General features: G+C 43.0%; 11 protein-coding genes and 2 long non-coding RNA genes across 24 annotated transcripts; 8 read left to right on the top strand and 5 right to left on the bottom strand.

The window, feature by feature from the left end:
- Positions 1–9084: 9084 nt before the first annotated feature.
- SECISBP2L (SECIS binding protein 2 like) lies at positions 9085–45541 on the bottom strand. The gene is given in 19 exon segments (XM_079953189.1): positions 9085–11511; positions 12903–13119; positions 14676–14830; positions 16051–16271; positions 18663–18825; positions 19860–19986; positions 22443–22510; positions 22513–22611; positions 24328–24469; positions 25025–25192; positions 25911–25994; positions 27032–27163; positions 27447–27562; positions 28979–29003; positions 29092–29315; positions 30152–30287; positions 32750–33074; positions 33997–34175; positions 45281–45541. Coding segments are annotated over 19 exon segments (3273 nt in total). The 5' UTR covers positions 45305–45541; the 3' UTR covers positions 9085–10843.
- Positions 45542–45657: 116 nt separating this feature from the next.
- LOC307203026 lies at positions 45658–68864 on the top strand. Its single transcript, XR_013833073.1, has 3 exons — positions 45658–45981; positions 56962–57208; positions 67470–68864. It is a non-coding gene; the product is annotated as an uncharacterized lncRNA (long non-coding RNA).
- Positions 65046–85285, bottom strand: COPS2 (COP9 signalosome subunit 2). 2 transcript variants are annotated; one of them, XM_079953397.1, is made up of 13 exons: positions 85161–85285; positions 78135–78248; positions 76890–76967; positions 74688–74813; positions 73054–73143; positions 72877–72954; positions 71825–71999; positions 71043–71221; positions 70892–70944; positions 70189–70286; positions 68871–68953; positions 66847–66905; positions 65046–65810 (listed from the first exon to the last, which is right to left on the bottom strand). In XM_079953397.1, the coding sequence occupies exons 1-13, from the start codon at positions 85212–85214 to the stop codon at positions 65666–65668; spliced, it is 1332 nt and encodes a 443-aa protein (XP_079809523.1). In that variant the 5' UTR covers positions 85215–85285; the 3' UTR covers positions 65046–65665. The 2 variants fall into 2 exon arrangements, with proteins under 2 accessions (XP_079809523.1, XP_079809522.1); XM_079953396.1 differs by having other exon boundaries at positions 73054–73164.
- On the top strand, positions 68962–71818 carry LOC307203037. The gene is made up of 3 exons (XR_013833091.1): positions 68962–69942; positions 70632–70729; positions 71403–71818. It is a non-coding gene; the product is annotated as an uncharacterized lncRNA (long non-coding RNA).
- A 1545-nt stretch (positions 85286–86830) lies between the features above and the next one.
- On the top strand, positions 86831–164592 carry GALK2 (galactokinase 2). Of its 5 annotated transcripts, none has more exons than XR_013833054.1 (11): positions 90914–91313; positions 93090–93178; positions 94702–94825; positions 100330–100420; positions 110780–110926; positions 129520–129618; positions 130829–130981; positions 139134–139344; positions 153682–153883; positions 155926–156061; positions 164225–164362. XR_013833054.1 is itself a non-coding variant. In XM_079953381.1 (10 exons), exons 2-10 carry the CDS (start codon positions 93109–93111, stop codon positions 164430–164432), a joined length of 1305 nt encoding a protein of 434 aa, XP_079809507.1. In that variant the 5' UTR covers positions 86831–87014; positions 93090–93108; the 3' UTR covers positions 164433–164592. The 5 variants fall into 5 exon arrangements, 3 of the variants coding, with proteins under 3 accessions (XP_079809507.1, XP_079809508.1, XP_079809506.1); XR_013833055.1 differs by lacking the exon at positions 164225–164362 and adding an exon at positions 156485–156779 and having other exon boundaries at positions 155926–156079; XM_079953381.1 differs by lacking the exons at positions 90914–91313; positions 155926–156061 and adding an exon at positions 86831–87014 and having other exon boundaries at positions 164225–164592.
- A 139-nt stretch (positions 164593–164731) lies between these two features.
- On the bottom strand, positions 164732–281116 carry FAM227B (family with sequence similarity 227 member B). Of its 2 annotated transcripts, none has more exons than XM_079953338.1 (17): positions 281004–281116; positions 278598–278651; positions 275542–275800; positions 273618–273682; positions 272278–272322; positions 270731–270835; positions 261608–261706; positions 260881–260982; positions 259545–259671; positions 257705–257857; positions 179631–179663; positions 177325–177389; positions 176456–176617; positions 169524–169600; positions 168864–168938; positions 166071–166140; positions 164732–164943 (listed from the first exon to the last, which is right to left on the bottom strand). In XM_079953338.1, exons 1-17 carry the CDS (start codon positions 281037–281039, stop codon positions 164851–164853), a joined length of 1620 nt encoding a protein of 539 aa, XP_079809464.1. In that variant the 5' UTR covers positions 281040–281116; the 3' UTR covers positions 164732–164850. The 2 variants fall into 2 exon arrangements, with proteins under 2 accessions (XP_079809464.1, XP_079809465.1); XM_079953339.1 differs by having other exon boundaries at positions 280889–281028.
- FGF7 (fibroblast growth factor 7) lies at positions 193600–252482 on the top strand. 3 transcript variants are annotated; one of them, XM_079953522.1, is made up of 4 exons: positions 193600–193823; positions 206213–206808; positions 249937–250040; positions 251366–252482. In XM_079953522.1, the coding sequence occupies exons 2-4, from the start codon at positions 206523–206525 to the stop codon at positions 251558–251560; spliced, it is 585 nt and encodes a 194-aa protein (XP_079809648.1). In that variant the 5' UTR covers positions 193600–193823; positions 206213–206522; the 3' UTR covers positions 251561–252482. The 3 variants fall into 3 exon arrangements, with proteins under 3 accessions (XP_079809648.1, XP_079809646.1, XP_079809647.1); XM_079953520.1 differs by lacking the exon at positions 193600–193823 and adding an exon at positions 205326–205717; XM_079953521.1 differs by lacking the exon at positions 193600–193823 and adding an exon at positions 205326–205717 and having other exon boundaries at positions 206228–206808.
- Positions 280937–296955, top strand: DTWD1 (DTW domain containing 1; the record flags this gene model as incomplete). 2 transcript variants are annotated; one of them, XM_079953425.1, is made up of 6 exons in its annotated part: positions 280937–281219; positions 287800–288107; positions 288740–288883; positions 290993–291269; positions 293003–295466; positions 295497–296955. In XM_079953425.1, the coding sequence occupies 5 exons, from the start codon at positions 280937–280939 to the stop codon at positions 293227–293229; spliced, it is 1239 nt and encodes a 412-aa protein (XP_079809551.1). In that variant the 3' UTR covers positions 293230–295466; positions 295497–296955. The 2 variants fall into 2 exon arrangements, with proteins under 2 accessions (XP_079809551.1, XP_079809552.1); XM_079953426.1 differs by lacking the exon at positions 280937–281219 and adding an exon at positions 281227–281421.
- A 2149-nt stretch (positions 296956–299104) lies between these two features.
- On the bottom strand, positions 299105–374285 carry LOC307202869 (NAD(P) transhydrogenase, mitochondrial-like). Of its 2 annotated transcripts, XM_079953202.1 has the most exons (22): positions 374159–374285; positions 370740–370930; positions 354901–355130; positions 352893–353110; positions 344738–344825; positions 343284–343372; positions 340874–341061; positions 338561–338694; positions 334058–334249; positions 333257–333410; positions 331107–331268; positions 329377–329487; positions 327766–327911; positions 322590–322785; positions 317818–318051; positions 316976–317136; positions 313375–313554; positions 310977–311136; positions 306172–306253; positions 303496–303614; positions 300122–300237; positions 299105–299324 (listed from the first exon to the last, which is right to left on the bottom strand). In XM_079953202.1, exons 2-22 carry the CDS (start codon positions 370876–370878, stop codon positions 299172–299174), a joined length of 3252 nt encoding a protein of 1083 aa, XP_079809328.1. In that variant the 5' UTR covers positions 370879–370930; positions 374159–374285; the 3' UTR covers positions 299105–299171. The 2 variants fall into 2 exon arrangements, with proteins under 2 accessions (XP_079809328.1, XP_079809329.1); XM_079953203.1 differs by lacking the exon at positions 374159–374285 and having other exon boundaries at positions 370740–370934.
- Positions 374286–381964: 7679 nt separating this feature from the next.
- ATP8B4 (ATPase phospholipid transporting 8B4 (putative)) lies at positions 381965–506636 on the bottom strand. Its single transcript, XM_079953175.1, has 29 exons — positions 506496–506636; positions 501124–501228; positions 498242–498310; positions 495414–495472; positions 489624–489737; positions 486927–487025; positions 480356–480417; positions 467847–467919; positions 466075–466145; positions 462805–462887; positions 451120–451278; positions 449720–449808; positions 441894–442090; positions 439912–440120; positions 439025–439056; positions 429006–429171; positions 421972–422160; positions 419416–419531; positions 409635–409799; positions 408092–408203; positions 404621–404726; positions 402054–402195; positions 397461–397644; positions 393247–393470; positions 388896–388979; positions 386949–387194; positions 386640–386778; positions 383715–383845; positions 381965–382908 (listed from the first exon to the last, which is right to left on the bottom strand). The coding sequence occupies exons 3-29, from the start codon at positions 498267–498269 to the stop codon at positions 382630–382632; spliced, it is 3558 nt and encodes a 1185-aa protein (XP_079809301.1). The 5' UTR covers positions 498270–498310; positions 501124–501228; positions 506496–506636; the 3' UTR covers positions 381965–382629.
- Positions 506637–524648: 18012 nt separating this feature from the next.
- On the top strand, positions 524649–543992 carry AFG2B (AFG2 AAA ATPase homolog B). The gene is made up of 9 exons (XM_079953243.1): positions 524649–524672; positions 526734–527854; positions 529157–529342; positions 532527–532682; positions 534457–534666; positions 536666–536893; positions 539551–539685; positions 540538–540663; positions 542778–543992. Exons 2-9 carry the CDS (start codon positions 526781–526783, stop codon positions 542922–542924), a joined length of 2262 nt encoding a protein of 753 aa, XP_079809369.1. The 5' UTR covers positions 524649–524672; positions 526734–526780; the 3' UTR covers positions 542925–543992.
- Positions 543993–550759: 6767 nt separating this feature from the next.
- On the top strand, positions 550760–555334 carry LOC307203013 (normal mucosa of esophagus-specific gene 1 protein-like). The gene is made up of 5 exons (XM_079953538.1): positions 550760–550913; positions 553138–553202; positions 554114–554199; positions 554413–554473; positions 555127–555334. The coding sequence occupies exons 2-5, from the start codon at positions 553158–553160 to the stop codon at positions 555196–555198; spliced, it is 264 nt and encodes an 87-aa protein (XP_079809664.1). The 5' UTR covers positions 550760–550913; positions 553138–553157; the 3' UTR covers positions 555199–555334.
- A 5981-nt stretch (positions 555335–561315) lies between these two features.
- On the top strand, positions 561316–563807 carry LOC307203077 (normal mucosa of esophagus-specific gene 1 protein-like). 2 transcript variants are annotated; one of them, XM_079953568.1, is made up of 5 exons: positions 561316–561400; positions 561533–561597; positions 561898–561983; positions 562172–562229; positions 563672–563807. In XM_079953568.1, exons 2-5 carry the CDS (start codon positions 561553–561555, stop codon positions 563741–563743), a joined length of 261 nt encoding a protein of 86 aa, XP_079809694.1. In that variant the 5' UTR covers positions 561316–561400; positions 561533–561552; the 3' UTR covers positions 563744–563807. The 2 variants fall into 2 exon arrangements, with proteins under 2 accessions (XP_079809694.1, XP_079809693.1); XM_079953567.1 differs by lacking the exon at positions 561316–561400 and having other exon boundaries at positions 561423–561597.
- Positions 563808–576716: the final 12909 nt, after the last annotated feature.

The following is a 576716-nucleotide window of genomic DNA, read 5'->3' on the forward strand; positions in this document are numbered from 1 at the left end:
CCCCACGTTCCAATCGTAATCGTTCTCAGCCTTACCTGTGGTTCTCTGATTGTTTCAGATTGCTTTTCCATCGTTTCCCCAACTGTGCTTCTCTCTGGAAAAGCAGGGACGTGGCATCTGATGCAGAAAAACCATAACAGGAGCATCTCCCAGGACCAGGGCCTGGCAGGGAAGGGGCCATCGATTTAATCCCTCTGTTTCTGAATGTGCAATACTGGCAGGGTGGATAAAGGTTTGCAATCAGAGAGAGAGAGCTGTTGTGGCAGAGCACATGCGCAGATCCCAACAAAGCCACCGTTTCCCACTAGGGCTGAAGTTCCTCCGAAGCACATTCTTCCAGAACCTTCTTCATACAAACTCCTCCTGTGTCATATTATGAGATGGAGCCTGAACAAAACATGGGGGGAGGGTGGGATGGAAAAGGCAGATAAACCGCTGAGGCTTTAAGACAGGCTTCCTCAACCTCGGCCCTCCAGATGTTTTGAGACTACAATTCCCATCATCCCTGACCACTAGTCCTGCTAGCTAGGAATCATGGGAGTTGTAGGCCAAAAACATCTGGAGGGCCGAGGTTGAGGAAGCCTGCTTTAAGACAATACCTGCGTATTTTCTGTGGACTCCCCCTGCCCTGCCCCCGCTGTCATCAGCAACACTTAACGCTACTCCTGGCCTGCTCCGGGTTACCAAAATTATTAAAGTCCATACACCTGATGCTGTTCTGTAGTTACACTAAAAAATAGAAGATAACCACCTTTAAGATCGCCCCGAAACCATATAACAAGCCATTTCTGTGGAGATAATTTTGTTTACATAGTGTTCTTGCCTTGCTAGCAATGGTGCATAAGCCCTGCCAGTCACAGATACCACACAGCGTATGTCAAGGTTGGAGAAACTTTTCCAGCCTGAGGGCCACATTCCCTCGTGGTTAATATTCTAGGGGCCACTTTAATCAGTGGTGGGTGGAGCCAGAGGCAAAATTGGGAGGGGAAAATGGATGCAACTCTTTTGAGCAGTAAGCTACGTTTAAGCCAGACATACATCAGTTTTCTGCACAAACAGAACACTGCCTGTGAGTGGAGACAGAGCATAGGAGGCCCGTGCAGAGCTTTTCTGAGGCCCAGGGAGGGGAATCTTGCCAGAATAAAGTTATAAACTCAAAACAAAAAGGCAGCTGGTCTCTGGTTGGACAGCCTGGCCCTCCAAGGCCTGGGGCAAGTGTACCCAGCTGCCCATGTGTGGGCACGATAGTCTCCCCTCTTCTGCCACCTCAGAATCAGGCTAGCATTCATTTGCTGGTACAAAGTTTAGGTTGCGTCAAGCGACTGTTAGTCCACACTTTCCATTGCATTTTCCTATCACTTTTCGCACTGCAAAAAGTCCGGGTGTGTGTGATCTCTTAAGAGATGGCCACAGAGGTTTGTGTCCTACTCAAGAGTTGACCAACTGATCTGACAAACCCAAAAGTATAATGCACCACATGAGGTAATGCTGTGCTGTTTTTTTAAAAAAAACCTGTCAAATTAATAATTCAAATAAGAGTAGATCTATTTAAATTAATGGACCTGTTAGCGGTGCCCATTGATTTCAATGGGTCTACTTTGAGTAGGACTATCATTAGTTATAACTCCAGGTATATAAGAAGATTATGATTACTTTAGCTGTTGTCTTTTGCATATTTCAGTTGCAGTGATGTCGGAGTGAATTTTATCATGCACAGTATATACCGTATTTTTTGCACTATAACACTCACTTTTTTCCTCCTAGAAAGCAAGGGGAAATGTCTGTGCGTGTTATGGAGCAAATGCCTATGGATGGCGGGGGGATCTGCTGCAGTCGTGAGCAGAGGATCCATGGTTCCCCTTCCTTCCCTCCTCTGTGGCTTGCTTTGAAACAGCAAAGCGGGAGAAGAGCCGCTGAGTGGGGAGGAGAGAGGGACAGAGAGCCTGCTTGCTTTAAAGGAGCAAAGCGGGAGAGGAGGAGCCTTTTCTTATACCCCTCTTCTGCATTATTAACAGCATCCTTCTCCACCCACCCCACGCGTGTTCCTTGTCCCTTGAGTGCTTTTCCTTCCCTCCCCACTTAAAGCGTGGTTACAAAGCACAGATCCACATGGATCCTCAGGACTTTTGCATTGAGCTACCCCAAACTCACCGTCAGATCACATGTCTGTGGCCACAGCATGAACCACAAAAATCATACATCCGCTGTTTCATTTAGAATATTTTTTTTTCTTGTTTTCCTTCTCTAAAAACTATGTGCATGTTATGGTTGGGTGCGTGTTATAGAGCGAAAAATACGGTACTATATGGTTTGTTTTTATGCAATGGAACAATAGAGGTTTGAATTTGCATGTCATTTCTTCAGTAGAATTTCATACTTGTTGTTACACACTTTCCCCCCCCCTTAGCATCATAGGAGTTTGCAACTTTAAGAGTGTGGAAGGTGAACTTTGAAGGAATTAGGCTGTACTTGCTGAGCAGAAGGAAGGTTTGAAAAGTGGGGACCTAAAAGGCAAGTATCAGATTTCACTGAAGTGGGCAGACTCTCTTTGCTAGCTATTGTTTGGAACCTCTCCTTCCTGCAAACAGATTTCTACCAAAATACCACAAGATTGCAACTTGCTTGTCTAAAAGAGAGGGAATAAATCCTCTCCCTTCTCCATAAGGCTTTTTTAAAAAATAAAAATATTCCCACCAACAGGGAAGCGAGCAACAATAGGCTTTATTGACCTCTTCCACAGGAGAGCTTTAAACTGCAATGGATGCTTCCTGTCACATGCACTCCCTCATGTTAATTCTCAGTGTGTGGGTGAGACAGACCGCAGTCACATTTACTGCCTTGTGAGTGAGGGGCGGAGAGGGAAGCGAGAGGCATGTGCCGGTGCCAGTGCTGGTATCGCTCGATGCAGAAGTCCAGAATCACGTTAGATCCCTGTTCATATAAAATGTATCACTTGTGGAAGAAAAGAAAAAAGAAAGGAAAAGGATTTCAAAGGGAAGCAATCGTGATTGGAATTACACGTGCCATCACCCCTGCTAAGGAGATGGGGACTTTCTTTTCTCTTTTTTTTTTAGTGCAAAAAGGCATCTGTTCTTGCTTTTCAGGCACAAATAGCATCGGTTTCTACCAAAGCCCAGCTTTTCGCTAGCATAAACAGCAATTTTTATTGTCACCAGAAGACCTCCTGCCCAGCACTTAGCCTTCTTGGTGGCCATGTGCATCTACCTCCCCTCTCCCAGCTTCCCTTCCTCCAGAATAAACTCACAAAACCATCCATCTTTCTAATCACAAGCTGCTCTTAATTTCTGCACCTGCTTCCAGCCCAGCTTTTTTCCTATCTTCCCCCGATTCCTCTTAACCAGGGGTCAGTAAACTTTTTCAGCAGGGGGCCGGTCCACTGTCCCTCAGACCTTGTGGGGGGCCAGACTATATTTTTTTGGGGGGGGGGGATGAACGAATTCCTATGCCCCACAAATAACCCAGAGATGCATTTTAAATAAAAGGACACATTCTACTCATGTAAAAACACGCTGATTCCCGGACCGTCCTCGGGCCGGATTTAGAAGGCGATTGGGCCAGATCCGGCCCCCGGACCCTAGTTTGCCTACCCATGCACTTAACAATGCTTTTCAACTGACACACCAGAAATCCCCAAGTGAGGACCAGTCTGACCTAAGGCAGGTCACCTGAGTAATGCAGCCGCCATTCCCCCCCCCCTTTGCTGCTCATTGTTGGGGCAGGGTGGGGGTGGGGTGGAGCAAGGTTGCAAATATATTATATATACTTAAAAAATGGGGCAAGTAAACCCCAAATGGCTGGAACTTATGCCAAAAGGCCTGTCTAGGCTACGTGTGGTAGCGAGGAAGAGAAACATGCACAATTAAAATAGTTAACTGGTTGGCATTAAAGGTAGGCCCTGGCTTGGAGACACTGAAAACTACACTGAACATAAAAAGCGGCCTAATACGAAGCGAGACCATTTGTCCATCTAGCCCAATATTGTCTGTTCTGACTGGCAGCTGCTCTCCAGGGACTAAGGTAGAGGTCTACTTGTTCTTTCTAACTGGAGACAGTAGGGATGGAACCTGAGACCGTCTGCAAGTAAAGGATGCACTCTACTGCCAGCTTTCGCCCAAGACATTTTGCTGCCTGAGGCAAAGGACAAGATGGCGCCCTACCCCATTCCAGATACAGGAGCTGCCTGGGCTAACGACTGAAGCTCACTTCAACACTGAAGATAACATCCTCCGTTGCACCTGAGGGTGTGGGGCAGGCACAACTCTCGTCTAACAGAGGGGAATGTGCAGGGGGCTGAGGGGGTGAAACAACCAAGGGGCTGCTACTGCTGCCGCCGCCACCCTTCATCACTCCCAGCATCCATCACCAATAGGTGCCAACTCCTTGGGGACCAGCTCTTCTGGAGCCCCCAATATCCCCCCATGTTTAGAACCATCGGGGGGCAGACGAGGCCAATCGCAGAGCAGCTTCCATGGCCAACACCTCCTCCTGCTGAAGAGGGCCAGGAGGGAAGAAGCTGCCCCCAGCAGCAGAGGAAGGAAGAGGTGGTTGATTTTGGAGCCATGTGCGGCACAGCTTCAGTGGCCAGCGGCACCTCCTTCCCCCTATTAAGGGGAAGACAGGGGAAGCAGCCCTCAGCCAGTGGCAGTAGGTGGCCCAGAGAGGAGCCGCCAATGGCCATTGAAGCTGTGCTTGCATATTTGGCTTTACCCCTTTGCTCCTCCCAATGTCACGCATGCATCATCAACATTCCCCCAAATCTTGTGCACAAGTTGGCGCCTCTGGCTATGCCTAATGGTAGGGCTGGCCCTGTCTCCTGCTGCTCCAAACCATTTTCCAATTCTCTACACACATGGATGGGACATGGGTGGCACTGGTTAAACCACAGAGCCTAGGATTTGCCGATCAGAAGGTTGGCGGTTCGAATCCCCGCGACGGGGTGAGCTCCCATTGCTCGGTCCCTGCTCCTGCCAACCTAGCAGTTCAAAAGCACATCAAAGTGCAAGTAGATAAATAGGTACCACTCCGGCAGGAAGGTAAATGGCGTTTCCATGCACTGCTCTGGTTCACCAGAAGCAGCTTAGTCATGCTGGCCAGATGACCCGGAAGCTGTACGCCGGCCAATAAAGCGATATGAGCACCACAACCCCAGAGTTGGCCACAACTGGACCTAATGGTCAGGGGTCCCTTTACCTTTACCTTACACACATGGATAGAGGGAGTGAAGTCTAAAAGACAATTTTACACACCGATAGGAAATTATGTACCTGTGCTGTAGGAGCCTGTTGTCTTTGTCCATGGAGTTTTTCCCATTAGTGATGTATGGAAGTGAGAGCTGGACCATAAAGGCGGCTGATTGCTGAAGAATTGATGCTTTTGAATTATGGTGCTGGAGGAGACTCTTGAGAGTCCCACGGACTGCAAGAAGATCAAACCTATCCATTCTGAAGGAAATCAGCCCTGAGTGGTTACTGGAAGGACAGATCCTGAAGCTGAGGCTCCAATACTTTGGCCACCTCATGAGAAGAGAAGACTCCCTGGAAAAGACCCTGATGTTGGGAAAGAATGAGGGCACAAGGAGAAGGGGACAAGAGAGGACGAGATGGTTGGACAGTGTTCTCGAAGCTACCAGCATGAATTTGACCAAACTGCGGGAGGCAGTGGAAGACAGGAGTGCCTGGCATGCTCTGGTCCATGGGGTCACAAAGAGTCGGACACGACTAAACAAGCTGTGGGAGCAGGGAAGCAAATGGACCTCAGCATATGTGGTGCCTATGCCCCCATCCCCCTTTCAAGGGGGCAGTGGTAATCTGAGATATACATGTTGATCTCTCATTGATGCATTGAAAACCTTGTTGAAAACTTTCAATTCAGCAATCTCATATCCTCTTATCACATGGATAAGGACTCTGCAACTTTGTAGATGGGACTCCAATCCTTATTGTGCCCAGTGAGCATGAACTCCCCTTATTGTGGTATTAGGACCTGTGCTTATAAACTTGTACATGAACTATCTAGAATTGTGGAGTGGGGAAAAGCAACCAAATAGCCATGTTTGCTGAGGATACTAAACTGTTCGGGGTTGTTGAAGAAAAAAAAGGATTCTGAAGAGCTCCAAAAGGACCTCTCCAATCTGAACGAATGGGCAGTAAAATAGCAAATATAGTATAATAAGTGTAAAGTATTGCAGAAAGGGGCATAAAATATTAATTTCACATATATGCGCATGAAGTCTAGTGACTGACAAGGAGCAAGACCTTGGGGTCACAACAGATAGCTAAAAAATTGAAAATGTCAGCTATGTGAAAAAGGCAAATGCTGAATATTAAATTGCTTCATTCCACATCTTCCAGTTTGTAATACTTCAGTGGGCCAATCCACCCAGGCAAAGCCTTCACTGCTGAGTGCAGATAATTAAAAATAAAAATAAAAATAAAAATAAAAATAAAAATAAAAATAAAAATAAAAATAAAAATAAAAATAAAAATAAATTAATTATTATTATTATTATTATTATTAATAATAATAATAATAATATTATTTATACCCCGCCCTCCCCAGCCAGGGCCGGGCTCAGGGCGTCTAACAAGCAATAATAAAAATAAGTTGAATGAATACAACTTAAAAACAAAAGTAAAATACAACATTAAAATATTGAAACAATATAATATTAAAATGTAGCCTCATTGCAGGAGGAGAAAGGAAAATAAAAAAGAAAGAGGGGGAGGGAATCAAATTGGCTCCAAGCCAAAGGCCAGGCGGAACAACTCTGTCTTACATGCCCTGTAAAAGATAGCACTTTCCTGATGCCCAGTGTCACCACAGATGGAACACTTTTCAATAAAAGTTGGCCTACACGCTCTCGCTGCAATAATAGAAAAATGTAGGGTAACCAAGAGCAGAAAAATCAAAGTGGTGCATATATATGTGCAAATCAGCCCAATGATACACAACAAGCAGTATTTCATCAGGCCCGAGGCAGTTTTTCATCCAGAGGAAGCGGAATAGTTCTTGCATTCATGCAATAACTTCATAAGCTTAATTTGTTTATTCACTTAAGTAAAAATTAAAAACTTGAGTGGCTTACAAATTTCCTCACAGGAAGCTTGGCTGCAGGCCCTTCAGTTAATGACCTGAAGAGAGTATGACTTTGCAGCATTTGAACTTGAATACGCTGTACATTCAGTAACCTACAACTACCTATCCACTCCTTGCTAACATCCTTTCAGTTTATGGCTAAAAGAGAGGCTATTTCTAACTCATGAGCAGGCAACCTACAACACAGATATTGCATATGGAGGACATTTGTAGTACAGCAAGAAGAAACAAGTGCTAGGATGATAATTTCTGCATGACTCTTCCATGCCTATGTTAACTCCTTTCTAGCTTAGTAGACTAGTGAAAACTGAGGGCAGAGGCAGTACGTACTATACACAAAAATATTTTGGAGTTGTGCCACACTGGCCAGCACAGCCCATTTTAGCCACCACAGTTGAATATAGGGAGCTGGGAAAACCAATTTCCCTTCAAAAATGAGTTTTTACACAATAATGTTGACACAGAGAATTGAGAGCAACCATTAACAGCTTGGTGAAAAAAAGCACACCACACCATTACTTTTTATAATCATTTTTATTCATTATGGAAGAACCCCCACTAGTATTTACATAGTGCAAAAAGCTGTTATTACTCAAAAAGGTATGGTAGACAGAACAATTATCCTTCGTAAAAGAAAAAACAGACAGAACCTGTTCATGAAGTAATTTCATAATGATTTTCTATTTTAAACCCACGTTCTGTTACTACAAATGTAAAGGTATCAAAGATTAACAGACATTACTTTATTATAGTCTTTTAAAAATACATTAACCATATATTAACATTAATTGGGCTGTGCCATTAAGTTGATTTTTTAAAAGTGTTAATTGTTTTAAGTTTAGACATTTTCTTACTGTTTCTGCTGGGCAGGTCTGGGTATATAAAGCTGTACAATTTCCATTTATGGCTTTGCAACTTTTTAAAAAAGTCTTCCTATTGAATTAGTGATTAAAATCTGGTAACTTGACTGAATATCTTGATTAGTTGGCACATCACACACACAAAATATTATGACAATTTCAGCAAATAGCAGCTTTTCAAACAATACTTTTTGCTCCATGCTATTAAAATTTAACAACTTCCAGTTGAAGAACTGGACTCAACTATACTGTGTACATCCACCCACCCAATTAACATTCCAAGGCATCTCTCCCCGTGTTGTACTGAGTTCAAAATTCACACAAGTGCATTAATCAAAAGGACCTTTTCTTCCATGTTAAAAATAGCAGAACGCCACACCACACCAGTCACTGATCAAGCTTCTAGTCTGTAAATACAGTTTGAAATTTAATCCAGAGGAGAGAGGGAATAAGTTAAATGGGGTTTACTGGCTACCATAAACTCGAAAGAATTAAGCATTGCATTGGCAGCCTACAACCCCCAAAATCTTGTTTGGCCTGCCAAAGGCTCAAGTGCAATAGCTCACCAGGCATTCCATTTTCCAGGGTAAGCTAATTTTTATCCAAATACTGGAGTGTTTAATACTTCATCACATAGTCACTTCAAACAAAGGAAGATCTAGCCCATTGTGCACTCCCCCCCCCCCCGGCAACCCTCATCTCCTTCCACAAATTCTGGTAAAATTTGCTAACCAAGTTTTTAAAAGAGCACAGATATTTGCTGAACATGTCCTAAATTTGAACCTACTTACGAAAGCAGAAACACCATTTGACCGTGCGTCAGAACCTACTTTTTATGCCAGTATAGAAATTGTGCTACTTAAAAAACCCAAACAAACAGGAACTATCGTGGCAGTGAAAGATAAGGTAACTCATCAAAAGGAACAGAATGTGGATGCTCATTACAGAAGATGACAGAATCACATACACCTCATTATACTACACACCAGAAAAAACCTTATTAAATACAAGCTAACATAACCTCACAAGCATACAAACACAGAGATATTCCGTTTCCACCTGGAGGCTTAGCTGCCACTTTTCAGGATGAACATTTTTTTTTAAAAAAAAAGGCTGGCTTCCTTACACTCATGTCTTGTTTGCACTGAGATTTGTTGCAATTTTTGGACAGGCAATTTCGCAAACTGGGAAGAATGCCTTGACTGAATTTGAAACCAACAGCTGAAAAAGTGGATATACTTAATTAATGTACTTTACTTTTATGTATATTGCCACAGGATTAAGCAGGTTCTGAAAAAAAGACAAACCTTTTTAAAAAGGTACCTAATATGAGTTACTAGCACTTAGAGAGGTCGGGGGGGGGCGGGGCTACTCGCATCCTGTGACAGCCAAACTCCAATACTTTTTCTGTCTAACATGTGCTGAGCCATATATTCCAAAGAGCTTCTTGCACAAATACTCAAACTGGCTTATTCTGCTACATTCCATGAAGGACAATATGAGATTTTAAGACACTGTATCAGATTTTTGTCTGTACAATATAATAAGCTAGTTATGAAGATGCTGAAACTATTGGTCCCAATAATTAAGTGAACAACCTAACTGTGAAATACTTCAATAATCGCTGGAAGTCCATGTTTTCATAAAGCATATCTTTTTGCACTACCAATGAGTATACAACCCTTCTACATTCACCATTAATGGATTTCTTTTTTCCATGCAGCTTATCTGGGTACAATTCGATGTTCTGCAATGGACAAAAGTTTGATGCAGAGCATGCAGAAGTTAAGACAAGCCTTTTGATTTTTTTATGTTAATAGCAAAGCAGCCTGACTTTCTCCCACTAAACCAACTGATTTCCCACCAAATAAATTCTGCCTGCTCACTATTATGAACTCCTGCTGTTACAGAAGAGCTCACCTCATCAACAAGAACCAACTTTTATGACTGACCCCAAGCTAAAAACATAAGAGGTGATCAGGAGCATCGCATGCACAAATTTCCCCTCTTTTACCCGAATAAATCGAGCCTCAATGGCCCACCTTACTTTCTGCTGAATGATCAATATCCAATTCAGTGTCTGCATTTACATAGCATTTATAAATTTATATTAGCATTCCTGAGATAAGTGAAAACCACAAACAGTAAAGTTAACAAAACCCAACAAGGAAAAGTTGCTGTGATTAATGGGTCCCCTTGTGACAGTCCTCTAGGCACAGTGACAATGATAGTGAATCAAAATGGAAATAAGAATTCTCTTTCCGAAGGTGCCTTGCCAAATTGTTTTAGATGGTTATAACCAGCATTTCAAGAGTATATTTCTGAGACGAATATCCTGAGGCCAGTAAGAAGAGGTTTGAAGTTAAGTTACTGACTAATATGCATCTTTCTAACTCTTATCAGCAAGGATAAAAGCCCCTGGAAAGATTAATTCTGGCCCAAATTCTGGTACACGAAGATGTGGTCAAATAATTTCAAGATAATAGAATGACAAAGCAAATATTGGTCACTACTGCCAGGCTAGAAAGTGTAAGAACTTTTAAGTTATAGTTGGAGAATAATTTTGCATAAAAATGGTCATTTGCAAATAGTTTTCTCATACAAAAAGATGCCTACTGACAGTTTCAACACACATAATCTGTTCTGAGGAAGATATAAATAGTCATTACACACATGCACATACACTCTAGCTCTTAATGGAAAAAGTAATAAAGACAGCTACAAAAAATATTTATGTTGTGAATTAAATATGCATATTAAACGTTACACAGTGCAAAATGCTGAGATGAAGCACACAAAGCAATGGCTGAAATCCTTACAACAGTTAGTTTTTAAAATATTAATGTTTCCTGAGTTTGTGCTCGAGTTTATGGTATATAGTTTGAGTCCGTAAGCTTCGTCTCCAGGGAACTGCAGACTGAAGGCTTCTGCTGGGCTTTACTTGCATGCTTATCCATTGTCCATTCCTCGCTGTCGACGACTGAATCCACTTGCTCGGGAGTTTCGGCTTCTTCCTCCTCACCACTTTGCTCAACATTCTCATCCTCTGCACTGCTAAGGCTCTTCCCAAGCTGAAGCGTTTCCATAGTCCGCTGAGTCTCTGAGACCCAAGATTCAATTCTGCTGTTGAGTTGAACTTCTTCAGATATAGGTTCGTGGGTGTAGTCATCGTCCTCTTCCTCATCCTCATCCTCCTCTTCTTCAAGCATTCCTGGGACAAGGGTACTGGTTGTACTGGTCATGGAGGAGTTCAAAATATCCCTGCAACTGCCATCCAACGATCCTGTATCTGTGCTTTGCTGCGAGGCCCATTCCAGGTTGTCATCTGGTTTGGGTTCTTCCTTGCCACCACCAAGTGCTTTCCCATGAATTGTGACTGCAACAACCCCAACAGATGCTAGAGACAGCTGCTTATTAGCAACAGCCTTACTGCTGTCGGGCTTTTCTGGAGCAGCAACCTTACAAGAGGCCTCTCTTTCGTTTTCAGAAGTTTCCAATCCATCTGATGTTTCCACCATGTTCCTCCAATTTGTTTCTGGGGAGGGGAAGAAATGCAGAAAAGATTGGGAATGGTTGACACGCAGAAAGAGGTGTGGTTTTGTTCTTTTTTAAAACAGTTGATACACATACACGTTCCACTCACCCTCACACAAAAACAAAGTGCAATTTTAGAACTTTTCTCAGGGGGTATCAGAGAAAAGGTTTCCCCTCTCCAATTCAGTTATATCAATCTTGGGGTAGGGTAAGGTGGGGAAGAGAGAATGGCAAAAAACAGAAATTGCAGTCAGATGTGTTGCCATGAGAAGGAAGTACAGAACACAGGTTAGGTTCTATGCACCACTGCAAGCTGTCTAACATTAACAGTGTAGAATATTGGGATGTGTGCAGGCTTCCATTTAAATGCTTTAAAGTTGTTTAATAATCAATTAAATGGAAAACAGCTCTCCGTAGAAAACCAAGCTTTGGTGTTGTCTCTGTCTGTCTGTCTGTCTGTCTGTCTGTCTGTCTGTCTGTCTGTCTGTCTCTCTCTGTGTGTGTGTGTGTGTGTGTGTGAGAGAGAGAGAGAGAGAGAGAGAGAGAGAGAGAGAGAGAGAGAGAAATGAAAGAGCCATTCTAAGTAGTGTTCCAGTGAACAGAACTGTGTCTGGGAGTTCCCAGGTTTGATCCTCGTATCTGCAGGAAGGATTGGGAGAGAATTCTGCTGGAAATCCTGACGAGCTGCTGCCAGTGTAGACAATACTGAGTTGGAGGGACCAATTATCTGATCCAATATGAGGCAGCTTCCTATGTTCCTAATTTTATTTAAACCCAGGTGGGCTTTACCACTCGATTCGATGCATTTTGCTCGCGACAACTAGTAAGGAGCTTCTAGAGAAGAACATACGTTCGGGAAATGAGTTGAGGCCTATTTCACAGGGCTGCATTACTTTGGAATAAGGGGTTTTTCTTTTCAGTCAGTCACATCAAACAAACTTACATTTACAGGAATATCCACATCTATGGCTGGGTTGAGTGTAGAGACCATCTAGTTTATCATCCTGCTTGCAAGGTGTCATCCCGCACATGTTGATTCACTTCCACATCAAAAAATAAAACCCCTACACACAAATCTTGTCATCCAAACCAGTGTGCCGCAAGAAGAGTGGAGGAGCAAATCGAGCATCTCACACCAAAAGGCAACTCCTGTTTAGTCAGACAATCCAGGTGCCTCAATTCGGAGTGTGAGGCTACAAAAAACGAGGCAAAACTCCCCCAAAGCCACTAGCCAATCTGCCACAGGGGCAGAAAACCCCCCAAAATTTGCTTCGTGATCATAAAATAAGCAGATCATCAACATTAAAGGAAGGGGAAAAGGAAAGAAGTTGACAGCTAGCTCACTCTCAGTACGATTCTGCTACATAAGCATTGTTTTGAAAATGCACTCACCGTACTCTTTCTCATTCACTTCTGAAATGGGCTCTGAAATAACACTGCAGAATGAAATTGCACTTGCTGCAGAAGGATTCCGAGAATGCCCCATGTGGTGGGGCACCTTCTTAATGTTCTTCAAGGCCTCCTCCTGCTCCTGCTCCATTGCTGCAACCATGTCCCGATAGGCTTTCCTAGCCTCCTCTGTCAGTGACACCAATTTGTTGAAGAGGTTCTAAAAGAAAAAGACCCCAGCAAAAGATAAAAGCTACCCCAAGAGACCACCCTGTTATCTGCATCTCTTTATTGGAAGGTCCCCTGCTTTCAAGGCAGGACACTCTAGTGTCACAAGTTGTCTTGAAACAAGGCAATGCATTATACTACAGGTGCCTAAGCAATCTGAGGAGGGAAACCAATGAGCCTCTCATTCTGTGACCCAAAAACTGTACCATGGTAGTTCAGAAGGAGATAGCTGAAACAGTAGTAACCTTATCTACTGATAGCCTCAAGTTTATAGATCCACAGGGAAAGAACTGAACACTGGCTAGAGGCATAGACACTGGTCTTTGAGGGATGTTTGAGGAATCTGATTTCTTGGAATGCTAATACAAACCGACACTAACATGTGGAATGGAACAGAATTATAGTCTGGATTTTGCTCTTTTGTATGCCAAGATTTGGGGTTGTCAGTCACCCAAAATGTAATAAAATGCAAATGTAATTTAGAAGTTAAGTGGGAGGTATTCAGGTAAGGTTTACTCAGAGTAGAACCAATGAAATTAATGGACCTAAACTTAGGTCAGGTTCATTAAATGGGTCTGAGTAAGCTGAATACCACCCATATTTAGACATGCATATGCTGAGATAAACTAAGTTTACACTCTCTCTCTCACTCTCTCAAATTGCAGCTTAATGCAGAAACAGAATGAAACTGGCTTGTAAACACTTGTTAAATTACCACGGACTGGAATTCATCCCTAGATCCTAGCCACATAAGGGTATCACTTGGCTGAAGAAATTCATTATAGTGATAGCAAAAAAGCATTCTAGTTCTGCACCAGCTAAAATTCTACATGCCAACTAAAATTAGGCATGGCAATAAAATGTAGATCAAATAAGATCCCTTTATTACATCTGAATTATAACGGCTAGTTTGAAATTTGAGGGGGGGAGCAGGGGTATGTGTGTTCCGCTGCATGGTGTAGCTTAGTGCAAAATGGAAGCATCATTTTACTTAACAGAGCACTCCCTAGTGAATATGACACTTACGTTTTGTAAAAACATTGTGAGCCACTTTCCTTAATATTTAATGAAGATGAGATTTCTGGCTCTCACTCCAATTTCTCTTCCAATTAAGAGAAAAAAAGACACACATTTAATATCGGATATGGCCCATATTCACGTGTCACAAATGGGTAAGTGCTTTTAGTGTATTTTTAGCCTGCTCCTTTTCCAAGCTCATTTCCTGTCATTCTTCGAAATTCTGTGAAGGAACCAATCAGATTTCTGTAAGAGTGCTCATTTGAAAGCAGGAGCCTGACTCTACTCTCATGGTTCTTGTCTATCACATTTGATGGGCAGGCAGTCCTCTTCACATTTTGGGATGCATGGACATGTGCGAAGAGGAGGATTTGATCTGGGTTACTTCAAAGATGTGGAGAACGCAACACATACAAAGCTCAGTAATGGGGTATGTGGCACAGGTCAGGCACCATTATGAATAATCTTAGGAACTCAGTGAAACAGAAAGAATTCACACCATAGTGGCAGAGTTGATTTATATGCTCTTACCTCAGCACCTGAATAATTGAAGATTCCGACCACACTAACAGGAACTAGCTTGTTCACACAGCGACCAAGAGCTTTACGACCCAGGGCGAAGACAAAGGGGATTTCTTGTTCCCGTGCCATGGCTATTACGTTGTACAGAGCTTCATCCAGTCCACCTTGGTACATGCCGGGAGAAGAACAGAAGATTAAAATGTGAAGAACTTCCTCATAACTAGTTTAAAGTCTGCTAACTTTACATCAATAATCAAATGCTTAAGTCCAACTACACATTTCCAACCAATGAAAACTGTACCAATGCAGCACATGCAGCACAGGATGATGAACTATAAAAACCTTTTACACATTCTGCATTTTAGGCAAAGAGCTAAGATTTAAGAGCACACCAAAAAAACACACAAAATGTGGATGTCACAAAAACCTGCAGCACACAGGCACATGAGTCAGGAAGTTGGTATTGGCTGCAGCTCAAAATTCAGTCATATAATTAAATATAATTTGCCAGTTTTAAGATGCTACATACGTAAGGATAAAATGATGGCTAAATTGCTACTTTAAGCCAACTTATTTTTATCAGTAAGACAAGGTTCTAAAGAAAAAATCTAAAGGCCTTAGACAGGAAGTTCAATTAAAATATAAAGCCCTTGTTAGGGCAGTGCCAAGCCAAATCGCGAATGAGCAGATGTGTGGTCTTCCACAGAGATCATGACTGCTGTGCTGCACTGAACTTGTACTGGCTTAACGTATTGTCTGAACCAGGCCTGTGGTTTCAGTGCTCCCAGAAAATCCACAAGCTGTAAGCCAAAAGACCAACTTTGGTTACAGCTTGCGGTTTTGTCTGGAGTGCGCTAAACCATGAGCCCAAGTTCAAACAACATGCTAAGGCGGACTATGCCTTAGTGCAGCAGCAGAACAACTGGAGGAGAGAAGCGAAGCAGCCATGATCTCCTCTCCGGAAGCCCACACATGTACTTATTTTGTGCTAAGCCAGTTTTGGCTTCACGCTATGTGTGAGCCAGGTTGCAATCCCTCCTCCTGTGCAAGTAGAAAGTGCATAAAAAGTGTGTGCATGTCATGACATCTGCTCATGTCTTCTCCCCACAACCCCTGCCCCATCGGCAGGCTCTGTGCCACACAAAATCATTCTGCATTCCTCTGCAGGGGCTTTTCGAGGGGTGAAAGGACCTGCAGGAGGAAAGGGAGACAGAAAAGCCCCAGGGTGCACATGGTACTCTGCACACAGCTCTTTGAAAGCCCCTCAGTGCCCTGCATAATAAAAAACGGCATAGGCAAAAAGAAAAAAATGATTCCGTGTTGAAGCAGAGAATCAGACCAAAGCTGTAAGAGAAGGTGGTCCACCAGAGATAATCATTAATACCTTTTGACTGGATTTTCTCACAGTTTGGAGAAATGATAACACACTTGATCTTGTTTAACTTCATGTGTTTTGTAACCTCGCGTAAACCCATCACAAGCCTCCTCTTTGCTTTTGCTCTCATGGGGTCCTTTTGGTAAATTCGTTCTTGGAAGCTGACAAGCTCTTGTAACAGGAGGGTCACACACTCATCTATTTCTTTGCTTAGAACTTGATTACAGTACCTGTAAAGTCAGAAGGGATACAATAAGACAAAGTTCAAGAAGGCCAAACTGCTTTCACTATCCTTTCCTCAAGGGTTTTTATACTTTTCTGAAGTCCTTTAGCTCATCCCTCTATACCTGGGTATTTTAACATGAGCTCCTCTCTCATATAGAAGGATGAGCTAAAGGACTTCAGAAAAGTGTAAAATACATATTTAGGTTTATCTTGATATTTTGTGGCACATTTGCCATCTTTAATATTTATGGCTACAACTTTGTGTAATTTTAGAATCATTGTTTTTATTTTGTCAGTTATTCTGAATCTCAAACTAGCAGAGAATGTGGCACAGAAGTTTCTGATACAAGCTTCCTAAACTAAAAGATATCCCAAAAAATCTCTCCTAAAATCATTTAGAGAAGAAGCCAAGAATTCAATTTAAGCTACTAACTGATGCAAAAGAAAGAGGAGGCTTCGCCTTGCCAGACTTGAAATTGTACTATGAAGCCTCATGCCTCTGTTGGTGAAAGGAATGGATAAAGTTAGAAAATACAGAGTTGTTAGATTTAGAAGGATTTGATAACAGATTTGGATGGCACGCATATCTATGGGCTGAAAAGAAGAAAATCCATAAAGGCTTTGAGAACCACATTTTCCGAAGATCGTTGATAGAAATATGGGATAGGTATAAAAACCTACTTGAACCAAAAACTCCACACTGGTTGTCTCCTTTAGAGGTTATGAGTGTAAAAAAAATTAATATGAGAAAGAATTGGATTACATATGGAAATTTGATTGTTAAAGAAGGGGGGAAATGGAAAATGAAACCCTATGAAGAAGTAAAAGAGTTGGTATATGATTGGTTGCATTATTTTCAAATAAATGAAATGTTTAAAAAAAGATCTCAAAGAATATGGATATGTAGAGAAAGATTCCAAATTTCAATTAGAAATAATAAATAATGAATATAAAATTTTATCTAAAATTTATAAGATATTGTTGGAATGGCATACAAAGGATGAAGAAGTTAAATCAGTTATGATACAATGGGCCAGAGATATTGGTCATAATATACAATTTAATGATTGGATAAAACTATGGAATGAAAGTATTAAATTCACTGCATGTACTGCATTAAAGGAAAATGTTATGAAAATGATATATAGATGGTATATTACACCAGTAAAACTTGCAAAAATTGTATAAAACATGTAAGAAGTGTTGGAAATGTAAAGAAAAGGATGGTACATTTTATCATATGTGGTGGGAATGTAAGAAAGTGAAAAGCTTCTGGGAGTTGATATATAATGAACTGAAAAAAATGTTGAAATATACATTTGCTAAGAAACCAGAGGACTTTCTCTTAGGAATCGTTGGAAATGAAATAAATAGAAAGGATCATAAACTTTTCCAATATGCAGTAACAGCGGCAAGAATATTACTGGCCCAGAAACAGAAACAAGAACAAATACCAACACTGGAGGAGTGGAGAATGAAGCTGATGGACTATGCAGAACTTGATAAACTGACTGGGAAGATCAGATATCTACGAGATCAAAAGTTCATCGGGGCTGGGGAAAGTTAGTTGAGTATTGGGAATGTATAAGTGATAGTGAAATAACGTTAGTGGCATTTAAAGAAGCTCTGTAATAACATAAGAAATATTACAAAAAAGGAAAATAGAAGTGGGGGATAGGGATAAAGGTAATAGCAAAATCTGGAAATGTGTAATTAAAGAAAATTTAATTCGGATGATTGGCAGAGAGGCTGAAGGAAGTCTAAAAATGAGGAGAATTTGTAGAAGTTGCAATGTGATTTGTGTTTTCTTTTGATGGAAAATTAATAATATATATATATATATATTTAAAAAGAACCAAATATTGGTATCTAGAATACCAAAACCTAGTATCGCTCAAAGTGACCCCAGGCACTCAAAGCGAAAGGTAAAGCAAAGACACATGGTCTGTCAACAAGGGGTAATTGACAAAATCCTCTCTCATCAGGATTGGCTAAGAATACCTATTTTGTCGTCTCTTCCAGTTATGACTTGACTGAGCTATCCAAATATATTTGGGGTGCAGATACCTTCTCTCTGGTCTATGATACACTATGCATAGCATAGCTGGAATTTATTTAAGTGCAAGTGATGCTTTGCAGCATGGGCTGAACTTGGGTTTTTTTGGTCCATTATAAACTAAACTCTGTGGGATAGCTCAGTTGGTACAGCATGAGGCTCTTACTCTGAAGGTCATGGGTTTGAGCCCCACACTGGGCAAAAAGATTCCTGCATTGCAAGGGGCTAGACTAGATGAACCTCATGATCCCTTCCAACGCTACAATTCCATCATTCTACTTACACTGTAATACACATTTTATTGGACAAGTGAAGGTTAGTTTTTAAAAACAGCTCTTACTCTCGGAATCTCTTGCTATGAATCTTCGTGATGGTTGAAGAAGCCATTGGGCTACCTATTCCTGAACTGGCAGGTGAGCCTTGGGATACTGGAGTCATGCAGTAAGGAGAATTTTGACTTGCCGGAGAGAGTGAGGTGTCACTCGGCACACTCAAGCCGGTTTCTGTAACAGGAAAATGATAAAAGTCAGAAACAGCATCTGTGTGGATCACTGGAACATATCGTTCCTTCATGCCACCATGACACTTTCAAAAGAACCCAACACTGTAAACCAGACTAGTCAATAGTATGATCCGACAGATCCAGCTTTTGTGCAACAAAACAATGGTGCACTGACACCATGTGGTTGCTGTGCTAGATTTCTTGTTTTGTTTTCAGTTGGGGGAAAAATATTAAACTACAGCTAGCAATTACCGTATTTTTCGCTCTATAAGACACACCAGACCACAAGACGCACCTAGTTTTTGGAGGAGGAAAACAAGAAAAAAAATATTCTGAATCTCAGAAGCCAGAACAGCAAGAGGGATCGCTGCACAGTGAAAGCAGCAATCCCTCTTGCTGCTCTGGCTTCTGGGATAGCTGCGCAGCCTGCATTCGCTCCATAAGACGCACACACATTTCCCCTTACTTTTTAGGAGGGAAAAAGTGAGTCTTATAGAGCAAAAAATACGGTAACTATCAAGGCAATTTAAAAAACTTATAGGCTGAGATGTTGAGGCTGCCAAGTCATGGACTATGTTACTATAGAGCAGGCTTCCTCAACCTTGGCTCTCCAGATGTTTTTGGCCTACAACTCCCATGATTCCTAGCTAGCAGGACCAGTGGTCAGGGATGGTGGGAATTGTAGTCTCAAAAATATCTGGAGGGCCGAGGTTGAGGAAGCCTGCTGTAGAGGCTCTTCAGCTGCCCATCCACAGACTCCTACTGCTCTTGAAAGGCTAAAATAGCTTCTGGAGTGACATTATATTTACAATTTAGATTAAAAACATGCACAAAGCTTACTCCTTCTGGTCCAAATTCCTAAGTAAAACAATACTTGTCATAGATAAGACACAGAGCTCCTGATTTAGTAACTCTACTTAAAATTACAAAAAAAACACAACAATGTTCAAGGGCACACACATGCACACAGGAAATACTGTAAAGCATATTACTGTATCTAGACAGATATTTCAGTTCAATCTTTAGAGTTCTGACCTTCTTGAGATGCTACGTCTTCTGACTGATTTGGAGTCAGATTCACCTCTTGTTCTTCATCAGCTCCCAGAAGGGTATGATCTACAGATAAGCGCCCCTTTTTTTCTTCTCTTTCCTTCAAGATAATCTGGGGGGTGGGGTGGAGAGACAGTTTAGGATAATGTGAGCAATGCTAATTTCTTCTACAAATTAACAAGCTTGCTGCTTTGTAGAAAAAGGGATAGCAAATTTAATGTGGATCTTTTGTTCCTAAATGCAAGTCATTTTTCAGAAGTGGGTGGATGTTCTGAACAACGAAGGGACAGCAGGAAAAAACTGTATTTTTTATAAACACCATGAGAAAGGAAAATTACCCGTGTCAAAAGAAAATTAGGAAACAATGTAAAAGTTGGGAATATATTATAATATACAATACGTTACTAAGATTAGTATCATATACATAATCAAATATTCTAAAACAATATAGTTCTTTAAAAGAAAAGATTAACCACATTATTTATAAAATTATATCCTTATTGCAAACCAGAGTATAATAAATCTAAATGCCAATATTTAGGGCAAATAGTGATTTCAATTGCCAGATGATTTTAAATCTTGCTGTCTTCCTCAGTGGCACATGCAATCTTTTATTTCAAGAACGTGATACTTGATGATTGCAAATTTGAATTTCCTTCTCTTTGGAGTGGAGAATCCATTAGTTGTCATTTTTATGTATGTGCAATAGCAAACTTAGCCTCCTCACAACTGTATTATTTTGTTTCATATTGGGTAGGATCTGAGAGATGGGGAGAGAAAATCTTGTTGTACAAGCTAGACACCACCCTGTCATTCAAAGCTAGTCTGGATTATCAATGGATCCCCAGAACAGTGTGGAACAGGGCCCTGGAGGTTGTAGCAAGACTGAGAAGAGTTGGGATAATTCAGTGGTGCTGTCTTGCATAAGCAGAGGTGCCTTTCTGCTAACACAGGACATCACTGGATCCAAGCCCTTGTTATGCCTGACTTTTGCATGTTTTCTTTTTAAAAAGAAAACACAGCGACATATGAAAATAATTCAGAATTGAAAAACATTTTTCTCCCCCCAGAATCCTTTGCTCACACACCTGCAAATAAAACCATGCAACAATAATCAAGGACAGTGGTACCTCCGGTTGCAAATGGGATCCATTCCAGAGGTCCGGCCATATCCCAAAGTTTTCGCAACCTGAGAGACCACTTCTGTGCATGCACACACGGCGGTAGAACACTTCTGTGCATGCGCAAGTGGTTTGCTGTTTTTGCAACCCAAAATTTACGTTACCCGAGGGTAACTTAACCCAAGATTCCACTGTATTTAAATTGATACGGCTATTATTTAGAAGTGGTGCAAAACAGTATTTATGATTAACTGATTCAACAATTTGAAAGTACCTGGGACATGGCAAAAATCTTTGAAAAAGGAGGGCCTAGTTTCTAGGATCCCAAAATAAGAATAAAGGAAAGCCATTTAGGCTGTGTTGTTCATTAAATGCGTGTTGCCTCTTTTATTGGCCATATCCTACATGGTTAACAACAGGATAGTGATTACCAGTTTTAGGCTCTCTGGTACAGATAAGGTATTTGGTTAGTCTGTAACCCAGATATCATAACTGGGGCATAACCCCAGGCACATTTTTTGGAAGGGGCGCAACCAGGCACCCCCATGACATGCTCCCTCATTGAAGCCTGGCTCTGGCACGCAAGGGAGCTACTGAGGCAGCATTCGTACACCCAGCTGCAGCAGCTGCACTCCCAGGTCAAGCCTGACCCGTAAGTGGAGTGCAGGAGAGTCAGAGGCAGCGTTGTTGCTGTGCGAGCAAAGGGAGCTGCCAAAAAGAAACAAGCAAATATAACCTTTTAGCTTTTTGTGGTGTAAAATGTCCACTTTTCATCTGCTAGAAATAACACAACTGGTCTTAAGGGCATACAGTATCAGCCTTTGCAGAGAGGCCACTGAATGAGAAAGATGACCTTAAATATAGGCAGTGGCGTAGCATGGGTTGTCAGCACCCGGGGCAAGGCAAGTAATTTGCGCCCCCTAACCCGTGGATTTGTGCCCCCTAACCCGTGGATTTGCGCCCCCTAACCCTAACCCCCAGATGTTGCGCCCGGTGCGGCCGGCCCCCCCTGCACCCCCTACGCTACGCCACTGAATATAGGCAACCCTTAGATCAGCAAGCTAGGCCCACAGCACAAGTCAGTGTGGGCAAACCCTGGGAATTAACACAGAAATAGATGCCGCGGGGCAAAGAGAAGAACAGCTCATCAAGAGAACTGTGTTTTTGTGAGCAAGGAGACCATTTTTTGAATCAATCACTTTTACTGAGGCAGTTTGGATCTGTTGGGGATGAAATAAGTGACATCAAGGTATCGATTGGCCGGTTGGCTTCCTTGGTGCTCTGCTTGTTCCCATCATCGGGGTGGGAGGGGAATCATACGTCATGATCATGAATGGAAGCTTATCCTGTCTCCTGCTTTCAAATAAAATAAAATAAAATAAAATAAGCTGGACCATTAGGATTCATGATCACCATGTCCACAGGCAACATTCTAAAAACTGCTTACTTTTTTAAGTGCTGTTGGACGCTTCAGCTTTGAGAGCTCCCTTTCTTTTCCTCGTTTCACTTTTGGGCAGTGGAGTCCAAAGGATTGAGACAACCCACTGACAGCTGTCCTTTAGTTAAGGATTTTCGGCTGGCAGGTTCTTTGGCATGAAAAGGTGCGGCACTGCCAACTGAATGAAATCAAGACAACCATTATTCTAACCCCTACTACTGAAAGAAAACCAAAATTAGCAAACAACCCCCCCCCCATCAGCTCTTGTTACAAAAGCCTTTTCCTCTCATTGGAAACAAAAACAGACAACAATGACAGGAAAGTTACACAATGGAACGATTCTGCTTCCAGATGGCTTTAAACTAGTATTCGGTTTAGTCTACTGTTTTGCAGGAACACTTTAGCTCAGCAAGGAAACAGAAACATGGTACGTCCCTTAAAATTAATAGTATGTTATTTCAACTGTTAGCAGAAAGGAACCTTCCTTTGGCTGGCTTTCAAAGAACTGCACAGCCAGCCTCAGACACTCAAGGAGGATTGCCACACAGAAACCATTTTTGAAATTGTGGAGGCTTGCATTTTATCCTTGCAACAACACTGTTAGCCAGATTAGGCTGAGTGGAGATTTGAACCATAGCTCTCTCCCCCCCCCCCCCCCCGATCTTAATAGTGCAGTATTATTATGCACTCTACATGGAGCTACCCTTTTAGGGGATTCAGAAGTGTAAACTAGTGCAGAAAGTAGCTGACAGACTGCCAAAGTGGTGTAGCTTATTGAAGCCATATGACATCAGTTTTATGAGAGTGTTGCACTGACTGAATTGGGCTCAGAAGCATCCAAAGTGTTGCTGTTGACATATAAAGCCCTGAACAACTTGAAATCCAAACACCTGTAGGTGTCTAGCTCCTGAGATCTGAAGAAGAAGCCCTTCTGGAAGTCCTGCCATTTACTGTAGTGCATCAGGCAGTGATTCAATATAAGGCATTTTCTGTGGTAGCACCCTGGCTATGGGACTTACTCCCAGCAGAAATATGATTGTAGTCTATATTGTATGAGTTTCCACACCAGTTGAAAACGTCTCTGTTCATCAAAGCATTTAAGGGCAGCTGGTCACTTGTAACAGGGCATTGCTTTCTGCTGCTGGCTTGGCAAGACCTACATTGGCTCCCAGTATGTTTCAGAGCACAATTCAAAGTGTTGGTGCTGACCTTTAAAGCCTTAAACAGCCTCGGCCCAGTATACCTGAAGGAGCGTCTGCACCCCCATCGTTCTGCCCAGACACTGAGGTCCAGCGCTGAGAGGCTTCTGGCGGTTCCCTCCACTGTGAGAAGCGAAGTTGCAGGAAACCAGGCAGAGGGCCTTCTTGATAGTGGCGCCAGCCCTGTGGAATGCCCTCCCACCAGATGTCAAGGAAATAAAGAACTATCTAATGTTCTTTATTAGGACATCTGAAGCCAGCCCTGTTTGGGGAAGTTTTTAATGTATGATGTTTTAATGTATTTTTAATCTTTTGTTGGAAGCCACCCAGAATGGCTGGGGAAACCCAGCCAGATGGGCGGGATATAAATAATAAATTGTTGTTGTTGTTATTTTGTTGTTGTACTGGTTTTAATGCATTATTGTATTCTATACTTTTTTATAGCTATAATAAGCCACCCTGACATATAATATTACATACGCAAGCCAACCTGACTTTATTCATCACACATGAATGGTATGAACATTTACTGAATAACAAAAACGTACTCCAATCATCCACAACCATTTGGCACACTGGTTGGGACCGAGTGCCACTGCAGTCCAACAGATTTTGGAGGGCCACAGGTTAGCCTTAGGTGGAAAATGGCTGAGAAACGAGTGGCTATAAAAACCATCCAAGTGAGATGTACCAACCTGTGTAAGAAAGGGGCCTGGTATTTGTGATCTGGCGAGCTTTCATAGCTTGCTGCTGTTTTTCAAGAGCGGCTAGCATATCCCCCAAGTCCAACTGCACAGGTGTTTTGCTCTTCTTTCCAGCTGCTTTTGAAACTGCTTCCTATAATCAGAATAAAAGTGGTACAGTTCACCTCCAGTGACCAGAGGCATAACTTAACCAGACATTATAAACTTCCCATGATCTTGGTCAGGCATCCCCAACCTGCAGCCCTCCAGATGTTTTGGCCTACAACTCCCATGATCCCTAGCTAACAAGACAAGTGGTCAGGGATGATGGGAATTGTAGTCCAAAATATCTGGAGGGCTGAAGGTTGGGGATGCCCGATCTTGGTGTTTAATTTGTTTTCCTGAGGGTGCGGTGCTAGAAGATACCGTTGGTTCAATATAGCAATAATGTTTTTGTGCTTACAAACAACAAAGGCATAGCCAAGGCAGTACTTACAAAACCTAGAAGGAGAGATGTAATTCTAGGAAATATTACAACTTGAACATTCTTCTTGCAAGTGAAGCTGTATGAACTTTTTGGTAGGTTCACCAGGGCTCCTTTGGTGATTATGATTGCTTTGGGGATTGTACCCAGGCTGGAGGCTTCCAGCTGGCTGTCCCTGATTTAAATATGCAGCCAATCATGATTATAAAATAAAAAAGAACAGACCTGGAGTTTTCTCTGCTCCATGCTAATTTCTGAATACTCTTGAGCTGTAGCCAGTGCTGCTGCTAGGGCTTTCTTCTTTTGACTTTTTGCCCGTTTAGGAACAGATGTGGTGATTGGAATTGGAGTCTGCACAATATTGATTGGAGAATTTTCAGGTAAACCATCCAACTAGAGTGAACAAGGAGAGAGAGCACAGCTTTAAAGGTGTTACAACAGAAAGCATAGCTCATCACAAACTTGCCCAAGTTGACCTTGTTTCCCAAACTACCTCAACTGTATCAGCACACAACCTAGTACACTCATATAGGACTCCCTAAGTGGTCAGAGTGCTTTATTTAAACAGTATCTCAGTTAAGTCTGAGCAATTATTTGATTTGGCAGATGCAGTCCTCTACCAATGGCTTTTAGGTCACATGAAAAAGGCAACTCATAAATAATCTAGAGACTCAAAATATTACTAGCATGAATGATTTACTCCAGAAAGGCTGGAACTTTTTACTTGCTGCTGGTATAAGCACATGGAGGGGGAAAAACAGTACTGTTCTATTTTGCGTTAGTTATTCCAGTCATGACTAGAATAACGAGCTATGCAAGGTGTTGAAGCTCCCTCCACACCTCTGGCTTTTGAGATTTCAGCAGACATTGCTCACACTTTCGGGCATATAATCCAAGCCATAAAGGGCTAGAAACATGCTTCCTTCTTTAAAAGCAAATATTCTTATGAAACTGAATTCTGCACCTTGTTCCACCACATTCTCTTTTTCTCCACTCCCACAGAATAGAAGCATTCACTGCTGCTGCATTATCAATAGTCAATCACAATATCTAGCGAAGAAAACCAGCTAATTTAAATCAAAATACTATTTACATTATAAAAGCCTCTTACCACTTTAGGGGCATGTTTCAGCTGCATATTACCACCCTTAGAATTTCCATTTTCACTGTTTAACTCTGGAAATTCGTCTTCATCCTGAATAAAAATATTGGGAAGATTTGAAATGAATTAAGTCTGCATGGCTCTATCTCTACTAGGCACCAAGGCCTCACTCAAGCCAATAGCAGAAGTTAGCAGATGCCACTCTGCAATGCTTAAAAAGAATAACTTGCCCAATCATGAGACACTCATTATGCAACAATTAGAGAAGGGAAGATGCTGGCAGCAAAATGCTGGGACACACTAAAAAGTAACAACGAAAGGCAAGTTTATATGCTTTAAAAATGAGCATGCCTATTATGTAGGACACAAAAACAGCCTTCTTTCCACATAATAATCATCCTGGTGTTGGGAACAAGAGGGCCACAGGTCCTCCTGGGCAATCTTTCAGGGGCCGCCTGATAGTAGAGGGTAGTGCCAGAAGCAGAAATGGGAAGAGGAACAGATGTCATTTGTACCTTTGTACAATAATTTCCACACTCACACTCCCCAATCCCTCTTTGTTCGGCATCCAAGCAAGCAAGAAGCTTAATGAGTCCAGTGACACAAGCGAGCCAGGCAAAAATGCTCAAGGAGGAAGCAAGGCCAAAGCAGGAGATAGAGAGACCTGAAGGGTGGCATTCTGCCTTGGGCCCCAAGGTTCCCCATACAGTGCAATAACCCATGGTCAAAAATAAAACCAAGGCTCACTCTGAACGAACAGTGTGCTGGTGCATGGAGCTCAGGTTCATGGGTTCAGCTCTGCCTGCCTCCAGGAGAAACAAACCATGAAACTTGGCTTAGGATCGTGTGTGAACCAGTAACCACAGGTTGCTTCTTCCAAACAAACTGCAAATGGCAAGCAAAGAACAAATCTTGGCTTCTACTCATTGTTTGTTTAGAAAGAAAGAAACCACAAGATTTGCAAGTAACACTGAGCAAATCCTTATGGTTGGCTTCTTCCAGAGGCAGACAGGGTGGAGTGGAACTGACAAAACAGGATAAGCCGATTACAAGGCCGCCATCGTCCACTCAAAAATTTCAGTGAGGGTTTTGTGTGACAATTACTATGAATGAAAGAATAATAAAGTTACCTCAAAATAGAGGGGCTCAGGACTTGGCTCTGTTCTGTTTGACTGGTTTATGGTTATAGGCTTCTCGTGTTTCTTCTGCAAGTTCTGTCTTCTCTCTGAAGATGTGCTATGTCCCCTACATCTAAAGGCAGGCTACACGTGCATTAAAAAAACACAACCCAAAACATATTATGGACTGGTACTTTTCCCAACTATCATGAAATAACTCTTATCATGACTAAATGGTTATAAATCTCATGTGCCCTTTAATGATATCCCCAAATGCTCTCTATAGCTCTGAATCAATGCATGGTACAAGTCTGCCAGTTTTACATGCTTTCTACAGTAGTTTTCATCTTTTAAAGAAACTGATGTACAGCCCTGCTTAACCTGCAAAACTTACACTAAGTTTAGTGTTTTCATGGGAAAAGGTTACCTGTGAGTTACTACACTGCTCAGGTTGCCGTCCACTTCTTGAGAAAACAGGTGTTCTCTCTATCCAAGGCTTTTTCTGAGTTGCTTGGGAACTGACACTTGCCCAACTGACAGCTCCTGAAATAAACACCGCAGACATTTAAGGAAATACTCCATGTATGAAAAACAAAGTGTAAAAAAATATATCCATTCTCCAACAGTACTGAAAGTTATATATATAGGGAGAGACAGGTAGGTGCAAAATCTAGCTCTGTGTATACCATATTTTTCGTCCCATAGGACGCTCCATCCCATAGGACGCACATACTTTTTTGGGGGGGAAATAAAGGAAATTTTTTCCCCTTTATTTCCCCCCCAAAACCAGGTCGGGGAACAGTGGGATGGCGGTGCTGCGCCTCCCCGCTGTCCCCTGAGCTTGTGGGGCTGGCCGATGTCTGCCTGGTGCGAGGGGCGCTCTGCTTCAGGGCCCCCCACGCGCTCCCCCGGTGCGCAAGGCTTGCCGACACCTGCGCGAAGCACGGGGCGTCCTCGGGAGGGCACCCCATGCTCCGCACTGCAGGCTGCCGCCCGCAAGCCTTGCCCGGGGGAGATCCCCCCGGTGTGCAAGGCTTGCCGACACCTGCACGAAGCACGGGGCGTCCTCCGGAGGGCGCCCCGTGCTCCGCGCTGCAGGCTGCTGCCCGCAAGCCTTGCGCTCCCGGGGGGAGATCCCCCGGGTGCGCAAGGCTTGCTGACACCTGCGCGGAGCACGGGGCGTCCTCCAGAGGGCGCCCCGTGCTCCGTGGTGCCGGCTGCCGCCTGCAAGCCTTGCGCTTCTGGGGGGAGATCCCCCGGGTGCGCAAGGCTTGCCGACACCTGCGCGGAGCACGGGGCGTCCTCCTAAGGGCGCCCCGTGCTCCGTGCTGCCGGCTGCCGCCCGCAAGCCTTGCGCGCCCGGGGGAACTCCCCCCGGGCGCGCAAGGCTTGCGGATAGCTTCCTGGAGCCTGGAGAGCGAGAGACGTCAGTGCGCACCGATGCCTCTCGCTCTCCAGGCTTCAGCGAAAGCCTGCATTCGCCCCATAGGACGCACACACATTTCCCCTTCATTTTTGGAGGGGAAAAAGTGCGTCCTATAGGGCGAAAAATACGGTATATACCCTGTAAAATTAGTTCCTGTTTTCAGTAGTTTTACCTGTTCTAATGGTTCACATCAGATAATTTTGAATGAAAGTGGCTTGCTATAGCTATTACTCCCATGTGTATTGTCTGCCAAGTACAACATGTTTTCTTTCTAAACGAACATTTTTTTGTTCCTTTACTCTAAGTTACTTGCATTGTGTTAACATAAGAAGGAATGCACAATTAAAAATGAAGCCTTATATGCATTTCTTATGGAGCTTAATTTTCACCTCAGGCCTGGCGTATTTATCAGACGGAAGGACAATAGAAAAAAAGGTGGTTTATTGATGCTGTTAGGAAGAGAATGTTGGCAAAAACAGCAAAGCTTGAGTGCTTGAGATTTTTTGATCTCTCTCTCTATATATGAAAGTTACCTGGATGTATTGATGGTTCCATCATCTGAAAAATTTAAAAAAGAAGAGATTTTAAGATTTTGCTTATTTTGTGCCATCTTCATCCCTTTTAAGCACTTCAGGCGTTTACCTACATTTGATGCAGCAGATTCTGTGCTCCTTGAGGTCACACCAGCAGCCTGGTTGCTGTGTTTAGGACTGCAATAACCACTGTCACTATCAATGTCTGCTTCGCTAGCCCCTTGCTCACTAGAGGATTCCGCAGGATGGGAAGTTCGCCGCCGCCTGCTTTTTGGTTTCCAGTGCATGGCGCTCACACTCTCAGACAGTGATTTGCTTGCGATCTCCGATGGAAAGTCTGCAATGCAAGGCAAGTGGGATTACTAAGAACTAACAGTTCTTTGGAGCAACCTAGTCTTCTTCCACAAACATACAAGCAGTTAAGAAGAGCTGTCACAATAGTAATGGAATTATCAGGCATTCTAGATAGCTATCTAGAACAACCCATTGCCAGAGAGTTTTGTTACAAGTACAGATGGCAATAATTTCCGCTTCCTTCTACAACCTTGGTGCTTGAGTTTCTAAAGTGCAAAATAGGCAATGGATGGTACCTATTTTTATTTCATTTATAGCCCACTTTCCCCCCCACAATGGGACTCAAGGAGTGTTACACAAATTAAAACAGCACAGATAAAATACAAAATGCTAAAAACAAGTAAGAACAGTTGTTGCTATGTTGTGTGGGAAATGTCCCAGATTCTAGTTAATTATGCTCGTTTTTAATAAACGATTCCTTCTTCCCCATATTCCATTCCCACTCTGCCCTGGTCAGCATTCTGTGACCATTCAGCACAGCTAGCCCTCACTGGACCAATTTCGGACTTGGGCAGCTAGACTGAAAGGAATAATATATTGTCAGTTGTGATTATGTTCATAAGACTATGTTCTGAGAAAAGAACTGAATAAAATTTAACTTAAAAAGACAGAAATATTAGTGGCAAAAGGGAGATACACCATGTGAATGATGCCTAATAGCCAATGTAAACTTACCCAGGAGCCAAGGCAGATTAAGCATATCATCCCAGAATGGGAGGAACACCCAATACTTCCATCACAGATATTCCTATATAAGCTTTGTACAAGGACCTTTTCAGGTACAAGGAAATTTCACTTAAGCACAGAATATTACTGTACCTGTTTGCTGACAAGCATCCACCAAGAGTACAATTTTAGGTCTGCTCTCAGGGCCCGACGCACTGGTCTCTTTCTGGATAGCAACACTTTTCACTGGAGGTCTTTTGCTTTTTATGTGTATCTGTGGAGGCTGTTGCTGTTTAAAATGATTAGCCAAGGAAAGAGATTTATTTGGTAAGCCAATGGACTTGGTTTAGGAAAGACAATTTCCACAGAAAATAACCACAGATTATTTAATATTATCTGCAAACATTTGGAAACTAACCTTAGATCAATCAGCACTTTAACAAAAAATCAACGTATGTTACATACGAAACAAAGAATAAATAATGAGTACCAAGTACAGTCCATTGTTTAAAGATCTTTCATATTTTGCTAAGCAGCTTTCATCTATCTGTACTGATAACTAATAAACTACGATTTCTACATTAGGTACATTAACACTTCTGATGTTCCAGCTACTGCAACGTGTTTGGAACCCAAGCCTAGCATGTCTAGCTGCTGAAATTCTTACATTTCAGTAACAGTGCTTTACTGAAGTATAACTGTTAAGTGTGATTTTTTAAAATGTATTGAGAAGCTTTTGGTAGGTGTCCAAGTATGATAATTAAGAATTGGAAATGGTCCAGAATTCTATCAGTCTTGAAATTATGGAAGACAGTATTAAGGGTAACTCAAATGGATAAATTAACTGCTTTTAATACATCTTAAGCAGAGGTTAGGCAGCACTTAAACACTATTAATTCATTTTGGAATTAATTTGCCAAAAGCAGCAATTTACTATTATGGTGGCTTTTAAGAGTTTTTAAAAATATTACATCCGTATGGCTGCCTGTGTTTTTTTAAGAACTGTCATTTAACCATTTTAAAAATAAAATTTCAAAAGCAAGTACAGTGGTACCTCTGGATATGCACACCTCTGGTTGTGTATCCTTCAGGTTACGCACGCAGCAAACCCAGAAGTATTTTTCTGGGTTTCATTGCGTGTGCATGCGCAGAAGCGCTCTACCGTGTTGTGCGCATGTGCAGAACAGGTACCTCCAGTTGCAAATTCCTCGGGATCTGACCGGAGCTCCGGAATGGATCCCATGCGCAACCAGAGGTACCACTGCACATAAATATGATACCTATTCATGTTTGCATGGATGTGAGCTAGATGTATTCATGATTTTCAAGAAGGAAGGGTAAAGGTTTTTAAAATGTATCGAGTTCAACACTACAATCTTACTACAGCACTTCAGAAACACCAAAAAATGAAATTAGGCTGATACTGCACCACTTTTTAAAAAATAAAACAGTGAACGTTACATTACTCTAGACAACAGACGTGTACAGACACTGTGGTTACAATCTTGCCTCCAACTGCACATGTGTAAAACATACTGAATTCAACAGGACCTGTGTGCACTAGATATAGCAAAATATATTGGAAGGCTATTTTTTAGACAGCTCAGTGACCATCATATTCTGCTGGCAAAATAAACTTATTTTTTTCAAACTTCTTTATCCTCAAATCCTAAGCAGGTAACAATAAAAAAGAATTATTTTATCTTTCAGAAAGGTGCATTTTATATGGAGTACTTGTTTTAACTTTTGTTAGTTTTGATACCTGTATCAGATAAAAACTATCATATATGTGTGTCTACATGTGAAAAAGTCTTGAATCACACAACACCTAGGCTTGGGCTTTTGTGCATGCCCAATTGCATAAACCAGGCATGGCCAAACCTGGCCCTCCAGCTGTTTTGGGACTACAACTCCCATCATCCCTAGCTAACAGGACCAGTGGTCAGGGATTATGGGAATTGTAGTCCCAAAACAACTGGAGGTCCAAGTTTGGCCATGCCTGGCCTAAGCAGACCGAGGAAGGGAACAAGTGAGAGGTTGTGCTCTATGCTGCCCCGATAATGCATGCAGAATTCAAAAAGTTTATTCTCTGTACAAAAATATTTTCTAGATTCTTCCATTTCTGGTGTAAAACATTTTTTTAAAGGATTTTTATTTCCAGCATAATGTTTTACAACAATGATACGGATACAGTCAAACCCTGGTTGTTGAAGGTACAGTGGTGCCCCGCAAGACGAATGCCTCGCAAGACGAAAAACTCGCTAGACGAAAGAGTTTTCTGTCTTTTGAGGTGCTTCGCAAGACGAATTTCCCTATGGGCTTGCTTCGCAAGACGAAAACGTCTTGCGGTATTTTTTCCTTTTTTTTTTCCTTTTTCTAAGCCGCTAAGCCACTAATAGCGCTAATCCGCTAATAGCCGTGCTTCGCAAGACGAAAAATCCGCAAGACGAAGAGACTCGCGGAACGAATTAATTTCGTCTTGCGAGGCACCACTGTAATCCATTCCAGAAGCCTGTTCAGCTTCCGAAATGTTCGACAACCAAGGGGAAGCTGCGTCGGACGTTCGGCTTCAGAAAAACGTTTGCAAACCGGAGCATTTACTTCCGGGTTTTTGGCATTCGGGAGCCAAAATGTTCCAAACGGAGGCGTTCGAGAACCGAGGTTGGACTGTATTGACAAACATATACTTCACCGATATATTCCAAACTAGCCATTCATCCTTTGATTATGTTGCTTGCTAAATGGACTTACTTTTTGCACAGCTGGTCCCCTGTTGGAGCTTCTACTCTGCTGGCTACATAATGAAAAGACCTGGTTGGGCTGGGTTGGGCGATCCGTGCATTCTGCCGTGACTGTATTTATGGCACTTGTTGTCTGGAAGGGTGCTGAGTAAGGGGCTGGAAAAGGATGATAGAAGCCCATGACCTGGGCACATGGTGCTGGCATCAATTGGTAATACGTGTATTCAGCAGACACAGGTGGCTGGGCAGAAATAATGGGATAAGCAAGGTATGGACCAGCAGGGTTTGGGTTAGGCTGCTGCCATCTGATATCATTGTTATACAGCGGAAGTTGCCTGTGGAGAGGAAGAGAATAATTCACTTTCTGAATGGTTAAGTGCGCAACGGTCCACCAGCACCACTTATTTCCTTTAAAACCAAAAAGAAAGATTCTGCAAGTGCTAAGTGCTGTCCATCCCACATACATTTCCCCACTGTGTCCATATGGCTGTCCAGTTTGAGGTATGAGGAACTAGTTGCACCAAACTGTACTGCACAAGCTAAGTATTACACTATTGTGAGATATCAAGTGCTATACTAGCATGGCAGTCCTATGTTTTTACATGTAGAATTATAGCCAAGTCCTCACAATGTCCATTCAGAATTAAATTCTGCTGAATTAATGGTGCTTACTTCCATGTAAATGGGGTTACAATTGCAGCCTTAAACATCAAAGGGAGACCTGAATTACATGATGTTTCCAGAGGTTTCATCATAGTCCTATGCTCGGTGAAAATATGAACAGTTTTCTGCCTTTCATCTATTCTCAGCAACTATGCAAAGAAGGCAGCAAATGGAGGCCACTGCCTCGTTTTGGAAGTGGCATGAAGCTAATTTCGCTGCTCTAACAGATAGCAAATTTAAGAGGTGGATTGAAGGTCTGAGCCTCACCACCTTTCATTCAGGAGACACAAAAAATAGATGATTTTTCTGAATGGTTTAAAAAAAAAAAAAAAAACTAGAGAGAAAGCAAATAAGTTCCTTCTACAACCATATTATTCAACTAACATGCAATCTAATCCTCACATGTCTACCCAGAAGCAAGTGCCACTAAGTTTGGAACAGCTTACACCCAAGAAAACATGCAGAAAATTTCAGCTTTAAGTGCTGAAGTTTAGTGTGAAAGCTTCCAAGTATTTTAGGGAACAGAGAAAACTAAATGGCAGGTGCAGAAAATGTTTACATTCATTTATTTAGTCACAGAATATATTTAATTACCTATTGGACTGGTTTTCTTGAACAAATGGGTAGCAAGTAATCAGGTAGCTAGGAATAGGAGCTGGTTCCACGCCATTAACTCCTCCACTGTCAGTAGGTAACGCCATAGACATCATAAGTGAATCCGGACCCTTCTTCTGAGGAATGAATGGTTCTACTTCAGCAGAGAGTTTCACATTCTTAAGGGAAGGGAAAGAAACATGTTAAAATGTTAGGGAACATAAACTAGAGTATTTTCTGGGCTGTCAGTACTTAAGTATGTCATAGCCACTAGGGCTGTATTTTCAGTAGGTTTACCATGTTACATTTCCCCAGTCAAAATTATTCAAGCAAAATTAATTGCATTTAAGATCAGCAATTCCAAAGCTGGTAGAATACTACATGGACTGTTACACACTGACACAATTTATTCTAGTTCCATGTGCAGGAAATATATCCCTTATGTAAAGCACCAGAGCAGTAACCAGAGAGGAGGTGACAACTACGCAAACAATTATCTCACACAAGGAAATATGCACAACAGACCTAAGTTCAGTCTTCTGAAGAATGCACATTACAAAATAGGAAAACAATTAAAGACAGTCATGTTTTGTGCCACACATTTATCTGCAGTAAAGACATGAAATTTTATGATGGAAGGAAGCATAGGAGATACTGTTTAGAGCAGTGATGGCCAAACTTGGCCCTCCAGCTGTTTTTGCACTACAATTCCCATCATCCCTGACCACTGGTCCTGTTAGCTACGGATGATGGGAGTTGTAGTCCAAAAACAGCTGGAGGGCCAAGTTTGGCCATCACTCATTTAGAGCATTGCACATGATCAATCTAAATGAGGATGGAATGAGTTACACTCCCAAGAAAACTGTTACTTTAAGTTTATTGCTTTCGGTGGGTCTATTTAAGGATGAATAATCACTTATTGTTGATAGGTGAAGCTTCAGTCTTATGCACCCTTTTCTAAACAAAAAAAAACAAAAACAAGTTCCACTTAACAAAATATAACTTACTTCCAAACACATTTGCAAAAGACTGAGCTGTAACAAGTGTCCCACACTTCCTAGAATCAGGGGATAACTGTTGGGCAAAGTAGTGTATTTCAAAGAAATAGAAAACTGATTTCCAATGTTATGCACTTCAATCAAGAGTCAAGAGTCTGGGTTTTTTGTTTTTCAAGAGAAGGAAGTGTACTAGTGGAAATATACTAGTAAGAAACAAATCTGACAAAGTATTTATTTAATTTTTTAAAAACCTGCAGAAGAAAAGTTACCCTCCCAAAGGAAAGCTATTCAGCTATGATACCCGATGCAGCAATAATACTCTCAACAAGTCAGGCCCACTTTCCTCTTCTGGCACAACTGCAATGAGTTTGAGAGCTTTTGCTTCTGTTTTAGATTCACTGCAACTGGTCATGACACTCACACCTTAATCGTAATTATGGTTAATTGAGACAAACCTATAACCTATGGTTTGAAGCAGTGTTCGAAATTAGCCAGGCACATTTTGCACCTGCCTATTGGCCACTTGCAACCAAGTGAAAATACCTGGGTGCCAGGATGGCAGCACCTGACATCTCCACCATCTGGAGGTGCATGCCTGGGGATAATTGAATCTTGACTGTTTTCACACACTAATACCACATCCTGCAGAATTCTATCAGTTATATTTTATCTGCAGAATTAGAATGAATTTCAGGAACCAAAATGCTTTTTCTGTGCAGCCTAAACAGGAGCAGTGAACTACATTACAGTTAATCGTTGTAGTTTGCCTTCACTTACCCTACCCCACTGCCCTGCTCACAGTAATGTAAGAATATTCTTACATTATGAATGGTCTGTGTCATCATTAAGAAGAGGGAGGAATAGGCTGATATATATGTGTGTGTGTGTGTGTGGACTGTCCCTGGATCAAGTGACTTTTCTTTTTTAAGTTCACAAAGTTCTTAACCTAGCTCTATGTCAGTGATGGCCAAACTTGGCCCTCCAGCTGTTTTGCGACAACTCCCATCATCCCTAGCTAACAGGACCAGTGGTCAAGGATGACGGGAATTGTAGTCCCAAAACAGCTGAAGGGCCAAGTTTGGCCATCACTGCCCTATGTTGTCATCTGAACTAGCCAGATGTTTAACAGATAATCAATCATAGACAGTCATTAAAAAAATAAAACTTTACATATGTCTTGCCCCAAAATGGCAACTAGATATTCTGTTTTGGCAACTGTAACCTTGGTTTAAGGAGCCATTTGTTGCCGTGTGTGTGCTCGCACAAACACACACCCGCCTTATTTCAACAAACCATAGTTCAGATAACCTAGTGGTTAAACTAAAAGGGAAGAGAAAGCTTTACGGCCACTTGTGTCCATACCAGAGGAGAGGAGGAGTGCTTAAACTCAAGGCCTCCTTCAATTCTTTCCTGCAAAAATAATCTAGTCCCAATTTAAAGTACCAATTGCTTTATCCTGCATATGCCAACCTGAAGCTTAATATTGTTTTGGAGGCCTTCCTATAGGTAGCTTCAGCAGGCAAAGCAAATCAGGGGGGAACCAAGGAAAGGGACTTTTCATTAGTGGCATCTCAGCTGTGGAACAGCCTCCCCAGAGATGGTCAAACAGAGACTTTATGGTATTTTCAGTACCACCTGAAGTCCCTTTTGTTCACCCAAACTTTTAAACTGTTTTAGAACTGGGAAGTTTTTTGAGGTTTCTTGTTTTATTGGTTATTGTATACAGTGGTACCTTGGTTTACAACCATAATCTGTTCCGGAGGTCCGTTTGTAAACCAAAACAGGTTGTAACCCAAGGCATGCTTTTGCCAATCGGGTCTCCAAAAAAATTTTGTTCCTAATCCAAATAAAATGGGTTGTAATCCAAAAAAAGGTTGCAAACAGGGACACGCACTTCCGGGTTTGACGTGTTTGTAATCCAAAACATATGCAAACCAAGACATATGCAAACCAAGGTACCACTGTATTATGTGTTTAGTATTTTGTTGCAAGTTACACAAGAAATATTTATTGAATGGTGACTACACAAATATATTTAATAATAATTCATAATCCAAACCCACCTTTGAGCAAAACAGCAGGATATAAGATTAATTAGTGTAGTGTTTTCTTATTCAGGTTTAGTTTGAATTAAGTTTGGCTTTTGATTTCAGAGCCTCTACATTAAGCCATTTGCAAATAACAATCTGTCTATTGTTTCCACTTCTATCAGAGTATGGATTACACAGGAACCTCTTTTTCCTCTAAAGGAACATGCACACTGGTGACACTATATAAATACAACAATCAGTACTTACATATTCTATTGTTTATGTTAGCGATTTTCTTTCAAAGCACAGGATTTTAAGACTTGCCCAGTTTTCAGTTTAATTTTACAGAATGTATGCAATAGCTCATTATATATGTTTCCCACTGACCATTACATTTCTTCCAAGATATTTAACATAAAGCCACCTTTGTTTTCAATATAAAGGCTACTGTATTATTTAGCAGCTGCAGCGACAGAAGATGACACTAGCAGGAACAGACTGGTAAACTTTGTCTTATAGTTACAGCACTGTGTTTAATCTTTAGACTACAATATACAAAAAACCTGTAACAGACGTTCAATATTACCCATTAAAACAGAACCCATGCTGTCCTTCTAAGCAGAATAGTGCTGTCGGCTGAAGGCACTTTGTGTAATTAACACAAGGCAGATGCCTACATATTATGTTTCAAATTCAAAATAATGTTGGGTTTTATACTGGCTAACAGCTGGAAAAAGAAGCAGCCTAGTTATAATAGTGACCTTTTATCTTTCGGCAATTTGAAAAAAAATATTTTGGTCAGTTTTAAAATTGAGAATATGCAGCAACAAGCATATTAAGAACTTACACTTTGCCTATTTTAAGAGTCGCTTTGTAAACACAAAAACAGATGTGGCTATAGTTAGATTATTTAATGCAATTTTAAGGAACTGGAAATATGGTGGTTGACTAGAAGATAGCAGGAGCATTTTATGCAAAGTTCTGTCTGAAAAATCTTACTTTTTAATCAATGATGGGGTAGTAATTTCTCCACTTTTAGGACTGCTCTGTGCATTAATGTAATACAAGTTACATTAGGCAAATGGAACCAATATAGTAGTAGTAATGTTTAAAAGCAAACTTTTATTTTTCAGGAGACTCTCACTAGAAAGCAAACACTTATGCAAGCAGCAGTCCAGGCATGCTAAAATTAGTATATGTTAATTTTCAGCATCTTCCTTTTTCTCCCTTAGGCTGGAATCCTAAACAGACTTACTACGGAGTTAGCACTCTAGAACTCAATGTGGCTTACTTCTGAGTAAATTAATAGTAATGTGTTATTAAGAACTAAATAGCTTAAGGGGAATGTATGCTATTGAGCTATGTCTTAACATTTTCATTGGAGTATTTCTAAAAATTAATTTCTAAGTAATGCTTTGAATATGACATTTAAAACAACTTGATTGTTTTGACATTTTTCTCATATATGTTTCAGTCAAACTACTTTTGGTTACTGGGAGGGGATCAGATATTGTTTACTAAATGCAAGTCAAATATACATGCTAAATCAGATCTCCATTTAAAGCAGAACAAAATGTTCCTATTACATTTTGTCTGGAAAACTCACACCACTTTTTATTATCTGTTCCAGCTTAACTGCCAAACAGAACATCTTACAGATTCAGATTAACATGCATCATTTATCTGTTTTAAAAAGGATCATACAAACTGTTTCATTTGCTTGCATGTTAGACTAATGAATGGCTGTTTTTTTAAAGATACACAAGAAAGACAAAGCAAATTCCGATCAGGAAATGGGTATACTAAGGCATGCAACCCTTAGTTGGGAATACTGTATCTACAAACCAATATTCAATGAACACATTGGGTGAAATGCTTTTACAAACTCAATACTGCCAGTATGAAATCTTTGATAGGTGGAGACACAAGCAATGGAAGCTCTAAGATTGCACATGACATGTCATATCATATCATATAATATACATTATATGACATGTCATGTGCAATCTTAGAGCTTCCATTGTTTGTGTCTTAGCTTTATTCAAACAGATAAGCTATAAAACAAGGTAACATGAGTGGGCAGTAGCACTACCATTTTATAAATGCTAAGTACTTTCATTAAGTACTGAACAACCTGTTCACATGAACACCTCCTCATAACTTTCATATTTAATTCCTTACTCCTACACTGTGTTTACAGAATCACAGAATTGCAGAGTTGGAAGGAGCCATAAGGGTCATCTAGTCCAACCCCTTGCAATGCAGGAATCATTTTTCCCAACGTGGGACTTGAACCCATGACCATGAAATTAAGAGTCTCATGCTCTACTGACTGTGCTTAATTAACACAACTTCCAAGAGGTCTCCCTATAAACTACATGAGGGTACAAGTAATACATGAAGCTCATATAAAGTAATCTATTACTTAGCTTCTAAACAAGGCCAAACATCATTAGGTTAGGATGCAATCCTATGTACAATTAACAGGAACAATTCCTACTGACCACAGGGATTTGCATCTGTATAAAAATGCATTATGTTTGGATTGTAAGGTTTCATTCCTAACATTACTTGGGCATGAACCTACCAGGTAACAAGGATCCAATACGGGAAGACTTTTAATGATCAATCCTATTTCATTACTGTATTCATAAAAATATTTTTTTATAAATCATGTGTTTTATTTTTAATGATACAACTATGATGTTTAGTAACTGAATCTATATCTGGATTACATTTGGATTAACAAAATGCAACTCCTCCTTCCCTATCACAATCCAAGTCCATTTTAAAGAGTTTAAAACTTACTACTAGAAACAACTGCATTATAAAACTGTAAGAGCCTATCTTATCCAACCTTGATTTGTACCTCCATGACTTCATAAAGGCCAAGGCTGACTCTACATTAGAGCAGATACTTCCCAAGAAAAGGAGCTACTAAGATTAGACACTGGCCTAGTTCACAAATCAGTGCAGTAGCAGAGTGACTAGGGAGGAGCAAAATGGCCCCAATCTACTCTCTTAGAGACCCTGCATTCATGCCAAGTCATAACTTGTCTTAATGTGATGCCTTTAAATCAACGTGGCAGCATAAGGAACATATCGTGCCATTTGTTCAATCACAGAACAAGTTGTTTTAAAGTGATGCATGATACAAGGTAGGATACCAACCTTCCTTTTTGCAATCTGTTTCCTAATTTAGTTATTTGGCAACTGTAAACCTGGTTTAAGGAGCCATTTGGCACCTAGCTTATACCATATTTTTCGCCCTATAGGACGCACTTTTTCACCTCCAAAAATGAAGGGGAAATGTGTGTGCATCCTATGGGGTGAATGCAGGCTTTCGCTGAAACCTGGAGAGCGAGAGGCGTCGGTGCGCACCGACCCCTCTCGCTCTCCAGGCTTCAGGAAGCTATCCGCAAGCCTTGGGAGCCCGCGGTAGTGCCCGCCGGGCTCCCAAGGCTTGCGGGCGGCAGCCTGCAGACTGAAGCACGGGGCGCGCTCCGGAGCACGCCCCGTGCTTCGGGCAGATGTCCGCAAGCCTTGCGCGCCCGGCGGGAGGTCCTGTGGGCTCGCAAGGCTTGCGGGCGGCAGCCTGTTCTGGGGGCTGGGGTCGGGGGAAGCTCGGGCTTCCCCCGCCCCAGCCCCGTGGCTGGTGGCGGGGAAATAATTTTTTTTAACCCCCCCCCCAAAAAAAACTAGGTGCGTCCTATGGGCCGGTGCGCCCTATAGGACGAAAAATACGGTATATCTGAGTTTCTAACACTGATATCTTGTGAAGGCATGTGCCTGCTGCCTGGCACAATACTATGCAACATACGACTTTAAGAGGACTAAAACCAACAATGCCCACCCACACCCTTTCGTCCCCTAAAGAAAAATGTCAGGCAAATGTTACAGGAACACAGAAAAACTGCCTTTAACCAAGTCAGACCACTGGTCTATCTAGCTTACTACAGTGGTGCCCCGCAAGACGAACGCCTCGCAAGACGGAAAACCCGCTAGACGAAAGGGTTTTCCGTTTTGGAGGCGCTTTGCAAAACGAATTTCCCTATGGGCTTGCTTCGCAAGACGAAAATGTCTTGCGAGTTCCTGCGGGTTTTTTTCCCTCCCCCCCCTTTTTCTAAACTGGTAAGCCGCTTATCAGCTGATCCGATAAGCCAATAAGCCGCTAAAAGCCGCTAATAGCGCTAATCCGCTAAGCCGTCAATGGGCTTGCTTCGCAAGATGAAAAAACCGCTAGACGAAGAGACTGGCGGAACGGATTAATTTCGTCTTGTGAGGCACCACTGTACTGTCTATGCTGACTGGCAATAACACCTCGGGGTTTTAAAGAAGCCTTTCTATGTCTTGTCTAGAAATACTGGGGAGTGAAGCTGAGGCCTTTTGCAAGCAAGTGGCTCTACCACTCCTGTGAATGAGACCTTCTCCTTGAACCTAATCATCATTATTATTTTATCTTGGAGTCATCTTGAGCTTCTCCCTCTTCTACAGCTATCCATGCCTAGTTACTAAAATCCAGATAATGGCTGGCTGCAAAGAACTGAAGACACAGGAAGATACAGTGGTACCTCGGGTTACATATGCTTCAGGTTACATACTCCACTAACCCAGAAATAGTGCTTCAGGTTAAGAACTTTGCTTCAGGATGAGAACAGAAATCGTGCTCCGGCGGCGTGGCAGCAGCAGGAGGCCCCATTAGCTAAAGTGGTGCTTAAGGTTAAGAACAGTTTCAGGTTAAGTACGGACCTCCAGAACGAATTAAGTACTTAACCTGAGGTACCACTGTACTGGAAGAATGCAACAAGGAAGTAACCATTTCATGAAGTCACCTGAAGGCTAATTACAATTCCTACTAATTAATCCACAACATATTGCTCAACAAGAGTGATGTCTGTGGTTTAGTAACCATTCTGCCTTCAGAAACAATTTTTAAAAATATTCATGGAAACTACAGGCAACACAAAAGACCTGTTAAAAATAAAAACAAATGGTATGTAACCCCAAACAACCATGATCAGACCAAACATTGTAGATTTGGGTAGAAATTTACATTTAGGAACATATGCTGCTGCCTAATATTAGGTCAGATCATAGATCTGTGGTCTGAAATCTAGGCTGGCTGCATTGTGTATGGGTCATGCAGTGTAGAGTTGGAAGAGACCCCAAGGATCATCTAGCTCAACCCCCTACAATGCAGGAATCTTTTTGCCCAGTGTGGGGCTCAAAACCATGACCTTGAGAGTAAGAGTCTCATGCTGTACCAACTGAGCTATCCCAGGTCAGATTGGATGATTGCAATGTGCTTTAGGTGGGGCTGCCCTTGAAGACTCAGAAACTTCAGCTGGCCCAAAATGCAGCAACCAAATTCCTAGCTGGGGTTCTGGACTTAGATCTCACCAAACCAATTTTAAAATAGCTGCACTAGTTACCAGTTTGTTTCTGAAGCCAATTACAAGTGTTTAAAGCCCCAATTGACTCAGCCCCCACCCCCCAATACCTGAAATACTGTATCTTTCCTACAGACCTCCACCAGTTTTAAGATCAGCGGAGGGAGCCCTCTTGATTGTTCCACAGGAGCTCAAGGGAGGTGGTTTAAGAGAGGGCTTTCTCTGTAGTAGGCCCTAGGTTTTGGAACTTCTTCCCCACAGAGATTCATCCGGCATCTTCATTACACAATTTTGGTGAACGCTGAAGACACACCTCTTTATCCTGGTTTTTGGTACATGAAATCTGTATTTTTAGGACCCACCTTATTTTTCTGATTATGTTTTAAACTGATTTTAGCACTGTGTTTTTTTATAACTTGTCCTGTGACCTTAGGGTGAAGTGCAGGTAATTAAAAATGATAGTGATAATAAACTGAAGAGATTGATATTAGTCAGTCAACTTTATAAAGAGGATACCTTCTGTGGACTAAAGTTTAAACTCTTGTCTTGCAAGTGTCAGTGGTCTGCTTCAGCTTATCTTGGCTAAATATGCTGCAGTATGTACAAACCATGCCCACTTAGAAAGCCTCTTCATTGCATGGCTGATAAACTAGGAAATCTCTAACCATGGTTTCCAGTTCATTTTCCTAGTACAGGTGAAATGGGAAACTATGGTTGTGTACAGATTACTAGCTTAAAAATGCAACTAGGTTGTTCTTATAAAGGCAAAATGTTTAATATCTTAATTTTAAAAGCTGTCTGAATGCATCCACAATGTGTTTAACCTCTGCCAATGGGTCAAATTAAACATTACAAACAAAACAAGTAAGTGTGTGCAATGAAGCCCCAATGGTGGTGGTGTTTTAAATCAAGCAACTTTAAGAGGCACCAATTTTAAGCAAGGGATGTTTAACTCTTGTCCTTCCAACTGTTTTTCTACTCTACCAGCTGTTCTCCCTGCAAAGAATTCCAGACATATGTTGATACTTTGGAACCCCGAGGAGGGGAAGGGATGGGGCTGGAGGAGAGAAGCACAATACTGATATAAGAATCAACTGGTAAGGAAAGGTTTAAGTAGACACTCCCTCAACTCAAAATCAAAGCCTTTCGCTTTTAATCAAGTGTGTTGGTGCTTTATTTACATTTAAATGTGAGTTACATATAGTTTGCCCTCTAAGAAGTACAGTAATACCTGAAATTCTCAGGGACAAATCTCTCTCGCTCTAAAAGCCATCTGACTTCCCCACTTGCCTCAAACTGGAAAGAGGTGTGTGAAAAGTGAGGCGAAGAAATGCCCATTGCTGATAGCAGTCCAGCTTTATTGGAAAATTTAGTCTACTTTAAGAGGAGGTGAAGGATATTCAACCCTCAAGTCAGTCACTGACAATGATTTTAGCCTCAAAGAAGAACCTGGGGAGAGATGCACTTTCTGTCCCATTCCTCCTTCTGACCTCATTCCTTTTCGCATTGCAAGACTATAGCCAAGTACTACTATATTTGCTAATCCAGGTCTTTCCTGCCAAGACTGGAAATTTGATAATTTGTCAGCATTATCATCCTTTCCTTCCCACCAATAAAGCACAGAAAATAAGTTCCCAGTTCAAAATTCACTAGGTGGCATTAGACAAGCCACTATATTCTTCCATCCTTGTGGCTAGCCTCCCCAATACTTTGCAATAAGAAAAATACTGGAGTGTCATGCAGATGTGTTTTAGAAGTCACTGAAACAATGCATAGCAAAAGTGTCTTGAAGCCCTGAAATTTCTATCCATGGAGCTACTTTTATCCTCACAAATTCCCCATGAGGTGAGTTAGGCTGAGAGAGGCAGTGGCCCCAAGGTCACAAAGGGAGTTTCAAGCTGAGTGGGGTTTTGAACTCTTAAGTCTCAGAGGTCGCAGTTCGACACTAACCACAATACCATACAGAAGCATACTTTAATGTATTACTGCTACGGAAACCAGCATCATTCAGCTAGCAATAGCTGGCGATTTAATCTTCAACACCCCCCACACCCATAACACCAGTGGCCCATGTTCAACGCCTGCTAGCTTTGCCTTTGCTTTCTTACTCCAGAATTCAGATTCCTTGCTGCAGAATTTAGATTGCGGGGTGGGGGGTGGGGAGAGAGAGAGGGGGGGGAACAATCTACATATATCCTTTGCTTATTAAAACTTATAAAGACCACCCTACGGATGTCAAGAGTGAGAGCGTTGTATAAACAGCTCCTTCTCCCAGAGCTTCAACAAATCCCTTTAAATCCCTCACCGCCCTGGCAACCTCGCCTAATTCCCCTCGGGCCCGATCCCACCCGCGGTAGGGACCGGGTATAGGACTCAAGCCCCATAACTCCCATTGCCGCTCCCCCCCCCCGCCGCCCACGATTATTATTATTATTACTACCGCGACACGAAGCACCCTCTCGGTTTGTTTACGTGTCGGTGGCATTTGTACGCCGCCTCCACAGCAGACGAGTTCTTCGGGCGACTCCCCGTAAGCAAGTACTACAAGTCATTTCACGCCCCCGGAGTTAAAAAGCCCAGGTTGAGAAACCAAAACAAAAGCACAGGAGGCGCAGAGGGGACGCCTGAGATTTAGAAGGCCGGGGCGTTATTTAAGCCCCTCACCATTTCAGCCGCCGCCCCCTCCTCTTTACTTAGGCACCCCTCAGCCACTAACCCCTAGGCACAGCTGCCTCAAGGGTCTTCCGCCCAGGATTTTGGGGGAGGGGTTGGTTTGCGGGCCAGCCCTCCCCCCCCGTTGCCTAGCAACCCCTCAGCCGGGGGTCGGTCGCTGCACGGCGGGCTCCTTCGCCGGACTCCTCCCTACCTGGCCGCCGACGGCTTTGTCCATGGCTCCAGCAGCCAGAGCAGAGCGGGCCCGGGCGCCTCTCTCAGCGGCGACGGCGGGACGCTTCTCCCCCCATGGCTCTCTCTCTCTCTCTTTCTCCCTTCCCCTCCCCTCACGGACCGGCTTCCCGCTCCCCACCCGGCGCGGCGAGCAGCTAGGCGACTCCGCGGCGGCTGACGCGGCTCCCGAACAAGACCCGGCTACGCCACTAGCGACGGCTTGAGATGGAGGCGACGGAGGGGAGGGGCGGGGGAGGAGGAGGGAGCATCTGGGACGGAAGCCGACGGGAGACACGCTGCGCTTAAAAGCGTTGGTTTAAAAGCGGCCTCCTCCTCCTCCTCCTCCTCCGCGCTCGGAACTCCCCCCTCCCATCTTCTCAGCCGTTGCCCAGCAACGCCGGGCCTGTAAGGCTTGTTTGGAGCCCAGCTGGAGTTCATCAGGGGGAGGGCCTCGCCTTCTTCTTAGGCTTTTCTTTATTTATCTATTTATATGTCCATCTATCTAGGTGTGTTATGTCTTTGTCTGCAGTCCTATAGGCGCTCCTCGCTGTGGGAGTGAGGCCCACAGTGGGGCTTTACTTTACATGACAGGGTGAGAGCTTTCCTTGAGCTGTGTGTCAGTTCAGTCCGACCGTATGCATGCTTACTCACGAGTAAGGCCCACAATGGGATTTAAGCCCGGTGAGTATGTAATAAGATTGCAGCCTAGCTGCCTAGTAAAAGAGTGTTGAGAGTGGCTGGGGAGACCCAGCCAGGTGGGCGGGGTATAAAGGATTATTTATTTATTTATTTAGGTGTGTGTTTTTTAACTATAAATGTGCAGGGTTTTGTTTTAGGATGGGTGTCTACTGTTCTTAAACGCTTGCCTTTTGTGCTTTAGCTTAGCACTACATTTTTTAGGTCACGCTTTGCTTGCTTATCTGTGTATGTATGTTTTCAGTTCTGTGAAACTTATTTTATATTCTTTATTGAAAAAATTTAAAGTACATCATCACAAGGGCGCAGAGTAAGAGAAGACACACACAAAAAGAATATTAAAAAAATAGTGGAAAAGAGAACAGGACAAAAGAAATAACTTGTATACATGACCCCCCCCCCAATATTAAAAAAAAAACCAAAAAAAAACCTATGGCAGACCAACACAGCTACCTATCTGTAACCCCCCCAAATATGTTATTGTAGTTAACCAGAACTTAACCTAATGCCGTATTTATAAAATATCTCTGTGAAACTTGGGGGAGGTTGAATTTTACCCCTTTCTCAGTTTCTTCCATAAACAGGTGTTTTTCCTTCATGCCAGTTGTTGTGTATATATAAAATTACAAAAATTGATTAAATGATTGAAGCTCATATACCGTATTTTTCCATCTATAAGACGCCCCCATGTATAAGACGCCTCCTATTTTGGGGGGACTCAGATTTAAGAAAATGGGGGGAGGTGGCCCAGAGTATAAGATGCCCCCTAATTTTTGAAAATATTTTTAGGGGAAAAGCCTAGTCTTATACACGGAAAAATACGGTAATTAGTTGCTCAACTCACAGCACAAACCTAGCCATGCCTACTTGGAAGTAAGTCCTACTGAAGCAACAAGGCTGCAATCCTATACCTAGTTTCCTTGGAGTAATTCCCATTGAACTCAGTGGGCTTACTTCTAAGTAGATGTGTATAGGATTGCACTTTAAGATGTCTTTATCCAAGTGAATAATCTAGTTTTAATGTTTTATATGTTCATGTCCAGTGCGATTGGACAAGTTATTGCAGCCATAATGGTATCTAGTGTTATTTTAACTATAAAATGTGGCGTTGGCAAATGGGTCATTCATTCCTAATGGTCATTAGAGTCATAATTTTTTTCCAGTTTTCACATTGGATGATAAAATGTCACTAAGCATTGTATTCCTACAAAATAATTTACAGTGGTACCTCCGGTTGTGCACGGGATCCGTTCTGGAGCTCCGGTCAGATCCCGAGGAATTTGCAACCGGAGGTGCCTGTTCTGCGCATGCGCGCGGCACGATAGAACGCTTCTGCGCATGCATGCAGAGTGAAACCTGGAAAAATACTTCTGGGTTTGCTGCATGCATAACCCGGAGGATACGCAACAATAGGTGTGCGTATCCAGAGGCACCACTGTACTACTATCCTCCTCCTCCTGCTGCATTTACCTGTCTCCAGAAATCTCTCTATCTAAATCAGGAGTCAGCAAACTTTTTCAGCGGGGGCTGGTTCACTGTCCCTCAGGCCTTGTGTGGGGCCGGTCTATATATATATACCGTATTTTTCCTTCTATAACACGCAGATTTTTTCTCCTAAAAAGGAAGGGGAAATGTCTGTGCGTGTTATTGAGCGAATGTGTGGTCCCTGGAGCCAATTGGTGCAAAAAAAGCAGGCAAAAATCAAATTGCGCGTCTCCTAGAAGGGAAACTTGAAAAGAGGAAGCGCCTGCTTTCCGGCATTCTGCCTCAGGGTCTTACTGCCCACCCACTTCTGTTTCCTTGCTGTGTTTGCTCAAACGGAACAAAGAGCAGGGAAAGCCCCTCCCCTCCAGGCAAGCAGAGGGGAAAGCTGAAAACATGCAGGAGGGAGAGAGAGAGAGAGAGCGCGAGCTGGCTGGCTTGGGTGGGTAGGTGAGGGAAAACTTTTGCCTTCCTTTCCTCCCTACCCCTCTCCTGCATTCTTAGCCAGCTGCTTCTCTGCACACCCCTCTCCTGCTCCTTGTCCCTTCTGTGTTTTTCCTTCCCTCCCCACTTAAAATGTGGTTAAAAAGCATGGATCCACATGGATCCTCAGGATCTTTGCATTGGGTCAGCCCAAATTCACCATCAGATCACATAGCATGTCCATGGCTACAGCCCGCCCCCCAAAAATCACGCACCCACTGTTGCCTGGGGCTGCAATGGTGCAAAAATGTGGTTAAAAAGCATGGATCCACATGGATCCTAAGGATCTTTGCATTGGGTCAGCCCAAATTCACCATCAGATCACATAGCATGTCCATGGCTACAGCCTGCCCCCCAAAAATCACGCACCCACTGTTGCCTGGGGCTGCAATGGTGCAAAAACGTGGTTACAAAACATGGATCTACATGGATCCTCAGGATCTTTGCATTGGGTCAGCCCAAATTCACCATCAGATCACATAACATGTCCATGGCTACAGCCTGCCCCCCAAAAACCACACACCCACTGTTGCCTGGGGCTGCAATGGTGCAAAAACGTGGTTAAAAAGCATTGATCTACATGGATCCTCAGGATCTTTGCATTGGGTCAGCCCAAATTCACCATCAGAGCACATAGCATGTCCATGGCTACAGCCTGCCCCCCAAAAATCACGCACCCATTGTTGCCTGGGGCTGCAATGGTGCAAAAACGTGGTTACAAAACATGGATCCACATGGATCCTCAGGATCTTTGCATTGGGTCAGCCCAAATTCACCATCAGAGCACATAGCATGTCCATGGCTACAGCCTGCCCCCCCAAAATCACGCACCCACTGTTGCCTGGGGCTGCAATGGTGCAAAAACGTGGTTACAAAGCATGGATCCACAGGGATTCTCAGGATTTTTGCATTGGGTCACCCCAAATTCACCATCAGATCACATGTCTGTGGCCACAGCATGAAGCACAAAAATGATACATCCACTGTTGCATTCAGAATGTTTTTTCCCTTGTTTTCCTCCTCTAAAAACGATGTGCGTGTTATGGTCAGGTGCGTGTTATAGAGCGAAAAATACGGTATTTTTTGGGGGGAAGAACAGATTCCTATGTCTCACAAATAACCCAGAAATGAATTTTAAATAAAAGGACACATTCTACTCATGTAAAAACACCCTGATTCCCGGACTGTCTGCTGGCTGGATTTAGAAGGTGATTGGGCCTTAGTTTGCCTCCCCCTGACCTAAATGCTTCCTTAATGCTGGAGGAAAGTTTAACTGAAGTTCATGCAGACAAATACACTAATAATTTCAGAGATAAAATCCGAGCAGAGGCAACCCTAATCAAAATGGTTGCTGGTTGTTCACCCAGGGCCATGGGGTCAAGACAACAAACCCTGTTTTTATAGGATTATAAACCCTATGTTTATAGACACACATCTTTTCAGGTTGTATTAAGGATGGTATGGAATGATCTAGATCACTTATTTGAATTCACTCTCAGTAATGGGCTTGTTATTCAAAAGCAAAGTCACATACGCGTGATCAAGCTTTGCATGAAAAACCAACAGCCTATCAATTTATATCATGTTTAGTGACAGTGACTAAATACTTCATTGGAAGTATACATGAACATACATAGCAATTATAAAGTGTGTCACCTCCTGTTGATCATGTCTCTCAATTAGAGGTTGCATTTTTGATCCTATATAGATAATGTTGACACAGAGAGTGAGGATGCTACATGCTGACCTAGATATAACCACTGGTTGTTCTAGTCAACATTATTTCCAACACACTTTTTTTTAAAAAAGGCTGATTTTACTGCGTACCTTTAGATGTTTCCACAAAAATGGATTATGGATGCTTGTAAATATGTAGAATGTTTTTCAGGTGGGAAATCAAGTCTAAAGAAAACAAGAATAGTCAAAACCATCTGTTGAAGCTGGAATTTGAACTCAGGATTCTATGCTTTTAACACCAGAATGTTCCCTATTAGATTAATGGTTCACAACCAAATTGAAGACTTGGAAAACAAGTTAGAAAACATCATAGCTAGTAAAAGTGCTTTTCTTAGCTGCTGATTAAATGTTGGAACAGACAAACTGAAACCATCTATTTTTACTATCACTTTGGGTAGAATATATATATTATAAAATAAAGTCTGAAATATTAAATATCTATATTTTCTTTGCCTTGGGAACTAGCACAAGGCAGTCCAAAGCCCACTGGTTGTATACTAACAGTGCACCAGTTTAACAATCCTAAATGTTTACCATTTATAATAATAGTATTTTAACATTCTTTTAGAAATTATTACATCTTGTGCTGTTGCACTTGTGTCCTCATGGGCTTCCCATAGACATCAGGTTGGTCAATGTGATAGCAGAATGTGGGACTAGATTTGGTCTGATCCAGGAGGGTTCTTATTATTTTCTAAGAGGCACCTCTCTTTTTCTGGTGGGGAGCACTCAGAGACCAGGGGCGGCAGCAGCAGTTGCCCAGAGGAGCAGAGGCTGAAAGAAAGGCGGCTGCTTAAGGCCACCTCTGGAATTTATGACAGGCAGAATTTGAACCAAGGGCTTACTTTCTCACTTGGAGCACCACACTGCACCAGCTCTTTCAGAGTGTTGTATTTCTGGTTACAAACTTTAGCCCACTCCCAGGATGCGGGGCATAGTTAGTCCCTGAAGTTTCCTTCACCCCCTCTTTGTGACTGCTTCCCTTCTGTGAGGGAACAAGCAGAGAGAGAGGTATGAGAATGAGTAGCAATCTCCACGCAACTTGTTCTCCCTCTCAGAAGGTGGTATGTATTAAGCCATGGGTAGGCAAACTAAGGCCCAGGGGCCGGATCTGGCCCAATCTTCTAAATCTGGCCCATGGATGGTCCGGGAATTAGCGTGTTTTGACATGAGTAGAATGTGTCCTTTTATTTAAAATGCATCTCTGGGTTATTTGTGGGACATAGGAATTCGTTCATTAACACCCCCCCCCCCAAAAAAAAATAGTCCGGCCCCCCACAAGGTCTAAGGGACAGTGGATCGGCCCCCTGCTGAAAACGTTTGTTGACCCGTGTAAGCTATTGTGCTCAGTTCCTTCTTGCAGCCATCCCAGAAACGTCTGGTTGGTCACTGTGAAAAGGATGCCGAACTAGATGGGCTGCCAGGATTGGGGCACAGAGGAAAGTTGAAAGGGTGGCTAGATCCAGAAAAAGGAAGGGAAGGGAAGGGCAGGGCAGGACAGGATAGGCATCAGCAGGGGGTCCTGACAAGGCACTGATATCTTGACAGCTTCCCCAAGGTGCCAGGTGCTGATGCTGGTTTAGACTGAGATCACGTTGTCTAAGGGCCTCCCCAAACCTGGCACTGAACACTTGTTAAGGTTAGAAAGCACTTCTAATGTGAATCTATACTATCTTCCCCCAACCTGACCAAGAGCCAGTGTAGTGTAGTGGTTAAGAACTGTAGACTCGTAATCTGGTGAACCGGGTTCGCGTCTCCGCTCCTCCACATGCAGCTGCTGGGTGACCTGGGGCCAGTCACACTTCTCTGAAGTCTCTCAGCCCCACTCACCTCACAGAGTGTTTGCTATGGGGGAGGAAGGGAAAGGAGAATGTTAGCCGCTTTGAGACTCCTTCGGGTAGCGATAAAGCGGGATATCAAATCCAAACTACTACTACTACTACTACTACTACTCCTCCTCCTCCTCCTCCTCCTCCTCCTCCTCCTCCTCCTCCTCCTCCTCCTCCTCTTCTTCTTCTTCTTCTTCTTCTTCTTCTTCTCCCCAATGTTTTGGACTACAGTTCCCATCAGCCCAAGTCAGTACAGTGGTACCTCAGGTTAAGTACTTCATTCGTTCCGGAGGTCCGTTCTTAACCTGAAACTGTACTTAACCTGATGCACCACTTTAGCTAATGGGGCCTCCTGCTGCTGCTGCGCCGCCGGAGGACAATTTCTGTTCTCATCCTGAAGCAAAGTTCTTAACCTGAAGCACTCTTTCTGGGTTAGTGGAGTCTTTAACCTGAAGCGTATGTAACCTGCAGCGTATGTAACCCGAGGTAGCACTGCATGACCATTAGTGAAGTATAGTAAGAATTGTGGTCCAAAACACTGGAGGGCACATCGTTGGGGAAGGCTGATCTACACCATGAAGTCAAATTGCCATACCAGAAGGAAAGAATGTTATTGCAGAAATACCCTTTACTATCCGTGATCATTTCCTCATGGCAGTTCATTTATTCAGTTCTATTGGCATAACTACAGCTGGGAAAAGCCAGTGTTCTAAATACAGCACATGGAGTGACTGCCTATTCAAGAATTGGGCAATTTAATTAACTTTGCTTGCAATGCTAAACACAAGATAGTAGGGGTTACTTCTTAAGAAACATGTAGGAGTGCTGTTATTGCAGACATATGTATGTTTGTTACTTTTTGAGATGAGATATTCTCACGTCAATAGGATTGTGAGATGACCTTACTTGATTTGGATGCAAGTTCAAACTTAATAATTCGTTATGCTTGCAACACAACTGTGAAATTCACAGTGGTTGCATTTCCCTTCCTCGCTAGGAAAACACTGCTGGTGATCAGAAGTCCAGAAGAAGGACGCAGTTGCCTTTTGAAGGTCTCTATTTTTAAAATAGTTTTACTGTTTTCACAGAACAAAGAACACAATGAAGGGAGAACACATAAGGAAATAAATAAACCCCCATACCTTAACACACCCACCCCTGGTCAGATCAGTCATTAAAGCAAGAACAAATAAAACCAACCTAGGGTGCTATTCCACATGCAACCATGAGAGCTAGGTGGACAAAAATATTTCTTCCTTAGTGGCAACAGAATAAAGCCTGACCAAGTTGCACAAAGTGGGCCATGTCGATAACTTTATAATAATTATCAGTGTCAAGAAAAGAGAGAATAGTTGTTCCCATATCCACTAGTGCAGGAGTGGGGATTTTGTGGTCCTCCATGTTGCTGGACTACAGTTCCCATCATCCCTGATGGTTTAACTGTGCTACCTTAGGTTGATGGGAGTTGGAGTCCAGAACATTTGAAGGATAAGGGGTTCCCTGTTTCTGCACAAATGAGAAAATAAACAATGAGTTTTAACTTAGAGGTAGATTTCTCTCAAACAGTGAAGCTGTAATTTGTGTCCATTTCCCTGGGAATAAACCCCACTGATCACAGTGAGATTTACCTTCAAGTAACCATGCACAGGATAGGGCTGCATGAACATTTTCTTAATTTAGCCAAAAAACAAGCTGACTGAGGCTCTTGCTTACTTGGGGACAACTTTCATTGAACTTAATGCATAGGATCAGTCCACAATGAAGCCCCAGACTCGGGCACCTTCCTTGGAGAAGTCTAAACAGGTCTAGTACATTTTGTAGTGCTTCAAAACCTGTTTGACCAGAGCCCATGGCAGGATAAGGGGAAGTGACATATATACAACAGGCAACATATCACTGCAACGTTTCTGAAAACTATCACCTGCAAATGGAACAGGACAGTTTAAGCAGGGCTGCAAATTGATAATGCAACCAGACATAGCGCATTGCACATTTTCTGTGTCCAATTGGACCCAAATCTCAATATCAAATCTACAACAGAGAGAGATATCTAAACATATTGTTGAGATCTGTGGAAGTATCACAGTGATGTCAGTGCTGGGCTGAACAGCACCACACTACCTCTGGGTTTGGCAGGGGGCTAGGGACGCGGGTGGCACTGTGGGTAAATCCTCAGCGCCTAGGGATTGCAGTCGGCGGTTCAAATCCCCACGGCGGGGTGAGCTCCCGTCTGCGGTCCCAGCTCCTGCCCACCTAGCAGTTCGAAAGCACCCTAAAAAGTGCAAGTAGATAAATAGGTACCGCTTTCTAGCGGGAAGGTAAACGGCGTTTCCGTGCGCTGCGCTGGTGCCGGCTCGCCAAAGCAGCTTCATCATGCTGGCCACGTGACCCGGAAGTGTCTCCGGACAGCGCTGGCCCCCGGCCTCTTAAGTGAGATGGGCGCACAACCCTAGAGTTGGACACGACTGTCCGTATGGGCAGGGGTACCTTTACCTTTTTAGGGAAGATTAGGAACAAGAGAAAGCACAATTCTTCCTGTTGACAGCTGAAAGTGGAAATAAATGTGCGTATAAATGAAGTAAAGTATCAGTTGAGCCTCTTCTTCAGTATTTAGTTTAATGTTTGATCATTGTTACCAATGTCTATTTCATCTTTTATGTTAATACAAATCAGCATTCTGCCCAATAGGGTTTTGTATTTATGTTGAGGAACTATTGAAGCCAAGGGCATGTGTGTCACACAGCTCAATCCCAAATACTCATGTCACTTCCTCCAATAGTATGTACTTTCTAGTAGTTAGGACTGCAATCTATGATTCTACAATAATTTTAATGTTTTGCCCCTTCATATCTTTTCCAGCATCTGCATTAAAGGAGTGCATCCAAAATATGGTTTTATACAGATCAGATCAAGCGTGCTTAAAACCCTGCAATTTAAAAGGAGAGTTTCATGATTCATTAATAAATGCAGGAGGGTAAGATATCATCAAGAAGATAAACAGTGTGTAAAGGTTTCATTACTTTTGAAAGTAAACAACTAAATCCCTCTGCAATCCACCTTTCAGTTCTTCGTAACATAGTGTTATGAGTGGGTGTTGAAATCTGATCAAGCCTTCTAATCCCTAGATTCAGCAAGGGTTAAAATATAATCCAGGCTACCTTCTTTCATTGAGGTGATCGCCTGGGTGAAAGCTAATAAGAGAGCAAAGGAAAGGTGGCTCTGTGCCAGATAATGAAAGGGTGGGTCCCATCCTCTAGCTTTTTGATAATTAGAAGAACAAAGATTGAGTTTGAGAGCAGAGTTTGCTGTGATGTGACCTAGAGGGGAAAAGCTGCAGGCTGAAAAGATGGAGAGTGAGCTATGGCTGATTTCTGCTTGAATTCAAGGCTGCAGCTATGGGAGTTAATGCTGTGAACCCCTCCATCATAGGCTCAGGTTGTATGTATGCATAAATAAACCACATATCCTAAAGACACCACAGTCTCTGCTGTGCCTCATTTCCGATAGGGACCCCTGGAATCTCGCACCACTTTGAGATTGCAGTGGCATGCAACAATATGTTTGTGCGTGTTCTACTTCTGTTGAGAAACAACTTATTTAAAAACCCAGTCACTGCACTCCTTCTGAGAAATGTGGGAGAACCCGTCTGCCCAGAGAATCCAGTGAAAAATGCCCATTACAAGCAGGACCTGAAACAACTGCCTTCTTTGTAATGGCCATCAGGATTGTAAATCTGGAATGCAGTTCAGCTTGTTAGGAATCCTACTCCAAATGGTGTTGACTGTCAAGTTATAGCCTGTGACATTTTTCTTAAGATATTTGCTTGATCGTATTTAAAATAAATGTATTGCTACAATGAAAATGGCCATTGTACAGTTCTCTTTTATGCTCCAGCAATACATGCCCACATAAAGGTCACTTTTTTTTTTTTTTTTGGTAAAGGCTGTTATTCAGGCTTTGTTAACAATGCAGTTCTTCAGAGCTAATCTGGGTAGTGCTTTCTGGTTCTGTTTTTATTATATGGCAGCAAAATGTCTGTCATTATGATGGGCAGATGGTGTGCACAGAGAAGGGCTTCAGTGGTGCTGTCAGGGCAGAAATCTAGAGCCCCACTCGGCTGAATGAGCAGGAGGGTCCCCCAAATGCAACAGGGATGTCTTGACACAGTTTGGACTAGGCAAAGTAATGCATATTTTCATCTGTTATTATTTATTGGATTTCCTGTCCTTGACCACAAAAAGATCCCTGTGCAGGGTTACAACAGTATAAAAATACAACATTAAAATCAATTTTAAAAAACCATCAGAAGAATAGAATGGATCCTGACAAAATGCCAAAGGCTAGGGTAAAGAGGTACCATATTTTTTGCTCTATAAAATGCACCAGACCACAAGATGCACCTAGTTTTTGGAGGAGGAAAACAAGGAAAAAAATATTATGAATCTCAGAAGCCAGAACAGCAGGAGGGATCGCTGCGCAGTGAAAGCAGCAATCCCTCTTGCTGTTCTGGCTTCTGGGATAGCTGCGCAGCCTGCATCCGCTCCATAAGACGCACACACATTTCCCCTTACTTTTTAGGAGGGAAAAAGTGTGTCTTATAGAGCAAAAAATACGGTATCTATGTGTACGAAGTCATTAAGTCAAGAATCTAAAACTGCATAACTGCACTGCTGGATGGCTTTCACATTGCAAGGACCCTTAGAGAGTGCTGTGGAATATGTTCATGGGCACACTGTACCCCCTTATTCAGGATCCTGAATAAGGTAGGAAACTGCCCACACCCCTCTCCATGACTGGAACAGAAAGTAGTTTTTGCACTTGCTTCAATGTGTCCCAAAGTGGAGCACTTTACCTTTCTCCATAGGAAACTTCACTTATATGGGAGAGGTTAAGAGTGTGCACTGGAACTATGCCAGATATCAGCATCCAGCACCTTGCAGCAACTGTTGATGCCCCAGAAAATCAGCAGATCTCACCTGTACTGATGTATTCTTGTCCTCCCGTATTAGGATTTCAGAACTGCTGTTTCAGTTTTCTACAAGGTCCCCAACATAGTATTGTTCCAGAGCACTCTGGGGAAATTTAAATGGTGATTCTAGTACAGCCTGGGGAAACTGGTCTGAAATAACCTATTCACGTGCATGTTTCCACATTAGAGCCTGTCTCTATGGTATAGTGTCAAAGCAGAATGGATTGGGTAATGTTCACGTGTGACAAAGTTACCATTGTACTCAGATTACAAATGCAGCTGGCTGGTATGTTGGAAATAGAATGCTAGATAAGATTAACCTTTGGTCAGATCCAGCAAGACACTTCTTATGTACTGACGCCAACTGCACCACATCCCATAAATAATTTCTTCACCACAATCTATTCCTGAAGAAAGCACCAGCATGAACTGGCTATTCAACCACACTTTCTCAATTCTTAACAGAAGCAAGGGGAAGGAATACAGTCCAATCCCGCTGGACAAGAGAAGAAAGAGACATTGTCCAATCCATCACACATCCTTGTCAGCCTATTGCATGCGTGAAGAATGAGAATGAGGGCTATGGTGGTACTCCAAAACGTCTTCTCAAAGACCCTCCTGGGGCATAGAAAGGACTCTCTGATTCTGTTGTGGCTGTGCAACAGTCTCCAGCAGCTATACAGATTGCGAGGGAGGAGAGTCTGGCATAAAGGTTTGTGATGTATTCCCACTCATTTAAGGATCTCCTAGTACACATGGTACTCCCCTCCTCAGTTTATCCTCGAAACCAGCCTGCAAGGTAGCTTAGGCAAGGAGATAGTGACTTGGCCAACCAAGGTCATTCTAACCACTGCTCTCACCAATGTAGCCGGAAGTGTGTTGAACACGTGCTTGCCTTCTAGTGGTACCCATTTAGCCTTTATAGTCCCAAACAGCGGGACATTTGCGGCGCTCCCAGACAGAAGCAAGACCGATGGCAGGGCAGGTTGTGGCAATGCAACTCTACTCTCTTTTCCAACTCTCTGAATGCTGTGACCTACAGTTGCTCTCTGGACTCACACTGAGAATCGCCTCCTATTCCAGCTGGGTGTTGAAGGAGCACCTTCACCTCTATTGCCCTATTTGCTTGTTATGTTTGGTGGACAATGCATTCTTGGTAGTCAGCAAATTTGGTGAGGGGTAGAGCCTTTTCTAGGGTGGCAAGATTTTATCGAAAACCTCTCTTCAGCTCAGGCAAAGACTCTCCTCCCTGAAAGAGAGGGGAGTGGTTGTGGGCGGGAGCCCGAGCACCGCCCAGCAGGGGGGCATTTGCCCCCTGCCTCCAGCTCACCTGGCTGGTGCTCACGCCCCCCCTCCTGTGGCCATCCAACCAGGTGCCACGGAGGGGGCGTGTTCAGCAGCCTTTTGCTGCAGCACTAGCCTCTCCCTGGCCTCATTCCTCATCGTCGTCCCGTGGCGAGTCACCCACCCTCCACTCCCTTTTAGTTAGGGCCTAGGTCATTGGCCTTGCTATGGACCTTAGGTTGGTCGCCCTGGTTGTCCGGGGGGCCTGGTAGGAGTTTTTCCATTTGGCATTAGGCTTTTTGGTTTTTTCGCCTACCTCGTAGCAATCGTCACAACTTTTGTGGTATTGGTGGGTAGGTTAGGCATTGGAATAATGTGTTGTGGTGTGTCGAAGTGCTAGGTGTGGCCATCGCCTATGCCTTCAATGTTTAGGGGTATTCCGTTAAAGGAATCTGGCGGTCGTGTATTCTGTCCGATGCCTGCTTGGCGGGAGGCCATGGCACGACCCTCGGTGACAGCAGGAGGTGAGCCTATAGTTGGATCAGCATCAACAGGCTCCACCTACTGGTGAATAAACCCACTTGTTTCGATCCAATGCCTAAGCCAATACCTTTTCATTGCTGTAATCAATAAAGTTGTGGCCTTTTCTAGCCCATTAACCTTATATCACGTGTCCCTGTGTCTTCATTTCACTTCGCGGGGTCGGGTCCTCAAACCACAAGTGCTATCATTGTTGACTCACTAAAACAAGGCTGGGGAACCTTTGACCCTCCAGATGTTGCCAAACTACAACTCCCACCAGACCCAATAAACATGGCATATAGGAGCAATATTGGGAGCAACAAAGATTCCCCATACCTGTGCTAAAGTAAGTACCTATGTTTGTAGACCTTTCCTCAACTTTTCCCAGCAGGCTGTCACGTTTCAACTCTGTCCTGTATTACCAGCTTTATTATCATTTTTATCTGTATTGATTTAAAGGTGGATGCCAGTATGTTAAACAATTGGCTGTGCATTGCTTCCAGACTGATGTGCTCGGGGCAGTATAGAAATGTTTTAATAAATAAAAATGTTTCCAGGTGAATGTGCAAAACGTTCTTTTCCGAATAGAAGCAAGTAGGTAAAACACTGGGCCTTATTAGCTCAGCTCTTTCGTACTTGAGGAAATTAAAAATGGTGATAGTGGCAAGCCCAATTCCATGGGCCTTGGGGGGGATAAAGGGAGGTCCAGACCACACCTGAGCCCCATCTTCACTATACATTTAAAGCAGAACCGTCTTAAACAGTCTTGACTCCCCCACTTCAAGAATCCTGGGAACTGTAGTTCGTTCAGCGCGCTGAGAGTTATTAGGAGACACTCACATGTTGCCCATTCCTCTCACAGAGCGACAGCTTTCAGAGTTCCCCAAGAAGGGAACCACTTTGAAAACTGTAGCTCTGTGGGAGAATGTAGGCCTCCTAATAGCTGCCACAACATTTTTTTAAAATTAATTTTTATTATTAAAATAATTCAGCATTAATACACACATTACGAATATACAAACATACATTTCATACAATCCTTAAAAATATTCATACATACCCACACTCAATCCCACAGATACTTCTTTTTCCCACCACCATCCCTTACCCCTCACCCCACCCTTGTGTTGAACTTCCAGTCTACTCAATTGCAATTTCTTTCCACTTCTATTACTTTCTTTCACACACTTTTAAACCAATTTTCTGCTTCTTCTTCTGTTACACATTGTTATCCATCTTATTTAGTATTTCAGTATTTATAACGGAACTTGTTTATTCTAACAGGAGTTCTGATTTTTCCAATATAGTTTTGCAAATATCCTTTAAACACCTTCCAGTCCTTGTCTATCTTCTCTTTTGAGATCCTTCCAATTTCTCCCATTGTTTTGGATATATTGTAATACTCCAATAATTTGGCAAGCCACTCTCTTTTTGTTGGTATAATACCACTTTTCCAATTTGTCGCAATCAATAGCCTTGCGGCTACTGTTGCATATAAATATAATGTCTTGTTTTCTTCCTTTAGACTTCCTGGTACTATTCCCAATAGAAAAGCTTCTGGTGTTTTCCTAAATGAATATCTGCCACAACATTAACAGATGATGCTTCCCAGGATTCTTTGGTGTAAGCTTTGACTATTTAACGTGGAAAGACACTGCTTTAATATTATAGGGCAGGTGGGGCTCTGGTACCAGTGGCGGTGGGCCTTGTCCTTTGGCAAAGGATGCTATGTGCTGGCACCAGCCCTGCTTGTCTACTTCTGATATCACAGTTGTGGGTCTAGGAAGGTTTATACTTGGAGGGGTGATGCAGTAGACCATCATGCACAGTGCAACATTTTTATGGACACGTTTTAGAGACAACACTTTGCACTAGGGATCAGGCAAGGCAGAAATGTCAGCTGTACTGCTACATAAGCAGGACCTAACCCTTCAGTGGGGTTTGCCTTCCAGTTTCTGATCCCTGTTTGTTATCTCACTTCATCTACGACAACTTGGTCTCTATTACAGTGCTGCAGTTCCTCTGCCAGAAAGTGTAGGAGGACTGCATAGATTCCTACTTGGCAGGGTCAGATTCCAGACAAGCCTCTGAATGCTGTTTAGTAGCTCACAGCAGCAGCTATGGAATGGGGATGAAGGCAGCAAAGGACAATGTGAAGATTAGAGTTGCAACCCTTAACACACTTAATAGCGAGTCAGTCCCATCAAGTTCCATGGGACTTTGTTGTTGTTTAGTCGTGTCCGACTCTTCGTGACCCCATGGACCAGAGCACGCCAGGCACTCCTGTCTTCCACTGCCTCCCGCAGTTTGGTCAGACTCATGTTTGTAGCTTCGAGAACACTGTCCAACCATCTCGTCCTCTGTCGTCCCCTTCTCCTTGTGTCCTCCATCTTTCCCAACATCAGGGTCTTTTCCAGGGAGTCTTCTCTTCTCATGAGGTGACCAAAGTATTGGAGCCTCAGCTTCATTATCTGTCCTTTCAGTGAGCACTCAGGGCTGATTTCCTTAAGAATGGATACGTTTGATCTTCTTGCAGTCCATGGGACTCTCAAGAGTCTCCTCCAGCACCATAATTCAAAAGCATAAATTATTTGGCGATCAGCCTTCTTGATGGTCCAGCTCTCACTTCCATACATCACTACAGTACTGGGAAAACCATGGCTTTAACTATACGGACCTTTGTTGGCAAGGTGATGTCTCTGCTTTTTAAGACGCTGTCTAGGTTTGCCATCGCCTTTCTCCCAAGGAGCAGGCGTCTTTTAATTTTGTGACTGCTGTCACCATCTGCAGTGATCATGGAGCCCAAGAAAGTAAAATCTCTCACTGCCTCCATTTCTTCCCCTTCTATTTGCCAGGAGGTGATGGGCCCAGTGGCCATGATCTTCGTTTTTTTGATGTTGAGCTTCAGACCATATTTTGTGCTCTCCTCTTTCACCCTCATTAAAAGGTTCTTTAATTCCTCCTCACTTTCTGCCATCAAGGTTGTGTCATCTGCATATCTGAGGTTGTTGATATTTCTTCTGGCTTTGGCCTAAACAAACTTGAGGAAATTGCACAACAGGTAGGGCAGGATAGCAAACTGATGGCATAGAGGCTCAACCAAGTCACCAAGAAAAATTTGCCTGGGTCCTGGCACCCTTGCCAGATTTTTAAGTACCAGTATGTCATATTCATCCAGGGCAATGATATCATTGTTTATGGCATCATAGGGTTCTTTGGGAACAACGTAACATACATAAATTGCCCATGGACTGTCTTGGTGTTCATGTATGCATTCTGCTCATCAAGCTTATTATATACTACATGGTAAAATAGGCCAACACATGCTTTTTAAAAAGCTTCAAAGCCAAAAAGTATTGCAGCTTTTTGCCTATGGAATACTGCTTTATATGAATGCCCAGCTACATCAGTGCTATGTTGCTAACCAAAGGACATCATAAGGCATGCTGCTCCTCTGCAGCCAATCCATTTGTTGGGTGTTATATTGGAGTGGATGAAGTGAATATTGTTTACCGTATTTTTCACTCTATAACATGCACCCAACCATAACACGCACGTAGTTTTTAGAGGAGAAAAATCCGTAGGCATGCCACCCGTAGGCATTCCCTCCATAACACGCACAGACATTTCCCCTTACTTTCTAGGAGGAAAAAAGTGAGTGTTATAGTGCAAAAAATACAGTAATTATAGTGGACAGACAAAGAATGAGAAGTCCCTTACCTTCTGAATGTTATTTCTCCCTCTCTCTTTTTAACCCCTATACTATTTCTTATTTTTCTCTCTCTCTCTCTCTCTCTCTCTCTCTCTTTCTCTCTCTCTCTCCTCCTTTGTTTCCATTGCATTTAGAACCAAGTCATAGTTAGTTTGGGCAAAAACCAACAATATTTGATATTAAGTTTTGTATTTTTCTCTGTAAGCCCTAATAAAATGTATTCAAAACACAGCCAATCCATTTGTCACACTCCAGAAAGATGTTCAGTTTTGCCCTGCCCCTTCAATGAGAGCACATCTTTGGAAATTATAGTAAAAGCCACAAAATGTACAGTCTGTAGCTAGAGCTGTTGAGCTGCCACAACTCTATTGAAGTTGGGGAGTAGGGAGAAACCAATAGACCTAATTTGGCTATATCAATTACTTTCAATAGGTCTACTCTGAGTAACTTTGTGGAATGCCACCTTGCAGTGGAAAATGTAAAAATTGAAGAATTTTGCAAATTATGGACATTGGTTGCACAATTTATAAAAAGGCACATAATTTGGACTGCACTAGCGCTGAATTCTTATCCTGTAATTTACCATGAACCCTGGCTATAGAATGGGTAGGACAGCTGCCACACCCACCCACCTCTCTTTATACATACATACATACATACATACATACATACATGAGACTATAGTTCCCATCATGGATGCCATGGTGACAAAGGCTGATACAGGAGATACCGGCATCTTAGGGAGCTGCCTTATACAAGACTAGACCATTATTCCATCTAACTTGATATTAGCAATACATCACCACAATTTTCAGATGGGTCTTTCTCAGTCCTTTAGAGAGATGAACTTGGGACCTTTTACATGCTAGATAATGTTTCAAAGGATGTCGGTGTTCCTTATTTTTTGTATAGAAAGCTCCTTGCTAACAGCTATGAAAGAAAACTAACCATCTGATTTCAGACATCTATTTTGGCTCCTACCTTAAAATGACAAGCCATTTCCCAGATTTGCGTAATGTTTAATGGAAGGAGGTGGGGAATCCATTTGGATACACAGTACATTAATTCAGCCCTGGACAATAAAATTTTCATTGTCTATATCTCAAGTAAAAAACAAACAAACAACCCCACAGTTACCTATGTGGGCTTTTTTAAGAGTGGGGAGGAGACACTCACATCGCGATTGTGTTCCAGGTACCATTGTCTGAAACCTGTGCTGTGCTGCATAGCACACAAGGGATTGTTAAGGCATCTTCTAGAATGTACTTTCAGTTCATGTGGAGCAACAATACCTCTTGAGAGCTTGATGTGCACTAGAACGTATTTCAGAATGCTCTGCAACATGCAGGATTTCCATGGCAGAAGTTTGAAAGCTATTGGCCTAGGGATTGAATGCACTACTATATAGTGTGTTATACAAGCAGTAAGAAATTATTTGGTCCTGCTCACATACCCGATAGCACGTGAAGGCACCAGTGAGCTGCTAGCCAGCATCATGCGGAGGCAACACTCAAACACAACAGTGCCTCTACATGGCAGCTGTACACATGGCCACTGCAATTTTCAAGACTGCGGTGGCTCAAAAAAACAAAACCAACAAGGGACATCATTGCAAAAAAATTTAAAAAATTTTGGTAGGCATATCACCTGTAGCACTCCTCCTCTCAGAGACATCAGGTTATAAAACAGTACTTTGCTTGATCCAGTATGTTCTCAAAAGGGATGCCATGTGAGGGTGGAAGGGAAAATTTACAAGACATCTAAAATGTATGAACCAGGATTATCCTTTCACCAGTGCTGCCAGTACAAAGGGAAGACATAAGGATACAGAATGAGAAGCAGCTGCAGGACATGGGAGAGGATGAGAATCATGGGCAGGCAGGACAAAAACTCCATCTTTGGACACACCCTGCAGGCTTTCAGAAATATTCCCACAACCACATCCCCTCAATTCTAGGAATTTACTATGAAAAGAACAAAAAGCCGACCAACACTCATTTTCAAAGTTTTACTTCTGTTAACCATATTCTATCAGATTCCATATGGAAACCTAACAGTCTCAGCTGCAATAATGCTTTGAAATGCCCTCTACTGCTTCCTATTGGCAGACAAAGAACTGTCTATAGTTCACCTGCCACTTCAGAAATCCTTATATGAAAAGACCAATTCTGACTCCATAGCCATCAGGTATGACTCCTGAATGCTGGTCTTAAGTTTCTTACAGTTTTTATTTATAGTTTCTCCCCCTTTTCTTTTAAAAAGAGTAAAACCACAAACTTCCATTTGGCACCACTCGTCTGAGCAATCCCATCAACCACAGCCCATGTTTATCTAAATCCAAGATTTAAAAATCCAGTTCTGCGATGTGCCAAAACAACAGTGGCTAGGACACTCTTAAGAAAGGGTTGTACATTAGCAAACAGTTAAATTGGTAATGCTTGATCAGTAGCGTTTGCATATAAATACCAAAGAGTAATACTTAAACACACGTGCAAAATTTAAGTTAATAGGTGCAGCCTGCTAAACTGTTGCACAATTAGCTAATCACATTAGATAATTAAGTGCATCCCACAGGTTCGCAACCCAATGTGGACATTTCCCACCTCCCTTTCAGTTTCAGAGCTAATATGGTTAAGATTACATCTGCACTTGTATTTTCATTAACTAAATTTAGTTCAGCCAGTCTACAAACCCATTTTAACTCCAGCTGCAAAATGTGGTTTGACGCTAACTATGGTTAGCAAGAACATTCTTCTTTGAAACTGAAAGGGAAGATTCCAGTGGAGTGCTCTTGACTGACTAGCCACGGAGCAGGCAGTAATAGGTTTGTACTAATAAAATGTGGCATGTGTGGAAGTTTCACATAAGCCCCTTTGACAGATTGCAGTTGTTTAGCAGCAGAGCTTTGTAGATGGTGCCCCTGACCTTCAGAGTGCTTTCAAAATACAGGCAGAAGGCAACAACGCTCTCCCTGAATCTCTTAAACACAAGCCAGCCACATAATGAAAAACACATCAAGAAACAATAACTCTACAATTTCTGAACTGCACTGTTTATTTTTGCTGCTTGAAACCTAAGTGACAGTATGCCACCATAATTACGGGGTTTCTTCTAAATCTTTACTACACTGCAGGTACAGAAATATACGGACACATTTTTGGAGAATTGACATTTTGCAAAATGCAGCAAACATTTTGATTTATACATGAGAAAAAGGAAGTGTTCAAAAGGGTATGCATTTCAAGTTATTGCAGGTTATTTTTTTGTGAGATTTCTTTTTTCTGCAGGTAAAATATGTTTAAATTTAAACCAACAGGAACGTGTCAGTGTATTTAAAATCATGACAAACAAAACCTTCGCTCTGGTCATTAGTTGCCCCTTGACAAATTATTAGGGTGTTGCATGGTGAGGGCAAGATGTCAACACAGCATAAATCCCGTGGCATTTGGTTTTCTTCTGGAGATTAAAGCTGTTTTTCTTGGGATAAATGCAGCAGCAAAACACAAACCAGCTGATCAAAAAAGCACTTCTGCCATTAACTCCAATAATTTCAGGGCACACCAACCGACAGTAGTTTTGCCATTCCCAGTTTTTAAGGTTTACATCACTGCGCTGTTGCCTTAAGTACATTTTGTAATTGCCTGTTGTTGGTTAAGCCAGCTTGCTGACTACAGCCTGATTGAGAGAATTTAGTTGGTTGGTCCATTTATCTAATGCAGTATACCGTGCTCCACCCCTCTTCTGATGATCCAGCTCAAGGAGTTGATTAACTTGATCAATTCGGCCATGAATAGTGCTAAAACAAGAGACAAAACAAGAAATATTAAAGTGTGTCCTACAACATAGGTAATATAGGTAGGAGCAATGTTATGAATGTTCCAGACAACACAAGCTGATACAAATTATGAGTGTTTCCACTCATGGCCAGGAGGTCAAGAGCACAACAAGGGGCTCATAGCGTCCTTCCCCTCCCTCCTGACATCTCGAGTTCCCTCAACTCCTCTTTCTGTAGACGAATTATATGAATGCTACAAACTAAAGTTTGCAGACTAACTAACTCTGGTGAGGGTCAAAAAGAGAAGGGTGGGATTAACAAGGCATGTGCAAGTCCATGGGACACTCCTGATTTGCTGAATATGAGGATATTTTTATTATTTATTTCATAAAATTTATACACTGATTATTATTTTTAAAAAACAAAAACCTCAAAGCTGTTTCCTAAAACATAAAAAAATTACAGCAGTACTTTAAAACATGCAAAAGTTAAAATACTTAAACAGATTATAATTACCTCAACTACCTAAGCATCTGAATACGCTTGTCTAAATAAAAATGTTTTTAAAGGTAAAGGTACCCCTGACCATTAGGTCCAGTCGCGGACGACTCTGGGGTTGTGGTGCTCATCTCACTTTATAGGCCGAGGCAGTCGGGGTTTGTCCGCAGAAAGCTTCCGGGTCATGTGGCCAGCATGACTAAGCCGCTTCTGGTGAACCAGAGCAGCGCATGGAAACGCCATTTACCTTCCTGCTGGAGCAGTACCTATTTATCTACTTGCACTTGACATGCTTTTGAACTGCTAGCTGGGCAGGAGCTGGGACCAAACAACGGAAGCTCACCCTGTTGCAGGGATTCAAACCGCCAGCCTTCTGATCGGCAAGCCCTAGGCTCTGTGGTTTAGACCACAGCACCACCCGCCTCCCTAAAAATGTTTTTAGCAGGCACCAAAAAGAGGGGGAGGTAAGGATCTGGCCCAATCCAGTTCCCCACCCCTGCTATAAATAAACATTTAAAAAACATTCAGTACTCAAAAAGGAAAAGAAAAAAATACTCACTTATCCAGTATACACTGCACAAGCAAGCTCTCCACATCAGCTACATCTATGTTTAACTCCTAAGGGAGAAAAGAGGTATCAAATATCAACGTAGCTTTGGGTAGTAAGCAATTGTTTTCTTTATCTAGGAAAGCAAGGGTGAAGTTAAACATATAACGTCAATACCAGTATGATCACTGGGAAAGGAAGGATTAGCAGATGAAAGCCTTTAGAGTCAGCCTTGCGGGTTGTTGCTGGCAGTGCACTTATAGCTCAATACTATAAACCAGTCTTCCCAACCTTGTGACCTCAAGAAGTTTGGACTATTGTAGTGTAACTTTTGAATAAATGTTTTTTTAAAAAAAGATGCTTGGATTATAATTCCAGCACCCTGACATCTGGCCGTGCTATCTGGGGTTTAAATCTAGCAACATTTGGAGCACACCAGGTTGAGGAAAAATGCAAGTTGCAGTGGGTATATATGACGGTCAAGGAAAGGGTAGGAAAGTTTTAACACAAACAGCAGAATCAGTTATGGTTATCTTGACTTTACTTGCAGTAGTAAAACCTAAGTACAGGTAAGGCTGTTGAGAGGGACAGGGGCCGGGTTCAGATGTAATGCAAAATCATGTTTTATTTTTTAGCTATACATTTTAAAATGTATCTAAGCCAAAGAGTTTGAAGCTGAACTGCAAACCATGGTTTTCACAAACTACTGACACCAATTAAGACCAAGAGGCTGCTGCACCATGGAGTGAAACCAATGAAGCTGAATTCTGAGCAGAAAGAAAGAAGGAAAGCCACTCTATACAGTTACACCTTGGTTCTCGAACGCCTTGGTACTCATACTTTTTGGGCTCCCGAACGCTGAAAACCCAGAAGTGTTCCGGTTTTCGAACATTTTTCAGAAGCCGAATATCCGACACGGCTTCCACTTGAATGCAGGAAGCTCCTGCAGCCAATTGGAAGCCGCGCCTTGGCTTTTGAACGTTTTGGAAGTCGAACGGACTTCTGGAACAGATTACGTTTGAGAACGAAGGTACAACTGTACCGTTGTTTTTCTTGTTGCACATCTGGAAGTACCAATAATGGCACAGACTTTTAACTAGCTAGCATAAACCATGGCTTTGCCTTTCACATTTTAAAAAAAGCCAATGAAAACTGAATTCTGTAATAAATTGTGCAAATAACCATATCTGCCTAATTAATTTTGATTTTGCCAGCTCTGCTGAAGAACAAGTGGCTGTGCAGGCCTCTGTACCTACTGCAATTCCACTTCAGCCTCCTGTCTGGCTTTTGAGAAGGCACTGACCACAGCTTTTCAAACTTATCTTTCACAGATGTAGCTTCACAGGTTTGTGAGGAAGATGAATGTGCATCCAATAGCAGTGTTGATCTCAAATTTGCCTCTCTCCCCCTCCATTTAAGAGTAGCAAATACAGAAAATAATTTGAGTTGGCAGTAGTCGACTGTTATTCACCAGACCCTCCCACTTTGATTTCTGTTCCTTTGAAAACTCTAGTTTGCTCCTGCTGCAAGTAACAACCATAATATCGGCACCCATTTCACTTCAGAATGCCCTATTGAAAGAAGTGCACATCATGATGTAGCAAGAGGGCAGTTGCTAGAGGTGGGATCTACTAGAAAATCTGCTGCCACTGACATTTGTAGCAGTGGCAAGCCAAGAAAAGAACAAATGGTGTGTGTGGGGGGGGGATCACTAACTGTAAGCCCTGCTGCCACAAATTAACATAATTTTCTTCCCACAGAAAACTGCAATTGGTTTTTGAGCTGCTCATTTTGCTGAGCCCCGACCATAACATTTGAGCCAAAACATCATCTCATCTCAATCCAATATCACAGCCTAAACTTATGCTGTGCTCCTCTGGGATTTACAGCATCTCTCACAACCCTGGCATCTGGAAGGGAAGTAGCAAACAACAAGTTGGCCAGCTGTTAAAACCTCCAAGAGAAAAAAATATCAAGATGCAGTTTTTGTAAGCAGATTTTAGGTGTAATCCTCTGGAGACAGTGTGTTCAAATACCTTAGAAATAAAAGGAATATGTATTCTTGTGTAAGGCTTAATTAATTTTATAAGCACTTGTGTTCGGATGTTTCGCAAAAGTTCTGGAAAAGAACAAAAGCAAAGTAATTACAGTATGAATACAATGAAAGCACTTTAGATAAAAGCAAATGCATAGGTCTAATTTTATATCTAGCGATCACCACACTTTTACAGATGCATTAGACTATATATCAAACCCTAAGAATTTACTCTCAAATGACGTTTCCAGCTGGGAATTCGTGTGAAATTTAAATCAAACTAACAAATTATTCAACTGTATTTAAATGCTCCTAAGGCTTTTCCTCTAACTCAAATGGTAGCTCAGTTTGGAAACAAACTGGGCATCAACCTGTAGAAAGTGAAAGTTTCCCAAGTAAATGTCACCAGGTTCAATTCCTGGCATATTTAGTTAACAGCTACTCAAGACACACTGAGCTGAAAAGGATACTGATTGTTAGTATAGTTCATTAGAGGTCAGGGCTCCAATAGCAGAGGAATATAACACAAAGGTTGCCCTACACCTTCGGCTGCCCCATGATATATTGGATCAGAGGCGAGGAGGTTAGTCACACTTTATTTCCTCCCTGGGCCACCCCTCCCACTCATCCTTGAAAGCAGCCTTTCTCAAGTTTGGGTCCCCAGATGCTGTTGAACTACAACTCCCATCAGTCCTGACCACTGGTGCTGCTAGCTAGGGATGATGGGAGTTATAGTCCAACAACATCTGGGGACTCAAGGTTGAGAAAGGCTACTCTAAAGCTTCAGTGATGGATTATGTATGCTCCCTCTGCTCCATTCCAGCCAAGACTGCCCCCCTGCCCCAATCTTGTTTCTCTTGGCAACTGGGCAGATGTCTCCTGGATTGCCCATGTTGGTGGTTAGGATCAGAGTATGTCCTGGTTTCCCTGGCAACCAGGTCCAATACACTCCAGCCCACCAGCAAACAGCTGTGTGGGACAGTGCGCTAGTCTCACAGATAATCAGGGAGACTCTTTCTGATGTACCATCATGAAGCTGCAACGTATGGTTCTTTCTCCCAACCCCAACACAGGTAAGCTACTCAGCGGCCAGTACAAATTATTAATACTTAAAATCTATTTTTTTCTTCTTCCAGTCAAACTCCTGCCAATTTTTGTTTTGCAAAATCATTTTATTCAGCCTTATCTAGCACAAATTATTATTTCGGTTACATTTTTATCATGCTTTCGCTACAAAAGAAGGCATTTTTTTTATACACTGTGGACATGGATGAGGAGCTCAGGCTGGCTAAAATCACAAGACTTCTTCACAGCTATACCTTCAATGTGTTCCCTTATGAAGGGATCGTCCATGATGTTACTGTGATTTGTCTTCAGAATCTTCTCAAATTCAGTGATGTCGTTATTCTGATAGGCACTTCAAGTGAGAAAGAGAGCATGTGCACTGTATTACAATTTAGTCAATTAGGAAAGAAAACAGATAACAGAATTTGATTGCTATGATCCAAACAGAGGTGAACACATTATCTATAGTGAGCTTTACCCCCAGTTTCCGAAGATCAACAGAAACTGAAGGTGAGTATTCAAATTGCAAAGTATGACCGAGGGCTTGGGCAAAGTGAGTGTACTTCTCTTTCAGCAGACCTCCATACCACTATAATAGAAACTACTTTTGGAAGTCCCCTGTTTCAAGAATGGCTTGCCATGTGGTATTAGGGGAGGATAGGGGTTTGACAAACACACATTTTTTATTCTTTCATAGGGCCTGGGGTTAGATGAATGGTTCTGTGGCTACTGGCCTGTATGCAGAGAATAAGGATTTTAATATTCAGTGCAATCTCATTTACAGTAAAACGGAATGTGAGCATGCCTTCAGCACATTTTGAAAATCTGAGATTTGGTAAACTTTCTTCTGTTAAGGGTAATTTTGACACCAACTTTTGAGTTTGTTTCTACAGCTCACTAGATTATTTAGATTAAAATTTGCTTCTAGCTTTGCCCTTAAGGGAAACTAGCTCTTACCTTACTAAATTTGTCATTGCTAGAATCTCTGGATCATTTTTGTATGGTTTTGCCTGAACAGGACAGAAACAACAATAAGCATATTTAGATACCAACTAAAAGGTTTATGCTAATTGCCTTCATACAAGCAGTAAGAAACGGACAACTGTACCTCCTGAGAGTCAAATGGGTTTATTCCAGACTTCATCAGCATGTTTGCTAGGACCAAATATTTTAAGCAAGTGGTTCTTCTTGGACTCCCTGATTCATCATAATTCTTGAATGCTTCAAAGAAATCAGTATGTGCCTTTTCAAATTCACCTTCTCTTAGGTGCATTTTACCACCACATTCTGAAAGAAAAACAAGTAGAGATCAATATTGTTGTCTTACAATTACCAGACATATTCCATCTAGCATGCTATGTTTTTTCAATATGGATACCAGCAGGTCTTCTAGAAATGACCTTTTATTTTCTAATTCTGACAATGGGCAAACACACCAAATAAGAGAACTTCATTTGTGAGCTTCCAGATTGTACAACCTACTCCAAGCACGCATTCAAAAGAGAACTAAAGAAGGACACTGCCACCCTGGGGCAAAGATTCAACGGTTACACTAAAAAAAAACCAAAAACCTACTATAAATACATTTGTTCAGATGGAATTATTCCAAATAGAAAACTTCAAATCACGGAAACATTATGTTGTGGAATATGCCTTGAGCAAACAATATGCTAGGATTTGCATCTACACACAAGGAAGTGATGCATTCCTACACAAACATTATTTCCTGCAACATGTACAATCCAATAAAATCCTTTGCAATAAAAGCAGACAAAAGATGCTCAGATTTTAACTACCTGACTTTATGCAATAGGAAAATACAGGATAAATGCAGTGAACTAACTAGACAAATGCTATGTGATCTAATAACGAAATGTAAACAGCACTTGCCTCTAATGACCCCCATGATCAGTGGATGGGGGATGGCAGACTTGATGTGCAACGACTGTTCATATAGTGCTTTAAGTTTTTTATTATTTTTCTGTGCTGTATACATTTGAATTTCCAAAGCATATATTTCCAATAGCTGGGTACCCTTCTTAAGGTCGTCTTCTCCATCATCAGTCTAACAAAAAGGAAGAAAGATGTGCACTGTAAATTGGGAAAGAAATTACGACTCTCTTCTCCATAAAAATCTTAACCTGCACTCTTAAATATAATCAGAAATTAAAGCATAATATTATTTCACATTCCATATAAGCAACAGAAAATTGAAGTAGTGTCTTGCATGGTTTAAAAAATCAGCACACATTTAAAAAAAAAACCCTAATCTTACTAAAAGGACAGAAAATAATAGTCACCATTTGTTACTGATCACATTAGTTGAATGTAGATGCATAAAGCAAAAAAACTAGCGCAATATGTAGCCTGTTACTGTTTTGCCAAACCATAACAATTAGAAAACTAATTTCTATTTCCGTGTAAGCTGATATAGTGACTCAGGCTATTTAGGGCTTCTTTGATGAGCTCCAAAAACACACTGGCAACCAACGCAAATGAATAATTTATCAGAGTCCTGACATCGCCAGCAACAGAATTCGGAACTTGTAAATGCTTCTGGATCACCTTCAAGGGCACTGCATACAGTGCATCTGAAAAACTAACTTGGTACACATCTCTGTAGCGGATTCTTCTTCTATGCAACATTCACCAGAGACGGAAAGGGGATGATGCCTTGTATTGGGTACGGTCTTAATAGGACTTTAGATTTGTAGTGCTGAATATAGGACCTTAGTAGTGATACAATCACTGTGAAACATTTCTCCAGAGGTGCTTGCCACACCACCTCATTATCAAGTTTTGGGTGTTTTATTTAGTATTGAAAAGCTGCCTTTTAGGGTTGTCCCAAGGCAACTCAAAACATAATAAACACATTATAAAATATAAAATCCCTCCTGTAATAAGTACATTTATTACAGTTTAGAAAATAGATTGTAACATACCTGGCATGACTGATGGAGCTGGCGCAAAATCTTCTGTAGTTTCCCATACTCTTCTCGTTCTAAATATAGTTTGCCAAGCTGTAAACAACAAGTTGCTTTTTAAAAACACACTGTGAGTTCTAAACACACACTTTTAAAAAAAATGCTTTTAAACAAAATCCCCATTGCCCATTATACCTTTGTGTTTGTCTTAAACCACAATCTATCATTCTTAGCATCTTTCAGAGCTTCAAGTGTTGTCTCATAAAATTCCTGAAGCAAATCCATCTGGCATAAAAAATCAGAATTCTATAATTGTAAACAGCAAATTTGTGTCTGTTAATAAAGTCAACATGAACATACGCAAAGAGCAAGATTAAACTACAGTATGTAATACATCAGATGAAGAAATCAACAACTTATACATTGTAACATCTATTTAAGGCATACATACTTTTGTTATTGAGAAAAACCTAACAAAGAATAACTTCCAATATCTTTCCCAAGGAGTTCTGCTTAATAGTTAAGATGTGCCACCATTTCTTGGGCATAATTATGTACCCTCACCTGGGCTCTCAATTTCTCTGAAAGCTGTAGATTCTACTCCCCCTTTATGGGAATAAAGCTGCGGCAACGTCCCCTCTCCCCATCTTTTGGTCCTCACTGAACTGAGTCAACTGTTCATGTTGGAACCTAATTGGCTGCTTTCTTTAGGCACCAGGGATGACAGAGCAGCCATAGTAGTGAAAGGAGGATAATGTAGAGTCCAGGCATAGGCAAACTCCAGCGCTCCAGATGTTTGGAACTACAATTCCCAACATCCCTAGCTAACAGGACCAGTGATCAGGGGTGATGGGAATTGTAGTCCCAAACATCTGGAGGGCCAGAGTTTGCCTATGCCTGGTCATTCATTTGGATGGGAGATTTATTAGCATTCATAACTGCTCAAGCTATTCTCTAGCTGCAAAAGTAGAAATAGTGATTTCTCAAAAGGCTCTGGGTTTCTGCCAAGAGCTCTTGTGTCATGCTATTTATCACTCACAACTCTAGGCAACGGCTCTTCAAAGTGTCTTGGAAAGGCACAGGCCAGGGTAGCTCTTCCTGGCCCCAGAAAACTCAGCCCATGAAAGCAAGTCACAAAGAGCTCATGGCAGAACCAAAATACTTCTGCAATCCAACTTTTAGAAGCAAACCCAATCAGGCAGGGATTTGAAAACCTAGTACATGGAGATGCAAACTGTTTTAAAACTGAGATAGTGTTTTGGAACTGTCCTGTTGAAGTATAGCTGACAGAGCAACAACAATAAAGCTGGAAGGCTCAAGCGTTTCATGGCCTTCTGCAGAACCCCTCCAAGAACATTCTTCAGCATTTTTTAAATAGCCTGCACGTTTCTAATGGGCGGAGAGAAGAGCACTGCATTGTTACATATTAGATTAGGGTGGGTTTTTTTTTGCTGAGTTCTGTTATGGAATCAATGAGTGCTGACAGGGCTCTGTTGAAATCCCCATATTCTCTCTCTCATCCTGAGCATAGTCTAAAACAGATACACCAATATCAGTTCAGTACAGTTCATACAACATCCTGAGAAACACTAGATGACATTAAATTGCACACAGGGGGTCAGTCCATGAAAATTCACAACAAAAACATTCTCTATGATTGAGAAGTGCAAATCTGCAGTTCTAGATTATAAATCTAACTCAGTGCTCTCCCTACCTATTTTACTGATAGCGAGAGAGAGACTAGCAAGCGGCAACAGTGCAATTATTCTCAAAGTTCATTTTTTTAAAAACGTGCAAAACCTAGAATTTGGAAGGAAGGATAATCTAACCTGCTTGGAAGTGGAGATATAATCAAGAATAGAATTGATGGATTTTTCGGAATAATTCCTTGTAACAGCACTCCGTATGTATGTCAATAGTTGTTTATATCTGTTCATCATTTCAGGAAAGTTAGTCTGCAAGGGAGAAAAAAAACCTAAGCATTTAGGACTAGAAGCAGAGTCTAACTAGTGGCAAAGATAATCACACAAAAGTGTATATTTTTGGTACACTGCATGTGCAACTAGAGTGTGCATACATTTGGAATGAGCACATTACTCACAGCTGGAAAAGTGGGAGTGATTCAGTTTAGATGTTTTAGAAGAAATGACCTTACCTAATATAAATACTATATAGGAGGATTACCACTGAGGCATCTGCAGGTGCAACAGTACTATTGAACTTCCCCTGGTACCCGCAAATGAGGCAGTGGCATAGCGTGGGGGGTGCAGGGGGGGCCGGCCGCACCGGGCGCAACATCTGGGGGTTAGGGTTAGGGGGCGCAAATCCACGGGTTAGGGGGCGCAAATTACTTGCCTTGCCCCGGGTTAGGGGGCGCAAATTACTTGCCTTGCCCCAGGTGCTGACAACCCACGCTACGTCGCTGAAATGAGGTGAGGATGGCTACCCTTTTCCTCGAAAAGACATGAAGTTGGAGGAGGAATCTTGTAAAAGCAATACTCTTTAAATTCTATGTGCTTTTGAAACTTAGTACAGCAGCTAAACAGAAAGAGGAGTGAACAAGTGGGGAGGAAGAAAAGGGCAGCAATCTGAGAGGAGTGACCAGGGGTAGACAGTGGAGTGCTACAAGTGTCAACAGAGAGAAAAAGGCATATGCACACAGTAAAATGGATCGTTTTGAAACTGCAATTTTCAATGGTCTCCCTCTCCCTGCATGAACATAATCAAATCACAGATGACATGTTTCCATTGAACAGAACTATGAAAATTACAGATCTGATGCTGTCCAGTGCTACCATATTGCAAAAACTTGAACCAAAGGTAGATCTTTTTCAGCATCAACATTTTTTACAAGAGATTCCCAGAAAAACACCATCCAATCATAGGTCACCTGCGTGTTCTGTGATTTGTTAATGATTTTGTCATCGTCATCCTATGTAAAAAACTTGAAGATCTAGAAGGGTCCATATGGAAACTCATATAGAACCAAGCAAACTAATTCTGCTGGACCCAACTTTTGCCAAGACCCCATGGAATGGCATTGTGTGTGTGTGTGTGTGTGTGTGTGTGTGTGTGTGTGTTTCTGTCTGTTGGGTATGTGTGACCTGGTGGAGAGAAGCAACTAGAGCATGTGGTCCTTATGTCATTCCCTCAAAGTTCTAAATGTGAGCACCACACTATGAAAGTTTCAATCTAACATTAAACTTCAGTTTAGTATTACATGCACAAGCCTTGGGCTCATGCAATCCTCACCCACTCACCTTCTATAGTTGTGAGAACAGCATAGGAGTTCATTTCCATTTACCACAATGTTACATCTGAACACTAAACTGTGATTAATCTTAACCACAGATTATTGAAACAAGATAATTAAAAACCATTATTTATGAAGTTGGCTTTTTCAGTAAAACCATTCTTAAGCATTCTGACATAAGCTAAATTGCAGTTAAAATGGGAAGCAAAAGTTTATAATCTAATTCTTGCTGCCAAGCAGGAGAGGGGAAGAAGGCTCGGGTCTCATTCACGTAAGGCTAAATCAAGCATTAGTGTTACGCAGTCTTCAAGATATTTCTCCCTACAGGATATTAATAGATACTTAAGGAAGATGGAAACAGGTTCTATGTGCGTTTAATACATTAAGACCCACAGGTATAAAGCTTCATTATTTTTTTTACAATGATAAGGTTCTCTGTTATAGGCAGTAATGCCAGTATATATGAAAACTAGTTTATTACTAGTTTGAAGAGGGCATCAACTTTTTTACTTAAAAAAAAAAGAAATACAGACACTTGTACAAGAAATACACTGGTTTGGGGAATCTCTCATATGCATTTATTAATTTATTCATTATAGAGCAATCTTGTGGCAACTGCAGCAATGCTGAGTTATATCAGCAATGAAGTGCCTTTTGGGTACATGTAAGCAAATGAAAGCAGGAAGACTGCCATTTGATAAAAGCGGCTTGCTGCCCTACTTATATGGTTTAATTTCAAATACAGAAAAATAGCAAGGAAAAACAGTATACAGCTTACCAATTTGAAATTTATTTTTATCATCTGTTTTAATGCTTTGAATCCCCATTCTCCCTTTTCACCTTCAAGCTCCAAAACCTATAAAAAAACCACATAAATCAAAGATAATTGTTTTTCTAGATATTTGTAAATTTCATTAAAAGTTACGCTGAAGCCTATTTAACAATCTACCAAGGCAGTCCGGAAATGCTTTTGCAATGTTGTCATTCTACTAACTCCCACTGCTGTCTAACTTGATAGCTTGGTGATGGTCAAAGACATAGATAAATCTTCATCAAGAACTCACTCCTTCCCCAACTATTTTGCTGATTCTGTGATGTTTCATATTTACCATGTTGTGTAAAAATACCATCCAATGCAACTTTTCAAGCATTATTGGAATTGTCACCGATTCAAGAATTCTGGCCCTATTACTGAGTATTCCAAGTTAGGCTGCACTGGAATTTATATATACTGCAGAACATGAATGGGCCACCCAGAGATCTGCTAGAAGATCCTGATCAACCTTCTGCTACAGAACAAAAATAATTTTAAAAAGACCTTGGGATTTAAAAAAAAATGTATTAGTTTCTCCCTTGCGTTATGTTCTGAGACTAATGTGTCTTTAACAACTTAAAAATTCCTATCACAAGCAAATATAATCAAGAAACCACCAGAGTAGTGCATAAGTGGATGAAACCAGCAGGAGTTTGGCTTGTGGTATTGTCCAAGCAATGAAGAAAACAAACCACAAGCCTGGGTTTGGACAGAATGGTAAGTTAGGCTTATTCTGTCTGTGGCACTGCAGCAGCAGGGGAGGGGTCCTGGAAACTTTTGAGCAGCATGCATGAGTATGCTCCTTGTCTGCATTAAGCCAAACTATGGTTTAACATGACATATGAACCATGCCTATGTCCGCACTGACATTGACGCTAAGAGTGCTTAGCCCAGACCACATTATGCATACCTGCTTCATACTATGGTTTGATAACGTCTAGAGTTAGAAAGCAAAACATTAGCCATAATTGGCTAATGAAGTGAGGACGAATGTCCCAAGACTAATGGGCAGAGTTACAGCTAAATCAGGCCACCATAGATCAGAAAGCTCTTACAAACTTGGAGGAAAACATTTAGCTGGAACATAAGAATAATACTGTTTTTTTATTTGTACCCCGCCCTCCCCAGTTGGAGCCAGGCTCAGGGCGGCTAACATTATAAAACACAGTAACATGTGTACCAATATAAAGAAACAAAAAAATTATAAACCTTCTGAAAACTGCTGAGTGCTGCTTTGGGGTCATCTTCCTTCAGAGCTTTAGAGTTATAGTACTGATTCTCCAAATCCACATTTGGTTCAGAGTTGCTGTCTTCAGAATATTCCTACGTTCAAAGGGTGGAAAGCAATAATGCAGGTTAAAGCATTAAAAATACTAAGCGATTTGTTGATAAGATAAGAACAGGGGGTTGGGGAGTGGGGGACAGACATCAACCTATGTTGCTACAGTTTGACTTAAGAAGAGTTATATTTACGATTTTTTAAAAAAATATTTCAAACAGAATACAAGTACACATAATGCTGAGATGCAAGGGCAGAAGTCCTTACTAGTACACTTTTGATCTACTCAAAAGAAATTCCAGCCAAAAATAGTAACAGCTTTAGCTTAATAAAAGGAAAAAGCCCTACACATGATCCTATAGTTGATGCTGAATCAAAATGCATAGCTACCTTCCACAAATAACTGTTTGAATTGTGGGCAAAATGGTGAAGCAATAAAGACCAGAATGAGTTCTCAGGCATGTTTTCCAGTTCACTTAGACCAGGCATAGGCAAACTCCAGCCCTCCAGATGTTTGGGACTATAATTCCCATCATCCCTAGCTAACAGGACCAGTGGTCAGGGATGATGGGAATTGTAGTCCCAAACATCTGGAGGGCCAGGGTTTGCCTATGCCTGTTTTAGACCCATGGTTGTTAACTGGAAGATGTTAATGGTCTTTGAGAGACTACTGGGGGTTATCTTTTGTTACTACCTCAAAACGGGAATGTGCATCAGCTGTGTACCCTGAATTACGAGGCAAACTGGACTGGTTCAGGGAAGATTCTCACATTTCTGAGTCAGATCTCACCATTAACAAGGCATCTTCAGTCACACCTGGGGCTTCTTGAACTTCCAAGACACTTTGCAGCCTTGGCTGTCTAAAAAATGCATCACAGTTGTTCCACCACATTGTGGAGAAATGAAATCAAGCTGTTTAAGGAAATATCCCTTTAGAAGGGCTGAATATCTTTTATTTTGATGGGCAGGTTTGTTTTTTATTCCCACTTGCAAGTCAATGAAGAAAGCTCCAATGTATCCCCTAAAATCCATGGGAGTGGGGCACAGAAGCCCCATCACCATCATTCAAGCTTAGGATAACAGGGTCCTTGCTATGTGTGTGGCAAGAAGCTGTTTTTCCACCACACCATTTTCCCATGCAAGTCCATGGAGAAATCACTTTCTCCCAGAATTGAAGATATATCCTCAAAAAACTATTTGGGGGGGGGGGGCAAAAGCCCACTGCCCACCAACAATTTCTGAGGTAACAAAGTCCTTACTAGGGGTGAATTCCCCGACCCCAGATGTTCCTGGAGATCCATGCTCTTTTTCCCGCTACCACTCCCTTTCCCGCTACGATTTCTATTGTACCCAACCGGAAAACTACTGCAGCTGTCATTCTGAAACTTAGCTGGCTCCAATCCCTCAAAATAGGTAACCATGCCTGCAAATTGCTTCAAATTCTGGCTGAAAGTATGAAAAGAAGAAGCCAAACTTTAAAGGTGACCTGCATGAAAACCTCTGGATGTATCAGTCTACAAACTGGCTTAACTCACTTTGAAGGGGCTGCTATACCCACAAACTTCATTTGTGAAGAGAGGGGGGGGGGGAAAGCTATAGGCATTTTTAGATTCTGAATCATAGTGACCGAGGACTGAGTGTGAGGTAGGGAGAAACACAGCTTCATTTTTACCAGATCTAATTCAGTTGTACTAGTAAGACACATAGCACCTCTGAAAAAGATCAGGTTAAACCTTGAGGCAAATGCACACACCCCACCTCAAATTTGTGCTTGTGTTCACAAGAGTATTTCTCTCTAGAAGTGTAAGCCTGAGAAGGCAACCTTAAGTTTTATTTCCATGAACATGAAGGCATAGGCACACAAAGACAGTTTGGTGGATTGAGAAGTTTAAAAAGAACAGTAAGTGAAGTTATGGCTCGAAAAAGGCAGACATTCTCAGCATGCAGCGTAGCTCCAAGTCATCAACACATGCACATGGCATTAACCTCAGTTGTTGCTGTGTTGCCAGGGAGATAAACCTGGGCATTTTTTAAATGTCAGCATGCCCCTTGTCCAATCACAACATAAAAGGAATTGCATAAAATATTCAGAGAGCAAAAACGTATTTCATTTCACTGGTAGCAGTTTACTCTGCACATTACGGCATTCTGTTCTTGCACTAGTCAAGTTCATTGGAGACAGGGATACCTGGTGCACATACAATATCCTAAATATTGGGAGTGAACACCCTCACTCTCTTTTCCTTGTTCTCTGGTATAAATTCCCTAATCTATCTTCTCTTGTCAGCTTTCACGTAATTTAGCCATGCATATGCAGAACGTATGGTTATCTTTAACCATTAACCTGCTGTAACCGCCCTGTTGGATCATACCAAAAGCCTTTTAAATCTACCATTTTGCTCTCACAGTGGAAAACCAGATAGAAAGAGGATGAATTCTTAATGGCTACAGTTGTCAGGGGTGGGGAACAGGTTCAGTTCTCACCCTGGTGATTTCTCTGAATGCATCCTTTTACCTTCTGCTATAGTGGCATGATTGACATTCATTTCCTTGGGAAAAGAGTGTCACCTACACAAATGATTACAGAAAGTTAAAATCTTGTCCCTCCATCCTTAGTTGTCTAGATATTGGTGACAAGGATTCTGCAGGAAGGTGTGGTGCACCTCTTTAAATATATAATCCCTCTCTTGAAATGGACACCCCCCACCCACACCTGTAGCGACAAGCATTTCACTAGTTATTAATGTGGAACTATAAGTGTATGTGAACTTTCCAAAGAAACAGAAGCAAAACATAAAGATCCCTGTGAAAAGATTACAAATTTAGATTTCAGCAGTGCGGAAGTTCAGACAACAAAGAGAAAGAGGCATCAAGGTGAGTTTCACACGCTATGGCTGCAATCCTACACCCACACTAAACTCAGTGGGACTTACTTATGAGCAGACACATCTAGGTATTGCGCTATGTTTTGGTTGGGGATGAAGATCAAAGTTGAATGCATGCAGATGGCAAAGTGTAGGTGTTCTGGGAGAGTTACAGGAACAAGGGTTTGAAGTTAGTGCCAATGTGCATTGGCTAAATTTATGCCTATCTATTACATTTCAGAGGAACAAAAGCCATCAACTCATCCCTTTTCTGAAGATAACATTATGCAAAACTGTGCAAGTCATGATTGATACAGACATTAACATTAGAATTTATACTCCTGCTCAATGCTTTTACAAGCTCCTTTATCATTTGTTTAAAGTTTTGTCTTTTCCAATGAATGTCAGTTTGTTTTGGGAAGTACAGTATATTGCTTTTTAAAATCATATATGTAAGATGACTCAAGGTTTGTATAGCTTTGTTTAAAAGCGTCTGCAATGTAGTTTTCCTTAAAGCATGCTCACTGATCTGTGGAAAGCAAAGCTGTTACTATGCAAATTCCACCTTTTAAGGGTAAATACACACATTTGATGTTCAATACTTATTTCAGAATCCAACTGCTGGGATTGAGAAACAGTGTCCTCCTCCTCCATTTCGAAAGGGGAGCATCAAATATCTCTTTGGTACATCACAGCATCACCAGTAAACAGAAATGGATTCTTAACCTGTTGAAGTCCTGTCTTACAAATAATTTTATCTACTATAATGACCCTACAGCAAACATCTACACACCCAAACTATGTCCTCATGTATTGTAACATGGCAAGAAAAGTCAATTGCATGGAAGAAAAATAAATGCCATCCAGCAACATGCTTAGTTCTCCCTATCCAATATACTTTCAGTTCATGCTGTGTTAGGGGGAAAGTGAGGAGGGCTTTTCCACTGCTACTACACCTACCTAACAAGTGACTGGTGCTCTCTTGCCGGTCACTTTTACCTCCAATGCAAGGAGAGAGGGAGGTGACTTTGCAGGAACAAGCATAGCTACCTGTGAACACATTTTCATGGACTAGGTAAAGTTATGAAGAAATGGACAATAGATGAATGTATGGGGGGGAGAGCTACTGGTGCGAAAGAGTGTATCAAGAAACAGTGGTCTGAAGCTTATTTAAAAGTATGGTGTGCTTCTAAATATTATTGCCTTGCTGGATCAGAAGGTCCAGGACTGTTTCCAGCAAGGCAGATGTTTCTGAAAGCTTATAAATAGGACATTAAAGAGACAGTCGTCTCCTGCTTGCCCCAGCACCTGGTTTTCAAGGACAAACTGCTTCTGCACATGAAGGTTCTATTTAGCAATCATGGCAAGTGGCTCTTAACCCTGCATTAACAAGAATAAAAACAAACTGTACCCCCTCCACAAAGCATGCTGTACATAGTTAAATAATGAAACTTGCTCCCATAGGAGACAGTGATGGCCACCAACTTGGATGGCTTTAAAAGAGGATTAGCCAAATGCAGGGAGGAAAAGGCTATCAATGGCTACTAGTCATAACGGCTATGTTCTACCTCCACATTCTGAGGCATTATGTCTCTGAATACCAGTTGCTGGAAATCACAGGTAGGCAGAGTTGTGCTTGCAGACTTCCCACAGGCATCTGGTTGGCCATAGTGAGAACAGGATGGTGGATAAAATGGGCAACAGGACTGATCTAGCATGCTCTTCTTATATTCTTATGTGAGCTTGTGTTCCGGCAACATCTGAAGAGGCACAGGTTTCCTACGCTGATTTATAAAGGGACCTGTATAGTAGACATCTATTGCTTTCTTTGCTTGATTCACAATGTAATAATCCATCCAGCACTCTACAAGTTAGTTTGAATGATTGTTCATTGATCCAACTAAAATTCTGTGCCCAAAACTCTCCTCAACCTGCAAATCTGGGTAGTGAATATGATACTTGTGTCAGCAAAGTATGGACACATGTTTAGATCAAAGATGAGGAACCTGTGGTCAGCAGTCTGGGTTGATGGGAGTTGTAGTCTAGCAATATCTCACAGGTTGCTCAGCTCTCTGAAAAAAAGCACTCGCAAAATTTTGTGTAAGTGGAAAAGTTCAACTACACTGAAACTATGTTAATTTACAGTAGCTCCAGATCTATGCTGATGCACTGCATGGTTGTTGGGTATCTTAATTAATTCCTTAATTCTGTAAGTAAAGGTTATATTGCATTCTAGAGGAGGAAAGGTGTTCCATTCTCATCCAATAATAATAATAATAATAATAATAATAATAATAATTTTTTATTTATACCCCGCCCTCCCCAGCCAAGGCCGGGCTCAGAGCGGCTTACAAGCAATAATAAAAACAAGATGAATGATTACAACTTAAAAACAAAAATAAAATACAACATTAAAATAATGGAACATTATCAAGTCAATATGCATAGAAAAGTTGTGGAGCGGGGAAATATAGCAATTTTAAACACTACATATCTACATATCTGTCAAAAAGTTATAAACTGACAGAATCCTTATTTATAATAATGCTAAACCTGTGACTATCATACATCAAGGTGTACGTAATCTACTGTGGTCTATGCTGACTGACAGCAGTCTTCCAAGGTCGCAGACAAGCACCTTTCCTAGCTGTGCTGCCTGAGATCTTTTTAACTTGACATGCCAGGAGCTGGACCTTGTGAACTATGGGTCTTCATTAAGATAACTGTCACTCTATCCCTCTTGGCGGAACTTGTACAGGATACTATAATATACCCATAACATATCTGTCAGTGTTCTGAAAGGTTTATAGATGTGAGAAGAAATATACACATCAACAATCAAGAGTTTGAGATTAAGACTATGCTTGTAATTTCTTCTCTGTTTGAATGGTTCTTTGGAAAGGCCATAAGAAAACAATAAGTTCACAATGAAATGATATATGGACATGAGGAAGCTGTAGAAACTGACATTACACATAAGCTGTTGCTAAAAGGAAGAAGCATGACTTTTCATTCAATCCTACGCATGGCTTCTTGGAAATCGATTCCCACCAAGCATGCATAGGATGGCAATCTAACAGTATTCCGTGTTTTATATTAAAACAGGAGAACTTCATAGCACAGGCAGCAAATAACTACACAGTTTTATGAAAATTTCAAAACTGTTTTCCTCTGTGTAATCATAAGTACACAAATGATAAGGAATACACAATAGACAATATATCCAGACTCAAATACCTCTAAAAGAGATGCATGGCACATTTCAAAACAATTTTTTTTAAAAAATAACAGCAATATCACATCTATTAAACTTAGCCACTACCTCAAATTTTAAGAGTTCCCTTTCAGCAACACAGACCGATTCCTACTGCAAACACACATGTGTACACACACTCAGAAAAAAAAAATCAGGAGGCGAAGGAGAAAAAACCACATGAAGCAGTAACCAGCGTTATACAGAAAAGGCCTGTTTCCTACTGCAATGTATCCCAGTCGGAGTGTGCTAACCCGTTTCTTACCTCCTCGTCTCTGAGCTGACCCTGGCAGAGACAGCGATCACCCCTGAGCACCCGAAAGGGACTGATTCTGGCTCCCTCCTCTTCGATGTTCAGGTATTTTAAGAGTGTGTGTGTGGGGGGGGGGGGAACAGTACTAGGGCCCTCCTGAGCGCTTTCGTCCCTGACTTTCCAAATCCAAAGAAACGGTTCTTTAACCCACAAGGGGGCCCCGACTTCTGGCTGGGCCTGAGGAGGGGCCTACTTCTGCAGCCTCAGGTTTTGACTGGGCTGGGGGTGGCCGTGGCAGGATGAGACACAGAGAAGGTAGGTGTCCGTCCCCCCCCTCTTCGAACTATCCCCACTCACGAGCTTCCTCTGCCTGCCCCACTTTCCCCCCTCTGAGGCGGGGGGAACAGGCTGGCCTTGTCACTGCACTTGAAAGGAAGGCGAGGGAAAGCACCCCTGAGGGAGTCGAGGGGAGCCTCCGGAGGACCCCCCTCCCGGCCTGGAAGCTCGGCCTCTCCCCGCCGCCGGGCGGGCGCCGGCCTCCCTTTCCCCCGCCGCAGCCCGCCTCCCTCCACCCCCTCAGCCTTACCAGGTCGTAGTCCTCCTCATCATCGCACATGAAATCATCCTCCATGTCAGACATCTTGGCCGGAGGACGCGCGCGCGCGGGGGGGGGGAGGGAGGGGGAGGGGAGGGGAAGAAAGGGGCGGAGGGGAGGGAGGAGAAACAGGCTGCGGCCGGCCCCTCTCCTCTCCCACAATGCCCCGCGGCTGCTCCTCAATGTGACTGTGTTCCCGGGCTGAGCAAGGGAACGGGGGTGGGGGGGGGATGGGGATTTCGGCGGGCCGCGCGTGCGCGCACCCGTCGGCTCCCTTCAGGTGGGGGTGAAGGGGAGGGGTGTTTTTTTTTTTTTAATCGCGCGCGGCGAGGCCGGAGCCTAATCGAGGGTGCACCAGCAGGCCTGTGGTTGGCAACCGGGCCCTTAGCAACCGGCTGGGCCTGACTAGGCCTCAGAGGAGGGAGGCGCTTCGGCCAGCGCTGCTGCGTGGTTGAATCAGCGCAGCTAATGCATCTCGCCCTTTCGTTTCCTTCCCTCTCTTGTCTTTTCAAGGGCGAATGCTGTTGTGGTCTCCTGCCCTTGGCACTACCGGAATAAAAAATAATAATAAAATGAAATAAAAATAATTAAAAAATGAAATATAAAAATAATAATGAAATGAAATACAATAAAGGTAAAGGTAAAAGGACCCCTCACCATTAGGTCTAGTCGTAGCCGACTCTGGGGTTGCGGCGCTCATCTCGCTTTATTGGCCGAGGGAGCCGGCATCCAGCTTCCAGTGGCCAGCATGACTAAGCCGCTTCTGGCGAAGCAGAGCAGCGCACGGAAACGCCGTTTACCTTCCCGCCAGAGCGGTACCTATTTATCTACTTGCACTTTGACGTGCTTTCAAACTGCTAGGTTGGCAGGAGCAGGGACCGTGCAATGGGAGCTCACCCCGTTGCGGGGATTCAAACCGCTAACCTTCTGATTGGCAAGTCCTAGGTTCTGTGGTTTAACCCACAGTGCCACCCGCGTCCCTATATGAAATACAATGCTGTTTTTTAAAAGACAGGGTTTCCCATGCCTCGCCATGAAAGCAGGGCAAGTGTGAACCAAGCAGCTGCAATCACAGACGCTGAAATGCGCCTGCTAAATTTCTGTATGGCAGATGTAGTCAGTGTTTGTTTATTACATGTATATATCCCACTATTCCTCCAAGGAGCTCAAGATGGCTTCCATGGTTCTACCCATTTTATCCTCGCAAGAGCCCTGTGAGGTGGATTACGTTGAGAGACAGTCTTCTTCTTTGCCAATCACTCGTAGCAGAGTAAGATTGTATTCCATGAACCTGGTCTTAACAGTGTGTCCAAGTTCTAGATCCACATGTCCTTCCACAGTGGGGACATAAGTTTCCGGGCAGGAGTTGATCATGGTGAGGGTTTGCCAAGCATGCCTTCCTCTTAGCATGTTTCTCCCTTTCGTCCTGAGTTTGAGTGTCTTTAAAGCCCATGACACCTTTGGAAAAGGCTGTTCTCCAATTGGAGCGCTCGCAGGCCAGTGTTTCCCAGTTGTCAGTGTTCATACTACATTTTTTAAATATTTGCCTTAAGAGCGTCTTTAAACCTCTTTTGTTGACCACTTGCACTACGCTTTCCATTTTTAAGTTTGGAATAGAGTAGTTGCTTTGGAAGACGATGATCAACATGACCAGTCCAACGAAGTTGATGTTGAAGAATGATTGCTTTGACACTGGTGATCTTTGCTTCTTCCAGTACACTGGCATTAGTTCACCTGTCTTGCCAAGTGATGTGCAAAAATTTTCGGAGACACCATTGATGGAATCTTTCGAGGAGTTGGAGGTGGCATTTATAAGTGGTCCACGTTTCACAAGCATACAGTAAGGTTGGTAGTACTATAGCTTTGTAAACAAGCATTTTGGTTTGCCTGTGAATGTCCTCAAACACTCTGCACTCCAGTCGAGAGAAAGCTGCACTCACAGAGCTCAGGCGATGCTGGATTTCGGCATCAGTGTCAGCCCTTGTGGAAAGATAACTGCCCAAGTAGAAGTGATCTACACTTTCCAACGTTAGACCATTGAGTTGGATTTGTGGTGCTGCAGAGGGGTTGTTTTGTGCTTGTTGGTGCAGCACTTTCGTTTTTTGGATGTTGAGTGATAGGCCAAGCTTTTTGTAAGCTTCTGCGAATATATTTAGGATGGTTTGGAGGTCATCCTCCGAGTGTGCACACTGTTGTCATCAGCATACTGAAGCTCTATGACGGAAGTTACAGTAACCTTACTCTTTGCTTTCGGCCTGCTCAAGTTAAAGAGCTTTCCATCAGTTTGATATATGATTTCTACTCCAGTGGGTAGTTTCCCTTAAACCAAGTGTAGGATCATAGCAATGAAAATAATAGAGTTGGGGCGATAACACAACTCTGTTTAACACCTGATCCCACTTTGAATGATTCACTTTGAGAGGCATTGTTACTTGCGATTGTTGCTGTCATATTATCACGGAGGAGCTGAAGGATGCTCACAAATTTATATGAGCAGCCAATTTTCAGAAGGACAGCCCACAGGGCATTACGATTTACAGCGTTGAAGGCCTTAGTCAGGTCAATAAACGCCATATACAGGGGTTGATTTTGCTCTCCGCATTTTTCCTCAAGCTGTTGAGCGGTGAAAATCATGTCCACTGTCCCCGTAGAAGGTCGAAAACCATTTTGGGATTCAGGAAAGGTAGCCTCGGATATTGTTAGGAGACGGTTTGCAAAGATCCTTGCAAAAATTTTGCTGGCTGCAAATTATTGAGATGCCTTGATAATTTCCACAATCTGTTCTATCACCTTTTAAAAAGAGATTGATAATTTTTGCATCCCTAAAGTCTGCTGAGATCTCCCCTCTTTTCCATTTGCTGGTCGCCATGGGACTTTTTGGGGTTTGGGATGGGTTTTTGGAAGATGCCTGTGCGTGAATTTGTTTTATGTGTGTAGATCAATGATAGTCTTCACTGGATCTGAAGAGAGCGTTTGGACAGTTACTGCTTCATATAAACACAAGAGAGAGGGTCCTTTCAGGTTATTCCTGCTCTTCTACATGCACTTAACACAGGGTTTCCCCCCGCAAAGATTACTGATCCATCCCATCCTGCTTTTTCTATGCTTTACCAGCAGGGCCACCTATTCTTACTGGTTATTTACTCCCAGTCTATGTGAGGACAATGGCACACAGCTTTAAGGATTACACATCTTGAACATGAAAAACTTTTTCATTACCCTTACGAAAGGTTTGGAATCGATGCACTGCATCAAAATATGTCTTAAGGACAGTGCTGCTTTTGAATAGATGCTTTTAGATACTGAAGCTCCTTGGAACCATTTCTTCCCGTTTTTTTACAAATCATCTTTGGTATGTGTTTGGTCAAAGCATGACAAATGAAGATCTGAACAGGTACCCTATGCTTATACTGTTTCAGCCTGGTCCTCGTTGGAATTATTTCTAGATTTTAAAATGTCAACATCTTTTGATGTTAGAGTACATCGGACCATCTCAAGCAGTTTTAAGATGTGATTCTAAAATGCTTAATTGGAAGTAAGTTCTACTAAGAGCCTTGCTGGATCAGTCAAAAGATTCACACAGTCCACTTACCGGGTGGCCCAACAGATTTCTCTGGAAAACTCATTAGCAAACCTTGAAGTTTATATCACTTTTCTGCTGTTACTCCCTAGCAACTGATCTAAAGTGGCAGACTGTTTCTGATGCTGGCAGTTCCGTTCAGCTATCACGACTAGGAACATAGGAAGCTGTCTTATCCTGAATCAAGCAATTGGTCCATCTAGCTCAGTATTGTCCACACTGACTGGCAGCAGCTCTCCAGAATTTCAGGCCGGAGACATTAAGTCTCCTGCCTGGAAATGCTGGGGACTGAACCTGGGACAGATGGCTCTACCACTGAGCTATGGCCCTTGCAATAAACTTGTTGTCCGTTACTTTTCTAATCCCTTTTTAGGTAATGGTAAAGGGACCCCTGACCATTAGGTCCAGTCCAGGAGCAGGGACCAAGCAACAGGAGCTCACCCCATTGCGGGGATTCGAACCGCCAACCTTTTGGTCGGCAAGTTCTAGGCTCTGTGGTTTAACCCACAACGCCACCCGCGTCCCATTTTTAATCCCTTTTTGTTGTTGTTGTTTAGTCGTTTAGTCGTGTCCGACTCTTCGTGACCCCATGGACCAGAGCACGCCAGGCACTCCTGTCTTCCACTGCCTCCCGCAGTTTGGTCAGACTCATGTTTGTAGCTTCGAGAACACTGTCCAACCATCTCGTCCTCTGTCGTCCCCTTCTCCTTGTGCCCTCCATCTTTCCCAACATCAGGGTCTTTTCCAGGGAGAATCCCTTTTTTAATGCCACCTAAATTAGTGGTTATCATAAATGTTGAGATATCATTAGTAGTCTAAAATTAACATATGAGATTTAGAGAAGTGTTGTAAATAAAAATATGCCCTTTTCCCTTATCGGGTATCCAAGAGCCCATATAGAGTCCTTACATAAGTTCCCTATTGGTAGGAGAAAATAACAGAGGCCAACCAGAGAATACTGAGAAGCAAAGCAGCTAGTAAGCTTGATCTTTATTGATCTATTGCAACAGGGTGCTCCCCTCACACACAGGAAAGGAGGAGGACCCAGAAAAATGCTGTGCAAGGGCTTATAAAGACTTTTGAAATTCCCATCCTGTAGATCAAGACCACCCCCCAGAAACATCATACATACATCACGTGAGGGGTGTAACCTAAGACCACCCCCCAGATACATCACACCTTCACAGAAAAAAAAGCTGTCTAAAACATAACATTTGCTTGTTGTTTTTCTCCTGTCGCTGATTAGCTCCTGTCTGGCAGGTTACTTGATTGGATTGCCTTGGGAGCCTGGCCATTCTTTTGTAGTGGTAAAATACTTAGTTCCTGGGCCAGGTCACAGGCTCACAGCCTATTCATATCTTAAATGTGTCCTTAAGACAGGATTTGTGAGGAAAGAGACAATGGGGAGACTTTTCCAGTTTGACCTTGCAGAGAAAACATTTGGTCAGTTTAGGAATCAAAATGGTTCCAGGCTGGTCTACCTGTGCTGATCTATGTATGTGCGGTTATGAACATTACCATATATCTAAGACCATAAAATTCCTATCACAGAAGGCAGATTAGAAACAGTTGATAATTTTCCGCTATATATGGACTATAAACATAGAACAAGCTATGATTTTAGATTTCTTTATTTATTAAATTTATACCCTGCCCACCCTCTAAAGGAGTCCAGAGCAACAAACACATCAGTAATAAACCAATACAATTAAAACTTCTAAGTTTTAAAACTTCTTTAAAAAATGAAGAGTATGACGATGCAAACATGAATACAAATTATGAAACTATATATATATATATATATATATATATATATATATATATATATACACACATACATACATACATACACGTATCTAGAAATTGTCTTGGTAAACTATACCATACACATTCACTGCGATTTTAAATATTTTAAGTACGAATACATTTGTTGAAAGCCATTACCACATCTTGTGACACTGAATTCCACACATCATGCGTTGAGACAGTGACATTTACTTCAAAGTAAGCTTATACTGTACAGGATTGTATTGCTGATTGCCTCCCCGCCATCCCCCGTGTGAATAAACCCTATTTGAAGTTAAGGGAAGTCCTTATTTCCATAAGTGGTGCACGTGGGTGCTTATAGACAAGTCTTCCCGATGGGGGAGGCGCCAGAGATCCAGCAACTGGATTCCTCCTTCTCCCCCGCCTGGTTGAGCTAGGATAACGTACTAAATCTGGCTGCAAGAGGATCATAACTTGCTGAGTTTTTATTTGCTCAAGCGAGTTGTTTGCACAAGCGCTGCCTATACGGTGGACCTGGGCGGGGAATACAAAGAGGAAATGCAGCAGCGGCTGGACGTTTGCAGCTGATTTCTCTCTCCCCTCCTCCGCCCCCGTAATGCCGGAAGGAAGCAGCTTACGTACTCCAGGATCTGAGCCTTTGGGCTTTGCAAGCTAGCTAGAAAAGAGAAAACCTCCAGCCGCTTTACTTTGCCCTGGTGCGCGCCAACTCGCAAGGAGCAAACCATGGCCGCGGATCTCCCTCCCACCCTCTCGATCCAGCTGGTAGAGGAACCCAGGTGCGTGATTGTCTTTCCTACAGCCGATCTCCAGATCTTCCATCGGTTTTTTTGTTAACCCTATCCTGTAAGCAGTAGTCGCTGCCATACAGCAAGGAACATCACGTCGGGATTTTTTAAAAAATACAAAACCAAGATATTTATGCTTTAGACACAAAGGATGTTTAAGAAATTGTGTTTCCAAACGCCCATCCTGTTGAATGCCCCACCTTCAACCTTCAGCACTGTTAAGGTTATGTTCCAGATCCATGTTTTCAGACCTGGGACACACGTTTAACATGAACCTGGGGGATTCATTATTTTTTGTCATTCTCATTCATACACCCCATATATATATATATATATATATATATATGCTGCGCAGTGCTGCGCAGTGCCTTTTTCCTGGGGGTACACATAAGGTAAAGGTAAAGGGACCCCTGACCATTAGGTCCAGTCATGACCGACTCTGGGGCTGCGGCGCTCATCTCGCTTTATTGGCCGAGGTAGCCAGCGTACAGCTTCCGGGTCATGTGACCAGCATGACTAAGTCGCTTCTGGCGAACCAGAGAAGCACACGGAAATGCCTATTTATCTACTTGCACTTTGACGTGCTTTCGAACTGCTAGGTTGGCAGGAGCAGGGACTGAGCAACGGAAACTCACCCTGTCACGGGGACCGACCTTATGATCGGCAAGTCCTAGGCTCTGTGATTTAACCCACAGGGCCACCCGTGTCCCTGCTAAACTAGATAGACCAGTGATATAAGGCAGGGGTAGATAATCTGACCATGGAAGCCTAAGAAGCTGCCATATCACACATCAAACTAATCATCCAACTAGGTCACTATTGTCTGTTCTGATTGGTAATGGTTCTTGACAGCCTCAGGAGGCTATCTTTTCACCTCACTTGTTACCTGAGATGCCTTCTCCATTGTACCAGTGGTTGAACCCTAAACTTTCAACATGCAAAGTACCGGTATATGCTCTCTACTATAGCCACCTGGGACACGGGTGGCGCTGTGAGTTAAACCACAGAGCCTAGGACTTGCCGATCAGAAGGTCGGCGGTTCAAATCCCTGTGATGGGGTGAGTTCCCGTTGCTCGGTCCCTGCTCCTGGCAACCTAGCAGTTCGAAAGCATGTCAAAGTGCAAGTAGATAAATAGGTACCGCTCCAGCAGGAAGGTAAACGGCATTTCCGTGCGCTGCTCTGGTTCGCCAGAAGCAGCTTAGTCATGCTGGCCACATGACCCGGAAGCTCTACGCCGGCTCCCTCGGCCAATAAAGCGAGATGAGTGCCGCAACCCCAGAGTCGGCCACGACTGGACCTAATGGTCAGGGGTTTCTTTACCTTTACCTACAGCCTCCTACGACGTGGTTCTTTCCAGATGTTGTGGGATATAACTCCCATTGGCTCCAGCCAGGGATGATGAGAAATTTTCTGAAACGTCTGGAGGGCACCAGGTTGGGGGGAGGCTGCTTCCCCCCTGACATATACATTCCCTCTTGATAATTAACAGAAATGAAAACCCTGTTATGCATAAATGGATAAAACTTCATCAGTGTACAAAAACTGCTGCCCCTTCATGTTAAGCTAGCCTTGGATACCTGTTGGATGTTATTCCTTGAATTTATGTTGGTTCTCTAAAGGTGCTACATCTTTGTTATTCATTCAATTAGTATACTGCATTGTAATACATACCTGTGCGGTGCACAAGATCGCAGTTAAAATCAAAACAACACAACAAATAAAACCAAAGCAAAATTAATCTTCAATGTGCCAACCTGATTTTCCAGATTGCTGAAGCTGAAGAAGATGTTCATCTCTAAATTTAAATCAACTCCCAAGTTTTATGCTCGGGCACCAGGGCGAGTCAACTTAATAGGTAAAAGAATACATACTGGGGTTAATATGAATTCAGTGGCTAATATGCATAAACACATGTGTACATACATGGAAGCACATGCATAGAAGCACGCTTTCAGGTACCACATCTTATTTCCTCTGCTTTTGCAATTTCCACACTGTTACATCTGAAGATGGAACTTGCCAGAGGTGCAGGATGCTCAGCAATTTTGTGCCTTCGTTTTTGAAACTAATCTGTACAGGTTTACCTTTTTCCTCAGATAGCCCAGTGTTGTCTACTCTGACTTGCAGCAGCTGTCAAGCCCACCAGATTCGGACCTTTCCCAGTCCTAATCCAAGCCCTTTTGGTACCAGAGATAGAATCTGGGACCTTCTGCATTGCAAAGCATGGGCTATGTCACTGGATTACAGCCTCTTGATGTAATATATGAAAAGATGAAACTTCCTCATATTGACTACTTCAGTACTGGCCTCATTTCTCAAAGATTACAGGCCGAGGTCTTTCCCAGTCCTGCTACCTATTATGCATTCTTATATCGGGCTGAGGAACCTGTGACACTCCCATTCCCATCATCTCTGACCATTTTCCATGCTCACTAGAGTCCAATAATATCTTAAGGGCCACAAAGTCACCTGTCCTGCTTTAAATGGAGATAAACTACCGTATTTTTCGCTCTATAGGACGCGCTTTCCCCCCGCCAAAAATTAAGGGGAAATGTGTGCGCGTCCTATGGAGCGAATGCAGGCTCCTTGGCTTCAGCAATAGCAACGCGAAGCCTCCGAAGCGCAGAGGGAGCGCTCCCTCTGCGCTCCGGAGGCTTCGTGTTGCTTTCGCTGAAGCCTGGAGAGCGAGAAGGATAGCCGCCTGAAGCCTTTGGAGCGCAGCGCGAGTTCCCTCTGTGCTCCGCAGGCTTCAGGTTCCTTTCGCTGAAGCCAGGAGAGCAAGACTCTCCTGGCTTCAGCAGAGAGGGAGAGCTGTGCAGCGCCCTTTCAGCCAAGCGGGAGGAGAAATGGAAGGGGCTCCGTTTCTCCTGCCGCTTCGCTGAAGGGGCGATGAGCAGAGAGGGGGAGTTTTTTTTTCTTGTTCTCCCCCTCCGCGTCCTATGGAGCGAAAAATACGGTATGTGCTCTGCCACTGAGATGCATTGAGAACGTTTCTTTTTTCATCTGATTTTGGCTTGTTTTCACTAATTGTAGTTTAAATAAACAACCACTGTTTCCTCAGTTAGGGTGTCATGGTGAACTACTGTTTTTTGAACATCAGAAACATACATTTCTGATTTCTTTGAGTGCATGAGGAGTGGGGAGGGGGAGACTGTGTGAGGAGACACTGTGTGCAGTTTGTTAGTGTCATAATAGGAAATAATTGTTTCCCATTACATCTGAACTGGACCAGTATATAAATTATATACCCCAGTATATTTGATAGAATTTCTCTGGCTTGTGTAAAAACTATCCTTCTTCTAAAAGGGATTATTCTGCTGTTGCTGATGCATCCCAGACTATTTTAAAATGTTGTTGATATTCTTTTTTGTTTGGTAGGTGAACATATAGATTATTGTGGATATGCTGTGCTCCCAATGGCCATAGAGCAAGATATACTTATAGCTGCTGAACCTCTAAACACTCCAGCTATCCATCTGGCCAATACAAACCCTTTGTACTCGTAAGTGTTCTTGTTATTTCAATTATTGTTGCTGTTACAATTATACCTAAAGTTTTCTAGGCGCTGTACAATGATTAAAAAGTAAGAAAAGGTACTATGATGCATATATGGTGGAATTGTTTAAACATCAAACAATTTTGGGAAACAATATATAACGAAATGAAAAAAATGTTCAGATATTCATTTAGGAAAACACCAGAAGGTTTTCTATTGGGAATAGTACCAGGAAGTCTAAAGGAAGAGGACAAGATATTATATTTATACGCAACAGTAGCTGCAAGGCTATTGATTGCGAAAAATTGGAAAAGTGGTATTATACTGACAAAAACAGAGTGGCTTGCCAAATTATTGGAGTATTACAATATATCCAAAACAATGGGAGAAATTGGAAGGATCTCAAAAGAGAAGATAGACAGGGACTGGAAGGTGTTTAAAGGATACTTGCAAAACCATATTGAAAAATCGGAACTCCTGTTAGAATAAACAAGTTCCGTTTTAAATACTGAAATACTAAATAAGATGGATAACAATGTGTAACAGAAAAAGAAGCGTGATATTAGGTTAAAGGTGTGTGAAAGAAAGTAATAGAAGTGGAAAGAAATTGCAATTGAGTAGATTGGAAGTCTAACACAAAGGTGAGGTGAGGGGTGGTGGATGGTGATGGGAAAAGGAATTATCTGTGGGATTGAGTGTAGGTATGTTTGAACATTTTTAAGGATTGTATAAAATGTATGCTTGTATGCTTGTATATTCGCAATATATGTGTACAGTGGTGCCTCACAAGACGAAATTAATCTGTTCCATGAGTCTCTTTGTCTAGCGGTTTATTCGTCTTGCGAAGCAAGCCCATTGACAGTTTAGCGGATTAGCGCTATTAGCGGCTTTTAGTGGCTTATCAGCTTAGCGGATCAGCTGATAAGCGGCTTAGCTGCTTAGAAAAAGGGGAAAAAAGGGAGGGGGGAAACCCGCAGGAACTCGCAAGACATTTTCGTCTTGCGAAGCAAGCCCATAGGGAAATTCGTTTTGCGAAGCGCCTCCAAAACGGAAAACCCTTTCGTCTAGCAGGTTTTCCGTCTTGCGAGGCGTTCGTCTTGCGGGGCACCACTGTATTAATGCCGAATTATTTTAATAAAAACTTTTCAAAAAAAAAAAGCAAGATACCCAATGCCTTCAAGCTTGCATTCTGATAGACACAATATAAAGAAAAATGGGATGGGAAAGGAACAGAAAAAGAAGCAAATTTGGACATGCAAATATTTCATGGCAAGGTAGAAGGGCTATTCTGGGAGCAAGTGTCCAAGTTACAGGAGATTGGACATCAGCAAAGTGCTCACCAATGAGGACTGGATTACAGATGCAGCACAGTCCAAACAAACCAAGGTCAAGAACAGAGGATCAGACTAGCCCTGTGGATAGCTCAGTCGGTAGAGCATGGGACTCTTAATCTCAGGGTTGTGGGTTTGAGCCCCACATTGGGCAAATGATTGCAGGGGAATGAATGATCTTCATGCTCCCTGTACTGTACGCTTAAAACAGTATCATACTACTCTAAATGATCATGTCTCCTAACAACTTTTGGCACCCTTAACAAAAGTACACTCTCTTTAGGGGAAGCTATGACTGTTTAAAGTAGGATAATATTGCTTTAAATGTATAATACAGACAAAGACTAGGCCAAGGTCAATATCACAGGGAAGTGATATAGGTATAATTCTGCAAGTCTATAAAACTTGACCCAGGAACTGGGAGCCAGAGAACTCTGGTGTTTCTAGCAACACCAGAGTGAGGTCTTGTATACAGTGGTACCTCGGGTTACAAATGCTTCAGGTTACAGACGCTTCAGGTTACAGACTCCGCTAACCCAGAAATAGTACCTCGGGTTAAGAACTTTGCTTCAGGATGAGAACAGAAATTGTGCGGTGGCGGCGCGGCAGCGGCGGGATGCCCCGTTAGCTAAAGTGGTGCTTCAGGTTAAGAACAGTTTCAGGTTAAGAACGGACCTCCGGAACGAATTAAGTTCTTAACCCGAAGTTCCACTGTACCTCCTAAACACCACCCTAACCACAGCTGCTGGCAGTGAAAGACTAAGATTCTACAATAATTACACAATTATACAATAATAATAATTAGGGATGCATTGTAATGATCAGTGCAGATATCCATGTGGTGCCTTTCAGCTAGATCTGCCAAATTCTGTGTTTGTACGTATATGAGCAAATTATTTGGAGTGCTCTAATACTTTCTTGCAGAGTGATTTGTGTTTTCCTTGTATGTAGCAGAACTTGCACACCTTTCTCTTGAAACAGAAGCACCTTATGTCTTAAGTGTTCCTAAATGGCAGGGGATGTAGTTTGAGGAAAACTGCCTTGTGGGCCAAATTTGGCTCATGGGCTGGAGGTTCCCGACCCTTGTCTTACAGCATAATACAGTACAGAGGACCAAACTACACCTAAGTGAGATCTCCTCTTGGGCTATTTTGATTGTCTGTACAAGTCAAATTATTATTCTAAAAATAAGAATGGAGTCTTTATTCATAACACTGGATTTTAAAATTCTCTGCACCTGAATTGCAGAAAAGTTGCCTCAGACAACTCCATAATAAGATTATTGTGTTGATAATTTCCAGGATAGAATGAAAGTGTCAATTTTATGTTCTTTGCAAAGAGTTTCCCCATTTACTCATTTGTCACAGTTATATTGCATTGTGCCTGGCTGTCTTGTAAGGATGGATGTTTGAATATCATGTGCCAGCATAGATGCCAACATTTCTTTCAGTCTTTTGGTTTGAAAAGGCTGCAAATAATTTCAGTGGTCTGCACACCCAACTTGTAACATTTAATTCCGTGGGGCAGCCAGCGATACCATATAATTATCCCTGTTTTGTTTATTGTTTGGTTTTTGAGCTTTTAAAAGAAAGGCATGCACAGAGGAAACAGGATCCCTGTTTATTTGGAGGGAGGAGAGAAAAGGGGAAGCAGCAGACTGCATATTTATTTTCTAGGGCAAACAATAAGAACTTGTAGCACAAAGAGTGATTTCTACCAACAGTAACTTCTCCTTTTTGTGGTATTATTCATCTGAATTGCCTGATGAATTTTAAGAAAACATGGAAACAAGTCTGGTTTGTAAAATAGACCTTAGGGTCTGCCTGGATGTTCTTTTTTCCTACCTAGAATAGTTATTTTAAAGTCCTTTAAAGCCCTTCACGGCCTAGGACCCTTGTACCTACGGGACCACCTCTCCTGGTATGCACCACGGAGGACCTTAAGGTCCATATATAGCAACACCCTAGAGGTCCCCGCCCTAAGGAAGTTAGATTAGCCTCAGCCAGAGCCAGGGCCTTCTCAACATTGGCTCCGGCCTGGTGGAATGCTCTGTTTCATGAGACCAGGGCCCTGCGGGATCTGATTTCTTTCTGCAGGGCCTGTAAGACAGAGTTGTTCCACCTGGCCTTTGGCTTGGAATCAGTTTGAGTCCCTCCCCCTCTTTCTTTTTCCTTTCTCCTCCTGTGAAGAGATTGCACCCTAATGTTTTAATGTTGTATCTTAATCTTTTAAATTGTATTTTAATCAACTTGTTTTTATTATTGGTTGTTAGCCGCCCTGAGCCTGGTCTTGGCTGGGGAGGGTGGGGTATAGATAAAATTTTATTATTATTATTATTATTATTGTACCATGTCCAGTCCCTACAAAACATTTGTTTGCGGGAAGGTTATACAACAGTGAGCATTCATCCTGATATGCTTGTGCGCTGTTCTGCATCTTCTCGTTAATCATTCCTTTGTCCCACGCTTTTCAGTGCATTTCACCGACACTTTCCAAACCACAGAACCCAATCCTTTTTAAAAAGTGGATTGGTTTTTCAGCCCAAGGGCCACATCCTTTTTTGGAGAACCTTCCAGGGGCCAGCTGCCCCTTGGTGGCATACCGCTCAACCCTCAATTCAGGCAACCAAGAAGCATGATCAGAGTTCTGGGACAGGCATCCCCAAACTCGGCCCTCCAGATGTTTTGGGACTACAACTCCCATCATCCCTAGCTAACAGGACCAGTGGTCAGGGATGATGGGAGTTTTAGTCCCAAAACATCTGGAGGGCCGAGTTTGCCTATGCCTATTCTAGGGCACACTACAGCCAGGCGAGAACAGGCGGATGCAAAGCAGGGCTGGTATATTCTGTTACTAGGGCATTGCCCCTCTCTCAGTCACCCCCCCATCTGTCTACCTTAACCTTAGCTAAAACCAGTCCAAGGGCTGGAACAGCCTGCCAGCATTCTCTTCATTAGCCCTTGTACAGGCAAAGGCAAACTCCGGCCCTCCAGATGTCTGGGGCTACAATTCCCATCATCCCTAGCTAACAGGACCAGTGGTCAGGGATGATGGGAATTGTAGTCCCAAAGCTCTGGAGGGCTGGAGTTTGCCTATGCCTGCCCTTGTAGAACTCAGTAGGAAAGAGGATGGGGGTCAAAGCCAGGATTAGTTGGCTCTTCCTTTCATTGGCTCTGACTCCCCCAATGGCCAGGCTCTCTGCTCTCTGCCCTACCAGCCCTAGTGGGCACTAGTCACCACTGGGTATTGCTCAGGAAAGTGTGTTGGCCAAGGAGACTCCAGACTGACCGACCGACCTAGAGAGCTGCATTTGGCCTCTGGGCCTGAGGGTCTCCATCACCACACTAGGGCAGTTCGGTTGAGCAAAACTATATGTTTTCAACAAAATAATATTCCACAAAACAGAGACAATCTGGAGGTGCCCTCTGTCCCTCTGTTTCTCAGAGTACATGGTGTAAGGTAAAGGTAAAGGGACGCCTGACCATTAGGTCCAGTCGTGACCGACTCTGGGGTTGCGGCGCTCATCTCGCTTTATTGACCGAGGGAGCCGGCGTACAGCTTCTGGGTCATGTGGCCAGCATGACTAAGCCGCTTCTGGTGAAACCAGAGCAGCCAACGGAAACGCTGTTTACCTTCCCGTCGGAGCAGTACCTATTTATCTACTTGCCCTTTGATGTGCTTTCGAACTGCTAGGTTGGCAGGAGTAGGGACCGAGCAACGGGAGCTTACCCCGTTGTGGGGATTCGAACCGCCGACCTTCTGATCGGCAAGTCCTAGGCTCTGTGGTTTAACCGACATTGCTACCCGCATCCCTTATACATGGTGTGGGGCACCCCAAATTGGGAGTCCATGTGATGAACATGAATGCAGATTAGGCATGCTTACCACTCCACCTGGTACCGAGAGCAGGGAGGGTGTTAGAAAGTGAGCTGGCACAAACCTGTGGCCTGCTCCCCATCTCTCTCTGGCCAGCATCTTGAGAGGCAGAGTGGGGCGAGATGAAGAAATAATGTTTGACAGGCCCTTGGCAAAACCTTTGGCAAAAAGAAAAGAAAAGAATGTGTCGCTCCTTAGCCAGCAGATGGCAGCAGCAGGTCGTTTATATTTTTAAAAGCACTAAACCTACGTTGATAGTTTCATGGACTTTTAATGTTTTTCCTGTATGTTTATATTTTCCAGGGATTTTACTACAAATGCCAACAACATTCAAATTAATCAAACGGAACCTTTGTGGCACAACTACTTTCTGTGTGGAGTCAAAGGAATTGAGGTAAAACAAATTCAGTATGCATCATTGTAGTAAGTTTTTTTTTTAATTAAAAATGTATTGGGTATGTGCATCATTTAAAGTGTGTTTTTTTTTAAAAAAATAACACAATACCACAAAGTATTAATTAAATCATTTAAAATGCATTATAGTTAGATTTATTTACACAGATAAAGCACCATGGCTACAAAACTCTTTCAGAATTTATGGTCTCTTGTTTCACGTTTTCAGGCATTAAAATGTTTCTCCTTGCTGTGAGTTTTTGAAAGATTTTTTCAGAGCTCCAAGAACAGAGTAGATTAATAAAAGTGTGACATAGGAATATGATCAACATTTCTCTAATTTTAACTCCACATTGTAACCTGGAAATTCTGGGTTAACCCACTGAAATTAGTGAAATTACAGGTGGGCAGAGTTGGGGAATGGGGCTAATAACCACAGGAACTCTTTTTCGGACTGAGGGTTACATTTCCTCATAGACAAGTATCATTGAGGGACATTCAGCCTGATCCCCAGTTGGATATAAGTGCCTGCTTATAGCTCACCACTTGGTTCTGGCCTTGAAAAATCAATCTTCCTCCTCTACCTTTCCTCTCTACTTGCCATTCCTTGTGTGCCTTGTCGTTTTGGTTGTGAACCTAATGTTAGGGTCTCTCTCTCTCTCTTTTATTGGTGTGAGCTGCTTTGGGAGACAATAATTGTCTAAAATACAGTAGGTAAATGGCATATACTGTACTTGAGTTAAACATCGTTTAGTTAAATGAAGCAGCATGCAACTGTATTCAAGGGCTTGCAAATCAGCCAGTGATTTATTGCAAAACCACATTCTATCAGGTAACCTGTATAGGGGCCCAGAGAGACAGTAAACTCCAGATTGTTTCCTGGCTCCAAGGGGGAAATAAAATTTGGGGGAGATTTGTGCATGCTGAACAGAGTCCCCTATAAAGAAGTTGATGCATTATAAAACGTTAAAAAGAAAGTAAGTGCAAACACAAAACCCCTTAAGCAAAACATTATTCAGCTGGAAGTTGCAAGAGAACCCAAGGACATAAACGTGTTTATATTAAAGTGAACATACTATCCTTTTGGAAGAGGAGTGCTGCAAAGCTTGGTAAAATCCACGTTCAGTTCTGAAACTGGAGTCAGGCACCCTCCTCTTCTCCCCCACCCTCCCAATGTTAAACATTGCGTGATAGGTTTGCAAGTGTGATCCCCTTTCAAGGCAATTCTGCCGATGAGTTCCTAGTTAAATATATGACTTAGATTTCTCCCCTGCCTCTCAGTCTTGTCTTCTGATGTTCTGTGTGGAAGTGGTTGGCAGCGATAGTGCTTGAGCTAATAGTTTGTTTGTGTGTCTAAGAAAGGGGATTTTTATGTGGGTCATTTGTGGTGGTGATTAGGACGTGTTGAACTAGAGCTATTTTCTGTGGGTGCTGCAAGAATTCCGCAAGAACTGTCTAATACTGGAATGATGTCAGGGTGTGGGGGAGGATAACGTTTTAAAATAAATCAGACTTTGCAGAGATCGCAAACTTTCTCTTGGAAATCCTCACCTTTAGTTACAAGTTTATAAGAGCATGTGGATCTTACTTTGCTGGACCACACTACCATTCTATTTCATTCAGGTCTGGGTTTGTTTGTTTTTTCGAAGGGGACAAACAGGCTACCCTTGGTGGGTAGGCCTGGGTGATATACAGTGGTGCCTCGCAAGACGAAAAGAATCCGTTCTGCGATTTTCTTCGTCTAGCGGTTTTTTCGTCTTGCGAAGCAAGCCCATTGACGGCTTAGCGGATTAGCGGTTTAGCGGCTTTTAGCGGCTTTTAGCGGATAAGCGGCTTAGCGGCTTAGAAAAAGGGGGGGAAAGGGGGGGAAAACCCGCAGGAACTCGCAATACATTTTCGTCTTGCGAAGCAAGCCCATAGGAAATTCGTTTTGCGAAGCACCTCCAAAACGGAAAACTCTTTCGTCTAGCGAGTTTTCCGTCTTGCGAGGCATTTGTCTTGCGGGGCACCACTGTATTGATATATCACCCAGGACCAGTATGAGGAGCAGACCGCGATGTCGGCTTCACTCAGCGGTATATCCCTGGTGAAACCACCACAACTCTGAGTCCCTCTGCTATTAGTGTCTGCTAAGAGTTTCTTCCTCCAGCGAGCGTTGCTAGCAGAGGGACTCAGGAGCAGCGGCAGTTTCACCAGCGATATATGGAGAAACAAGCTATATCTTCGAGGCACCGTGAGCCGGTGGCAGGGTGAGGGCTCTGTGAAACTGTGAGGAAACTGGCGCTCTCTGCAGTTAAAGGAGCCCCGATGCTCTGCCCACTCATCTGTGAGCATAACTGTCAACTGTTCCCTTTTTTAAAGGGAAATTCCCTTATTCCGAATAGGATTCCTCACAAGAAAAGAGTAAAGTTGCTCACAGCTATGCCTGTGAATGGCAGGAGCACTGGGGCTGTCTCAGCTGGGGAGCAGAAACAGGCAAGCTCCTCTCGCAATATACTGCTGGGTGAAGGCGCCATTGTGCTCTGGCCCTCAAACCAGTCCTGGACAATGTATTGATACATCGCCCAGGCCGCCTCCTCCTTTTCTTCTTCTTCTTCTTCTTCTTCTTCTTCTTCTTCTTCTTCTTCTTCTTCTTCTTCTTCTTCTTCATTTGTATCTTGCCCATCACTCCAGCCACTCTGGGTGGTTTTCAACATATATAAAAACATAACAGAACATTAAACATTAAAAAAGCTTTGCTATACAGTGGTACCTTGGGTTACATACGCTTCAGGTTACAGACGTTTCAGGTTACAGACTCCGCTAACCCAGAAATAGTACCTCAGGTTAAGAACTTTGCTTCAGGATGAGAACAGAAATTGTGCTCCAGCGGCAGCAGGAGGCCCCATTAGTTAAAGTGGTGCTTCAGGTTAAGAACAGTTTCAGGTTAAGAACGAATTAAGTACTTAATCCGAGGTACCACTGTATATGATTTATATGCCCCTGGTCTGCATCGCAAGTGGTGCAATTCACCGGCCCCACCACCTGGTGAGTGTGGGCTCACAGCTCCCATGAGCGCCACCTCTTGTTTTTGCTGGCCGCTGCATTGGGCAGGCCGCAGCAGTGGTGGTGGTAGTAGTTATGGCAGCGGGCCCAGTGAGAGTGGGCCGTTACAGTTGCTCCATTATATTGCCTGCTGGCTCCAAGCCTGCTAACAGAAGGTGCTGGTAAACAGTTGATGAAGATGGCCGCTATCTCTGTTTTTCCTCAGCATATGAAACTTCTGAGCATGGGGGTTCCACTTAGCTACCATGGTAATAACCACTGCTAGACCTGCCTTCCATTCTTTTCCCCTGTTCCTTTTAGACTGAAACCCTAAACATACTTACTATGGAATGTTGTTGTTGTTTAGTTGTTTAGTCGTGTCCGACTCTTTGTGACCCCCCTGGACCAGAGCACGCCAGGCACTCCTGTCTTCCACTGCCTCCCGCAGTTTGGTCAAACTCATGCTGGTAGCTTCGAGAACACTATCCAACCATCTCGTCCTCTGTCGTCCCCTTCTCCTTGTGCCATCCATCTTTCCCAACATCAGGGTCTTTTCCAGGGAGTCTTCTCTTCTCATGAGGTGGCCAGAGTATTGGAGCCTCAGCTTCAGGATCTGTCCTTCCAGTGAGCACTCAGGGCTGATTTCCTTCATAATGGAGAGGTTTGATCTTCTTGCAGTCCATGGGACTCTCAAGAGTCTCCTCCAGCACCATAATTCAAAAGCATCCATTCTTCGGCGATCAGCCTTCTTTATGGTCCAGCTCTCACTTCCATACATCACTACTGGGAAAACCATAGCTTTAACTATATGGACCTTTGTTGGCAAGGTGATGTCTCTATGGAATAAACCCCTTTAAATGCAACGAGGCTGCAATCCAATGCATTTACTTGGGAGGTAGGCTATGTGTGTGTGAGTGCGCGCGCATGTGCTGCGGCCCTGCCCACTGCCATTGTATACCTCCTCCATTACCCTTGAGAAAATGCACCTGCCCAAGAAAAACTAGTTCTTCACCTCTGCTGAATAGGCTTGGCCACTTTTAGCCAAATGTTCTTGAACAAAGTTTAGGAATGTAGAAAGCTGCATTAGACTTTGTCAGACCCTTTCTCCATCTAGCTCAGTATTGCCATAAAAACTGAAATCAGCAAAACATCTCCCTACATATATATGTAGATGCTGGGGATTGAACTTGGGACCTTCTGCAAAGCAGATGCTCTACCAGTGAGCTATGGTCCATCTGAATGTCATATCATTTACAGTACATTTCCGAGCACAATTCAAAGTGTTGATGCTGACCTTTAAAGCCCTCAACAGCCTCGGCCCACTATACCTGAAGGAGTGTCTCCACCCCCATCGTCAATCCCAGACACTAAGGTACCCCTCCAAGGGCCTTCTGGCAGCTCCCTCACTGCGAGAAGTGAAGCTACAGGGAACCAGGCAGAGGGCCTTCTTGGTAGTGGCACCCACCCTGTCGAACACCCTCCCATCAGATGTCAAGGAAATAAAGAACTATCTGACTTTTAGAAGACATCTGAAGGCAGCCCTGTTTAGGGAAGTTTTTAATGCTTGATTTTTATCCAATTTTTTATATTCTGTTTGGGGCCGCCCAGAGTGGCTGGGGAGGCCTGGCAAGATGGGCGGGGTATAAATAAAATTATTATTGTTGTTATTATTATTATTATTATTACAAAACAGTAAATAATGACCAAAGTCTTCCATTCCTCTCAGTATAGCCAATTTTCATAGCTAATTTCCCCCCGTCTTCCTTAAAGCACCACAATGGACTGCAGTCTTAAGGATGCTAAAGAGTATCTCAGCCTGTGATCCAGGAGAGAAACTAAAATAGTCAGGCCAATTCATCCACTCACTGAAATTTGTAAAACCTTGGGCAAAAGTTAAGTTGTTTAGTACTATATCATTTATCCTTTTCGCCTTTCCAATATGTTTTTCTTAATTTAATATTTCATGTCAGGATAAGCCAGACCACCTACCAAACACAAAGCAAATAGATACATGGAAAAGGAACTCATAGTGTGCTTTAGTAGAACATTTTTCCCCCCAGTCAAGGGCCACATTCCCTCTGGACTAATTTTTTGAGGGCCACATTCTGGTGGAGAACCCGAAGTGGCCACAGCCCCATATTTTACTCTCTTCTTTTCCAACACCTCTTTCTCTCTTCCTGTCTTCCCTGATCCATGGAATGCAAAAAGAGGAGCAGATTTCTGTTGCCAAAAGTCTGAACCGATTGCTCCCAAAACCTCAGGCAACCCAAGCTCCTGGAAATTTGTCTTAAATTGTCAGTAAGGCACCATGCCTGTGTCATATGTGATTGGCCAAAATAATTTCTGTTCCATCTGCAGTGGAAATGTGAAAAAATCTGATGCTCTTTCCTAGGAATCGGAAATATTTCAACCTTCTGCAGAGCAAGTGTTTACGGCTCCCAAAAATGAGAGGCCAGGAATTTAAAAGATTTCTCCGCCAGGTCTTCTTTCATCTCCCAGAAGGAGAGATTCCTAGGAAGCAAGGGGTGGGGGGAGAGAAAATAATAATAATTGGAAAAAATGGAGAAGCGATTGCTTCATTCGCCAGTAGGATTGCAAAACATGGAAAGAAAAAGGCACACAATTGCTAACTGGGATGTTGAAAGTGGTGATGGATGTGTGTTATTTTGCTATTTGCTTTCTGACTGAAGAGCGACATGTACAAAAAAGGAATTTGCATGCTCCTTCAGTCTCTCATTTACTGTAGCCTGGGAAGCAGCTCATTTGATACAGCTGTAATTGATCGCATTACTCCTTTGTAGGGCCACTTAAACTGCTACAGTGGTGCCTCGCAAGACGGAAAACCCGCTAGACGAAAGGGTTTTCCGTTTTGGAGGCGCTTCGCAAAATGAATTTCCCTATGGGCTTGCTTCGCAAGACGAAAATGTCTTGCGAGTTCCTGTGGGGTTTTTCCCCTCCCCCCCCTTTCCTAAGCCCTAAGCCGCTTATCAGCTGATCCGCTGATAAGCCGCTTATCAGCTGATCCGCTAAAAGCCGCTAAACCGCTAATTGCGCTAATCCGCTAAGCTGTCAATGGGCTTGCTTCGCAAGACGAAAAAACCGCTATACGAAGAGCCTCGCGGAATGGATTAATTTCGTCTTGCGAGGCACGACTGTACTTCTCACTGGACCCGATAGTCTCAGCAGGGCTAAATTAACCAAAGAATTTAACTTGGTCAACAGCCCAACTCCATCTACTGTTTGCCATTAACTGCCTCTGAGAGACTGTGCATTCATTGCATCACTGTGCAAATGTACAATTGGCTGCATCATACAGAATGTAGCATCCACAAGTCTGTTTCCATTTCCAAAAAACCCATCATTTTTTTAGTTTTTATTGCCCTGTGGAAGTGCCAGCCACCTCACTTCGGAAGCCCCTGTCAGCAGAACCTTCTTCAAAATAAAAATGGATAAAACTACCCTCAGATCTTCAGATGAAGGGCAGTATACAAACTTAAAAAATAATAATTATAATAATAAAGCCAAGTTGTTAGAAATTAAATGGAAAACATGGACGTTTGTGCCTACCACTGTATGTGTATATATAGCATAACATTGACATAGCATGACATGTAAAAATTTTGATGGAGCAATTCTATGCATAGGTCTGTTTCTTGGTGTAAGATGTTTTGTAGACATCTTATTTTTAAACAACTTGAAAGAGTCTTAACAGTGGAAGAAATATTCAAAACATACCAGTTTGTTCTAAAAACCCTGATTTGCTAGTTGTCATCAAAAGCAAAGCGACTTCAAATAAATTCTGCCAATAATTTTTTTGCTGGGGAAAATCAGATGTACCATTAAAAGTGTTTTTTATGTCAAAGTTAGAAACTGAACTGTTAGAACCCAGCTCTAAGATACTTTCAAGAATGTATAATTTGCTGTTAAAATGGAATACACAGGATGAAATGGTCAAATCAGCCATGATAAAATGGGCACAGGACATAGGGTACAACATCATGTTTGCTGACTGGGAAAAGTTATGGACCACAGGTTTGAGATTTACGGCATGTAATGCCTTGAAAGAAAATATTATGAAAATGATATACAGGTGGTACATGACCCCAGTCAAGCTTGCAAAGATATACCATGTGTCTGATAATAAATGTTGGAAGTGTAAAGAAGCTGAAGGAACATTCTTTCACCTCTGGTGGACTTGCCCTAGAGTGAAGGTTTTCTGGGAAATGATGTATAATGAACTGAAAAAGGTATTTAAGTATACCTTCCTTAAGAAACCAGAGGCCTTTCTCTTGGGCATTGTTGGTCAGAGTGTGCAAAAGAAGGATCGAACCTTTTTTATGTACGCTACAACAGCAGCAAGGATACTCATCGCTAAAAGCTGGAAAACTCAAGAATTACCCACACTGGAAGAATGGCAGATGCAACTGATAGACTATATGGAACTGGCGGAGATGACGGGCAGAATCCGAGACCTGGGAGAAGAACTGGTGGAGGAAGACTGGAAGAAATTCAAGGACTATCTACAAAAATATTGTAAATTGTATGATTGTTAAGAAAGATGTAAGATTAGCAAAAACATGGCTTCAACAAACTAGTTATAAAGAATATAAATTTAAATTCAATCGGAAGATGAAAAGATAAATTTGGGATAATTAATATTTTATGATTAAGCTTCAAGAAGAGTATGTTAAATCCCAAAATTTGAGACATTAAATATTGGAAAATTATATTGTGTGAATTAAATCAAGCTAATAATTTGCTGGTAAAATTTATGTTTAGAAAGCAGGAACAAGAGATGTGAGGAAGTCCAAAGTTGAGAATGAAATGTGGATAATGGAAAATATTATGTTATTATGAATGCCTTTTATTGGTTATACAAAATTTAATAAATATTATTATAATAAAAAAAGTGTTTTTTATGTGCTGTGTTCTGTCCAGTTAGTAGTGAGAATTCTAAATGCTGGCCACAATTCCCTACCTCTGTGATAATATCTGATATTTATTAATACTTTCTCCATCTGTACCAACAAGAATAATATATTTGATATCTATTTGACTTGAAGGCACTGGCATCCCATTTGGCATCTGGTCTAACTCATAAAACTTCCACTTGGCTAAAAGAGGTCTTTGATTGACAATATGTGGACTTTAGGGGAAATTGTTAGCATATTTTAGCTTATGAGGTTGCTGGCCCAGTAGCTCGTCTGCTGATCTTGTACTAGGAGTCTGGGAGTTTAGAATGATTACTTTCTACGGTGAGCCACAGACCACTTAAGATGGCTTTAAGCCACTATAGAAAAATGGAACTGTCTATGTACTACAGTTTCAGTAAAAACCGGCCATCTTTTCAAAGCCCCATATTGAAATTTCTTACTGAAGTAAAAGTGGTTTGCAGAGCATTCTGCGCAAGTCTTCATATAAGCAGCACTTTTTATAGATTTACCCTGGCTGAATACAGTGATACTTTGGGCCTCTAAATAGCTGCTCTATAACTGAAAAAAAAAATGGTGCAAGGAACAGGTGGATGTGGGTTTTCTTTGGATTTTTCCTTAGCTACTTGTAAGTTGTACTGGCAAACACCTGTTAAGTTCCTATTTCTAGTAAGTTATTTGAGGTAGCAGGAAAGAGGGGTAGTTGAGAAACATAGAGGAATATCCTGATGTCCTCGCTTAGCAGTGTTTTGCCAATACTGAGTGAGGACACAGAGATTACATTGGCGCCCTCACTCAGCAATGGCTTGCCTATATTGGGAGTAGGAGATCTGAGCTTTATGGCAGGCAGAAGGCATGGGGCTGGCTCTTTGGGGGGCACTCAGTTCCCAGGAAGATTATAGGTAGTGGTGCAGGTATCCTGGCTCAACTGCCTGCAGCAAAGTTAGGGAATCAGTGTCTGTATTCAGTGAGAGCCGCACCTATAAAACGAGGCGTCCAGAAGGAGTGAACTGGGATGTTTTTGCATCTCAAGGCATAAATGGAGCACTAAAGTGTTTGGAAGAAGAGCGGACACAAGAAACCATGGGTAGCATGGTGTTTGGGAAATAACCTGTGTTTTCAGGAAATATTGAGAGTACAGTGGTACCTTGGGTTACAGACGCTTCAGGTTACAGACTCCACTAACCCAGAAATAGTACCTTGGGTTAAGAACTTTGCTTCAGGATGAGAACAGAAATTGTGCAGCAGCGGCATGGTGGCAGCGGGAGGCCCCGTTAGCTAAAGTGGTGCTTCAGGTTAAGAAGAGTTTCAGGTTAAGAATGGACCTCCAGAACAAATTAAGTTCTTAACCTGAGGTACCACTATACAGTAGTACCTCGGATTACATACGCTTCAGGTTACAGACTCCGCTAACCCAGAAATATTACCTCGGGTTAAGAACTTTGCTTCAGGATGACAACAGAAATCATGCTCCGGCGGCGCGCCAGCAGCAGGAGGCCCCATTAGCTAAAGTGGTGCTTCAGGTTAAGTACGGACCTCTGGAACGAATTAAGTACTTAACCCAAGGTACCACTGTAACTGGTTTATGGAAGGTATACTTTAACATAACAAGAAACACTGCTATAGCAATAGTACCCTTTTAAATGATAAGTTATACAGTGGTGCCCCGCAAGAGGAACGCCTCGCAAGACGGAAAACCCACTAGACGAAAGGGTTTTCCGTTTTGGAGGCACTTCACAAAACAAATTTCCCTATGGGCTTGCTTCGCAAGACGAAATGTCTTGCGAGTTCCTGCGGGTTTTTCCCCCTTTTCCCCCCTTTTCCTAAGCCGCTAAGCCGCTTATCAGCTGATCCGCTGATAAGCCGCTTAAAAGCTGATCGCTAAAAGCTGCTAAACCGCTAATAGCGCTAATCCGCTAAGCTGTCAATGGGCTTGCTTCGCAAGACGAAAAAACCGTTATACGAAGAGCCTCACGGAACGGATTCATTTCGTCTTGCGAGGCACCACTGTAAATGACTGGCAGTGTCAGCCTTAGCTACCAACCTCCTAAGTGGTTGGGAGTGAGGTGGGGTGGGCAAGGGCAAGGGCAAGGCAAAAGCAGACTATTGTAGTCACATCTTTTTGCAGGGATGCTACCTGACCCTCTCAGGCCTGCTGCTGGTCCAGCATGTTATCTCTAGTTCCCTAGAACTAGGTGGTATCTTAAGGGCTCCCGTGCATCATTAAGCCCCTGGTTCTGGATCCGTGGTAGGGTTGGTTCTGGAAATTGCCTTCAATTTCCCTGCGAGAAACTATGCCAGTCCTGCTCCAGTGTTATGTAAGAGCCATTCTTTGCTTATTCTATACTGAAAATGTGTGCCTGAGCTTACTGATTAATTTTAGTAATTTCCCCCTTGCTGTTTAGGATCATTTCAGTCTTGACAGTCCAAGTGGCATGAATTGCCTTGTAGAAGGAACCATCCCTCCAAGTTCTGGCCTCTCCAGTTCCAGTGCCTTGGTCTGCTGTGCAGGACTCGTGACCCTTATGGCAAATGGAAAGACTCTTCCAAAGGTACCGGACGGAAGGCGGGTTGGGGGAGGGGAGTACAATTTGTGAGTGACCATGTTAAAATTCAACATTGCTAAATTTCAGATGTTGTTGGACTGCGACTTCTGTCATCTCTGACCTTTGGCCGTTGTGTTTTAATTTGTTGGAAGCTGCCCGGAGTGACTGGGGTTACCCAGTCAGATGGGGAGAATATTAAGAATAAAAATAAGAATGCAGTGCTGGCTGGGGCTAGTGGGAGGTGTAGTCCAAAACATCAGGAAGGCATCAGTCTGGGGAAGGCTGATTTGTATGAACATTTTAAAAAGAAGCTCAGGATTGTTTTCACAATGCAAAATGGAGCAAGTATTGTTGGCCATCTTCTGTCTAGCACGGAAATGCATGTTAAAGGTGCTGTAGGGGGATATATTTTAGCCTAGCCTAAGCCTCCTTACATGGCCTTGTCTTTTGGTCTACTCTTTATAGTTCTGGTAGTTTGATAACAACTGGACAATATCTGGGGCTGCCTCATGACATGCAGGAAAAGAAAGAAGTCAAGTTCAGCATAGAAAGCTGAATTGCATGCATTGTTCCTAGCAATTGATAGATTCCTAAGTGAAACCTGTTGCCCCAGACCACACCCAACACCAACTGCAGATGCTTGAATCTGCTCTAAGAGTGCCATTACAGTGGTACCTCGGGTTAAGTACTTAATTCGTTCCGGAGCTCCGTTCTTAACCTGAAACTGTTCTTAACCTGAAGCACCACTTTAGCTAATGGGGCCTCCTGCTGCCACTGCGCCGCCGGAGCACGATTTCTGTTCTCATCCTGAAGCAAAGTTCTTAACCCAAGATACTATTTCTGGGTTAGCGGAATCTGTAACCTGAAGTGTATGTAACCCGAGGTACCACTGTACTTGCAAGGAGCCCTTTACTCAGGTGTTGTGCAGCAACATTGGGCTCTCAGGCATGTATTTTGTCAATGACCTGCTGTTTGGGCTTGGACCTTCTGGTGTAGATCCTCTTTAGGGCTGGGGACGACTTGACATTCCCCTCTGACTTAGTTGGCAGTTCCACTGCCAGAGGTTTGTCAGGAGCCCACCTTGATGTACCTCCAGAGTGACCCCTGGAGGCAAGCCCAGGGAGGCCATTCCAGGTTCACCAGGGATTTCAGTGCCAGATTGAGGTGGGGTGTTTGTCTGCTCGCCTGGGGTCATCATTCATCAGGAGGCCTGGGTCAGAGCAAGTCAGAGCCCAGCGTAACAGATTGACATCAGGATTCCAGCAGTAAGGTCACTTGGGTCACTCCCATTCATTGGTCCTGAATATTTTCCCGTTTTCTTTTAAATTAACTATTGGCACCCTTAGGAATTGTTCTTTGGCAATCCCTAGGAGTTGTTGATGGGTTTCCAAGAGGAGGAAAATATATCTGATATATAACCTGCTCCCCATAAAGGTAAAGGTAAAGGTACCCCTGCCCGTACGGGCCAGTCGTGTCCGACTCGGGGGTTGCGCGCCCATCTCGCTTAAGAGGCTGGGGGCCAGCGCTGTCCGCAGACACTTCTGGGTCACGTGGCCAGCGTGACAAGCTGCATCTGGCGAGCCAGCGCAGCACACGGAAATGCCGTTTACCTTCCCGCTAGTAAGCGGTCCCTATTTATCTACTTGCACCCGGGGGTGCCTTCAAACTGCTAGGTTGGCAGGCGCTGGGACCGAGCAACGGGAGCGCACCCCGCCGCGGGGATTCGAACCGCCGACCTGACGATCGGCAAGTCCTAGGTGCTGAGGTTTTACCCACAGTGCCACCCGCGTCCCTAACCTGCTCCCCATACTTTAACATAATGAGATTGTGGACAGGGCTTCAGGGATCAAACCTTGAAAGTGCTGCATATTTAGCTTGGAAGAAGAACCCACACCTTATCAAAATATCCTGATCAGAAAAGTATTTTAACCCAAGCTTAGGGTAAGCATACTTAAGTCCTATGTCAGTGTGTCAATGATGCCGATTCAATACGGTTCTCCCTTTTCTGTACACTAAAGAGAATGAAGGAAGACTAAAAACAAAAAGCATTGTGTAGTTAAAACTCACATGAAACATTGACTCTGTTTTATTTTTAAAACAACATACTTTTGTCTGTTAGAAGTAAATTCAGAAAACAGTTTATGCTGTGTCTGATTAATGTGTTTAGAAATCTGCATTGTCTCCACTTGCCCAGATTTTTTCTTTTTAAAGGTCATCATGCATGCACAGTGGTTTAGAGAAATCTTGGATACTGTCCAACCAGATACACAGTGCTAACCATTTTCAGCATTGAGGCAATATCTAGCTAACGTTGCATAGTGTTTAAGACAAGCGTGGAGAACTCTCTTCAGACAGAGGGCCGTATACCTACCTGAGCAGCCTTCTGAGGGGGCCATGCCAGTGGTGGGCAGTGGCAGAGGCAACTGTGAGCAAAGCAAATAATGTAAATTGTAAAAGGTAAAGGTAAAGGTACCCCTGCCCGTACGGGCCAGTCTTGACAGACTCTGGGGTTGTGCGCCCATCTCACTTAAGAGGCCAAGGGCCAGCGCTGTCCGGAGACACTTCTGGGTCACGTGGCCAGCGTGACAAAGCTGCATCTGGCAAGCCAGAGCCGCACACGGAAACGCCGTTTACCTTCCCGCTGGTAAGCGGTCCCTATTTATCTACTTGCACCCGGAGATGCTTTCGAACTGCTAGGTTGGCAGGCGCTGGGACCGAGCAGCGGGAGCGCACCCCGCCGCAGGGATTCGAACCGCCGACCTTTCGATCGGCAAGTCCTAGGCGCTGAGGCTTTAACCCACAGCGCCACCTGCGTCCCAATGTAAATTGTACCTTTGTGCAAAAGGCTGGTTTCTACGCACATTCACACAACCCTCTCTATACTCCATCCAGGCAGCCAAGATGTGTTGTCAGAGCCAGGCAGAAAAACTCAAGCACTGAATGAAGTAGGGATGATGAGGGGTGTGGCTTGGGAAGAGTGGGTGTGGCTGTGACCTGGCAAGAGTCCCATGGACCGTACAGAGCAGGCATAGGCAAACTCCGCTCCTCCAGATGTTTGGGACGACAATTCCCATCATCCCTGACCACTGGTCCTGTTAGCTAGGGATGATGGGAATTGTAGTCCCAAACATCTGGAGGGCCTGAGTGTGCCTATGCCTGGTATAGAGAATCCTGACTGGCTGCTTTTGCCTCCCAGGCCGAAGGTTTCTCACCCTAGGTTAAGATAGTGAACTGTGAGGTGGGGAAGTTCAACTTTCATCTCTGTTACAAATTTACTGGGTATCCAAGCCAGTAGACCACTTTGGATGTAACCCTAAAATATGATTTAGTCTTCCATGAGTGAGCCTCAGTCTTTTGCATGCTCCTTCATTACCTGTGGGGAGGAATTTGCAAGCATCTGCTTCTTCTTTTCAACTAACCAGAGTTCCCTGTTAGGTTCAACGTTGTTAGTTTAAATCAAAGCATGGCCTTCCAGATGTTGAACTACAGCCCCATCATCCCTGATTACTGGCCATGCTCTCTGGAACTGATGGAAACTGGGGTCGAACAACATCTGAAGGGCTTCAGTTTCCCCATGCATGGTTTAAACTCTGGTTAGTGAGCAAGCAAAGATAATGGGGGACAAATTCATTTGGTTCATCTTTTAAGGCAAACTTCCCAAATTTATATTTTGCACACCAATATGTAAACTAAAACACAGCTGTCATTTGAAATTAGCACTTCTCCAAATTTTGCTTTTCGAATTTCCAACCAAATAATGCGTACAAAAATGTATATATTAGTAAAAGTAATGTACAAAAATGCATTCTGTTAGGGTATTTTGCATTGCAAAAATCACATGCAAAAAATGCAATGCAAAATATATATCACATTTGTCAAAACTGGATAAATAGTGCATATGTTAGGAGATAGATACACAAAAATGCATATGAAGTTCTATGTGGATGCTCTTTAAAATACAGAGAGGGAAGAGAATGGAAATATTCCTACGATACTCAATATCTCTCAACCAGAACTTTGTTCTTTACTATGGAAATGACAATATTTGCCTACTTTTCAAAGCTGCTGAAAGAAATATTATCTGCAATATGCATTTAAAGCAGTGTTGTTCCATTTTAAAGAACCACAGCAAACACACTTCCCAGGATTCTTTGCAGGAAACCATGATTGTTTAAATAGTGGTATCATAGTGCTGATAGATGGATAGATAGATAGATAGATAGATAGATAGATAGATAGATAGATAGATAGATAGATATTTAGTGCAGACAGAGCTTGGGTTGGCTTGCTGGAATAAGAGCCATTAAGCTTGATTCTTGTTAGCTCCTATCAATGGGACAAAGTAAATAGTTTGTAGTAGGGCACACGGTAGAGAAGGGGATCCATTGCTCTTCACCTCAGACACTGGGGATTCCACTGGTGATTCCCTTTACTTTCCTCCAGGTAAGTCTACAGTTGTCAATCACAACAATGCAGGGACACTGTGATGAGAAATCTGCCTTCCACTCCTGACCCCAAATGGCCTAGCCTTAACTGACATGGGTCCTGAAGCAGAGGGTCAGCACCCTGAGTGGCTCCACAATTGAGAGGACCCTCGGCAAAGTGCCCCCCACCAGCACCACAAGCATATTTGTTAGTGGTGATAGCAGCATTCTCACTGACCCAGAAACTCCAGCGGGTGCAGAATGCTGCAGCGAGGCTCCTCACGGGGTCTCTGCCATGGCAGCATATTCACCCAGTGCTTTCCCAGCTGTACTGGCTCCCGGTGGAGTACAGGGTCAGATTTAAGGTGCTGGTTTTGACCTTTAAAGCCTTTCACGGCCTAGGACCCTCGTACCTACGGGACCCCCTCTCCCGGTGTGCCCCACGGAGAGCCTCAAGGTCCATAAATAGCAACACCCTAGTGGTCCTGGGCCCTAAGGAAGTTAGATTAGCTTCAACCAGAGCCAGGGCCTTTTCAACTCTGGCTCCGGCCTGGTGGAACGCTCTGCCTCATGAAACCAGGGCCCTGCAGGATCTGATTTCTTTCCACAGGGCCTGAAAGACAGAGTTGTTCCACCTGGCCTTTGGCTTGGAGCCAATTTGATTCCCTCCCCCTCTTTCTTTTTCCTTTTTCCTTTCTCCTCCTGTGATGAGGCTGCATTTTAATATTTTAATGTTTCAATATTTTAATGTATTTTAATCTTGTTTTTAAGTTGTATTCATTCAACTTGTTTTTATTATTGCTTGTTAGCCGCTCTGAGCCCATCCTTGGCTGGGGAGGGCGGGGTATAAATAATAATAATAATAATAATAATAATAATAATAATAATTTAAAGTTCCCACAATGCTCTAGAGCAGGGATGGCCAACACCATGCCCTCCAGCTGTTGCTAGACTGCATCATCCCTGACCATGCTGGTTGAGGCTGATGGGCATTGTAGCCCAACAACATCTGGAGAGCACAGCATTGACTACCCTTGCCCCACAGCATTGAAGAAAGTTTAAATGGTAGCTTCCAGATCTAACCATTTGGGATGAGGTCAGGGTGCTGGGGTCTTGGGAGCTGCTCAGGAACGCTGTGTGCTGACACTGGGCCTGTGCTTCTGCGAGCAAAGTCTTTGCAATATACAGGTCCTCCTTATTTCCCCCATCAGTTGTTCTAAGGATTGGCATTTTGCTAGCATTTAATAATGCACCCCTAAAGTGCAAGTAGATAAATAGGTACCGCTTTCTAGCGGGAAGGTAAACGGCGTTTCCGTGTGCTGCGCTGGTGCCGGCTCGCCAGAGCAGCTTCGTCACGCTGGCCACGTGACCCGGAAGTGTCTGTGGACGGCACCAGCTCCCGGCCTCTTAAGTGAGATGGGCGCACAGCCCTAGAGTCGGACACGACTGGCCCGTACGGGCAGGGGTACCTTTACCCTTTTAAATAATGGATTGGACAAAAGGTTAGTGAGCAGACATGGAGCAACATTAATTTGAGTGATTGACTTAATGCAGTCAACTGCTTTCTGCTCTGCCTGGCACACACAGTTGGTTTGGTGGTGGTTGCTTTTAATTCACCAGTTGCTACATGATGAAAGACTTACAGGGAAGGTGGCAGGCAAGATTTTTATGTACTATTCTAAGCCTGCTAAATATAGGAGTTCCCATCATTCAGAAATGGTTACTTTTTAAACAGAAAGGAAACCGGAATCCTTAAAAGAAATGTTTTGATTGTTGTACAGGACTGTTGCGAACATTTTCAAACATTTTTATCCCTCAAAAATTTTAAACCATGTTCTCATTTTTCAGTTTTGATTAAAATTATAATTATTTGGCATACTCAGAATAAGGGGGGTTCCTTTATAATTAAAATCATGTGTATGGTTCAGTTTAAGTCACACCAAGTGCTTGATAAATCCATTCTAGAAAATCCAATTGTTCAATATAAAACTCCACCACATTAGGAATCTGTGGGTCTAATTTCTACTAGTCTAGAAAATTCTGCTTTGTACTCAACAGTGTATATGCTACTCAGTTCTCATTGTCAATGTGTGCACATTTTCCAGCATTAGTTGCAAAAGGTGCATGTTGACTGGGCAACATACAAAAAACCCTGTCCATGTTTTCATTGTGCAAACTTTCCATGCATTCCTGAGCATGTGCCCAATCCATCCATATATATGCACATTCTCCACTCAGCTCATGCTAACCACAAACATATATCAGGTTTTTGTGTGCGATAAAGTGCTTGCTGTTTTGAGAATATACCAAGCAATTGCCTGTCTCCCATTCACTCAAATTGTTGTGCTATTTTTAAGAGGTTTTAAGACTTTCATGAGTGTAAAGATTTCTACAAGATTAGAATGTTGGATCTTTCATATGCAATATAGTCTAAATGATATTGTAAACCAGACTGAATTATTAAAGTCTGCGGGCAAATTGTGTAATTCAGAGCTGCTGGTTTTTAGCTTGCAAATGCAGTTTAGCCTTTCACTAATTTTCTAAAGGCCTTTTTGTATGTGAAACCAAAGATAAGCATACCCCCCCCAATGTAACGTTAGCTGGGCTTTAATTGGGTTAAATCCGTCTTCAGAACATGTTTGTGGATAGCTAGACACATTAAGAAGCCAGGCTTGAGTGCAGTTTCCTGTTCTGGGTACACCCAGTTTCAAACCAAGGTTTGCTTTGCATAATGTGTGGAATGGCCCTCTGTACTTTAGATGGCATGTCACAATAAAAACGTGTGAATTTTTGATACCTAAATGCAAACTTGTGTGTGTGTTTGCACTGTCAATTAAATCTATTCTAAAATGTTAACATATCAAAATAGTTCTGGTGGGACATCTTGTCATACTCCAAGTTACTGGCAGATAGCTTGTTTTCTAGGACACCACGATCCTTTTGTTCATCTAATGTAAAATCACATTCCTCTTGTTCTCTGTCAAATGTTAAATATACAGGGCTTTACCCAGTAGTCTAGTGGCTTCTCCTAAGTCTCCTTCCTTCATGGACCCTTTTGGACACTAGCTTGTAAGGAATACTAAGTCATGTGCAGTCTCTCTTTCTGGGCAGGTTTTTTATATGATAATTTGGCAAAAGGTGCTATGATTGGCTTGGAAGGCAGGAGCTTGGAGGAAAGTAGGCCAGTCTGTAGGAAACAAGCCATAAGTATTTTAAGGAGAAACAAGAGTCCTTTACAGGAGGGTTGGGTAGAGAATAGATTAGGATCTACTGGTAGATCTTGTAGCTTGATTTGCATTAGATCAGAAAGGTTTCTGAAGTTTAATTGTTCAACAGTAGCGACTGAAAAAAGGCAACGTCCTCCCTTCTAAATAAGGCTGCTAAATCTTCATTTGAGTTAGTAGATTCTGTCATATATGAAAAGTTTCTCAGCAGGTATGAGCAGTCGGTCTCAGCCTTCCGACCTTCCATTTTGCATGTCCCTCTGGTTCGTGGAATTGAGCGTTTTAGTGAAACAAAAAATAATAATCCCATAAGCCCAAGGTCTGCCTATTGCCTGCTGTGTGGGATTGTACCACATCATAATGCACAAGGAGGATGATAAATAAGAATGCATATGGCAGCAGGGTGAGGGGAGGAACATTGCATGTTAGAATGTACCTACTTACATAGTTGTCAACTTTTCCCTTTTCTTGCGAGGAATTCTATTCGGAATAAGGGAATTTCCCTTTAAAAAAGGGAAAAGTTGACAGCTATGCCTACCATACTTGTCCAAAGCTGTTTTTCACTCTGAAACTGAAAATAGTCAAGGAAGAGCAGGTTATAAATACTTCAAATAAATAATACTAAAGAATTAGAGAAATACTGAGTTTTGGTGTGGAGCATTTGTCCAATTTTTGCACCAAGCCTACAATTAAAGTCAAGAGGCATAGAATCACCAGAAGGTTGTGTGCATGCTTCAGCTTATTCGAAACACCACTATCCTCAATATAGTGTGTGCCTTGTGGGCGGGTTAATGCATTCTTGCAGAATGTGGTGCTGTTCTTGATGATGTTGTTTTTCTCTGTTCTAATTAGATATTTTCTGATTAAATGTTATTTCACTGCATAAACATAAAAAGGCTAAACATGATATGTTGTATAACCCACCACTGATAAACATCCCCTGCTCATATTCTGCCAATCTGGAATTAATACTTGCCAACTGATATGAACATCCGGATTGCATTTTCAAGGAGGGGGTAAGAGTTTGGAGAACCAGCAATTCTGTATAGTGGTTGAAGTACTCTGGGAGCATCTGGGAGTCTACAAGCCCCATGCCACGATTTCTCCACCCATAGCCTTCTAAAACAGGAGCTAAGGGGATGTCACAAAAAGTAACGAGGTTGGGTCCTCTCTAGCCCCATTGTAGTTTGAGCATTACTTCTGCACCCCTGGCAGGGCACTCAGTTATATTTTGTTATTGGTTGTTTTAAGTGGTACCTGGTACCAATTTGGACTGGTAGGGTGGAGGGCAGATAGCCTAGCAGCAGGTGGAGCGAAAACCGAGGCTAGGCAAAGCCAACAATTTTCTAGCTTTGCCCCCGTCCTCCTCCCTGTGGAGTTCTGCAAGGGAAGCATAGAGAGTAAGGAGGAAGAGGAAAAATGTATAAGACAGGTACAAACATCTGCTGGAAATGTAAAGAAAAAGAAGTCACCTTTTATCATATGTGGTGGCCCTGTAAGGTAATAATAGCATTCTGAGAAATGATATATAATGAATTGAAAAAAATGTTTGAAATAGTTTTTATTTAAAATGCCAGAGGCTTTTCTATTAGGAATTGTAGGTGCTGAAATTCCAAGGGAGCAGAAAAGACTTTTTCTGTATGCAACAACAGCTGCATGGATGTTGTTAGCCCACAGATGGAAAGAAGATAAAGTCCCTACCAGAGAAGAATGGCAAATTAAACTGTTGGACTGTGCCAAAATGGCGAAACTAACTGGAAAGCTCAGGAACCAGGAAGACCAAAACTTTAATGAGAAATGGGAAAAATTATAGTTTATCTTGGAGACCACTGTAAGCAGCTGAAAACACTAGGATTGCAATAACACTTGTAATGTAACGAGAGCTGTAGACTTTTACAATGGAGTTGTAAAAAACATGGAATATTGAAAAAAGATGCAGTAGAAAAGGTTTAACAACAGAACCCATGGAGGGGAAGGTGGGAAGTCTAGAGATTCGGAGGAATCTTTTAATTGTGGATGTGTAGTGGTATTATTATAATTTTATACTTGTAAAACCAAATAATTTTTTTTTGTGGGGGGGGGGGAGAGTGAGAGGAGGAAGCTGACAAGAAGCACCACCTCTGGACTGGCTGTAAGTAAGAAGGGAGGGTGGTGGGGCTGGCTAAGGTTGATGGCGCAGTACCCCACTTGCTGCAATGGACTAACCTCCACTGGTTGTTTGGTTTAACACACTTATACAGTGGTGCCTCGCAAGACGAAATTAATCCGTTCTGTTAGGCTCTTCGTATAGCGGTTTTTTCATCTTGCGAAGCAAGCCCATTGACAGCTTAGCGGATTAGCGCTATTAGCGGTTTAGCGGCTTTTAGCGATCAGCTATTAAGCGGCTTATCAGCGGAACAGCTGATAAGCGGCTTAGGGCTTAGGAAAAGGGGGAAAAAAGGGGAAAACCCCCGCAGAAACTCGCAAGACATTTCGTCTTGCGAAGCAAGCCCATAGGGAAATTCGTTTTGCGAAGCGCCTCCAAAACGGAAAACCCTTTCATCTAGCGGGTTTTCCGTCTTGCGAGGCGTTCGTCTTGCGGGGCACCACTGTACCTCACTGCTCAGAACAGGCGACACCACTTTCCCAAGTGGTTTTCCACTCATGCGGTTTATAGGACTAATCCTGCTTAGCTGCAACATGTGCCTTCAGACCATGATCTGGATTTTGTGGGAAGCAGCCTTTAATTAGCAGGGCACTTGCGTTTTTAGACAACAGGAGGTTAAAGATAGACACTGCATTGTTGGGGGCAATGGCTGGACTTGTCTGTTTGTACAGTAGTCTATTATCAGGATGCATGTTCAAAGTGAGCTATATAAGGGGTGTTTGAGCCATTTCTGTTTGCATAATTAAAGAAAAGCAAGTTTGTTTATACTCGTCTCTAAGGCAGCTAATCTTTTCAGGAACATCCACCGAGATCTCTGCTGTACATAACAGACATGATCAGTGCTATTTTTCTAGAAACAGAGGTGCCAGAACTCAACATGAACACCTCCCTTGTTCTCTTATAATGGCAATGGCACCCACCTGAGAGGTGCTGGAACTGAGTTCCGGCAAGTTCCGGCTGGAAAAAAAGCCCTGGACATGATTGAGAAGAAATGTCGAGAAGGCCCAGGGTATTAGAGCCAACAAGCAGACTGGTTGTTACAAGAGAAGTTAAGAGCAAAGAACTGAAAGAAGCCACTAATGTGAAGGCCTTATATCTTTAGTTTAGAATATACTATCACATCTACTGTCTGCCAAAACAGGAGCAGATTGTGGCTGACGGGCATAATACACTCTTCTCATGTGGTATTTTTTTAAAAAAGAAAAGGTCAATTATATGGTGATTTGCTTCTGATAGCAGGCCGGGGGTAGCGGGAATGAGTAGTGTGATAAAAGGATGGTTAAAAAAACCCAAACATGTGCAGGCGGTTACTACATGGTAAAGGAAGTATGTCATATCCCACAGATATTGTCTGAATAGAATACTCTGAGGTAAAGTCATGGTTTAAGAGTGATAATACTGCACAGATGTTATGTTTATCCTTTTGTGGTTGTTAGCGCCACATGGCGAAACAGCATTTAGAAGGCTCCAGAGAGGCCACTTATGAGAAGACATGGTCCATCTCTTTTAACAGTTTTTTTTCAAGGGGTTTCCACATGATGTGTTTTTTTTCCCCACAGGGACCATGGCAGCAGTTGCTACCGTTCTGAGAACATTCCAGATGGGGTTGCCCCAGCGAGTGTTTGCATGTGGGGTGGCGTTGTGGTTTCTCAGCATCCTGACTGTTAAATTGAGCTTCTGGGAAATGGTGATACTTTCCCCCACCTGCCCCCACCTCAGGAAGCACATCCACCATGATGGTTGTGTTATGTGGAGTGTAGCTAAATCCCGACAAGGTGAATTTAGCAAGGAAACCCACAAAGCCCTTTCATGACACCCCTCCCCCAACACACATAATGGAAAAAATATATATATTAATATTGTGTAGTAATCCAGTGTTGTAGTGCACTTCCCATGTGATTTTTTTAAAATTATAAACATAAAATATACAGTCATGGTTATGCATTCTAAAACATCACTTCTTACAGCTAAGACTAAGTGTAATTTGGCTAAATTGGGTTGGTTGTTTAAGGCTTTCTTGTCCCCCACGGCCATTACGCACTCGATTTAGAACTAAAAAAATCCTGACTTGCTTCAAGCCAGAATTCATAGTTACATCTGAACCAAGGAACTGTGGCTTAATGTCAGTTAACAACCAGAAAAATAATTCAGGATGTCTAGCTTGGCTATGAAGGCCTCATCTTAGTCTTCTGAAGCCAGACATTTTACAGCCAGTAGTAACACAGGTTTCAAAAACTGCCGTCTGTGTTTACCTCAGGTGTACACTTTTGTCAATTTTTTTTTTCTCATGAAAATTGATAAAAACTTTTCCCTGCAAATCTGTGCTTTAATTTTCTGTCACCTCTTTAAAGCCATAGTGAATTTTCCCTTTGCCAATGCATAGATTTTCTTCAGAAGTATCAGTGAATCCCTGTTGTTGCACCGTATTCCTGTAAGTATTGCTGTGCTGAGAAAGAGAATCAGCATCAGCTTTTGCAACAAGAATTTTGCTCACTGAGTACATTCACTTATTGGGATATCTCAGTGGGTATGTCTGAGATATGAACCTAATTGCCTCCTGTGTATGTCCAATTCCTTCCACGATAGTCTTCCACTTACTTGAGTGAAAGTTTTGTATTTTTGCACTAGCTGTTTCTTTCTTACTGCATCCATCATTGTTCTGCTGCTATCAGTAGAAAGACTCTGAAGCCATAGGCACAGGTCTGTTCAATTTCAGAGTCTAGCAGTCCATTATATCAAGGGAGACCTTGGGCTGTCTTGTGGCAAAGTTCTCCTGGATCTGCTAGTTCATCCTTGGTGGTCCTGCCAATCCTTCCATTTGTGCAAAAATAATAATAATGAACAAATGCTTGCAGCTCTAATAGAGAATGCACACCCATCACTTGCAGATGGGACTTTTGGCAGACTGGGACCAGCAAGGACCAAAAGCTCATCACAAGAGCAGAGAAAAAGATGGGGAGAATTGCACTGCTAAATGCTAACATGCTAGTTCTTGGGCTGATTCCACTGAATGGGTTCCGTGATGCAAGTTTCGTTTTCTCAAGTGATAGCTGAGTTCAAGTAGCAGTTCCTCGTAGGATGAGAAGTTACATAAGATAGGAAATGCCTGTATTTTGAGTTCTGTTAAGCAGTTTCTAGAAATCAGCAACCAATCTCCAGCTGTTGCTTGAAGCTACTGTGGCAAAGGCTGCAATACACATGAAAGGTTTCCTGCATTGCTTATGCATTGAATGCACAGTATTCAACCTGGTATGGGTACTATGGAAAAGTCATCAAAATTTCAGGGGGAATGTACACATAGAATTCACATGGGATAATCTTGTGGGACTGTACCACTTAAGATTGCCCATAGGCCTGTAGGGAGGGCCTCATATTTCAATATACAGGTACCGTATTTTTCGCTCTATAGGACGCACCCGACCATAGGACGCACCTTGTTTTAGAGGGGGAGAACAAGAAAAAAAAAATCTCCCCCTCTCTGCTCAGCACCCCTTTAGCAAAGCGGCAGGAGAAACGGAGCCCCTTCCATTTCTCCTCCTGCTTCGCTGAAGGGGTGCTGCGCAGCTCTCCCTCTTTGCTGAAGCCAGGAGAGTCTTGCTCTCCCGGCTTCAGCAAAAGGAACCCAAAGCCTTTGGAGCGCAGCACGAGGTCCCGCTGCGCTCCAAAGGCCTCAGGGATAGCCACTGCGCTCCAAAGGCTTTAGGCGGCTATCCCTGAAGCCTAGAGAGCGAGAGGGGTCGGTGCGCACATTGCTATCGCTGAAGCCAAGGAGCCTGCATTCGCTCCATAGGACGCACACACATTTCCCCTTAATTTTTGGAGGGGAAAAAGTGTGTCCTATAGAGCGAAAAATACGGTACCTTTGTTTGCTATGGAAAAGGCGATGTTGGAAATAAGGTAGAACCCTGTTTTGTGTGTCATGCTTTTTTTCTATATGCAGAGATTTAGGGCTTGGGGAGTTAGTTCATTTTACCCGGGGCAATGTTCATGCATATGGACCTTACCAACTGCTGTTTGAAGTGGTGCAGTCCCATGAAGGATTTTATTTTATTTTATTCTGTTTTCAGCCTTTAGCTTTCATTTTGTTTTTTAAAAACAGCTTCAGAAACTTCAGCTGAATGCTACAGCCAGATTATTGATCAGGACTTGGGTTTAGGGAGCATATGACTCCCATTTTACAACTTCATTATCTACTGGTTCTGTTCCGAACCCAAATAAAAGTGGTGGTTATGTCTTGTAAAGCAGTAAATGGTTGGGGGCTGCCTGCCTTCTTGAATATAAACCTGCCCATGTTTTCAACTCTTTCCAAGAGACCTTTCTCTCTACCCAACCAACATCAGAAATGTGTTTGGTGGAAACTTGATAAGTTTTCTCAGTTACTTCATCAAGCTCTGCAGTTCCCTCCCTGTGGAGGCCCAACTAGCCTCCTCTCTGATGTCTTTCCACTGGGAGGTAAAGGCCATTTTTTATAGACAGAATTTTGCCCTGGTAAGCTGCTCTGATTTTTCCGTTGCTGATTTTAGTTAACTTTAACTGCCCACTGCTTAACGTTTCCTAAAAATAAATGAATCATTCCCATAGCTTTCATGTTCATGTCACACAGAAGACCACAAAATTCTGCTCCCCCATCAAGCATTTTCAGAGCAGTCGTTAGCCATTTTACCATATACTCTGCTCACTGTTAACTGTGTCACCCTCAGAACAGAAACTGATATTTTGCTAAGGCCAAAGTTAGCACAAATACTTAACAGCTGAGTAAGCATGGCAATCTTTGCCCCTTGGTTATTCAACATGCAAATAGGTTTGAGACGAGAACTAGGATTGCCATCATGTAGCCCCCCATGCAGCAAGTTTATCTGGGGGAAATGTCCAAATAAATTTGCATATTTAATGGGAAACAAATTTCACTGGGTCTATGCAGCAATGGAGAGGGGAGGGGGGAATCCATTTTTAAAGCATTTAAGTAAGTAAAATGTTGCAACCTTTTATTATTACCTTTAAATATATGTAGAGGTGGATATAGAGCAGAAATCTTGATGCTGAAAATAGTAAAATAATGTGCCACGTCTCTCCAGTTACTAAAAAGGGATTAGAACTATGTAATTCACCATTAGTATTTTGAGTTTACCCCCAAAGAGCATTCAAGTAAGAACAGTCACCTTTGGCTTTTTATTAAAAACATCTGTTTAATCTGGACCACCAATAACGGGCCTCCAGCTCCGCTTGGAAGTCTCCTGGAAGGTTTATTCACATCAAACTCTGTGCATATTTTCAAGTTTGTTAATCCCTTTTTGACAGCTCTGTCCTCTCAACTTGGAGTTTATGAGGGAATTTACATGGCTTAAGGAGCACTGTGAGTCGAGTCTTATCAGTTTTCACTGCATTTGCAAGCTATTCACCCTGATTAGGGTGCTCTGAGCTCACATTTTACAGCTTCGTCTGTTTCCAGTGCCTTTATGGAAACTGAACAAGTGGGCAGTCGTGCCCACATTCTTCGTTTCCAAATGCAATGAGTTACGGGCTTTATCTCACAGCCATGCCCTGGTTAATGTCATTTCTTTGGTAATTATCTAAGCTTAAGGCCCCATGAAGCTGTGTAACCCTGCTGGAAGGAATACACACAAACACACATTCTTCCCTCTCCTTTCTGCGCTCCCCATGCTTGTGCTCCCGTTACCCTATACTTAGAACAGGGTCCCCTCCAGATGTTGTGGGGCTACAACTTCCCAAACGTGGGTCTCCAGCCGTTTTGGACTACAGATTCTATCATCTCTTGCCAGCAGGACCAGTGCTCAGGAATGGTGGGAATTGTAGTCCAAGTTTGGCAAACACTGGGCTACAACTCCCATCATTGCTGACCATGTGTCAGGGACTGGCTGGATGACGAGGATTGGTGGGAGGCACCAGCCAGGGAGCCTCCAAGGGAACCCCAGAGGAGGAAGGCTCAGAGCCAGGGGATTGGTGGTGGGAAACTGAGGAGAGGTCAGAGGGAGAGGGTTGGGAGGAGGGGCTGGATGCTGAATGGGCAACAGGGTTTAGTGAGCAGGGAGAGCCGGTGACAGGGAGCAGTTCAGACTCCGAGGCTGAAGCAGAGGAGTGGGGTCAAGAGGCTACAGAAGAATTCGGGGAGTCTCCCTTTCTTGCTGCAACAAGCTCCCCTCCCCCTGGTCTCCAAGAATGCACATAATAATGAGGGCAGAACAGAGGTCAGAGGTGGGGAGATGCAGTTTGAGACTGCTTAGGAAACATCCAGGAGAGGAGACCTAGAAAGGGTAGAAGAAGGCAGGGACTTTCAGTTCTGGCAACTGCTCGATAGGGGCAATACAGTGGTACCTCAGGTTACAGACGCCTCAGGTTACAGACGCTTCAGGTTACAGACTCTGCTAACCCAGAAACAGTACCTTGGGTTGAGAACTTTGCTTCAGGATGAGAACAGAAATCATGCTCCGCCGGCGGCAGCGGGAGGCCCCATTAGCTAAAGTGGTGCTTCAGGTTAAGAACAGTTTCAGGTTAAGAACAGACCTCTGGAACGAATTAAGTACTTAACCCGAGGTACCACTGTACCTGCTGGGAAGTGTTGCTGAGTTGTATGGCATTTCCTTGAATAAAGAGTTAACTTCACTGACAATGGAGCCCTGCTTCTTTCATGCTGACCTGCAGCGGTGTAGCTAGCGGCTCAGGTGCCTGGTACAGCACACGTGTCCCTCAGCCGGGGGCAGGGTGAGCTGCATGAAGCCTCTCCACTGCTTCCCCCTCAGCTGTGGGGCAGCTGAGGGAGAGGCGGTGGGCAGACGCAAGCCCCACGCTGCTGTTTCAGGCAGCGCAGAGCCTTCAGGTGCCCAAGCCAAAACGTCACTCCCAGGAGAGACACGTGGCTCAGGCACGGTGCAAACTCTGCGGTAAGTGCCAGCCCCTGCACTGTGGCGCCCAGTGCCAGCCGCATTTCATTACGTTTCTTGACTGAACTAAAAAGTTTCATGAGCCCATTAAAAAAAACCACTCCTATTTTTGTCACCCCCCTCAGTGATGACACCCGGGGTGGTCCGCATCCACCGCACTCCCCTTCCTCTGCCACTGCTGACCTGCACCTGTCTCCAGCCCTGACACCATGTTTCTGAGGCTAATACAAGTTTAGCTATGTATATCTGAGTGGCACAAGCATTTCAGTGGCCATTTCAGATTTCCTGGAGATCTGATGTAAGATCAGTAGACTTTGGATATTTGTTGGAGTGTTTAAGCTGGGGTGGGCAATATGGTGCCCTCCAGATGTTGTTGGACAACCACTCCAATCATCCCTGACTATGGCTAACTATGATACAGTTTCAGGGTCCTATATAGGTCCTACATAAGGCACCAAAGAGACAACCTGTTGGATGCCAGCTTATCTCCTCTTGATAGCAGTATCCTTCTGTGTGCTTCCAATGCACTCTCCAAATATTGTTGGAATCCCATTTTGCATCAGCCCCAGCCAGCATGGCCAGTGGTCAGGGATGATGGAAGTTATAATCCAGAAACATCTGTAAGGCCACGGGACCTGCATCTATACTGTAAGGACACCTAATGAAACAATGACACTAGGAATTTATTGGGCTACAGCTGCATCTCATAACCTCCATCCTGCTCTAGAAATATTTGAGGTGGACCTAAAGGTATACCTATATGGATGTCTCATGTACCTAAAGGAAGTGTCTAAAGGAAGTACAGAAATTAGGAGGTGTACCTGGAGATGTGAGGATTTGGTGGGATCAGGAACCTAACCTGGGAATCTTAGGGTGTAAAGCTGGGATCCAGTTTTGTGAACTATTGTGGTCTTCAGGTGCAGACACTTTCAAGGTTGGCAATATTGGCCCTGCGTTTGGCAAGCAGTAATATGCTCTTGGATTGGCCAAGGTTGACATAAATTGACTGCTTCTTTAAAAAACAATTTTTTTATTTGGTTTTTCAGATTAAAGTTTTACAGTCAGTTATCCAAAATACAACATAAAATCAAGATTCCAAAGAATCTCCTGGACTTCCCTGCTCCCCTTTGTGGGTCCTATTGTTAATCATTTCTTCCTGCATCTTTTATAATAATCCAAATCTTTTCATCTCCATTATGCCCAAAATTCAACATTAAACTACAAGTGTTATTCCAATCCTGCTAACGATTTTCGCTGTTTACAATGGTTTTTAAGATAAATTATAAATTTTCCCCACTCCTTATTAACATTTTGGTCTTCCTGATTTCGGATTCTTCCGGTCATTTTTGCCATTTGGCCAAATTGACCACTTTTCTTTGTCTGGTCAGTGAAGCAGACTCTTCTGCTTGCTGCTATCTTCACCCTCAAGTTCCCATGCTACGTCATTGATATCACCTACCCAGAGCTGGGGAATATACTATCCAAGTTGAAAATTGGGTACAGTTACCCAGATAGCTCCAGCCTGGGGATAAGTGAAGAGAAGCAAAAAAGCAGCACCTTTTAAATGCAGGCAGCTTTGAAAATCATACTGTCTTTGTGAGCATGCCAGAGGCAGAGCAATCCTGGCGCATATCAGAGGAGAAGTTTACAATTAGCAGTAAAAAATATGGAACGCTTCATCTGAGGGAAAGCAGGGAGAAGGAGACCTAAGTATAGACTGACTGATACCAATGTAGAGATGGAGTGGCTTGGTATCAAATGTTTAGTCAACTGGTATGGAATGTGTGGGAAACTATAAAGACCTCAAAGGCATATCAACACCCCCTGCCATTAGTTCAATTGTAAAGAATGTATGAGGGAACATCCCCCTGCCTTGGTTTGTGTGCTGAGTTCTGTGTTTCCTCAGGTGGAGCTGGCTGAACTCTGCAGCAAGAGTGAACGCTACATTGGTACAGAAGGAGGAGGCATGGACCAATCCATCTGCTTTCTTGCGGAAAAGGGAACTGTACGTACTGTCTGAGCACGAACTCAGTAGCCATTGTGTTACAACACAAGAAAGGGCTTTTGTTAACTGCGCTGATGAATGACGCACAAATGGTGGATCCAGGGCTAACTCCACAAGTCAGGGATGTATTCACACACACACGCGAGGTAGGGAGGGCAATCAACTTGGATGGCTTTAAAAGAAGTTTAGACAAATTCATGAAGAAGAGGTCCACCTGTGGCTACTAACCCTGATGGCTAACTTTCTGCGTCCATTGTCAGAGGCAATATGCTTCTAAATTCCAGTTGTTGGAAATTGCAGGAGGGGAGAGGGCTGTTGTGTTCAGGCCCTGCTTGCAGACTTCCCATGGGCATCTGACTGGCCACTGTGAGAACAGAATGCTGGACAGAATAGGCCTTTGGCCTGATCCTGCGGGGCTCTTCTTTATGTCATTATGAATACAGTGGTACTTCGGGTTACAGATGCTTCAGGCTACAGACGCTTCAGGTTAAAGACTCCACTAACCCAGAAATAGTACCTCAGGTTAAGAACTTTACTTCAAGATGAGAACAGAAATCTCGTGGCTGCGGCAGCAGGAGGCCCCATTAGCTAAAGTGGTACCTCAGATTAAGAACAGTTTCAGGTTAAGAACAGACCTCCAGAACAAATTAAGTTTTTAACCTGAGGTACCACTGTACATACCTGCACAAGGAAGCATGCTATCAATACAGAGAGATGTAATGTTAAAGTGAGGCACATCTGTTACTTATAACAACATTTGTTGTTTCCTTTCGGAAAAGTAATCATACCTTGGTTAAAAATTAGTGCAGCTGCCAGGGGCAAGGCAAAATTGCTCCCAGGGCCAGGGCTGACCTTTGGTCAGCTAGTTATTAACTCTTTAAAAAAATTGATCTCATTGAAAGATAACTATTAAAAATGCACCTCCAAATTAAAAAGGGGTTCAGGTTTGATAAGAAGGAGGAGGAGGAAGATGAGGAGTTTATTATTTATACCCCACCCCAGCAAAATATAAAAACATAATAAAACGTCAAACATAAAAAATTTGACTTGGTTGTCTTTTTCCTGCTGGTTTATGCCCACTGCTCCAAATGTGGGGGGGGGGGGGGGGAGAGTCTGCAGGTAAATGATGTGTGATTTATTCATCTTAAATGTTGTGCTGCCTACTAGTCAAAATAACTCTCTACTATTTATTTATTTTTTCTTTCCATAGGCCAAGCTGATACAGTTCAATCCTCTTAGGGCAACTGATGTGAGGCTTCCAGAGGGAGTAGCTTTCCTTATTGCCAACAGTTGCGTTGAAATGAACAAGGCAGCGACTTCTCATTTTAATATTAGGGTGATGGAGTGTCGTCTGGCTGCAAAGGTACTGCATGGCTTTCATCAAACCCTAATGAAACCATCATCCAAATATGTGCTGGCTGCAACTCTTTCCACTCTACCAGTTGTTGCTTTATTTTAACACCAGGTCAGGTGCTGCCTCAAAGGGCATGTTTATCTCTTCAGGGTCTGGATTCAGGCCATATATACATGACGGATGGAAGAGGGGGATGGAATTTAGCCCTTAATGTGTGTGTTTCCATTTGGGTAGCATAGCACTAAAAAGGAGTCTGCCCAGGAAGGGCAAAATAAATTATCTTTGTCAAAGCTGATCTCACTTAATGAGAGAGCGCAATCTAATCCCAGGAATATAAAACAAAATGCTTTAATAGCAATGTATTCACTCTTAAAACAAGGAAAGGAAATGGAAATACATACATTTAAATTCATGAAATAACATTCCATTTATTTGTATCTTATTGAAGATTGGATTTTATGAACCTGGTAAGCTGTAGAAAGTAGCACTCTCCTCAAGCTTGGGTTCAAATTATTCCATGAGTTTCATCCAAAGCAACCACTTTACTACATACACAAGTTACAGCAATCCATACTCAGATAATTGGTTACCCCCCCCCCCACACAAACATATTTTCCTGTGATGAAAGGTGGTATACAAATTTAAAAATAAATAAATAAATAAATAAATCTGATACACTCAGTTGATTGTTGAGTGAGTCAGCAAGTTATAAACTTACTTAATGACAAGGTGACCTTCAGAGACTTTGCTCCTTGGTCAAGTTCAGGCATAACACTAAGCCATTGTTTAGAGCAAATCCCACTTTGCTCAGTTCAGGTATCATGGGGAAATGTGGTTTAATTCTAAAGTTAAAGCTTTCAGACTCCTCGTGCTCTCCAAGAAGAATGAGAACAACATTAATTACAATTGGTTAAAACAAAACTGGGATCGAATCTTGGTTTGATATCCTAATTTGTTAACTGGTCACCTTTACAACAGATAAGAGTAGTTCAATCTGGGGAGAAGGGCGGGATATCTAACGGTTGCTTTATAGCAACCTCACCAAACTACAATCCCCAGGATTCTTTTAGGGAAGCCAGAATTGTTTAGCTACGAAAGTGATGTATCCTAGGCCTGTGATTCCCTCTTCCCTTTCTCTCAATCGGCCTGCAGCGTGATTGTGCTAACCAAAGAGAAGAGCCAGAAAAGAAGAGCATATCTTGGCAGCTGAGAATTCGTTGGAAGAGATTGTAGACCATTAACTGCCAGGAAATGCCTTGTGTTAGATTCAGTGTTCTTGACAGCAGTGCAATAGGGAGATTCCCCCCCCCCCGTTTCTTTTTAAAATCCATGTTATATTTTGACATTTCATATGGGTGCATATTTTCCCACTCAAGCTTCCTTTAAGGTTATTGATGAGAGCTACTAGAAGCCCTTTGTGATGCACCCGTTGCTGGGCTGTACCATTTGAGACAGGGGAGGAATTCAAATATCTGAATGCCTCCTCCACACGAAGTAAATCTCAAACATCCTAAATAGCATGTTAGAGAGAAAGTTATAAGCTTGCTAAGTTTTTTTTTTAATGTGTGAGGCACATTTCACGTGGAGCATTCAAACATTCAGTCCCGCATATGCAGCCTAAAATGATGCAGCCCAACAACAGATAACATCACATGTGGCTTTTGCTGATCTATTTTAGCTTTTAGTGGAATGCATTACAATTGGAAATAGCAATGCTGCCCACAGTTTATGGGGAGCAAACTGGTGACTTCCAAAGCTGAAGTCAAGAGTCATTATATAGACCAGATGTTCCAGTGGTTGGGTCTGTCTAGTTTTCCTAGGAAACCCGTCCGTTTACAACCTTCTACAGGAGATGACTGGCACAACATTTGTGTTGGCTTCTGTGGTTCCTTTAAGTTACAAAGTTTAGGATTCTGCATTGTAAGGACATTGCTGTAACTATAATTTATTATTATATATAGGGGTTCCCCCCCCTTAAAAGCTCAGGGTGGTTCTTGTCCTGGCACATGAAAGTACCTGGAACCTGTGTTCATCATGTGTAGTCATTCTTCATGTGCTGAGGGTGGCAACACAACATCAGGTCTTCTCAGTAGTGGCTCCCCAGCTGTGGAAGACTCCCTAGAGTGTTGTGCCTAGTGCCATCACTGTACACCTTTGGGTGCCAGGTGAAGATGCACAGGCAGTTAGCCCTTAGTTGGTGTTCATCTTTTAGTTTATTTTGTGATGTATTTTGAATTTGGCATTACATACTTTTTTAAACAAATTGTAAGTTGCACTCAGGATTCTAACCCCCTTTTACCACATTGGCTGTCAACTTAGCTGCTCTTCAATTTGACATTAAGATCACTAGAGATATTCAGAAACATTGACGCTACATTTAAAAAAACCAAACACATCACTTTAAAAACAACCCTTCATTGCCTCTGCGTTTGCTTGAAAGGGACAATTTTAATAGAATGCTAAACTCTTTAAAATGTTTGGCAAGGATGTGCTGTCTTGGGTCCCTAGAAAAACCAACAGATGTTAGAGAAATATAATCACTGTTACTGGGATGCACAAAAGAATTGTTTTTAGTCTCACTGACAAGATGAGTAAAAACATGGTCCCTTTAATGCTTTGGCATGAATTAATGCCTAAATATGTGTTCACTATAATGTCTGAAAATGACTCTGATTTAAATAGTAGCAGATCCATGTGATAAGAACTATAAACCTTGCAAAGTACACTAGATGGCACCAAAAGTAGTTCATAAAAAACAACAACACCTACATGAAGGGAATTAAAACAGGAAAAAAGGCAAGCTAAAATTGAAAAAAGCAATAGGAGGAAAGCAACAACTTTAACAGAACTTTCCTTCTCAGTAATTTTCTCTTGCAAATGTATAGTTTTATTAAGAGATTTTCAGTACAAGGACTCCTTCTCCTAGTGAAATGAAAGCCAGGTGCAACCACAACATTGAACCCCAATCATGGCCTCTCCCAAAAAACTTCATTCACCCAAGTGTGGTTGTTGTTCCTTCCACTGTTTATTTTATTGGCTGTGGAGTTTAGAGCCCCAAATTGCAAATATGGTTGAGTGTGTGTAGGTAGATCCAGGTAGGGAGAAGTCCTTAAAGTACTGGGGTCTTCTTGAAGGTACATAAGTCTTTATAGGCTAAAAACCAGCACTAGGATTTGGGCCAGTAAACTAATTGGTACCTACTGCAGTTGTGGCAGAATTGGTGTTACATGCTTAGATCGCAGATCCTGAGGAGAGTGGAAAGTAGAGAAGAAGCAGGCACATGGTGGTCGCCTTCAACCCCCCCCCCCCCAAAAAAAATCCTTCCTACACGGTCTTGTGCATTGAAGAGGATTCACGAGAGCTTTTTAGGGCGCATATTCAGTTCATGCAGGGCATTGACTAGGTCTGTTGGGCATCACTGTCAGCCCAGAATGCTAGAATGTGATATGATTAGTAGCTGTGGGCAAAGATGCTCTCCCTTGAAGTCTGTCCGCTATTACTCATCACTGAGGACATTGATGGGAGAGTGCTTTTAACCTCCTGTTCTATTTGTCACCTGTTGTCTTGTTTATCACTGTAGCCTTATGAGGCTTTGCCCTCGGGTGGGAAAAATATTGCATCTGGGAAAGGGAGATGGGAGTCAACAGACACTCAAGGAATAGTTTCGGAGAAAAAGCTTTATTTCTACCATCCATGAACTGGTAGAAGGAGCAAGTGTGATAACTCACAAAAAGCATGCACGGGTTCACAGTCATTTGCACAGAGTATATATTCCGCTTCCAGTTCCCTCCCCTTTCTCCTCCCTCAGGAGTCCTGCCCCATGTGTGTTCCCCTGAGCATGTACAGAAAGCTCCTGTCTTGGGACTCTTCCCAGGAAAGGGGAATGAAAACAGTTCAGCATGTCCAAGATGTTGCAACTGAATGAGATAAAAGTCAGTTCTCAGGCCTGCTCTGACAGAGTCTATTCATTAGCTTTTTGAAGCCTTCTTGTACTGATAAAAGTAACGGTTTGCCCTTGCCACAGCATCTTGTGAGAAAAGCAGAGAAGAGCAGAGAAAAGCTGTTTTGGATTTTTAGACGACAAAAGGAATTTTGGACAGTTTTGAGGCCTGGTTGGGAGGGGTGACTTCGGGCCTAGGTGGGGTCACCTGTCCTCACCTCCTTCAGTCACCACTGTGATAAAGGAATGAACCCTTTTTAGAAACCTCCAACCTTTTTGTTGAAATTATAGGGGTGATTTCTCTTTTCACTCCGCATGTTAAGGAAGGACATTGCCCATCTGAAGCTTTTATATGCATTTCTTCATGGCTTCCTTGTTCTCAACTAGGCTGCACTTGTTCTCAACTAGGCTGAATATATGAAGTGTGACAGCCCAATCGGGCTACTTTAGAGTGGATCTGAATGCACTTTTATCAATGTAATCTAGGACAGGGAGCAGACCGCTTTCTTCGCTTGAAAAAGACTCGAACCTCCTATTAAAATTTGCCCTGACAAAAAAAGCTCCTTCATTTAGACACAGTTGTGGTTGAGAATATGTTTCTTCTTAAGATAAAGTCATAATTAAAAAACCTGAAACAAACAAATAAAGGACCCCTCAGGACATTTGCAATGAAAAGTTTCATCACTGACAATATTTTTGCACCCTTGTCTTCAGGGAAAGTAACCACAGTCACTGCTCCAGTCTAGCAAGCGCTGGACCACAGCCAGAATTTAATACGACCCAGGGCTCACCAAGACTTCACTCCACATCTTGCTTTCAGTGCCAGTAAATGCCTTTGACCATCTACAGTCTTTCATTGCCACTGAATAACCACAATTAACCCCCATACATCTGAAATCTAGGCCAGATGGTCTTCAAGGCAGGCTTGAGGCCTAGTTTTTTTCTTTCCTTCCCCAGATTAGAAACTAAGCCCTGATAATGACCCCTTCACCATATGTATGTTTATGTCATTTCTCATTATTGGAATCCTTATATCATTTATATTTTTATCTCCTCAGTGGTGTGGTGTGCTGGCAAAATGCCCTCTGCTTTTGCACAGGTGTAGAGAGAGTGCTGTGAGATGAGCAAGGGGAGTGGGTCTGGAAATCTGTGGGGATTCATTTTTTTTGGGGGGGGGGTAAAGTTTTTATTATTATTTCATTTTATAATGTATATGAAAAATAACAACAAAAATTTAAAAATGAAGGAAAAAACCTATAAAATAGGCACATAGAATGAGTAGTTGCACATAAAATAACAAAGTCCAAGTGAAGACTATTAATTTTATCAGAATATCAGTATAGTTCCAGATTTGCCAGACTTGTGATGCAGGTTGTCTTGAAAAGGATGGTTCCGTTTTTATGTTATGAAAGAATGTCAGATCATATAAAAAGTGTCTGGAGGTTCTAGTCCTTGTCAAAATCCCAAATTATGTGTGATTTTCTCCATTATAGCTGTATTCCAATGAATGGTACCAAGCGTCAAGTGTAAGATTTTGGACTGTTTTCCACTGAGTTGCAATTACTATTTGCGCTGCCAAGATCATATATAAGACGAATACTTTTGACAATATATTTACATTGCTATTATCAAAAATATTCACTAACATTAATTTTGGACAACAAACAATAGTTTCTTTAGTAATATTTATCATTTCTGTCGTGGGGCTTCATTTAAGCCAGGACTCTGTAGGGGTTAGCTCAATAACATGTTTTCAGTGCTAGGGACTGGTCTGGGAATATGAGAATACTGAAAATGGTGCCTCTGAACATGCCCAGAGTGCATTAAAATTTCCTCATTGTTGAATATTCACCCCTAGGCTAAGATGATATTTCCTCCCTCCACAAATACTTTTCTGTCTCTTTTATGTTAGTATTTGCCTTTGTACGCTTGCTGCCTAAAAATGTTCTAAATATTTGACCTCCCCTATATTTTAGTTGCTATACCCAAAATTGTGCAAAAAGGGGGGGAATTAACAAGCACAATACCTATTCATTTGCTTCATCTGCATAAATTTACATTTTAAGGAAATTGAAGTGATTGATTTAAGTGCTGCTCATTTTCTACAAAAGGAGGCTGTTAGGGCTAAAAATCTGTCTGGGAATGATGCCTCCCTCTGTACATGGAATTCTTCTGAATCTTAGATGAACATATGAAACATCTTTATTCTGCATCAGACCACCAGTCTATCTAGCCTGGTGTCATCTGATCTCCAGGGCTGCTCTCCAAGGTTTCAGGTGGCAGGGAGCAGGGTGCCTTTCCCATCACCTGATCACTTGGGCTGGATGAACCTGCAACCTTATACGTGCAAAGAATGTTATCTGTCACTGAGCTGTGATTCCCTCCCCCTTGGTGCATGAGGTCTTGTTATGATTTTCCACAGTGGTGCACATGCTCAGAGCCACACACATTAGTTCACATATTCTGGGGTGTGGCATTTTCAGTGAAAATACACCCCAGCGATGTGGTCATCAGACCTTTCATCTCTCTTTTCAGAGTGCTTTCCTGTCCCCACTTTTTATGTTGGAAGAGTAATGAAAAAATTTAAGGAATTCAGCTGCACTTTTCTCAAAAGCAGAGCAGAAATTTACACCCCACACATCTTTGGGTGACCAGAACTACCCATGATTCCACAAAAATGTTTTTCAGTCTAGTCAGATTACTTTCGTGCAACAAAGTTGAACACTGGGAAAGATGAGGCTCAGCTGTCAGAACGAGATCAAAGTTAACTAATGCAGAAATACTCTTTCCAGGAATAGCCAGCCATGTTCAGTTCAGTATATATGAGCAGCTGTTTGAATACCAGTTTATGTGTCTTTGAGGGAGTGGTCTGTGCTGAACATCAGGGCTCTTTATGGTGACTGGTCCACTATAATGGCAAGCAAACATCGAAGTTTAACCACAGATCACCACAAGATTGGTCCAAGACATTTTGGTGCATGAGGCAGAAAATCACAAGCAACACCTCCCTCCCACTACTTAACATGGGGCTCAATCCAATGGGAAGATCCTGCTCTGCGGATCTTCTCAATGTCCCAATTAATTATAGTGGCTTTTGAAGAGGAGTTGTTCTTGGTGGACTGTGCCCTAGAGAGTCTAGTCTGGGTGTTTCTGTTGCCCCTAAAACCCATCATTCTTGAAGTGGCTGTTTCACTTATCTTGTGGTAAGTTCACACCATACCCCTTCCCAGTTTAGTTTCCAACTGGACAGCCTAAGAATCAAACCAAGTTTGTTTTAAGCAGAACTTCTGGCTGTTTTTAGGCTTTATGTGCCAGAAAATCTCCAGGACATGGCGATTATGTGGCTTTATAAAAGTCATTTTTTGTGTATGTGCACAGCTTCGGATCTCAGTATGTAAAGGGAAAACATTTCCTGTACAGTGGTACCTCGGGTTAAGAACTTAATTCGTTCCACAGGTCCGTTCTTAACCTGAAACTGTTCTTGACCTGAGGTACCACTTTAGCTAATGGGACCTCCTGCTGCTGCCGCGCTGCCGCCACACAATTTCTGTTCTCATCCTGAAGCAAAGTTCTTAACCCAAGGTACTATTTCTGGGTTAGCGGAGTCTGTAACCTGAAGCATCTGTAACCTGAAGCATCTGTAACCCGAGGTACCACTGTATATGCCTCCCTTAGGATAAGCAGATGAGTCCTTTTATGAGTGTCCTCTCCCTTTGAAGTATGCAGGTTGGCAATGAGAGTTGAGGTATTGTCAGTGCTGGTTCCTGTGATGTAGAACACTCTCCCTAGACATCTGACACCAACACTAACTCCTTTTCAGCACTGTGCAAAGAGCTTCTTTGCCTTTTAGCCTGGTTCCCTGTAACATCACTTCACTTGAGAGAGCTGCCAGAAGACCCTCGGAACTGGACCTCAGTGTCTGGGCTGAACAATGGGGCTTTCTTCACATTTAATCTTTTTCCTTGATATATAAAGTGACTTTATTACATTTTGCAAGGTGCTATGGTTTAACGTACTTATCCCCTCAAGTGAGAAGAGTCTGCTATATTTTCCAATTCTTTAAATTAATCTTGCTGCCAATATCATGTTAAAAATTATGCTGTTCTTTGTGCTTTTCAAAGAGTTTTCTCTTAAAGAAAAAAATAGCTTGTAAGGGTTTTAGGAAATGTTTTGTATTAACTTCAAACTGCTAAGATGTCTATGCATTGTTTGTTGTTGCAGCTTCTAGCAAAATCCAGAGGCCTAGATTGGAAAGCAATGGCAAAGCTCCAGGAAGTGCAGGTCAAACTGAAACTAAGCTTAGAGGAAATGCTGGCTGTGGTTGAGGAGGTGTTTCACCCTGAGCCTTACAGCATAGAGGAAATTGGGAAAAACCTGGGAATTAGCTCCAAAGAGCTACGCACTCAGATCCTCAGCCAGAACACACAAGACGGTGAGTGCATGCCAAATTGGAGGTGGTGGTGATGGTCAGCGAATGTTTCCATTTATGTAAAGGATAATAGGCAATAGATGTGGAAATATTTTACATTTTGTATAACCTCAAGTGGACCTTCTTTTGGAATCTTTGTGGGGAGTAAAAGGGTTGATTGTGTTGTGGCCTTTTTAAAACGAAGTGGAGAAAATGGAACTGAAATGCTATCTGATTAGTCAAGGCAATATACTGATAATGGCTTGGTGATTAAAAATACAGGATTGAATTAATTGCATGCAGCCTTCTAGGTCAGCAGTGGACAACTGGTAGTTTTCAAATGAACTTTAGCTCCTGAGAAATCATAATTCGGCTTACCACTTACTTGTGTGTCAGATAGCCTCTTCCTTCCATGATAGATCTGTGGTACATAATAATCTGGACCTTTTAGTTGGAGGAAGATGTGAGTGTGCTTGTTCTAGATTGGCTCTCTGGCCTGTGTAGTTGCTGACCACTGCTCTGAGTCACTTGGCCCTAAAACATTTCCCACCAAAAGAATATCAGAGGCAAATGAATAGCCTGTTGGGTTTGGACAAAGGATACCCAGTTTGAAACCTCTCCTCATCCATGACACTGAGTAGGTTGGCTTTGGGCAAAGTCCAAATCTGTTTCATAGTTGCTTCACATATTACAACATGCCTACATGCAGATCTATACACATGCATGTTTTCCTTGCACACACATTGGGAAGCCATGATTGGCTGTAACTTAGCAGCACACAAAAACAAACAAACAAACAAACAAACAAACAAACAAACAAACAAACATGTGGACAGTTGTCGTATGTTTCAAGCTACCCACACATTTCCCACAGATTTTGTCACTGATAGGATTAAGGAAGATAACTGTGCAACATAACACCGGCCTTGAAAGACCTACATTGGCTCCCAGTACATTTCCGAGCACAATTCAAAGTGTTGGTGCTGACCTTTAAAAGCCCTAAACGGCCTCGGCCCATTATATCTGAAGGAGCGTCTCCACCCCAATCGTTCTACCTGGACACTGAGGTCCAGCACCAAGGGCCTTCTGGCGGTTCCCTCACTGCGAGAAGCCAAGTTACAGGGAACCAGGCAGAGGGCCTTCTCGGTAGTGGTGCCCTCCCTGTGGAATGCCTTCCCACCAGATGTCAAAGAGAACAACAGAGAACAACAGCTACCAGACTTTAAGAAGACATCTGAAGGCAGCCCTGTTTAGGGAAGTTTTTAATGTTTGATGTATTTTAATATTTTTTTGGAAGCCACCCAGAGTGGCAGGAGAAGCCCAGCCAGATGGGCGGGGTATAAATAATAAATTAAATAAATTAAATTAAATAAAAACAGGTGAAGCAACACTGAGATATGTTCCCATCCCAATCCTTTAGGATGCAGCAGGGACAAACTAAATCGATGAATGCAACTTACGTTCTGCAACTACTTTAAAGGACGGTGCCAATGGGGCAAAAAATTCTGGTTCTGACATGGGAGATATGTGATCAAAGCAACTTGCATGCCTCAGAAAACCAAAGGAGGTCGGAGAACGAGACCGGCTTGTTCTGTAAGATATTTAGCATGTGTTCTAAATTCTCTCTTTTGAACTAAATAGAGGCTATTTTGATTTTGATCATTTGGCGGGGGAGGTAACTTTTGATTTAGGAAGTGAATTTAATCTACTCTTATTTGCTTGGCATATACTCTTAGTATTTCTGCCTATTATTAAATGAGCCGACCACATTTTGCTGTGCACATGGAACATTTTTAGAATGTTGGCTGCATCTATATTTAAAGCCTAAATCTCTCCCCCCCCCCTTTCATGTTAATGGCCTGGTTTCCATGTCACATGGTTAAAAAAAATATCTACAGTAATGTGAATAACCAGTGCACTAGTGCACCATGCCCAAAAGTTCACACTCCTGCTGCACCATGCACCGGGGTTTGGCTTATCATGCTGTCTGAACCTGGGCTTGTGGTTTGTTTTCCCCCCAACCATGAGTGGCAAACAAGGTTTGTTGTTAGCTTACTGCTTGTGGTTTGTGTGGAGGAAACAAATCACAACATGAAGTTCAGACAGCATGGCAAGCCAGACTCTAGTTTGGTTAGTGCATGGCAGCAGCAGGAGCAAGAGAGGAATTTCCCAGGAACTTTTGAGCAACGCTCACTCCATATTTATTATTTCACCAATATTACTATGCATGGTGCTCTTGGAGTAACATAAGCAAAGAACAAACAAACAAACCCAGGCCCCTGTTCCCAGAGAGTTTACCATTTTAAATGTCAGCAGAGAGGGAAGGAATATAAAGGAAGAGCAACAGGTGGCGGCAAATGCACATAGGTACTTAGTTTTGTTTCAGGGTGAGGACTACAGGCTTGTGATAAACTAGGGTGAGATTTTCCTAGGGATTTGAAAATTGTGCCACAGGTGTCTTCTGGGAGTCATAGCAAGGAAGACAGGGCAGAGATGTTTGTAAGGGAACAGGAAAATTTCCAGGCTGATTATCATGGATTGAAGTGAGTTCTAGATTGGGGTGTGTGGCTGTATTTATTAATATCTGCTCCAACAGAAGACAGTTTAGATTCAGTTATTTTCGGCCCCTCTCCCCCCTACTTCCGCTTCTTTGGGCACCTTATTCTTGTAGGAAAGACTTTTCAGTGTGAAAAGTCCAAGGGAAATGTTATCCCATATAGCGTTTGCAGATGTTAGTCGAACAGAATCTGTCTTAGGATGTGGCGTGACTCTGATTCTGTGTGATAAAGCCAACAAAAATGGGTCATAGAGTAAGCCTGTTGTTTTCATTGGTACAAGACAAAACTTGGTTACAGATTCTTGTTTAGTTGCATGGAAGAAATAGGGAAATAAAAATTAGAATTTATTGTTTGTATAACCCTCAGCTTGGTTTTGGAATGTTGAAGTACACAAAACAAAGAGATTTCTGTCTTTTCCCAGTGTATTTAAATTATGCATTACTGCATATTGTTATGGGAACTGAAATAACTGGTTGAAAGGGAACCTTTGTAAAGATTTCAAAAAAATATTTTAGTTCAGTTCCTTTTCTGTTTAACGAACTTGTTAAGCAAACTATATATTATCTTATTTTCCTTTGTAGAAACAGAATTAATATTTTGTTAAAAATTGTCTTTAACGTAGTTAAATTATTTGCTGGACTTGCTGGCTGGAGGCAACGGTACCTTGTAGTAACAAAAGATAGTTGAGATGCCTTGCTCATGTTTCTGTGTAATATTAAAATTTGCAGTTAGTAATTTTTATTATTGCACCCATCCTGCATCCATGGAACTCATTATGGGTATTCGGGAAGGGGTGGTACCTCTGGTGGAGGACATATTATGCTCCTTCCAGAGTAGTTTGTCCACCTTTGGTCCTCACCCTACACTCAGCTCCCACCTGTGGCTGCTAGAAACTGTGAGCAAGCGACAGCGGCCACACCCCAGAAATGGCATTGATTGTCAGGCTAAACCAAGTAAGGATAGCCAATGGGTCTCATACCCTTGGTGAGTTAGGGACTTCCCCTGCATGCAAAGACAGGCTCCGGCAGATTGAACAGACAAGTGGGTCCAACGGTCAAGAAGGCGGTTTCTGCCCATGCTGTAGAGGGAAGGGAAGGGCAGAAAGAACATGTCAACCTGGAAAGGTAGTCCATCTAGGAGAAAGAAAACTCTGGTCCTAAACCCTTGCAGCTTGAGGGATATATCTGGGAGAAGAAAAAGGCTACGGAGTAAACCCTACACAAATCCAGAGTGGAGTCCTTAAGACAGCTGGATGGAGCCTTGTACGCCTCCTTCCGGCAACTCCTGCAGCCAGGATAGTACCAAACATATTGCTCTGCTTTCCTTTGGACCATATCAGTGAGTTGTCTCACCAGTCTTGTTGTCTGGGCAGCCCAGGAGCTCCACACACTGCCCAGGCTTGCGCCCTGGGAAGATCACTTCAGTGCTGCCAACACAGCAGTTCGACTTCACTCCTTGCTGCCAACACAGCAGTTTGACTTGCACACCCCATTGTCTTCTGAGACCAACAGATGCCAACAACAACAACATTATACTGTATCCTGCTCCTACTGTTCCTTTCAGATTCAAGCTGAAAGCCTAGATCAGGGCTCGGCAACATGCGGCCCATGGGCTGGCTGCGGCCCATGAAGACCGTTTTACTGGCCCATGAGCCGCCCCTGAACCAAGCTGCCCGCTCGGTGAGTCTTCCACACACTGTGCTAAACTGGTGCAGCGCGGGGACTCACCGAGCGGTGCCAGAAATTGCATCTCGCGCAGATACTGGAAATCACATTTGCGCATGTCCAGATGCTGGAAATCGCTTCTGCGCAGGTGCGATTTTTGGTGTCTGGGCATGCGCAGAAGCAATTTCTGGCACCGCGGACATGCACAGACGTGATTTCTCGCGTCGTGCTGCGCCAATCTGGCCCACGGATGATCTCCGGCCCATGGCCGGTAAACCTTGCCAACCCCTGGCCTAGATCCTAATTTAGAACAAGAATGGGAATACTTAGTTCCATTTAAAGGATCTTACTTCTTGGTTATTTGCTTACATGGCTAAGGTACACTTTACCACCACCATTTGTTCTGTTTTGCTTCACTCTGCTTGTTATGGGGTACTTGTTGCTGTTTTGAAAAATAAAATACACATTGTATGAGTATGCCCCATCGCAGCAAGGCATTCCACAGTAAAACAGTGCCTTCATTTCCCCTATAAAATGTGGGATTTGTTTCTCTCTAAGTGAAGTATTTTAAAACAGTTTGTTCCCTTTCATAAGAACAACAAACAAAAAAACCCTTGCAGTCTAATTTTGATGTGTAAACCTGGGGGCAGAATTATCTTAAGAGTTAAAAGCATCCAACCAGCTTGTTGTGGTTTTGGCAAAATCTTTTTCTACACACAGCTTTACATCCTGGAAGTAACGACCAGCAAAGTAAATCTCAAGGTACTTTGTACAACTATGGCAAGTCAAGTTACTCAGATTGCAATCCTTACCTATTTTCAGCGGTGCTTACTTCTATGTAGATATATGTATAGAATTGCACTGTCAAAGGCCTGTGATCCAAGAATAACTTTATCAGGATCTCTGCCCATAAAAGTATCTCTGGCGATGGACTTGAAAGGGTTTAGTTTACTTCATTATTCATGTGCTGCTTTGTGCTGAGGCAAAATGGCTTGCATTTTAAAAAGGTAAAACATTAAAACAGAAGAAATGTAAAAGCAATAGATTGATTTCATACAGTGATAAACAGCAGTAGAGTCATACCTCGGGTTGAATTTGCTTCATGTTGAGCGCGTTCGAGTTGCGCTCCGCAGCAACCCGGAAGTAACGGAGCACGTTACTTCTGGGTTTCGCCGCTCACACACGCGCAGATGCTCAAAACGACGTCATGCGCAGAAGCGGCGAAAAGCGACGCGCATGTGCGCAGACGTGCCGTCGCTAGTTACGTTTGCTTCTGGATGTGAACGGGGCTCCGGAACGGATCCCATTCATATCCAGAGGTACCACTGTATGTACAACATTAAAAAGTCAGCAATAACATACCAGAATAATCCAGAAACAGTTTATACATTAACAAATATGGTAACTGGAATTAGAAAGTTTTTCCCATCTGAGAAAAAGGGTGTCTGGCTGTTAGGGAATTCCAGTCTTGGGGTCACCAGGATACCACATGTGGCTGGGGACAGAAAGCAGAACCGCAAGGCTGGTCCTAAAGTCTGGGCAGGTTCATACGATAAACAGAGGATTTTTAGAAATCATATTGTCCTTAGAGAATGCTTAAGGCTGATGTAAATGTTACCTTCATAGCTTTGGTACAGCATCTTGTGGGTAGATGGATTGATGTGGTTACTTTCTTTATTAGGACCATCAGCACACTGGGCAGAGTGACAGTGTTGGGGCAAGTTCCCATGTCATCCTGTCCATGGCCGTGCTTGACATTTGTTAGCAACCTTAGAGTTGACCGCATGAAAACAGCTCCATTCACAAAATCAGTCTTTGCCTCTGTCCTTAAGGTGTGCTAAGCTGTTTTCTTGAGTAGGGCGCTGAGACTTGAGTGCTACTTTGTTAAATAATGAGTACCAACACTTGGATTCAGAAGGACAGATTCATACATAAATAGCAACAGCCAGGCTGCATTGCTTAACCTTAATCCAGAAGTGGAGAAAGCAGTAGCCGGAGAAAAGAGATAAATTGTGCACAGTGACTTCTTGTGCAATGGTCTCTGAGTCAATCCCTTTTGGGGTCTATGTCACCTTTGCTGGTTCTGCTAATCTCCCAGTTTGTCAGCCGGCTGGCAAAGCTCTCAGTTGGAGGCTTGGACTTCATAATCCCAGAGGTTCTTTTTAGTTCTGTGATCCTGCTTTCTGAAAAAAAGTAAAACCGTTTTTTAAAAGGCAGTTTTATCCTATAAAGAATAATAAAAGGCTAGTGTTCCATTTTAAGGAGACTTCATAAAGCAAGGTGCTGTTACCTGAGCTTGAATAAACATTACACTATTAGAATGGAGGGCACTGATAACTTCATATGAGTGTCTGAAAGGATGCCATTTTATTTATTTGCTTGTTGCTCCGTAAGCTCTATGTGCTTTATTTTCAAAAGGTCAGACAGTTCTTTCTGTGTGATGAAGAGCTGCTGTTTGGAATGCGTAGGACGCTCTATGTGAGTCATCTGGTGGCACAGGGCAGTACAAGGATATCTAGAGAGCTTTTGTATGTATGTATTTATTAAACAAACGGTTTTGTATTAGGAGCAGTAGGGGCAAGTGAAGAATCAACCAACAAAGTAACTCCAGGCCCAAATATTTTGGACCTAAAAAACTGGTTATTATGGAAAACAAAACAACAAAAAAATGTTTTAAAAACATTTCAGTTTCTAAACTTAATATTGAATACATCCAAACCAAAGCCTTCGATTTTGCTTTGAACTTTGCTTTATCCATCTAGGTCAAATGGAACCCCTTAATAATAATTTTCAGATTTTGTTCTCCTGAAACCCTTTAGATTAAAAAAAAATGGATTCAAATCTATGGTTTAACCCATACCTTTCATAAAAAGTAAAATATCTGCTCCCATTGCTTTTGTGAATTGTGAAAGTCATACCTAACTAGTGCGGGAAACATGACCTAAAATGGTAACGATAGTGAGTAAGGGACCAGTAGTAAGTTTCAGGTGAAACACACCTGGTCACAGCTGGCCCATGAAGGCAGAAATCAAATTAAAAACTCTTTCAAAGGTTCATTAAGGCCAGTCATACGGATAGCATTTGTAAGACCCAAAGGTATAGTAGCATGTGAAAAAAATGCTTTCAGTATGACAAAATGTTGCAGCTAAATCTTCCCATACCCAGCACAGAAACACATCAGTTGTTTTACTGCCACCATCCATCTCCTCCCTAGCCATCCCTATTATTCACTGCTAGTCTCTGACCTTTCCCTGTCCCCTATCACTTGCTGCTTCTTGCTGACTACAGGTTATGTTTGTCCCATGCAGAACTCAAAAGGAGTTGAGTCTGACACATGGGCATCATACAACTGGTGCATGACAGTAGCACAATTGCCATCTCCACACCAGTACATGTATAATCCCCATGTTTGCTTTGGCACAAACTACTGTTTTCCAGCGCCAATGGAATACTAGGAAGTGGGGCTTACTTAATGGAATAGCTTGCTGGGACACTGTCGTCTGGGTGGATTAGCGATGCCTATCTGGTCCCTCAGGGGAAACAGTGTCTGTTTAGAAAGGGCCTTATTAGAGCAAAACAAAGACGTCTACCTGCTTATATTGCTGTATTTCCAGGTTATTATAGTCTTAATGTTTTTCCTTTTGGCACGCATTAGGTCGAAATTTTCATAGTAAGTAGTAGCAGCCTCTGGCGTTGTTGAGAGGGGAAACAAGCTTGCTGATTTCCTTCTCCACAACCAACTTGGTTTTTGTTTTGTTTTTTGTTTTTACCTTTCTTTTTCCTTTCTTCTCCTGTGATGAGGCTGCATTTTAATGTTCCAATATTTTAATGTTGTATTTAAATCTTCTTTTTAAGTTGTATTCATTCAACTTGTTTTTATTATTGCTTGTTAGCCGCCCTGAGCCTGGCCTTGGCTGGGGAGGGTGGGGTGTAAATTAATAATAATAATAATAATAATAATAATAATAATAATAATAATTTAGTAGAATGTTCAGGAGCTCCTCTGAAAATCACGGTTTGTTTCAGGCATCTATGGCTGGGGGACCCATAATCCTGAAAGGAGAGGGAGGGAGGGAGAGACCTACATTTTGTAGCAGCTAAATCAGCTGAGCTTTTAATGTTTAATAGGTTATTGTATTTTAGTGTTTTGTTGGAAGCCACCCAGCTTATTTGCAGTTTGTCTTTGGAGAATTTGAGCTTCCAGGATGAGAAGCTATCTGCTTGACTTTTTGCAGCATGGACCAGATGTTGATTGATTGTGAAGCTTTTTTTGTGGCCTTCAACACAAGCAGTTTAAGTGCAATCCACTTAATGCATGTGGGAGCTATTGAAGAGGGCATGTGCAGGAATGTGCTAACCTGTGGCCCTCCAGATGTTGCTAGATTACAGCTAACACCACCCCTGACCATGCTTGTTGGGACTGATGGGAGTTAAGGCCAATAGCATCTAGAAGGCCACAGGCTAGTCACCCTGATGTACAACAGGAATCTGGGTGCCAGCTTTGCTTTGCTTTCTTTATGTGAACTTGGGAAACCTGAAGTTCAGCTGCTCAACTGTAAGATGAGAAGCCAATTGTGGTTGCGAATCTGGGCCTCTCCATGGAGGTTTTGTTTCCATTAGTGTATCCTAAGAATAAAAGTACCACCCTCCTGGGTCAATCCAAAGCTCCATATAGTTCACCATCCTATTTCCCATAGTGGCCAGCCAGATATTTCTGGGAAGCCCTCAAGCAGAGCAGGAAGGCAATAGTCTCCCCCATGGTTGACTCTTAGTGTTTTGGTACCCAGTGGTACCAAATGTCTGTGAGCCATATTCCAATGCAGTGCTTGGTGGTGCTTGCTAAGTGATTCCCATTCCATGTATTGAAATGGAGGTGTTGGTGGTTTTGCTGTCCCATTACTTCTTTCTGTTAATGCCTGTGTTCCATTATTCCTCCTTTCATAGCCCAATTAAGGAATCATATTGCTCTGAATTGAAAGATAAATGGCTCTTTCATTCAGGTGACTTTTGTCAAATGTCGAAATAAAAAATAAAAATTGCAGGAGAAGGGTTGGGTGGCTGGAGCTTAATCCAGGACAGTCTTTCATTACTTGCTCCCTAATAAAAGAGCATACTACGAAGGGAGCTCACATCATTTGAAAAGTGGATTCATGATTCTGAGGAGGATACAAGGGCTTAGTCTCTTAAGGTGTATGGTTTGCTGCTTGATCTGACAATGTCAACCTTTGATAACTTTAAGGCTGTATGGGAAATAGATTTAGGAAAGCAAATTGACCCAGCATGCTATATTTTCTTTAGGTTGGCTGATAAAAACAGTCAGAATAATATTGTCCTCTGTTAAGTACAAATATTTAAAGATTATTCACAGGTTAGGCTGTTAGAGACCTACTAGCACCTCTGGTGACAATGCTTAGTAGAAATATTTTAGGAGAATGTCATTGAGGAGATGAGCCAAGTGTCAAGTCACCAAAGATCCACAACTATGCCTTCTATCACTTTTGGGGGATGTCTCAATTTAGACATTGTTGCCAAAGAATTGTTCCAACATATGGTGGTAGTGGCTAGACTAATAATAATAATAATAATAATAAATTTTTATTTATACCCCGCCCTCCCCAGCCAAGACCGGGCTCAGGGCGGCTAACAACCAATAATAAAAACAAGTTGATTAAAATACAATTTAAAAGAATTAAGATACAACATTAAAACAATTAGGGAGCAATCTCTTCATAGGAGGAGAAAGGAAAAGAAAGAGGGGGAGGGAATCAAACGGATTCTGAGCCAAAGGCCAGGTGGAACAACTCTGTCTTACAGGCCCTGCGGAAAGAGATCAGATCCCGCAGGGCGCTGGTCTCAAGAGACAGAGCGTTCCACCAGGCCGGAGCCAGTGTTGAGAAGGCCCTGGCTCTGGTTGAGGCTAATCTAACTTCCTTAGGGCCTGGGACCTCTAGGGTGTTGCTATAAATGGACCTTAAGGTCCTCCGTGGGGCATACCAGGAGAGGCGGTCCTGTAGGTACAAGGGTCCTAGGCCGTGAAGGGCTTTAAAAGTCAAAACCAGCACCTTAAATCTGACCCTGTACTCCACCGGGAGCCAATGCAACTGGAAAAGCACTGGGTGAATATGCTCCCATGGCAGAGACCCTGTGAGGAGCCTCGCTGCAGCATTCTGCACCCGCTGGAGTTTCTGGGACAGTTTCAAGGGCAGCCCCGCGTATACTGTCCTAACATTGGAAAAATGCTAATGGGCTAAACTTGAGAAGCTGGTATAAGACGTTATGGTATTTAGTGGCAATGGAGACACTAACACACTACTTTGAAGTATTAAGGGAGCAAACACAAATTGAATCCTTTCACACAGCTTTAGAAGATTTTGTTTAGTTTGTGAACCAGATAAACACAGAGATGCAATTATCATCACAATATGTCATAATTTGGAACAGTTTGTAAAGCCTAATCCAGAATGAATCCGATTCCAGCCTGTTGTTGGGAATGTACACTGAAAGAAGACGGACACTGATACTCCATCCTGTTTTGGCATTGATGTTTGTATAATCTGCTTGTCCAAGGGAAAGCAGAAACGGTTATTGGATCTTTTTTTGTTACTTGTGGAGTTTGTATATACTATATAAATCACAATAAATTTAAAAATAAAATGGGAGACGTGATGTTAAAACTCTTTAACTATGTAGGTTAGGTGGGGGGAACTAGCCCAAATTATAGTCCTTTCAACTTCTCTGTCTTGCTGGTCGGTGGAGGTGACAGATGTGCACCTCTGCATCTTACAGATGCTGCATGGTAGACCTTTAAGTGGCTGCATGACTCCTCGTTACTAGAATCCATCATGTGTTAGTACTTGTGGCTTTCTCCAAGAATTGGGCTGCTCTACCAGCTAAATACAATAAAAGTGAGGTAAAGGGACCCCTGACCATTAGGTCCAGTTGCGGACGATTCTGGGGTTGCGGTTCTCATCTCGCTTTACTGGCCGAGGGAGTCGTCGTTTGCCTGCTTCTGCAGACAGTTTTTCTGGGTCATGTGTCCAGCATGACTAAGCTGCTTCTGGCGAATCAGAGCAGTGCATGGAAATGCTGTTTACCTTCCCGCCGAAGCGGTACCTATTTATCTACTTGCACTTAACGTGCTTTCGAACTGCTAGGTGAGCAGGAGCAGGGACTGTGCAATGGGAGCTCACCCCGTTGCGGGGATTCGAACCACCGACCTTCTGATTGGCAAGCCCTAGGCTCTGTGGTTTAGACCACAGCGCCACCCACGTCCCACACACAATAGAGCCCCTTAATTAAATACTATCATTCCTCAACTCACATTTGCTTGGCAAACAGTCACTCTAATAAGAAAGTCTAAGAAAACAACAATGCAACCCCGGTTTCTGTCATTTTGGATGTAATAATTGCTTTGAAAGGATTACACTAGATTAGAGGCAAAACCAAATGTGGAGAGGTTATAGAGCCTTCTCTTACATGACAGAATGTTGTTGAGAACATGCCTTTCCAACGTCTGGCTGGCAGGAAGAAGTAAAAAGATGATTCCCATGGCCAGTACGTAACGTGACGAGCTTGAGAGAACCGCGAAGTGCTTTAAGGTAATCTGGCCAGTGAAGCGTTGCTTTACCGAAGGGTGGTCTCTGAATCAATCACAGCCTTTGGCAAGATGTTGGCCTCCAAATTGAAACCAGACATGTTTTCAGTTCATTCTCTGGGTTACTACTGTTCAATGGTGATTTACAAGAGAGTGTGAGCAATGGCAGACTCTCACGCAACTTTCAGATATGCCCTAAACAAATGCACATTTTTAAAACTGCCCCGCTGTAAAATAATGCCTTCAAAAGGAAATAGTCTGGAAAGAGAATTTGTCCAGAGAGGAATGCTCTGTTTTCAACACACACCTCTGTAAACCACCCAGCAGTGATACTGTGCATTGCATGGTGCAAAAGTAGCAGAGACAAATTCATAAACACAGGGACAAAATGTACTCCTGAATGGATTTGGTAAATTGGGAATTGGGAAAACTTCTTCCATTGTTCAGTGACCCATCCCAGGGGGGTCATTTCCATTGGGGTACATAGCTTTTTCCAATTTTGATGGGTTTTAATTTTATTCCAAAACAATGATGTATTTAGGCAACTCTTCCATTGGGTCCATTCTCATTAACAGCAGTTATGTTTCATATCGGGCCAAATAATCCTGGCACCTCTGAAGATGTTGTTTTCTTCATTCATCACTGTAATTCCCCCTCTGCTTCCCATGTCTTTGAGGAGAGACAGGAAACCAATGTCTCTCAAATTTAAACCAGCTAAAGTGGACATTTTACGGTGGCAACGCATGTTGTGAATGATGTGCTATGAAGTGCATTTGAATACCATTTTTTATTCAGCTTTTCCTACAAGAAAAATCTACTGGCGTTTTATATCACTCCCAGAATTCAACATGACCAAAGATCCAAGAACCCAATAGAGAAAATATGTTGGCTGATCTCCACCTGGCACCCAGATTGGGTCCCTGGTGGATGCAATTAAGGCCTTAGCCCTTTGGAGTATTTCTGCATGAAAGGGCCATTCAGTTTTAATGTGAAAATATTTGTATCCCTTGAACTCATATATACATATATGTTACTTTTGCAGCTGCATGTGTCAACCACTTCCACTGCAATTTATTGCCGTGTCGTTTTGAATCTTGAAGATGCCTCAGATGCCTGTGGTCAGGCAAAAAGACAGGATATAAATGTTATAAATAAATAAACAATGGTCAAGAGAGAGAGAGAGAGAGAGAGAAATGTAAACTAGGTGATTGGTAGTTCAACCCTTTGCATGAGTTGAAGGGACTGGTGAAGAGATGTACAAAATAAACTTCAACAAAAATGTTAGTAAAGGTGATAGAGGAAGGGATAGGACAACGCTTGAGATAAAGAGCAGTGAAATACGCTTTCTCAACAACCATTAGCATCATTAGGGCAAGGTTAGTACTTGATAAGGTTGGTAATACTTTTGAGGTTATATATTTCATGCTGGAAGAACGCTACTCACTTGGGGGCTGGCACAAGGCTAAGCATTGACAGTATAAACTACACACCGTATTTGCTGGTCTGGGTTATATGAAATTTACTGGTGGAGATAATCTTATAAAGGTTTTTCATTCACCTGTGGTTAGTCGTTCCCAGTTCCTTAGTTGCATGGAAGTTCGAAACACAGCTCAATCAGAAAACTTCAGAAAGGTATTTATTTGTTGCCACCTGAGAACCAGTGTTAGACTATGACTTGGGAGATCAGGCTTTGAATCCCCACTCAGCCATGAAACTCATAGGGGAACCTTAGACCAGTCACCATCTCTTAGCCTCATAGGGTTGTTGTGAGAATGAAATGGGAAGGAGGAGAGCAATGTACACCACCTTGAGCAACTTGGAAGAAAATAAAGTGGAATATAAATGTAATAAATGAACGAATGCTGAATTTTTGAGCAAACACAATAGGAGAAACATATTGTGGATTTCAAAGGAGACAACCTCCTAGTCATGGCATTTCAGATGCCGACAGGTATAGGAGGTACACATTTATTGGGTTGCATACCAACAGGGGCTCCAGACTCTTGTCTTTCATTTTTTTTTTTAAAAAAAGAAAGTCAATTAGACATTTCTGAAGGAAGTTAAGAAGACCACAAACCATGGAGGTAGCTCTAATGCTTTGACACTTGTCAAGCAGCGCCATTGCTCAGGATACTTAACCAGGGGGAAGGAGTGTTGTCTATTCCTACTTGGAGTGGGGCAGCAAGAAAAGCAGAATGGAGGAAGCTACTGGGGTATGTTTGTTAAAGCACTTTCCTCCTGACCACATTATTTCAACCCCCAAGTTTGCTGCCTTTACAGAATACAACACAGCTGACTGGCATGGTATGTTTTATGTCATGATAACTGCAGTCCCCTATCCCTCTGCATACCATCTTCCTTGCTGTGGATCGGAGCTTACAGTTTTTATACCAATACTGACATGACTGAAAGGAGAAACAAAATAGATAGGAAAATATTGGATCATCTTTCTTACCAGTTTTCTCTGGAAGCCACATGACCACATCTGATAGCAATAAATCATTTGTTCCTGCACTGAATATTTTTTCTTGCTTTTTAAATTTAGTGACCACCTTTAAATTATACCAACGTGCTAAGCATGTGTACAGCGAAGCTGCCAGAGTCCTGGAGTTTAAGAAGATTTGTACAGAGGCACCTGAAGATGCAGTCCAGTTATTGGGGGATTTAATGAACCAGAGCCATGCCAGCTGCAAGGACTTATATGAGTGCAGCTGTCCTGAACTGAATCAGCTGGTGGACATCTGTCTGTAAGTTGCAAAGGCCATGGAAAGTGAACTTTATTTTGAGCATGTGGGTTGTATTGCAGTGAATGTGCACCATAACATTAAGCTGTTTTTAAAAACTCTTACTGGTGCTCTAGGACAAGGGTGGGGAACCCATGACTCGCCAACGTTGCTGAGCTACATCACCCATTATCTTTAACTATGCTGCTAGCTGCGGCTGATGGGAGTTGGAATTCAACGTCTGGAGGGCTGCTGGCTTACCAGCTCTGCCCTCGGGCTTTGGTGCAGCAATAAAACTGCAAGCACATTTGCAAAGCTAAGCAGGATCCAGTATGGTTTCAAATTGGATGGAGAACCACATGTCAGAGTTCACAGAAAGCAGGGACTCTTGCCTCTACTTTTTTAGATATTTGGGGTCTAAAGCACAATTTAAATCTGGACCAGAATGCCAGGGTTTCAGAGAGGAGCCTTTTCCAGCCCTGCATGGCAACCTTTTGCATGCAGAGCATGTGTTCTACCACTGAGCAGTGGCTGTTCCCCAAATACAAGAGAAACATGCTTGCATTTACAGCTCCTGACTTTCCCCACCTAGGAAAAAAGTTTGTTTACTTGTTTATTTTTGCTCCTTCCCTTTATTGTCTGAAGCAAGATCAAAACTCTTTCACATTAGGTGCTACACAAATTCATAGTAGGACAAAGCTCCTTTACTGTGGACCATCCAGTAGCAACCCTCCAGAGAGGTTTTTAAATAGCATTTGCTGAAACCAAAACTAGCTCTCGCAAACAATCAGCTGCTCTTTCCATGATAGAAGAGAAGTGGTTGGTACATTTTGTTAATTTAAGAGAATACAATGAATTTTATGGCATCTGCTGCCCAGCTTCATCTAAGACTTTTTCATGTGTAACTGTGTACAGCTAGTTGGTAATAGTTTGATCTAATATGCCAAGGCTGTCTTGGGCCAGTCTGAAATTCAGCACTCTAGAAAGAATCTAAACTATTTCATTATGGCCATATTGTATGGTTGTCATGCCACAAGTGTTTGGCAGAATGTGCTGGTGGTTTGGTGCACTAAGTAGCTAAGTGAAAGTTATTATCCTTCTTAGGCTATGCTATAAGAGTGTGAGGCCCTGGGGGGTTCCTGACTTGAAGTGCTGGCAAAGTTTGTGGAAGAGACATTATTTCTGTATCCTCAAAGAGTGCAGGGACACTTGATACAGTAATGCAGAGCCTAGATACAGTGATTGCTTTCAAACCAGCTCACCATACAGATTATTCTATAGTTCCCTGCTCTAGGCTGATTTTGTGGCAGTGATGCTAATGGAATGCTACAAGGATTGCAGCCTAGGCATTAAAGCCACAACCTAGCACATTTATAGAACCATATTGTTAGAATGGACCAAACATCAGCGAGACTCAGATATTCATAGCTGTGTACTCGACTGCAGTTTGTGTGTTTTTAAAGTGCAGATGGTTCCCAGAAGTGAGTTTCACTGAAAGACTTCACTTGGCAATCGGTGGCTTGTTTCTTTGCATTTAATAATATAAAAAGCTGACATTGAGCTGAGCAAATATATTTCTATTGTCATACTTATAGCAGTGGCCTGCAGTGGCCTTAAGGATTGTCTCTTAAGGGAAATATTTGCCAAAGTGTTTGTCAGTCAACTGTGTCCTCAAGTGAGATCCAGAGAGCACCTTTTTCTGCCTATTTCTTATATGTGTCTCTCCAGCAACACCCATTCCCTGTCTCCTTTGCCATGTTTATAAGCAGGCTGTTATGCAAGAGAATATAGCTATGTGATTGACTGGGTCAGTAATAAAACATACCAAGGGGAAAAGCTCCATGGTCTAAAGCAGATGCTATATTACTATATAATATAAAATTGGACCAAATGGCTATGAAGTGATCTCTCAGTTTGGCCCGTGGCCACTTTTAGCTCATGTGAGATATTTCAAAAGTCTGGGAATATCAATAGCCTAGATTATTGAGATAAAAAGTTTCCCAACATTTGGCAATTGTGGCCTGTCTCACTGTCAAAAGATGCAAAATCATTTCCTTGTTATTCAGGTCTTGATCCAAATCTACAAACAAATTCAAAAGAGCCAGACAAAGGATGAATTGTTTGTCCAGTTATCAGTGAGATCTCAGAAAATAATTTTGTCTAGAACTGATTTACCTTGGGGCAGCCCAACCACTTATGCAGGTAGGTCCCAATAATCTGGTGCAATCTCTAGGTAAAGGTAAAGGTAAAGGTACCCCTGCCCGTACGGGCCAGTCTTGACAGACTCTGGGGTTGTGCGCCCATCTCACTTAAGAGGCCAGGGGCCAGCGCTGTCCGGAGACACTTCCGGGTCACGTGGCCAGCGTGACATCGCTGCTCTGGCGAGCCAGAGCCGCACACAGAAACGCCGTTTACCTTCCCGCTGGTAAGCGGTCCCTATTTATCTACTTGCACCTGGAGGTGCTTTCGAACTGCTAGGTTGGCAGGCGCTGGGACCGAGCAGCGGGAGCGCACCCCGCCGCAGGGATTCGAACCGCCGACCTTTCGATCGGCAAGTCCTAGGCGCTGAGGCTTTAACCCACAGCGCCACCTGTGTCCCTCCCACAGCGCCACCTGCGTCCCTAGGTGCAATCTCTACCTTCCTTTAAATCCCAGATTTAAGACTTACTCCCTCCTCATCCTTTTAGAATCTCCTTACCCCCTAAACCAGGCTTCCTCAGACTCGGCACTCCAGATGTTTTGAGACTACAGTTCCCATCATCCCTGACCACTGGTCCTGCTAGCTAGGAATCATGGGAGTTGTAGGCCAAAAACATCTGGAGGGCTGAGTTTGAGGAAGCCTGCCCTAAACTAAGGGCACCATAGGGTGCTACATGTCTGCCACTGTGTGCTGAGACTAACCACAGGGATGTTTTAAGCTTTAGAAACCCCAAGTCATAGAAAGCAATTGAATGAACTAAGATTAAGGGAGGCTAACCTAAGACTTAGAGCTGTGCCAGAAAGACAAGGAGAAAATATTAAAGAGAATTTGATTGTAGAATTAGCCCAATGGATGGAAATACCAACAGAAGAGATGGCAAAATCAGTTCAAACGGCATTCAGACTAAAAATAAAAACAACCAGAGCTAAAAAATTTGTAGGAGATTGCCTGATTATATTTAAAGAAAAGGAAATGAGAAATATGATTTTGCAAAGAAATAGAGAAAAACGATTGTGCATTAATGGGAATTATATAATAATTTTCAAAGACTTACCAATTAGAATTCTGAAACGTAGAGAGCCGTATAAAGCATTGGCACAGACGTTGAAGAAAAATAATATAGAGTTTAAATGGGAATATCCGGAGGGCATCTCATTCATGTATAGAAGCAAGAGGCATAGATTGGTTAAACCAGACGAAACTAGCAAATTCCTAAGAAAATATAAAGAACTGAGACTAGAAAAAGAGGAAGACAAAATAAGAGAGGCAGCAGGGGGTGCTGAGGAAGAGATAGAGGAGGTAGCAGAAGAGTTAAGAGGAGAAGAAGAAGAACAGGAGGAAGAAGAATTAGCTGAAATATAAGAAAAGAAGTAATTTAGGTAGGTTCAATCACCATGGTATTAAAGATTTGGAGTTGGAACATTAATGGGATAAACGAGAGAAAAAAAAGGAACAAAATCCAACAAATCTTGAAAAAAGAAAATGTAGACATTATTTGCTTACAGGAGACCCATATAACAAGAAGGCATAAAAGAATTCTGATAAATAAAACACTGGGAAATGAGTTCATATCATCTGATAAAGTCAAAAAAAGAGGTGTGGTTATTTATGTTAAAAACAGATTGAGGCCCAGCAAATCTTTAAAGATGAAAACGGAAGGATAATGATGGTACAAATTAAATGGCATGGACAAAATGTAATTATAGTAGGACTATACGCTCCAAATGATAATAAATCCGAGTTTTATAAAACCTTGGAAGAAAAACTAGCTGAATACGTAGATCAAAAAATGATTATACTCGGCGATATGAATGGGGTGGTCTCATTAGAAATGGACAGACTAAGAGATGGGGGGGGTAAGGAAGGGAAGCTGCCCAGAACCTTTTTCTCATTGGTTAAAAACTGTAACCTAATAGATGCCTGGAGACTCAGACATCCGCTGGAAAAGCAATTTACGTACCACTCTGAGCCTAACCAATCACTGTCCCGAATAGATCAGATCTGGGTCTCGAACGAACTAACACCAAGAATTATAAGGGTAGAGATTCAGGCCAAAATAATATCTGACCACAACCCAATAAAGATGGAACTGAAAGGTCTGGAAGAAGGTACTTTTAGATGGAAACTGAAGGATTATCTCTTAGATGACCAAGATATAGTTGAAAAAGCGCAGAAAAGGATGAAAGAATTTTTTGAGGACAATATGAATAAAGGCACCAAAACTAAAGTGGTATGGGATGCGGGCAAGGCAGTGATGCGGGGCTTTTTTATCCAGCAGAATGCCATTAAAAATAAAGGAAGAGATAAAGGGAAAAAGGACATTCTGAAACAGATAACGGACTTGGAGGGGAAATTAGTTAAAAAACCTAATAATAAGAGAATAAAAGAAAATATTAAAGTACTGCAAGCCCAGTATGCAACAATAATAAATAGGGAAGTAGAGTGGAACATAAAAAAACTAAGACAAAGAACGTTTGAGTTTGCGAACAAGTCAGGGAAGTTTCTGGCATGGCAAACCAAGAAAAGAAAGGAACAAAGCACAATAAATAAAATTGTAGTGAACGGAGAAGAAATAACTAACCCCAAGGAAATAAGGAAAGTTTTTCTGGATTACTACAGAGGATTATATAAAAATAGAGAGAGATTTAACCAGAGAAAAATAGAAAGATTTTTGAAAGATAAGCAGGTTCAGAAGATACCAATAGAGAAAAAAGAGCAATTAAACACCTCAATAGAGATAGAAGAAATAAAATTAGCAATTAAAGATTTAAAAAGAGGAAAAGCCCCGGGACCAGATGGCTTCACGGCAAGCTACTATAAAGAAATGGAAAATACTGTACTGGCACCACTGAGAGAAGTAATGAACAATATCTTGAAAGAAAAAGAAATACCAGATACTTGGAAGGATGCTTTTATTACTTTAATCCCAAAACAAGACTCAGATCTGTCGCAAGTTAAGAATTACAGGCCGATCTCGCTGTTAAATGTTGATTATAAAATTTTTGCAGGAATATTGGCAAGTAGAGTTAAAAACATATGGTCAGAATATATCCATGGAGATCAGGCGGGCTTTCTGCCGGGCAGGCAAATGAAAGATAATATTAGAAATATAATAAATTCTATAGAATACTTGTCTGCCAGGTATGATAAGCAAGCCATAATGATGTTCGTGGATGCAGAGAAAGCATTCGATAATATAGTTTGGGACTTTTTACTAAAACAGCTAGAATATATGGAGGTCGGTATGAACTTCTTCAACGGAATAAAGGCAATCTATACGGAGCAAAAGGCCAAATTGATTATAAACAACGTGGTGTCAGAAGAAATAATGGTAGCGAAGGGTACAAGACAGGGTTGCCCACTCTCCCCGTTGCTATTTATAATAGTACTGGAAGTACTTCTGAACTCAATAAGACAAAATAAGAAAATAAAAGGGATTAGAATTGGTCAAAATGAATATAAAGTTAAGGCGTTCGCAGACGATTTAGTAATAACAACAGAAGACCCGCTGAACTCAATAAAAGAGATATTGGAAGAACTGGATCAATTTGGTAAGGTGGCTGGTTTTAAGTTAAACAAAAGAAAGACTAAAATAATGGTGAAGAATTTAGATTCGAAGGCAATCGAGGAATTACAACAACAAACAGAAATAGAAGTGGCCAAAAAGGTAAAATATTTAGGAATATGGATAACCCCGAAAAATATAGACCTATTTAAGAATAACTATGAGCAGGTATGGAAAGAGATAAAAAAGGACTTGGAGAGGTGGGGGAAGCTGAGATTGTCATTCTGGGGTAGGATAGCTTTAATCAAGATGAACGTTCTCCCGAGAATGTTATTTCTGTTCCAGAACTTACCGATAATCAAGGGCACTAAGATATTTAAAGAGTGGCAAAGAGGAATCTCAAAATATGTCTGGCAGGGCAAAAAACCAAGGATTAAGTTTAAATTGTTAACAGAAGCTAAAGAAAGAGGGGGGTTCGCTCTGCCAGATCTGAAATTATATTATGAGGCATCGTGCCTTTGCTGGGTGAAAACGTGGATAAAATTGGAAAATAAGGAACTATTAGACCTGGAGGGGTTCGACAACAGAGCAGGATGGCATGCGTACCTATGGCAGGGGAAGAGGAAGCACAAGGGTTTCGCAACGCATATTTTTAAAGGCCCCCTAATGGAAGTTTGGGAGAGGAATAGATTTTTACTAGAACCTAAAGTACCACACTGGCTATCCCCATTGGAAGTTATGAGCGTGAAAAAAGTAAACATGAGAGGTGATTGGATAACTTATGAACAATTGTTAACAAAAGTAGGGGGGACATGGAAACTGAAACCATATGACCAGGTTAAAGAAAAAGTCTATGATTGGTTACACTATTTCCAAATAAACGAAATGTTTAGACAAGACGTTAAAGAGAGAGGATTCGCGGATAAAGAATCTAAATTCCAGACTGAAATAATAAACAATGATTATAAAATTCTTTCTAAAACGTATAATATGCTATTAGAGTATAACTTGATAGATGAGGAAGTGAAGTCTGTGATGATTCACTGGGCAAGGGACATCGGCCATAATATATACTACGAAGAATGGGAGAAACTCTGGAAAAAAAATCTTAAATTTACAGCTTGCATAACGTTAAAAGAGAACCTCATGAAGATGTTTTACCGTTGGTATATAACACCTGCAAAATTAGCAAAAATATATAAAACTTGTAATAAATGCTGGAAATGCAGGGAAAAAGAGGGATCCTTCTTCCACATGTGGTGGGACTGCAGAAAGGTCAAAGGCTTTTGGGAAAGTGTATATAATGAAATGAAAAGTATATTAAGATATAACTTTGGGAAAAAGCCGGAGGCTTTTCTGCTAGGCCTAGCAGGAAGTGATATAAAGAACAATGATAGTAAATTCTTCCAATATGCAACAACGGCCGCAAGGGTCCTATTGGCCCAAAATTGGAAACAACAGAACATACCGACGCTTGAGGAATGGAGAGCAAAACTACTAGAATACGCGGAGATGGACAGATTGACGGGGAAAATTAGATATTTAAAAGACCAAAGGTTCATTGAGGATTGGGGGAAATTTGTGGAATATCTGGAAAATATAAGTGAAGGTCAGATAACGCTAGTTGGGTTTAAAAAAGCTCTGTGAAAAGGTTGGAATATTGTCTAAAGAGAAAAAGAAGGAAAGAGAAAATAATGTCAATATAAGCTAGGATTTGTGTGAATTTGTTAAATTAGCATATGGATGATTTCAGGGGAAGCTGAAGGAAGTCTTATAGAAAGAAATCTGTGATAACAAGGCGTAAATTGTTTTATTTTCATGTTTGTTATGATTTAAAAAACAATAAAAAGTATGCAGAAAAAAAAAAAAAAAGAAAGCAATTACTGTATGTATCTAAGCTGTCTTCGCTATAGTCATAGGACAGGGGTGGCCAATCTGTGGTCCTCTAGATGTTTTTGGAATCCCAACTTCCGTCACCTGCAGTCAGCAGTTAGAGATGATGGAAGTTGTAGTCCAACATCTGGAGGACCATAGGTTAGCTACCACTGCTCTACAGAGAGAATCAGTTCAGGCCTTTTGCCAAAGCATGGTTAAGGAAGCCTAACTATGGTTTGGCATATTGTTTCAACTGACAAATGTTTTACAACCAGTCAGGAAACTTCAACCAGAAATGGAGATTGGAGGTAAATTTGTAAATCATGGCTTGTGTCACCTATGGTTTGTGTTACGTCTGGATTGCAGCTGTTGAAGCTGCTTGTGGAAGCTGAGGAACTATAGAAAAGGTGTGCTGAGCAGATAAAAAATGAAAGCAGGAAGATGGTCAAAATCAATGTTTCCATGTACATTTGGTAGCTCAAACTGTGGTATGGTAAGTGTGAATAATAGTTTGGTGTGATGTCTGAACTGAAATGGGATTCTTGCTCTATGACAAACCTGGAAGCTGAATAAAAATGAAGAATGGCCACAACCTTATAAATCCCCTGCTTTATAAGATATACATTAAGCAACACAGAAACTGATGGAGATGAGTAAGTGCCAATATGAACTGTGTGGTTATTAAGATTTCACTGAAGTAAGAGTGATACCAATTTTGGCAGCCACAATTAAACTGGTCTAGGAGATTTATGACAGGAAATGAATTGCATGCAACTAAGAACACGTTGGTTCATTTTGCTCTTGTCTCATTCAGAAGATATTTTATTTAAGTAATTATTTTATTTCATCCTGGATTGTTCCACTGATGACCGATATTTCCCCCCTGGCCTTTTATTGCCTGTCATTGATTTAAAAAACTGACTAACAAAAACATTTGCTTGATATGGTTATGGTAATGGGTAGCAATTGCATATATTAAATGGCTTTTATACACAATCATAGCCAGCTGCTATGCATAGGTTTAAAAATCCTTCCTAAAACCATGTGCCACAGCTTTGCTTGTGTCTATCAGATTTGCATCTCTTACAAGGTTTTGAACTGTGAAGCAAAATCTGCATATACAGATGTTTTTGGGTTTGCCAGCATATTTGGGTTTTCCTAAAGAGTTCCTGCCATATTTTTTTTAAAAAAGATTCATAATGGTGAGGGTTTGGAGTGCCAAAAGGCTTAGCCACTAATTGGTCAGCACTACATTTTTTTAAAATCCACAGAATAGATTTTGAGTTTCATGTTATTTTGCCCATTACTTGGAAAAAAGTTGTAGGAGTTATTAATAAAGGGAGACTTCTTGGAAATACCACCTTAAAAGAAATTTTTCTTCTGAGCTCAACAGCACTGCTCTAAGTCAAGAGGAATTACTTCAAATTACTTCAAATTGCTAGATGGAGGAGACAAAACAGCTCAGTCTCTGGCACTGAGAAGGGGAACTCTCCTGTGAACTCTTACTCTGGTTGGCCAGCCACCTTTGTGGCCTGGTTCAGCCTGGGACTAATGCATGAGTTTCACTTTAACCCAACTCTTAAGTCCCATTATCATTTTCCCTGGTCAAGAATGAAGATGGGAATGGGTTAACAACACCGAGCCTTTGCTTCAAATCACCTTGCTAAACACCAGCTACAAACTGCAATAATACAACTCCCCAGGTTCTGGGGTTCTTTATATAATAATGCAACTATTATTCGAACAAGCGTCATTCCCCTTTTGGAAAATCAGTTTACCATGCTTCACAAAGGCAAGCAGAAACCTTGACTGGTCCAATTTCAGCATTGTTTTAGATAGCAAATACATAGTATGCATTTTTAACAACAACAACAACAACCCCTAATGCTGAGTGATTAAAGTGTTTGGATATTCTCTGAATGACACAACATTCCCTTTTCCTGCCTGTTGCTATAAATGGAAGGAGCAGCTGAATCTTGAAAAGCGTGAGGTGCCTCATCCTGATGAGCAGAACTGTTCGGCATCTGCACTTTACCAGATTTGGAAATTTATATTATGAATACTAACTGGGCATAAACTAAAGGATCTTTGCTGACAAATGCTGGTAAACAAAATGACATCTTTCTTCTGCTTCCCCCTCAGTGCTTACTAATATAAATGCTCTAAAACACTACAAAGGATGGATGTATTTGAAAATGATAAATAAATTAATCCAAAAACTGAGCAGAAAAATAATGCCTGAAAAAAGTGATTGCGAATAACTTTGCCTTCTATGCAGACAGGAACTTTTAAGCATCTGGTCGGCAACAAAGCTTTAACAGGGGTAATAGGTTTAATTTAATAAAGGCCTGTTGGCTGCCCTCACTGTCTTTGATACACCTTTTCTCAGCAACCAGAGAGAGCCCTTCCGGTGCAATATAAGTCATCTGTTCTCCAAGACATAGGCATAGAAGAATGAGCAAATGTGGTTCATTCGTGACCTCTCTTAATATTCACGCTGGAGAGGTTAAAGAGTCCCCTGCCTGTGCATTGGCTTGCCTGGCTGAAGCAGGCATAACAAGTGATTAGGTTGTGGTGGGGACCAGATGGGAAGCCTTTCAGGACTGAATTAAGCACCCCACCACCCTGTTCACAGTTGCCTCTTCCTACTCTCAGCTTCTAAAAATGAGATGAATTCCAAGGCACTTAAACGCACTGTGTTCAAGTGGGCATGTTGCATGCGACACACACTCTCCGTTTGACTTACGGCTTCAAAAATCTGTTTACTTGCTTTTTGTTCTTCTAGGCAATTTGGAGCCATTGGGTCGCGCCTGACGGGAGCAGGATGGGGTGGCTGCACTGTGTCAATGGTTCCTGTGGAGAAGCTGGAGAGTTTCCTAGCACATGTGAAAGAGGCTTACTATAAAAACAATAACCAGAGGTTAGCGCTGGGAGGAAACAGCCTATTTGCTACCAACCCTGGTGGTGGAGCGACAATTTTTCTGGAGTCCTAAAGGATGTCAGTTTTTTAAAGGAATAATCTGGGGCACTGTGAAGTTGGCAGGACTTCCTATGCTACAGTAAACAAATCATTTGTTTTTATTATAATGAGCAATGTCCATTATTAGAATGCATTTTGAAAAATAATTGTAATAAAATTAAGAGTTCTATTAATTGTTGTAATGAATTTTTCCTGCAGAACTTATGCTTCTAAAAGAGATAATCCAAAACACTGATTTCTGTCTGGACTTTACAAAACTTTATTTGCCAAAACCTATTAATGTAAGAGAAAGAAATGAATCAGATTCAAAAATTTTAAATGCTGCTCTGTCTTTCTTTATTGACTTGAAGATAGAGGCGTATTTAATATCAAGTATGTCACTAAGCTTAATACAAGGAATGAATCGGGTAGCTTTTGTTACATGTATCTTACTAAGGGAGGTCTTCAGCTGCTGAACTCACAGTGGATGTGGATGTAGATGTAGATGCGGAGGTGGATGCAGAATGGCATGGCTTTGGAGTTTCCTGTTCAAACAAAACACCAGAATGAACTGTTGAATTAAGTGGAGAAAATAACCTGGCATGTGAAGTGGGGGTTGGGGGGGGGGTTGGGATCTGGCTCAGTGCAATGGACCTTGTACACTTTTTGTGGGATTTATCAGCAGAGCTGAAGCCTCCTCTGGCTCCATCATGCTTCCTTCTCCCACACACTCAGGGCAGAGATTCTCTCACCACTGGGATAAGACATACTCAGCAGCTGCAATGCACAGTTCTCAAGGCGGGCCACCTCTTGATGTCTAGGACTGGCTATCCTAACTAAGAGCAGGTTCTCCTAGCACATAAGAGACCGTCCCCAGTTAGCAAGGGCTGGAGAAAGTGGAATGAGGGCCAGGCAGTTAGTGACATTCTGCCATTTCTAACTTTGCCTTTCCATCTTAAGGGGTACCCTCAAAAAATATTTCCTGCAACAGACACCCACCCCTGGACACAAGTGAAATTCTTCTGGCCTTACAGTTAAATGCCCAGAGAAACCCACAGAAGGGGCTGGTGCCCACCTTCTACAGCCTTCGTGAGTCAGAGGTTGTATGCTCAGTTTCAGTGTGCAAAAGCAGCAGGAGAAGAGAGCTGAGCCTGATCATTCTGGGGTGGGGATCAGTCCGTTGTGGTACTTGTAGGCTAACAACAGCTACCAGCCCAGTGACTGGGACAACTAGAAGCTGACTAGAGGAACCCAGAAAACCAAACCAATGCTGCAGATGGACTTCACATATTGATGCTGCGGGAAATACTAAATTGAGGTTGCTGCATCTCTGGGCAGTTAAAACCTGAATAGATTACTTCAGACATGACTGATCATTTTAAAGTTGGTGGGAAGGAAGAACTCTCATGTCCTTCAGAAATTCAGTGGAGTTGCTAGAGGATGGACCTGAATCCAAAAGTGGGTCAAAGATGCTGAGTGGGCTTTGGAGATGGTGCTTTCACCTTTTGCCTGCCCAGATGAAGAACAGGGAGATTTGAGTGTATGACTGGTATTGAATGGAACAGGTAGGAAAAGCACAATCTTCTGGCCAACTTAAGTAGGTTTTCCACTCTTTATCCAGGCCACAAGATTTACTTAAAAACTGAAAATGGTGATCTCAAAAGTGACATACCCTTTGGCTTATAAAGCTCTCTGTTTGCAGCCTTGATTCAGTACGCTTCTTAGTGATGGTTGCCAACATCCTAAGAAAAGAATAGAGGACATAGTATGATTCAGTAGAATTTAGCTCTGTGTTGCAGGGGCCCCTCTTGTCACTGCTGCACTTTTGTAGAAAACCACAATGTCCCTCCTACTTTAGTCTGGCCAAAGTGACATTCCATTTCATCTGTCTGAATTTCTAGCATATAGGGCAAGCAAACACAATGTACTGCTTTCTTCAAAGTTCATGTGCTACAGGGTGAACTATGTCCCATATATATGCCTGTCTTTATGACTAGAACATAACACTTCTTGAATCTTATAAATCAGGAGAAGTGAATAATCTAACACTTCAACTGTTTTCAACATACCAATAAAAACGAGTCTGCCACCATCTGGAATTTAGGATTCACCTCTGCCAGCTCATGTGTTAAATTCCATTTCTCCTACACTCAACTTTTGGCCCACATTGTTGTTATTTTTATTATTATTTTGGAACATTTTAGAAATTGAATAGGCTATGGAAGCTGGTGCAGAGTTCATATCTCCATTAGCAAACATTTGCACCTTGTAAGGGACATTTCTTTGCTTACTTATTGTTCTTATACCCCAGCCTTCTTCCCGCTGAAGCCCAGGATAGCTAACAATATTAAAACAAAATAAAATCTCACAAAACAATTACAGTTGTCAACCATCCATTAACAGGCCTCAAAGACATTGGGTTGCATACAACATTAGCCCTACTGAGAGTAGACCCATGGAAAATAATGGAAATAGCAATGGAAAATAATGGAAATAACTAACAAATAAATTAATTTAAATGGGTTTACTGTGAGTAGAACTTAGTTGGATGCAACCCAATGGACAAGAAATTATTCCTTTTAATGTGTGTGCAGCTAGCTAACAAAGGCCTGGCAGTTTTAAGCTGATGCCTAATTGTTAACTGTGTGAGGGACAACCGACTCCGATAGGAGGGGATTCCATTAGTGAGGGGGGCACTACAGAGAAAGACTGCCACATGCCATGCCCCCAGGCCTTGACCACTGACACCACCACCGGGGTCTCCCCTAAAGACCTTAGAACTTGGGCTGGAAGGTATTGTTGGAGGTGCTCCTCTAAGTATTTGGCCTCAAATCATATAGGACCTTGTAGACCAGAACTAACGTCTTGAATTGGGCCTGGTGGCTAACAAGGAGCCAGTATAGAGTTCTAAGTATTGGTCTTGGTGCTCCATGTAACAGACTGGCAGTGACATTCTGTACTAGCTGCAGACTCCAGAGGATCTTCAAGGTAGTCTCTCACACAGCACATTGCAGTGTGTTGGTTGGCCCCAGTCTGTCTCAGTAGAAAACAGAAAAGTGCGTATTGGACAAGCGTATTGGCAAGGCAGTGTCAAAAACGGCATTATAATTTGAATCCCTAATGCCAAGTTGTCCCGGTCCAAGAATGGTCAGGGCTGGGTATAAGCACTCCTGAAAGATTCCTGCTTTGCAGGGGGTTGAACTAGACGATCCTCGCGGTCCCTTTCCAACTCTACAATTCTAGGATGCTTATCACAAAGGCCACCAGGGTCTCCAACAACAGCCTGGAATCGAAGGAGTGCTGCTCTATCCTGAATAGGCTTACTACCTAATGGCTGTGCCTGGGAACTACCTGTCCACAGCACTTCCAGCTTGCTAGCATTCAGCTTCAGACCTATTTTGCCTCCAGTCTTAACAACGTCTGTTGTTCACCGCTTAGAGAAATTCTTTTATGAGCGAGCGGTATACAAATTTACTAAATACACATTCATCATCTGGGAGGGGGTGGGTGGGCAAACTGATTTTCCCTATGAAGAAGGATATAGCGTTTGACAACAGAACTCATGCATTTCTAGCTGATGACATTAAGGGGCAACCCTGTCAGATGGGGTACAAATAATAAAATCAATCATCATTATCCCTCAACTGTCTTCACTTTTCAGTAGTGTAGCATGTCCCAAAAGTAAGATATAATGTACAGCACACCTATACATGTCTAACTCAGATGCTAGTCCCATTTAATTCAATGGAACTCACCTCCAGGTTAGAGATCCACTAGTCAGAGCCAAATCATTTGGCCCTGGCCATTATGTTACTTACATTCCTAGAATCATAGAATCATAGAGTTGGAAGAGACCACAAGGGCCATCGAGTCCAACCCCCTGCCAAGCAGGAAACACCATCAGAGCACTCCTGACATATGGTTGTCAAGCCTCTGCTTAAAGATCTCCAAAGAAGGAGACTCCACCACACTCCTTGGCAGTAAATTCCACTGTCAAACAGCTCTTACTGTCAGGAAGTTCTTCCTAATGTTTAGGTGGAATCTTCTTTCTTGTAGTTTGGAACCATTGCTCCGTGTCCGCTTCTCTGGAGCAGCAGAAAACAACCTTTCTCCCTCCTCTATGTGACATCCTTTTATATATTTGAACATGGCTATCATATCACCCCTTAACCTCCTCTTCTCCAGGCTAAACATGCCCAGCTCCCTTAGCCGTTCCTCATAAGGCATCGTTTCCAGGCCTTTGACCATTTTGGTTGCCCTCCTCTGGACACGTTCCAGTTTGTCAGTGTCCTTCTTGAACTGTGGTGCCCAGAACTGGACACAGTACTCCAGGTGAGGTCTGACCAGAGCAGAATACAGTGGCACTATTACTTCCCTTGATCTAGATGCTATACTCCTATTGATGCAGCCCAGATAAGAGAGCCTTAACCTTTTGCTACATAAAAAAATATAGTTAAAAGCAAACCTCTTGTATGTTCTGTTAACTTTTTTTCTCTGGCGTTGTAAATGTGCTAGTTCATCAGCACACTTATGTTCAAAACTGAAAAGCAAAGCCATATGCATGACACACTTGCAATGTTATCCATAAGAACACACACACATTTTTACTCACCCCACTGCTTAAAATAAATAAAAAGCAAATATGGAGTTGTACATGAAATGCAGCAGCTTATCTCTGCTTTTCCAGTAAGTTTGCTTGGAAACCCAGCATTCCTCAAATCATTTGCTGCTGAGTAGCCCTGAAAGAGTGCCATTGAACAAGCGTTTTCTGGAGGGTGATCAGCATTGAGGATTGCAGCTATAGACATCTGCTATTCGTTATATGAAAATGAACAACTTGCACTGCCAAGAGTGACCAAAGTACCTGGGTGTCTGCAAGCTTATTGTGCAAGTTCATTGCTTCTCCTGAATCTGTAGTTTAGCATTAAAACATAGGAACATTAGTGGCAGATAATTCATAGAGCGCATAGTGGGAGTGACTAAGGCAGCGCAATACGCCTTTGCCTTTTTGCTGCTTGGCAAGGAATCTAATTCATGCCATCCTCACGTGAGGTCCCCAAAGTACCCTCCAATTGTACACAGAGCTTTTTTCAAAGTAAAGACAGTTGCTTAATGAATGCAATACTTAAGAAAATCGTTGTGCCGTTTTTCTGCAATTTTTTGACTTTCTGCAATAGCATCTCTGTATGTCGGAGAAGCTGGTGTGCTGTTATTGCAGTCAAGGGAAAAGATGTTTATTTTTCAGGCTTGTCTTTCTTTGTAACATTTATTTATAAGGCCAAGCTACAAAATCTACAACAAGCAAACATACATATGTGAATTAAGCACGAGTTAAGCAGACAGTCAAAGAAGAGAAACCATCAAGAAATTGTGACAGCCTGGTCTTATATACAATAGTTAAAATAAGGATAGAAGTCAAGCATAAAAGTACCAGATTTTCTATAAGGTTGGAGATACTGAGAATACTGAATACTGAAATACTGAATATTGAAAATGCTACATATATTGAGAATGCTAAGAATATTGGGAGTGGTATCTTAAAGCTGGGAGAAGAAGACATATGCTGTTCCAATAATTCATGAATAGAGCTCGTTTTTCAATAAATTTATAATCCTGTTTATTTTGTTTGGCTCTGAAATGGAATGTTAGTTTCCTTTTTCTTTCTTTCCAAAAGCCATTCTGTGACGGAAGGTGGTGTTGACATTTTCCACTGTCACTCTAGAGACAAATACTTCTGGTGTTTTATGAAGCCCAACAGAAGTTGTAAATCAACGTGTTGCATTTATTTCTTTAAATGGCACAATAGTATCATTTTGTGGGGGCTCAGTGAGCTAAGCAAGTATTTCCTCCCAGTGATGACTGGCACCCGCTGGGACTGGTTTGTTGCCACGCTCTCCGCTGCAGAATTCTACAAGGGCAGCACAGAAACTAAGGAGGAAGAAGCTGACAGTACTAATTCCAGGGCTGGTTGCAAGTAAGAAGGCAGGCAGGTGGGGGCTGGATGAGGTTGTTGGGGCAGGGCACCTTGGGCCTAACAGACTAGCCTCCCCTGCTTTGTCTTAATAATCCCGTAAAGGTAAAGGTAAAGGTAAAGGTAAAGGTAAAGGTAAAGGTACCCCTGACCATTAGGTCCAGTCATGGCCGACTCTGGGGTTGCGACACTCATCTCGCTTTATTGGCCAAGGAAGCAGGCGTACAGCTTCTAGGTCATGTGGCCAGCATGACTAAGCCGCTTCTGGCAAACCAGAGCAGCGCACGGAAACGCCGCTTACCTTCCCCCCCGGAGCAGTACCTATTTACCTATTTGCACTGGTGTGCTTTCCAACTGCTAGGTTGGCAGGAGCAGGGACCGAGCAATGGGAGCTCACCCCATCGCGAGGATTCGAACCGCTGACCTTCTGATTGGCAAGTCCTAGGCTCTGTGGTTTAACCCACAGCGCCACCCGCGTCCCATATGATGGTATAAAACCATAAAGTGTGGAAGAGGCCTGCTTTTATTGGATTCCACAGGAACATAAAGAGCTGGTTTATCATCATCATCATCATCATCATCATCATCATCATCATAATTTATTTATACCCCACCCATCTGGCTGGGTTTCCCCAGCCACTCTGGGCGGCTTCCAACAAAACACTAAAATACAATAACCTATTAAACATTAAAAGCTTCCCTAAACAGGGCTGCCTTCAGATGTCTTCTTAAAGTTTGGTAGTTATTTTTCTCTTTGACATCTGGTGGGAGGGCGTTCCACAAGGCGGGTGCCACTACCAAGAAGGCCCTCTGCCTGGTTCCCTGTAACTTGGCTTCTCACAGCGAGGGAACCGCCAGAAGGCCCTCGGCACTGGACCTCAATGTCCGGGCAAAACGATGGAGGTGGAGACATTCCTTCAGGTATACTGAACCGAGGCCGTTTATACCATATACGGAGGTATAAATCAGAGCTGGTAGCATGAATACATTGGCATGAATATGAGCTTAATATTCCTTCCTTCGAGGAAACTAGAGAGAGAAAAATTGCACATGCGTGGGCAGAATTTCTACTAAAGATTATTTTAAAAAAGAGTGGCAATGTAGTATTTCATTACAAATTTACGTTTTCCTTTTAAGAAAAGGAAATATGCCCCATTCTGCAGATTCTCCTAGGAAAGTCCCAATGAAATGCTTGAGGCAATGACTGTGGGGCAGCAGTTCCCATTAACATGGCTGGGGGTGGCCGAAGCAGTGATGTCCAAGCCAGCAGGGCAGGCACCTGCGCATGTTCTGATAGTGCTCTTTCAAAACTCCCATTCATGTCGTGGGTCCAGTGCAGGAAGACTTCTGCGAGATCGGTCTGTTTGTCTTCCCGAAGAATAATATACAAAGCATTATGATGCATTTTTAAGCAAAGCCTCGAGGGGGGGGGACTACAAGCGCCTGCATAAAATTGCTTCAATCTACCTAAATATTATCGTTTCTTTATACCAGTGGTGCATAACGCAAACCACGCCAAGGACCACTTTTACGTTTTTTATTAACCCAAGAGAGATGCACCAGTATGTAAACCACAGAAAAAACATTTTTCTTACAATTTAGTAATTTTCTTTTCAACCCATTCAGTTAACCTCCTTTCCTCTGTGTCCCATAGCATACTCTTTCCTCTCCTCTCCCACCATAGCTCTTTCTGATCTGAGCCGTTCTCCATTAAGTCTCCTTAGCTCTCTCTGGACAGCTGAAGACAGGTCTGCAGTTGCTTCTTTCATGGTTTGGGGTGGCCATTGGGCAAGATGCTCTCAGAAAGACCCACCTCTTCCTCCTTCTCCTCCCCACCACTGCTGCTCACCTTTTCCTCTGGGCTCAACCCACAGTACAGTGGTACCTTGGTTCTCGAACCTAATCCTTTCCACGAGTCTGTTTGACTCCTGAAATGGTTTGAAAACCAAGGGGCGGCTTCCAATTGGCTGCAGGAGCTTCCTGCACTCAATTGGATGCTGTGGAAGCCATGTCAGATGTTCAGTTTCCGAAAAACATTCACAAACCAGAATACTTACTTCCAGGTTTGCGGCATTTGGGAGCCAAGCTGTTTGAGTACCAAGATACCACTGTACAGTGGTACCTCAGGTTAAGAACTTAATTCGTTCCAGAGGTCTGTTCTTAACCTGAAACTGTACTTAACCTGAAGCACCACTTTAGCTAATGGGGCCTCCTGCTGCTGCTGCGCTGCCGGAGCATGATTTCTGTTCTCATTCTGAAGCAAAGTTCTTAACCCGAGGTACTATTTCTGGGTTAGCGGAGTCTGTAACCTGAAGTGTCTGTAACCTGAAGCATATGTAACCCGAGGTACCACTGTACTTTCTCACTACTATTTGGGCATGCACAGTCTGCTCTACCAGGGGCGAAACTAGGTTTTATTTCACCTGGGTCAAAGACCCATTTGGCACCCCCACAAATGCATTTGCCTACACACATACTGTGGATGGGAGCCTCAATGGCATTCCTCTGGAGGCTTCGCCTGGGACAAAAATCCTAGCTACCCACCCCCCAATAGCTACAGGTCCGCTCTACCTGTGTGAAGGCAGCCAGTGGGGGAGAAGGGGACTTGTGTACAGTGTTCAAAACTTCCATTGTTCTAGGCGCATTATGCAACAGAGAGTTCCATTAGCACCAGCAATTTCTGAGCTCTGGGCGCAGCACTGTGCCTAAGATTTCAGAGCGGAAGGAAAGGAGGTCCTTTTTCTGCCTCCCCATTTCCAGCTCCTCTCTGAAGATTGAAGAAGAGACCCTCTTAAGAATATTAGGAGGGTGAGCAGGGGAAGGACTAGACCACATGAAAAATGAACATCATATTTTAGCTGCAATTCATTCATTTTCAGCTTTGTGTTCGTGTGTGTGTGTGTGTGTGTGTGTATATATATATATATATAGCGTGCCTAGACATTCCATTGTTGCACCTATAGCCTAGGCTTAAGGTGCCATTTACCGGTAGTTCCTAGCTTTCATATCTCAGTTTCTAACACTGCTCTTGTATGCGGAGCAATGCGCCAGGGTGAAAGAGTGAAAGAGATGATGGGGAACTGGGTCATCTCCTATGTCATTGGTCTCCTCTGTGAAATCAGTTGGGAATCTGAATTTAAAGCCTGGAGGCATGTGGAACCTTAGTTTTAACGGGAAGCTCTGTAACACAAGTCAAATCTCTCACACCACGTTGCAATAAACCATCATGTACTAGCAAGTATGCCCCTATTCAGTGTTTCAGCCAGCCAGCCATGCCCCTTCCAGCTGACCATTCTACCCCCTTCCCCCATTTCCTATTTTTCTTTTGAAAAATTACATAATTACTAAACAGGCAGTCTTCACTGGAATAGTTATTGGGGTGTGCAACACCCTGCCCTTAAATTTATTTTTTAAAAATACCTCTGCAGGTTTTAGGTGCCTCCAAAGCACACTAATGCCTCCATCTTGTTTTTCATAGGCCTCATTTTGGTTACAGTCCTGTTGTCACCTACCATCTGAGTCAACTATTAGAAGGAAGAACTGGACATATGAAGGCCTACACAATAACTAAGAAATATCTGAAGAAGTGTGCATGTGCACAAAAGCTTATACCCAGAACAAACTTAGTTGGTCTCTAAGGTGCTACTGGACAATTTTTTAATTTGTATTTTATATATTTCGACTGCGTCAGACCAACGTGGCTACCTACCTGAAAATCTAAGAAATATCACAAATGCAAACACACACAGTTCCCAGTGCTAATGTAGCAGCCAAGGGAAATAAATACACTAGGAAATAGTATGTAAAATAAATAAAGGCCCCAAGAAAGGATTTACCAAATTTCCTTAAGATAAATCTAGGGCTGCAGAGAAGAGCCACAAAACAGATTTGATACAGATATGTACTATTATCCAAGAGGAATTTGATCATGGTAGGCTTATGTTAAAACCAAGAAAAGTCACACTACGATTAAACTCATTTTTGAAAAGTCCTGAACTCAGAGAGTTTTTCTTCTCAGGTAATTCCTTGCAAGAAAACCAACAGTGTCAGAATCAGAACAGAAGATTATGTTTACAAAGCCTTTCCTTTAGATACTCCAACAAAAACTTTCCAAAAGAGTTGATTTATATCTTTTCAGCTGGATTTGTTTTTAAAAGCCAGTAGCAATTAGAAGTTGGATTCTGATGAAGATGCTGACATAGGATGATGGTTACTGGCAGTTCAAATACATGTAACTTGAAGATTTGAAGCATAGTAAAATATGCGACCTCAGCTGTCCAGTTCTGAAAATCCAGGAAAGATACAGACACACTGGAAAGTGTTTGGAAGCCAGTAACAATAGTTTTAGATGTAGAAGGCAGAAAGCAGTAACACTCACAGGAGCAGATAAAGAAAAGATGGAAACTTTCTTCTCTGTCTCTCAGGGGCAAACCTATAACCGACCCTCTTCTTTCCCTCCAGACCTATAAAGGGCTTTTTGCCCAGCTCTGAGCTCTGATGAGTGTCCAGCATGAAATTCTGAAGGCTGGCTGAAAACTCACTGGAAAATGGAAGCTACTGTGACTAACAAAGATGAAAGCAAAACTGAAAAGTTGGCGCAAACAATGCAAGCTGGGAGAGGATATCTGAAAACATACACTCACAAAAAAGTCTTGCATTCTAATAATAATAATAATTTTTATTTATACCCCGCCCTCCCCAGCCAAGGCCGGGCTCAGGGCAGCTAACAAGCAATAATAAAAACAAGTTGAAAATTCTAAGCAGATTCTGAAATGAGATGGGTGGTATTCAACCTACAATTACTATAACAAAGTAGCATTCTGATCACAGATCAGTCTCTGAATCAGTCATTCTACAGAACTCATAATAAAGCATATCAGTCTGTTAATGTATGATGCCCTCGAGTCCTAGCATTGTAAGAGATGGAGAAAACCATTTCTCATCCACTTTCTCCAAACTATGACTATTTTATACACTTCTACCATGTTGACTCTCACTTGCCTTTTCTCTAAACTAAGAAGCCCCAAATCCTGTAACATTTCCTCTGAGGGGAAAGGTTGCTCCTGTGGAAACATTTTGGTACACGGGAGAGCAGAGCAATAAGAATTATCATTAAAAAAAATGCTTGAGGGAATCCAGGCATTAATCTTTATTGGGAATGGTTAACTCTGCTAAAACCCAGACTTGTTGGAAAATGGTTATGTGTGTAAGACTGAACAAAAATTAATTAAAATGACCTTCATCTCCAAAAACCCTTCCTAATTTAACCAAAGGAAGCCAACACAATAACTAGGCACTGCACCTTAAAATCATATGAAATGAAAGGGATACAGCCTTCGCCCCGGTACTAGTATTATAGCCAAAACCCAGTGTGTAAACTCTCTTAAAGGTTGGCTAGGTAATAGCAGGGAATTTTCAAGTATTACAATTCATGTTGAAGTTCAGGTTCCTAAATAGCACATTCTTAAGATCCCGGTGTCTAATCCAGATGTAGTATAGGAACACATCGTTTTGGACAACTGGAATGTATTCCACCATAAGCCAGTGGGCAAACTCAGGACCAGAATGCTGCCAGAGGGTTTGCAGCAACAGTTTTTTAAACCTTTTGCCTTCAGGAAACTCATTCCAGACTGATCCATCTGCTCAGGAACACCAAGATCTGCCATAAAACTATTTGTGTATTGCAGCCCCCTCCCCTGCACATTGCAGATCATTTGTGGTGAGCAACATGCCTTTCGGGTAACTAGTCTGCCATTACTAATTGAGAAACTTCCTGATCAAAATCCCAGGGTTCTCTGGAACACAGTTCTAAATCAGTAGATTATAGATGAGAGACACTTGGATCCTAAGATGTGATTTAGCAGCCCAGTTCAAATATTGTCTGGTGCAAGTGGAAAAAGAAGTTGCAGCAACTGATCCCAAACTCCTAGTTTGCCTTGGTGAAAAGGAAAACCAAATCTTCAGAAGTGCAAACTTAAAATTCTTCCATTGTCAGCACTGCACCCACCTAATATCCTTTAAAGAACCGAACTAATCCCAATTTTATAAATACAGCTGAAGTTACATTTTTATTTTTAAAAAGGATATGGTACTTTGCAGATTTCAATGTGATTAATCCTGTAAGCCCGCATGTTTGCTAAGGTGTTAGATATTCCATGCATCTTAAGGTAATATACGACCAGAGGACTTTGACCACCAAGGTTGAACAGTGAACGTTGGAAATCTGGGCCATCTCCAATATAATGTGACTGTAACAAAGGGGAAAAGAATCTTACAAAGCACCTTAACATAGATCACAGTGCACTGTAAATGAATGACAGTACATGGCAATAAAATGGGGAAAAGAATGGACATCCAGAACATTTTTCCTAATAACCTCTAATAAATTTTCAGGTAAAAAGTTCTGCTCCCTGCTCTGGTTGCCGCATAAACCCTGTGGGCAATGGGTTGTATCCAATGTTCCTTGCCTGTTGGAGCAAGTGGATAAGTGAGTTTTAATATTGCATGACAGAGGAATCCAGGGCCACAGCCATTATTATGGAAACTCATAGTGCAACAGTATTGCACTATGCAATCAATCCTGCAACAATGTTACCAGGCCAAACTGGGCCCTCCAGCTGTTTTGGGACTACAATTCCCATCACTCCTGACCACTGGTCCTGTTAGCTAGGGATGATGGGAGTTGTAGTCCCAAAACAGCTGGAGGTCCAAGTTTGGCCATGCCTGGTTATGTGGTGTTTTGTGCAACAATGTTCTTCTGGATGCCAGTGATACAAGTAAACTACTCAGTGACTTCAGAAAAATTTCAGAAGAAAAAGTTTTGGGAACTAATGGGATATAAACTGCTTAACGGCTCAGCCTTCTCCAAACCACCAAACCAAATAACCCTTTCCAGCTCAACAAAGCAACCTTTATTTTATAATGCATATGGCAGATATGAGGATCAGTTGCCTACCTCTGCCTTTTTCTTTGGTGTTACCTCTACTTCCTTCGGTTCTTCTTTTTCAAGCTGAAAGTGCACTGCACAAAAGGCAAACACAAGTCACGAAATCCCTGCACCCACAATGAGCCAGAAGCAGGTGGAGCTGCAGACAAAGCTGAGGAGAACACGTCAACATTGCCTCCCCAAGGATCATTTCACATTACTACTAAGTGTTTGGCTAATTTCCAAGGGCAGTCTGCATTCTGGTGTATATCCCTGATAAGTTCAGCTGAAAATGATTAGATAGCAATTGATTGGCAAGAGCTCTGCAAGTCAGCGTGGACAGTACTGGGCTAGTTAGGCTACTTGGGAAGTGGGTGGTGCTGTGGTCTAAACCACTGAGCCTCTTGGGCTTGCTGATCGGAAGGTCGGTGGTTCAAATCCCTGCGACAGGGTGAGCTCCCGTTGCTCTGTCCCAGCTTCTGCCAACCTGGCAGTTCGAAAGCACACCAGTGCAAGTAGATAAATAGGTACCACTGTGGCAGGAAGGTAAAGGGCATTTCTGTGTGCTCTGGTTTCTGTCACGGTGTTATGTTGCACCAGTAGCGGCTTAGTCATGGTGGCCACATGACTCGGAAAGCTGTCTGTGGACAAAGGCCGGCCCCCTCAGCCTGAAAAGCGAGATCATTACCAGAGTCTGCCCCACCCCAAGCTGGAGTTCACCAGAGCTCAGCTCCAGCAGTTCACAAGTGGGCCCCATTGCTGTTCTAAAAGAACAAGGGAGAGTTTCATGGTGAGCTCTGGCACCTCTTTTTCTAGAAAAATGGCACTGACCATCATCATAACATCAAGCTCAGGAGAAGATCCTTTAGAAAAACTGCTCAGTTGGAAACAGACTTAATAGCCCATCAAATGCCCTCTCAGATATCAGAAGGTGTAAGTTACAAAAGAGATTTCATAAAGAGGCAAGATGTTCTTGCAAGATCAAGTTATCTGCTGTGGCATGCATTCAAGGTTTCAAAAAAGCACAGTGTTTTCACAGCCTTCATTACAGTTGTACCTTGCAAGTCGATCAGAATCTGTTCTGGAAGTCTGTCTGACTTCCAAAACGTTTGGTAACAAAAGTGTGCCTCTGATTGGCTGCAGGAAGATCCTGCAGCCAATCGGAAGCCGTGGAAGCCCCATCGGATGTTTGGGTTCCAAAGAACATTTGCAAACCGGAACACTCACTTCTGGGTTTGCGGCGTTTGGGATCCAAGGTACGACTGTATTATTGTTTTCTAATTTTTTTAATGCCTCATCTTTTAAATTCTGTTTGTCTGACATAGCCTTGCATGTGGAATAAGAACATCTTACAAACAAGGAGGCTCTGGATTTTCACTTCTTAAAATTCTCATTTTTACATTTTCTTCAGTGCCATTATCTAGACCAGCCTCTCCAAAGTGGTGCCCTTGAACTACAACTCTCATCAGCCAGTGAAAAAAAGTAACTTCTTCATATAGTTCGTAGTTCAGCTGTAGAATTTGCTCCCCACAATTGTAGTGATAGCCACCAACTTGGACAGTAAACTAAACAAGCTATAGCTTAGGGCCCCACTCTCTTGGGGGCCCCAAAAATATTTAAAGGAAAAAAACTGGATCTACATTTCCAAAATATAAGATAAAAAACAAATAAAATAAAACCTACATGCAGCAACAGTGTTTTGTGTTGTGTAGGCTCCTATGATGTAAGTAATGGGACCTGCCTGCTAGCCTGCTCCCTCAAATATCACATATAAAGGGCCCCAATTACCTTCAGTAGCTTAGGGCCTCATCAAACCTAAATCCAGCCCAGGCTACCACCCATGATGGCTACATTCTACTTCCATTGTTATGGGTGCTATGCTTCTGAATGCCAGTTGCAAAAGGTTCTGGGGACTAATTAAGCATTTTATTGCTGTTACAGTGGGGAGTTTAATGGGGTTGCACCTAGTATGCAGAGGTTCTTTGGCTGAAATTGCTGAGACGTCACCTGATGGGAGGATATTTATCTTGATCTACTGCAGTTCTCTCATACTTTGCAACAATGGTGCACTGATTGCTCACAACAAAGGCAAAAAATAAACACATGATTCCAGGGCATGTGCAGAGCTCCAGCTGAATCTTATTGGTAACACTAATATGCCGCTGCACTTAATCGCAATTTGTCACCTTACAATGAACGAGCTATAAGTGAATAACGGGCAGTAAGAATATAGCACCCAAACGCACAATATGATTTCTTATAGATGGCGCCCCCTCCCCTCTACTTCATATGATATATCATCACAGTCAGTTTTCATGCCCGCTTTTGGATTTTACCTTGAGGCTGATCTGCAATCGGACTCCGACTCCCTAAAACACAGAAAATAGGTTTCAGTTTTGTATAGAGATGCTTGTCCTTAGTGCATATGTGGTAACTACCGTATTTTTCGCTCTATAACACGCACCTGACCATAACACGCACATCGTTTTCAGAGGAGGAAAACAAGGGAAAAAACATTCTGAATGAAACAGTGGATGTATCATTTTTGTGCTTCATGCTGTGGCCACAGACATGTGATCTGATGGTGAATTTGGGGTGACCCAATGCAAAAATCCTGAGAATCCCTGTGGATCCATGCTTTGTAACCACGTTTTTGCACCATTGCAGCCCCAGGCAACAGTGGGTGCGTGATTTTTTTGGTGCAGGTTGTAGCCATGGACATGCTATGTGCTCTGATGGTGAATTTGGGCTGACCCAATGCAAAGATCCTGAGGATCCATGTGGATCCATGCTTTTTAACCACATTTTTGCACCATTGCAGCCCCAGGCAACAGTGGGTGCGTGATTTTGGGGGGGCAGGCTGTAGCCATGGACATGCTATGTGCTCTGATGGTGAATTTGGGCTGACCCAATGCAAAGATCCTGAGGATCCATGTAGATCCATGCCTTTTAACCATGTTTTTGCACCATTGCAGCCCCAGGCAACAGTGGGTGCGTGATTTTGGGGGGGCAGGCTGTAGCCATGGACATGCTATGTGCTCTGATGGTGAATTTGGGCTGACCCAATGCAAAGATCCTGAGGATCCATGTGGATCCATGCTTTTTAATCACATTTTAAGTGGGGAGGGAAGGAAAAACACAGAAGGGACAAGGAGCAGGAGAGGGGTGTGCAGAGAAGCAGCTGGCTAAGAATGCAGGAGAGGGGTAGGGAGGAAAGGAAGGCAAAAGTTTTCCCTCACCTACCCACCCAAGCCAGCCAGCTCGCGCTTCCTCTCTCTCTCTCCCTTCTGCATGTTTTCAGCTTTCCCCTCTGCTTGCCTGGAGGGGAGGGGCTTTCCCTGCTCTTTGTTCCGTTTGAGCAAACACAGCAAGGAAACAGAGGTGCGTGGGCAGTAAGACCCTGAGGCAGAATGCCGGAAAGCAGCCGCTTCCTCTTTTCAAGTTTCCCTTCTAGGAGACGCGCGATTTGATTTTTGCCTGGTTTTTTTTGCCTCTCCTTGCACCATTTGGCTCCAGGGACCACACATTCGCTCAATAACACGCACAGACATTTCCCCTTCCTTTTTAGGAGAAAAAATCTGCGTGTTATAGAAGGAAAAATACGGTATATTCCAGAAAAGATGGCTGCAAAAGTTGAAAAGATAATGTTAAGGAAGCACGGAGGAGATACTTCCCTGTTATGATACATTAAGACTAATTAAAATACTTCTGGGATTTGTTAAACCAGTCACTTGTAAATCACAGTTTCCTGGTTTGGATGTAACAGGAAACTGTGGTTTAACAAACCCCCCGCCATTTTGCATTATAAACGTGTGAGAGAAGGGAGGAGGGAATAAAGGAATGCACTTGTTCATGTCATGGTTTATTAAGCTGGTACATCTGAACTGGACCATAGAAACACTCCTGTAGTGGATTAAATGTTGATGTGGAATTGCCAAAGATCAACACTGACAGCCCTAGACAACCCAAGCTTCCTCGTCAAGATTTTCCATTATGTGTACTATTTTTTGAGAGGGTTACTGTTTTACAGAAAACAAATGGCATGTTTTAAAGAGATGCTCGTGCAACAGAAGGTTTCAACCCAACTACAGTATCCTCGGCATGTACATAGGTTTCTCATATTGCTGTACATGCAATTGAAAATGACCAGGTATCTTGTGCATATTGATTTTACATAGTTCACCCTATTTACATGCAAGTGGAGCAGCTCTTTGTACTAACACAATTTAAACTTGCATTCATTTGTGATGGGCGTTTGAAGATGAACTGCTTTGCCTGCAGCAAGTTATGATCACTGGAAGAAACAGTCATTACAATAGCTCGACAGTCTTTTGAAAAACCCGTTTAATAAATTCCAGCTTCTTTTCAGCAAGTTTTCCTCTCTCAGTCTACAGTGCTGAGAATGGATACCACTCACATTTACGCCCCTAGCTGTTTTCCAAGGCCGTATTTACCTCTGTTGCACTTTCTACTTCATTAATAATCTTGGCAGATACATAATTTTGACTAGAGAAACACAATCGTTTTTAAAGAGACATTGTTCATTTTGTCCATAAAAGGACTGTCCATATTGAACTTTTGTACCATGAAGAGCTCTGTATTTGAATAGCTGCTGAACAATAAAAAATAATACCGGCCTTGACCCAGTTGTGTGTTTTGCTCAGCAGTTGAGGTTGTAGATACAGAACTCTCTTAAGATGCAGCAATCACAAATCCAGCCCATCCTGGTCTGCTTCCTAACCAGTTCATTGGTGCTACTGCTGATTTCCCTATATTCTGAACAAAATGCTTGTTTAACCTGGAGGTAGGCTGTTTGAATTGTGTATTGCTTTGTAACGATTTGTTGGGTCTCTGGACCGTAATAAAGATTGATGATGATGATTTTCTGAAAGGGTTCTGTATGTGCAGCTGGACTATGTGTGCAGAACCCACCTGCCATACACAGTTTCCCATCAATTAGGGAATATGCACCAAAGCTTCACTCATGCATATATAGTCCCTAGGAGGATCGAGGTATCTTTGAAATAATAGCCAACAAATTACCTATTACTGTTGTAGCTTGGGATGGAGAACCTCTGGCCCACAGGCTAGGCTTAGCCCCCCCATTTTGCCCACCAGGTTGTTTTCAGGAAGGCCCGCCGGCCGGCCGGCCTGCCCTAAACTTGACATTATCCAGGACTGTTTCTCCTTCCCAGCATTGATCTTCGAAGCAGCCCTGCATTTTTCAGTGCTAAGCATCACAGACTTCCTCCTACACCAGCTAATGTAAAGGAAGAACAGTCTAGCTTGATTCAGCTGTTCTACTAGCAGCGTGTTTTTTTGTTTTTTGTTGATACACCAAAAAAGGAAAAATACAAACAAAACAGTGATAAAGACAATATGAATTACAAATCAATAAAGCAAAAAGCGGTTCTTTGACTATAGACCCGACTTTCCACCCAATTCCTTGTTTCAATTATCTATTATTTGTTGCCGCCACACATTTTTATCTTAAATTAACTAATTATTGATTTATCTTAGGTTTCCTATCTTTCTTAAATCTACTACTAAAGTTGTTCAAATGCGGTGACAGAGTTTAAACGACTGTAATTGTTTTTCAAATAAACTTTGAAGACTTCCCATTTTGAGATAATTTCCTGTTTTGGTTTGTTCTTTATTTTTTCTGATAAATTATCTAACTCCGCATAATCTGTTAGCTTTTGGATCCATTCATGGGTAGAGGGGATTTCATCACTTTTCCACTTTGTAGCGATAAGAACTCTTGCTGCTTCTGTGGCGTATGAAAATATACTCTTCCTTTTTTGCAGGATTTTCAAATCTGTGATCCCCAGGAGATAAGCTTCTGGTTTTCTCTTAAAGGAAATCTTTATTATTATTTTTTTGTATTTCTAAGTGGATATTCTCCCCAAAAGCCTGGATTTTTTTGCATAGCCACCACATGTGATAGGAAGTGCCTGATTTATCTCCACACCTCCAGCAATTACTTGGGACATTTTTGTACATCTTTGACACTTTCCAAGGTGTTAGATGCCATAAGTGTTGTTTTCTCTTAAGACATAACGGTTTGTGAATTTCCAATTAATCTTCCACAAATTTTCCCACTGTGGCATGGTTATTGAATACCCAAAGTCTTGTGACCACTTAACCATGGCTGCTGTGACCTCCTCCTCCTTGACTTCCCATTAGGAGCATGTTAATGACCTGATGTCATTTCTGACACAGATTTATTGACAGGTGGGTGGCCCCACCCACTTGTCAAATTTGTTTCGTGATGGAGTTCTTATGACTACCCATGTTGCATCTGATCTAGGCATACAAGCAATGGTGTTTTGATAGTCTGCTGCCAATGTTCTCCTTATTGATGGAGTCTAGCATCAATCCTACCCCCAACCTAGGGTAAAATCCATTTTGCAAGATCTTCTATGGGTTTGAAATCATGCCCATTTTCAGGGTTTATGCAGACACATGCACATTTCCCCCCAGACAGAGATATGTAAGGTAAGAGAAGGGCCATCTCCCTCAAAGAAGGTTTGCTTCTGATGTAAACCACAGTCCCAGCAGAAGTTCTTTTCCTTCTGCAGCAATTAAAACATTTTGCTGCTTTATAACATTGCAATGATGAGAGAGCCATCTGGCAAATTTCCCCCCTCTTCCAATATAATAGTTTATAGCTTTTCAGCTGTGGTAGCAAGCTGTGCCTTCGAACAATTATTGCTGGGGTGATGGTCTCCACTGGGTTTAACAAACTTCCCAAGCTGGTGTGGTTAGATGAAATGTAGGTGTGGTTGTGTGTGTGTGTGTGTGTGTGTGAGAGAGAGAGAGAGAGAGAGAGATGATGCCCTGAATGTCCAGTGCCAACATGTGCAGCTGCAGCTGGTGGTAAGCCTAACGCAATTCTGGAAATGTATAAGCATTTCTATGGGGATTCGCCTTGAGTGAGCTACACATCCGTTGCATTCTTCATCACTGTTTCAATCTTGATGAAAACTCTGCAGATACTTTCAATCAATCAATCATTTGAGAAAGGAGGGGCCATAGCGAAGTGCCAGAGTACATGTTTTGCATGCAGAACTCCACAAGCTCAATCCCTGGTACTTTCTGTTAAAAGGAGGAGGTAGCAGGTGTGACGTTAACATATGAGAGTGCTGGAGGTGAAATAGTTAAACAGGTTACCCAATCAGAACCCAGGGGGGTGGTCAGAGGGACTATAAAACCAGCTCTGGGAGGGGCGAAGGGAGGAGTTCGTTGGGAGGTTGGGTGGAGTGGGAGTGAATTGGAATAGAGTCTGTGGGGAGGTTGAGTTAGCGTAGAGAAATAAGCTGAGTCAGGAACAGTTAGGAGCTAGGAAGACAAATAAATATCTGACAGGTGGTTTAGTGAGTGAGAGCAGGTAGCGGAAGTTATAGGTCTGGATAGGCACCCCATGATTGTAATTGACCGATACCGTTTATGAAACCACACGCTTGTTAAACTGCAATAAATAAACAAGTTTATGTTCCAATTTAACCCTGACTGGACTCAGTATTGTACCAGGTAGGGCCTGGGTGGTGGCAGCGAGAAATCAAGTGGTGGCACAGAGATCAATAGACGGTGAAACGTCCGGGGACCCTGTGTGATCACCAAGGCGGGTGATAGAAAAAACCTCGAGCTGAGACACTGGAGAGCTACAGATACTCAGAATACTGGGCTATATGAACAAATAATCTGGTATAAGGCAGATTCCTACTTTCTTACGAGAAGCAAAATCTCTAAAAGATGCAGGACTTGCTAGGCATTGGGAACACAATAAAGCAAACATGCAAAAGTTTGAAAAAGAAATGAAATAAAACTCAAACCAAAATATTCAGATGGCACTACCTCTATGTACGAGCCCTTGGGTGCCGTCACTCATGTAGAGCAGAGCAGTGGTCTGTACATAGTCCCATAGGTGGAGCTGAATAGACAGGCCAAAAGATAAAGTGATTTAGACTGATGGCAGAGTTTTTTATTGTATGTCTCTAAGGAATGGTACATCATTCCTTAAATAATATTTTTCCAAGTGTCATCATGACCCCAAGTGCCTTCTGTGGAATGACAAAATATTCAGATGGCACTACCTCTATGTACGAGCCCTTGGGTGCCGTCACTCATGTAGAGCAGAGCAGTGGTCTGTACATAGTCCCATAGGTGGAGCTGAATAGACAGGCCAAAAGATAAAGTGATTTAGACTGATGGCAGAGTTTTTTATTGTATGTCTCTAAGGAATGGTACATCATTCCTTAAATAATATTTTTCCAAGTGTCATCATGACCCCAAGTGCCTTCTGTGGAATGACAACTCTGGAGCAAAGATCAGTCAGCAAGAGATGATGGGCAGGCCACCCAGAGAGATTGTGTCGCTGCTGGCCTCCAGAACATTTTTCCAGTATATTCTGTGCTAGGTAATAATTGGATCAGTATCCTCCAACATCTGCTGCTGGTTCAGATCTCTTAACTCTCCTTTTTCCAATCTGACAAGCCTTTTGAATGTAATTAATTCTCTTCAAATTCAGTCTGATAGAGAAAGTGATCTGGTTGTCTTGCTTATCTTGTAGGGCTTGAAGATCAGTTATGGAGAGAAACATATGGGAACAATATTGCTATTTTAACAATAACTTTTCAGAGGAATTTGTAGAACACATTTCGCATAGATGAGAAGCCAGTTCAAAAGAATGCCTCTATAAGGCAATGTTGGTGCTTTAGAAAACACAAAATAGGGAAAGGTTAGCTGAATGATATGTGCATTGAAACTTCGAAAGCGAATTATACTAAATCAGTAACCATGAGAGGTGGGAGTAAAAATGAGAACGATTTTCATGGGGATGTGGTAGTCTAATAATTCCTTCCATTATTGGGATGCAAAAATAAGATTGTCCCATATAGCTGTGTTTACATCCTGGAAAACAGAAGGTGGGCAAAGCTAGGACAATCCCTATTCCTTGCCACCTCAAAAGGTCCCTATCACAGGGAGCCTAAGCAAGCCAGGGATGCTAGGAGTCAGGAACCAATGTTGCTTCCAGCAACTAGAAGGCTCAGGACCTTATAAATTCTGGCCTCTTAAACCACACCCTAAATACAGCTACTGGCAATGAAGGAGTATTGGGGATTGCATATTCCTTACTCACGAGTAGACTGACAACTCTGGGCCCACAAGCGAATACTGTGTTGTCACTCTTTGACCTAGACCTGAAGTGGCACACTTGAGTTTGGGGGCGGAGTGCTCCACCAACTCCTCTTTCACTTCTGGGTTTTTTTCCATCAGGTATCAAATCAGAGAGCCTCTCGGGGCATTCTCCTCATTGGATTCAGGAAGGTCTGCCTGCTCCTCAAGGTCCTCAACCTGTGGGGTGTCTAGTACTTCCTACGAAGACTTAGTGCCTGGAACCGGGTTGGTGATAGGCATGACACTGCCCCACTTTCACTTTCCAAATTGTGGTGATCCTAACCGAACTTTTTCAGTACAGAGGACAAAACTTCAAGCTACAGAGCTTTGTTTTTACTCTTGTTTGTGTAAGTCACTTTGAGTTCCCCTGTCTGAAATAAGACTACTAATAAAATAAATAAATAAATAAATAAATAAATAAATAGTATAGCATCAGTGGAAATAACATCAGGGGTGGGGAGTATATGTGTGTGTGTGTGTGTGTGTGTGTGTATGCAGTGCTTTTTCTAAAAGAATGTTTAGGGGTACTCTCATTTTCCTACTCATATTGAAATACTACCCCCTCAATGAGGCCAAATTTAGATTCACAAAATGTTTAGGGGTATGCGTACCCCTGCACCCCCCCAAAAAAAGCACTGTGTATGTGTATATATGTAAAAGTATTTCTGAGCTGCCAGCTCATAAGAAAAATTCTTGGCAGCATTCAATAAAAGCATTACAATATCATAAAATACAGAACAAATGTCTGTCACTGAATCAAATCAAATCTCTAAAAAGACTTAGCAAAAAGAAGAAGAAGAAGAAGAAGAAGAAGAAGAAGAAGGAGAAGAAGTTGTTTCCAGCAAGCAAAGAAATGTCAAAAATTGTAGGGTCTGTCTGATTTCCATAAAAATAATGTTTCAAACTACTGGTGCCACGATGCTAAACGCCTTACTGTGGACAGAAACCACATGAATATAGGATAACTGTGGGGCAGTCAGGAGAGTTTCTCCAGATGATCACAGTGATCTGACCGGGGTACAAGGGATAAGGCAGTTCTTCTGGGAACCTGGTCCTAGGCCGTTTAGGGCTTTATTCACTAATAGTAATACCTTGAACATGGCTTGGTAATGTATTGGCAGGTAGTGTAGAGCTTTCGGCACCAGTGTAATATGCTGACATGCAGCTGTTCTTGCCAAAAGCTGGGCTGCAGCATTCTATACTACTCACAATTTCTGAACCAACCTCAAGGGTTCCACACAGTGTATTACAGTGGTTTTCCCAGTCGCTCCATCCCCTTGATAATTTTGGTTGATCTTACTGGAACCTTGCAATGACAAACCTAGACAGCATCTTAAAAAGCAGAGACATCACCTTGCCAACTAAGGTCCGTATAGTTAAAGCTATGGTTTTCCAGTAGTGATGTATGGAAGTGAGAGCTGGACCATAAAGAAGGCTGATCGCTGAAGAATTGATGCTTTTGAATTATGGTGCTGGAGGAGACTCTCGAGAGTCCCATGGACTGCAAGAAGATCAAACCTATCCATTCTGAAGGAAATCAGTCCTGAGTAATCACTGGAAGGACAGATCCTGAAGCTGAGACTCCAATGACCTCATGAGAAGAGAAGACTCCCTGGAAAACACCCTGATGTTGGGAAAGATGGAGGGCACAAGGAGAAGGGGATGACAGAGATGATTGGATAGTGTTCTTGAAGCTACCAGCATGAGTTTGGATAAACTGCGGGAGGCAGTGGAAGACAGAAGTGCCTGGTGTGCTCTTGTCCATGGGGTCACGAAGAGTCGGACATGACTAAACAACTAAACAACAACAACAAATTAGATGTTCTCAAGACCTGCACCACTGTGACCAAGTCATCCTTGTCCAGGAACAGCTGAAGCTGGCGAACCAACTAAGCTGGAAGAATGCACTCTTGTATATGACTGAAATTCAATGGTCTTTGCCACAAACAGTTCTCCTTTATTGTATCATTTTAAAAAATTGTTTTTTTGTGACATCTCTGAGCCTTCAAGATACAGCAATAATGACATCTAAATGGAGATGTGGTGTGGTTGGTGTAGCAGTTAAAAGAGTATTGGGCTTGAACTAGGGAGACTGAGTTCAAGTCCCTACTCAACCATGAAGCTCATTCAGGGCCCCTGAGCCAGTCTTGATCTCTCAGCATTACTGAGAGTTCTTGTGAGTCTAAAAGGCAGATGGAGAAGAACTATGTACACTGCTCTGAGCATCTGAGCAGAATAAAGATACTGTCATACCTCGGGTTGAATGTGCTTCGGGTTGAGTGCATTCAAGTTGTGCTCCGCGGCAACCCGGAAGTAACGGAGCGTATTACTTCTGAGTTTCGCTGCTTGCGCCTGTGCAGATGCTTAAAATGACGTCACGCGCATGCGCGGAAGCGGCAAAACGCGACCCGCGCCTGCGCAGTCACGCCGTCGCATCTTACATTGCATTCAGGATGCGAACGGGGCTCCAGAACGGATCCCATTCGCATTTCAAGGTACCACTGTAATTTAATATGAAAATGATCCCATGGACTTTATTTTTGAAGGGACTCATAATCAAATATATTTTGAAAGTCAGTTTGTGAAAGTACTCTGTGCATGGTTAAAATTGCTTTATTTTAATTGCACCACAGATCGAAGAGGCTGCACTCTTAAATTTTCATGCTCCCATCTTCCAAGGTGTGAATGAGCATGAAGTTTTGCTTGTTCTTTTATATTTTCTTAGCAAGCTTCATGGCACCTCTTTCTATGGACTGCGTGATTCTAATTTTCAATAGGAATCACTTGCAGCAACAGCCTCACACAATCTTGGCAGAAGTCACGGAATTGTAGAACTGTTGCCAACCCACCAGTGGCCCATTATTTTAATCTTTTTTCCTCTCTCCAGGAGTGCATCTTTTCAGGCAACTCCCTAAGTATTTGGCTCTTAGGCGATGTGCTAACCCACATTTCTTTGCTGGGAACCATAGTATTAGGAGATGCCGTAGATACAATAATCCCTACCTTTTGCCCTCTGTCATCGAAACAGTGTTGTCATACAAAAGAAGAGGCTTGTCTTTAGCTGTTATTTCAAGTTTTTATAAATTCTCTCCTCCCCTCCCCCTTTCCAGTCAATGATGACTTCTTCCCAAGGGCTAAAAGAAGACATAAATCAAGTTGAATGTGCATAAGTTTCTACTGTTTTTAATTACATAAAATATGCAGTTGCTTTTTAGTAAATAAGAAATTCAGAGCTAATACTATGAACATGGGTAAGAATCTAACCTCTTGGGGCTTGCTCATGCCAAATATCTCATCCATTAACTGACAGTGCTAGGAACAAGCAGAGCACAGAGGTTCCATATACAACACTTTCACAGACTATGATGACCTAAACTTCATAGAATGCCATGAAGAAACAACATTAGAGAGTATCAAGCAGCTAGACAAAATCTGATTAACTACTGAGACCCCAACTTTTATGTATTTAATATTATTCAAGCAGATAGAAGCAAACTTCTTTCAAATTAGATAGAAGCTTACATACTCTGTCACAGTCAAGCAAGAACAGCTCAAATCTCCCAGTGTGTGACCTCAGTTTTTGCATGACACAGTCCCATGAGGGAAGCAAAATATTTTAGCATGTTGGTCCCACTGTTAATCAGTTTCAGCAAGACAGATTTGTGCTGGGTGCACAGAGTTGAAGAATTTCCTCACTGGACTAAGTCTGAGTTGATTCCTACCACCTTAGTTTTATTTCAGTTCTGCAAGTTGCTCTAAGGTTCTGGAGGGCTCCTCTAGACAACCTGTTGATTCAGCATTCACCCTGATTTCCTTGCACAAAGCTTACATGACAGTTAGACAAGCGGCTTGTTTGCTATGAGTATTCATTCTGATTTGTTTGCAGAACAGTTATACACCAATGATTTTATCAACCACGGTATCCTTCTCAATAAGCTGGCTTTGCAGTCGTTCTGGTCCTATTTGGATGGTTGTTTCCAGAAGGTGATGCTTGAGGAGTGGGGTTTTTTTTTGGCCCTGTGGAACATTCAATGTGCAGTTCTTCTGGATTTGATATTATCTCCCATGCTGTTCAACATCTGCATGAAACCGCTAAGTAGGGTCATCCGGAGTTTTGAAGTATGCTGTCAACAATATGCTGATGACACACAGCTCTACTTCTCCTTTACATCTGCAGGTGTGGCAGTGGAGGTGCTGGGCTGTCGTCTTACCTCAGTTATGGACTGGATGAGAGCCAACAAACCGAAGCTCAATTCAGATAAGACTGAATCAATGTTAGTGGGCGGTTCTCTAGACCAGATGGATGGGAGGTTGCCTGGTCTTGATGGTGTTATACTCCCTCTGAAAGAGCAGGCATGTAGCTTTGGGGTACTTCTGAATCCCTTGCTGTTGCTTGAGGCTCAGGTGGCCTCGGTGGCCCGGAGTGCCTTCCATCAGCTTCAGCTGGTGGCCCAGCTGTGCCCCTATCTGGGCAAGGATAGCCTAACTACTGTTGTCTATGATCTAGTAACCTCTAGGTTAGTTTACTGCAATGTGTTATATGTGGGGCTGCCTCTGAAGAGGGTTCAGAAACATCAGCTGGTGCAGAATTCAGTGGCTGTCAGGCTTCAGGGAATCTGACCCCCCCAGTGTCTTTTATTCAATATTCACAGAGAGAGGTTTAGAAATTCTGCCTCTTAGAGTAATGATGTTGCTCCAAGTGAAATCCCACCCCCTCTGTCTCTCCCATTATATGTCATCCCTACGGTGGCTGATTTGTGCCTTCTGCCTCTGAGCTCTTTGCTCTCTTACTTTCCATGCCCGCCGGGTTCTGGGAGCGGGGTCTGGAATGCTTTCTAAAGACACTGAGTCTGTCAGCTGTCTCTCCCCTGGTGGTGCTTTTTCTTCCTGCCAGTGTGGTGTTGTGGTTAGTTCAAAAGCATCCCACTGCAAGTAGATAGAGACCCAGTGTGGTGTAGTGGTTAAGAGCGATAGACTCGTAATCTGGTGAACCGGGTTCGCGTCTCCGCTCCTCCACATGCAGCTGCTGGGTGACCTTGGGCTAGTCACACTTCTCTGAAGTCTCTCAGCCCCACTCACCTCACAGAGTGTTTGTTGTGGGGGAGGAAGGGAAAGGTGAATGTTAGCCGCTTTGAGACTCCTTCAGGTAGTGATAAAGCGGGATATCAAATCCAAACTCCTCTTCTTCTTCTTCCTGCTTCTTTCCCCTTCTTTCCCAGCTTTCCCCCTCATCTGCCTCTGAGCTATGTCCTCCTGTAAACCACTGTTGTCAATCCATGCTGTCCTCCTCTTCTCTGGAAGAGTCAGGCTGGGGAGGCGGTTCCCATCATTCCTCCTCTGTCCAGTCCCTTACAGTGGTCAAGTAAGACAGTTTGAGTATATTACATCAATATCACACCAACGCAAGACAGTTTGGGCATATTACAGCAGTTTCTGTGCCTAATTCAAAATACTGGTTTTGACCTATAAAGCCATAAATGGCTGAGGACCTCAATACCTCAAGGACCACCTCACCCTATATGAACCAACCCAGACCATGCAATCATAATCTGAGGCCCTTCTTCATGTGCCCCCTTCAAAAGGTCCGGAAGGTGGCAACATGAGAAGGGGTCTTTTCTGCAGTGTCTACCAGTTTGTGGAATGCTCTCCTCAGGAAGGCTTGCCTGGTGTCTTCATTACATATCTTTAGGCACCAGGCAAAAACCTTCTTCCAGGCCTTTGGCCTTTTAAACTGGGGTGGGGGGGTATTGATTATTTGCCACTATCTTATGTATTTTTGTGTTTTTATATTTTAACCTCTCCCCCCCCCCCGTGATCCTCAGATGAAGAGTTTAACAAACCACTTAAAAAATTAATTGAAATACTAGCATTATTCAAAACTAAAGTCAAACCATTATAAATAAAAAATTAATTGAAATACTACCATTATTCAAAACTAAAGTCAAACCATTACAGTGGTGCCCCGCAAGACGAACGCCTCGCAAGACGGAAAACCCGCTAGACGAAAGGGTTTTCCATTTTGGAGGTGCTTCGCAAAACGAATTTCCCTGTGGGCTTGCTTCGCAAGACGAAAATGTCTTGCGAGTTCCTGCGGGTTTTCCCCCCTCCCCCCCTTTTCCTAAGCCGCTAAGCCGCTTATCAGCTGATCCGCCGCTTAACAGCTGATCGCTAAAAGCCACTAAACCGCTAATAGCGCTAATCCGCTAAGCTGTCAATGGGCTTGCTTCGCAAGACGAAAAAACCGCTATACGAAGAGCCTCACGGAACGGATTAATTTTGTCTTGCGAGGCACCACTGTATAAATATTACTGCAGTAAAGGTTTAAAAAATGCTTTACATAGTAGCTTCAGCTTAGCATATAAAGGCTGCAGTAATGGCATCCTTTTGACATATTCAGGAGAAATTGGCCAGACTGCCCAGTCTGATTTTCAAGGTCTTTTCAAAGAAAAAAAAAAAAAAGCTTGTGCCAGAGATGTCTTTCAGGACCTCACCCTCCCACCAACCAACTATGGATCTTACTGTTATTTTTTTAAAGTTAAGGAAGGTTGTTCTCCTGACAGAATATTTTATAGTGAGCCAAAAAACCCCAAAACCAAAGTCTAGCAAAAGCCTTCCAAATTTGAGGATCACATGATATTATGAAGACTGTGATTTGTTGGGATAAAGGATTTAGTAGCATAGCTTTATCAGGAAATGCATCTGATCTGTTGCTGTGATCTGAGCAGTAGTGTTTGGAGAAGGTATGTGCTTGAGTTCGAAACAGCTGAGCAGCAGTTTTGGCTGATGAAAAGTATCTCTCAGATTCCATAAGGCTTCTATTTCTCTAAGTTAGTAAGATTTTATTCTTCAGCGGAGAATAATGTATCATTCTGTATCTCACATTTGTTTTTAGTCATCAAATTAGATGCGACACACATGGTCAATAATGGTCAATAATTCTTCAATATTACATATTCAAATATTCTATGCAATAACAAATATTATAAAGACAGCTTTTACTTGAGTCATGGCATCTATTTTTGATTCCAGAGCTCATCCTATAAATATGTGAGTGAGGATATTAATGCATCTATAGAAGACTTGCCTGTTCAAAAGAGACAAGGTCTCAACCACAGCTAGACCCTTTCCTTAAGTTATTCTACTGGAATATACATTCCTACAACTTTATCCTCAGCTAAGTTATTCTGACATTTTACATTTACACGTGGAAGACTGGAGTTGTCAACCATTGCATTTTGGAAAATGGCATAATTCCATAGGATTGCCACATTTTACCACAATACATATTTGGGGTGTATATCATGGGAAGTTTTCTGGAACACTTTGAGAGAGATATTTGAAGAATTAAGGTCTGTAGCATTTTGATTTTTCTTATGCTTGGAGCTCAAAGTATACTTGCTAACATTTGTAGAGATTGGCACATAATTGATGCATACTGTGACCTATCACTTAAAAGATATTATTCATTGCTTTAGTGAGTGACTTTGCTAAACTACTGAAAGATAAGGCAAGCATGTTTTAAAGAGAAAGGTCTCAAATGCCAAAGATCTTTGTGAGATGACTCAAAGGCTTATGTAATCTGAGCTATCTCAATAAATCTCTCCCATTAAACCTGTTAAGATCTCTAAACTGGCTCTTCAGAAACACAGGGGCTTAAGAGTATATTGGAATGTTGTTAGAACTTAATCTGAAGACTGTTGGACAATTCATTTTAAAGTAAGAGGAATGGAAACAGCCTGACAAGACCAGAAGCAACAGAGGTGTTCAACTAGAGTACTAGACTTCCATTTAGAGATAGAGGTGAGGGTTTACACAGAAGCCACTAGAATGACTTGCAATGGGAGGCTGATGAAATCTGTGGGATTTTGGAGAGCCATGTTGACATGGCTGGTAGTCCTGGTGAAATTCTAGTCATTCCATAGGATGTAGAGATGGCTTAAGGTGTTTGACAAGATTGCTCCGTAGATTACTCAGGGTGATCATGGAGGTGGTTCTTACACAACTCCAGGTACTGTTAGATGGAAATTGATTGTATAGATCCATTTTAGTATCATTTGAGACCTGATTTTGGCCATCCTGATGCTACTGTTGTGACTGGAAGCAAAGGGTGGCTGTTCTTCCAGTTACACATAGAGATACAATGGTACCTTGGTTCTCAAACTTAATCCGTTCTGGAAGTCTGTTCCAAAACCAAAGCGTTCCAAAACCAAGGCACGCTTTCCCATAGAAAGTAATGCCAAATGGATTAATCTGTTCAAGCTTTTAAAAACAACCCCTAAAACAGAAATTTAGCATGAATTTTACTATCTAACGAGACAATTGATCCATAAAATGAAAGAAATAAACAATGTACTGTACTGTAAAATCAATAAAACAGTATTGTAGATGATAAAAATGAAAATGTAATTTTTTATTACCTGCACTCAATCAGTAGCTGAACTGGGTTCCACGCAGTCACAAAAACAAACAAACAAAAAGCCACAAAACACAAAATAAATAGCAAAAAAAGACAGACCTCAGCATAGCACTCAGAACAGAAGTGTGGCACTCAAAACAGAGCACGTTCATCTTCGAAAAAAGTTTGCAAACCGGAACACTTACTTCCAGGTTTGTAGCGTTCGGGTTCCAAGTTGTTTGAGAACTAAGCTGTTCGAAAACCCAGGTACCACTGTACGTACAAGTCTACACAGGAACAAACTAGATGTGCTGGTGGCAGACATGCTTGTAAAGTCTATCACATTCACCAATAAAATGGAAGACCAGAATTTTAAAATAAAGTGAGTGTTTTACCACTGCAGAGATGGTGGCAAAAAACGTAGTGAGAATTTGGGTTCAGGTGAGGCAGAGGAAGTGAAGAATTTGTGCCTGGGATTAGTGATGGGCTAGAAGAGAACCAATGAACTGCAACTTAATTATGTCAAGATGGAAATACTGTTGGTAGGAAACTTGTCTGACCACGGATGTAGTGTTCAATCTGTCCAGGATGGGTATGCATAACATATCCCATAAGATTAAGTTTCTGTAATTGCTGATTGATCCAGCTTTGTCACTGGAGATCAAAGTGGCAACGGTGGCATGTTGTGCCTTCTGCCAGCTTAGGTTTGTATGCCAGCTGCTGGCACTCTTGGACAGAGAGAGCCTGGCCAAGCGAACCATGCAATGATAACCTCCAGGCTTGATTACTGCAGTGAATTCCACGTGGGGCTGCCAAGTAGGACCTGAAGGCAACTTCAGTTGGTTTGAAACACAGCTGCCAAACTGCTAACTGGGACTGCCCCAGGAGGCCCGTTTTGAAACAACTTCGGTGGCTGCTAATCAATTTCCAAGATTCAAAGTGCTGGTGCTTATCTTTAAAGCCCTGCACAGCTTAGAATTACTTACCTCCCAGCGACTGTCTCATTTGCTTGTTATTTCTATCTACAAAAGTGTCAGTCGGTATACTTCTAAAAACAGGAGGCAAAACTATTTTATATGAATAGAAGTTGCATCACTATGGATTATTGATTTACCACTGTGAAGTCTGGATTTCATCCAACTAAGGTTTCTTCAGAGCAAACTCACTGAAATTAATGGACGTACAATGTATTTCAGTGGGTCTATGCTGAGTAAAACTTAGTTGGCTGCAACCCTCTCTCTGATATGATGTTGCTCTCAGAGGAGTGCTAATTTAACATGTTTTTGAGCATATGATCTACATTGGATGCGTCTTTCAAGATGCTCCTACCTTCTGAAGTTAAGCGAGTGGTAACTGAGTACTCATGGAAGGACAGGTCGTGAAGCTGAGGCTCCAATACTTTGGCCACCTCATGAGAAGAGAAGACTCCCTGGAAAAGACCCTGATGTTGGGAAAGATTGAGGGCACAAGGAGAAGGGGACAACAGAGGACGAGATAGTTCAACAGTGTTCTCAAAGCTACCAACATGAGTTTGACCAAACTGAGGGAGGTAGTGGAAGGCAGGAGTGCCTGGCGTGCTCTGGTCCATGGGGTCACGAAGAGTCGGACACGACTAAATGACTAAACAACAACAACAACTACAAAGAGGGCCTCTTTGACCATGACAGCACAACTGTAGAAGGGTCTCTTCAGGGAGGATTGCCCAGCAGTTGAACTCATGTTTCCAGTGCATGGCAAATACATTTTGCTCTCCTGGGCCTTTTAAACATCAGCTGGGTTTCTGATATGGTCAGTGCTTTTTTCTGGGGGTTTTCAATGGTATGCAGTACCAGCACCATTTTTCTAGAAGTAATGACCGCTCCCCGCTTAAAACAGGGGTGCCCTTTGCGTGGACGTGCGCAGCCCCTAGATCTGGAGCGGCTCCATCAGCATAGGCTTGGCTTTGCCTTCCCTCAGGTGGGATACCTGGAGGTCTCCGCCTACCTCAGTCAGTTGTCCAGTCCCACCTGGGGGAAGCGTTGCCAAGGAGACCAGGCCAGGTAGGGGAGGGATTACCTGCCCACACAATAGAGGGAGGATCTTACCTGGGAATCCTCACTTGGCTCCAGAGCTTCTCCCACCCTACCCACCCTCAGTTAATGCCTTATTTTGCAGGTTAACTTTTCTTCACAGGTTTTGCAGCTTAACTTTTCTTCACAGGTATGCGGGCGCTGCTACGTTAAGGTCGCTGTTAAAGGGCCGGAAAGGAATTTCCCTGCATTGGCAGGTTTCGCCTTTCCCGTAGCAAAACGTCACAACTTTGGCGGTATCAGGCCTTGGGCGGAGTCCTTTTGTCCATCTTCCTCTTTGCGGCGGCGATACCAGGGTTCCCCGTTAAAGGGGTTTCTGAAGGGAGGCTTTGACTGTACGCCGAAAGGTCGTCATTGCTCCCCCCTGCGGCGGCGGCGGCGTAACGGGGGCGGCTATCTCTGCTTGAACATATGTTCACCAGAGCTGGCCCATCCCCCCCCCCACTGGATAACCCTGATGCTCCCTAGGTCCCCGGCTGGGGACTGGGGAGGGAGAATGCCCAATGCCTGAGCCAAGGTCTACCCACATTTGAAATTTAATAAAGTTGTGGCCAATTTAATCCCATAGCACGTTGTCTTGAGTCGTTATTCCACATGACGGGGGGGGGGGGGCCGCTCGGGATCTGGGGACTCCGCCTGTCCATGCAAAGCACGGGATATGGTGCTTTTTAATCTGATGATTTCATTGTCATTGATATTTTATTGGATGTTTTACAGTTATGTTGATTCTAATTTATCTCTAAGTGCCATGGTGAGAGTACTCTGTACAGAATGTGTGGGATATCATTGTTAATAAGAGATAAATTATAATATGGATGGGATTCTAAATCTCCTCCACGTGCCTTATCTCCACCTGTCTTTTTAGATAAGCTGCTCTACTGAAAGTGAGTTTGGGTAAGAAAAAAGTCCGGGGTGTGTGTGTGTGTGTGTGTGTGAGAGAGAGAGAGAGAGAGAGAGGTAAGCAGTGAACATGAGAAGGGTTTCTGACCCACATACTCCCATTTGCCCTAAAAATTGGAGGCCTTAACTTAATGTGAAGTAGCGGCAGACCTGGATTTAAACAATTTGGTCTATCATATCACATTCTGTCCTCTGTTGTGTCTTGACGCACCATTGTCTGCATCTCTCTAGTAATAGTAATGTAACTTGTAACATATGTGTAAGCTGACTGCATTGTATAGTTCCATACTGTTTAATTTGTCAAATAATACATTTTGAACCGGCTCAGTCTATTAATAACATCCTATAAAAATTTCCACCTTTGCTTTTATAATTACTGCAAATTCAGCCACGAGTCACCATATTTAAAAATTGCCTTCAAATGACTTGAATAATAAAAAATCAGTTCTGTAAGCTTAAAAAGATTTAAGAATCATTTGAATAAATGGGTCTGTGAGCGAATCAGCTCAAACGTTCAGTTATCTTTTTTTATCAAGATATAGAAGTCTGTACTAGACAATGCACATTGTCAAGAAAGTCTATGCTATGTGATCTGTTGGTAAAATAACCCATAGGAATTCCAAAAATTACTCCTCAAACTGGTTTAGTCCCATTAAAGTTAATGGCCTTACAGCAGCAGAAATGGCATCCAGATTCCTTAATCATCCTTAAATACATTACTCAGGAGTAATCCAAACCCAGTGGGACTACTTTGGAGTAAGTGATATGAGACCATAGCCATGAGCTTCAGCAGGACTTAAATATACAATAAGAAGCAGAAACTGCTGATTGCCTTAATTGTTCACTTATGTCAATGCATCCACATATCTGTTATTAAGACCTTTTGTAAGTTTTATCTACAAAGGAGTCAGTTGGCCTACACCATTAGCACACTTCTAAAAACAGTGGATAAAACCGTTTTAGATTTCCAGAAGTTGCATCATTATGGATTATTGTTTTAGCACTGCTAGTTCTCTCTAATATGATGTTGCTCCCAGAGGAATACTGATTAAAACAGGAACCAGATGTGCTTTCTATGACCAGATTGAAAAAAAAGATAAACAACTACACTAGAGAAAATCAATTGAAATAAAAAGAATGCCCCGAGGGCGTTTCTAGAAACATGGACTGGTTTGGGTGGCAGTGGTGACTATGTAAGTATTTCAGAAGAATGGAGCAGGCACTGGAAAGAGCTTAAAATAAAATAATAATAAAAATCCCTCCCAGACTTAAAAGGGGAGGAGGGATTGCTGAGACCACCAAGATTCTCAAAAACATGTTTTGATTGTGCTATAAGAACCAAATCAAGGTTAAATAATACATTTGGCCACGACTAGAATGAAGGCTGGAGGAGAAGCTCCTCTGTGAAATAAAAAATAAAAGTTGCAGGTTTGGAGCGTCAAAAGATGAACATGGAAAGGATTCTAAATATAGCACCTATCCAGACACTGTGTTAGTGGAGCAGCACAATCACTTCTAACCGGCAAAAGACAAATTTATTATGATACATTTCTGTCCTGGGGATCTTCCACAGGGCCTTCAACACTTTCAGGATGGCAGTCCATAGGAAAACCTACAAGCTCCCCCCAGGAGAAGGTGCTGCCCAGCAGTCCTGACCATCCTGGAAAAACAGGCAACCCCTTTCAGTAAACCGGGGTGGGGGGTTAAAAAGACAACCATGCTAAGGGTATGGCAGATCAATCTTGCTGAAAAGACCAATAAAATAAAGTGTAAATCCAGTAAGGTAAGGGATCGGAAGCGGGACTGAATCTAGAACTCCCAATCTACTCTCCCACTTGTATTATTTATTTTGTAAAATTTATATACTGCTTGATTGTAAAAACACACACACAAAAAAACCTAAAGTGGTACTGCTGTGGCTGAAGCTGCTAACAGTTTTAGCAGCTGGCTAGGCAAACATTAAGATCCTCACATTTCTCTTGGACTCTTTGCTCCCTGCTTTATTTGGAGATCTGCCTTCTTTCCATGGAGGGTATATGCTTGGCTCCCTGTTGCAGGAGTGCAGCCACTATTTTGTACTCATCTCAAGCTAGATGGGGCTAGCTCCCTTTTTATGCAGACAAGGCACTGTCTTCAAACAGTGCTTCAAAATGCTAATCTGGCTCAAGGAAATTGAAGGCAAGGAATAGGACCTTTGGGTAATTAGGAACTCTTGCTTCATGACTGTTTCATGAAGCAGGTAAGTAAGTAAGAATATTATAGGATATTTATTAGCTTTGGGATTATCAGTGGCTACTGGCCACATTAGCTATACTCTACCTCCATTGTGGAGGGACGCAGGTGGCGCTGTGGGTTAAAGCCTCAGCGCCTAGGGCTTGCCGATCGAAAGGTCGGCGGTTCGAATCCCTGCGGCGGGGTGCGCTCCCGCTGCTCGGTCCCAGCGCCTGCCAACCTAGCAGTTCGAAAGCACCTCCGGGTGCAAGTAGATAAATAGGGACCGCTTACCAGCGGGAAGGTAAACGGCGTTTCCGTGTGCGGCTCTGGCTCTGGCTCTGGCTCTGGCCAGAGCAGCGATGTCACGCTGGCCACGTGACCCGGAAGTGTCTCCGGACAGCGCTGGCCCCTGGCCTCTTAAGTGAGATGGGCGCACAACCCCAGAGTCTGTCAAGACTGGCCCGTACGGGCAGGGGTACCTTTACCTTTTACCTTACCTCCATTGTAGAAAGGCAGTGGTCATCACAAGTGGGGAGAGTGGTCTGCACTCAGGTCCTCATTGCATTCTTCCCATAGTGAGCTGCTGTGAGGACAGGAAGCTGGAAGAGATGGGCCATTGGCTTCATCTAGCAGGGCTTATCTTCTTGTGGAATTACAAGCCAAAGATTCAGAGTTGGAAGGTATCTTCCAAATGGGTATCTTTTCTCATGAAGGTAAAGGTAAAGGGGCCCCTGACCGTTAGGTCCAGACGCGGTCAACACTCGGGTTGCGGCGCTCATCTCGCTTAATTGGCCGAGGGAGCCGGCATACAGCTTCCAGGTCATGTGGCCCGCATGACTAAGCCGCTTCTGGTGAACCAGAGCAGTGCACGGAAATGCCGTTTACCTTCCTGCCGGAGGGGTACCTATTTATCTACTTGCACTGGCATGCTTTCGAACTCCTAGGTTGGCAGGAGCGGGGACTGAGTAACGGGAGCTCACCCTGTCGCAGGGATTTGAACCACTGACCTTCTGATCGGCAAGCCCTAGGCTCTGTGGTTTAACCCACAGCGCCACCCGTGTCCCCATCTTTTCTCATACCTTGCTGCTAAAGCTAGGATATCTGTTCATCAGTATGCTACATTGAAAAAGCAGAGACATGGACGTAAAGGTAAAGGACCCCTGGATGGTTAAGTCCAGTCAAAGGTGACTATTATAGGGTGCGGTGCTCACAGTGAAACATGTGCAAGGCTTGTGGCCACAGAACCTTTCTTAAATTTTAACTTAATCCACGGGTTGCGCCTCCTGCACTGAATGAAGTACTGTACTATTAATATTGTGGGCACTTTTGCTGCATGCCTAGAATAACCTATGAGCATGTCAGATGGTAAGCAAAAGTCTTATTAGATACCCAGGGATTCCATGCTCATGTAAACACATACTGTTTGAAATGTAATTTTGAATTTAAGAGTCCTCACATTTCTTCTCGAACTTCATCCTACTTGTATTTATGGAGAGGCACTTCTCCATTTACCCCTTAGAATGGATCCAGAAAAAAATATCACAATGGGATTTTCATACCCTTTGCCCACTACGTGGGCATGAAAAGATGATGTGACTGAAATAATTTCAGAGAAAGATCCCAGTCAACTTGTCATAAACGGTGTACCAGTGTATTGATGTCTTTTCCCATGCCAGCTAATGTTAGATGGGAGAAGTTAATTGTCACTGTATAGGTTTTTAAAAACAAGTTAAAGCATGTTAGCCCTCTGACCCACGCCAAAGAACACCATTCAAGACAACTGATAAGACATCAGGCCTATAACTTGGTCTGAAATAGTATGTGAGGTATAGACCTAGTATCTGTGCCAGAAAGAAGAAACTCATAAAAATCCTTCAGGATTCTAAATAAATAAATAAATAAATAAATAAATAAATAAATAAATAAATAAATCCTTCAGGATTCCAAGGACTTAGCATTTTAAACAGCTGAAAATGTCAGGTATTCATGAAAAAGTTGTTTTATTTGACCCTACTCCTACTCGATTCCCACAAATCCATCCTCTTTCCCTGTTACAAAATAAACACACTGAAGATTATTCTATCAGCATTTTTTGTATTAACATTCAGCAAGGAACTATATAAACATTTCCAGAAAATGAGGCTTACTATAAATGAGTTTGCTCACTGGGTAAAATCCCCTTTTTTTGGTTCATGCTTAGGATGCCTTTGCTTAATTGAGACTCTTTGCCAGAACCTTCTTTTCACTGGGCAGGCACCTGCTTGGGGTTGACTTCAAGCTGGAAACTGGACTTCTAAGGGCCAAACTGGACATGATTTTTATCACCTTGTCTGTCCTGACATATTTGATAAACAGGAGACACAGAGGGCTTGAGCCAGATTGGTTCCATGGCATAAAGAATTTTGTAGCTTTATTTCTTTTCCCCTGCCAAGACACAGCTAAAGGAGAAAGTGGAATGATTACTACTTCTAAATGGAAAAAATAAAAGGAAGAGATACCTGATTTTTTTTAAACCAAGATGTAACTTGTCAGGCAGAAGATAATTTTGACCCTTTAACTTAAAAAACAACCCACCAGCAGCAAGAGTTAAAGGGTTAAAGCAAAACTCTCCTAGATGGGCCACAATGAAAACAATGCCAAAATTATTGTTTTTTAGATTTCTTTTTCTTGCAACACTTCAAAAGAAGCAGAATAAATTACTGAATTTCTAACAAACCCTTCCTCCAAGGGACCCCCAAGGCAAACAAGCAAGTAAAAAAAAATGACCAAAAAATTGGTCTTTCATAAACGTTTATGGGGGGGAAGAAAAAGTCTTCCTGCCTGACCAATGGAGCTTATATTACATATCTGAATGCTTTTAGTGGCATAACATTTTTGTCAGTGGTTTAATATTTTTCAGGTATTATTTTTGTTATCTGTCATTTTTTATTTTTAAATATTTTAAAATATATTTCAATAAAATATTGATTCAAAAACATCAAAATCCACAACACTGAATCATGTTGAGTCTCTAATCACCTTTTCTGTATAGCTTGCTGATCACCAAATCTTAGCTGTTGATCACAGTTGCGGGTCACAGGCTGAAGCAAATAATTGTTAATTATACAGGAGCCTAATTTTATTTTAAATACTCCTTTTGCCATTTCACAGTATGCAAATTCATAGATCACCAGCCGGTACAAGTATACACCATCAACAAACCAGAAAAGCAAACAGAGATGAAGATTTTGGCCTCTGCTTTGCAACATTTATTATAAAATGTGTCTTCAAAAAATGTTTTCAAGTACACAGATTTATCCATTGACATCCTAAGAATGTGCTGTTTCGCTGACCCGTATAAGAGACATTTAAGAAATAAACTGCTTTGAACACCTGGGGCACATGCTCGAGAATAATTTTACACAATTTAGCTACCACTCCTACACACACTAAATACCCATTTATACATTCAGCAGAGTATTACAGCAGAGTCAAGTTTAACATTTATAAGAGGTAGGGACATCACAAGTGGGAGTCAGTTGTCCCACACAGTGATATTTATCACAGTCAGCCGGTTTACTGGATTTACACATGGAATGACTGTCAATTAGTAAATTAGAAAAGTATTAGTACTGTTCCAACTTTCAAACACTTACTGAACTCTTCTATTCTGTTAGGCCTATGCAGGCACTAAAGAAAACATATCTCCACACTGGTTTTCTGATTTCGGACTTTTATTATTTTTAATATGGTATTTATTGTACTGTTTTATGTACAGCTGTTAACTGCTTTGATATGTTCTGTATGAATTAGGGCAATATAAATATTTTTATAAATAAATAGCTGGCAAGATGCTACATACTTAAAATGAGGTTGGCTCATTTTATCCCCCTTTTGACTGAAATAATGGGCTTATCCACACTCACCTTTTGCCCCGATCTTTCAGGCAAAGGTTCACGCTTATAAGCTCCGTGACCAAATGTGGGTTTCTTTTTTGCCCTGGAGCTTTCCCCATGAAAAGCTGCTCTTTAGTGCTCACTTGGCACAGACACCAAATCGGGTTTTCTACAGATTGCCCTTTGCTCTGATTAAGCTTTAAAGAACAGGTTTTCATGGGGAAAGCTCTGGAGCAAAAATAAACAAACAAGGTGCTCAGGCATGGAGTTTTAAAGCACAGGCAGTGCATAGAAAGAGTGGAGGAAAGGTAAATGTGGGTGGTGACTTCTTTGCGTGGGGTCAGTTGGAATCTCCTGTGTGGAATTGAGTCAGCAACCACCGGGGCATGTTTATGAATCATAGAATTGTAGAACTGGAACTTTTGAACAAATGTTATTTAATTTTTTTTAAAAAAAATAGTTGGAAAGGGACTGTGAGGGTCATCTAGTCCAACCCTCTGCAATGCAGGAATCTTTTGCCCCATTTTGGGGTTGAACCCATGTCCCTGAGATTAAGAGCTCTACCAACTGAGCAATCTGATTCTTTTGGCTTGCATGCTACTCTGCCATCTTGCTTGGGACTTTTCCTTTGGAGCTAGTGTTTGACAAATATGCTGACTACTGGATGAGCTACTCTCTCTGGGAGACTTTGAAGGTTGCCACTGAGATTTAAAAGTTTTTGCAATGTGTAGAGCGGGTAGAAAGGTTTGTAGGAATCGGTGGAATTAGCTTGTTTAGTTACCATCATTTCATTACTCGAGATAAAGAGGGCTTTCCACTTAAATTTTTACTAGAAAGGTGACTGGAAAATCACCAACATGTGGAAATAGTAGAGGGAATGTTAGCTAAAGCTAGCAAAGCCACTGACAGCCATTGTCCTGTTACTGAGGTCAGCAGCTGGTCCAAGGCTCCCCTTTGCATTGGCTCTGCAGAAGCCCTCATACACAATATAGGAGCAGATTCATACAACACTAGCTAATTCTAAGGTGTATTGCCCTCCATTTATGTTTGTGTTCCCATTATGAGAACCATGTATCTGTAGGTGAAAAAACGCACTTGCAGAAAGCAGAGAACACAGATTAGCTCAGTTTTCAATTGACACTGATATGATTGATTATGCACAGAAGCATTTGTTAGCTTATATATTTTTTTGATTTTCTTCTAACGCCCTCAATCTACCTTGCCTGTAAGAAATAACAATTCTGTGCCATTATCTGTGGGAAACAATGATCGGAGAGGAATCAGCAGGCTTTGGAAAATGATTCAGAAAAGAATTACGCTTCACTAAATAAGGAGGCAATGCGAGCAGTGCATGAACTGGAGTCAGAAAACCCAGTATTTCTAGAAAAGTGGCAGGTTTGAGATCCAGGGAACCAGCCATGTTGATAGCTCCCTCTGATGACCATAGAATTCCACACAACATTTTATTTTTGTTCATGCAGTCAACTGACAGCTGACTGCTTGTGTCCTAATTGCTTCCAAGAGAGGTCAGCAAAGGTTTTCCTTTTAAAAAAAAAGCCTGAACAGACTTAACAGTGCACATACACACACACACACAAGTGTGCACGCACACGCACACATGCTCGCACACACCCTCTTGCGCGCATGTTGATTTATGGAAACAATTATGATTCTGTAGCAGTCTTTCTTGAGCTCCGAAAGTTTGTAGCTACAGTAGAGCGTCTCATGTTGCAAAAGGCAGACAACAGAAATGGAATACTTGTGTGTCCAGCTGTTATCAACAGGAGCAAGTAAGTCATCTGTCTTCTTTAAAACATCTTAAAAGATTTCTTAGCTGCTAACAGCATTTTCCGTTGTCATGATTTTGTAGTATCAGAAGCAATGCTCTCAGTGTCTTATGAAGCAGTGGCAATGGAACTGTATATATACAGACTATGTAAAAAATAGAACTGAGTGTACTTTGTCCTGATAAATCTTAGATACCAGAGCATGCTTTTAGGGAAATTACTACTAAGACAAATAGATGAAGCAATCAAGTGAAAGAGGATGCAATAGCGGTTTTCTCCTGAAGAGTTTGGCAATTTAACTGAATCATCAGACTCACTAGAAAACTACAGAACAAGAGAAACGAGGGCTGCATATCAACATTTAAAATGTCATGTTAATGATAGAAATTCTCGCTCACATACACATGAACCCTTCCCCCTTTATTCCCATAGCATGGAAGATAGTTGCTTTGCTTATGTAATGACCATAAAAATTTATGCATACCACTTTCTTCATAGATCTTTTGCTTTCAGTGCGAACAGAGAATACAAGTAGCAAAGGAAGACGCAGCAGCCGAGGTTATTGCAACCTGTTTCTTTAAAGGATATCCTGGCTGAAAGGATTTTTAAGGGTCAATTCTCTTCGATACCTGCATCTTAAAAATAGTAAGGACTGGAATTCTGGAAGAGGGAACAGTCGCTGGTTAAATTACTTTACAATTCAAGGGAAAGGCAGAGGAGGACAGGTCAATGACCAAGGAAAGACGATCTACTGAAGACGGATTTTTTTCATTATGTTGTTCGTGAGTACCCAGAACACTGCACTATAATGCACAAATGGATATTGACATGGATCCTGCCAACTTTGCTCTACAGATCATACTTTTACATTATCTTCCTCGTGGGCGCTATATCATTAGCTTGCAATGACATGACCCCAGAGCAAATGGCTACAAATGCAAACTGTTCTTCCCCTGAGCGACATACCAGAAGTTATGATTATATGGAAGGGGGGAATGTAAGAGTAAGAAGACTTTTCTGTCGAACTCAGTGGTATATCAAGATTGATAAGAGAGGCAAGATAAAAGGAGTATTGGAGCGTAACAGCAACTACAGTAAGTAATCTCTCTCCTGCAATATGAATGGATAGTTTTGTATCTGTATGTACTGTCAATTTTTTTCTTCTTAGTGTATCGTATGGTGCCCTAGTTCTTTTAAAGCATACTGATTATGCCTTCCTAATAATGTGGCAGGACATTTGGTACTGATTTTGAAATACGTCATTTTCAAGAATACGTTTCCAATATGTTGTAGATCTGCTAATATATTACTGGCAGCTGGCAACTATTAACAGAAAAAGACTATTATAACAAGTGAATTAAGGTTGTTAAGTATTAAAAGTCTCAAACCACAAAGCTCTATGCTCATAAAATTATTATGAAATATTAAAGAATGCCTGTAGTATACACCCAACCTGTAAGTATAATGTCTTAACACCATAGGAAAACTTATCCACACCTCAAATTGAAGCAGAGACAATGATGAATGATACCTTGCAAAAACTAGCCTGCAAAACTAGCCTTGCAAAAAAAAACTTTGCCAAACCTGGAATGAAGACTAATTTCTTTCAGGGTCCTTTTTCACCACAATGATAATAAAATGTAACAGTATTTTCTTCTGTCACTCCATCCATTATTTTTATCTATTTAGCTTAATAGGGAAGGCAACCTATTTTTAAAACCTGCAAGAGATTGTTAAATCCCAATTTTGATGTTGACACACATCTCTTGAAAGATTTTTCATCCGAGAGTACTTTAATAACATTATATATAGATCTTATGATAGTATGTGTTTATTGTGCACAGGTAAGTACTGTATATATATTAAAAACAATTTAACAATAATAAACAATATATTTCAATGCTGATGATAATAGTAAAAAGTAGATCAGCAATTCTTGTACTTAATTGTGGTATAGCACAGTAACACATGGTGTCTTGGGAAATAGAGATTTGATCTACTCAATTCTCTGTCTAAATACTTATGAGAAACAATTCATCATGGTCTGTGATTCACCTTCTTTTAATGTTGATGTCTGTATTAGTCCATTTTAATCTTGCAGGCAGGCAGTTGGAATAGACCAAATATCAATGTAAGGACATAAAAACAAACCTAGAGGTATTTTCTGGACTCCACTACAAGCAGGGACCCACTGATATGCCAAATTCAAGTAAACAAAACAACAAGATATGTTCCATAGAGAACAGAGAATCATTTCTCCCCAATTTCTGCAATGCTGAAAAAGAGAGCTATGCTTGTGTTTTATCTCTACATTTGTTGCCTCCTACATTTCTGGGTGGGTTTCTAGCACCTCACACTGACCAACCGTGATAGAAACAAACTTCTATTAGGTTAGCTAATGGTTCAGTTTATCATATTTAAGATATGTTTTAGGTCTTTGTTTCACACAATCTTGAATTTGGCATATAGGCTAATGCTTTTAAATGAATAAAGCAATCTTGTTGGATGTGGGATTAGAAGTTACAGGAACAAAAAATTGTATATACATTTTGCATAAGTTTGGGAATATAACATGTAACTAAGACTGATTGTCTTAGGTACATTGCACTTAAATGTACTTACATGTACAGCATTGGATTATATCTCCTTCTGAAAACTGCTATACAGTTAACACACAAATAACTGAAAAAAGAAGTCTGAATATTCATCTATGCCTCAACCATATCATGTAGCAGAAGCCTCTATCACACCTAACTTTATGAGTAATACTCAATTAAACTGACTGAATTTACTTTCTTTCAACATGCTGAAACAATCATATTGATTTTAGTATATCCAATCCAGAATTAGTGTTCTGAACTGAGGACCCTCATTTCAGCACTCTGCAGGTGCTCCAGGGATCTGTGTATGGATGATCCCATACAAGCATGCTGTTCACTTTATAAGTTAGGGTATCTCTGTGCATGTATTAATAATAATACTAATGTATAAAGCTGTACCTGTCCACTGAAAAAAAAATGGGGAAGTCCTTACACATGTGGCGGTCTGCATATGAACTGGAATTACTGGATAATCAAATTGCCAATTTATGCGGGTGAGCGTCTTAGGTACATTAATCTGAAACAAACACTTTTGAGAGGACCTCTCCATATGCCAATGTATCTTGTGAAAGCCACAAAATCATGTCACTGAATATTCACACCATCACATTCTATTAAACCCAGATGCCTACATTCTTCCTTCTCTAAAATGAGCAGAAAACAGAAATCATTGAAGAGCAGTTGCATTCTAATTTGTTTCTACGCCGACTCCAAGTAATATAAAACAAAAGAGAGTACTGGAAATATGCATGCATAAGACCAATTTCAAGAGAGAGAGGAGGTAAAATATGTAATGGCTAGAAAATGGATATTACTAAATGGACAATTTTTCCTCTGTTGTAGGTGTTGCAATGAAAAAGAGGCATGTGCCACTATAGCTACAGCCTGGGAGAAACAAATGGGGGCAGAGCTGTTAAATGCTGCTCCACTTCCCTCTATAAACCAACTCCTGTGTCTTTGCTAATCTCACACCATGCAATTGCACTTAGGGACTAAATAGATGTTTGTAAATATGTGCCATGGTGCCCCAGCCCTTGATCATTTAAAAGAAAATCAGATGAAGGAGCGTCTAATCCTTCCCTCGCCCTCTCTTTCTCTACCCAAAATCTCTGCCCATGGCTTTCCCCCTGTAGGGTTGAAAGAACATGTACCCTTCCATTCATTTTTCCTTGTCTGCCATGTCTTTCTAGATTGTGAGCCTCAGGGTTGGGACTGCCTTAGGATATTGTAGTGTTAGAAAAGGTTCCAGTTGTTGTTTAGTCATTTAGTTGTGTCCGACTCTTCGTGACCCCATGGACCAGAGCATGCCAGGCACTCCTGTCTTCCACTGCCTCCCGCAGTTTGTTCAAACTCATGCTGGTAGCTTCGAGAACACTGTCCAACCACCTCATCCTCTGTCGTCCCCATCTCCTTGTCCCCTCCGTCTTTCCCAACATCAGGGTCTTTTCCAGGGAGTCTTCTCTTCTCATGAGGTGGCCAAAGTACTGGAGCCTCCTTCCAGTGAGCACTCAGGGCTGATTTCCTTCAGAATGGATAGGTTTGATCTTCCTGCAGTCCATGGGACTCTCAAGAGTCTCCTCCAGCACCATAATTCAAAAGTATCAATTCTTCAGCAATCAGCCTTCTTTATGGTCCAGCTCTCACTTCCATACATCACTACTGGGAAAACCATAGCTTTAACTATACGGACCTTTGTTGGCAAGGTGATGTCTCTGCTTTTTAAGATGCTGTCTAGGTTTGTCATTGCAAGGTTCCAGAAAGATCAACCAAAATTATCAAGGGGATGGAGCGACTCCCCTATGAAGAAAGGTTGCAGCGTCTAGGTGTTTTTAGTTTAGAGAAAAGGTGAGTAAGTGTGACATGATAGAAGTTCATAGAATTGTGCATGGCATAGAAAAAGTGGATACAGAAAAGTTCTTCTCCCTCTCACCTAAAAATATAACTTGTGGGCATCCTATAAAACTAAATGTTGGGAGGTTTGAGACAGTCAAAAGAAAGCACTTCTTCATGCTGTGCATAGTTAAACTATGAAACTTTCTCCCACAGGAGGCAGTGATGCCCACTAACTCGAAAGTCTTTAAAAGAGGATTAGGCAAACTCACGGAGGAGAGGGTTATTGATGGCTGCTAGCCTGGATGGCTATGCTCTGTCTCCACAGTTAAAGGTGCAACGCTTCTGAATACCAGCTGCCGGAAACCACAGGAGGAGAAAGTGCTCTTGCACTCCAATCCTGTTAACATGGGTCTAAAGGAGCAGGTGGCGCTGTGGTCTAAACCACTGAGCCTCTTGGGCTTGCTGATCAGAAGGTCGGCGGTTTGAATCCCCGCGACGGGGTGAGCTCCCGTTGCTCTGTCCCAGCTCCTGCCAAACTAGCAGTTTGAAAGCACACCAGCGCAAGTAGACAAATAGGTACCACTGCGGTGGGAAGGTAAATGGCATTTCCTTGCGCTCTGGTTTCCGTCACGGTGTTCCGTTGCGCCAGAAGCGGTTTAGTCCTGCTGGTCACATGACCCGGAAAGCTGTCTGTGGACAAACGCCAGCTCCCTCAACCTGAAAGGGAGATGAGCGCCACAACCCTACAGTTGCCTTTGACTGGACTTAACCATCCAGGGGTCCTTTACCTTTACCTTTAACCACATGGACTATAGATGGGCGACTGTGAGAATAGGATGCTGGTTTCCCACAGGCATATAGTTAGCCACTGTGAGACCAGGATGTTAGGTTAGATGATCCAGCAGGCTTTTTTATATTCTTTCTACTGATTCTGTAAGTCACTCTGAGAGGTAAAGGATGGCATAGGACATAAATACCTTAAAGTAGGTGCACATCTGAATTTTCAGGGGTTTCAATGAGAGAGAGAGAGAGAGAGAGAGAGAATATGAATCTATTTGATGACAACAATATGGAGTGGAAAAAACAGTGGGTGGGTAAAGGGCTAGGTAGCCCCTCAATCCACTGCTTCACTGCTCAAAATCCCAACTGCTTTGTTTTTACAAAAGCCAATGGTGGGTCCTTGCACTATGTGCTTGCACAAAAATGGAGTTAGTCCCTTAGTTTGAAAACCATGAAGGTTTCTAGCTACCAAATCTCTAACATTCTACTATTTGATGTAACAGTGAGGGCAAGTAATTTTGCTGGTTTCAATCCAAGCTACACAAACATATACAATTTTATAAGATGGCTCATTATTTATATTCTGGTGAAATATCTATTCCCCGCTCTCCAGCCCACTTCTTCTGAAACAGCTAGAACTGAAGCTTCTTGCCCAATAAGTAAGGTGGATTTCCATCCCAACTTTAAAGAAAAACGACGACGAGTGATTTGTCTCCTATTTCCACTACTGTGGAACTATTTTGCCTGCCCTTCAGTTGTCAGACCTCAACCATCCCCTAGAATTCTGCTGCTAAAATATCTGTGATCCACTTTGTGGACTTTTCTGATTAAAAGCGATACAGAAATACTTGACATGAAACAAAATATTTTGCCAATCTCATCACTCAGAACATGTGGCACTACTTATTAAAACCCTATGGGGGTTTCTTATCCACACCTCTCTTCAGTCCAGGCATGCCTAAGAAGTCCGCATTCTTACACTGAAAACCCTCCTTGGCTTCTCAAATACCCTTGCCCTGACTTTCTATTCTCCACATCTTCTATTGTCAGCTCTCCAAAGGTTCTTTGCATGCCACACACTCTCCTCTGATGCCCCTTATTCTTGTAATTCTCTCTTAAAACACCTAGATCAGGAGTGGTAATTGTGGTGCCTTCCAAATGTTGCTGGACTACAACCCCTATCAGCCCAAACCAGCATGGCAATTTTTAGGGGATGATGGGAGTTGTAGGCAACAATGTCTGCAGGACACTACTTTGGCTAGCTTTGAACTAGATTAAAAAAGGTAAAGAGACTCCTGACCATTAGGTCCAGTCGTGGCCGATTCTGGGGTTGCGGCGCTCATCTCGCTTTATTGGCCGAGGCAGCCGGCGTACAGCTTCCGGGTCATGTGGCCAGCATGACTAAGCCGCTTCTGGCGAACCAGAGCAGTGCACGGAAACGCCGTTTACCTTCCCGCCGGAGTGGTACCTATTTATCTACTTGCACTTTGTCGTGCTTTCGAACTGCTAGGTTGGCAGCAGCAGGGACCAAGCAACGGGAGCTCACCCTGTTACGCGGATTCGAACTGCCGACCTTCTGATCGGCAAGTCATAGGCTCTGTGGTTTAACCCACAGTGCCACCCGCGTCCCTTGAAATCCCTACTACTACTTCAAATCCCTTCTTCAAAACCCATCTCATCCATGAGAATTCTCCTTTGTTCCCAGCGAAACTAAGCCTGAATATATGTAACTAAACTTGTGTATTTATTTCCTGTTCCACCTGTCTCTATGGTCCATGTTCTTCCTCTTCCTTTCCTGTTGCTCCCATTGAAATTTAGATTGTAGGCTCATAGGAACAGAGACCTGTCTTCTTCTTTTTTAATGCACACTGACAGTTATACATTAATAATATGCTAAACAAATTTGAGGACTCTGATAACATTTTCTAGAGAGCTGGTTCCCCCCATTTCCATGTACTATGTAGCTTACTTCCCTGAATCACCTAGAGATTTTTTTATGCTTTGTGTGGTGCTCCTTATATGTTTGCAAAACTCTGTGGTTCATGTGTATTACTCTGTTTAGAGAAACATGCCAAAGGGCAAGGTCTTTTCGCCCTTTCCAACCGTATTAGTCCATGTATGGCAGGCCTGGTAGGAAGTTTAGTGACCACCTTTGGCCTCCCCTCCCCTAAAAAAAGCTCAACAACTCCTGGCAATGACAATGGGTAGATCACAGCTGGTCTTTTTATACTGTGAGTAGATTGCAGTCTCTTGGGAGTTGGACGTGCCTGGTCTATGGAAATTGAATACTGTCTGGAATTAACTAGTTTTATGTCATATCAAAATACAGTCATACCTCGGGTTGAAGGAGCTTCGGGTTAAGCATTTTTGGGTTGCGCTCCGCGGCGACCTGGAAGTAACGGAGCGCGTTACTTCCGGGTTTCGCCGCTTGCGCAAGCGCAGACGCTCAAAATGACGTTGCGCACATGCGCGGAAGCAGTGAATTGTGACCCGGCAGACGTGGGTTGTGTTTGCTTCAGGATGCGAACGGGGCTCTGGAACAGATCCCGTTTGCATCCAGAGGTACCACTGTACTTTCTTAAGTAAATTCTTTACAAACTATATGAAATGTAAAACTGCGTTTAGCTCCGTCCTACTGTGAAGGTCCCAGTGCTAAACACAGTGTCAGCCTGATTCAAAAGACTTATTCTGGTATGTCTGACGTTAGCACTGGCAGAACATCTCTGCAGGTCTAATAAAATATAAACTGTGTGTGTTATGCTGGTGCAGTTGTTGATACACCTTGTTCTATGGGTGTATTTAACATTTGCACCTGACTTCCAGATACTTAAAATAGTAATTTTGAATGTTTCACTAAGTTGCATCAAAACAACCCCTTATATATATATTTTCTATTTTTTTGGTTATGGCTTCAGATAATCTCATTTGCACACTACAAACCCCACTTGTCTTAAAAGAGGCATGAACAGCTTGTGACCCACTAAGCTGGAAAACACCTAGTTGGTCAGGTATGGCAGCTCACGGATGACTCTAATTTTGATTGGTTGCTTGAGCCTGCAGAAGCATGTGGGTTGTGCCTATCAGGATACAGTACATAGCTGGTGGGCTGCATTCATTCAGCTAACAGGCTACAAGTTGTGCAGGCCTAGATGAGAACAGGGCTGATGGCAGCTGCCTCTATTTAACCCCTCCTTAGGGGCAGCCCTGCTCTGATATACAAACCAAATTCATCTGATAGCCAGAAAGTATTACAAGATGTAAGATGAACCTCCTCTTAAAGAGTCAGATTCTGGAGAAGAAGCCAAACATTGACGATTTGTTCTGTCACATATATATATAAAAATCACTATAAATTTCTTAGGCTAATCTGGAGGCTTCTAAGAAGTATCTGCTATTAGAAATTTTGCTAGCTCAAGTCATCTAGGGCAGTTTGTAGAAATCAATTTGCCTGCTTCAACCTTGTATTTTAAACGAATAGGGGGCAAAAGTGTGACATCATCTCTATCAGCATGTCTGGATTTTCTCATGATTAACATTACAGATTTCCAAAGCTGGAACATGTGGGGGATTTCTGTTTCCAGTTAGATCTGTGCTCTATAAAGCAGATTGCAAGAGTACAGAATAGCATGGAATTTACCCATGACAAAGCTATGTATTTTGGATTTCACACCAACATGAAAGCGCATGGTTTAAGCCACTAATATATAAAATGTGCATCAAGAGAGCATCCTTATTCATATTTCATCTAGGTACTATACAAAACAGAAAGTAGGCAAAGTCAACTTTCTCTCAGATTGAATGCCCAAACCATCAATATAAACTGCCGAATAAAGGATGCTTAAAGTTCTTCCCTCTTTTCACATTAGTCAATGTAAGTATGCAACCATCTTAAGAATATAATGAAATAATAAGGAATATGTCATGCAGATGAATAAAGCACTCATATTCTTTATGGGTTTTTATTCAAAACCTTATAAATCACAGAATAATGTAGCCTCCTGAAAAGAAAAGAAGCAAGCGACAATTTCACTCAGCATGTTGATGACGTGCCCTTTGTTTTATTAATCTTATGTGGTTCTAAATTACCACAGTCTTTGGGATCGTGAACAGAAATTTATCAAATATGTTAATGTAACATTCAATACTGGTTTGTGTCTATGAAAACCCCCTATATGTGCCCAACTGATTATTTTGCAGCTCTCTGAAGTCATTGTTTTAAAAATATTTAACTTAAAAAGGCTGGGTGATCCTGGCTAATCAGAGATCACATAGTGAACATTTTGATACCATGTAAAAAGGTAAAGGGACACCTGACCATTAGGTCCAGTCGCGGATGACTCTGGGGTTGCAGTGGTCATCTTGCTTTACTGGCCGAGGGAGCCGGCGTTTGTTCACTTCTGCAGACAGTTTTTCTGGGTCATGTGGCCAGCATGACTAAGCCGCTTCTGGCGAACCAGAGCAGCACACGGAAACACAGTTTACCTTCCCGCCAGAGTGGTACCTATTTATCTACTTGCACTGGCGTGCTTCTGAACTGCTAGGTTGGCAGGAGCAGGGACAGAACAATGGGAGCTCACCCCGTCACAGTGATTCAAACTGCTGACCTTCTGATCAGCAGGCCCCAGGATCTGTGGTTTAGACCACAGTGCCACCCGCGTCCCCTGATACCATGTAACAACGGGCTACACAATTACACCAATGGGGATAAACAAAGCCCCCCACCATTACTTTGTTTGAATGAGGGAGAGGCAAAAGTAGGAGCACACCACCATTTTTCAGGTGACCAGGCCTATGTTTCTGACAGGTCTGTGCTGCATGGAAAGGGGGCATCAGCCCAGATTAATCAGCAAAGGGAACAAAATCCCATTTCCACTCTCACCTGCCCATATCTGAATAAGCTTGCAAAGGGGTATGGGGGGGAGGGTGAAAATGTTTGTGCAATGCAACTTCATTCTGCAACTGGACCTAACGGTCAGGAGTACCTTTACCTTTACTTGATGCCTAAAAACAATCACAAAGAAGCTACCTTGGCAATTAATTGGTAATTAAATAAAAAAGCAAACTGCGACACCCCACTAAGCTATACAAAGCCAGTCAAGTAGACCAACCCCACAGGCACCATACCTAGCTTGCTTTTGCTAGATGCCAAAGAATGCAAAACAAGTAAACTATCAAGCAATTAGCAAATCACATACATGACCAGGTTGCTGCATTCAGCTTATGTGGTGCAAGTCTGGTTTATTTGATATAACCATCTGCCCTACCTATTGTTGTTGTTGCTGTTTAGTCGTTTAGTTGTGTCCGACTCTTTGTGACCCCATGGACGCACATCCTGGGGTTGTGGCACGCCGCCCGCAGGGGCGTGGCATGCATCCTGGGGGCGTGGTGTGCCACCTGCGGGGGCGTGGCGCCCAGCGCTGGCAGGGAGACAGCTGCAATAGCACCCCACTGGGATCGTGCTGCCGGGGGCGGTATGCTCCCCCGCCCCTCTCTTCCTCTGCCAGTGATGCCAGGCACTCTTGTCTTCCACTGTTTGGTCAAACTCATGCTGGTAGCTTCGAGAACACTGTCCAACCAACTTGTCCTCTGTTGTCCCCTTCTCCTTGTGCCCTCAATCTTTCCCAACATCAGGGTCTTTTCAAGGGAGACTTCTCTTCTTATGAGGTGGCCAAAGTATTGGAGCCTCAGCTTCAGGATCTGTTCTTCCAGTGAGCACTCAGGACTGATTTCTTTAAGAATGGATAGGTTTGATCTTTTTGCAGTCCATGGGACTGGACTATATAACAGCCCTACCTATATAACAGCTGATTCTCATAAACCACCACACAGTGACCCAAATTGTGAGAGCTAGCATAAAGATTCAGAGCTTCAGCTGCCTGTTGGTGCTGCGGCACCAATGTGTTTCTCTTGCTGACTTCGCACACGAGATTTGTTGTACTGATTCTAGCCGTGCTCCACATTGCTTGGGTTTTTATTAGGCTACAGGAGCAACATCCTTTATACTGATACTACCCTTGCTGGTGCCTTTCCCGGGAAAATCAGAGGCTCACTATGTCAGGTTCCTACTGGAAGACCGGACAAAAGCTAGAACATTGGCAGTGGCAAAGTTTTTATTGGTGGTTGCAAGAACAAATGAGCCCTATATTCTAAACAAAATGCTTGATTAACCTGGAGGTAGGCTGTATGAACTGTGTACTGATTTGTAATGTTTTGTTGGGTCTCTGGACCGTAATAAAGATTGATGATTTACCTTTATGGGCTACCCTTAAAGATGGTTTGGAAGCTGCAACTAGCACAGAATCCAGCAACTAGGCTACTGGTATATTTGGTTGGACTCATATCATGTGGTCCTAAAGGATCTGCCCTGATTGCTCATTCACTACCAACACCTGTTTAAGGTTCTGATATTGACATATAAAGCCCTAAATGAGGTGGGCCTGAAGTATCTGAAGGGGTAACTCATTTCATATCAACCTGTGGGGATGATTAACAGAGAAGGTCCTATTAACAATACTACACTGAATTGGAAGGGATCCAAATGTCATCTAGTCCAATCTCCTGCAATGCAGGAATTTCAACTAAAGCATACATAACAGGTGACTGTCATCTGCTAATTTAATGAACCATCCCTTCAGTACCTCATCCAAGTTATTCTTAAATAAGTTGAACAACAATGCCCATTTTTTCCAGGATGGTGGGAAACCATTAGTGAGCATTCTTTGGGTTTGGTCAGCCAGCTAGCTACAAATCCACCTAGCAGTTACCTCATCCAGCCCACATTTTACCATCATCTCTGCAAGAATATCATGGAGGACTTTGTCTTGAGATAGTCTGGAGCCCTCTAGCGCCATGCGTGGATAGGCAGGCCTCAAGTTTCAGTACCTTTCTCTTCCAGCAGGGGAACCAGCTGGAACTTGCTGCAGGCTAGTTTTGCATGTTGCCAGGCAGGAAGGCAGACACGGTACAGGTGTTGCAGGTTACTGTGGCAGCGCTCCCTCACCATTCATGTCTTTTGGTCCAATGTACACCATGAGACAGAACTCCAGGCTTCCCCCTCAAACTCCTCTACCAAACTCCCTCAAAAATGCCCCTCTTTAAAGTCCTGGTCACGAGAGCTTTGCCTGTCAGATTTCTTCCTGTAGGGCTCGTATTAAAAGTTCAGCAGCCTTGCCTTCCTTCCCCAACATGGAGGCGTAGTGATGGGAAAATAGAAATACGTAAGCCAAAGCTGGCAAATTGGCTTCTTCTTAGCAATTGTCAGTAATATGGCTGCAGGTTGGCTAGTTGTAGCTACTCAGTTTCCTTTTCACTATTTAGCTTTTGTGATGGAGGAGGGAAATTAAACTTCGCATCCCTTCGCAGAGGAAAATACATTTCTCAGTGTTCATTGCAGGGAATGAGTCAAATGGGTTGAGTCCCAAAGCTTGTCAAGGTTTCAGCTTTCACTGAATTGGTGTCACTGTTGTCGCTGCTCCAACAAACCCATGTTCAGAACAGTTGCCATGCTAAGATGGTGGCACCCATGATTATCAGACCTTGAAAAACTGGTATCACTGGATCATCAGTTGAATTAAGGTGCAATTAATTGTTGCTGTTTTGAATTTTATTGTGATATCATATTCTTTAGCGGGTTGTGCACGCCACTGTTCTGAATAATAGGTTTTTTTTGGGGGGGGGGCAGAGCGCTGAGGGTGTATTTATGGAACCAAAGGGTGGAGGGTGGTCGTCTGTAAAAGTTTAGGAACCACTGGGTTAAGCAAAGCAGAAGGCGTGAGGAAAGAAAATTGCCTTCTTGGAATGCCCACTTTCCCAAAATGCATCTTGCGCCATTGTGGTATAGCTTTTGGCATCAGGTTGAGACAATACCTCTTTAGTCAGCTCTTTTGGTGAATGGATGTTTCTCTGCCCGCTGTATTGCTGCACCATTGTTGTGATTTTGTTTGGTTCTGCAGTTTTTAATCTAATGATTTTTAATGGATTGTATATTGTTTAAATTGTGGTTATTTATCTAACCCGCCCTGGGACCAGTCGGTGAAGGGTGGGCTGTATGTATAAATAATGAATAGATAAATAATGTAGTTCAGCCAAATAGCGTAGTTAAATGATGGGGTTCAATTTTTTTTCTGGCAAGTGCACTCTTTTCCAGTTGCCAAGAATATGATGGATTGCACTCTGATGCTGGCCTTGCCGCAGTTTGATCCATAAGATAGGGGTACCCGTTAACTATATCTTGCATTGGTGGAAAAAATACTAAACCATCTCATGGAATTCAATAACATTTGAAATAAGTCTCTAACTTGTCTTTATGACATGGTTTAGCCTTGGCATATTTGACAACAGGTGTTTTTGAAAATGCAGAGTGCAAATTCTCTTTCCCTCACCTACTGGATAATACCAAACAGTTATCAGAGTAGAAGGCAAGTGTGTAAATAAATATAATAGGAAATGGCTTTCAGGCAAAGAGCCCTGGCAACTCTCATTTAGCACTGGAAGGATTAACGTTTTGTACGTCTCTAAAGTTACATTTCAGCACTGATGTTCCCAGGTGTATATTTAGTGTGCATACATCATTATGCAGCAGATATAAATTAAGCTTTGAAATGATGAGCCCTTTCAATAGCAACGGTGTCCTTGGACTGGCACCAACAGGAATGCCTGCGCTTACTAGCTGAACTTCTTCTTGGACATCAAGTTGGTGACTAGGGAATAAACTTGATGAATAATGGTACAGCAGGCCACCAACAGCCAGAAGAAATCACTCTGCAGCTGACACAAATAACTGTTCTTCAGCTTGGGAACGAAGGGCAGAGTGAGAGCCAAAAAAACACTCCCATGAAAAAAGCGCTGATTGAAACAGATGTGAGACAAAGTCTTGACCTCTCAAACCTATGATTCGTTGCTCTTCTTTGTGCTTTCTCTTCTTTCTACTGGCATGTTTCAGACATAACAATGCCATGCCTTCTGCCCAGATGCTCAGCGCAACCTTCTCCTCCTGTACCTAACTTCAGTGCTTGTTAAACCACAGCTTCCTGTTAAATCTGAAGCATTTATTGGACTACAAGTTCTGATATGAAACCAGGATCAGATCAGGCTGCAGTCCTAACTCCATTTTCCTGGGAGTAAGCCCCACTGAATTAAATAGGGCTCCCAATGGTTAAGACTCTGCTGTAAGATTGTTACATCTGAACCAAGCCAGTGTATTTTACCCACATTCCATTATTTCTCATACAAATCTGAATATTGCACAAGCAATATAATGGGTGTATTGTAATAGCTTGAGTGTGAGCTGTGATTTTGAGGTCCCCTATTCACACATCATTGGCAATGAATTCTGTGTGCAGTAGTGAGACAAGTCACTTTTTCTCAGACTTAGCTCTCCATTTGCAAAACTGGGGTAACAACACTTACAGGGCTGATTTAAGAATTATTGAGAGAATCTATATGGCCCTTTTTGAACACTCAAAAACTTTTACTATCAAATGTAAATATTATTGATAGCAAAGTCATGAGATGAAATGGTTTAAAACGGTTTCTCTACATATCAGTATCAATTTGGTCTCTTTTTATTGCTTACTTTGATTATTTAATTTTCCAGCTTTGTGATTTGCAACACTCCAAATTTTCTACCGTCTGCATCCATAACATAACAACATGTTGATGTGCATTCTAGGATGTATTAAAACAATTTTACTTGACCTGTCATATGGCAGTCTGGACAAATAAAAACAGATTTCATTCAACTGAAGAATTATATGCATTCTTACTTTTAATTATTGTTACCTAGTCCATACCAATAAAATCAATAGAATAAATAAATGGATGGTTGGTAACCAGAAACGGGAGACCTGCTTCATGACTGCAACTAACTGCGAATAACATTTTTTTGTCACGTGCCTGCTCTTTTTGCAGAATTGTCACGCATATATGTCTATTTCTGGCAGTTATAAATGTCAGTATCTCTTTAGACTTTGTTCAGTTTCAGGGGTCCCCTCCTAAAATATTAAAATATATTAAAAAAAACTATCTTAATTTAGGAAAAATTATATGTACCCTACCTAAACCAGCAGGCTGCAATCCACTTGTTTGGGAGTAAGCCCTATTGCACTGTTAAATTAAAAAGAGAACAGAGGCCAGTTTCTATAGCCGCTGTACTATTAGCCTATGAAAGTTTCATAACACATGATATCATTTGTATGCCTGGAAAAACTTCTCTGTATAACGAACGGTGCTGAAAACTTGGAAATGGATATTCACAGCTGTGGCTGACAATTGCACACACAATTCAAGAAAGGCAGTAAAAACAATAATGAAATCAATATGCCTTATTAATTTGTTATGATTCCAAGTTTGAAAGAAAAAAACCCACCCAAGTCAACTTGGTTATAACAGGATTGGTTGATTTACATATAACTCCTATATTATTATTATTATTATTATTATTATTATTATTATACCACCATTAGTTCTACCACCTCCTTTGGGCTGGAATGCAAAAGGCCCCATACTACTTGGAAAAGCTCCACCAGACAGCATATGAAGGATGCGGTTGAAACAGTAAATATACCTTCTTTGCTGCCTTCACAGCCATTGAGCAGGCCCGATTATGAGCCCGTGCTTGATAGCATTTGACTGGAGTTTTCCTCTATTTGAGGTCAAGCTATCTTCTGGCTTACTTCATTGCCCCAAGCTTTGGCTCAATGGCATTAGCTTAATATTTCGCATAGGGTGAGGCCTCTAAATAAAATGCGCCAAGATCTTCAGCTAATGTAATCTGATACAGCTCTATTCAAATCAATGCTCACACGTCAGGTTGTCATGATAGGAGTCTCTAGACTTATTGGGGAAATGACCGAAGCGTAAAAGCCACAAAAATGTCTGAAGTTAAACAGATGGTGCATCTGGGAAAAAGTTAAGCAGGGGTTCTATTTACACTTTTCAAGCTGCCGTTCATGCTTTCTCCTGAGGACAATCAGCCACAGCTCTTACTTCCCTTCCTAAAGTTTGCTAGAAGAGGTTTGATCTGGAGGGAGTGATAGTTGGAACAGATGAAGGGTGACAGTAATAATGGCTGAGCTCTGATCATGCTGGGCACTCTGCAAGATCAGAGACCAGCCGCCCCTAGCACTGATTGTGGGTGTGGCTCTGATACCACACACTCAGTCAACTTCCCATGAGCTGGAAGATTTCAAATGTGGTGTGGTATGGACATAGCCAAGGTTGGGGACAGATGCCCCTCCCCATCAAATAAAACAATAGAAACACTTAACTAACTCACCAATCACATCGGTCCTAAGGCCCCCCCCCCAAGAAAAATCCTGGCTACACCCATGTATTTGGTCATCAGCATTGATTGAGGGTAGGTTTCATTATTATGCTGATGAAATCCAGCTCAATATTTCTTTAACTAAGTTACCAGGGACGCGGGTGATGCTGTGGGTTAAACCATAGAGCCTAGGACTTGCCGATCAGAAGGTCAGCAGTTCGAATCCCCGCGATGGGCTGGGCTCCCGTTGCTCGGTCCCTGCTTCTGCCAACCTAACAGTTCGAAAGCACGTCAAAGTGCAAGTAGATAAATAGGTACCGCTCTGGCGGAAAGGTAAACGGTGTTTCCGTGCGCTGCTCTGGTTTGCCAGAAGCGGCTTAGTCATGCTGGCCGCATGACCCGGAAGCTGTACGCCGGCTCCCTCGGCCAATAAAGTGAGATGAGCGCCACAACCCCAGAGTCGGCCACGACTGGACCTAATGGTCAGGGGTCCCTTTACCTTTACGGGAGTTACCACCTCTTTCCTGAACCACTGTTTGGATGCTTTTAGTCAATAAGATTTGAGGGAATGAAATAAGACTGAATCCAGGCAAGACAGCGATTACACTGGGGTTGGGAGAAGTGCTCAGGTCTTGGACTATGTTAGTATGGTTGTGGTAGATGGGATTGAAGCCCAGGGATGCTCAATGGGCTCATCTTTGCTCCAGGATACACAAAAAATAATGTTTGCCAGTGCTGTATATCACCAATTGCATTTGTTACATAGGCTCTTCCCCTTCTCAGGAAGAGGTGATCCTGCCATGGCAAATCTTGGTTTTGTAGCCTCCATGCCCGACATACCTCTAGTCTATATGTTTCTATTCCCATCATCCCTACGGTGGCGAGAGATGTTGGGAATTTTAGCACAAAACACCTGGAAGTCACAAAGTTGGAGAAGGCTAGGCTATAGTATAATGCACTCTTGGGCTGTTGTCAAAGATGATTGGTTAGTGCAAAATGCTAAAGTACATCTCCTAATAAGCATTTGGAGACATGAGCATATTCAAGTGCTGATTTGCACTGGCTACTAACTATTTGCTCCTGGGCCCAGTTCTGGTTTTAACCCTTATAGCCCCTCATGACATGGGACTTACATACCCTAGGGATTGCTTCTCTGTGTATCAGCTGTTTATGTTCAGCTGATAAGCTGTTTAGGGAAGCTTTTAATGTTTAATAGGTTATTGTATTTTAGTGTTTTGTTGGAAGCCGCCCAGAGTGGCTGGGGAAACCCAGCCAGATGGGTGGGGTATAAATATATTATTATTATTATTATTATTATTATTATTATTATTATTATTATCAGGCCCTGCTCTGTTTACTTCCCGCATAAGGGATTAGACCCGTGGGTCCCCAGATGTTGTTGAACTACAACTCCCATCACCCCTAGCTAGCAAGCCAGAGCTCAGGGATGATGGGAGTTGTAGTCCAACAACATCTGGGGACCCACAGGTTGAGAACCACTGTAGAGAATCTACTGCTAGGAGCAGGGTTTTAACAGCAGAGGCCCCAAGGTCACAGACTGACATCCTTGCTGAGATTAAAGAACATAGAGCTGTTTTCATATTTTGATAAGGCTGCAAGACCTTTTTATTCCCGTGAGCGTCTGATATGTGTCTTGTTGATTTGGCTTTTGCCTAGCTGGAGGTTGCATTTAGTTTAATTTGTTGATAGCTATTGCCTGCTTCAACATTGTTTATTGAAAACATTTATATGCCATGTTTCCTACACTCAAAGCTTACCTAAAATCAACAACTTTAAAACATAATAAAACAACAAACAAGTTTAAGGGAAGAGAACTGTTGGAAGCGATCTCTCTCCCCCAAGAGTGGTTCCCTAGAGTTCATTCACTGCATATGTTCCCATCTTTAAATACACAGTGGGGGCTTTCTCCCACCACAAACCCTTGCATTTCTTTTCGTTACGCCTAGTAATCTGCAGTATTTTGTAATAAAGTGGCCACAAAATGATCTAGCATGGCAGAACATTAAAACACACACTTCCATACTATCTGTAGTGAGATGTACATTGTTAAACCTAAGTTAATAAACAAAATCACCTAATAGTTTACATTTGCTCAGATAATCGGATTTGGCCATTGAAATGAAGACTGATATTTTCTATTCCTGTGCAATACTGAAGGAGGACTTACAACTGAACTCTGGATGGATTGAAACAATAAACCTATAGCAATGTGGCCAGTACAAAAGGTGAGAAAAAAACTGTTGCAGGAGTTTTGCCTACATTGCTGCTGATACCAGTAAAGGATGAAGGTTCTTATTACTGCAATTGTGGGTGAAGCTAAGCAACACCTTGGCTCTTCACTTATGTTCAGCGCTAAATTAAGAACCAATTATTTGGGTAAGGCTGGAGTGAAGAGGGAAGCAAGATTAGAGTTATGTAACTTTGCCTAAACGGACAAATGCCAATTTGGGTTTAGAAACAGCAAATTATTCACAAATGATTTCAACAGTAAGACTGAACATGTTGTTTGTTTGTTTGTGGCTGTTGTTATAAATCAGCACAACAAAACGCAGAGGAACTGGATAAGTGAATTGTAAAATTTGCTGTGCTTTTATAGCGTAGTTAAGAGCAAAGCATTTCACATACATTATTATCACAGCGATCCAGAGAATCAACCTCACACAATGGTTTTAGCAGGGAAATGGGTTTATTGAGCTGCCCATGTGCCTTTTGGGTCATGTTTGACATGGTAGTACGCCTCATGGCTAGAGCTGCCTTGACGTATCCCTTCCTTATTTCCTTTTAGTCCTCAAACTCACATCTTCTAGGAAACCTTTGGATCCCACTAGTCCCTACACCAGGGGTCACCAATGCACCACCCACAGGTGCGCAGAGAGGCCCTTCCTGGTACCCACAAGGTCCCTTTCTCTTACTCTATTCAAACTGGGCTTGAACGAATCATTCAATAGAACAGGTGCAGTGTGTGTGATGCTCAAACAGTTTCTCTAGTTTGCAAATGTGCCCACAGGTCCACAAAAGTTGGCAACCCCCACCCGATGCCACACATTGTAACTGAGTCGAAGTCCATGCAACTGAAATAAGCACACACTGAAATAAGCACACACCATGCAACTGAAATAAGCTGTCTCACTGTGTCTATTTTAGTTTGTCTAAAATGGGGCAGGGAGCTTGCCTTAGGGCAGGGAGATGTAACACATGCTCTTTGCGAACTGCAATCTATATAGACCATTTCAAACAAACAAACAAACATTGCTTAAAGTTATATACTGCCAAAGGAGCACAGAAGCACAAACAAACAAACAAACATTGTTTAAAGTTATATACTGCCAAAGGAGCACAGGTTGGCAAACAAATAATAAAACAATTAAAAAAAATATATAATCCTAGGGAGCACTTTCTCCCGTGTGACATTCCGCCCCCCACCTTATGGTTTTAAGACCTGCCGTTGAGGACCTGCTCCACGTTCCATCCTCTAAAGCAGGGAATTTTCTGTGAATGAGTTATGAAAGGCACTGTTTTGAGAAAATGATTTGTGTCCTTCCCTTTCGAGGCAGCTGATGGCTTTTTTGTGTCACCATGCATTTAGGAATTAGCTAGATTATGATTATGATTATTTCAAAAAATTCTCCTATGTACGTTTTCATTATTGTTTTGACGTGTTCTATTTTATACTTGTATTTTTAAGATTTTGTAAGCCGCCTCCTTCAGTTTTGCTGAAAGGTGGACTAGAAATCTTGTAAATAAAAACTGACAAATTGTGCAGACCTGAATTGACAGTCTACCCTGCCCTCTCCCACCCCCGGCAATCCGCTTCTCCTCATGCTATTTGTTGGCTATTCAACGCATTTCTTTAAAGAGCAAGTTGGGAGTGGTAAATCTCACATATTAATCTTTAATTGTGGGGCTCAGCAACAAGGGCGGGGGGGAGAAGTCTGACTCTTTAATGCAAAGCATTTATATAGATGATTCAGAGAACAGAAATTACTGGCATCTTGGAAGAAATCTACTTCTGTACCACCATAAACCATGATGAGGAATGCAAGAATTCTGTCAGTGGACAGCATCCAAAACCACCCTTCTCCTCTTGATTTAACAGGCAGACAGTAGAATAAAAAATGTGGGTGGTGCTGGCACAAGAGAAGTTGCGGGCAGGGCAGCCAAAGGATGCCGTAATTCAATCCATCCTTCTGCAGCTTCTGCCACAAGTCTTTAACAGAAACCTGAGCTGCACGCACCCTCTGTCAGAAGCTTTGATGCAAAGGAAAACTGCCGGTGATGTGGCGGACCAGGTGTGTTCTGTACCTGCCAAGGTGCTTCCCACTTTTAAGTGCATGTTTCCACCCCCAAAGTACTGCATTCTTTCCAAAACTAGAGTTTACATGAATCAATATTACTACTTACGTGAATCAATATTATCTGAGAGGCAGACATCCATTCCTAATGGAGGAACTGATGTCATCTACTCTAATTTCACAAATCTAATGATGAATGTACATATTGAAGTGGTTTTATCAGTGGGGTTTAACATTTTTTCAGGCTGCTCAAAAAAAATTAATGTTTTGGAGTTTTAAAGCTGGCTCTGTGTACCATTGCTCTTTCCATTCCCCAATGTCCCCTAATGTTTTCCCTACCTTTTAAACTATCCTCCTTCTGCTGCCGCACCAGCTTTTACTGTGGGTTAAACCACAGAGCCTAGGGCTTGCTAATCAGAAGGTCGGCGGTTTGAATCCCCGTGACGGGGTGAGCTCCTGTTGTTTGGTCCCTGGTCCTGCCAACCTAGCAGTTCAAAAGCATGTCAAAGTACAAGTAGATAAATAGGTACCGCTCTGGCGGGAAGGTAAACGGGGTTTCCGTGCGCTGCTCTGGTTCGCCAGAAGCGGCTTAGTCATGCTGGCCACATGATCTGGAAGCTGTATGCCGGCTCCCTCGGCCAATAAAGTGAGATGAGAGCCGCAACCCCAGAGTTGTCCGCAACTGGACCTAATGGTCAGGGGTCCCTTTACCTTTACCCAGTGCCATATAAAGATTTATCTGCATGTTTGTATTGTGTACAATATTCATCTTTCTTTCACAAGCATGCATGACACACCTGTTCAATGAATGGTGACAGTGACAGCAGCTGTCATGGAAGCGGTATGGTGGCAGCAAAGGAGACCAGTATCAGAGGGCAGAGGATTTACGTAGTGGCAGTGAGAAGCAGTAGGGTGTTAATAAAGAAGGAAAGTAATAAGCTAATAAGTTCCCTCCAACCCAATCCCAAATAACTGCACCTGGGGTGAGTCTTCGCTTTTACAGTATCAAATAGTGATTTGTTCTGGTCGATCGTATCCATGATTCTATACTGGCAAATTTTTGCTACTCTGTTTACTACATAGTGTGGAGGTGGATGATTTGGTGTTCTGCCACTGTGTCTAGTTTTCCATAATTAAAGGTCTGGCAGGAGCCTGCAGCTTTCTTGGTAAATAACAAACCCTCACATTTGGAAACTGGTTGTACCATAATAACCATCTTGCTGGGGATAGTGCCTCAAGACATTCAATTAACATAAGGGGCTGCCTTATGCTGTGTCCGGCCACTGCTCCATCTAGGCTAATATTGTCCGCTCTGACTGGCAGCAGCTGAGGTCTTTCCCAGTTCTGCCACCTGAGGTGCTTTAACTGGAGATGCCAGGGACTGAATCCAGAGCCTTCTGAACACAAAACGGGTATTCTGCCACTTTACTATAGGCCCTCCCAATAGTTTCACTAGTGCCACAGAATTTGGACTTAACCAATCTCCTATGTCCAACATCACACCTAATCCTGTCCCACTCTAGTCTCTCGAAATTATCTCCAGAAAATACCCTTACCCACAAAATCAGGCTCAAATCCCTCTTCCCCTTTCTACAGAAATTCCTCACTCAAACCCCTTCACTGTCCTTTCCTTAAAAATGTTTCTTATCTCTGACTCACACCCTTCACCTTCTGCATGATTCACTCTCACACAAATCCTGCAGCTCTTCCCTAAGCCCCTTGCGCTTTCACTTGCCCTGTAACATTCTTCAAAACTAAGAAGAAGAAAAGACTGAATCTAAATTCAGCTCTGCTGTCAGTGATTTATTACGGGCAGTTGGCACTGCGCTGTACCTTATAGAATATCGCTTTCTTCCCCACAAAACAGCTCCAGCTGTTTTCCCATAATTTAGTTACAAAAAAACAAAAAAACCAGTTTGCTTTTTTCAGGCTGAAGAGAAAGCATACTTGGTATTATAAACACCTTTGGATATTTTGCAGGGTGGGGGACTAATGGTTCCTCATCATCCTGGAAAAAAAGTGACAAGTGCTGCAGGGTTCTGTCCTGGGTCCATTGTTGTTCAATGTATTTCTAAATAATTTGGGTGAAGGAATTGAATGGATTTCCTTGGGTAGTGGTAGACTCTCTTTCCTCGGAGGTTTTTAAGCAGAGGTTGGGTGGCTGTCTGTTATACATGATCTAGCGGAGATTCCTGCATTGCAAGGGGTTGGACTAGAAGATCCTTTGGATTCCTTCCAACTCTACAATTCTATGATTTTATGATTCTACATAAGCCCGATTGAACTCATCAGGACTAAGGCTGCAATTCAACGCCCACTTTCCTGGGGTTTCATTCAACAGGACTTCTGAGTAGATATGATTAAGATAATAAAATGCACCACATGAAAGTGGTCTCTCCACCGGTTTGTGTTGCTCTATGTATTTATTTTTGTGCGGAACCTGAATAAAGGGATTTATTGGACTAAGCAGTAAATGTTGGTGGGCTTAGAATTTTCAACATCTCTAACCACTGGCCAAGCTAGCTGGAGCTGATAGAAGTTTGAGTCTAACAAGACTTTAGGTCAGCCACACCTGAAATAAAGGGGTAGGGAAGATTGCTTTTGAAGACTGGGTAAAAGAAATACGCTAGGTTACAGCAGCCAGAACACACATGGAGATCCTTAGCAGAGCAGAGCAGTAAAAATGCTCTCTGTTATTGATATTCAGTTGCCATATTAAAAGAGGCAAAAGGGGGCACACTTACACTGTATGAAGAAACTGGTTCATTTGGTCTGATTGGCCTAAAAAACCATGTGAAATGTCGTTTTTCAAGACTGCTAAACATACTTGACCTAGCTGCTTCATAAAGCTTTGAATTCCTAGGGATGCTTTACATTTGCAGTGCAAAGGATTTGATCAACCTATAAAAGGTAAAGGTAAAGGTACCCCTGCCCGTACGGGCCAGTCTTGACAGACTCTAGGGTTGTGCGCTCATCTCACTCTATAGGCCAGGAGCCAGCGCTGTCCGCAGACACTTCCGGGTCACGTGGCCAGCGTGACAAGCTGCATCTGGCGAGCCAGCGCAGCACACGGAACGCCGTTTACCTTCCCGCTGGTAAGCGGTCCCTATTTATCTACTTGCACCCGGGGGTGCTTTCGAACTGCTAGGTTGGCAGGCGCTGGGACCGAACGACTGGAGCGCACCCCGCCGCGGGGATTCGAACCACCGACCATGTGATCAGCAAGTCCTAGGCGCTGAGATTTTACCCACAGCGCCACCCGCGTCCCATGATCAACCTATACACCAATGCTAATTAAACTAGGGCTTTCATCTCAATCCTAGGGGTGGAAGAATCAGTCAATTTTGGTTCTTTCAGTTTCTCATTTTTCCCAATCTTGCATTTTGTTCTCCACATTTCTGCAGCAATTTACATTTTAAAAAATCCTTATGAAAATTCACCAGCTTTTTAGTGGAAACTTCTCCTAATGAACAAATTTTTGTATGCAGTTTTGACTAATGTACACATTTTAGCTAGCAATTTCCCCAAACGTAATGCATCTCTGCATATCATTTTCTATGATATATGGATTTTTATGTATACTTTCCCCTAATATATCAGGTTTGTAACACTGGTGGGTTGGAGAACTGCATTACAATGTTTGGATAAGTGCAAATGTTAAAGGATGGCTGTGTTTTGGTTCTTATATTGTTTCAGAAAGTGTGGATTTGATAAATTTGGCTTTAAATGAAAACTGAACTGAAATTCTCCCCCATCGCTATGAGTCAATCCCATATGTGCTTACTTTAAAGAAGTTCCACTAAATGTATTTGTGCTCTCTCCAAAGTTTGTCTGCATAGAATTGCAGCCTGGGCACATATACAGTCACCCTCTTAATGTTATGATAAAAATACTGCTGCACAGAGTGCTTGATACACTGGGACCATATAACCAGCTGAGTTCTAGAGGACAGGCTCTAGTGAATACAGGGCAGAAGTCCTAGGAGTTGATTCATAGGGTCCACCCACATTTTCATTTGTCCTGTGCAGTCCTGTGTAGCATTTGTTGTTGTTGTCCCAGGGCTTTCCCCAGGAAAACCCAGTTTACTGCTGAACTGGAAGAAATGTCAATCTGCAGAAAACTAAAAAATAAAAATAAAAAAAAATGTCCCTCTTCTGAGCTAGTCCTAAAATACCTCCTGGATGGGATTATGCATGCTTTCTATCTCCTTTCCTTCTCCTCCAGCAGGGTAACTTTTTCAGTTGTTTCTCCAGCTTCAAGCAGCACACTCCCGGTTTTCTCTGTGCGTTTAATTTTTTAAAATGTATTTTATTTTCCCTGTTTAGCTCACATATAAAAATTATGATTGAATGATGTATGTGCAAAACATACGTGTGTTTCCACTTGTTTCTTTTGACTGTAATAATAATAATAATAATAATAATAATAATTTTTATTTATATCCCGGCCGAAGCCGGGCTCAGGGCGGCTAACAACACTAAAACAGTGCAACATTATAAAAACATTAAAAAAATTAATTAAAATCAAAATTGATGGCAACCATAAACTAAAGTTTTGTAAAGATTGCCAAGGAGGGAGTCAGGCTGCGCCCTGACCAAAGGCCTGGTGGAACAGCTCTGTCTTGCAGGCCCTGCGGAAAGGTGTCAAGTCCTGCAGGGCCCTTGTCTCTTGTGACAGAGCGTTCCACCAGGTTGGAGCCGCAGCCGAAAAAGCCCTGACTCTAGTTGAGGCCAGCCTAACCTCTCTGTGGCCTGGGACCTTCAAGATGTTTTTATTTGAAGACCGTAAGTTCCTCTGTGGGGCATACCAGGAGAGGCGGTCCCGTAGGTATGAGGGTCCTAGGCCGTATAGGGCTTTGAAGGTTAAAACCAGCACCTTAAACGTGATCCTGTACTCCACCGGGAGCCAGTGCAGCTGGTATAGCACTGGATGAATGTGATCTTGCAGTGAAGACCCTGTAAGGAGTCTCGCTGCGGCATTCTGCACCCGCTGGAGTTTCTGGGTCAGTCTCAAGGGCAGCCCCACGTAGAGCGAGTTACAATAATCCAGTCTGGAGGTGACCGTCGCGTGGATCACAGTGGCTAGGTCAGGGCAAGAGAGGTAAGGAGCCAACTGCTTAGCTTGGCGGAGATGAAAAAAATGCTGCCTTTGTTATAGCTGCAATCTGCGCCTCCATGGAGAGGGAGGTATCGAAGATTACACCCAAACTCTTAACGGACGGTGCTGGCACTAATTGCACCCCCACAAGAGATGGGAGTTGCCCCCTCAATCCCATATTGTCCCGTCCCAGCCAGAGGACCTCTGTCTTCGAAGGATTTAACTTCAACCGGCTCCCACGTAACCATCAAGCCACAGCTTCCAAGCATCTGATCAGTGTGTCTGGGGTCAAGTCAGGATGGCCATCCATCAACAGATAGAGTTGGGTGTCATCAGCATACTGATGGCAGCCCAGCCCAAAACTCCAGACAAGCTGGGCGAGGGGGCGCATAAAGATGTTAAAAAGCATCGGGGAGAGTATCGCACCCTGGGGCACTCCACACACCAAGGAGTGGCGGGATGACAATTCCCCCCCAAGCGCCACCCTCTGCCCCGACCAGAGAGAAATGAGCGCAGCCATTGAAGGACTGTGCCCTGGATCCCCACGTTGGCAAGGCAGGGGTCCAGGAGTTCGTGATCGACCATATTGAAGGCTGCTGACAGGTCTAGAAGAATCAGCAGCCCCGACCCGCCTCGATCCAGCTGCCTGCGGAGATCATCTGCTAGGGCGACCAGAGCCGTCTCGGTCCCATGACCAGCGCGGAAGCCGGACTGGAATGGATCCAGAGCCGATGTTTCATCCAGAAACCTAACAAGCTGTTCAGCAACCGCTCTCTCAATCACCTTACCCAGGAATGGAAGATTCGAAACCGGGCGGTAATTGGATAGATCTAAGGGATCTAATGATGTTTTCTTTAAAAGCGGGCGCACCACTGCCTCCTTCAGTTCCCCTGGGAATGTCCCGGTGCCAAGGGACAAATTGATGATATCCCCCAGGGCGGCCCGCACCTCGTCTGGACACGCTCTAATCAGCCAGGACGGGCACGGGTCGAGAGGACAAGTGGTGGGCTTTCCAGCTCGGAGGAGTCTGTCCACATCAGCTGGGGATATCCGGTCAAAGTGGTCCAATACTGGACCCGAGGACAGTCGAGGGGGCTCCAGTTCCTTTACTGTATCCAAATTGGCAGGGAGGTCATGGCGGAGCAACAGGACCCTCTCCGCAAAAAAACTCGCAAATGCCTCACAGCTGTGTGTCAAATTGTTATTTAAATTTGGCTGTCCTTCGAGGGACATTAAAGACCGAATTATACTAAATAATTGCGCCGGGCGAGAGCTAGCGGATGCAATGGAGGCCGAGAAGTAGGACTTCTTAGCGGCCTTCACTGCCATCTCGTAGGTTTTCATAAAAACCCTGTAAGATGTTCTTGAAGCTCCGTCACGGGCACCCTGCCATACTCGCTCTAGCCATTTGAGGTCCCGCTTCATTTTCCGGAGCTCCTCGGTAAACCAGGGAGCCCGGTTTCTGCGGGGTCGCAGAGGGCGCTTAGGTGCGATCTCATTGATGGCTGCCAGGAGATGGGTATTCCAGCCCTCAACAAGCTCAGTCAATCAGTCACCAGGGGGAGAAAGGTCCCGCAAGGATTGACGGAATCTATCAGGGTCCATCAGCCTCTGCGGGCGAGCCCAAATCGGCTCGCCACCTAAGCAGGGTGGGGGTGGAACGTCAATCCTGGCTTTCAGAGCGTAGTGATCAGACCATGGCACCTTCATCGAAGGAAACATGATCACATCTATACCGACGCCAAAGATCAAATCCAGCGTGTGGCCTGCAGTAAGTAATAAATAATATGTCTTGGAAAGGTGGTGGCCCCTTTGGTATATGATGAATTGGTTGGCATCCATCTGTCTTGGGACACAATGGATGAATGTGCTTTTGTGGGTGAACTCAAACTGTTGAAGGTTACAGTGCCTGCTGTGGCTGCAGAGATTGATATGGGAGAGACATGCTTTGTTGCATGTTTTGTTGAATGATTTTCTGATTATCTGAATTTCTAATGATCTAGTTTTCTGATTATCTGAAATTCCGGTTTTTTGATTCTCTGGGTTTTATCCTAAAGTATCTCCGACTATGCTTTATTAACTGTGTTGTGTTCTGATCCATGTGTACGTTGCACTTTTTCTATGCCAATAAAGGCCATTGATTGGTTGATTGGTATTTGTGTCACTGGAATAGCTTAGATGTTTGAATGGCCGAGAAGACGTTTAAAAGTCTGATTCCCCTCAACAATGCACTTAATAAGGCTGGAACTGCACAGGGAATTTGCAATGGTGGGTGCATGACTTTATTATAATTGTAAAGTTTCTTCATAGAATTAAAAAGAAAATGCCTTAGAATCAATGCAAATTATTACACACAACAGTACTGCTGAATAGGAATTCTAGAAAGTATTTTACAGTAAAATGGTAATGGTTAGCAGGTATCAGCAAAATTTTGGTTATCACCAGCCTTCCGTGTTAGGTAGGGCATTCCCATCTCGTAGTGAGCCTCAACCCCAAGCTTTTTGCCAGCACCAGTTTAATTTCTTCCCCAGCCTACCCCACTGGCAAAGGAGGATGTGAAGGCCAGGAAAAAAGAAAGGCTTCCCTCTCACTCTTCCTTCATGCAGAGAGAACACTACTGACATATAACAGGGTATGTAAAACTTAAATTAACAGAAATATCCTTGTGAAAATTAGGAATCAAATGGCTGGCCCGTACCCACTCCAAAGAAATAACAAAGTTAAGGAATAGTGAAGAAGAGGGAGAAGCAGGTATGAAAAGGTGTAATACAAACAAAATGGTTAATGCTATATCTAGGATGTGAAAAATATTAGAGCTGGCTTTTGCCCCTGAAAAAGTCAGTGTTAAGCACTTATCACAAGACAACATAAAAAAAACCAAGTCAAGAAACGGAGTAACAGCACATTATAATGCAACCAAATTCAATCTTTTAGTGAAGCAGAGTGAAGCACAACTGGTGCTGAGAACAATATTCATAACATATTTCCTTTCTCAAACATATAAAAAGCAGGAGAAGGGAGTGTGGCTTTCCTCCTGCTTTCTGACCGCTTGTCAACTTTTGATACCATTGACAGGCTCCTGGGAATGGAACGTGGAGGCACTGTTTTACAGTGGTTGCAATCCTACCTTTGGGATTGGGACCAGAGAATAGTGCAGAGACTTTATGACTTCTTGTGGCTATGTTATGGTATGCTCTAGAGCAGGCATGGCTCCCTGTTTCGGGACTACAACTCCCATCATCCCTAACAGGGGCCAGTCGTCAGGGATGATGGGAATTGTAGTCCCCAAACAACTGGTGGGCCAAGTTTGGCCATGCCTGCTCTAGGGCAACATTTTATCACCAATATCTATATGAAGCCTCTGGGAGTGGTCATTAGTAGGTTTGGGGCATGGCGCCACCAGTATGCCAATGACACTCTGCTCTATTTCTCCTTAACATCTGAATCAGGAGAGATAGTCAGGTCCCTGAGGATACAGTTGTGAGGCAGATGAGGAAAAAGAAGCTGAGCTTGACTACTGGCAAAATGGAGGCACTGTGGGCGAGCAGTTCCCATGTCTAAGCAATTGATCAATTGCCTAGCCCAGACGGGGTGGCACTCCACCTGAAGGCTCAGGTTTGCCGTCTGGGGGTGCTCTGTCATTGAAGGCTCAGGTAGTTTCAGTTGCTAGAATTGCCTTTTACCAACTGCAGTTGGTACAACACCTATGACCATTCCTGGACCAGGAAAGCTTTGCACTGTAGTTCATACCCTGGTTAGTTCAAGACTGGATTACAGTGGTGCCTCGCAAGACGAAATTAATGCGTTCCGTGAGGCTCTTCGTATAGCGGTTTTTTCGTCTTGCGAAGCAAGCCCATTGACAGCTTAGCGGATTAGCGCTATTAGCGGTTTAGCGGCTTTTAGCGATCAGCTGTTAAGCGGCTTATCAGCGGATCAGCTGATAAGCAGCTTAGCGGCTTAGGAAAAGGGGGGAAAAAGGGGAAAAAACCCGCAGGAACTCGCAAGACATTTTCGTCTTGCAAAGCAAGCCCATAGGGAAATTCGTTTTGCGAAGCGCCTCCAAGACGGAAAACCCTTTCGTCTAGCGGGTTTTCCGTCTTGCGAGGCGTTCGTCTTGCGGGGCACCACTGTACTGCACTGCACTCTATGTGGGGTTTCCCTTCCACACTTGAACAGCACCCATCCTACAATAAACATCTATCTTGATACACCCTAACTCTAGCTTATAACAGAAGGAGAGTTAGTGTGGTGAGTGTCAGACTAGGACCTGGAAGATCAGGGTTCAAATCCCAACTCAGCCATGAAAATCAGTGAATGTTCTTGAGGAACAGCAGACGCACTCCCAATCTGTTTTTATACAGAATGGGGAAGAAAAACTAAGGGTGTATGTAGCAATGAGATACATGAGATCCACCCATGAAAGCCAACCCCCCTCACACAATCCTTAGCAGCTATTTGTCCGCAGGTATTGAAATTGAAATGGGACGCAGGTGGCGCTGTGGGTTAAAGCCTCAGCGCCTAGGGCTTGCCGATCGAAAGGTCGGCGGTTCGAATCCCTGCGGCGGGGTGCGTTCCCGCTGCTCGGGCCCAGCGCCTGCCAACCTAGCAGTTCGAAAGCACCTCCGGGTGCAAGTAGATAAATAGGGACCGCTTACCAGCAGGAAGGTAAACGGCGTTTCCGTGTGCGGCTCTGGCTCTGGCTCTGGCCAGAGCAGCGATGTCACGCTGGCCACGTGACCCGGAAGTGTCTCCGGACAGCGCTGGCCCCTGGCCTCTTAAGTGAGATGGGCGCACAACCCCAGAGTCTGTCAAGACTGGCCCGTACGGGCAGGGGTACCTTTACCTTTACCTTTACCTATTGAAATTCACAAACTATAGGAAAGATTTCACAATCAAAGAAAATCAATGGAATGAATCAGGCAGAAAGGAAACAGAAAACAGAAAGAAATCAATGAAACCATCTAAGCATTTTGTCTTGTCTTTTGAGCCAGTAACGTTTTGCACCAATGTGCCATTTAAAAATCTTTCTCCCTTCATTCTACTAACCTGAATGATGTATGAAACTTCTCAAAAATCCTTCCTATATGCATGCACATCTGCCCTTATACATTAGGCCATGTATATTTTGCAAACGGACAGAGCCGGATTTAGGGCGGTGTGGGTGGTTCTGCCACACAGGGTGTAGAGCTGAAGAGGCGCAAAATAGTAGTACTGTAGTAGTAGTAGTAAAAATAAAAATAAAGTCTATATTTATATTGGTACCTACTGAGGGATGCGGGTGGCGCTGTGGGTTAAACCACAGAGCCTAGGGCTTGCTGATCAGAAGGTCGGTGGTTCGAATCCCCGCAATGGGGTGAGTTCCCATTGTTTGATCCCAGCTCCTGCCAACCTAGCAGTTCGAAAGCACAAAGTGCAAGTAGATAAATAGGTATCGTTCCGATGAGAAGCGTTTCCGTGTGCTGCTCTGGTTCGCCAGAAGTGGCTTAGTCATGCTGGCCACATGACCCGGAAATTGTACGCCAGCTCCCTTGGCCAGTAAAGTGAGGTGAGTGCCGCAACCCCAGAGTCGTCCGCGGCTGGACCTAATGGTCAGGGGTCCCTTTACCTTACCTTTACCGAGAGGATCCATAAAAAGCAACCATTTCACAATGAATGATTGTGAAAATAAGAACTATTTAGAAAGCACACCAAATTTTGTCACTGTGTTTTTATATTTTGTTGGAAGCCACCCAACACAGTCAGGTGAGCAGAGTACTCTTCTTCTTCTTTTTCTTCTCACTCCATGCACCATACTACCAAAGTCTACCCCTGAACAAGAGAAGAACCACTCAAGTGTGCTCCCCGACCAGGTTGTTCACATGTCTAGGTATAAAATACTTGTACATACATGTTGCTGTTAGTATTAAATTAAAATGTGAGAACTTGCACAGATGTTTATATGACAGCTCTTTGACCAGCTGGCCACAATGGCTTATGAACGTGTAGATAAGATATGTGATCTGGAGACTCATACAGGTGATGTCCTCAGGTACTTCCACTGGAAATAGAATGGGACATGGCTAAGGTTGTCGTTATTTTCTTTGCCTGGCCATGGTAAGGGTAAAGGTAAAGGACCCCTGGACAGTTAAGGCAGCTATGGGGTTGTGGCACTCATCTTGCTTTTCAGGCCAAGAGACCTGGCATTTGTCCACAGACAGCTTTCTGGGTCATGTGGCCAGAATGACTAAACTGCTACTGGTGCAATGGAACACCATGACATAAGCCAGAGTGCATGGAAACGTCGTTTACCTTCCTGCCGCAGCGGTACCTATTTATCTACTTGCACTGGTGTGCTTTCGAATTGCTAGGTTAGCAGAAGCTGGGACGGAGCAATGGGAGCTCACCCCATTGCATGGATTTGAACCACTGACCTTCCGATCAGCAAGCCCAAGAGGCTCAGTGGTTTAGACCACAGCCTCAGCCGTACAGAGAAGACAACAGATATGTTACAAATGGGACAAATGTTTTATACATGGCTATGATGATCCAGATTTATTGTGGCTACACTGTTTGAGCTATAGTCCTATCAACTTCATGTCCCTGCTTGTGAGTTTCCAAAGCCAGCTGGAAACAGAATGTTGGACTACAAAACCATTGAGTCTGCTAAAGCCCAGAGATCCTAATGTTACATTTGCAGTTTGAGCAGTTTGCTTGTGGCCATATCATAGAAGATGATTGCATTGGCCCCTGCCAATGCAACCCCTACCTCTTAGTTAGCAAAAGGCTGAATTGTGTTCTCCTTAGGCACCCATTTGTCTGTGAACTGTAAAGAAAGATGAAACTTGGAAAGTCTAGTTAGGAAAATGTTGTAATTGCTCAACTGTAACAATTAGTGTTGTTTACTTTCTTTCCTCTGTCTGTATTTTGCTAAGCAATGTGATTAGATACCAAACAAAAAGAAATGATCCTGGAGGAATGAATGATAGAGCCAAAGTAACTTGAAACTTGTTTTTTCTCAGCACTGCAGTCATGCAAACTTACTTATGCAACATTATACTGTGCACAACAAATGCTGCTTCCTTCCCCCACCATCAAATATAATAGATACATTTTAAGACCCCTAGTCCTGCTTTCAGAGCACTTACATTAAATGACTGAAGTATTTTATAGTTGGAACAGTGTTTCAGTTTAAAGACTGGAGTCTGGTGAGCTCAACCCTTCCAAAGAAATCTTCATGTCAAGAATAAAAACCAACTAACAAATCTCTAATCTATTTTACATAGAGAAGGTGGAAGTTACTGTCCGGGGAGGCGGTGGGGGCGGACTACGACTTATCTAATCCAGTAACTCATCTTAAGCAAGATAAGCTAGAACTTCAAAGACCAGGATAATGGTAGAGCAGAGAATGGTATATATCAGATGGGAGAAGTGAAAACTCATAGAAATTATAAATTCTTCTTCTTTAATCCTGTTTTAAAATAATTACCTAATATGGTTGTTGTTGTTTTAAAAAACACCAAGTAGAAGTATGATCACAAAGAAAAGAAAGTTGTTATTTTATTGTAAGAGAAAATTTAAAACTCCCAAGATAAGAAAAGTTAAAATTATGAGATCTGTAACTTACTAGGCACTTAGGATTGCTTCAGATGGGACATTCATTGAATGTACCCCTACCATATAGGCTTTTTATGACACAAGGTACTTACAAACATGTTTGGCACTGATACATGCTATAGGGAGCTCTTGATGGGCTGCAGTTCCCTGCTGCACATACCCATATTGTGAGATTCTTGCTTAAATGTCTTGGCTTATGAACTGCCTGCGCCATCCTAAAAGGTAAAGGTAAAGGACCCCTGACAGTTAAGTCCAGTCATGGATGACTCTGGGATTGCGGCGCTCATCTCGCTTTACTGGCCAAGGAAGCCGACATTTGTCCACAGACAGTTTTTCTGGGTCATGTGGCCAGCATGACTAAGCTCCATCCTAGGCAGCCGCAAAGGTCTGCAATTGCTCCAAGCAATTGGCCAGAGGAAGACATAAGTAAAATAAGACCAAAGTGACCCTTCCTCGGCAAGTAAAAATACGGTAAATAAATCCCTGTACAAATTAGTTACATTGGAATCAGCCACTGGACTTATTGACCTCCAAAATGCCTTTAAGTAAGCAGCTACAGTGCATTAACTAAGTAGTAGATTGCAGCCTGAATCAGCTAACAGAGAAAAGTGAACAAACTTAAGAACCATAACATTATTCACAGACCTAAACACCAACACAAAAATTTGCTGGAGTCACAGTTTAAAGCTTTTTCATTTGAGAAATATAATTTAGTAATGTATTCGGAAGCTTTTTAGCACCTAAAACACTTAGTTGTAGGGCTGTCAATATTTTATTCCGTGCCAGAAGCAGGCTTTACAAGCTGTTTCGGTTTTTATCCCGCCACAGTTCTTTTTAAAGACAAATACAAAAATCAGTGCAAGCCAGAGTGAAGAGAAGCTGCTTAATCCTTTTCCATTATGGAAATTTTTCAGTTCAAAATCTCCCTTTCCATGCTGATTTTTCACCATGCAGGGTAAACTACTTGGACTTCTGTGATATATAAACAAAGGCCCTTTCTACATATTAAGAATACTTTTCTTTAACAGCATTAATTAATATTGATGTAGCAATGTTTAAAAACACACACACACACACACACACACACACAGTACTGTAAAGTGGGGATTTTGGCCCTCATAACCTTTTTTTTAGGATCGTAGAATGTGTGTCATACAGGTGTCTCTGAATGAGTTCTGAATGCCAAATGCTTCTTCAGTGGGAACAGGGATCGAGGGGGTGCAAGAATCATATCCAAAGAATGTTATTTTACATAGTCGCTTTCATAATTTTAAAGCCATGTAAACATACAGTCAGTCGGGACACGGGTGGCGCTGTGGGTTAAACCACAGAGCCTAGGACTTGCCGATCAGAAGGTCAGCGGTTCGAATCCCAGCGACGGGGTGAGATCCGGTGCTCGGTCCCTGCTCCTGCCAACCTAGCAGTTCGAAAGCACATCAAAGTGCAAGTAGATAAATAGGTACCGCTCCGGCGAGAAGGTAAACAGCGTTTCTGCGTGCTGCTCTGGTTCGCCAGAAGCGGCTTAGTCATGCTGGCCACATGACCCGGAAGCTGTATGCCGGTGCCCTCGGCCAATAAACAAGATGAGCGCCGCAACCCCAGAGTCGGTCACGACTGGACCTAATGGTCAGGGGACCCTTTACCTTTTTAAACATACAGTAGCACCTTGGCTTATGTTACCCTCAGGTAATGTAACTTTCGGGTTGCGAAAGCGGCAAACCTGGAAGTGTTTCGCCCCGCACACATGCGCAGAAGCGGTCCCTCTGGTTGCGGAAACCTCGGGATCCGATCGGAGCTCCGGTCTGCAACCGGATGTACCACTGTATTGCCATTCTCGTGTATCCATGTTTCATTTGTGGGCCTAAAAGATAATGTGTGGTGCTCACTGCCCTCCTCCAATAAACTTTGTCTCTTTGCCCCCTACAATATAATCTTCTGGTGCAGGATCAACAGTCATCTAGTATGGCTCTCATAAGGGGTCTTGTGTAGGTGCCATCTTGAAGGTCTTAGCCCCAGCTTGGAGGGGGCAAAATTGTAGGTGGGGCCTTTCTAGAATGGTCCTATGCCAGAATGGGCCCATGATGCCCCTGAACTCATTTTTTATAGTTAAAGCTATGGTTTTCCCAGTAGTGATGTATGGAAGTGAGAGCTGGACCATAAAGAAGGCTGATCGCCGAAGAATTGATGCTTTTGAATTATGGTGCTGGAGGAGACTCTTGAGAGTCCCATGGACTGCAAGAAGATCAAACCTCTCCATTCTGAAGGATATCAGCCCTGAGTGCTCACAGGAAGGACAGATCGTGAAGCTGAGGCTCCAATACTTTGGCCACCTCATGAGAAGAGAAGACTCCCTGGAAAAGACCCTGATGTTGGGAAAGATTGAGGGCACAAGGAGAAGGGGATGGCAGAGGACGAGATGGTTGGACAGTGTTCTCGAAGCTACAAGCATGAGTTTGAACAAACTGTGGGAGGCAGTGGAAGACAGGAGTGCCTGACGTGCTCTGGTCCATGGGATCATGAAGAGTCGGACACAACTAAACGACTAAACAACAACAACAAGCTGGTGGGCTGGAGAGGGAATATTGGCTAGCAGCTGGGCAGCCAAAACACATGATCTTTGCCTTGTGACGTGTCAACCCTTCTTGTGACTCTAATGGCAATTATGTTGCGGCCTTGTCTTCCCCAACACTACCTCTGGTGTGTTATTGGCTCCTGGGCACATAAAGTGCAAAATCATTTTCTGAGGAGAGCTCTGTGGGTGAAAAACTGTTGGGAAAGGTGATTTTTAGGCAAAAAGGAACCTGAAAGGAGAAGGGTTATTGTACTGTCACTCAGCTCATTCTTCCTTTGCTCAAACCAAGCCAATTTTGGTATTTTGTTCCTTAAAAAAAGCAATAAGCATGGAAGACAATGCACACTGCTTCATGGAATATATATCCCAAGCTCCAAAGTCACAGAGTTTAATTTAATGCGACAGAAAATAAAGTCTCTGTTTATGAGGAAATAGTTGTGGAATTCAACATTTGCAATCCACATGTAGTTCTAAAATATATATATTTGAGGGATTTTGACAGCATAATGAAAAGTAATAAAACATAAACTAATGATTGTCCTTGCTGTTTACTTCAGCTGAAAAACACAAAAGCCTCATTCTGTCATGAGAAAACCAAATAGGGCATTTCAAATGCTATTGTTATAAAACAGCTGATATATAAAATACTGTTACATAGCAGGCAGGAATTGTCTCTCCAACTTAAAATGTTAAATATGTCAACAACTGATTAACAGCAAGCACAACCCTTGGCAAATTTTGATCAAGAAATGCATTGACACATTTTATATTTTAAAAACAACTCCACAGCTTCCCATGGAATTTATGGCCTGCCTCGGGGCATATAATAATAATAATAATAATAATAATAATAATAATAATAATAATAATTTTATACCCCGCCCATCTTGCTGGGTTTCCCCAGCTATTCTGGGTGGCTTCCAACAGAATATTAAAATACAATAATCTATTAAACATTAAAAGCTTCCCTAAACAGGGCTGCCTAAGATGTCATCTAAAAGTCTGGTAGTTGTTTTTCTCTTTGACATCTGGTGGGAGGGCGTTCCACAGGGCATGTGCCATTACCGAGAAGGCCCTCTGCCTGGTTCCCTGTAACTTCTATGCTCACTGGGACAGGTAGGGTAACAGGCAGAGAGGTGGAACCAGAAACCAATGTCAGGCAGAGCCAGCTAGTTCTAGTTTTGTCCCCATCCTTCTCCCAGCTGTGTTTTACAAAGGCAAAACAGACTGTGGAGGAGTAAAAGGAATCTAACAGCCAGGTCTACCCTCTAGGCTACTTGTATGTTGGAAGGCAGGCAGGTGGAGGCTAGCTGAGGGCAGACTGAGGTTGGTGGGGCAGTGCCCCACTGGACCAAAAGGACCAGCTTTCACTATTTGTAACTTTGTATAAGGCTGAGATGTACCAGTTCACATTAGCAGCATGCCACTCAAGGATACTGATTTATATAGTACCATAAATGTATGCTCTATAGGGTATCATTAGCAAGGACGTATTTCTGCCTCAAGGAGATTACAATACCACCTAACTTTTGAAGATGTGAGATACAACAGAGACAATAATAGCAAGGGATGAGTGAGGGCAAATGCAGTTATATATACTTTAGTCTGATTTGTTTGGGGAAGCAGACGAAGGGGTTAAACTCTGAGGTCTGATCCAGCTATTTAAAGCAGCCGCATAGAGAGATGGGTACCCCATTTTAAGGACAACGTAGGTGGCGAATAAAATCATTTGCTTTAAATTTTCATCAATATGCCTGATCTATCTCTTACTGCATTCCTGGGCATAATATCTCTGTAGAACATGCTCCCTTTTATCAACATCATATGTCAGACAGGGAAAATGTACCAAGCACTTGCAGGAAAACTAGAAAGGCAGAGTGAACGTTGTGGGTTTTCTAATAGCTTTAAGGTGATGAAAGCTGGTGTTGTCTGAGGTAGCAGCATGTGGTCACCCCTCACCAATTCTATGCCAGTGAAATCAAAGTAGTTAGGAAATGTGAGGCATCGGGAGGTGCCAGATAGCTCCTGACAGCTGGAAGCACGTGTTACCAGGCTGGAGGAAGTTGTTGCTTATGTTCTCAGCATTAATTTACATGTAATTTAACAGACTGCTTTATACTGCTTTTCAGTTTGGAAAGGAACAGATGTTCCCAAACTCTTGCCTCTCAGTGGTTAGTTATGGACTTTTCACGCAAGGGATGTTGGTGCCTGCTTACATGATGAAGAAAAGTTTCCTAATTTCTTTACCTAGATAGTTTCTCTTCCATGTAAACCAGGACCTCTTTTTTAGTTACTGCAAAAAAGTATCATATCTTCACTTCAAGTTTTATTAATTTTTAAAGCTGTATTTCCATTTGTGATGAGATGCCCATTTGAACGGAATGCTAATGTTTCGTTCTGTGCTTGCTATGGTGGTTCTCTGGATTACTTAAGCGTATATTTCTGCCTACCTTTTGACCTGCTCTTTTCCAGGCAGGGATCCATGCTTTAACACTCCGCGCTCGAGCATTGTTTTTCTTTTTTTGCTCTGACTGAACTTTAAAGAGAAGGTTTTCACGAGGAAAACTCTGGAGCAAGAAGGAGGGGGGCGCTCAGACACAGAGTTTTAAATCCCTGCCCATGCCTGGAAAGAGCGGAGGAAACTTAAGAGTGGATAAGCCCTTCATCATCATTACCACTGAATAGTGTTAAACTGAACATCTATTCCCACTATTTTGCATTTTTGGTCCCTCTCTCTCTCTCTCTCTCTCTCTCTCTCTCTCTCTCTCTGATATCATTAAATTTGTTGAGAATACAGTATATCCTACCAGACTAATCAAGTTGCTAGCTTAATGGATTATGGGGATGCTGTGGGCATTTTATCTTGAGTCTGGCACAGCAATTTGGTTAGCAAACTGGTATTTGATTGGCAAACTGGCTAAATGTGGGCTAAATGATGATAATATTTTTCTTATTAATTAAGCTGCCTACACACATGCCCCTAGTTGATGTAGAATAATAAAACAGTTGGGGGGGGGGGAGTTACAAAACAGCACAAACTGTAACTTGTCTATACCATCAGGTGAATTTAGAACTGGTTGGTAAATCATAAAGGGATGTTCATCAATAGCTCCTCAACAAATGGGAGTATGCTTTCAAGTCAGATGCTGCAGGACTCTGTCCTGAGACTGGAACATGATTATGAATGACTTAAATGAAGGGATGGAGGGAAGTCTCATCAAAATTACAGGTTACACCAAACTGTGAGGGTTAACTAACACTTCAGAAGACTGGGTGGGGGTGGAATTAAAAAAAACAACAACACCTTGTGTAATTGTGAAAACTGGGCTGGGAAACTAACAAAATAAAATTCAACGGAGACAAATGCAAAGTACATAATTTAAGAAAAAGAAAGACAAAAGAAAAGCCAAATCCAAAGCACAGGGTGAAGGATACCTGACGTGTCAGTAGTACATGTAAAAAGTGTTACCAAAAAAAAAAAATCAACAAAAAAATCCCAACACTCCCCCAGTCAAATAATAGTAAAAAAACCCAAACAAGTGAAATGACAATAAACATAATAAAATTAGCTCCAAACCTCACATTATTAGAAGCACAAATATGCCCACAGCAATAAATCATTAGCAGGAAAAATTTGCTCAGACTTTTAAAGGTGTCTTCTTTTTTTGGGGGGGGGGGGAGAGATAATGATTTACTTCTATAGAGAATGGATTCCAAAACCTTGGGCAACAGAAAATGAGTCTCTGCTCCTTCCTCAATGCGTTCTGATCTCTGTAACTGACGGAACTTTGACTAGGAAATCTTCTCACCTATAAGTGGAGGGCGGGGAAGGTTCATGCAAAGCTTTTAATAATTGTGTCATTGTTCAGCACCATGAGTGAAGCACCAATCCAGCAACACCTGCATTGGCTGCAAATATTCTTCCTAAATGCTTTTTGTAAACTGCTTTGAGGTTTGTTTCTACAAGCAAGTAGTCTTTCCTTTTTATGAAAGAAATAATAAATAAATAAATAAATAAATAAATAAGCATTGTTTCCTTCACTATCAACCTGCCTGTGTGTTAAGATTGCCAAGGAAGGCCCTTTGTGATGAGATCTGTAGTGTGGTGACATGGAAGAGAGCCTTCTCTGAATTGATGCTCTGTTTGTGGAATATGTCTGGTGATACACTTCTTGGCTTTCATTTCCAGCTGAATGGTTAAGATAAAGGCACTTCTATATTTGCTGGTATTAATTTCTTATCTGATCTTGTTTTACACAAGCACTGTCTGACCAATTTCATTGTTATGGGTTTAAAGCATTTTATTGTACAGCATTTTCAACGAAGGCTGTGCTATAGATATATACATGGGGTAGAAAATTAACAGGTTATTTTTGCTAATATAACACAGAAAGGGTGCTTACAGACGGTTGCTATTTTCAAGTGGAATTCAATCACATACCAGCAAATTCAGGTTATGCAATTACAGATGATTGGGGGGTACATTTCTAGATGATTTGGTGACATATATACAAACACACACACACACACACACACACTTTCAGCTGACAAATGATACTGCATTCTAGTAATTCTTCATATTCAATAAATCAATTAATCAGCACATTCAGCTCATCATTACAACATGCATCTGGTAATGTTAATAAAGCCCTTTGGAAATTATTCATATAGAAAACAACACTGATCTTCATAATGTGTACTTCCTCGATTGCCTATTATTGAATTTTAAAACATGAAAAGCAAACATAAAAAAATGTAGAGATTTGATTTGGCTTGTATCATCTTTAAAGGTCATCTGAACTCAAAAAACAAGCACTCCCAACCTTCATTAATTAGAAACACAAGTTAGCTGTAGCCCATCCAAGTCCTTTCTTTCCCAACTCTAAGATTCACATACTCAAATTCAGAGCAAGAGCCACTGCAATAGTCTGTTTTTTGAACTGTGTGTACATGGACTCCATGTTCCTCACACAACCCTTTATTTTGTCATTGGCAGTTTATAGACCCAGCAGCAAATCTTTTTGGCTCCCTTAAATATTTAATTTCAATAGTCAGATTAAATGCACCTTTGAAAGCACAAATGAATGGGTCTTCACCATATGGTGAAGGGTGTTTGGAGAGTGGTATCACTAGGGTGTCCTTTGTAGTGTTGTTGGCTAGAATATAATTGTCTGTTTATTACTGATTATTAAAAGACACATGAGACCAGTACCCTGCTGAAACTGTGGGTCTGCTCAGCGCCTGGGTGGGTGACTGATTGGGAACCACAATTATGTCACTTTGGGTTCCATGATGGAAAAAAGGTGTTACTGAGTCATTTGAAGTCCAAGAAAACAGTCATGAAGTTGTTATGTGGAGAAGGAACTCAAGTTTCCCTCTGAAAGTGTGAATGTTCTTGGGAACACTACTGTGAGAGATGATCTTGAGCTTGTTAAGAAACATGACAAACAGAGAGAGAACGCGGAGAAATAGCTATTGTATTGCAACAGCAATGCTGCTACCCTCATGTGTCAAGTCATGAGCTGGTCATCTTTTGTAAAGCTGATGCTTGCTAATGGTCAGGGATGTTTTACCAGTGGAAAAACCATGGCAAATATATACACATGCACATTAAAAGGGTCCTGGAAGAGGTAGAACTGTCTGGGTGCCCACTGGTAGGAACATCACACTTCACTCATGTCAAGGGGTGGCCTTCATGTCAGGGCCAACCCATTCTGGGTTCAACCAGCCGGTTGAAGACAGCTGTTTACCGAATGCCTTATGCCAAACCAGCTTACATCTGTAATCAATAAAGTTGTGGCCTAATTTAACCCATCCAATGGCCTCACGTGTCTTATTTTCACTGTCAAACCCCCACTGGCATGTAGCACATCTTATATACCTGGGCCATGCAAGTGATGTCTTTTTACATTTCCTAGCATGACCTAAGCTGTGGAATTCCTTCCACACATTTTCAACTGATAGTTGGCTATTTCCTGAAAATGTCAAGAACCAAAAAGAAATAATTGCTATTTGGATACTTATTTATATGTATTTTAAAACATAATTTAAAACCCTTCCCAATGTGTTTCTGTACTGCTATTTGCACACTGTCAGAACACTTCCACAGAAAACAACACAGGAATAACTAAAGAATAAATAAGATAATGAGGGACTTCTCAGGCTGGGATGCTGAACTAGCTACAAGATGTGGCTTTGGGAAGGTGCCAGCCTACTGCTTGAAACAGCATGCTTGGTCAACTTGGGGCCGGATTTATGAATGAAGAAGTGGCCTGGTCTATTGTTTCAATTGCTAGACCAACATACTTATTTACAAACACATCTACTCATAAGAACGTTCTCCAGCTTTCCTTGCCTCCTCTGACAGCTCTATCTCTGCGAAAGAACTTAAAGAAAATATTGCCAACCTCCCATATGAGCCCCTCACAAGCCTACGCTGGAAAACGTGGTGCAAAAGGAAGTCTACATGTGCCCTAAGTCATGCCATAGTATGATATTTACCATTCAAATGGTGGAAAGTCAATGGCAGTAGCACGTGGCTTCCAGCAGAACAGCAAAAATTGGATAGTGCCAGGAGCTCCCAGTCTTCAAAACCTGAGGTCCCAATCCAACAAGAGCCACTCTACATGTACCCCTGGAGCAGTGGCGTAGCGTGGGGGGTGCAGGGGGGGCCGGCTGCACCGGGCGCAACATATGGGTGTTAGGGTTAGGGATAGGGTTAGGGGGTGCGAATCCAGGGTTAGGGGGCGCAAATTACTTGCCTTGCCCCGGGTGCTGACAACCCACGCTACGCCACTGCCCTGGAGACGTGATACAAGTCCTCCATCCCATTCCTATGCAGCCTCCTTGTATGTACACAAGCCCAATTCAGAAGACGATCTGCACTGTATGTAGAAACCCATTTTTACATGTAGGCTTCCTTAACTAGATCAAGAAATATTTTGTAACCAATAAACCATTAATGCAGGAACAGCTTCCCAATTATACAAGTAAAATGCATCTGAATGAAAAAGCTCCAATAGTAAATTTTACTTGTTTCTTGTTATGTGACACAGATATATTTTCAGTGCCTGTCAGTTTTCAACAGCCACAAGGGTCAGACAGATACTTTATCTTCTGGTAGTTGCCAAGGTCTGTTTTCTATCATTTACAAGTTCTAAAGTTTGTGTGCTTGCACAGAGATGGCACTGGTAAATTTCTTACAAATTTTGTCAATGTAATCTTTGGGGGGGGGGGGAACAATTATCTGAATCCTGATTGAAACTGATCTAAAGCATTCACTTAGAATGAGAAATGCAAATGCTTCAAAGAGCACAAGAAAAAATATAACCAAAGTTCCAAATTTCTTTATAACATAAAAATATTGTGTCAAATGGATAATTTGTAAATACAGTGGTACCTTGGGTTACATACGCTTCAGGTTACAGATGCTTCAGGTTATAGACTCCGCTAACCCAGAAGTAGTACCTCGGGTTAAGAACTTTGCTTCAGGATGAGAACAGAAATCGTGCTCCGGCGGTGCAGCGGCAGCAGGAGGCCCCATTAGCTAAAGCGGTGCTTCAGGTTAAGAACAGTTTCAGTTTAAGAACGGACCTCCAGAACGAATTAAGTTCTTAACCCGAGGTACCACTGTACAGGACTAAGTGGTAGTGTGAAAAGTTTGCATGGTCATATATAATGGATATTAGTGTAATTCATATAAGCATGGGAGTTCTTATGTGAGAGCACACTTCAGTGGAGTTTGTAATGGGTTGTATGTACTCTTTGGGTGGAATCCAATGTTATGATGTGTTGAATTTTCCAACTGCAATGTTGTTCCCCTCACACACACACACACACACACACACCAATCAAATTTCAGGGGGTGCAAGAGCACACAGGAAGGGGGAGGGAAGCCCCATTACATAAGCAGAAGCCCTTATAGAGGGCTTACGCTGATTGGTTAATTAGGAGAAACCTGTCCTTTGTTTTTTAAATGAAGAAATTACTGTAGTTAAGAATACTGACTACATACATGGTTATGTTTAAAGGATTTGATTTTTTTTTCATCCCTGCTTTATCACTTGATCCTATATATTTTTAAAAATACTGTGAAATCAAGAGAAATTGTCTTGTTATGCCACTTCAAAAGCAGATAGCCAAATTACAGACTTCACTGTTATTCCTTGCAGGTATTCTCGAAATAAGAACAGTGGCAATTGGAATAGTGGCAATCAAAGGAGTGGCAAGTGAATACTTTCTAGCCATGAACAAGTCCGGAAAACTCTATGGAAAGGTACTGGCATAATTATTAGCAGCAGATTTTATTTAACAGGCAAATAACATATTTGCTTAGAAAAAAATGTATGTACCGGTTATATTTTACATAATGCCCCCAATATGTGGGAGCACATTAAAAATTGTGAAGCAGGGTTGCTTTCACAGAATGGTGGAAATTGTTTCCGGGTCCTGTTCTGCCTTGGAATGCAAGCTCACCTGAAGTCAGCTGAGCTTCCCTGCTTTGGCTCCAGTCTTCCAAATGACATATAAAAGAAAGCAAGAGGTAACAGGCTGGGCAACATCTCCTGCTTAGAGTGCCTTGCCTATGTCTAGATTCCTTTATCTTTCCCTGCTCTTGCCTGATCTGTTCGCCTATTCCTTGCATATACACTCTTGGCTTTCCCCAGGATAAGCTATGCCACCCACATCTTGACTTACTTCCTGATAATGATTAACAATGGACAAGCATGGAATGGTCGGGATGAAGAAGGCCTGGCTGGGATGGCGAAGTCCTGGCCTGGACGAAGAAGGCTTGGCCGGGACGCCAAAGACCTGGTTGGGAAGAAGCAGCCCTGGCCAGGACAAAGGAGGCCTGGCTGGGACGAAGAAGGACCAAATGCTGACTCCCAATTGGGAGCATTGTGTGCCGCACACCCCAGGCAGTGTGCCACACCCCTATGGGTGGCACGCCACACCCCTGGGACGAGCACCACGGCCCTGGGATGCACGTCACGCCCCTGCAGGATGCGCACCAGGCTCCCTGGGATGAGCGCCGCTCCGGGTACTGGAGCAGGTTGCTTTGCCTCTGCCCGCTGGGGAGCGGGCGGGCTGGTGGGGCCTCCTAGATTTAGAGGCCCTAGGATTCAGCCTACTTAGCCTATACATAAATCCGGCACTGAGGCTTGCATGTTGTGCTCTGCAGCCATCCTTACAACTGTGCAGATATGCAGAGTTATCAAAAGAAATCTGTTTCTAAGATGGGGCACATTTCAGCTTATAACAGATCATTATCTCATGACAGAGACTGGGTCCATGAAATTTTTTAGGGATGTACATAATGCAATGTTAAGACGAGAACTGAATTCCTGAATAGACTCAGTTACAGCTTTCTTTCTTTTTTTACAATGAATCAGGATTTCACCCAAACATGTCTGAGCATTTTTGCATTAATGAAAATCATTCCCCTTCACAACAATGCAAGAGATTTGCAAAAACGGATACATTTTAACAGACATAAATTGTTTAAACTGCACATTTAAAGTTCTGATGGTTTTTTTTACAATACAATGAACAATTTCAGCGTTCATGTGACCTATTGTCTTTTTTTTTTTTTTTTTACAGAAAGTATGCAATGAGGACTGCAACTTCATAGAATGGATTCAAGAAAACCATTATAATACATATGCTTCAGCAAACTGGACACACAAAGGGAAGGAGATGTATATTGCATTGAAACAGAATGGCGCCCCCAAGAGAGGTCAGAAAACAAGTAAAGAAGATATATCTTCCCAATTCCTTCCACGGCCAGCACCCTAATCACAAATCTATGGAGAACCAGTTCCAGCAAAATGTTTAATTTCACAAGGGAACTGTTTGAAAGTGCAAGGAAGAGAAGCTGGAATACTACTGAAAAACTGAACAAGCTGGACTTGCGCATTTATGTTTATTTTTAAGAGACTGCCTTTTAAAAAAAAATGAAGATACACTACATCTGATTTAGTAACTAAAAGTTGTAAAAAATTGTAAAGAGTTGTACAATCCTCATGTTAGTATAAGAGTAGCTTTGCAGATTGTTAAGTTAAATTTACCCTTATGCATTAAGTCATGACTTGATTATCTGATGATATTTTATTTAAAATAAACCTATCTGCTTAATTAAACATGGCTGCTATAATAATAATGATGATAATAAAGCAGATGAAAATGTTATGTAAAATATGTCGGACTTGATGGCTGCTGGAATGCGTCTTCAGATGATCAAGTCAGTACTAAGCATGGAGGTGGAGCAGTATGGAATACTTTCCAGGAAAAATGTGTAAGTTTTAAAGTAATTTGAAATTGGATTTCTGCGGTATTCAGACAATAAAGCTAGTATGGAAGATGAAGGTTGCACCACTGCAATGTATTCATATGTATTAGTAAGAATGCCTAACGCTGCTCTGAAAGATGTTAAAAAAATAGTGTATATGAAATAATATTAATAAGGGAAATGTATTTCATCTCACTTTCCTCAAAATATCCTTTTCTATAACGACGAAGTAAAAATTCAGATATCATATGGGTTTTTATGTAACATAACCTATCTTTTTATATAATTTCTGTTAGGGTATATGGCTTGATATTTTTTTCCACCTATTCATGCTTCTTCTGTTAAAGCATTAAACTTTATTTTAAGTTATAATTGAACTTTATTAAGTTATTTAAGTTGATGTTATTTATAAAAAAACTTATTAAGCTGCGTCTGTTTCATATGCTTTTAATTCTAAAGAAGTAACAAAACAGTCTGTCTGAGCCACCTCCCCGCCCCCCCCCCCACCTTCTATGACCAGACACAATGTCTAGTACATAATACTCTTGCCAATGTGCACTGGATGGCAGACAAAAATGACAGCCTGCAGCCCTTCTTACAATGGAAGTCTCAAATAGAACAGCACCCAAATCCCAAAAAATCTAAAGCCATAGGGCTATGTACACAGGGCTCTATTAAAAGATTGGACAAGGAACTTTTTGGAAAATGCTCTGCTTGCTGACTGACTCCGCCTCAGGCTAAATTAACTAAGTGATATGATTGTTGTTTTACAACTGAGCTTTGGGAGCATAGCTCGGCAGTTGTGCAAAGATGTAATCGAAATAGGGCATAGGGTTGTATCTACAGAGGGAGAAAACGACAACAGTTCCCGTTTTTTGCTACGCTATGATCCAGCTGTTCTTTGAATCCATTTAAATTGCCTCTGTTACAATATGGATATATAATATAATATAATATAATATAATATAATATAATATAATATAATATAATATAATATAATACAATAATTTACCATACTCTTTTCAGGAGAGGACCCCCAAAAACTGACTGAAAAGCACTTCAAATCTAGATCTGAAATAATCTGCAAAAGACCAAATTCTGTTGCATGATATTCTGTTGCAAAATTCCTTTGCTATTCAGCACCACATGAATCACCAACCCCTTTGCTACCAGAGAAGCTGAATTGGCCAAAAGTAGGGGGAGTCAAGAGTTGGGCTTGTGGAAAGGCCTTTCACCTTTCCCTACACTGTTATTCATTGCGTTAAATGAGGGCATTTCGATTTGTAAGTATATGCACACAATAATATTCCCCTTTACACATTTAAATACACACACGTGGATGGGAAAGAACTGAACACTGCATTTGTCAAGACAACATTCATTAGAAAGAAAGGAAAATGTTTCAGCCACTGTGGGTTTCATTAGCTGATCAACTGAAGCTAGCCTTAAAATGCATACCAGAACACTTAAAATTAAACCCACAAGCATAACTAGGTTTTTTAAAACAAAATCCTTATTAAACAATTACATCTAAAAGCTATACAATCCAAAGCCTCTTAAGTCCCGCTGACAGTTCTTTTTGTATTTTTAAATATTTCTTCTACATTTGGTTTGGCAGGCGTAACACTAGGCTCTGTCTATCATCATAAATCAAGGAGAAGAAGAGTTTGTCTCGCTTATGATCCAAAATAAATACCAGGAGAACAGCATTCAATAGAATTCGCTGCAGCAATAGGTAGTGATGGCCACCATTTCAGAGTGATTTAAAGAGACAAATTCATGGGAGAGAAAGTAGTCACAATGTCTAAATACCATATTCAGAATCAGGGTCAGTATGCCTCTAAATACCAGCTGCTGGAGAATAATAGTGGGAACCATACGTTTCTCAGCTCAACGGGACAAATATGTTTTCTCTACAATTTAATAACTATTCTGTTTCACACTATTATTTTTATAGTGGATATCAATATTCTAGTGCATGTTTCATAGCCTTGGGGGATAGCTCAGTTGGTAGAGCATGAGACTCTTAATCTCAGGCTCGTGGGTTGAAGCCCCACGTTGGGCAAAATATCCCTGCAGTGCAGGGAGCTGAACTAGATTATCTCTGTAGTTTCTTCCAATTCTATGATTCTATGATAGTTACTTGACTATTAGAGTGACCATATTTCCCTCCAACATTTCTCTGATGAAAATAGGGACCTAAGGAAAAGTTTGAAGTTTCAGGATCCAATCAGAAACCGGGACAGCTTCTCTAAATCAAGGACGTTCCTGGAAAATTGGGACACTAGGAGGGTCTGGAGTGATATTATACAGAATAAATTTAACAGTACTGGTGTTGCTTAGTAGGATCATATCAAAGCAAGCCCATATGAAAAATCGCTTAATCATACATTTTGAAGGCGTTACATAAAATCTTGGGCATGAGACATCCAGTCATGAAGGCATACACACCGCTTAAGTATTTCTAATGCTTTAAAACATATAAGTCTTAAGCCCCCCCCCCAAATAAAGTCTTAAGCATGCAACAAAATTACCTACATATTAAGAAAGTCAAACATTAAAGCCCTTGGCCCTGTAGTTAATCTAATAATACGCTGGCTAAGGGTTGTTAACTTGCAAATCATAAGGCATTCCAAGTACTGAAATTTTATAACCACTTACATTCCTGTTCTAGAATAGGAGATTCTCTCCAATTTTATTTGGAACGTCAGTATTAACTCCCCACGGTCAGTCTACCCTGATTCACAAACATTCTGCTCAAAATGTTAGAAATGGAAGCGTTGTTTCAATACTCTTGAAAACAAAGAGCTGAGATAACAATGAGAAGAAATTGCTTAGTATTGCAGACCCAATCGAAGTGATTCCCTCCCCCAGGGAACAAAGGCCTAGCCTACGATAACGGTAACAATCTGCACAAGACAACATTCTGGGGTTTAAAATTAGCCACATCTTTTATGAATATACATTGTGTGTATATCAATTCTCAGTCCCGAGCTGATGCTAGAGCAGGGTTGAGCCTGGGATTGAAGAACATCAAAGATGTGGGTCTACATAGGTGGGCTTCTGAGGCTGCTGTCTAAAGCTCTATGGCCCTGTCTGTCCCACACTTGGTTTCTGAACAAAGTCTTGCCACTAGATCCCTCTAATGGGCTACCCTGCAATTGCACCTGTTTTAGGATAGGGGTGCTGCACCACTTTAAGGTAAAGGTAAAGGGACCCCTGGCCATTAGGTCCAGTCGTGACCGACTCTGGGGTTGCGGCGCTCATCTCGCTTTATTAGCCAAGGGAGCCGGTGTACAGCTTCCGGGTCATGTGGCCAGCATGACTAAGCCGCTTCTGGTGAACCAGAGCAGCACACGGAAACACTGTTTACCTTCCCGCCGGAGTGGTACCTATTTTTATACTTGCACTTTGACGTGCTTTTGAACTGCTAGGTTGGCAGGAGCAGGGACCGAGCAACGGGAGCTCACCCCGTTGTGGGGATTCGAACTGCCGACCTTCTGATCGGCAAGTCCTAGGCTCTGAGGTTTAACCCACAGCGCCACCCGCGTCCCCACTTTACCCTGCTGCACCACTTTACCCCGCCCCAATATGTGACTAAGGATTCCATCCAATGCCTTATCCAGAAAAGTTGTGACTATTTGCTATTTGCAAAACCTCCAGACAGGGCCAATCTGTTAGCAGGCAAATTCATTTCCGGCTCGAAATACAGCAACCATTAATGAACCACAGCAAGGTCAATAAGTGGTGCAAGGAAGAAAAGGCCAGCATACAAGATAAATATGGCAGACATTAAAGTACCAAAGTAAGGTCTACTGATTGACCTAACAGCAGGGCCCAGCAGCCACCTGACCTCAACCAGTGGCAGGCTATCCCGGCCCTCGTTGTGGTTGGCTGAGGAATTCCCCCAGTCGCCGGCCTCACAATGGAGAGGCCTTTGTTCTGTGAGGCCAGGGGTCTGGTGTGACAGGCCACAACTACTGCCCACCCAGTGGCCATTTCATAACAGAAAGAGAGAAACAAGCTTTTTATTTTGTGAAGAACATTCAAACTGGGATGCATTTCCTCCATCCAAACTTGAGACAGAAACAATTTATAATTTTTGCCTGGGGCAGAATATTTTGATCCCTGACCTACAGCGTTTGGCATATTACTGTACTCCTACTAAAGTTTTTTCTAGGAATTACCACCCGAGCAACAACATTATCAAGTCTTTTGGAAACAGACAGCTATGGGAGGCACTCTTTATATATCCTTTTTTTTGCACCTTGCAAGATTTGTATTGGCCATGTACATTCTGCTCCAAATTAAGGCGAATATTGCATGCTTTCACTAAGCTACAGCGATTCCTCCTTGTATATAAAGCAAATCTTACATGTGTAGAATACATTATAGCTCCCAACAAATTCTTAAACATGGTATTTCCAGACTCTATGCAAATGTTTGTTGCTTGTCATTATAAAATATCAGACTGAAAAGATTTATTTTAAAAAACCTTCGAAAAAGGGCCAGAAAAGTTGTTGGGAGAAGGGTCTTGTAATTTTTGCGGTGCTTTTTCTTACTATACTTAGAACATGGATAGGATAATTAAGAAAGTGTTCTCAGTACATCTAAAAGATTATGATGTGGCACAGGACAACAATGTCTCCATGGTACAGGGATTGGATTTAGAAATGTCAAAGATGTGTTTCAGTTAAACACGTTGTAAATTTAAACAAGGGAAAACAGGCAGAGGAAAAATGGGACTCCACTGTGCCATCTGGTGGCAAAATGCTATATTGCATGTAAAGGTAAAGGTAAAGGTACCCCTGCCCATACGGGCCAGTCTTGACAGACTCTGGGGTTGTGCGCCCATCTAACTCAAGAGGCCAGGGGCCAGCGCTGTCCGGAGACACTTCCGGGTCACGTGGCCAGCGTGGCATCGCTGCTCTGGCGAGCCAGAGCCGCACACGGAAACGCCGTTTACCTTCCCGCTGGTAAGCGGTCCCTATTTATCTACTTGCACCCGGAGGTGCTTTCGAACTGCTAGGTTGGCAGGCGCTGGGACCGAGCAGCGGGAGCGCACCCCGCCGCAGGGATTCGAACCGCCGACCTTTCGATCGGCAAGTCCTAGGCGCTGAGGCTTTAACCCACAGCGCCACCTGCGTCCCTATATATATATTGCATGTACAACGCATATAAATCACTTTTTCTTTACCAGTCTAGCTGAGTCCAGGGTTTACGTTGTTCATGTTTTTAAAGGTTAAAACCACACTTCGATTTATGTAAAAAAAAAAAAAATGTAATAGGGAATCAGTACAAACACTCATCTATTCACTGTCCCATCTTCTTAAGAAGTGGGGTAACTTGTACCAGGCACCACAAAGTTCCCAGATGTCTTCAACACCAGTCCTAAGCTGAACCCATCACAACAGCCTTGTCTCAACATAAATGATACTCAAAATCATTCCTTGCTGATATTGCATCCTGAACCTCATGGCTGGGGAGTAAGCATTTGACATTTTGTTCTGATTCCAATAAATTACAGGGTTCATATTTATCCTTAAGATTTATAATATTGATCTCTATTTCACTAATACAGTGGCCAATATTATGCCTGTATTCTGAAACAAACATTCAATAACTTTTTAAGTTCTTCGCCTGGTACTTACAAGACTTTCCGATTGACCTTGTCTTAATCACAGAATTTTGGAGTTTCAAACTAGAGAACTTATGTAAGGAATCTGTTTTCTGCATTTGTGTCAGGGGCGCTTCCAACCAGAATAAATTCCATTTCTTCCAAGCAGATTTTTGTGGTTTGAAACCTGCAAAGCATAAATTAATGTGTGTGTGTTTTAAAAAAAGAACCGACAAGAGCTTTTCGGTTCTTTTGTTACCAAAGACAGAAAGAAAGAAAGGCACATGTTTACTTCTTGGTATACACTGTATCTTCAACAGCCTGATGCTTTGTTAGCAAACTGGGGTTTATTCTTCATTCATTTTCTTTCTAACATTCTTCATTCTCTTACTGGAAACTGAGAACTAACATTCGATGGATATTTCTAAAGAAGAGGCATAATGCTTTATGTTGTCCTAGTTTTGTTAATTTTATCACTTTTCGCTGTAGATTATTCAGACATGAAATTAGTTGTCTTTGGTGGTGGATTATTTGAGTTCACAATAGGAACTAGACTGGCTGTCTTGCAAGTGTTATAACCACATAAGAATACATTTGATCACCATGGTTGTATTTGAGGGGGGAATACACACTGAAATGTGGCTGGAGCAGCTCTCTAAAGCCTGCCCACTCTGAGAACTATAAAGCACATTTAGTAGTTCCTATCTGAGGAGTTCTACTTCATTCCATACTTGCAATTATTTTGAATGACAAGCATTATTTCAATGAGGATGTCATCATATCAGTCACTGGGGCGTAAGTTTTAGTTATTCAGTAACACTTGTACCATAAAATTATAAGCACAGCTGAAATTACATTTGGTACTTCCTAAGACAAACCCTTGATACATGTTATACTCATGAAGCGAGAGTTTTAGCTGTGTCACTTTAACAGCATAATTCTAAGCATGTAAATTCCATTGAGCACAGAAGGTTGGTACTCCCCAAGAGGACTGCATTGTGACAAATTCTAAAGAGACAGTTGTGTTAATACAATAATAGCGCCACCACCCCACCATTTACTGCTTTGCCTATTCTTGTGAATGTAATATGTTTCTATTGTATTTAATTCTGATTTCTAAATTGCAATTCGCCCCAAAACCTGCCAGTGAAGGGCAGGTAATAAATTTAGCGATAATGATAATGACAGTGAGAATAGTAATAAATAGTAGTAGTTGCTTGCAACAAAGAGCCCATAAAGCATTGGGACAAAACTACATATATAGCCCTGAAGCTCATCACTTCAAATGTCACCAGAGCATCATAAGTTTCTAGCAAGTAGGAGAGTCCACTTCTCATGAGGATCACAGTATTGGAGAAGGAAGGTTTAAGCATTCCTTCCTCAGCTGTAATCCCACTGAAAATCCTCCCTGCATTAGTGTGTGTGTGTGTGTGTGCGCACGCATGTTGTTTCTCCAGATTTTATTGGAATTGGGGCAGAGGAAGGAACAGTTAACCCCCCCCCCCACACACACATACTTTGTGCTGCTGTTCCAATGAAAATTGGGTAACTCACCCCACTATTATATTTTCTTAAACCTTGATTAAGAGTGATGCATTTAGCATGCTATCTACTTTAGTCCTTAAAGACTGAATTGTTGTGGCATAAGCTCTCGTCGACTTGAAAGTTTTCATTCGCAAAAACATGTATTGCAATAAATTTGAAAGGTGCCACAGGACTCATTGTTTTCATTATTAGAGTGTTAGTGTTATTATTCTTTACTATTCTGCAGTACTGATGTTGACTGGAATAAAATGCTGAATATATAAAGTTATGTAGAAAAGATATTTTTGAAAAGTCCTAATACCATAAATTTCAAAGACAAATTGTGGTACCTCTTATCCACTGAAAAACTAAATCCATTAGTTCCTCTTTAAATTTGTCAGTGAAACGAAGACGGGATTCAGGAAAAGCTTCACAAAAAGTAACATAGATGGCTTGTGACAAGCAGTCAGGGTACATCTGCCAAAATACAAACAAAGCTAAATTTAAAACATTTAAAGTTGGCAGTGAGTAATATAAAGAATAAGCAAAGTATAGTTAATAACAAACCCAGACATTTAAACATAGCTGAATCATTATTTGTGGCGAAATGAATAGTTCTGCCAATGTGCGAAGTAAGTAAGCATGGCAGCTAGCTTAACATCTTGTGAAGCAATGTACAAAGAATACTTTTTAGGTAAAGTAACAAATTGGGGGGTTACTATTGTACTATTTATCATCAAAAACTACGGAGAGCAAAAAAGCTTTATTATGGATATTATGTGATGTTTCCTTGTCTCCACAAGCAGCAGCCAAGGAGACGAAACCTGTGATACATGGTTTGGAAAACAATTCATTTTATTTTATTTTTGTTACAGTATTGTTGCACCATGTCAGAAGTGACACCAATTACCTTAAACATTATTGTAACAAAGAACCAAAAACTTAAAACTGAAATACAAATGGGACAAAATCACATACATCACAATGAAGTACAGAGAAAAGAAACAGAAGTAATGAAAATGCAATAAAGTACATGTAGCCCGAGTACAATACTTCAGGCCCATGCAGAGCAGGGGTGGGCAGCCAGGTATACTTGCCCTTGACCTCAGAGGACTAAACTGGCTGGGGCCCCAAAACCAGGGACCAGTTGCTTCTGTTTGAGTTTATAACTTTATTCTAACAAGACATCCAGCCCAGACCTCAAGACAAGCTCTACAAGAACCTGTGATAATTACACATTATCATGTACGTGCCGTATTTCCCAAGCCTGTATATACTACATTATTTTTCCAGCAACATTACCTGGGGGTAGTGAGGTGACAGTACCCATACATCCCATAAAGTGTAGGTTGGACCTTCGACAATGGCTGAGGATGCACTCACTGGCACCAGTATAGAGAGTGACCATAAAAGGGCTTGAAGGCAAAACATAGGAGCAGCTAAAGGATCTGGGTATCTTCATCTCCGAAAAGAGTTTAAGAGGCAGCATGATAGTGTACAGAATAAGGATATACAGGGCGAGTCCTTTAAAAGAGGCCCTGTGGATACAGAGTACACATGTTCTACGGGGCCTCTTTTAAAAGTATAAGTATATACTTATGCTTTTAAGTATACAGTATAAGGATGCCAAAGGGATGCATTCTGGGGCAACACTCACGATTGAAAAATACCTATTAGTGTCTTTACCTGAAAGAAAGGATCTTTTATGAAACTGGGAGTACTCAAGAGAAGCGCCACAAAGCTGTCTGATATTCTATCAAAAAGGTGGTCCTGTTCAGCTTGATCAGGCTTGAAATAAATCAGGAAAAGGTATTATTAGCATTGATATTTCATTGTTTCACTTAGCACTGATTTTAAGCACAGGTGGTAGAAATAATGTATGAATTAACAGGAACTTCAGAGTGATCATGATTGTGATTTTGGAGCTAAAAAGGTTACATGACATAGGAAACACTCTCTCTCTCTCTCTCTGTGTGTGTGTGTGTGTGTGTGGTGTGTGTGAGAGAGTGAAAGATGAGTGGAATTTTTGTAGTTAATGTTGTATCTACCCCAAGTTGCTTGCTTTCACTCTTTGTTGCACTGATAATCCAAACAATGGCTTACATCTCATATATGAAAAGCCCAGGCATGACATAAGGGTTATAGCATTTGCACACACCTTGGATGTCAGATTTAAGCTCTCTAGTATGGGTTATTTACCCCACAAATGCAACACTCTTTCAGGGTTATTATCACTCTCTGTGGGACTTATTCAGTTTGTCTTTCAATACAAATCAGTCAAAGGGCAGCAGTTATTTAACACAGAAGTCCATGTCTGTGAGCACAGATTCATTCATGATCAAGAAATTTTATATATTCGAATTACGTTTTTTAATTTGGATAAGAATGAAAATAAAGCTCTGTGTCTTCATACCTTGAACTTGTGAAGAAACCACCACCAAAAGCAATCCTGTAAAATTGCAAGGGATGCTTCAGAGATAAACAATTTCTTCAGAATTTTTGTATCCACTCCCTGTTAAAAAAAATGAAAAAACATAATTACAACAAAGTGATGAACAATACCTTTTTTTATGCAGTCCCAAACATATATACTTCAAAGGGATTAAAACATGTTTTTCCAATATGGTGTTGTTGAGCATCAGAGACTTGACTGATAATCAATTTGATATTGTTGTAAGTGTGGGGAGAGGGACAGGGAGAGAGAGAGACCCCTCTAATCCCTGCCCCACTCCCTCAGCAGAAAAAAACAGTGTTGAGAGTAGAGTTTAGAAGTGATGAGAGCCAGAGGAAAAATCAGCAAACTGGAAAGAGTAAGAGTCATGTTTGATTTCTGTCATGTTTGAAGGCTGTGGCTATGGGAGAAACAAGACTCTTTGGTGGTGTTAATGCTGTGAACCCCTCCATTGCAGGCTCAGGTTTTATATATGTGTAAATAAACCATGTATCATAGACACCATAGTCTCTGCTGTACCTCATTCCAAAGGAAACACGAACTCTGGGTAAGTGCCTGGAGCTGACCATAAGCTGAGCATTTCCATTCTACAGATCCTTATTTGTTATCTTGCACCACCTGGAGATTGGGGTGGTGTGCAACAATATATTAAAGATATGAAGTTCAAACTCCTTTTTAAAATGGAAAATGCAACCCCAGGAGGCTACAACTGTGAGAACAGAAGCAAGATCCTTTTGTTATGTACTGCTTTAATCCTTTTGTTATGTACTGAGTTGAATAGGATCCAAAAGGCAGCAGTCTGATTGGTCCTAGAACAATAGGATTCAGAATGCAGCAGTCTGATTGGTCCTAGAACAATAGGGTCCAGAATGCAGCAGTCTGATTGGTCCACAGGAGCCACCCAATCCAGCTCCAGGTGGAAGTGAATCCACAACCAGATTGGCCTACAGGTGAATCCCAGAATTAGCCAATCATGTGGGGCCCATTGTGTAAATAATGTATATAAAGCAGACATTCTGGGGGAACATTCCATTCCTCCTCACCACTATGACCTGAATAAAGAGCATGAAATCCACTCTCGACTCCGAGTATATTTCACCTTTCAACACCAGCCACTTCTCACCCAAACTGAACCCTGAGTTGCTCTTCATAAACATGCATCAGGAACCACGCATGGGGTGGGGTGGTGGTGAACACACTGTGGGGGGGGGGGAAGGACTTTGACAAGAAAAACAGCTGGCAAGAAAGTTGTTAAGAAGCTTCTTCTGCTCCACTCCAAATTGCTGCTCCCTAAAGCTGCTTTTCATTTTGAAAAAGTAGGGGATTTGTAAAATACATCTATATGCTTGCCCAATGCAACTACTGTTATAAACAATTAAGCATACAATCCTATGCATGTCTACCTACGGGACCACCTCTCCCGGTATGCTCCACGGAGGACCTTAAGGTCCATAAATAGCAACACCCCATAGGTCCTGGGCCCTAACGAAGTTAGATTAGCCTCAACCAGAGCCAGGGCTTTTTCAACCCTGGCTCCGGCCTGGTGGAACGCTCTGTCTCATGAGACCAGGGCCCTGCAGGATCTGATTTCTTTCCGCAGGGCCTGAAAGACAGAGCTGTTCCGCCTGGCCTTTGGCTTGGAGTCAATTTGTGGTTTTTTTTTGTTTGGTTTTTTTACATCCCACCAGTTTTTTTTTAAAAATAATATTTTATTGAGATTTTTAAATACCAATGCAAAATTAGTAATCAATGTAACATATTTCATAACAGTTTCATAACTTCTTTGGACTCCCTCACGTCTCCCACTCCCACTTGCATCATTATAAATTTTTGCCAGCAATTTATCAACTTGTTTGCATTCTTATGTCCCGCTCGTTTAAATATAATTAATAATTCTCCAAAAAAATTTATATTTTCCTCAATCTCACTTATCATCCTAATTCCAACTATTTTAGTGGTGCTCAATTGTTTGCAATCTAGCATCCTTATTAACATTCAACCAAATTACAATATTTTTGTAGGTAAATCTTGAATTTCCTCCAATCTTCTTCAACCCTCTCCTCTCCCAGGTCTCGGATTCTGCCGGTCATCTCAGCCAGTTCCATATAGTCTATCAGTTGCATCTGCCATTCTTCCAGTGTGGGTAGATCTTGGGTTTTCCAATATTTAGCGATGAGTATCCTTGCTGCCGTTGTTGCATACAAGAAAAAAGTTCTGTCCTTCTTTATCACCCTCTGGCCGACAATACCCAGAAGAAAGGCCTCTGGTTTCTTAAGGAAGGTATACTTAAATACCTTTTTCAACTCATTATATATCATTTCCCAGAAAGCCTTCACTTTAGGGCACGTCCACCAGAGGTGAAAGAATGTTCCTTCATTTTCTTTACATTTCCAACATTTATTATCAGACAGGTGGTATATTTTGGCAAGTTTAACTGGGGTCATGTACCATCTATATATCATTTTCATTACATTTTCCTTCAAAGCGTTACAAGCAGTGAAGTTCAACCCAGTGGTCCACAACCTTTCCCAGTCATCAAACATGATATTATACCCAATATCCTGTGCCCACTTTATCATAACCGATTTAACCGTTTCGTCTTGTGTGTTCCATTTTAACAGCAAGTTATACATTCTTGAAAGTACCTTAGTCTTAGGTTCTAACAGTTCTGTTTCCAATTTCGATTTCTCCACCTGGAACCCTAACTTTTTGTCATTTTTAAAAACTTCTTTAATCTGAGCATAGTGTAACCAGTCTCGCACTTTATCCTTTAATTTCTCCAAACTCTGCAATTTCCAATTGTCTCCATCTTTTTCTAGTATTTCCCAATATTTTGGCCATTTGGCCTCCATATTGGGTCTTTTTCGGGCCTTAGCTTCCAGAGGTGAAAGCCACCTTGGAGTTTTGTTTTCCAATAAGTCTTTATATTTTGTCCAGACATTAAACACTGCTTTTCTGACAATATGGTTCTTAAAGGCCTTATTGATCTTAACCTTGTCATACCATAAGTATGCATGCCAACCAAAAGCGTTATTGAAACCTTCCAAGTCCAATACGTCAGTGTCTTCGAGAAGTAGCCAATCTTTTAGCCAGCAGAAAGCTGCGGCTTCATAATACAACTTTAGGTCTGGCAGGGCAAAGCCCCCTCTTTCTTTCACATCCGTTAATATCTTAAACTTAATTCTGGGATTTTGGCTGGCTTGGAGTCAATTTGATTCCCTCCCCCTCTTTCTTTTTTCCTTTCTCCTCCTGTGACGAGGCTGCATTTTAATGTTTCAATGTTGTATTTTGATCTTGTTTTTAAGTTGTAGTCATTCAACTTGTTTTTATTAATGCTTGTTAGCCGCCCTGAGCCCGGCCTTGGCTGGGGAGGGGGCAGTATAAATAAAATTTATTATTACTGTTATTATTACTCAGAAGTAAGCACCGCTTACCAAGGGCACTTTTTTAAATTCAAAAAAGGAGTCAAGGTTTGACCTGCGTTGCTACAATTGCTATACATGGTGTGGAGGGCAAGCCCAAAACAGGATGCCTTCCAAACCGCCTGGGGTGGTGGGAGTCTGAAGCATCATCATGCTACAATTAGGTCCCACGATGTAAAAATAAGGAAGTGGTCATGCAAATCAACTGTAACCTTTTGAAAGGATCTTGGTGGACTTGTGATGAAAAACAAGGCATCTGACAGGCCTAGGCAAATGTCACTGCATTATTTATACTCAAGTCATGCTTTGGAAGATTATTTTTACGGCATTGAACTTCAGAAATTATAGTTCATTATGCCCTTTGCTATGCATCTACAAGATTATTTGTCACTCCACAGCTGCAACCTTATATAACCCTTTAAAAACTGACCCCAAATAATTGCTTGGGTCAGTATTCATTTTCTCAATAGCAACCAATCATTTTATGCTCTGCAATCATATAACTTTTTATGGGATTATAAAAATTGGCCTTGATTGTTGGTATTAAATTTAAAACCTTCCATTTGGATTCTTAGATCCTAATTAATTTTTGGCTTCTTAAAGACAGTATTTGCAAATGCAAGTCTGGCACAGATCTATAAGAATATCCGTTAGTTAAACCAAAATAATAATATTAGCTCAAATGGGTTAAAGTCATTACCTCCCCCCCCCCACGCGCCAAAAAATCTGGTTCTTCTCATACTTTATACTACTTGGCCTTGCACAAATGACAAGAAATGAATAATGGCTGCAATAAATAAACCTGACACCTTGTCAAAATGTGTAAATTCAAGGAAAAATGCAAATCCATAAAATGACATTATGCTATAAACATGCTGTAATTATCTTAAACAAACATTTACTGCCTGCTTCAAAAATATTAATAGAGAAAAGAAAAAGGGATGATTTAAAGTAACAGCTGTACAGCAAAAATAATTTAGATATATTCAAATAGTATTAATGTGAAAGTAACAGCCAGGGTAATATATTTCTTTGGACACAAAAAAAATGTCAAAAAGTACCGAGAAAGCTTCAAAATTTTCCATACTTCTTCAGTCTACCCCCCAAAAAAGTGAGAAGCCTAATCTGCAAATTTTAAGGTGGAAGTGCATATATTATGCAGATTTATGATGCAATTCTATTCCCAACATTCCTGGGAGCAGGTATGTATAGAATTGCACTGCAAAATAGGTTTTGCAAACAGATCTCAGATTGTGTTGAACCAAGGATTACTGGGAACAAACAGGAACGTTTGATCCCCTTTGAAAGCACAATTTCTGTTCTGGGTTTGGAGATATAGACTCACAGATCAGTGAGGATGGCAGCCCTCACAACTGCTGAGCCTAAGCAATGGTGCTGATCACCACTCTGGAAACAATGAGCAATGGGGAACAAACATAATGTTGTGGTTCGAGGACCTGATCCCCCCAAAGTGGAATGAATACACAAGGACACGTGATATAAGGTTAATGGGCAAGAAAAGGCCACAACTTTATTGATTACAGCAAGTGAAAAGGCACTGGATTACGTCACCCCCTTAGAGAGAGGTGAGTCTGAAACAAGGGGGGTTTATTCACCAGTAGGTGGAGCCTGTTGATGCTAATCCAACTATAGGCTCTCCCCTGATGTCACCGAGGGTCGTGCCATGGCCTCCCGCCAAGCAGGCATCGGACAGAATACATGACCGCCAGATTCCTTTAACGGAATACCCAAAAAATTGAAGGCATAGGCGATGGCCACACCTAGCTCTTTGACACCACAACACATTATTCCAATGCCTAACCTACCCAGCAATACCACAAAAGTTGTGACGATTGCTACGAGGTAGGCGAAAAAATCAAAAAGCCTAATGCCAAATGGAAAAATTCCTACCAGGCCCCCCCGGACAACCAGGGCGACCAACCTAAGGTCCATAGCAAGGCCAAGGAAAACTAAGACCCTGAGCTAAAAGGGAGTGGAGGGTGGGTGACTCGCGACGGGACGACGAAGAGTGAGGCCGAGGAGGGGCTGGCGCCGCAGCATTTAGGCTGCTGTACACGCCCCCTCGGAGGCACCTGGTTGGGTGCCTGCCGATGGGCATGGGCGCCAGCCAGGTGAGTGGAAGGCAGGGGGCTAATGCCCCCTGCTAGAGGTGGAGCTCGGGGGTCCCGCCCACAACCACTCCCCTCTCTTCCAGGAGGAGAGTCTTTGCCATACCCTTAACAAGTAACTGCTGCTTGAAAGCTGTTTATGGTAGGTGTATGCACAACCCCCAAGCTCCATATATAGTTACAGGTACTGGATAGGGTTGTTTCGTTGTTTGTTTAACATGTTGCAGTATCTTTTTCTTTTGCAGACATAGAGCCCAAATTAAAGGGTGATGATAAAAGTGTTTTATTCCTTTTTTAGCTACTGCTGATTTTAATCATTTTTTCAATATTTTTAAATGCCAGTTTTAACCAGTTTACTGTAAACCACCTAGAGATTTTCTTACAATCAAGCAGTATATATTTTTACAAACAAATGCTTGTAAGCATTGTTCTCCCCTCCCTTATAAAGCTGGAAAACAACCAGGGAGGGGACGACGTTACAATTCTAAAACATTTTCAGATTTACAATGTTAATATGCCTACTGATGAAAAGTTTAAAATACCACATATGAACTTACTAAAAGAACAAAGACATTCCAAGGATGAATTTTTTTTTATAATAATATTTATTCAGATTTTTTAAAGATTACAAAGAAAACATGAGAAAATCAAAAAGCAAAAAAAATATACGCAATACAACACAAAAACAGAAAAACACAAAGAAAAAATGCAATCATCAAAAAAAAAGAAAAAAAAAGAAAAAAGCAGTTTAAATCCTTTACATAACCACTTCCCTTTTACTTATTTTCTTGACCTCCCCACACCTCCCATTTCTGTATTCAAATTCAGATTTTTATTTCAGCAAGTCCTTTCAACCTTATTTTTTAACTCAATAGTTTCTTTCAATATGTTATCATTTCACCTTCTCTCTTTCATCCAACTCAATTCATTTTTGCTTAATCTTCTATATCTAATCATTTTCCCTATATATCCTTCCAACCTTATTTTCATTTAATTTAATTCATTTTAAAAACCACTTTTACTTTATCCAATCTTAACTCTCATCCAAACTTATACTTCAATACTTATTCTTAAACCATTTCTCCAAGGTCGACCAAAATTCCCTTCCACGAATTTCCCAATCATCATACAAATAACAAGACAAAAAAAGAAAAACAAGTTATAATTATATACCCTTTAAGTTCCCAATTTCTATTCCACCCATGCCCCCTTCCCGGTTTCAGTCCCCAACATGTGTCCATCAGTCTCAATATACAATCAGCCTGGAGATCTTAAGTCCGAGGCTCTTAATTCTCTCTCACTTCCTCTCTGCCGGTCTTTTTGATAGTCCTTAATATTGAAAACCAAATCTCGGGGAAGCTCCGGCCCAACAGGATCCACTTTTCTTCCATCCAGGCCTTCATACTTAAGGATAAAGCCTATGAGGTATTCCAGTTTCATACTCCTTTCAAATCCAAATGTCCCCAAAGCTCCATCTTCCACCTTAATCAAATTTGTAATCCTTAGGTCTTCAGATCTCCACATAAGGAGATCTCTCCACTTTTCACTCTCCAATTCAGGCCGGACTTTCCACATCAGGTTTTTATTTTCCTTTGTTGCCATCATGTCAGGCCTCGAACTACAGTTCTCCTTTAACATCTGCAAAATTACGGCTCCCCCTTCCTTTTCTTCAGGGACAACATATATCTCCTTCTCCAAATTCTCAAAGCTCTCAGATTCCTCTATTTGTCCAGTTGAGTGGGCTTCCTGCGTCAAATCCTTGTCCTTATCAAATTCAATGAAGGTACCCACTGTTAAATCCAAAGTTGTAGCATTTGTAGCCAAAACATCAATTTGACCTTGCAACTTTCCCAAGAGAACAAATGCTCTGTTCAGTTCAGCCTGTATTTTTCCTCCACCAGCCATTCTTTGTAATGTCCCAAAGCCCCCTCTAGGGGAGTTTTAGTTCCTTAATGTTCCTTTCAGCACAAATCCAAAAGTCCAGTTAGTTTGTATCAACTCTTCCTTTTTCAGGAGCAGATTGTAACAAAATGTAGCCAGCAGAAGCAACAGAAACAAAGTCCTCTTTTTGCGTCTTGACAGCTAGCTTGACAGCTGTCAAGATCTTCTTTACCTCATCGCCAGACTCTCACGGAACACTCCCGGGTCCGGGGGGGGGGGGTGGCGGCGCTTCAGCTCCCAAATTTAGTTCTTTTTCTGCAGGTTCCCCTGCTTTCAATAAAATTCTTATAATGCCAAACCGTGAAATTAAGGTCTTTTGCAAGAAAAAAGAAAAAAAAATTATCCTCAACCTTAGTTAACAGGTCCTTTGCTTTAAGTTGTTTACAGAGAGGGAAGGCGGACTTCCTGTTTAGACCTTCCCCAATCGTGCCGAATTTAAGAAATTATCTTTAAAGTTCCAATTTCCGTACTACTCACGGGTTGTTGCTTTAGAGTCCATTTGTTCACAAGAAGAAGTCAGCGCTCTCCGACAAACGGCTGTGCGGCTTCACTCCACGGGAGAAGCAATCGACTCTCAGCACCGCGCCGCTCACCCCATCCCGTTCCGGAGCCTTTAAAAAAAGCTCCTTCGCGGCTTGGGGGGAGCAAATGGTGCCCGCCGAGTTCCCACGCTCACAGGCTTCACCCGCCTGTGATTTTTGAGGGTCCCCGCTTTGCCGCAGCGGTAAGACCCAATCCCGTGGAGCCGATCCCTCCGGAGCTCAGAGGGAATCCGCCATTAGTCGTTGGCGCTAACCCGGAAGTCCCAAGGATCAATTCTTATGTTTCATCAAATGCTGCTGCTTCTTTAAACACAGAATAATATATTATCAGAGGCTGGAGAACTTCCATTTCTAATAATACACAAAATGTTACTTGGATTGAAGGCTATGACCTTTCTTTCAAGAAGTCACAAAAGTATCACAGGAACGGTTCCCCAAACTTATATTCTCCAAGCAGGTAGCACACAAAAGAGCATACCAAAAAGTCTAACAGCAGGCCCAAGAGTTTGTGTTCTTTGGGAGGCCAAGGTGGCAAAATACTTATAGCAACTGGGAGATGAATCTGGCAACCAGCCAGCCCAGTCATGTGCTCCTGTTTAACAAGGCTCAATTAACAACAGCTGCTCTGCTGAACAATCAATTCATGACACTTTCCTCACTTGTTAATAAAATGGAGTGAATTAATCACTCTGCATATTATGTTTAATGCTATCTGAAATTTATCATTATTTGCAAAAAGAAAATGGAATACATCTTGCTAAGGGAGGTACAGAAGGATGTATAGCAGGAAAAGACCCAAAATATAATAGTGGGAGACATAAAATGCATTTTATGTGGATTTTAACAGTGGACGATAGGATTTCATATGATGTAATTGACTTCTTACTGACTTGAATGTATAATATGTCTCAAGTATGTCATGCAATCTTAAAAGAACTGTTTTTTCTTGTTTCAGATATAAACCACCTATCAAAATTGATCTATCTTAAGCTCTAAAAATATTTTACATCAGCAAGTTTTGCTACCTAAACTGAAATACAAAGTTTATACCTTGAAGGTTTGGACTTTAAGAACTGAACCCCAGAGTTGTGCGGGTTCTAGATGATTTGGTAGTTTCATGACTTTCATTGGCTTGAAACCAGGGAACTTGTAATTCTAAAATGAAGAAGAAAATCCACATTAATAAGTATGCTTCTAATGGTTTATCTCAGAGAAATGTTCTAGTTCTGATACTTGGTATCAGTAAGTTACATGAAGTGTACATTTAAAAAAAGCAAGCTCAGAACTATCCACTTTTTTTTAGACAAAAGCAGCTATGTTCAGGCTACTGTGTAAAACCTCTTTATTTTAGGTAATGATCAGAGAGAATCTGTTGGTTGTTCTGTGACTTTTTCGGCTATAGCTTCTATGCTGATGATTCCCATTGTATTATAAATGTAAATTTTCTGTAAAATAAAAGAAACAAAAAAGGAGCTATACAGGATCCTGATCAATATTGAGACTCTAGCACCCAACGGTTGAACCCTCTTCTTCCAGTGATAAAGGTAAAGGTAAAGGGACCCCAACCATTAGGTCGAGTTGTGGCCGACTCTGGGGTTGCGGCGCTCATCTCGTTTTATTGGCCGAGGGAGCCAGCATACAGCTTCTGGGTTATGTGGCCAGCATGACTAAGCCGCTTCTGGCGAACCAGAGCAACGCACGGAAATGCCGTTTACCTTCCCGCCAGAGTGGTACCTATTTATCTACTTGCACGTTTACGTGCTTTTGAACTGCTAGGTTGGCAAGAGCAGGGACCAAGCAACGGGAGCTCACCCCGTCACGGGGATTCAAACTGCCGACCTTCTGATCGGCAAGTCCTAGGCTCTGTGGTTTAACCCACAGCACCACCTGCGCCCCTTCTCCAGTGATACTTTCCTGATAAAAATCCTCCCCCAGAAGCAATTTGTCCCAAAGCAGCTAAGGAGTAGGAAACGGAATGGATGCTGCAGAATTAATCCAAATATCAAGTGGTCTGTTTTTGCTGGGGGGGAAAAACAGCAGCAAATTCTAACCATTATTATTTTAAAGGTTATGTGTATGTTTAACATAATGTTAAATTTGACCCCATGTAATAGTTAATAATCAGGAGTGATTTATAAAAGACTGTCTCCTCCTCCACCACCGAAATTATGTGCAAGATCAACTGTCTTATGATAAAGAGCCAGGATAAAGGCAAAAGCACCACCACATGTCTGATCCTGAGTCAGCTCACAGTTGTCCCTTCTACTGCTTCTCTCCCCTAGTTTCAGAGGAATTAAACATTCTCCTTGTGCAAGAAGCTTCATGTTTGTTTATATGCAGTGCCATTTTTCTAGGAAAAGAGGTGTCGGAACGCACAATGAACACTTCGTACCTACGGGACCGCCTCTCCTGGTATGTCCCACGGAGGACCTTACGGTCTTCAATCAAAAACACCTTGGAGGTCCCAGGCCACAGAGAGGCCACCCATGTCAAGGGGGGGGGGCTACATGCTAGGGGGTTAGACTAGATGACCCTTAGGGTCTCTTCCAACTCTACAATCCTATGATTGACTTCTGCAGCATATTTGGTACAATTACCTCAACTCTCTTAGAACTTGTGTGGTCTATGGCATCTGTAGCAATCTGAAATACATTTTAAACAAAAGCATTGTGTCAGTATGCTAAATGCGCTGAGTGGTAAAGGTACATGTTATCTGCTTCACTATCAATATTTTGTTGTTAAAAATAATAATTGCTGAAAATATATGATGAAAAGAAATGCTGTGAAATTTGAAATTATCTGCTATGAAAAAAGGTGGATTCTCTAGGCAGTGTTGTTACCTGTGTGGACATATAAAATTACTCAAGGCCTTTTACTTGGAGCCAGGTAAGAGAATTAGTGATGATCAGAGAAACACACATAACTAGCATCTGGCAGCATCTACACTATAAACATATCAGAGCTGATATTGAACACAGTGCTAATTGTGTTAAAGTTGTACAGTTCTGAATACGAGCAAATTTTCCCACTTCATTTCTTGAGCCACTACAAAAAAAGTATGCATAGGCATACTCGGGTACCTCGGGTTAAGTACTTAATTCGTTCTGGAGGTCCGTTCTTAACCTGAAACTGTTCTTAACCTGAAGCACCACTTTAGCTAATGGGGCCTCCCGCTGCCACCGCGCCGCCACTGCACAATTTCTGTTCTCATCCTGAAGCAAAGTTCTTAACCCGAGGTACTATTTCTGGGTTAGCGGAGTCTGTAACCTGAAGCGTACATAACCCAAGGTACCACTGTACTTTAAGTAAGATGTCTACCTGCTGCAAAGTTACTAGTGTCTGTAAATTAAGAATGAGGAGGCTGTGGCCCTTCAATTGTCCCTGGATTCCAACCAGTGCAACATCTGGTTATACATACCTGCTGCATATGCAGTAGAAGGTGGTAACACGGTGAAAACATACTGGGGTAACAGAATAGAGTGTATCATTGAAGGTGGAGGGTGAGAAAATCACAGTTCTGAATGCACCTCTGTGTAACAAAGCACTTTGCAATCAAGAGCTAGCACAGCAAGAGCAAAAGTCAGTACTTTCTCTGATATGTTCTTTTTTTTTTTAATGTGCAGGAAGCATCAGACCCCCAGTGGAAGTCTGAAATGGGAGTCCATTCTACCACCTCACTATGCTGATATTGTAGCCCAAAATGTTACATCAGTTTTCCGCCAGTTTAACTGTCATGTCCCACAGTGATCCATGGAATTTGTGTTTGGTGAGGTTGCTGAGAATTTTGTTTAAAGAGCCCTCTCTGGCAAATGAAATATAATCATTTCTGCACTTGTTTCAGGGATACTAGTGAGGTGATTCAATTTCAGGAATGTTATCAGCTGGCAGCTCCTAATGAGTAAAATGGGGTGTATGTATTAACCAACGAGTACAATACCTGCACTTTCTTCTTTTTCTTCTTCTGCCTTGGCAAACTGCTTGTTGATTCAGAAAGACAAGTGTCTTGAAAGGAAGAAAGTATGAAGAATTTAGAATGTAGCACTAATTTTCAATTTCATGAAACAAATACAGATTTTGGCCATAACTACATTTTCAAATATGTGTAGTATAGAAATCTTGGTTCACTCAAATGACCAGCCAGTAATCTGGGAACTGAGCTAGATTCCTGACTTATGCTAACTGCCTTACCTATATGTATATAGTAGCTTTTAACAGCTGGACCACAGAACCACTTTCAGTACACAATTGTAGATGACTTCCCACAACCACAAATTCAAATTCTTACATACATTTACTCAGCAGTAAGTTCCACTGAATGAACTTGTTCCGTAGTAAATGTGTTTGTAATGAAGTCTAAATTTCTCCTAAATTGTTTTTAAGGAAAGGTGGGGTACTTCAGGGAGTAATGCTAATTACTAGAGTAAAACACCACTCATATTTTGGGGGGAAATTTTTTTAGATGAGATGTAAATTTGCTTTGAAAACTCACTTTGGCTATTAAGGAAAATATATCTCTATTGGTGTAAGCCAGACTTCACTTCTTGAGCCTAATGTTCTGGGCAGTAAATGTTGTCTAAATATTACCAGAGGATAAGGAGCTTGTGTTAATTAGCTGAGTAATGTCAGGATGTTTGTGTCATCAACAGCAGTTTGGTGAATTACAACAGTTTATTATGTAATGATCCACTGTGTAGTTTTCTGAATTTAATTTCCCTCTGATCTCACTACAGTGGTACCTCGGGTTAAGTACTTAATTCGTTCCGGAGGTCCGTTCTTAACCTGAAACTGTTCTTAACCTGAAGCACCACTTTAGCCGCTGTGCCGCCGGAGCATGATTTCTGTTCTCATCCTGAAGCAAAGTTCTTAACCTGAGGTAATATTTCTGGGTTAGCGGAGTCTGTAACCTGAAGTGAATGTAACCTGAAGCGTATGTAACCCGAGGTACCACTGTATTTACAAATATATCTATACCTATATAATACTTCATGCATCTGTTGAAGTGGACTGAAGTCAATGAAAGCTTATAATAAATTTATTTTAAGGTGCTGCAAGACTCAATTTAGTTGCATTCAATGCAGCACTAAGTGAGTCATTTAGCAGTATACTTGTTCTGCTGGCAAAATTTGCCAGGGGAATGTTGCATGAGAGAATGCATAAGCTGTTTGCTGGTAACTTGGTTGTATAATATGTTGTGTCACTGTCACATTGGATTCCTCTGTTGCACAACATTAAAACTCACCTGTCCACTAGCACTAGACTCCGTACACTACCATAGAGAGAATATTGTGAAACATTCTTTTATTTTGCTGCAAGAGACTGGCACAACTCCCCCTTTGGATATTATTTACATAGCCCCAGTTGAAACGTAACATGAAGCTTAGCATGAACAAATGACCTCCCAGATATAAGGCCATAGCTGCTTTGCTCACCCTCCATTCCTGCTGCTGCTCTGAGCTAAGCCATGGTTTGACTTGGCATTATATCTAAACCTGGGCTGATAATTTAGTTCCCCTATGCAAATAAATAATAAACATTACACAGTTAAAATCTGTTCCTTCAAGCAACTGAACATTAAAAAATAAGGATATGTTTCAAAGTGTGAAACTTATAACGGGGTGGTATGCAGTTGGTGTCTCTTCACGGACAGAAGGCAATGAAGAGGAAGGCAATTTTCAAGAATTTTCACTCACCATTGCAGCCTCCTGCACGCCACCAAAAATCTGCTCCAGAGCGAGTGTGTAGGGAAGTTGCAGGGAGGAAAAGGAATCACTTGAAATTGTCCCCCTCTGTGTGGATGTCTTCAGCAGAAGGACACTAATTGGATATTGGCTGTAACTAATAACTCAATGGATAATTATTACCTTGCTCTATAAAAACACCCTCTTGGTCATCTCTTTCTGATTCTTTAGATTCCAAATAAAGTACGACATCAGCATGTTCATGGACTCTCATTTTGCATTCATCCATTTTCTTTTCCAAATCAGAGATAATTTTAGTGGATATTGGAGCATTGTCATGAAGAAACTTTGTAATAGTCTCCAAGGCATAGTCTTTTTTTAACTTGGCAACCAAAGGCTGAGTATCCATTTCTGGCATGTAGGGAAACCGTGGCCAATCATCCTGCAATAATAACAGTTATTGAAAATCTGACAAACAATAATGTTAAGGAACAAATATTTATGTATACACAGAGACACACCCATACACCTACATGCATACATACACAGAATCATCACGCCAAAATTAAGCACTTGCTTTCTTTATCCAGTTTACCTGAATAGCAGAGGTTAATGTGTGCGCTTAATTCATCCACTAAAATAAATTTTATTCACAAATGCTAATAGATTTTTAGAGTATGGTGATGTTTAACAAGTTTGTAAACATTTTGCTAAATAATGGATTTACTGTTGTTAGCTACCTTGAGTGCAATGTGTAGAAAGGTGGGATAGAAACTAAGGTGGTAAATACCGGTACATAATAAATAAAACAAATGGATCAGATATATTTTTCTAGTATAGTATTGCCTACATCTGTCTTTAGTAAGTTCTCTCATACACCATCCAGAGAACATAATCCCAAAATGAAGTTATACATCTTTTGTATAGGTGATACTTAACACCCACCAAACCAGCAAAGATGTACAAAACGAAAAATAAGAACTGTTGGAAATGCACTGTAAAAGAGGGAAATTTTCTTCACATGTGGTGGTTGCGTGACAAGGTGAAAACTTTTTGGGATAGTGTGTATAATGAGTTAAAAAAGATATTTAGGTACACCTTTATAAAAAACCGGAGGCATTTTTGCTAGGTATGGTCGGATAGGACACTAAAAAGGAAGATCAGAAATTCTTCCTGTATGCCACAACAGCAGGAAGACTACTCCTCACACAGAGATGGAAACAACAGGATATTCCGACAATTGAAGAATGGCAACAGAAAGTATTGGAGTATGCGGAAATAGCAAGGCTAACTGGAAGAATCCGACAGCAGGACGATGAGAAATTCCAAAAAGAATGGTCCAAATTTATGGTATACTTAGAGAAAACTGTACATAAATAAAGATACTCACAGGACTAAAATAAAACTCATAATGTTTACTGTAAACATTTGGTTAGACCACAAGATGTAATGCTGTAATATAATAAGGAATGTACCTGTTTAAAGTATAATACAAAAATTTATTAAGGAATTATAGACATTTATAGAATGTATATACAGTAATCACGCTTAAGTAAGAGCAATGTAGAGAAGCCAGAAGAGGGGTGGAGGGAAGTTAATTCGGATAAGATATAGATTGAAAGGAGAATAATATTGTTAAGCTGTGTTGTGTTTAAGATATTTGGAAAAAATTAATAAAAATTATTGGGGAGGAGGGAGAAGTTATACATCTTTATCTGATCCTTCTGTAGAGCTTAGGTTTACTTAAATGGAATTATCACATTTTATCTTCACAACAAACATAAGAAAAGCACTGGTGCATAGATCAGCCCAAAGACCTGATTAGTTCAACATTCTGTTCCTCAGGGTGGCCAACGAGATGCCTATGGAAAGCACACAAGCAGGACATGAGCACAACTGCCCTCTCCTGCTTTTGATCCCTGGCAACTGGCATTCAGAAGCATACTGCACAAGATTCATTTATTCATTTATTCATCTATTGTGAGCGTTATCCATTGTTCACATTATCTTGCATGAATTTCTTTAAGCCTCTGTCATGGGCCTGGGAGTGGGGGATTGGTCGAGTCAGAGAACAGAGTAGCAGCAAACAGGTAACTGGGTAAGGATCTAGTAGGCTGGGAAGGTCTCTGGCTGGGTCAGGAGAGCCCAAGGAAGAGGATGCTGGAGAGGGTTCTTGTGATGGTGGTGGGGTCTGTTGCCCCATTCCATCTTCCCATTAGTCTCCGCAGTGCAAGATATGGGCTGCCCCTCCAGAGTTGTCAGAGGCTGGTTCCAGCTCATCCACTTTGCCTTTCATGCCACCAATTCTGCCTCTGGAGTTGTCAGAAACCACATCTAATCTTGCCTCTCCAAGGGAGATTACTGCTGCACCTGTCCCATTTGCCTCCAATGAGGCAGTGATGCTTCTTCCATTGCCTAGGTCACAGAGACACCAGTGCCAGCATGAACAGATGAGGCAGCTCGCTGCATCCTTCTTGGAGAAGTGCCACGTCGCTTGCCCAGTCTGAAGACCAGAACTGCTTGCCATGCCAAGTTGTGCTCACACCAGGGGTGTTGTTGTTGGATCAACGTCTTTGCTTGTGTAGTCATGTGTAGCACTAGCTGTGCTTTGGATCATCATTTTGCCTATGTATCACACCGATATGAGTATTCAATATATTGGTAGAAACAACCACCTTACTTCAACACTGAGTGGGAGCCAGGACATCTAAAGTTATCTAAGTAGGCAGCTATCACTTCATCTTGCAGTAGCAAAAAATTTCAAAGTCCCATGGGTTGTGTAATGTAGATTAGGTGAGAGAAAGTGAGTTATCCCAAGCTGCACACTCAATGACCTTTATGGCAGAGAGAGGATTTGAACCCTGGTTCTCCCTTGTTCAGGTCTAGCACTCTATCGAATATATCACAATGGTAAAATCGGACAAAATGTAAGGCAATGAAATCACTAAAGCGTAAGTTCCAAAAAACAAATGGGTAACAACATCTACATTTCTTCCAAAACTTGCATATGAAAAATGTAGAATAACCACAGGAGCGCCTTTCTATGTAAGCTTTTCCAATTCTGCACTGTTCTTACATTCCACTGCCTGAGGGCTTGAAACGCAATCCTCATTTAAACTTGTTTCTCAGGGTATACATTTGTAAGGTCCTTGCTCAAAACTTTGTTCTCCCCAGACCTAACCCCCCTCCCCCCACAACACACATACATACGGGTATTATTATTTTTAAAAACTACCTACCAACTTCTGAGAGACTAAAAATTCTTCAAATGTGCGAGGAGGCTGTGGCACTGCCTAGAAACAAAGATACATTTGTATTACAAAAGAAACCCTCCATAAATGGTGCATGCCAGTAAAAGAAATATTAGGTGCTCAATTTAGCAACAGTAAGTCTGTGATGTCTACTGCTGGGTTTTGATAATTAGTATATGAAAGATGGAGGCATTACACTGAATAGATAACACTGAAAATAAAGGAACACAAGAAATTATGCAGAAGACTAACAAGAAAGGAGAGATACAGGACTGGTTTACACAGCCACCCAAGCTGGGAATCCTTATGCTTATTTGAGGTTCAAATGCATCAACCACTCCCAGAGCTCCACTGCCAATGGTACTATGCCTCACTATACCAGTTGCTGGGAATCACAAAGTATGAATGCACTAATGGGGAATGCCTGGTGCTGCCTAGGAATTTAATTAAAAAAAAACCAAAGAAAATTCTGATTTTTAAAAGGGCTGTGTGAGTTTTGGGGCTGTGTGTGTGTGCGTGCGTGCGCGCACACACAGAGAGGGTTCTGTGCATCCAACAGCATCCAAATATGGCCACAAAACACCATTTCCACCTTGGAAAGCCTTGCTTGTAACCGTCACGCCAAATTGGGTAATCTCATGCCAAAGTCACATTTCAGTCCACCACCTTGTTTCAAAATGATGCCTGGCATCCAAATGTAGACTAAGAGCACTGGCTCCCCCTTGGGAACCATCAGACCAAATTAGGCAACAATACCTTCAGAGCCATCCAACTTGGCGCAGGTTGGGCCCATTACACCAAATCTGGCAATGCCTCATCCAAAAGGGCTGAGGATGTATTCAGAGGTGTCCAAATTAGCAGTTTGGACCCATCGTGCCAAAAACCAGGTGAAGTCATGCCAAAGTCATGTTTCAGCTTGCCACAATATTGCTGTGAGGTGCTTTTGTTTTGTTTTTGAGGTGGGTGGAATCTAATGAAAGATTTCATTGTTCAAGTAGCCAGACAACAGCTGTAATGGCCCTAAGTATGGGTTGTTAGTATAAGAAAAGAAGCTGCTCTGTGCCAGAGGGGAAATGGGTGTATAACATGCTACTGGCCATAAAATATTATACCGAATACAATACATAGATTGAAACATTGCCTTTTACATTCTGAGTGCAGTTCCGATCCATCAAAAGGCATAAAAGCCAAAAGCATCTTGCTGTCGTTTTGCTTTCCATTTAACAGCTAGAGAAGAGATACTCCAAATGCAAAAATGAGCTGGTTTGTACACAATTATTTTGTAAGCCCCTTTGAGTTACTTTCTGTAAACAAATCCAATAGAAATAAAATAAACTGGACTACTGAGATGGTTAAAAAAAGAAGCTGCACACTTACTGGTCTCACAATCTGGTGCACAATACCCCCACCCCACTCCGCGTGTGGCAGATGCTATATGTGTAAAAATTATTTCTAGCAAACAAAACATATCCAAAGTGCTACCACTAAATTGCTCTCGTTTTCACAGCAGGAAATCTGCAACTACCGATCCCAGAATAGCTCTTAGTCATATATATTTCTGCAGGGTTCCCCCCGCCCCGGGGGGTGTGGTTACTCATATTAAAAGGACTGTAACAACTTAATGGCGAGTACCACATTTTTTTCTATTAAAAAAGCACTGTATTTATGGGATGCATTTGTTTTCTAGGCAGCAACCTCCCTCACATGGGAACGGGCATCCATTAGCAGCCCAATACCCTTTTGGTATTGTTATAATGAGGCTAAAATAAAAAATAGGGACACGGTTGGCACTGTGGGTTAAACTACAGAGCCTAGGACTTGCCGATCAGGTCAGAGGTTCAAATCCCCGCGACGGGGTGAGCTCCTGTTGCTTGGTCCCTGCTCCTGCCAACCTAGCAGTTCGAAAGCACGTCAAAGTGCAAGTAGATAAATAGGTACCACTCCGGCGGGAAGGTAAACGGCGTTTCCATGCGCTGCTCTGGTTCGCCAGAAGTGGTTTAGTCATGCTGGCCACATGACCCGGAAGCTGTATGCTGGCTCCCTCGGCCAATAAAGCAAGATGAGCGCAGCAACCCCAGTCGACCACGACTGGACCTAATGGTCAGGGGTCCCTTCACCTTTTACCTTAACTGAAAATTTTTTATTACTATTATTATTATTGAGGATTTAGGGCAGCATCTGCCCCACCTCTTGACTAGGCCCATGGCCCAATCCTAAGCATGTTCCTTCACTATTCTCACTTTCAATGGATGCTTGATCCTAAAGAAGTGCGCATTTACCCGGAGCAAGTCCCATGGAAAAGAGGGAGAGGGGCTTTTTGAGTAAACATGCGCGCTGTTAAGCCTTTCAGGAGGCAACTTCAATTCAAAGGAAGGCTTATATTAACCCCCCGACCTTTGTGGGCGCCGTACTGCTCTCTGAGGCAGCCATGGAGCCCTTTGCGCACGGCCCCCTTTTCCCAGTCAGCGCCTCTTTCCGCCGCCCGTGGCGGAAGTCCGTTCTCGGCGTTGCTAAGGCGCCTTAGCAACCGTCCCCCGTCGCCCTCCGTCCTCCACCTCAAATCCTTCCGGCCTTCCCCGCCGGCCCCGGCACTTGAGTTCCGACCTCGAGGCAGAGGTATCTCGACAAATATATAAATATATCTACGCAAATATATATACACGCACGTTTCCGGGTGTGGGTGTTTGTGCGGCTGCTGCTGCAACGCGGTGGTAGCAGAGGACAGACGCCGTTTTCTACGGTGCAGTGGCTGTGACCGACCCCCCCCCAACCCTCAGGAGGCGGAGGGAAGAACCCCTAGCCTTTGCAAAAAGTAGGTTGGTTTCCCTTTTCTTCGGGAAAGGGGTGATCGTTGTGACGAGATCGAAGTGCTGCTCTCTATTTATTTGGGGATCCGGGGGAGTGGGGGGGGGGGGGTTGGAGGCCCCGAAGATCTCCCATTAAGGATGGGAGGGGAATGGAGGTTTTTCTTGTCCCCCCGAGGTGCTTCCTCGGACCCTCTCCCAAGTTGCTTCTTTGCCCGATCCTGTGCAGGGTTTAACAAAAGCGATAGTAATGTGTGAGATCGTAACAGTTGTTGTTTTGTATTCGCACCAATTTACAACAGGAACGCACAGCAATAAACATCATAATAAAAACGCAGTGCGAGCGATCAGCTTAAGAACTGATAAATTCCAAAGTGTAAACAAGATTTGATGGATGAGTAATGGAATATTGAACGGTATAGTTTTTATAATTATTATTATTATTATTATTATTATTATTTATACCCCACCTATCTGGCTGGGTTTCCCCAGCCACTCTGGGTGGTTCCCAACAGAATATTAAAAACATGATAAACGATGAAACATTAACAACTTCCCTAAACAGGGCTGCCTTCAGATGTCTTCTAAAAGTCAGGTAGTTGTTTATTTCCTTGACATCTGATGGGAGGGCGCAACACAGGGCAGGCGCCACTACTGAGAAGGCCCTCTGCCTGGTTTCCTGTAACCTCACTTCTTGTATGCAGGGATTTAGTATATGTAAAATGAACCATGGAAAGAGAAGAACGGAAGTCATTGATGTCTTAAGGATGTAAAAGGAGTATTTTAAATTGTAAAACAGAAAACTTAATAAAATTATATACCAAAAAAAGAGAGAGCAGTGATGCAAAACATAGAATGCATTCATTCAAAAGTTCTGATGGATCAAATATGGAACTTACTTTCAAACAAGCATGTGTTTACCCATTGTTTTCATTGAGGTTTATTCTAAGGTAAGTATGCATAGGATTGCGGCCTTAAAATTGAAATGGTGCTTTTAGAGCAAGCAGGCCCCAGTAATTTTGGGGAAGAACAATGCACCTCTCCTGGGCTTGCAGGTTTACAGTTTGATTTCAGAGTGTTGATCACCCTGTAGGATTTACCCTCAAGGAAATGCACGTAGGCCTTAGTTCTTAATAAAGTTAAGCAAAGATGTGTTTTGGAGCTTAAAGCAATATGGGCACAGGTTTTCAGACAACTTGACCTTGGCCATCTAGTCGATGTGATGCCTAAACTTTGTTATGAGGCAAAATGAAAACCTGGAGTCTCCTCAACTGCAAGAATATTTGCTTACTATCCAGTCACTTAAGGCTGTGTTTATAACAACAGAGCACACATTGGCTAGATCAACCTTTCTCAACTTCAGGACCTCATCTGTTGTTGGACTACAACTCCCATCATTCCTAGCTAGCAGAACCAGTGATCAGGGATGATTTGAGTAGGCAACAAGATAAGGACTGGGTCACTGGGGGGAAATCAGAGTTCTCCAACTGCTTTGATCTCCTTGGGTTCCAAACAACACCCAGTTATTGTACCACTCCAATGAATTACCAGTGTGGTTCCTGAACATGTGGAAGTCTTCCCCTTCCCGCATTTTCTCAAAATGTTGTAGAATGATCCTCAGTTGTGCTTTCCTAGTTGCTGAACTGTCTGATCTTAGAAAGCAGCAAGTGCTTCCAGCATCTGTGAGAAAGACAAGATCTTATATTTCCTGTGTGTGGTATTAGCGCAATCCACAAGGTGGGCTGGTGTTGAATTGGGGGAGGGAGACTTAGAAGTGGAATCTGTCATTTTAAATATCAGCTAAGAAATCTTAGTAATGATTGTGGGCCTGCATACATAATGCACCTTTAAAACGCATTTGAAGTGCTGAATGTTAGGATGATGTTGAACAGAAATTAAGTGGTTTCCAGCTGTAATGCTTAAGAGATATGAAAAATAAGGTTCAGAAAAAAGTACAAACAAATGGTGAGGATTTGTTGAACTAACAATTTGAATTGGAATACAAGGAAGGGAGGTATGAGGAGCTCTGGAAAATAAGTTAAAAGAAAACGAGTAATGGAAATTTTATGTGTTTTTTAACTACTTTTGTATTTCTGTATTTTTCTTTTTTGTATTTTTGTTATCTTTTTATCTTTTTCTTTTTCATTTTATATTGTATTATTTCTTGAAAACTTTAATAAATATTCTATAAAAAAAAAACGCATTTGAAGTGCATCTCCCTAACCCCCCTCCCCCCAAAAAATGAATTCTGGGCACTGTATTTACCCCTTTTATTGTTACAATTCCCAGCAACCTGTTGACAAACTACAGTGCCAAGAATTATTTGAGGGGAGAAATGTGCTTTAAAGGTATAGTGTCTATGCAGTCCAAGTAACAGTGATCCAGCTTGGCCTTAAGGTTCTTGGCCAGAAATTTGTGACTGTGATCAGCAGTTGGAACGAAGCATTCATTAATACAAGATGTGCTTGAGTTCCACTGACAAAATGTGAAAGATGTAGTTTATTGCTCAACTTTGCAGGTACAGTGGTACCTTGGTACTCAAACTTAATCCATTCCGGAAGTCCGTTCTAATACCAAAGCGTTCCAAAACCAAGGCGCGCTTTCCCATAGAAAGTAATGCAAAACGGATTAATCTGTTCCAGACTTTTAAAAACAACCCCTAAAACAGCAATTTAACATAAATTATCTAACAAGACCATTGATGCATAAAATGAAAGCAATAATCAATGTACTGTACTATAAAGTAAGACAGTATTGTAGATGATAAAAACTACAATTATTTTTTTTCTCTTACCTGCACTGATAATAGTCATTGTTTGGATGGGGGGCTTTTATCCATTCCCACAGTCACACAATCAATCAGTCAGTAGCTGAACTGGGTTCCACACAGTCACAAAAGCAAATGAACCAGAAAAGCCTCAAAAACAAAAACGCAAAATAAATAGCAAAAACAGAAGCACCAGACTTAATCTGTTCCAGAAGTCCGTTTGACTTCCAATATGTTCGAAAACCAAGGCACAGCTTGTGATTGGTGCAGGTGCCCCGGAAACAATAGCTGACAGCCGCATCGGACGTTTGGCTTCCAAAAAACATTCGAAAACTGGAACACTTGCGAGTATTCGGAGTTTGGGAGCCAAGGTGTTTGAGTACCAAGGTGTTTGAGAACCAAGGTACCACTGTACTTTTCCATGAGAACACAGAGGTGTTGCCTTTCCTGTTTTCTGCAGTATCCACTATGGATATACAGTGGTACCTTGGGTTAAGTACTTAATTCGTTCCGGAGGTCCGTTCTTAACCTGAAACTGTTCTTAACCTGAAACACCACTTTAGCTAATAGGGCCTCCTGCTGCCGCTGCACTGCCAGAGCACAATTTCTGTTCTCATCCTGAAGCAAAGTTCTTAACCTGTGGTACTATTTCTGGGTTAGCAGAGTCTGTAACCTGAAGCGTATGTAACCTGAAGCGTATGTAACCCGAGGTACAGTGGTGCCCCGCAAGACGAACGCCTCGCAAGACGAAAAACCCGCTAGACGAAAGGGTTTTCCATTTTGGAGGCGCTTCGCAAAACGAATTTCTCTATGGGCTTGCTTCGCAAGACGAAATGTCTTGCGAGTTTTTCCGACTTTTTTTCCCTCCCCCCCCTTTTTCTAAGCCGCTAAGCCGCTTATCCGCTAAGCCGCTAAAAGCCGCTAAGCCGCTAATAGCGCTAATCCGCTAAGCCGTCAATGGGCTTGCTTCGCAAGACGAAAAAACCGCTAGACGAAGAGAATCGCGGAACGGATTCTTTTCGTCTTGCGAGGCACCACTGTACCACTGTATATGGATATATGTGGCTAATGGAGTACATTAGAATCTGGATGGCTTCAAAAATCCAAAAAGGTTCCTGTACCTTCAGAAGTTAGGTGATGTCCTACATATAACTATTAAAGGTGCAGGAGCCCTGTGTTCTTTTGCATCTGACCACCCTAGGTACAATACAGTGGTACCTCGGGTTACATACGCTTCAGGTTACAAACTCAGCTAACCCAGAAATAGTGCTTCAGGTTGAGAACTTTGCTTCAGGATGAGAACAGAAATTGTGCTTCAGGTTAAGAACAGTTTCAGGTTAAGAACGGACCTCCGGAACGAATTAAGTACTTAACTCGAGGTACCACTGTACATTGTGCCAGAACCTCTGTGCTCTGAGTGAAGAAAGAACTAGCTTGAACACAACTGAGATGGTTCATGGGAAGAAACTTGCCCGGTCCTAGTTTCATACTCCTATTATGCACCTATCCCCCTCCCTCCATGAAATGTGTGGAATAGGCGCTGCATATGTTAACTTGTCTCAAGCAATGTAAATTCAGAGTGACAACTTTGCAGGTACATTTTCAGGAGACCGTGGAAGTTTTTGCCTTTCCTTTGTTAGCAGCGTTCACCCGTATGGTCTCAATGACAGCCCTTTGGGGCTTCAGATTTAAACACCAATCTGCCATGAGACATTATAGTAAAGCGTATCCGTTTGTAGGCTGGGAATGCATAACAAATTAAAATAACTTCCTGCTCTCTCGCTGAGGAATCTGTGTGGTTAGAAGGTTTTAGCCCAAACCTGAGATGCTTACTTCGCGAGCTTTCCAGAGTAAACGGACTCAATTTTCCCCCCTGTTCAGGAGGAGAAAGCACTAAAACTGCAAATTGGAAGTGAGGTTTGTTACATGAAAACAACAAAAACAAATTTAGTACCGTTGCTGTGTTCTTCCACCAAGAAAAGTGACGGTTCCAAGCTTTGTGAAGCTGGAAAGTTATCGCTTTCTTTAAAAAGTACCACTACATAAACAGCCATTACAAATGTTAACTCCAGACGGTTGGCAAAATATCTAAACTAGCAATGTTCCGTGGACAATGTTTACAGAGAAAATGTTATAATTGCTTTGTTTTTGCATTTGTAGGGCTACTTGACTTTTCCAAAGGTTTGGGTTGTGGTACATGCATTTACCTGGAGCTAAGCCACCCCACTGCACTCAGTGGGTCTTATTTCTGAGTAAACATATATAAGATTGCACTGTTATAGGCTAAATAACCTGCTTATCTGTAATTTTGTCTCGGCCATTCAAGATAAGCACTTTAATATATTCATATTTATGCTTATGTGTCTGTCTACCTAGTTACCTATTTGTTTTTAAATGTTTTCCCACACCTGGCCCGCCAAGGCCCTTAAGTGACTTAGGACATAAGAATACAGGAACATAAGAAGCCCAGCAAAATGCATTTAAAAATACAGCTAAATTGGTTTTTACAAAAAAACACATTGTCATATCAGTGTAGGAAATTACTGTGTTGTACTCACGGGTGGCGCTTTGGGTTAAACCACAAAGCCTAGGACTTGCCGATCAGAAGGTCGGCGGTTCGAATCCCCGCGATGGGGTGAGCTCCCGTTGCTCGGTCCCTGCTCCTGCCAACCTAGCAGTTCGAAAGCACGTCAAAGTGCTAGTAGATAAATAGGTACCGCTCCGGCGGGAAGGTAAACGGCGTTTCTGTGTGCTGCTCTGGTTCGCCAGAAGCGGCTTAATCATGCTGGCCACATGACCTGGAAGTTGTACGCTGGCTCCCTCGGCCAATAAAGCAAGATGAATGCCGCAACCCCAGACTCGGCCACAACTGGACCTTTACCTTTTTACTCATCAATTAGGCCATAGAATTAAAACCCTAGAGAAGCAGATATTTAAACTATTGAGAAGCAGATGTTTAAACTATCAAGGCTTAAGCAGGAGATAATTCTCACAATCTGCCTATGAGATATGTGGGACAAAAGGTAGGTCCTGCTTTCCATTAGATTACTTTATGGCCAAATGTAGGGAAGAAGGACTGTAGCTCACTGGTAAGAGCTAAGAAATGCAGACAGTCTCTAGGTAGGGCTGGGAGAGACTCTGCCAATCATTGTAGACAGTACTGAGCTATGGTCCAGTGGCCTGACTCTGTATCAGGCAGCTCCCTATATTCCTCCTAAGCCACTGTCATGCATTGAATTAGGTGTTTTGCACACTCCTCTGCAAACCTACCTAAAAGCAGGCTAGTGGTGTCACATCAGAAGCTGAATCTGTCTTTTTGGCCGGCTCAGTCATGTTTTTCCCCCAAAGATACGTGTATGTGAAACTTGCAGTCATCGGGAAGATATTAAGACTGCAATCTTGTACCCAGTCATCATAAGATATGTCCCACCATAAAGTGTTTCAAAAAAGAAGATCTTCAAAAGCGCCCCTAGTTTTTTGTTTTTGTTTTTTAAAATCAAAATAGCCATTGACTTAAGTTGATCTAAAATCATAAAAGTTTTGCTATGACTGTCAAAATGTTTCTGTGGAAATTGGCCCATGTTGAAAGCCGTTGTGATTTTTATTCTCCCTGTAACAGGTCCAAGGATATTACTTGAAAGTAAGATGTCTTTCAATTCACCTGTGATTTCAGAAGATGACCAAAAGAGCCACCAGGGAATAAAAAGAAATTTGGAAGGCCTGAATAGTTCAGATTCACAGACTACGTCGATGTTGCAGGAAACACCACTTGAAAACCTGCATCTAGCGCCTCAGACTGTTCTTGAAAGAGCCCCAAAACAAGGGAGATCAAAATGTCCCAGATGTAATAGTTCAAGGATGTTCTATTGTTACACATGCTATGTTCCAGTTGAAACTGTTCCCACTGGAGAAATTCCTGTTGTGAAGGTTAGTGCAAGATATATCTTATTTTTGATCTAATTTGTCAATTTTAGCAAGTTTTAGTCACAGTGAATCATTCTAATAAACGAACTGGGGAAGAATGAAGTGAGACTCATGTTTTTGCAATATAGTTTTAAAAACAAGCTGCGGCAACCCAAAACTCTGTTTTTCTTCAGAACTTGCTACAGGCTTGCCAAACTCTAGTGGTACAAGAAGAAGAGGGGGCCCTGATTCCAGATGAAATCCCTAGTACTGCAAATCAGTTGCTATCCAAGGTCCTTTCTAATAGGAAAGATGTCTTTCTGAGACCTTGGAGATGACTTCCAGTTAGAGTAGGTTGGGTGAAAGGCAGTAACATCTTTTATTCACTCAGTCTGCACCCTGCTGCTTTGACCCATAGGGCTCAGAAACAATTTATTTTGGTGGAAGTTGTCCGGTCAATGTGCGTTCCCACTGCTTTAAGCAGATCTGCTGAGGAAAGCAATGACTTTTAATAGGCACTGATGCAGTATGTGTGTATCTTGTACAGTGCTGCCTGTACCCAAATGCAAAATGTTCAGCCAGTTACTTATTTTTCTTATGAAATGGAATGGGGAGTGCCTTTTCTCCAATGTATATACTTGTGCTCTTGGTTTCAGCTCCCATTGAAAATTGACATCATTAAGCATCCCAATGAAACGGATGGCAAAAGCACAGCTGTACATGCCAAGCTCCTGGCGCCCGAAGAAGTTACCATTTACACATATCCTTGTATTCCAGACTACGAAGGAATGAGACACGAAGTAAGGGTTGTCTAGAAGTAGTATGGGGGAGATATTTCCTCGTTTCCTTCCTCTTTCCTTCTTGCTGATGCCTATGAAATCCACAATGCTGCCACAAAGAGAATATCAGGGCTCACCTGGGGTTCAGAATCCCTTCTGCACGTAGAAAAGGGAAAAATAAGTGGCTTGTTGCTCCCCCACTCTCCACTTCTCTAAATTATACACCACAATTTCCCAGTTACCATATTTTATATTGCATTTGCCACTTGTATTGGGTTCCTCCTGATTTGACAGGCAAGAAATTATACTTTTTGCTTTTCTGATGTACGCAATATCTACTCTGGAGATACTTTACCTACAGAGGGAAGGATATGTATTCACCTACGTAGGTCTACACCAGGGACAATTAACCTGTGTCCCTCCATATTTATTTCTTAAAATATTTATATACTGCTATGCAATTATATATATAAAGCTAAAAACAGACATCAGTGAGAGCCATGCTTGCACAGAGTTTGAGAGTCATGTGGAGAAAGATGGTTCTTAGGAGATTTGACATGGTTAGGGTAGCGGGTAGAAGGAAGCATTGGTGGAGGACAAAACTAAGCAGGCCGGGGGCATTGTCCTAAATGCCCTAGTCCATTTGAACAACTTGGGGTCTCCCCAGACTAGGTTCCTGATAGGGACTTGCCCTAGCTAGCTAGATTATAATTAGGCAGGAACTGGATCTAAATCTCTTTCCCACAACCAGGAAGGAGAGAGTGTGCTCTTAGATGATGAGAGAGAGAAGAAAGGCAATGCCTCCACACAAGGCCTTTTTTCTCAAGAGAATTTTTCTGTGACTGGTTAGAAGGCCTGCAAAATTCTTAATACTTCCCTTGGTGGGGGGATAGAATAGAATACCGCACGGGGACTTCTGAGGTGTTCTGAGGCAGCCCGGGAGTCATTTTGGACTCACAGCTGTCCATGGAGGCGCAGGTTAATTCTGTGTCCAGGGCGGCTGTATACCAGCTCCACCTGGTACGCAGGCTGAGACCCTGCCTGCCTGCAGACTGTCTCACCAGAGTGGTGCATTCTCTAGTTATCTCCCGCTTGGATTACTGCAATGCTACCTTTGAAGGTGACCTGGAAACTACAGTTAATCCAGAATGCGGCAGCTAGACTGGTGACTGGGAGAGGCTGCCGGGACCACATAACACCGGTCCTGAGAGATCTGCATTGGCTCCCAGTATGTTTCCGAGCACAATTCAAAGTGTTGGCGCTGACCTTTAAAGCCCTCAACGGCCTCGGTCCTGTATACCTGAAGGAGCGTCTCCACCCTTATCATCCAGCTCAGACACTGAGGTCCAGCGCTGAGGGCCTCCTGGCGGTTCCCTCGCTGCGAGGAGTGAGGTTACAGGGAACCAGGCAGAGGGCCTTCTCGGTAGTGGCGCCCGCCCTGTGGAACGCCCTCACAGCAGATGTCAAGACAATAAACAACTATTTTACTGTTAAAAGACAACTGAAGGCAGCCTTGTTTAGGGAAGTTTTTAATGTCTGACACTGTATTGTTTTTAATATTCTGTTGGGAGCTGCCCAGAGTGGCTGAGGAAACCCAGCCAGATGGGTGGGGTATAAATTAATAATATAATATAATATAATATAATATAATATAATATAATATAATATAATATAATATAATATAATATATAATTAATATAATATAATATAATATAATATAATTAATATAATATAATATAATATATAATTAATATAATATAATATAATAATATAGTAATAATACTGCGACAAGTTCACTTTTTGTAGGGGTGGGTAGGATGTGACACAAACACACACCCACACCCTCCCCACCAGCAGTTTTTGCTTCTGGGTGTCAGAGAAATTGGTTAGTTCAGCTTGTGAGCAGGCAAAGAGTCTGCCCTGCATCTATCCATTCTGTCCTGCATGTTTTATGAGAGGGAGGATCGTGTTACAGCCCTGTCACTGGCTTTTTTGTTGGTTCCTATTGACATTAGTGTTTATGAAGATGCTGTGCTGAGAGGTAGTTCTGTTTTTTTGAGTAGCTGTGGCACCTTGCACGGATCCCTCCCATCCCAAATAACGCCAACATTGTGTCTGTTTTTCTTCTAGATTGCACTTATCTTTCCTGGGCCTAATTCAGTTTCAATAAATGACATTCCCGTCTGTTTGCAAAACAAATCTAAGAAGAAGGTTGACTGTGACGAGGACGAGGACTCATCAGCAGAACCAGTCCTCAAATGTGCGAAAACAGAGTCAGGCAGTGAAAGCGACTTGGGCGAACACCAGTTTAACAGCATGAACAGAAATGCTCCATTGAAGAGAATTGTGTTTATTGATAGCACTTGGAATCAAACGAACAAAATAATCACAGATGAGCGGCTCCAAGGTATGTTAACGCCAGATTCTAAAGCCCAGTGCTGCAGATTAATAAAAGTGCAAATCAAAGGGATGTGCTTGACACATCAGTCTCGTTACTTCGATGCATGAACAAATTGAACAATCCATATAGATGAAGCAATGGATCCCCATAGCTATGCATGGGCATGGTTCTAGTCGCAATTAAATGCCTTGTGGTCCAACACCAGGTACAGTCCCTTGCATCCAGCCCCTAAGTGGACTAGTTTCCTGATTAGAGAAATGAAATTGTTGTTATAGTTACAGATAGGTAGCCGTGTTGGTCTGCCATAGTCAAAACAAAATAAAAAAATTCCTTCCGGTAGCACCTTAAAGACCAACTAAGTTAGTTCTTGGTATGAGCTTTCGTGTCTGATGAAGTGTGCATGCACACGAAAGCTCATACCAAGAACTGACTTAGTTGGTCTTTAAGGTGCTACTGGAAGGAATTGTTGTTATATTTATTTATATCCTGCCCTTTTCCTGTACTGGGACTCAAGGCAGCTTCCACAAATCAAAACAACACAGATAAAACACAAAAGGATAAAAGATTAATGTTAAAAAGTAATTAAACTCTAGTAGAATTTTAAAAACATAAGAAACAAATTTACTGAAATATGGGTAATATAAATAGAACAGCACTATTAAAACCCTTTCCTTAAAAAACAGTCAGTTCTCAAAGGCTGGTTGGAATTAATGATCATCATCAGAGGGCAGAGGGCCTTCTCAGTAGTGGCGCCCGCCCTGTGGAATGCCCTCCCCATCAGATGTCAAGGAAATAAACAACTCTCTGACTCATAGAAGACATCTGAAGGCAGCCCTGGTTAGGGAAGTTTTTAATTTTTGATGTTTTGTTGCTTTTAAAAGTTATTATTAATATTGGGAGCTGCCCAGAGTGGCTGGGGAAACCCATCCAGATGGGTGGGCTATAAAATTGTTGTTGTTGTTGTTGTTGTTGTTGTTGTTGTTGTTGTTGTTTGTACCCGAACCATCTGATTGGGTTGCCCCAGCCACTCTGGACGGTTTCCAACCTATATAAAAACATAATAAAGCATTAAACACTAAAAAGCTTCTACCTGCTAGTGCAGGCATAGGCAAACTCGGCCCTCCAGCTGTTTTGAGACTATAATTCCCATCATCCCTGACCACTGGTCCTGTTAGCTTGGGATGATGGGAGTTGTAGTCCCAAAACATCTGGAGGGCTGAGTTTGCCTGTGCTAGTGGAAAATCAACTAGAAGGGAGCCTGTCTAACTTTTCTAGAAAGGGGGTTTCAAAGTCTGTGAGCAGCCACCAACCGGGTCCTCTTCATGTTCCCACCAACCATGCCTGTGAGGGTGGTGGGACCAAAGATCTTAAAAGCCTGGGCAGGTTCCTTCAGATAGCCTTGGCTATAACCAACACTTGAGATTGCCCGGAAACAGACCAGTAGCCACCAGAGCTGTTGTAACAAGGGAGTTGCATGCTTCCTATAACCAGAGCTCCCCTCTCCCTGAGAGTGTCTGGCAGCGGTTCTCAACCTGTAGGTCCCCAGATGTTGTTGGACTACAACTCCCATCATCCCTGAGCTCTGGCCTTGCTAGCTAGGGATGATGGGAGTTGAAGTCCAACAACATCTGGGGACCCATAGGTTGAGAACCACTATATCATTCTGTTACCAATAGCTGATTTGAGTCATATGTACAATGTAGCGTATACATGTTTTGTTTTGTTACATCTTAATGCAGGATTGCTGCAAATTGAACTGAAATCGCGGAAAACCTGCTTTTGGCGTCATCAGAAAGGAAAGCCAGAGACGTACCTGTCTACCATTGAAGCAATTTATTATTTCCTAGTCGACTATCATAAGGAATTCTTGAAAGAAAAATATGAAGGACAGTATGACAACCTCCTTTTCTTCTTCTCGTTTATGTACAAATTGATAAAAAATGCCAAGTCAGCAGGAAAAGACTAAGGCAATACTGTATATTTTTCATGTGAATAAAAAATATCCGTCCCCTAAAATATTCCTTATGATCCATTGTACTTTATGCTTTTAAACTTATTAGTAACAATTGAATTAATTAAATTGCACAGTTGGCCAGAGCATTTGTTTGTTTGTTTGTTTGTAAGAATGCAAAATGTTCCTGTCCTTTTTAGTTCAATCCTAAATGCAAACCCATGACTTATCATCTGAGGCAAATCTCTCTTATGGTTCCCAAGAGACTCCAAATGGTCTGGGGACTTTACTGCCCTTGCTACATTTGAACATATTTTTATAAGCACCAATTTGGATGTTTGGAGGGTTTATATCAACTTACATATTTTAGAGAGAAGTACTGATGGCTGTTATGTTTTCAATGTGAACTGACAACGTATATTGTTTCGTTGGGGGGATTTTCTGTCTCTTTTATCTTCCCCCACTTCTTTGCTAAATTTGACACTTTAAAAAAAGCTGGACTGTTATGGGAGTGTTGCCTGAAATAAAACTGAGCTCGTTGCCTCTAAATAGAAATGTTTTCAGACCGTAATAAGCAGGGAAAATGCCAACATAGAGTCTCTTTTCTTAAACATAGTAAAACTTAGTTCAGCTGTTTCACTCTATAGGAATGCGCACTTCACCGTCAGGGATGACTTAATCCCGGTGATGTAACTGTTTACTAAAAAAATGATTGGAACAATATTTCAGTAGACCAAAATAAATAAATAACAAAAATCCAGGCTGATGTATTCAGCAGGATGCCAATGGTAAACATGTTTGGGTCTAAATTAAGCTGTAAAATTGCTTTGGTAATATTATAATAGCAGGTTTACTATAATGACTACTTCTATGTCCATTTCAGGTTGACAGCTTTGGTACTGCCAAACAAAAGTTTCCTGCTGCATTCTGAAATAAATTTACCAGGAGAAACATACATTTGCAGAGAAAGGTGCATTTCCTTCCAACTAAAGTTGGAAGGCTTGCAAAGGAATTAAGGGTCCTCTGCCCACAGCTGAGCCCTGCACTTTACATTGCAAATGAAGCAAATTATTAGACAGCCGTACCTTGGTTCTCAAACGCCTTGGTACTTGTATGTTTTGGCTCCCAAACACCACAAATCCAGAAGTAAGTGTTTCAGTTTGCAAATGTTTTTCGGAAGCCGAACGTCTGACGCAGCTTCCGCTTGACTTTAGGAAGCTCCTTCAGCCAATCAGAAGCCAAACATTGGTTTTTGAACCATTCCGGGAGTTGAACGGATTCCCGGAACAGATTCAGTTCGAGAACCAAGGTACCAATGTACTATGTGTAAGCTGTAGAGCCCACCCTAGGGGAAGCTGCAGAAGTCCTTTAAATAAAGATATTAAGTCCTTTAAATGGTTTTTCCCCACTCTGCAACAAACAGTGTATTAAAACTGAAGTACACATGTTACAAGTGCTTCCTAACCTCTATCCAAGGCCCTTGTTTATTAAGAAGCTTGCAGGCTTGATACACAACACATTTTGTACAGGAGATGTTACTATTGGCCTAACAATCTGTTTAAAGGTGATGTGCCAAATTCACAGTTACCAAAGGACCAGCTGTGTTCTCCTCCTCCTCTTTGGAACAACTCATTTAATACAAGTACCAGTTGTGATTTAAAGGCACACACCCTTAACCATATTAACAGCTAGTTACTTCACTCGTTTCAGTAAATATCATTGATCAAATGCCTCAGGGATACAAAAAAATCTGATTTTTCACTAAAAGCAAAATATTCCAGAAGCAATTCCAATGGGTTTGTTCCTGAGGAGTGGTGATGTTTAGAAATATGCCTAAGTTTCATTCAGTGACAGTGCCTAGAATTAGTTCCATTTCCTTTGCCCTTTAAATCTTTTTCTTAAGGTTCACAATGAGATACAGAAACCATAAGCTGGTGGGGAGAGAAACAGAGCAAAGTTTCTAAATTAATATAGTGAAATAAATGAAGTCATTAAACATTTGATTTAACTTACACATTAATTTCTTCTTTTGATTATTTAGGCTGTCTTCTTCTTCTTTGGCGATCACTCATAGCTGAGTAAGATTGACCATATTAGATACTTTCAGGGTTCCTGCTCCTTCAAGAACATAGCTAGGGGAAACTAGAATTGTGCCACTGATCTTCCAAGGAAATAAGTTGGCCCTGGGCAAAATTTCCCCCTCCTTCCCATTGAAACTATTTTGGTCGTATTGATCCATCTAGCACAGTACAGTTTACTTCAGCTGCCAGCTGCTCTCCAAGATCAGAAGTCAGCTGAGATCCTTTTAACTAGAGGTGCCAGGGTTTCATCCTGGCACCTTTGACATGCAAATCAGGCGATGTACCACTGAACTACAGGCCCTTCCCAATGCTTAAGTCATGCTTGCATTTTATGATGGGGTGGGGAACCTGGGGCCTTCCCAATGTTGTTGGACTCCAATTTCCATTATCCTTGAACCTCTCCGTCTTTGGCGATCATTCGTAGCCAAGTAAGATTGTCTTCCATAAACACGGTCTTAACAATGAGTCCGTAAGTGACTACAGAGGCCAATTCTGGATCCGCATGTTCTTCCACAGTGGGGACATAGGTTTCCAGGTGGGAGTTGATCATGGTGAGGGTTTGCCAAGCGTGTCTTCCTCTTAGCACATTTCTCCCTTTTGTCCTGAGTTTGAGCATCTTCAAAGCCCATGACACCTTTGGTAAAGGCTGTTCTCCAATTGGAGCGCTCACAGGCCAGTGTTTCCCAGTTGTCGGTGTTTATACTACATTTTTATAGATTTGCCTTGAGAGATCTTTAAACCTCTTTTGTTGACCACCAGCATTACGCTTTCTATTTTGAAGTTCGGAATAGAATAGTTGCTTTGGAAGACTGTACAAGGCTGTACAAGAATGTCCTAGTTCTTGCTGTGATCTACCATGCACTGATAAGGGCTTGCACTAGAGCCTTATCATTCTGAAAAGGGATAGATTTTTTATGGTATCGGTGTTTGGTAAAAGGAACCCTGTTGAAACAGCAGGTAAGGAGTGGCCTGCTAGATTGGACTAAAGGCCTATCAATGCCAGAGTCCTTTGGCCAAGTCATGTGGCTTCCTATGTGGTTTGGGGAAGTTTAAACACAGTGCCTGGGCTGGGCTCTTCTCCATCTGCCTTCAGATGTCAATGTCTCTAAAATGACATCTCATTTTGGTATCTTAACTGATAGTTGTTCTCCCTGATCAATTAAACCACGTAAGCTAAGTGGCCCTCCTCACACCAATTTATGGTAGTTAGCCTATGAAATTAATTGTGCATGGTGCGAAGAAGTACTTCTATTTATCCTATATGTATCCCCAATCAGTGTTGTAGGGAGAGCCCAAATTTCAGGTGTTTGGGGAGGGCAGAGTAGGAAGGTAGTTTATTTCCCCAGTATGGGCAAAATCTATCATTAGTTTCATTCACACACAGAAAAATGGATGGGTAGAACTGGCCAGCTGGTGTTAACATATTCATCTAATGGTGATATAGCAGAATACAGGCTCAGGGTATGTAGACTAACCCCTATTTAGACATGTAGTCTGCAGTCCAGTACATAGTGAAGAATCATCCTTAAGGCTCACTGGATGGTAGCCTATGTTGCTAAAACCAATATTGTTATACAAAACTGTGTCATGTTTTTACAGCAAGAAATATCTTCAACAGTCATCTCTCTAATAAATTGCAACAGCAAATGCTTTCACCATCCATGTGTTGTTGTTTTTTATTGCTGTCAAAAAAAGGGCATCTTGGCTTTGCGCAATGATTAATACTGTTTCCAGTGAATGACTTTTGATTGTCTCTCTGACATTTTCATCTCTCTGTGTGTTGTTAAACAAAGACTCCTTTGAACTTTTCCCAGGAAAGTCTCTAAAGCAGCTTTGTGGAAGATTACTGGGCTATAATGGAAAGGGAAAGGAATCCGCCCACTGGAAACACACATCAAAGCGACCCCCTGACCCAGTGTATTCTTAACAATCAGTCCGAAGAGGCAAAACATAATTCATTTTCTTCCAAATCACGTTTCTTTGAAAACATTTTAGTGTAAAAGTAGGGACAGATAAAACCTTATATAAACAAGTGTTGGTTTACTTTTAGAGTTTGTTACAATCCAGTTTACTCCTCTGTGAGTTTCAGGAGTCAAAGATCCTCTAGTGGACACTTAAAAGTGCTTCTAAGCAAAAAAAGAGAGATCTAACCATTTTCTCCACCAGCTGCAACCTCTTGCACTGCAACTAATGCTGCTTTAGAGACTTTCCCTGACTTAAGAAGCTGTAGTTTTTTTGTTTCTGTTTTTTAAAAATGAGGCAAATAAGAAGGGAAGGGATCATTGGAACAAACACAGAAGGCATGATTTCCAATATATGAGATGTCCATTTCATCATAGCCAGTCACTTTGAGGAGCAGTTGGTGGGTGGCAAACCAAGCCATTACTCCCTTGAAATGGGCTGCTGCAACAAGGCCTAGAGCCTATCCGTCACTGCTTTCTCTACCCTGTCCTTGGTCTGGCATCTGATGGCACTTCTCCATACCATAGCTGTCAACATTCAGATTTGAAAATAAGGGATCAGCAGCCTCACCTGTCCCGGGGACAGTCTACGGGATATCTAACAATCCGGGATAGCAGCAGAAACGGTGCTGGAATAAGGGAATTTCCCGCAAAAAAGGGGAAGGTTGACAGCTATGCTCCAGACCCAAATTGGCCCATCCCTTTCACCTGCCTCTGATTACTTAAAGTGCCATAACTACAACTGCAAAGTTTGAGAAATAAGCTGCAAATGATGTCATTTGAAGTTTTAATTACAGAGATTTACAGAAGCCAGAAAAATAAAGGTAAAAGGTAAAGGACCCCTGGACAGTTAAGTCCAGTCAAAGGCGACTCATCTTGTTTTTAGGTCGAGGGAGCTGGCGTTTGTCCACAGACAGCTTTCCGATCATGTGGTCAGCAGGATTAAACCACTTCTGGCACACAGTGACGGAAGCCAGAGCACATGGAGACACCGTTTGTCTTCCCATCGCAGTGGTACCTATTTATCTACTTGAAGAAGAAGAGGAGTTTGGATTTGATATCCCGCTTTATCACTACCCTAAGGAGTCTCAAAGCAGCTAACATTCTCCTTTCCCTTCCTTCCTCACAACAAACACTCTGTGAGGTGAGTGGGGCTGAGAGACTTCAAAGAAGTGTGACTGGCCCAAGGTCACCCAGCAGCTGCATGTGGAGGAGCAGAGACGCGAACCTGGTTCCCCAGATTACGAGTCTATCGCTTTTAACCACTACACCACACTGGCTCTCTATCTACTTGCACTGGCATGCTTTTGAACTACTAGGTTGGCAGGAGCTGGGGCAGAGCAATAGGAGCTCACCCCGTCGCATGCACTCTGGCACTTGTCACAGTGTTCCGTTGCACCAAAAGCAGTTTAGTCATGTTGGCCACATGACCCAGAAAGCTGTCTGTGGACAAATGCCCACTCTCTCGACCTAAAAACAAGATGATTGCCACAACCTCATAGTCACCTTTGACTGGACTTAACCGACCAGGGGTCCTTTACCTTTACAGAAGCCGCAAATTACTAACATGATCCAATACCTCAGGTTCTTCTAGCTGTCTGTCGGACACAGCTGTATATATATATAAAAAAGACTGCACCTACCACCAAACCTATTTCCTAAACAATACCAAATTATAGACACAGTCCGGTCAAAGTTGCCCTCTTTTTAGTTCCCTTGATTTCAACTTTCTGTGCTGTCTTATTCCTGATATTTGTAACCTGCTCCAGGAGCCCTTCTGTGGCTGAAGAACCAGATGCAAATAATGTATTAAATAAGTTATAATAAATAAATTCAACCAATGAAATTAATGGTACTAAACAAGGTTTATTGTTGGGTGGCTGGTGCCCTATGTTTTTACACAAAACACAAAATACTAATGGGTAGAAATAGATTCCCTAATTTTGGCTTGTAAAGCATCACAGGTTTTCTTGGCATCACCAAGCAACATTGAGGTATTGGGCTTGTAAAAAATGGGGTTGTCAACTGCAGCATACCCAACTCCCAGGGTGCGCTTCATGACAATGACCTGGTGGAGAAACAAAATGGCGGCATGAATAGAGAGATACTCAAGCAATCACAGCGTACCTACTCTGAAACCATATTATTATCATTATTTCTTAAATTTCTATACCGCCCTTCATCCGAGGATGACAGGATTGTTCACAATACAAAAACACAAAAATACATACCATAATAACAAACAAAAACAACACCACCGCCCCAATTTAAAAGTCTATGGATAGTTTAATTATTATATGGTTGAAACCATCAATTCTACGTGGCTTAACTCCATAAAAGTGAGTATTCAAGCACTTAAAGATATTACCACATACAGCTGTGAATTGAAGTGCCTTAAAGCTTTAGACATGGAAATTTTAAGGAAGATAACTTTGGTAAGGCTGCCAAATGTCTATACAATTCCAAAGGCAGAATTGATGTCTGGGGGGGAACCAAGTCAATTGAAAAATCGTGTTTTTGGGGTTTTCGTTAAAAAAGATCAACAACTTTCAGGGTGTCCTGGTTTTTACTCTTTGAAATATGGCAACCCTAAACTTTAGTGGAAACGTTTCCATTTTTAACTGGGCGTAAGTACCTGTAACTAAGTGAAGTAGACAGAAGAGCCAATTAGGTACACATGCCATAATACAGTCTTACTCTTCCTTTGTTAAAAACATGTTCTTCATGACGTAAGACTAGCCCTGTCAAAACAGGCCAAGGATCCATCAAGAATGAGGAACCTGTGCCCGATTCTCATGGGTTGAGATGTAAAGGGAATTCTGTTGGAGGCTATCACAAAAGAATCAATCCCTTGCCATTACTTACCTGCTTAGATTTCCAGACCTCCAATACAGGCATACCAGCTATTATTGAATTTGGATCTTCTTGCGCTGCAGAGTTCACAGTATCATTGGCACCAATTACCAAAGTCAGATCTGTGTCTGAGAGGCAGAAGAAAACTCATCAACACTTCAGAAACGTGAAAAGCTACTGTCTTTTGTCAGGACTTTCAAACTCGCTGGCAGACAACTGCTTAATTCCCTTGGGATGCAGAGACAGATAAAACATCTAAGCATATAAATCTTAAGAACATATAAATCCGGAGGCCAGAGAGAAAAGAAAAACTGATAAAGAAATTGAACAGAAACAATGAGGAGAAAGGAACAGAGAAGTTTTGTCTTTCTTAGTTCAGGACTTATACATAGGGAGGGAGACATTCAACCAAACATCCGAAGGAAAACTCCCTCAAGCCAACTAGGGCACATGCCACCACATCTAAATGTTCACAGATAGATAGATAGATAATACTTTATTCGGCTATAAGCCCACAAGGTAAAACAAATCAATAGATAAAAATAGCATTTTACAATCTAAAATATCAACTAAAATATTTCAATGCATAATCTCCATCACACTATTCAGATGTACCGTATTATGGCCTTGAAGATACAGATGGTGCATAGAGTTTACTAGATTTTTAGTAGTCATGCAGCATTCCATGAAATGTTCACAATGAACCACCTGAGACTCAAGCAATAACAACAGAAGCACCTCCAATCTGCATATCCACTCCTTCACCGGGAGTGTAACCCCATCAAAAGCAGGAAATCGTGGGGGTGGAGGGTAAAAAAAAAAAAAAAAAAGGAGGAAATCGTTCATGCCTCCAGTCCGAGATACCACCCACTAACACTGCCTCAGTTTTCTCTGGATTGAGCTTCAGTTTATTGCCTCTTATCCAGTCCATTACTGAGGCAAAACAATGGTCCAGCACTTCTACTGCCACACCTGCCACACCTGCAGATGAAATAAATAAAAAAATTGTCCAGTGGCACCTTAAGAAACCGACTAAGTTTGTTCTGGGTATAAGAAGTGTGCATGCACACAAAAGCTTATACCCAGAACAAACTTAGTTGGTCTCTAGGGTGCTACTGGACAATTTTTTATTTTTTTAAATTTATTTCAACTGCATCAGACCAACATGGCTACCTACCTGAATCTAGAACACTTGCAGATGTAAAGGAGAAGTAGAGCTGTGTGTCATCAGCTGTAACAGAAGACTTAGGCACTCCATGCTGATGCTCAATCGCACATGAGTCTTATGTTTGTTATTTCTCTTCCTCAGACAAACAGGAAGGAATTGACACAATTTGTCCCTTCTGCTGAGTGCCTGGGTCATACATTACACCATCTGTATGATGCAGGAGGGATAGTAGTCTCTACCACAGTGGCCTAGCCAATTTCACAGGGTTAAGTCCCTTCACTGAAGGACCAACAATGAACTCTGATTGACAGCTGAAAATTATTACAAAGGAATACTCATGACTTAATGCCATGCCCTCTTCCAAAGAAGCAATGGGCAATCTTCTAAATTAGCTGAACTCAAGAACGGTGTTAAGAAGTGTGAGATTCAATATTTACAACTTGATTCGAAAGGTTACTTTTCATATGATGCCAGTGGCCCAGATGGTTTACCTAGATCAGTTTTGCAATACAAAAGTAGCAGCCTTTTAATGAAATAGGAAGGGTAAGATTAATTTATATAATTTAAATTATAATTTATGAGCATCTGGATTTTGGTGGGGGGACACTTTCATTTCAAAGCACAGATTTTTAAGACAGAGGCTTGAGATTACTTCCGAGCTCCTTTTTGAAATTCATTTTCCGTTCTCTTTTTGGCTGCCTTCTGATTCCCACAAGCGTTCTGCTTCTTTCATTGCTTAAAAAGATTTTACGCAGGAGACTTGCTGGAGCACCAGCTTGACAGCTGTAAGCTGCTGATTCATAGATGCATTGTTAGCTCAATCATTTAATTCTTGTCCAGCAGCATCACGCTATAAAACTTGACCTCCCCAATGAAACATCAAAAGGCTCTTGCATCTCTCGGCTCATTCTAGAAGAGAAAGTCTGGGGAAGCAGACCACCTCTGAAGTCAGCTGAGAAAGTATGCTACACAAGCAGAACCACTTTCCAGAATAGCCCTCTGCAAATCTGATGCTCACAATATGATGGCCCAAAGCCACTGAGAGAGGTTTGAACAAATAGTAGTACACCTAGGGTGTAGGCTTCAGGTGTGTAGCTGGTGCAGATTGCTATGGGGCTCATGTTATGAAAATGATGTATAGATGGTACTTAACCCCTGTTAAATTGGCGAAGATCTACCACAATTGTGATAATTCATGTTGGAAATGTAAAGAAAAAGAAGGTACTTTCTATCATATGTGGTGGACTTGCTCCAAGGTTAAAGACGTCTGGGGAAAAAATTATAATGAATTAAAAAAATTGATGAAATATACTTTTATGAAGAAACCAGAGGCCTTTCTCCTTGGAATAACAGGTTCTGAACTGCCCAAAAAAGATGTTAAAGTATTTTTGTACGCCACAACTGCTGCACGGATTTTACTAGCCAAAAAATGGAAAACACAAGAACTACCAACGGTAGAAGAATGGCAGATAAAGATGAGGGAGTTTATGGAGCTGGCTGATCTCACCGGGAGAATCCATGACCAGAAAGAAGAGGAATACCAAGAAGACTGGAAGAAATTTAAAGACTATTTGAATAAATATTGTAATATTAAAGATATGTAATCACTTGAAATAATCGATTAGGCCTAGGATTAAATTGGGATTAAATAAACAAATAAGAAAATGTACGATAAGAAAAGTTAGGAAATATGATTATGACTGTGATATTGTTTTATGAAATAATGATATTGGAAACTGCTATATATAATTACTAAAAAAACTCAGATGGAAGAGATTTGAGGAAGTCAAGTAATATGTTTATGAAGATGGATTTTGAGTAATTAATTAAGTTTCAGTTTTTGTGGTGATTTGATGTATTTTATATTCTTTTTTTATTTTCCCTTTTTTTCGTTTAATTCTTTTTTCTTTATTATTGTTGGCTTTTTCTTCTGTTATGTTTATGTATGGAAAATTATTATTATTATTATTATTATTATTATTATTATTATTATTATTTAAAAAAGATTGCTATGGGGCTCAGCTAAAGTTGATACCTGGAGAGCTTCTATGGGAGAAGTCAGAGGAGGATAGGAGACAAGGGTAAATAGCATTTGAGACAGCATGATTATTCTTTGGCCTAATTGCAAAAGCACACAATACAACTAACTTTCTCAGCATGGTTTAAATAAAAGATAAGCTGTTATTTATTTCTCTCTCTCTCCACCCTCATTCTTTACCTGGGAAATCTTCATTTATCTCGTCCATTTCCAGCACAACGTCGTAAGGGACACCGGCTTCTGCCAACAGAACGTTCAGCTGCCCTGGCATACGGCCTGCCACCGGATGGATGCCAAACCTGGAAACAAAGAGAGAAAAGGAATGGCCACATTGTGTCCAAGACATGCTGAACTAATAAAAAGAAACTGATAGATGTTAGCAATGCTACGCAGGCGGCAGCAGGCCAGCTCCAGGCTTGCCTACCTCCTGATTGAACCACTAAGGAGAGAGTGATGGGTAGCAAAGGCAGCCAGCATTTGTGAAAGGCAATTTCAATGGGTGAGCACTGTTCTCAGCTTGAAACAGATGGCCGGAAACTATTGTGAGAAGTGCAATAGCAGGGACTATTCAGCGAGAGTCTTAAGGGGTTAGGTCTGTTATTGGTAGGAATGACAGCAAACTCCAATTGTCTGGAGGCTGTAGTTAGTTGGGAGTTAAGTGTCAGTAAGAAAGTGTCAGCTGAGTTTTCACAATTGCAAGTGTAGGAGGGAAAAGTACTTCTTAATCAGTTTTTACCCTATGTGCCATATGAAAGAAAAAAGTTCTCTGTTTATTTATCCTCATATAATGTGCTGCTTTTATTCAGCTCACGTTGAGTAAATTAGGATCAGTTTCTTTTCTCTCTGGACTCTGGTCTGATCTATTTCACTCACTCTGCTAATATCTGTTGAGGTACACTAAGGCAAGAGAGTGTAATTAGTCCCTGGTTCTGAATGGGGCAACTGAAGGACCAGGTGCGCAGCCTGGGAGTCATTTTGGACTCACAGATGTCCATAGAGGCACAGGTCAATTCAGTGTCCAGGGCAGCTGTCTACCAGCTCCACCTGGTACGCAGGCTGAGGCCCTACCTGCCCACGGACTGTCTCGCCAGAGTGGTGCATGCTCTAGTTATATCCTGCTTGGACTACTGCAATGCGCTCTACGTGGGGCTACCTTTGAAGGTGACCTGGAAACTACAACTAATCCAGAATGCGGCAGCTAGGCTGGTGACGGAGTGGCCGCTGAGACCATATCACATCAGTTCTGAAAGACCTACATTGGCTCCCAGTACGTTTCTGAACACAATTCAAAGTGTTGGTACTGACCTTTAAAGCCCTAAACGGCCTTGGCCCAGTATACCTCAAGGAGCATCTCCACCCCCAGGAGACAGGTTACAGGGGACCAGGCAGGGGGCCTTCTTAGTAGTGGCGCCCGCCCTGTGGAATGCCCTCCCCATCAGATGTCAAGGAAATAAACAACTATCGGACTTTTAGAAGACATCTCAAGGCAACCCTGTTTAGGGAAGTTTTTAATGTTTGATGTTTTATCGTGTTTTTAATATTCTGCTGGGAGCCGTCCAGAGTGGCTGGGGAAACCCAGACAGATGGTAGGGGTATAAATAATAAAAAATTATTATTATTATTGGCTAAATTACTCCTACCAAGATTCATACCTAAGCAGAGTTCCATATCCACATGTCCCTCATCCATGTCCAGAACTCAAACAGCCAAACTAGATGTGATAACAATCATGAAACTTGGTTTGACTCTGTTTAAGGCAGCTTCCTGTATTCCTAGGGGAGGAACGGCAGTGTTCTGAGATGGAGGGAAATGTAGACTTCCGGCAGCCTAGGAAGCGTAAAATACCTTGGCAGAAAGGCAGTCTATAAAGGTGATTAATAAATAAATAAATAAATAATGAACAAGGAACATGTTGCTATTTGTTGTGGTGGCAGAGCACAATTGGGTGCAGAGGAGAAAATGGGCAAATGTTGCCACAATTTTTAATGTGTAGATGCTCCATGCCATTCATGGCTGCATGACCAGAGTGGTCCAGTGCAAAAGAAGACAGGAAGACAGGGCTTTCAGTAGATGTAGCTCATCATAAAATTGCTCTCCAAATACACTGGACTGACTCTTTATAACCTTTTGAACTAGCAAAGCAGTTTGTTCTGTTCTGTTAACCAGTGGCCTTTTGTGATGGTACTCACAGAGTACAGTCACTTTTTTTTTATGCCATGGGCAGCCATTTTGTGCTGGCACCCACAACATGAGTACTGTACAGTGGTACTTGGCTTTACGAACTTAATCCGTTCCTGAAGTCTGTTCTTAAACCAAATCCGTTCTGTGCTTTCCCTAATGAGGCCTCCTGCCGCCGGTGCCCTTCCACCACTCGGTTTCCATTTTAGACCGAGGTAAAGTTCGCAAACCGGAAAACTACTTCCAGTTTTGCGGAGTTCGTAAACAGAATCATTCATAAACAGGAGTGTTCTTAAACCGAGGTACCACTGTACAAGCAACTCATTCCCCACCACAAAAAACAACTGCTGCTGTTAGCTATGAGTCCGAGTTTTATGAAGTTTCTCGTTAGCAGGACCCAGTAATTGAGGAGAGAAATGAAAGGAGGGGAATGAAGACAGAAGGAAAAGAAATGGCCAGCCATTTCTCATGGATGAAGGGTAGATACAAACAGGTCTTATGATATGCCTCCACATAGCATGGTCATCTTTTTAAAGAATTATCTCACTCCATAAGAGCGCCATCAAAGCTATTACTGCAGAGTTAATGGTTGCAGATCACAACAGATCTCCGGGGACTAAAGCTAATTTACTTATTAGTAATATAACCTGTTCATACCAGCATATTGATCACACTTGCCTGACTTTCTTCCCTTGTTCATTAAGCATCTTTACCATGTCAGCAATAGGATACTGAGCTTTGGCTGCACAAAGGCCCCAACCTATAATGACGAGAGAAAAGAAATCAGAGCTTAAGCACTTGCTTAATATCTCCCAGGTCTTAATTCCCAATCAAATCTAAGGCGGCATACACACCAACATTCAAAGCATATGGCTTCCCCAAAGAATCCAGGGAACTGTAGTTTAGCCTCCCACAGAGCTGTAGTTCCTAGCACCCTCAATAAACTACAGTTCCCAGGATTCTCTGGGGGAAATAGATGTGCTTTAAATGTATGGTTTGTGTATGCAGCACATCTCAAAGTGCATGTTCACATTTATCCCTTTAACACTCATCTCTCCAATAGCGCCTCTTCATTTGTTCTCTTTTCCTGTGGTGCAACTTTAAAAACTCATGGGACAAAAAAATGGTCCTCCCCTTTTTGTTATTTATGCTATTCTGTCAAAGAGAGTAGCTGGCATGTCTTGCACAGTCTGTGTCATATTCAGGGGCAGTAAATTTAACTGCACACTGTCCCAGTAAGTAGTGGAAAGCTTTAGGTTTGGAACAATTTAGGCAATATAGTTTCAGTGTGTTCCCTCGTCATCTGGCAGGCCAAGCACCAGAACATGCCATCCTGAAGGAGCGTCTCCACCCCCACCATTCTGCCCGGACACTGAGGTCCAGCGCTGAGGGCCTTCTGGTGGTTCCCTCACTGCGAGAAGCCAAGTTACAGGGAACCAGGCAGAGGGCCTTCTCGGTAGTGGCACCCGCCCTGTGGAACGCCCTCCCACCAGATGTCAAAGAGAACAACAACTACCAGACTTTTAGAAGACATCTGAAGGCAGCCCTGTTTAGGGAAGCTTTTAATGTTTAATAGACTATTGTATTTTAATATTCTGTTGGAAGCCGCCCAGAGTGGCTGGGGAAACCCAGCCAGATGGGCAGGGTATAAATAATAAATTACTATCGTTGGGCAAAAGCTGGGCCCACCCCCACTGACACAGGGCCAAGTCTGGGTCCCCCTTTTGGGGGGAAATGGGAAAATGCTACTCCATCTCTAGTTATTCTGGTCGCTGTTTGCATGCTCAGAGAAGACAACTGTGAAAGCCAGCAGCGCTAGGAGGTTCCAGGCCCCCAGCTACTCTGACCACCATCACCAGCCCTAGATTTAAACAAAGATTCTGGGGCCCTTTTATCTGGCTGCAAATATATACCAAGGGTCCACAGTGGCCCATCTATAAGCAAAAAGTCTTACCAGAGTATGTAACAATCATAGAACATCAACCCAACGGTATGAAAATTAAGGCAGACATTTAGGAGCAAATGGAGGTGGGGGTAGCATAAAGAAAACCAATACAACCCACTGCTAAAACCCTACTAGGAAACAACCAGAGGATTCCCAACCCTCCAAACACTCAGCAGTGTTGAATTCAGAACTCAGTCTTTAGTTCCAGATGAAGTTTTCCCCTACAAACTTTCATTGCACAAAGTTCTACCATCTCTTGAGGGAGAGGAATTTTGGTATTATGACCAGGAGGAAATATCTGAGCACTCCAAGCATGTAAAATATATACTTTAAAGTAAGGTTACCAGATTTTTTTCAATGAATCCAGGGACTGATTGATTGATTGATTGATTGGTTGTTTGATTAAATAAATAAATAAATAAATAAACACACGTTCAGGACATTGATGCTGCAGCGATGGCGGTGGCAGACGGGTGGCCGCCACCTTGACCTCAACCGCCACGTTTCCCCTTCCTCTGAGGCGTCTATCTCCTTTCTCCATGAGCCTGGGCAGCCCCTGAGTTGTTGGTTCTTTGGTGGTGGTGGTGGTGGTTGTTAAGTTGTGGGTTGACATAGCAGACGACACAGCGATTTCTCCAAAGCAGCTCTTTATTTTGTAAGCTGGAACAGAACTAACTGAGGAGCTCAGTCAGCCTGCTTATATAGAGCTACAGAACAATTGTAACTGTTGCAACATTCTAAAACTATCCAATCACTGAACGTCACTTTTCGATCCTTCATTTGCATACAAAACTATCCAATCACGGAACGTCACTTTTCGATCCTTCATTTGCATAACTATCTACAGTATCCCCCTGCTGGCCCAGGGTGAGAACTTCAGTACATAACAGTGGTGGTGGGGAAGCGGTGTGCGTTGGGTCAGGCATGGAAGGCGGAGGAGGGCCAACAGCGGCAGCCACGGTGGCGAGGCTCGGGCAGCGTGATGCCTCCCTTCCCATCAGAGCAGCCCCAATCCCATTCCTACTTGTGTGCAAGCAGGAGAGGGCAGGGATCCATCAGCAGGCAAGGGAGGCTTCCCGTTGCCTAACTGAGAGATCCCTGACCCCTCCTGCTTATACGCAAGCTCCGATAGGCAGCATGAAGCCTCCCTTCATAGCTTAGTTGCTGGGGTCAGGGAAGGTGGAGGCAGCCCGGAAGCTGCATCTTAGAGCCCCTGCACCACCATCATATGGGGACTTCTGAGCATCTCCTGAAGCCAGCCAGAGCCAACTGCTCCGGGCTGCTGAGACTGCCACTGATGCGTTTCCCGGGGACATTAGATGAAATCCGGGGACATTCCAGGGACGGAATTTGTCCGGGGACTTATTTGCAAGTCCGGGGACTGTCCCCAGGAAATGAGGACGTCTGGTAACCCTATTTTAAAGCATTACTGAAAAAACATCTCTGAAGTATTAAATTCATTCTCTCTCATCCCACGTCCCTCAAAAGCAGTATGTTTAGATGGGGAATAATGGACTTAGACATGTTCATTTTCTGTTCCTGCAAGAGGTTTGAACTATTAGAGCCCAAGAAGAGATAGGCCTGGCTCAAGCATCCAGGCTGAAGCTGTCCTGCCAAGACCACCAGCTGGTTTAATTGAATGCTCCTGCAAACAACTCAATGCCCCTAGCAGGGGAATTTTCCCTGTCAATGAGATCAGTGACTTGCATCCTCTTTTTGGTTTGTTTCTTTTTTGCTATGAACTCAGGCTCATCCAGTAGGACATATTTTTCTGGTTTCCTATAAAAATAAGAGGAGGAATGCTTTTCTGGAGAATTCAAAGACCACGTGGTACAGTGTCTCATGGTCAAATAATGTAGCTTGGAAATGGACAAAAAACATCAGAATAGCATCAACCCCCCTGGAGTCATTATGCTTCCCAGCCCTGTAATAATGAAGAAGAAGGGCCACAGAAGAGCTATTAGTCTATTCCAGACAGAATGCATGTTCAAGTCACTAAATGATGCAACTCCAGGTGTCATTTATGCCCTTCAAGCTCTGCCACACAGAAAAGAAGCTGGCGTCAGAAGAGTGAAGATGACTTTGGCACCATCCTGATTTTTCCTCACCTGCTCTGTCTTGCCCAGGAGGCCATGGTATATGGGAAAGACAGGAGGACAGATGGCTTCTTGAAGACAAAATAGAAAAACCCATTCTCCTCTTGAAGCTCCTGAACTTGAAGCTCCTGAGAGACTACCCTCCTAAGGACTTGGTAAAGCAGGGCCTTTATTCCTGCTTTTTTTGCTAAGCTGGAGAAAGAAGAGAAGCTCAACTCTGGTTTGCTTCTGAACCCAGTGGTGGAGGAAGCCACTTGGGCGCCTGGTGTGGAGCACCCAGTAGTGGGGCAAGCCACCCATAGGGGCGGGATGGGGCAGGGCCTCCAGAATCTGCCTGCCTTCTCCCAGTCTCCCTACAGCTGGGGGGAAGGCAGCAGGCAGACCGTTGGGCAGTGTGGAGCCTGCACATGCTCAAGCCACTGAGAGACGTGTGGCTTGGGCGCGCTGCAGGCCCCATGGTGAGTGCTGCCCAGCATTTTGTCACCCCCCTCAGTGGTGACACCTGGGGCGGCCTGCACCCAACACACACCCCTTCCTCCACCCCTGTCTGAACCTTCTCCATCTAGAATCTGATAGAACTGTCAGTTAGCTCTAGGGATGCCAGAGAATTCTGACAAAAAACAGAAACGGGAGCAGAAATTGCCAATGTTGGCTTATTTGTCCCCTCTCTGGAACAGAAATCAATCCAGCTAATAACATCGATATATGATGTTGTCGTTTTTAGTCTGCAAACGATACATAATCGATTGCATCCACGTCCCCCAAATTGCATTATTTTTTGTTTGCGGTGGAACGAATACAGTGGAATAATATAATGACAACGTAATTTCTTACGTAAATTACATAAGTTAAATCATTTTGCCGGCGCAGACAGCAAGACAAGTAATGCAGTTTTAGCAGAAGATGAACTCTGGTGGAATGGAAACAGTGCTGCATGCAATGAACAAAGGATAGAAAGGAAAATGAAGCCTTCTTACAACCTGAATCAGCTTTCAGTTTCAGAAATTTCTCCAAGTCTCCTTCCCACTGTTTTAGAAAAGGACATTTCTGGTCAGTGACATTACGCACTTTTCTGAGGTACAGACTCATTCCAGGTCAAATTGTTTGTTTGTCTCAGCACACAACTGAAGTTCAGTTCTCAGCCTTGACCACTAAGTGGCCCAACCAACCTCACCTCATATGGTCTTCTAATCATTTCAGCTGAGGCACAGATGTCAGCAGAGACTGATGTGACTAACAGCATTTGCCTTTACAAGTAGGTAATTAGAGATTGCTTACCTTTGCATTCCATATAGTGAAAAGTTAATTGTTAACTGGGAAAATAAATATGGATATTTGGGAACTGCACAGATAACAGTAGAACAAGAACCTGAATAATAACGTTTTCATAGCCCATGTGCATAACTACTAAACAATTTAATAAAGCATTGTCGAACTCTTACCAGGTGTAATGATGATCGAATTAGCTTCCTTGATCATGTCAACAGTTTGATCGATTCCAACTTCAGTGTGTGTTCCAACTATTTCCATGGGCTTTCCTCCAGCCGTAGATGTTGTACCGTATCCACCCAAAATGACATTTGGCAAAGATCGGTTCATGGCCTGGACAAACCATTAGACATATATTAGCAAATGTCAGGTCTAACCAAAACCACTTGGGATATCTGCTTGCCAACTGGGGTGAATGGAGAGGCAGTAAAACTACATTAACCATTGCTTTACTGAATGCTTAAACATGGTTAATTAAAGCCACTAGATTGTATCCGCATTAGTCATACTCAGAGTATGGACAGGACTAACTGAGGTCTATTAATTTTAATGGGTCTATTCTTGAGTAGAATTTTGTTGGATACAACCCGTTGCTTTCAAACTCATGGTTTCATATCCTGGTTTTTGATCAACTATGGTTAGGTATTTACTCATAATTCTTATTCATAGATAAGGAAAGTAAACCAAACCACTGTTACACACTATAACTGCACACAGCCTGTTTTGTTAACACCTAAACCCAGTGCATTTTTTTCTGGGGGGATGCAGGGGGTACGCATACCCCCTAAACATTTTGTGAATCTAAGTTTGGCCTCATTGGGGGGAAGTATTTCAATAGGAATAGGAAAATGAGAGTTCCCCTAAACATTTTTTTAAATAAAAAAAGCAGTGCCTAAACCTGTTCCTATAATGTAGGGGTGGGAAGCCTGTGTCGTTGGACTCCAATTCCCATCAAGCTCAGCCAGCATGGCCAATTGTGAGGGATGAGGAGAGCTGTAGTACAGCAACATTCAGAGGGCCACATGTTCCCTGTTTTTCCTTTAATGGGTACCGCTGACTGATTGTCTTTGTAGAGCTAGCAAGGCTAGATACATCTTTATCATCCAAGGTGGAGACTGAGACAAGTGTCCTGTCAGGTTGTGTGTGTACAGTGGTACCTCGGGTTACAGACGCTTCAGGTTACAGACTCCAGCAGCAGCAGGAGGCCCCATTAGCTAAAGTGGTGCTTCAGGTTAAGAACAGTTTCAGGTTAAGAACAGACCTCCAGAAAGAATTAAGTTCTTAACCCGAGGTACCACTGTATATGACAGGGAGAGAGGTTGACCTGTTTTCCCTCCTCAACGTGTATATTTGTCAATGATTTTTTAAAGTTGCAAAACAACAGACAAACAAACCCAGCATATATGTCCAGTACTCTTTCCTCACAAGGACATTGATGATGTGGCAGCTGACACCTAGTGACTTAATGATGGTGGCGATGATGATAATTTTATTATTTATACCCTGCCCATATGGCTGGGTTGCTCCAGCTACTAGATAAAGTGGGGTAGTCATGAAATTATTGCCTTGCTAAATGAAAAATGAAAACACACCAACCACAGGGTGCCTATACTCATCTTATACTGGGGATCAGTGAATCTTGTATATTTTGGTTTCTCTCAGTTTTTCGCCTTTCCAATCTTAAGTTCAGTTCTCTGCATTCCCAAATCAGTTTGCATTTTTTTGAAGGAAAACAAATTCTCACATTTATTTTTCATGAAAATTCACTGGCATTCTACTGCAGATTTCTCTTAATATACACATCTGTATGCAGTTTTGCCTAATATACAAAATTTCACAAAGCAAATTCCTCTACTGTAATGCATATATATATATATATATATATATATAATCATGATGTGCATTCTTATGCATTCTTTCACCCTAGTAGATATGCATTTTTGTACTTGGCTGGAGAACTGTGTGGCAAAATTTGGAGAAGTGTGAGTTTCACAGGTTGGCTGTGCTTCAGTTCTCTGGTTGGAAAGCACAAATTAGACACGTTCACCTTCAAAGGAGAACTGATTCAAATTTCTCCCCTGCCTTAACTTTAATGAGAAATAAGATTAAATAAAGTAAAAATGGTTTGTTAATTGGTGAAAGAAGAGAATGTAAAATTACAGTATATTAAGATAAATTATGGTGAAAGAAGAGAGTGTAAAATTACAGTATGTTAAGATAAAGTATTGGGATAAAAACAAAGAGGGAAAGGATTTGCTGAAATATCTAATTGAACTAGAATACAAAAACGGGAGGTGTGAGGAGGTCAAGGAAATAAGCAAATGGAAAATAAGTTATGGGAAGGTTTGATTTGTGTGGTTTTTTTCATTTTCTTTTTTCTTTCTCCCCCCCCCCTTTTCTCTTAATTGCTTGTATTTTTCTGGGTTTCTTATTTTTATTTTTGCTTGTCTGTATTTATGGCCTCATTTTTTCTTGCTTAATCTAGTGTTTTCTTTTGTAATTTTTAAAACCGGAATAAATATTATAGATATAAAAAAACAAAAAACAAATTTCTCCCCTGCCCCTACTTACCACACACATGATGTAAGACAGGATAGCTCCGGAAGAACCAATCAAGGCTCCCACAATGGTCATCAGGTTGTTGTCCAGAAGAAACCCCTCTGCGCACAAGGCCCAGCCAGAGTAGCTGTTGAGTACAGTGATCACCACAGGCATATCCGCTCCACCAATAGCTGCCGTCAGGGTTACTCCCTGCCATTTTCACGTGTCAAAAAGGGAAGGTGAACCCAACGTAGGTCAGGTTTAAGTAACAGCAAGAGTGTATAAGGTCCGCATTAGAAAGAAAAGGAGCGGGGAGGAAAGAAATGGGAGTTTAATCAGCAGTATGTGTGAGGCATAGAGATTAAACAAAGACTGCGGTCATACATGGCCAGCACTTTAAGTAAAATTAATGCCAGAGTATTGGAAGAAGCAAAGATCACCAGTGTTAAAACAATGATTCTTCAACACCAACTTTGTTGGACTGATCAGGTTGTGTGGATGCCAGATGATCGTCTTCCAAAGCAACTACTCTATTCCGAACTTAAAAATGGAAAGCATTAAACAAAAGAGGTTGAAAGACTCTCTCAAGCCAAATCTAAAAAACTGTAGTATAAACACCAACAATTGGGAAAGACTGGCATGTGAGCGCTCCAGTTGGTGAACAGCCTTTACCAAAGGTGTCATGCGCTTTGAAGACACTTGAACTCAGAACGCATGGGAGAAACGTGCTAAGAGGAAGGCATGCTTGGCAAATCCACACAGTGATCAACTCCCACCCGGAAACCTGTGTCTTCAATGGGCTTTGAAGATGCTCAAAATTTGGGCAAAAGGGGGGAATGTGCTAAGAGGAAGGCACACTTGGCAAACTCCTGCCTGGAAACCTATGTCCCCACTGTGGAAGGACGTGTGGATCCAGAACTGGCCTCCACAGTCACTTACAGACTCACTGTTAAGACCGTGTTTATGGAAGACAATCTTACTCGGCTACGAGTGATAGAAGAAGAAGAAGAAGAAGAAGAAGAAGAAGAAGAAGAAGAAGAAGAAGAAGAAGTACTTTAAGTAATTAAAGTAAAGGTTGACTCTGGACAGTCCACTCTACAGGTGCTTTGTTCCATTTCTATGGCAAAAGCCATATATGCCTTGCATTGGCAATTGGAACGGAGGACAGTTCAATTAAATATCTAGAAGTGCCAATAAGGACTCTTCTGATCTGCCCATCTTACTGTCCTTCCCAAAAACCTATTGACTCCTTCACATGACAGTGTTACTACAATGTTCCCTATATTTCCTAGTGTACTACAGCCACAGTAGTCTGAATGGTGCAAAAGAAGGGCATTAATTATTAAACCCCCCCCCAAAAAAAAAGAAAATTGCAAGCATCTACCCAAAGATCTCGGTTACGTCAAACAGACATTTGGGAACCCTACATCAAGCCCGTTCTTGGCTCATACTGTTATCTCTCTCTTTCTCTCTCCAATCTAGGATTACAATAACATCTGACTGATTAAACCAGTAGCTTATTTCACCATAAAGCCCGCAGCTAAGAAGTTTTTGGAACCCTGCAGATGTGGTTTGTGGGATCCTGAAGGGGTTGCTCTGGATTTTTTCATGGAATTTCTATAGAGCTGCACAACTATTTTGAAGAGGGCTCTGCGGAGTCCTCGGAACATCGCCAGCCCCTTCCAGCCGCAGCTGCATCTTGTATTGCTCAGCAGACGCTGGATATTCGTGGGAGAAGTTTGTGCTACCTTGCTTGAAATTCAAAATAGGCAGCACAGCACGGCCTTTGCTGTCAGCCCAACCACCACACTAAAAAAACCAGTCTGACTTATTTTATATTTCTTACACACGCAATAGGGAAAACAATATGATTTATTGGGCTGAACGACAGCAACATCAAAATAGTTGCTTCTCCATCCTACCCCAGGGTCCAGGAGCAATTATACACCCTAAATTATCTTGTTTGTGATCAACAGTACAGACTATGTCACTGCTATTTATTTGTTTACTAAATTTATACCCAGCCTTTTTGTCTGGAATATCTTTGCATGCCAAGGGTAGCTGACGTTCCATGATTGCACTCTGCTAACCAGCTAAACCACATTCTGGCAAGTTAATACGTACTGGGGTCTAAAAACCCAGTATATTTCAGTGCTCGCCTTACTTAAAAACAAAGAAAAAAAACCAACCTACTACCAACCCCATTGTCTGACTCGCCAAGGAGCATGACAAGAGGGTTGCTTTTAAAAGCAGATTTTCCAGCTAAACAAATTCCCCTGTTTGACAACCCACACTATAGAAAGGAGATGGAGGAACATGAACGAATACAAAACATGCTTTGCTCCTTGCTTACATCCCGTACCAGTGGATTCTTCAAAGGAGTCTGTACTTATCTACCTATACGGCAATGATTCATTTATTAATCTGTCTTCGTACTGTTATGTACTGAAGTTTTCACCCTGGGCCAGCAGGGGGATACTGTAGATAGTTATGCAAATAAGGGATCGAAAGTGATGTTCAGTGATTGGATAGCTTTAGAAAATTGTTACTGTTACATTGTACTGGAGCTCTATATAAGCAGGCTGACTGAACCCTTCAGTTCAGTTCAGTTCAGTTCAGTCCTCTGAATAAACAAGAGCTGTTTGAAGAATCACTGTGTCGTCTGATATGTTCACCCACAACTTAACACGTACAGTAACTGTAATAGGCACACACAAAATGGCTACTTTACAAGGATGTTACCTGCCTGAAGATGAAGGTGAAGAGGAGGTGGTTCGAGTCAAAAAGAAGAAGGGCTTTTAAAATATAGTTTGGGCAGTTTGTTTTCAGTACAGAGACTGAGCACATCTTACCCTTGTATAATTTGTGTACATGCCGTCCCTGACATTGCTTCATCTTTAAGTGCTTAATTAATACGCCTATTGTATCTGACCCCCTCTCCCATTTTTCGAACTGCAGATTATCAGTTCACTAGACTTGTGCCAGCCTCACTGCATAATATATCTGTTTCACAGTCCAATGTCCCTGACTCCATCTTCCTACCATTACCAACCTGCTCTAGAAGTTTATGCCCTGACTCACTGTCAGGAGTTCGGCCTACACTCGAGTAGGACCCTGGCAGAGGCACATGCCCGACTGGCATGTTCTCTCCCTCCTGGTCATTCGTTCAGGAACCTCAAAATCTTTCTTCAGCCCGAACATCACAGCGACCGATGCCAACAGACACCGGCACACTTAGGTATCCGCAGAGTTTGCGCATCATGCGTGACAGACCTCAGCAACTCAGCATTTTGGCTAATCTACTTTATTTACATATAAACACACATGGAGCACTGCAATATGGCTCCCTCTCTCTCTAGCATCAGACAGCAAAGAGAAAAAGAACAAAGGACAATAGTCCCACTTCACGGGACACAGTAACACAAACATCCTGTCTCTGTCACTTCCCACTCTGTGGAGTCAAAACTTATACCATCATGTGATAAACAAAAATCCCATGACTGCAATCATGGAACAGGAATTCTAACACTCACCAGGTTCCCTCTTGACCCAATTCTGCCCTCACCCCTGGTTCCTGACTTGCCCCACCTTTTCCCTCCTTCAAACCCAAAGCTTCCATTTCTGTTCATACCATGATCGAGGAGAGTCCTGAAACTCCTATGAGGCAGCCCATGCCGGTCGTATAGCTGGGGCTTAGCATAAAAGGAATCATGCCGCCAACTGAAGCTGCCAACAGCCCAGCGTTCAGGTAATGGCGACCAGGCAGAAGAAGCGGAGCAGAGTTTAATATACCTAGGGAGGGAAAAACCAGTATTGAGGCTTAATCTTTTGGCATGTTAATATTTTATTGCAATTTGGGGTTTTTAATCTGGATGTCGTCCAAAGGGCTCTTTCCAGTCCTGTGATCCTAAATTTTAAGACTGAGGTTTGGTCAACAGAGGGTTAATAGAACTTGCTGGATATGTGTTTGTAGGGTCCACTATCCTGCTTTTTGTCAAGGAGATTTCTTTCAATGGCTGGTCTCTTCTGCAAGGAGAAAGCCGTTTGGAAATCAGAGATTTGAACCCAGGTCTTTTCAAGTCTAAGTGCAGCACTTGGTCTGCTACTCTTTGCTGGTCCTTGTTGTGACTGCATAACTCATGCCAATTTGTAATATTATGACACTACCAATGCCAATTTGTAATATTATGACACTACAGCTACTCTGCAAATAAATTGCTGTGTCCGAAGCAACTATTTACTTGTTCAGCAAATCTTGGGACCAAGCCACAAAATTTTCAAAGGTTTCTTTCTTTCTTTCTTTCTTTCTTTCTTTCTTTCTTTCTTTCTTTCTTTTTAAAAGGCTGGCATCAACCCTTATGGAAATTCAGCATGAACAGCATTCCTAACTCTAAGAGCAGAAGTCTGTACGCCGTAAATTTGGGTGTCTAAACCGCAGGGAATAAAAATAAAAATAAAAATAATTGAGCGTACCTTGTAGTTTTCCATATGCCACTAAAGAACCACTGAATGTTACACCCCCAATATAGGTGCCCAAATAGGCCACTGTTTTGAGAACATTAGCAGAAGGGTGGACATCAAGGTGTGGATATTCGATCATGTACTCTGCAATGCACGTCAGAACTGCTGCCAAACCCACCAGACTGTGAAATGCAGCAACAAGCTGAGGAAGGTCGGAAATTTCAATGCGTTTCGCAATGGTGAGACCTGCAAAAGGAAACAATTTAGATCCAAGATATTTTTGTTGTTGTCGTTAAAGAAAATGTTGTATTGTATTTCATACTGTCTTAGAAACATAAACAGCCAGTTAAGTAACAAAGGCTGTTTAAGTTATTCCCCCTTTTTTTGTGCAAAGACAAAATAATAGGAAATCGCAAGCTTATTTTAAGCCCTCTCTCAAAAGAAGGTGTTGCAAGGACCTCTCTCAAGGCAACAGCATCTAAAGAACTCACAAAAATAGGGTGTCAGAGCCACAACCCCATCAGGGGAAGGAGTGTGGAAGAACGATCTGCAGTTGGCAGACTGTATTAAATAGAAGGATAGCTGGAAGATCAAACTATGGCATAAATTAGTAATTTTCAAGCAATTTCCTGGGGTGTCCTGGGCTACCTTGGAAGCATAACAGGGCATCGTCAGGAGCAGATAAATAACCCTGAGAGACAGTTTGTCCACTATATCCTTGCAATGCTCAGCAATAGAGGGTTGAGTGTGTCTTGGGGCACCCTCAGTCCCAGCAGGGTGATGTGGAGAGCTAACACTCTTAGCCAGAAGTGATCTACAAAGAGAGAGGTTGCCCTGGAAGAACACCCAGAATCCTCTGCAACCTGCCAGGGTTTCTTGGCAGGCATGCCTGCATCGACAGAACTCTCTGGAGGTAGAAATTTTGAAAACCACCGGCATAAATAACCATACCCACTTCCTACCGGTATTGTCTATTTCTACAATGAATGCATGTTCCTACAGGGACTTAGCTATGATTTAAAGTTTGGAATAGACACGGGACACTGTTGTTTGGAAAATGTATCATGGAATCCTGGGATAAAACTGGAGCTCTTCTTACGTAATACTCTGAGACTGAGAACCACAGTGCTGGGTTGATTACTCTTGATCTTCTTGTACTGAAAAAAGTAAGGGTAAAGGACCCCTGGATGGTTAAGTCCAGTCAAAGGTGACTATGGGGTTGTGGCGCTCATCTCGCTTTCAGGCCGAGGGAGCCGGCGTTTGTCCACAGACAGCTTTCTGGGTCATGTGGCCAGCAGGACTAAACTGCTTCTGGCGCAACGGGACACCGTGACAGAAACCAGAGCAGAAGGAAATGCCGCTTACCTTCCCACCACAGTGGTACCTATTTATCTACTTGCACTGGCATGTTTTCGGATTTACTAGGTTGGCTGGAGCTGGGACAGAGCGATGGGAGCTCACTCCGCTGCGGGGATTCAAACTGCTGACCTTCCGATTGGCAAGTCCAAGAGGCTCAGTGGTTTAGACCACAGTGCCACCCGCTTCCCTGACAAAAGGTGTTGATGGCCCATTTAAGAGGAATATTGGGCATGGGCAGACAGAGGTTGCTATGATGATGGGGTGTGTGCTTGAGATGACAGGAAAAGAGTCTTTAGAGCAAGGTGTATTGGGAAGAAGGAGAGAACAAAGGGGGTGATCCATCTTGGGCAGGATGGCTGAAGACTGTGGCTGGGAAAGAGGCCTTGCACTCCAGTGCTGTATAAGTCCCTCTTGAAATGACCATGCTGTAAGATCTGGACTCCCTCCATGCAGACTGAAGGTGTAATCATGTGAATAAATAATGTTTCTTAAAGCTATGACAGTCTCTGCTGCGTCTTCAATTCTCCAAAGGAACACCAACCCTGGGTGAGCACCTGGAACCCCCTGAAATCTTGCTACTGCACAGAGTGGGGGTGGCAGTGAGTTCTGTATGCTCTATATGCTTCTTAAAGGTAAAGGTAAAGGGACCCCTGACCATTAGGTCCAGTCGTGACCGACTCTGGGGTTGCGGCGCTCATCTTGCTTTATTGGCCGAGGGAGCCGGTGTACAGCTTCCGGGTCATGTGGCCAGCATGACTAAGCTGCTTCTGGCGAACCAGAGCAGCGCACGGAAATGCCGTTTACCTTCCCGCCAGAGCGGTACCTATTTACCACTTTGACGTGCTTTTGAACTGCTAGGTTGGCAGGAGCAGGGACTGAGCAACGGAAGCTCACCCTGTCGCGGGGATTCGAACCACCGACCTTCTGATCGGCAAGTCCTAGGCTCTGTGGTTTAACCCACAGTGCCACCCACGTCTCTTATATGCTTCTTAGAGGACTCATAAAAACTGGACTGGGATTCTGCTCTGCCAATTTTTTAAGACTGAGATGGATTTCTAGCCATCCTTTAAAAATGGCACAAGATATATCAATATTTGTTGGAAAGGGATTTCAGTCCTGGTAAAGAGCAAAACACAGAACAAAATTCCACCCAAAAGAATTCTAGAGGACATTTCCAAGAACTTGGGTTTTGTGGGTACAGAATAGATTCTCATTATTTTGTCCTCCATTTATGTTCACTGAGGGATTATTCACAAAACCATTTTTTTTAAAAAACAAAAACATGCAAGCTGATTTTACAATTTAGAATGGATATGCTTGGGGGATGCCTGGCCTTGTGGGGGCCAAACAGACTTTGGGAAAGTAGCATAACAAAAGTTCATAAATACCAGTGTCACAAAAACTACTTTGTTTCATAGCAACTGGCTGCAAATTTGGCTCCAGAGGAAATGCCACCTATGTTTAAAACATACATATCTTGCTTCTCTATTTTGTCATTTTTCCTCTTAGTCAAGACTGCCACCTTTTGGAGTTAAATATACCTCTTAAGTCCCAAAAGATGCTTAACACACTGACTGATGGATCACTGATGCCTTGGCAGTGAGGTCTTCATATTACCTGCAGTAGCAATAGTTCAAATTTTCATAAAGGCATTGTCTTCCGGTACGGCTCCCTCAGCCAGTAAAGCAAGATGAGTGCCACAACTCCAGAGTCGTTCGCGACTGGACCTAACGGTCAGGGGTCCCTTTACCCTTTATCTTTTACAGTAGATCAGAGCAGCATACAGGGGCCCCATAAACCAGTAAGAAGAATCAACTTGTGGATTTTTCTTTGTAAATAATCACACTTAGTCACTTTTTGTCAACTAGTTCAAAAAATACATTGGTACCTCGGGTTAAGTACTTAATTTGTTCTGGAGGTCCGTACTTAACCTGAAACTGTTCTTGACTCGAAGCATCACTTTAGCTAATGGGGCCTCCTGCTGCTGCCGCGCCGCCAGAGCACAATTTCTGCTCTCATCCTGAAGCAAAGTTCTTAACCTGAAGCACTATTTCTGGGTTAGCGGAGTCTGTAACCTGAAGCGTATATAACCCAAGGTACCACTGTATACAGCACTGGACAGTTCATTTGGGGCAATATGAATGCTGCTATAGTGGTGAGAAAGAAACTCTGCAGCTTCAGTCCTGTTCAGATGCGCAGGGCCAAAGATATTGTTCCTTTGCACACAAAGTGTTTTCATGTTTTACCATGCAATCCTGAAGTTAAGTCCCACTGCATTCAGTTGGGCTTACTCCCAACCAGGTGAGCGATGCTGGAATTTCAGCCTTATATTAGGCATTTGTGATATTTAAATTTTGTAAACTGCCCTGTGATGCTTTGATAAAGGGCAATAGAGAAATCCCTGGGACAAATGCTTAAACAAAGTCCCTGAGCCTCCTGGGCAGCTGATGGTTGCAGGGTAAGGAACCACATTCCCAAACTACTTGTTCCATACAGATGTGTGTTATTATGGCAGCCCAACAGCACTTTTAAACAGAATAATGGGTGTGTTCAGAAAGGTGCAGAGGAAAGACCTCTGAAATTTGTGGGGCAGTGTCCAATTCACCCTAATGGACCAACATCTACTTCTTTGTACATAAATTCCAACGGCTGGTGCAATTATCTTTCTACTCCATCCATCCATCCATGAATGATCTAAGAAGCACATAATTAAGGCCAGCCTGTTGGGCCTTGCAAATGCCCTGAATTAAATGAAAACATGTCCTAGAACACTGTGTTGTTGTAGTCTAAATCACTGAGCTTCTTGGGCTTGCTGATTGGAAGGTCAGCAGTTCTGCACCCCATAGTCGCCTTTGACTGGACTTAACCATCCAGGGGTCCTTTACCTTTTACCTTTACCTAGAAAACACAGCAAACAGTAAAACAATATTCCCTTGTATCTGCACATTGGAGGGGAAGAACAGCAGTGGCCAGAAAGCTGTTCTTTGGTAGCTTGTTCACTGCAAATGACTTTCTCATTGCAGGAGTGTTTCCAATAAGCACCAGTTGCTTCCTGCTTAAGTTCAATAGTTTAGTTCAGGGGTCAGCAAACCTTTTCAGCAGGGGGCCGGTCCACTGTCCCTCAGACCTTGTGGGGGGCTGGACTATATTTTTTGGGGGGAAATGAACAAATTCCTATGCCCCACAAATAACCCAGAGATGCATTTTAAATAAAAGCACACATTCTACGCATGTAAAACTACCAGGCAGGCCCCACAAATAACCCAGAGATGCATGTTAAATAAAGGATACATTCTACTCATGTAAAAACACATTGATTCCCTGACCGTCCGCGGGCCGGACTGAGAAGGCGATTGGGCCGCATCCGGCCTCCAGGCCTTAGGTTGCCTACCCATGGTTTAGTTAGTGCAATGGACAGTACTCACCCATGGTTCCACCCATAGCCATGGCCATAGACATCTGGGCCAGCACTTCGGGGGATGGTTTCAGAGCACCAAACGTAGCTGCTATGCCGCCAGCAACCCCAATCATTCCTAGAGCATTGCCAAGTCTAGAGGTGCTCTGACTGGACAACCCGGCTAGCGCACCTACACAGCAAAGACCTGAGCCCAGATACATCATCTGAGGGAGACAAAAACAGAGATCACCCAAAGCAGTGCATGAAAGAAATTCATGATAGTTCTTGAGAGCCAGTGTGGTTTAGTGGTTAAGAGCGGTAGTCTCGTAATCTGGGGAACCGCGTTCGCGTCTCCGCTCCTCCACATGCAGCTGCTGGGTGACCTTGGGCTAGTCACAGTTCTCTGAAGTCTCTCAGCCCCACTCACCTCACAGAGTGTTTGTTGTGGGGGAGGAAGGGAAAGGAGAATGTTAGCCACTTTGAGACTCCTTTGGGTAGTGATAAAGCAGGATATCAAATCCAAACTCTTCTTAAGTATGGGATTGACATCCCACTTGTCACAAAGCCTTCTGCACAGCAAGCTGTAAACGAGTATGTGACTTGTTTGGTGTGAGCAAAAGGAAAGGCAGCTACTTACTTTTTAACTAAATGAGCATCAGGAATGAGGTTGGTACCTACCAGCTCCATCTGGTACACAGGCTGAGACCCTACCTGCCCGCAGACTGTCTCGCCAGAGTGGTGCATGCTCTAGTTATCTCCCGCTTGGACTACTGCAATATGCTCTATGTGGGGCTAGCTTTGAAGGTGACCCGGAAACTGCAATTAATCCAGAATGCGACAGCCAGACTGGTGACTGGGGGTGGCCGCCGAGACCATATGACACCAGTCCTGAAAGACCTACATTGGCTCCCAGTACATTTCCGAGCACAGTTCAAAGTGTTGGTGCTGACCTTTAAAGCCCTAAACGGCCTTGGCTCAGTATACCTGAAGGAGCGTCTCCACCCCCATCATTCTGCACGGACACTGAGGTCCAGCTCCGAGGGCCTTCTGTTGGTTCCCACACTGTGAGAAGTGAGGTTACAGGGAACCAGGCAGAGGGCCTTCTCGGTAGTGACGCCCGCCCTGTGGAACGCCCTCCCATCAGATGCTAAGGAAATCAACAACTCTCTGACTTTTAGAAGACATCTGAAGGCAGCCCTGTTTAGGGAAGTTTTTACTGTATGATGTTTTATCGTGTTTTTAATATTATGTTGGGAGCATCCCAGAGTGGCTGGGGAAACCCAGCCAGATAGGTGGGGTATAAATAATAAATTATGATTTTTTTATTATTACTTCCAGAAAAATGAGAACAAGAGAACTTTGCTAGATAAGGCCAAAAGGCCACGTGGTCTACCATACTCTTCTCAAAGGGTCCAATCTTTGGCAAGTTTGCAAGCAGGACCCTGGCGCGACAGCAATATTGGCCTCTCACAAATCCTACCAACTGAAGACATTCTGCCTCTGACTGTGATAGAAGATAGCCATATTCTCCATGTATTAGCCATGATCATTAACTGTAGTGGCTCTGGGCTGAGTAGGACTGGCACTGAATACAACCCTTAGCTCTTATCACATTCTTCCAGAGGTGTATAACAAGGGAAGAACTGAGTAGCTCAGGTTTATTGGTATAACCATCCTTGCTAGATTTATTCAGTTTCTTCTATGCCAAGTTTTTCTTTTTTTAAGTTTCAGCCATTGTTCTTATGTGTGGAAGAGTTACAGATCACCAGTTCAAACACATTTTAAAGATGCCAGCTTTGTGAGATCATTCCGTCAGATTTTCCTCTCACTTTGATTTTTTAGTGTTTTGATACACCAAAATGCTTTGAAATTCCTGTATGACAATGCATTTATATAGAACATGTGGTGTTCTCCTTATGTTTGAAAAGCATATGCTATTTCCCCCACTGCTAATCACAAATGTTCAATGTAATCTTTAGGGAAGAAAAAAAAATGTGATACTAAATTTCCCCTTCCCCAACAATGTTCATTAAAGTCACACAGCAGAACCCAATTAGAATAATCTAGTCATTCCACCCTTATTTAATCAAGGCTAACACAGACTTCTTTTACTCTGTCTGCATTTTCAGAAATATGAAATGTGTTTTTTGTATCATCATAAAAACAGATGACTAGCTCATAGTGTACAGAATATCCCTTTCTTCTCTCTAAAAGGAAAAGTTAAAATAAATAACCGATGTATATTTTTAAAAAGTTATAATGTATTTATGCTTATGTTTTCAAATGTGCTGTAAGTTGCATTGAGACCTTTGGGTAACAAGCATCTAAGAAGTCTAAGAATAATAATGATAACTATAAACTGTGATTTTTGCAATGCAATGGGTTGACCCTTTTCAATTCTATGATTCTACAACAGGAATAACGTAAATGTTTTATCTTTTGGTATATAGTGATCAAGATTTGATTTTTAAATTTTTGATCAAACTATATAAACTGTATGAAATAAATGGGCCAAAATACAAAACACGACACCTCTGATATCTTTATACTATCCAATGTTAACTTACTTTTGTAACCAACTGTACTTGTAGTTTAATAATATGTTGAATAGAATTATTCATTAATTTAATGCAGTTAAAATCTGCTCTTATTCTATTCTCTCCCATTTGGTTAATTTTGCAGATTTAACTTAATCTTGCAGATTGAGTTTAAGTCCAACATTTTGACTCCCAGTCTCTTACTGTTGGTAAATTCCTCTGTTTTCCAATGCCAGGTCACCAGTACCTTTGCTGCTGTCATTAAAAATATATATTAACTGTTTTTCCTTTTTATGAGAAGAGTATGGTTGGCCATGTGGTCTTTTGGCCTGTTCTAGCAAAGTTCTCCTGTTCTCATTTTTCTGGAAGTAATAATAATAATAATAATAATAATAATAATAATAATAATAATAATAATAATTTGTACCCCGCCTATCTGGCTGGGTTTCCCCAGCCACTCTGGACAGCTCCCCACAGAATATTAAAAACACGATAAAATTTCAAACATTAAAAACTTCCTTATACAGGGCTGCCTTCAGGTGTCTTCTAAAAGTTGGATAATTCTTTATCTCCTTGACATCTGACATTCAAATAGGATCAAACAGTATTTCTATTTCTATTTCCATTCCCTTGATCTTTCCTAGTATTTGTTTTCAAAACATCTTTAAATCTGCTGCAGATACTGCACTGACCTCTTTAGAGGAAGAGCAGGATACATATGAAGTGAGATAATCCATAAGATATACAGTGGTACCTCGGGTTAAGAACTTAATTCGTTCTGGAGGTCCGTTCTTAACCTGAAACTGTTCTTAACCTGAAGCACCACTTTAACTAATGGGGCCTCCCGCTGTTGTTGCGCCGCCGCCGTGCGATTTCTGTTCTTATCCTGAAGCAAAGTTCTTTACCAGAGGTGTTATTTCTGGGTTAGCGGAGTCTGTAACCTGAAGCGTCTGTAACCTGAGGTACCACTGTATATTAATTTGGCAGTAGAAGATTAGTGTAAAGTGTAGATGCAATTATGAACACTTTCCCCCAGTATTTGTTGCACGGTACAATGCACTTTTAGAAGGGGCTGCATGCCAATTCGCTGCTCTGAATCTTGAAAATAAGTTGCCAACATCTGTTCTAGTCTACAATTAAGCTTTGGCTCGGTAGACACTTCTGGAGATTTAATAAAAGAATGGACTGTTTATTGAACAGCTCTGTTTTGTCTTTTATTTGATGGAAAGAACAATGGACCACCCTACATAATCTAAGCAACAGGTATAGGTATTTTCTTAAGCAATATCAAATACTGGATTCCCCCTATACAACTGTTGGTAAAAAAAGCCAATGTTTTATACCTGTTGTGTGACCAATGTTCCAGAGCATTTGTCAGTTTTCTTTTCAAATATGATTTTGCTCACCTGCTTCATTTTGAACGTAAGGCAGTCCAAAAAATAAAACATATCATCCCATTTCCCCCCATTCTTGTCTGAAGTAAATGAAAAGGCAGGCTGAAAACTGACACCATGTTTATTTTTTTCTGTTCTTGTTCCTCTGGGAAATGGCAAACCACATTGTAAAGACAAGGGAGAGGAAAAACCAGGCAGAGGGCCTTCTCGGTGGTGGCACCTGCCCTATGGAACACCCTCCCATCAGACCTCAAGGAAATAGGCAGAGGGCCTTCTCAGTAGTTTTTAATTTTTGATGTTTTATCGTGTTTTTAATATTCTGTTGGGAGCCGCCCATCTGGCTGGGAAAACCCAGTCAGCTGGGTGGGGTATAAATAATAAATTATTATTACTATTATTAATACCCCACCCATCTGGCTGGGTTTCCCCAGCCACTCTGGGCAGCTCCCAACAGAATATTAAAAATAGAATCAAACATTAAAATATTCGCTAAACAGGGCTGCCTTCAGATGTCTTCTAAATGTCAGATAGTTGTTTATTTTCTTGACATCTGATGGGAGGGTGTTCCACAGGGTGGGTGCCACTACTGAGAAGACCCTCTACCTGGTTCCCTGTAACCTCACTTCTCGCAGGGAGGGAACCACCAGAAGGCCCTGGGAGCTGGACCTCGGTGTCCAGGCTGAACAATGGGCGTGGAGACGCTCCTTCAGGTATAATAATAATAATAATATAGTAATAATTTATTATTTCTATCCTGCCCATCTGGCTGGGTTTCCCATCAAAATTGGGCTGAGGCCGTTTAGGGCTTTAAAGGTCAGCACCAGCACTTTGAATTGTGCTTGGAAACGTACTGGGAGCCAATGTAGGCCTTTCAGGACCGGTGTTATATGTTGTTGTTGTTGTTGTTGTTGTTGTTACTACTATTACTATTACTATTGATGCCACCCTGAGCTCCTTAGAGGTAAGACATCATAGATTTCATCACTGTCAAAACCAGAAAACATCTGTTTGAAAAAATGACTGTAGTGAATGATTTGTGTGTGAAGATTTCCCCTTTGATTTCAATGCATTTATTACTTTAATTCTAGTTAATTTTTTTGATGACTTTATGGTATATTTATGTTGCTACAATACGTAGTGCATGCTTCTTATCCCCTTAATCTAGATCTGGCTTTGCTTAAGAGTAGCTCATAAGCACTGATTTTGCTTGCTTACCATCTCTGCTAAGACAATCTAAGCAAATGTATGGTAAAAATTAGAAATGATTTCCGACCTGTTCAATGCTGTGTCCACTGAGAAGAGAAGCACCATATCCTCCAACAAACACCCCTCCAGGGAGGAGATAAAGATAATTATATTCTGGTGGATCTGTTGGTCGTTTAAACATATCCAGCATTCGCTGGGTAATTAAGAAGCCACCTGTTGGGGGGAAAAGGAACATGGATTTTTAGAATGAAAATGAAGAAACAGTTAGAGCCCTATATTTCCTTTTTCTCTGTTTCTCAATTTTCCAGGCTTAAATTCAATTCACTACATTTCCACAACTGTTTTCATAAAAAAAAAAGCTCTCATGAAAATTCATTAGCATCTTAGTGTAAATTTCTCCTAATATACATACGTTTGTATGAATTTTTTTCTAATATACTCACTTTTGCAAAGCAGTTTTTCACAATATAGTGCATTCTTGTATGAAATTTTCATTAATATATGCATTTGGATGCACACTTTACCCTAGTGTGCACATTTTTCTACATCTTACTTGGCTGAAGAACCACATTGCAAAATTCAGGGAAGGGCAAATTTTGAAGGCTGGCTGAGTTTCAGTTCTGATTTCTCCTCCATCTCTAGCTGTGATAAAGTTACCCAGATTAAAGACTAAGACTCCATCAAATTTTAAGTCATTCAACTTATTATTATTACATTTTTACTGCCAAGGAGGGGGGCAGGTCCTTGTGGGATCCTCTGCCTCAGGTGCCAAAATAACTGGGTATTCTGCAGCTTTTTGTGTGGGTAATTTTTTCTGCTTTGCTTCAAGCAGAAAAAAAATTGGGGCAGTCCTGAGAGCTGTTAAATAAGTAGGTAGTGCTCTTCCGCCAACTGCACTGAGGGCGGAAGGTGATTCTGCTTATTATGCCTCATTGGCAGCCAATGTCCTTTTAGCCAGTGAAGCACACCCTACAGAGCAGCCCTCTCATTGGCCAATTTAAAGAGCAGGAGCTGGCGGGAACTCCAGCTAGCTACACAGGGAGCCAGGGGAATCTCCCAAAGTGCATTCCACCTGCCCTGGGAAGGTGACTAAGTTATCTCCTGCTTGGACTACTGCCATGCACTCTACGTTGGGCTACCTTTGAAGGTGACCCGGAAACTACAACTGATCCAGAATGCGGCAGCTAGACTGGTGACTGGGAGTGGCCACCGAGACCACAAAACACCGGTTCTGAAAGACCTACATTGACTCCCAGTATATTTCCGAGCACAATTCAAAGTGTTGGTGCTGACCTTTAAAGCTCTATACGGCTTCGGCCCAGTATACCTGAAGGAGCATTTCCATCCCCATCATTGAGCCCGGACACTGAGATCCAGCGCCGAGGGCCTTCTGGTGGTTCCCTCACTGTGAGAAGAGATGTTACAGGGAACCAGGCAGAGGGCCTTCTCGGTGGTGGCGTCTGCCCTGTGGAATGCCCTCCCATCAGATGTCAAGGAAATAAACAACTATCTGACTTTTAGAAGACATCTGAAGGCACCCTTGGTTAGGGAAGCCTTTTAATGTTTGATGTTTTTAATATTCTGTTGGGAGTCATCCAGAGTGGCTGGGGACACCCAGCCAGATGGGCGGGGTATAAAAAAATTAAAAAATATATTATTTACATTAGTAAATTTGTACCTGCAATATTCACAGATGAAACAAACGCAGCCAGTAAAGCTAATGTCTGTGGTACGCTGGAAGGAAAATATGAGCCCCCCATCAGCACCAAACCGCCAACAGCAGTAAGTCCTAAAGGAAAAACAGAACAGGTTTAGACTTTATAACATAACTAAGGAATGTGTAATTAGTAAACTTTTTTTCAAAATCTTTGAATTATACAGCAGATGTTTCCTGTTGTGGTTGAATATGGTGATTATTCAAAATGTCAACATCATTCTGCTCCTCTTCTGAGCAAGCAGACTAAAAAGAAAAACCACCTCAAGGGCAGGGACAGAAGCTTCTACTGACTGTGCAAGGACGTCAGAGTTTGTCAAGCTACAAAAATTGCTAAATCCATACTGCCCATTGTTAATTATCAGAAATTGCTTATCAAGGGCTGGCTTGAAATAAAACAGCAAAGATTGTAAAGTTACTATCCCAAAGTAGGATCAGCTTCAACAGCACCTGCATTGGCTTCCAGTCCAAGTTCAGTTTGTGGGCCATAAGGAGATTGCTATGCCAAAGTAAAAAGACAAGACTAATATCAAATGGCAGCATTTTTCCATGACCGCTTGCCATAAATCTGCAGGTGAGGGATGATATATTTGAATACTTGACCACAGATGTGAAAAAACCTCCTGCTAGAAAACTAGCTGGAAGAATGGTTCACACGAATCTTTCTGATGTGCTAGTTTTCTCTGTGAAGGGAGTCTTGTTCTTCTTCATTTGGAAAAGGGCATTCAAACCTTTCACTCTGCAAACTGAAATAACACAGTCCAGGGAAAAACTTGCTGGCTATATAAAACTGTCCCTCAGCAATGTCAAAGAACCCTGTGGTTGATATGGATGGATGGATTGTATTTCTAACTCGCCCTTTACCAACTGGACCCAGGTTGAAATACAGCAATTAAACAACAAAGCTGTAAAACAAAAACCGTGTCAAAACATCATAAAACATGATTAAAATACATCCAATCAACTAGCAGCAAGCTGAGTGGTTTTTTTTACAATGGTTCCTTTCCCAATGGCCTAAGCAAAGAGATGCATGATGACAAATGTCAGCAATGTCAGTGCTAGGTGCATTGCCAAGGTGTGGAGGGTCATTCCAGAGATGGGGTGCTACTGCAGAGAAGGCCCTATCACACTCACGAGTAGGGCCTCAGTTGCAGATCTTAAGGCAGAATGGGAGAAAAAATGGTCCAGTATGTGCTGCTATGCGGAACAAGCACGAACTGTTTTCAAAGAGCATTTAGAGCATGTGTACTTCACCTGATGGACATTGCTGGCTTTCCACAGAAATATTAAGCCACACTTGGCCACTTGGATTGACTTAATGCATGGACAATCAAGTCCTATAGCTTCTGATGAAATCCTACATTACAGTGTTCTCAGATGATGATGATATTGATGATGATGATGATGATACATTATTTATACCCCGCCCATCTGGCTGGGTTTCCCCAAATAATGGCTGCATTTGATAACTTCAACCAATGAGCAGTCTTTGGGTATCTTTGCTATTGTATTAAGTAATTTTCCAACAATGAGAGAAAATATGGAAGCCAATCCACCATGCCTGCCACTTATTTTGGGACGGGCTTTCCTCAAATCTGAAAAAGCGCATTCATTCTGAATTTTCTTATAAGTGAGCCTGCTCTATGGTAATCATCACACGAAACAAGGCAAAGTGTACAAGAGTCAAGACTTACCAGAAATTGCATTAGTTACTGACATGAGGGGTGAGTGAAGAGCAGGCGTCACACCCCAAACAGTATGGTAGCCAACGATTCCAGCAAGCCCAAAGGTGGTAACCATTTGCGTAAAAGCAGCATTAGGAGAAATGAGGCCCAGCCCTAAAACCGTTGTTAGGCCTAAACAGAAAGGCATCAAATCAAAAATGCATTTTTCTTTCAAGTAAACCAAGATCATCAGCCCACACCCATATTCATTGGGATTTTGACCTTGACAACAATAAGAACGGGAGCAGGAACAGCCTTCTGAAATAGGGTTTTATAGGCATTTCTTGCATTCTCTGCTTTTGCCAGAAAAGGGAACCTGCCTGGGATAGAGTTCACTTCGCCAAGTTGCCTGTTCCAGAACACTTTGGCATCCAGGAACGGAAATGCCATATTCTGAGATGCTAAGTATTTTGTTTGAACAAATCATCAAATGATAGAGCACCCAGAAGAGCGAAATGAAAAAAAAAACGGCACTAATTTCTCCATTGACTTCTTTTCTCGCTTTGTAAGAGCATCTGAAAATGGTTAAAATATGCAGCAGACCACACAGGCTCTTCAGCATTACCTGACGAGAGAAACTGTGTTGACCTTCTCTGTCTGTTTTATCCTTTGCTGATGGTGGAAACCTGACCTAGCCAACCAGCCAATTGTCTGTTTTCCAATTCTAAGTGAATAGTCTGGTTATTCAGGGCAAAGAAGCACTGGGATTGCGTACCATATTTTTCGCTCTATAAGACACACAAGACCACAAGATGCACCTAGTTTTTGGAGGAGGAAAACAAGAAAGAAAAAATTCTTAATCTCAGAAGCCAGAACAGCAAGAGGGATCGCTGCACAATGAAAGCAGCAATCCCTCTTGCTGTTCTGGCTTCTGGGATAGCTGCGCAGCCTGCATTCGCTCCATAAGACGTACACACATTTCCCCTTACTTTTTAGGAGAGAAAAAGTTGAGTCTTGTAGAGCAAAAAATACGGTAACTTATGACAAAATGGTAAAGCTTTTCGGGGCCTGTAACCACAGAAGCAGTGAGTCGCACATCTGAATGCTGACCATTAAAATAGTCCCTGCATGTCTCAGGAAGAACCAAGAACTCGTCTCCTTAACATATTACTTTTCTATGCTCATCAATGTGTGGGTTTTTTCCTCCCCATGGAGGAAACTGGAAAACGTACAGAGCTGCATATACAGCCTGACAAATCCCAGTCCGAGGAAAACTTTAGTCCCCACACCCGTCCCCATAAAAAGGTAAAGGGACCCCTGACCATTAGGTCCAGTCGTGGCCGACTCTGGGGTTGCGGCGCTCATCTTGCTTTATTGGCCGAGGGAGCCGGTGTACAGCTTCTGGGTCATGTGGCCAGCATGACTAAGCCGCTTCTGGCGAACCAGAGCAGCGCACGGAAACGCCGTTTACCTTCCCGCCGGAGCGGTACCTATTTATCTACTTGCACTTTGACGTGCTTTCGAACTGCTAGGTTGGCAGGAGCAGGGACCGAGCAGGGAGCTCACTCTGTCGCGGGGATTCGAACTGCCGACCTTCTGATCGGCAAGTCCTAGGCTCTGTGGTTTAACCCAAAGCACCACCCGCATCCCTCCTATATATATGGCAGCAAAACTCCGCACTGCTGTCCACCCCAGCTGTTTAGTAAATGCACTCTGGGATTAAGGTGCCTGCCCTGTGCAACTTTTACATAGGCACTACATGTGTAAGTTGCTATCAGGAGGACCAGACGAAGAAATATTGCTGCCTTGTTGGGGAGGGGGGATAGCAAATGGCACCCCACAGTCAAGGTACATACTACCCAATCCCCTCTTCCCCTCCCTGGCACTAAAACAACTAATGATAATAATAAATCAATTAATAATTTGCTGCCGCTGCATGCCAACCAAAGTCAGCTGCCTGAAGCCGGCTGCTACACTCGGCTTAATGGTGAGGCTGGCACACATTAAGATCACATAAAATCTGGGAAATTGCCCTCTGCTTTGGGCCTACAGGTGCAAATCCAGTGCAAATATTATACCCAGTTTCTGAGGTTACAGCTGTACCCACAGTTGGTAGAAAAGGCAGGTGCAAGGCAGGTGTAGGGAATGCGGCTTATACAATTTTTTAAAAGATGAAATACCTGTCGTATAAACTCCTGCTGACGTCATGGTCTTTCTAAATGGCGAGATGGAAGCTTGTTTTTCTGCTTCTAGCTCCAGGACAGTTTTTTGCTTAGCTGGGGCAGCAGGTGGTACGGTTTTGGGCAAAGGAGCAGGAAATATTTTTTTCCCTTCCTGTAGCAGGGAAAGATTCTCATTAGGATACAGTCATAAGATAACAGCTGGAATCTCTGTTGCACAGGTAAGGTAAAGGTAAAGGACCCCTGGATGGTTAAGTCCAGTCAAAGGCGACTATGGGGTTGTGATGCTCATCTTGCTTTCAGGCCGAGGGAGCTGTGGTACCTATTTATCTATTTGCATTGGCGTGCTTTCAAACTGCTAAGTTGGCAGAAGCTGGGACAGAGCAACGGGTGCTCACTCCATCGTGGGGATTTGAACCACCAATCTTCTGATTGGCAAGCCCAAGAGGCTCAGTGGTTTAGACCACAGCACGACCTGCGGCCCTACAGATGTTGTTGAACTACAACTCCCATCATCCTAGACCACTGGTGCTGCAGGCTGGGTCTGATGGGGGCTGTAGCCCAACCACACTTGGAGGGTTCAATATTGGCTGCTCTTGCAGGTGCAAAGCCAGACTCATGCCTCAAGCAAAGAATTAGCAGTGACAACTCTTAAATTATCTTTATCTTGCGTTCCATTAAATGCATTTGGATACTCCCCCTTTATTCCTTAAGAGTCTGGGTTTCACTGGGTTTCTGCATGCATTTGTTAAACTGTTAATTGAAGTATTTTGGGAAGGTGGAGGGCAGGCGGAATCTCACCTTCATTACCATAGTCCCTCTAATTACATGATCAATAGTCCCATAATCAAAATCATCCTTTGGCTCAAAGTAAAAGTATTCTTTGTCGGGAGAAATAGCTTTTAATAACTTCAAGATGTTGTTTGAATAAAGGCTACTGGCCTGAGTAGCCATGCGACTTGGCAAGTCTGTGTAACCAATATGTACCACGCCCTGGGAGAAACGAAATAAACAAACATTATTATTTTTCAAAAAGTGTTTCTCATGCATTGTCTCGAAACTTTCCTCATGCAGTTTGCCCAAACCTGGTGCACCTTTCAGAACCAACAGCAAATTTATTTATTTATCTACCACTTATATGCCCAAATGCCTTCTTGAATGGTTTAAATCAAACCTTGCACATGTCTGTGGATTTTCTGACACTTCATTTTACAAGTTAAGTGGTTTCTCCTTTTTAAAATGAACGGCTTGTGTTGATGCTTAGGGGAAAGGAAAGGCTTTACTTTTGACCGGGAGCCAATGACTGAACAAGCTGGGAGGCCATTCGGGGAATGAGCTATAGAGTCATATGGTGCTTATTTCAAGAATGAAGAAGCAAAATGCATTTTAAAGGTTTGAAAACACCTCTTAGTCGCGGGATGCTATCATGGTTACAAGATGTACTTTGCAGATTAATTGCACTCCAATTAGTCCTGAGAAATTTGTAAGCAAATACATTTAGTGAGAAAATATCATAACTATCGCCTTGCCATTGTTTCAAAAAGAAAAGAAATGAAAAAGAAAACCTGAACATTCTGATTCTTGGTTTTTTAAGGAGTGTACAAGTTTTGAATTTAAGTGCATTGTGAGTTCAGAGCCTTTTATTCACTAGCAAAACACCAGTTATGTTGGGTACGGTACTGTGAAATAAATTACATACATTGTAGGCTGGACTGGGTACATACTTGTGCTGCAGATCCCCCACCTGTGAAATGCCTTGTTTGGTTTGAAAATCTGGATATTGATTGGTATTCCTTAGTCCTTTATGGTTCTGCCTGCCTGGTTTGGATTGGCAGCCAGACATGGAAGTAGGGAATGTATGCCTATTAATTATGGGTCACTGTGAATATGTGGTCCTCTGAAGAGTGTTGTAAACAAAAATTGCCCTTTTCCCTTATGGGGTATCCAAGAGCCCATATAGAGTCCTTACATAGGTTCCCTATTGGTAGGAGAAGATAACAGAGGCCAACCAGAGAATACTGAGAAGCAAAGCAGCTAGTAAGCATGATCTTTATTGATCTGTTGCAACAGGGTGCTCCCCTCACCCGCAGGAGAGGAGGAGGAACCCAGAACAATGGCGCGCAAGGCCTTATGAAATTGCCACCCTGTAGATCAAGACCACCCCCAGAAACATCATACATACATCACAGAAGGGGTGTAACCTAAAACCACCTCCCAGATACATCATACCTACATCACAGAAAAGGCGGTCTAAACAGAAATTTGAATGTTGTTTTACTTCTGTCTGGCAGGTTACTTGATTGGATTGCCTGGGGAGCCTGGCCAGTCTTTTGTAATGATAAATACTTAGTTCCTGGGCCAGGTCACAGGCTCACACCCTATTCATATCTTAAAAATGCCCTTAAGACAGGATATGTGAGGAAAGAGAAAATGACACTTTGACCTTGCAGAGAAAACATTTGCTCAGTTTAGGAATCAAAATGGTTCGAGGTTGGTCTTCCTGTGCTGATCTACGTACGTGCTTGGTTGGTACACTTATGAACATTACCATATATCTAAGACCTCAAAATTCCTATCACAAGAGCAATGCACTCTCATGGATAGGTTGTTTCCAATGCTAGTCCTACTCAGAGTAGACCTATTTAAATTAATGGACATGACTGACTCGGTCCTACTTCTTCAGTGGGTCTGCTCTGAGTGGGACTTAGTTGGATACAACACCACTTTTAAAAAAGGGAGTCCTCATTAAAATCCATCAGCATTTTGGTGCACATTTCTTTTAAAACACACGTTTTATGCAATTTTGTCTAATATTTCTGAAGAGGAATTTTCCTTACTCTATAATATATTATGCATGTTATTTTCATGCATTTTTATGCACAACTTATCCAAGCACATGCATTTTTTGTATACACTGTTTGGCTGGAGAATTGCACTGAAAAAATAAGAAAAATGTGAATTTCAAAGGTTGGTTGTGTTTTAGTTTGCACACTGTTTTGAAAGGGGCAAATTAGGTAAGTTCACTTTTAAACTGAATCAAATTCCCCCACCCTCATCCCTAGACACACCACTGAAGCCTTTTGCTGCACTTAAGTCACTCATTCCATTGTTCACCTTGGCAAATATTACAGAGCTTTAGAACCAACAACGGACTCTATGTTCCTCCCCTATAATGAAGCCCTAGTGACTCCTAGCGGCTCTACACAACACTGGTAAAAGCTTTGGGAAGAGGTAAGTAAGAAATCACTAGAAAACCACTGCCTTTCCTAGGATGGTGGAGACAATATATTTACTTTATTTACACGCACACAGTGGCGGAGCTTCATGCTCCGGCACTGGGGGGTGGAGAGCAGGCAGGGGCAGGGCTGGCACACGTCATGGGGGTGGGGGCGCCGCTCAAAGGGGCATGGCGCACGTCCTGGTGGTGTGGTGTCCCACCCAGAGGCATGGTGCGCGTCCTGTGGGGGCAGGGCGCCCAGCGTGGGTGGGGGAGCAGCCGCAATGGAACCCCAATGGGATCGCACTGCCGGGGGCAGTGCGCTTCCCCCCGCACCCCTCTTCCTCCCCCAGTGTGTGTGTGCGCGCACACACACACACACACACACACACTTGCAAAAACAAAAACCCACCCCACCACTTCTCCACCCAGTTTTTGGAGACTCTACAGTATAAGAAAAGCCATTTAGCTTTACTCTAATAGACAATGGTATGGGAAGCATTTTTTTAAGAACAAAAAAAGAGAGAAGATGCCCTTATAATACTCAAAATGCGATGGAATGGAAAGTGAAAGAAGAAAGTCATATGCCATAGGGGTGGAGCCCCGATAAACCCCAGCCAGCATGGTCATGACTATCCTCTTCCGAAGCAACTACTCTATTCCAAACTTCAAAATGGAAAGTGTGATGCTGGTGGTCAACAAAAGAGGGTCAAAGACTCTCTCTCAAGGCAAATCTTTAAAAATGTAGTATAAACACTGACAAGTGGGAAACACTGGTCTGCGAGTGCTCCAATTGGAGAACAGCCTTTACCAAACCCTCACCATGATCAACTCCCACCTGGAAACCTATGTCCCCACCATGGAAGGACGTGTGGATCCAGAAATGGCCTCCACAGTCACTTACAGACTCACTGTTAAGTCCGTGTTCATGGAAGACAATCTTACTTGGCTACAAATGATCACCAAAAAAAAAGAGGTTCAAGGATAATGGAAGTTGGAGTCCAACAACACTGGAAGGACCCCAAGTTCCCCACCCCATCATAAAATGCAAGCATGACTTAAGCAATGGGCAAGGGCCTGTAGTTCAGTGGTACATCTCCTGATCTGCATGTCAAAGGTGCCAGGATGAATCCCTGTCACCTTCAGTTAAAAGGATCTCAGCTGCCTTCTGATCTTGGAGAGCAGCTGGCAGTTGAAGAAAACTGTACTGTGCTAGATGGATCAATACGACCAAAATAGTTTCAATGGGAAGGAGGGGGAAATTTTTCCCAGGGCCAACTTATTTCCTTGAAAGATCAGTAGTATCAGTCCTGTGTACCTGAAGGAGCGTCTCCACCCCCATCGTTCAGCCTGGACACTGAGATCCAGTGCCGAGGGCCTTCTGGCGGTTCCCTCATTGCGAGAAGTGAGGTTACAGGGAACCAGACAGAGGGCCTTCTCGGTAGTGGCGCCTACCCTGTGGAACACCCTCCCTTCAGATGTGAAGGAAATAAGCAGTTATCCTATCTTTAAAAGACATCTGAAGTCAGCCCTGTTTAGGGAAGTTTTAAATATTTAATGCTGTACTGTTTTTAAAATTTGATGGGGAGCCACCGAGAGTGGCTGGGGAAACCCAGCCAGATTGGGGGGGGGGTTATAAATAAATAATAAATAAAAATATTATTTACATTAGTAAATTTTGTACCTGCAATATTGACAGATGAAACGCAGCCAGTAAAGCTAATGTCTGTGGTACGCTGGAAGGAAAATATGAGTCCCCCATCAGCCCAAGTCTGGGGAGACTCAGCCAGATAGGGTATAAATTAATTTTTTTATTATTATTATTATTATTATTATTATTATTATTATTATTATTATACAAATCTAGTTTTCCCTAGCTATATTCTTGAAAGAGCAGGAACCCTGAAAGTATCTAATATGGTCAAGAAGATCTGGTCTTAGCCTGTATCTGGATGTGGGGCCACCTGAGAACCCAAGGTACAATGCTGTAGAAACCTTGGAAGAAGGGCATGATCCACATGTAACAAAGCAAGGCATCTCATTAATCAAGAGGAGGACAAAGTGCCCCAAAGAGGCCCTCTACAAACCTTGTGAATGTGAAGCTCTCCGGGTTGGGTGGTTTCCACATTGCCACCAGCCTCAGCTGCAAGATCTACAATCACGGAGCCATCCTTCATGGATTCCACCATATTCTTAGTAATCAGGGTAGGAGCTTTTTTACCTGTTGCAATTTGCAAGAAAAGAAACAAAGTTTGGGAATTCTCATCAGTTTTAATACAGCGCATAGCATTTTTTTAAAAGCCTGAGCAGGTACCAACAAAAGCACAGACAATAAAGCAATAATGGAATGGTTTGGTTTGATACCATTTCTGCCTGTTGCTGCATTTTATGGGGGTGGAGTTAGTGTGAAGATCAAGGGAGGGCTCTGTACATTTGCACATGGTTTCTGGGTCACAACTCACATAACCCTCCTGTCTCGAGCCTTAATAGTCTCACACATTCATGAAAAGAGTATTCATCTGTAGTTCTTGCAGCCTGAGTTTTTCCTGGTCCCATATTTTCCTCAGAAGTTTGCTAATGCAGTTAATGTTGCTATGTTTTTATGGACCCTGGGTGAAAACCTAGAGGCTGAGAGGGAGGGTGCGTCAGAAGGAAAACGAATATGGTATTGATCTCTATATATTAGTAAATTTGTATAAATGTAACAGTTTTATACGTATGTAACTATATATTTTTGTAAAATTTTTGTTTAAGTTGTCTGTTGTTGTTTCGTTTTTCTGTACACCACTAAAATATATTTTTAATAAATTAAGCGGTATAGAAATTAAATAATCATCATCACCATCAATGTACCCTCCTCTGAGATATTTTGATTGAGGGCAGGCTGAAAAAAATGAATAATGGTAATAATAAAACATGCATCATTTTTATTGTAAGGCCTAATATTGAAATATTAGGTGCAGGAATTAGGGACCTCTTCTATCATTTTACCTAAGGCTTTGAAATGCCTTTTACTGCTTCCTCTTTCCTCGGTGCCTCTTGTCCCTGTTGTCAATTACCTGGGATAAAGTCAAAGACCAGTACAGTGGTACCTTGGTTCTCAAACGCCTTGTTACTCAAACAACTTGGAACCCAAACACTGCAAACCCAGAAGTAAGTGTTCCAGTTTGCAAACATTTTTCGGAAGCCAAACGTGCTCCATTTTGAGTGTTGCGCTTCTGATTTGGGTGCCACACTTCTGTTTTGAGTGTTATGCTAAGTTCTGTCTGTTTTTGCTATTTATTTTGTGTTTTTGTTTTCACAGCTCTTTTTTCATGACTGTGCGGAACTGAGTTCAGCTACTGATTGATTGATTGATTGATTGATTGATTGATTGATTGTGTGACTGCAGTACATTGTTTATTGCTTTCATTTTATGGATCAATGGTTTCGTTAGATAGTAAAAAATCATGTTAAATTGCTGTTTTAGGGGTTGTTTTTAAAAGTCTGGAATGGGTTAATCCATTTTGCATTACTTTCTTTTTTTCAATAAATGGATTTTATTAGTATTTTCCACACAACAATAACAACACAAAAGATATCAAAAGATAACAATACACAACACACAAAAATCAACATTCGAAAACTAAAAAAGACAACAAAAACAAAACAAACAAACAAATCCATATCTTACAAGTTAATATTATAAACACTAAAACAACAAAAACAAGACACTGACTTCCACCAATCCCGCACCACCTCCTTTATCTCTCATTCTGTCTTCCTGTTTTCCTGTTTTCTTTATCCTCTCTATCCTAACATCTAGATATAAATCCTTCTTTCATATCCTTTCACTTCACAAGGTTATTCCAGACTCAGCCAGATTTCTGCCTTCAAACCTTGACTTTTGAGGTATTCATTTAGGTATTCATTTTGCATTACTTTCTGTGGGAAAGCGCGCCTTTGGTTTTGGAATGGGCTTCCGGAATGGATTAAGTTTGAGAACCAAGGTACCACTGTAAAACACAAACACCCAAGTTCTTCATGCACAATCTGATGGAGTGGAAGCTATTTTGTATCACATGTCCACCCATCAAGTATGATGCAATTCACAAAGAATTCAGAGGAGGAATGTTTGGCATAGGAAGCTGTCTTGAGTCAATCCACTGGTCCATTTAGCTCAATATTGTCTGCACTGATTGGAAGTGGCCCTTCAGGGTTTCAGGCAGGGAGTTCTTCCCAGTCCCCCATGGAGATGCAAAGCGTTGGACCAGGGACCTTCAGCATCCAAACTGGGATGCTCTACCACGGAGCTACAGCCCCTCCTCTTGGCTGCCTCCTTGGTGACCAGATCTGCAAGCTCCTAATTAGCAGCACACTCTGCCAAGGGCATCTGGAATCGTTATAAAGTTGTACAGTACCTGGAATAAGGGCAGTGCTAATAACAATATCCACCTCTTTGCACTGTTTGGCAAATAATGCCAATTCCGCCTCGATGAATTCCTTGGACATCTCTTTCGCATACCCTCCGACGCCTTCTCCCGCTTCAGCAATGCTCACTTCTAACGTTTCCGCGCCAAGAGATTTGAACTGCTCCAGAGCTGGAGGCCTGCAGGCAAAGTGGGGAGAATTTCACAGGCACTGCCGAGTCAGATCTTTTCCCAGCCACAGGTAAAAAGTTAAAGGGACCCCTGACCATTAGGTCCAGTCGTGGCCGACTCTGGGGTTGCGGTGGCCAAGGGAGCCGGCATACAGCTTCCGGGTTGTGTGGCCAGCATGACTAAGCCGCTTCTGGCAAACCAGAGCAGCGCACGGAAACGCTGTTTACCTTCCTGCCGGAGTGGTACCTATTTATCTACTTGCACTTTGTGCTTTCAAACTGCTAGGTTGGCAGGAGCAGGGACCGAGCAACGAGAGCTCACCCCGTAGTGGGGATTTGAACCGCCAGCCTTCTGATCAGCAAGTCCTAGGCTCTGTGGTTTAACCCACAGCGCCACCCGCATCCCAAAGCCACAGGTAGTTAACTTAATACGCACTAAAAACAGGTAGCTGTCCATGCCAATGCAGAGTGTCCATCAAGGAAGAACGCCAAAGTCCATATTTGGGCAATACCAACCAAATGTGGTAAGCTGACAAGTTCTCTAGAACTCACACCCAGGGCCGTCTTAAGCATATCCAGCGCCGTGGTGCAAAGATCTCTCCAGTGCCCTACCCCCGAAGTTGTCCAAGCCTCTGTGGGGATCGCTCTCATGCTGCGGGGGCTTGGGAAGGAAGCTGCATGCCCCCCAGCCATATGGTTGATGGGGCGCATCTGGCTGGCGTGCAGGAGGGAAAGGTGTGCTGGTCCCGTGGGTTACCCGAGAGCAAGGTCCAAGTCCGGTCCGTGGTCAAAGGTGCAATGTGGAGGCAGCCCGTAGTAGCTGAAGCTGGGTGCAGGGCAGGGAGTCGGGCAAAGTCAGCAACAGGCAAGCAAGCAGGGAGCCAGGGCGGGTCAGGAGCTCAAGCAGGAAAGCAGGACAGGGTTCAGGCAGGAACTAGCAACCAGCAATGTTGCTCCTGCAGTTTGGGACTGGGGCTGGCCGGCTTTTATCTGCCCCGAGGCATAGGGCGGCCTCGATCCTCTGGTGACTCGCCTCCCCTGGCCTGGAGGTGAGAACTCTTCCTGCGGGAACTTAGTTCCCTCCGCCTCTCTGCCTTGAGCCTCTGCAGCTCAGGAGAGGCTGGAGAGTTACCAGACCCAGAGGCAACCTCAGCTTCCTCTGATGGGGCTGAGAGTGGAGCACCTGCAGGCAATGGGTCCTCCATCACCTCAGGAGCCAGAGCAGACTCAGGTGATGCCTGCACCTGAGGATCCAGCACAGGTGAGGACCCTTCAGGCTCATGCCCCAGCCCTGGCTCAGCTGGTTCTGGAGGCAGGGAATCCTGTGCAGGCTGGGATCCTTCAGGTTCAGCATCCGAGTCCGAATCCCAGGCCATCACATAAAGGGGAGCCCACCGGCAAAGCTGTGCAGCTCCCCCACTCACTGGGGCGCCCCTGAGAGGCCGGCGCCCTGGCGCAATGCACCGGTAAACCCAATGGGAAAGACGGCTCTGCTCACACCCTGCTTTGTGTAACATCTTGCCAGACGAAGAGTTCTGGAAGATCTCAAAAGCTTGCCACATTTTTGCAACCCAACAGTGGATTTCAGAGTTTCATCTTTGCTTTTTATTCAATCAAGCTCAGTTACTGGTTTATTTGCAAAGAGATGTAGGTACACTGGTAAGACCACAGGCTGCAAGCAGGAAAGGAATATATGCACACTGTAAGCAGTCTTTAAAGACCCTGCATTTCTGTAAGATTCACAACAGCTTATGGTTTGAGGATTTGAGTTACTATAACACCGGTCCTGAAAGACCTACATTCGCTTCCAGTACGTTTCTGAGCGCAATTCAAAGTGTTGTTGCTGGCCTTTAAAGCCCTAAACAGCCACGGCCCAGTATACCTGAAGGAGCATCTCCACTCCCATCGTTCACCCGAAATATTGAGGTTGAGCTCCGAGAGCCACCTGGCGGTTGGTTTCCTCACTGTGAGAAGCCAAGTTTCAGGGAACCAGGCAAAGGGCCTTCTCGGTAGTGGCACCTGCCCTGTGGAACACCCTCCCACCAGATGTCAAGGAAATAAACAACTACATGACATCTGAAGGCAGCCCTGTTTAGGGAAGCTTTCAATGTTTGATGTTTTATTGTGTTTTTAGTATTCTGTTGGGAGCTGCCCAGAGTGGCTGGGGAAACCCAGCCGGATGGGCGGCGTATAAATAGCAATTGTTGTTGTTTTTGTTGTTGTTACTATACCTGGTATCAAATCCCCTAACAATGGCTCCCATGGATTTAGCTGCTCCGGCTGCAGCTAAGCCAGCTACACCACCACCAATGATTAATATCTAGGAAGGAAAACAATAGCAATAAATAGCAACAAAGATACACTATTGGAACAAAGCACGCATCACTTCAGCAGGATAAAATGGTTTAGAATAAAGGAAGAAAGTGATGGCCCAAATCCTCCGCTTTGGAAGATTTAGAAATGAAACCATGAGCAAACATACTGTCTGCTTATTAGTCTCAAGCCTCACTGAAAACTTTTACAAGACAGAAAACCATGGCGTGATAACTAATCCAGGGTTGGCATCAAAGTTCAGCATGGTTGGGTTAGGGTCAAGGGTCCACACTCCACAAGGGGGCCCATTGACAAGGGCCCCCCTGCAGCTGCTTCTCCTCTTCACCACAGCAACCTGCTTATTCATTTTCCTTTTGCTCTGGCTTAGGCAAATGAGCTCGCTCATTGGCCTAGCAAGGAAGCGGCTAGGAATGGAAGGATCTGTCAATTGTGGTCCTCTCAATTTCTCATTAAATTGAGCTATCCACATTTCTGCAGCAATTTGTAATTTTTTATTTTCAAATCCTCATGAAAATTCATCCAGAGAACATCTCACACAGGAAATTTGTAGGATACAAACTCCTCTTGCAGAAATAAAATTTATTAGATATGCAGCCATGAATGAAAGTCAAGTAATCAGTGGCTGTTAAACAAAGGAGCAAGATCAGAACTGTTGTAATTGGATTAATCAAGATTATGGAAGGAGAAAGAAATAAGAACTTTGCACCCTGAAATCCAGCACACAGGAAGTCACCTAAAATTGTTTAATTTGGTATTGGAATAATTTTTAAATTGTATTGTAATAATGTGGCTTTTATTGGATTATTGTAATTGAAAATTAATAAATATTATATATATATAAAGAGAATGCCTCCTAATAAAGACATTCTTTGTACATATTTTTGACAAATGCACCTATTTTTGCAAGCAATTCCCCCCACAATTTAATGCATTTTTGTATGTTATTTCACCAACACATTCATTTTGATGCACGCTGTCCCCTAACATAGGCATTATTGTCAACATTACCTGGTTGGAGCACTGCACCACAAAATTCACATGAGTGTGGGTTTCAAAGGGTGGCCATGGTTCCTTTCTCAAATTGTTTGGGGCAGTGTGAGTTTCATAGATTTGCTTTTAAATGCAAACTGAATTGAATTGAAGTTGAGCGTTTTCAGGTTGCGTCCCGCGGTGACCCGGAAGTACCGGAAAGAGTTACTTCCGGGATTTGCCGCTCGCGCATGCGCACAAAATGACATCACACGCATGCGCAGAAGCGGCGAATCGTGACCCGCAGATGCTGCTCAGGTTGCGAACGGGGCTCTGGAACGGATCCCGTTCGCAACCAGAGGTACCACTGTACTGTTCGCACCTTTGCCGGAGGAACTTTTCCAGCTGCGGTAATTTGACCGGTAAAAAATCTTCCAAAATGATTGGCTGCCAGGACTACAGCCTTGTACCTAGAGAGAAAGAAAGAGAGAGAGAGAGAGAGAGAGAGAGAGAGAGAGAGAGAGAGAAGAAAGAAAATGGTGAAAATATTTCTTGGCTCTTCAGTAGGCTTTGTGAATAAATTGCAAGAGACTTAACAAATATACAGAAAGCAACCAAAAGGAGAATTAATAAAAGCCACCCAAGAAAACAAACAACTGCTTGAGAGCATCTCCAAGATATAAACTGTCTAAGTGAAAAAATACATTTGACTGTCATAACAAATTATATCAGTGCTGGTTACATGCTTTCAAGTGCCCAACAAAGGAATATTGCTGTGGAGGGAACCATGAATACTTTGGGAGAGGCACCTGGTGGAGAGTGAAATGTTTTATTATCACCCCGTATCAGGGCCGGATTTAGGTTTGATGAGGCCCTAAGCTACTGAAGATAATGGGGCCCTTTATATGTCCAGCTGTCCTTTGTCAACAACAAATTGCTGCTGTTTTTTGTGTTGAATATACGCTATATGGTAATTTATACCTCAGGTCTGTACCTCGGATTACAGACGCTTCAGGTTACAGACACTTCAAGTTACAGACTCCGCTAATCCAGAAATAGTACCTCGGGTTAAGAACTTTGCTTCAGGATGAGAACAGGAATTGCGCAGTGGCGGCGCGGCGACAGCGGGAGGCCCCATTAGCTAAAGTGGTGCTTCAGGTTAAGAACAGTTTCAGGTTAAGAACGGACCTCCGGAATGAATTAAGTTCTTAACCTGAGGTACCACAGTACAGTAATGGACAAAAGTACAAAGATTCACGAAATGTTTAGGGGTATGCGTACCCCTGCGTCCCCCCAGAAAAAAAGCGCTGGGCATGTCTAAGGTTCATTAGGGGTGTATAACTTCCAAACAATTGGAGCTATTCTGGGTTCACTCTAGTTCTCTGAAGAAGAAAACAAGAGGTTTAGATTATTTCTTTCTTTTTAAAGCAACGGGGTTTTGTTTTGTTTTTGCAGGGGGGGGGGGTTCATTTTGAAAACATGTTAAGGAAATCCACATCCGTGGATGCTACCCAACTTAATGCTTCCAACATAAACGTTCCTTGGAAAGTCGCAGCAATGTTTGCCTTATTTTTCACTTCACGCAGGGTTTACATTATCGCTGATTAACAAGGGAATCCCTCTGTTGTATATGTAAAGAGGAATAATTGCATCCATGCCTGCATTCACTCTGCCTACAAGATGATCCAACAGGAGGTCGACTCATAGACAGCTGTCAGAGCAACACAGGGACTCCTCAAAATCATTGTGCGTACTTGATCTCCCTTGGTTGTGTGCTAGCTCCGTTGACCCCAAATTAGGATTGTTGGGCTACTGAGATGCTAGCAGGGACGCCTGCATGCTTTATACCATACAACACCAAAGCCATTTTGCAGGTCAAAGGAGCTACTGGCATGATCTCACCTGCACTGTGGTGCCACCACTGATGTTTGAAGGAGGATGGAACAGATAAAGAGGACTCCAGTACACAAATGTTGATGTGTCAATACATCTGTATTTAAGGAAGAGGCGCAGAATTGACTCTGTCCAGCAGGTCGCCATCTTTAGTTATGTCAATAGCAGCAAAAGGGATGCTTGAGCAGCCTCAGGACTGCAGGGCTAGGGAAGGGAAACTTAACGCTTTCTCTCCCATTTCACCCCTCAGAAGCTACGAGTTGCATTTCAAGCATCCCATTAATGCTACGAGGAGTTTTCCTTGAAATGCAGTTCACTCCTTTGGATAGACTATTTTGCAGGGGACTACATCAGTGTTAGGGACGCGGGTGGCGCTGTGGGTTAAACCACAGAGCCTAGGACTTGCTGATCAGAAGGTCGGCGGTTCGAATCCCCGCAACGGGGTGAGCTCCCGTTGCTCGGTCCCTGCTCCTGCCAAACTCGCAGTTCGGAAGCACGCCAAAGTGCAAGTAGATAGATAGGTACCGCTCTGGCGGGAAGGTAAACGGTGTTTCCGTGCGCTGCTCTGGTTCACCAGAAGCGGCTTAGTCATGCTGGCCACATGACCTGGAAGCTGTACGCCGGCTCCCTCGGCCAATAATGCGAGATGAGCGCCGCAAACCCCAGAGTCAGCCACGACTGGGCCTAATGGTCAGGGGTCCCTTTACCTTTACCTTACATCAGTGTTTAATTCTTATTTAAGATATCGGGTTATTCATTTTGTAAGACCAGAGCAAGAGGCTGTTTGTTGATGAACAGGTTAACATACAACTGGACAGGAAAATGAAAGCAACCACTAGGAAAAGCTAAACGGGTCTTAGCTCCAGCCCATAATAACTTTGGGGAGAGCCTTCTCGGTGGCAGCTCCCAGACTTTAGAATTCCCTCCTTAGAGAAGCTAGACTGGCTCTCTCCTTTCTTTCTTTCTTTCTTTCTTTCTTTCTTTCTTTCTTTCTTTCTTTCTTAATAATATTTATTAAGCATTTTCAAATATGACAAAAAAGAAAAATGAAAAAATAGAACATCCATTCTATAATCTTATTTTCATTAACATTTTTCCAGGACTTCCCCACCCCACCCCCTTTTGTATTCCAATTCTTTCAAATAAATTCAACAAGTTCTTACCCCAAGTTTTAAACTTATTACAATTAACCCAATATTAAGAATGTTTTTCCTCCCCTAAAATCGACCTCGCTCCCTTCCACGAGTTCCCCACTTTAGTATGCAGAACAGATTAAAATTTAAAAAAGATAGAAAAACGAATAAAATATAGTTTAACACCCTTTGGATTCCAAATTTCCCTCCCCCCTTTCCCGGTTGCGTTCCCCAATGTCCATCAATGCCTGTTGTCATCCTGGAGATCCCACATCTAGGCCGAAATCCTTCAGAAATCCACTTTGCCGTCTTTTTAAATAGTCTTAGCCATCTTTTAAATCATCTTTGGTTTCAAGCGTCCAGTCTTGGAAGAAATTCTATCTCAAAAAAGTCCATTTTTTTTTTGTCCGATTCTTATTGTTCATGTTGTTCTTGTTGTTCTCTCTCCTCATTTTTCTCTAGTTTCATTTCCTGCTCTCCTGCAAAAATGTTCCAATTCCAAAAGCTTCTCCCGGCGCTCTCGCGGATCGCTCCCGGTCCGGGGGGGGGGGTGTGTGTTGCATTTTAGCTCACATCTACTTTTCTCCTCCAGCCCAATCTTATAGCTTTCCATCGTGAAATTAATAGCTTTATCAAACTTAGGTAGCACTCGATCTTAGTTGTTAAATCCTTTGCTTTAAATCCTCTACAACAGGGGGGAGGCTGACTTCCTTTTTGCACCTCCCCCGCTCGCTCCTAATTTAAAATTTAAAGTTTTTTTCCTTTTTTAAGTCCAGTTTCCAATTACTCACGGGTTGTTCTTTTAATCCGAATTTTCAATTGAAGAAGTCAGCGCTCTCCGCCAAATGGCATGCGGTTTCGCTCGGCAGGGGAAGCGGAGGACTCATAGCACCCCCCCCCGGCACCCGCTCCGCAGCCTTTAAAAAGGCTCCTTCGCGGGCTGGGGGGGGGGCGCAAACGGTGCCCGCCGAGTCACCATGCCCATGGGTTTCAGCGCCCATGGTTTTTGAGGGTCCCCGCGACGCCGACGCGGTAGGACCCAGCCCCTGCCGAGCAGGCTCCCTCCGGAGCTCGGAGGGAGTCCGCCATTTGGCGATGGCGCCAACTGGCTCTCTCCTTTCTTGTTCTGTCAGGCGTTTGGGAACTGACTGCTTTTAACAAAAGGGCTAGTGCCACACTGTTTTCATTCTAATTATTGGTATGCTTTTAATATATGTTCTATATGTATATTGTTTTAATTCTGTCAGTGTTTGATTGTTTTTAATTATTGTATTGTTTTTTTTCCTGTTTTTTCTCTGCAGTTCTTTTATCTGTAAGTTCCCTTGAATCCCGTCAGGGAAAAGGGTGGGTATTAATAAATATATCATAACAGCAATAATAACTGGCCACAGTGTATAACTCTTAGCATTACCCATTACTACAGTCAGGAAGTACAGTTGTACCTCGGGTTAAGTACTTAATTCATTCCGGAGGTCTGTTCTTAACCTGAAACTGTTCTTAACCTGAAGCACCACTTTAGCTAATGTGGCCTCCTGCTGCCACCGCTCCGCCAGAGCACGATTTCTGTTCTCATCCTGAAGCAAAGTTCTTAACCCGAGGTACTATTTCTGGGTTAGCAGAGTCTGTAACCTGAAGCGTATGTAACCTGAAGCGTTGTAACCCGAGGTACCACTGTAGTTAACCTTCTCCTCTCCTCTTCTTAGATTCTGAGGCTACAGAGGCTTTTCTTTGGGCAGCTATTTGCACGACAAAAACCATGCAGGTTACTGGCATTCACACAATTCCTGTCACGTCTAGTTTGGACTCTTTTGCCCTTCTTGGGTGTTTTGTGCAAAGGAGGACAGCACGCAGCCCTGTTCAAGCAATCTTTGGGCTTGGCAAATGGCAAAAGTTGCCATCATATGCCAGAAAAGGAACATCAAACGAGTCGTCCCTGCGGCATGTCGAGCGCCATCATTGCTTTCCAGAAAACCATTGTATAAGCAATACATTGACTACATCAAGGCCCTGTTTTCTCAGGAGATTGCATCCAGGTAAGCAGGTCCAGAATATGCTACTGACACCTAATTTGTCTTCTAGAAGTGCTCAGAAACAAAGCTGTTCTGGAACCAATTGCAGAAACAGCTGCAGCCCCAGAAATATGTGGCAACCCTTACTTTGCTATTAACACAACAAAAGCAGAGCCTGTGAAAGAACAGGCTGATAAACTTCAGCTGATAAACTTGAAAGTCAATCCAAATTGCCTCCAGATCAGATTTTACATCCAAGGTGTTTTTGAATGACCGGGTAGTAGCAGCGACCCAGTCCTAGCCACATTCATTCAGAAGCAAGTCCCATATTTCCAACTAAGTATGCTTGAGTTTGAAGCCCTTCATATCACGTTGACTGTACTATGAGCCAAAACCTTTGGGGCCAGTCATTGCCATTCAGGAATAAACACATTTTGAATCAATTCACGTTTGGAACTGATTTCAAAGCTGCTGGATTTTTTTCTTTCTTTCAACCCAACAAACTGGTTTAAATGCTACACCAATTATGTACACATGCTGCATCTTGAAATGGTTCAGAATTAAAGCCACTTCATCTCAATCGGACTCATTTTGGTCAAGACACCAAGGCAGACTTGCCATTGCTGTATTCAGAGAAAACTCTCGCGTCTTTTAAGAACCGTGCATCTGGGAGATGTTAAGTAAGGTGTAATTTCTCCAGCTACAGGGCTATTACACACACTTTACGCTGTGGTTTAAATCTGACAACACTATTTTTCCAGGCTGTTTTCCTAAACACTTACTTGCTTCCTAAGTGCTGGCATCTAATAACATCCCACATACTTTCCTTCTGCTCAAATGAAGTGTCATAAATGGCCACTGAAGAGGCCCAAAATTATAATGTCTCCCAGAACAGAAGACAGAAAGGTTAAGTGTCATTAGTGTTCCCACACAACACACTTAATATCTCCTAGAAGATTCTACACATCTTCTCTATATTCACGTATAATAGGGCATGTTGGACCTACAACACACAGTTGCTGTATATTCTCCCCATCTAAGACAGGAGTCCTCAAACTTTCTATCACCGGGGCCCATTTGAGAAAGCTGATCATTACTGAAGGCCCACAGTCACCAAACAGTGATCGATAGAAGCCAAGTTTGTCTTAATCAACTAGCGGCTACTGACTTCACTTTCTACTGATACCTAATTCATCTTTGGAATTTGCTAAATTGTTTGCCATAGTACATAGCTCATATTTCCTCAAGACATTTATTCTGGAACTAGTGTGAATCACACTCCACATTTAGGACAAAATTTGCTGATCCAGAAGCCCTAAGAAGGCCTTTTCATTTATGTTTTCTGCTTCTCATGCCAACATTCCTCTCAAAATGTATTTACTCATCCCCTGTAGTTTCTTCTCCCATTATCCTTTCACATGCAACTTATGCTATATTCTCCACTCCCAACTGCTAGTTTCTTTGAACTCACCTTCTTCCCATAACAGCTTTCCTCTCTTATGTGTATTATTATTATTATTATCATCATCATCATTCTATAATAAATACTAAAACCATTGAATTAATTGACTTTTGGTTACTTTAGGCACCTCCTTCCTCTACACAGACATGTTGACTCAATTGCCATCATATTTTGTAACAAGTTCTCGTCAGGCAGTTTTGGGTTTCCTTGTTTTTGTTTTATTTTTTAAAAAGACATTATTTGTTATATATTCTTCTGTGTACCAAGGAAATCCCTTGAGTATGAGGAAACCACTTCCTTATTTTGGTGTGGTCCTGTTTTGCTTCCTAACTCAAGTGCTCAGCCACTTGAATTTGTTATTAAAAGGAACGATGATGGTAATCCCCAGGTTGCAATTTGGAGGTCATCCCTATCCCTTTAAGGAGCACCATTCCCGGTGCAGTTTAATCAACACTTCTGGTATCAAACTGAAACAAAGCCAGGCACAGTTGGTTTACAGCCACCATCGAGTTGTGGGGTAGAATGACTCCTGCTAAGTCAGTCATGGTCTACCATCCAAACATGGCTTTTTAATATACTGAAAACAGTGGTTTCCTTAGTTCTGTAGTTCTGTTTCTCTGCTCCTTCGTGCTCCTCAGCCTCCTGGAGCAAACAGGGCTCTTGGTTTGCCCAGCAGGAGCTAGGAGGAAATAGTTGCGGTGGGTAGAAAAAGCAGTAGCTGCTGCAAAACTATAGTCTCATCTGTAAAGGTAAAGGGACCCCTGACTATTAGGTCCAGTCGTGACTGACTCTGGGGTTGCGGCGCTCATCCCACTTTATTGGCCGAGGGAGCCAGTGTACAGCTTCCGGGTCATGTGGCCAGCATGACTAAGCCGCTTCTGGCGAACCAGAGCAGCCCACGGAAACGCCATTTACCTTCCCGCCGGAGTGGTACCTATTTACCTACTTGCACCTTGGCGTGCTTTCAAACTGCTAGGTTGGCAGGAGCAGGGACCGAGCAATGGGAGCTCATCCCGTTGCGGGGATTCGAACCGCTGACATTTTGATCGGCAAGTCCTAGCCTCTGTAGTTTAACCCACAGCGCAACCCGCATCCGTATAGTCTCATCTGTACTATACATTTAAAGCAGTATCATACCACTTTAAACATTCACGGCTTCTTCCAAAGACTCCTGGAAGCTGTTGTTTGTTAAGGGTGCTGAAAGCTGTGATGAGACCCTTATCGTCATCATAGAGCTGCAATTCCCAAAGCTCCCTCAGAAGAGAGATTGACTGGTAAACCAGTCTGGAGAATTGTAGCTCTGTGAGGGCAGAACAAATGCAATGTAATAGTCTTTTGGTGCCCCAAGCTATGGGTTCTTCCTGTGACAAAAGCCTCCCCCCAGAGACAGGGTTTCCCCACCTTTATGATTTAGGCTGATCTAGGCTCTTCTGGGGATGCAGGTGGCGCTGTGGGTTAAACCACAGAGCCTAGGACTTGCCGATCAGAAGGTCGGTGGTATGAATCCCCGCGACGGGATGAGCTCCCGTTGCTCAGTCCCTGCTCCTGCCCACCTAGCAGTTCGAAAGCACGTCAAAGTGCAAGTAGGTACCGTTCTGGCGGGAAGGTAAACGGCGTTTCTGTGTGCTTCTCTGGTTCGACAGAAGCTGCTTAATCATGCTGGCCACATGACCCGGAAACTGTACGCCGACTTCCTTGCCAATAAAGTGAGATGAGCACCACAACCCCAGAGTCGGCCACGACTGGACCTAATCGTCAGGGGTCCCTTTAGCTTTACCTAGGCTCTTCTGAGCATGCTGACTGTCCTTCTGGCACTAAAGTGGGAGAGGCTGCAAAGATTTGTAGTGGGGCTGAGGCTGGAATTGTTCTGATTAATCTGAAATGGTAGCCCTGGTCCTTCACTATTGCAAAACTGGCCGCAATTGTGAACTGTCCAAGTAAGATAAGTGTAAGAAGCAATGCCATATAAGACACAGCTGAACCAGAAAATTCAGCCCTACAAAAAATAGCATTGGTAGAGAGAATATTGTGGATCCTCACCCTGCAATGTTGGCCATTGAACTTAAGGCATCATATCCTTGAGCGATAGTGACTCGAGGAACTTGGTCCATTGCCAAGACGGTGGCTTTGCGCTGAGCAAGTTTATCCAGCAGATCTGGGTTCTGAGCTGGATAGATGAAGCTGACAAGTGTCGCCTTCTCCTTCAGTAGGGCTGTCTCATGAACTCCCAAAGCTTCATTAAAGACTGGAGCTCTGACCTGAAAGAAAAGAAATGCTTTGTTTAATCCAAAATATTAATCCAAAATATATTTCCATGTACCTAAATTAAAAACCCTCCAGAACACCTTCTCCAACACAGTGTCTGTTATGTATTCAGTGGTTGGTGTTTGCCTGAGCTTAAGTCTGGACTAAGGATTCTGAGCCCCTGTGTTCTGATTCGATACATGATATCCAATCACAGAGCATTTCAGGATTTGGGCCTCTGCCATTGGCCCTTAAACTCTGAGTTGTGATTCGCAGCTTGGAATTTTGGACAGCCAATCACGTTGGGAGTGGCCCTGGCCTTCAGAAATATATATAAGCAGTTGACTTGCCCCTGTTGTCCAATTCTGTCAGTTCAATAAAGGTTCTTGCTGTTTTCACTGTGTCTTGCCTCGTTGGAACCCACCTACACTTCAGTGTCTTCCAGATGTTTTGGGCTACAAGTTTCATGAGGCTCAGCCAACTCAGCTGTGCTGACTAGGATTGATGGGAGTCATAGTCCAATACATCAGGAGGGAACCAAGCTGGTGAAGGCTGACTTATAGAATGCCACCTCTTCAATCAAATCCCTCTCCCAAACTCATCTTTTCCATGAAGCCAGTAACCCTTTAGTTCCTATCCCATAACAACAGAAACAAATCATATTCACACCTTTCCACTTCTCTCCTTGTCTTCCCCTGTGCTGAAATGTAGATTGTAAGCTTCTTGGGCGAAGGCTATGTCTTTTTATACGATCTGAAGAGAAACCAGAGTATATGCTGGTCTTATGCTGGTCTGTGACCCAAATAAAGTTTGATGCTGATACTGATACAATGTCTTTTGGTTGACTTCTGCAAAGTGTTATGAAAATGTATTGCACAATGATGATGTTCAGTTGCAGTCCTACTGGACTTAACTCATCTCTGTTCAAGTTGAAACACTTTTGGGGTGTCCTGGTTTTCACTTTTTGAAATATGAAATATGGCAACCCTAGTGAAGGAGGATTACGGACATAGGTTATGACAATGGCTCCCAGCAAAAGTGCATTGATTGTAAATGTGAATTCAGTCAAAGATGATATTTGTATGTTTCCTTCTTTACTCTTATTATACCTGCATTCTACACCCCCTCCCTACATTGATGACTTATAGCAAATAGCTTCAGAGGGTGTTAGTCCTCTAAACAGTGAGTAAACAAAGGGTGCCTTCTAGACTGTCACTGTTTTGAAGGAGAGTTTCAAGCGCATGATGGAAGTTTCTGTTTGTTCAATTACCGTTCAATTAAAGTGAATTAAAGCACACCCTAAAGTGAATTGTAGCACACCCTAGTGCCACAAATCCACTTTTTAAAAAAGGACTTGTTACAGCTAGTGACAGGGAAATTTCAGTGTAAGATGAAGAAGTTATTAATGGGAAGCCATAAGCACACTATGAGCAAATTTGTATAACCACCCTGTAAACATATCAGAAAGAATGCTCAAGAAAGGCTGGACATCTATAGAAGCTGTGATATATTGCTCAGGGGGGCAGGAGAAGAGAAGAGGAAAGCAAGTCTTCAACCACCAGTTAAGTCTATGACTCATCCAGAAAGTATAGCCAGAGACATTTCGGCAAATTAAAAAAAATCCACCTGGACAGAAATTTTACCCCTGAAGAAGAGGACGTGTCCTGGAAAAAGAGGACACATGGCAACCCTAGGACGCATTGAATAAGGTTGCCCAAGAGATATGGGTTTGGAGATGGATAGATGAAACTGCCATGTCATACTCTCACAAATGTAAGTCTATACATTTCACTAGCAAACTTGCCTTTAACACAAGATCAGATCCAAACACCGTTTTCAAGTCCCCAATTTTTGCTCCAGCATCTTTGTATAGATCATCGGAGAACTTTGCTTCTTCACCAGCTCCATGTTCCACTTGCACATTAAAGCCTTGCTTCACTAAAGCTTGGACACCAGCAGGAGAAAGAGCTACTCTCTTCTCGTTTTTGTATATTTCCTTGGGCACGCCAACAATAAGATCCTTGTAGCGAATTCCTGAATAAAACAAACATAGAAACACAACATACATAAAAGGAAAGTTAAAGAATCAACATTCTTTGACCACCAACAGAAGGACTGTTGTGCTAGTAGTGTAAGGGGCTGTTGTGTGCTAGTGAGAATAATGGTGGTGCAATAGGAAATCCAATGCAACAGTTGTACTAATGGAACCAAGATGCCCACAGGAAGCCCAAAAGCAGGACGCAAACACTCTCCCATCCTGCAGTTTCAAGCAAACGGTATTCGGAAGCATACTATGACACCTCAGAGGTGAGGTACCCAAAAGAGAGTCTTAATGGAGGATCTCAGTGACCAGAGAAATAGCTGAGAAGATGGTAAGTATCAGGGTCCTGAGTTGTTTATGGATTCAGAGGTTGAAACTAGCACTTTGTACTGAGCCAGAAGCTAACTAGAAGGCAATCCAGATGTTTCAAAATAGATATGACTACTTCATACAACAGTTAAACGATGGAATCCAGTACCACAATATGAAGTAGTGCCCACTCACGTAGATGTTCCTCCAATTCATGGAGGATAAGGCTATCAATGATTGCTGCTTACGATGGCTTTGTGTTTCTTCAAGTATCAGAAACACTAAGTCTCTGAATACCAGCTGTATGGAAGCACAAGTGAGAGAGTGCTATTGCAACCATGTTCTGCTTGTGGCCTTCATGTCAGCGTTGTCATGGCTTAAAATTTGCTGCTGTTTCTTTAATACAAAAGGAACGGAGTCAGTGGCCTGCAATGAATCGGCAAAGCCTGCATGACTCTTGCAACCTTTCACCTACATATGTCTGTACAGTGGTACCTCAAGTTAAGTACTTAATTTGTTCCGGTGATCCATTCTTAACCTGAAACTGTTCTTAACCCGAAGCACCACTTTAGCTAATGGGGCCCCCTGCTGCTGCCACGCCGCTGGAGCACAATTTCTGTTCTCATCCTGAAGCAAAGTTCTTAACCCGAGGTCCTATTTCTGGGTTAGCGGAGTCTGTAACCTGAAGCGTATGTAACCTGAGGTACCATTGTATATATAGAGTGGTCATTGACTGTGTGTGTGGTGGGTTGGTTGGATGGTAGAAAGCTGGTTGTTTTTGATATGTATAAAGCTGTCGGTCGCGGTTGGAGAAGACTATTTTAAGAATAAAAGCAGCATTCTGCAAAGTACTCTTTCTCAAGGACTCTTTTGTGCCAACTAGGGTCCAAGGACCAGGCAAAGGAGTCAAAGGAGGTCAGAACCTTTTCCTTTTCAAATACTGACAGGCATCTGGTTAGTCATTCAGAGAATGCTGGAATAGACAGGCCTTTGTTCTGATCCATCAGGTCACTTCTTATGCCCTCTACACAATTTCAAGGGGGGAAAGTTGTGTTTAGTGAGAAGCAGCTGTCTGTCTTACTGTCGCTCTCATACGCACAAGTGAAATGTTACAGTTTTTCCCAGACACAATCGTTTATCTTCTCATCTGTTCCAGATTTCTTACAGCATCTTTCCTTCCCGTGCCAGGAAAACAGTTTCAGGTGGGGACAATGTGGGTGGACAGACAAATTTGCAGAAAGCTAGGACACTGATGTTTGAAATAAAAGGAAAGCCGTGGTTCTAGGTTTATATTTACTGTAACAAGCCCCCCTCATTTCTCTGTTCTCTCTAGCGTACTAGGAAGAAAAAGCTAGAATGACCGCTCCCCACTTAAAACGGGGGGCGCCCTTTGCGGGGACGCGTGCAGCCCTGCATCTGGAGTGGCCCCATCAGCATAGGCTTTGCCTTCCCTCAGGTGGGATACCTGGAGGTCCCCGCCTACCCCAGTGAGTTGTCCAATCCCACCTGGGGGAAGCGTTGCCAGGGAAACCAGGCCAGGTAGGGGGAGGGATTACCTGCCCACACAATAGAGGGTGGATCTTAATTGTTAATCCTCACTTGGCTCCAGAGCTTCTCCCACCCTACCCACCCTCAGTTAATGCCTTCTTTTGCAGGTTATCTTTTCTTCATAGGTTTTGCAGGTTAACCTGTCTCCACAGGTATGCGGGCGCTGCTACGATAAGGTCGCTGTTAAAGGGCCGGAAAGGAATTTCCCTGCATTGGCAGGTTTCGCCTTTCCCGTAGCAAAACGTCACAACTTTGGCGGTATCAGGCCTTGGGCGGAATCCTTTAGTCCATCTTCCTCTTTGCGGCGGCGATACCAGGGTTCCCCGTTAAAGGGGTTTTTGAAGGGAGGCTTTGGCCGTACGCCGAAAGGTCGTCATTGCTCTCCCCTGCGGCGGCGTAACGGGGGCGGCTATCTCTGCTTGAACATATGTTCTGCAGAGCCGGCCCATCCCCCCCCCCACACACTGGATAACCCTGATGCTCCCTAGGTCCCCGGCTGGGGACTAGGGAGGGAGAACGCCCAATGCCTGAGCCAAGGTCTACCCACATTTGAAATTTAATAAAGTTGTGGCCAATTTAATCCCATAGCACGTTGTCTAGAGTCGTTATTCCACATGACGGGGGGGGGGACCACTCAGGATCTGGGGACTCCGCCTGTCCACGCAAAAATATCTTCCCCCTCCATTTCCTATTGCTTTCAGTAACTGTTTATTGTCCCAGTTATAGTGAAAAAACCAAGTGGATCTTTGCCTCTTCCTCCAAAGCTTTACTAATATAAAGTGGCCGACTCTGTAAGACCTTGCTCACAATTGAGACCTCTTTACTCACACCAAACATTTCCACCGATTGCCCTCCATGGGGTTACATGCATATGGTGGGGTTGTGTGTGTTTGGTTAGTGACACAGAGCCACCGCCAAATGAGACATTCCGCCGCTGAAAGATTTTGCAGTGCTCAGTTCCACAGCCAACCCACACAGTCACACGAACACTCTGGTGAATGCCAAAAGAATAACAAATTAAAGTTTAGTTTATAAAAGGCTTGGCTGGGATGCTGCTTACACAAGTTTCCATGCTGTTTACTCCGAGCGGGGAAAAGGTGTGGGAGAGGAGGCCACAAGGAATGACGAGACAACCTACAAGTCTAAGATTCAGACTCCTGAAGAGGGGGAGATTAAATAAATAAATAAAAAGACAGTGGTGTCAAGAAGAGTTTTCCCCACCCTCACCCCCTGGTTTGAGTTAACTGCAATTATTTGTAACGGTTGTCTGCAAAGAAGCGTTGGGAATTTCTTTGCAGACAACCACACCCAACCTTACCCTTCAACATTCCTCCAATGAAAACAGGGATGTCCTGGTCTATTATTGTTGTTGTTGATGATGATGATGATGTTACCCCACCCATCTAATTAGGTTGCCCCAGACACTCTGAGCAGCTTCCAACTTACATAGAAATATAATAGAACATTAAATATTTTTAAAACTTCCCGATACAGGGCTGCCTGCAGATATCCTCAAAAAGTTGTATAGTTACTTATCAGGGGGTCGCATAACTCCATACCCTCCAACGTTTCTCCAGCGAAAATAGGGATGTCCTAAGGGGAAGTGGGACATTCCGGGATCCTATCAGAAACTGGGACGGCTTCTGAAAATCCAGGACCGTCTCTGGAAAATATAGACACTTGGAGAGTCTGCCCGACATGCAGGTTGAAGATGGAAACATAACAGTAGGGGCAGGGTTTAAAGATTAAACACAGCAACAGCCTACCTTTTGAGTAACATATAATTAATAATTAATAATAATAATAACAGCAGCAGCAGCAGCAGCAGCAACAACAACAACAACAACAACAATGTTATTTATTACTCACCAGTGTAAATTTAATTACAATCACAAGAATAGAGTGGGTCCTAAAAATATGGACCTCAAGTGTCAAAGGCCAAGATATGGAGGCTCTTCTTCAGCATACCACAAAAACTTTATTATGAAGGTGTCAGATGCGCCTCTGTGGGGAGGGATTTCCACATTTAGAGGCTGCTATAGAGAATGTTCTCTCCTGGGCCACCCCAGGAATTACCACAAGGGTAAGATCTTAACACCTGAGAGAATCTGTAAAATATCTGGGGCTAAGTCATTTAGGGCTTAGTGTCAAAATTGTATATTGATACCAGTCACTATTAGCTAAATTGCAGGAAAGCAGAATAGGGAGTTTCAGATGCAAATTCATTCGCTAGCCGTAGCATGTTTAAGGATATTTTCAGACCCACTGAAGCTCACTTCAAGAAACACAGCTGTGAACAGCCATTACCAAAGGATGGTTTCCTTGCTAGTTCCCACCTTAGAACTATTTTTCATTATTTATTGAAAACATGCTCTTTGTCTATCAAGACCAAAGTAGGGTGCATAAATATAACAAACAGCCCCTACAGTCCAAAAAAACACCATCCAGCCATAAAACACATAATAAAAATGCAGCAAAACAGAATTAAAGCAGTTAAGATAACAGGGCAAGCTGATGAAACAACAGCTTAAAAGTCTTTAAACACCAAGGTAAGCAGGTATGTTTGGATCTTGCATCAAAATGATAGCAATACCAGCACAGGTCATAAATCTAAGGGGAAGAGATTCTTCAAATGAGGTGCCACTGTGGAGAAGTCTGTTTTGAGTGTCCCCCTTCTTATGGAATGCTTTCACTCGGCGCCATCTTTATCTATTTTTAGGTGCCTGGCAAAAATTTTCTTTTTTTTACTTGGACCTTTAATTTGAAGGGTTTTAAATACTAGTAGCCTCTTTTAGTGGGGCAGGATCTGTAAGACCTATTTTTTATTTGTATAGATGAGGGCTTTTTAAAAAAAGTTTTTTACTGGTGTTGTATTGAGATTTAGTGTGTACATTGTGTTTGTATGTCGCTTTGGGTCATTTTCACAAAGAAAGCAACCAAATAATAATAAGAAGAATTGGGGCTTTTTTAAACTGAGTTCTGATGAGTTCCAGCACATCTGGAACTCAGTTCCGCAATTGGTGGGTGATGATAATAATAATAATAATAATAATAATAATAATAATAATTTATTATTTATACGCCGCCCATCTGGCTGGGCTTCCCCAGCCACTCTGGGCGGCTTCCACCAAATATTAAAATACACTAATGCATCAAACATTAAAAACTTCCCTAAACAGGGTTGCCTTCAGATGTCTTCGAAAAGTCAGATAGTTGTTTATTTCCTTGGCATCTGATGGGGAGGGCGTACCACAGAGTGGGCGCCACTACCGAGAAGGCCCTCTCCCTGGTTCCCTGTAACCTCACTTCTTGAAGTGAGGGAACCGCCAGAAGGCCCTCGGTGCTGGACATCAGTGTCCAGGTAGAACGATGGGGGTGGAGACGCTCCTTCAGAAATCCTGGACTGAGGCCACTTAGGGCTTTAAAGGTCTTTATAAGAGAACATTGCCTTTCTAACAGAACAAGGGAGGCATTCATGGTGAGTTCCAGCACCTCTTTTTCTACAAAAATAGCACTGATGATGATGTTGGCAGCTCTGTAAGGTATAAACTATATTTCTCAGGAATATTTAGGGGAAACAATATGCTTTAAATGCATGATGCGCATTAAGCCCTAGTAAAAAATCAACTCTCAGAGCTTTGGCATATCAACCTCTGCTCTATCACCTCCCCTTACCAACCTGTTTATATTCTTACAACTTTCTCCTTTCTCTGTATAATTACGATGTCAGTGTGACATTTGGGGCAACATTTCCCGCAAGTCTGAAATCAGTTAGTGTATACATAGTGTTGTCCAATATTTCTCCACTACAAAGCCATCACTGCACATTTCCAAACCCTCTTCTTAGTCATTAAACTCTTGTTTTAAATTGACTTTTGCTTTGCTTACTTTATCTCATTGGGAAATCATGTTCTGGAACGTGCTAAAATAAAGCTAAACTACTGTTCTTGTAAGCATAAACTAAAGAACATTTCGTATGCCATTGTTTCTTTATGCTTATCTTTACCCGATTGTAGCAAGTAAATTGCAGAATGAAGCTGAAAGCCAAAGGAAAGGCTATGGTTAAAGCTCTGCACTCTCTATATATTGGCTTCACCCAAAGAATCCTGGGATCCTGTATACAATAAAAAACCAAATAGAAACATTAAAATCGGAAATAATCAACTAACTTTCACAGATATATTTTTTCTTAATTTCTGGCACGAGCTTCCTGGTATAGAAGGCGTTCAGCAGGCATGTCTCCCACTTCTGCTGCAACCAGCTCCCCTCTCCCCTGGTCTTCCAGGACCAGGAGAGGTATGAAGCAAAGGGAGCAAAGACAGGCACACTGGCATAATCTCAGATTGATTGGGAAGGACTTGGGAGAGACTTAGGCAGCTGTGGGCAGGCAAGGACCTTTAGCCTCCACAACTGCCTCACAGGTGTAAGACCTACCCAGGAAAGATGCTGGACTCAGTAAGCCTGGCACACGTGAGTAGACTTTGTTACTTCTAATAAAGAGCTAACTTCCCTTCATCGTCGTTTAGTCGTGCCTGACTCTTTGTGACCCCATGGACCAGAGCATGCCAGGCACTCCTGCCTTCCACTGCCTCTTGCAGTTTGGTCAAACTCATGCTGGTAGCTTCGAGAACACTATCCAACCATCTCGTCCTCTGTCGTCCCCTTCTCCTTGTGCCCTCCATCTTTCCCAACATCAGGGTCTTTTCCAGGGAGTCTTCTCTTCTCATGAGGTGGCCAAAGTATTGGAGCCTCAGCTTCACTATCTGTCCTTCCAGTGAGCACTCAGGGCTGATTTCCTTCAGAATGGAGAGGTTTGATCTTCTTGCAGTCCATGGGACTCTCAAGAGTCTCCTCCACCATCATTCAAAAGCATCAATTCTTTGGCGATCAGCCTTCTTTATGGTCCAACTCTCATTTTGATACATCAATACTGGGAAAACCATAGCTTTTACTATACGGACCTTTGTTGGCAAGGTGATGTCTCTGCTTTTTAAGATGCTATTTAGGTTTGTCATTGCTTTTCTCCCAAGAAGCAGGCGTATTTTAATTTCGTGGCTACTGTCACCAACTTCCCTTACTCCGTGTGATTTATTGCTGGCTGGCTCCTAACAGACCCCTTCATTCTTTCATTACCATAACCCCACTTGAATGAAGTTATGCTTAATAAGCTTTGTGGCCAAGCAGGACTTTGAACCTGGGTCTAAGTCCGACATCTCCAGCACACAGGCCCTCTGGTGTGAAAAACAAGCAAATAGAGTGCAGTCCTAAACTGGACCTGGGAGACCCCCTACAATGAAGAAAGGAATCCTTAAAACACTACCTTGATAACATTATTTTGTTTCACTTTCCCTAGAAGCAAACTGATTTCTTTTGAGACGCAAATATAATTTGAAAAATCTGCAGGCACGTCCTTGGGTCCGACCTTGAAAGGTAATGGCTTCCAGCGCTTGACACAAGATATGTAAACTGGATGCTAATAAGAAACAGAGAAGAGTGACTATAAAAAAGCATTAATCTCTGTAGCAGGGCTACAGGTGAAGAACAATCACTGGACCTTAAAGAAAGGCTCCTTGCAATATTATACGAGCTACCTGAATTGGCAGACAAGCAACTGCGGATTTCTGGCCAAGTGTAGGATAATAATAATGATTTTTTTTTTTAAGTCATAAGCAAAAACCACAGCAAACAAAGTTGCGAGGGGGAATTTTGATTTAGTATGCATTAAAAAACTTTCTGATGCAATATGCAAACCCAAACATAACTATCCTTCAAAAGTCGCACTTCTGCGGATTTAGTGATGCATTTCTTCAGGTAAGCATGTTTACAAAAATGCATATTTTAGGGGAAAGTGTGCATAAAAATGAAGGTATTGGTGAAAACAATTTGACAAATACATTCTACAGTGGTACCTCTGGTTAAGTACTTAATTCGTTCCGGAGGTCCGTACTTAACCTGAAACTGTTCTTAACCTGAAGCACCACTTTAGCTAATGGGGCCTCCTGCTGCCGCTGTGCCACCAGAGCACGATTTCTGTTCTCATCCTGAAGCAAAGTTCTTAACCTGAAGCACTATTTCTGGGTTAGCGGAGGCTGTAACCTGAAGCGTATGTAACCTGAAGCGTATGTAACCTGAGGTACCACTGTATTAGGGGAAGTTGCTTGCAAAAATGTTTACATTAAGGTTTTTTTAAAAAAAATATCTTTCGCAAATCACTGCAAAATGTGGAGAATTGAATTTAAGATGGGGAAAACCGTAAATGACAGATCTTTCCATCCCTGGCATGAGGGAGGAATGAACTGTGAGGCTGAGCTACATCAACTGGCCAAAGACTTGGACCTCTCTGTATGCAATAAGTGCAAAATGTTGTGAGATTTTTGGCTAAGGATAACTTCAGGAAAAGAAAAGCCATTCTTCAAGCCGTTAGTGGATGGTACTGAACTGTATGCAGTATAGGAAATGCAAAGTGACAGGATCCAAAATAATATTGGCGTTACTGTCAATGCTATTGATCTAATTGTGCTGGAAGGCCAGGATGTTGCAAAATTTTCATGTTGCAGAGACCCTTTTATCAAACTGACATACCTTCCAACATTTCACAGAGACATTCTTTTTTTAAAGACGAGCAAGTACTTAGCTCTAAAGCTTGCAAAATATACACCTGAAAGTACGTAAGCAAGGTCTGCTGAAATCTCAGAAGTCAGAATAGGGGCAGATGAACAATGACTGGAAGAAGAGATTTTGATGCCCTGAAAACTGGAATAAGTGATGCAAACTGGGAAAAATTGCATAGTAAATAATGCACACTCAAAAGAGAAATCATGCAAATTTGCCTAATTTTACACTGGTCGCAGAATTCAGCTCTTCTTGGATGTTTAAGGTTTTTTAAAAAAATAAAAAAATCCTAGCGAATACACAGCTTTCACCATAAGAAACAAATATGCCTACTTTTCTACACAACCTGCCCCACACTGAACAGATGAGAGGCCCTCTCTTCCTTCTATAGAAAAAAACACCATTCACATGAGGTTGGTGGATCAGTTGGCAGCAGAACACTCAGAGCACGGCTTTTCAGTAAACCTTATGAATTCTTCCTTTGATGTAAACCTTGGCAATGACTCTCGTCTATGTTTCATTGCACATCATACCATCTGAACAAGATCCAGGGCTGATAACCTGTACAATGTCCAGAGGCGGCTGACTGCTGGCTTCTTTCCTTGCCGATTCAGTTTTATAATGCTAAAAGCAGGGCTTTTTTTTCATCTGGAACTTGCTGGAACTCAGTTCCGGCACCTCTCTGGTAGCCGCTGTTGTCATAATAATAATAATAATAATAATAATAATAATAATAATTTATTATTTATACCCCGCCCATCTGGCTGGGCCTCCCCAGCCACTCTGGGCGGCTTCCAAAAGAATATTAAAATACTATGATACATCAAACATTAAAAGCATCCCTAAACAGGGCTGCCTTCAGATGTCTTCTAAAAGTCTGGTAGTTGTTGTTCTCTTTGACATCTGGTGGGAGGGCATTCCACAGGGAGGGCGCCACTACCGAGAAGGCCCTCTGCCTGGTTCCCTGTAACTTGGCTTCTCGCAGTGAGGGAACCGCCAGAAGGCCCTCGGAGCTGGACCTCAGTGTCCGGGTAGAACAATGGGGGTGGAGACGCTCCTTCAGGTATACTGGACCGAGGCCGTTTAGGGCTTTAAAGGTCAGCACCAACACTTTGAATTGTGCTCGGAAACGTACTGGGAGCCAATGTAGGTCTTTCAAGACCGGTGTTATATGGTCTCGGCGGCCGCTCCCTGTCACCAGTCTGGCTGCTGCGTTCTGGATTAGTTGTAGTTTCCGGGTCACCTTCAAAGGTAGCCCCACGTAGAGTGCATTGCAGTAGTCCAAGCGGGAGATAACCAGAGCATGCACCACTCTGGCGGGGCAGTCAACAGGCAGATAGGGTCTCAACCTGCGTACCAGATGGAGCTGGTACACAGCTGCCCTGGACACGGATTTAACCTGTGCCTCCATGGACAGCTGTGAGTCCAAAATGACTCCCAGGCTGCACACCTGGTCCTTCAGGGGCACAGTTACCCCATTCAGGACCAGGGAGTCCTCCACACCTGCCCGCCTCCTGTCCCCCAGAAACAGTACTTCTGTCTTGTCAGGATTCAATCTCAATCTGTTAGCCGCCATCCATCCTCCAACCGTCATTATAAGAGAACAAGGGAGGTGAGTCCCGGCACCTCTTTTTCTATAAAAATAGTGATTATACCCCAAGTTTTTTGTAACATATCTATTATTTATTTATAAAACTATGCTAAGTAACTTTAAATATGCAGTGGAATCTTGGTTGTCTGACACTTTGGAAGCCGAACAATTCGGAACCCAAACGCTGACAATCTGGAAGTGAATGCTTCTGTTTTTGAATGATTTTCAGAAGTCAAACAGCTTCCATGGCACGTTTTTACATTTTCAACGTTCACTTTGCTGACAGCTCTTTTATTCTCGGTTTTCGAACATTTGTGAAGTCGAACGGACTTGCGGAACAGATTATGTTCGAAAACCGAGGTTCCACTGTATCTATTCCATTGATACCACTTATACTGTTTCGGTGAGAATATGGTCCAGAAGCTCATTCAATGTAAAGGGCTACAGATAATCGGCAGACTTTGAACACATAACAGTTTTACAGATAGCAAGTCTCTAATATCCAGTCAACAATGTCCTAACATTGTTTAGAAGCTACCGGAAGGGGCAGGGGTTCACTGCCAACACTGCCAACAGTGCTTCAGTGACTCTAGTATAAAAAATGAAAACATGGTTGAGCTCTCTAGATTCAGAAATATTGTGGGAGAATTTTGCTGTTCAGTACTATGGACTTATCTAGATTAGAGTACTATGGACTTATCTAGATTAGAGAGGTAAGAATGCATTCGTTTCCATTCCACATTGCATACATCATGTGCAACACTGTTTCTGTTCTGCTACAGTTGGGATTCTGCCAAAAACTACATTATTCATTTTGCTCTGTGCTGTGGTGAAATTACAATGCCACTGTGTTATTCTATCCCATTAACTTAAATGCAAAGGAAACACAATGCAAACTGCAGGGAAGCATAATGACCGCTCCCCGCATAAAACGGGGGGCGCCCTTTGCGTGGACGCGTGCAGCCCCTGAATCTGGAGCGGCTCCATCAGCATAGGCTTGGCTTCACCTTCCCTCAGGTGGGATACCTGGAGGTCTCCGCCTACCTCAGTCAGTTGTCCAATCCCGCCTGGGGGAAGCGTTGCCAAGGAAATCAAGCCAGGTAGGGGAGGGATTACCTGCCCACACAATAGAGGGAGGATCTTACCTGGGAATCCTCACTTGGCTCCAGAGCTTCTCCCACCCTACACACCCTCAGTTAATGCCTTATTTTGCAGGTTAATTTTTCTTCACAGGTTTTGCAGGTTATCTTTTCTTCACAGGTATGCAGGCGCTGCTACATTAAGGTCGCTGTTAAAGCGCTGGAAAGGAATTTCCCTACATTGGCAGGTTTCGCCTTTCCCGTAGCAAAATGTCACAACTTTGGCGGTATCAGGCCTTGGGCGAAATCCTTTAGTCCATCTTCCTCTTTGCGGCAGCGATACCAGGGTTCCCCGTTAAAGGGGTTTTCTGAAGGGAGGCTTTGACCGTACGCCGAAAGGTCATCATTGCTCTCCCCTGCGGCGGCGGCGTAACGGGGGCGGCTATCTCTGCTTGAACATATGTTCTCCAGAGCCGGCCCATCCCCCCCCCACTGGATAACCCTGATGCTCCCTAGGTCCCCGGCTGGGGACTGGGGAGGGAGAACGCCCAACGCCTGAGCCAAGGTCTACCCACATTTGAAATTTAATAAAGTTGTGGCCAATTTAATCCCATAGCACGTTGTCTTGAGTCGTTATTTCACATGACGGGGGGGGGGCGCTCGGGATCTGGGGACTCCGCCTGCCCACGCAATCAATTACATATTGTTTGTGGACTGAAAGCAACAACAGGGAATACGAATTGTATTCGCTGGATTGATTTCCATTCTCGACATGGGGCGAATAAGTGAACATTGGCAATTTCTGCTCCCATTTCTGTTTTCCTCAGAGTTCCTTGACATCCCTAATGCACGCATTGTTGGACTACAACTCCCATCATTCCTGACCATGCTGCTTGGGACTGATGAGTCCAGCAACATCTGGAGAGTCCTCCCAGGATACAGAATGAGGGATACATACTGGTAATAAAAAAACGCTTAAATTTAATATTGGCACTCAGAAAGCAGGTTAGTCTTATAAATAGTGCAACTGTCATAATCTATTAATCACTATTGACCATTGAACTCCATGAAGACTTTCCCCCCTCATTTCTAAAGGATGAGAGTTCCATTCTTAGCCATTAATCAATATCCTCCCTGTCAGAAACCAAATGCCTTATCTGCCATTGCAGAACTGTTTTCATCTGTTTTCTTTTTTTAATTATGACTACCAAGCAAGTAACCACGACCAATAACACAACTTAGGAAGCTATTTGAAAAATGTGGAGTTCAGAAACTAACCTGATGATTATGTTGCAAAGAAACCCAACTCAGATTACACTGGAGAACTGTTAAATGTCATGTGTCTTTGAACAAAGTTTGGCTGAATCACGGAGTAATGTTACTGAAACCCTGATGACTGAGATGTACGTTCTATCCTACATTCCTCAATAAATAATAGGGGGGAAATGCCAGTTGCCTCTCTAATAGCACAGCATGTAATGCAGCTCTTTTTGAACTTTTAAGACCCAGGACCTGTCTTCAACATTCATTTGAGGATCCATTTCTTGCTTTTTAAAACATGTTTTTTTGTGGAGTAGTAGTGCTGGTGTTGTGACCCACCATAGATCAGGCCGCAACCCAGCAGTCTGTCCTGACCTGCCTGCCGAAGACCAATTATTTAATGCATGTTTTGTTTGTGAGGTACAACACAGTGGCTTTGTGTTCTGGGCTTTAGGCCCCAGTTCCACCTTGTTTCTTGAGGAAGTTGCTTGTTCTTTGTAACTAGCAAACAGCAGCCATTTCATAACTAGCCATGGCCCCATGACGGCCATTTTGTGTTGGTGCTACAAAAGTTTTCAGATTTCCAAATGAGCCCCCAAAGGTTAGCAACTCATACTTTATCCAATCCTCAAAGGATCCATTATATCATTCCCGTCTGAATTTTCCAGACATCTCCTTCAGGTTAAAGGCAGTCCTTTCACAAGATAGTACAGACTTGACCTATTTGCCTAGGAAATATTGCTTGTGGTTGGCATTTTGTAGAGGCCATGTTCCCCTCCCAGAGGGAGACCCAAAAAACATGGAGGATGAAAGCTGAAGCTGGATTAAACCCCAGCTGGGCAAATGGACTGAGGTTGTTTCATCTGTGTCAGTTTCAAACTCCTTGAGGAGAGAAGATACAACCAGGCTTAAAGATTGTAGGGGATAGTGGAGGCTAGCACCTCAGGGCTAATGGGTAAAGGACCCCTGGACAGCTAAGTCCAGTCAAAGGTGACTATGGTGTTGCGGCACTCATCTCGCTTTTCAGGCCAAGGGAGTTGGCATTGGTCCACAGACAGCTTTCTGAGTCATGTGGCCAGCAGGACTAAACGGCTTCTGGCGCAACGGAACACCATGACAGAAGCAGGGACACAGGTGGTGCTGTGGTCTAAACCACTGAGCCTCTTGGGCTTGCTGATCAGAAGGTCAGCAGTTTGAATCCCCATGACGGAGTGAGCTCCCATTGCTCTGTCCCAGCTCCTGCCAACCTAGCAGTTCGAAAGCACGCCAGTGCAAGTAGATAAATAGGAACTGCTGTGTGACGGAAGCCAGAGCGCACGGAAACGCCGTTTGCCTATGTCAACTTTTGTGCCTTCCATGTTCCCCAGGCACTCTGGGGCTGCTTCCAGCAAAATATGAAAAATAATAAAATGTCAGGCGTTAAAAACTTTCCTGAACAGGGCTGCCTTCCGATGTTTTCTAAAAGTTGTGTAATTCTTTATCTCCTTGACATCTGGTGGGAGGGGGCTCCACAGGGCAGGTGCCACTGCCAAGAAGGCCCTCTGCCTGGTTCCCTGTAATTTTACTTCTTGCAGTGAGGGAACCGCCAGAAGTCCCTCAGAAGTGGACCTCAGTGTCTGGGCTAAAACCCACTGCTGAATGTCAAATGTTATATTAGGCCCTCAAGTGAAGAATTTTCCAATGCTTTTCATGGTCCCTGTCAATGGACTGTGTGGTGCTATCAGTTTTGGAAATATGGCAAAGACTCTCCTCCCTGGAAGAGAGGGGAGTGGTTGTGGGCGGGAGCCCGAGCACCACCCCTAGCAGGGGGCGTAAGCCCCCTGCCTCCACCTCACCTGGCTGGCGCCCACGCCCCCCCGGTAGGCATCCAACCAGGTGCCTCGGAAGGGGCGTGTTCAGCAGCCTTTTGCTGCAGCGCCAGCCTCTCCCCGGCCTCATTCTTCGCCGTCATCTCGTCGCGAGTCAGGAGTCATCGTAGGGAAGAGCTCAGCCACGAGGTTTGGAGTCGAGGGGTGTTTGTGTGTGTGGAGGCTGTCTGGTTCCTGGCTTGCCTTTTTAAATTTAGGAGGCTTGCGTGCGCTCATTGCTTTACTGCTTTTAAAAACCTAGGCACCCAAGTTTGCCTTGCTGTCTTACTGTGTCCTCTTTTCTGTGTAAAAACCTACATTTAACCTTTTATGTTCCCCCACTCCTTGTGCTGGATTTGTTTGGGCGTTTTAAGTGCGAATTACCTTTCTTAAGCTGCAGCTTGTTCCTTTGCCCAGCACATGATCACTCCACAACCAGCGTGGTCTGAGTGTGAATACCGTCTTACTATCTCCCTTGACTCCTCACTTTCCTTCCCCGGCCTCTGCCCTGGTGGCTGTGCGTTTTAATTTAATTTTGGCCAGTGTGCATGTATGTTTTTTCCCCCTCTATTGCCCTTGCCCGTCCGATTTCCTGGCTGGTCTGGGTGACTGAGTGGGTTTGCCTTACATTTTAATTTGTTGGCCAGGGTGCTTGTACGTTTTCCCCCCTCCCTTGCCCTTGACTGTTCCTCTCTAATTTTAAGTCGTGTGTGTGTGTGCTGGCAGCGTGTGTTTGTGCCTGCCGTTTGTTGATTTATTACTCTTTTAGTGTGGGTTTGATTTACCCTGCCATCCCTTCCATTGGTACCACTTAAATCGGGAGCCCCCTCTGAAATTTTAAATGATGCCGGGGCTTAGAATAGACTGTGCATTTAAACCTCACCCCTCTTACTTTATCTAAGCCAACCCCCCTCTTCGCTTGGCGTTTGGGGGAAGAAATAAGGCAGGGCTTGGGGGGGACAATTCAGGGTTTCTGATCAGGGAACCATTCCTCAGCATTGTACATTTATACGTTTAGAACCTTTGAAGGTGTACCTTTGCCTGGTTCTTGTCATTGGCTTCACTTGCCAGTACAGGGTCCCTAAAGAAAACCGCTTTTAAACAAAACAAAACAAAACAAAACAAAACAAAACAAAACAAAACAAAACAAAACAAAACAAAACAGGTTGCGGCTTATAGAACCTCACTGAAAAGTCCAGGCTAACCCACGGTTTATATTTCCACTTCATTTTGGCTCACTGTAAAGGACAATATTTTTCATTATAGATGCCATCGAAGGAAGAAGAAAAAGAGGCTTTCGTTTTCATATTATCAGTATGAGAAAAGTGTTTTTGGACACTCAAGGACACACTGTACCTTTTGCCGACTGGTCACTCCATAAAGTAGGGAAAGTTTTGAAAGAGTGTTGTCCAGTTGATGGCTGGAACGTCCTTGTGTTTAATGCCAGCAGGAAGGGCAATGAAGAGTTGCTAGCACATCGCACCAAGCCTGCCATCTTGGCAGTTCCAGAGACAAAGCACTCTGCACTTGATGTTGGTCCAGTTGCCCTGCAGGTATACAAGTTTTTAATTACCTTGCACTTAGTTCATGCTATCCCTCAGTGAGGCAGAACTGCAAAGTCGCAAATGCTTGAAAGTCATTCTGGAAATATGTGTATCTGTGAAATTATCAGCTGCTAAACCAGATTTTTTGATTCTAAAAGCAGAGGCTACAGACATGTTGGCAAGCCCAGGAACCTGACATATAATCAACTTGCCTCAAATGTCTACTAGGCTGGGGAAAGATACCCAGGAGTTTCCTACAGCAATTTGCCTGAAAGGAGCAATTAATGCAAAACTACAAGCTAGCAAGTTTCATAGACTCTTCCAGGCCATAGATGCAGCCTGAATTGAGAGATATTCCTAATTACAAACAAATTGGGCACATGGATTACAGTTAAACAGGCCATGATTTAAATTGTAAAGGTCAGCAAAGTTATTGGATTTTCTTTAGGCTAGCAAAATGTGGAAACTCTTACAGAATAAAACCCTAGTATACAAAAGGAATTATCCAATCATACCAAACAAGAGTTTTGTGGCTTATTCTTTCCACTCTTTGCCTGTGCTTTGGACAAATGTCTTAATTCTCAAGCAGATACATGAGTGAAATGAACCCGTGAGTTCCCGTGAAGAGAAATTATTTTTAATAGAAACTTAAACTGTACCGATGTCACAGAAACAGATTACACACAGAGACACATGTTCATCCTCTGCACAATGACATTTCTACAGAGGCCATTTTCAGCTGCTATGAAGAACCTCCATTTTATTTCTCAGGATCTGTCAGGGGGGAAGACACACGCCAGGTGTAGGCCTTTACAACAGAAACGTGTGATTCAAAGAGGTCAGCAAACTTTGCTGAAGAACAGTTGAGCTGGGCAAGAAGCCAGATCTGACAAACTGAAGATCATGCTAGCCTTACATAAATTTTAGAGGAGTTTGTTTTGCTTCAGGTCAAAATGAAAATAAATTGTTGAAATGCCCACTCTGAAGCTCCCTTGCTCCTGTCCTTAATCTTAGATCCAAATTGATTTAGACACGAGATGCATGAACTTAATTATTGCGTGTTCCACAAGGCTCATTCAGGTTGTGCGGCAAGATGCTCTTCTGGCTAAATGTCTGGAGATTAGGGGTTGGGTTGGCTTTGAGTACAGAATCTAGCAATCTCTGAGAGCTTTTTGGGGGGGCGGGGGGAAGCACACCAGAAACATTTTCTCATAGTGTTTTCTGCGAGACCCTGCACATTGTGCAAAGGGTTTTTAAACTCATGTTTGTGTCACAGCTGACTCATAGGAAGCTTCGGAAGGAGACAAAAGCCAGGAGTCAAAGGACCAGACTGAAACTCATCTAGTAATGTAATAGAGGGGGAATGTGGGGAAGCACAGTTTTCAGAACAGGAGCAATGACATCAGACTAACTGACAAAAGCCACATCCACAGCATGCATTTAAGGTGCTGATAAGCCACTTTAAACAGTCATGGATTGCCCTAAAGAATTATGGGAGTTGTAGTTTGTTAAGAGTGCTGAAAGTTGTTAGGAGACACCCCCACCCTACACCCCTCACAGAGCTACAATTTTCAGAGTTCCCTATGAAGGTAAAGGTAAAGGTAAGTTCAGTCAAAAGGGACTATGGGGTTAAAACCGCTTCTGGCGCAAAGGAACACCGTGACAGAAACCAGAGCGCATGGAAAAACCCTTTACCTTCTCACTGCAGTGGTACCTATTTATCTACTTGTGCTGGTGTGCTTTCAAGAGCCAGTGTGGTATAGTGGTTAAGAGCAGTGGACTCGTAATCTGGTGAACCGGGTTCGATTCCCTGCTCCTCCACATGAAGCTGCTGGGTGACCTTGGGCCAGTCTCTCAGCCCCACTCACCTCACAGAGTGTTTGTTGTGGGGGAGGAAGGGAAAGGAGAATGTTAGCCGCTTTGAGACTCCTTTAGGTAGTGATAAAGCGGGATATCAAATCCAAACTCTTCTTCAAACTGCTAGGTTGGCAGGAGCTGGGACAGAGCAACAGGAACTCATTCCATTGTGGGGATTCAAACTGCCAACCTTCGATCAGCAAGCCCAACAGGCTCAGTTGTTTAGACGACTGCGCCACCCATGTCCCTCCCTATGAAGAGGGATTGATTGATTGTTAAACCACTCTGGGAATTGTAGCTCTATGAGGGGAGGGAGGAAAGTGATACCCAGATCAGGACCATATTGGAGACAAGGTTCCAAACTATATCTCACTCACACAGGCAACTTGCCAATTTTTTTTTAATTTTTTTTTAAAAAACAGCAGGTATAGGCACAGATACAAATATTATGTATCGCCTAGTTTGACAAGTCATAAAACAAAAAATCCAGGTGGCTTACGAGCAAGTTGTATGTGATAATCGTACAATTGTCCACACCTTATATACAGAGAGAGAATGTGGCCATGGACCTTTTAAGCACCTGAGAAGTATAGAATAATGTTGCCAAGGTGCCTGAAATTCTGCATCGGGAAAGGTTGAATTCTAAAATAGCTGCAAATAAATTTCCTAATTCCTATTAAATTACTACCATACACGTAACCCTGGGGAATTCAATGGGATTTACTCCCAGGTAAGGAGTATAAGATTGCAAGCTCAGATTGTTTCTGTTAATTATGAGGAACACCAAAAAACTAGGCTCACCTCTCACTAGAAATCCCATTCAGCTGGGTTTTGAAACTTCAAGAGCATTGCCCATTAATGTTCACAACAATAAGGGGTAGGAACTTGCTTTTTCCATAAGAAAGAAAGATGAAATTTCCAGGATGCTGAGCGCACCACACACAAACCTACTGAGAGACTGTCTTTCTGCAAGGCACTTCATTGCAAATACCTGCATATTTCAGAGGTGAGCCTTTCCCTGGCATTACAATCAGGTCCCCAAGTCAAATTAAGCCCGGGTTTCACCTGTAAGGGCAAGAAGGTTTTCTCCTCTTCAATTTCCCCTAGGTAAGAGATTTAGTTCAAAGCTGCTTTAGCTTTCCTCCAAAGTGGGGAAGGGATGTTGTGCTGTGTACTCTGAATGAGAGATGACTTTGGCCTTCGTCTTCCCCCTCTGCTGTGGCCTGCCAGCCTCCTGACCGCAAGGGCAGTGGGAATAAGCCAAGGGAGAAAATTCCTCTGTCTGTACGCTTAAGCCAAGGGGTTTCGGGACTGTTAGAGGGACAGCTAAGGTGCATGGCACACAGGCTGAAGAAAAGCTAGCGAGAGACTAACCTGAAATTATTGGTGTCCTTAGGAGCTCGCTCTGTGCTTGTCCCCCATGGCACACAAAAGGGCAGCCCCGGGGGACTGACTGTTTAGTGACCTTGCTTGCTGAGGAAGGGAGGGCATCTGTGTGGTCTATAAATAGGGGCCATGTGACCCCAAAGGCACATTCCACTTGGCACTGACGGCATGGAGACTCTCAGAGCAACACACACCAGGAGCATGCTGGAAGGTTGCCCACAGGACTTGTATTTCCAAGTCTCCTTGTCACGACCGGGAAGTACAATCTGGGCAAAGTGGGCAGAGCACATGCAGTCAGTGCAGAAGGTCCCAGGTTCAATCCCCGGCATCTCCTGATTCCTGCTTGGCAAGGGGTTGGACTAGATGTAATAATAATAATTTAATAATAATAATTTATTATTTATACCCCGCCCATCTGGCTGAGTTTCCATAGCTGCTCTGGGCGGCTTCCAATCAAGTGTTAAAAACAATACAGCATTAAATATTAAAAACTTCCCTAAACAGGGCTGCCTTCAGATGTCTTTTAAAGAGAAGATAGCTGCTTATTTCCTTCACATCTGAAGGGAGGGTGTTCCACAGGGCGGGCACCACTACTGAGAAGGTCCTCTGTCTGGTTCCCTGTAACCTCACTTCTCGCAATGAGGGAACCACCAGAAGGCCCTCGGCGCTGGACCTCAGTGTCCGGGCTGAACAATGGGGGGTAGAGACACTCCTTCAGGTATACAGGACTGAGGCCGTTTAGGGCTTTAAAGGTCAGCACCAACACTTTGAATTGTGCTCGGAAACGTACTGGAAGCCGATGCAGATCTCTCAGGACCGGTGTTATGTGGTCCCGGCGGTCACTCCCAGTCACCAGTCTAGCTGCCGCATTCTGGATTAATTGTAGTTTCTGGGTCACCTTCAAAGGTTGTCCCATGCATTGCAGTAGTCCAAGTGGGAGATAACTAGAGCATGCACCACTGTGGCAAGACAGTCCGCAGACAGGTAGTGTCTCAGCCTGCGTACCAGATGGAGCTGGTAGACAGCCGCCCTGGACACTGAATTGACCTGCGCCTCCATGGACAGCTGTGAGTCCAAAATGACTCCCAAGCTGCGCACCTGGTCCTTCAGGGGCACAGTTTCCCCATTCAGGACCAGGGAGTCCCCCACACCCACCCGCCCCCTGTCTCCCAAAAACAGTACTTCTGTCTTGTCAGGATTCAACCTCAATCTGTTAGCTGCCATCCATCCTCCAACCGCCTCCAGGCACTCGTTGTCCCTTCCAGCTCTCCAGTTCTATGATTTTATGATTCTATGAAACCCTGGAGAGCTGCTGCCAGCCAGTGCCAATACTGCTGTGGTAGATGGGCCAATGGTCTCACTCAAGAACACAGGGTGGTGCCTTGTGTTGTGTCTCTGTTTTATTTATATTCTTATAAAATTATTATTATTTTTCACTGCAGTGTCATAAAAATATCAAAGTGGTTTACAATGCAATTAAAAAATAGTATTTCCTATGTACTGGTCTCGCCACAACACCAATTCTAACTTAAAATCTCCTGCATCTCTTGATCCCTTATTGCAAACAAACCCCTTTCCTGGTGTTTGGAGAAAGAGGAGGATGAACTCTGGCCACCAAAGGAAATTGAAAGGCTGACCTTTGTGGGTAAAAGACAAACACCAGATTTTTTTATTACGTCTTCTAACATTCTGCCAAAGGGCTTGCTTGCAGGCTTTGCCAAGGACAAATGAATAATCCATTTACTACAACCGCATCCCGAATATAACGCTGTACAAACTCATGGTAGAAATATAATTTTATTTTTATGTGCTTCGAGGATGGAATTTTACAAGATGATTAACTTTATTCTAAAATAACAAGTGGATGAAACCAACATTGTTTGTGTATTAAAAGAACATCTGTAACACACTTAGCAAGACTAGACTTTTCCTTATGGTGATTAATGCTCAGATCAAGTATTTCCTATAACAATTGGCCACAGAAATATTAGTACAAGCAGCCTGAAGGAGGTAGATGGGGATGCCTGTATAATTCTCTTTATTGCAAGGTTTTTCAGTTTAGCCTTCTTTATTTCATAGTAGCTAAAGCAAACAAGCAGTAGATAAATTTGGATGCAAAAATGTTAGCTAAAACCCTGTTATGGACACAAACCTTTTATGCAGATATGCCTTCATAAATACAAAAGATCCATAATCCCTATACTAAATGAACATTACAAGTTCGGGGACTCTCCTCTGGCAGAAGTGGTTCGAGGGTAGTGCTTGGCCGCTGGTGAATTTTCGAGGTAATTTTATTTTCAAAGTAAACTGATGTAGAAATGTGGAGAATTAAAAATTGCTTCACAATGGATTCACATTTGCGTGGACAGGCGGAGTCCCCCCAACCCCAGGCGACTCCCGAGTGGAATAATGACTCAAGACAACATGCTATGGGATTAAAATAGGCCACAACTTTATTACGTTTCGGATGTAGGAAGACCTTGGCTCAGGCATTGGGCGTTTATCCTTCCCAGTCCCCAGCCAGGGATCTGGGGGACATCAGGGTTATCCAGAATGTGTGGGGATTGGGCTGGCTCTGGAGAATGTCTGTTCAAGCAGAGAGCCCGCCCCCCATTTCGCGTTGGAGGGGAGACCAATGACAACCTCTCGGCATATGGCCAATGCCTCCGCTCAAGACCCCTTTAAAGGGGAACCTTGGGATCACCACCGCAAGGGGGGCTTCACGCCCCCCCCATTTAGACTAAAGGATTCCGCCCAAGGCGTGAAACCGCCAAAGTTGTGACGTTTTGCTACAGGAAAGGCAAACCTGCCAATGCTGGCGAATTCCTTTCCGGCCCTACCATGACGTAGCAGCGCCCGCATACCAGTGGAGAAGAGGTTAACCTGCAAAAGAAGACTTAACTGAGGGAGGTCAGAGTGGGAGAAGCTCTGGATGGAGCCGACTGCTGCTTTGCATGTAAGATTCACCTTCTGTTGTGTGGGCAGGGGAGTCCCTCCCCTTACCTGGCCGATTCCCAGGCAGGACTGGGTGATTGGCTGAGGTAGGTGGAGACATCCAGGTATCCAGCCTGGGGAGGGCGGAGCCAGCCTGTACTACCAGGAGCTGCATGGGATCTGGGGGGCTGCGCGCGACCACGCAAACGCACCCCCCCATTTGATGTGGGGAGCAGTCATTATATTTACATAAGAGATTATAATAAAATATAGCGATCAAAATGCATCTTAACATGGTGAAACCTTTCCAGGTACATTCAAAACATCAGTGAACAAAAGGCTAAAGTACAAAAAACATTTGCGGTGCTCTTCTGGAAGTTGTGGTTATTTTGTCTCTGGGATGTTCAGCAATGCAATTCTTGGTTGGCTTTCCTTGCATCGTGGGATTTAATTGCGTAAGTAGTAACACGCTGTACCGCCAGCCTGCATAGAGTGTCCTCAACAGGTTTCAACCTGGCAACTTGCATCCTTTTAACTCGCCTTGATGAGTTGACTGTGAAGTTGTTTATGAATCTCGCCCAGGTTCCAGCTGAACACTTTCACAACATTTATTCCGTAATGTAACATAGATGCTAGCCCAGGGGTCAGCAAACTTTTTCAGCAGGGGGCCGGTCCACTGTCTCTCGGACCTTGTAAGGGGCCGGACTATATTTTGAAAAAATATATGAACCAATTCCTATGCCCCACAAATAACCCAGAGATGCATTTTAAATAAAAGCACGCATTCTACTCATGTAAAAACACCAGACAGTGGGGTCTCTCCCAGCCCTACCTAGAGATGTCTGGATGGAAGCTGGGACTTATCACAATGCAGAACAGATGCTCTACCATTGAGCTATGACTCTTCCCCAAGAAGAGAGAATCATACAATCAAGTTGGAAGGGACCCTGAGGATCATCTAGTCCAGCCCCCTGCAATGCAGGAATATGCAGCTGTCTCATATGGGGATCGAACCTGCAACCTTGGTATTATCAGCACCATGCTCTAGGCAACTGTGCTATCCAGTGAAACATGCCTTCCTTGCCTTGTTAAATGAATCTTTAACAACTCTCGGCTTTCCCAAACTACAGAGATGGTGCACACTCAAAACCATTAATATAATTGTTCACAGAAGAAGAATTTGACCAATTACATGATTTCGGAAGGACAATCATAATGCACGAAAGAAATCAGTTACAAACATGCACTGCAGCAATTCCCCTAGGGAGGGAAGAAACATAACTAAAACAACACAATAAATACAAATGGAATAAAAAAAAAGAAATTCATATGGAGAAAGGCTATCAAAAGGCTTGGCGAAATAAACAGAAAGATGTGGGGTTGCCTGGTTCTGAAAAGGCCACAATGTTGGTGCCAGGCAAATCCTTCTGGGGAGAGTGTTCCACAAATGAGGTGCCACCACTGAGAAGGTCATGGTCTCAGTCACCACCTGTGTGTCTTAGCTGGCAGTAACAGCTGGAGGAGGGTCTCCAAAGGGTCTTCAGATGGGCTGATATGGAGGCAAGTGAGCCTTCAAGTTCTTGAGGACCAAGCCACATAGGGCTTTTAAGGTAAGCTCGGGCAGTTCAAATTGTTTCCTGATCAGTCTTGCAGGCATTATTTATCTGGCAAGATTATTTGCACGTCTTTAAATATGGAAAACAGAAGTGCTAGAGCCTAAAGTTTAGCCAGACTTCAAAGGTCCAGGAGAATCTTTGGATATAATCTACATGGGATAAGATCACAAATGCTTCAGTTAATTTCAACTCCCCGTTGGCAGATAAATAGCATCGTCCTGTCTTCTTGATGTTTGAATTTAGAGAGGGGCTTAGCACCAATCCGTATAGAATGGCAAACTAGGCAGGGATGACTGGCTGTTTGATAATCTTCGGAAGTTAAAATGGAAAATGGTCCTCTTAGAAGTTTTGAAATGGAGTAAAAATCCCCATAAGGAGCTTGGGAGAAAAAACATTGTCAGGAAGCTTGTGAAAGATGTCCACACAACATAATCTTGTGAAAGTGCCAGTTATGTTGTTTTAAGTTGTTTTAAGTGATAACTAGTAAACTTAGAAAATATAAGCACAGACGCCTAATAAGCTGGCAAAAATGTCTAGGACAAGTACAAACACCTGCTGGAAACGTAGTATAAACACCGACAACTGGGAAACACTGGCATGCGAGCACTCCAATTGTCATAGGCTTTGAAGATGCTCGAACTCAGGAAGAAAGGGAGAAACGTGCTAAGAGGAAAGCACATTTGGCAAACCCTCACCATGATCAACCTTCACCCGGAAACCTATGTCCCCACTGTGGAAAGATGTGTGGATCCAGAATTGGCCTCCACAGTCACTTACGGAGTCACTGCTAAAACCCTGTTTATGGAAGACAATTTTACTCGGCTATGAGTGATCACCAAAGAAGAAAGAAGGGGAATGGAGAACTATGCCTTCTTACTTATGGCTCTCCAGAAGTTGTAGGACTCCACCTGGTGTTTCCTATTTGACCTCATCATAGGTACAGGTAAAAGGACCCCTGAACATTAGGTCCAGTCATGACCGACTCTGGGGTTTGCGGCACTCATCTCGCTTTATTGGCCAAGGGAGCCGGCGTATAGCTTCTGGGTCATGTGGCCAGCATGACTAAGCCGCTTCTGGTGAACCAGAGTAGTGCACAGAAACGCCATTTACCTTCCCGCCAGAGCAGTACCTATTTATCTACTTGCACTTTGACATGCTTTCGAACTGCTAGGTGGGCAGGAGCAGGGACCAAGCAACAGGAGCTCACCCCGTCGTGAGGATTCGAGCCCTAGGCTCTGTGGTTTAACCCACAGCGCCACCCATGTCCCTTTTTAGAGCAGTTAGAGAGCCATTAAATCAGTGGTTCCTGGGGGGGGGGGGTTGCTAAAAGGCAAGGGGGTGGCAGGGGGTGTAACAGACTATCAGGACTTTGAGAAGCTGGCATCACTGGGTCAAGTTCATCAACGGTGTAATATTTAAGTGGATTCTGAATAAATGTCCAATTAATTATTACAGTCTTGAAATTTTATTTTATCTTCCTTAGTGGGTCACGCAAACCATGATTCTGAATAACGTTTTTTATAGGGTAGGGAAGGGGGCACTGGAGACAAAGAAGAACACCAAAAGAAACATACATAGATTGCTTGTATATTTAAAATAATTTATTTGTAGAAAATATTGAGTATATACATGACTGCAGTAGAAATATAACAACATATACAAATTCTTCATAGATAAATGTGTTTAGAACAGAGTCAAAGCATGAGCATTTTTTGAACTGTGGAAAGGCAGCATACAAATAAAATTATGTATATTTATGTCTGTAGAAGAGCCTGGGTTCAGTCCCACTGTTCTCCAGATTTAAGTGCCAGGTAGCAGGCTCAAAAAGTAAAATCCATCTTGGGAGAACTGCTGTCACTCAGAACAGACATCACTAGGCTAGATGGAAAAATAGAGGCTGACCAGGCATAATGCAGCTTCCCGAATTTCCTAAAGGCAGTTAATTCTGCCTGTTTCAGTGGAGACAAATCAGATATAATAATAATAATAATAATAATAATAATAATAATAATAATAATATATTTATACCGTGCTCAATCAATTGGCTGGGTTTCCCCAGCCACTCTGGCCAGCTCCCAACAGAATATTAAAAACACGATAAAACATCAAACGTTAAAAACTTCCCTAAACAGGGTTGCCTTCAGAAGTCTTCTAGAAGTCATGTAGTTGTTTATTTCCTTGACATCTGATGGGAGGGCGTTCCACAGGGTGGGTGTCACTACCGAGAAGGCCCTCTCCCTGGTTCCCTGTAACCTCACTTCTCACAGGGAGGGAACCGCCAGAAGGCCCTCGGAGCTGGACCTCAGTGTCTGGGCTGGACGATAGGGGTGGAGACGCTCCTTCAGGTATACTGCGCCGAGGCCATTTAGGGCTTTAAAGGTCAGCACCAACACTTTGAATTGTTCTTGGAAATGTACTGGGAGCAATGTAGGTCTTTCAGGACTGGTGTTATATGGTCTCGGCAGCCGTTCCCAGTCATCAGTCTAGCTGCTGCATTCTGGATTAGTTGTAGTTTCCGGGTCACCTTCAAAGTTAGCCCCACGTAGAGAGCATTGCAGTAGTCCAAGCGGGAGATAACTAGAGCATGCACCACTCTGGCGAGACAGTCTGCGGGCAGGTAGGGTCTCAACCTGCGTACCAGATGGAACTGGTAGACAGCTGCCCTGGACACAGAATTAACCTGTGCCTCCATGGACAGCTGTGAGTCCAAAATGACTCCCAGGCTGCGCACCTGGTCTCTCTGGGGCACAGTTACCCCATTCAGAACCAGAGAGTCCTACACACCTGCTCGCCCCCTGTCCCCCCAAAACAGTACTTCTGTCTTTTCAGGATTCAACCTCAATCTGTTAGCCACCATCCATCCTCAACCGCCTCCAGAAATTCACACAGGACATTCACCGCCTACAATCTGTGGTGTAGCTTGTTTGTGGAATTACAGCCAAGAGTTAGAGACAGAGGGTTGTTTTATAGCAAGTTGAATGTGGTACGGATAGGCAGATGCAACAGCGGAAGAAGGAAAATGTATGTGCATATTGTAGTGGAATAGATTTGGCAGGTTTCTGAAGCATAATGAAAACTTGCAATATCTAGTAATCAGAAGTAATAGGAATATGCGTGTGTTGTTGTTGTTGTTTAGCCGTGTCTGACTCTTTGTGACTCCATGGACCACAGCACGCCAGGCACTCCTGTCTTCCACTGCCTCCTGCAGTTTGGTCAAACTCCTGCTGGTAGCTTCGAGAACACTGTCCAACCATCTCGTCCTCTGCCGTCCCCTTCTCCTTGTGCCCTCAATCTTTCCCAACATCAGGGTCTTTTCCAGGGAGTCTTCTCTTCTCATGAGGTGGCCAAAGTATTGGAGTCTCAGCTTCAGGATCTGTCCTTCCAGTGAGCACTCAGGGCTGATTTCCTTAAGAATGGATAGGTTTGATCTTCTTGTAGTCCATGGGACTCTCAAGAGTCTCCGCCAGCACCATAATTCAAAAGCATCAATTCTTTGGCGATCAGCCTTCTTTATGGTCCAGCTCTCACTTCCATACATCACTACTGGGAAAACCATAGCTTTAACTATACGGACCTTTGTTGGCAAGGTGATGTCTCTGCTTTCTCATATTCCCACCAACCCTCTGAAAAAAACCACACCAAAGTATTAGGTCAGTGGCACAGCACCTTCCTTGCCAGCAGACGGTCCCACCTTCAAATGGGATGCTGGTGACGCTGTGGTCTAAACCACTGAGCCTCTTGGGCTTGCTGATTGGAAGGTCGGCGGTTCGAATCCCCGCAACAGAGTGAGCCCCCGTTGCTCTGTCCCAGCTCCTGTCGACTTAGCAGTTTGAAAGCATGCCAATGCAAGTCGATAAATAGAGTGTAAGTATTCTGTGCAACAATAGCACACTCTTTTGTTCCACATACTCAATGATTTATAGTCTTGGAGTTCTTTCTCAGCTGAATTTCACACTCCGATGTTCTCTTCCGCAAGTTCTCAATCCAGCTATTCTGCATCGTTTTTCCTATCCCAAATACTGAATGTATATTATTGACACGCATATTTTTTCCAGATGTTATAAGTTCCCCAAAGCCTTCTTGGTGAGAAAAGGCGTAAGCCGATCTCCGAGAGCTAGCTCTGTGTGTTTGGTGAATCTGGATCGGTAATGGGCTCTGTTTCTTCTGAGCCCTGTTCAAAATCTGTACCTTTAGGAAGGAGGGGAAAAACAGTTTACATTGATATGGAAAATAATCATCCTTTTGTAAACACTGACTAGTTTTCAGATCTGAATTATATTGGCAAATCCTTGACAGATCAGTTTCCAGAGAAAAGGCCGGCACCCTGTTGTTTGAGGGAAGGCCTAGGAAGCACAACTTCTGATTTCAGCCACACCTTTGCCAAACCACAATCCCTAAATTTAAATGTATGTTGTTGCCGCTACTGCAAGGATTCCTTTCCCCAAATACACTGCTTTCACAACACTTTTGAAATGCGAAAGGATATTTTTATTAAAGCCGTTGGTGTATTCTCTGCAGCATTTTCACCACTCTGTTATATATGTTCTGTATGCTCCAAAATAATACGCAATAGAGGACCTGGTGCACACATAAAATCACCACTGTAATATAATCAGGGTTCTTCTCAAAACTATTTTAGGAACATCCCCAGACTGACATTAAAGGGAGAGCTTGGACGTGCATAATGTGGGAACCACTCCATGCTGGAAAATATGTCCACCATACTGTTGACATGAAAGCAATCTTCTCTTGGGCACCAAGCTCAAAAGGGGCAAGTTCTTCCAGTTTGAATCATAAGGGACTGGGCATCTATGATGTCACAAAGCACTTTTCCTAATCTTCCTGGAAAAGTTTTTCTGATTAAAAATGGTTTGGGACTTAAAAAAAAAGAAAGTACTATGTGATTATTTAATGCAACATCTGCCAACTTGAACCCAAAAGGTGTACATAAAAGGGATTGGAATTGCTTTAAATGTTTCACTGCTGTGGCATACCTGATCACTCAACGTTGGGTTCAAATCCACCTTTAGAAAACGAAACGCTATCACGGGCGCAACGGAAGCCACAGTGGTCAAGAGAATGATGAGCCAAACGTTTATCTGCGCCAAGGAGTTCCAAGCATTTCCTGCATCAGTACAGAAGAAAGAAATATTTTGGTAGGAATACCAGTTGGGTGGTGACAGCTTGCAGTTGTGGGACAATGGGACATGCTAAGCAATCTTTAATTCCTTAGGTTAACACATGATTTTAATTCTGAAGTGCTTAGATTACACGCGCTATACAAAAATGCAGAGAGAGGGAGAGGGAGGGAGAGAGAGGGAGAGAGAGAGAGAGAGAGAGAGAGAGAGAGAGAATGAATAAAAGAACATGTTTTGGCAACATCTAAAAATGTGACATCATACAAAATACCACACATATTCCAGAGGATAATATAGATTTAGAGTTGGCATTGAGAAATATGTAGGACAGGGAAAATGATGTACACTCTGCTCATCAGCTTGCTTGCAATTACTCAGTGCCAGTTCCATTTCTGTAGGAACGGGCAGATTTTCTCTGTGTTTCTTTTAAAACTTATGAAGACACATAGAAGAGGGCTACAAAATTATATCGGGGTGGTGGTGGTGTTTTTGCCAGTTTACCTCTCACAGCTTCCTTCAAGGAATCCCAGGAATTTATGGTGCGGATATTACCGGGCTTAGAATTGTCTCTTAAATTCTCTCTTAAGAAGTCTCCCTCACAGAAATAAATTCCCTGAGTGGTTTAAGAGTCAATCCCTCTTCAAAGGGAACTCTCGGGGTTTTTTTTTTGACTTAATAACAACTCTTACCCTGAAGTAACTACAATTCCGGGATTCTTTGAGGGAAGCCATAACTGTTTAAAATGATAAAATACAGTCATACCTTGGATCCTGAACGCCTTGGTACTCTGACATTTCAGCTTCCGAAAGCTGCAAACCCGGAAGTGAGTGTTGCAGCATGCAAACGTTCTTTGAAACCCAGACATCCGACGGGGCTTCTGATTGGCTGCAGGAGCTTACTGCAGTCAATCAGAAGCCACACTTTGGTTTCCAAATGTTTTGGAAGTCGAACGGACTTCCGGAATGGATTCCGTTTGACTTCCAAGGTACGACTGTATTGCTTTAAATGCAAAGAGCAGGTGTGGCTACTGGGACTCTGGCAGAGGTGCCAACTTGAATTAAATATTGTGATATAACACGCGACGCGGGTGGCACTGTGGGTTAAACCACAGAGCCTAGGACTTGCCGATCAGAAAGTTGGCGGTTTGAATCCCCGCGACGGGGTGAGCTCCCGTTGCTCGGTCCCTGCTCCTGCCAACCTAGCAGTTCAAAAGCACGTGAAAGTGCAAGTAGATAAATAGGTATCGCTCTGGCGGGAAGGTAAACGGCGTTTCTGTGCGCTGCTCTGGTTCGCGAGAAGCGGCTTAGTTATGCTGGCCACATGATCTGGAAGCTGTATGTCGGCTCCCTCGGCGAATAAAGTGAGATGAGCGCAGCAACTACAGAGTCGGTCATGAATGGACCTAATGGTCAGGGGTCCCTTTACCTTTACACATACACCATTTGAATGGGAATGGCCAACAACTTGGGGGGGCTGGCCCCCTCAAATATTTTATTGTGGCGGCCGAAGTGTCCACAGCCCCTAGGAGTTGGCTCCTATAGATTCTGGCATTGCATTCCCTGGCACTGCACTCACCTCTGGGTCTACCTTTGTTTCTGTTGCCCCTCACTTCCCCACCTCTCTTGCCCTGCCTCACCTTGGCTTTGGCCCTCCCGCACCCCCGTTTGACAGAACCGGGTACGCCATCCAACAGTGACCTCTCTCTACCATGGTTTCAGCGCACAATGAAAATAAAGCGTTTGGACACATGTTTGGACCCATCAGCCTATTTATATTTGTGTTGGGATGTGGTAGATACACACTTCCTAGCCTCCTCAGTGATCAAAGTCTAAGGGGAAAGGCAGAACACATAAGCAAAGATGGACTGGAAGTTGTTTAAGGGAGCTTGGTCCAAGGTTTAGATAATGACAGGTATCCCTGTTCTGGAGGGTGTCCAGCAAGCCCCAGCTGTTCTCAGTGACATAAACTTGTTTATCTCAAGGCTTCAAATGGTAGGAGACGGTTCCAGGCATCCTCATTTTAAGGGAAGCATCTTTGCTTCCTGTTGCTCACTTTTGGCTACCAGAGCTACTTTGTGAAGCAACAGAGTCATCCTCTAACATCAGTCTAGTCCATCTGGGGCTTAGCAATTCCTGGCAGTGCCTTTTGCAATAAAGCTTTCGGGTGAATGACATTCTCCAACAGCATGTGGTCCTGACCGCACTTGTTGCAGTCTTATTGGGCCTTTGGAGAAGCCTCCTCAGTGGCTACCTCTCAGTGCTGGAAAAATTACCTTTCCTCGGGGACATGCCAAAATACAAGCCCAGGAATTTATTTATTTAAACAAACCGGTGTCAACATCCAAGGATATGATAGAGACTAAACCACTGAGCCTCTTGGGCTTGCCGATCAGAAGGTCGGCGGTTCACATCCCTGTGACAGAGTGAGCTCCTGTTGCTTTGTCCCAGATCCTGCCAACCTAACGGTTCGAAAGCATGCCAGTGCAAGTAGATAAATAGGTACCACTGTGGCGGGAAGGTAAACGGCATTTCCATGCCCTCTGGTTTCCATCAGTGTTCTGTAGCGCCAGAAGCAGTTTATTCCTGCTGGCCGCATGACCCAGAAAGCTGTCTGTGGACAAACGCCGGCTCCCTTAGCCTGAAAGCAAGATGAGCACTGCAACCCCATAGTCACCTTTGACTGGACTTAGCCATCCAGGAGTCCTTTACCTTTTACCTTTATATGGTTACCTGCATGAGCATTCCCCCCCCCCCCACACACACTCAGTGCTTCTTTACTCACCTACGAAAGGGAAGTGGTTGGGAAATAAATAAAAAATGCCATCACTGTGCATCGCAAACAAAATGGCAAAATACACAGCGATGCTACCCCAGATGAAGAAGTGATTGATTCCTGTCCAATAGCTGGTATCGAGTGCAATCTGCAAAAGAAATAGTATGCATTTAGGCATGGAGGTAACAGTATTAACACATAAGGTTATTAGAGGACATCGGTCGTACATATTTATCTCAGCACTGTAATACCGCATACAAATTTGGAGGGAGGGGGAGTCTCAATAATTAAATGATTATCAGCCTTTTTTCTTTTTACCTGAACACTGACCACTATGATCAAGGAGGTTGCGACTGTGACTGCGAAAGACTGGTAGTCGGCAATATGGTTCCCATCTTCTCCAACTGCATCATAAAAAGCACCATAGGGGATGAAGAAAAGAACGACTGACGTGTAGATTCCATGTGCTATGCAGATGAAGAATCTGCGCTTGTTGAACAGGAGATTTAATTGCCCAGGTTCATACAGCTTTGGAAAATGGAGGCAGCTCTGCTCATTCACATCCTGCAAAATATGCATCGACTTGAGTTTTAACAGCATCATGACGTCCAACGATGAAGGAGAGTCTCTATCCCCATCGTTCTGCCCGGACACTAAGGTCCAGCGCCGAGGGCCTTCTGGTGGTTCCCTCATTGCTAGAAGCAAAGCTACAGGGAACCAGGCAGAGGGCCTTCTCGGTAGTGGCGCCCGCCCTGTGGAACGCCCTCCCACCAGATGTCAAAGAGATAAACAACTACCTGACATTCAGAAGACATCTTAAGGCAGCCCTGTTCAGGGAAGTTTTTAATGCGTGATATTTTAGTGTATTTTTGGTCTTTGTGGAAGCTGCCCAGAGTGGCTGGGGAAACCCAGCTAGATGGGTGGGGTACAAATAATAAATTATTGTTGTTGTTGTTAAATTCAGTTTAAAGGATGGGCTTATCAGAGGCAAAAGGACTTTCATTTTCAGTATGACCCCAGAAGCAAACCCTTTTTATTTAAAATACCTTTTTATTTACTCTTTTTAATATCTGTCTGTCTGTCTGTCTGTCTGTCTACCTATCATCTAGCTATAATTTTTTATTGGATTTACAATTTAATTTTACATTCACACATATAATAGAACAAAAAAAGTGTAGAATTCTCCGAATTCTCGGACTTCCTTCCTCCCCTCCGTGGAGTCTGCTAATAACCATTTTCCACTGCATATCATATCAACCTCTATTTGTCCATAAAATTCTATTTATAGCCATAGTTCTTTTCACACTGCAAGTGTTATTTCAATCCTGCTAATGTTTTTAACTGTTTACAGTGTTCCCTCAAATAAATTACATCCCCTCCCCAGTCCTTGTTAAAGTTTTTATCATCCTGTCTCCTGATTTTTCCCATCATTTTAGCCATCTCAGCATACTCTTTTTAATATCAATGTGCACATCCAATGGTCAAACTAGAGATGACATTAAATGTGTGCGTTATGTACTGAGCCTGGGTCCTAGAACAATACACTAGTAGGATCCTAGAAGGCAGCAACCTGATTGGCCTGCAGGAGCAACCCAATCAGGCCTCAAGAAGAAGTGAATCAGCCTATCACTAGAACAATCGGCAGGGAGGATCTTAGAATGCTGCATCCAATTGGCCTGCAGGAACAGCCCAATCAGGCTCCAGGAGGAGAGCAGAATCAACCAATCACGCGGGACCCATTGTGAAAATAGTGTATATAAAGCCAGAGGTCTTTGGAGGGAAATTCAATCACTGTTCCTATGAGCTGGAATAAAGAGTGAGGGATAGAATCTATGCTACCCAAAGCAGTTGCCATCAGCAGAGACAGATTTAGGGGAGCACAACTGATTTCATAACTGAAAGGAAAGGGAGACTGTGCTATACAGATCTCATGAGGCACGAATTCTTGCAATTAGACTTGCAATTGCCAGGTGCCAAGAACCTTCTGTTCCTCTGGAACCCAGACACCTTTAACAAACTGGCTGCATGCTGTATCCTTAATATCTGAAGCCTTCCACCGCGGCAGATTTTTGTCTTAGTTTGTAATCTCAGCTCTTAAGGTTAGGCATAAACTGGGACTGTAACACCTGAGTGTTGACTCCAGATTCAAATCAAATCTGGCTTCTTCACCTTTTAGAGGGATTGCTATATATATTCCTGGGCAGAGAAGTTGCTGGATGGACTGTGCTGAAGGCAGATTAATCTAGAATATGCCAAAATGTGTACCTGATCAAACAATCCCATCGCTAGTACAGGCAGAGAAGTATATACAATGTTGAAGAGGGTGATAAACCACTGGTCATAAACAGTCTGAAAAGATAACACAAATAGCAAGTTAAAAGTATGCCCAGAGATGTCACCTTTCAAATAAATAAATAGTACTGCCCCTTTCATATTTTATTCTTTTTCTTGTAGGCAGAGAAGCAGAAGGGAGCCCAGATCCCCAGGCTTTGAGTTCTCCTACAAAGTTCAGCATAGACTTAAGCCTAGGTCTTCTTAGCGTTTTGGTAAGCAGGGAGCCTAGCAGATAAAGTTGTACAAATCGCAATTTGTGATATTCTCTACTTTAGACATTCCATTCTGTGAGACGGACCTCCTAGGAACCGGTCTCGTAAAAGTCACAGTTACTCATATCTTTTACATTCCTGAAGTTGTAAGGGGATTTATAAACACATAAGAAGCAGCATTTCCATATAAATGGGAAGTGCCCTAATCATCTGTTTCCCATTTGGACAATTAGCAAAAAAATGCACTGGAGAAATGAACAGAGTTGAACAGCAAGTATTCTTTCTGAAACATTAGCCAGCCACTGCATTAACCAATGGCTTTGGGGAATAACACTGGGTGGGGTAAATGACTATTTCGCAGATAATCAGAATCTAGAAAGTTATCACAAACCTCTGAGAGTAGACAAGAACTCCCATGCTATTAAAATAAATAAAATAAAATAAGCTTTTCACCATGAGTTTTTATACGGTTTGGCTTTATTGCAATTAAACTAAATTAAATTAAAAACATATTCATGGACAGGATAATTGTTTCCACATTTTGTTAAGGAAACTTTTCCTTGAAGCCCTCTTTGACAATGGCATATTGTCGTAAATAAGATAAATAAAGCTAAGAGACAAAATACTTGTAATTGGCTTGAGACCTTACTTTCTGAAGTTGCAGACAAGTGTATGGGACCAGGCAACTGATAAACTCTCGCTGGAATGTGGAGTTAACCAGGGCTATTGACTGTTTGGCTCCGAAGCGCCCTCTCCGATTGCATGGAGCCCGGACAGCCCCGTGGTTTTCCACGGATCTGAGGGCAATGAAACAATCGTTGAGACGGCTAGAGCGCCGGTGGCGGATAACTTTCCGAATCTGACCGGACACAGGTTAGAGCTCAATGTTGAGCCTACCAAGTGGCGATAGTGACGGCGAAGAAGAATTTCTTCACCCCCTCTATTGCATCTGCAGAAAACAGCAGCAGGAGACTTTTTCAGGTGGTTCACAATTTAGTGGAACCACCTGCAACATCGGGGCCCAGTACGGGCCACATGTTCTCCTGCAATGATTTTGCAAAGTTTTTTGCAGATAAAATCGCTCAGATTCGGGAAGAAGTAGACTCCACCGTGGGAGCAGGGCCGGGGCGGGAGAGTGCTAGAGTTCTGTCTAGTCAAGTTGAGTGGGATCAATTCCAATCTGTTACCTCCGAGGATGTGGACAGGCTGCTTGGACGAGTGAAGCCAACCACCTGTCTCCTGGATCCTTGCCCATCCTGGCTTATAAAAGCTAGCCGGGAAGGACTGGGTGATGGGCTTCGTGGGGTGGTGAATGCTTTCCTCCATGAGGGAGCCTTCCCAGACCCGCTGAAAGAGGCGGTTATTAAACCGCTTCTTAAAAAACCATCTTTAGATGCGGCCACGATGGTCAATTATCGCCCAGTCTCAAATCTTCCATTCTTGGGCAAGGTGATTGAGCGAGCAGTGGCCAAACAACTCCAGGCACGCCTGGAAGAAGCAGACCATTTGGATCCCTTCCAGTCGGGATTCAGGCCTCATCATGGGACTGAAACTGCCTTGGTCGCACTGGTTGATGATCTTCGGTGGGCTAGGGACAAAGGTGAGAGCTGTTTCCTAGTTCTGCTGGATCTCTCAGCGGCGTTTGATACCATCGACCGTAACATCCTTCTGGACCGTCTTGAGGGGCTGGAAGCTGGGGGCACTGTCATACAGTGGTTCCGCTCCTTCCTCCTGGGCCGTGTTCAGAAAGTGGTGGTGGGGGATGAGTGTTCAGACCCCTGGGCTCTCACTTGTGGGGTGCCTCAGGGTTCTGTCCTCTCCCCCATGCTTTTCAACATTTACATGCAGCCGCTGGGAGAGATCATCAGGAGGTTTGGGCTGGGTGTTCATCAGTATGTGGATGATACCCAGCTCTACCTCTCTTTTAAATCAGAACCAGTGAAGGCGGTGAAGGTCCTGTGTGAGTGTCTGGAGGCGGTTGGAAGATGGATGGCAGCTAACAGATTGAGGTTGAATCCTGACAAGACAGAAGTACTGTTTTTGGGAGACAGGAGGCGGGCAGGTGTGGAGGATTCCCTGGTCCTGAATGGAGTAACTGTGCCCCTGAAGGACCAGGTGCGCAGCCTAGGAGTCATTTTGGACTCACAGCTGTCCATGGAGGCACAGTTCAAATCTGTGTCCAGGGCAGCTGTTTACCAGCTCCATCTGGTACGTAGGCTGAGACCCTATCTGCCTGCGGACTGTCTCGCCAGAGTGGTGCATGCTCTGGTTATCTCCTGCTTGGACTACTGCAATGCACTCTGCGTGGGGCTACCTTTGAAGGTGACTCGGAAACTACAACTAATCCAGAATGCGGCAGCTAGACTGGTGACTGGGGGAGGCCGCCGAGACCATATAACACCGGTCTTGAAAGACCTACATTGGCTCCCAGTACGTTTCCGAACACAATTCAAAGTGTTGGTGCTGACCTTTAAAGCCCTAAATGGCCTCGGTCCAGTATACCTGAAGGAGCGTCTCCACCCCCATCATTCTGCCCGGACGCTGAGGTCCAGCGCCGAGGGCCTTCTGGAGGTTCCCTCACTGCGAGAAGCAAAGCTACAGGGAACCAGGCAGAGGGCACCCGCCCTGTGGAACTCCCTTCCAGCAGATGTCAAAGCGATAAACAACTACCTGACATTCAGAAGACATATTAAGGCAGCCCTGTTCAGGGAAGTTTTTAACGTGTGATATTTTACTGTATTTTTGGTTTCTATGGAAGCCGCCCAGAGTGGCTGGGGAGGCCCAGCCAGATGGGCGGGGTATAAATAAATTATTATTATTATTATTATTATTATTATTATTATTATTATTATTAGTTTAAGAGCATAGGAGGCAGGCAGGAGCACGTTGACACTACACATGTATACTGGTTTTTGACTGGTTTTAACTCATCATATAGTGATGTATGGAAGTGAGAGCTGGACCATAAAGAAGGCTGATCGCCGAAGAATGGATGCTTTTGAATTATGGTGCTGGAGGAGACTCTTGAGAGTCCCATGGACTGCAAGAAGATCAAACCTATCCATTCTTAAGGAAATCAGCCCTGAGTGCTCACTGGAAAGACAGATCCTGAAGCTGAGGCTCCAATACTTTGGCCACCTCATGAGAAGAGAAGACTCCCTGGAAAAGACCCTGATGTTGGGAAAGATGGAGGGCACAAGGAGAAGGGGACGACAGAGGACAAGATGGTTGGATAGTGTTCTTGAAGCTACCAGCAGGAGTTTGACCAAATTGCGGGAGGCAGTTGAAGACAGGAGTGCCTGGCATGCTCTGGTCTATGGGGTCACAAAGAGTCGGACATGACTAAACAACTAAACAACAACAACTCATCATAGCTTCTTCAGTGAACCAGAGGATTGTAGTTTGACAAGTGTGCTCCCAGCCTCTCTAGGTAAAGCTAGGAGACCCCTGTATGAGAACTGCTGCCAGCCCGTGTAGGCAACACTGAGTGAGATAGGCTAAGGCAGCTTCCTATGTTCCTAGTCTGAGCAACAAGCAGACTCAGATCATTACTATTACAGTGGTACCTTGGTTCTCAAATGCCTTGGTACTCAAACACCTTGGTTCCCAAATGCCAAAAACCCGGAATTAAGTGTTCAAGTTTTGGAACATTTTTCAGATGCTGAATGTCTGATGCAGATGTCAGCTATTGTTTCCTGCACCAATCAGAAGCTGCGCCTTGGTTTTTGAACATTTCAGAAGTCAAGCGGACTTCCAGAACGGATTAAGTTTGGCACTTTTGTTTTTGCTATTTATTTTGAGTTTTTGAGGCTTTTTCAGTTCATTTGTTTTTGTATGGAACCCAGTTCAGCTACTGATTGATTGCAGGGGGGTGTCAACGCATGCAGAATTATTTATCTTAACATTACAATGTTATCTGAGTTTCAACGAAGCAACTGAACAATTAAGTGTGTTTGTTTTCTGTCATCTACTAAAAAACCAAAAACAGGCTTTAAGAAACTAGTGCTATTAAACACATAGGAGGAAACGTTTTGTTTCCTGCTTTGTGAAGCTAAGCACTGAGAACCTACCTGGGCTGAAAAGCCACAGAAGAAGCCAAACCAGAAATGGACCAGAGTGAAGGCAACGTTTTTGTAGAAGAAGTAACACAAGAACTTGCACATCCGTAAGTATGACCACCGGCCATGAACAAGCAAGAGTCTTTGAAGGTATCTGAACTGAGCAAAAGAATAATCACTGTTCAGAATTGCCTGACTGCCTTCCTGGCCGCTGATGCCGACACCTATATGGGCACCTGCAAGCAAACAAACAACCAACAGGGAAATAAATGAAAATGTATAGCAATAAAAAAAACCCCCAACAACCTGATACGCTGTATCTTTCTACTTTTGTCCTTCCAGCCTGTAACGTCTTAAATAGTCAATTCTGTTTTCTTTATTTTTTTTATCTTAGGCTGGCACCTTTTTTGGTTAAAAAAATCAATTTAATTTTTTAAAATAACAAAAAACGAGAAGTTAAACAGCGGCCCCTGAATATATCTCAGGGGGTGGACCAGCACCTGCTTTTCCTGGGGAGGGGGAGAAATGTAATTCAGTTTGAATTTACACGTGCGCCTACCAAATTCATCCTTGCAAACCGAAACACAGCTACCCTTCAGAATTCACTCTCATTTTTGTTTAGCCACTCAACCATTGTTTACAAAAAATGCACATATTAAAAGGAAGTGTGAATAAAAATGAATATATTAGGGAAGATAACTCATCAAAAATGCATTTTATTAGGAGAAATTGCTTGCAAGAAAAGGTGGATATTAATTCGAACATGCATGCAAAAATATGTTTCTTAGGAGAAATTCACGCTACAGTGATTATGAATCTTCATGAGGACTCTGAAATAAGAAAAAAGATTGCTACAAAAATGTGGGGAGCTGAATTTAAGATCAGAAAAACGAGAAACTGACAGATCCTACCATCCTTACCTCCAGGTGGCGTAGGGAAAAGACTTCCTATCTGAAATCATGGAGAATAGTTGCCAGTCAATTTAGGAATCAACACTGAGCTAGCAGTCTGAATAAGTATAATACAGTTTTCTATGTTCCTATCTTTGTACCAGCAGCAAAGTGGAATATTGCAAGCCTGCAATCTTATACCCACTTAGGGAAGGGGGATAAATCCTATTCAGTTCACATTTAAAGGTGAAACTCCCTAATTTGCACTTTCTGAAACAATACAAGGACTGAGACACAGACATCCAAAATTTGCACTTCTCTGAATTTTGCTATGCAATTCTCTAGCCAAGTAATGTGCACGGAAATGTATCCACTGAGAAAAGTGTACATAAAAATGCATGTTTTTAGCGAAAATAACATACAAAATGCCATAAGGAAAATTGCTTTGCAAAAACTGCACACAAATGTGCATATTGGGACAAATTTTGTAGTAAATCGCCTATGGGTTTTCCTGAGGGCTTGCTTTAAAAAACTGCAAAGTGATGTTCTCTTTTTTAGCAAGAGAACAAACCATATTTCAGGAGCATTATCAGTGCTGCATATTAGGGGTTATTCTAATGATGATTACTTCCCATGGTACCTCATTATACTTTGGAATACTTCACCAACTGGAACATTAATCCCGTTTAATTTGGATTGCTTGTGTACAACTAGATGATACTCAAGAGGCTAGAGGTCATATTTGTAATGTTTGAAGTCCTATAGTTCACTAACATTCCTTTAGTTCTTGCCAATGTTGTTTTAGATGCCCAAGGATTTAAAGAACCTCTTTCTGAGCATTCTAACAGGGCAGATAATTCAAAGGAAAGATCACGTAGAAGAAGAATACTCTGTGGCAACCTCTCCATTCAAATCCACGCTGAAATTTAGATTTCAGAGGTTCTTAGTCTTCTCCTTGAGGTGTTAACTTCCCAGATATATAAGACTCATTTGACATGGAGGGACATTCTGAATGGGCACAATCCCAAATCCTATACATCTAACCAAACATATAATAATGAACAGGAAATAATCCTGAGGGTGTCCTACAAATGAGCCCTTTATTTGGCTGTTTGATACCTTTATTTGCACAAAATGGCTATTCATATTTGGTTTCATCAGAATTTCTCAGTTGGCAAACCCCATTAAAATGCACTTTAGGCAAATCCACTTTAGGCAAGAAATAAATAAATGGTCAACTCTAGCAAACTAAAAACATGCACCACTGCTTCCTTCATTCCCTACACAATATGCATCTCAATCTGCCATATCTTCTCTAACACCTGGCACACCAATCCCAAATGCATTTACTTGGAAGTGAGTTCTAGGGCCTAATAGGTAAAGGTAAAGGACCCCTGGATGGTTAAGTCCAGTCAAAGGCGACTATGGGGTTGCGGCGCTCATCTTACTTTTCAGGCTGAGGGAGCCTGCATTTGTCCACGGACAGCTTTCCAAGTCATGTGGCCAGCATGACTACATGGCTTCTGGAGCAACAGAATACCGTGACAAAAACCCAAGCATACGGAAGCGCCGTTTACCTTCCTGCTGCAGCAGTACCTATTTATCTACTTGCGCTGGTGTGCTTTTGAACTGCTAGGCTGGCAGGAGCTGGGACAGAGCAACAGGAGCTCACTCCATCGCAGGGATTTGAACCCCCAACCTTCTGATCGGCAAGCCCAAGAGGCTCAGTGGTTTAGACCACAGCGCCACCCGCATCCCTAATGGATGCATATCGACCCAAGTCCTCCTGTGCTTAGCATCACTCCCTTCAAAAGCAAAGCAGAAGTGATTTTCTCCCCCAGAGTTTCACTATTCTTCACATGAGGGGATACTTAAGAAGTTTGTTGTGATAAATCTGCTCCACTTCCCAGTGGGGAGGAGTTGTGGTAGCCCGCGTGGCCACCCGCTCCCCACCAGGGGTGGGGGACTTTGTCCCCCGTTGCCTGGGGTATCCCGGCCACGTCAGAGCCCGGCCAGCCAATCCGCTGGCCGAGGGGGCGTGGCCAAGGCCGTTTAAATGGAGGAATGAGCCAGGGGACTTCCTCTTTGGCTCGCTTCCTCAATCACCTGCCCTTCCTCCCTATTTTGCAGGTTAGGCAGTGGCCTTGCTATGGACTTTGGTTGGTCGCCTTGGTTGTCCGAGGGGCCTGGTAGGAATTTTTCCACTTGGCAAATTGGCACTGGCCACTTGGTTTTCGCCTACCTCGTAGCAATCGTCACAACTTTGTTAGGGTTGCGGTTAGGCATTGTTTGACCTTGTGTGTGGGGGGGGGAGGTGTGGCCATCACCTGCCCCTCCATACTTAAGGATATTCCATTAAAGGAATCCAGGGGTGTTGATCTAGTCTGAAGCCCGGCTGCAGGGCTAAGGCCTTGACACGACCCCGAAGGGGACACCAGGAGGAGCTTAAGTTGGTTCGCATCAACAGGGCTCTCCCTACCGATGGCTTACCCTTACTGGACTTCCTGCACAATGGGCAGGAGTCAGATATAGTCAGGTCCAATCAATGCCTAAGCTAATACCGCTCACATTCTGTAATTTCAATAAAGTTGTGGCCAAAATTTGCCCAATAACATAAACCTAATATCCGTGTCCTTGTGTGAGTTATTTCCAACGAGGGGGTGGCTGCGGGGTCTCGACACGCAAATAGCTGAACTTTGCGTGGCGAGTTCCCCCCTCCCCCGAGGAAATAAAGACACAGACACAAGAATTCAGGTTAATGGGTCAAATTAGGCCACAACTTTATTGATTACAGGAATTGAGCGGTATTGGCTTAGGACAAGGCCACGCCCCCCGGAATCCTTTACCGGACTACCCTTGCTTGGGGGAAGGTGATGGCGCTCCTTTCCCCTTCATTTGCATAACAATAGAACAGTACCCTACCAATGCCTAACCGCCAATACCGAAGAGTTGTGACGGTTTGCTACGAGGTAAGCGAAAACCAAATGGCTGGAGCCATTTGGGAAAATTCCTACCAGGCCCCTTGATGGCGACCAACCGGAGTTCATAGCAACGTCAGAGAACCTATCCTAAAAAGGGGGTGGGATTGGCGGGAAAACTGGGTCAGCTGGAGCAGTGGAGGAAAAGAGGGGGAGCCTCGGCTGTGGCAGGTTTAAATTGCTGAGGCCCCACCCCCGGAGCCAGCTGATTGGCTGGCCTGGGGTATGACACGGGCAGGGGCTGGAGCCAGCCCCGCGAATGTGGGGAAGGGGCGTGCCGCCCGCAACCCCACCTCCTTGTTTATTGCGGAAGTGGCTTTCTCACCATTCCCAGCCAGGATACAGAATATCATCTTACTTTTTATCATGCCAATATCATTGGCTCCATCTCCTATGGCCAAGGTGATGGCTTTCTTGTGCTTTTTAACCAGCTCCACAACCTGTGCTTTCTGCAAGGGAGTGACTCTGCAGCAGATCACAGTTTTACAAGCACATGCAGCTTCCACGAACTCATTTTCCAGATCAGCCTCAAGTGCATAAGCCTGCGAAAAGAAAGGGTTACCCATAAAACAGCTGCAAATCAAGACCCCAATGAGTGCTGCCACACCATTTATTATTATTATCCGACATCATCATCATCATCATTGACCTGCATCTCCCCCACATATTTCCATGATAATATATAGCAAGAAGAAATGGATGATGTACAATCATTGCAGAAAACATTTCCCTATTTCTGGTCAAAGTCCTTGGCTGCCAATTTGTGCAGACACAGAAATGATGGGTTTGTTGCTGGGCCAGATTAAGACCTTTAGAGGCCCCGCACACGGAAAAGATTATGGCGCCTCTCACATGCATAATTCAAAATACTAAACCCTAAAATTCAAACGAATAAAAATAAAATACAACACATGGCAGGGTTTGATTTCCTTACATTATTTTGATCTACGTTAATAGAACGTTGCCAGGTTCACAAAGGGATAAGTTGCCGTATTGGCCTGAATATAAGCCTCACTTTTTTTTCCAAATTCTGACTATGAGAAGTTAAATTTGCGACCTTACAAAAATTGGCTTTTATGATATCGCTGCTGAAACAGACATATGGTAAAACAGAACAGGTGTGAGTGCCTGCAGAATTTTAAGCAAGCGGCTTATATTCGGGTGCAGCTTATATTCGGGCCAATATGGTATAAAATGAACACATGAAAATAGGGCAAGAGTGTGAAGTGCAGTGAAAGGAAGTTCTGATTTTTTCCATGATGACTATTTGATTTTGATTTTTTTTTAAATACCAAATGTAAATTAAATAGATAGATAGAGTGCCCCTGCTTTGATGGTGCTCTAAGCACACGCTTTGCCTGCTTATTGGGTAATCCAGCACTGGTTCGATGACACTCTGTCCCATAATTTTTTTTGTTGCTTTGGGGTTTTTTTTGCTATATATTGCTGGGGCTATGTGGGGGAGATATAAAAAGGCAAAGGACCTGGATGGTTAAGTCAAGTCAAAGGTGACTATGGGGCTGCAGCGCTCATCTCCCAGGGTTGTCCACAGACAGCTTTCCAGGTCATGTGGCCAGCATGACTAAACCACTTCTGGCACACAGAGTACCGTGACAGAAACCAGAGTGAACGGAAATGCTCTTTACTTTCCAACCGCAGGGGTACCTATTTATCTACTTGCACAGGCATGCTTTCGAAGTGCTAGGTTGGCAAGAGCTGGGACAGAGCAATGGGAGCTCACCCCGTCATGGGGATTTGAACCGCCAACCTTCCAGGACACAGGTGGCACTGTGGTCTAAACCACTGAGCCTCTTGGGGGAGATATAAGCCTCTAACAGGCATACATCAATTGCAATAGGACATTCTCAAAGTGAACATTACAATACAGTAGTGCCCCGCAAGACAAATGCCTCGCAAGACGAAAAACCCGCTAGACGAAAGGGTTTTCCGTTTTGGAGGTGCTTCGCAAGACGAATTTCCCTATGGGCTTGCTTCGCAAGACGAAAATGTCTTGCAAGTTTTTCCGACTCCCCCCCCTTCCCCCCTTTTTCTAAGCCGCTAAGCCACTAAAAGCCGCTAATAGCGCTAAGCCACTAAGCCGCTAATGGGCTTGCTTCGCAAGACGAGAAAACCGCTAGACAAAGAGACTCGCGGAACGGATTCTTTTCGTCTTGCGAGGCACCACTGTAAATCTTCTAAGCAAATGAAGATAGATACTGAGCATATCCATGGAAAAGATGACAACAAAACACAATGTTAAAACACATGCACACAGCGAAGACTTCTCCACTCTAGTCCACACACACCCTGCTTGTCCCTGATAGGGCAAATTCAAACTTCAGTTTGGTGGCCAGCTAGGGAGGCAAAGTCACCACGGTGAAGTCATTTCGCCTCCTGGGTTTATGAGCAACTGCTGCACTGTGCCACAACTGCCACCCACCTCCTGACCAAGTAAGTGGCCATTAGAAACACACACAGAGGAGAAAAATGACAACTCTGTTTGGTTTGTAAAATAGCCAACCTACACATGTTTCAAGCCAATGTTCTTCTTCAGGTAGCAAAATATTGGTAGCAACTGGCCAAGCCACACCTGATGTAGGTGGCTGGTGTGTATTGTACACACTTTTCACTTTTATTTTTATTTTTTGGAAATACTTTTTATTTGATTTTTCAAGTATAAAGTTATAACAATACCAAATACATATCCATATTTAGAGATTTCTCTGAATCTCCAGACTTCCTATTGTCAACCTTTTCAATTGCATATTATTTCATAATGCATATGTTGTATCCATCCATATTGTCCATAGTGTTTGTTACAGGTGTTATTAAAATCCTGCTAATGTTTTCATCTGCTTACAGTGGTACACTTTTCACTTTTAAAAGGCGTGCACAGGCAGGCTTGGGGCAGATTCAGATTGTGGAAATTGCATGAGAGAATGTGCAAATAACACCCCCCCCAAAAAAAATAATCCTTTTTTTAATTTAAAAACAAAACAGGATCTTAAGATACAAATTTCCTTCATCAGGTGTGGTTTGGCCTTCGGTTGTCTACCACAAACACATACCAAACTTCTAAACCAGAGGTAGCCAATGTAACGGCCTCCAGATTTTGGCCATGATGGTTGGGGCTGCTGGGCATAGCTGTCAAGCGTCCCTTATTAGGCGGGAAACTCCCTTATCCCAGCGCCATGTCCCGCTGCTGTCCCTTATTGATGGATGTCCCTTAAATTTCCCGGGTTTCAAAGGAAGCAGCTCCTCTCCCTCCCCCCCTGCCGGCCAGGGAGGAGGGAGGCTCCAACTGTTTTGCTTGGCTGCCCGCCCCGCCCCCCCTCTGGCCTCCTCTCACCAGCCTCGGCCCCCGGGAATCCCTCCCCGCCGGGACTAGTGGAAGCCTCGGGCCCTTCCGCCACCATCCTCCTCGCGGCCGCCAAACTGAGCGTCTCTGCCTGGGGCCTCCCCTCTGCCCTACGCCACCGCGCTCGCTAGGACGTACTGCGGCTGCGCCACCAAAGGACCCGAATGAGATGGGCAGCCTGGCATGGTCTATGATGAGGAGCCTTGAGAGGAGAGCGAGGGCAACCATAGAGAAAGCAGTTCAGAGAGAGGAGGAAGAGGAGGCAGAAGCACAGGCAGGTGTTCCAAGGGCTACAAGGGAAGGACCGCAAATGCTTCTCCCATAGATTTGTAGTGGTAGACTAGCATAGATGGTCTAATCTGCTGGTTTACTTCAGGCGCTATTCCCCCCCCGCCCCACCTGATGGAATTGAGAGCTGCAGATGGAGCACGAGAGAAAAGATACAGAAGTGCAGCAGCATCTTCGTAGCTTGGACTTCGTTTTGCGCGAAAAGTGGTTGCTGCTTATAGTTATTTAATTGCAGTGTTTCATCGGCTGGTGTCTTGAGCAGCAACCTCTGGAAACGAAGGGCTAAAAACTGGCGCTGCTCTCCAAAATTATCTGGTCCCTTTTAAATGGTTGACTAAAATCCCTTATTTTGGCTGCAGGTCCCTTATTTTCAAGGCTGCTGGTCCCTTATTTTCAAATCTGTAAGTTGACAGCTATGCTGCTGGGAGATGGAGTCTAACAACATCTGGGATGCAGAAATGTAAGTTATATTTGGGGCTCCCACCTCCCATGCCTTTGTCATAACTCCTTCTTTTTGGTGCTTCTCGTTGGGTTGAGATATTCTGTTATTCCAAAGTGCTTAAAGAGATGCTTCTTTTATAAGTGTAAAAGGGAGGGCAAAAAGATCAAAGTGCTTGTAGCAAGTCCCCACCCCCGCCCTACAGAACAAGTTACATTCAGAGTTCAACTGCAGCTTTTTATGGTCTTTGCAATTCAGAAGAGCATTTCAGATATTTGTTCCAAGATCTGGAAGCTTACCAGCGTACAAGAACAGCTATAAAAGTAAGCTTTTCTTGTGTTATGACAAGAACCAGGTTTCTTAATCAAAGCCAAGTGTTTTGGTATCCCTGTAAAAGCTGATATTTAGAGAAACCACTTGAGGCATCTTAATGACATTACTTTGGTACAGTAATGACTTTCAGGTCAGTCTGTGCTCTCAAATAGCAGACATCAGGAATATATTCATCCTTACGCCCTTTTGCCTCTGCCTGTTGCTTTTTTAAAAAATGTAATTTGCAATGACTTGTGATATTCCCCTCATAAAAGTACTTAAACAATACCAGTGGGTCAATTTCTAATCAAGACCATTAAAAAAAATTTTTTTAAGCTGCACCAAGTTACTAATTTGATTTCCATTACAAAGCCATCCAAAAGTTAAGATGTCATATCTAATTGGTCCTTACAGCTCAGTCAGCCCTTGTGTTTAACTTTCTTGTGAAATAATTTTGGAGTTCGGGGAGGAATCTGTCATGGTTAGAACACCAAAAGCACATGATTATTAGCAGCGGGAAAGAAAGTGGAAAAGTCCAGAAACGACTCACTTACAAGGCTATGTCCATTTATTACTAAGGCATAATCAGAAGCGACAGTTTCTTCCAAGTTTTGTGTTGGTTCTTGGAGCTTTTCATCATAAGCATGTCCATCAGAAATGTCCTTGCTCAGCCCCAAAATAAGATCTTTTGCTTTCCTTTAAAAAAGAAAAAAAAAACAGCATCTATGAAACACATAGCCAGTGTGGTGTAGTGGTTAAGAGCAGTGGACTCGTAATCTGGTGAACTGGGTTCGCTTCCCTGCTCCTCCACATGCAGCTGCTGGGTGACCTTGGGCTAGTCACACTTCTCTGAAGTCTCTCAGCCCCACTCACCTCACAGAGTGTTTGTTGTGGGGGAGGAAGGGAAAGGAGAATGTTAGCTGCTTTGAGACTCCTTAGGGTAGTGATCAAGCGGGATATCAAATCCAAACAACAAACAGATACTTGGTTGCACGGGAGAATCTTGAAGACAGCCAGAAAGTCGCTTGATATTTTTGTCAAAGCAGTCTCCATCGTGGAAGAGACAAACCTTTGCTCAATTTAAAAATGGCTTGCCTTTTTAGCACTAGGAACTGTGGTGAGAGAAAGAGCTAGCAAACATCTAGATAGACCACTTTCTCCCAAATTCACTTTTTTTTTAAAAAAAGATTCTAGTCAAGGTCAAAGTCCTCAAAGCAAAAACGGTAGAGGAATACATGCAAGTAAGCGCTCTAGTGACATGACTAGATCTACTGAAGGGGGTGGGTTTTGTGTCAAATGGCAGATGGAGGTTCTGCCTGCCAATGGATCTACTCACGAACAACATCCCACAATATTTACACTCATTAGAGTCTTATGTTACTTATATCCTCCATGAGCACATTCACTGTTTGTTCCAATGTCTCTAACACAGGGCTTGAAATGAACTAATTCAGATTAACTAATTCAAATCAATTATATCTCAGTTACACCTGAAAGCAGTTTCCATAATTTCTAGGTGCATTGAACACGAATTAAGTTTCTTTTATGGTGGAACGTTGGGGAATTTGATTCAAATTTAATTTTAATTCATTTATACACACGTACACACAGATTGCATTGTATTTAACTCTGTGTTTGATTTGGCCACTGCTTTTACCATTTTTACTTGTCTGAAAAGTGATGCTGCTGTTTATGCTTCAAGATTATAATGGTTGAGGAAAACAAACAAAACAACTGTTCACCTCACACTGTGGTTCTGTGTGTGCATGTGTTGAGTCCCACCCACCCACCTTCTTAAGTATATTTTATACTTAAAATTTGAAAGGCGGCGGCAGGGGACAAAATGCCAAGGATCATGGGAATGAATCATGAACTAAACTGTCAATTGAACTGAGGGTGAATTGGATCTGGCTCCTTTTGAATATGAACTTCTCAAGCACTGCTATTCTTACACTGTTGTGGATGATTATGAGAAATTGAGTTTGAGTTCCTCTGTTACCAGAAACCCATTTTCGGCAAAAGTGGAAGTGGAACACCAATTAGGGGCACAAACACCTTGCCCAGATGTCCTACTCCACTAGCATTTTTTCTCAAGGCATACACAAAGAAAAATATGGTATGATAAAAAAAATGTTGGCCACAGCCTCAACCTTTGCAGCTATAGCCAACTTCATCAAATATCATAGAATTAGTTTGAAAAATCCACCATTAAACTATTGAAACTCAATATATTGTATAGCAAAATAAAAGCAAAACTAAAATTTTTTCTAGCTTGTAGCCCCAACCAACGGCCACTTAAGTGCCAGCAAGTCAGCAATTGCTGGCACAAGGAGAAGGAAGTTTCAGATACTACAGCACGTGGCAAAAGTTAGATACACACATGGATTCACACTTCCAGTTTCCACCAATGTTGTTCTTTCCAAACAAGGAATTTGTGCATTTTGCACATGGAGAAATGTGTAGGCTCTCTAAATGTTTTAAGCCTGCATATCTCCCCATAAAGGATACATGCAATGATACATTCAATGATCAAGCAATGGTTCTTCAACATCAACTTCATTGGATTGGTCATGTTGTGCGGATGCCTGATTATTATTTTCCAAAGCAACTACTCTATTCTGAACTTAAAAATGGAAGTGTAATGCTGGTGGTCAGCAAAAGAGGTTTAAAGGGTCTCTCAAGGCAAATCTTTAAAATGTACTATAAACACCGACAACTGGGAAACACTGGCCTGCGAGCGCTCCAGTTGGAGAACAGCCTTTACCAAAGGTGTCATGGGCTGTGAAGATGCTCAAACTCAGGACAAAAGGGAGAAATGAGCTAAGAGGAAGACACGCTTGGCAAACCCTCACCGTGATCAACTCCTGCCCAGAAACCTATGCCTCATTGTGGAAGGACGTGTGGATCCAGAATTGGCCTCCACAGTCAGGAGGACAATCTTACTCTGCTACAAGTGATCTCCAAAGAAGAAGACGACATGCATTTTCCCTTTTCAGCTGAAGTTATTGTAACACCTGACACCACCTTGAACATTTAGGATTTTCTAGTGAGGAACAGGAGAATGAAGAAACAAATAAGATATTTTGAGTACAACCCAATAATTGCTTTATAATAGTTTTACCTTAGTTCTTCATATACTTCTGCTTTTGTGTGGCCCTCTACTATGAAAATCTCATCCATGGCATCAGTAAGCATGTTGCAGGAATAACCAATGTTCATAGCCGTTTCTAAAAAAAGCAAGAAAGATGGGCAAGATCTCATGAAGGAAGATGAAAGAAGAACTTGACTTTGGACAACATGAGAACCTGTGCATGTGTTTATCCTGATGCGTGTTATTTCATATATATATAAAATTTCAGTCAATGACCAGTAGAGAAGAAAAGAAGAAAACAAAGTACATAGAACACAACAAAATACGTTGTGTACTATTAAAAGTGGAGTTAAAAACGATGTAAGATATTTTTTTAAAAATGAGAAATATAAAATAATTATATTAAAATGGTTAAAATCAAGGTAAGGTGTTGATAATTCTAAAATTAAGACAAGAGCCTGCACTGACAAGCTATTGCTGCCACACAAAAACTAGTTACCTTGGCAGTGGTCTCTGGAAACTGGTCTGCCAAAAGATAATTGATATAAAACACTTCAGATCTTCCTGACATAGTTTGTAAAATTGGATTAATAAAATGGTGGCGGATATCACAGTAGGAGGAACAATACAATAAGACTTCACTGTCTGACTGACTGGAGGAAATTCTTATTCACCCCCAGGCAAGGCAAAGAGTGTTGATCTGTAGCCTAATAATTTACACAGGATGAACAACCACATTTCTTTTTGTTTTTATGACTTAAACGGAGCAAGGAAAAAATTCCACGAGTTATGTGTGTCAATCTCCCCCCTCTTGTGAACTAATGGAAAGTGTAAATTCTGAGGGAAGTGTAAACCAAAAGGCTGCCAAATGGGACCATTTATGTGGCGGGAATCTGTATGCCAGCCCATAAAAAAATACAATGGAACACACGAGAAGGTTGCAAAGTGAAATTCTAACCGCCAGCCTCTCTCCCTTTCCGCTGTGATGATTAACAGAATGAGACAAGGGAAGGAAGAGGAGCAAGTGTTAGGACAGGTTAAATAATGTCAAAAATAGTTGGCTATCTCAAACCAATCTTAGTCAGTAGTCCCTAATAAATCATGCCTGTGAGTGCCACAATAAATGGTTGAAGGACTGGTTCACATGTTACTTTGGGCTCAAAGATCTCAAATTCTTTTGCCAGAGTGGGCTATGGATGCCCAGATTTACCAAAGATCCTTTCATGTTGTTGTTTGAGCACAGTGCTCACAGAAGGTGATAGTCAACTAAGGTTTACTCAAAGCAGACCCACTGAAATTAATGTACATGACTAACGTCAGTCCATTCATTTTGGTGGGTCTACCTCTGAGTAGAACTAACTAGTTTAAGTTTGCAGTCTAGATACACTTAAAAGAGAAATGGAGAAATGGCGAGAACAGGGTGTTTATTGATTTTTGCAGCTGCTGTTGAAGTTGCAAAACAATCAACCACGGGACGGAGCAATGGAGAACTTTTGAAACAACAATGGGATATTAGCTCTGCCCAAGGCATGATGGATAGCAGCAACAACCAGGAAGAGATAGACATAATATTTTACAAGGACAGGAAGAAACATCATGGACAGAATAATTGCCACACACAGGAAGAACAAGGATATTGTTTGAATGCTTCACCTGTAGTTTTATCAATCATTTAATGTGTCAATACAAATGGAAAGTGTGAATATTTCAGTTGTTGTATAAGGGATTGTTATTTTGACTGGAGTGTAACTGAAATTAATAAGATTTTGGAATGCAGAATTAAAGTAAATCACCAAACCATCAATTCTAGCACCCAGGGGGCCACCTAAATTATATCATTTGGCATCTGAATGATTGGTATTAGTAATTGTAATATAATTTGGCATTGTTATAATGAGGCTATTATTGGATTATTGTAATTGAAAACTAATAAACATTATTACAGTGGATATGTGACTTTCGGGTTGTGAACACGGCAAACTCGGAAGTGTATACTTTCAGGTTTCGCTGTGCGCGTATGTGCACAGAAGCAGCGCTTCCAGTTACAGACTTTTCAGGTTAAGTACTGACCCCTGGAATGGGACGTGGGTGGCGCTGTGGGTTAAACCACAGAGCATAGGACTTGCCGATCAGAAGGTTGGCGGTTTGAATCCCCGTGACAGGGTGAGCTCCCATTGCTCGGTCCCTGCTCCTGCCAACCTAGCAGTTCGAAAGCACACCAGTGCATGTAGATAAATAGGTACCACTCTAGCGTGAAGGTAAACAGAGTTTCCGTGTGCTGCTCTGGTTCGCCAGAAGCGGCTTAGTCATGCTGGCCACATGACCCGGAAGCTGTACGCCGGCTCCCTCGGCCAATAAAGCAAGATGAGCACCGCAACCCCAGAGTCGGCCACAACTGGACCTAATGGTCAGGGGTCCCTTTAACTTACTGACCCCTGGAACGAATTTAATTCGTATCCAGATGGTCCACTGTATTAAAAAGTTACACTTAAAAGAGAAATAGACCCTATTGCTCAAACTCTGCCCTACTCCTCCCTGTATTTTGTTCATATATTGCATTCATAGCATACCCCTGTTTCCACGGAGCTCATGTCCACACACACACAATACCCTGTGTCAGTGGTTTACAACCAGTGCGCCGTGGCACCCGGGGGTGCCTTGAAAGACAGTCATAGATGCAATGCTGGCCTCTGTCCCTCTTTCCTTCCCTCCCTCCCTCCTCTCTCTTTTTGTGTCTTTGCCTTCCAAAGGCTTGCACAGCTGTTTATTGCAGCAGTCCTGGCTATAAGCTCCGCAGGCGAATGATGCCTCTGGAAGGCATCTCTCTTTGGGGCGGGGGGGGGGGCAGCTCAGAGACCAGGCATGGCAGCAGCGGCTGCCCAGGGGACTCCCAAGGAGAGGCGAGAGGAGAGGAGGCTGAGGGAACACTCCACAAGGGAGGGTGTTCAGAAAAGGACAAGACGCTGCCAGCTGCGCAGGCAAGGGGTGTGGGTGACATAACTGGGCTCCTGAGCCCCACAGGGGTGCCGCAGAAAAAATGAAGTTGGTTAAGGGAGCTGTGGACTCAAAAAGGTTGCCCTATGTGGTGGTTTAGGCTAAGAAATAATGAATAGCCTGTCTTCCAGTGAGCTTTATGTCCGAGTGGAGATTTGAATCTCCTTGGTCCTAGTCTGATACTCTAACCCTGTGGTTCCCAATGTGGGGCACCACATTTGATTTTTAAGGGGGGCAATTTGAGAATGAGCTATTCACAGTGAATGGCCTTTTAGGCTTCCTCCACGTGAATAGGAGTTCACTTTTTGAATAATAAGAATTATATGTCAGAGGGTGGGGTGGGACATCAGGATTTTAGAGATTCTTAGGTGGGGCATGGCCAAAAATGGTTGGGAACCACTGCTCTAACCATTGTACCACATTGGAAAATAACCACGTTCACTGAATTGAAGCCCTTCTGGTACCCCTCCACAGAGAATCAGTTGATACATAAAACTGAAAACCTACCTTGTTTGTCTCCCGTTAGTACCCAGATCTTAATGTTTGCCAGCGATAAGCGTTCAATGGTTTCTGAAACTCCTTCTTGCAATTTATCTTCTATAGCTGTGGCTCCCAATAGCTTCGTGAGGAAGCAGAATAGATCAGTTGAAAAAATGTTAACAAACAAGCATGAGGTCTGGGCAACATGTCTTTCATTCCTGATACAATTTCAAACTTCTCAGCATAATGTAAATTCCCATAATAACACCTTGAGTCTTACAGGGATATTTTACCCAGGTCCCTTGTATCTATATGTGGTGGCGTGGGGACTATTCTGGGTGACCAGAGGAGGTGACATCTATGGTACTCACTCAAAAATCCAAATGTGTCGATGGGCCTAAGAAGATTGGCACCTCCTGGTTTAGATAATATTGAGCTAGATGGAGCAAAGGTTCGACTCAGTGCAAGGCAGCTTCCTATACACAGGGACATCCAACTCACAAGAGACTGCGATCTACTCACAGAATAAAAAACTGGCAGTGATCTACCCCTTTTGGGGTGGGGGTGGGGGGTTCAGGTCAAAGTTGTTGAGCTTTTCTTAGTTTTAGGGAGGAAATTCAAACTTGCTGACCTTTTGGGGGGTTCAGGTCAAAGTTGTTGAACTTTTTTTACGGGGGAAAGAAAAAGTTGTTGACTTTTTTTAAGGAGACAGGTCAAATAATGATGAGCTTTCTTTAGGGGGGAAAGGAAAAGGAAGCTCACCAAAAGATCAGTCAGGAAACAAACAGCCTCGCAATGGAGACTCCGTCTTCCGTTCTAGCGATCATGAGCAAATGGAGAGCGGGGCGAGGGGGCGATCACAAAGGAAAAAGAGCCTGCGATCGACAGCGATCGACCCCAACCTCCCGGGGATCAACCAGTAGATCGCAATCTCCACGACAGGGTGAGCTCCCGTTGCTCTGTCCCAGCTCCTGCCAACCTAGCAGTCCAAAAGCATGCCAGTGCAAGTAGATAAATAGGTATCACTGTGGTGGGAAGGTAAATGGCATTTCCGTGCGCTCTGGTTTCCATCACAGTGTTCCGTTGCGCCAGAAGCAGTTTATTCCTGCTGGCCACATGACCTGGAAAGCTGCCTGTGAACAAACACTGGCTCCATCAGCCTGAAAAGTGAGATGAGCACCACAACTTCATAGTCGCCTTTGACTGGACTTAATCGTCCAAGGGTCCTTTACCTTTTTTTTTTTTACCTTTATCTTCTTACATTCTTAACCAAACTTGGAAATAACCTGTGATGCCCTATGTAAATCTGATGTCCTTTTTATTTGTTAAATATTTTCCAGTCCAAGGTTTGCCTAATAGGTCATGCCCATTCTGGACTTTAAAGTGATGATTCAGTGTTTTGGATGTTTATTGTTGTTTTGATTTTTTTTTAATGTATTTTAATTGTTTCATTTATCTAAAAGAAATGTCACCTTGATCAATTTTTCTAATGGAAAAGCATCAGGCGGATAGAATAATTAACTCAAGTAAATACACAAAATATTTCCCCCTGCAAGTTGACTTGCAATACCTTCAGGTCTCTCTCAATGCTTTCATATGCTGAAGCGAGCAGTTCATCCCTATTCTCTTGCAAACTGCTGGCCTTCTGATAAACTTCAAGCCACTCCTGAAATTGCTCTTCATCCACATTTTTGTAAGCCAGAACTAAAGTCCGAAGGCCTTCTCCAGCAAACTCCTATTATTTGTCCAGAACAAAAATACAAACATGTTGTAAGATGTCTGCTAATTAAAACAGCCTTTTATTCCACACTCTGCCCTCCCCTCCTTTTAAGTAATGAAGTCACAAAAGATGCTAAATTTCAAGGCAATATCCTAGTTTAGGTTATTTTGACGTGAAACTGCAAAAACTCGCCCCCTTCCTACACCTACAGTTCCTTCAAAGTGGAACTTCAATGGTTGATTCTCGTTTTCTGTGAAAAACCGCACACGCAAAATTATGGTTAGTTCTGATCTGGGCTGCTAGGATCCAGATTTCAGCAGTCATTTGGGAAAGCTGAAGTCCCAGCAACTTGATTGGTGGAAACTGATTTATGTATTTATTTAATAAATTTCTACCCTACCAGTCTTCCATTCAGGGTTTTCCAGAAGTCAATGGAGACCGACAATGGAGACCGATGACTAGTGAAGCCAACTAACTCAAGGTTTGTCTTCATCTCCCTCCCTACTGAGTTCTACCAGGGCAAAACTGTCTCCTGTTTGTCCCCGTGGACCAAACTCCACTGCTTCAATTAGAGAACAGCCCCAGACCTTCTTAGCTTCAACAAGGGAGCTGCATCACAGGCAATGCCCTAGGTTTGCAAAGTTAGCTATTGCAGAGACTGAACTGTAAATCCGGAAGTCATCGGTTCATATATCACCTCTGCCACAAACTCTCTCAGTGGCTTTGGGCAAGCTACTCTCCTTTAGCCTCTCCCCACATGTGCAATATGAATATAATAATACTGACCTATCTTGCAGGGTGGCTGCAATGACTATGATGAGATAATGTACATGGAGTGCTCTGCACACTGTAAAGTTAGTGATTTCTATCCAAAATATTTTTTATTTTGTTTTATTCATTGAATTTATATACAGTGGTACCTCGGGTTAAGTACTTAATTCATTCCGGAGGTCTGTTCTTAACCTGAAACTGTTCTTAACCTGAAGCACCACTTTAGCTAATGGGGCCTCCCACTGCCACCGCGCCGCCACTGCACGATTTCTGTACTCATCCTGAAGGAAAGTTCTTAACCCGAGGTACTATTTCTGGGTTAGCGGAGTCTGTAACCTGAAGCGTATGTAACCTGAAGCGTATGTAACCTGAGGTACCACTGTACTGCTCTATAACTGGGGGTCTCAGGGAAAATCAAGTTTATCACAGAATAAAATCAAGATAGAAAACCACAAAACACCTAATAAAAATAAAAACAGAAACCCAATAACCATCACCCTGTGAGGAGAACCTGAGCTTACAGGGTTAAACAGCTCAGAATGTACGCACTGCCCACTGTTGGGAGGGGGGAGATTCTACGTCATGTCCGGGAGTCTCCAGCCTTTGTTCTTTTTTTCTCTACTTTCGCTTTTGAGGAGAGAGGACGTGTTTTTCACGATGCTGTTCGCTGTGGACGATAATGGATAGTCTGCTGTAAATAAACTGCTTCTAGCTGCTAATATCCTGAGTGGACTTTATTTTAGCACACTGAAGAAAGCTCTGAAGAAGCTTTTTGCAGCTTTCTCTTGCTGCTGCGTAAACTCTGTGTTTGCTCAGAACCTTTGGAATGTGGCCTTTGAAGTCCAGCAGAGCTGCGTAGCCGAAGCGGGCTGGACGCCAGGACTTATCTGAGCAATAAATCTACTATCTGACAGGTTGTTGTTGTTTAGTCGTTTAGTCGTGTCCGACTCTTCGTGACCCCATGGACCAGAGAACGCCAGGCACTCCTGTCCTCCACTGCCCCCCGCAGCTTGGTCAGACTCATGCTGGTAACCTCGAAAACACTATCCAACCATCTCGTCCTCTGTCGCCCCCTTCTCCTTGTGCCCTCCATCTTTCCCAACATCAGGGTCTTCTCCAGGGAGTCTTCTCTTCTCATGAGGTGGCCAAAGTACTGGAGCCTCAGCTTCACAATCTGTCCTTCCAGTGAGCACTCAGGGCTGATTTCCTTCAGAATGGAGAGGTTTGATCTTCTTGCAGTCCATGGGACTCTCAAGAGTCTCCTCCAGCACCATAATTCAAAAGCATCAATTCTTCGGCGATCAGCCTTCTTGATGGTCCAGCTCTCACTTCCATACATCACTACTGGGCTTTAACTATACGGACCTTTGTTGGCAAGGTGATGTCTCTACTTCTCAAGATGCTGTCTAGGCCTGTCATTGCCCTTCTCCCAAGAAGCAGGCGTCTTTTAATTTCGTGGCTGCTGTCACCATCTGCAGTGATCATGGAGCCCAAGAAAGTAAACTCTCTCACTGCCTCCATTTCTTCCCCTTCTATTTGCCAGGAGGTGATGGGACCAGTAGCCATGATCTTCGTTTTTTTGATGTTGAGCTTCAGACCATATTTTGCACTCTCCTCTTTCACCCTCAATAAAAGGTTCTTTAATTCCTCCTCACTTTCTGCCATCAAGGTTGTATCATCTGCATATCTGAGGTTGTTGATATTTCTTCCGGCAATCTTAATTCCGGCTAGGGATTCATCCAGCCCAGCCTTTCGCATGATGAATTCTGCATATAAGTTAAATAAGCAGGGAGACAAAATGCAGCCTTGTCGTACTCCTTTCCCAATTTTGAACCAGTCAGTTGTTCCATATCCAGTTCTAACTGTAGCTTCTTGTCCCACATAGAGATTTCTCAGGAGACAGATGAGGTGATCAGGCACTCCCATTTCTTTAAGAACTTGCCATAGTTTGCCATGGTCGACACAGTCAAAGGCTTTTGCATAGTCAATGAAGCAGAAGTAAATGTCTTTCTGGAACTCTCTAGCTTTCTCCATAATCCAGCGCATGTTTGCAATTTGGTCTCTGGTTCCTCTGCCTCTTCTAAATCCAGCTTGCACTTCTGGGAGTTCTCGGTCCACATACTGCTTGAGCCTTCCTTGTAGAAGGACAGGTTATGGACGGTAATTGCAATTAGAGGAAGCTGCTTTGATGTCTGGTGGAGAGCTGTGGAGAGCTGTGTGCTGCAAAGGGACGCCAGAAGCCTCCTCGGAGCCGGTTTAGTACGCGTGAGTACTCCACAGCCCCAAGGGGGGACCGGGGGAGGAGATGGCAGAACTCCAGGAGAGTTTCAATGTCCCCTTTGAGAGATTAAATCAGCAAAATTGGGAGGACTGGTCAAGAAGAGTAAGGGGGTGGTTTTTGGCCACAGGGCTCTAGAGCATAGCCCAGAAGGAGCCGGCCCCACCCATGCCACTTGCTTCTGAAGATGAGGCTGCTTTGCTGGAGGATAGACAGCAGAGAATGCAACGGGAGCTCTGCATGTTGAAAGCAAGCGTGAACGCTTCGCTGTTGCCCCACGTGGAGGGCGTTGAGTCGACTCAGGCCGCTTGGCAGTTGCTGAGGAGTCTGTGTGCAAGCTCAGCAGGAGACCAGGGCCAGGAGAAAGCCGAGAGCAGGGAGGAAGCGGAGAGCCCAGAGGGGGCTGCTGGCCATGTTCCTGAAGTTACAGCTGGGAGTAGCTGCTTTGTCTCCGAGGGGCCGTGTGATGTTGAGGCCTACAACCAGAGTGCTGGGGAGCGTGCAGGCCCAGGCTGTGCACCCAAAGGTGGGGGTGCTGGGAACAAAGGAATGGCTGAAGAGGGAGCTGGGAGGGCTGTTGTTTCGCGTCGCCGCTGTTATCGCTGTGGATCCCCCTCCCATCTGGTGAGAGACTGTCCAGTCAAGGCACCGGAACAGCTGAAGGCCGTCTCCCGTAGCAACCAGATAAAGAGCTCTGCTTCAAAGCGTGGGAAAGGCAAGCCGAAGGCAGCTGGCAGAGACACTGAATGTAAACATTTGGCAGCCTCTATGGCTGCAGTCAAGAGTTGTCAACAGGATGCTGTGCTGACTTTTGTGGTAGACAGTGGAGCGTCTCATCACTTAGTGCCATCTGCAGGATTCCTGGAGAACTGCACCTCTGTAACTTCTGGAAAGACTGTGTGTTTAGCAGATGGGACTAAACACTCACGCAGACTGGCTCACTGTTTTGTTCTTTCTTACAGGATTCGATCCAGGCTTTTGTTGTTCCAGGACTGTCTTGCGCGTTGCTGTCTGTCAGCGCCCTTCTTGCTGAGAACTACAAAGTGTGTTTTGAGAACAATAAGTGTTCTATTTCTAAGAATGGACAGCACCTAGTCAGTGTTGAATGTAAAGACAGGTTGTTTGTGATAAATGCTTCTTTTGCAGGTACAGGTGACACGGAGGTGGCTCAAGCACAGTGTGCCAACGTTCCAGTTTATGAGGCGTGTGCTCACTTATGGAACCGACGCATGGCTCACGTGTCCTGGGGGTCAGTGAAGAAGATCCCAGAGTGTACGCAAGGGTGCAAAATGAAACCTTGTGCTATGTTTCTAGATTGCAGAGCGTGCAAGTCTGCAAAGGTAAAAACGTGCACATACCCAAGGTCTGAGAGGGTGACCACTAGGGCTTTTCAATTAATTCATGCAAATTTGTCAGGTCCCATGTCTGTGACCAGTTTGGGCGGAGCCAAATATGCGCTGGTTCTGATTGATGACCATACTCGGAATTCTTGGACCTTCACGATCCAACACAAAAGTGAGGCTGCACCGCTAATCAAAGACTGGATTGCGGCTGTGGAACTGCAGTTTTCCACACGGGTGTAAAGCTTTCAGAGCGATTGCGGTGGGGAGTTCACCGGGTCTGCACTGCAAAGTTTCTTCCGCAAAAAGGGGATTCAACACAGATTGTCCTCTCCGCACTCTCCCCAACAGAATGGGATTGCGGAAAGACGGAACAGGACTCTAGGGGAGATGTCCGCAGCTCTTTTGTTTGATGCCAGGCTCCCACAGCATTTTTGGGGGGAGGCTTGGCGAACGGCCAACTTTATTCTGAACATGTCGTTCAGTTCAGTGGTAGGTGACACCCCGTACTTCTTGTTGCACGGAAAGCAACCGAAAGTTCACTACTTTCGTGTTTTTGGTTGTGAGGCTTGGGTCCTCATACCAAAGGCCAAACGCAAGAAAGGTGAACCCAAGTCCCAAAAGATGATTTTCTGTGGGTATGAGCCAGGGACCAAGGGGTGGAGGTTTGCTTATCCGTCAGGGAATCAGTCCAGGATTCTGCTCAGCAACAGTGCTGAATTCTGTGAGCAGAGTGGTTGGGCTAGGATACATGGGAACCCTGACATCCTGTCAGAGAGTCTGTTTGACTCTGCCGATGAAGGTGAGGAAGAGGTTGAACCTGCAGCCGAGGCTCAGAGTTCAGACCCAGTGCAGGCAGAGGGGAGAACTTCTCCCAAGGCTGTGAAGATTGAGCAACGCAGTGCTCCATCTTCCCCCACAGGTTCGGCTGAGAAGTCCAGAAGGCGCAGTAAGTCAGAGGGGGAGCTCTCTGATGCCAAGGACATTCTGGCTGGCCCCAGTGGGTCAGAGGAGGTTCCTGAAGTGGTGCTGCGCCGTTCTGCTCGGACAACCAAGGGGAAGCCTCCTGAAAGGTTTGCTGTCACTAGCGTGTGGGTCGGAATGGCACAGTGTGAACCTGAGAGTTTTGAAGATGTTCAGAAACTGCCTCAGGAAGAAGCCAGGAAATGGCATGAGGCGATGCAGAAGGAGATGAACTCAATGGAGTCTCTAGGTGTGTTCTCCCTCACGAAGTTGCCGATGGGCGAAAAAGCCGTGGGTAGCTGCTGGGTTTACCGTCTTAAGCCCACAGCGACAGGAGAACAGCAGTATAAGGCCAGATTAGTGGTCAGAGGATTCACGCAGCGCAGGGGGTTGCATTACACGGAAACGTATGCTCCCACCTGTAGGAGTGAATCTCTACGTTTGCTTTTGGCCATAGCTGCACAAAGAGGGTTGCTGGTGCATCATTTTGATGTGGACGTTGCTTACTTGAACTCAGACCTCCAGGAGGATTTGTACATGCTTCCTCCTCCAGGGTTTGAGGGCAATGAACGAGGTACTGTGTGGAAACTTCACAAGTCAATTTACGGCCTGAAACAGTCGGCCAGGAATTGGAACGTGTGCCTGAACGAAGCTTTGGAGAAGCTAGGTTTCAGGAAGAGTCTTGCTGACAGTTGCTTGTTCCTTAGAGGATCAGGAGACACACAGGAACTGGTGTTATTTTTTGTTGATGACATCATCCATATTGGAAAGGCAGACAAACAGGTGCAGACGTTTGCCAAAGAGCTTGGGAAGCGGTTTCAGCTCAAGAACCTGGGTGCAGTAAAGATCTACCTAGGCGTGCAGATAGCGAGAACTGAGGATGGTAGCTTCTTGCTCAGTCAGAAAGGCAAGATTGAACAGTTGCTTGAGAAGTTCAGAATGTCCGATTGTGCAGGAGTTCGGACACCCATGGAGACGAACTTCGTGAAAGATAGCCAGCAAGCAGAAAGTGTCGAGTTTGAGAATGCTGAGCTCTTTCAGTCAGCTCTAGGTAGTCTGTTGTATCAGTCCCAATGGAGCAGACCAGACATTGCCTTTGCTACCAATCTGCTAAGTAGGGAAGCGTCAAAGCCCAGTGTGAGTGCTTGGCAGGGTATCAAGCGGGTACTGCGCTACCTGCAGCATACCAAAGACTTCTGTCTTAAGCTGCCAGCTGAAGGTGACGCGAAGCTCACATGCTATGCGGACAGTGACTGGGCGAATTCGCAGGACCGCAAGTCTGTGTCTGGGTTGGTGGTAAAGTTTGGGAAGTCACTAGTTGGGTGGAAGTCCCGGAAGCAAAGTCTCATTGCGCTGTCTTCTACTGAAGCTGAATTCAGTGCACTGTCAGATTTGTGCCGGGAACTAGAGTTCTATAGATGCTTGGTGCAAGAGATCTATGGGGATTGTAGCTTGCCCATCATGGTTTGGGAAGACAATCAACCTTGTTTGAAATTGGCTGAATCTGCACAATTTAAGGCCCGAACCAAGCATCTGGACATAAGGTTCCAAAATGTGTGTCAGAGTGTTCAGTCAGGTTTGATTCGGCTGAAGTATTGTGCCAGTCACAGTAACCTGGCCGATGGATTCACCAAACCTTTAAGCTTCCAGCGTCATGGGGAGTTTTGTGGTGGTTTGGAGTTGGGGGTAAGTTCTGTACTTACTCCCCCCACAGTGGTGCAGCGCGAGAGGGGGTGTGAGGAGAACCTGAGCTTACAGGGTTAAACAGCTCAGAATGTACGCACTGTCCACTGTTGGGAGGGGGGAGATTCTACGTCATGTCCGAGAGTCTCCAGCCTTTGTTCTTTTTTTCACTACTTTCGCTTTTGAGGAGAGAGGACGTGTTTTTCACGATGCTGTTCGCTGTGGACGATAATGGATAGTCTGCTGTAAATAAACTGCTTCTAGCTGCTAATATCCTGAGTGGACTTTATTTTAGCACACTGAAGAAAGCTCTGAAGAAGCTTTTTGCAGCTTTCTCTTGCTGCTGCGTAAACTCTGTGTTTGCTCAGAACCTTTGGAATGTGGCCTTTGAAGTCCAGCAGAGCTGCGTAGCCGAAGCGGGCTGGACGCCAGGACTTATCTGAGCAATAAATCTACTATCTGACACCCCCCCCCCACACACAAACAAACACATTTTAAAAGGGCATAGGATGTAAATCGGATCAACCGAAGGCCTGGTTAAAGAGGAACTTTTTTGCCTGGCGTCTAAAGGTGTATAATGAAGGGGCCAGGCAAACTTCCCTGGGGAGAGCCTTCCACAGACGGGGAGCCACTACAGAGAAGGCCCCGTTCTTGTGTTGCCACCCTCCGGACCTCTTGAGGAGGGGCACACGAAGAAGGGCCTCAGAAGGTGATCTCAGGGTCTGGGTAGGTTCATATGGAAAGAGGCGGTCCTTGAGGTATTGCAGTCCTGAGCTGTTTAAGGCTTTATAGGTCAAAACCAGCACTTTGAATTGGGAGCAGACACTAATTGGTAGCCAATGCAGTTGGACCAGGATCGGTGTAATATGCTCAAACCGTCTTGTTCCAGTGAGCAACCTGGCCGTTGAATTCTGCTAACTCACACATTCTGTTAGTGCAATGATTTCTGCTTGTGCAACAAAACCTTCCTCCACCTCTCCTCCCTCCATCTGCCCCCTAAATCTGTTTGGGAGGTATCAACAAAGCCTTGGGAGCAGGTTTGGGGAGGGTGCACAGTGCATGCAGGGCAATGAGAGGGAGTTAAATTTCCATTGTGCAAGCATAAACCCTTGTGTTAACAGAATGATGGCATTGGATACCACTTATCATTATCATTATTACTATTAGTATTTCCTAAACATAAGAAGAAACCTAATCTGAACTTGACAAATAATATGTGAAAACTACACGAAGCAAAACACACACACACACAAACACCAAAATCATGCATACAAATGTAAAAATCTGAACATCTGGTGCGTTAAATGCTCAGAGATGCACACCAGCTAATTTAGACCTTCTTCTATTGTATTTCCATTATAAAATTATGAATTCCCATAAACACCCATTCCTTATTTCTCGAAGGCTGAGGTTTATTGTTCTGACAACAGTAATTTCACTTGGAGCCATCTTATAAACTCCAAATAGCAAGTCATTTTGTTTTATTATCTAAAATATATTTTGGCTAATTTAGATATAAACAGTATGAATTTCTTTCAAAACCTAGCAAATTTGGCTTTTGCTATGAAAATTGCAAACACATTGGATTTTGACCTTGCCAAGCTGAAAATGTGAATGGTTTGTAACACTCTATTAACATTTTTAGCATTTCTTCTTGTAATATTCAAAATTAATAATTATAAGAAAAGAGGAATCTGAACAAGGTAAAATATTATGGGCTAGAAAAAAGCCACAGAATCAATTTAGCTGGCTATGAAAACATGAGATGTCTGGAAGAGTTGTTCTGTTTTCACAAAAATCTATTCCATAAACTTTGCTGGGTCAGTGTAAGAAAATTCAAGGTCTCTATATTTTAAATGCAAGATTCAAAATGTTTGTGATTTTAACCTTCATTAAAAAAAAATCCTGGAGAAGATTAAAACAAAGCCAAAAGAGCTCCATTGCAGAGGAAAAAATGGTTCTGTTTGTAACCAATATTACCAAATCCACATATTGTATATTAAATGTCAAAGGCTTATTTTGGTTATAGAATTGTGGAATGGTTCATGTTAAACGTAGACACTTTTTTTAAAAAATAAAATAATCCTTTTTCCTTTAAGAAAATAAGAACTTTTCAGGGGGGTTCTCCTTAAAAGGTCATTTTAGTTCAGAAGAACTGAGCAAAAGGTGCTTTGAGGGGTATACTGAAAAGCAATAATTACAAATAAAAATTCCTACTCCAGAAAATCTTCAAAACTGTGCTTATGGCTTACTCTACTTTACCTGAGAATGCAGCAAAACTAAGTCTGTCTATGCCACTTTAAGCTGAAGGCAAATAATTGTATGATTTAATGTTGTCCCACAAAGGAATCCTGCACCTAGGAAGGATTTCTGGGAGAAGAATTCTAGGCTAGCCTTCTCCATACTATGCTAGGTTTTACAAGCAGGTTGGACTGAAGGGGACAGCATTCAATCAAGTTCCTTCCCACCCCGGTCAGAAGTAATACGACCCAAAGATATTTTACCATCAGTTTGGGTGAAGCATGCCAAAGTCTTTTTCATTTATACTTAATACTTTAGAATCCCTTGCATTGGCTTCTAAACAATATGGACATACCGCAAGATGGTCTGAAGTTAAAGACTTGAGAGATTTGCTAGATGGATGAAGCCTTTCATATAAAATAGTATCTGCTCCCTTTGAGTAAAGAATTATCTGTCCATCGGGGTTTCGAACTGGAAAATGAAGAGAGAACAACAAAAATAACTGTGAAGACTTTATGATTACCGTGGTGTGAGGAATATTGCATTGATCAGTTCATAGGTAAAGGTAACCCCTGACCATTAGGTCCAGTCGTGGCCGACTCTGGGGTTGCGGCGCTCATCTCGCTTTATTGGCCGAAGGAGTCGGCGTACAGCTTCCGGATCATGTGGCCAGCATGACTAAGCCGCTTCTGGTGAACCAGAGCAGCGTACAGAAACGCCATTTACCTTCCCGCCGGAGCGGTACCTATTTATCTACTTGCACTTTGACGTGCTTTCGAACTGCTAGGTTGGCAGGAGCAGGGACCAAGCACGGGATCTCACCCCATAGCGGGAGATTCGAACCACCGACCTTCTGATCAGCAAGTCCTAGGCTCTGTGGTTTAACCCACAGCACCACCTGCATCAGTTCATAAATGTGGCTTAAAAAGTCACCATCTTCTATTCTTAATTTTCCTTCTTAGAACAGTAATTTTAATCAATTCCCACAAGGGGTTACTGTAAGGCAGGGGTGGGTACCCTACTATCTAAAGGAACAACCCGCCCCCCCCAAAAAAACACCATTCAGTTCAGAAACTAAAATTACCTAACTGCACCGTTGCAGTTTGATATGGTGCAAAGTTGTAGTTTTATGTGGTGCTAATTTACTGCTGTTAAGGGAACTTTCTCGATGTCGGGGGAAGAGAGGACACAAAGAAACAAGGGTGGGGTATATTTTGAGCCAGGCCAGTGTACAAAGATGCTTCCCCACTGTCAGGATAAACAAAGCAGCTGTTGGTTTATACAGAAGAGTCAGAGCCTGGCTCAGTATGGCAGTTTTCACTCTATATGCTATTTTTACACTTTGTTCTTTAAACACCACCAGCCATCAATTTGAAAGGAAGATTTCTCAGCCATGACAGTTCGCTTGTATAGTTTATATCCTTAGGATAATTATCCAAACTTTTTCTTTCTTTCTTTTTTAAGGAAACAAGGACAACTGTGAGGGGTTTTATTATGTATTTATTATCCATAAGAGATGCCTGTCACTTCTCTGCTATCACAATTCGGATAGCAGCGGAAAGCTTCCAGCATATTGCTAAAGAAAGTAATATGTCTTATATTATTATTTAACCCATGTGAATGATGTTTGCCCAGCTGATGTTTAAAGGCTTCCAAGATCCCAATGGTGGGATAAGAAACATCTGATGTGTCCCGTTTTTGTAGCCAAAAAGTCATGCTAAATGAAAGTCACTTAATGGTGTACTTGTTCCACCAGCGAACTCTTTGCACCAGCAGAACATTGTTGTGCAAGAGAATCCATAAGCAGGTTTCTGGTAACTTTGCAAAGCCTAGTGTGCAGTTGTGCGGTTAAAGGGAAAGCAGGAAAAATCGATGGCACCTCAAGAGCATCTTTGGGTCCAACTATGGCTTATATTATTAAAATGGATCAAAATATTTAAAATGGAGGTGCATGGCAACTGGCTAGGCTCTCTTCAGAAACAGCAAATACATGGTTTAATTGCTGAGGCTTTATTTTGTATTTTATAAGGTAAAAAAGGTAAAGGACCCCTGGACAGTTAGGTAAAGGTAAAGGGACCCCTGACCATTAGGTCCAGTCGAGGCCAACTCTGGGTTGCGGCGCTCATCTCACTTTATTGGCCGAGGGAGCAGGCGTACATCTTCCGGGTCATGTGGCCAGCATGACTAAGCCGCTTCTGGCGAACCAGAGCAGCACACGTCCAGTCAAAGGTGACTACGGGGTTGCGGCGCTCATCTCGCTTTCAGGCAGAGGGAGCCAGCATTTATCCACAAACGGCTTTCCGGGTCATGTGGCCAGCAGGACTAAACTGCTTCTGGTGCAACGGAACACCGTGACAGAAACCAGAGTGCACAGAAATGCCATTTACCTTCCTGCTGCCACAGTGGTACCTATTTATCTACTTGTGCTGGCGTGCTTTCGAACTGCTAGGTTGGCTGGAGCTGGGACAAAGCAATGGGAACTCACCCTGTTGTGGGGATTCGAACCACCGACCTTCTGATCGGCAAGCCAAAGAGGCTCAGTGGTTTAGACCACAGCACCACCCATGTCCCTATTTTATATTCAAATGCTGAGTACTATGAGCACCCACTTGTTGGAGAGTGATCTACAATAACAACAACACAGCCCTGCCTTGTTCCTGCCACCAAGTAATGCTACTCCAATAATGGCAGCCCCACTCCTTTGTCTCTCGAGACAGACAGATGCCAACAGTTCCCAGCCAAGTCAAGCCCTGCCCAACCTCTTTCATACGAATTAGGATCATGTCCACAGCTCTCATGTCATGCGCTGAGCAGGGAAATCACTCCTGGAGAAGTCAGTGCTCTGTTTCCACCACCATGCTTTCAAAATACAAATATAAAACAAGAGGGAAGGGGGATTTGCATTCGGTACCTATCACAGACATTCTTTTCCTGGTGTTATTGAAATCCAAAATTGCCAACAGCTGGTAAGTGACAACTTTGCCCATTTCTTCCACCGTGATGGTCTTAGGAGTTCGAGACTTGAAGATGAAACCAAAGTTCCTGGCAGCAGTCACCAGAGCGCCTTCGTCTGGCGATTGTGCTTGGTAAATCAATTCATCTAAAAGAAAAAGAAAGAAAACTCAGCCACTGTTAAAGAACACAAAAGACAAATTTTTAGCAAATTATTATTTTAAATTACTTATATACTGCTATCTCATTAAGTATCAACATGGCACCTACTCTATTGCTGTTTCGCTGACATTCCTCTTTCAACCTGCCTTCTAAAAAAATGTATCCCAGTTGGTATCTATCTTGTAACAGAATTGATTTTATGCATGTGCTGTTGTTTTAAACTGTTTTTTTATATCTGGAATTATGCAACTGTTTTTACATGTGCAACGGTTTTAAAATATGTTTAATATAGTGGTACCTTGGGTTACAGGCACTTCAGGTTACTGATGCTTCAGGTTACAGACTCCGCTAACACAGAAATAGTACCTTGGGTTAAGAACTTTGCTTCAAGATGAGAACAGAAATCGCGCGGCGGCGGGAGGCCCCATTAACTAAAATAGTATCTTCAGGTTAAGAACGGACCTCCAGAATGAATTAAGTTCTTAACCTGAGGTACCACTGTAGTGGTATTTATTGATTAAGGGAAAATGCATTCAAGAATAACCATACAGGAAACGAAACATTTTCCCCCCAAAACCAAACTATTTAATAGATAAAAAATGGACTTAAGAACCTACTACTGACAGAGTTATCTGGGGTGAGGGACTGATTATTAAACCACTCTGGGAATTGTAACCCTGCAAGGGGAATAGGGGGTCTCCTCACAACTTTCAGCACCCTTCACAAATCACAGTTCCCAGGATTCCTTGAGGGAAGCTGTGACGGTTTGAAGTGCCACTCTGGGGTCCCTCCAGGAGAAAGGGCAGGATATACATTAAAATAAAAATAGTGTTGATGGAGATGGGGCTTCAGTCGGCTAAAGCCCACCTTTATGGTCACATAAAGTTTGACCAAACTGCGGGAGGCAGTGGAAGACAGGAGTGTCTGGCGTGCTCTGGTCCATGGGGTCACGAAGAGTCGGACAGCACTAAACGCCTAAACACCACCAACAACAAATGGTGGTGTTATGTACTGAAGTTCTCACCCTGGGCCAGCAGGGTAGATAGTTTTCACTCAGGTCCACATATGCAAATAAGGGATTGAAAGTGATGTTCAGTGATTGGATAGTTACAGAAAATGGTTACTGTTGCGTTCTAGTGGAGCTCTATATAAGCAGGCTGGCTGAACCCTTCAGTTCAGTTCTGTTCTGGCCTGTGAATAAACAAGAGCTGTTTCAAGAATTGCTGTGTCGTCTGATATGTTCACCCACAACTTAACAGGTCACATTTCCATATATATGTTACAATCACTTGAAGGGCATGTCACTATAAGAGAACTGCAGTTGCTTCCAGCCAGAGGCTTTGAGGGAAATGACTGGAAATGACCAGAGGACCTGTTCATTAAGCATTCATCCTGATCTGTTTGCACAAAGGTTGGAGGAAGAAATGACTGTTAATGTGTTCTAAATGCATGGTGCATATGTGACCAAAGTCACAGGGTGATTCTCTACCTCTGTTCAATCAAGCTGTGCTGTAATTAATGGGAATTGTAGTTTTTTAAATTTAAATTTAGATGCATAAGAGTACAAAGCACAAAAAACAGTATCTGACTGATATTCAATGTGCAGGAACCAGGACGGTTCCAAACCCCACATGTGGGCGTCTCGCAATGTGGTAAAAAACCAGGCATGTGTTGCTGCAAGACGCAGAGCAAGATTTTTGAAACCACGCACTCTGATTCTACTGAAGTGATTCAGTAAATAAGCATAAAAAGATATCCTTTTATGGCTGAGAAACTGCATCTGTTGAAAGGTCAGGAGATTTCGTCTGAGATCTCGCCAATAAACAGATAAAAATGAGTAATTTCCTCAGTATCAAAGTTTAGTCATTGTAATATAAAATGTCGTTCTCAAGCACATTCATGTGACGGGCTCAGCAGTAGGGATTAATTCAAGCCAGGGCTCAACCCTGAAACTTACTTTGTTGCCAGGGCTTAATTTAACCTCGGTACATGTCAAATGAAATATAAATGAGTTTTTGTTTCGTACAGGGCTTATAATCTGCAGCTCGCCTAGGGTGAGAAGGACACGTCCAGGTGAGCACTCAAGCAGCAAATGGAACCTGTACTCTTCCTGCTAAAAGACAGGGCGAGAGAAGCCATGGAATGTATGGATGCGATGCATGGCAATGCTGGCAGCGCTGAAACAAGGGCATGCACCCACAGCTGGATTTCCCTTTCTTTCCAAGTCTCAGTGGGCTGCTGAAATGGGAGGAGCACTAACAGTAGAAGCAGACAGAGCAGGGAAGGACAACGGCCTCCTGAACTATTACAAAAGGACAATGGGTTATTATGCCCAGTGTATTACTGATTTAGCGCAGGTGGCGCTATGGGTTAAACCACAGAAGCCTAGGACTTGCCGATCAGAAGGTCAGTGGTTTGAATCCCCACGACGGGGTGAGCTCCCATTGCTCGGTCCCTGCTCCTGCCCACCAAGCAGTTCGAAAGCACATCACAGTGCAAGTAGATAAATAGGTACCGCTCCGGCGGGAAGGTAAACGGCGTTTCCGTGCACTGCTCTGGTTCGCCAGAAGCAGCTTAGTCATGCTGGCCACATGACCCAGAAGCTGTATGCCAGCTTCCTCAGCCAGTAAAGCGAGATGAGCGCCGCAACCCCAGAGTCGGCCACGACTGGACCTAATGGTCAGGGGTCCCTTTACCTTTATTACTGATTTAAAGTCACTTAGTGGTATACTTGTTGTGATTGCAGAATGTGGTTTCACAAGAGAAAACAAAAGTGCATTCCCAAAGACTGTTTCACAGCAGATTGCACAAAACAATACGCTGTTGCCCAAGGGGAAAACACAAGTACGTTACGAAAGATTACACAACAGATTGCACAACAAGAATCAGATTGCACAACAGGCTCCCCCAACTCTGTGTTGGATTCTTTTGTTGTGCAATGTTTAAACTCTGTCATCCGCCGGTGCAAGGGCTCTTGCGCTACTGGATAGAGAATGTGGGCTGCAATGCAGCCAGAGGCAGGCATGGTGCACATGCAATTACACAATGTAGGACACAGCACAGCAATTTTGGGATTGGATAAGGCCACAGCTTCATTAACTACAGATGTCAGATGGTTTGGACATAAGCATCAGGTGTGTATCCTGAAATCAATTAGCCTGACTGCTGGTTGTTGGTTGGGGTTGACCAAGGTTAAGGGTCACCTTGTGACATGCACTGCATCCAGATGATTCCCATGATCACCAGGAGAGGGTGATAAATAACAACAACAACAACAACAACAACAACAACAACAACAATTTATACCCCGCCCATCTGATCACAGCGCCACCCATGTCCCCAGAATGCTGAGTAAAATACACTGGAAAATGTAAGACCACACACTTTGACACAACATCATCTAATTTCTGCCAAACAAATAAGAATGAATGCTCACTAAATAGCTGACTTTGCCTATCAAGTTAGGATGAACGATCAACAAACAGGTTGCCTGGAAGCATCCCATGTAAGTACTGTAAAGGTAAATGGACCCCTGACCATTAGGTCCAGTTGTGGCCAACTCTGGGGTTGCGGCACTCATCTCGCTTTATTGGCCGAGGGAGCCGGTGTACAGCTTCCGGGTCATGTGGCCAGCATGACTAAGCCGCTTCTGGTGAACCAGAGCAGCTCACGGAAACGCCGTTTACCTTTCCGCCGGAGCGGTACCTATTTATCTACTTGCATTTTGGCGTGCTTTCGAACTGCTAGGTTGGCAGGAGCAGAGACTGAGCAACGGGAGCTCACCCCGTCACGGGGATTCGAACCGCCGACCTTCTGATCGGCAAGTCCTATGCTCTGTGGTATAACCCACAGCGCCACCGTAAGTACTGTATCTCCTTATAAAGAATAGGTATCTTACTGTTACCAACTGACATGGAGGCTCAATTATTTTTGGTAATTATTACCATTCTTTTGTTACATTTATATCCTGCCTTTGCTCCAAAATGCCCAAGATTGCTTACAGAGAAATGTCTCATTTTAGGCCTATGAGCATCATGAATGTGTAGACATTTGAATCCAGGTTTCCTTGGTCTAAGCCAGGGGTCAGCAAACTTTTTTAGCAGGGGGCCGGTCCACCATCCCTCAGAACATGTGGTGGGCCAGACTATATTTTGAAAAAATATATATGAACGAGTTCCTATGTCCCACAAATAACCCAGAGATGCATTTTAAATAAAAGGACACATTCTACTCATGTAAAAACACGCTGATTCCTGGACCGTCTGCGGGCCAGATTTAGAAGGCGATTGGGCCAGATCCGGCCCCCAGGCTTTAGTTTGCCTACCCATGGTCTAAGCCAGGCATGGCCAAACTTGGCCCTCCAGATGTTTTTGGACTACAACTCCCATCATCCCTAGCTAACAGGCCAGTGGTCAGGGATGATGGGAACTGTAGTCCCAAAACATCTGGAGGGCCAAGTTTGGCCATGCCTGGTTTAAGCGCTACACCATATTGACCATGCTGTATTTTGAAGAGTGAACATAGAGAAGAAATTTGCACCAACCTACCACGGGCAAAAAATATGAGTCTGATCTGCAATGAGTGTTTTTAAAAGAGATATAACACCAAAGCTCTACTAGTAGCCAGCACAGCTCATTTATAATGGCTCAGTTTTTTCAAACTCAAAGACCCTGACTTTTGTTGTAGCCAAACATATTCATCAACTTCAATCAACTTCAAATCGGCAAGAAAGCTTTTAACCATGAATGGAAGACTTTGCGCTGTTTGAAGTTAAAAAATCTGCATCCATACAAACCAAAGCAAGACAATTACACATTATGAGATCATGTCTCAAAACAGATACGGGCAAGGGCAAGCCAAGACGTGTTGTATCTGAGTTAATCACTAGAGTATGGCCCATTTCTTTCTTGTCAAATCTTGTCATAGCAGCGGACTGCACAATACGATCCAGCAAAAGCAAAATATTCCTTTGTAGGCAGGCTTCAATCACCATCGCCAGCAACAATCCCACAATGCATGAGAATATCTCAGCCATATTCAACACCAAATTATGTTAGGGTTTGCATTTAACTAATGTCTTTAGGCACCAGGCAAAAACATTCATCTTGGCTAATGAAACAATCCATGACCTTTTAAACTGGGGTATGTGTGTGTGTTTTCTTTGTTATTATGTTATGCATTTTTTGTGTTTTTATACTGTAAACTGCCCTGTGATCCTCTAACGAAGGTCTATAAATTTAATGATTAATTTATAATTATTAGGAATGCATTGTGTGGGTTCTGAAAAAAATACAAAAATCTGTAACCATCTTATATTACAGTACCCCACTCTTTCGATAGTCTCTTCCTCTTCCCCCTTCTTTCTCTGAAATGCTTTTGGGCCACTTGTACCCAGGGTACAGTTTAAGAACAGATTTGGGGCTTTCATACTGTCTCTTCAACTCCCTTCTCATTTTTCATTTGAGCTCAGAGGTTATCTGGACCTGCTGGAGGAAGCCTACTTTCTAGCAGGGTCGCGAAATATTGTGTTCATTCAAGCATGGGCTTCTCCACATTCACTTGGTACCTTCTCTCCATGATGAACGGAGTAGGAGAGGTATGGAGTAAGCCAAGAAGCCTGAGGGGAACCCACGACAGAAGCCTAGGAGAATCATCTAAGCCAGTGGAGGCTGGGGCCCTTTGAGGCTATTGGAGCAGAAGGCTAGGAGGTGAACATTAGGTGGCGCCAAAGAGCCAACTAATTCTGGTTTCGTTCCATTCTCCTCCTAGCTGAGCTCTACAAAGGTAACACAGAGATATTTATTGGAACAGTGTGTTTTTTGTAGCTGCTGTTGAAGTTGCCAAACAATGAACTATGGGACGGAGCAATGGAGAACTTCTGAAACAACAATGGGATATTAGCTCCGCCCAAGGCATGATGGAGAGCAGCAACGGCTGGGAAAAGATAGACATAACATTTTACAAGGATAGGAAGGAAAACCATGGACAGAATAGTTGTCACACACAAGAGGAATAAAGATATGGTTTGAATGCTTCACCTATAGCTTTATAAACCATTCAATGTGTCAAGACGAATGGATGTCGTGGATATTGCAGTTGTTGTATTGTTTTGTTGTTTAGTCATTTAGTCGTGCCCAACTCTTCGTGACCCCATGGACCAGAGCACGCCAGGCACTCCTGTCTTCCACTGCCTCCCGCAGTTTGGTCAAACTCATGCTGGTAGCTTCAAAAACACTGTCCAACCATCTCGTCCCGTCGTCCCCTTCTCCTTATGCCCTCAATCTTTCCCAACATCAGGGTCTTTTCCAGGGAGTCTTCTCTTCTCATGAGGTGGCCAAAGTATTGGAGCCTCAGCTTCAGGATCTGTCCTTCCAGTGAGCACTCAGGGCTCATGAAAAGGGAAGACAGAGGACGAGATGGTTGGACAGTGTTCTTGAAGCTACCAACATGAGTTTGACCAAACCGCGGGAGGCAGTGGAAGACAGGAGTGCCTGGCGTGCTCTGGTCCATGGGGTCACGAAGAGTCAGACACAACTAAACGACTAAACAACAACAATACCTCTGAAAAGCAGCTGCTGGGGATCAGAAGTGGAATGCTGTTGTGCCCCAGTTCAGATTCCCATGGACATTGCGAGAAGACGTTGCAGAACTTGATGGGTCATTAGCCTGATCCAGCCAACTCTTTTTATGTTCAGATTTTATGATAAATATTTATTGTTTTGTTCCATTTTCTGTGGATTGTCTTTACATAACACCGCTTTGAAATCTGAATCACCAAGAGATATACAAATGTCCCAAATAAATTAAAGCATACATATTTATCTAGGTTACCTGGGGTTTTCTCTTCGGACATGACTGTATGGCAGAGAGAAAGCAGCCTAAAGAATTCATGGACTTCTGGGTCTCCCATTGTAATGGATTCAACTAGGCTGTGGTCATAAAAGCGAAATTTTCTGTCTGCTAGCTGATTGAATGAGAAATCCACAGGCGTTTTCTTCTGCGAAAGAAAAGCACATGGGGAAATGATAAGAAGAAAGTAAGGTTGGAGATCTTTCTTGCAGGAAACTGAAATACCTCAGCATTACAGTGGAACTTGCACAGCAAGATATAAAATAAAATATCTAGGGATGCTGATCAACTAAGTCCTGATCAGAGTGAACCTACCTTTTTGGCAGGTGTCACTGATGGGGCATGCAAGCAAGGAGTCCCAGCAACTGTAAAACACTTTAAGTGGGGCTGCCATTGTATCTGGTCTGGAAGCTGCAATAAGTGCAGAATGCAAAGGCCAGACTGCTCAAAGGAGCGCATTACTAGTAACATGTCACTCCACTGCTGAGAGAGCAGCACTAGTTGTTAAAATTCCTGCTCCATGATTGCAGTCATGGGATTTTTGTCTATTACAGTAATGGAGTGATGGAGACAGGATGTTTGTGTTACTGTGTTCCGTGAAGTGGGACTATTGTCTTTTTTTCTTTTTCTCTTTGCTGTCTGATGCTAGAGAGAGAGGGAGCCATGTTGCAGTGCTCTGTGTGTGTTTATATGTAAATAAAGTAGATTAGCCAAAATGCTGAGTTGCTGAGGTCTGTCACGCAAGCTGTGAAGACTCTGTAGATCCCTAAGTGTGCAGATGTCTGTTGGCATTGGTCACTGTGATGTTCGGGCTGAAGAAAGCTAATGAAGCTCCCGAACGATCGACCAGGAGGGAGAGAACATGCCAGTTGGGCAAGTGTCTCTGCCAGGGTCCTACTAGAGTGTAGGATGAGCTCCTGACACTAGTTGCCCATTTGCTATGAGGTCGGGTTCAATGTTCTCCTGTTAATTCCCAAAGTCCTGTGCACAGAGTAGCTTAAGGAGCACCTGATTCCTTATGCTCCACTTCAATAGGTAAAAAGGTAAAGGTAAAGGACCCCTGGACAGTTAAGTCCAGTCAAAGGTGACTAGGGGGTTGCGGCGCTTAAGTCGCTTTCAGGCCGAGGGAGCCAGTGTTTGTCCACAGACAATTGAGTTGAATTTTGATTTGCCAAGAGTCCTTAGCAATCCTCTAAAGCAGGGGTCAGCAAACTTTTTCAGCAGGGGGCCAGTCCACTGTGCCTCAGACCTTGTGGGGGGGCCAGACTATATTTTTTTTGGGGGGGGATGAACAAATTCCTATGCCCCACAAATAACCCTAAGATGTATTTTAAATAAAAGGACACATTCTACTCATGTAAAAACACGCTGATTCCTGGACAGTCCACAGGCCAGATTTAGAAGGCGATTGGGCCAGATCTGGCCCTGGGCCTTAGTTTGCCTAGCCATGCTCTAGAGTCTAAACTAAAGCAAGGGTGAGGAACCCTTTCGGTTAAGAATCAGCCAAATTGAACACGTTGGGAGGGGCAATTAATTGATACTATAATAACATTAAGGTAAAGGTAAAGGGACCCCTGACCATTAGGTCCAGTCGTGACTGACTGGGGTTGCGGTGCTCATCTCGCTTTATTGGCCGAGGGAGCCGGCGTACAGCTTCTGGGTCATGTGGCCAGCATGACTAAGCCGCTTCTGGCGAACCAGAGCAGAGCACGGAAACACCATTTACCTTCCCGCCGGAGCGGTACCTATTTCTCTACTTGCATTTTGGCGTGCTTTCGAACTGCTAGGTTGGCAGGAGCAGGGACTGAGCAATGACATTAGATGTAGGTAAAAAAAGGTAAAGGACCCCTGGATGGTTGAGTCCAGTCAAAGGCGAGTATGAGGTGCGGTGCTCATCTCGCTTTTCAGGCTGAGGGAGCCAGTGTTTGTCCACAGACAGCTTTCTGGGTCATGTGGCCAGCAGGACTAAACCGCTTCTGGCGCAACAGAACACCGTGACAGAAGCCAGAGCACATGGAAACACTGTTTACCTTCCCGCCACAGCATACCTATTTCTCTGCCTGCACTGGTATGCTTTCAAACTGCTAGGTTGGCAGGAGCTGGGACAGAGCAATGGGAGCTCACTCTATCGCGGGGATTCAAACGGCTGACCTTCCGATCAGCAAGCTCGAGAAGCTCAGTGGTTTAGACCACAGTGCCACCCAAGTCCACCTCAGTAACAGAGATGGGGCATTTATCATGGTTCCCCCACTTGCCCCCGAGATTAATTTGCCTTTCACTGGGTACTTTCATGTGGCAAGCCCTCCCTTCTTCTTTCACGCTTCTCCCTCGCTTCTTTCACGGAGTGAAGCCGCACTGCTGTTGCCGGAGAGCGCTGACTTTTTCTTGTGGACAATTGGATTTTAAATAACCCATGAGTAAAAAGGAAAATTGGATCTTTAAATATCTTAATTTGGCATCGAACGGGGAAGGTTCAAAACAGGAAGTCCGCCTTCCCCTTTTGTAAATAGACTGAAGCAAAGAGCTTACAAGTTAAGGTCTTGGAAAGCCTTATGTAAAGGATTAAACTTCCATCGATTGAAATTATTAGACCCCCCTTGGAAGCAGGAGAAGAGGGGGGAAACTTTGGACTGTGTATCCTGCAGGAGAGAGTGATTAAAATTAAATTACCATTGCTCTGAACCTGGGAACGGGCTCCCAGTGATTGACGTTTCAGGAGAGTTCATTGATAGCGAAGAGAACGGATGTTGACAGTCAGTTAAATAAGAGAAATATATTGTTTCCATTGTCCGCTTCTGCGTTTAAAAGGGAGGAAAAGTATCTGAAAATTGAAACTATCTTTACTTTTTGATCTGTGTTGGAAAAGATTGATACAAGTGGAGACTGTTCCCCTCTAGAGGGAGCTTTTGAAACTGTTACAAGAGTGGAGCTGGGAAATCTCCAGCTGCTTGATAAGAACTGTGAGAACTAGAGATTGACCTTGGATATTCAAGAATGTCAACAGGAGAAGCCTTATGGACTGCATTTTCTAAGATAAGCCACCTGTTGGAACAGCTTCATAAAAAGATGGATGCTATGACTACTAAAATTGACATTTTGGAACCAAAAGTGAGCACCAATACAGAAATTATTCAGGATTTGGCACAGGAATCTATTTCAACAGGACAAATTGCTGAAAAGGAGAAGGAGAAAGTTGCTGTTGTCGAACCTAAAGTAACACAAGGGGGAGCCTTAGCCTTACAGTGGCAAATTGAGGACTACAAGTTGAGGCCCTTTATGATTGAGACTAGAAAAAGTCAGATTTTGAAGATCGGAGCCTGGCCTGGACTAGAAACGGAAAGTTGGAAAGATCCCTCTATGCAGGGATTAACTGACTTTTGGAATATGGACTTGGGTCAGGAGGAGATTGGAGTTCTGGGGGCCTTTGGATTTGGAGGAATTTTGAAACATGCCCTGAAATACTTTATGGATCCTAGCTTTAATTATGGAAATCTGGCTCACCTGTCGAGAAGGAATAAAAGTATCGTTGGATTGGAGTTTCCCTGAGATCTGCTCTTTAGCATCAAAGAATATGAAGAAGACTGGCAGAAGGGACGTGGAAAAGAGTTAAGAGCCTCGGACATAAGATCTCCAGGTTGATGGACTGTATGGAGTTGACGGAAGTGGCTGGCAGAGTCCGAGACTGGGGAGAGGAGATGGTGGAAGAAGACTGGAAATTTAAAGTCTATATATAGAAATATTGTAAAATTAATGAGTGATAGAAAAATGTTGGAAGGAAATTTTATGGCTTTAGCTGAAATGCTATAAGGAGTTAAGCTTAAATAAGTATACTAATTTTAATGGAAATAAGATTAAAAATATGTTAAGACATTTATATGATAGAAAATAGAGAAAGATGGAAAGGAATTGCTGAAACAATTAATGGAAGTGGAATACAAAGAGGGAGGTGAGAGGAGGTCAATGATACAAGGGAATGAAAGATAGAATATGGAAAAGGTATGATGTATGTTTTTAAATTGTTTTTGTTTGGTTTGGTTTAGTTTATTGTGTTAGTTTAATGTGTTAAGGTTGTGTTTTGTATTGTTTATGTATTGTATTGTTTTTTCTCTTTTTTGTTCTTTTTTTTTCTTTTGTCTTCTTTCTTCCTTTTCTTTTTTGTAAGCTTTAAAAGTAATAAATATTATTTTTTTAAAAAAGCCCTCCCTTCTTTCAGAAGTCTTCAGAAAACTGTACTGTTTAAACAGGCCTTCACAAGATGAAATTCTCTGTTTAACCAACCGGTATTTACTGGTGTTTTCAATTATGTTTTATGGATATTTATGGATTGGTTTATTACATTTTTGCAGGTTATAAACCACCTTACTATAATTTATTAAAGTGGTTTTAAAAACCAAAACTAAACATTAAATAAACAAATAAAATAAACGGAGAAAGCGGGTTGTTGCTACTGGGCCTGCACAGAAGAATAACCTGTCCTGGCAGGGGATGATTAGTAGTAGAGCAGGTCAGAAGAGTAAATCAAAGAGAGAACAAAGGCTAGCTATGAAAATGGATTAAAATTAATAGCAGGATGAGAAGGTGATTAAAGAAGAAGAATGAAGTAGCCACATCAGGAAGAGATGGACATATATTTGTAACAGGAGTGGGAAACCTAATTACCTTTTAAAAAATGTATTAAATTTAAATAATTTGGATTGATTTGTTAAAATTTGGGGAATTAATAAAAATTAATAATAAAAAGAACAGTAAATCATACAGAGATGCAGCAGGAAGACTCATACACGTGACTGAGTAACATTGCACACCAGCAGTTCTTTCCCAGCACAGTTTGGAAATGACTGAGTAAGCAACTGAAAAATTACAGTAATTTTGCAAGAAGCAAACAAGACTTGGGAGTTTTTCTTTCCCCTGTGTCTACAAATCCAGGAAAACTAATCATTGGTGATGTGGCCGGCTGCAGAGTCTTGGCATCTGCGTTGTTGCACTTCACTTGATGAAAAAGATCAAGTGTTTGTTATTGTCTTGCCTTTTAACATTTAGCCTGAAAGCCTGTACAAATTGCATCAGCAGTGACAACTTATTCCATTGGCCCTAGAAGTATGCAAGTCTCTTCTACTTGGCAGTTTTCACCCTGGATGTTGAGGGGGAAAGGGTACCCTGGGAGCATATCTTTTACAGTAAGTTTCATCAGAGAAACGAAACTTCCATGGAATTTCTAGTTATTGTTCCCAATAATGTTTCTCACTAGCGATGCATGGAAGTGAGAGCTGGACCATCAAGAAGGCTGATCGCCAAAGAATTGATGCTTTTGAATTATGGTGCTGGAGGAGACTCTTGAGAGTCCCATGGACTGCAAGAAGATCAAACCTATCCATTCTGAAGGAAATCAGCCCTGAGTGGTTACTGGAAGGACAGATCCTGAAGCTGAGGCTCCAATACTTTTGTCACCTCATGAGAAGAGAAGACTCCCTGGAAAAGACCCTGATGTTGGGAAAGATGGAGGGCACAAGGAGAAGGGGATGACAGAGGACGAGATGGTTGGACAGTGTTCTTGAAGCTACCAGCATGAGTTTGACCAAACTGCGGGAGGCAGTGGAAGACAGGAGTGCCTGGCGTGCTCTGGTCCAGGGGGTCATGAAGAGTTGGACACGACTAAACAACTAAACAACAACAATGTTTATCACCTGCTTTCCATCGGCATCTGGTCTGCCACTTTGAGAACAGGATGGTGGGCAAGGCAGGCCATTTGCCTGAGCCAAAACATCTTGTGTTCCCATAAGTGAGCAGGATGCGGGAAAACAGCTTCAAATAGTGGCGACTGGTGGCTTCAGGGAGTTACGTTGGCGGGTTTTACTCCTGTCCTCCACCCTAAATCTATTCACATCAGTTTATTGTTCCCTATTGTGGGGTATAACCAGTGCTTTTTTATGGGGGTACGCAGGGGTACACATACCCCTAAACATTTTGGGAATCTAATGGGAGAAGAAACTAAATTTTTTTTAAAAAATTAGTTTCTTCTCTAGCACAGGGAATCATCAGTTCCGTTGAATAGCACAGTGAATCGTCAGTTCCCCCCGATGGCGGCCTCATTTCCTTTCCCAGTGTTTCCTGAGTCTCAGACAGACACAAGCATTTCAGGGGTCAGCAAACTTTTTCAGCAGGGGGCCAATTCACTGTCCCTCAGACCTTGTGGGGGACCAGACTATATTTTGAAAGAAAAATAAATGAATGAATTCCTATGCCCCAGAAATAATCCAGAGATGCATTTTAAATAAAAAGACACATTCTACTCATGTAAAAACAAGCTGATTCCCGGACCGTCCACGGGCCGGATTTAGAAGGCGATTGGGCCGGATCCGGCCCCTGGGCCTTAGTTTGCTTACCCATGATTTAATGTGTCAAAATGAGAGCACCTCTAAACATTTTTTTAAAGAAAAAGAGCACCGGATGCAACATCACTCAAGCCCAGAGTGGACACACAGGGGAATGTTGCTCCAGCCAAGAGGACTTCCTGTCACACCTGGTTTGGCACATCCTCCCCCTGCATGTAACCAGATAGATGGGCATGACCCTCATAGACCCTATGTCTCACTTTCTTATCTTGATGCCTTTTGCTGTGTGCTGGCTCTCAGCCAGCACCACATGGGCGCGTCCCTCACAAGGGGATGAACCCACACCTTTCTCTTCAACTGTAACTAAAAGTTAAACCTTGCCTTCAGGATCCTATTGTGAACTGAATGCAAGTAAACCTTATCATTACTTTTAAGATTGTTGTGTCATCATTGTTTTTAAGAGGGAACTAAAGGGGATTTAGGGACGCGGGTGGCACTGTGGGTTAAACCACAGAGCCTAGGACTTGCCGATCAGAAGGTCGGCGGTTCGAATCCCCGCGACAGGGTGAGCTCCCGTTGCTTGGTCCCAGCTCCTGCCAACCTAGCAGTTCGAAAGCACGTCAAAGTGCAAGTAGATAAATAGGTACTGCTCCGGCGGGAAGGTAAACAGCGTTTCCATGTGCTGCTCTGGTTCGCCAGAAGCGGCTTAGTCATGCTGGCCACATGACCTGGAAGCTGTACGCCGGCTCCCTCAGCCAATAAAACAAGACGAGCACCGTAACCCCAGAGCCGGCCACGACTGGACCTAATGGTCAGGGGTCCCTTTACCTTTACCTAAGCAGGATTTACCAGGAACAATCCAATCTGGACAAGCCAGACTGGACTGATTAACTCAAATGGTTCTAACGAATCCATCAACTAGCTTCTTGCTATGTACAAGGGAATGTACTCTGCTACTAGCTCACTAGCGTGAGTAAGGAAGGATAATATTTAATCAATATATCCTCTCCTACTATCCTCAACATTCCCACACCTCTGAGGGAAGATTGAATGAACTGCGTATGTTTAACCTGGAAAAAGATAAGGAGATTGATTCAAGCACTCTTCAAGTCCCTGAAGGGGTCATGCATAGAAAAGACCAAATATTTCTTTTCTGTTGGTCCAACTAGATCTAATGGACCTATAAAAAGGTAGATTTCTACTGAACATTAAGAGAAACATTGTGATGGTAAGAGTAGTTTGTCACTGGAACAAATTAGCTGGGAAGGTTCTACCTAGGAATAGGGGAGAAATTTGACCAAGTTCACAATTAAGGGCAATTCTATCTAATTTACTGTTTCTGAAAAAATAGGAGGACCAAAACACAGGCACCATTCGAAATGTGCACTTCTCTGAGTTTTGCAATGCAGTTCTCCAGTCAAGTAATGTGTGCAAAATGCATATAGGGCAAAGTGTCCACAAAAATTGTATTTGTGAAAAGAACATACAAAGATGCATTATTTTAGGGGAATTTTCTGTGCAAAAATGTGTCTATTAAGTGGAAGTGCATACAAAAAGAGAGGGTTTTAAAATCATATTGGGATGCAGCAGGGGCAAGAGGGAGAGAAACAGAAGTTGGTGCTTTAGGAACACAAATTACAAAGCCTTGACATATCTATACTAGGATCCGCCCAAAACAGTCAACAATTAATCATATTCTAATTTTACAGCATCTTGCCTGGAAGTATTCCACCCCAAAGGGGGGCCAACTCTGTGTGGCATTCATTGACCTAAAGGCAGCATTCGACAGTATCCCCAGGAGCATCCTCTGGGGAAAACTCACCCGCTGGGGCATCGACAGAAGGCTTCTCTGGCTAATAATCAAACTCCATGAGAACTCAGCGGCTAGAGTGAGACTCACCCCGGAGGGTGATCTCACCAATTCAATTCCCATTAACAGAGGTGTCCGACAGGGTTGTATATTGGCTCCATTCCTGTTCAATTTGTTCATAAGCGACATGAGGACTCCCCTAATAGAGGCCCAAGAAAGGATTCATGCACCCCGCCTAGCACTTTATCGCTGCCCTTTGTCACTATATGCGGATGACGCAGTCATTCTTTCTTTTTCTAGAGTAGATCTCAGGAGGGCCTTAAATTTTTTTGGATCATATTGTAACGCAAATTCCCTTACAATTAATTATGGAAAATCTAAGATCCTGATTTTCTCAAAGAGCCGGAAACTCCATAATTGGAGAATTGATGGGAGGGTCATCAAACAAGTCTATAGATGCCAATATTTGGGAGTTTGGTTACAACATAACCTTAGATGGAAGGCCCATGTAGCCTATGTTACAAATAGAGCCAAAGCTATCTCCTTGGCGATCTTGCGATTCTTCTTCACCGATGGGGCCCTTCATATCCCATCGGCGTTGAAAGTCTTCAAGGCCAAGGTGATCCCGACAATTGCTTATGCCATCTCAATTTGGGGGACTTTTATCAACCTATCTCACCTGGAGGTTATTCAAAATCAGTTTTTAAGAGGGATATTGAAACTGCCCAACTGTGTAAGTAATACAGCGCTACGCATGGAACTTAATACTGTATCCCTGGAAAATGCTCTGTGGAAGCACATACTTTGTCACTGGTTATCTCTATGGCACAATCTCCCAAACTTGTACTTGATACAATGTATGTGGAGAGATGATTTCCAGAGCCCATGGGTAAAAAATTTACAGCTGAAAATTACGGCAATGGGAATCTCCCCATCCAAATTACTAGAGCAGGACATAGTCCCAGCTAAAAGAACAGTAACATGTAAACTAGAGGAGATGGACCTGCAGCAGAAAATGGTCTTGGGCAATGGTACCTGCTCACCTCTAAATCTTGGTTTATTACCCCTCTTAAGGCTCCCAAACTGTTTGAATTCCTTAACTTCTTCAGCTCATAGATATGCCTTTGTAAAGGCAAGATTCAACACCTTCCCATCGAATGTGCTGAGAAATAGATTCTCCAATGGACAGATATCGCTCTTATGTGATTGTAATTGTGGGGCACCGGAATCGTTGCATCACATAATTCTTGACTGTGCTTTTCACTTACCGGCCAGGAGCAAGTTTCTTGCTCAATATCTAAAGGGAATTGCCGATGATACGATTGAAGCCAAACTGAGATATCTACTAATTGATGATGACCCCCTAAGATCACTCATGGTTGCCAGATTCTTGATCAGCGTCCTATCCCTAAAGAAGAGAAACGGATTCCTGTGTGGCTCGGATAATCCCTTTAAACCATGATCTATGTTTTAGGATGTAATTAGGTGACATCATCATTGATATCCTTGATTAATTTATGAGCAGAGGGCGATGTTTAGGATACAAATTTATTGTAATGTATGATGGTGGTCTTTGTTTTTGTTTTGCTTTGGTTCCTGTTTGTCTTTTGTAAGTTTTGGCGGTTTTAAATTTGGAGGTTTAAGTATATTATGTTGGTATGGGAAACTGTCGTGTGACGGGCCAATGGCCGTAATAAAGATCAATCCAATCTATACTAGGGCAACTGTTTCTGGTGTTGCTCAGATGGAAATGAAAGTTCAGTTTTACCATTTAAGTAACTAGCAAAATAATATTTTACTTGCTCTTTTCACAAATCAGCAAAATACCACAAGCCAAATAAAATATTGTACCACTGTACCTCATCGATTAGTGTTTTCTGGCCCACTTCACCTGGAAAAAAAATTAAATTAGCAAAAGCCAGAGAACATTCAATTTAAGTTCAAAAAGTGTCCCAACTAAAAGCCCAATCCTAGTCACATCTACTGAGAAGTAAGTCTCCTTTAATTCAACAGGGTCTGCTCTCAGGTTAATGAGGTTAGGGTAGCACCTAAGGCTGCAATCCTGTGTGTACTTATTTGGAGGTGAGATCCATTAAACCAAATGGGACTTACTTCTGAGTATACATGTATAGGATTGCACTGTGAATAGCTTTCCTTTGGGGGGTGGGTTTCAGGAGGGTTACTACAAGACAGAATCAAGCACCTCATCACACACACAGAGCTTCAAGATCAAAGTTGCACATTCAAAAAAATTGCACTCAGACTAGTACTAGATTATTGATAAATCCCCAATAAAGTGGCAGCTGCCAATACTTTGATGGTCTTGTCATTAAGCCCCCTTTTGGCAGCTGAAAAAACTGTCCCTGTTGTGAACTACTATATATAAAACAACCCTGCACTGGGTATTAGGACAATTATACAAGCAAGAAGGAGGCATACCAATGATATTTCCCCATTTTTATTTAAAATACACTTTCTTTTCATAAGCCTTTTTCCAATTAAAAGTTTGTCTAGGAATTTTATACTTTAACCTTTAAGTTTCATCAAAACATCATCACTGTCATTGATTACTGTTACACCATATGAACCCTTTGCACAAGTGTTTGTGAAACAGCATTGGTGATTATTTCCCCTTCCATTTGTGGTCTTTGGATCAAACTCAAAGTAATCTCAATAATACGAGCCTGAATTTGATGGAAATGCTATTAAAACGAAAAGTTGCCAGAATCACGAAACAGTAACTTACCATATACTTTCCCATTAATAGAGCACTTATTAAAAGTCATTATGTTTTGAGTGAGGGTCCCTGTTTTGTCTGAAAAAACGTATTCAATCTGCCCCAGTTCTTCGCTGAGAGTTGTGGTCCGAACTTCAGCGGGTGTGTTTTCTTTGGAATAATACATTTTATTATCCCAGTTGACAAAGTAGCTATGTCCAAGCCGAATCACTTCCACACTTTGAAAGCAATGCAGACAGAAAGTGCTGTTCAGGAGGTTACAAAACTTATGCAAACACAAAAACAGGTCAAGCAAGCAGTTGATTTCTATTATCGCTAATATCTGAAGTGAGTTTTTAACTGACAGCTATTTTATCTCTTTGGTTGTTGGACAGATGTTATTTTATTCTGTTTTATTGTAATCCTGTGATTTGTCGCTCGTTTGCGGCCCTGAACATCTAAATAAAAAAGCAGGGTAAAAAGAATCTACTGTGTGTTTTGGAAAGTTGTTTGTCTGCTTATTGTGCGATTTGAACACTTCATTGCTGGGACCTAGCAGCTTTTGCCTATGTTTAGATTCAACGGGGTACCATTTTTAATCAAGTTGGTAGACTGGACCAAAACTGCACTCATTTTAAGCACTTTTTAAAATCTGCACTGACTTTTTTGGATTCTTTTTTAAATTTCCGAGCAACATCAGGTACAGGACTGCAAGCAATTAATAAATAAGCCCTTAAGCACGGCCGAGGTATTACGTTTCAACTAACCAGAAATGGAATAAAATTAGGAGGTTCAGTGTAGCACTTGATATGCCATGTTAACTGGCAACACCCTTCCTTTTGGTCCAGATCCTTCTATATCCACATAGTTGCTTCAAAATAGCCTATTCTTACCACACCCATAGCAATTTGTGGTGGGGATTACTGATGCCAAACACCGTTGCAGGAAGCGGCATTATTCACTGTTTGACATTTTCAGAGTTTGAACAGGCAAAAAAGGGGAGAAACTTATACGGGGTTTATTCTGCCATGCAGCTGATTTTAAAAGTCAAATGTAATATAAAACAAATATAACTTTGCGTTAGATATTATAATCTGGCAGTTCTAACTAACAAGATGCCGTTGCTCATGAGTCAATGTCAGATGAATAAGCAATAATTTCGGTAAACCCATTATCATTGACCTAGTTACACAGACCTCAAGGTAAAACAGAATTCAAACTTCAATGAATTCTGGGGGGGGTGGGAAGGTTCTTACGCCAAATAAGATGGGAAGATGTGCTTCATCACTTATTAAGAACATTCACTGGTATTCCTGGTACCTCGCTGTGTCATCCAGAAGGATTACGCTTTTGGTTAGTATGAGATGCTATAAGTTTTCTTCAAGATTCAGTTCTCTTCTTGATATCTTGAGAAGTTACTGTATTTTTTGCTCTATAAGACTCACTTTTTCCCTCCTAAAAAGTAAGGGGAAATGTGTGTGCGTCTTATGGAGCGAATGCAGGCTGCGCAGCTATCACAGAAGCCAGAACAGCAAGAGGGATTGCTGCTTTCACTGCGCAGCGATCCCTCTTGCTGTTCTGGCTTCTGAAATTCAGAATATATTTTTTCTTGTTTTCCTCCTCCCAAAACTAGGTGCGTCTTGTGGTATGGTGTGTCTTATAGAGCGAAAAATACGGTAAATCTTTTGAACGGGGCATCAATGCATCTTATTTCATCCTTATAAATATACTTGTATGAAGGCAAAACTAAAGGACCCCTGGACAGTTAAGTCCAGTCAAAGGCAACTATGGGGTTGCAGTGCTCATCTCGCTTTCAGGCCAAGGGAACCAGTGTTTGTCCACAGACAGCTTTCTGGGTCATGTGGCCAGCAGGACTAAACCGGTTGTGGCACAACAGAACACCATGATGGAAGCCACAGCACACGGAAATGCCATTTACCTTCCCACCCCTAACAGTCAGGGGTCCCTTTACCTAAAGGTAATACATCATGCAACAGAATCTGACACCTTACCTTACATATAAGGAAATGGGCACAACCGAATTTAGTATGATAACGTATGACCAAAATGTCAGAAATCCTGAAAATATAGGACTTTTCACCACTGCACTCCAAGACAGGTAAATTCTGAAATGGATGCCAATCTGATGCTCCCAAATTGAATTTCCTATTGCCAGAATGATTCCCATGAACACCAATAGTCCAAAGATCTGAAATCAGAGCAATAAAGGAGGTTAGATTAGTCCCCCTTCATCTCTCAACACTACTGTTTTGCCTCGAATGTATATGTGCAGTACTTGGACACAAAATCACCTTTCTACGTTGTGCATGCATGACTATGAATAGAGCTATTGTCTAGGCTTAACAGAGCTTCAGAACAATATGATTGCATTATAAACATTCCTAAAAGCGTTATAAGAAAAAACGGCTCCTTTTCCCTTATGGGGTATTCCAGAGCCCGTATAGAGTTAAGTGAGTTCCCTATCGGTACGAGAAAATAACAGAGGCCAGCCAGAGTATATTGAGAAGCAAAGCGGCTAGTAAGCCTAATCTTTATTCAAGGAACTGTTGCAGGAGGGTTCCCACTCACCACATGCAGGAGGGAGAAGAACCCCAAACAATGGTGCACAAGCCCTTATATAGACTTTTGAAATTGCCCACCCTGTAGCCCAAGACCACTCCCCAAAACATCATACATACATCACAGAAGGAGGCAGTCTACAGCAAAAATCCTGCCTGCCAGGATACCTGATAATGATCACTGATTGCTTTACCTGGGAAGCCTGGCTATTCTTTTGTGATGGTAAAGCCACTCCCCTTCCTCAAGGGGGTGGAGTTGTGGGTGGGTATCCGGGACCTCAGTGTGACCTGGCAGGGGGTGGAGGGATGCCGTGCATGGCATTAGGACTCCCTGCCATGTCACGCCCCCCCCAGCTGACCAATCGGGTTAGCCGGGGTGCAGGACTGATGCTGTTTAAACTGCGGCACGCCTGGGGGGGAGTGACCTCCATTCGCCTTTTTATCGGATTGATATAAATATGTGTAGTAAGAAATAATTAAGGGGAGGATAAGGAAAAAATTATAAATTAGATTTGCAGAGACTTTGTTTTTCTGGCTAAAATGTTGGTAAAAGTTGAAAATTTAAAAAAAAAAAAATTATTGAAAAAAATGGGTGGAATTCGTACAGAGCAAATCCACTTCCCCAAAGGACTGGACTTTAAACGATAAGGAAAGTGACAGAAAAATGCAGTGGAAAGCGTGGGCCAACACTTCATGCAGTGTTCTAACCTCTTTGCAACAAACTGCGAAGAATATTCATTAAATAGCAGCTGCCGTCTAATCTCCCCACAAACTAATCAGGTCTCATTTGCAGCTGTTAAGCCCTCCCCTTGGAAACCTTGTCTTCTGGAGGGATCTTGCAGAGGACAGGGGGAAAGAGAGAAATCTGAAACCCCACACCTCCAACCCAAGGCCAGGTGGGGGGGACAGGTTTGTAAGGATGCTAAGAATAGGTTCTGTGCAAAGAACGACTTCTGATTGGCCGCGGGAAGCTCGTGTGCACTGTGGATATTGGGGGCATTTTATGAATCTTAAATCTTAATGATGATGATGATGATGATGATTATTCCAGTGGTACCTCCACTTTAGCTAATGGGGCCTCCTGCTGCCGCCGCACCGCCGAAGCATGATTTCTGTTCTCATCCTGAAGCAAAGTTCTTAACCTGAAGCACTATTTCTGGCTTAGTGGAGTCTGTAACCTGAAGCGTATTTAACCCAAGGTACCACTGTATTTGTACCCCACCCATCTGACTGGGTTGCCCCAGCCACTCTGGGCGGCTTCCAACATATACAAAAACATAATAAAACACTGCGAAATCAGTAGCTGCTGTCAGGGAACTGCCATCAGCTCAGAGGCGAGAGGTGGAAGGGCAGTTGTGTTATGGGGAACCTCCGAAAATCTTGCGAAGCAGTTCCTCCTCTGGCAAGGAGGAAAGCCCCACCTCCAGTGGAGAGGAGATGCAGGGACCAGGAGATGCTAGGGACAGCCTTAACACTGAGACTGAGCAAATCGGAGGGGAGGGAAGTACCCCTTTGCCAGTGCCCATTCTGCACAGTAGGTTTCGGTGCAGGGAGGGGAGGGGAGGAGAAGGTTGGGGGTCACGGGACTGTTATGCTGGGGGAGGTACAAGGACCGGCCACTCCCAGATTCTGCTAGCGACTGAGCCAGACATGAACTTGTGACGCTCTTCACTTTAAATAGTTTGCACTAAGAATAAAGCCTGGAAAAGACAGGTCAGAGTCTTGCCTGTTTGCTCTCGAGCAACCACACCAGCACCTAACAGCTGCAAAAACCTTATTGGGCCACTATAAATGCATCCCCACTGCCCCTTACCCTAATATATAAAAAGCATTATTCAGAATCATGGTTTGCAGAACCCACTGTGAAATATAACAGTGCAATAAAAAATTAAAACAGTAACTATTTATTTAAGATCCAATTAAAACTATGTACTTTAATTAAGTCAACAACAATTATGAACTCGATCTGGTGATACCAGCTTTTCAATGTCATTTACACCTCCTGTGCCCCCCTGCCTCTTTGTGCCCCCCTAGGTAATCCAACCGCCTGCATTGGGACCCACTGTTCTATAGGTAAAGGTAAAGGGAGGGGTCCCTTTAGGTCCAGTCGTGGCCGACTCTGAGGTTGCGGCGCTCATCTCACTTTATTGGCCAAGGGAGCTGGCGTACAGCTTCCGGGTCATGTGGCCAGCATGACTAAGCCGCTTCTGGCGAACCAGAGCAGTGCACGGAAACGCCGTTTACCTTCCCGCCGGAGCGGTACCTATTTATCTACTTGCACTTTGACGTGCTTTCGAACTGCTAGGTGGGCAGGAGCAGGGACCGAGTACAGTGGTACCTCGCAAGACGAAAAGAATCTGTTCCGCGATTCTCTTCGTCTAGCGGTTTTTTCGTCTTGCGAAGCAAGCCCATTGACGGCTTAGCGGATTAGCGGCTTTTAGCGGCTTTTAGCGGCTTATCGGCTTAGCGGATAAGCGGCTTAGAAAAAGGGGGGGAAGGGAAAAAACCCTGCAGGAACTCGCAATACATTTTCGTCTTGCGAAGCAAGCCCATAGGAAATTCGTTTTGCGAAGCACCTCCAAAACGGAAAACTCTTTTGTCTAGCGAGTTTTCCGTCTTGCGAGGCATTCGTCTTGCGGGGCACCACTGTAACGGGAGCTCACCCCATCGGGGGGATTCGAACCGCCGACCTTCTGATCGGCAAGTCCTAGGCTCTGTGGTTTAACCCACAGCGCCACCCACGTCCCCCTGTTCTATAGATACCTACAAAAGCCTTCACCAACCCAGCACCCTTCAGCTGTGGTCCAAAAGAAGGAGCCTCCCCTCACCATCTTTTGCACAGTGTTCCAAGGCCAGGCAGGAGAATTAAAGTCGCTGAGTTCTCTGCTCCGAATAGAAGCTTTCCCACTCTTTCTGTACTGGTTCCTTATATGGGATTGGCACTACATATTCCCTGTGCTTGCCAGAATGTTCTGGGATACATTCCTAAGACAAACTGTCTCCTTATATTCCCTCTGGGGTGATGCAACGCCTTGCAGCCACCTACTAAAGGCATGGGCCTTGTGGCAGATCTCAGTCCATGGCACAGATTTCAGAATTTGGCCCGACATCTGTGTAATCCTATATTAAGCAAATATGTCAAATGCTGACAAAACAACGACCGCACACCACCCAACTTTCTATTGTTTTAGTAGCTAATTAAAAACCACAGCCGGTACTTATTGCAAATATTCTTACCAATGTCTGGTTCAAGTTGCATTTTTCTAACTTTATTGATTGGACTAATGGTCTGGAAAGTTTGCAGATAGCTCTGAAAATGCAAGTTGAATTTCTTTTTCCCAACCAGGACATATTTTGCTTTCCCTCTCGTTAAGAGCTCTCTCTAGATACAATGCCCTATTTCTCAATTCAATTCGCGTGAAAGATTGCAATGCTCCATGGTCTCGTTTCACCCCACCCCCACCGCCCTGCCCCCGCAAAAGCATGCAAAGGGTGGCTTTCAATTGAAGAGAAGTACAGTGGTACCTTGGTTCTCAAATGGCTTAGTTGTCGAAGAAATTGGCTCCCCAGCGCCGCAAATCCGGAAGTAAATGTTCCGGTTTGCGAATGTTTTTTTGGAAGCCGAACGTCTGACGTGGCTTCTGCCGCTTCCGATTGGCTGCAGGAGGCTCCTGCCGCCAATTGAAAGATGCACCTTGGTTTTCGAACTGTTTTGGGAGTCAAACGGCCTCCCGGAATGGATTAAGTTCGAGAACCAAGGTACCACTGTGCAGTCATACCTCGAGTTAAATATGCTTCAGGTTGAGTGCTTTCAGGTTACGCTCCACGACGACCCAGAAGTAATGGAATGCGTTACTTCCGGAATTTGCTGCTCGTGCATGTGTGGACGCTCAAAATGACGTCACGCGCATGCGCAGATGCGGTGAATCGCGACCCGTGCATGCGCAGACGCGGGTTGCGTTCACTTCGGGATGTGAATGGGGCTCCGGAATGGATCCCGTTTGCATCCAAAGGTACCATTGTACTAGAGCTGCCATTTTGGGGTTACAATTCCTATTTGTTGCAATAGTGCTGCTGCGATTGTGGAAACTATGGCTACAAAGAAGCAATAGTTATTTATGAATATATTCGTTCATACGAAGGTTTTTTTTTGGGGGGGGTATCAGTTGACAACATTAACCCAGCCATATGGGAATCCCTTGCAGATGGTGGTAGCACCTGGAGACAATCCACAGCAGTGATTATAGAAGGAATGACCACTGGGAAGAGAGCAGAGAGAAGATACGCCATGGTGCATCTGCAGCAGCAAAACCACTTGCCTTCACCTGCTCCCCCTGCAATGAAACATGTCTCTCCCATATCAGTCTCTGCAACCACAGCAGGCAAAGTCGCTCTGTGATGGTTTGACTCTGTCTATCTATCTATCTATCTATCTATCTATCTATCTATCTATCATCTATCTATCTATCCATCTACAGTCTATAGATATATATACAGTGTGTGTGTGTGTGTGTGTATGTATACACTCTCTATATAGAGTCTTTCTGCTCAGAAGCCAAAGGCTGCGTGCATAATTATCCTAATCACCAGCATTTTTATCCTCATAACGACCCTGTGAGGTATAGTAGGCTACACCCTAAAGTTTTAAAGCTGAGCAGTAATTTGAATCCAGATCTCCCTGTCCAACATTCTCTGCCATGCTGATTACTTGGGAAGCAGGTCTGAAAATAAGAAATTCTCCCAAGAGGAACAATTAGTTGACTCAAGTTTTTTAAAAACTTAATAAAAACTTCTGAAAATCTATAGTGAATTCTATAGTGAAATCCATGCTGAATGCCAACTTTGGAATAATGTCAGGACTGCTACAGGATTTCTCTAGAGAATCCAGGAAATTGTAGTTCTGTGACCAAGTTCCAAGATCCTCTGAGAAAGCTGTGATATTTAGTCGGGTATAGAACAGATAGATTTTGTAATACAGATAGGAGCCAGCAGGGCCATGACAGGAAACACGCTCATTTCAAGGAAGTTCGGGCATGTGTGTGATTCAGGCTCAGCACCACAACTGAGGGGCCTTTCAGTATAGTTCGGAATAGAGTACAGTGGTGTCAGGGACTCAGCAGGAGTGCAGGGAGGAGAGGAGATGGAGAGCGAGGGGGAGCAATCCGAGTGCAGCGTAGGAGAGGATGACAGCAGCCCAATAGATTCCGTGAGCCTCTCCAGCGAATCGGAAGATTCACAGAAGGGGGCGCTGATGGGCAGGGCAAGGGGGGGACCCAAGGGGGACACCCCAGAAACAAGGGGCCAGCGGGGACTCCCAGAGCAGCAGTTGGAAATCAGGACCAGCTTCCCCACCAGAGCGTAGTGGGGGGGAGGAGTCCCAGGTATCAGAGCCCACATATTCACCACCAGCGAGAGAAGATGAGTCAGGGGTGGCCACGCCTCCATCGGAGAGCGAGGGAACGGTCAAGAGGAAAGTTGCAGGCTGGGCGCGCGCGCCAAGTTCAAATGTACAGGCGAGCGGCACAGAAGGTAGCCCGGATAGGGAACCAGGTCCTAAAGCCCGCCGGAAGGAGGGGGAAGAATCATCAGGGTCAGCGTCAGAGGAGTCCAGAAAGGATGAAACCCTAGCGGGCAGGAGGGCCCAGAGGAGAAAGGAACTTAGGAAGAGGTGGAGCAAAGCGAGAGTCTTAAACTGGTGTGGAAGGGGCGGAGACTCAGACGGGACTTCGCCGGTCTAGGGTTGAGACGTAGAGCTGCGCGCTGCGGCTTTAAAATGGAAACTGAACCTCAATAAAGACTTTTGTACATAACTACAGCCTAGCGTTGGTCCTCTGTGAGCTGGGACCTAGAGGCAGCTTTGACAAGTGGTATCTCGGGTTAAGTACTTAATTTGTTCTGGAGGTCCGTTCTTAACCTGAAACTGTTCTTAACCTGAAGCACCACTTTAGCTAATGGGGCCTCCCACTGCCGCCATGCCACTGGAGCACGATTTCTGTTCTCATCATGAAGCAAAGTTCTTAACCCGAGGTACTATTTCTGGGTTAGCGGAGTCTGTAACCTGAAGCATCTGTAACCTGAAGCGTATGTAACCTGAAGCATATGTGACCCGAGGTACCACTGTACACAGTTCCTCTCCTCCTCATCTTATCCTTACAACAGCCCTATGAGGTAGGTTAGGCTGGGACTAAGTGACTACCCTGAGGCTACCCAGTGTGTTTCATGTCTGAGTGGGGATTCAAACCCTGGTCTCCCAAGTCCTAGTCTAACACTTCAACCACTACACCACATTGCCTCTCAGTTGGCACTGTTGCTGTTCTGCTGCAGTTCAGGTTCCACCAAATACTAAGTTATTTGCTTCACTGCCTGCTGTTTAATGTAGCTGACTTATAACTACTTAGGTAAGACATGAATTTAACATAATTAATAACACAATTATTTCCACTCCTTTGTTCCAGTGCAAGGTAAAGAGGTAAAGGGACCCCTGACCATTAAGTCCAGTCGCGGACGACTCTGGGATTGCGGCGCTCATCTCGCTTTACTGGCCGAGGGAGCCGGCGTTTGTCCACAGACAGCTTCCGGGTCATGTGGCCAGCATGACTAAGCCGCTTCTGGCGAACCAGAGCAGCACACAGAAACCCCATTTACCTTCCCGCCAGAGTGGTACCTATTTATCTACTTGCACTCTGACATGTTTTCAAACTGCTAGGTTGGCAGGAGTAGGGACTGAATAATGGGAGCTCACCCCTTCGTGGGGATTCGAACCACCAACCTTCTGATTGGCAAGCCCTAGGCTCTGTGGTTTAGACCAGTGTTTCCCAACCTTGTGCCTCCAGCTGTTTTTGAACTACAACTCCCATCATCCCTGACTAGCAAGACCAGTGGCAAGGGATGATGGGAATTGTAGTCCAAAAACAGCTGGAGGCACAAGGTTGGGAAACACTGGTTTAGACCATAGCGCCACCCGCGTCCCCTCCAGTGCAAAGGAAACACAATTTAAAGGGGGAGTATTTAATTACGTATTCTTTGCAGACTGAAAAAAGCAATGGATTCAATCCAGACATGGGACAAATAAGTCAACATCAACAACTTCCACTTTCGTTTCCATTTCCATCAGAATTCTCCAACATCCCTACTGATGCTGATGGCAGTACAGGCATCCCTCGTCTTATTTTAAGGAATTATACCTTTATACATAATGTTCAAGGAAACTATATTTAAGATGCCAGATTAAGTTTTGTGGTCCTACTGTAGTCACTTACCCACAATACCAAAGTATTCATCAGGCGATCAATGCTTGTTCGTTTCAATTCAGTTTTGCCACTGTTCTGCATTAACTTAGTGTCAGGGCCTATAAAAAAATGGAATTAATATTCTTTTTTAAACCTCTAGCACATTATCTAAGTAGATTACTTTGAAACTGGTCACCCATCAGGTTCAAACTTTTCTATCCATCAATATATTATTTTTATGCAGTTCTTCTATTTTTAAACATGTTTTAGGCTGTATATTACTTGCAATCTCATACCGAATTACAGGAAACCAAAAAATCAGTGCAGCTTTCAAAAGTTGGCTCCACCCCTCTGGATGCAAGATCCATTCCTTGATCAGAGGAGCCACCATGAAAAATTTGATTACAATATCTTAAGACATCCAAATACATAGCCAACAGACAATTCTCCAAAAATATATAGTAGATTAGCTGTTTTTGTTATTAGCATTCACTATTATTAGGTGATTTTACATACTATCAATATTAGGTAATGACCGCTCCCCGCATAAAACGGGGGGTGCCCTTTGCGTGGACGCGCGCAGCCCCTGGATCTGGAGCGGCTCCATCAGCATAGGCTTGGCTTCGCCTTCCCTCAGGTGGGATACCTGGAGGTCTCCGCCTACCTCAGTCAGTTGTCCAATCCCACCTGGGGGAAGTGTTGCCAAGGAGACCAGGCCAGGTAGGGGAGGGACTACCTGCCCACACAATAGAGGGAGGATCTTACCTGGGAATCCTCACTTGGCTCCAGAGCTTCTCCCACTCTACCCACCCTCAGTTAATGTCTTATTTTGCAGGTTAACTTTTCTTCACAGGTATGCTATATTAAGGTGGTTGTTAAAGGGCCGGAAAGGAATTCCCCTGCATGGCAGGTTTCGCCTTTCCCGTAGCAAAATGTCACAATTTTGGTGGTATCAGGCCTTGGGCGGAATCCTTTAGTCCATCTTCCTCTTTGCGGCGGCGATACCAGGGTTCCCCGTTAAAGGGGTTTCTGAAGGGAGGCTTTGACCGTACGCCGAAAGGTCGTCATTGCTCTCCCCTGCGGCGGCGGCGGCGTAACGGGGGCGGCTATCTCTGCTTGAACATATGTTCTCCAGAGCCAGCCCATCCCCTCCCCCCCCCCACACTGGATAACCCTGATGCTCCCTAGGTCCCCGGCTGGGGACTGGGGAGGGGTAACGCCCAATGCCTGAGCCAAGGCCTACCCACATTTGAAATTTAATAAAGTTGTGGCCAATTTAATCCCATAGCACGTTGTCTTGAGTCATTATTCCACATGACGGGGGGGCCGCTCAGGATCTGGGGGACTCCGCCTGTCCACGCAATGTATATAAGGACTGGGGAAAATGTTTTTGTTGGTAAGATTAGAAATAATTAAAAGTTCATATTTACCTGCAAAAATAACCATTCCAAAGCACCACTCAGTGTTTCTCAACATACAACCTCGTAACAGCAGCATTTCATTATTAAGGCAGTATTTGTTAACATCCCAGGAAAGAACTCCTGTGTATCTATTCAGTTTTCCATTAGGAGGTTCACACTCAACTTCTCCTACAAAATGAAAATCAAACAGGTTGCTTTATTGTGTTATAGATACTATCTGCAAGCATGTGAGGTGTTCCACATTTTAACAAAGATTTCCCAGGGCTGATTCCCTCCCCCCCCCCCCCAGTACTGAAGGGAAAAACACCTCGTACAACAAGCAGCATTAAATGTCTACATACATTAACAGTTCAGTTCAATGTGACACAGTGTCATAAAATGACCTTCTTTTAAAAAACAACATGTTCATCCCTCTAAGCCCAAATATTGCTTAGACCTAATATAGATACTGTCTGAAGCCTGAATTCACTTGGTTGTTCATTGCTGTTTTAATTTGATGTGGTAAAACATGGCTGTGATGCTTGGGCGCAGTACACATGTCACAGCAAACCATAGCTTAAAACAAACTGTGGTTCAATGTGATGATCATTATCAGTAGCCTGCTTGTTCCCATTAAACCATAGCTTGTTTTGAATTATGGTTGCTAGTTCCCACAGGACTCCTCCCCTGCTCCTGCCACACTGCGAAAACAATAAGCAACAATCCAGATTGCCAGGTTGTCTGAAAATAATAGTAATAATATGAGTTATACAGTGGTACCTTGCTTGTTAAACTTAATCTGTTCAGGGAGTCAGTTCTACTCCTGGAACTGTTCGAAAACCAAGGCGTGGCTTCCGATTGGCTGCAGGAGCTTCCTGCACTCAATCAGAAGCCACATCAGATGTTCGGCTTCCGAAAAACGTTCTCAAACCAGAACACTTACTTCCGGGTTTGCGCCGTTCGGGAGCCAATTTGTTCGGCAACTAAGCTGTTCAAGAACCAAGGTCCCACTCAGTGGCGTAGCATGGGTTGTCAGCACCCAGGGCAAGGCAAGTAATTTGACCCCCTAACCCATGGATTTGCGCCCCCTAACCCGTGGATTTGCGCCCCCTAACCCTAACCCCCAGATGTTGTGCCCGGTGCGGCCGGCCCCCCCTGCACCCCCCACGCTAAGCCACTGGTCCCACTGTATGCCCAAATTAATGCTTGGTTACTATTCGTAGTTTGTTTGCCAATTACTAGGCAATGAGGATATACTACAACGTTATCTTGTGAGTCCCAGTTGTAATACCTATTTTTGTTTGTTTTATATAAATAAATATAATTTTTATTAATTTTTCTGTTTTGCAATTTAGAATATTCATTTAAACAACCTTAACATCTCAATGACTTCCCTTCTTCTCCTTCCATGGTTCATTTTGCATAACATAAAGGTAAAGGGACCCCTGACCATTAGGTCCAGTTGTGACCGAGTCTGGGGTTGCGGCGCTCATCCCGCTTTATTGGCTGAGGGAGCCAGCGTACAGCTTCTGGGTCATGTGGCCAGCATGACTAAGCCACTTCTGGCAAACCAGAGCAGTGCACGGAAACACTGTTTACCTTCCCGCCACTTTGACGTGCTTTCGAACTGCTTGGTTGGCAGGAGCAGGGACCGAGCAACGGGAGCTCACTCCTTCGCGGAGATTTGAACCACCGACCTTCTAATCGGCAAGTCCTAGGCTCTGCGGTTTAACCCACAGTGCCACCTGCATCCCTTTGCATAACATAAATCCCTGCGTATTTTACATAAACTAAACCATTCAGTATTCCATTATTACATCCATCAACACTTATTTACACTGTTGAATTTACAGGATCTTAATGCTGCCAACGTTTTCAATTCCACCACCCAATATATTTCAATTCCACCACCCAATATATTCAATAAACATTTTCCAATCTTCTTTAAACGTGTGTTCTTCTTCTTCTCTTCTTCTATATGTTACATCCACAAGCTGTGCATATTCCATCAGTTGAAGTTGCCATTCTTCTTGAGCTGGGACCTAGCTCGCTTTCCATTTTTGTTTGTTGAGAAGGTATTCTGGTATGACTTTTGTTCAAATAAATGCTAGAAATTGTTAAGGAAAAAACTTGGGCATCAAATGGCTCTGCGCTATCTACAACTGTGGGGGGGAGCAAAATGAACTCAGTATATAACGCAGCAAGTTAGAACTGCTTTCTTTATGTGTTCAGCAACCTTAACATTGTCTTGTGGAGTTCAGCTTCTGCAACTCAAGCTCAGCCAAGCTTTCAACCCCGAGGTCATGCAGATTAAGCACAGATGAACTACAGATTTAAAAGGCACGGCCAAAAACCAGGGGTGCGTGTGCTACTTTTGAATATATGTGGCCTCTTCTGTGTCCCTTTGGTGTCTGTGGCTATAGGATGCCATTCCTGTTTTCAATCTAAACACACTGATCTCAGTTGGCTGCAATGGGACTTGTTTTGCTTTATCCCAATGTACGAGAAGCCATTAATAGAGATCACATGTTCAGCGTTGCGCACTATGCATTCAATGCTTTTGTTGGACACACAGAGACCCTTTAAATAGGTGAATTTTCCAAGACCGATCAAACCTATGGGAAGGGGGAGGAATTGCTCCATGTTTACTGATCACTGTTACTGAAGCTGGAATAAACAGAGGCGGCCAGTGCAACCAGTTCCGCCCCACTGAGTGCCAACACTAGAGGGCGCTGCAGGGTTTTGGAACCATAGAGTAGTGAATTGAGCAGAGAGGAAGGCGAGGGACAGGGGGGCACCGAATTTCGCACAGGGCAGCACTGAAATTTTAAAGACCACTGTCACTGGAATAAAGCATAGGATTGCTGAAGATGACCTAGATCAGTGTTTCCCAAAGTGGCCGATACTGCCCCCTAGGGGCGCTGGAACAATCCAGGGGGGGTGGTAATATGCTTGGGCGCAACTGGGAGTGCTGAATAAAAACAAGTCCTTAATACCATATGCACCTTTCCCTGCCGTTTTTAGGTAATTATGTATTTATTAACTTTCAGTAATTGTCAAAATAAGTCAATCAACTTATAGACCTTGATCTTTGCCCCCCTGCCCTACCCCCCAAGAAATGACTGACTCAATTAAAGAGTTTCAGATTTTATATAGGAATTGCTAGGCAAACTAAGGCCCGGGGGCTGAATCTGGCCCAATTGCCTTCTAAATCTGGCCTGCGGACGGTCCGGGAATCATCTTGTTTTCAAATGAGTAGAATGTGTGCTTTTATTTAAAATGCATCTCTGGGTTATTTGTGGGGCATAGAAATTCGTTCATTTCCCCCAAAAAAATATAGTCCGGCCCCCCACAAGGTCTGAGGGACAGTGGGCTGGCCCCCTGCTGAAAAAGTTTGCTGACCCCTGGCTTAACTCCTGCAACTCTATCTTTGCAACCTGTTTAGATTTAGCTTGCAGTTCCTTTGGATTTGTTATTTAGCATTTTTAGACATGAAAAGTGTTTTCCAGAGGGGAATATATATATCAGCCAGGCAACTCAATCAGCTGCCATTCCAATTACAGTCGATGAAAAAATTACAGGCCATTTTTTCATATTTAATACTAGGTTCATTTTTGTTGTCATTGTATCTTCAGTTTTGGACTATATTTCCCAAAGTGGGAGATACTGCCCCCTGGGGGTGAGCTGGAACGATCCAGGGGGGTGATAGGATGCTGGGGTGCATTCGAGAGTGTTGAATAAAAACAAGGGGGTGGTGGAAGCATAAAAAAGAGCATTTTGAAAAACCATTCATACATGTTTCACCGGTTTTTGGCTTACCACCAAGTCAGGCGCTGTTGTGGGACGACAACATTGCCTCCAATGGTGGTTATGATGGAGCTGTGGGTTTTTCCCAAGCTTGGATGAATGCTTTCATCCTCACCCAGACTCAGGAAGTGGGTGACAGCTTGCCTGCCTATTTGGCCAATGACAGGCAGGCTGGGGCAGTGTCACCGCCCCTGGGGTGGATCAGACTACAGTGGTACCTTGGTTCTCAAACGCCATGGTACTCAAATGCCTTGGTTCCCAAACGCCACAAACCCAGAAGTAAGTGTTCCAGTTTTTGAACGTTTTTCAGAAGCCAAACGTCTGATGCGGCTGATGGCTATTGTTTCCGGGGCGCCTGCACCAATCAGAAGTTGCGCCTTGGTTTTCGAATGTTTCAGAAGTCAAACGGACTTCTGGAACGGATTAAGTTTGGCGCTTTTGTTTTTGCTATTTATGTTGCGTCTTTATTTCTGAGGCTTTTTCAGTTCATTTGTTTTTGTGACTGTGTGGAACCCAGTTCAGCTACTGATTGATTGATTGATTGATTGATTGATTGTGTGACTGCGGAAATGGATAAAAGCCTCCATCCAAACAATGACTATTATCAGTGCAGGTAAGAAAAAAAAATTATTTTATTTTTATCATCTACAATACTGTCTTATTTATTTTATAGTACAGTTCATTGATTATTGTTTTAATTTTATGGATCAATGGTCTCATTAGATAGCAAAACTCATGTTAAATTACTGTTTTTAAAAGTCTGGAACAGACTAATCTGTTTTCCAATACTTTCTATGGGAAAGCGCGCCTTGGTTTTGGAATGCTTTGGTTTTGGAACACACTTCTGGAACGGATTAAGTTTGGGAACCAAGGTACCACTGTATTCCTTTGAGTAAACATGCACAGGATTTAGCAGTAGGTAGAAATTGTAGGTAGAAATATAGATACCTAAAAGAATGCAAATTGGTTACTGCATCTCTCTTTCTGTTCACTTAAAGAAAGTAGATTTCCAGAGGGCACTGCATAATTTTTGTTTCTTAAAAGGGAGTGGTAAGCCAAATAATTTTGGAAACCTCTGGCCTAGATATCTGTTGGACCTGACAAAGGGAGCCTTTGAAAAGGGCAGAGAACTATATTACCTGGTCCTAAAGGTAAAGGTAAAGGGACCCCTGGCCATTAGGTTCAGTCGCGGACGACTCTGGGGTTGTGGCGCTCATCTCGCTTTATTGGCCAAGGGAGCCGGCGTACAGCTTCTGGGTCATGTGGCCAGCATGACTAAGCCGCTTCTGGCGAACCAGAGCAGCACACGGAAACGCCGTTTACCTTCCCGCCGTAGCGGTACCTATTTATCTACTTGCACTTCGTGCTTTCGAACTACAGTGGTACCTCAGGTTAAGTACTTAATTCATTCTGGAGGTCCGTACTTAAAGTGAAACTGTTATTAACCTGAAGCACCACTTTAGCTAATGGGACCTCCCGCTGCTGCCACGCCGCTGGAGCATGATTTCTGTTCTCATCCTGAAGCAAAGTTCTTAACCTGAGGTACTATTTATGGGTTAGCGGAGTCTGTAACCTTAAGCGTATGTAACCTGCAGCGTATGTAACCAGAGGTACCACTGTACTAGGTTGGCAGGAGCAGGGACCGAGCAACAGGAGCTCACCCCGTCGTGGGGATTCGAACCGCCAACCTTCTGATCGGCAAGCCCTAGGCTCTGTGGTTTAACCCACAGTGCCACCCGCGTCCCTAATACCTGGTCCTACACACCTGCTAACTCTGGCCTGGCTGTTTAGTCTCTCAGACACAAACTGATTTTGTCCACACCTGTACAAATAAAATACTAACTAACAGGCTTTACCTAGTTGGTATTCCCAGCTGCTACTTGAGAAAATACAAATATTTCTGTTTTTTTGTTACTTTTGTAAAACATTTGACATGCAGAGATCAAATATATCTCTTGGGCTACAAAATGTAACACAGCACTGTTATCGGAAGGCATAAAATAAATACACAACGAAACAGCCCTTTGCCCCCACATTTGCTAACCATTCATGTTTTATATTTCTGCTTTTTCAGTTGCAAAATGTGCTGTCAGGATGACCACAAAATATGGGATGTTTCCTATAAGGACTCCTGTTACTAAACCCTGTGCCACCCTGAGGCTTAACAGTCATGCAAAATATGTAAACTTGTCAGAAGCAGCAAGAACCAGACCACCGCAGCAGTCAAAAACTGAAGATACAACAACAACAAAAATAACCTAGTATTAAATATGAAAAAATAGACTGCAATTTTTTCATCAACTATAATTGGAATTGCAGCTGATTGAGTTGCCTGGCTGATTTATATATATATATATATATATATCCCCTCTGGAAAACATTTTTATGTCTAAAAAGGCTAAATAACAAATTTAAAACAACTGCAAGCTAAATCTAAACAGGTTGCAAATATAGAGTTGCAGGAGTTAAGCAATGCTAGCAATTCCTATATAAAATCTCAAACTCTTTAATCAGGTCAGTCATTTCTTGGGAGGGGCGGGCAGAGATCAAGGCCTATAAGTTGACTTATTTTGACAATTACTGAAAGTTAATAAATACATCATTACTTTAAAATGGCAGGGAAACTTAAAAGGTGCCTATGGTATTAAGAACTTAAGTTGTTATGCTGGAAAATGTTATAATTGCTTGTAAATGTGTGTATTAGTCAAACATAAAATGTGTGGTTTTTTTTGGGGGGGGGAATATGCAGTAAAATGCCAATGAGCAGTTTTTGTGTGTGTGCTTTTTTAAGGCAAATTGCTGCAGAAATGTTGAGAACTGAATGTAAGACTGGAAAAGTAACAAACTGAAATTGACATTAATCCATTCCTAGCGCAAGAAGCTAACGTCTGCAGCTGCAATAAATAAATGCGAGAGACAAGACTCTGTGTCCAAGCTAGCGATGTGTCGTGATGCAACAGAGGAGAAGGCACTGAATGCTATGGCTTTATTCACAAGTAACGCTAAGCCAAACTATGAATGCAAGGAAACACAATGGTAAAACAGCACCCATCAGATTTGAACCCTATCTGCTGACATAATCCAGTGACATCCAGGGTTTGGGGAAAACGGCCTCATGAGCTGAATTGAACCCCCTGGAAAGCCAAGACTGGCCCCATGTTCTTCCCTCCTAACCTAAAAGAAAATAAGAGGCCAGTTGCATCTCAATAGTGAAGGAGTGAAGGAGTTCATCATGCAAGGAGCAACCACTAAAAAGCCCCCACACCTCAAACACAAGGCATCACCTGCTGGTCTAAAAAGCATTTAAATCTCTCTTTTCCTCCATCGGGGGACTCAAGTCTGTATACACAGGTTTCCAAAGGTGGTTTTCTATCCCAGAAAGGTGGTTTTCTATCCCAGCACTGACAAGACCCAGGCCTGCTTAGTTTTATGCTGCATTTTGCGTCTTCAGAAGACAAGGCCCTTTTCCCATTGTATTGAACAATTAAGCAGCTCAGCTTATGTTACCTCCTCATAATGCTGTCTCGTGACCTTTAAAACGAAAGATATCCTGATGAGGAAAGATGTGCAGAATATATTCAAATGCCACAGTGAACTGCAAATAACATCAAAATCCTTTGATGCGTTCTTGTCATTCCATTCTATTACATGTGGAAAATTGGCGCTACAAATATTCCACTCTTTATTTTAAACAAACATGTGCTGGCTTCATATACTATTTACTTACAAACGATAATTTATGAGCTTTTTTATATATATATAAAAAACTACATTGTGTGGAAAAAATGCTGTTTGTTGCAGCCAAACCAAAATATCACTTGGCCCATCCGTTTAAAGTTTCCTTGCTATTCGTTCCGGCCTAAACAATCTAAATCCTTCTCAATCTGGAAGAATTCAATTTCTGAACATGAACGCTAGCTGTATTTAGTATTTCTGTTAACAAAAAGTACCAAAAATATTAGCAGGTTCGAGAAAGATAAATGAAACTAGAGCTATAACATACAAACCTGGTCAGCAACAAAAATTTGCACACCAGTCCAATTGGAATATTGAGAGCAGCCAAGAAAAATTGCTCTTTTTCTTGCGTTGCTGAAGTCTATGCAGTATCCTTGGAGGTTTTAGAAATTTCAGGAGGCATGAAAGCTATGATTCACCTCCAAATGTCAATTCCTATGAATTGCAAGTGGGGAGAGTGCTGTTGTGCTCATGGTCCTACTCTCTTCTTCTTCTTCTTCCTCTTCTTCGGTGATCACTCATAGCCAAGTAAGATTGTCTTCCATGAACACAGTCTTAACAGTAAGTCCGTAAGTTACTGTAGAGGCCAATTCTGGATCCACACATCCTTCCACAGTGGAGACATAGGGTTCCGGGCAGGAGTTGATCACAGTGAGGGTTTGCCAAGTGTGCCTTCCTCTTAGCACGTTTCTCCCTTGTGTTCTGAGTTCGAGCGTCTTCATAACCCATGAGACCTTTGGTAAAGGCTGTTCTCTAATTGGAGCCCTTGCAGGCCAGTGTTTCCCAGTTACCGGTGTTTATACTACATTTTTTTAGATTTGCCCTGAGACAGTCTTTAAACCTCTTTCTGTTTTTAAGTTCGGAATAGAGCAGTTGCTTTGGAAGATGATAATCAGGCATTCGTACAACGTGACCAGTCCAAAGAAGTTGATGCTGAGGAATCATCACTTCGACATAGGTTATCTTTGCTTCTTCCAGTACACTGACATTAGTTCGTCTGTCTTCCCAAGCGATGTGTAAACATTTTTGGAGACACCTTTGATGGGAACTTTTGAGGAGATGGAGATGGTGTTTATAAGTGGTCCAGTTATAAACAGTAGGGTTGGTAGTACAATAGCTTTGTAAACAAGCATTTTGGTTTCCCTGTGAATGTCCCTGTCCTAACAGGATGCTAGACTAGATGAGTCTTTGGCATGATCCAGCAAGGCTCTTCTAATGTTCTTAGGTCCACTGATCAAAAAAATCTCCTGCTTTGACACAAAGGTCTGGCCAAAGGTATCGGAGGGAGGAATTTGGTAAGCATTAAGCATGCACTGGGCAGAAGAGGGAGCAAGTTGCAGATATGTGCCCGATGTAGGGGTGATAGTAGTGATTGTCATCGAAATTCTACTCAATATTGAGCCAGAGCAGAACTCTGATGTATAGTTAGCGGAGTAAAAACTTAAACACGTTGCAGGATTCCCCAAAAATAGACCAGCAGAGCTTTACTGCTACTGAAGGCAAATGAGCATAATGGTCGCAAATCCAATACATTCAGGATTGGCACTGTCCATAAGAAATCCAGTTGCAGCAGACTTAATTGAAACTTACAATAACTTATAATAAGACTAAACCTTAACACAATACAGTGGTACCTCGGGTTACATACACTTCAGGTTACAGAATCCGTTAACCCAGAAATAGTACCTTGGGCTAAGAACTTTGCTTCAGGGTGAGAACAGAAATCGTGCGGCGGCAGTGGGAGGCCACATTAGCTAAAGTGGTGCTTCAGGTTAAGAACAGTTTCAGGTTAAGAACGGACCTCCGGAACAAATTAAGTACTTAACCCGAGGTACCACTGTATACAGAACACCACAACAGAAGGAAGAGAGATAGAAAGAGAAAGTGGTACCCAGGCTCCTTGTGGCCCTACTTTTGTACAGTGGTACCTCCAGTTACGAACTTAATTCATTCCGGAAGTCCGTTCTTAACCCAAAAGTGTTCTTAACATAAGGCGTGCTTTCGCTAATGGGGCCTCCTGCTGCTGCTACACCGCCGACGCACGACTTCCGCTCGCATCCCGGGGCAAAGTTCGCAACCAGGAGCATCTACGTCCGGGTTAGCAGAGCTCATTACCCAAAGCATTCGTAAGGAGGATGGTACGTAACTCGAGGTTCCACTGTAGTCAGCATGACCTTGACAGAAGAGATAACAGACCCCATTTAAGCCAGCTGAACTCAGCTTCTCTTTTGAATTATGGTGCTGGAGGAGACTCTTGAGAGTCCCATGGACTGCAGAAGATCAAACCTATCAATTCTTCAGGAAATCAGCCTTGAGTGCTCACTGGAAGGACAGATCCTGAAGCTGAGACTCCAATACTTTGGCCACCTCATGAGAAGAGAAGACTCCCTGGAAAAAACCCGATGTTGGGAAAGATAGAGGGCACAAGGAGAAGGGGATGACAGAGGACGAGATGGTTGGATAGTGTTCTCGAAGCTACCAGCATGAGTTTGACCAAACTGCAGAAGGCAGTCGAAGACAGGAATGCCTGGCATGCTCTGGTCCATGGGGTCACGAAGAGTCGGACACAACTAAATGACTAAACAACAACAACACTCAGCTTCTCTGAAGGAATAACCCAGGAGTAACTCTGCTTGCTTCTTTCACACAGAGAAGCTTCCAGAACCCTCTTGAATTAAGTAGAATAGGAAAGATCTCTACACATCAGATCAATACTTTCTACACTAAGAAATGCAAACTGACAGGAGGAATTTGACCTCTGCAGATTCCATTACAAACTGACCAGATCAGCACCTCCAAGAACTATCCACTGGGTTTCACACTGAGATGCACTTCTCAGCTGAAACAACATATCAAAAGACAATTATAGAGGCATGGTTTGAAACAAAACACAGTCGTACCTTGGTTTTCGAATAGCTTAGTTCTCCAACGTTTTGGGTCCCGAAAGCCGCAAACCCAGAAGTGACTGTTCCGGTTTGCGAACTATTTTTGGAAGCCGAACGTCCGACGGGGCTTCCGATTGGCTGCAGGAGTTTCCTGCAGCCAATCAGAAGCCACACTTTGGTTTCTGAACATTTTGGAAGTCGAATGGACTTCCGGAATGGATTCTGTTTGACTTCCAAGGTATGACTATACACATAACAATGTATTCAAATTACCGAGCAGATTTTTAAAAAACAGTCTATATATATATATAATGTTTATATACCACTCTCCCACAAAATATCAGGGTGATACACAGCAATTCATTTGAAATAATCTAGCTTTCCTGAATTGGGAAATGGATGCCTCTTGCTCTGTCTTAGGGCTGGGCCTCAAACAGCAGTCTGGAGAGAAACAGGAACCAGGAGCCTTGTTGTTGTTTAGTCGTTCAGTCGTGTCCGACTATTCGTGACCCCATAGACCAGAGCACGCCAGGCACTCCTGTCTTCCACTGCCTCCCACAGTTTAGTCAAACTCATGCTGGTAGCTTCGAGAACACTGTCCAACCACCTCGTCCTCTGTCATCCCCTTCTCCTTGTGCCCTCCACCTTTGCCAACATCAGGGTCTTTTTCAGGGAGTCTTCTCTTCTCATGAGGTGGCCAAAGTATTGGAGCCTCAGCTTCAGGATCCGTCCTTCCAGTGAGCACTCAGGGCTGATTTCCTTCAGAATGGAGAGGTTTGATCTTCTTGCAGTCCATGGGACTCTCAAGAGTCTCTTCCAGCACCATAACTCAAAAGCATCAATTCTTAGGCAATCAGCCTTCTTTATGGTCCAGCTCTCACTACTGGGAAAACCATAGCTTTAACTATACGGACCTTTGTTGTCAAGGTAAATCAGGATCTGAAGGCAACCGAAAGGCAGGATTGGCGATCAAGCCCCAAGTCAAGACCAATGAGCAATTGGGACCAGAGAACAAGCCAAGAATAAGGATCAAAGAGATGTCAGGATCAAACAGTAAACATGACAGCAGCTAATTTTTTGTGATCTAGTCTGGCAGACTAGTCTGGCAATGTATGAAAACATGAATCATATTGCATGGCGACAATAACACGGTTACTTTTCAAGTAATACCTGATTTCATACAGAGGAATTTCCACCGGGAATTTCTGACACAGCAAAACAAACGAACAAAAACTTTAACCAATTAAGTTTCCAAAAATTAACTTTCGCTATTGCTTCAGTGACTTACCATCAAATTCTGCAAGCCTGGTAATGTCATCTCCAAGTTCTGAGGTCACGGGTAAAGCCTGTCGCACTTTTAGGTTGGTTTCGCTGCAAAATTCATAATATACTACTTACACATCTCTCTGGAACTTAATACCATGATCTTGTATATTGACTGGAAGTAGACAATAAGGGTGTGTGTCCCCGCAAGAAACAAAAGAGTGCCAACACAGATATGTATTTCCCTCCATGCTCTGTTGTAACTCCTGGTGAAATTGTTTTTTGCAATAGCAGAGCAAAAAAGTTATAGAACAGCAAAAGAAAATGTGCACATGATGTCTCTAGCTTACCACCTTCAACCACTCTTAAAAATTACAGGAGGTTCCCTAGTTCAAGTCATTCAGGCTTGAACTAGATCAGTGGTGACCGCTGTGAAAATGCTTTAAAAAAAAGTTTTAAAATATATATTGAATTTGCCATTAGCTCACCATCGCCATCTAGTGTCACATTTGTATAATGCATTTAAAACTCTTTTAAAATGTTATATTTGCAGCTGTGTAGCTGAGTCCCTAGACTAGTCAAATTATAGGGACAGAACTACCTAAACTGTATAGAAACTTATTCACATACGCTACTACAGAGGCAAGAATGTTACTCGTTAAAAAATGGAAAGAAGCAGAAGTCCCAGCAAAAGAAGAATGGATACAAAAACTTATAGAATACGCAGAAGTGGCGAAACTTACCGGAAGAATAAAAAATCAAGATAACAAACTTTTCATAAAAGAATGGAAATGGTTTACTGAATATTTATAGATAAACTGTAAACAGATTGGCAGGATTATGGTAATAACCTGCAGTTTTATAAGAGTATATATTTAAAGTAGATGATAAATGAGCAAATTAAGTTAATTTGGATATGCAGAAGATATTAAAAATAAATTTAAGTTACAGCAGAAAGAGGAGGAAGGAAGTCAAGTTTTGAAATGTTAAAATGACTGTAAAATGAGTGAAATGTATAAACCTGAAAAGCATAAATATATTTTTTTAAAAAAATAAACTACTCAAATACCACCCATAATGACATACATCTCTTCCCCTCTTCCCTGGTAATAATCTCTTCCCCTCTTCCCTGGTAATAATCAGCAAAACAGAATGTGATGTCACTGCATGGCATGTCTGTGCAATGCAATGACATCACATCAGACATTTTGGATTGGATTGCTACATCTTACTCTGCAAACTGTGTGCAGCTATGAGGGGCTAAGTGTTCAAACCCTTGAAACGTGGGTTTCTCTGACAATTACTCGGAGTGCTCATTTTAGGAACAATAGCTTGCATCTTAATTTGCTGTTTGTGACCAGAGGCTTCGCTATGGTCTAAACCACTGAGCCTCTTTGGCTTGCCGATCGGAAGGTCGGCGGTTCAAATCCCCATGACAGGGTGAGCTCCCGTTGCTCTGTCCCAGCTCCTGCCAACATAGCAGTTCGAAAGAACACCAGTGCAAGTAGATAAATAGGTACCACTGTGGTGGGAAGGTAAATGGTGTTTCCATGAGCTCTGGCTTCCGTCATGGTGTTCTGTTGCACCAGAAGCGGTTTAGTCATGCTGGGCACATGACCCGGAAAGCTGTCTGCGGACAAATGCCGGCTCCCTTAGCCTGAAAGCGAGATGAGCACCACAACCCCATAGTCGCCTTTGCCCGGACTTAACCGTCCAGGGGTCCTTTACCTTTTTTTTACCTTCTTCACCCACAGGTGGTGCAGAGATCCAACAGATTGTTTAATGTACTAGTAGAACAGTGTTTAAATGTATGCTGTGAGTGGGCCCTTAGTTTCAGACGGAGAAAAACTAATTAACTTATCAGCCCAGGGAGAACTGTGGCCGCTGCTGACCAGTGAAAAGGGGCCAAGTCTGCTGGACGGGCTCCCCTCTCCCAACCCCCCAGGGCAGGACGCAAACTCACTTCCCACCGGACTAACTGGAATTGCACTACAATGAATGATCTTTGGTTTTGTTTCGATTAAAAAGCTGGCATTGTAAAGGTTGAACATCTGCACAGCAATTATTTGTTTTGAGGCTCTGAAGAAAGAAAACAACAAACACGATTTAGTCAGGCTGCATCTAGACATCCCACACACAGGTTACTAAGTATAACAGGGCAAAACCACTGCCATCTGAAAGGAGTTCACACCAAACGCAGATGTTCATGCTGAGGATATTTTTATATTTTTTTGCACTTCAGAGGGAAATTAATATCATTTCACAGTAGCAGCAACCAAACTGTGAAACAGGGAATTTGAAATAGTTATCCCCACCCCACCCCCGAGAGGCCCTTGAAAGAACTCTTTAGGGCCAAATATCAAGTGTCTGTCTTAAACAGTAAGTACATGTTTAGTCCATGTTGCCATGTTTTTTAACATTTGAAAGCATTTGTTTTTCAGATTTCTAGACACAGGGTGCATTCAGACAACAGGGTCCCCCGGTCACTTCATTGCTCTTTAGCAAGAAAAATCAGCGGGCCCACAGACTCTCTCGCCAGAGTGGTGCATGCTCTAGTTATCTCCCACTTGGACTACTGCAATGCTCTCTATGCGGGGCTACCTTTGAAGGTGACTCGGAAACTACAACTAATCCAGAATGCAGCAGCTAGACTGGTGACTGGGAGTGGCTGCTGAGACCATATAACACTGGTCCTGAAAGATCTACATTGGCTCCCACTACGTTTCCGAGCACATTTCAAAGTGTTGGTGCTGACCTTTAAAGCCCTCAACGGCCTCAACCCAGTATACCTGAAGGAGCGTCGCCACCCCCATCGTTCAACCCAGACACTGAGGTCCAGCGCTGAGGGCCTTCTGGCAGTTCCCTCCCTGAGAGAAGCCAAGTTACAGGGAACCAGGCAGAGGGTCTTCTTGGTTGTGGCGCTTGCCCTATGGAACACCCTCCCATCAGATCATAGCTATCAACGTTTCCCTTTTTTTAAGGGAAATTCACTTATTCTGAATAGGATTTCCCTTAAAAAAAGGAAAAAGTTGACAGCTATGCATCAGATGTCAAAGAAATAAACAACTATCTGACTTTTAGAAGACATCTGAAGGCAGCCCTGTTTAGGGAAGTTTTTAATGTCTGATGTTTTGTCGTATTTTTAATATTTTATTGGGAGCTGCCCAGAGTGGCTGGGGAAACCTAGCCAGATGGGCGGGGTATAAATAATAAATTATTATTGTTTTTATAATTACTGCCAGAGGGACCAGCACTTTACGAGGTTAAAGGCAAAATAGATTGAGAGCATGCATACCCATCAAGCTCTGCGGTCTCGATGTAACACAGTCCATGTGGTTCACTGCTGGAAAGGAGTAAAAGATCAGCCTATAAAGGGAAGGAAGATTTTCAGCACTGTTAAAGTAACTGCACAACCGTATTTTATTTGCATATTCCTATCACCTTTGAAATGTTAGCCAACACCTATGATTAGGACATAGGGGGTGGGTTGCAGGTAAGGACAGGGGAGAAACTGGATTTTGTTTGCATTTCTGTGAAAAACCACCTAATCTGTAGTTTTTGAATAAATATATGCACCAAAGCACAGCTGTCCTTCACACTTCTCTGCAATGAAGTTCTCCAACCCAAAGGCGTGTACAAAAACGCATATATTAGCAGGCCAGGTGCATCAGATGCATATATTAGTGACGATAACATACAAAAATGCATTTTGATAGGGGAAATTGCTTCCAGAAATGTATATATTGTACTGCGTTCGATAATGTGTTTGTAAGATGAAATTCACAGTAAAAAAACTGGTGAATTGTCATGTTCTTTAGCCATTGTGGGTTAAACCACAGAGCCTAGGACTTGCCAATCAGAAGGTCGGCGGTTCGAATCCCCACGACGGGGTGAGCTCCCGTTGCTCGGTCCCTGCTCCTGCCAACCTAGCAGTTCAAAAGCACGTCAAAGTGCAAGTAGATAAATAGGTACCACTCCGGTGGGAAGGTAAACGGCATTACCGTGCGCTGCTCTGGTTCACCAGAAGCGGCTTAGTCATGCTGGCCACATGACCCGGAAGCTGTATGCCGGCTCCCTCGGCCAATAGAGCGAGATGAGCGCTGCAAACCCAGAGTCGGTCATGGCTGGACCTAATGGTCAGGGATCCCTTTACCTTTTAAAAAGGAACCATCTATTTCTTCTGTGACTGCTAAGCTTACTCATGAGCTTTTGGTGAAGGAATACAGTGGTACCTCGGGTTACATACGCTTCAGGTTACAGACTCCGCTAACCCGGAAATAGTGCTTCAGGTTAAGAACTTTGCTTCAGGATAAGAACAGAAATTGGGCTCCGGCAGTGCAGCAGCAGCAGGAGGCCCCATTAGCTAAAGTGGTGCTTCAGGTTAAGAACAGTTTCAGGTTAAGAACAGACCTCCAGAACAAATTAAGTACTTAACCTGAGGTACCACTGTATAAAGCTTTCTGAAAGTTCAAGTAAATAATACCTGCTCAGATAAGGCCTATCCACATGCTTGATAAGACTCACAAAGAACTCTTAAAGCTCTGTGAAATCAGACTAACCATCCCAGGAGCCATGCTGTTCCTTCATCAGCAAGATTCATTCTTCTCTATCAAGGGCAGTGTGGTGGTGATGTTTTTGAACTGCAACTCCCATCATCCCTTAACAGGCTATAATGACCAGCAGCGATGGGAGTTGGAGTCCAACAACAACTAGAGGACACCGCTCCCCCCCAAAAAAAACACCCTAGGACACCTATATATGTTCATTTTATTTCTAATAATGCTTTCCACCGATTTATCCAGAGCTGATATTCAGCTAATTAATTATGATAAAGCGTCAATCATCAACGAACCATGTTCACCTTTAGAAGAATAGTCTGAAATCAGGGTAGAAGCTGTTTTGCACACCCTGCTCATCACCCATGCAGACAGAATTACAGCTAACCAAAGGAGAGGCATTTTAGGCAAGAAAGAGGAGTGACCTGCATCCTATTTCCTAACCATGTTTAGGACAAGATATCGTTCTCTGCGATACATATTCTAAAGGAGTAAAGTTATAGGCACTTACCACCACAAACTGGTCATTTTCCAATTTAATGATGTCTCCAGCTCTCACATTCATCCATTTTTCATTCTGCAATCTACAGTGAAGGAGAATACGCATTATACATTTTTAACATTTATGTGTTGTGGGAAAGGGTCTCTCGAAATTCCTTACTGAAACATAATCCTTTATGAATAAGTAGCGGTATCTTATTGACATTGGTGGCTGTGCTCATTTGGGCTGGTGGAGCTGAAGAGTAGAAGAAGAGTTTGGATTTGATATCCTGCTTTATCACTACTCCAAGGAGTCTCAAAGCGGCTAACATTCTCCTTTCCCTTCCTCCCCCACAACAAACACTCTGTGAGGTGAGTGGGGCTGAGAGACTTCAGAGAAGTGTGACTAGCCCAAGGTCACCCAGCAGCTGCATGTGGAGGAGCGGGGAAGCAAACCCAGTTCACCAGATTACGAGTCCACTGCTCTTAACCAACATACCACACTGGTAGAGCCACAGCCAATGAATATTCAGAGCCGCTCCCTGACTGGTTGCAAGAAAGAGGGCAGGCCGAGGATGGGAGGTGGGCAGCAGCCTATTTGCCTTAATGGACCAGCCTCCGCTGATTCTAGATTACAGTGGTACCTCGCAAGACGAATGCCTCGAAAGACAAAAAACTCGCAAACGAAAGAGTTTTTCGTTTTTTGAGTTGCTTTGCAAGATGGATTTCCCTATGGGCTTGCTTCGCAAGACAGAAACGTCTTGCAAGTTTGTTTCCTTTGTCTTGCAAGTTTGTTTCCTTTTTATTGAAACCATGCATTCAGGGGGTGCAGTTGCAACTTGACTTCGAGGAGCAACTCATAGCACGCGGTGTGGTAGCCTTTTTTGAGGTTTTTGAAGACTTTGGTGATTTTTGAAGCTTTTCCAAAGTCCGTGCTTCGCAAGACGAAAAAATTGCAAGACGAAAAAACTCGCGGAACGAATTAATTTCGTCTTGTGAGGCACCGCTGTAATTAGTAGAGAAATTAAATAATGGGGGGAAATAACTGCTCACCGGGTCTGGCGGTGGGCAAGGTTTGAGGCCTGGCATGCTGCCCCATCGCCCTCCAGCAGCCACGCCACTCCACTGACAGTTGGCTCTGCCCAACCCCATTGGTTGCTGCAAAGTTGTTTTGGGTTCCCTGCCAAACCCCCTCATTCAAATCAGCCTATCCGCAGTGGCCTGGGGGGTGGGGCAAGAGGAGAGGACCAGGAATGTGCAGTCTTCACTCTGTTCCGCTCCTAAAGGATAAAAAGGGGCCTGCACTGACGCCAGTGGCGCAGTTGGCCCCAGAGCATGACCCACCCAGCCCTCCCTCTAATTGTATCATCTCCAACTCCTCAAAAGACTCCATCAATGGTGTCTCTGAAAAATGTTGCACATCACTTGGAAAGACAGGCGAACTAATGCCAGTGTACTTTGAAGAAGCAAAGATCACCAGTGTCAAAGCAATGATTCTTCAACATCAACTTTGTTGGACTGGTCATGTTGTGCAGATGTCTGATCATTGTCTTCCAAAGCAATTACAGTGGTACCTCGGGTTACATACGCTTCAGGTTACAGACTCCGCTAACCCAGAAATAGTGCTTCAGGTTACAAACTTTGCTTCAGGATGAGAACAGAAATCGTGTTCCGGCGGCATGGCAGCAGCAGGAGGCCCCACTAGCTAAAGTGGTGCTTCAGGTTAAGAACAGTTTCAGGTTAAGAACGGACCTCCAGAACGAATTAAGTACGTAACCCGAGATACCACTGTACTCTATTCCGAACTTAATGGAAAGCGTAATGCTGGTGGTCAACAAAAGAGGTTTAAAGACTATCTCAAGGCAAATCTAAAAAAAAGTAGAATAAACGCCGACAACTGGGAAACACTGGCCTGCGAGCGCTCCAATTGGAGAACAGCCTTTACCAAAGGTCTCATGGGCTTTGAAGATGCTCAAACTCAGGATGAAAGGGAGAAACATGCTAAGAGGAAGGCACACTTGGCAAACCCTCACCGTGATCAACTCCCGCCTGGAAACCAATGTCCCCACTGTGAAAGGATGTGTGGATCCAGAATTGGCCCCCACAGTCTCTTATGGACTCACTGTTAAAACTGTGTTTATGGAAGACAATCTTACTCGGCTACGAGTGATCGCCAGAGAAGAAGAAGATGTATCATTTCTTCCAGGCCAACCTTTTCCTTTCCAGATTCATGGGCATTGCTAAGGTCAGATGATGGTTGCTATTTTTCACAGCCAGGAAGGAATTTCCCCTGCCCTGCAGGTTTTGCCTTCCCCCTAGCAATTGTCGAAACTTTGGTGGTTTTAGACCTTGGGCAGAATCCTTTAGTCCAACAATCAAGGAAGGGGTGTTGCGGTGACTCACTCCTTTCTGCAGCGGAGATATTAGGGTTTCCCATTAGAGGGGTCCTGAGGGGAGCGCTTGGCAGTGGGCCACAGAGCTTCCCTCTATGTTTTGCAGTGTCCCCATATTCCCGACTGACCCTGTCTTGCCTCAGATTCCCATCTGGGTGCCTAGAGCCCAATGGCTAAGCCAAGGTTTCCTACATTTGACATTTAATAAAGTTGTGGCCATTTTAATCTCAAATAGGTTGTCATGTGTTTTCCTTGATCTGAGGTCTGGCTCCTGGACAGAGGGGGGACTGGCGCTGGGGCACTCAAATAGAAATTGGAAAAGAAAAGGACATAACATTGTTTTATGATATAAGAAATGTTTTATTACTTCAGATGGGAATGAAGGATAAAAATAAGCCAGGGGATAAATATTTATGATGAGGCAAGTGGGCACATTGTTCTGGTATTGCAAGGAAGCTATTTATAAAACAGCTACACAGGCCTAGAAGTTTAGTAGAGGGAAAGTTTGAATAGTAAAGTTATGGCAGAACTGGGACACCATAGAAAGAGATAAATTTGGCTGCAGTGAGGTTAGCAAGGAGGAGGGGTTGGTTTGGCCCATTTTGCTTGTGCCCCTTTCTTCTCATGGCCATAACACCACAACTTTTGAGAAAGCAAAAGGCACACAGCCTTAAGTGCAATGTACAAAACTATAATGGGATCCCGTCAACGCTTCTGAGAGACCTCTCCAAAGCTGTAGATTGGCACAGAAAGATTGGCCCAAACAGCATTGTCGGAGGGCAGGTGGCGAAATCGTTTTGCTAAGCTCAGCTAGTCTGGGTCTGCAAGGCAACCTGGGAGCCCATGAGCTTTGCCCTTGAGGGCAGTCGCTTACTGTCAGAGACCGTGCTGAGGAGGTGTGCTCTGAGGAGGAATGGTGGGAGCCTCCCCCTGCTCCTGATCAGGATGCTGAATCTTCCCAGGAGCAGGGCAGTATAGATTTGGAACAGTGGTTTGCAGAGGGACATAGTTCAGAAGGCAGAAGCTGGGAAATACTGGATGGGGAACAGCTAGGAGAAGAAACACTGGAAGAGAGGGGGTTAACAGACTCCCTTTTGCTGGAAAGCGTCCATCCGCTCAGCCCAAGGTCAAGGAGAGCAGATAAGGTGGCAGAACAGAAAGCCCAGTGGTAGAGAGATCAGGTTGAAAGATGCGGAAGTGACGGGGGTGACTAAGGAGGAAGTGGGTGGAACCCTTAACTGGGAGCACCTTCATTCTGAGGAATGGATTTTTTGTTCTCTTGCTGTGATCATTAACATTTCTAACTGGTAAGAGACTCCTTTTGCTTTGTTATGCTTATCTACTGCTGGGGGCGGGGGCGGGGAGCAAGCTGATTCCCTGAAGCCTGACACTTACTGACTGAGCAGATGTCCCAGTTTCAATCCCCAACATCTCCAGCTAAGGCTGTGAAAGGCCCCTGTCTGAAACCCTGGACAGGTGCAATATTAAGCTAGGTGCACCAGTGTCTGACTTGGTATTAGGGAGCTTCCCATGTTCCTGCGATGGGGGAAAGGCAGGATACAAAAGTACTACATGAACAATTGGTGCCTCGGACACTTTAAAAAAAACTAAGCCATCTTATATCATCAGCCTATCAAATTTTCTTTTTAATTAAGATGATACAGCGTTAAATAGCATGCATCTTGACACTTGTATACAGTGGTACCTCCGGTTGCGGATGGGATCCGTTCCGGAGCTCCGGTCGGATCCTGAGGTTTCCGCAACATGAGGACCACTTCTGCACATGCATGCGTGGCAAAACCCAGTAAACTACTTCCGGGTTTGCAACTTTTGCATCCCAAAGTTTACGTAACCAGAGGGTACTACTGTATTGCTCGTTGTTGTTTAGTCGTTTAGTTGTGTCCGACTCTTCGTGACCCCATGGACCAGAGCACACCAGGCCCCCCTGTCTTCCACTGCCTCCCGCAGTTTGGTCAAACTCATGCTGGTAGCTTCGAGAACACTGTCCAACCATCTTGTCCTCTGTCGTCCCCTTCTCCTTGTGCCCTCCATCTTTCCCAGCATCAGGGTCTTTTCCAGGGAGTCTTTTCTTCTCATGAGGTGGCCAAAGTATTGGAGCCTCAGCTTCAGGATCTGTCCTTCCAGTGAGCACTCAGGGCTGATTTCCTTAAGAATGGATAGGTTTGATCTTCTTGCAGTCCATGGGACTCTCAAGAGTCTCCTCCAGCACCAGAATTCAAAAGCATCAATTCTTCGGCGATCAGCCTTCTTTATATTCCAGCTCTCACTTCCATACATCACTACTGGGAAACCATAGCTTTAACTATACGGACCTTTGTTGGCAAGGTGATGTCTCTGCTTTTTTAGATGCTGTCTAGGTTTAAGGGGTGGGACGCAGGAGGCGCTGTGGGTTAAAGCCTCAGCGCCTAGGGCTTGCCGATCGAAAGGTCGGTGGTTTGAATCCCTGCGGCGGGGTGCGCTCCCGCTGCTCGGTCCCAGCGCCTGCCAACCTAGCAGTTCGAAAGCACCTCCGGGTGCAAGTAGATAAATAGGGACCGCTTACCAGCGGGAAGGTAAACGGCATTTCCGTGTGCGGCTCTGGCTCTGGCTCTGGCCAGAGCAGCTTCGTCACGCTGGCCACGTGACCCGGAAGTGTCTCTGGACAGCGCTGGCCCCTGGCCTCTTAAGTGAGATGGGCGCACAACCCCAGAGTCTGTCAAGACTGGCCCGTACGGGCAGGGGTACCTTTACCTTTACCTTACTAGGTTTAAGGGACTACAGTAAATTTCATGATGTGGGTTACTCTACAACAAGGTGATCAGGGTCATTTATTTTTAGTTAGTTAGTTTTTTTAATCCACTTGTTCTATAGAAAAGCAGCTTACATATTTATAGAACCATGAGAAATGCCCTACACCATCATTTGGCCTGGTCATTTGGCTTATACATTGGACGACTTTCGCTTTAATTTCAATCCAAGTACATGCTGTCCCGGAAAGTTTTCAGCTGCAGCATTTTCATCTAGAGCCAGAATGCCCCTATTCTTCCATGCCTATTCTCTTCTGCATTTTATCTCGCTCGGTGCAGAAAACTGTATTAGTGGTAGCAGACACACAGCCTAGTTCCTGGCATCTAAACAGCTGTGGGTGCAACATGGAGCAAACCGTTTTAAGCAAATAGGCCTCCAGTATTGACTGTGGCTGTGCACACAACATACTTTCAAAGCACATTTAAAGCCCATCTCTGCTCCCCAAACAAATCCTGGAAACAGTAATTTGTGAAGGGCGTTGGAACTGTAGCTCTGTGAGTAGACTACAATTCCCAGGATTCCTGAGGGACTGTGCTTTAAATGTATGGTGTATATGCACTTTAAATATACTATAGATTGTAGAAAGTTCTTTGTTTTCTAATTGCATTTTGACACTTCTTCGGATACTTATTGCAACCAAATTTTGCACGATGGTTTCTGAGATCAAGGAACAGGTTTTCATCTTATGCTTGGATACAAGAAACTGGGCTCTCCGAATACAGCCTATGAAGTAATTTGGTGATAACATCTCTGGTCTGTTACCATAATAAATCAATTCATTCATTCGTTTGGTGATAAGTTTCTTTCTGCTTCTAGGAGGGAAAGCAAATGTATGGAGGAATCAGCTCAAAACATCAATAATCACACCTCCACACATGCCAAAAACATAGGATGCATACCAAGGATGCATACCAAGTGCATAAAAAAATAAATAAAAGTTCAAGTGATGTTTGGAAGTACACTAAATCATCCCTCTTGGGTAAGACTCCTCTCCTTTGAGTTTGTTTTGTAATAACACTCAACATGATGTTGGTGTACTGCAATAGGATTGTTGTTTTTTAGAGACTCAAACAGTATGCTCTCTCTTGACCTTGTCTAGCCCAGGGTGATTGGATAAAAGGCTCACTTGGGACTTCTGAAGGCTAAACTAATGTAGCCTTGTGTATTGGTACCAGGCCTGGTCAGAGAATTCCCTTCCGTAGGGAGTAATATTGTTCTGTGCTAGTGTTTTTGAAGTCCTGGATTCTTGAAAACACATCTTGATAATCTGGTGGAGCTTGTTTTCTAGGCCATGAGTACTTTGAGGTTGTTTATTTATTAGTCTTACTATTACCTGCCAACGATGCTATAATAAGAATATTTCATCCTATTACAATAGAGTGATGATCTCTGCCTATATGGAAAGATTTTTGGCAGAAGGTAACTGAAACTATCAACAGAACTGTACAGAACAACCTTATATTTACAGAGCAAAGTATCCTCTTGAATTATATACCCAGCACATGCAACCTTACAAAAGGACAATATGAGTGGACTCTCCATGCCTTTACAACAGCAAAAAGACTGATCCTGATGAACTGGAAAGATGAAAATGTGTCTCCCTTTCACAATTGGATTGAGGACGTATACAAACTCACAACATATAAACAACTTGCAAATAAATGCAGACTTGCCATGGACAAATTCAATGATATTTGGAATCCATTCTTACAAATACTGTAATAGGTTAAGATCTGGTAAAGTACAATAACAACCTTGTAAAATATACAGTTTTGGGTTTTCCTCCCCCCCCTTTATTTTCCCTTCTACATGGGTTCTGTTTCTCTTTTTCTCTCTTTTATTTACGTCTCACCATGTTTAGTGCACATATAGGTAAAGGTAAAGGGACCCCTGACCATTGGGTCCAGTCGTGACCGACTCTGGGGTTGCGGCGCTCATCTTCCTTTACTGGCTGAGGGAGCCAGCGTACAGCTTCCGGGTCATGTGGCCATCATGACTAAGCCGCTTCTGGCAAACCAGAGCAGCGCACGGAAATGCCATTTACCTTCCCGCTGGAGCAGTACCTATTTATTTACTTGCACTGGCGTGCTTTTGAACTGCTAGGTTGGCAGGAGCTGAGACCAAGCAACGGGAGCTCACCCCGTCACGGGGATTCGAACCGCCGACCTTCCAATCGGCAAGTCCTAGGCTCTGTGGTTTAACCTACAGCGCCACCCGCGTCCCTTAGTGCACATATAGTTGTGTACTTTTTTGAACTTTCAGTAAAGATGTTTAAAGGGGGGATAAAGATCTCTGCCTAATAAAGTGCTGACTACAACCCAGAATATGAAGCGAAAATCACATCCTGGTTTGATTGATATACGGGTTTGTGGTAAGATACTAAACCATGGTTTCCCAGTTCAGATATAGCAGGAAACTGTGGTCTAATGTTATGGCAACAGATAGACAGGGAGCACAGGAACATAATAGTCTAATACAGGGGTCAGCAACCTTTTTCAGCTGTGGGCCGGTCCACCGTCCCTCAGACCATGTGGTGGGCCGGACTATATTTTGGGGGGAAAATGAATGAATGAATTCCTATGTCCCACAAATAACCCAGAGATGCATTTTAAATAAAAGGACACATTCTACCCATGTAAAAACACGCCAATTCCTGGACTGTCCATGGGCTGGACTGAGAAGGCGATTGGGCCGCATCCAGCCCCTGGGCCTTAGGTTGCCTACTCCTGGTCTAATAGAACAAGATTGTTATGTCTGCTTCTTGTTGCTTTTATAATTTTGTGGCTTTTAGCTTATTTTTTTAATAATGATGTTAATTGTTTTATCCATTTTGCAAACCATCTTGAGAATATGATTGAGAGGGTAGTGTCGTAATACATAAATAAAAGAAAATGAATGTCTGAAAAAAATGCCAGTGAGTTAATTCTCCTTGCCATTTACCTTGCTGTGCCAAAAGTGACCGAGAAAACAGGGTCATTTTCTATACCCAGGAAAGCTCCAATACATTCCTTCCTTCCTTCTTTCTTTCTTTCTTTCTTTCTTTCTTTCTTTCTTTTTGGCTTGTGTAATCTGAAAACTTTTCACGTTTCATGGCAGGAATTGCAGATTTGCAGCTGACTTTATAGTTGACAGGGGACTGTAGGCAATCATGGCTGCATTTATTAGCATACATATATGAAATCAGGGATTTCACATTCACACATGACATCTTTAAGTGTACAATCAACATAAAATGAAGTGTACACCTTAAAAAGGCCGCGCCTTAATTCACCCGTACTCTGACGGTCTTTGAAAAACTCTATGCCAAAAAGCATATTAGATATTGCACAATGATGGACAATGGATCATTACAGCCATTAACAGATTCTTCTTTTAAAAAAGAATCTGTGTTTGTTACAGCTGCAGTATGTTAATGCTATATTTACAATCTTAAATCCCATTTCAAACAAATGAAATCTCAGAAAATGATGTTTATTGCTAAACATTCTATTCAAAACAACCTAAAATAGAAGCTTAGAGTTCAGTTTAAATAAAGATCATCTCCGTCATATTCAAAGCTGGGATCAACATTCCTCACTTCTATGTTAGTTTCGCAAAGCACAGAGTTGCAGAAAAAATGTGCAGAAGGTTTGGTGTCACCATCTACAAGCCAACACACTGCAAAGGAGACCCGTTAGCACCTTACAAATGCGCAGAAATTTACACGCCTGTAGATCAGGTGTGGGGAATCTTTAGTCCGCCACAGGTTGCTGAACTACAACTCCCATCAGCCACAGCAAGCATGGCCAGGGATGATGGGAGTTGTAGTTCAACAGCACAGAGAGCCAAGGATACCCCACACCTGGGAGCCAGTGTGGTGTAGTGGTTAAGAGCGGTAGACTCGTAATCTGGTGAACCGGGTTCGCTTCCCCGCTCCTCCACATGCAGCTGCTGGGTGACCTTGGGCCAGTAACACTTCTCTGAAGTCTCTCAGCCCCACTCACCTCACAGAGTGCTTGTTGTGGGGGAGGAAGGGAAAGGAGAATGTTAGCCGCTTTGAGACTCCTTTGGGTAGTGATAAACCGGAATATAAAATCCAAACACTTCCTACTGTGGATGTACAGAACCAGCCAGACTATGCCATGGCTAAGCTGAATAGGAAATAATCCTCATAGCTCACCACAGAATAAAAGTGGGTCGAGCCACTTGGCGTTCACAGATTTCTCAGACTAACAAAGTTGCCCATTGCTCATTAAAAAAAAGTTGTGCATAATGTCATTTGTCAACTTGCAGGGAGATATTTTCTGTTCCAAAAGAAGAAAGGAAAAGTACAAGAAAGAAAATTGTTCATAATGATCTCCCCAGCATGCATCCTATTTACTTCAAATTTCACTTGTATGAGGCATAAGATATAATTGCAGTTATGACAACATTAAAAAGTTACGAACAGACTGCTTCTCATTATTGCTCCATGTGCGACTTGCATGTGTCACTAATAAAAACATGATGATATTTACTGGGGCACCAATTACCAAGGCGTTCTTGAGTAGAGTTCTGAAAGGGAAACTTTGGCCACCCCTCTGTTTGTCATTTACCCACACATTTGGTGTTAATATTCTTTAGGCTGATTAACATGTGTATGTATATCACTCATGATTTCAACACTCAACGTTGTATTCCTACATTCAGCTGAATTGTGAGAATGTGTTGTTTGTTGAAAGCTGCAAGGCTGAAAGTGATGTCACGGTATCACTGGTGTAGAGTCCCATATTAGAATGCTACCATATAGCAAAAGCTCCATGCATGTAGAAAGCTAGCACATCAGGGGAAAAGTTTTCGTATATCCTCCGCAGTGATGTTCTAATTTTTATCTCTGTTTGTAAGCATCTGCATTTTGAACTGGTATAATCCAGTATTCTCTCACTACAGACCATCATCCAATTTTGCAAGGGTGTACAGTCGTACCTTGGTTGACGAACACCAGTCGAATGTTTAGGCTCCCGAACGCTGCAAACCCAGAAGTGAGTGTTCTGGTTTGCGAACTATTTTTGGAAATCAAATGTTCCATGGCTTCTGATTGGCTGCAGGAAGCTCCTGCAGCAAATCGGAAGCTGTGCCCTGGAAGTTGAACGTTTTGGAAGTCGAACAAACTCCCGGAACGGATTCTGTTTGGCTTCCAAGGCACAACTGTAGTAGACTGGCCTATGGCCCTTCTTTCCAGGGGCTTTCCAAACACAGTCAATCTGTACAACAATCCCAAGACTACATTTGGTTTCAGTCTGCTAATTTCTATCCTCCATTCCATCGCTAAAGAGTTCTGACTGATGCCTCCCAAATCTCTACACTCAGGTGGCAATCCTCTTTCTCAGGGTTATATTGAATGAGACAACTCTCCTGATCCAACCCATTACACAGAGGGAAGAGTGTATGTGTCCGGCTGGCTCCTTCTCACCCACCTGGCGTGCACAGGTGGGGACTAAATGCCTGAATACCAGCTACAAATGTACAATACTACATATGCAGGCGAAAAAAGGACATGCTTTTCTTTATTTTATTTAAAAGCACTTTAATACTTTAAAAGGTCTAAGTGGTAGGTAAAAGGTAAAGGTAAAGAACACTTGGATGGTGTCAAAAGCAACTATTGGCTTGTGGCGCTCATCTCGCTTTCAGGCCGAGGAATCCAGCGTTTGTCCACAGACAGCTTTCCAGGTCATGTGGCCAGCAGGACTAAACTGCTTCTGGCACAATGGGACGCCGTAACGGAAGCCAGAGCACACGGAAACGCCGTTTCCCTTTGCACCACAGCGGTACCTATTTATCTACTTTATCTCAAGGGCACATTCCAGCCGGGCAAAAATAGTAACATAGGAAGCTGCTTTATACTGAGTCAGACCATTGGTCCATCTACCCTATCAATTGTTTGTCGCTAACTGGGAGCATCTTTCCAGGGCTTCAGGCAGAAGAGTTCCCCAAGTCCCACCTGGAGATAATGGGGGCTGAACCTGGAACCTCCTGCATGAGCACAGATGCTCTACCATTGAGCTATGGCCCTTCCTCCAGCCCTAAAGGATGGGTTTGCTATAAGAATTTTAAGGTCTCAAATATAGCATAAATATTCATAAATGCACACATATATAAATATATGAACCATGTGTCTGAAATAGTATGGGAGAGCAATCCTGGAGCCATTGTGACTCTCCCAATGACCTCAAATATTCCTCTGCGATAAGGGAGGCAAATGAGGAAAGCCTTCCCACTGTCTTTTTGCTTGCAAATCCTGTCTTAATAATAATAATAAAATCTTGCTTTTTTTAAAAAAAAATTTAAATTTAATTAATTTAAATTTTATTTATCTCCCGCCCTCCCCAGCCGAAGGACGTATTTGTGTATGAATAGGGTGAGCCTGTGACCTGCATTCAGGAACTAAAGTATTTACCATCACAATAGAATGGCCGGACTGCCCTGGTAATGTAATCAGTGACCATTATCAGGTATCCTGGCAGGCAGGATTTTTGCTGTAGACCGCCTCCCTCTGTGATGTATGTATGATGTTTTGGGGTGGTGGTCTTGGGCTACAGGGTAGGCAATTTCAAAAGTCTATATAAGGGCTTGTGCACCATTGTTCGGGGTTCTTCTCCCTCCTGCATGTGGTGAGTGGGGACCCTGTCACAACAGTTCCTTGAATAAAGATCAGGCTTACTAGCCGATTTGCTTCTCAATATACTCTGATTGGCCTCTGTTACTTTCTCCTACCAACAGGGAACCCACTTAAGGACTCTATACGGGCTCTGGGAATACCCCGTAAGGGAAATGGAGCAGTTTTTCTTATAACAGGTTGGTACGTGCCGACCACAGAGCCTAGGGCTTGCCGATCGGAAGGTTGGCAGTTTGAATCCCCATGACGGGGTGAACTCCCGTTGTTCGGTCCCTGCTCCTGCCCATCTAGCAGTTCAAAAGCATGTCAAGTGCAAGTAAGATAAATAGGTACTGCTCCAGCAGGAAGGTAAACGGCGTTTCCGTGCGCTGCTCTGGTTCACCAGAAGCGGCTTAGTCATGCTGGCCACATGACCCAGAAGCTGTCTGTGGACAAACGCCGGCTCCCTCAGCCTATAGAGAGAGATGAGCACACAACCCCAGAGTCGGTCATGACTGGACCTAATGGTCAGGGGTACCTTTACCTTTACCTTTACATGCCTGGGAAAAGAAGCTGCAGCTGAGGGCAGAAGAGACTGGAAGGCATGTGAGACTCCCCACCCCTGTTTTAATACTTTAATGTCAGGATTCTGCATTTTGACAAATGCCTAGTAATTTCCATAACTGTCTACTGGCATGCGGAAAATTATAAAGGCGTGCTTCTTACTTGCCATCAATGAGTACTTGAGCCTGCCGGTTGTTCACCTGGTTGTCACTTTTGTGGCGAAACTGCAAAGGGTTAAAAGGAAGAAGAAAAAACAGGCCCAGTTAAGTGTGGCACACAGTACTCTGCAATTAGGTTCCAGCCAGACTACGTCTTTTAAATGAAGTTGACTTGCAGCAGAATGTAAACAAGTTGCTTGGAACAGGAAAGTAAAATGGACTTAGCTAGGGGTTCCATTTGCAGATATCCACATTGCTGTTTTGGAAGCCAGGAGCAGAAATGTAAGGACAAATATAAATCATTTTCCAGATGTCTCTTTACGGGCTTTCCTGAGCGATGAGCGAGACAGAGAGTTGAAGTGAGGAGGCGACATCAAGGGAAGAATGCCGGAAAAGCCTATAGCTCAGGAGCACAAAATTAGGAGCTGCGTGGGAATGTTCTTTATCAGCTTATTGATCTGCAATATTTCTTATCCACACTTCTCCATAAGATCCCAGAGTCAGATACAGGAAGAGAAAATAGGGTTAAAAACACAGATAACAGCATTACAATTCTAAAATGCGTAAACCCTTTCCAAACAAAGCAGAACAATACCCAAAAAAGGTGCGCCCACAAAACACGTTAAGTGTAAAGAGGTGTGTCATCAGAATATGGCAGAATATGGCAGAAGTTGTACAATGAAGATGGTAGATGCACTTCTGTGGAGAAGGGGTCCCACAATTTAGGGACCATCCTGAAAATTAGAGGCTTTTGCCCTCGTGATATATTGCAGAGCTGCTACTTATTTATTTTTTTTAATAATATTTATTAAAAATTTTCCAGAATAAAAAGGAAAGATAGCAAGAAAAAAAGAAAAAACAAATATGATTTACACTTGGTTTCAGTGGCATCTTTCCCGGACTTCCCCCCCCCTCCCCCTCTTGTATTCCATTTCCCTTAAATTGATTCCACAGATTCTTACCCCAAATTTTAAAACCTTATTTGTAATTTTAAATAACCCATTTATTCCAAATTAATTTATCTTATTTATCTTAATGAACCATTTCTCCTTATATTTTATATAATTCCCTAAGATCGACCCCATTTCCCTTCCACGAATTCCCCTATTTTCAAACAACAAACATGAAAAAAGAAAAGAAAGAAATAATATATAATTTTACAGCCTTTGGATTCCAAATCTCCCCCCCCCCCATTCCCCGGTTCCAATCCCCAAAGTTCATCCATTGTCTACTGCCAGCCTGGTGTATCCACGTCTATATCTCAACTCCACTTTGCCGTCTTTTGATAGCTTTTAATTTCAGAAAGTCCAATCTCGAAAAAACTCTCAGAAAAAGTCATTGTTCTTCCATCCAGACCTCTATGTTTAAGAGTCTAACTTAAATTCTATTTCTTGGTCCTTTTAAAGTCTGGATGTTCCAAATACTCCGGCTTCAAATTTGGTCCAGCTCTTATTCCTCGGGTTGCTTTTTCCTGTTCTGCTGCAGAAACCTTCTAATTCAGAAACTTCTTGTTCTCCACAGAGGCTTTTGTTATTCAGGAACATAAAGGTAAAGGTAAAGGTACCCCTGCCCGTACGGGCCAGTCTTGACAGACTCTGGGGTTGTGCGCCCATCTCACTCAAGAGGCCAGGGGCCAGCGCTGTCCGGAGACACTTCCGGGTCACGTGGCCAGCGTGACATCGCTGCTCTGGCGAGCCAGAGCCGCACACGGAAACACCGTTTACCTTCCCGCCGGTAAGCGGTCCCTATTTATCTACTTGCACCCGGAGGTGCTTTCGAACTGCTAGGTTGGCAGGCGCTGGGACCGAGCAGCGGGAGCGCACCCCGCCGCAGGGATTCGAACCGCCGACCTTTCGATAACTTGCGTCAAGTCCCTTCCTTTCTTCAATAGATAAATCCATTGTCTCCTTTAGTATAGAAACCTCTGTAGACAAAATAATGCTTCGTTTTTGCAGCTTTCCCAAGAGATAACAGATCCTGCTCAAATTCATAGTATTTTTCCACTTGCGCAGAGCTGCTACTTAAAGCTTTAGGAAGTTAAATGTGAAAAGACTGGGGAGAAAATTGCTCCCCAAAGTGCTGTTTACAGAGTGGGCAAACTCTAGCGGCTTCCCTTTTCTAAACTTGAACTTTCAGACACATTTATTTCATCTATGAATCACTTCCCATGAGGCATCCCAAAGCAATTTGCAATATAACAAAAACACATATAAAACACTTACAAATGTTAAAAACAGCTAAAACAATTGCATATACAGCGAGGTCAAACTGGCCAGTTTGTGGTCAACCTTCAGCAACAATAATCCTCAGAGCCAGTTCAAGGCTTTTTGCTGCCTGAGGCCAGGCAAAAATTGGCAGCCTCATCTATTATGGAGCATGGTACCCAAAGCAGGCCAATGTATTTGGGCACCTAATGCAGAAAACAATAATAATCAGGAATCTTTGCTAGCTAAGGAGTAAGGTCTACTCATGAGGGCACTACTCCTCACAAGGGCACCATTCAGCAGGTGGAGACATAAGGTCCCCCAATAAAAATTCAAGGAGGGAGCCGGGACCTCTCAATACCCCAGAGCCACAGCAGGCTCCACTGGACCTACCCACACCTGTGACCGGCCCCATTGGGGGCTCTCCTGTAGCTGTGACAGGCCCACTGGACCTACCCACAGCCACAGCAGACCCCCTCAGGCCTCCCCACAGCTGTGGAGAGTCCCATCGGACCTCCTCCTGCCATGAGATGCCACACACACACACACACAGAGAGAGAGAGAGAGAGAGAGAGAGAGAGAGAGAGAGAGAGAGAGAGAGAGAGTTGGGCAGAACCCAGTGTGTGTGACTCCTCATGTGTAGTTTGTTACTCTGAATGAAGTCTTAGCTTTTGGACAGGCACTCTAGCACCTAACTACAGCCTGATGTTGTTGCTGCTGCTTCGGCGATCCCTCGTAGCCGAGTAAGATTGTCTTCCATAAACATGGTTTTAACAGTGAGTCCGTAAGTGACACTGGAGGCCAATTCTGGATCCACACGTCCTTCCACAGTGGGGACATAGGTTTCCAGGCAGGAGTTGATCATGGTGAGGGTTTGCCAAGTGTGCCTTCCTCTTAGCACGCTTCTCCCTTTTGTCCTGAATTCGAATGTCTTTAAAACCCATGTCACCTTTGGTGTTCTCCAATTAGAGCGCTCGCAGGCCAGTGTTTCCAAGTTTTCAGTGTTTATACTACATTTATTTTAGATTTGCCATGAGAGAGTCTTTAAACCTCTTTTGTTGATCACCAGTATTATGCTTTCTGTATTTTAAGTTCGGAATAGAGTACTTGCTTTAGAAGATGATGATCAGGCATCTGCACAACATGACCAGTCCAACGAAGTTGATGTTGAAGAATCATTGCTTCGACACTCGTGATCTCTGCTTCTTCCAGTACACTGGCATTAGTTCACCTGTCTTCCCAAGTGATGTATAAAAATGTTCAGGGACACTGTTGATGGAATCTTTCGAGGAGTTGCAAATGGTGTTTATAAGTGGTCCATGTTTCACAAGCGTACAGTAAGGTTGGTAGTACAATAGAACCCACGGAAGCCCCGTCAGATGTCTGGCTTCCAAAAGAACATTAGAAAAACAGAACACTCACTTCCGGTTTTCGATCGTTCAGTCAGGAGTCGGAACGTTCGACTCCCAAGGCGTTTGGGAGCCGAGGTACAACTGTACACAGTTTTCTCTTTTATACCCACCTTCCTCAGTTTTAGCTCCACGTTGCTCATCTGCACTAGAACCTTACTAAATATTATCAGAATATGATGAAAGATCTTTTTAAGAAGAAAGGCATTTAAGAATTTTCTTAAAAACCAAACGTGTGTTTCTTCCACTACCCACTGTTGTCTGGAAATGCCCTGGCAAAGAAAAAGACCAAGGATTTTCCCCTGCCTCAATTTTTTTTTTTACTTTTAATGGTTTCTTCTAACTTGCTTCAATTTGATGTATGTTTATTAATGGAATCCTCAAAGCCCTGGGGAGGATTCAGTGAAGAATTCAAGTTTCTTCATCTCCCGCTAAACTGTTTCACAATATCCAAAAACTCCCAGAGAAATCTCCCAATGAAATGCCTGTTTTTGCAGAACTCCTACCCTGGTGCAAAAAACCAGAACACCAAACAAACAAACCAAGAAACTTGCTGAATGACAGCTCCCACCAGCCCCAGCGAGCTTGGTCAATGGCCTAAGAGTTGTAACAACCGGAAGACCAAAGGTTATCCCCACCTGCTATGGACTATGACTCCATCTGAACTTACACACACACACACACACACACACACACACACACACACACACATATATATATATATACACACACATTTGTATTGGTTTTTTTAACATATCATTTCCAACAATCATTTAACGTAACTTCTTATCTTATACAATATTGTGACTTCCGTCAGCAACTTCTGAAGATTTTCCGTTCTTTATCGCTTGTTCTGCATGTCTTAATTTCTCTATTACTTTTAATTGTCCTTAACTAATAATTCTCATCATAGTCTTTCTTGCAATGTTTCAAATAATCCTCCTTACAGAACTTCTTGCAATCCTACTAGCGTAATCTGTTTATTACAATTGCATTTCAAATAGTTCAAATATTTACTCGTCTTCTAAGAATCTCTGACCCTGCAGGTTTCAAATCCTTCCTGTTAATTTGTCTAATTCTGCATAGTCCATTAATTCCATTTGCCATTCTTCTTTCGTCGGTAATTCTTGACTCCATCTGAACTTCATCTGCACTACTGAGTTCCCTGTGAACGCAGTATCCCGGCTGATCCCAGCAGGCTTGCTCTAACCGCCACTCAGCTGATCCGTGGGGAAAGCAAGACTCCTTTGCCAACACACAATCAGAAGCACATTTTAAGGTTCCCAAGGTTTTGCATTGGCAACTGTAGGCCTGTCTCTCCCATGTCTGATTTCACTCGTGGCATCAGGTGCAGGACAGGTGGGTGTGGTTTGGGGAAAACAGCCTCATGGGCCACACTGAAACCCTAAGTAGGTCTATGAGCTGCGGTAACTGTGCCCCTGTAGGACCAGGTGCGCAGCCTGGGAGTCATTTTGGACTCACAGCTGTCCATGGAGGCGCAGGTCAATTCTGTGTCCAGGGCAGCTGTCTGCCAGCTCCATCTGGTATGCAGGCTGAGACCCTACCTACCCGCGGACTGTCTTGCCAGAGTGGTACATGCTCTGGTTATCTCTCGCTTGGACTACTGCAATGTACTTTACGTGGGGCTACCTTTGAAGGTGACCCGGAAACTGCAACTAATCCAGAATGTGGCAGCTAGACTGGTAACTAGGAGTGGCCGCCGAGACCATATCACACTGGTCCTGAAAGACCTACATTGGCTCCCAGTATGTTTCTGAGCACAATTCAAAGTGTTGGTGCTGATCTTTAAAGCCCTAAACGGCCTTGGTCCTGTATACCTGAAGGAGCGTCTCCATCCCCATCATTCAGCTGGACACTGAGGTCCAGCGCTGAGGGCCTTCTGGCAGTTCCCTCCCTGCAAGAAGTGAGGTTACAGGGAACCAGGCAGAAGGCCTTTTACAAAAACTATACCATTCAGTATTCCATTATTACATCCATCAAAACTGTTGAATTTATCTTAACAAGCCCTTACAGACGGCCTTTCTTGAAGTGAGACAATAACCTATTCCACTTTTTTTTAAAAGACCAACACAGCCACCCCCACCCCTGGTAGGGGGTTTGTGTAAAAAGGAAGGAAGAACCAGGCTGGTCTTTCATTGTGGGTGTATTCTGCAACATGTTCTTTACACAACAGTAGTACGTTTGTGGTAGATTTATTCTGCTTTACTTTGTTCTGCAATGCTACCATAGTAGTGTTTTTTGGAGGTGCTATAGCACAAAAAAATCCAGCCAAAAATAAACCACAACATTTACAGCATAAGAAGTTACATTAAATGCTTGTAGTTTAATGGTGATTTTTTGGACATAATGGAGATGTAAAAGATTTGGATTATTATAAGAGATGCAGGAGGAAATGATTAACAATAGGACCCGCAAAGGTTGTATGTTGGATATGTGATTGTAAAACTGTAATTTGAAACACACACACACACACACACACACACACACAGTTACAGGATTTCAGCAGGAAGTTACAAGATACCTACTGACTGAAAGTGAAGCAGTCTGACTGCCCCCAAAACATTTGCAGAAACAATATTGAGGACAGGATCCTGACAGCATCAGGAGCACAAATCATCCCAACTGCCGATTAAAAAAGATGTCAGGAGGGAAACATACTCTATGATATGTCATAACCGTTTTTTATCAGTATCTTTTTTTGTGTGCAAAAGCAGAGCGTTTTTGAGATTTTCACTCTTCTTAAAATAAAAAGATACAGAGGAGAGAAAGACCGCATAACATTGCAAACTAAAACCTTGCTACAAATCCCACTGTCAAAATCAGTATACAATGGTTAGGGTACAGATACAGAGGTGCTATATCTTTTAGGCAGCCATCTTGTGATAGTGCATGCATTACAAAAATGGGGGGAGGGCACCAGTAAATTACTGCAAAGACTTACGTAGTCATCGGTGGCATCTTTGGCAGCTGTAATGGTTAAAACCAGCGCTAAAGGAACAATGGTAGCAAACCATGATAAGGAGGATACATCTGGAATCAACTGTAAGAGAAAGATTAAAGGATTTTTTGTGTGAGGACAAGTAATATTAAAAAAGCCTCCTATAGTTTCAAAGAAATCATAGAATTCTATGAATTCACCAATTCATAGAAATTGGTGAAATGCCAATTTTCACCTAGAGAGTGAGCCTGTGTACATACCGTACATTTAAAGCGCACCGCACACCCAAAAGAATAATGGGTACTGTCGGTCCACTCACCTTTTATCCGGTGGGCGGCATTGCATCCAGTCAGCTGAGCCTCAACAGTTTTCCGGCGTGGGGGGGGGAGGTGCACTGCCTCCCCTTACCCCACATCACAGCTGGCCATGGCATCTGTGCTGAGGACAGCCCCAGCCAATCTGCTACCTGGGTGACTTTGGCCATGGGCCATTTAATGGTGGCACGGCTGGCTGGCACCCTCTTTCTTGCCCCTTCGCCAGATCACGCTACACACCCACCCTCTTTTCATGCTTTGCTCTGATATGACCTTGCTATGGCAATAGTCGGTCGCCATGTTGTTGGGGCCAGGTAGGATTTTTTTCCACTTGGCAAATTGGCACCGGCCATTTGGTTTTTACCTACCTAGGAGCAATCATCACAACTTTTATAATAATAATAATAATAACTTATTATTTGAACCCCGCCCATCTGGCTGTGTTTCCCCAGCCACGCTGGGCGGCTTCCAGCAAAGACCAAAAATACACTAAAATGTCATGCATTAAAAACTTCCCTGAACAGGGCTGCCTTCAGATGTCTTCTGAATTTCAGGTAGTTGTTTATCTCTTTTGAAATCTGGTGGGAGGGCATTCCACAGGGAGGGCGCCACTACCGAGAAGGCCCTTTGCCTGGTTCCCTGTAGCTTTGCTTCTCGCAATGAGGGAACCGCCAGAAGGGCCTCGGCACTGGACCTCAGAGTCTGGGCAGAACGATGGGGGTGGAGGTTAGACTTTTGTGAGGTTAGGCACTGGGTGAGCCTTTGTTTGGTTGGAGGAGAGGTTGTTGCCTCGCCTGCCCCTCCTCAGTAAGGGTATCCTGTTAGAGGCATCTAGGGTGTGAATACTTTCCAAAGCCTGGACATAGGCTAGGGCCATGCCACTACCCCAACGGGGAACCCCTCAGGGTGCCCCTATTTGATGTAACTCATAGGACACCCCCTATTGGTGGTTTACCATTAAGTGGACTCCCTGTAGACGGGCAGGAGTCAAGATATAGCCTGGCTTCACCGCAACACCTAAGCCAAACCACTCAACATCTGTAACCAATGAAGTTGTGGCCTATTTGAACCCACAAACCAAAATACTCTGTGTCAGTGTGATTTATTGTTCTCCTGGGAACTTGGCTTGGGTGCCTTGGCACGCAATTGACCCCCTCACAGAGCTACAATTCCCAGCACCCTTAACAAACTACAATACAGTGGTGCACAGCAAGACAAATGCCTCGCAAGACGAAAAACTCGCTAGACAAAAGAGTTTTCCGTCTTTTGAGGTGCTTCGCAAGACGAATTTCCCTATGGGCTTGCTTCGCAAGACGGAACGTCTTGCGAGTTCTTGCAAGTTTTTTCCCTTTCCCCCCCTTTTTCTAAGCCGCTAAGCTGCTAATAGCCACTAAGCCGCTAATAGCTGCTAAGCCGCTAAACCGCTAATAGCGCTAATCCGCTAATCCGCTAATAGCCGTGCTTCGCAAGACGAAAAAATCGCAAGACGAAGAGACTCGCGGAACGGATTAATTTCGTCTTGCGAGGCACCACTGTACCCGGGTCCTTTGGGGGATCATCAGCATCTAAAAGAGTGAGCTAGGTTGCAATAGCCACAGGTAAGTGATGGAGAGCAATAGGCCAAAGTTTGGCATAGCGAGATGTGGGAGTGGGATGGAAGAGGCAGGCTGGAAGTTGGGGACAGAGAGATATGTCTTGTTCTGTGCTGGATCCTAAGCTGTGACTAACGGAGACACAAGGTCTTTTGGGGTGTTAATGCTGTAAGCCCCTCCACCCTCAGGTTGTAAATAAAACCGTATGTACTGAATACACCAGTCTCCGCTGACCTTCATTCCAAGGAAACTGAACCCTGGATAAGGAATTGGAACCTCTGGAGCAGTGTTTCCCAAACTTGGGTCTCCCACTGTTTTTTTTTTTTAGACTACAATTCCCATCATACCTGACCACTGGTCCTGCTAGCTAGGGATGATGGGAGTTGTAGTCCAAAAACAGAGGGAGACCCAAGTTTGGGGACCCCTGCTCTTCACTCAGAATCTCATCACTCAAAGATCAGGGTGGCACATAATAATATACAGTAGTACCTTGGAAGTTGAACAGAATCCATTAAACTTCCGAAACGTTCGACTTCCAAAGCACAGCTTCTGATTGGCTGCAGGAAGCTCCTGCAGCCAATCAGAACCCACGGAAGCCCCGTCAGATGTCTGGCTTCCAAAAGAACATTAGAAAACCAGAACACTCACTTCCGGTTTTCGATCATTCAGTCAGGAGTCGGAACGTTCGACTCCCAAGGCGTTTGGGAGCCGAGGTACAACTGTACACAGTTTTCTCTTTTATACCCATTGCCATTTAATGTGCCTTTGAAATAAAAACAGATATTGAATATAACCTGTAAAATCAGGAGGAACACGAAGTAGGCATTGGCAACCCGCTTGAACTGCTCAAACAAGTTGATAGGCAAAAAGGTCAGAATGTTGTACTTGGATGTTTGGATGCGATTGTTCTGAAAAATACGCAAGAATGGGGGTGGGGGAGATTGAAAACTTATTAACATGGGAGAGCAAAAAATGTATACATTAAACAGAAAAGTCAGAAAATGTACCCTCATCCAACTCTACAATTTTTATGATTCTGCACCAAAGTTTGGCAACTGGCTAATGGTTATAGACTTAATGATAAACATAATAAAAATGTAATTCTTAATTTATGCATATACTATTTTGCATATAAAAAGCCAAAGCACTGAGCAATACAAAATTTACAAAATATATAATATATAAACTTTAATCATCATCATCATCATCATCATCATCATTTATAAAGTCCCTTAACAGCTAGTGTCAAGACTGCCGCAATATAGGGAAGGGTTAAATGTCCCCCTCCTGCTGTGGTTCTGATAAAAATTGGGGGGGGGGCAGGAACAGTAGCAGAAACTGCTTGTATTCTCTTGTTTGATTTCCATTCCTCAAACATGTGAATTGTGGCAATTTCTGCTTCTGTTTCCCACAGAGCTCTCCAACATCCCTAATTTCCCATCATTTCCCCCAGATACCAGAGGTCAATTGTCAGAAGATCACTAGAACATTCCTTTGCTAAAGCTGCCTCCTTTTCCTCCTGTTGGCAAGCCTCTGCCTTCAGAGAAAGTGCTTGACAACAAGCTGTACGCATATCCTCCAAAATTTCTCCGATGAAAATAGGGGTGTCCTAAGGAAAAACAAACCTAGACAGCATCTTAAAAAGCAGAGACATCACTTTGCCGACCAAGGTCCATATAGTTAAAGCTATGCTTTTCCCAGTAGTGATGTATGGAAGTGAGAGCTGGACCATGAAGAAGGCTGATCACAGAAGAATTGATGCTTTTGAATTATGGTGCTGGAGGAGACTCAAGAGTCCCATGGACTGCAAGAAGATCAAACCTATCCATTCTGAAGGAAATCAGCCCCGAGTGCTCACTGGAAGGACAGATCGTGAAGCTGAGGCTCCAATACTTTGGCCACCTCATGAGAAGAGAAGACTCCCTGGAGAAGACTCCCTGATGTTGGGAAAGATTGAGGGCACAAGGAGAAGGGGACTACAGAGGACGAGATGGTTGGACAGTGTTCTCGAAGCTACCAACATGAGTTTGACCAAACTGTGGGAGGCAGTGGAAGACAGGAGTGCCTGGCGTGCTCTGGTCCATGGGGTCATGAAGAGTCGGACACGACTAAATGACTAAACAACAACAAGGAAAAGCAGGACATCCCAGGATCAAATTAGAAACCGGGGTGGCTTCTGTAAATCTGGGACGTCCCTTTAAAATAGGGACACTTTAGCCCAGAGATGGAAAGAAGAAACTATCCCAACCAAGAAAGAATAGCAAACCAAGTTGATGGACTATGCCAAAATCGCAAAGTTAACTGGAATGCTCAGGAACCAAGAAGACAAGAACTTTAAAAAGAGAATGGGAAAAAATTATAATTTATTTAGGAGACCATTGTAAGCACATGAAAGCATTAGCAGGAATCTAATCCCACTTGCAAGGTAACAAAAATTATGGATAACTCGGATAGATAAAAAAAAACATGGCTAATGGAAAGAAATGCAGTTGTAAATGTTGATATTAGGACCCACAGAAGGGATTGGGGTGGGGGAGTCTTGAGATTCAGAGCAATCTCTTTATATGCATTTGCAGTTGAATTTGTTGTGTATTTATTTCTTTTTAAAATCAAATAAAAATATTTTAAAAAGAAGAAGAAAAGAAAGTAGGGACACTTGGAGGGTTTGTGTGTGTTGAGCCAGCACAGACAGCTTAGACCAGGGGTCAACAACCTTTTTCAGCCGTGCGCCAGTCCCACTGTCCCTCAGACTTTGTGGGGGGCCATACAATTTTTTTGGGGGGGGGAATAAACGAATTCCTATGCCCCACAAATAACCCAGAGATGCATTTTAAATAAAAGCACACATTCTACTCACGTAAAAACACCAGGCAGGTCCCACAAATAACCCAGAGATGCATTTTAAATAAAAGGACACATTCTACTCATGTAAAAACACACTGATTCCTGGACCGTCCGTAGGCTGGATTTAGAAGGCGATTGGGCCACATCCAGCCCCCAGGCCTTAGTTTGCCTACCCCTGACTTAGACTCAAACCCCTTGGAGGAGTGGCTGTTTGTTTGCCCAGTCCAGGGACTCCTCTTGCTTGATGTGATAAAACTGAGCCTGCTCAGCTCTTCAGTCCCAAGGAGGCACATTGCTTGTCACATCAGCGTCTTGGCAATCCTAGCCATACACATTCCACCTGCTGTCACTTTTATCCCTTGCCTAGCCTATGTGCTGCACCTATTTGAGCCACTCTTGTCAAAGATGAAGGGGATCTAAATGTAACCAATAACAGATTTTATCAGGAAAATATATCCCAAAGCCAAATCTAGTCCCCCCCCCGCCCCGCCCCCGTCTACTCCCTGGTAGCTCATAATAAATTCACCCAACCACTACTTTCAGACTATATTATCTTGATGCTGTTTCTCATCTAAATAATCTAAAGCACTTTTAGCAAATTAAAAAGACTATATCCATGATCAACAGTCGGACTTAAGGTTACGCAAAGCTTCTGCAGCTGAAATAAATGTCTAGACCTAGCAAAGTGCACAGATAATTGGCCTTACAGACTCATTTCGGGATTTGTCAGGAACAAACGCGGAAATCTGGCACTGGCTCAAGCGATAGTACAAAGAAATCTGCACATGTTATACGTGCTCAGGGTAGCCCCTGTCTCCAGAGTCGGCATAGTGATTTAATTTCCTTTAGGACATCTGGTCTTTTAATGGGAATGTAGTGATGTTGCATGAACCGGTTTTACAAGCTGCCTAGTACGGTGTGTTGCATAACAGACTTCAGACTCCATGGACTTGGTTCCAGTCCTCACTCAGCGATGAAGCTTACTGGGTACATTGGTGTCTCCCAGTCACAAACTATGTTATGTAGTGGGGCAGGAGGGGGCTGTATATTGGGTTGCTGCAAGCTCGTTAAAGGAAGTTGGGGTGCAAATGTAATGAATAATAGGTAAAGGACCCCTGGACAGTTAAGTCTAGTAAAAGGCAACTATGGGGTGCAGCGCTCATAATAATAATAGAATAATAATTTATTATTTATACCCCGTCCATCTGGCTGAGTTTCCCCAGCCACTCTGCGCGGCTCCCAAACAAGTGTTAAAAACAGTAGAGCATTAAATATTAAAAACTTCCCTGAACGGGGCTGCCTTCAGATGTCTTTTAAAAAGAAGATAGCTGCTTATTTCCCTCACATCTGAAGTGAGGGCATTCCACAGGGTGGGCGCCACTACCGAGAAGACCCTCTGCCTGGTTCCCTGTAACCTCACTTCTCACAATGAGGGAACCGCCAGAAGGCCCTTGGCGCTGGATTTCAGTGTCCGTGCTGAACGATAGGGGTGGAGACGCTCCTTCAGATATACAGGATCATCGTACAATCATCATGCTTTCAGGCCAAGGGAGCTGGCATTTGTCCACAGACAGTTTCCGGGTCATGTGGCCAGCACGACTAAACCGCTTCTGGTGGAACAGAACACTGTGACAGAAGCCAGAGCACATGGAAACGCTATTTACCGTATTTTTCGCTCTATAACACGCACCCGACCATAACACGCACGTAGTTTTTAGAGGAGGAAAATCCGTAGGCATGCCACCCGTAGACATTCCCTCCATAACACGCACAGACATTTCCCCTTACTTTTTAGGAGGAAAAAAGTGAGTGTTATGGTGCAAAAAATACGGTACCTTCCCACCACAGTGGTACCTATTTATCTACTTGCACTGGTGTGCTTTCAAACTGCTAGGTTGGCAGGAGCTGGGACAGAGCAACAGGAGCTCACCCCGTCGCAGGGATTCGAACCACCGACCTTCCAATCAGCAAGCCCAAGAGGCTCAGTGGTTTAGACCGCAGCACCACCCACGTCCCTACATCAGATGTAAAGTGGTTTCAGGCCCCGAAGCAAGGACTTCAGGGCTTGCAAGGTGCTGCTAAGATAAAAGTTCCTTCCACCATCATATTAGCAGGGGATTCCAAGGAAAACTTCTTCCTCTGCATGGAATCCTGATGAGCAGAGCAGGATTTAACTCATCCTCTCACTTCAGTATGACTGCACACCCCTGATGGGAACAGGCACAGGCAGCCAACATGACTTTTAAAGAGAGAAGTGAATAAATAAAATACACTGTGACAGGGAATAGATTCCATTTTCAGGATTCTCGTCTAGAGAATGAACGTCTAAATGAAATAATTTCCGAGAGGCCGGGTTTGTGGTTTTTCCCTGAAGTGTTGTGCACATGTGCCTTACTAAACTTGAAGCAACTTCCGTTTGAAAAGAGGTTGAAAGCACTTGGGACTTCTTAGTTCAGAGAAAAAGTGAGTTAAGAGGTGAGATGACAGAAGTTTATAAATTTATTCAAGGCTTGGAGAAAGTGGTACATGCCCTGGTTATCTCCTGCTGGTTGCAGCTTCAATCCCCGTATGGGACAGCTGCATATTCCTGTTGTTCTAGATCAGTGGTTCCCAACTTTTTTTGGCCATGCCCCACCTAAGCATCTCTAAAATCCTGATGCCCCCCACACCCCATGACATATAATTCTTATTATTCAAAAAGTGAACTCCTAATAATAATAATAATAATAATAATAATAATAATTTATTATTTGTACCCTACCCATCTGGCTGGGTTTCCCCAGCCACTCTGGGCGGCTTCCAACAAAGATTAAAAATACATTAAAATGCCACACATTAAAAACTTCCCTGAACAGGGCTGCCTTCAGATGTCTTCTAAATGTCAGGTAGTTTTTTATCTCTTTGACATCTGATGGGAGGGCGTTCCACAGGGCAGGTGCCACCACCGAGAAGGCCCTCTGCCTGGTTCCCTGTAACCTCACTTCTCGCAATGAGGGAACCCTCAGAAGGCCCTCAGCGCTAGACCTCAGCATCTGGACAGAACGATGAAGGTGGAGATGCTCCTTCATTCTCGAACTGCCCCCCTTAAAAATAAAATTACCCCACGCTGGGAATCACAGTCCTAGATTCTCAGGGTCCCTTCCACCTCTACATTTCTATGATACTTTTGATCAGCAAAAGGAGGGGAGGGTTTTTTCGGGAGAAAAGCTAGCTGACCTTAGCAGTTCACCTTTGGCCTACAAGATTTTCAATCAAATAAGAAACATTAGACTAATTCTAAAAAATGCCTTGACTCTTAAAATGTGTGGCCAGTCCAGGCACAAAACCCAAATAAAAACAGAACCATTAATGCTGCAGTTCCCAACTGGTGCTCCACGGACCCCAGGGGACCTGGGTAACCCTCTCAGAAGTTCCGTGGCACCATGCACATAACCAGTGCTTTTTCCCTTTAAAAAATGTTTACGGGTACTCTCATTTTGACTCAAGAAAATCACCATTTTATAGTTCAAATCAGGGAAAATAAATACAGTAAATGGGCAAAAGTGCAAAGATTCACGAAATGCTTAGTGGTACGCGTACCCCTGCGTACCCCCAGGAAAGAAAGCACCGCACATAACAAAAGCTACCATAGAGATATCAACATTTTCAAAAGTAGCTTGAAAAACAGGGGGTTTGCAATACTTAGCTAATTGGAAACCACTGACTGGTGGGTGTTTCCACTATGAAAACATTGTACTCACTGCGTACTGAAATTTTTCATTATATTCACGATTATTGGCTTTCACTCTCCGCTTCTCCTCTGAAAAATTAAAACCCATGAAAGCATAAGAAGGCAAACCAGAGTACAGTTTCTGTAAAGACCAGTTTTCTTTATTGTTTCCTATTCTTCCTTCCTTCCTTTTAAATAACTTGGTCAGTTGCTGGGCTGCCACTTCCATCAACCTCAACCAGTTCCATGCTGGCTGGCACTGATGGGAGTTGTAGTCCACTGCGACTGAAGGGCACTTGGTTTGGGAAGGTTTGGGAAGGCTAATTTGAAAACTCAAATTGCTCTGCAAAAATAGTTTGAGTTTTCATTTCTCATGTGCACCAGGAGATCTGCAGTAAAGAAGATAAAGGGAAATGTAAAGAAATGAAACCTAAAACTATGAGTGGGAGAAGAAACACACACACACACACACACACACATCTTGCCAAACTTGTGGCAAGAAACATTGTGGTGAAAGGTCGGAAGGACATGGGAGATAATTTCACAAGTTGAAAATGAATGTCTAGATGAAATAACCTCCGAGAGACTGGGTTTGTGGCTGATAATTTCAGCGCAGCCAGAATATATAAATAGTGGTAGTCATATAATTTTTGAAACATTTAATTGCATTGGATGTTATAATAAATATTGAATTTTATAACAAAATGATCACCACTTTTAACCTGTGGCCCTCCAGATGTGATTGGACTTAAACTCCCATCAACTCTGAGCACGACCTTTTCCCATGTTTAAGATGTTCTGGCTTCAACATACTTTGTGGAGCCAGTGTGGTGTAGTGGTTAAGAGCAGTGGACTCGTAATCTGGTGAAGTGGGTTCGCTTCCCCGCTCCTCCACATGCAGCTGCTGGGTGACCTTGGGCTAGTCACACTTCTCTGAAGTCTCTCAGCCCCACTCACCTCACAGAGTGTTTGTTGTGGGGAAGGAAGGGAAAGGAGAATGTTAGCCGCTTTGAGACTCCTTCGGGTAGTGATAAAGCGGGATATCAAATCCAAACTCTTCTTCTTCTTTGAGGCCAAAAGAAAGCATTAGCCTTGGGCTCTAATAGGCTGTTGCTCAAGGGAGCCATGTGGTGCTATCAACCCTGGTCAGAGTTTATTTACTTGTAGTTTTGCCCACCATTCCTGCCTTCCATTGTCACAGAGACAGAAGCGGAGATGGGAACCTGTGGCCCTTTATATTCATCGGACTACAGTTCCTATCAGCCCCAATGCTCAGGACTGATGGTCTCACTAGAAGGCAGGTGCTAACAATGATCTTGCCTCTGTGTTTTTAGTTGGCACTGAGAAAACATCACTGTCAGCACCAGCTTTATTGTGGGATGTGGGAGAACATCCTACAGACTGGGCACCACTACAGAAACGGCCCTTCTCCATAAGTGGGGTTTTGATGGGGTGGAAGGTTCGCAGGCTAGGAAGGACTTGCCCACAAATTTATTGACAGCTGCATGAATTATTACAGTGAGGAAGTGGAAGGGGCAAGCAGAATATAAAATGGAAGAATGGTATAAAGAGGTGTAGGACATAGCTATTAATGATAAATTACAGTGGTACCTCGGGTTAAGTACTTAATTCGTTCCAGAGGTCCATACTTAACCTGAAACTGTTCTTAACCTGAAGCACCACTTTAGCTAATGGGGCTTCCTGCTGCCGCCGTGCCGCTGGAGCATAATTTCTGTTCTCATCCTGAAGCGAAGTTCTTAACCTGAAGCACTATTTCTGGGTTAGCGGAGTCTGTAACCTGAAGCATATGTAACCTGAAACGTATGTAACTTGAGGTACCACTGTAAAGGTAAAGGTAAAGGACCCCTGACAGTTAAGTCCAGTCATGAACGACTCTGGGGTTGCGGCGCTCATCTCGCTTTTCTGGCCAAGGGAGCTGACGTTTGTCCGCAGTTTTTCTGGGTCATGTGGCCAGCATGACTAAGCCACTTCTGGCGAACCAGAGCACCGCATGGAAATGCCGTTTACCTTTCCGCCAGAGCGGTACCTATTTATCTACTTGCACTTTGACATGCTTTCAAACTGCTAGGTTGGCAGGAGCAGGGACCGAGCAACAGGAGCTCACCCCGTCGCGGGAATTCGAACCGCTGACCTTCCGATCGGCAAGCCCTAGGCTCAGTGGTTTAGACCACAGCGCCACCTGATAAATTAACATGTGCTATTAAGGTAAGACAGGGAATACACAAGAGAAATGATTTTGAGGGGAATTTGTAGAATTTGTACTGTTAAAACGGAAAGGGGTCAAGCCATCACAAGAGGTGTTGAAATTTTGAGAGGTTGGATAGTTACAATGGAATGGTCTAGGTGGTGGGGTGCACATTTTTATTCTTATTTATTTACTCTTATTAGTTTGTCAAAATTTTAAAAATGTGTAAAATGTAAATAAATGCATAATAATAATAATAATAATAATAATTTATACCCCGCCCATCGATGGAGTGAGCTCCTGTCGCTCTCTCCCAGCTCCTGCCAACCTGGCGTTCAAAAGCATACCAGTGCAAGTCACAGTCACAGGCCTCTTATTCATGATCTTAGCGATATGCAGTGGGGTTTTTTCTTTCAAAGATGTTTAGGGGTACTCTCATTTTGACTCAAGAAAATCACCATTTTATAGTTCAAATCAGGGAAAATAAATACAGTAAATGGACAAAAGTACAACGATTCAAAAAATGTTTAGGAGTATGCGTACCCCCTAGGAAAAAAAGCACTGGCAATACGTAATTTCAGTCACATTTCTTCTGCTGACAACTATACAGTTTCATATACCACATGCACAAACATATTGAACGGATTACATACCTACGAATTTCTTCTTTCTACAGAGCATTATAACACCAGCTTATTTTCCACAGGGTCCCAGTACCTGCCCTGAAGAAAAACAGTACAATTTCAGAGGCTGGCAATATTCAGGAAGAAAAACTGTTAACGCCCAAGTTCTGTGCAATGAGAGTACCTTGAAAAGTTATTTGCTTCTGAGAATCAAAAGTAGAACATTAGCTACTTTGAATTTTGCTTGTTTTCTTAAATGGGCACCGTTAACTTGGATTCCAAAATCTCCACCTTTTGTTCTTTTAGTGCTGTTATCTTGGCATAACAGCACCGAGGGCCTTCTGGCGGTTCCCTTGCTACAAGAAGCCAAGTTACAGGGAACCAGGCAGAGGGCCTTCTCGGTAGTGGCGCCCACCCTGTGAAACGCCCTCCCACCAGATGTCAAAGAGAAAAATAACTATCAAAGGCAGCCCTGTTGAGGGAAGCTTTTAATTTTTGATGTATTACTGTATTTTAATATTTGGTTTGAAGATGCCCAAGGTGGTTGGGGAAACCCAGCCAGATGGGCGGGGTACAAATAATAAATTATTATTATTATTATTATTAAACATAGCGAAGGAACCGCCAGAAGGCCCTCGGTGCTGGACCTCAGCATCCGGGCAGAATGATGGAGGTGGAGACGCTCCTTCAGGTATACTGGACTGAGGCTGTTTAGGGCTTTAAAGGTCAGCACCAACACTTTGATGTTTTGTCGTGTTTTTAATATTCTGTTGAGAGCCCCCAGCCAGATGGGTGGGGTATAAATAATAAATTATCATCATCATCACCTTGCGTGTTAGGATTGAGGGCAGTGTGGGGCATGTACCTGTGTGTGTGTAAACTAGCCTACTGTACAATGGTAAAATCTGCAGTCATTAGCCTGTTGGGCTAAAGAATGTTCCCTACTATTTATGCTCTGCTTGGCTTGTTTTGTTTTTTGTAGAAAATAACCAGAGATGACCAAAAGTGTTCAGTGTGTGTGTGTGTGTGCACTGAGATCCTTTTAATAGAGCAAGCCAATGTGTTTTCAGGATGGGTCATTCCATCAGAAGATACTCAGAACTGTGGTAAAGAAATGGTCCTGCTCTGCGGGTGACCTCATCCGATTTTTCACAGTTAAGCTTGACTCTTCTTTGAAACATTTTTTTAACAGTTCTTGGTTATTAGTGAGGGTTTTTATTGAGAGTTTTTTCCAACCTTCAACATTTAGGAGTTTAATCATGGTTGGCTAGCATGTAATCAGTTTATTTCTTAGGAAACATTTATAATATAATTTTCTGGCTGCGAGATCAAAGTTAGCTTCTATTCAAACCTCAATTCAGATAATAAGTTCATTTGCTGCAAAGTACTTAGCATTTAGATATACACCAGGCTAACAACCCTTCTCACAACACCACACAAACAGTTACTCCTTCAGGATAGCAAAATATTTTTATATATTGATCATTCCAATTATTCACCAACAACATCTGGTTGGCCACTGTGAGAAAAGGATGTTAGCTAGACTGGGGTGGGCTTTTGTTCTGATCCAACAGAGCTTTTCTTATGTTCCTGAATTCCATAGAGGGAAACTCATTTGCAGCACGCACTCTTTGGATCAAGGCAGAACGCTTCAATTTCTGTGAATATTGCAAGTGTGGCATAATAATTAAGAAGGTTGGATTAGGACCTGGCAAAGCACAGGATTTGAATCCCCTCGCAGCCATGAAACTCACTGGGTGACCTTGGAGCCAGTCACCATCTCTTAGCCTAACCTACCTCACCGGGTTGTTGGGAGGGTGAAATGGGAAGGAGGAGAGCAATGTACAGTGGTACCTCAGGTTAAGTACTTAATTTGTTCCAGAGATCCGTTCTTAACCTGAAACTGTTCTTCTTCTTTTTTATAAATAATATTTATTAAAATTTTAAAGGTTACAAAAAGAAAGAATAAAAACACCATATCAAACAAAAACAAAACAACGCATCACAATAAGGAAGAAGAAGAAGAAAAAGAGGGGGGGGAGAGAAAAAACAAATACAACTAATCTTCCCATAACTTGTCTTTCATTTGCTTGTTTCCTTGACCTCCTCACACCTCCCTTTTTTGTATTCTAGTTCAGTTGACTATTTCAGCAAATCCTTTCCATCTTTTCCACTTTTTGTTCTGTAATTTATCTTAATATAATGTAACTTTACTTTCCCTCCTTTCACCAATTAACAGTCTATTTTTTCCTAAACCCTTATAACATTTCTGCTAAAACCACATAACTTCATTCCAACATCCTTCTAACATTCATTAATTTTACAATGTTTCTGTAGATAGTCTTTAAATTTCTTCCAATCTTCCTCCACCGACTTAACCTGAAACTGTTCTTAACCTGAAGCACCACTTTAGCTAATGGGGCCTCCCGCTGCGCCGCCAGAGCACGATTTCTGTTCTCATCCTGAAGCAAAGTTCTTAACCTGAAGCACTATTTCTGGGTTAGCGGAGGCTGCAACCTGAAGCGTATGTAACCTGAAGCGTATGTAACCTGAGGTACCACTGTACAGTGGACGCTCGGGTTGTGAACGTGATCCATGCAGGAGGCACGTTCGCAACCCACAGCATTCGCAACTCGCAGCGCCACGTCTGCGCACGCGTGGGTTGCGATTTGGTGCTTCTGCGCATGTGCAAAGCACGATTTAGCACTTCTGCGCATGCGCGAGCACCGAAACCCGGAAGTAACCCATTCTGGTACTTCTGAGTTCGGCATGGTGCGTGACCCGAAAACACGCAACGTGAAGCGTCTGTATGACTGTACCAGGTATGACTGTACCTTGAGCTCCTTGGAAGAAAAAAGGTGGCCTATATATATAAAATGAATAAATAAGTAAATAATAAATAAACAGCTTACCACAGCAATCTAGATGGCTCTGTAGAGAAAGCTCTCCAATGCCATGCCATGAGGACAACATCTCCTTCACTTTTCAGAGATCTTCTAGTTTCCAAAAGGTCCACACTAAGCAAGGAAAGGAAAGGAGAGTTATCATCTGTTCAGTAAAAGCCCTGCTTCTACTTCTTACATTTCTGCAGTATAAAAACTGAAAGTGCTACTGGAGAGAGAGAGTGCAAAGTGTGCACTTGAGTCCAAGCATGTTGTGGTGCCCTGCTCCAAAATAAAACATTTCTGAATTGTCCTTCCACAAAATGCACACAAAAAATGGCATAAAGCTTACACACACACACACACAATTCAGCACCTCTATGCCACCTTTCTGGTGTTCCGAACACCATATTATTATCTCAATAATAACCTTTTATATATAGGGTGCCTACATTCTGCATGTGCAAATGGCTTTAGATAGCTATTATGTCCATAAATTACCATATAGCATATATTTAATACATAAAAAACAGTGAAAATTTGTTGTTGACAAAGGACAGCTGGACATATAAAGGGCCCCATTATCTTCAGTAGCTTAGGGCCTCATCAAACCTAAATGCGGCCCTGACAGGATTGCTCTGCACAAGTGCTATCCCATAGACATTTCCCTGGGAGCAAATCTTGCTGAACCTGACAGGGTTTACATGTGACAGATATATAAAGATATATAAAGGTAAAGGTAAAGGGACCCCTGACTATTAGGTCCGGTCATGGCCAACTCTGGGGTCGTGCTGCTCATCTCGCTTTATTGGCCAAGGGAGCCATCATACAGCTTCTGGGTCATGTGACCGGCATGTCTAAGCCGCTTCTGGCGAACCAGAGCAGCGCATGGAAACGCTGTTTACCTTCCCGCTGGAGCATCACCTATTTATCGACTTGCACTTTGACGTGCTTTCTAACTGCTAGGTTGGCAGGAGCAGGGACCGAGCAACGAAAGCTCACCCCGTCGCGGGGATTCGAATCGCCAACCTTCTGATTGGCAAGTCCTAGGCTCTGTGGTTTAACCCACAGCGCCACCCACGTCCCTAGAAGTGGGATATATACCTTTGATGAAATGAGGGTTCCCTGCATTCACACACCTGAGATAACATGTGCTGCATTTTGACTGTGAGACAACTCTCAAACTTTTTCACCTGCTTGGTCCTCCATCAGCTTCACAGACAAGCTCCACCAAGTTCCATTGTTTGTTTGTTTGTTTTAAGTTTTTATTTATACTTTTCAAATTCATGCATTTCATTAATTTTACAATCATTTTAACATTTCCAAGTCTGACTTCCTTCCCCCTCTTTCTGCAGTTCCTTAAATTTATTTTTTAATACCTTCTGCATATCCAAATTCATTCAATTTGCTCATTTAATTATCTACTTTAAATATAAATTCTTATGAAGTTGCAGGTTATTACAGTAATGACCGCTCCCCACTTAAAACGGGGGGCGCCCTTTGCGGGGACGCGTGCAGCCCTGGATCTGGAGTGGCCCCATCAGCATAGGCTTTGCCTTCCCTCAGGTGGGATACCTGGAGGTCCCCGCCTACCCCAGTGAGTTGTCCAATCCCACCTGGGGGAAGCGTTGCCAGGGAAACCAGGCCAGGTAGGGGGAGGGATTACCTGCCCACACAATAGAGGGTGGATCTTAATTGTTAATCCTCACTAATTCTTATGAAGTTGCAGGTTATTACAGTAATCCTGTGATATGCTGAGCTCCGTTGCTGCCCCTTGCAAGAGTTTTCCAACTCCCCATTTTTTGTGTTGTGAATTTCTTACGCCAACAGCCCTGTCTGTGTACAAATGATTCTTTCAATGAAATATGGATTTAATGAAGGAAGGTGAGAAATAAAGCCTTCTGCAGTTTTCTCGCATACATATTTCAAACCACATCTCTTCTGTTTTTCAACAGGTGACTAACAGCGCGACCTTAACCATGCCTACTCATAAGGAAGTCCCACTGAATACATTAGGGATTACTCCCAGGTAAACAGGGCTAGGACTACAGCCTACACCAACAAAGGCAGCCCATTACAATTATAACTCACCGAGAATTAATCAACCCAATCTGGGGGACACAGTCCTGTGCAAATACAGTCAAGTAATTACAGGTGAGAAGGAGCAGCTGTAAGCTAGGCTGACATGGGGATTAGAGGCAGAGCAATTAACTTGAATTGACTACAAGGCAGCAGGTGTTAGACCCAGAGGTCTCATTTCAGGGTTTGGGGAGGGGGGCAACAAAGATTTCAGGAAGTAAGAAACAATTCCAAACAGGGAAGAATGGCAAGGTAAAATGCTAGATTATGCCAAAATGGCAAAACTAACTGGGACCATAGCTGTCAACTTTCAGATTTGAAAACAAGGGATCAGCAGCCTCACCTGTCCAGGGGGCAGTCCACAGGATATCTAACAATCTGGGACAGCAGCGGGAAACGACGCTGGAATAAGGGAATTTCCCGCAAAAAAAGGGAAGGTTGACAGCTATGACTAGGACACGGGTGGCGCTGTGGGTTAAACCACAGAGCCTAGGACTTGCTGATCAGAAGGTCGGCGGTTCGAATCCCAGCAACAGGGTGAGCTCCCATTGCTCGGTCCCTGCTTCTGCCAACCTAGCAGTTCAAAAGCACGAAGTGCAAGGTGATAAATAGGTACAGCTCCGGCAGGAAGGTAAATGGCGTTTCCGTGCACTGCTCTGGTTCGCCAGAAGCGGCTTAGTCATGCTGGCCACTTGACCTGAAAGCTGTACACCAGCTCCCTCGGCCAATACAGCGAGATGAGCACCGCAACCCCAGAGTCATCTGCGACTAGACCTAACAGTCAGGGGTCCCTTTACCTTACCTATGTCACCCAGCCACAGTGGTTTGTTAAGGGTGCTAGGAATTGTAGCTTTGCTAGATCCCAGGATTCGCTGGGGGAAGCTGAATGCTTTAAATGGGATTCAAATGTATGGTGATGATGTGATCATCTACACTAATAATAATAATAATAATAATAATAATAATAATATATTTATTATTCCTATCCCAGTCACTCTGGGTGGCTCCCAACAGAATATTAAAAACACGATAAAACATTAAAAACTTCCCTAAACAGGGCTGCCTTCAGATGTCTTCTAAAAGTCAGATAGTTGTGATGGGAGGGCGCCACCACCGAGAAGGCCCTCTGCCAGGTTCCCTGTAACCTCACTTAGAAGCTTTTATCAGATTCGTTCCACTGTAACATCAGGCCCTTCCTCAAAGGATCTTGGGAATTGTAGTTTAGTCAGCAATAAGCATGTCAAGACCTTTCCATGATTAGACATTTCAAGCACTATTTACAGAAGCGCTGTTCCCATGGTGCCCTGGTAACTATTAAACTGTTTGTGCCTGCAGGGTAGATATACCTACAGATCATGGTTTCTAGAAGAGCTGAAAGAAGTAAACAGAGACGTTGTTGATTGCAGCAAGCACACGGACTTCATTTCTCCCCCATCAAAAAATATTTCATGATGAAAACCAGGTTTGGTAGTGGTTTGTGAATGCATAGGAAACTGCCCCATACACTGAGTTAGACCATCTAGCTCAGTATGGTCTACACAGATTTGCAGCTGCTCTTTAGGGTTTCGAAAAGGTACCCTGCTCATCCCTACTGAGTGCTCCCACTAGGACAATAGCTGTGTACGCACTGTGTCTCTAAAGCACATTCCAAGCACATGTACCCCCTTTAAGAATTCTGGGACAATGCAGTTCACAGAGTTACCATTCCAAGCAAACTACAGTGCCCAGCTCCAGGTTGCAAGTGGCGCTGTGGTCTAAATCACTGAGCCTTTTGGGCTTGCCAGTCAGAAGGTCGGCAGTTTGAATCCCCGCAACGGAGTGAGCTCTGGTTCCTCTGTCCCAGCTTCTGCCAGCCTAGCAGTTCAAAAGCACAGCAGTGCAAGTAGATAAATAGGTACCACTGGGGCAGGAAGGTAAACGGCGTTTCCGTGCACTCTGGTCTCCATCATGGTGTCCTGTTGCACCATAAGTGATTTAGCCATGCTGGCCACATGACCCGGAAAGCTGTCTGTGGACAAACACCGGCTCCCTCGGCCTGAAAAGCGAGATGAGTGCTGCAAGCTCATAATTGCCTTTGACTGGACTTAACTGTCCAGGGGTCCTTTACTTTTTTACCTTTACAGTGCCCAGAACTCTTTGAGGGGTGGGAAGGTGCTTTCAAAGTAAAGTGTGTGCTGCAAATATCTGTTTCTCCACTTTTATTCTTAAAGGTAAAGGTAAAGGGACCCCTGACCATTAGGTCCAGTCGCGGACGACTCTGGGGTTGCAGCGCTCATCTCACTTTACTGGCCGAGGGAGCCGGCGTACAGCTTCCGGGTCATGTGGCCAGCATGACTAAGCTGCTTCTGGCGAACCAGAGCAGCGCACAGAAACACCATTTACCTTTCCGCCGGAGCAGTACCTATTTATCTACTTGCACTTTGACGTGCTTTCGAACTGCTGGGTTGGCAGGAGCAGGGACCGAGCAATGGGAGCTCACCCCGCCGCGGGGATTCGAACCGCCGACCTTCTGATCAGCAAGTCCTAGGCTCTGTGGTTTAACCCACAGAGCCACCCGCGTCCCACTTTTATTCTTAGCCCACCTTAAATTACTTTTCTATACCTTAAAAGAAAATTTAAAAACTGGGAGCATAGGACAAACAAAGGAAGCTGCCTTCTACCACTGGTCCAGCTATTTCAATATTGTCAACTTTGACTGGCAGCTGCTTTCCCTATAGGCCTTTAGACAGGGTTGTCTCCAATCTGTACCTGGAGATGTCAGGGCTGAAACCTGGGATTTTCTACATGTGGAAGCGGTTGCTTTCCCACTGAATTTTGACCCTTCCCCCTTAAACTGTAATCAAAACCAAGCTGGATGGAGGACAATGTAGCAATTCCTCCGGAAACTTAATAAGGGGAGATATTGTAACTTAGTAGGGAAGCTCATGCCTTCGACCCAGAAGGTCCCTGGCATCTCCTGGTCCGTTGAATCTATCCAGGGGAAACCCTGGCATCTCCAATTAAAAAATCGCACCACAAGTTACAAGAAAGACCCTTTGCCTGAGACTGCCGATTGAAGATTACAAGACTGGCCGGATTTGTCCAGAAGATGGACAAATCTGGTATGGAATGAGGCAGTTTCCTACACAATCGGTCTTAATTGCTATCAAGAAATATGGGTGTCAGTTTTAATATATAGATATATAGGCACATCAAAGTAGCTTCATAAAATAAAAATAAAACATGCCTCTCTCTGTCTTTCTGTCTCTCACACACAAATTCTGGGTCTGGAAGGCATAAACTTTAAAATAAGGAGATGCGTGGGTTGTTTTTGCTCAACTTACCACTGGAGAAGCGCGTGCAGGAACCATCCTCACCTATCAACAGACCAAGGGATTTGGTTGCAAGAGAGCAACAACAGGAAAGTACAAGGCTGGATGTGAGATTAGAAAAAGGCAGATGTGCCGAGCGTGGAGGGGCAGCTGTTTCCCACGCAGCTGCGGCTGGCACTCGGCGGTTGCTCGTAGTGCCTCACCTGCTGCTAACAACCCACAGAGTGTTTCAGGAAACATGCCCTGGGAGTTCCTTTTGTTCCGATGCCAAGCGCTCGGTGTATCGCCCGCAGCACAGCTTTTCTGCACAGAGTCCGGCAGAAACTCAGCCAGAAGATAAGAAACCAGGGATGCAGATAGGTGGGGACCTTCAACCTGCTAATTAATTAACTTGTAACGTTTGCTGGAAGACATGTTTTTCCCCCCAACCCCACTTCCTCCCACCCAAAAAAAGTGTTTACCAGAGCAAACGGAGAAATTGCAAGCAGGAACAAAGGCAATAATGGTGTGCAGCAAACTAATTGAATTATGCCAACTCTCTCGCAGAGGGAGGCATTAATCCTTTTCTCTGGCACAGTTTTCAGCAATACTCTCAGACCTGGGTTTATCAGTCCTGTTTATTCTGCTGAAAGCCATTCAATAAGGAGACTGCTCAACTGAAATATTAAGGAATCACTGCCTGCATTGAGTGTAGAAGAGCCGCCCGTCTGGGCCCACCAGGTGGGTGATAACAATAAGCCCTGCTCCTGTCTCCAGCCCGGCTCATTCACTGCTGAAAGATTACTGTGATGTGTTATACGTAGGGCTGCCTCTGATGATGCTTCGGAAACTTCAGCTGGTGCAGAATTCAGCAGGCAGGTTGCTCACTGGAGCAAGACAGTTTGAGCATATTACACTGATCCTGGTCCGACTGCACTGGCTACCAATTAGTTTCCAAGCCCAATTCAAAGTGCTGGATCATCTGCTCTGGTCAGACCTCACCTGGAGTACTGTGTCCAGTTCTGGGCACCACAGTTCAAGAAGGACACTGACAAACTGGAACGTGTCCAGAGGAGTGCAACCAAAATGGTCAAAGGCCTGGAAACGATGCCTTATGAGGAACGGCTAAGGGAGCTGGGCATGTTTAGCCTGGAGAAGAGGAGGTTAAGGGGTGATATGATAGCCATGTTCAAATATATAAAAGGATGTCACATAGAGGAGGGAGAAAGGTTGTTTTCTGCTGCTCCAGAGAAGCGGACACAGAGCAATGGTTCCAAACTACAAGAAAGAAGATTCCACCTAAACATTAGGAAGAACTTCCTGACAGTAAGAGCTGTTCGACAGTGGAATTTGCTGCCAAGGAGTGTGGTGGAGTCTCCTTCTTTGGAGGTCTTTAAGCAGAGGCTTGACAACCATATGTCAGGAGTGCTCTGATGGTGTTTCCTGCTTGGCAGGGGGTTGGACTCGATGGCCCTTGTGGTCTCTTCCAACTCTATGATTCTATGATTCTATGATCTTCTGAGGCCCCCTCCTCAAGAGGTCCGGAGGGTGACAACACGAGAACGGGGCCTTCTCTGCAGTGGCTCCTCGTCTGTGGAATTCTCTCCCCAGGGAAATTCGCTGGGCGCCTTCATTATACACCTTTAGATGCCAGGCAAAAATGTTCCTTTTTAAACAGGTCTTTGGTTGATCCAATTTGCATCCTATGCCCCTTTCAAATGTGGGGGTTTGGGGGGGGGGACTATTGGGTTGTTGTTTTTTTTATTGGGTATTTTGTGGTTTTATAGCATGATTTTATTCTGTGAAGCGCCCTGAGACCCCCGGCTATAGGGCGGTATCTGGAAAGACAGATAGTGAAGCTGAGGCTCCAGTACTTTGGCCACCTCATGAGAAGAGAAGACTCCCTGGAAAAGACCCTGATGTTGGGAAAGATGGAGGGCACAAGGAGAAGGGGACGACAGAGGACGAGATGGTTGGACAGTGTTCTCGAAGCTACCAGCATGACTTTGACCAAACTGCGGGAGGCAGTGGAAGACAGAAGTGCCTGGCGTGCTCTGGTCCATGGGGTCACAAAGAGTCGGACACGACTAAACAACAAGAACAACAACAATAATAATAATGTCCTAGACACAGAGGGAAGGGTGTGGTGCAGTGGTGACGCATAAGTTTTGCATGCAGAAAGTTCCAGATTCAATATCCGGCACATCCAGGTAGGACTTGGAGAGACTTCTACCTCTCACTTGGGTCAGGAAGCATACAAATGACTGGTCTCACCCCGCTCTATAAAAATAGAGCCGGCGCTTGTCCCTCAGCCTGAAAGTTTTCTGGGTCATGTGGCCAGCAGGACTAAACCACTTCTGGTGCAACGGAACACCGTGACAGAAACCTGAGCACATAGAAATGCCATTTACCTTCCCGCCACAGTGGTACCTATTTATCTACTTGCACTGGTATACTTTTGAACGCTAGGTTGGCAGGAGCTGGGAGAGAGCAAGAGGAGCTCACTCCATCGTGGGGATTCGAACCGCCGACCTTCCAATCGGCAAGTCCAAGAGGCTCAGTGGTTAGACCACAGCGCCACCCGCTTTACCTGTAACCTGTATCCTAACGCTTAGGCCATGTGGCAACATTGTCAGTAAAACTTTCAGGTTTCTGCAAGTGGTGAGTCCAGTGTCCAAAGGAGGGAGCCAGGACACTGGGCCAAGATGCATCTGAACCTAACCTCCTGATGTAGGAATATAGGGAGCTGCCTTCTACCAAAACCATTGGTTTGTCTAGCTCCATATTGTAGACACTGATCAGCAGCAACTGTCCAGGGTTTCAGACAGGAGTCTGGAGATGCAGGGAGGTTGAACCTGCAACCTTTTTTCATGTAAAGCAGGTGCTCACCCTCCGAGACACGGTTCTCTCCCTTCCCAAAGGGCAGAGACCATTTGAGCAGCTTGGCTAAACGCTTTCTGAAATTTCCTATTATTAAGATTTAATAATGGCAATATTCTAATGCGACTTTTATGGACTGCAGAAGGAATGAGGCTTTGCCTACGCCAATAGAATGAGGTAATAATCTGAGTATTTACATCTGGCAGCAATTGTACATAGGTCCCAGTTTTGTAGAATAAAGGCCGTACCGAAGAGCAAGACCACTATATGTGCTAGATGGGTGAATGTGAACTGCCTAATGTAAACCACAGATATAGGTTTGTTTCTGAAAAGGATAGAATCCAAAATGTGAAATGAGAAAGCATAACTTCAAACGCAAACACATCCTTGCACTCACAAGAGATGCTCAAGGATTTCGTTCATTACTCATTTTAAGGTTATTTTTCTTGTAAACCAGTGTATACTGGTGAGAGTGTCAGGGATGGACCTGCAAGACCAGTGTCCAAATTCCCATTCAACCATGAAAGAAAATTTCCCAGGATTCTTTGGGGGGAGCCATGACTGCTTATAAGAGTAGTATAAATGTTTGTTGTGGTGTATCTCCAATGTGTCAATGTGACTACAGTGATACCTTGGTTCTCAAATGCCTTGGTACTCAAAACAACTTGGAACCCAAACACTCCAAACACGGAAGTACAGATAAGTGTTCCAGTTTGCAAACTTTTTTGGGAAGCCGAATGTGCTCCATTTTGAGTGTTACACTTCAGATTTGAGTGCCACACTTCTGTTTTGAGTGCCCCGCTTCCGTTTTGAGTGAGGTCTGTTTTTGCTATTTATTTTGTGTTTTTGCGGCTTTTTTGTTTTGTTTTTGTGACTGTGTGGAACCCAGTTCAGCTACTGATCGATCGATTGTGTGACTGCAGTACATTGTTTATTGCTTTCATTTTATAGATCAATGGTCTCGTTAAATAGTAAAATTCATGTTAAATTTCTGTTTTAGGGGTTGTTTTTAAAAGTCTGGGCCGGATTAACCCATTTTGCATTACATTCTATGGGAAAGCGTGCCTTAGTTTTGGAACGCTTTTGTTTTGGAACGGACTTCTGGAACGGATTATGTTTGAGCACCAAGGTACCACCGTACAATGTTCAACTCACCCAGCACGGGGCAATACTTTTCTCTTCCTTCCATTTTTCCCCATTTTGCAGCTGTTACCTGTCAACAAAGCAAAGACTCTCCTCCTGCAAAGAGGGGAGGGGTTGTGGGCGGGATCTGATCTCCGACCCAAGCAGGGGGCATTAGCCCCCTGCCACCCACTCACCTGGCTGGCGCACCACGCCCACGGGCAAGCGGCCAACCAGGTGGCTTGAGGGGGGCATGGACAGCAGCTTAACTTGTTGCTGCGCCAGCCACGCAGTCTCACTTTTCGCCATCCCGTCGCGAGTCACCCACCCTCCACTCCATCAGAGCTCAGGGTTTCAATTTTTCTTTTGGCCTTGCTATGGACCTTAGGTTGGTCGCCCAGGTTGTCCAGGGGGCCTGGTAGGAATTTTTCCATTTGGCATTAGGCTTTGTGGTTTTTTCGCCTACCTCGTAGCAACCGTCACAACTTTCGTGGTATTGGTGGGTAGGTTAGGCATTGGAATGTGTTTGTGGTGGTGGAAGGGCTAGGTGTGGCCATCGCCTACGCCTTCAATTTTGGGTATTCCGTTAAAGGAATCCAGCGGTCGTGGATCCTGTCCGATGCCTGTGTGGCGGGGGGCCATGGCACGACCCTCGGTGACATCAGGGGAGAGCTTATAGTTGGATTAGCATCAACGGGCTCCACCTACTGGTGAATAAACCCCCCTTTTTAGACTCACCCCTCTCCGAGTGGGTGGAGTCAAGTCACGTGATCCAATGCCTAAGCCAATACCTTTTCACTTGCTGTAATCAATAAAGTTGTGGCCTTTTCTTGCCCATTAACCTTATATTACGTGTCCTTGTGTTTTCATTTCACTAAGCGGGGATTGGGTCCTCGAACCACAAACATTATTTTCCTAATAATCTACCCCTCATTTTTTTTAAAAAATGCCTCTACCTATGCAAAATAATACAGGGTTGAGGAAATAATTCAAAGTAGAGGTACTGAAAGGACAGGAGAAAACAAAAAAAAGCTACAGTGCCAAGAATTGTTTGAGGTTAACAGTAGACTGCAAATTAGCTAGGGGTTTCCACAATTGTATTTATTTAGGGCGGCACAAGCTAGTGCAGCTTGGGTTAGTGAACACAAATCTGGGAGGCGGCTGCTTTTGCTGTTAAGAAATACGGTTTTGGCAAGGCCTCGCTGTCAGAAAGCTGCATTGTATTCAGCATCCGAGATGGAAAAACTGGACCCCATTGGGAGAGGAGCAATGGCTTTTGTGGTGAAAGGGAATGATTTATTAGCTGAAGAGAGTCAAATCTGCTAAAATGTATGTTTTGGCTGAGCATCTGTAAGGCGGGGACACAAGTGTTGAAGGGAGAAGTGATACAGGGGACTGTTGTTGTTTTTAGGGGGAGGGAGGGAGGAAGAAGGAGGAGGAGGAGGAGGAGGAGGAGGAGGAAGTTAGCTTTGAAACTCTCCTGCTTTTGGATAATGTTTATGGAATTTGGTGCAAACCAAAGTAACCTAGAAGCAGTTCTGCTTCTCAGTCTTTTGGAAGCTGAGCTATAAAGATAAATAAACCTTTCCCTCTCACTTCCATATATGTAAAACCTATGTATTACAAATAATTGATGCTTTTGAATTATGGTGTTGGAGGAGACTCTTGAGAGTCCCATGGACTGCAAGAAGATCAAACCTCTCCATTCTGAAGGAAATCAGCCCTGAGTGCTCACTGGAAGGACAGATCGTGAAGCTGAGGCTCCAGTACTTTGGCCACCTCATGAGAAGAGAAGACTCCCTGGAAAAGACCCTGATGTTGGGAAAGATGGAGGGCACAAGGAGAAGGGGACGACAGAGGACGAGATGGTTGGACAGTGTTCTCGAAGCTACCAACATGAGTCTGACCAAACTGCGGGAGGCAGTGGAAGACAGGAGTGCCTGGCGTGCTCTGGTCCATGGGGTCACGAAGAGTCGGACACGACTAAACGACTAAACAACAACATTACAAAGGCACTAAGGCAGAGACCCACCAACAAGATGAGGACCCTCTCAGCAGAGACCATCTGAATCCAGAGCATTTTTCCTCAAATTTCTCCTATCAGTAGAAAGACAGCCGTAACAAAATGGTGCTGGGACCTGGGAGTATTCACTAACAGAAGAAATTATATTTCTGGGCTGCCTCTGACTGCATACATCCTTGTATCCTTGTACTTGTCTTTTTCTGCATAGTCCACACACAATCTAGATCTAGTGCATATTTTTTGGCCCAGGAAAGCACTTCTTGAGAAACTGTTTCGTTCCAGAAATAAAAGGTCATTGCTGATTGATACTGCATTACGCCACAGTGTGTCCATTTGAAAATGGGCGAAAATAAATCCAGGCGGTTGGTGGCGGGAGGCTGTATTCACCCCTGCCCAATGACGTTGTGGGTGGGCATATGCCAAGATAGCAACCACCAGTTCCTTCCTCATTCACCCAGGGCATCTACAGGGAGGAAAAGGCGTGGCCAACCTGATCAAGGCGGAGGATTTTCAAATGTGCATCAGGTAATCCAGAATCAATCTAGATTGAGGTGAAAATGACTGGGGAAATCAGAAACCAGGAAGACCAAGACTTTAATAAAGACTGGAGGAAATTTATATTGTATAGTGGTACCTTGGGTTACAGACACTTCAGGTTACAGACTCCGCTAACCCAGAAATAGTACCTCGGGTTAAGAATTTTGCCTCAGGAAGAGAACAGAAATCGAGCGACAGCAGCAGGAGGCCCCATTAGCTCAAGTGGTACCTCAGGTTAAGAACAGTTTCAGGTTAAGAACGGACTTCTGGAACGAATTAAGTTCTTAACCCGAGATACCACTGTACTTAGAAGACCACCGTAAACAATTGAGCTCTTTAAAAGGACTTAAGTAGCGCTTGTGAGTTAACAGAGACTTAAGATATAAATGATAAATGGAATAAATGGAGGACATATGCAACAGAAAGGAATAAACATGGAACCCGTGGAAAGGTGGAGCGAGGTCCAAAGATTCGAAAGAATCTTGTATCTGTTTTTTTCTTCTTCTTTTTCTTATTTATGCTTGATGAGAATGTTAACAAATAATTGGAAAATTAATAAAACTTTTAATTAAAAAAAATGCAATCAATCTAGATTGAAAGCAGCATGTTGAGGATGAGCATGAATGATTCTGGACTGAGGGGGAAACCACATTTTTGTGCCACAAGCGTGCTGCTGGGTTTGCAGCTCCTTTTACAGTTGAAGATTTTCCTGCTGGATTTCTGCATGAATGGAAGGAACCGATAGAATTGGCTTCGGCAGCCGGGTGGAAAGTATAAATTGAGGACAAGATAGGAAGAGAGCCCACTCCAAGAGCAACAGGGTACCCCCCGCGAGAAAACACCAAGGCAACAAGCAAGTTTGGCAAGCTGTGCAAGCAGAGCGTCGAGATGAATATCTCCCAGTTTCGAAAATCAGGCTATTCATTTACCGTTTCTACAGACCAGGAAGGCTTTTTTTTACCCATGCTCCCAGCAGCACCGCCGCCCGGGCGCGCGCAATTTGTGCAAGCACAATACCTACACAAACTATAAAATAATCCAGCCTGGAATTTTTTCACATTGTCCTGATTATTATGATGCTAACCATGCATGCTCATTCTTTGAGTTTAAGTAAATAGGACCACCCCCTCTGCTTTTACAGTAGTGCTTATAGAAACCATGTGTCTGGCACACAGTATAATAAACTACAAAAGGGAGAGAGAGAAAAGCGGTGATTGCTAAGACTGCCACCCTCTTTCCTGGCAAGCATGGTAGTTAAGTCGGTCAACAAGTAAAAAAAAGGGGGGAGTTTGAAGCCCATAGGAGGGAGCCACGCAGAAGGGACACAATTGGGCAAGTGGTCAGACTGCCATTCACATTGCCCTCCCTCTCAGGTCCCTATATGCTGTACAGCAGCGGGCGATGGCATTCAGAAGAGCTCCCATATACAATGGCTACCTCCATTTTAAATCCATAGAACATAATGCCCTGGCCCATAGACCTGTTAAATGTATTGATCCCATAGAGAAACTGCTGCATCACTGCATGTACGATGCACGAACCTGTCCTCGGAACATGTTCCCATCATGGTGAGTTAATTGATTAATAATAATAATAATAATAATAATAATAATAATAATTTATTATTTATACCCCTGGGGTTTCCCCAGCCACTCTGGGCGGCTCCCAACAAAATATTAAAAATACAATAAAACTTCCCTAAACAAAGCTGCCTTCAGATGTCTTCTAAAAGTCAGATAGTTGTTTATTTCCTTGACATCTGATGGGAGGGCATTCCACAGGGCGGGTGCCACCACTAAGAAGGCCCTCTGCCTGGTTCCCTGTAGCTTCACTTCTTGCAGTGAGGGAACCGCCAGAAGGCCCTCAGAACTGGACCTCAGTGTCTAGGCTGAATGATGGGGGTGGAGACGCTCCTTCAGGTATACTGGGCCGAAGCCATTTAGGGCTTTAAAGGTCAGCACCAACACTTTAAATTGTGCTCAGAAACGTACTGGGAGCCGATGTAGGTCTTTCAGGACCGGTGTTATATGGTCTCGATGGCCACTCCCAGTCACAAGTCTAGCTGCCGCGTTCTGGATTAGTTGTAGTTTCCTTCAAAGGTAGCCCCATGTAGAGCGCATTGCAGTAGTCCAAGCGGGAGATAAGCAGAGCATGCACCACTCTGGCGGGACAGTCTGCAGGCAGGTAGGGTCTCAGCCTGCGTACCAGATGGAGCTGGTAACTGTGTGTGGGCAGAATGTGGGCATTCTTGCCAAGTACTCCTGACTGGTGGGTTGTGTTAATTTCCTGGGATCTTGTGGGGATATCTGAAGTGGATCCCCGTTTGTGGACTGCTCTCCCCAGGGAAGTTCGCCTGGTGCCTTCATTATACACCTTCAGGCACCAGGCAAAAACATTCCTCTTCAACCAGGCCTTGGACTGATTGACACCTGATGCCCTTTTAAATGTGTTGTTGGAGGGGGGATTATCAGTTTGTGTTCCTATTTTTATTATGTACCGTATTTTTTGCTCTATAAGACTCACTTTTTCCCTCCTAAAAAGTAAGGGGAAATGTGTGTGCATCTTATGGAGCGAATGCAGGCTGCGCAGCTATCCCAGAAGCCAGAATAGCGAGAGGCATTGCTGCTTTCACTGCGTAGCGATCCCTCTTGCTGTTCTGGCTTCTGGGATTCAGAATATTTTTTTTCTTGTTTTCCTCCTCCCAAAACTAGGTGCGTCTTGTGGTCTGGTGCGTCTTATAGAGCGAAAAATACGGTATATTGTGTTTTTATATTGCCATTTTATGGTGTGAACCATCCTGAGATCTACGCATGAAGGGTGGTATACAAATTTAACAAATAATGATCATAATAAATTTTCTGCAGCTTTTGAATTTTCTACTTGTGCATTTTCCCCTTTCCTTCCCAGGCTGGTTCTGTACCGGATACAGTGGACATTTTGCTGGCATAGTGGTGCTACAGCTCTGCTCTTTTCAAAATATGAGTATAGGATTGGTCTGGAACGGCACTGTATTTTGCAGTATTCTGCTAAAAAAAAAAATCGTTATGAAGAAGCAGAGCTGGTTTAGTGGTGTAGTTCCTGAATACTATCAAAAGATTTGCCAAATTATATAGGTGAATTTGAGGCACAATCTGCTCCAAAGAGAAATACTGGATCATAGTTTGATTATTCTCCCTTTAAAACTACTCCCCTTAAAACCACTCTTCTCTGAGGAGAGGAATAGTCATCACTGATCTTTCTCTGCCATCTAGTGGATATTAAAAACACCAAACTAGATATTTTATTCTTTATGAAAGATAATGCCCACCAGCATAACCACATAATCCTATGCATGTCTACTCAGAAGAAAGGCCCGTTTTGAGTTGCATGAGTCTGCCAGGTAAATGTGTTTAGGATTGCAGCATAAGTACGTGTGACATGTAAATAAATACAAAGAGACAGGCTGGAAAGATCCAGACAGAGGAGTCACTCAGAGAAGAGCAGGAAAAGCAAATCCTTCTGACACACACAAAGCACAGAACGATGTCAACCTTTAATGATGGGATTTTCTTCCTACGGTAGGCTTTCTAATCAAAACAGATATGCAGTATGAAACCTTGTGGCGAATGCGCACAGAAACTTGGGGCTGTATCCAGTGTGAGTCCTACTCAAAGTAGACCCCTTGATCATGACTAACACCCCAAGGTGGAATCTCACAACAGCTCTCGGCACCTAGTGCTTTTGTTCTTTAAAAATATTTAGGGATACTCTCATTTTGACACAAGAGAATCACCATTTTATAGTTCAAATCAGGGAAAATAAATACAGTAAATGGACAAAAGTACGAAGATTCACAAAATGTTTAGGAGTATGCGTACCCCCAGGAAAAAAAGCACTGGCAATACGTAATTTCAGTCACATTTCTTCTGCTGACAACTATACAGTTTCATATACCACACGCACAAACATATTGAATGGATTAAAAGGTAAAGGTAAAGGTACCCCTGCCCGTACGGGCCAGTCTTGACAGACTCTGGGGTTGTGCGCCCATCTCACTTAAGAGGCCAGGGGCCAGCGCTGTCCAGAGACACTTCCGGGTCATGTGGCCAGCGTGACATCGCTGCTCTGGTGAGCCAGAGCCGCACACGGAAACGCCGTTTACCTTCCCGCTGGTAAGCGGTCCCTATTTATCTACTTGCACCTGGAGGTGCTTTCGAACTGCTAGGTTGGCAGGCGCTGGGACCGAGCAGCAGGAGCGCACCCCGCCATACCTACAAATTTATTCTTTCTACAGAGCATTAGAACACCAGCTTATTTTCCAAACTACACTTCCCAGGATTCATTGAGGAAAGCTATGGCTGTTTAAAAGTGGTACAGTACTGCTATAAATATACACTGCAGATTGTGTCTAATGTAGGCCCATTAATTTCATTGCATCTACTCTGAGCAGAGCTTAGGTACATCTCATAATTTCATGCGCCCAGTAACTGAAATCTTTTTGGTAGTCCTCGTGCAGTATTTTGTGCTGTTATTCCAAAGTACACAATTGTTAGGAACATTGGGCATTCAACAATGTTCAATAACAGAGCCCTGAGTGCTCACTGGAAGGACAGATCCTGAAGCTGAGTCTCCAGTACTTCGGCCACCTCATGAGAAGAGAAGACTCCCTGGAAAAGACCCTGATGTTGGGAAAGGTGGAGGGCACAAGGAGAAGGGGACGACAGAGGACGAGATGGTTGGATAGTGTTCTCGAAGCTACCAGCATGAGTTTGACCAAACTGCAGAAGGCAGTCGAATACAGGAATGCCTGGCATGCTCTGGTCCATGGGGTCACGAAGAGTCGGACACGACTAAATGACTAAACAACAACAACACTCAGCTTCTCTGAAGGAGTAACCCAGGAGTAACTCTGCTTGCTTTTTTCACACAGAGAAGCTTCCAGAACCCTCTTGAATTACGTAGAATAGGAAAGATCTCTACACATCAGATCAATACACTAAGAAATGCAAACTGACAGGAGGAATTTGACCTCTGCAGATTCCATTACAAACTGACCAGATCAGCACCTCCAAGAACGAAGCTATCCACTGGGTTTCACATTGAGATGCACTTCTCAGCTGAAACAACATATCAAAAGACAATTATAGAGGCATGGTTTGAAACAAAACACAGTCGTACCTTGGTTTTCAAATAGCTTAGTTCTCCAACGTTTTGGCTCCCAAAAGCCGCAAACTCAGAAGTGACTGTTCAGATTAAGAGCCTCATGCTCTACTGATTGAACAATCCCAGCTACTGGCAAAGACCCAAAGACATCCATGAAGATCGCATAAGCATCTTATTTTACCAGGTGTGGGTGTGGGTGTGTGTATATATATATATATATATATATATATATATATACACACACACACACACTTATAAGGGCTATATTTCCTAATAGGCAATCTCCCAGGGGATACATACCCAGAAGCAAAAGGGCAGACGTGACGACAGAGGACGAGATGGTTGGACAGTGTTCTTGAAAGCCACCAGCATGAGTTTGACCAAACTGCGGGAGGCAGTGGAAGACAGGAGTGCCTGGCGTGCTCTGGTCCATTGGGTCACGAAGAGTCGGACACGACTAAATGGCTAAACAACAACAACATGTATACAAGAGCAGGCTTGCAAATAGCCACTTGCCTGGTAGCATGTGATGAGTAAGAATTGTTTCCAGCTGACCAATTCTGCAAACTGGAAGAGCGCTGGTTCTTCTCTCTCCTCCCCAGATCATTGATATTCCACAAATAATTACTAAGGCATGTGTGGACACACAGATGAGCAAGGATTTCTGTGGGCTAGTAACTTTGATAGCCTTATTTTCAAGGTAGCAGCATGAGAGTATCCCCAATATCATCCAACACAATCACCTACCGGTTCATAGCTTGATCAAAGTAAAACTGCTACCCTATAAATATATGGCAAAGTTAGAAAATAATATGGATAAAATTGAGTAATATAAAATTTAGATGGTGAAATAATATGCAGTTGAAAAGGCTGATAATAGGACCCTTGAAGGGGAAGGTGGGAAGTCTAGAGATTCAGAGAAATCTCTAAATATGGATATGCATTTTGCATTGTCATAACTCTACACTTGTAAAAGCAAATAAAAATTATTTCAGGGGGGGAGACAAATGAATGAATGAATGAATGAATCTTTATTTGCGTCAGCCATCGACCACAGTGATAAAACAACAATACGATGTACAAAGAATAGAAATAAGAAGTCCATTATATAAAATACATTTTAGGGTTTTGATTCAATAGTCAAAATAGTGGATCTTATTCTAATTGCCCCAGCTAAAAACTTTGCAACCTTTGCTGTCACCTGCTCATCTTGATCTGCCAAGAGAAAGGACACTGTGGCAGTGACTTCGTGACCTGGAATGGACAATCAAAGAGGGGTGATAATCTCATTCCTCAAGTCTTTATAGAGAGTGCAAGCCGGAAGGGCATACGCCACTGATTCTGTACTGCTATCTCCACAGGGACATAAGCATTTTTTGTGTGGAATCTGTTGGAATCGTCCCTCAAGGGCAATGCATTCAATCTTGTGAGAGTAAAAGCATGTCTATATTTTAGAATTACTAGGTTATGCAGATAGGGTGCCAGAGAGTCGAAATGGGAAGGTGGAAAATAGTCATGCCATGGGCAAAGTTTCCTTATTGTGGCCAAGTTGTTCTGACGCTTGATATCATTTAGGCGCTGACAAATTAGACTTTGCTTTACTAAAACCCAAAGTGAGTAGCTGTTGTGATAAACCACAAGAGTGAAGTTTCTGAGAGACAGTTTTAGTCCAGGGGCTCTTGTGACAATCTTGCAACACTAGGGATATTAGACCGGGGGGGGGGTGGATTTGAGTTTAGGCGAAGCCAATAGTTAAGTGTCCTATGCCAAATCTGTAATTCTACCAAGGGAAAAACAAATATATGGCAAGGAACTGAGGACCCAATGCATGTTTGGGTTACAGGTGGGTTCCAGATCTGAAAATGTTGAATGTTACTGGTCTAAGAGACAGGAGAGAGAAGGGAGCTGAATTTTGCAATATAAATTCAAGCTTGCTGAGAAGCCAAACTTTGCCTGCTTTTAGAAGCAGCCGACCCCTTTTTAATACCAGTAAAAGGTAAAGGTAAAGGTAAAGGTACCCCTGCCCGTACGGGCCAGTCGTGTCCGACTCTAGGGTTGTGTGCCCATCTCACTTAAGAGGACGGGGGCCAGCGCTGTCCGGAGACACTTCCGGGTCACGTGGCCAGCGTGACGAAGCTGCTCTGGCGAGCCGGCACCAGCGCAGCACATGGAAATGCCGTTTACCTTCCCGCTATAAAGCGGTACCTATTTATCTACTTGCACTTAGGGGTGCTTTCGAACTGCTAGGTGGGCAGGAGCTGGGACCGAAAGACGGGAGCTCACCCCGCCGCGGGGATTCGAACCGCCGACCATGCGATCGGCAGGCCCTAGGCGCTGAGGTTTTACCCACAGCGCCACCTGCGTCCCTCTAAATACCGGTACATATGTGCAAAGGCCTGGCTGTGCCATGCACTCTGCACATGCATGAGACTCTTAAGCTCAGAGTCTTGGGTTCGAGCTTCACATTCGGCAAAAGATTCCTGCATTGCAGGAAGTTGAACTGGATTTATATTCTACAAATATATAAAGCTTTACACTGAGGCTATTGGCCCATTTTGCCTCATGTTGTCTGGTCCGTCTAACAGCGGCACTCCAAGGCCTCACAGTGAGGTCTTTCTCCTTGAAATCCTTTTAAGTGAAAGCCACACCTTGTGCATGCAAATATGTGCCATGTTACTGAAGCTCAGCTCAACGGAAAGATCGCTGCAGAGACTGTCTGCAGCCAGACTTCTACATTTGGAATATGAAGCCAGCTCATGCCTGCCCTCTGGCAGCCAAAGCCAGAAGTTATTCTCACATTTCCCAACTGCAGCACGAGCTGCGGCTCCTAGAACTGTCTTCTCTTTTTCTTTTAGAAAACAATTGTTATTTGGTTTTACAAGCATAAAGTTATAACAATACCAAATAAAGGTCCACACAGTGAAATTTCTCTTAATCTCCCAACTCCCCCCCGCATCCCCTCCTTGGGTCTTATTGCAAACGTTTTCAACTGCATATTGTTTTGTGATCTATGTTTTGCATCTGTCCATATTGTAGTCAAACCTCAGTTGTCCAACGTAATCCATTCCAGAAGCCCATTCGGCTTCCGAAATGTTCAACAACCAAGGTGCGGTTTCCGATTGGCTGCACTCAAGCAGAAACCGTGATGGACATTTGGCTTCCAAAAAACGTTCAAAAACCGGAACACTTACTTCCGGGTTTTCAGCGTTCAGGAGCCGAAACATTCCAAAACGGAGGCATTTGGGAACCAAGGTTTGACTCTAATTGTTACAAGTGTTATTAAAATATTGCTGATGTTTTCATCTGTTTACGGTTGTCTCCTAAGTACAGTGGTACCTTGGTTTTCAAATGACTTGGGAGTCAAACCTTTTGGCTCCTGAACAATCGAAAACCAGAAGTGAGTGTTCCGTTTTTCTAATGTTCTTTGGAACCCAAATGTTCGACGTGGCTTCTGATTGGCTACTGGAGCTTCCTGCAGCCAATCAGAAACCGCGCCTTGGTTCCCAAACATTATGGTAGTCGAATGGACTTCCGGAACAGATTCTGTCTGACTTCCAAGGTACCACTGTATCTTATTTTTTCCCATTCTTTCTTAAGGTTTTTTTCTTCTTGGTTCCTGAGCTTTCCGGTCAGTTTTGACATTTCGGCATAGTCCATCCACTTAGTTTGCCATTCCTCTCTGGTCAGGACCCTAGAAGTGTCTTAAGCAGAACAAAAAAAAAACCCTCCGTGCTCTCTTTTCCTGTACTGTTCCTCACGGATCTAGCCCTGTCATTTTATTCTGCATGAGTGTGAGAGCAAGGTGTGCCTCAAAACCACTACCAGAAAAGCACTGAGGCCAACAGCCACTTTGCTATGCCTCTCCATCCTTAATAATAAAAGTATTGTAGCTGGGATTGCTCTTTTTTTTTTTTTTTTTTGAAATAATTTTTATTTGATTTCACAAGTGTAAGATTATAACAATACCAAATACATTATCCATATTTAGAGATTTCTCTGAATCTCTAGACTTCCCACCTTCCCCTCCACGGGCCCTATTATCAACCTTTTCAACTGAATATTATTTTATCATCCAACAAGTTTTAAGTCTCTCCATTTGGTCCATAGCAGTTTCTACATTTGATTTGAATTAATTTTATAATTAAATGATTTTAGAATGTTGTATTATTTTATTGTTGTTAGCCGCCCTGAGCCTGGCTTCGGCTGGGGAGGGCGGGATATAAATAAACATTTATTATTACTATTATTATTATTATTATTATTATTACATTACCAATGTTATTGCAATCCTGCTAATGTTTTCATCTGCTTACACTGGTCTCTCAAGTAAATTGTAATTTCCCCCCTATTCTTTATTAAATTTCGGTCTTTGGGTCATTGCGAGTAGCTGGGATTGTTCAATCGGTAGAGCATGAGGCTCTTAATCTCATGGTTGTGGGTTCAAGACAAAATATTCCTGCATTGCAGAGGGTTGAACTAGATGTCCCTCTCAGTCCCTTCCATTGTATTCTGTGATAATAATAAATCAGTATAACTTCACTTTATAATCTAAGAGACAGATGAGAGGAAATATTATTAGGATCACCTCTGTGGTATAGTGGTTAGAATGTTAAGACAAGGACCAGGGAGTTTGGGGTTCAAATTACTGGGTGACCTTGGGGCAGTTACTGCCTTTCACCCTAAAATACCTCAGGATTTTTGTGGGGATTAAATGAGAAGGAAGAGAACTGTGTATGTCACCTTGAGCTCCTTGGAAGAAAAGGTGAGTATTTTCTATTTATAAAGCCAAAATTCTAACCAGAGCATACCTGGAGTAAACCCCCAGTGAATTTACTCACTTCTGAACAGGTAAGGTTAGCATTGCACTGTAAAAGAAATTAACTTGTGTGTATAAAAATCCTAATAACATTTATTTAGGAGTCCTACTGAGACCAACAAGACTTGCTCCCTCGATGGGGCGTGTTGAATTTTTCAAATGCCAAAAATGGGGGGTACTTAAACGTTTTAATGTGACTTGGGAATTCAAAAGATATTTGGGTGCAACTTATGTAATTTATTTTGCTTAGTATGTAAAATCTGTGCAAAATTGCATAGAAGTCATTAAAAATGATTGCCAAATACTTGCAGTTTTTTATATTATTATTATTCTACATTTCAGGTTTATACATTTCACTGATTTTACAATCATTTTAACATCTCAAAACATGACTTCCTTCGCACTCTTTCTGCGGTTCCTTAATTTTATTTTTAATACCTTCTGCATATCCAAATTAACTTAATTTGCTCATTTTTTCATCTACTTTAAATATAAACTCTTATATACTATACAGCGGCAAGAATGTCACTAGCCCAAAAATGGAAAGAAGCAGAAGTCCCAGCAAAAGAAGAATGGATACAAAAACTTGTGGAATATGCAGAAATGGCAAAAATTACCGGACGAATAAGAAATCAAGATAATATTTTTTAAAATAAAAGAGTAGAAATGATTTAATATTTACAGATAAATTATAAACAGGTACGAACATTGACAGGATTATTGCAATAACCTGCACTTTCATAAGAGCATATATTATTATTATTAAGCTGTTTTGTACTGAGTCAAATAGGATCCAAACTGCAGCAGTCTGATTGGTCCTAGAACAATAGGATCCAAAAGGCAGCAGTCTGATTGGTCCTAGAACAATAGGATTCAGAATGCAGCAGTCTGATTGGTCCTAGAACAATGCAGCAGTATGATTGGTTGGCAGGAACCACCCAATCATGCTGCAGATAGAAGTGAATCCACAACCTGATTGGCTTACAGTAGAATTCCGGAATTAGCCAATCATGTGCAGCCCATTGTGTAAATAATGTATATAAAGCAGATACTTTGAGGGGACTTTCATTCATTCCTCCTCACCACTATGAGCTGAATAAAGAGCATGAAATCACTTGGCGACTCTGAGTATATTTCATAAGCGTTACCTGACATTTTCAGAAGGTAAAATTAAAATTATTTGGTTTATCAGGGAACAGTTATGTGCTTTTAATACGACCCAGGTTTACCAAACTGAATGCTGTGCAATCTGAAAAATAATAGCACCCAAAAACATATTTTCACTTTATAAAGTTGCAAAAATTAAGCTTTACCCCCCCCCCAAAAAAATAAACCTCACACAGCTTCCTAACACAACTGCCCCAAGCCTCTCTCAATAAAATAGAGATCTCCCTTTTTGCAACTATGCGCCACCCACCGTCCAACCAGAAGCCTGTTCCTCTTTCCTTTGTCCCACCCACTACTACCACCACCCCCGTTCTCTGATTGGAACCTTCCACTCCACATCCGTCTTCCATGGGACCGGAGGAAAAGCGACTCGCTCCAAGGGTTCGTCTGATTGCCTTCTTTTGCGGGGAGAATTGATTGGCAGGCCTATTAGCCAATTAGCGGGCTGCACTGTACCATTTCCTTCCCCCTTTCCCTTTGCTTGCTTGCAAAGGAGAAAATGCCTTTAAGTCGCTGGTGGTTGGTGAGTGTTTAGGCTGCAGTCTTCTTATACCTGTCTACCTGAGATATGCAGGCGCTTTTATCCTTTGTTTCATCAGAAGCTTGCATACCTTTCATCTTTATTTTATTCCTTCTAAAATAATGCTTAATTATTCACATTTCTCAGCCGCATCCATAAATCCCATCAGATAAACGGGGCAGCAAGACAATGGAAAATAATTATCATTAATTCCAATGCTGCCCTAAAATGCCGGGTAGAGCAATGGCCGTATCTTAATTAGGCATTAAATTTGTATACTGCCCTTCAACCGAATAGCCCAGAGCAGCTCACGACAGAAAAAAAAACAAAACAAAATGAGAATATAAAATGCATAATATATATTTTTAGAAAGTCTTAGTTCAGTTACGGGGTAGGTGGATCTCACACCTGAGGAAAAATGTTGCAGACACTCATGCTTTTAGAAATTAAACTGGGAAATGTTGCTTTTTGTGGCTGTATTTCATGTATGGCTTGGGATGCCTGTCTCTGTGAATGGGTTCCTTTGTGTTTATTCCTTTGTGTTTACTGGGTTTTTTAAAAAGCAATAAAGCAGGATATAAAATAATTGCGTACCTATCCTTGCGCATTTTGCTTTCAGAATTGAGTTTGTGTATTGGAAGATAGGTTATAAGAAGCCGCTCAAGCCATTGTCAGGCTATTGCTCCATCTAGGCCAGCATTGCCTACTCGGACTGGCAGCAGCTTCACCTGATGCTTCTCCAGCTACTTGATGCTTTTAGTTGGGATTGAACTTGTAACCTTCTGTATGAAAAGCCTAGGCTCTAGCAATGGGCTTTACGGGCTTCCTATAACTACTGGCTGGGTTGAGAGCTAGTCAACAAAAGGCTTGCTGATGCTCAAGGCTACCTAGAAATTGTGCCCCATATTGCCCCCCCCCCTCATATTGTGGCAGCTGGCTGCCCATAACAATGAAGGGAAGGTCTTCTGCATGTATCCAAGGGCCAGCTTTTCTTGTTTGTGAATTGGTAGTTTAAAAGGGTTTCAGGGCAGAGGACAGATTCACAGTGAGCGCTGCTGCCTCTACGTTGGTTATGTTGGTAGAGGAAAAGTGCAGTATATATAAATAGGCAACATTACATGCATGAAGATCGCATAAGCATCTTATTTTACCAGGTGTATGTGTGTATATATATATATATATATATATATACACACACACACACTTATAAGGGCTATATTTCCTAATAGGCAACCTCCCAGGGGATACATGCCCAGAAGCAAAAGTGGGTGGAACAGTAATTTTTACCTTTGTAAAAGGTAATTTTGGTTCCTCTGTTTCATTTTTGTCAGGTTGGTGTTGGTTAAATGTTTAGTTGGGGTTGGCAGTTACTTTAATTTGGGTATAACTGTAAACTTGTTGTTGGTTTTTATTGGTTTGCATGTTGCTTGTATAGGATACCTTGTTTTTTAATGTTTGATGTTTTGCGTTTTATATGTTGCAAGCCACCTAGAGTGGCTGGGGAGACCCAGCCAGATGGGCGGAATATAAATTAAAATATTATTATTATTACAGTAGGCCTGTTTCTACATACATTCTTAGATCCCTCTTTCTCCTGGGTCTAGGCAAGCAAAAAGTATAATCGGAGTCAAGGGCACATTCTAGCCAGGCAAAAGAACTTGGGGAGGATGTAAAGAAACTGGGGAGAAGGACTGGGGCTAGGAATTATCTGAGGGCTGTATAAAGAGGCTTGGAGGGCCATGTTGGTCCTGTCACTTTGAGTTTCTCCATCCATGTCTTAGATAAACTATTCAGAGAAGGCAGACCCCTTCACATTCTGTGATTCAGAAAAGTATTTCTTTTTCAGGCAAATTTTATGTATGGAATGATAACAGAAAGGCTCTTCAGATGTACGCCTGTCTTGTAATTTATTCTTGAATGCATCCAAGAACTTTGAAACTTTCTATAAAACTTGCACCTCTCCCTGAAATCTATTTTCCTCCTTCCTAAAAGCTGTACACACTATTGTTAAATAAAATCAGCTAATTTTCTTTTCTTTTTTCCTCTTCATTCTAAACTGTTCAGAGAAACATCTGCGTGTATGATTTGCAACCCAGCAGCTCGCCGTGAACATGGCTTTGTTAAAGCTGTTGCCGCAGGTTCCCGAAGATGAAGGCACCCAAAGGTGCAGGCTGGGGCCTGCTGTATTCTCTGCCCTGGGTGCCACACTGGGCTCCCCAGTGAAGATCACCCTCCCTACTGGCAGCTGTCTCTGTACCGCCTGGCCGAGGCACGATTTGGCCGACGGCTACTTGCAGGTCGATCTCAAGTGCAGAACTTTGGGCTTAAAGGAGTGCTGGCCCCAAAATCTCACTGTGAGCATGGACCAATTGATGCTCCTGCCTTATTGCAAGCTCAGGAGAGTGACAGTCAAAGTCATCTTTAAGAACCGTGCCTTGAAAAAATCCACTCCGAAAACCATGGTGCAGGACATGGTCAAGGAACTTCTGAGAAAGGCCTACGTTTCTCCCCATCACATTGTTACCTTTGCGCCAATTCCGGGCAATCCATTGGCATGTGTTGAAATATTGTCCATGGAGCCTGCCACCGCAGAAGAAGCCGGTTTGGTCACCCTCAAAACTGGTGTAACTGTTAAAGAGGCAGTCACACTAGATTGGCACAACAGTTCAACGGAGGATGGTGCCAAAATCCTAGTGGCGGGCATGAACGACGCCAGCACCTCCTTAAAAGAGATGATTGACTTGCCCTTGCGGTTTCCAAAAACCTTCCAGAAGCTGGGCCTTTCTGTCCCTAGAGGAGTGCTTTTGGTCGGGCCTCCAGGAGTGGGCAAAACTCTTCTGGTGAAATCAATCGCCAGGGGAATTGGTGCCAGCTTGCTTTGCATTGATGGCCCTATAATCTACGGTTCAAGGCCCGGCGAAAGCGAGGAGAACTTGCGGCGAGTTTTTGAACAAGCAAGAGAATTGTCCGACGACGGACCGGTTGTTCTTTTTATTGACGAGATTGACTCATTGTGTCCTAAACGGGGAAGTTCAAGTAATGCCCCGGAAAATCGTCTGGTGGCTCAATTGCTAACTCTTCTAGATGGCATTGGGGGAAAAAATTATGTAGTGATCGTGGCAGCGACAAATAGACCCGATGCCCTGGACCCTGCACTTAGGAGGCCAGGCAGACTGGACCGAGAGGTGATTGTCAATTATATCTTATTTGTTACTTCTGATTGCTGCTTACTGCTTCATTTAAGAAGGGGGAGCCCTTTTCATTTTTTATTTTTTGCTACTACTGCAGCCCGTGTTTTCTGAGCCCAAAAATGGAAAACGAGCAAGGTCCCAACTAACATACATTTAAAGAAGATTGGAAAATGTTTATTGATTATATGGAGGGAAATTGTGTACATTTGAAAATGTTGGCAGCATTAGGATAAATTCAGCAGTGAAAATAAGTTTTGATGGATGTAATAATGGAATACTGAATAGTTTAGTTTATGTAAAATATACAGGTATTTATGTTAGGCAAAACAAACCATGGAAAGAGAGGAAGGGAAGTCATTGATTTTTTAAGGTTGTTTAAATGAATACAGTGGTACCTCGGTTTTCGAAAGTAATCCGTTCCAGAAGACTGTTCGACTTCTGAAACGTTTGAAAACCAAGGCGCAAAGGGCTCTCTGCAAATTCAATGGAGAAAGTTGGAGAAAAAACCTCAGCGGAAGCCGTTCGACTTCTGAGGTGCGTTCGAAAACAGAAGCATTGACTTCCGGGTTTTAGGCGTTCAAAAACCCAAACGTTCAGCTTCCGAGATGCTCAAAAACCAAGGTACCACTGTATTCTAAAATGTAAAACAGAAAATTTGATAAAAATTATGGAAAGAAAAGGAAGGGGGAGCCCTCTCAATGACCTTGGGGTGTCATGGCTTTCCTCAAAGGACTGTAGAGTTGTAGTTCCTGTGAGAGAACTCTTTTATCATCTGGCCCATTTTCAGAAGTACATTTCGCAGACTTATTTTGTTCCAAGTGGTAATATTTAGAAATGGGCAGTTCCAGTCCTGCCCCATAGTTGGAATGATGGAAAACGGGATGGTAAATAAATTTATGGTGACGCTTACACATTGGGGTTACTTTGTAGAATTTGTTCATCTTTTAAAGCCATCTGAGTTGGTTGAAGAAGAACATTATAAAGAAACTCAGGACTGGGGTTTAGTTCAGCCCATCTAGCACAGGGTTGCAGAACCGTCAGTCCTCCATATTTTGCTGGACTACAATTCCCATCTGCCCCAGTCAGTCTGTGCAGCAAGGAGGGATGATGGGAGTTGGAGTCCCATGGCACCTGTCGGGCTAGAGATTGCCCATTCCTGATCAAAACCTTTGCACTCGAAATTGGCCTGAGATTTGCTTCGGATAAGCCCTGCGTTGCCTACGGTTAATACAGGTTGTGAATTGCCAGGATACACCAAGATAGCAACACATTTTTTTACATTTGCTCTTTTCTTAGGTTATAATCGGGACGCCAACCGTGAAGCAAAGGAGGTCTATTCTGCAGCTGATTACTGCTGGCATGCCTGTGTCGAACGATGTTAATTTGCTTGAACTTGCAGAAATAACCACTGGTTATGTTGGAGCTGACCTTACGGCGCTCTGCAGAGAGGCTGCAATGCAGGCTGTGTTTCGTGCCTCTTCGGTAAGGAATTATTTCAGATGTCAGCCCAGAATATTTTTGTGCATTGGGGGGGGGGTTCTCCTCCCATGCACTCTTCCCCCTGCCCCCGCTTTTTGCTAAATGCTCAGCAGCTTTATCCTGTGTGACATTGTGGCTTCAAATAGACATAGCTTGGTTTAATAATAATAATAATAATAATTAATAATAATAATAATTAATTATAATAATAATTTATTATTTATACCCCGCCCATCTGGCTGAGTCTCCCCAGCCACTCTGGGCGGCTTATAATCAAGTGTTAAAAACAATACAGCATTAAATATTAAAAACTTCCCTAAACAGGGCTGCCTGTTTTGAGTTGCTGGGCCCGCACAACATCTAGGGTGGGGTGGGGAACCAGCTTGGGGGACTTGTGTCAGTTCTACAGGTGCAATTGAGTGTCTGTGTCACTGTGTAACCCATATTTACTAGATATCAATGATTCACACACCTGGGATGCAGAAGAGACTGAGATGATAACACTGGAAATAACTTGTTTGCCCATCACAGAGTCAGCAACAGTGGTTGAACTCTGCATGCCTGATATGTACCATTCCCTCTATTTCTGATGTTCAGGCAGTGGGTACCATTAACTGACACCACCCAAACTCAGGAAGGGGTTATAACTTGGGTTGCCATATTTCAAAAAGTAACAACCAGCACACACCGAAAGTTGCTGAGCTCTTTTTTTTTGTTGAGCTTTGCAAAAGTACAAGATATCTGGCGAGGAAAACCCTAAGAAGGGGACCCTCCAAATTTTGCACAATGGCCATGGAATACCAACTGACTGTTCGAGGTGGCAGATAAGGGAGCAACTGGGATCATGAGAAGCAATACTCTCCACTGCAATGTTTTGTTGCAGATCCACTCTGTGTGCGGTGGTATATCATATATGTGCCTATTTCTGGAATCTGTGCCTTTCACACCCTGTAATATGGCCAAGGAACGCAACCTAGGCCGAGACATTTACAGTCAAGCTCATTTCTCAGTGATCCCCATTACATTCTAGAGCACAAAGTAAAATGAGCTGCTATCAGGGATTGAGGAATGCTTGCTACATTGAGATTAGTAATGCAGTGGTACCTCGGTTATCAAACGTAACCTGTTCCAGAAGACAGTTTGAGTTCTAAAACAGTTGAAAACTGAGGCACAAAGAACTGTCTGCAAATTCAGTTGAGAAAATTGAAAAACACGTAGCGGAAGCCGTTTGACCTCTGAGGCGCATTCGAAAAAGGAAGCATTTACTTCCAGGTTTTCAGTGTTTGGGTTCCGAAACATTTGTCAATGGAGACGTTCGAGAACCGAGGTACCACTGTATATGGTTATAGGTGCCTACTTTGCTCCAGCCATCTCTATAAACACAGGGTTACAGTGTCAGAGAGAAAATTTGAGCTGGGTGTCCGGGAGAGGCGGTCTTCCTGGCCAATCCCACTGAACAGACCCAGATTCTACAGTTCACTGGACCTTTCTCAGTTTCCCCACTCAACAGTTGGTATTTATGCTCGTAAGGTAAAGGACCCCTGGATGGTTAAGTCCTAACAAAGGTGACTGGGGTTGTGGCGCTCATCTCGCTTTCAGGCCGAGGGAGCCGGCGTTTGTCCACAGACAGCTTTCCAGGTCATGTGGCCAGCATGACTAAACTGCTTCTGGTGCAATAGAACACTGTGACGGAAACCAGAGTGCACGGAAACGCTGTTTACCTTTCCGCTGCATGTGACGTTAACATATGAGAGTGCTGAAGGTGAAATAGTTAAACAGGTTACCCAATCAGAACCCAGGGGGGTGGAGTGAGAGGGACTATAAAACCAGCTCTGGGAGGGGCAAAGGGGAGAGTTGGTTGGCTGGTTGGTTGGGGTGGAAGTGAATTGGGATAGAGTTTGTGGGTAGGTTGAGTTAGTGTAGCGAAATAAGCTGAGTCAGAAACAGTTAGAAGCTAGGAAGACAAGTAAATATCTGAGAGGTGGTTTAGTGAGTGAGAGCAGGTAGCGGAAGTTATAGGTCTGGACCGACACCCCATGATTGTAATTGACTGATACCGTTTATGAAACCACACACTTATTAAACTGCAATAAATAAACAGAAGTTTATGTTCCAGTTTAACCCTGACTGGACTCAGTATTTTTTCCAGGTAGGGCCTGGGTGGTGGCAGCAAGAAATAAAGTGGTGGCACAGGGATCAATAGATGGTGAAACATCTGGAGACCCTGTGTGATCGCTACACCACAGTAGTACCTATTTATCTATCTGCTTACTTGTTTAGCTACTTGCACTGGTATGCTTTTGGGCTGCTAGGTTGCTAGTAATTATTAATATCACATAGCCACAGTTGCTTCCCCTTGGAGGCCTCTGTAGCTATGTTATCACAAGCTCCTGGATAGCATAGCAGAGTTGCACGTCTCTGTAGAATCAGAGTGTTGTAAAACATTATAACTTGAATGTTGTAACAGACACTATCTGCCCTGTGGGAAAGAAGGGAAAAATGAGGCAAACAGGCAAAGACAATATTAGAGACAGCTCCAGTCAAACTGTCCCCTCCCTGCCCAACTGTACAATTAGTAGTGGGGACACAGGTGGCGCTGTGGTCTAAACCACTGAGCCTTTTGGGCTTGCCGATCAGAAGGTCGGCAGTTTGAATCCCCGCGACAGGGTGAGCTCCCGTTGCTCTGTCCCAGCTCCTGCCAACCTAGCAGTTCGAAAGCATGCCAGTTCAAGTAGATAAATAGGTACCACTGCAGTGGGAAGGCAAATGGCATTTCCGTGCGCTCTGGTTTCTGTCACGGTGCTCCGTTGCGCCAGAAGTGGTTTAGTCCTGCTGGCCACATGACCCAAAAAGCTGTCCGTGGACAAACGCCGGCTCCCTCGGCCTGAAAGTGAGTTGAGTGCCGCAACCCCATAGTCACATTTGACTGGACTTAACCTTTCAGGGGTCCTTTACCATTACACCTACAATTTATATCATTTATTTGCTTTAGTATTTTGCCACTGTAAACTGCTCTGGGTGCCATGTCAGAAAGCAGTATATAAATGTAAGTTGTGGACCCAGATATACGGACTGATTGTTCATTGGCAGGGCTGCTAAGACTTCTCATGAGTGAGTGACTTCAGGGTTTGGAGCATTAAAAGCAAACAAACCTTTTTTTTCTCTGCTTGTACATACATTTCTTCAGGATTCAATTGACACAGTGCACATGTCGGACTTCCGTGAGGCATTGAAAAAGATTCGGCCGTCCTCTGTTCGAAGTGGAGTTGGGCTTGCAGACTTCAGACCCGTCGCCTGGGATCAGATTGGTGGCCTTGAAGATGTGAAACTCAAGTTAAAACAGGTAGCGTTACAGAGACAGATTTCAGGGGCGACTGTACTTTCACAGGTCTTGGATTCTGCAATTATTACTTTATTTATCATATTTTCAGCTCTCTTCATGTATGGAGCTTGGGGAGATGTTTATAGCACTACTGATGTAGAGACAAAATAACATGTAAGATTGTAGCCAGATTTAGATGACTTCTTAAACCAGGAATCAGGAAATGGTGGCCCTCCAAAAGGTTGTTAGATCCTGACCATTGTTGATGCTGGTAGAGCCTGGTGGGAGTTTGAATCCACCAGTATCCAGAGGACCACACATTCCTTGTGCTTATTTAGAGGGTTCAAAATGCTTTGTTAGTTTTGTGAGAATTATTTCTGTACATGGCAGAGAGAATGGGGTGGAGGGGGACTTCCCTCTGCAAGCTTGTTTACTGCATTCAGGACCATAACCTGGGACCAGACTAGAAATGTCATAAGGAGCAAATATTATTATTATTTATTTTTGTATACTGCCCTATACGCACAGGTCTCAGGGTGGTTACAACATAAAACTGCAACATAAAAACACAAAATGCATAATAAAAACTAAAACAACCCAATTAACACCCCTCAACACATTTTAAAATATTGGATATCAATCAGCCAAAGGCCTGGTTAAAGAGGAACATTTTTACCTGGCACCTAAAGGTGTATAATGAAGGCACCAGGTGAACTTCCCTGGGGAGAAGTCCACAGATGGGGAGCCACTGCAGAGAAGGCCCCTACGCTCAGTGCAGTTGAGTGCAGAATGCAGAGAGAGTTATCAGCTCAAAGTCTTAAAGAAAACTCAAAACCAGGAAGGATGTTTGTTTAGCAGAAAGCTATTTCCCTCTGGATTGTGGGTCCATCTCTGTTATCAGTGTAGCACAGTGGGATGACAAGTACATTGATCTGAAGTTGTAATAATAATAATAAAAAATTATTATTATTTATACCTCTCCCATCTGACTGGGTTCCCCAGCCACTCTGGGCAGCTCCCAACAGAATATTAAAAACACAATAAAACATCAAATATTAAAAACTTCCCAAAACAGGGTTGCCTTCAGATGTCTTCTAAAAGTCAGATCGTTGTTTCCTTGACATCTGATGGGAGGGCATTCCACACGGCAGGTGCCACTACTGAAAAGGCCCTCTGCCTGGTTGCCCGTAACCTCACTTCTCGCAGGGAGGGAACCACCAGAAGGCCCTCGGAGCTGGACCTCAGTGTCGATGGGGGTGGAGACACTCCTTCAGGTGTAATAATAATATATTATTTCTACCCCACCCCTCTGGCTGGGCTTCCCATCTAAACTGGGCCAAGGCCGTTTAGGGCTTTAAAGGTCAGCACCACACTTTGAATTGTGCTCGGAAACGTACTTGGAGCCAGTATAGGTCTTTCAGGATTGGTGTTAAACTGTCTTGGCGGCCACTCCCAGTCACCAGTCTAGCTGCCGCATTCTGGATTAATTGCAGTTTCTGGGTCACCTTCAGAGGTAGCCCCACATAGAGTGCACTGCAGTAGTCCAAGCGGGAGATAACCAGAGCTCTGGCGAGACAGTCTGTGGCTCTCAGCCTGCATACCAGGTGGAGCTGGTATACAGCCGCCCTGGACACAGAATTAACCTGCGCCTCCATGGACAGCTGTGAGTCCAAAATGACTCCCAGGCTGCACACCTGGTCCTTCAGGGGCACAGTTGCCCCATTCAGTGTTGCCTTGTATGATCTAATGTTATAAGGAATTAATGGAAGTTTCTGCGGCTTTTTTGTATTTGCAGAGCATTGAATGGCCTATAAAATTCCCAGAGGCTTTTGTGAGAATGGGGCTTGCCCGCCCAAAGGGCATCCTTTTGTACGGACCATCAGGTTGTGCCAAAACTATGCTTGTAAAAGCAGCAGCCACAAGCTGTCACTGTTCCTTTCTGTCTGTGAGCGGCGCCGACCTTTTCTCGCCTTACGTTGGAGATTCGGAGAAGATTTTGTCTCAGGTTTGTTTTTTATTCTCCTCGTAGTCTGCAGTCCTTGGGTGAAAATAGACCATGTTAAATAGTTGGCTGGTTCAGACCTAGCCACCCTGCTTTAATAACCCATAGCTAGATTCTAGTTTTATATTGTGGCTGATAGACTGAGATTAAACTTTGGTTTCCTGGTTTGGGTACAAGAAGAAATGGTGGTTTCAGAAATGGTTTTCTGTTACAGTGTGCTAGAGAAGGGAGGAAAGAGCACGCAGGCACGGAACTCATGTTATTATGCCTACTTTATTGCATCTGAGGTGACAGTATCGCCACAGAATAAGATAATTTAAGATAATAAAAAACAGTTAAACATAAAAACCAGGCAGAGGGCCTTCTCGGTAGTGGCGCCCACCATGTGGAACGCCCTCCCATCAGATTTCAAGGAAATAAACAACTGTCTGAATTTTAGAAGATACCTGAAGGCAGCCCTGTTTAGGGAAGTTTTAAATGTTTTATCTTTTATCACTTTTATTATTAATAATGATCTGTCGGGAGCCGCCCAGAGTGACTTGGGAAACCCAGCTGGATGGGTGGGGTATATATAATAAATTATTATTATTATTTATTTTATGTCTACACTTTCATTATTAAGGGCTACCGTCTCACTCTGTATACATTGTAACTTCAGACAAGACATGCTAATTGAAGTACCTTTCAACTTGATGCTAAATTTTTGTATTGAGCCTTTTTTACGGATTTCTATTTATCTCTCGGTGTGGCAGGGCTGACCTTTTATGCCTTTAAAAATTGGTGGTGGTAGTTTATTAATCACCTTCCAAACAACCACCTCAAGGCGATTTGCACGTAAGAGAATTAAAAACAGTTAAACATAATCAGATAAACACATTAGCAGGATTGTTGTAATAACCTGCAGTCTTATAAGAGTATATATTTACAGTAGGTAATTAAATGAGCAAGTCAAATGAATTTGGATATGCAGAAGATATTAAAAAATAAATTTAAGGACCCACAGAAACAGGGGGAAGGAAGTCGAATTTTGAAACGTGAAATTGATTGTAAAACTAATGAAATGTATAAATTTGAAAAGAATAAATAAAAAGCTAAGTAAATAAATAAAACCATAACAAAATAGACACTCATGGTAAATACCTATTTATCCAGCAGGGAAAGCCTGTCAGATATATAAATTCTTCAGTTGTTTCGTGAAAGTGCAGGTTGTGGTTGAAGGTCAACAGAAACACAGAACAGAGACAGCCACAGCAAAAGCCCTGCTTTGAGTTACTGCAGAGCAAGCTTCTGAGATCTTTATATCCTGCAAAAGAAGCTTTTCTACAAATCAGAGTGATCTGCTGGGTATATAGTTGGCTTCAGCAAGTATAGTGCTATCTTGGTTCTCAAACTTAATCCGTTCTGGAAGTCCGTTCCAAAACCAAAGCGTTCCAAAACCAAGGTGCACTTTCCCATAGAAAGTAATGCAAAATGGATTGATCCGTTCCAGACTTATAAAAACAACCCCTGAAACAGAAATTTAACATGAGTTTTACTATCTAACGAGACCATTGAGCCATAAAACGAAAGCAATAAACAATGTACTGCAGTCACACAGTCAATCAGTAGCTGAACTAGGTTCCACACAGTCATGAAAACACAACAAAAAAGCCACAAAATGCAAAATAAATAGCAAAAACAGACAGACCTCAGTGTAACACTCAAAACAGAAGCGTGGCACTCAAATCGGAAGCGTAACACTCAAAACAGAGTATCTTTGGCTTCCGAAAAAAGTTTGTACACCGGAACACTTCCGGATTTGCAGTTTTTGGGTTCCATGTTGTTTGAGTACTAAGGCATTTGAGAACCAAGGTACCACTGTACAAAGAAGAATTTATACTTCATTTGAACATAGGGGAAAAATGCATGTCTCCCCCCCCATTTGACTTAAATTATGCGTTCCGCACAGATATATGATTTCTACCTATCTCCCCCATCCCCCACTTAATTTTACTTATTCAAGGTATTTCGTCAAGCAAGAGCCAATGCGCCTGCAATTGTGTTCCTTGATGAGATCGACTCTATCCTTGGATCTCGGTCAGTCAGTAAAACAGGGCATGGCGTCCAGGAGAGAGTTCTTTCTGTCCTCCTTAATGAATTGGATGGCGTTGGGCTGAAGTTAACGGAGAGAAGAGGAAATAAAGCCGAGCTGGAAAACGACAGTCGAGAACAAACAGAAAATGATAGAGCGGTATCTAATTCTTATAACGAGATGTTTTTCATCCTTTTGCTTTCGTAGATGAACTCATTTCTATCTGCTGAATCTGTTATGGCATAAACACAGAAACCTAGGTTGCAACAACGGACACAGGCCCCTTACGTACTGTACAATTTAAGCAGTTTTATACCACTTTAAACAGTCATGGCTTCCTGCAAGGAATTCTGGGAACTGTAGTTTGTTAAGGGTCCTGAGAGTTGGTAAAGGTAAATGGACCCCTGACCATTAGGTCCAGTCGTGGCCGACTCGGGGGTTGCGGTGCTCATCTCGCTTTATTGGCCGAGGGAGCCAGCATACAGCTTCCGGATCATGTGGCCAGCATGACTAAGCCGCTTCTGGCAAACCGGAGCAGCACACGGAAATGCCATTTACCTTCCCGCCGGAGCGGTACCTGTTTATCTACTTGCACTTTGATGTGCTTTCGAACTGCTAGGTTGGCAGGAGCAGGGACCGAACAACGGGAGCTCACCCTGTCATGGGGATTCGAACCACCGACCTTCTGATCAGCAAGTCCTAGTCTCTGTGGTTTAACCCACAGTGCCACCCGCGCCCACCTGAGAGTTGTTAGGAGATGCTTAATCCTCTCACAGAGATACCATTCCCAGAGTGTTTAATAATCAGTCCATTTCCCCAGTGAACGCCATCAGTAGTAGGTTCTTAAGTTAACAATTATTATTATTATTATTATTATTATTATTATTATTATTATTATTATTACCCCACCCATCTATTAAATCGTTTTGAAAATCATTTTGTTCAGTTTTCTGCACAGTTATCCTTGAATTCATTTCCCCTTAAATTGATAAATACCACCACTGGCAATGTTAGATATAAACAGATAAATAGAAGGACGCACAGAGAAAATATTGCAAATGGGTTTCTTTGAAACCTTTTCCATAAGTTTGCTTACTTTGCATTTTATGTCTACAAAGGTTGTAATAGCTATAAGCTACATACAACAATGATTATCTCAGATTGGGCTTTAATTCTGATAAATCCTGAATAAAGAACTAGTTGGCTTTCTTCTAATACTGCGTAACAGGGATGGGAAACTTATAGCTAGTTCCAGCCAGCTTGGCCCAGCAGTCAAGGGCAATGGGAGTTGTAGTTCAACATCATAAGGCCACAGGATTTCCATCTGTGCCTCATAGTTCTATAACCCTGGACAATCCTGTACATGAAAAGAGTTAGTGAAACTTTTTGTTACTATCAGCACAATCTTTTTTTTTAAAAAAAATATATATTAAAATTTCCATTTTAACAACCCAATAAAAGCCACATTAAAAACATTCCAAATTATAATGCAATCTAACAGTTCAAATGTTATGCCAAATTATAAATCTCCATCAGTACAATCTTATATATGTCTACTCCAGGCTTCCTCAACCTCGGCCCTCCAGATGTTTTTGAGACTACAATTCCCATCACCCCTGACCACTGGTCCTGCTAGCTAGGGATGATGGGAGTTATAGTCTCAAAACATTTGGAGAGCTGAGGTTGAGGAAGCCTGGTCTACTCTGAAGTATGTTCCATTGAGTTCAGTGAGGCTTATTCCTAGTATTTATTTATAGGATTGCAGCCTAATTCTTTTCTTAGTTGACTTGTTGACTAAACAAGTATGTGGGGTAATCTAAAGCAGTGTTTCCCAACCTTGTGCCTCCAGCTGTTTTTGGACTACAATTCCCATCATCCCTTGCCACTGGTCTTGCTAGTCACGGATGATGGGAGTTGTAGTTCAAAAACAGTTGGAGGCACAAGGTTGGGAAACACTGATCTAAAGCCACCTTTAATTTTTGGTGAATAAGCAGGATATACAGTTAATGTGAATTAAATGTTTTTCCCCCAATAATGAATTGGGGGGGGGGGGCGTGTTTAAAAGACCAAGAATCCATCCTGTTGGGGATAATTCAGCCTGAAATTCCCAGGTGTCAAAAAAGGTTATTTATGTATGCCACTACTGTGGCTTGTGTTTTGTTAGCCTCAAAATGTAAAATGAGCGAGGTCCTAACCAAAGACGAATGGCAGCTTAAGTTGACAGAATATGCACAACTTGCAGACTTAACATAAAGAATAAGAGAACAAGAAGAACATATGTTTAAGGAAGATTGGAAAATGTTTATTGAATATATGGGAAATAATTGTGTACAGCTGAAAACGCTGGCAGCATTAAGATAAATTCAACAGTGTAAATAAGTTTTGATGGATGGAATAATGGAATACTGAATGGTATAGTTTTTGTGAAATATGCAGGGATTTATGATATGTAAAATGAAGCACGGAAAGAGAAGGGAAGTCATTGATATCTTAAGGATGTAAAATGAATATTTTAAATTGTAAAACAGGAAATTTAATAAAAAATAGATAGATGATAGATAGATAGATAGAGAGATAGATAGATAGATAGATAGATAGAGAGATAGATAGATAGATAGATAGATAGATAGATAGATAGATAGATAGATAGATAGATAGATGATAGAGACAGACAGATGATAGATAGATAGATAGATAGATAGATAGATAGATAGATAGATAGATAGATAGATAGATATAGACAGACAGACAGACAGACAGACAGTTAATGTGCAAATGCTTTTTCTTCAAGCGTTTAATTTTTACCAACTTTCTAGCTGGAATTTCAGGAGGTTTTTAACAAAGATGTCGTCGTCATCGCTGCAACCAACAGACCAGACATGCTGGATGATGCCTTGTTGCGTCCTGGACGGTTTGATAAGATCATCTATATTCCACCTCCAGATCGGAAGGTAGGGCACAAATCCAGAGGTGAATTTTAAACCGCAGAGATAGGTAATTACGAGCATTCAGTTTTTCACAAAGAAAGGTATATGAAGCCTGTTGAGACTTGGGTTTAAACTTCCAGATATTTAGCAGGCAAGCCCAGGGTTTAGAGCTGATTGTCTGCTTTCATATTCCATCCTCTTAGAACTCGGCTTCCTACGTTGGTGCCATTCTAAAGATGCATCTGCCTTTTGAGACACAGAACAGCAGTTAGCATGCTACTTTGTTAAAAAAACAACACACAATTAAGTGGTGAATAAATTTTGTGAAATAAATAATAAAATAGTAGCTGTGAGTTCCCAGTTTGACAGCCTTTTGCAAACCATAGTAAGTTGACCTAGGTTTAGATATAATGCCAGTCCATGGTTCGGTGCTGTATCTGAATGCAGCAGTGTATATCATAATTGTTCTTTTTTTAAAAAAAGTGTTAAACCTATTTCAGAGTAGAATGGACTTGTACTTCAATGCTGCAGAATACTGGCTTTCAAACTGTGTTCCAGGGAGGTCTGGGGTTCCTTAGAAACTTTTCAGAGGTTTCATGGTGAAAAGATCAGTAACAGGGAATAAATGTCCCTTATAGGTAGTTTGCTTGCTATTGCTCTTTTTGCCACTATAAGGGAATTTGGGAAGCTGTCTAAAATGGGCAAATACTTTATCTGTTTTAGGAGGCTGTATTTATTTTATGCCGTTCCTGAAATCTGATGTGTAGTGATCCATTAAGGAAAACATCATTCCGCTCTCAGCTAGCCTCCCCCAGCTGGCTGCCTTCTAACTTACAAATACGTAACTCTGACCCTTTCTTTTCTGTTTTGTATTAGGGAAAGCTTTCTATTTTGAAAATCTGCACTGAAAAAATTCCAGTTGATCCTGATGTTTCTCTAGAGGATATGGCAGCTCGTGCTAATCTGTTCTCTGGAGCTGACCTTGAAAACCTTTGCAAGGAGGTAAGGCTTTTAATTTTCCTAATTAGTCCTAATTAGTCTTGGGAGAGTTTTCTGAAATGTTCTAATTTTTCCTAGTTAAGGGGGAAAGGCTTCATGTAAGCTTGAGAGAGAAGTAAAATCTCAACCTGAAGTGAAGTTTGTGTTTGTAAGGAAGAGACAAAATCTAGCATTGCAAATAATTAGATGTTATAGTGATTTGACTGTTTTTGCCTTGGAAGATCTCAACTGGGTTATGCAAATGGATTCTTAATTTAATTTAGTATCTGGTACAAATTAAGAAAACAGTATGTCAGCAAACTCAAAAGAGGCAGATATAGTGGTGAAATCCAACTGGATTGTATTTGGAGTAGACCCATTGTGTTGGACTCGTCTACATTTTGATTGTGTTCTTCCAGCAAGAACTTCAGTGTACCTCATGGGTCTCCTTCCCCAACACACACTTTATTCTCACAACAACCTTGTGGAGGTTGGGCAGCTTTGGCATTTCATGGCATTGTGAATAGCATGAGAGTCACTGCTTTCCATGAGGATATACACGGGCAATGTATATTGAAATGGCTCCCAGATCGTGCTAGTGTTCCATTCCTAATCTAAGAAGATCTTACAGGATCATGTCAATGGTTGTTACAGCCCCCGATGGTAAGATTACATAGGACAGGAGTGGGTAAATGGATCCCCCACTTTGCCACCTATCTTATTGACATCAGGATACCATTTTCCCCTTTGCAGCATGGCAAAAAGAGAAAAGTCAAGCAAGGCCTCGAGTTACTACCTAACCAGAGGGATATTCCCTCAGGCAAATAGGTCACACTGCCAATCCAGTAAGCTTGGAGTCATCACCTATCGGCTGATAGGCAGTAATTTCAAACCTGCTGGACTTCTCCATGTCCTGCTATGGACCGAGGTCATTTGCACTACTGAGTTCCCTGTGATCTCAGTATCCTGGCTGATCCCAGCAGGCTTGCTCTGACTGCGACTCAGCTGACCCATGAGGAAAGCAAGACTCCTTTGCCAATGCACAATCGGAAGCACATTTTAAGGCTCCCAAGGTTGTGCATTGGCAACCGTAGGCCTGTCTCTCCCATGTCTGATTTCACCGATGGCAGCAGGTGCAGGGCAGGTGGGTGTGGTTTGGGGAAAACAGCCTCATGGGCCTAAGTAGGACCATGAGCTGGGTAACTGTGCCCCTGAAGGACCAGGTGTGCAGCCTGGGAGTCATTATGGACTCACAGCTGTCCGTGGAGGCACAGGTCAATTCTGTGTCCAGGGCAGCTGTCTACCAGCTCCACTCCGCTTGGACTACTGCAATTTGCTCTACGTGGGGCTACCTTTGAAGGTGACTCGGAAACTGCAATTAATCCAGAATGCGGCAGCTAGACTGGTGACTGCGAGTGGCCGGGGAGACCGTATAACACCAGTCCTGAAAGACTTACACTGGTTCCCAGTACGTTTCCGAGCACAATTCAAAGTGTTGGTGCTTTAAAGCCTCGGCCCAGTATACCTGAAGGAGTGTCTCCACCCCCATCATTCAGCCCGGACACTGAGGTCCAGCTCCGAGGGCCTTCTGGCGGTTTCCTCCCTGTGAAAAGTGAGGTTACAGGGAACCAGGCAGAGGGCCTTCTTGGTAGTGGCGCCGGCCCTGTGGAACGGCCTCCCATCAGATGTCAAGGAAATAAACAACGATCTGACGCTTAGAAGACATCTGAAGGCAGCCCTGTTTAGGGAAATTTTTAATGTTTGATGTTTTATTGTGTTTTTAATATTCTGTTGGGAACCACACAGAGTGGCAGGGGTATAAATATATTATTATTATTATTATTATTATTATTATTATTATTAGCAACCTCAGGTTTGTCTCTCCCACGTCTGATTTCACCCATAGCATCAGGTGCATGGGAGGTGTGTCTGGTTTGGGGAAAACAGCCTATGGACCAAATTGAAACCCTAAGTAGGTCCATGAGCTAGAGGGTATTCCACACCTGGAATAGAAATAATGGATGGTAGTCAGTTAAGTTTTATACTCAGAGTCGGCGTATGGAAATGATTAGCCCTTACTTAGTCGTGTTCATTAACTAAGCTTCGTTCATGTCGGTTTCTCCTCCCCTACCCCTTAGGCTGCTTTATTGGCATTGCAAGAGAACAAAGTTGAAGCAACACCTGTGAAGCAGAAACATTTTGAAAAATCCTTGGAGATCGTCAAACCGTCGCTAACCAACGAAGAGCTGGAATTTTATGAAAAAATGTTTAGAAATCGAGAATGATTCTTGTGAAAACAGTAGGGGAGGGACTATTATCCTATTATCCACATTGACATAACCAACAACTCTTGGCAATGAATCGAACACATCTGTAAAGACAACAGAGGGGATGTGGTTGTTTATTCATTTACTTAGAATGTAAATTTCTCCATCACCTCTTCAGACTTTTTCAAGGCAGCTCATATACATCACAGAGGTTTCTCTTGGGATTACAGTGAAATTTAGATCCTATGGATAGAAGTCCCTACCAGAGAAGACTGGCTGATAAAGATGATGGACTATGCCGAAATGGCGAAAATGACCGGGAGAATTAGAAATCAAGAAGACAAAAGCTTTAATACAGAGTGGGGAAAATTTATAAGCTACTTAGGAGAACACTGCAAAGAATTAAAAACCTTGGCAGGATTGGAAAAACACTTGTGATTTCGTAAGAACTATGGTATAATGAGGATTTTAAGGAAAAATGGAGGATAATATGAGATGCAGGGCAAAACAGATTAATAATGGAACCCATGGAGGGAAGTCCAAGATTTCAGGGAATCCTATATACTTAACATTTACATTTACATTCACATTCAAGTCATAATTTTAATTGTGAAACTGAATTAAAAAATGTTTAGATCCTATGCTGTGGGGAGAGGTTTCTTGGTGACATTATGGACAGCAGCCAAGCAAACTGGCGGGACCAGTTTCCTCTTGTGCATATAAAGAAAATGCTATCTTTTCAGAGTGGACCCAAGATTGTGGGTTTTTTATGTGCCTACCTATGCCTAGTCGATCAGCTTTTCCAGTTCCAATAAAGACTGTCGCCATGGATCTTGGCTTAACACTGAGTTGTGCCCAGAATTTGAAGTGCTGTCAAACTGCTCTGGAATATTTACCACAGTGCTGTTAAATTCTACATATTTATAAAATGAAAAATTCTTCCAAGAGTCAATTACAGTCACATTTCTGCTCTTTTTTTACATAAATAATTTAATCATCTCATAATAAGGTAAAACGTGTTTTTATAACCAAATATAGATGATTTGTATCATAATATTCAATAAAGGTATCCAATTTTGTAATGAAGTCTGGATATTTCCTTTTTTCATTCTTTCAGTGCTTATTGGCATTGCCACTCTGATACGGTCCCCTATCTTAAACCATCAATTAGCCTGTCCCAGCAAAGGAAGAATGGATACGAAACTTACGGAATATGCAGAAATGGTGAAACTCACCGGAAGAATAAGAAATCAATAGAATATTCTTATAAAAGGATGGAAATGGTTTACTGAATATTTACAGATAAATTGCAAACCGATAAAAACATTGGCAGGATTATTTTAATGACCTGCAGTTTCATAAGAGTTTACATTTAAAGTAGATATTTAAATGAGCAAATTACGTAAATGAATTTGGAGATGCAGAAGATATTAAAAAAATAAATTTAAGGAACTGCAGAAAGAGGGGGAAGGAAGTCGAACTTTGAAATGCTAGATCAGTGGGGTCTATGGCGCACTGACTGGCAGCTGCTCTCCAGGGTTTCTGGGGGTTGTCCTACCTAACCCTACCTGGATATGGCTAGGAATAAGCCTGAGGTTTTGTTGGAAGCTGCCCAGAATGGCTGGGGAAGCCCAGCCAGATGGGTGGGGTATAAATAAATTATTATTATTATTATTATTATGTCCCAGGCCACAGGGAGGTTAGGCTGGACTTGTTACAGATAGGTAGCCGTGTTGGTCTGCCATAGTCAAAACAAAATTAAAAAATTCCTTCCAGTAGCACCTTAAAAACCAACTAAGTTTCTTCTTGGTATGAGCTTTCGTTTGCATGCACACTTCTTCAGATACACTGAAACAGAAGTCACCAGACCCTTCTATATAGTGAGAAGGTGGGGAGGGGTATTACTCAGAAGGGTGGTGGGATTGGGTGATTGGCAGATAGCTGTGATGAGCCTGTTGACGACTCTTAACGACTGCAATAGGTCTTACAGGAAAAAGCAAGGGGTGAAAAATGGCTTTGTCATGTATAATGAGATAAGAATCCAATGTCTTTGGTCAGACCAGGTCTCCATGGTTTTAAGTTTGGTAATAAGTTGCAATTCAGCAGCTTCTTTTTCCAGTCTATTTCTGAAATTCCTTTGTAATAGAACAGCTACTTTGAGATCTTGTATAGAATGTCCTGGGAGATTGAAGTGTTCTCCTACTGGTTTCTCTGTCTTGTGGTTCCTGATGTCGGATTTATGTCTGTTTATTCTTTGGCGTAAGGTTTGGCCTGTTTGTCCAATATAGAGAGCTGAAGGACACTGTTGGCATTTGATAGCATACACAATGTTAGACAATGAGCAATTAAATACTCCCGAGATGGTATGTGTGATGTTGTTGGGGCCAGTAATGGTGTTGTCCGGGTGTATGTGGCAGCAAAGTTGGCATCTGGGTTTATTGCAAGCTCTGGTGCCAGTGTCCGTGTTAAGTCTGGTTGTAGTATTATTGTGAGTTAGGAGTTGTTTAAGATTGGGTGGCTGTCTGTAGGCAGTGAAAGGTCTTCCTCCCAGAGCTTGAGAAAGAGAACTGTCATTGTCCAGGAGAGGTTGTAGATCTCTGATGATGCGTTGTACTGTTTTAACTTGGGAGCTGTATGTGATGACTAGAGGTGTTCTGTTATTTTCTTTTTTGGGTCTGTCTTGCAGCAAGTTCTCTCTGGGTATCAGTCTGGCTCTGTTGATCTGTTGTCTAACTTCATCTGCTGGGTATTTTAGTTCTAAAAAGGTTTGCTGTAGATCTCTTAGGTGAGAGTCTCTGTCTGTAGAATTGGAGCAGATGCGGCTGTAACGTAGTGCCTGGCTATATACAATGGACTGTTTGGTATGTTTGGGATGGTAGCTAGAGGCATGTAGATATGTTTGTTGGTCAGTTGGTTTACGGTATAAGGTGGTGTCTATGCGCCCATCCTGTATTTTTATAGTAGTGTCCAAAAAATGTATTTCTTGCATAGATTGATTCATTGTTAGGTTGATTGTGGGGTGAAAATCATTGAATTTCTGGTGGAAGGTGTCCAGGGTCTGTTGACCATGTGTCCAGATGATAAAAATATCGTCAATGTATCGCAGGTACAAGAGAGGTTTGAGTGGGTAGGAGTTTAGGAAACATTGTTCTAAATCCGCCATGAAGATGTTGGCATACTGTGGGGCCATGCGGGTGCCCATTGCTGTGCCGCTGATCTGAAGGAACAGGTCATCACCAAATTTGAAGTTGTTGTGGGTAAGGACAAATTGGCAGAGTTTGGTAGCAAAGTCCGCTGTGGTTTTATCTGAAATGGTGTTCCTTATAGCTTGTAAACCATCGTTGTGTGGGATGTTGGTATACAGAGATTCCACATCCATAGTAGCTAGTATAGTATTGTTGGGAAGATTATTTAAAGATTGTATTTTCCTCAGAAAATCTGTGGTGTCACGTACATAGCTGGGAGCACTGATGGCATATGGTTTCAGAACAGAGTCCATATAACCGGAGACACCCCCTGTAATAGTGCCAATACCTGAAATGATGGGGCGTCCTGGATTTCCTGGTTTGTGTATTTTAGGTAGAAGATAGAAAGTTCCTGGTCGAGGTTCTGTTGGTGTGTTTGTGAGTTTCACCATTTCTGCATATTCCGTAAGTTTCGTATCCATTCTTCCTTTGCTGGGACAGGCTAATTAATGGTTTAAGATAGGGGACCGTATCAGAGTGGCAATGCCAATAAGCAATGAAAGAATGAAAAAAGGAAATATCCAGACTTCATTACAAAATTGGATACCTTTATTGAATATTATGATACAAATCATCTATATTCAGTTATAAAAACACATTTTACCTTATTATGAGATGATTAAATTATTTATGTAAAAAAAGAGCAGAAATGTGACTGTAATTGACTCTTGGAAGAATTTTTCATTTTATAAATATGTAGAATATCTGAAGAAGTGTGCATGCACACGAAAGCTCATACCAAGAACAAACTTAGTTGGTCTTTAAGGTGCTAGTGGAAGGAATTTTTTTATTTTGTTTAGGCTGGACTTGACATTTTTCCGCAGGGCCTGCAAGACAGAGCTGTTCCACCAGGCCTTTGGTCAGGGCACAGCCTGACTCCCTCCTTTGAAAATCTTCACAGAACTTTAGCCTAATGGTTGCCATCAATTTGAGTTGAATTAATTTTATAATGAAATGATTTTAGAATGTTGTACTATTTTATTGTTGTTAGCCGCCCTGAGCCCGGCTTCGGCTGTGGAGGGCGGGATATAAGTAAAATGTATTATTATTATTAAAATGATTGTAAAATTAATGAAATGTATAAATTTGAAAAGTATAAATAAAAACTTGGAAAAAACAACCATGAATTAACCTGATATAATTTCCCCTTGTCTCTGATAACTGTTGAAGATCTATAAGATTATATTGGAGTTTTGTGTAAAGGAGTACAGTATATGATAAGGTGCACTTAGCACATAGGAGAAATAGGACTTTTACCAGTTTGGGGTGGATTTCTGGGGGCGTTCTTCATTTACTCCATTTATTTTGAACAAAGGAAGCAATAATTATAATCCCTGTTGCTGGAAAGGGAGGTTTTGGGTTTGCTTTCATTAGGTATGTATCGGGAAATTTTTAATGTCTGATGATTTACAATTTTTTATATATGCTGTAAGCTGCTCAGCGTGGTTGGCGAAACCCAGCCAGATGGGCGGGGTATAAATAATAAAATTATTATTTTCACTAACAGAGATTTGCGGGTTGGGAATAAAAAGTATATAACGGTACAAATATTGGGTTACAATATTAAGATTGGTGCATTATGCGTACGGACTTTTACCAAGGCCAAAGTGAATTGCAAGGCGCTGGTGCTGGGATACAAAACCCTATACTGCTTGGAGAGACAGAACTGTTGGAACCAAAGACTAAGGTACTTTCGAGAATGTATAACTTGCTGCTTAAATGGAACACACAGGATGAGACTGTTAAATCAGCCATGATAAAATGGGCTCAGGATATTGGGTATAACATTATGTTTGAGGACTGGGAAAGGTTATGGACCACCGGAATAAAATTCACGGCATGTAATGCCTTGAAGGAGAATATTATGAAAATGATATATAGGTGGTACATGACCCCAGTCAAGCTTGCAAAAATATATCACCTGTCTGATAATAAATGTTGGAAATGTAGAGAGGCTGAGGGGACATTCTTTCACCTCTGGTGGACATGCCCAAAAGTGAGGGTCTTCTGGGAAATGATCTATAATGAACTAAAAAAGGTATTTAAATATATCTTTGTTAAGAAACCGGAGGCCTTCCTCTTGGGCATTGTCGGCCAGAAAGTGTCAAAGAAGGACAGAATTTTTTTTATGTATGCGACAACAGCAGCAAGAATACTTATTGCAAAGTATTGGAAGACACAAGACTTGCCCACACTGGAAGAGTGGCAGACGCAATTGTTGGAATACATGGAATTGGCTGAAATGACTGGCAGAATCCGAGACTTGGGAGAAGAAACAACGGAAGAGGACTGGAAGAAGTTTAAGGACTATTTACAAAAACAATATAAGTTGTATGAATGTTAAGTATCTGCACGATTTAGAAAATCTCAGTTCCAGCAAATAGATTTTGTAAAATAGAAAATTAAGTTATAAGTAAGAAAAGGTCGAAATTTAAGGTAACAATATGTTTAAATTTAAGGTATGAGTAAATGATAAAAATTATCTTAAATTTAGAAGTATAATATTTGGAAAGTACAAAATAAGGTATGAAACAAGGTAATAATTTGCTGATATTTTTAAAATAAATAATGCAGGGTAAAGGAGATGTGAGGAAGTCCAGTTAGTTATATTTTAAAAAAAAATTGTATTGAATGGTTGGTTTTTTTTCTTTTTCTTTTTTATCTTTTATTTCCTTTTTTATGGTTTTTTGGTGTATTTGTTTTGGCTTTTTTGTGTAAAATTTAATAAAATATTTTTTTAAAAAAACAAAACCCTACACTGCTTGGGATCAGAATACCAGAAGGATTGTCTTGCTATGTACCCAACTGATTACTGCATCCTGCAGCAGAAGGCATCTTGCAGATAACCATCCTGAGTAAGGTCAGAATTGGGACTTTATTGTGGTGGTGCATACCCTGTGGAACTCCCTTCCATTACATATCAGACAAGCACGTTCTCTCTTGTATTTTCTGTGCCCACTAAAGACAAACCTATATAAACGGATATATTTTTCTCAGCTGGCATCTGTATTGCATTTGAATAATAATAATAGCAACAACAACAATTTATTAACAACAACAATTTATTATTTATGCCCCACCCATCTGCCTGGGTTTCCTCAGCCACTCTGGACAGCTCTCAACAGAATAATAATAATAATAATAATAATAATAATAATAATAAAAGCGATAAAACATCAAACATTAAAAACTTCCCTAAACAGAGCTGTCTTCAGATGTATTCTAAAAGTCAGATAGTTGTTTATTTCCTTGACATCTGATGAAAGGGCCTTCCACAGGGAGGCCGCAATTAGTTTCATGTATGGTCTGCTGCTGTTTAAAACTGTTTTTATTTTTTTGTGGTGGGGGGGAGGTAGTGCATGTATATGTTTATATACAGATGTAAATTGTGTACTGATATATGCCAAAATGTTTTTGTATGTGCAACTGATTTGTATATAAAGCTGCTGTCATTTTAATTTGATCCTGACTTGTTTTTAGGAGGTGATTTAATTCTTGTTTGATTTTATACCAATGTTATATATTTGATGTTAGCCGCCCTGAGCGCGGATTTGGCCGGGGAGGGCGGGATACAAATAAAAGTTTGTTGTTGTTGTTGTTGTTAATATTACTGTATAACAATAATGTATAACAATAATATAACAATAATATAATAATAATAACAATAATTATACTGTAAACTGCTTTTGGACGGGAAGTGAAACGATGATGATGATGATGATGATAAAATTAGAAAAAAATCGTGCTTTTTCTTTTTTTCCTTTTCTTTCTTTTTTCTTTTTTTTGAATTTCCATTTTATTTATTTGTTAACATTCTTATATTACATCGGTAAACGTTGTCATATTACATTACAGGACTTACTATAATATAATTTCCAACATGTGTACAAAAATTATATACAAATTTTATATACCTAGAAAGAAAATGAAACAAAAACAAAACAATTTCCCCCCAAAAAAATCATATACATACCAACACACTAGACTTCCTGTCTTTCCCGTTGTATATTCCTTTTTTACAAATGAATGTACTCTTATTGTTGTATTTTTCTTTGCATATTATCTAATACATTCCTATATCAATATGTGCTCTTAGTCTTATTTCTCAACTCAGTCTCACTCCAATGTCAATCAAATGCTAGCATAGATAGCGAACCTTTATTGTATTTTTGAAAATATGTTTTATATCTATCCCACTTTTCCATAAATTTTTGTTTTGAATTGCCTCTCAGGGTATTTGTTAGCTGCGCCATTTCAGCAAACTCTTGTAGCTTGTAATGCCAGTCCATTCTTGTCGGGGCTTCTTGTTCCTTCCACCCCTTCACCACCAAAGTCCGAGCTGCGGCCGTTGCAAATAAGAATACCTCCCTAAAGGCCTTTGGGATGTCCTTGCCAACAATGCTTAACAGAAATGCCACTGGTCTTTTTAAAAAAGTTATTCCAAACATTTTTTTTCAACTCGTAAATTAAGCCCCAGAACACTTTGATCTTTCAAAGCCACTCGAAAACGGTCACCCCATACTCTGCAGCCCCCATCTCTTAAAATATTATCCTCCCCCTGCAGCAACGGGTTGGCTTCCTTTCAGCCTATGGAACGCTGCCTCTGCAATTCTCTTGCAACATCACCTTGGGACAAGCAGCCTTGCCCACCTTGGTGTATTGCTCTTTGCATTGCAGGCGGAAAAAGAGACGGACCATTCCACTCCATCGCTTTCCACCACTCCTAGCTGTCAAGGGTCTTAAAAATAAACCACCGCTTGCGGTGAGAGAAGTGAAGAGAACAGGGGGCAGAATTGAGCGTGAAATTGAGCCTGGCAGGCCTAGTCCGCTGGGGGCACAGAGTGTAGATGGCGGCTGCAAAATGGGAGGATGGAGACGGGAATAAAACATGGCAACATCTGTTAAGCGCCAACAACAGCCGTGTGTTTAGGGGCTCCTGGCCTAGTCCTATTCAACGGCCCGCCACGCATCCGGGTTCAAAAGCCTGGCATGCCATAATCCAAGTGTAGCTAACGAAGCAAAGAGACACCGGGCGTCGGTTATTTCCAAGCTGCTTTGGGCCTAGCCACCGGCTGTGTAGTTGCCCTGCCCTCCCAGATCTTTGGGGGGTCTGTTTTTATGCCAAGAAACCTTTGTTGAAGAAAGGGGGGGGGGTTACTCATTGTCGTACATTCCCCTTCCTAAAGCAGCCTTTTCTGCAAACCTTTTCATCTCTCTCTCTCTCTCTCTCTCTCTCTCTCTATATATATATATATATATATATATATTTGGGGGGTGTTGTTGAGATTTAAGGGTGTGTATTTTCTCCTTCATTGTGTGAAGAGAGGATTTTAGACCCGTTGATGATGATATTATTATTATTATTATTATTATTATTATTATTATTATTATTATTATATCGCCCTATACCCAGAGGTCTCAGGACGGTTCACAGAAAAGATCAACATAATCCGCAATATATAAAATAAAAATTAAAAGGTGTATAATGAAAGTGTCAGGTGAACTTCCCTGGGGAGAGGATTCCACAGACGGGGAGCCGCTGCAGAAAAGGCCCAATATTGTTTTGGATTAATTGCCTTGGACATAAGAAGAGCGCTGTTGGATCAGGGCCCCCGTCCAGACCCTCCATGTGTCCCTATTTTCCAAGGACAGTCCCGGATTTACAGCAGCCATGTCAGTTTCTGATTTGATCCCCAAATGTCCCATTTTTCCTTAGGACGTCCTTATTTTCATGGGAGAGATGTTGGAGGGTATGCAGTTATGTGACCCCTTAGCCAAGGAGATCAGGGAAAGTGTATAGGGAAGCTTTTTAATGTTCGATGTTTTATTATGCTTTTATATATTTTGGAAGCCACCCAGAGTGGCTGGGGGCAACCCAGTCAGATGGGTGGGGTATAAATATATATATTGGCAGGTTCTGGGTGGAGTTCCTCTACTGCAGGGGTCAGCAAACTTTTTCAGCTGTGGGCCGGTCCACCGTCCCTCAGACCATGTGGTGGGCCTGACTATATTTTGAAAAAAAATAAAAATGAACGAATTCCTATGCCCCACAAATAACCCAGAGATGCATTTTAAATAAAAGCACACATTCTACTCATGTAAAAACACACTGATTCCCAGACCATCCGTGGGCCGGATTGAGAAGGCGATTTGGGCCGCATCCAACCCCTGAACCTGAGGTTGCCTACCCCTGCTCTACTGTGTGTCTCCTCCAGGCTATGTGACTTGGGACACACCCAGCTGTCAGGTGTTGTTGTTGTTGTTTAGTCGTGTCCGACTCTTCGTGGCCCCATGGACCAGAGCACGCCAGGCACTCCTGTCTTCCACTGCCTCCCACAGTTTGGCCAAACTCATGTTGGTATCTTCAAGAACACTGTCCAACCATCTCGTCCTCTGCCGTCCCCTTCTCCTTGTGCCCTCCATCTTTCCCAACATCAGGGTCTTTTCCAGGGAGTCTTCTCTTCTCATGAGGTGGCCAAAGTATTGGAGCCTCAGCTTCAGGATCTGTCCTTCCAGTGAGCACTCAGGGCTGATTTCCTTCAGAATGGAGAGGTTTGATCTTCTTGCAGTCCATGGGACTCTCAAGAGTCTCCTCCAGCACCATAATTCAAAAGCATCAATTCTTCTGTGATCAGCCTTCTTTATGGTCCAGCTCTCACTTCCATACATCACTACTGGGAAAACCTTAGCTTTAACTATATGGACCTTTGTCGGCAAGGTGATGTCTCTGCTTTTTATGATGCTGTCTAGGTTTGTCATCGCTTAGCAGGCTATATAAAGCGGAAACTGCCTCCTGCTGAATTCCGGAGTGGATCCAAACAGCCAGTTTGTCCTTGTGGGGGAAGCACTAGAACTGACTTATTAAATCTTGGGATGGAGAAGTGTATATAAAAAAGCTAAAGGGTCAAGCGGTGCATCCCTCTTCCCTGGGTGGTACCCAAAGATGCTTACTGAAGGTATCTCTGGAATTTGGTTTCCCCCTCCAGGTCTGCCCCTGCTTGTTACCATGGCGAATATGGGATTCTTCGAACTGCTGATGAAGAAGAAGGAGGTAAGTTTTAGAGCAGGTGCAGGACTGATGCCTGAGTCTGGGTTATCATCCGTTCCTCTGCATATAAGCATATATGCATACAGTGGCACCTTGATTCCCAAACGGTGAAAACCCAAAAGTAAGTGTTCTGGTTTGCGAACGTTTTTCAGAAGCTGAAAGTCACGTCCGGCTGTCGACTATTTTTTCTGGAGCGCCTGCACCAATCAGAAGCTGCGCATTGGTATTCGAACATTTCGGAAGTCAAACGGACTTCCAGAATGGATTAAGTTTGGCGCTTTTGTTTTTGCTATTTATTTTGCGTTTTTGTTTTTGAGGCTTTTTTGGTTCATTTGTTTTTGTGACTGTGTGGAACCGAGTTCAACTATTGATTGATTGATTGTGTGACTGTGGAAATGGATAAAAGTCCCCCAACCAAACAATGACTATCATCAGTGCAGGTAAGAAAAAATAATAATTTTAATTTTTATCATCTACAATACTGTCTTATTTATTTTATAGTACAGTACATTGATTATTGCTTTCATTTTATGGATCAATGGTCCCATTAGATAGTAAAATTCATGTTAAATTGCTGTTTTGGGGGTTGTTTTTAAAAGTCTGGGCCGGGTTAACACATTTTGCATTACTTTCTATGGGAAAGCGCGCCTTGGTTTTGGAATGCTTTGGTTTTGGAACGGACTTCCGGAACGGATTAAGTTTGAGAACCAAGGTACCACTGTATAAGGTTCTTCATTGAGCCAAGCAAGGAGAACGGAAGCACTGGGGAGAGAGATTTTCTGAGAGTCATCTCGTCCTCACTTGTCATCCTTTCAAACTCGTCTTTAGAGGAGGGATGGCTCTTAATTTAAGTAAGACCCATACATCACCTTGATGTTGCTAAGAGAAATCCCTCTCTTCCTTCTGTCTTCCAGCTGATTCCTCTGATTGGATTTGTGGGATGTGCTGGATGCTTCGCAATCTATTCCAGCTGGCACTCTCTGAGAAAACCTGATGTAGTGTAAGCAACACAGCCCTTCGTTCATCTTAAATCAGCTACATGATTTTTTTAATGTGGGGTTGGGAGCTTATTTCCAGGTAGGTGTATTTTAAATTGGGCTATAAGGACCAGTTTTGTAAAAGTGATTAAGGGGGGGGGGACACCCTGTAATAATACAGTTAAGTACAAGATGTTATTTCAGCATATCTGATCATCAATACATTTCATTTTTAGTTTTAATAAGTCTGGCAACCAAGAACCATGGCAAGATGTGGATTTTACCAAGCCCCAGAAGGTAATGAAAATGCTTGACCAAGAAACAAATTGTTATAGTTCCTAAGTATATTGTGGGTTTTCATTCAGAAATATTAGCGATTTTTCATGTAGGCTGATGTGTTAATAGTGTGGCTGTACAACTGGTGAACTTTTGCTAAGTAATAGAGATTTGGACAGAATGCCACCTTTAATGTTTGTAAACTGCAGTACGATCTCTCTTGACGAAGGATGGTTTTCGTGTGTTTAGGTGAAGAAGGGCTTGACTTTGGCTATCTCATGGCCAATATTATTTGAATGGTTTACGTAGTAAAGATCTAGTTTATAATGTTTTAATTACTGCATTTGTTGGTCATTATATCTATATAAAAACGTCTCCAAGCGACGTAATAAGAAGGTAAAATGCAAACAGGAAAAATGTACTGTATTAAAAGCCAAATTTATTTATTTTTTTTAAAAATGAACTATACATTAAAAAATTCCTAAATTGCTCAACTATCAATACAGTATGAAGAGCAATGGCTTACTCCATATATAGCTTCCTGTGTAATGAAAATCATGAATGTGCAAATTACCCAATATTTTGGGGGAAATTGCTACTGGATAATTGGGGGGGGGTGTTTGCATTTTTTAATGTGTTGCTCTTTTGTCTCTTTGTCTTGAAATGCCTGGTAGCATATAACATTAAACCAGCAATGGAAGCCCATCGAAGAGCTGGAAAAAGTAAGAAAAATAACAAAGGGATGAGATGTCATTGCTTTGAAGCATGGAGCTCAGTGAACTGTATTCTATCCATTTGTGAACTTTAAAAAGAGTTGGCTTATTTTTCTCTGAAAGAATACTGTAATTTACCTTTTCAATAAACTTGGAGTTTCAGTTTAAAGTTAGGTCAGCAAACAGAATTTCTTTTTTGGTTAACAGGGGCAAAGATCAATCCTACCATGGTTGCAATCTATTATTATTATTATTATTATTATTATTATTATTATTATTATTATTATTCTGTGGAGCAGGGGCTCTTAAATTAGTTCTCTAACTTCAGCTGATTGAGTCTCTTTAATCTTTTCTTTGGAGACATATCTGGGTTTCTTTCTACCTGCCTTTGTGTTGATACACTTTCCTTTTTGGAAAATACTTAAAAAGAACAAATTTCATTCTCCCAGTTTTTTTCCACGTGAGATAAGAAAATGCACAATCACAAAATGCACAAAAATTGATTTACCCCAAAACTGCTTCTAGTCCCTGGAAGGAGCTTTCTATTTCAACCCACGGAACGTTTCCTTGAGGAGTTTAATAAAAGCCACGAGAGATGGGGACAATTTTTGTCAGGACTGCAAGAGCGGAGGAAAGGCGTTGCTTTCATAGTCTGCTTTTCCTCTTAGTTGCTTAGTGGTGCACAGAATTCTCCCTCTCCACATTTTATCCACACAACAACACTGAGACACCACAACCAACCCAAGATGATGTCCGGCTGATGGCTCATGCCCAGTTCCACTTGTTCCATGCCTTGAAAGCAAACCACATAAGCAGCTGGAAAATCAGCCTTTCAGGAGTCCTTAAGCACCTGCTTCTGATTAATAAGAAAAACTGGCCCAGTCCTCCCTGCAGAAGCTATTAAAACAACCCAAAGAAATGTGATGCATAGGCAGAAAAGGGTTAGTTCACTTGCTGCTCCCTTTCTTATAAGTCCTAAGTGCAGTTCATTTATTTAGCAAAGCTAAGCAGGGTCTGGTATGGTTTCAGATTGGATGGGGAACCACGTGTTGAGATTTCTTCATCGCAAGAGGTTGGGCTATATCACCCCTGAGGTCCCTTCCAACTCTATAATTTTATATCCCTTCTTCTCCCCAAATTGGGATTCAAGGCAGCTCCCAGTGTTTAAAGCATCATACAAAGTAATAAAAAAAAAGCTAGTTTCAGACAATAATCAGAATGCATCAGAAGCACATTTAGAACCGCCAGGCAAAAACGTTTGTTTTTAACCAGGCATTTGGTCAGTGGCGTAGCGTGGGGGGGGCAGGGGGGCCCGGCAGCACCGGGTGCAACATCAGGGGGGGCGCGCTCGCCGCCTCCGGAGTCGCCAAAGAGCCTCGGGCGCAGGCTGTAGCAGAGCCCGATGTCTCGCGGAACCGACGAGCTGTGCGTGCGTCTGGGCTGAAGGCGTCCGGCAGGCAGCGGCTCTCAGCGCTCGCCGTGGTCCCCATGCATCAGGGCCGCGGAGGGCGCGCCAGGCAGCCCCTCGTCACAGCCCTGCCGCCGCTGCTGCTGCAGCTGCTGGGCCATGTTGCATTTTCCTCGCCTCTCTGCCCTCCTCCTCCTCCGAGCAAGTGGCATCGTTTGGGCGGCAGCGCCAGCGGCAACTCGCCTCAGATCACCTGACATGGACCCGCTGCCGCCGCCGTGGCTACCTTACCGTAAATACCCCAGCCCAGGCAGCAGCAAGAAGAAGCTGGCAGCGGTGGCAGGTTAGGGGTTAGGGGCGCAAATTACTTGCCTTGCCCTGGGTGCTGACAACCCACGCTACGCCGCTGCATTTGGTTGATTTGATTTGACATCCTATGCCCTTTTTAAATGTTTTGCGGGGGGGGGGTGTTATTGGTTTGTTTTATATTTTGATTTTATTCTGTGAACCGCCCTGAGACCTCTGGGTATAGGGTGGTATATAAATTCAAATAATAATAATAATAAATAAGTCCAAGTGATTTGCTGCTTCTCCCATGGTTTTCTGTTTGCCCCACCACATTCCACAGAAAAACATGCTCTTTAGTGCTGAATCGGAGCGAACATCAATCCGTGGAAAATGCAGCTGACATTTGCTCCAATTCAGCGTAAAGAATGGATTTCCCCTGGGAAATTTGATGGGAAAAGCTGAAGTCTGGATGAGCTCTGCATGGGGATTCACACCCTGGTCTGACAGGTCCTAGTCCAACATCCTAACTACAGCCACACTGCCCAATCTTGATTACTGCTTTGACCAAAATTGCCTTGCCACCGCTACTGGTATTTGGTTTAATTGGATCCTAAGCCTATTTATTGAGCACATAGCTGAACTGAGATTAGAAACGAAAATGTCCTTGTGGCTCAGAGCTCATATTCAACAGCAACATCAAGTCAGTGCTGAGGAAAAAACATACCAGTAATCCAAACATACAAAAAATATTCTGCAAATTCAGCATGTGTACATTTTGAATCCGAGAATTCTTGGCACCTGGATTGGTTTTGTTTTTTGGGGGGTTTTTTGCTGCCTTCTTTCTAGGTGGTAGTTTCCCCAATATATTGCTCATTTTTCTGCACTCTTTTTTTTTTATTCTCATGTATTTTTTTATGCAGTTCAGAGCATTTTAGCGGGATAGACGCAGGCTTGAGAGCCGAACGACATGTTATGTGTGGGAGATCTATTCTCCTGACAAGTTGATATTTACCTCAGAGAAAATATACAGGGCATCAACATTTGATCGGAGAAGGGAGGAATCTCCTCTCCCCCCCCCCCCAGCAACAACCGCTTGACCACAAGTGTTATGTACTGAAGTTCTCACCCTGGGCCAGCAGGGGGATACTGTAGATAGTTTTCACTCAGGTCCACATATGCAAATAAGGAATTGAAAGTGACGTTCAGTGATTGGATAGTTACAGAAAGTTATTACAGTTACGTTGTACTGGAGCTCTATATAAACAGGCTGGCTGAACCCTTCAGTTCAGTTTTGTTCTCGCCTGTGAATAAACAAGAGCTGTTTGAAGAATCTCTGTGCCGTCTGATATGTTCACCCACAACTTAACAACAAGAGTCTGGGGATGGGGTCTTTTCTCGTCCTTTCTGTCAAGGTGAGATTTTCCCCGCCTGGCCATTTCAGGGGGGCTTCATTCTTTCTCCACCTGTGAAAATGTGCTCTCTCCCTTAATGTACATTAGCTGTGTACAGGTGTGGAGCTTCACATTCAAATTATACAGGAGTCAGGAAACTTTTTCAGCAGGGGGCCGGTCCACTGTCCCTCAGACCTTGTGGGGGGCTGGACTATATTTTGGAGGGGGAAAATGAACGAATTCCTATGCCCCACAAATAACCCAGAGATGCATTTTAAATAAAAGGACACATTCTACCCATGTAAAAACACGCTGATTCCCGGACCGTCCACAGACCGGATTTAGAAGGCGATTGGGCCGCATCCAGCCCCTGGGCCTTAGTTTGCCTATCCATGACATACATGATCTTAGAAAATAACGTAACCTCTCACGCACCACCCACTTTCCATATTGTGTGACCCCACCCACCTTTTACTGCACCTTGCAGGGGCATTTCATACAGAATTGCATTATAAACAAAGGAGATACAGCATTGTATTCTGTAGGTAAAAGGTAATGGACCCCTGGATGGTTAAGTCCAGTCAAAGGCGATGATGGGGTTAGGGCACTCATCTCGCTTTTCAGGCTGAGGGAGCCAGCGTTTGTCCACAGACAGCTTTCTGGGTCATGTGGCCAGCGTGACTAAACTGCTTCTGGTGCAACGGAACACCATGTCGGAAAACGGAGCACACAAAAATGCCATTTAGCTTCCCAGCGCAGCTGTACCTATTTATCTACTTGCACTGGTGTGCTTTTGAACTGCTAGGTTGGCAGGAGCTGGGACAGAGCAACGGGAGCTCACTCTGTTGTGGGGATTCGAACCACTGACATTCCGATCAGCAAGCCCGAAAGGCTCAGTGGTTTAGACCGCAGCACCACCTGCATATTCTGTATTCTGTACAGTATGCCCCAAGAGCAGCTATTGTGTTTGTTGAAAATGCCAGTAGAGTACAGCCTTGCAACAGAAAAATACCTCAGTGTAGATTGGGGAAATCTGGCAGAGCCATAACCTAAGCGCCAGGACAGAATGACTGTCACTAAGACAGGGGTGGCCAACTCCCAAGAGACTGCGATCTACTCACAGGGTTAAAAACTGGCAGTGATCTACCCCATTTTGGGGGGTTCAGGTCAAAGTTGTTGAGCTTCTTTGGGGGGAGCCAGTGATCTACCGGTGATCTAACCACAACCCTCCAGTGATCTACTGGTAGATCACGATCTACCTGTTGGACGTGCCTGCACTAAGAGACCTAAAATAAATAAATAAAGATTCATCCTGCGATTGTGTCATGCTTGATGAGGAATGTCTGAAGCACAAGCAAAACAGGTACTAAATAATAAAGTTATACCTTTAAAGTAGGGGAAACTCCGGCATGCAGGCACACAGCCCAAAATGGGTATGAGACAATGGGCCCTTTTCCACAGCACAGATTCATGGAGGGCAAGGCTATCTTTCCCTGGTGGCTATGCTCTGCCTACATACTCAGAGGTAGGAAGCCGCTGAACAACAATTGCTGAAAACTGCAGGAGGGGAGATAACTGTCACACTCAAGTCCTGCTTGTGTGCTCAGTGGGAAACTGTTTTAACTGCTATAACAAGGGGGTCTCTGGGTCCCCCCCCCTTCATATTTTCCCTTCTATATGGGTTCTGTTTCTCTTTTTCTTTTTCTCTCTTTTATTTACATCTCACAATGTTTAGTGCACATATAACTATGTTTTTGAGCTTTCAATAAAGATGTTAAAATAAAATATCTCCAGGCAATCTAATGATCTCCAGGCAATTTCTCCAACTAGGCAAAACTCTTTCCATACTTTTAAAAATTTTATTTATGCTTTTCAGGTTTATAGCTTTCACTAATTTTACAATTACTTTAACATTTCAAAACTTGACCTCCTTCCCCCTCTTTCTGCGGTTCCTTAAATTTATTTTTACTATCTTCTGCATATCCAAATTAACTTAATTTGCGCTGTTTTTCATCTACTTTATTTAATATATACTCTTATGAAACAGCAGGTTATCAATAATCCTGCCAATGTTCTTATCTGTTTACAATTGATCTTTAAATATTCAATAAACCATTTCCATTCTTTTATTAAAAGTTTGTTATCTTGATTTATTATTCTTCCAGCAAGTTTAGCCATTTCTTCCAGTAAGTTTCGATATAGCTCTTTCCAGACTATTAGTCAATTTTTAAAAACTGGCTTATAAACCTTGCCAGGGGGAGGATAATTGCTTTTGAGACTTGGGCGTCATACACATCGTCCATTTCAAAGCACAGGGCTTCCTCCAAAGAAACCTGGGAATTGTGCTTGTGACTATGGGGTTGTGGCGCTCATCTCGCTTTCAGGCCGAGGGAGCCGTTGTTTGTCCACAAACAGCTTTTCGGGTCATGTGGCCAGCAGGACTAAACCACTTCTGGCACAACAGGACACTGTGATGGAAACCAGAGTGCGCAGAAACACCTTTTACCTTCCTGCCGGAGTGGTACCTCTTTATCTACTTGCACTTTGATGTGCTAAGTTGGCAGGAGCTGGGACAGAGCAACAGGAGCTCACCCAGTCTCGCAGATTCGAACCACCAACCTTCTGATCAGCAAGCCCAAGAGGCTCAGTGGTTTAGACCACAGCACCACCCGCATCCCTTATAATGTGAGCGGTGCCAGTGTTGCAAGACTTAGGGGCGGCAGTAATGCACATTTATTATTATGATTATTTTACATCCCTAGATCTCAGGCCGGTTCACAAATGTAAAATCACAATATCAACAAAACCAAAACCAACGTGCCTATTAATTTAATGGAGGGGCAGGTAATCGAAGTGCCCCATCGCTTCCTGCAACAAGGGGCACTTCATCTCCCTCCGATTACCGGGGTGGAAATCAGCCTCCCTCCTGAAGTGGCGCAGCTGCGCGAATCCAGCAGGGGGCGCCCCACCCCTGCGCAACGCGCACCCCATTGGCAGGATCCCGGTGCGGTTCCTGCGCTGGGTGTCTCGTCCGGACTACGTGACTTGGGCCACATCCAGCCCTTTGGGCGTTAGCGGGCTATATAAAGGGGAAGCTACGTCCTGCTGAACTTCAGTGCGGATCCAGCCAGCCAGGTTATCATTGCGGGTTTGTATTTGTTGCACCTGATCGGACGTATTAAATTGGGAAGGGGGAGTGCCAAGGGATGCGGGACCCTCTCGCCCTGAGTGGTACCCAGGATGCTGACTGATGCTGATGGACCCTGCTTTTTTCTCGCAGGTGTGCGCCTGCTTCTCACCATGGCCAACAAGGGATTCTTCCAGCTGCTGATGAAGAAGAAGGAAGTAAGTTTGAGAGCAGCAGATGCAGGGATGGTGGTGCCAGACGGATGGAGTCTGGCCAAGGAGAAGCGGGAGCATCTTTGGGATGGACGAAGAAGTCCTTCTCCTTGCGAGGAGGCGCTGGGAAAAGAGGCTTTTGGCTAAGCATCTGCCCCTCCTTCCTCGCCATCCTTTCCAAGCGCATCTTTGGAGAGCAGAGACGGAGCTTAACTTTTAAGGATTTGCTTATGCATCGCCCAGACCTCACTAAATTTTTTTTTTGGGGGGGTGGGGGAATACCCCTGACTTGCTTCTGTCTTCCAGCTTATTCCTCTGATCGGGTTTGTGAGTTTTGCTGGATTCGGAGCCACCTTCGCCGGCTGGAACGCGCTGAGAAAACCCGATTTGATGTAAGCTCATTCTTCCTTCAGCTTAGCTGAACTTTGAATTCGGGAGTTTTATTTCCAAGTAGATGTGTTTTAAACGGGGCTATAAGATCCTGTTTCGTAGAAATGCTCTAATTTTTTTATTTAAAGAAACCTTTGAAAATACAATTAATTACAGGATGTCATTTCTGATCATGACATTTCATTTTTAGTTTAAGCAAGTCTGACCCAGAACCGTGGCAATATGTGGATCCTACCAAACCCCAAAAGGTAATGAAAATACTTGACCAAGAAATGAATTATTATAGGGTAATTAGTCCCTAAGTAAATGGTGGGGTTTTATAAAAGAACTATTAGCCGGGTGTGTGGTTGATTTTTTTTAAAGAATTGCTAATGTGTCAACAGAAGGGTAGTATATAGAGCAGCACTAAGTTAAAGTATTAATTTAGGCACTATTTGAACCTGCGTTTCAAAATTCTGCAACTTATTTCGACTGGAAATTTTGGTTATGGAAAGCGCAAACTAATTTGTAAATTACTAGCCTCATAATAATTTTTCCATAAGCCTTGTTTGAGCTAAGGAATCTTGCACCTGCTAAAAACAAAAGAAGAACATTAAAATTGATTGGAATTGGTTTTTTGTTGCTTTTATTAAAATTTTCTCATAAATTTAAACTGCTCTGGCAACATAGTATTTTTTTTTTTTTTTTTTGGTAATATAATTTAGTATTCTATCAGCTTCCAAAAATTTTGAGTCACTTCTCCATTAAGAAAATGACCAGGGTGCCTGCTCCTTCTTCCTTTAAAATAGAGGACACAATCCAGGAAAAAATAAGCACCGCATAGCATGTACTTTGCTCTTTCCCATTCTTTTATTTTAATAAAGCTGCAATTCTAATCCCTCTTACATGAGAATAAACCTCATTAAAATGCAAGAAGACATATTTCTGAATAGACAAGGATAGAATTGCACTGTAACAATGCTCTCTAACATTAATGCTCCTCAGAATAGATTCATTTATGTCAGTGAATCTACTTGTGAGTATGACCTAGGTGGAAATCACCCTTCAGCCAAATAAACTCTTTTGTTTTTATCATGCTCTGAGCAATTTCTTCTTTTATTTTGTACAATTGGTGGCTTTGGGCTAAATAATAATGATCTGGACCCAATGCCACGTTTAATGTTTGTGAACTGCAATGTGATCATTCTTGATGAAGGGCAGTTTAAAAGTGTGATAAATCATGCTCATAATTATGACAAAGATTTACATTCCAGTGCTGTTTTTCTAGAAAAAACAAGTGCCGGAACTCACCATGAACACCTCCCTTGCTCTCTTATAATGGCAATGGCTGAAAAAACGCTTTGCATCTAGTAAATATATAGTTTATACGATGACGATTAAGTGCATTTATTTGTCCCTTAATAAAAATAGTCGCAAAGTGACTTAGCAACAAGATAAAATAGAAACAGGTAAAATAAATTAAAATCCAGATTTTTAAAGGAGTACTGTGCAAAATGCTCAACTCATCTGAATAATACAATAAGGACAATGGCTTGCTTCAACTGTTAGCTGCCCGTGTAATGAAAATCATGAATCTACAACATAACCAGTATTTGGGGAGAAATTGCTACGTGATAAGCTTTGAGTTTGGGTTGGGCTTGTTTTAACACTTTGCTCTTTTTCCCCGTTTTTGTCTTAAAATGCCTGGTAGCATCTAACAATCAATCAGCAATGGAAGCCCATAGAAGAACTGGAGACAGTTCGAGAAATGACGAAGCGATGAGGTGTCACCCCCTCCAAACGACACTCTATGAATCTAGTGGAATCATTTCTGCACAAACTAGATTATCGAAACCAGTGTGCGGAAATGCTTCTGCTACATTTTTAGGGTCTCCCTCCAATTTTTTGGACTCTGGATTAAGGACTTTTACTGTTGGCCTTAGTAAGTTACCGTGCATACAGCCACACAGTCCAAAAATAGAGGTTGGCTCACACTTGCGACAGCCACGTTTGCTTTGAAGCACGGTGTCCGGCGATCTATATGCTATCCCCTTGTGAACTTTGAAAAGAGTTGTCTTATTTTTCACCGAAATAATGCTGTAATATATATTTTCAATAAACCTGGAATCAATATTTGAAGTTAGTAAACAGAATTTCCTTTTCGGGGGGTATACACAGCTTTCACCTCGAGCAAACATACCATAATATGCTCAGGATAGTTCAGGATTTGGTCTGGTAGCTCTTACACTGTTTCCATTGGCATGCAAACACAGCCCAGAACTAGGAAGCTAAGCACACTTACCCAGAAATGTGTTCCAACCAGTGCTTTTTTCTGGGGGGACGCAGGGGTACGCATACTAAACATTTAGTGAATCATTGTACTTTTGTCCATTTACTGTATTTATTTTCCCTGATTTGAACTATAAAATGGTGATTTTCTTGGGTCAAAATGAGAGTACCCCTAAACATTTTTTTAAGGGAAAAAAGCACAAGTTCCAACACAAATGTTTTCTTCATATTTTGACTTCATATTTGGAACTGCTGTACTCAAAGACTGCCTCTCTGCATTTGAACCATCCAGGACCCTGCAATCAGTGCTTTTTTTCCTGACCGCCATGTTTGATGTTTAAAATATTGTTTTCTTAATTTTGGGTTCAAAAAAATAGGGGTTGTCTTATACATAGGCGAGTCTTATACATGGAAAAATATGGTAATTTCTAGGAACGGCTTCTTTTAAAATTCTGCCGCTGGTTGACATTCCCACCATAAGTGGAAATAAGTGCCTATGAAAGTTAATGGTGAGATGGCTGCCTGCAGGCAGTTAATGCATCGTAATGGCAATGCCTTAACTGTCTGCAGAGCTGTGAAGCTGCACATGCATGTACATGATTTTTAGAATAATGTGACCAAGCACCACCCGCTTTCCATGTTGTGCGACCCTCCCACTTTTTATTGCATCTTAAATGGGCATTAAATGGGACGCGGATGGTGCTGTGGGTTAAACCACAGAGCCTAGGACTTGCTGATCAGAAGGTCAGCGGTTCGATTCCCTGCAACGGGGTGAGCTCCTGTTGCTCGGTCCCTGCTCCTGCCAACCTAGCAGTTCGAAAGCATGTCAAAGTGCAAGTAGATAAATAGGTACCGCTCGGGCGGGAAGGTAAACGGCGTTTCCGTGCGCAGCTCTGGTTCGCGAGAAGCGGCTTAGTCATGCTGCCCACATGACCCGGAAGCTGTACGCCGGCTCCCTTGGCCAATAAAGCGAGATGAGCGCCGCAACCCCAGTGTTGGCCACAACTGGACCCAATGGTCAGGGGTCCCTTTACCTTTAAATGGGCATTTAGCATAAGGTTACCAGGTGTCCCCGTTTCCCAGGGACAGTCCCCAGATTTACAACTTTCTCAACATTCACATGTACATAGCAAACAATAATTCTCCCTGTATTCATTGAAAAAAATCTAGTAACCTTAATTTAGCACAGAATGGCAAAGGAGATCCAGCTTTGCAAAACAAAAAACATTTAAAAAGTTTGCAAAAAAACCTCCAAAACAACCTGGTAGAACATTGCCTTGCAAAAGAAAGTGGCTTCCATGTAGATTGGGGAAGTCTGGCAGAACCATTACGTAAGCCCTAAGTCACTAAAAGATAAATCATTGTGTCATGGTGTAGGTTCATGTCTGAAGCACAAGCAAAATAAAGGGACTCCTGACCATTAGGTCCAGTCGTGGCCGACTCTGGGGTTGCGGCACTCATCTTGCTTTATTGGCCGAGGGAGCCGGCGTACCTCTTCCGGGTCATGGGGCCAGCATGACTAAGCTGCTTCTGGCGAACCAGAGCAGCGCACAGAAACGCTGTTTACCTTCCTGCTGGAGCGGTACCTTTTTATCTACTTGCACTTTGACGTGCTTTCGAACCTTCTGATCGGCAAGTCCTAGGCTCTGTGGTTTAACCCACAGCGCCAAAGCAGGCACTAAATAATAGTTCTGATTCGGAAGTGGAGAGAACTCTGGCTTGCAGTGTTGACTGGTTCCCATTGGGACTGGAAGGGCAGCAAGCTGAGCAACAGATACTGAGGAGGAAGGAGCTGATATGCAGTACTACCCTCCCCGGACTGGCAAGCAGTAAGAAGGCAGGTAACCGTGGACTGGTTGGCTGAGGTTATTGTCATGTGTGTGGAGGAAGAAACTTAAACATGTTGCAGAGTTCCTGCCGAGACCATATAACATCAGTGCTGAAAGACCTACATTGGCTCCCAGTACGTTTCCGAGCACAGTTCAAAGTGTTGGTGCTTTAAAGCCTGAAACGGCCTTGGTCCTGTATACCTGAAGGAGTGTCTCCACCCCCATCGTTCAGCCACACACTGAGGTGCAGCTCCAAGGGCGTTCTGGCGGTTCCCTGTGAAAAGAGAGGTTACAGGGAACCAGGAAGAGGGCTTTCTTGGTAGTGGCACCTGCCCTGTGGAACACCCTCCCATCGGATGTCAAGGAAATAAACAGCTATCTGACTTTTAGAAGACATCTGAAGGCAACCCTGTTTAGGGAAGTTTTTAATGTTTGATATTGTATTGTGTTTTTAATACTCTGTTGGGAGCCACCCAGAGTGGCTGGGGAAACCCAGTCAGATGGGCGGGGTTTAAATTTTTTTTTATTTTTTATTATTATTATTATTATTATTATTATTATTATTATTATTATTATCATCATTATGATTATTATTAAAAAATAGACCAGAGGCAATTGTACTTCATCCAGCAGAGCTTAACCCGCTACTGAAGGATGAGCATAATGGTCACAAATCCAATACATTCAGGACTAGCATAGTCCATAAGAAATCCAGTTGCAGCAGACTTAACTTAAACTTAACGAAAACTTATAATAAGACTAAACCTTAACAGTATAGCATACAGAACAGGACACCACACCAGAACAAAGAGATAGAAAGAGAAAGTGAGTGAAAAGCAGCCTCCTCCTGGCCTGACTATTATAATCAGCATGACCTTGACAGAAAGGATAACCAGTGCTTTTTTTCTTTAAAAAGTGTTTGGGGTACTCTCATTTTCCTACTCATATTGAAATACTGCCCCTCAATGAGGCCAAACTTAGATTCACAAAATGTTTAGGGGTAAGCGTATCCCTGTGCCCCCCAGAAAAAAAGGCCTCAGGATAACAGAACCAATTTAAACCAGCTGCACTCAGATTCCCAGAACAAAAGAACCCAAATGCCAGAAACCTGCCTGTTTCTTACACATAGAAAGAAGCCTTCCAGAACACTCTTGAACTAAGTAGAAGAGGAAAGATCTCTACAAATCAGATCAATACTTTCTGTACTAAAAATTGCAAACGGACAGCGCTGCTCCCTTCCCCTCCAGGCTTCTATTTAGGTACTTCCCCTGCCCCACTGCAATGTTTTATTTGGAAGGAAAAAAAACATTGCTGGTGACATGTTATCTGTTTATCGTCTACAGCTGCAGCATTAACATTAGGGTTCGTTTTATTTTTTAAAAAAAGCAAGCAAGCATGACTCAACAGAATTGAGGCCCTGCACAGCTGTAGATAGCACACCATCTTGAATGAGTTTGTTTACAAGGCCAGGCTCATATTCTGATTTCTGGAAAGTCAGTTTGCAAGTCAAACAGTTTGAGTGGGACAGTTAGCCCAAAGTCCCCTGGTGGCTGCTCAGCATAAGATAACGCCTTCGTGGGAATTGGGTCGTAACAATCAGCTTGCAGCTGGATTGACGGAGCATATTCCATCAGAATAGGGCATATAGTTCTGCACGGTGCACGATAAGGCTATGAATGGCTCAGGCTCAGGCGGCTAACAACAGTAAAATGATAAAACATTCTAAAATCATTTCATTATAAAATTAATTCAAATCAGATTAATGGCAACCATTGGGCTAGAGTTCTGTGAGGATTGCCAAAGGAGGGGGTCAGGCTGTGCCCTGACCAAAGGCCTGGTGGAACAGCTTTGTCTTGCAGGCCCTGCGGAAAGATGTCAAGTCCCGCAGGGCCCTAGTCTCTTGTGACAGAGCGTTCCACCAGATCGGAGCCACAGCCGAGAAAGCCCTGGCTCTGGTTGAGGCCAGCCTAACCTCTCTGTGGCCTGGGACCTCCAAGATGTTTTTGTTTGAAGACCGTAAGTTCCTCTGTGGAACATACCAGGAAAGGCGGTCCCGTAGGTATGAGGGTCCGAAGCTAGTCTACACAGGCCATTGACTTGGTCCAATAGGGCTCTTCTTCTGTGCTTATTTAAAGTGAAAATAGATCACCTGAACAGTTCAAAGCACACTTCTTGCAAGACTAAATTGGAGAGTCCAGAGGGATTGCACCTGTTCTGTTGTGTACAGAAGTTCTCACCCTGTGCCAGCAGGGGAGATACTGTAGATAGTTTTCACTCAGGTCCACATATGCAAATAAGGAATTGAAAGTGACGTTCAGTGATTGGATAGTTACAGAAAGTGGTTACTGTTGCTTTTGTAGTTGAGCTCTATATAAGCAGGCTGGCTGAACCCTTCAGCCCAGTTCTGTTCTGGGCCTGTGAATAAACAAGAGCTGTTTGAAGAATCGCTGTGTCGTCTGATATGTTCACCCACAATTTAATATGTTCCCTGATTCCAGCCTCTTTGTGTTCATCTAATGGTGCTTCAATACAGGTAAATAGATGAGAAGCAGCAATACATTTTTAGCACCAAGGAAGAAGGGATGAGTGAAGAAGTACGTCCAGAACCAGGGGGAATTCATATTTCTGTGAGGGGTAAAGGGGTCTCCTTACAACTCTCAGCCGTCTTAACAAGCCACAGTTCCCAGGATTATTTTGGAGGAGCTGTGACTCTTTAAAGTGGTACGATAATGCTTTAAACGTATGATGCAGCTGAGCCCTGTACAAAAAGTCTAAACTGACCTGAATGCATCAGTGTGATTAGTTCTGTCCTTAGAACATGTTAAGACAGGGATGGACCACGTGGTGCCCTCCGTATGTTGCTGTACTACAATTTCCATCAGTCATGGATGGTAGGAGCTGTGTCATGACCACTGAATCCAGAAGCTGCAGAGGCAGGAGATGGACCAAATTCAGGGTTGTGGACCTGAAGCTGTCAGGCAGGAGCCCATAGACAGAGATGGTCTTAGAGGATTGCGACCAGTTCCACCACACTGGGCACCACCACACTGCAAGGGACGCCAGAACAGTGCTGTTGAGAGTGCGAGAGGCAGGAGGCGAATTTTAGCGTCGCATGGGGTGCTGCTGAAATCTGAGAGCCTAAAGTTTGCCACTGCTCTGCAGTGTCCAATCTTTCTTATATATTTAGTTTTTATTAGTTTCCAAATTTTAACAAATCATTCTAAATTATTTAACATTTTATACAATTTTTTAAGTAATTAGGTTTCCCACTCCTGTTACAAACTTATATGTCCATCTCTTCCTGCTGCTGCCACATTCGTTTTTTCTTAAAATCCACTAAAAATCTTCACTAGATGTAAACCGTTCTCATAGCTGCCCAGTATGTCTTCTTTACACACAGCACCACTTTTGTTCTCAATAAATATAAATTCTTTTTCTCGTGTGTAGTCCTTCAAATCAGTGTTCTCAGATCTATTGTAAAGTGTCTGATCTTCTGCAATAGACCCTCGTCTGAAGGCACCACTGTTTTAAGGAGGAAATAATCGAAGCCAGATGATCTTGTGAGTCTCCCTCAACTAAGAGGACAAGGTTTCATACCTGATTGGAACTCAGAAAATGCAAGCGTATAATTTATACTTGCAATGTAAGTTAGACCTAAAGCAGAAATTGAATGTGTGCCATAGGAGCCAAGTCCAAGGGGGCGAGGGGTCTTCAGCCCCCACCATAAAATATTAGAGGGGGCCAGCCCCACCCCCCAGCCCCGTTAATGGGCATTGCCATTCAAATAGGGTGTGTGCACCGTGTCATGTGATCAGTTATGTGGGGTGGGGCTTACCTCTACCCACCCCCAATATTTTATTCAAGTTGATACTCTGGTGTTGGACATTTTCCATATATGCTATTAGGTCCTCGGAGCACAGATTCACACGAAGTGGCAACCAACCTTGCAGTATTTAAGAGGATTCATTTGAAATGCATATGCAGAACAAAGGTACAGAGCAATGAGTTTGCAATCTGCACACCCCAGTCTGGGTGCGCCCCCTTTTTATACCCCTTAGAATGCCTAGACACGTGTTCACATGTAAAACATGTGATTTACACGAATAGCAATAAGATATAGCTTTGTTTCTTGTGTTACCCTCCTCCTTTTCAGTTCCCCACTTCCCTTCTGGGGTTACAATAACACCCATTCAGCCTTGCTTTTATCTCTACCTGCCTAAGCCAGACATTCCAGAGAGAGAGAGACCCATTTTCACTGTAACATTTAATCAAGAAGAAGAAAAAAACACCTTGTTCTTCTGGCTGGTGTAAAAACCTCCCTCCCCGCTTTAAGGAAGGGGTTTGGGGATAACATTTGAGAGAGAAGTAAATGCCTCAAACAGTTTTTGGGATCATATAGAGAACAATATTCTAATGGCCCTTCACTGGTATATCACATGCAAGGACATATACATGGGATCTTGTCTCATATGTTACATTTTATGTTCACAGGTGGACAAACACACTTATGATATTGCTAAATTGCTAGCATGCTAGGTGAACCAACTCTTCATTTTCTTAAAAAAGCAAAAACATTAAAAGCTAGCTCAGCATCACAACTATGTGACTTGACACTATCCATTATCCTTGGTTGACCTTTCGGTCCGAAATCAATTGGTTTCTCTGCTCAAAGTGAACCACTTTCTGAAGAAGTGGTTTGGGAAGGGATTTATTTTTGCTAAATTTAGTATTCTTACTGCAATTCAAGAGCGGTTCACTGCAAGGTCTAAAGGTTTGTTTCCAGGCTTTTGAGGGGAAATATATCAGGTTGCAACCTGGTTGCTGCAACCTGGGCGTGAGTCCTATTGAATGCAGACTTAATTTCATGTTGCCATGCATAGAAATTGACTGAAAAGCTTCCTTGTACTGAAATGCAGGTGCTGTAAATAAAGGTGACCTGGCTAAACGTCACAGAAGTTGCACAGGCATAAATGGATATGAGACAATGGCCTGTTTTGCATGTCACACTAAGCCAAGCCATGGCTCGCTGCGAATGCACAAGCAGACTGGTTTCTGGAGAAGAGGTAGCAGTTGCTGCACTTCTCCCCCCCCCCCCCAGCCCTCCATGTTGCCATGAGCTAAGTCATGGTTTGGATGAGCATATTGCTTGTGGTTTGTCTCACTCCTGAGATTATTAAACAGGATCAATGTGGGAGGCAGGAAAGACAGCACCTTATCATCCCCTATTTGGTCGCAGCCATGGGCATAGCTGTCAACCGTCCCTTATTTGGCGGGAAACTCCGCCATGTCCCACTGCTGTCTCTTATTGATGATGTCCCTTAAATTTCTCAGGTTTCAAAGGAAGCAGCTCCTCTCCCTCCCTCCCTGCCAGCCAGGGAGGAGGGAGGCTCCAACTGTGTTGCTTGGCTGCCCCCCGCCCCCCCTCTGGCCTCCTCTCACCAGCTTCGGCCCCCAGGAGCCCCTCCCCGCCGGGACTGAGGAGCCTTGGGAGGAGAGCGAGGGCAACCATAGAGAAAGCAGTTCAGAGAGAGGAGGAGGAGGCGGAGGCGGAGGCGGAGGCGCGGGCAGGTGTTCCAAGGGCTAACCATTGAGGAGGAAAGTGGAGGAAGGACCGCAAGCGCTTCTCCCATAGATTTGTAGTGGTAGACTAGCATAGTCTGATCTGCGGGTTTACTACGGGCGCTATTTACCCCCCCTTCCTCCCGCCCCGCCTGATGGAACTGAGAGCTACAGATGGAGCACGAGAGAAAAGATACAGAACTGCAGCAGCATCTTCGTAGCTTGGACTTCGTTTTGCGCGAAAAGTGGTTGCTGCTTGTAGTTATTTAATTGCAGTGTTTCATCAGCTGGTGTCCTGAGCAGCAACCTCTGGAAACGAAGGGCTAAAAACCGGCGCTGCTCTCCAAAATTATCAGGTCCCTTTTAACTTCATATTTCAGCTGGTTGACTAAAATCCCTTATTTTGGCTATTGATCCCTTATTTTCGAGGCTGCCGGTCCCTTATTTTCAAATGTAAGTTGACAGCTATGGCCATGGGGCAAAATGCCCTTTGGCCAATAGTCCCAGGAACACTTGTAATCACATGAATGCACATCACTAATTTTATGGGGCAGGTGTTCGAGACTGTAGTCTATGTGCTTTAAAAGCAACTATAATTCAGCAAGACTTCATTTCCTCCTCTGCATGCTTAAAGGAACTGTGCCCTTGTCACACTGTTAGCCTAATGACTCATGAGAGTTTTGTTTGCCTACGTGCTGCAGGGGCGGAAATAACCTAGCAAACTTTTTGTAATTGACAGTGTGTGGGGAGATCTATCTATTTAGGAGGTTTCGGGGTGCAAATGCATACCTTGGGTTTGGTTTCTTTAGCATGGAGGTCCCTGGAGATTGGTGGCACTTTCCATGATATAAGGTATATTTTTACATTTATGCAGGCTGAACATAAGGTGGAAGGGTGCAAACTCCCTTTAGGGTTTCAGGGGGGCATCAAAGCCATAGCAGGAAAACCTCTATTTCTCTTCCCAGTCCTGTTCAAGATGAGGTTTGCTCCAGGTGAGGTCTATTGTCTTGCTCCAGGTGAGGTCTATTGTCTTCTGACATCACCTCCACCTAGAGAAGGTAGGGGAGAAAAAGGCATGTTCCTTTCCACTCACCTTGCAGAAAGACCATCAGTTTCTGCGGCAACACTTTGCCTAGCTTACATTACAAAGCAGATGTGTCACAAACCCAGGGAGGTTACTTCCTTCACAAACTAACTGGTTTGACCGTTTTGGAAGTCCCCTTTATCCAACACAATTCCATTTCACAGCTATAAAATCACAGGATTGCAGAAGATCCCAAAGCCCATCCAGTCTAACCCCGTGGTTCCCAATATGGGGCACACGCCCCAAAGGAGGCAATTTTATTTTTAAGGGGGGGGGGCAATTTGAGAATGAGTTATTAACAGTGAGTGACCTTTTAGGCTTTCTCCATGTGAATAGGAGTTCCCTTTTTGAATAATAAGAATTATATGTCACTGGGAGGGGGCATCGGGATTTTAGAGATGCTTAGGTGGGGCATGGCCAAAAAAAAGGTTGAGAACCACTGGTCTAACCCCAACCCCAACCTCTTTAGATATTTAAAGGTAAAAAGAGAACAAAAGAGACACACACATGCCCATGTGGTCCCCTAGGATCTAATACTGTATCTTTATGGTTTTAATTGCTTTAAACTGCTGCAGAAAGCAATCTTGGCTGAAAAGTGGGGGTAAACATTAATAAATGAATAAAAGACACAAGTTGCAAAGCAGAGCTCACATCGTGAAAGGAGGTCCCACTCTTGGAAAGCTGCATTTGTTATTTTTCCTAGTTTGCTGGACGGTTGCACCCGTCTGTGAAATCTGCTCTCTATTTGCATGTGCAAGTAAAGCATCACTGCAGCTCTAGAAGGAGCAAAGAGTTGCACTCAGGAAGTCCCAAGTTTCCTGTTGGAGGTGGACTCAAGCCTTGATCTAACTCCCCAGAGGCTTAGTTGTGCAGAAGGTAGTTGTGCAGACTGTCAGAACTCCAAATACCAGCTTTTTTTTTGCCTCTGTGCTGTCTCTGCTTCTTCGTGCAGATATGACGGTGCAATTAGCTAGGATAAAACTGGGTTGCAGCCACAATCGCTCGGTGCCCAGACTTTTGCAGATAAATCTTACACTGTCTCCAGACATTAGATGGGGTCCATTTTTAGAAGTGTTGAGGCTTGCTTCCTTGGCAAACTTCAAAGGACTTCTGATATGTCTCCTTGGGAGGGCACTAATGCGAGCCATTAATTGCTGCATTTGTACTTTTCCATCAAGAGGCCTTTTGAAAAAAAGAAATCAAGTCTGCCCAACTCCATTAACAATTGGATGGGCTATAGATATAGTCATGCATAATAGATTCTTCTTCTTCGCTATGGAGAAAATACACTGGTAATTAATTTTGAAACAATAATGTCCAAATGGGGAAAGCAGAAGAAGCTATTTTAAACTGGGGGCGGGGGGTGAGGAGACCTTCCTGCTGTGGAAATTCTGGGTCAGGCATAGGCAAACTCGGCCCCCCAGATGTTTTGTGACTACAACCCCTATCATCCCTGACCACTGGTCCTGTTAGCTAGGGGTGATGGGAGTTGTAGTCCCAAAACATCTGGAGGACCGAGTTTGCCTATGCCTGTTCTGGGTGGTATTCAGCACTAGTCCTACTCAAAGTAGACCCATGGATCTTAATGGACATGACTAACTAAATTAGGTTCCTTAATTTAAATGGGTCTAAAATTGGGGGGGGGGATGTTTAAAATATTTTTTTCTTTAAAAAACCTGAAGTGTTTCTTTTAGGAATTTTAGGTGCCAAAATCCCAATGGAGCAGAAAAGACTATTTATGCATGCGACCACAGCTGCCCAGATGTTATTGGCCCAGAGATGCAAAGATGATAAAGTCCTGACTAGAGAAGAATGGCAGATTAAGATTGGCAAAATGGCAAAATGACTGGAAGAATCAGAGATCAGGAAGAATACAACATTTGAATAAAGAATGGGGGAAATATATAATTTATCTTAAAAACCATTGCAAACAGTTAAAACCGTTAGTAGGATTGGAACAACACTCGTAGTTTAATGGTGAATTTGGATATAATGGAGATGCAAAAGATCTGGATTATTATAAAAAGATGCAGGAGGAAATGATTAGCAATAGGACCCACAAAAGGGAGGAGGAAAGTCCAGGAGATTCTTTGGAATCTTGTTTGTATGTTGTATAAAGGTAAAGGGACCCCTGACCATTAGGTCCAGTCGTGACTGACCCTGGGGTTGCGGCGCTCATCTCGCTTTACTGGCCGAGGGAGCCGTTTGTCCACAGACAGTTTTTCCTGGTCATGTGGCCAGCATGACTAAGCCACTTCTGGCGAAACCAGAGCAGTGCACGGAAATGCCATTTACCTTCCCGCCGGAGTGGTACCTATTTATCTACTTGCACTTTGACGTGCTTTCGAACTGCTGGGTTGGCAGGAGCAGGGACCGAGCAATGGGAGCTTACAGGGATTCGAACCGCCAACCTTCCGATCGGCAGGCCCTACCCTAGGCTCATCAGTTTCCATTAAGATCTAAACTCGCTGAATTTGATCCTTTCTGAAAAGGGGTCATTGTTCAGTAGTGGAGCACATGATCTGCATGAGGAAGGACCCATATTCTGTCATCTCTGGCTAAAAGGATCAGGTAGCACAAGGGTGGGTACTTCTAGCCCATGAGCCAAACTTGGCCCATTTGGGATCCAAATTTGACCCATGAAGCCATTTTCCCCAAACCATGCCCACCTGATCCAAATTTTGTTCAGTAGAAATGCTCTTACTCTCTCTTCATTCAATTATTATTGCTATCAGTTCATAACATTTGCTGCTGCGAACTATGGAAAGGATAAACACTGTAGCCTAGAATATTATTATTATTATTATTATTATTATTATTATTATTATTATATTTATAAGCCCATACATATCAGCTGTTGCTTAGGGTTCTAGCTTCATGCTCTGATTCTCTCTAGACTGTTTCCCCCCTTGGGACCCAAAAGAAATACTTTGGTTCCTATCACCATTTACAGTACCTCCATAGTTGAAATTTCCATGTGGGTAACAGATTTGTGAATGAGCCCTGCTGAAATGAGATTGCTTCCGTGTTGTGTTCTCAGTAAAAATAAAATAAAAATAAAAATCTTTGCGTGACAAAAAATATGAGAACTTAAAAGGTTAAACTGGAGAACGTTAAGGCAATAATTCTATAAAAACATCAGTAAAACCAAATACACCTAGGAGAAATGAAATCTTGTTCAATAATTAACTACAAAATACAGATAGCACATCGTTGGTAGCAACACCCACAGATTTCTACTGAACACAAAGTTCAATAAAAGAATAGCGATAGAGAAGATGTAGCTGAGATACATATCTATATCACATACATATCTATATGACAGGGGTTGGAAACCTCAGGATCGGGGGCCAGATGTGACCCTATTTAGCCCTCGGTACTCTCTGCAAGCCATACACCCTTCCAACAGGCTGCAACCTTCCTGGGTGCTTTTGTTTCCTGGAAAGAGGATGGAGAGAGGAGTGTCATGTGTGTTTGCAGACTCTTCTGACCTTTTCAGGGCTGGAAGGTAACTTGCTGCACAAAGGTGAGGGTCACACCCATTGCTCTGCTCTCTTAAAGACCTACATTGGCTCCCAGTACATTTCAGAGCACAATTCAAAGTGTTGGTGCTGACCTTTAAAGCCCTAAACAGCCTCGGCCCAGTATACTTGAAGGAGTGTTTCCACCCCCATCATTCAGCCCAGACGCCGAGGTCCAGCTCCAAGGGCCTTCTGGCAGTTCCCTCCCTGCGAGAAGAGAGGTTACAGGGAACCAGACAGAGGGCCTTCTCGGTAGTGGCACCCGCGCTGTGGAATGCCCTCCCACCAGATGTCAAGGAAATAAACAACTATCTGATTTTAGAAGACATCTGAAGGCAGTCCTGTTTAAGGAAGTTTTTAAAGTTTGATGTTTTATCGTGTTTTTAATATTCTGCTTGGAACCATCCAGAGTGGCTGGGGAAACCCAGCCAGATGGGAGGGATATAAATAAATTATTATTATTATTATTATTAT

This window comes from Podarcis cretensis, assembly GCF_951804945.1.
Source record: "Podarcis cretensis genome assembly, chromosome: 14".
Classification (NCBI taxonomy): domain Eukaryota; kingdom Metazoa; phylum Chordata; class Lepidosauria; order Squamata; family Lacertidae; genus Podarcis; species Podarcis cretensis.

Bases quoted from the DNA above. Each gene is read 5' to 3' on its own strand.
- COPS2 (XM_079953396.1), bottom strand. From the start codon at position 85,214: ATGTCTGACATGGAGGATGATTTCATGTGCGATGATGAGGAGGACTAC. The intron at 68,954-70,188 runs GTATAGCTGTGA...GTTCTTTTCCAG, and splicing joins CATAAGGGAACACATTGAAG to AACTTTTGCGAAACATCCGA. The intron at 66,906-68,870 runs GTATTTGAACAC...TTTCTCCCTTAG, and splicing joins ATATTCCTTTTATTTCTAAG to GAGTTAAACATAGATGTAGC.
- GALK2 (XM_079953380.1), top strand. From the start codon at position 91,261: ATGGCCGCGGATCTCCCTCCCACCCTCTCGATCCAGCTGGTAGAGGAA. The intron at 91,314-93,089 runs GTGCGTGATTGT...CTGATTTTCCAG, and splicing joins CAGCTGGTAGAGGAACCCAG to ATTGCTGAAGCTGAAGAAGA. The intron at 153,884-164,224 runs GTAAGTTGCAAA...TTGTTCTTCTAG, and splicing joins CAGCTGGTGGACATCTGTCT to GCAATTTGGAGCCATTGGGT.
- FGF7 (XM_079953522.1), top strand. From the start codon at position 206,523: ATGCACAAATGGATATTGACATGGATCCTGCCAACTTTGCTCTACAGA. The intron at 206,809-249,936 runs GTAAGTAATCTC...TATTCCTTGCAG, and splicing joins GGAGCGTAACAGCAACTACA to GTATTCTCGAAATAAGAACA. The intron at 250,041-251,365 runs GTACTGGCATAA...TTTTTTTTACAG, and splicing joins CCGGAAAACTCTATGGAAAG to AAAGTATGCAATGAGGACTG.
- FAM227B (XM_079953338.1), bottom strand. From the start codon at position 281,039: ATGGCTGCCTCAGAGAGCAGTACGGCGCCCACAAAG. The intron at 270,836-272,277 runs GTAATTGTACCA...TCTTCATTTTAG, and splicing joins CAAGTTCTAAGAGAGTTGAG to AATTACAAGTTCCCTGGTTT. The intron at 176,618-177,324 runs GTAGGCAACTGA...CCTTTGTTACAG, and splicing joins CACCAAAGAAAAAGGCAGAG to TCACATTATATTGGAGATGG.
- LOC307202869 (XM_079953202.1), bottom strand. From the start codon at position 370,878: ATGGCAGGCTTGGTGCGATGTGCTAGCAACTCTTCATTGCCCTTCCTG. The intron at 353,111-354,900 runs GCAAGTTTGCTA...CTTTTCTTTCAG, and splicing joins GATCTGATCTTGTGTTAAAG to GTCAGAGCTCCAGTCTTTAA. The intron at 299,325-300,121 runs GTAAGTAATGGC...TTTCTCCACCAG, and splicing joins AGGTCTGGAAATCTAAGCAG to GTCATTGTCATGAAGCGCAC.
- ATP8B4 (XM_079953175.1), bottom strand. From the start codon at position 498,269: ATGCTCTGTAGAAAGAAGAAATTCGTAG. The intron at 409,800-419,415 runs GTATGTCCATAT...GACAAATAATAG, and splicing joins TAACTTCAGACCATCTTGCG to GAGTTTGCTGGAGAAGGCCT. The intron at 397,645-402,053 runs GTAAGTGAGTCG...TTCTTTTCGCAG, and splicing joins TAATAAATGGACATAGCCTT to GCTTATGCACTTGAGGCTGA.
- AFG2B (XM_079953243.1), top strand. From the start codon at position 526,781: ATGGCTTTGTTAAAGCTGTTGCCGCAGGTTCCCGAAGATGAAGGCACC. The intron at 534,667-536,665 runs GTTTGTTTTTTA...TACTTATTCAAG, and splicing joins CGGAGAAGATTTTGTCTCAG to GTATTTCGTCAAGCAAGAGC. The intron at 539,686-540,537 runs GTAGGGCACAAA...GTTTTGTATTAG, and splicing joins TTCCACCTCCAGATCGGAAG to GGAAAGCTTTCTATTTTGAA.
- LOC307203013 (XM_079953538.1), top strand. From the start codon at position 553,158: ATGGCGAATATGGGATTCTTCGAACTGCTGATGAAGAAGAAGGAG. The intron at 553,203-554,113 runs GTAAGTTTTAGA...TCTGTCTTCCAG, and splicing joins TGCTGATGAAGAAGAAGGAG to CTGATTCCTCTGATTGGATT. The intron at 554,200-554,412 runs GTAAGCAACACA...TTTCATTTTTAG, and splicing joins CTGAGAAAACCTGATGTAGT to TTTTAATAAGTCTGGCAACC.
- LOC307203077 (XM_079953567.1), top strand. From the start codon at position 561,493: ATGCTGACTGATGCTGATGGACCCTGCTTTTTTCTCGCAGGTGTGCGC. The intron at 561,598-561,897 runs GTAAGTTTGAGA...TCTGTCTTCCAG, and splicing joins TGCTGATGAAGAAGAAGGAA to CTTATTCCTCTGATCGGGTT. The intron at 561,984-562,171 runs GTAAGCTCATTC...TTTCATTTTTAG, and splicing joins CTGAGAAAACCCGATTTGAT to TTTAAGCAAGTCTGACCCAG.